The 529645-nt window shown below is 35.3% G+C and overlaps 1 protein-coding gene, 1 non-coding gene and 1 pseudogene across 8 annotated transcripts; all 3 read left to right on the top strand.

Moving 5' to 3' along the window:
* Positions 1-129870: 129870 nt before the first annotated feature.
* Positions 129871-517178, top strand: STXBP5L (syntaxin binding protein 5L). Of its 7 annotated transcripts, none has more exons than XM_058731249.1 (29): positions 129871-130038; positions 131214-131410; positions 184876-184973; positions 217646-217727; positions 221879-221979; positions 262909-263043; positions 269954-270017; positions 310178-310261; positions 315176-315299; positions 331354-331432; positions 338172-338326; positions 343750-343822; positions 361135-361282; positions 362162-362229; positions 391315-391355; positions 394721-394938; positions 396659-396828; positions 398726-398851; positions 416288-416439; positions 418409-418480; positions 441176-441241; positions 448510-448602; positions 490063-490233; positions 492330-492569; positions 500610-500970; positions 506391-506556; positions 509010-509121; positions 510787-511007; positions 511631-517178. In XM_058731249.1, exons 2-29 carry the CDS (start codon positions 131222-131224, stop codon positions 511670-511672), a joined length of 3651 nt encoding a protein of 1216 aa, XP_058587232.1. In that variant the 5' UTR covers positions 129871-130038; positions 131214-131221; the 3' UTR covers positions 511673-517178. The 7 variants fall into 7 exon arrangements, with proteins under 7 accessions (XP_058587232.1, XP_058587231.1, XP_058587233.1 ...); XM_058731248.1 differs by having other exon boundaries at positions 129871-130114; XM_058731250.1 differs by having other exon boundaries at positions 129871-130118.
* LOC131513246 (U6 spliceosomal RNA) lies at positions 217923-218032 on the top strand. Its single transcript, XR_009262478.1, has one exon. It is a non-coding gene; the product is annotated as a U6 spliceosomal RNA (small nuclear RNA).
* Positions 271447-271544, top strand: LOC131513288 (U6 spliceosomal RNA; annotated as a pseudogene).
* Positions 517179-529645: the final 12467 nt, after the last annotated feature.

The following is a 529645-nucleotide window of genomic DNA, read 5'->3' as shown; positions in this document are numbered from 1 at the left end:
TTGGACACTGAATGGAACAAGATTGGGAAGAGCAGTTCATTTTGTCTTGTACCAGTTGGTTCTATGGCTAGATTCCCAGCCAGGACAAGAGAAAGACTTAAATATGTACCTTTTTGTTCTCTTTATTCCTGAGCTTAAAATAAGTAATTAAGAAGTGGAAATCAAAAAACAAAATATGAAAATCTTTAGAATTTAGAAATTGGCCCTATTCCACCTTCTATTTATTTAGCATTTCGTTTCCACCAAAGCTATTTCACATGTGTTATCTCTAGTAGATCTCTAGCTGGGCTACTATCACTTTGTTTTTCTTTAAATACCTAAAAATTTCTTGGGGAAATGAAGATTTTTCAGAAAGGAATTGGTATTATGGTAAATTTACTGTCTATTCTGTTGGCTTTTAATATTATAAAAGCAGCAAACTGAACAAGATAAGTACAGGTACTCCTAAGCCATGTAAAACCAAATGGGTTGAGAAGAGTCGTGAAATTTTATTTCTTCCTTTGAAGAGCTAAAGGAATGAAGTAATTATGGTGTGCCCTGAAGGAAAGAAACGAGTCTCTTAACTTCTGTTAAGAAAGAGCTTCACATCCTTCTGAGTACTAGAGGATGCCTTTCTTCTTCCATTTGCAAAGCACATAGGCCTAGTACACGACCCAGTTTCAACAATCAACGCACATTTCCCACCACACAAAAGTACATTATCGCCCACCTAATGAAATAAGTCTGAGAAACTAGTCTGAAAAGAAGGCTGGTGCCAGGTCCTAAAGTGCCTTGAATCATGTTAAGGCACACAGGATGGTTGTATGGTTTTGTTGTTATATAAATATATTAATTATTTAAAAACTCATCCAATAATAAATATATAGTTTTTTAAAAAGAACCCCCCCAAGCCCATCCCCATCTCACTACCCTGAGATAACCATTATTGATAGTTTAATGTGTGTATCCCAGACCTTTTCTTTCTTTTTTTTTTTTTAATTTTTTTTTTTTTTTTAACGTTTATTTATTTTTGAGACAGGGAGAGACAGAGCATGAACAGGGGAGGGTCAGAGAGAGGGAGACACAGAATCTGAAACAGGCTCCAGGCTCTGAGCGGTCAGCACAGAGCCCGACGCGGGGCTTGAACTCACGGACTGCGAGATCATGACCTGAGCTGAAGCCAGACGCTTAACCGACTGAGCCACCCAGGTGCCCCTCCCAGACCTTTTCTAGGCCTTTAGAAACAACATGCACACGATACCCCCCGATTCACTGTAATGCTTTTTAAGTAAATGCAACCACATACATGTTGCCAGTTGCTTTTGAAGTATCTTGGATATCTTTTCATGTCAATATATTTAGATCTGCTTCATCTTTAAAAATAAGGACTAGATAGAATTTTATAATACAGTTGTATGATGGTTTATGTAACAGTTTCCTTACTGAATGGCGTTTAGGTAGTATCTAGTTTTTCACTATTAAAGTAACCTCATTCTTTTCATTTTTCAAGTGTTTCTGTAGGATGGAATCCTAAAGGAGAGCCAACCAAAGGGCATGTTCATTTTAAACTTTGATAGGTAATGCCAAATTACTCTTCAGAAAGATTGTGGGAGAATTGTAAGCAGGGGAACAATTTGTAGGTTTGACATTAGGTTGGAGTTTTAAAACTGGAGATTATTAAGGCAATTTTAATAGTTTTGGTGAGTGATTTGGTCTAGCAAACTGTCCAAGTCAGTGGGGATGGAAAGGAGGGGACAGATTTGGTGATTGGATAAGGCAGTAGAAACTTGGATGAAACTCAGGTTTCTGATTGGGTGGTGGTTCTGTTTACCAAGATTGGAAATCCAGGAGGGGCAGGCTTTGCTCCTGTTTCGGCTCCCCATCTCCATAACTGGCACTACCATTTCAACTGTATGCTTGACTATATCCTCTTTGTTAGCCATCCTTTCTTTTTTTCATCTCACATGTAACTCATCAGCACGTCCTGTAGATTCAAAATATAACCTAATTTATATAATCTAATTTTGAAGGTAGAGCTGACCGGAATTGGTGATAAATTGAAAGTGTCTTCTAAAGCTGACTTCTCACTACTTCTACCCCTACCAGCCTACTCCATGCCACGTCAACTCTTGCCTTGTCTGGGGCAGCAGCCTGCCAACTAGTCTCCCCACTTCCACTCTTAAACCACCCCCCAAAACATGCAGGGATTTGACCATTCCCCACACACAGACTTTTTAAAATGTAAGTCAGATGATCCTTCCCCCACCTTAGAATGCTTTATTGATTTTTTCCTAGAATAACATCCAAACTCCTTACCCTTTTCTTTAGGCCTTAAGTGGTCTGGCCCCTGGCTGTGTTTATGACCACATCTCCTACTCTCCTTGTTAACTATTCTCTAACCACATTGACATTCTGTCTGTTTTGCAAACATGCCAAACTTCTTTCTACCTTCTTTGCCCTGTTTTCTCTATATGAAACATTCTTCTCCACTCTTGTCCCCGTTACTTTACTTTCAGCTTCAATGCCACCTTCTCAGAGAAGCCTCCTCTGCCTTATTAGCTAAAGTAGTCCTCTCTTCCACTTAAGGTATTTTCCTGTTTTATTTTCTTCATAGCAAAACTGCTATTTTAAATGAACTTGTTTATTTTTTATTTAATTCTGCCTCTCAACTTCTCCCCTAAAAGACTATAAACTCCCTGAGGGCAGGATACTAGCATGTAGAATTCTGGCACATTGTAGGCCCAGTAAGTGTTGAATGGATGGATGGACAGATGACTTGGCACAAATCGAACATAGCATTTTCCCCACCAAGGCTGATCATTTTGTTCCTGCTTGCATTGCATTGTGTGTGTATATGTGTATGTATGTGTATATATATTCTCTTAATCAGTTAACTATGTTCACTTGTGGTTCATTGTACCTAGGTCTGTGTCTCCAGGACTAACAGTGAAGGGTGCTGGAATATAGCTTCTTGGTCACAGCCATTGAGACGTCTAGAAGCTTCAATTCTGGGGAACATTAGCTTTAATGTACATGGAAAAGGTAATTTAATGAGTATTTTTTCTACAGCTGCACTGTCTGAGAGACATGTGGCTAGCCACATGTGGCTACTGAGTACTTGAAATGTATGTAGTCCAAATTGAGATGTGCTATAAATATAAAATATATACAAATTTTGAAGACTCATTATGGAAATAAAGAATGTAAAATACCTTATTAATAATGTTTATATTGGTAATGTGTTGAAAAGATAATACTGTAGATATGTTGGGTTAGAGAAAATGTACTATTAAACTAATTGCACCTGTTTTACTTTTTATTTTTTTTTTTTTTTTTTTTTATTTTTTTTTTTTTTTAAATTTTTTTTTTCAACGTTTATTTTTTTATTTTTTGGGACAGAGAGAGACAGAGCATGAACGGGGGAGGGACAGAGAGAGAGGGAGACACAGAATCGGAAACAGGCTCCAGGCTCTGAGCCATCAGCCCAGAGCCTGACGCGGGGCTCGAACTCACAGACCGTGAGATCGTAACCTGGCTGAAGTCGGACGCTTAACCGACTGCGCCACCCAGGCGCCCCTGTTTTACTTTTTAAAAAATGTTTATTTATTTTTGAGAGAGAGAGATGGGCGGGGGGGGGGGGGGCGGGCGGGGAGAGGCAGAGAGAGAGGGAGACAGAATCTGAAGCAGACTCCAGGCTCTGAGCTGTCAGCACAGAGCCCAATGCAGGGCTTGAACTCACGAATTGCTAGATCATGCCTGAGTTGAAGTTGGATGCTTAAGTGACTGAGCCATCCAGTCGCCCCACACCTGTTCTACTTTTATGGGCTGTCAGAAGATTTAAAATGACAAAAAAGACTCACATTTGTAGCTTGCATTGTATTTCTATTGAACAGCACTGGTCAAGGGCATTTTCTCTGGGTGCTAGAGTTACATGTGTTGTCCTTAGTGATTATTTGCATTTTTCCTCAAATACAAATTTTTGACCTGAATACTGTGCTTATGCTGCTTTCTTCCCTGGCCCTCTACCAGAAAGGTAGGCTTTGTTTTGTTTGTAAGCTCTTTGTTCTTGGGAACAATAATGGATTTTGCTTCTAGTTTAATTTATCCCCTTTTAAGGGTAGGATTGGTTGGGGTGAGGTAGGGTTTTTTCAGTTTGATTTTCCCTGAAGTAGGAGGAAATGTGGGGATGTTAGCAGTGGTGGTGAGGAACTGAGACGTTTTTGACTACTGAGACCAAGGCTGGGTGTTGAACGTGCTGCTTACTCCTGGGAGATTGAATGGCCTGAGGACCCTGCAAAGCCGTGCCAGAGATGGAGGAGCTAAGAGCCAGTCCTAAACCAGGAGGGTTGGAAGCCCAATACGTTTCTCCCTATGCATTCTATTTTATATATATATATAGTGTATGCAAAATTGCTTATGTGTTGTCTGTATCTCCTTCTTGCCAGAATGTAAGCTCCATGAGGGCAGAGACTTTCTTGCTCACTGTAGTGTTCTGGTTCATATCTCTGACTCAGTGCCTGGCACATAGTAAGTAATCATCAATACGTATTGAATGACTACACAATTATGTTTATTCAGGCCAGGAGTAAACTATGGCCTTTATGTAAGAGACAGTTAACTTTCAGTTTCTGTTGTTACTTGTATACCTAATGTTTGTGATGCTATTTTGTATTATCTTCCCATTTGGAATGTTTACAGATGGTGAGTGCTGATCTGCATAGCAAAGGGCATTTTCCCAGCAACTGGTGAAACCATCTAACCAAGAGTACATGACCAGATAAATCTAACCTGAGGCTTACGTGTGGATTTGTTCACTTAGTCTGTGTTACAGTCATTTTTTTAAAGAAGAAATATGTAAGAACAAAGCTTGTGCTATTCCTTCAACTAGGGGTTTTATTTGTCTCATAATAAAATTGATGTTACCGTAGTTTCCTTCATGATATCAAAGACCCAGCTTTCTTTTATCTTTCTGCTTTGCCATTCTTGGCAAATGTTTGTTGCTTCATGGCTACATAATGGCTGATCCACCTACGCCTTCAGGAAGAATGAAGGAGAGAGTAAGGGGATGATGTATATGCCACCCGAGTCAGCATCCCCTCCTCCCTTTTTTATGGGATATCTTTATGGTGGTAAAATTCACATAACATAAAATTAGCCATTTAAAATGTACAGTTCATTGACATTTAGTACATTCACCATATTGTGCAACCACAATCTCTACCTAGCTCCAAAACATTTTCATCATACCAAAAGAAAACCCGGTACCTGTTAAGCAGTTGCGACCCATTCTCCCCCCTCCTCCCAGCCCTTGGCAACAACCAATCTCCTGTCTATGGATTTACTTACTGTGGATATTTTGTATAAATGGAATTGTATGTACAGTATGTGATCTTTTGTGTCTGGCTTATTTCACTTCTTTAGCATAACGTTTTCAAGGTTTATCCCTGCAGCATGTATCAGTACTTCATTCCTCTCTGTGGCTGAATGGTATTCCATTATGTGTATATACCACAATTTGTTTATCCTTTCAGCTGTTGATGGGCATTTAGATTGTTTCCATATTTTGGCTGTTGTGAATAATGCTGCCATCAATATTTGCATACAAGTATTTGAGTACCTATTTTCAATTTGGGGGGTATATACCTAGGGTGAAACTGCTGGGTCATATGATAATTCTATGTTTATATGCTATTTGTTTTTAAAATAATACATCTGCCAGAACTGTGTGCGATAATTACTGACACTCATTGGGGGAATAGAGAGGGGCTTACAACCCAGATGTCTGTTTTGGATGTGAGAGTCAGCAGAGAATACCAGAACTCTAATATCAGAATATCAGAAACCCTTTCCTGGCAACAGCTACAGAGGACAGAGTAATAGTTGGCCTGGCTATGAGGTAAGAATTCAAGAGTCCTGGATTTTCTTTCCTGGAGGAATTGCTTCTGAGTTCCTCTTTACATCCATCACTGGAATTCAGACTAAGTCAAAACACGGACTTATCCTGGCCCCCCAGAACCCTCACTTGGAACTGTGATCTCTATGCTCCTATTCTCTTTCACATAATCAAGCCTTTAAGTCCAAGGTCAGATGTGGACCAATGTCTTCATTCGGTTAAGCATGAGGTGAGGCCCTTCTGTTGAACATGCTTGGAAGTATGCCAGTCAGGGGTGGTGGTGAGGGCAATTGTTAAGATCCAGAGGATGGATCCAGAACTAAATTGCCTTTCACAAGTATTTGCTCAGTATGAAGTCAGCTTTAATCAGCCCCATTCCACCGGCTTTAAAAACGGGAGGCAGGCAGCTTTTCATTTCAGGGTAGTGACCTACCAGGGAGGTCTAAAGAATGATTCTGACAGTGTTCCAAGAGAATCCTTCCCTCCTGGTTTGTGCCTGTGTGCAGGTGTAATGTGTATGTAGGAGGGTGGAAAAAAGGCAAAACAGGGTGGGCCTTTATGTTTTGTGGGTGGGTGGAGAGGACCTACCATGCTGTGTATGTCAGTCACATTTCACATCTCTCTGACAGGCTGTAACTTCTAGTAAATTTAGTGATAATTTCTTTGCTGCTTTTCCTTCTGAGCAATACAATTATGGCAGTGTTATGGGTATCTATGTCCATGCCTTCTGCATTAGTCTACCTCCTTCAAGACGGACACGGTCTTTTCCCTCTCCTACCCCTAATGGGACAAAAACACCTACTAAGCAAAGAACAAACTGAGAATCTGTAACAGTGGCTACTTTTGCCTCCTAAACTACTTTTTCACAAAGAGTGCATTGGGCCACTGTGGGAATTCTTAAATACGTCCTTTTGACTGATGGTCTCTGTTTCAGCAACTCTCTCTATACCACCTCCCCATTTCCCGAGTGCACCTGGAGAGTCCCTTATTAAATTTGCCTTTCTCCAATAAGTGCTACTCTCCCTCTGCCTCAAATTCTCCTTTGATTTTCTTCCTTCCTCTGCCCTATGTCTCCACCATCATCACTTCTAGAACAAGCCTTTTAGCCTATTTCCTATGGTGGGTGTGGGTGGTTTTCATTTATTCTCCCATGTTCCATCCATGTGATTCAGCTGAGATTGATGCCAGTCATAGTGATTGATTCAGAGAAGAGCATATGATCGGGCCAGACAATGAGAGTTACCTCAGGATTTTTGTTAAGATGAGAAAAAGTCACTCTCCTTTTCTTCTAGAGTTACTTAACTGGTAGAGCATAACCAGTAGCTGCTGGGGACAATCTTTGTCACTAATTGAGGACATGTTGTCTGAAAATGAAGCCAGCATAGAGGAAAGCAGGCCATTGAAATGGAAAGAGACAGATTTGCAACCATAACACTTGAGCACGGAGTCCTGCCACACTGGAAGCTATTTTACCTTTGCAATCATTTCTAGTATGTGAGCTGAAACATCTTATTCTTAGGCCAGTTGGAGTTGGGTTTCTGTCCCTTGCAATTAAAAGTTTTAGCTTAGACAATGCTTATCAGCTCACTGTTATCTCCACTTCATCTTCACTCTGTACTTCCCTTTGGGCCCTATTCACTTGGAGATGGCATTTCACCTAAATCCTAAACCTCCTCAACTCTAAGCATAGTGATCCTTATCACTGTTACAGTCTCTTACATATATTTTTCCAGGGCTTTTTAGTCTGCTATAGCACTTTCCCATCTCATTTGATCTTCACATGCAGCTCTAAGGAAGGTGGAGAAGGGGTTATTAACTTTCTTTCCTCAGCTGAGGAAACAAGTAGAAAGAATTTATAATGATTTGCCAATGTTGTGTTTATAGTCATTGTTGGGCCTCAAACCCAAGTTTCCTGACTGCTGATCTAGAAGAGTTCTCTCTTTTATGTTGTATTGACACCCATGGGTAGAAACATGGCTCTAATATTAACTGAACACTCCTCTTCCATGGAGACTTTCTCTAATACCTGTAGGCCGAACAGGACAGGAGGTTTCATCTTTATTTCAGTATCTCTTTCAGATTGGCTGTCCTCCATTTTCCATCATTTGGATTCCATTTCATCTGTCTGTACCATCTGCCAAAAGTCTTTGTTACTGTTACAGGTTACTTCTCAAAGACTTAACCTAGTTTAAGAATGTGACTGGTTCTAGATTATATTATGACTTTAGTCCCACTGCCTATTTGAGATCCCCTTGACTTCTTCAACTCTCCAATTTCTTTAACAACTGAAGATCTCCCACAAAGTCCCTCAAACCGTCCATCATCCCTGCATATCTTCCTGATATGCTTTTGCTTTTATGCTTCTATACCCTGGCTGGGGAGTGCAGCAGCAAAGATACTAACTGGTGTGCTACTAGCTATGCTGTTTATTTTCATCTGGGCCCTTCCTGATGTGCAGATCTCTAGACGGCTACATTACTACAGTTGTTACTTCTCTCCTTGACCTTTGCCAAACCGTTCATGATCTTGCTTTCTCTATGCCTTTGAGGTCTGAGATTAGTTTACCTTCATATAACTTCTATAATAAACATTATTGGTTGAGTAACATCCATTGCTCCCTTCCTAGTAGCACCTGATTTTTGCTAAAGGATCCCCTTTCCAAAGAAGTACATGTGCTTCAGGAGAAGCTCACTCTCTAGTCATCCATACAGTTGGCTCTGATTGAACCAAGAGTAATTGTAGTAATAATCGGGGCTATTTATAAATATTCTAGTTCTCCTAGATACATGGTAGGATTGCATTTCCTAGCTTAAGTTAGTTGTGGCCATGTGACTTGCTTTGGCCAATAAAATGTGAATAAAAGTGATCTATATCATTTCCAAGCAGAAGACTTTAAGAGCCGATGTAGGATTCACCAGGTACCTTTCCCACTGCAGCAGTGATTGCTAAATCATTTGTCAAGATGAAGACTCCATCAGCCATGGTCCCAGAGTGACCATAATGGTAGAGCTCCCCCTGCCGACCTATACTGGCATGTAAAGAGCAAGAAATAAATGTTTGCCGCATTAAGACACTGAGATTTGGGAGTTGGCTATTACTGCAGTATAAGCAGGCCATCGTAGCTGACAGTAATATCATCCTCTTAACCAGTGTCTGTGCCAGGAACCTAGCCTAAGCCAAGCAGTCCATGGCATTCCTTGGTCAAGGAGTTGGTTAAGAAAAAGTCTTGCAACTCACTTGGTACAATGAGTTAAGAAGGGAGATTTGCTGGAATCTTGAGGAAAGAAGTTTCCTTACTTTTAAGAAAACCACCAAAAGAGATGAATTCTCCCTTCTTCTGGACGCTATGTATAAATGTGAAGCCTGGAGTTACTACAGTCATTGCAACCAGCCTGAGGACAAAGCCAACACATGAAGAAATAATACCAAGAAGAGTCATAAAGAGATGAAGCCAAAGCCCTGACTGAATCATAACCAATCATTATTATCCCTGTTGTCTTTTTCAGTTAGAAAAGCCAATAAATTCCCTTTACTGCTTAAACCATTTGATTTGGGTTTTCTGTTACACACCTCCAAACCTAACAGTGGTAGCTTCCTTTCTCAGTTCTTATCTGTACTTTCTACTCTTCCATCCAGTGTCAGCAAAATAATAACTAATAATGGTGTCCATTTTTAGAAGACTTGCTATGTATCTGACACAATGTTAAGTGCTTTCCAGGAGATTGTGATTCCATTTTGAGTGCCAAATATATATGAGTTTCTTTAGAGCAGAAATCTTTTATTTACATTTGTTTCTCCTACAATGGCAATTTGGTACAAAGTAGTTGCTCAACAAATACTATGATTAAACAAATATAAATTGAGGTTTACCCTCAAAGAGCTTACAATGTTGTTTATACAAGTCTCACAGCCTGAAAGATTAGAGACCAATATAAGACAGGATAAGCTGTTAGGTACTGAATTCAAAGCATGTTACTAATAATAAAGGCAATGAAGAAGAGATACCATTGTTGCCTAAAAGCTAGAGGAGTAAAAGTTTTTTGGAGAAGGTAAGATTTGATCTAAAAAAAAGGAGGAAGGAAAGAAAGAAAGAAAAAAAGAAAAAGAAAGAAAGAAAGAAGAAAGAAATCACATTTGGATAAGCATACCAGCGTGGGAGAATGGATATCACTTAAAGTTAGGGCAGTAAGGGGCGCCTGGCTGGCTGAGTTGGTGGGTGTACAACTCTTGGTCTCAGGGTTATGAGTTCAAGCCCCACATTGGGTGTAGAGATTACTTAAAAAATAAAATCTTTTAAAGGTAAGAAAATAAAAGGGCAGTAAAAGCAACAACATGGTCTCAAGAAGGAACATGATGCACTGAAGAACATTCAATACATTCAATTTAGGTGCTCGATAAATTTTTTTTTTTTCATTTTTCTCATCATGACACAAAAGAGAGCCATTTCCCCTTCAAATATTTGATACAGGCTTGATATTAAAGAGGTGTGGCCACTACTCCACTTAGCTGCTTACTTGCATAAATCTCATGTACATAGTAGGCAAATATCTAAAATTACAAAGACATCCATGCATCCGTTATTTCTTCCCAGAAAAAGAAGCTTCCCAGGGCCTGTCTGTCAAATATTCTACTTCTTTTCTGGCTCTATTAACTCAATGTTGGGCACACACTGGGACACAGTAGGCCCTTAGTTAAGTACTTGATTGAATTGATTTAAATTATCTGGTTTGAGAAGAAGTTATTTGCCCAGTGAGGCTGGTTTCTTAGCACATCAACACTTCATCAAACCTCTGTCAGATCAGATTCTCAATAGGGTATCTTAAATACGTGCTATTAAAATACCTAAATAGAAGTCCCATCTGTTTGAATAGACTGAGCCTGATGAATCAGCCAGAGAGGTGGGAGGCTGATCCAGCCAGACATGAACCGATCGGGTGGGGAACAGGCAGCTCTCTCTCCCTTTGCCACCCCAGAGTGCTCACACCAGAACATACAGATTTATAAAGAGAAAGCTGGATCAACCAGTTAGTAACCCATGAAGACTGAAGCAAGCCACAGGGCAGTGTTTCTGGGCTAATTAAAAGAGGTCTGGCTGCAGCCCCTTGTTCCCGCTGTGGATTATGCTGAAACACATGTCAGTGAAGGAGAAAGAAGAGCCCAGGGACTTGCCCCTTTCATAATTCCTGTGCCTCTGAATTCTAGATTTTGTTTTCATGCCATTATAAAAAGCATTTAGAAAAACAGGATTTATTTTGGGAACTGTCACTGGTGAAGTTACCAAGGACTTAAAGACCTAAGATAAAATGCAATGATGGAAAAGTGTTGAGGAAGCTGCATCTCCCCACCTCCCCCACCCTGCCAAGGATTTTGCACAAGCATCCATCCCCGATGAGATGTTATCAAGACTGTGTTTCCAAATGGTCTTGGCTGCCAGAGTCCTAATCACAGCCTGTCAACTACCACGATCTCCCCTTTCCCACCTCCTTTTAAACACTGTGGCTGTGGCTTGTATTCTTTGATGCTACCATAAAGAAGGAACAAGATTTGGGAGTCCTTCACTAAACCAAAATGCATGTTAAAAAATGTTCTTTCCTAACTTCTCCTGTTGGTAACACTTAGCACAAGAGGCCTTGCACACAATAGGGGTTCAATAAATAACGTGTTCAATTAAATTGAATGATGTCTCAGTTCTCTTAGCTAGAAAAAAATTTGATACACTTTCTTATCATCACTGACCTGATTTCTGCTCAACTTTCCCCAATATCTGTGTCCTTAACCCAGCCCCCATACATACAGGTAAACACAATCCTACTCTATCTAGGGACTAGATAGTATCTAGTATCTAGTACTAGTATCTAGTACTAGAAGCTAGTACCCCTTTAGGGTTCTGTTTATTCTCTTTATTAAATGAGAGGGGAAGTGAGAAAAATATGAGTCAAAGCATCCAGATTCTGGTCCTAGCGGTACCGTTTACTTTGGGTCTGAGATAAGTGACTGTGTTCAGATTCCTCACCTCTGAAATAAGAGTAATAATAATATATGCCTGACTTACTGCCTAGGCGAGTGTAAGTGTCAAATGAGCAATATACATGAAAGCCCTTTGACAACAGAAAAAGCATTCTAAATGACTTTTCTTGTTACAAGAACCTAACCCCTTCTTTCAAATTCATGTAACATAAAGCACATGCAGCATCAACAAAGTTTTCCATAGTGTGTTTCCCTGGGAAATGGGCACCTTTTCACCTCCTTTCGCCAGCAGAGGCTAACTGGCTGGCTTCCTGGGGCCTGAATAGGATACTTTTACTTTTATGAATTCCCTGGGGTCCCAGGTCAGGCCTGCTCAGCTTTGCAGCATCAGAAACTTGATCTTGGCAGAGCCTCTGAGTTGATCAGACTCAGGGACGCTGACTCATACTAACTCACAAGAGACTGATATATAACCAGAATGCCAGTTTATTAATTTACAGTTAGAAACATTTGACCTGAACGGCTCCTCTTCTCCCTATAGGCCAGTTGCAAGGGAAGAGAGATCATCAGAAGGTTGCTCAATGAGCAAGGAACTTTGACACAGGGAGTTAGATAATTCAAATAGTTTCAATAATGTCAGGCTCTGCTCATCAGGCTCTGTATCTCCTCAACAGGAATCCCCCCTCCAGGTGGTCTAGATGTTTTTGGCAGGGGACCCAATTCCCGAGGCTTGCTTGCCTTTGCCAGAGTATGCCAAGTGTGCCCTTTCCCCTCAGTTCCTTTGCTGAATAATCCTCTTCTTACCTATACATTGCTCTTTATATGTGTTAATCCTTTTTCAGACCTCTTGAAGTGGAACTATGGTTCCCCAAACCAGTCTACTGGCTAGGGTGGGGCTGCTGCCCCCAAAGCACCTGGAGGACTCATAAAGAAATAAAGACTGTTTTGGCTCTACTAGAAATTCTGATTTATTGGGTCTGTGGAAAGGTTTAGGGATCTGAATGCTTACAGGGATCCCAAGTGACTCTGATCATTAACCAGGTTGGGAAACAACAGATATAAAAGTTTTATTTGTCTAAGAATCTAGACTGTTGCTTTAAGATGACTTTGCATATTCTGATCTGATCCATTAGGGATTGATTGTATAGATTAACTCTCAGAACAAAACATGATTTCCTAGTTCTCAAGGGCCAGTCATCATTGCATCCTTGAAACAACCTTCCTTCCTTTCTTTCCTTCCTTCTTTCTTCCTTCCATAAATATTTATAAATATTTAAAAATATAAGGGGGTTTACCAAGAGAAGGTTTTGGCAATCAGCACTTCAAGTGCCAAAAGCAAAAGTCGCTTTTAGGTGATAGTAGACTTGAGGATTAGAATACATATAATCCTGGTTCATAGATGGCTCTAAGGCCAGCTGATAAAGACAAGGCCCAGCACTCAACAATCTAGAGACAATATCCCCATGGTAAGTACTTGTCATACTGCCTGAGTTGATGTCCTCTAGGAAACAACCTTACGCCCACAAGTGGACTTGAAGGGAAACTCCAAGTACCGTATCCCATTCCACTCATGGCAAAGAAAACAGATCACTGTCTTTCCTTTCAAACATGGTTCCCATCTCACAAGCTCCTGACAGTGTCTTGCTTCCAGTAGAGCACCAAAAGCAGGGAAATGAGAGAATCACCTAAGGAGAGGTGCCAATGTACGATGGGCATCTCAATATACCAGGCATTGTGCCCCCATACATGATATGCCATATGCATCACAAAAACCACTGATAGGGGTTAATATTCCCATTTTCCAGATGAAGAAATTAAAATTCAAAGGGATGAATAAATTGCTAAAGTTCATGCAAGCAGTAAGCAGTAGAATTGGGATTTGAATCTAAGCCTACTCAGTTCCAAGTTCTATGTTCTTTCCATGATTCCATACTGCTTAGTAAATAAGGGGTTTTGAAGTCAGAGTTTTGAGCATTAGATTCATTGGATGCATATGCTAAACTGTTATAGATAATACTTTAAATTTCTCTATACAGAATCATATATATATTATATATATCATATATACTAGTATCTAAATCTGCATTTAGTTATACAGCTAATTCTGATTCCTTTCTAGAACAAAAAAGGCTGTAACTGGGGACAGGATTGGGAGTCAGGGAGCCAGGATACCTGGTTTAGAGTCCTGGCTCTGCCATTCACTGACTGTGTGCCTTGGAAAACTCCTTTTTCCTACCTGGGCCTCAATTTCTTCATCTGCAAAAGGACGGGTCATACTAGATCTCAAATATGCTAGGATTCTAGGACTGGTGACAACCGTTACCATGTTTCTTAGTTGTTTTAGATCAAAGCATAGCAACTGCATACTAGAAAAAAGAAACGGAATATATATATGAAAACTATTTGAAAATAATTAATATTTACTAAACACTTCATAGATGCCAAGGACTGTACTGGTTTATAAACTTTTGAATAAGTCTTATCAACTCTATTTTTATTTATGCATCTCTGAGGAACAGAGAATAGGTAATATGCCCAGGATCCCATGGCTGGTCAATAGAAAAGCTGGTACTAAAATCCAGGCCTGATTCTGGGGCTAGCTCCCAAATATGGTCCTCTCCCCTGTACACCCTTGTTTTATGGCTCCCATCATGATGACTGTGTAGGACATTTGAGATGATCTGATTTTGGAATATGAGGAAAAAGGAGCCCATATCAGCTCAGGTAAGGAAGCTTTCTAGAGGTGATTGTTATGGTTATCTCTCTTTGGGAGGGGAGTAGAAGTCAGACTGAATATGTTCAGGTTCAGAGTATGTTTCCATTTCAACTGTATCAGAGGAAATATTATACTGGTCATCAGATCTTGGCCATAAAATGGCTTCTATTTGTTAGTTTTATTAGTACACTTTGTTTTCCTAACAGTAAGCTGATAAAAATTAGGCTCTGGTTCCTCTAAGTGTAATTAAGAGGAAATAAATCAACAAAGGAAAAATCTTTTTCTGTCTAGTACTGATCTTGTGGAGGTGAAGGGAAGAGGAAGGAAGTGATGATTGCTCTCCAGAAGATGAGAAGTATCAGAGGGCTGAATCTTGTACAGACTGGAGCTGCTGCATTTATATCCATACTGTTCAAATGATGTCTTGATGCCAATCTGCTGTTTCTGCTCTTCCTGTACAGGGAAATGGGGTAGCTAGGTTGAGCCCCGGTCTAGCAGGAGCTGTAAACACATCATTAGCCTCATATACCTAGATCAGACCATAAGAGTATCCAATCTTGAGACCAAAAGTAGAATAGTGAGGAAGGTAGAGGTAGTGTCACTACTTCTTTCTGTTTTCTTCCTTGCTCACTACCCACACTAAAGAGGCCTCTTTTTCATCTTTGTATGCCTTGTATTATATGTCATACAGGTGGGTTGGAGAGAATTGAAAAAGGCTGTCTATAAATTGCTCAAGCTAATTTAGAAGTCATTCTGCACCGTGTACCCAAGCCTACACTTTCAATAATGTCAGAAAAGTTTGCTTTACTTTTGCAATACATCAATAGGTTATGGTTGTGTTTTTTTTTTTTTTTTTTTTTTTTTTTTACTAAACCTACAAGTAACACAAAACTGTATAGTCACAGAAGTAAATCAGAATTCAAAATTGGCTAGATAGGAGTGTCTTGTCTATATCAATAAGACAAAGTGTACCAGAAATATTGCATAATTTTATATTTAGGGTAAAAAAAGAAAACCAGCTATTCGGGATGGAGATTACCTGGACAGTGTTCATATGAAAGAACTGGGAACTTTAACCACAAATTGAATATTTGCCAGCACTGTGATGTGTCTGCTGGAAAAAAAACCCAAAAACACAACAACAACAACAATCCAATCTTTGACTGCATGAAGGGAAGTGAAGTGGAGATAACAGGCACACTGGTCCTATTGCAGTGGGCTGTGGTCAGACCACACTGAAGTACTGGGTTCCGTGGTAGGTACCACAATTCTTGGGGGATATTGACCAATTGGAGCAAGGCAAATAGGATGATGAGAGTCAGGAAATCAGAGATAGTTGATAGAAATGGTCACTTTTAGCATGGAGAAAACAAAAAGTTAACTGAAAAAATACCACATCGTTGTCTGCAAATATATCAAGGGCTTTTCTGTGACAGGCAGAATAAATTTGTTCTTCTCTGTCAAGATGTACAGCTAGACCAAGGAGTAAAAGTTAAGAAGGCAGATATCAGTTTAGCATAAGAGCTGTTCAACAGTTGAGTCATTATCCCAAAGAGAGGGAGCTCCCAGATTCTAAAAAAATTTTTTTTAAGGTTTATTCATTTTTCAGAGACAGAGAGATACAGAGTGTGAGCAGGGGAGGGCAGAGAGAGAGGGAAACACAGAATCCAAAGCAGGCTCCAGGCTCCAAGCTGTTCGCACAGAGCCTGATGCAGGGCCCCAACTCACAGACTGTGAGATCATGAACCTGAGCCGAAGTCAGACATCCAACACACTGGGCCACCCAGGCGCCCCTCTCAGATTCTAGAAGTACTGTGGCTAAGGCTACAAGGGAGATGACTTTACTTACACTGGTTGGAGGTGAGGTGAGAGGTGAGGAAGCATTATTTGTTTAATTTATATTCCCTAGACCAAGGGAGCCACCATTTTTCTCTGTTTTTCCCCAGTTGGATTCATTTCTTTGATTTCACCTGATATTTCATATTTTTCTTAGGTTTCAATGTGGAAGCCACTAACATTAGCTGAGGATTCAAGGCTTGTGACTTTCTGGACAGGGACCTCTGCTGGGAAAGCATGAGTCCTTAGGCATTCTCCTCATAGTGAAACTCAAGCTCTTGTACCCATACATTTGCTTAAAGCAGAAAGACTCACTTTCCATTTTGAACATATATTAGGCAATTATTGTTTTTGCTGCAGAAATATTTTTATTATTCCATATATAGTGCTTTTAGTTCTTTGAGTTTAGTTTGATAATTCCTAGAAACTTTCTTCTCTGCTTTTAAAAATGATGAACATGGGTGCTGGGGTGGCTCAGCTGGTTAAGTGTCTGACTCTTGGTTTTAGCTCAGGTCATGATCTCACAATCATGAGATCAAGCCCCACCTTGGGCTCTGTGCTGAGTGTGGAGCCTGCTTAAGATCCTTTCTCACTCGTCCTTTGCACCTCCCCCGCATGTCTACATGCTCTCTCTCTCAAAAAAAAAAAAAAATGGTGAACAGACCTTTGATGACACGATACTTTTAATAATAATTACATTAAAAGATTAACATGAGGTATCTGATCTGAGGCTTGACTGTGCAGTTAAAATGATGCCAAGAGCCTTGCAAGATGCTTTCATTCAGCCCTCAAAAGAAATTGTTTACCACGCCCCCATCATTGTTTATTTTATAGTTATCCCACAAGGAAAGACAGGCAGTCTCATTCCTAAAAGCCTTGATCCAGGAGCTTAGGAGAATTATAGCCCAAATTTCTTTTTGGGAGACTACAAGCCTGGCTTGAAAATCTCTTGGAATAAAATACCAGTAATAACAACCAACAACAAGAATAACAACAGTAACAAATGCTTTCCATAGCACTTATTATGTGCCAGGCACTATGTAAGAATTTTACAAATAGAATTCATTTAAATTTCACAATAATTCTGTGGTAGGTGCTATTATTATCTTCATTCAGTAGATGGGGAAAATATGGCATGGATAAGTTCTGTAACTTGCTCAGGGTCATAGAACTAGCGAGATGGGAAGTTGGGAGTTCATGAGTTCTCACTCCAGAACCCACACTCTTAACCACCACACTATATATACTACAAAACCTTAATATAAATCCATGACTAAAGGTTCCAGTTTCAACATCTTATAATGTTTTTTTAAAAGGTGTGCTCTCTCCATTATTAAAGTAATAGTGCAGGAGCTAAGAGACCTGACTTCAACGTCAGATAAACCTAGATTCAGATGTAGTCTCCCCACTGATAAGGTACTTCATTTCTTTAGTTTCTTTACATGTAAACCCATAGATTTATAAAGAGGAGTAAATGAAATAAAATACATAATGTGCTTGGCAGAGGTCCTGGCCTGGAGTCAGTGCTCAGGAAATATTAGTGCTCATTAATACATATTATAATTAAAGAAAATATGGGAAAACTGGAAGTAGAAAGATGAAGGAAAAAAAAGAAGCCACCAATAATTACCACCTGAACTGATTTGGAAACTATTTTCATCTTGTCTTTTATCCATGTGTAAGAGAAAATAACGTTCTGCTGTTTATAATTGAGTGAGGGTCCTGGTAGTTGGAATGCTCTCTGCTTGCTGAGTCATGATTGGTGGTGAGGATAAAAGTTAGGAAGGGGTGTGTGTGTGTGTGTGTGTGTGTGTGTGTGTGCAGAATTGCTCTGCATGATAGAGGGAAGTAAATAACATTCCCTGGAGGAAAAATAATTAAATTTTGGATTAGATCTTCTGAGCAGTCCCTGTTAAAGACAGAGAAGGAGGGCCCTAAGTTTTAGAATTGCTCTTGTTGGAATGGACTACATTTGTGATGTCTTTTATTCCAGTTCTCAATTCATTGAGAGTAATGATAAGTCTCTAAGAGCCCAGCCTGGGACACTTGTGCTAAGAGCCACTTCTCTAGCCTTCCATCTCCTCCAAGTCAGTCTTCTCTGACCCAGTCTTCCAAGCAGCAGTCAACAAGGTCTCTTGCTTGTTTCCTTATCTCAAGTCGGGCTCTTAAAGAAGTGGGAGCACATATGAGCCAACTTAAATCACATTAGTTAATTGTCCTGCAGATGCTTTATTAGTAGGAACACCTGGACCAGAAAGATCATTTCCCTGAGGGCTTGAGGTATGGGTGACCACCAGAATCCAAGGAAACAATACTTGACCAGACTAATCTATAATCACAAGCTGATGTAGCTGAGTGATAGCCCAGGGAAGAATTTTACTTACCACTAAAATCCAGGTGCCTATATTACTGTTTACTTTTTGCTTTACATTGCTTATCTCTAGCCACAAGTTTTAAAGTTATCATTATCCATTAAGTAAACCTGGGCCCCAAGGACTGCAAGTCCTGTGGTATCAGAATCATAACTCAATGAAAAAAGATTAAGGGGTAAAATAGTAAAACGAAATAAGGGCCTCCCTATTTCTATGGCTAACCTTTGGGAACAAATTGCATAAAACCAGAAGCTTCTTCATTAACTCTGTATGGATAGATTTTCAGCTGGGTCTAATCAGCCATGATCGCCCCTTGCTTGAACTATTTGGGATCTAGTCAGTTTGATAGAGCCTGTTAGGAAGGGAAAAAATAAGTCTGGAAATTCTAGAAAAATTTAAGCAGACCTTAGAGGATGTTCTACAAAGAAAGACTATGGTGTAAATCTTCTGTTAAGCATTTAGTGGAAAGTTGGTCAGAATGACCTGTAGCAGGTGCACAAACTAAACTGAGACGAGGGTAGGAGTCGGGGGTGGGGAGGTGGGGAGTGGTTTAAAAGGAACAGCAGCTTCCCAGGTAAGGTCGGGCCTTTTCAGGGAATGCAACTTGAAACAGTGAAGGTAAGAGGAACGAGTTCAGCCATGTGAGTCCAGAGAGTCAGGTTCAAAGAGTCCAAGGTGTGAGGCTTTGGCCTTGCCAAGGCACCAGTGCAGGAGGTAGGGATGCAAAGAGAGGACTGGGAAATCCCAAGTAACCAAAAGATCCAGACTTAGAGGAATCGTTAGGGCATCCAAAAAAAGGCATTTAAGGGGAAGCTCTCTCTGAAAGCATTTCAGGGTTGTTTGGCCCCTGTACCAGTTAGTAATTTTTAGCCTTAGGTAAAAGAAAAAGAAAGAAATCTGCTGAAAGTGTGACTTAAACCAGATGGACATATACTTTCTCTCAACATGAAGTTGGGAAGTTGGTAGTTCAGAGCAGGTGTAGTAGCACCACAGTATCACTGAAGTCTCAGCCTTATTCTTTCAGATGCCAACATCCTTAGCCTTTAGTTTCCATCCTCAAGATTGCCTCATGGTCACAGACGATTTCTGCAGCTCCAGCCATCACATCTACAATGTAGGTAGGAGGAAGGGAGAGCGCGCATGCGCGCGCATGCACACACACACACACACACACACACACACACACACAGTGGTGAGTCAGCCAGTCCTCTTTAAAGAGTGTTCCCTATTCTACCCTGTGATTTCTGCTGACATCTTTTCACTAAATCTGTTTCATATGACCAATATGACTCAAAGAGTGTCTGCAGAAATAGAATTTTTAAGCTTGGCATTTTTTGCCTTAAATGAAATTGGTGTAAGGTAAAAGGGAATTACAGATATTAAGAAGTTGCTGTCTCTGTCACAATCCCCCCCCACCGTAAAATGACAGAAAAAATTATTTTCAACTCCTGATTATGTTTTGGGTGAGGTTCTAAATGTATTGGTGTTCTCTGGATATTCTTTCATTGATTCTGAGGAAGAGCAAGACAGTTTATAGACAGTTTATTCCAACACTTGAATGAGCTAAGTTGAAAGATTAGATAACAAGGGTATTAAAAAGGGATGCCTAGGAGAACAACCTGGAGGAAGTACATCATAATGATTCTTTACAGTGAAGGGTGAAGTAAGGGTTTCATGACTTTTCTAGTGTTGTGCATTTGTTTTATTTTAAATTTTCTTTTAAAAGATAGAGGATTTTCTATTGAGTTCCTTTTTCCTATTTTAAGACTCCTTGTAGAAGGAAAGCATTTGGGCCAGCCTACTTAAAGTGAGACATATGCCCAATGTGCAAAGTAGGCCAAAAGGCCACAAAATGTGTTTAGGAAACAAATCAGGGCATTTGAGATTGCCCTTGCAAACATATTGTGTGTGTGTGTGTGTGTGTGTGTGTGTGTGTGTGTGTGATAGTTCCATGTCATAGAGGAGACATAATGAGTTGGCAAAGGCCCCCAAGAGGGAAAATTAGAAGATGAGAGAGCTTCCCCAGGAAAGCTACTGAAGAGCAGGTAGCAGAGCAGGAGGCCTGTGGGATGGGGCCCTGGCTTCTAGGGCTTTCACCTCTCCTGCCTTTAACCAGCTGCACAATCCTGGGGAAATTAACCTGTTTTGTCCTGGTTTTCTTACCCATAAAATGAGAGACTAGGCCAAGATGACCATTACTATTCTTCACAATCCTAGTTTTATTTTCTCTGTTGAACAAAGAACTATGAAATATGTTTCAAGGTAAGGATAAAGGAGAATGAAAGAAGTTAAGTAGCCTAACATATGAAGAGGTTTAGTCATGAGTAAAAACACTTGGAAGAGGCATATGAAAGCAAGAAAACCCTTTGGGAGTTATTTGAGGTGCATGGTAGCTGTATGGAACCCTTTTGGATTAGGGGATTTACCATACCCTGTGGATAAATTGAACAAGCTGATTGCAATTCTAGTGCCAGGAGAGGATCCCCACTTGCATCTAATTGTGGCCACCCAATTAAAATTCCTAAAATAAGGAATTACTTTTATTATTACCTAGCCAATGAAATGGACTAATTCCTCTAGAAAGATTTTTAACAATTATTTTTAAATAGCATTAATTCCATAATTTTCTTAACCTTGCCATATAGCTTTCCCTAATGTCCTTTCCCCCAAACTCCCAGTCCTTTTCCCTTTAAACCCCCACAAGTCTTTCCCTATTTAAATTTAGGAGCATCCAGTAATCAGTGTGTCTTACTTTCTGAATGCTTTTTAATTGAAAAACTATGTACAGTGTGTACTTTTAATTGGAAAATTGAGAATGTGCGTGTGTGTGTGTGTGTGTGTGTGAGTGCACATGCACATGCAAGAGATTACTGTGGTTGCTTTGAAATATTTTCCTGGAAAATATCTTACAATCTAACATACTGCTGTAATGAATTTTTTTCAAATGCAAATAACACCCTGAATTCTGCAGAAGAAATGATTTCTCTCCCTGCACTATCACACGAATTATAATTATTTAGTTATAATAGCTCTTCTTGGAGCAAAGCTTTGCTCATTCTTCCTGCCACCAGCTACTTGAAGATAAAGAGGTAAAGTCTGTTTCCTGGGTTGGGAGGAAAGTCAATCAGCAGAATGTTAAAAAAAGAGGAAGCAGAACAGTGCAGATCTGGCCCCAATTCTGTGGAAATTTAGTCTTTTCACCTTCAGTGTGGCCTCAGTGCAGCTTCTATTCCTTGGTCTCCCTGACCCTTCAGAACTGCTTTGATAAACCTGGAGGTTCTAAGTCTTCTGCTCTAAGTCTCTTTCATTTTTAGCATATGGCACTGACATTATCCCATGAAACTGCTCTTTCAAAAATCTTCCTTCACTGTGACATAGAGAAAACCCTTTCCATCCTTGTTTCCTCATCTAATCCTACAGATACAGGGAAAGAGGTGCCTCTCCACCTAGTTATTTTCTGTATTTCACATCCCTCCACAGTTCTTAGAGAACTTACCTCCTGATAAATTTTGAAGGAACAGGCTCTCTAGCTCTCAACAATGCCAGGCTCAGCACATTAGTGGAGACTAAAGAAAACCTGAGGCAGAAAATTCTAAAGAGCAAGGTAGATCTTCCAAAGTTTCTTAAGGAGATGGAGAAGGGACAGGCAAAACTTCCTTAAAATATCTTGTAAACTGTTCTCCTTCCCAAATCCTACTTCCTTCCTATCTGCATTTCCTTCTTGTACTTCCCATTACCACATCATTCCCTCTGGGAGTCAACTTTAGTCTCCGAAACCATTTTGCTTCCATCAGCGTTTCCAATGACTCTCTCCCCTCCACACCACATGGCATAGCTAAGGCTCAATAACTATCAGCTGAAGAAAAATTTCTTTTCTTTAAAGTTCAGGGTACTGGGTGATCCTCATCATTTGACATTCTAAATAGGGACAAGAATTATACTTGTTGTGAGAATTAAATGAGATAATATATGTAAAGTTCTTAGAATAGTGACTGGTACAAGGCAGGCACTAAATACATTTTAGTTTCTATTAGCTATTTTTTCTGGCATGTCACATTTATTTTCCTTTTCTGGAAGTTTTTATTTCCCACTTGTTCCTATTCTCTATCACAATCTATACTGACGATTTGCAACTAGTCTTCCCTTAAAAATTAAATGATAAGCTTCTTGGAAAGATAAGATATTCTACATTTTCTTATTCTAGGTGCCTAAAATCTCCTAAAGTCTTTGGTTTCTAGGAGTTCAAAAGAAGTGAAAACAATATGAAAGGAACACATTGCAATACATACCATAGCTACCTAGAGAGTTCCATTAGTGGCAGAAGGAAAGAATATCAAGCTAGGCGGAACACATTGGGAATACTTCATCAGAGTTTGGGAAGAGAAGAAAATAATTTTTGGCAGAGAATGGGGAAGGGCATTCAGCTGGGCATGAACTGTGGCTTGGAGCAAAAATGTAAAAGTTGTGTTCAGAGAATAGTTGATTTATTATAATGAAGCAAAATGTCTAAAACAAAGCAGTAAAATGTGAGGTTATTGAACAGTATAATTTGGGATTAACAAAGACTAGGCTGAAGGTAATAGGCAGAGCACTTAAAGCAAATGCAAAAGTGTCTAGATTTAATTCAGGGAAGAGTAAGATGCCATTCAGGCTTATACTTATTAATGATGATCAGCCTTATGTTCTGAGGGCTTACTATGTATGTACAAGGTATTGTACAAGAACCTCCTAAATGGTCTCCCTGTATTTCTTCTTGTTCTTCTACGAATTCTTTCCTCAATATAGCAGCCACAGTAATTTTTCTAAATGCCAATCTGATCATGTTGACTCCTCCCTTACCCTTCTTAAAATCCTTCACCAGCTTTTCTTTGCTCTTATATTAGAGACCGGATTTGTTTTTAAATTTTTTTTAACACTTATTTATTTTTGAGACAGAGAGAGACAGAGCATGAACATGGGAGGGGCAGAGAGAGAGGGAGACACAGAATCTGAAACAGGCTCCAGGCTCTGAGAGGTCAGCACATAGCCCGACCCGGGGCTCGAACTCACGGACCATGAGATCATGACCTGAGCCGAAGTCGGCCGCTTAACCGACTGAGCCACCCAGGCACCCCGAGACCGGATTTTTAAAATGGCCGTTTAGTTCCTGCCACATCTGGCTCTAACCTCTTGAGTTTCAAGTCTTGTTCTCTTTTGGTCTCAATACTAACTAGCCCTGCCCTCTCGGGGCTTGAGTGGTTCACAGATGCTTTTGTTACCCTGGACAGCTCCTGCCTGCCCATCTTGGTCTGGCTAATACTGATAGTCCTAAACATCTCCTTGTGAATAACAGTGTCAAGGAAGCCTAGATTAGGTTCTGCATTAACCTCTCTTACAGCTTTCCTTCATAGCATGGACACCCATAGAGGTACACCAAGTGGATGTCCCTTCAAAAATTTGCTATTCAGCTGCAAAGAGTGCAGGTGACTGACCACCTTCTTTTAATGCCTTCAGGCCCTGCCTCAGCTTTCTAGCCAAGGCTACATTCTTCTGGAGCATCCGCAATCTAATGACTGGACATAGTTGGCGGTCCTAGTGCCTGGCCATTTCTATCCCATGTAGGATTCCTCTAAGGGGAAATCTGCATTCTTGAGTCTCTCTTGAACCTCCAAGCCTTTGACAGATCTGCATTGTAGTCTGAAGCTCTTCCTCTGCTCTTAATGATTCTCAGGCACTAACCCCAATAAATCTCTTATGCTTTTAATTCTATCTTAACTCCCTGGAGGACCCAATGATGCATAGCACTTATCACTATTTAAACATATATATTTATTTGTGTAGTATCCAATTAGTTTGCACCACACTGAAAAATTTATGAGGGGAGGGGCCACTTCTTCACTTGAAATTATATTCTTAGTTATCTTCCAAAGTACATAAAAGCTCTCAAAAATTATTTGTGGCAAGATAGTGAAGAACTTTTACATGCATTATCTCACTAATCCTTTAAGAGAGGTTTTATTATTGTCTTATTTTGAAGAATGAGGAAATTGACAGAAATTAATTTGCCCAATTTGAATCCAGGTGTGTCTGATGTCAAAGACCTTCTGTACCTCTAACTTAATTCTCTTCCTAAGCAGATGAAAAAGAAGATCAGAATGATTCTTCAACCAGGACTCTTGAGTTTTTACCTTGCTGGGTCCTTGCGTTTAGCGAATATCTTGAGCGTGATTTAAAAAACGATCTTACCTAATAAAATTTTACATTTCTAATGGTGCCTGGCACATAAAAATGCTCACTCCATGTGTAGTAAACTGGATGGGCAGTGGAGGGCAGGGATGATGCTTAAAAAGGAGGATTCTTGCTGCCTCTGTAGATGCCAGTAGAGGAGGGTGAGTCAATGCTACAGATTCGCAAGAGAAATTGATGTCCAGTGACTCCAGAGCATAACTTTCTTTAATCACAACTCTCTTCCCCCATATCTATGGCTACCTGGCAATGTCCTCTGTACAGCTTTCATTTGTATTTCAAAGAGAAATCAGTGCATCTGAGAGCCATTTTCCTCTTGCCTTCAGAGTTGTGATGCACTTGATGCAGCTAAGAATGAATTATTGCAGCAGAACCTAAGAGGAAACTTAGAGAAAGAATTAGCCTATTTGTTTTGTAAGAAGAAGAAATCGAGACCTAGGGAGGTAAAGCAACTTGCCCAAGTAGTTGAGGTAAAACTGGTGCCAGATCACATGTCTTTCTATTCTTGACTTCCAGCCTGCAGAGGAAACTGAGAATCTCCATTTTTTTCACTAGCAGTAAGGCTAAACTTTGTTTCAGAGAGAGTCACACTGCCACCTTTTGATGGGGTGTGGCCTGAGGGGGAGAGGAATGGGCTATGGGGATGCATAGAAGTTTCTAGAATAACAGTACTTTGCAAGAATCAGCATTTCCTAGATAAGCCTGACTTCTGAAAATATACTCACTGGAAAGAGAAGCATAATTGCTTGACTAAAAAGTTACCTAATCTAGTTTGGATCTTATTGTTGGAAAGTCTGACCAAATTTGAGTGCTCTTGCACTACTTTCTGAAATCTTTAATAGTTGTAGCTCAAAGCAATCACTGCTTTTTTTCCCCCAAGGAGCTCCTGCTACTGCTCTGACATTGATTGTCTCTGTGTGAATATTTGTGCTTTTCTGGTGTTATTTTCATCTTATACGTAAATGAAAAGAGGAGACAAAAATAGGTCCTGCCAAAGGTCACACCACCTTGATAGTAGGGCCAGTCTCTCTTTGTTTACAAGGGTCAAAGCGATTCTCGGACTAGGAGAGGTGGACCACATAGCCCTCGTTCTCTCCCAGCCACTGGTCCTCCCAGGTGCCTGCAGCCTGCCAAGAGCCAGTTCTGCAGCTCTCTTGGCGCATATTATTATCCTGGTCGGTGAGGAGGCCCTGCTGGGTTTGGAGAGGGTCAGGGAACAGGGCCAGCCAAGATGAGAGGCCACAAAGAAGGAGGGAAGAAAAAAATCCTGGGGAAATGCATCAAAACAGTGCTGAGAGCAAAACTCTGGCTATTTACTGAGGATTGGCAAGAAAGTGAAATATCCATGTTCAAGGTCAGAGCAGTGAGGACATTCTCAAGTTGGAAATTTAAATCAATTCTTCTTTCCTTTCAGCCTGGCAGCTGCATCTGGTGGGTGCCTAGCAAGATGGGACACTAAGAGACAGCCCAGGCAGCAGCACCAGTAAAAGGCAAAGGGCCCACAGACACTAGACTAAAGCCACAAATGAACCTATTCTTTTACCCTTGTCATGGGCATCTTTCTAATAAAGACAGAGTCACTCCATCATGGTCTATGGAGGGCATCATGGCAGTAGCTCTTCTTGTGGATTCCCATTTTCATCATGATTAGTTTTTCATAAATTTGTTTTTAAAGCATAGGGATTATATGTCCTTGTAGTAAAAGCCATGTTTTGATGAAGTGGGAGTAAAAAGAAATGCTTCCTCTATTATGAAGCTTAAAATTCAGGGCCAGGAAGCTGCTGCACTTCTTACCAGAGTCAGTTTTTGCCAAGAGAGGTCCAAATGTGTTGGATCAATAAAGCAAAGGGAAGGGAGGTGGGGAATATAGGAAAATAAAGCCCCCTCTCTCTCTTCTGTTTCACTGCTTGGTGAAAGGTAATAGGTAGAGTGCTTAAAGCTCTCTTCTGTTTCAGCATAAAGATGAATGTAATTTAGAGATGGAGAAAGGGGTGAGGCAAAATACTGTCCAGAGAAGAAAAGTATCACAGAGTGAGAATTTCTAGAGAGAAGAAAAGCCATATTTTGAAAATTTCAGTGTGAAAACCACATTTTCACAGATACATAGTTTATGTAGAATGATAAATGAGCCAATAAACTGAGAAGGGTAAAAGAGAGAATATAATGGCCCAAACAATGTGAACTGGGGGCAGATCTGACAGCCTTTACAATGGAGAAGAAAGAAAAGAGATGTAGTGGAGGCTAATGGCTTTTTTCACATTTCAACTCAACCAACATTTATTGAGGACCTGTTGGGTGTGAGGCATTGACCAGGCACCTGGGCATTCAAGCTAATGAGAAAGTTAAACCACTAAGGAGTTCACATCTAGAGGAGAAATAGATTTATTGACAGACAATCTCAAAACAAAGCATAATGTGACAGATTCAATAGAAGTACAGGCTACATGCCAGAGAAGACAGAGGAGTCTGAGATTAATTCCATCCAGCTGATCATGAAATCCTCATGGAGGAGGTGATATTTGTTCTGGAATTTGAAAGATGATTTTTGGGGTACCTGGATGGCTCAGTCAGTTGAGCATCTGACTGTTGATTTTGACTCAGATCATGAATTCCATTGTCATGGGATTGAGCCCCGCATCGGGCTCCATGCTAAGCATTGAGCCTGCTTGAGATTCTCTCTGGTGTGCTTTCTTTCTCTCTTCCCCTGCCCTTCTTCCCTGCTTGTACCCTCTCTCTCCAAAATTAAAAAAAAAAAAGAAAGATGATTTTCTTCAACTTTTCTCTGTGCATTGGTTTTTGCTTATTTGAATAGGTAAATGTATTATCTTAAGAAAATTAAATATCTCCATTTTTGTATTAAAACAACAGCAGCAACAATATATGTGATGACTCTTTGGGGATATTATCATTATAAGAGCTAAGGTCCACATTCAATTGCTCCAACAGCCATGCAAAACGTCTAAAGGAAACTATTGCCTCCTTGTGATCACAGCTTATTTATAACCCATTGCCATTTTTTAATGTGGAATTGCTTTAAAAACATAGCAAGTATAATGGGCCACCTAGGTGACTCCTGATCTCAGCTCAGGTCTTGATCTCAGGGTTGTAAGTTCAAGTTCAAGCCCTGTGTTGGGCTCCACCCTGGGTGTGGATCCTACTTCAAAAAACCAGAAAACAAAAGAAAACAAACAGACAAAATAACCTAGCAAGTATTAAAGTCAGAGATTAAGCTGCCTCTATGGATACCAATTTGACAATAAATTTCATAAAAAAAAAAAAAAAGCGATTAAGCTGCCTCACTCAGGTAGTTTAACCAGAGGTCAGCAAACTTCTGTAAGGGCCTAGACAGCAAATATTTTCATTTCAACTCTGCAGATGTCATGATCTCTGCTGCAACTACCTGATTCCCCCATTACAGCATAGGCAAATAACAACCAACATGACAGGATTACAAGCCAATATAACAGAATATTATGAAAAATTATATACCAACAAACTGAACAACCTAGAAATGGATAAATACCTAGAAACATATAATCTTTCAAAACTGAGGAAGAAAGAAAATTTGAAAAGCCTGATTACTTGCAATGAAATTCAATCAGTAAAAAAAAAAAAAAATTACACACACACACACACACACATACACACAACTCCCAACAAACAAAAGTTCAGGACCAGATGGCTTCACAGGTGAATTCTACCAAATATTTAAAAGGGCTAATATCTATTCTTCTCAAATTATTCCAAAAAATAGAAGAAAAGCTTCCAGATTCATTCTTTGATGCCAGCCTTACCCTGATACCAAGACCAAATAAAGACAATACCAAAAAACCCCAAAAAACAAAAAATTAGAGGCCAATATCTCTGATGAACACAGATGCAAAAATCCTTAACAAAACCAAATCCAACAATACACTAAAAAATTATTCACCACAATCAAGTAGGATTTATTCTAGGGAGAAAAGTGTGGTTCCATTTTTGCAAATCAATGTGATATATCACATTAACAAGAGAAAAGATAAAAACCATATGATCATCTTAATACACACAGAAAAAACATTTGACAAGGTACAACATCCATTCATGATAAAAAACTCTCAACAAAGTGCGCTTAGAGGAAACATACCTCAAGTATAATTATATAAATTACATATATAATTATATATAAAACTATAATAATAAAGGCCATATATGAAAAAACCACAGCCAACATCATACTAACTGGTGAAAAACAGAGTTTTCCCCCTAAGATCAGGAACAAGACAAGAATGTCCAGTCGCACCACTTTTATTCAACATGGTGCTAGAAGTCTAGCTGTAGGAATCAAGACAAGAGAAAAATAAAAAGCATCTAAATTGATAAGGAAAAAATAAAACTTTCCTATTTGCAGATGATATTATATAGAAAACCTCAAAGACTCTACTAAAAAACTACTAGAATTGATAAATGAATTCAGTAAAGTTGCAGGATACAAAGTTAATATACAGAAATCAGTTGCCTTTCTATGCACTAATAATGAAGTAGCAGAAAGAAATTAAGAAAACAATTCCATTTACAAATGTACTAAAAAGAATAAAATACCTAGGAATAAACTTAACCAAGAAGTGAAAGACTTGTACTCTGAAAACTATAAAACATTGAAGAAAGAAATTGAAGATGACACAAACCAGTGGAAGGATATTTCATGCTCATAGATTGCAAGAACTAATATTGATTATGTTTCTAGGTTGCAAGAGATCTACAGATTTAATGCAATCCCTATCAAAATACTAATAAAAAGACCATGACTAGCCAAAGCAACCTTAAGAAAGAGCAAAGCTAGAAGTATCACAATTCCAGATTTCAGGATATACTACAACGCTGTAGTAATCAAAAGAGTTTGGTACAGGCACAAAAATAGACACATTGATCAATGGAACAGAATCAAGAGCCCAGAAACAAACTCACACTTATATGGTCAATTAATCTATGACAAAGGAGGTAAGAATATACAATGGGGAAAAGATAGTCTCATCAACAAATGTTGCTGGGAAGACTGAACAACTTTCTTATACCATACACAGGTTGTTGGAGGGGTGTTGTGGGGGGGGATGGGCTAAATAAGTGATGGGCATTAAAGAGGGCACTTGTTGGGATGAGCACTGGGTGTTACATGTAAATGATGAATCACTAAATTTTGTTACTGAAATATATATATATATATATATATATATATATATATGGAAACTCAAAATGGTTTAAAGACTTCAAAGTAGACCTGAAGCCATAATAGTCCTAGAAGAAAACATAGGTGATAATTTCCTTGATACCAATCATAGAAACATTTTTCTAAATATATCTCCTCAGGAAGGGGAAAAAAATAAACTATTGGGACTACACCAAAATAAAAAGTTTTTTGCCCAGTCAACTAAACCATCAAAAAAAAGCAAAGCAAAAAAAAACCCCCAAAATGATAACCTACTGAGTGGGAGAAGATATTTGCAAATGATATATCTGCTAAGAGGTTAATATCCAAAAAATATAAAGAACTCCTATAACTCAAAAAACAAATAATCTAATTAAAAAATAGGCAGAGGTCCTGAATAGATATTTTTTCAAAAAAGACATAGAGATGCCCAATAGACACATGAAAAGATTCTCAGCATTACTCATCATCAGAGAAATGCAAGTCAAAACCACAGCGAGATAGGACCTTACACTTCTGAGAATGGCTAGAATGAAAAAGACAAGAAATAACATGTTAGCGGGGATGTGGAGAAAAAGGAACCCTCAAGCACCAATGGTAAGAATGTAAATTGGTACAGTCACTGTGGAAAACAGTATGAAAGTTACTCAGAAAATTAAAAATAGAATTACCATATTATCCAGTAATTTCTCTACTGGTTATTTATCCAAAGAAAATGAAAACATTAATTCAAAAAGATATATGCACCCCTATGCTTATTGAAGCATTATTTACAATAGCCAACATATAGAAGCAACCCAAGTGTCCATGCGTAGATGAATGGATAAAGAAGATGTAATATATATACAGTAAAACCTTGGAGTGAGAGTGACTTATTCTGTGAGTGTTCTGTGAGGTGAGCAAACATTTCTAATAAATTTTAACTTGATAAACAAGTGATGTCTTGCAATATGAGTAGTATGTGACACCAAATGTGACATAGTCACAACTGAGCCAATGGTTCTTCTTTCTCTCTCTCACCGCAGGATTGTGGGTGATCTTCATTGCAATGTCACATTTATGTGATATCCTTAAAAGGAAGCAAAAGCAAGTGTCATTGGATAGGTTCCTTGTTAAAATTGCATGAAGAGAAAAAGATTCCATTAGTGATAGTGAAAGTCATCCTACACAATAACCCTCCTCTCCCGTTTCCCTCACACCAGCCATAATGGTTTTCAAAAGTAAATGCAGGTTAATTTGTTTATTTTTCTTTATATTTTGTATTTTCTTTATAATTTTGTATTATATTACAGTATTGTAATCATTTTTATATTATTATTTGGGGGTTGTAGAACAAATCATCTGAGTTTCCATCATCTTTTATGGAAAAATTTGCTTTGATATACAAGTGCCTTGGATTATAAGCATGTTTCTGGAACAAATTATGCTCACAAACCAAGATTTTACTATACACACACACACACATAACATACATATATACACACACAGTGGAATATCATTCAGATGTAGAAAAGTAAAATCTTGCTATTTGCAACAACATGGATGAATCTGGAGGATATAATGCTAAGTGAAATAGGTCAGAAAAAGACAAATACCATATGATTTCATTCATGTGGAATTGAAGGAACAAAACAAATGAACAAAGAAAAAAAGAGACAAACAAAAAACCAGACTTTTAAACACAAGGAACAAACTGGTGGTTGCCAGAGGGGAGTTTGGTGGAGGGATGGGTAAAACAGGTAAAGAGGATTAGGATCACTTATTTAAGTGACATACTGAATAATGTTTAGAATTGTTAATGTGAGCTGTCAGCACAAAGCCTGATGTGGGGCTTGAACTCAGGAACTGAGATCATGACCTGGGCCGAAGTTGGACACTTAACCGACTAAGCCACAAGGGTGCCCTTGGAATTGTTGAATTATTATATTGTATACCTGAAACTACTATAACACTGCATGTTAATTATACTTCAATAAAGAAAGAAAAGAATAAAAAAAGAAAGGTAGCCATAGGCAATATGCAAATGATGAGTATGGCTATGTTTTGATAACTTTATTTACAAAAACAGTAAAGTGGATTTGGTCCCAGGGCCGTAGTTTGTCAAGCCCTGCTTTCAATCATCATCATTTTAACATAACTCTCCCTTGACCCTTTTACTCTCCCATTTCTGTAACATGAAGGCCAGTCAAAGCATTCATTAAGAGCATAGGCCTCCTCTCCAACCCCCATTTATATTTTTTTAATCAATAATTTCCTTTTTATATTTTAAACTCAAAACATTCTATCCGTGCTTTCTCAGGTAAATATTCGCCTCCATTTTTTTTTTTTTACCTCTATCCAGGCATATCTTAATAATTACATGGATTAATCTTCTCATCCTTAGCAACAACTATGGCTTAACCTGCTCTCGAAACAGAATTTCCAGAGCTCTATCCTGAAGTGTGGCCTAGATTGCTAATTGTTAACCTCAGTATTTATTCTTTTCTCTTTTTAATAATATAACTCCCAATATTTATCAAGATATATAGCCACTCAGAGTATTAGACATTTTCCAGTCTCCTTCTAGCTGGCATGACTAGGTGATTAGGTTTGAGCTAATGTGAAAAAATAGAAATATTGTGCAGCACCTTCCAGGAAACCATTTGAAAAGGCATCTGGTGAGTGTCTTCTCCCCTTCTTCATCCCTTTCTCCATCATGCAATCTGAAAAAATGATGTGATGACTGAACTCTAGCTATTCTCTTGGACTTTGAAGACTTTGTTATGAGGATGTCAAAACAATGAGCTAGAAGGAAAATTAATACCTGAGGATTGTGGATTCTCATAGTAGCCTGGGCCACTTTATTTTTTACCAGATAGAGAAATAAACTCCTACTTTGTTTAAGTCACTGTTACCATAACTAATCCTAATGAATACATTCAGACGTTCAAATTTTAAATATGAAAATAATTTTGAAACAAAGATGGAGATGAGCTTCATTGTTGTTTTTAAAATGACTATTTTTTTTAAAAACGATCATTTTAAGATTTAATTCATTGAATATTCATGATTGTTAAATGTGGCAGAAGAGAGCACAGGTGTCTATTTGAATTTATTGAAGTTTGTACTATACCTTGTAAATTTTCATTGCTTCTTATAAATTCAAATGACAAATAGAGGCAACTGGGAAACATTTACTAACACATTAAGTGATCCTGGCATCTGTAGCCTGCCTGGTTCTCTCAGCAACAATTATTAAAGCAACAGGGCAAAGGTTATGCTATTATAACCAGGTTAAATTGACACCATCTGGGTATGTGAACAAAGCAGTACCTCTAGGAAGAACTCTGCGGGTATACATATTCTACAGTTCACCCATTGCCCTACTTGAACTCCAGGCTTGCAATCTATAGCAATGCTTGTTCCCTCCTCACAAACTTGCATTCTAAGGCCAGATTTGTGTGGATTGTAGGATATACAATAAGGACCAGGGGATCCCCGTAGGTATTGGCTTACACTCTTGATTCTCTGGAGAGGAGGTTGGCCTTGGTCACCACACTGCCTGAATTCTCAGACTGTTGTAGGAGTTCCCTGTAAGGGAAGGCCCTGAAAGCCCTCCTGTTCTGCCTGATACTCCAATACTGAGCAGTATAATTTGTCTCTTCTTTGCATTTGGTATGGGTGACCCCTGCCATGTTGATTTGTAAGACATAGGACAGAGGCAAAAAGATTACACACTGCTCCTGTTTTTCTCTGTCGGCAGCTAACTGGACAACCTGGAAATAAGTTTGCTCCTTTCCTGTTGCACTCAAGAAAGTGAAAAGTAATAAACCACTATTCTTTATTTTAATTCCTCAGAAATGCTCTAAAGCAGTGACCAAAAATTTCCTGAAAATGTCTTTCAGGGGTCCAAGATATCCCAGCCTGTGGCTTATCTTTACAGCCTTAACTCCTCAAACTCCACTCGTATATCTTCTCATTCTAAGCTAAGGAGATGCTACTGTTCCTCACTCTGATAATAGGCCAGAGCCACACTTCCTTCATGTCTATTATTTGACACCCTAATCCTGGTAACAATTGCAGGTTAACTTCTTTCAATTGCAAGGAACAGAGAAAAATGAGGAGGAGGGGTGGCTATTCTAAGGATATACTTGGACTATAACTGAGCCTGGAAATCTGGTGGGAGCCAAAGCTGTCTTGGAGACTGGCTGCCTTCTCCAATTCTCTTAGAGACATATGGCTTCTCTAAATAATATTGTCTTTGCTACTTTCTTTTTGCTCTTCTGATTGACTTTTTCTTCCTTCATTTGCCAAATATTTGTTGACTACTTACTGTGTGCTTGTTACTGCTCTAAGCACCAAGAATGCAGCAATGAACAAAACAGATAAAGTCATGGAGTTTAAACTTGAATGGGAAGAAACAGAGAATAAACAAATGATAAATGTGTATTGTCAAGTAGCAATAAATTCTATGATGAAAAATAAACCAAGGTAAAAAGAGAGAGTAGAAGGGTCCTATTTTAGATAGAATGTTCAGAGAAAGCCTCTCTGAGGAGGTAGAATTTAAATGCAGACCTGAGTGAATTGAGAGAGAGATCCATGAGGGAACGCTGTTCCTGCAGAGGAAACAGCATGTGCAAAGACCTTAAGAATATGCTGTCACGTTAGAGGATCAACACAGAAGTCAACTGTGGCTGAAGTGCTGGAAGCAAGGGAAAAGTTCATAGATAACAGAAGTCAGAGAAGTATCCGGGGACCAGATTATGCAGGTAAGGCATGGTAAAAACAGCCATGATCTGATTTACAATTTAAAAGTGTGATTCTGGTTGTCGTGTGGAGCCTAGCATATACGGAAGCAGGAGTGGAAGCAAAGAATTCAGTCAGGAGGCTAGCACAGTAGTTCAGAGAAAGATGAGGACAGCTTGGGCTAGCATGCTACTCCTGCGGAGGTAGGAAGTGGATGAATTGGGATGATTTTTGAAGAATTTCCTTGTGCATTGAGTATTGAGTATGAGGGAGAATAAAAAGAAATCAAAGAGAACTTAAAATTCTTTTTGGCCTGAGAAACTGTACGGTGTCATTTTCTGAGAAGGAAAACATTTGAGGAGGAGTAGGTTTAAGTAGGGGATATTAAGATTTTGATTTTAGTATTTTTTTCTCATATTGATGAGTTTTTTTTAATCTCTGAAAGTATTTAATACTCAATAGCATTTCTTTAAAAAAATTGATTTAAATTAAGAAAAACAAAAACAAGTCACCCATTTCTCTTACCGCTAACTCCTGCATCTGGCAACCACCAATCTGTGCTCTGTGTCTATGAGCTTGGAGATACACGCCCACACACACACACCCCTACCTAAATTTAGATTCCACATATAAGAGAGATCATATGGTATTTCTCTTTCTCTGTCTGACCGATTCACTTAGCATAATGCCCTTGAGAACCTTCAATTTTGTCATAAATAACAAGATTTCATTCTTTTTGATGGCTTTTCAATGGACACTTAGGTTGTTTCCAAATTTTGGCTCTTGTAAATAATGCTGCAACAAACGTGGGAATACACGTATCTTTTTGAATTAGTGGTTTTGTTTTCTTGGAATAAGTACCCAGAAGTGGAATTGCTGGGATATATGATAGTTCTGTTTATTAACTTTTTGAGAGACTTCCATTCTATTTTCCATAATGTCTGTACCAATCTACATTCTTTTTTAAGTATCATTTAAAAAAAATATTTTTAATGTTTATTTATTTTTGAGAGAGAGAGAGAGAGCATAGGCAGGCCAGGGCAGAGAGACACAGAATCCGAAGCAGGCTCTAGGCTCTGAGCTGTCAGCACAGAGCCTGACATGGGGCTCAAACTCACGAACCATGAGATCATGACCTGAGCTGAAGTCAGACGCTTAACCAACTGAGCCACCCAGTCCCCCTCAATCTCCATTCTTACCAACAGTGCACAAGCTTTCCCTCTTCTCCACATCCTCACTAGTACTTATTATTTCTAGTCTTTTAAAAAAATTATTTTATTTTATTTGAGAAAGAGAGATGGAGAGAATCCCAAGCAGGCTCCACATTCAGCATGGAGCCCAACGTGGGGCTCAATTCCACCACCCTGGGATCATGACATAGTCAAAATCAACAGTCAAATGCTTAACCAACTAAGCCACTTCTAACATGTGTGAGATGATATCTCATTGTGGTTTTGGTTTATATTTCTCTGATTATTAAAAGATGTAGAGCATCTTTTTATATACCTCTTGGCCATCTGTATGTTTTCTTTGGAAAAACATCTATTCAGATATTCTTTCCATTTTTAATTGGATTTTGTTGTTTTTTTGCTCTTGAGTTATATGAGTTCTTTATATATTTTGGATATTAGCTTCTCATCAGGTATATGATTTGCAAATATATTTTCCCACTCAGCAGATTGCCTGTTGATGGTTTCCTTTGCTCTGCAGAAGCTTTTCAGTTTGAAGTAGTCCCACTTGTTTGTTTTTGCTGTTTTTGCTTTTGTTTTGGTATCAGATTAAAAAAATCATTGCTAAGACCCATGTCGAGGAGGTTACTGCCTATGTTTTCTTCTAGGTGTTTTATGGTTTCAGGTCTTATGTTCAAGTCTTAAATCCATTAAAAAATTTGTTTCAATGTTCATTTTTGAGAGTGAGAGAGACAGAGCACAAGAGGGGGAGGGGCAGAGAGAGAGACACCCACAGAATCCAAAGCAGGCTCGAGGCTCTGAGCTGTTAGCACAGAGCCTGACATGGGGCTCAAACTTACGAACTGCAAAATCATGACCTGAGCCGAAGTTGAACACTCAACAGACTGAGACACTCAGATGCTCTGAGTCTTTAATTCATCTTAAGCTAATTTTTGTATATGGTGTAAGATAGTTGTCCACCTTCATTCTTTTGCATGAAGCTATATAATTTTCTCAGCACCATTTAGTGAAGAGATTCCTTTCCCCATTGTATATTCTTGGCTTTTTTGTTAAAGATTAATTCGCTACGTAGGTATGGATTTATTTCTGTCCTCTCTATTCTGTTCCACTGATCTATGTGTCTGTTTTTATGACAATACCACACTGCTTAATTTCTGTAGCTTTGAAATATAGTCTCAAATCAGAGATCATGATGCCTCCAACTTTGTTCTTCTTTCTCAGGATTACTTAGGCTAATTGAGGTCTTGTGTAGTTCCATACAAATTATAGGACCATTTTTTCTACTTCTGTGGGAAATACCACTAGAATTTTGATGGGAATTGCACTGACTCTATATATTGATTTGGGTAGTATGGACATTTTGACAATATCAATTCTTCTAATCAATGAGCACAGAATATCTTTCCATTTACTTGTGTCTTCTTCAACTTCTTTCATTTATGTCTTGTAGTTTCCAATATACAGATCTTTCACCTCTTTGGCTAAATTTATTTCTAGACATTTTACCTTTTTGATGCAATTATAAATGAGATTATTTTCTTAATTTCTCTTTCTGATAGTTCATTATTAGTATATACAAACACAACAGATTTTTATGCATAGATTTTGTATCCTGCAAATTTACTCAATTCCTTTATTAGTTCTAACAGTTTTCTGATAGTCTTTATGGTTTCTATATATAATATCATGTTGTGTGCAAATAGTAATAGTTTTATTTCTCTGTTTCCAATTTGGATAGTCTTTCTTTCTTTCTTTCTTTCTTTCTTTCTTTCTTTCTTTCTTTCTTTCTATCCATCCTTATTTACTTATTTTTCCTGTCTAATTGCCCTGGCTAGGATTTCAAATATTATGTTGAATAAAAGTGGTAAATATGAATATCCTTGTCTTCTTCCTGATCTTGGAGTAAAAGCTTTAAGCTTTGCACCATTAAGTATGATGTTAGCTGTGGGTTTGTCACATAATGACCTTTATTGTGTTGAGGTACACTCCCTTTACACCCACTCTGTTAAGGGTTTTTTTTTAATCATAAATGGATGTTGAGTTTTGTTAAATGCTTTTCTACATCTATTAAGATGATTGTATGATTTCAATTCTTCATTTTGTTAATATGGTGTATCACATTGACTGATTTATGGATCTTGAAACATCCTTGCATCACTGGAATAAATCTCACTTTATCATGATGTATGACCTTTTTTTTTCCACTCTTTATTTTTGAGGGGGGGGGCAAGTGGGGAGGGGCAGAGAGAGGGAGACAGAGGACCCGAAACGGGCTCCACAGTGACAGCAGAGAGAGCCTGATGCTGGGCTTGAACTCATGAACCATGAGATAATGACCTGAGCTGAAGTAGGACACTTAACCAACTGAACCACCCAGGCACTCTGGTGCATGATCTTTTTAATATATTGTTGAATTTGGTTTGCTACTATTTTGTTGAGGATTTTGGATCGAGGTTCTTCAGGAATATTGGCCTGTATTTTTTTTGTTTTTGTTTTTGTTTTTAATCTTGTGAATTCCTGATTTGTTTTTGGTATCAGGGTAATGCTGGTGTTGTAAAATGAGTTTGGAAACTTTCCCTCCTCTTCTGTTTTTTGGAAGAGTTTGAGAAGGATTGGTATTAATTCTCCTTTGAATGTTTAGTATAATTCACCAGTGAAGTCATCTGGTCCTAGACTTGTTTGTTAGGAGGGGTTTTTTTTGGTTTATTTTTTGTTTTTTGTTTGTTTTTTAATTACTGATTCAATCTCCTTACTAGTAATTTGTCTGTTCATATTTTCTATTTAATCACAATTCAGTCTTGGTAGGCTATATGTTTCTAGGAATTTATCCACTTTTATGTTGTCAAAATTATTGGCATACAATTGTTCGTATAGTTTCTTATGATCCTTTGTTATCAGTTGCAACATTTCTTTCATTTCCGATTTTATTTATTTGAATTCTTTCTCCTCTCTCTCTCTCTGGTGAGTCTATCTAAAGGTTTGTCAATTTTGTTTAGTTTTTCAAGGAACCAGCTCTTCATTTCATTGAACTTTTCTTTGTCTTTTTAGTCTCTATTTTATTTGATTATGCTCTAATCTTTGTTACTTCCTTCCTTCTACTAGTATTGAGCTTTGTTTTTCTTTTTCTAGTTCCTTGAGAACTATTTCTATAGCATTTAAAGATAACAAATTGAGCATGTCAATTGAGATACTTGTGGCATAGCATCAAATACAATTTGGAGTTATATAAGTCAAAATTTTTATGATCCTTAGCAAGTATAGTAAAAAAATAATTTTTAAATAACCATATAATTATAACAAAAATATTTGACTAACACTCTGTATCAGACATTATGCTAAGTCCTTTACATTCTATTAACTTAATCCTCAAAATAATCAAGGAAAAAGACATGAAAAGATTTTTCATTTGCCTTGGGTCACCAGCTAGTGGTGGATCTAGTATAGAAACCTATGGAGTTGGTTCCAGGACTCATGCTGTTACCATTGTGCTCTACTACCTTATGTGGTCTTGTCCTTTAGTTTATTACTATGGTGTATCCATTTGGTTGATTTTCTTTTTTTAAAAAGTTTTTTAAGCTTTATTTATTTTTGAGAGAGAGAGAGAGAGAGAGAGAGAGAGAGAAACAGAGTGTGAGCAGGCGAGGAACAGAGAAAGAGGGAGACACAGAGTCCAAAGCAGGTTCCAGGCTCTTAGCTGCCAGCACAGAGCCCGACATGGGGCTCGAACTCATGAACTGCAAGATCATGACCTGAGCCGAAGTCAGATGCTCAACTGACTGAGCCACCCAGGTGCCCCCATTTGATTGATTTTCATATATTAAACTCCCCATGCATTCCTGGGATGAATACCAATTGGTTGGGATGTATAATTCTATTTTCTGGTGGTTTTTTTTTTTTTGAGGAGTTTTGTGTTTGTATTCACAAGGGGTATTAGTCTGTGGGTTTTGGGCGTGTGTGTGTGTGTGTGTGTGTGTGTGTGTGTGTGATTTATTTCTTTTCTTTTGGTATTAGGATACTATTGGCCTCATCGAATCAGTGAGGAAATGTTTCCTCCCTTCTCCTTTTTGGAAGAAATTGTGAGAAATTGACAAGTTAAGCTTTTGGGGGGTGGGGAAGTTTGTCCATCAATAATTCAACTCTTGTTATAGGTGCATTCTGATTTTGTATTTCTTCTTGAGTCATTTTTGATAGTTTGTGTCCTTCTGGGAATTTGCCCATTTCCATCTACATTGTATATTTTACTTGGCAAACAGTTGTTCATAGTATTGCTGTGTAACCCTTTATCTTTGTGTGAGGTCAGTAATAATGCCCCCTCTTTTTTTCTTGATTTTAGTAATATAGATATTCTCTCTTTTTCTTTTCTTGGCCAAACAAATTTATCAATTGATGAATTTTTCAAAGAATTTACTTTTGATTTTCTTGATTTTCTATATTGTTTTTCTATTTTGTTTCATTTATTTCTTCTATAATATTTATTATTTCCTTCCTTCTGTTTGCTTAAGTCAGAGTTTTTCTAGTTTCCTAAGGTAGAAGATTAGATTACTGATTTATGATTTTTTTTATCCTCCCCCCAGCTTTATTGATATATAGTTGGGAAATAGAATTGTATTATATTTAAAGTGAACAACATGATGATTTGATATATGTATACATTGTGAAAGAATTCCAACAATCGAGTTAATTAACACATCCATCACTTTGTTAATTTTCTGCAGAAGTTGTAATGGTCTTTTTTTTTGATTCAAGTATAATAAACATACAATGTTATATTAGTTTCATGTGTACAATATCATGATTTAACAATTGTATACATTGCTCAGTGCTCATCACAATAAGCACACTCATTTTTTAAACATTTATTTAAATTCAAGTTAACATACAGTGTAGTGTTGGTTTCAGGAGTAGAATCCAGTCACTTACATCACTTACATGTAACACCCAGTGCTCATTCCAACAAATGCCCTCCTTAATGCCCATCACCCATTTAGCACATTCTCCAACTACTTTCCCTCTAGTAACCCTCAGTTTGTTCTCTATACTTAAGAGTCTCTTATGGTTTGCCTCTCTCTCTGTTTTTATCTTATTTTTACTTCCCTTCCCCTGTGTTCATCTGTTTTATTTCTTAAATTCCACATGAGTGAAATCATATGATATTTGTCTTTCTCTGACTGATTTATTTCTCATAGCATAATACGCTCTAGTTCCATCCACATTGCTACAAATGGCCTGATTTCATTCTTTTTGATCACTTAGTAGTATTCCATTGTATATATATAGCACATCTTCATTATCCATTCATCAGTCGATGGGCATCTGGGCTCTTTCCATAATTTGGCTATTGTTGATAGCGCTGCTATAAACATTGGGGTGCATGTGCCCCTTCGAATCAGCATTTTTGTATCCTTTGGATAAATACTTAGTAGTGCAATTGCTGGCTCATAGAGTAATTCTACTTTTAATGTTTTGAGGAACCCTATACTCTTTTCTGAAGTGGTTGCATCTGTTTGCATTCCCACCAACAGTGCAAAAGGTTCCCAAAAGGTTGCTCTGCATCCTTGCCAACATCTGTTGTTTCCTGAGTTGTTAATTTTAGCCATTCTGACAGGTGTGAGGTGGTATCTCATTGTGGTTTTGATTTGTATTTCTCTGATGATAAGTGATGTTGAACATCTTTTCACGTATCTATTAGCCATCTGGATGTCTTCTTTGGAAAAGTATCTTTTCATATCTTCTGCCCCTTGCACAAGAAGTATACTCTTAATTCCCTTCACCTATTTCACTCTTCCCACCCTCCCAGCCCACCTTCTTTCCAGCAACCACCAGTTTGTTATCTGTATTTAAGAGCATGGTATTTTGTGTATCTCTTCTTTCTTAAATTCCACATATTAGTGAAATCATATGGTATTTTTCTTCCTATGACTGACTTATTTCACTTAGCATTATACCCTCTAGGTTGATCCATGTTATTACAAATGGCAAGATTTAAATTTTTAATGCTGTGTAATATAGTCCATTGTGTATATATGCCACATCTTCTTTATCTATTCATCTATTGATGTACATTTGATTTACTTCCATAACTTGGCTTTTATAAATAATGCTGAAGTAAACATAGGGGTACACATATCTTTTTGAATTAATGTTTCATTTTTTTTCTCTTTCTTTCTTTCTTTCTTTCTTTCTCTTTCTTTTTTAATTTTTTGAGAAACCTCCATACTGTTTTCTACAGTGGCTGCTTCAATTTGCATTCCCATCAATCCAGTGAACAAGGGTTCATTTTTCTTCACATCTTTGTCAACAGTTGTTTTTTGTGTTTCTGACTATAGCCATTCTGACAAATGAAAGGTGATATCTCATTGTGGTCTTGATTTGCATTTACCTGATAACTAGTGACGTTGAACATCTTTTCATATGTCTGTTGGCCATCTGTATGTCATTTTTGGAAAAATGTCATACAGGTCCTCTGCCCATTTTTAAAATTGGATTATTTGGGCATCTTCTTGGTGTTGAATTGTATGAGTTCTTTATATATCTGTGATATTAACCCTTTATGGGGTATATCATTTGCAATAGTCTTCTCCCATTCAGTACGTTGCCTTTTTTTTTTTTTTTTTTGATGGTTTTCTTCACTGTGCAAAAGCTTTTTATTTTGGGGTAGTCCCAATAGTTTAATTTGATTTTCCTTGCCAGATGAGACATATCTAGAAAATGTTTCTATGGCTGATGTCAAAGAAATTACCATATATGTTTTATTCCAGAGATTTTCTAGTTTCAGGTCTCACATTTAAGTCTTTAACCCAATTTGAGTTTATTTTTGTGTATGGTGTAAGAAAGTGGTTCAGTTTCATTCTTTTGCATGTAGCATTCCAGTTTCCCAGCACCATTTGTTGAAGAGATGAATATTTTTCCTATTGTGGATTCTTGCCTCCTTTGTCATAGATTAATTGACCATATAATCATGGGTTTATTTCTGGACTCTCTATACTGTGCCATTCAACAATGTGTCTATTTTTGTGCCAGTATTATATTGTTTTGATTACTACATCTTTGTAGTGTATCTTGAAATTATGTATTGTAATATCTCTAGCTTTGCTATTCTTTTTCAAGATGGCTTTAGCTACGTGGGGGTCTTTTGTGGTTCTGTACAAATTTTAGAATTATTTGTAGTAGTTCTGTGAAAAATGTCGTTGGTATTTTGATAAGGATTGTGTTGAATTGAGATCACTTTGTGTAGAATGGATATGACAGTATTTATTCTTCCAATTCCTGAACAGAGAATATCTTTCCATTTGTTTGTGTGATCTTCAGTTTTATCAGTGATTTATAGCTTTTGGAGTAGAGAGAGGCATTTCACTTCCTTTGTTAAGTTTATTCCTAAGCATTTTATTATTTTTTGTGCAATTATAAATGGGATTGTTTTTAATTTCTCTTTCTGCTACTTTATTATTAGTGTATAGAAACACAACTGATTTCTGTATATTAATTTTGTATTCTGCTACCTTACTGAGTACATTGATCAGTTCTAGTAGTTTTTTGGTAGAGTCTTTAGGATTTTCTCTACATAGTATTATGTCCTCTGGTATGCCTAAAATGCATATATTGGTCTTCCTGATGTCCCATAAATCCCTTAAGCTATCTTCGTTCTTTTTCATTCTTTTTTGTTATGGTCTTCTGATTGAATAATGTCCCCTGTCCTGTCTTTGAGTTCACTAATTCTTTCTTCCACTTGATCTGGTCTGTTGCTGAACCCCTCTATTGAATTTTTTTTTAGTTCAGTTAGTACATTCTTCAGTTCTATGATTTCTATTTGCTACTTTAAAATATTTTCTGTATATTGAAATTCTCATTTCATTAATGCATTCCTCTTTTGACCTCAGTAAACTTCTTCATCATCAATATTTTGAACACTTGATCATGTAAATCACTTACGTCCATTTCATTAAGGTTGTTTTTTGGAGATTTATCTTGTTCTTTTGTTTGGACATATTCCTCCATTTCCTCATTTTCCATGATACTCTGTTATTCTCTGCCTGTTAAATAAAACAGCCACTTCTCCCAGCCTTCACAGATTGCTCTTGTGTAAGAGATGAGCCTCATTAATCAGCCCAGCCCAAACTCCTGATTGCCTATCAAACCTTTGTTCACTGCCATTTGTTCTTTGGCTCCTAGTAGTTGAGGTTGCACCAAGACCTGTAAGTGTCCTTATGGCATGGGAAATGCCCATACTCATGCCTGTTCAGGCCACCAGAGGACTACTTATAGCTTACTCCCCCCCCCCCCACCCCCCACCATCTGCATGACGCAGGCTAATAGGAAGTCTGACCTTCAGGTAGTGGCTGGGAAAATCAGGACATTTGATATGTAATCTATCTCCTTTCAGGGAGAAACCAGGAGCAGGTTTTTTGTTTTGTTTTGTTTTTGTTTATTTGTTTGTTTTGTTTTGTTTGATACTTACTCTTATCCCTTCCAGGGATAAACTGTGAGATAGGCATTTTTGCCTCTTCCCTCTGTGCTGAGCCTGGGAGTGGGTGAGGGGATAGTGCCTGTATATTCATTTGAAAACTACTTTTTTTGGGTTCAATTTGGTCCTATGGGACTTGTGAATACCACACCCAATTGGCTATCAGAGAGAGCTAGGTGATTTCAAGGCCCATCTCTTGGGGGGTGAATGTAAAAGTTGGGATGCCAGGTATGTGGACAAGGTCCTTCTAGGGAGAAGCTGGAGACTTATTCCATTGTTGGAGTGAGCCAGAGGTACAATGTAGGGTAATCACCTACTAGCCCACCAGGTCTTTTCAAGCCATCACCTATGCAGGCTGATTGGAAGCCAGACCCCTGGCAGCAGCTGATAAAATATGCTATAAACTTTTTCTAAGGAGAAACAGAGATGGTGTTTTTGCCTACTTTCTGAACTGAGCCTGAGTATATAAGCCACAAAAAGAGCTCATATGTCTGTTTAAAAACTGCTTCTTTATTTGTTATTATCCATCTTGTGCGACTCTGAATGCAAACTCCATCAGTTATCAGAGCTATGTGATTTGAGGGCCTGTCCGTTAGTTGGCAGCCATAAAAGTTAGAGTGCTAGATGTGTGGACTGTCTCCTTCCCAGCTGATGCTGGTTTTCATTGTTGGAATGAACCAGAAACAGAAGGTGAGGGCAGTATCCACTGGCTCTTTCAGGTTCTGGGGAGGGTCACAGTCAGCATTTAGATATGGACTTATTAGAGGCTAGACTCTCAGGTAGCGGCTGGTAAATTATGTAGTCAAATCCCTTCCAAGGGAAAACTAGGAAATGGGCATTTTTTTCTTTTCCCTCTGTGCTGAGCCTGGGAGAATAGCTCATGCACCTGTTTAATAACTGCTTCTTTGCTGCTGTCCTGATGGACTTGTGAATGCGAACCCCATTTGCTCTCAGAGATAGGTGATTTGGGGCCCATCCCTTGGCTGGAAGACTTAAAAGTTAGGGCACAATATGTGTGGTCCAAACCCTTCACTCCTCAGGGAGACACTGGGAGTTGGAAGTTCTCTTATGATTATAAGGCACTGTGCCAATTTATGACAAGAATGTCACAGTATTTCCTACCCATTTTGATGTGTGTGTTTTCTCAGTCACCTAATGTGTAGGATCCATTTATTTAGTTTCTCAATTGTTCTTACAGGGAATCAATCCTTATGTAGCTGTCTATTTGGTGCATCCATAGCAGGAGGGAGATTCAAGAGCTTCCTATGTTGCCATCTGAGTGATGTCACTCATTTTTTTTAACACACACATTTACAGTTATAAATTTTGCTCTAATTACTACTATAGCTGCATCCTATAATCTTTGGTATATTTTGTTTTCATTTTCATTTATCTCAAAGTACTTCTAATATACTTTGTGATTTCTTCTTTGATTCACTGGTTATTTATGAATGTGTTATTTAATTTCTGCATATTTATGAATGTCTCAAATTTTCCTGTTATTGATTTCTAATTTCATTTCATTATAACTAGAGAGCATAGTTTATATGTTAATAATTTTTAAAAAATGTATTGAGGCTTTTCATGATATAACATATGGTCTATCTTAGAGAATTTTTTATGTGCACTTGCAATAAATGTGTATTCTGCTGTTGTTGGGTGGGGTATTATAGTAATGTCTGCTAGGTCTAGTTGGCTTGTAATGTTATTCAAGTCTTTATTTCCTACACTTGATCTTAGCCAAATGGCCGAGAAGCAATGTAGTCTTTATTTCCTTATTTAACTTTGGCCTAGGTGTTCTATGCAGTATTGAAAGTAGGATATTGGGGCGCCTGGGTGGCGCAGTTGGTTAAGCGTCCGACTTCAGCCAGGTCACGATCTTGCGGTCCGTGAGTTCGAGCCCCGGGTCAGGCTCTGGGCTGATGGCTCGGAGCCTGGAGCCTGCTTCCGGTTCTGTGTCTCCCTCTCTCTCTGCCCCTCCCCCGTTCATGCTCTGTCTCTCTCTGTCCCAAAAATAAATTAAAAAAACGTTGAAAAAAAAATTTTAAAAAGAAAGTAGGATATTGAAGTCTCCAACCATTATTGTTGAACTGTCTATTTTTCCTTTCAATTCTGTTTTGTTTCATGTATTTTGGGGCTCCGTTGTTAGGTGCATTTATTTTTATAATTACTATGTCTTCCCAATGGGTTAACATTTTATCATTATAAAATATTTTTCTTTGAAACAAAACAAATGAGGGGCATCTGGGTGACTCAGTCAGTTAAGTGTCCAACTCTTGGTTTTGGCTCAGGTCATGATCTCATGGTTCATGAGTTTAAGCCCTGTCTTGAGCTTTGTGCTGACAGTGTGGAGCCTGCTTGGGATTCTCTGTCTTTCTCTCATCCCCTGTGTTCACACACTCTCTCTTTTTCTCTCTCTCAAAATAAACAAACAAACATTAAAAAAAACAAATGAACAAAGGAAAAAAGAAGAGACAAACCATAAAACAGACTCTTAACTATAGAGAACAGATAGTTACCATAGGGAGGTGTGTGGAGGGGATGGGTGAAATAGGTGAAGGGGATTAAAACTACACTGATCTCCATGAGCATTAATATGCAGAACTGTTGAACTGCTACATTGTACACCTGAAACTAATATAACACTGTATGTTAACCACACTGGAATTAAAATAAAAAAATGAAAAAAATTTTTCTCTGGCTCTAGTACAAATTTTTGTCTTAAAGTCAAAATCATCTGATAAAGTTATAACCACTTCAGCTCTGTATTGTTTTACACTTCATATTTTAAATAAATTTTTGTTTTTGAATCTAAAGTGTGTCTTTTTCAGACAGCATATATTTGGACTGTATTTATTTTTAAGCCCATCTGCCAATCTCAGTCTTTTGATTGAAATGTATTACTGGTAATGTAGAATTTATGTCTGCCATTTTATTATTTGTTTTCTATGTCTTATGTATTTTTTATTCTATATTCCTCTGTTACTGCCTTTTCTGTATTAGATATTTTTGAGGTATATATATATATATAAATATAAATATATATATTTTATATATATATATATAAAATCCTTTTGTCATTTCTTTTACTGTATTTTTAATTTTTTTAATGGTTGCCCTAGACATTACTGTTAAAATCTTAATTTATAACAATCTAGCTCAGATTGATACTAATTTAATTTAAATAATATATAAAAATCTTGCTCCTATATAACTCTGTTGCTTTTTTTTCTATTATTGTCATACAACTTCTATCTTTATTCATTATAAGCTTATCAATGCAGTTTTATAATTATTGCCTTATGCAGTTTTTCAAGTCAGATAAGAGAAGAAAAGAGTTATAATTTAAAAATATATTTATGTTGTCTTTCATACTTACCTAAGTAATTAACTTTACTGGTTCTTTCTGTTTTTTCTTGTGAATTTGAATTATTGTCCAGTATTGTTTTATTTTAGCCCAAAGTTCTCTCCTTAGTATCTCTTATAAGGCAGATATGTTAGTGATACATTCTCTTGGGTTTTGTTTATCTGGGAATGCCCTAATTTGTGTTTTTAAAACAAAATTTTGCTGGATGTAGAATTCTCTTGACTGGTTTTCTTTTAGATGAATACATCATCTTACTGTTTCTGCCCTCCATGGTTTCTGATAAGAAATCAGCTGTTAATCTTATTGTGGCACTCATGTACATGATATGTTGCTTGTCTTACTGATTTCAAGATTCTTTGTCTTTGTCTTCCACCAGTTTGATTGTGATGTGTTTTAGTGTGGAACTCCTTGAGCTTCTCCTTCTTGGGTTTTTTTGAGTTTCTTGGATGTGTCGATCAATGTTTTTCATCAAATTTGGGAAGTTTTCAGCCATTATTTCTTCAAATATTCTTTCTAACCCTTTATCTTCCTCCTTGTGGGACTCCTATTATGCCTATGTTGATATGTTTGATGATGTCCCACAGTTAATTTATTTCATTCTATTTTTTTCCTATGCTATAAACTGGATGATATCAGTTGACCTATGGCTGTTGAGACATAGTAGTAAAATTTACATTTTAGTTATTGTACTTTTCAACTCTATAATCTATATTTGCTTTATTTTTTTTATTTTTTATTTTTTTTTCAACGTTTTTTATTTATTTTTGGGACAGAAAGAGACAAAGCATGAACGGGGGAGGGGCAGAGAGAGAGGGAGACACAGAATCCGAAACAGGCTCCAGGCTCCGAGCTGTCAGCACAGAGCCCGACGCGGGGCTCGAACTCACGGACCGCGAGATTGTGACCTGGCTGAAGTCGGCCGCTTAACCGACTGCGCCACCCAGGCGCCCCTATATTTGCTTTAAAAAACATAACTTATATCTCTTGATATTCTCTATTTGGTAAGATATTGTTCTCATATTTTTCTTTAGTTATTTAGACAGTTTCATTTAGATCTTTGAACATATTTATAATAGCTGATATAGAGTCTTTGTTTAGAAAGTCCAATGTCTAGGCTTTTTCAGGGACAGTTTCTACTGACTGTCTTTATTGTTTCTTTGCATGTATCTTACTTGTTTCTTGATAACTAGACATTTAAATAATCTAATGTGACAACTCTGGATATCAAATTGCCCCCCTTTCCTAGGGTTTGATGTTTTTGCCCTTATTGCCATTGCTGCTATTTTTTTTTGTTAGTAATTTTTCTGAACTAATTCTGTAAATTATGCATTCTTTGTCATGTTCCATCACTGAAGCCTCTGCTTGGGTATCTTGGAAGTCAGCTAATGATTGCACAGTGATTTTCTTAAATGCTTTAAAGCAATGTCTCCTCACTTTTGTTGACGGACTCTGTGCATATTTGGGCACACTTCAACTCTCTTGTAGTTTGCAGTTCTGCCTTATCCTTCATTTCCTGCTCATGTAGAGTCTCACTGTCAGCCAGAATCAAGAGATTAGGGCCTTCTCAAGTGTTTTCTGGGCATGCACACAGTGCACGTGTGTATAGCCATCTAGACTTCTAGCAATATGTTGGAGCTTTCTCACAGCCCCCATGGGTATTTCATTCTCTAGTGGTTTTTTTTTTTTTTTTTTTTTTTTATGGTCACATAAAGTATTTATTTGATAAAACAATTCAGTGAAGTAGATGATTTATTTGTGAAATACACCCACATTTAGACACAAATGTAAAAAATGGAGAAATTAAGGCTAAAAGAAGGCAAGCTAGTTGTTGATAATTATATGGTCAAAAAAGTGATTGCATCTCAATTTTGACCCATATTTCTAACTTGAATCTCTCAACTTGCTGTTGAGGCACAGGGGTGACTAGAGACTCTATATACAAACTTTTTGTAAAAGGTAGTAGATAATACAAATGACTATGGGACTCTGCTAAACTCACCAGTTCATTTCACTTTATTTTTTTTTATAGCATTTTGGTCAGCTTATTTTTGCCAACAGTTATCTCCTCTTAAGGCAGTTGTGACATTAAACAATTACCAATTGTTTTTGACAAATATTCCTGGGGAAAGGCTGTATACACTGAATGAACTTTGAGACAGATCAAATAAAAGCCTGTGATTTGAGGTTCCCAGGCAGCTGTCAAACAACTCAAATAATGATTATTTTGATATGGAGTTGCTTCATACCATTTTGTCTCCCTCCAGTGGCTATTAGGCTACTGATTTTAACAGCTAATGCATTTTCAAGGCTGTTAATTTTCAAGGCTACTGAGGAACTGGGAAGAGGGGGATAGGAATAAGGCAAGTTAAAACATCACAAAACCCACTGTTCTTCCCAAGATTTGACCATTTTTTTAAACTTAATTTCCAAAGTTCTGAAAAAGTTGATTTTGACTATTTTTTTTTTGCTAGTTTTCTCTCTTTGATTTTATGGAGAGATGGATTTTTGCTCCACCATTCCAGAAGTGCTTCTTTTGAATATGTTAAATTTGTTGTTTATTAGCATAAGGCAGAATTGCAAAATCAATACCATGTAATCTGAAACGAGATTCTCTTGTTTCTGCTAATTTCTAAGTCCTGAGAGAATTTTTGCCTCAGTTTCCTTTTCTATGAACTGAGTATATTAATAGTACCTATCTCATAGGGTTGTTGAGAGTATTATATGAGTTAATCATAAGTAAATCATGTAGAACAGTAGTTGGCAAACTATGGCTTGTAGGCCAATCTTACTTTTCTTTTTTAAATTACATAAGTAAAGAATTATTTTTGCATTGTTAAATTATTTTAAAATCAAAGAAATATTTCCTGACACATGAAAACCATAGGAAATTCAAATTTCAGTGTCCATAAATAAAGTTTTATTGATACACAGCCATGCTAATTCACTTACATATTTTCTATGGCTGTCTTTGCACTAAAACAGCAGAATTGAATAGTGTGATCAAAGCTGCATTGACTAGAAAGTTTCTAATACTTACTACCCAGCTATTTTTAGGAAGTTTGTTGATCTCTAATTTAATACATTGACATGCATGAAAGAACTTAATTATCATTAGCTATCATTTTTACTAGATAACTCATAGTTACTCTTCAGTCTTTGCCATTTTTTAAAAGTATATTTCACATGGTCTACACTGGTCTCAACTCTGTCTCATTAGGTGACACTGACTCACTATGGCCTCCCAGTTTCAGCATAGTCTGCCTCCTGTCTTTCTTCCTGAGATCATCTTTCCCTTTTGCTCACTCTTGTCTAGTTGCCTTGGCCGTCTGTCAGTTCTGGTAATGTGCTGAGCAATTTTCTTCCTCAGGGTCTTTGCATTTGCTTTTCTCTATGTTTGGAACACTCTTTCCCTGACTCTTCACAAATCTGGATCTATATCATTTTTCAGGTCTCAGTTTAGATATCACACCCAGCAAGCCCTTCTCAGACCATCTTATCTAGAATAGGTCCCTCCTCCTTGCTATTCCTTATTCAAATATCCTATTTACTTTGTTCACAACAATAATAATCTGTCATTATCTAATTTTTTAAAGTGCTTTTTGTCTGCTTCCCCCCTAGAATGTTAGCTCCTTCAGAACAAGGGCTTTATGTTTCTTATCCTTTATTAAAACAGAGCATTTAGTGCCCTCACTAAATATGTGTTGAATGAATGAATGATATTTTAATTTCAACTCCAATGATTAAGTATATTCATTCTCTTCTTTTTCTTGTGTTCTCATACAATGAAACTATTTGACTTATCTTTTTGCTCAAAGGAATGTCACAGGTCTCTGGCTGAGCTATTGTTTGAGTTTGATCAGATACACTTCCCTCATCTAATTAACCATGGCCAGGAATTGGGAATTAAATGGAGTCACAATGGGGCAAAACATGTCTCTCTAGGGCCTGTCCTTTCAGTAGGAGTGTGGGCATACAGAAAAAAGTAGGGTGAAATATGAAGACAACTTTGTACTTTTCCTTCACAGCCTGCACTCTGTTGGTTACATCTTCTTCTGTTCCCAAGTGGAATCTTGGGCAAACCTCGTAGTTTAGATGCTTACAATTAGATAATAAAATCTTGTTTCCTCTGGTCATTTGAATTCCTAAAACAGTCTTAGTTTAGTAATTAATATGTCTTGGCCAGTGTAATAGTAAAAATTCTGAACTTCATTCAGTTAAATCTTCTTTCCCCTAACTTGGATCTGCTTCAACTGGAAACTTGCTATGCAGGTGGGTGTGGATTGTTTCCTTTTCTTCTGCCCCACTCACTGGGCTTGTGCTTGTTCCTTTACTATTGAAGTGTGGGGAGGCAGGAGAGGTGTGGAACAGCAAAAATCTGACTAGTACCACTGTAGTGGTCTTAATTTCCTCTCATGGGGGCAGAGATGGAAGCACACTCTCTACTGGTGCTTTGTGGCTTCCTCAGAGATCCCTCTGGTGGATACTCAATTGTAGCCCTTTTCCCTACATGCTAACAATCCCTATCTGCATCCCCACAACTTTTATACCATTGATATTTCTGAGATTCCTTCGGCTGAAAGTTGTCTTGTCCCTCACAGAAAACTCTCCTGGGCACTACTCTAACCAGTTCCAGGTCAGCAGCCTCTCTCCTGTGTTGTCCACAACCAACTCATAGCAAACAAGCACCTTAGCTCTGTTGTCAGTGGGGATACAGTTACCTGTCAGCTATAGTGGTCTATTCTGCTGCCTCAGGTTACCTCAAACAATCTCAAATCCTTTAAATTTCTCACAGTTGATCTGGAGACACAAAATGATCTCTGATGTTCTCCTTGACATTCCCTTACTGGGCTTGAGGTGCAATATAGGGCTCCATGTTGATGCAAGATAGGCATGATGGGGAAAGAAAATACTACCACCCTTCTATACTCACTAGAAGAAATCCTTTCCTCAATCTCCCAAAAACTGTATAAGCATCTTCAAACTTATTTTTCTAGCTAGAAAATGGGTGATCAACCAATGGTTATAAGACAGCAAGTCCTGCTTAGGGAATCTAGCCCTTCACTTTGGAATGTAGAAATGGTTGGCATTTATTACCTGAGGGGCCAAAGTCAGACAGAGTCTGATTTAACATCACATTACACATGTCTGGTACCCTCTGAAACATTACATGTTTCATACAGGGAATACTCACTTAATTTGTGTGTGTGTGTGTGTGTGTGTGTGTGAGTGTGTGATGGTTTTTATTCTAAAGCTTGCATCATTCACTTTTCAATCTGTTCTGGAGAGTTGGCAAAGGCCCATGACCAAAAAGTTTCGGCCTCATTTACAAACTAAATTAGACTATTGGATATATATAAAAATATTATGAGAAAAAATTAAATATTTTTAGAATAGTTTCAGGTGTGCTAGGTGGGGTGGTGCAGTTCTATTGCATGGCAGATTCTACTTGTATCCCTTGAGGCATCATTTTTGTAACACAGCTTATAAAGGCAGCAGAAGGTAGTTCTGCGTTTATTACTTATGTGTTGGTGGAGTGAGAAAGAACAATTTCTAATTTCTGCCAGTAAAATTCTTTTCTGTTCCTGTCTGTTGAGCTTGTTCTGGCAGTAATCATATTCTCCCTCCCTTTATCTCCCCCCAGCCTTAAGAGATACATTTGTGCTCATGCTGGATTGATACAAGAAAAGTGGAAAAATTCTTCTTTTTTTAGAACCATTAATTTCTTCTTGAATTCAGAAATTAGGATTGAGTAGCCTACATATCTAATTGCCTTCTCTGCTATAAAGTGGAGAGAGTTTATGAAGACTGATGAAGAGTTAAATGCTTTGTGGCATTTTATTAACAGCGTGTATCTCTTTAGACCTCACTATTCATTTTGCCTCCACTCCCCTATCTGTTCATTGACTTACTCTTTTTTAGAACTTCCTTTTTTTGACTATGAGTGACATTGTGCATGGATCAGAGTTAACGAATAGATGGATGATTTTCAAAGAGTATATGCCATGGATACTCTGTTATTTAAGAGGCCTCAGGTTAGAGATGCTTAATGAGAGAGCAGTCCAGATGTATAGAGCTGAAGTCAAGTGGCCATGAAGTTCGAGGGATACAACAAAGTTGAAGTCCTGTTCCAGTTGATACTAACTGCCCATGAATGCAACCCAGGCAAGAATAGTTTGACCCACACTTAACTAAGAGAAGAATAATGGTAGACTCTTACAAACTCTTGCTTTAAAAAAAAAAGGATAGATCTGAGGGTCACATTTTATATCACTTCCAGCTAATGCCTGAATCATCAATTAATATACTTCTCAGGAATTCAACCCACTAACAAAATTGTTAATGTTAAATTATTTTTTATAGTTGGTAAGGAGTTTTGTGAAAGATGATCCTTGGGAGCCTTGAGGTACACTTGAACTGAGGTCTGAGTCCCTTACCATGAAGGCCACACTTTCAATCAGAGAGCCAGGTTACTTTAGTTTACCATGCATGCCTCTCTCCTTTGAAAGCTCTTTGTTTGCCTTGTCTTTTAAATCTGTGGGTTCTTAAGTATAGTAAAATCTGCCATCATTGATCTCTTACAATATGCTTTCTACTTTGCTGAGTACTTTACATATATTTTTGCATTTAATTCTCCAAGTTTCCAGCCTAAATCCTGAGTTGTGCTTTCTCTTTTCTCCATTCACTAGGGGAGCTCATCTGTTCCAATGGCTTCAACTATCACCATCATACTTAATCTGGATATGTCCACACCACCAGGTTCACACACCAAAAGCTCCATTAATATATCCCCATGGATGGCTTGCCATCACCAGTTTCTAATTTAACATCTTGGAAATTTTTTTCCTCTCTCATCTTCTTTCTCTGTGCATTACATCATTGTCTTTGCCACCACCCTGGTTTAAATCTTGCAGTCATCTTTGACTCATCCTTCTCTTCCTTTCATATATAAATATGAGGAAGACTCACCAAGTCCTACTGATTTTTTTCTATTCTCTCCACCACAGTGCTACTTCAGATCTCCTCACCTCACATATAAATTATTGCAACTCATTTCTGGGGAGGTTTCCTAATTCCAGGCATTTTGCTCTCTGATACATTCTGCCACCACCCTTAACCAATCTTTTGCACACCCTTTCTTCATGTTACTCTGACTGCTAATGGCCCATTGAATTAAGTCCACATCTTTATTCTGGCTCTACTTATCTAATTTTATCCATGTCACCTCTTTTTAAATATTTAATATGTAACCTCTGCCCTAGTCAAGCCCAGGATCTTCTGTCACCTTTACCTCCAGGGCTCTGTTCATAAGATTCTCTTCATCTAGAATTTTCTTCCTTCCTTTTTTTTTTGGATGAAAAATCCAAGGCTCAGAGAAGTTGAATGATTTTCTTGAGGTTATACTGCAAGTGATTGAGTGGATTTAAACCTATTCTTCTGATCCTCATGACCATTTTTTCTTTTCTTAACTCCAACTGCAGGTTTCAGAATCAGATTAATATAGGCTGGAATCCATAGATGGAAACTCAGAATGTATTTGTGATGCATCTGCCTGATAATAAAATACTACCAGTTCAGGAAACATTAGCCTCTGAAGACTGTCTCCCTTATATTGGACCCTAACTATGGCAAATTAAAACATTTTGACATGTCTAATCAAATTATTCTGAAAAGTTAATTTTGATAGCTTTTCATCTGTAGTCTCTCAAAGAAAACCTTAAAATTAAAAAAAAATGTGGGATGCTCACCATCTTTTTCAAAGTTACTGAAATTCTCCAAATTTCAATTCAATCATAGGGGCATTGCTCCCAGTTGTCCTAGGTTTGTACTTTAAGCTGCACCCAAAGTTCCAGCACTGTTTTTTTTTATGAATCTAAAAAAGGATCAGATAGCATATGTTCAAGCTGAGCAAGCTACTAGGATGCCAATAGTATGTTTCTGTAAACTTTTGATTGTAGATTTCCTATGCAAATAGGACTTCTCAGAGTTCTGGCTAGTGTTACTTTTAAATAAAGACATGACCTTTTAGTTCAAACAGATATGAAAGTTTCATAGACTCTTATCCAAAGTCTTTTTTAGGTGTCTTTAAAGTGCAGAAATCCTGATTTGTGATCTGGCTGCAAACTTGCTGAATAACCAACGGATGTCTTTCTCCATCTTCATTTCCTTTTCTAATGAAGGAAAGTGACACTTGTCTCTTTGCATTCTACCAGAGGTATCTAAAGATTAAGGATGTTGTGAACATTATTAAAAGAGGGTTATATTTTATTACATAAAAATATCATGAATATAATCACATTATGGCAGGAGCTGTGTTTTATTACAGGTGCATACAATGGGGAGCTTTTTTTTTTTAATGTTTATTTATTTCTGAGAAAGAGAAAGCACAAGTGGGGAAGGGGCAGAGAGAGAGGGAGACAGAGGATCTGAAGCAGGCTTGTGCTGGCAGCAGAGAGCCCAATGTGGTGCTCAAACTCATCAACTACGAGATCATGACCTGAGCCAAAGTTGGATGCTTAACTGACTGAACCACCCAGGTGCCCTCAATGGGCAGTTTTTGCTGCTCATTTGGTCAGCTGCATTTTGTCATCACCACATTGATGTTAGTATGAAAAGCGAGATTCTCAGAAATCTAAATGTCACAGTTAATTCAAGTTCTCAGACACCTAAATATCAAAGTTGATTTCAACTAGCAATACTTGTGTCCCTGACAGAACTTTGAGGAGAATTAGAAACTAGTTGTTAAAACCTGCCTCTGGAATATTCTTCTCCTTTCTTGGATTTTATTGTTTGAGTTCCAGAGGCTAGTTGCTAATAGTAGCAGAAGATGTTAACCTCATTCTCAACTCTTTAGGCCATGACAAAAAGCTAATAATCTTCTGTGGTGAACACAGTAACTTCTTTCCACTGTCTTCCCAGTAAAAGAAAATCACACATTATGTCACAAGCCAGATACCACTGACCATTCATTCTTTTATTAATTTAGCACCTACAGAATGTAAAATATTCTTTGCAAATATGGGGGTGGGAAGGAAGGTTCAAAACTGTATAAGACAGTCTCTGACCTCTGGGAACTCATAATCCAACAAAAATTTGTTGCACTATTGATACCATAATTTGTATTTCATATCTAATAACTGAATTATTTTTCTGCCTTTCTGTCTTTTTACACATGGAATAGTATAAAAAGCTTTAGATAAGTGGTTCAAAAACTTGGGTCTTAGGACTGGATCTGCCATTGACCAGCCTGTTGGATCTTGACAAGTCAGTTTACATCTCTAGGTTCCAATGTTCTCATTTGTAACATTGCAAGCTTTAGAGTTCTACCCATTTCTCCAATATTCATCAGCTATTCTTAAAGGACCTACTATATGAGGTACTTGTCCAGTTACTTAGATTACCTTAGTGACCTAAGCAGGCACATATTTCTGCTTTCCTCTTCTCTGACATTCTATATAGGAGAAAGACAATAAATAAAATAAATAAATAACATAGTATATTAGAAGGTTGTAATGCTATGGAATAAAGAGCACAGTGTAAGGGGGATCAGGAATGTAGGATGGGGAGAAATTGCAGTTTTATATAGAATGATCAGGTGGGACCGAGAAAAAGGCATTTAAGACAAAACTTGACAATGCCCTGTCCAATGTCCTCTCAAAGTATTTTCTCTTATATGGTAAGAAGGGAAAGAATTAGAGAAGTGCTAGCAAATACCACACAGATGTTTCAACCTTTCCTTGTTTGCTCCTTCCTTTCCTTGCAATCAAAGTTGGATATGTGATCTAGAACTTCTCTGTCCAATATATTGGAGTAGCCACTAGGTATATTTTGAGCTGTTGATATGTAGTTAGTCCAAACTGAAATATTTTATCAGCATTAGATACAAGCCGGATTTCAAAGAATGTAAAATATCTCATTAATGTTTTTGTATTGATTGCATGCTGAAATGATAATATTATGGGTATATTGGGTTCAATAAAATATATTTTTAAAATACATTTTGTTCATTTTTTTTTAGTGTAGCCATCAGCAGTTTTAAAACAATACATGTAGTCCACATGATATTTCTACTGGGCAGCTCATATTTAGAACTTGGGGTTTTGCTATTAGAGTTAATGTCAGTATTGCTTTGCTAGCTAAGTCATCTCTCATTTTTCTGAATGTCTTTCCTTTGGCATTCCTCAAAAGTTTTCCTCTTATGGCCTCTGGGTCAAGGAATGCAATCACAGGGTTCACATTTCTAGAATTCAGGATACTTTAGGGTGATAATTAAGATACAATGTGGTAGGAGCAGGAGAAGAAAAGGAATTTAGATTCTGGGATAGAACATAGGTTCACAAGGGCATGTTTCAGAAACTATAAGACAGGACATTTTGATTCGGTTGTTATGCTAATTAGAGTGAATTATTTCTATCTTTAATCTTCATTCTGAACTTAATGATAGAAAATGTTAGCTGTCATGAATAGTGAATGAGGGGGATGCTGGTATAAAATAGAAACCATTTCTCCAAATCACAGCTAGTCGTAGAGGTGAACAAACCTTTGAGTCAAACTTAAAATTAGGAGAAAGGTACAAGTACCTCTTATTTGGTTTTGTTTGTTTGCTTGCTTATTTATAAAGTCAGTGTATAGCCTGGAATCAATTCAATATACAGCTCTAATCATTTTCTAGAATGCTGAGTTTCCCTTAATCATGTTTTTGGAAGTATTCTAGATCAGGGAGAATGCTGAAAAATTGTTCAGCAGTCTTTCTTTAAGGAAGCAAAGAGCTCAATCCTCCAGCTCAGGAAATTTTATGTTTTCTTTATGATGATTTCCCAGGGTTAGCAAGAAATAGTAATTGAATGACTAGAGAGTCCGCAGTCTCTCTCAGGAGCCCATCTTAGTATTTAATCTCACTGATAGTAAAGAGCCTTGCTGGTATACAACCAAAAATAATATATATATTTTTAAATGTTTATTTATTTATTTTGAGAGAGAGAGAGAGAGAGAGTGCAAGTGGGGAAGGGGCAAGGAGAGAGGGAGAGAGAGAATCCCAAGCAGACTCTGCAGTGTCAGCGTGGAGCCCCACTGGGCTCCAACTCATGAACCAAGAGATCGTGACCTGAGCCAAAATCAAGAGTCAGATGGTTAACCAACTGAGCCACCTAGGTGCCCCCCAAAATAATATTCTTTAAGCTAAGGCATTTTTTCCCTTCCTTCCTTCCTTCCTTCCTCCCTCCCTCCCTCTCTCTCTGCCTACTTCTTTCTTTCTTTCTTTCTTTCTTTCTTTCTTTCTTTCTTTCTTTCTTTCTTTCTTCTTTCTTTCTTTCTTCTTTCTTTCTTTCTTTCTTTCTTTCTTTCTTTCTTTCTTTCTTTCTTTCTTCTTCCTTTCACCAGTGGAAAACAACTGGTGACCACTAGTCTTTTAAATTTTTTCAAGTATATAAAAGTTTGAATGCAATTAATTCCCCTCTTCTTCCCTTCAGAAATCATTGTATTAGCTGCAAACTCTATGCAGTTGCACAGTATTTGGTCCCTACCTTGCATTTGTATTTTTGTTCTTCTCCTTTACAAATCAACTTAAATTTTCTTTATTGAATTTCATCTTGTTGTTCTATTTTCTCATTTATCAAAGTCACTATGAATGTTTTTTCTTTACCTCATCTTACCAAATAGATGTGTATCTGAACCTGTGGTGTCAGAATGTCATAAACTGTGGCAATACTAAAATGTATGTTCCAGTAGGGAACCAAGAGAAACCAGATTCTGGTGAAGAACATAAATGAGAAGGAACAAAGATGATATTATGAGAAATTCAGTAATTGAAAACCATATAGGGGTCACTCACCATAGACCACCAGGGAAGACAAAAAGACAGAATTTACTGAATTACAAATAAAATAATCCCTAAGTATCTAGAGTTAAATTATATAGTCTTGCTTATCTCAATTACTAGGCTATTTAGAAGTCTCCTGCTCATCCAGTTTAAAATAATTCAGTTTAAGTGATTTTATTCAGAGTATTGTTCTTTGAGATCAATGGAGAAAAAAACTTAAAAATAAATCAGAATAAATCTCTTCTAGTCACTCTTTTTAGACCAATATCACCACTGGTGAGTTACTCATTCTAATTGCTGTTGTTTTGCTGGACACCAAATAAAACTGAGAGAAACATAACCTTTTTCCACTAATCTGAAGAATCATTGCCTCAGTAAAAATGCAAAATACTCATGAGTCAATTGCTTACTGATGGATCAATTATCTTGAGAAGTTAGAGTAGGTAATACTGTCTTCTTTGACTATGTGGGTGAGGAAGGGGAGAATTACTAAAAAAAAGTAGGTGACAATTCCAGGTGTCTGATATAATTGCAATTATCTATGTTTTGTTTTTGTTTTTGTTTTTGTTTTTGTTTTGTTTTGTCTGTCTTTATCACAGGTGTATAAACTCCTTGATGGTAGTGACTGTGTCTTATTCCTGGTCTCCTGGTCTCACTTCAGGGCTCAGAAAAAAAGGTATTCAATAAGTGATTGATGAGTGAATGAATGAATTCACAGTTAAATGAATCAAGTTATCCACAAAGAAAAATAAGTGGCAATATCAATATCTCAAAGCAAAATTATTCATTTATTTCTTCTAAAAATATGAATAACAATATAGTTTATGTATAATTTCAGTCTATACTGATGAAACATTAAAGTGGCAAAGTCCCTTAATTTTATATAAATTAGTTTGAAAAATAAAATAAATAATATTAACATATAAAAAGAATTACGTATAATCCAATGAATATACATTTATATATGGATGTGTGTATATGTGTATATATGATAGTACATGAAAATGAAAATCAAGGTTATCATTAGTGTGTCTTAGGCTTAACTGTAGCAAGTAAATCTTGAATCTGATTTTAATTGGATTATGGCCATGAATTGATGGGGAAATGTTGACAGCCACTCAGGCAAAGGAAAAAATCCTTAAAGGGTGAACAAAAATAAGAATTATCAAGAGTGGGAAGGAAAATGGTAAGGCTATCAATCTGACTTAGTATTCAAGCAGAGAATACTAAGAACTGAGGAAATATTAATACACACACTATCTACCTCTCCATCTGTATTTGAGTCAATAGGCAATTAGAAGAAATTGGTGGTTTTTAAGCAAGAGAATTACAAGATGAAAAGGTTTTGTTGTTGCCGTCGTCGTTGTTGTTGTTGTTGCTGCTGTTGTTGTTTTTTAATGCTGTGCCAGGAAGAATTGAAGGCCAAAGGAAAAAGTCCAGCCAGGAGGATATTGTGATGATATAAAGGTGAAGTGATTAGGGCCTGTACAAGGGTGACTATGGGCTCAGATAGGAAAAGAGAAATGAAAGACATTTAGTAAAACAAGCCATAGAACTTTGTACCAGGATGTGTATATGGAACAAAGAAAAGTAAAAAAGTAAATTTGAGATTATGAGTAAGGGGAGATTAAGGACACATATATAATTAGATAAAAGAGAATTTAGGAAGGTGTAATATTTTGAAGGGGACCTGTTAAGTTTTAGTGTCATTAAAATAGCTACTTCTCAAAATAGCTGGAAATTTCAGACTAACAGGGAAAAGTCAGGGCTGATTGCTGAATCTTCCTTCTTCTCAGCCTGATTGCTTCTCTACTCTAGGAATAATTTTCTGTTTATTTCTTTCTTTGTTTGTTTTACATTCTGGCTTTGGACCAAATTGGAGATTGACTCCTGCCTTTATAGGAATCCTGTATGAGCCTCTGAGCCAAGGCAATTCTTTCATTTATTCATGTATCCAAGTGATATGAAATGTATACCTTCTTTGTGTAGGAATAATGCTGAGTGCTGTAAACACAAAGATGAAAAGATGGCCTCTTAGTAATTATCCAAACAAATAATTATAAAAGATATAATTACTAGTGAAATCTGGTGAAACCTTACTTTTATCCTCAGGGTACAAAATTCATCTTGAAACGATGCCTCTAACTCTGTTCTTACGTGCTTAGCAGAAAATCCAGACTTTTACACAAAAATGCATGGGGCACTATCAACGTTTATAGCAGCACTATCAACAATAGCCAAATTATGGAAAGAGCTCAAATGTCCATCGGCTGATGAATGGATATTCACACAATGGAGTATTACTCAGGAATCAAAAAGAATGAAATCTTGCCGTTTGCAACAACATGGATGGAACTGGAATATATTATGCTAAGTGAGATAAGTCAGTCAGACAAAGATAAATATCAAATGATCTTACTCATATGTGAAATTTAAGAAATAAAACATGAAAATAGGGGAAAGGAATAAGATAAATAAGATAAGATAAAATCAGAGAGGGAGGCAAACCATAAGAGACTCTTAAATACCAAGAACAAATTGAGGGTTATAGGAAGGGTGTTGGGTGGGGGGATGGGCTAAATGGGTGATGGGCATTAAGGAGGGCACTTGTTGGGATGAGCGCTGGGTGTTATATGTAAATGATGAATCACTAAATTCTACTCCTGAAACCATTATTATACTAGATATTAACTAACTTGGTTTAAATAAATAAAAAGAAACTCTTGGAGGAACACATGGGAGTAAATCTTTGTGATTTTGGATTAGGCAATGATTTCTTAGAGATGACTCCAAAAGCATGTTCAATGACAATAAAAATAAGTAGGACTTCATTGAAATTAAAAACTTTTGTACTTCAAAGGACATCATCAAGAAAATGAATAGACAACTCAGAGGATGAGAGAAAATATTTGAAATCATATATCTATTAAAGGGATTGTATCCAGAATATGTAAAGAACTTGTACAATTCAATAGTAGGAAGATAAATAATCCAATTTAAAAATGGGTAAAGGATTTGAATAGACATTTCTCCAAAGAATACATACACAATAATGGCCAATAAGCACATTAAAAGATGCTTAACATCATCAATCATGTGGAAAATGCAAGTAACAACCAAAATGAGATACCACTTCATACTCAATAACATAGCTATCATAAAAAAGATAATGAAAATAATACGTATTGGCAAAAATGTGGAGAAATTGAAACTCTCATATGTTGTGGATGGGATTGTGAAACTGGTGCACTCATTTTGGAAAACAGTTTGGCAGTAAGTCAAAAGGTCAAACATAAAGTTCTCATATGACCCACGAATCCGACTCCAAACTATATACCCAGGAGAAATGAAAACATAGTATACATAAAAGCTTGTATACGAATGCTCAGAGCAGTATTATTCATAATAACTCAAATGAGGAAGCAATCCAAATATCCAATGGCTAATGAATGAATAAAGAATACATGGTGTATCCATGCAATGAAATATTATTTGGCCATAAAAGGAGTGAAGCACTGATTCATGCTACAACACAGATAAGTCTTGAAAACACTATATTAAATGAAAAAAGCAGACACAAAAGGCCATATGCAGCATGATTCCATTATATGAAATGTCCAAAAAAAGTCAGTCATAGAGACAGCAAATAGATTGGCGGTTTCTAAGCGCTTGGGTGAAAGGCAAGGACAATGACTGCTAATGGAGATGGGGTTTCTTTTTGGGCTGATGAAAATATTCTAAAATTAGATAGCAGTGACAGTGGCACTACTCTGTGAATGTACTAAAAACAAAAAATCCCAATGGATTGTATACCTTAAAAGGGTGAATTTTATGATGTGTGCATTGTATCTTAATAAAGCTGTTAGTATAAGTAAGTAAATAAAGAGGGGAAAAAAAATCCAGCCTTTTCAAAGCTTCCAGAATAATTTAAGATCCTTTAGAAGTGTAATATGTTTTCTTTCCACTACCACATAGCATCTCTTTTACATATTAGAGTGCATAGAAAATTCTGGATCTAAACCTACTTCAGTATTGCTAGGTTTGGAGTATGGAGTGAAAAAGTATAGAGTGAAGCCAAGTAGGATATAAAGCTGAAAAAGCAAGGAGAAGTCAAATATTCATAGTGGAACTTTCTGACCTCTGTAAGACTTCTTCATAATTTGTTTTTATGAAATGGGACCTAGTCTTCATAGGAATATTCCACAGAACCGCTGTTTGTTAAAAGGAACAAAGAAAAGCAAACAGATCTCTTTATTCTGCATAATTGGAGATCTTTTGGTATAAGTTGAGCTGGCTTCTTTTGATGAAATGCTACCATTTGCCATTTTTGGACTCTCCATATTTCTGTTTCTCATCTTTTTTTTGTCTGGTAACAGAGCCTGTCACCAATTTTTCTCTGGTTCTTCATAGCCAGGTAAACTTCTCTTAGTTCTCTATCTGTAGGCCCAAACACTGCCTTTGGGACTTTTCCTGACAGGGTCTTTAGAGCTGCCTGATTTTTTTTTTTTTAACTCTTGCCTGCTTTGCTGGCCAAGGAAAGGAATCTGTTCTCACTAAGAGGTGTCATCCTGCCCCCTGCAGTAGCGTTGGCTCTCTACTTTCAGGTTTTCCTGAGTCTAGCTAACATGGTTTCTTTATTTCTTTTTTTATCTTTAATTTTTATTAAAGCTTTTAAAAATGTTTATTTATTTTGAGAGAGAGAGAGAGCAAGAGAAAGTGTGAGTAGGGGAGGGGCAGAGAGAGAGAGAGAGAGAGAGAGAGAGAGAATCCCAAGCAGGCTCCATGCTGTCAGTGCAAAGCCAGACGCAGTGTTTGATCCCACAAACTGTGAGATCAGGACCTGAGCCAAAATCAAGAGTCAGACACTTAACCGACTGAGCCACTCAGGCACCTCTAGCTTTGTTTCAAACTTCAACTCCTTATCTGCCTCCAGTTCCTCATATTAGCCTCCTTCTCCTGTCTTCTTTTTATATAGTCTGTAATGCTCTTTTGGATTCTCCAGGGATGTCCTAGACCAGGGCTTTTCATACTTTAAATTATATAGGAATCACCTGGGGGTCATGTTAAAACATTATTTTAATTTAGTAGGTCTGGGGCCTGAGATTCTGAATTGCTAACAGTATCCTAGGGGAAGCCACTGCTGCTGATCCATGGATCACCCTCTTAGAAGCAAGGTTCTGAAGACTTTCTTCTTGGAGTTTCCCTAGCTCAGGTTTAAGTAAGCTACTTCATCTGAAGATGGGATGGTGGTTACCACAGCATCTACCTGGCCCAATTATGCTTCCTTTCACCTGCATTCCTGGATCCCCGAGCTTGCAACTATACCTCTTACGGGACTCAGCATGAGTCCAAGTGGAATCAACCTCATATCTAGTCACCAAATGTCAGGGAACCTCATATAGACCCTTCTGCCACTCAGCTGCAAGGTTTCCAAAGCTGCTCTCTGTGTTCTCCTGTTTTTCTTTCTGTAGCTATAGCCACTCTTAGATATCTGTTTCACTCCGAGCTTGGCTATAGAGTAGGGCACAGACTCCTTACCTCCTTAGTCTCACAGTCTTTTGATGTCTCCAGGCCCTATTAATTTTAAGGGTGGTCCTTCCAATTGTTTTGGAAAAATGGTCTTTTTTTTACTATGTTTATAGCAAAAATTATAAACATACAGAAGTTGCAGAGATTTAAGTTCTTAAAATCCTGGTCCCTGTTTTATAACTGCAGCTCTCTTCTGAAATGGTAAAATGAATGCCTAAAATCTCTCCCCTCTGTTACCCAAGTCCAACTTCCTTCTGGATGTTTCATATCAATTATCTTTGGTTTCTTCCTGTTGGTTTTGTGACCTCCCTCCTTGGGTGCTTTCCAATATCTGACCCACCTTCTCATGACATACTTCTGGTTCCTTACCTGTTCCAATCTAACACACCATTTTGCTTCCTCTAAGGAGACAAAGAAAGAGGAAAACTCTATTGGTTTGACAGCAATCTTTAAGATATTTTAGAATGCTGGCCTTGCCAGTATTACTTGACTTCTTCCCCCTTGACTGCAGCTCTGGTTCCTGACAAGTACTTTGGACTTCAGTTATGTTAGCACTATATCTTTGTCAACTGTCTAGGTGTGCCATTGAACTGATATTTTCTGCCACTTAATTTGGACTCTGTGTTTCTAGCCCCACTTTCCAGCTCTACTCCACAAATCTGCTGCCAAACAAGTATTTAGCATAGGGCAGTTAGGGCCATCTCTCAGATTTGTACGTGATTGACTATTAACTATTTTGCTACCTTTTAAAAATGTAGGAAAATCAAAATTTCATATTATAGATTCAAAATAAATTGAGAGGGAATATCATGTCTTTAAAAGTTGACCCACCAATTCTCAACTGCACTGGCCCCTTTGTGTATGCTGTTCCTTTTTAACACTTCCCCCCACTGCTCTTTACATGACTCATTCCTTCTTACCATTTATGTCTTAGCTTAAACATCAACTTTCAGAGACCCTGACATCCAGTCTAAGAAGTTTCCACCTTCTTGTTTCGTCATGCTTACTTTAATCTGTTTATCTCTTCATAGCTTAATCACAAGTTGTGCTTTTATATTTACTTTTATTATTTTTTAATCTATTCACTGGGCTATAAATTCTATAGGACACAGGAGCTGTGTCTGGTTAGCCAAATGTTAAATCACCAGCATGCTGATTAAAATAAATATATAAATCAGCATGTTATATTGTAGGTATTCAATAAACACTTGGTAAATAGATGCTTAAATTGGATCTAACCTTGGTAGAGGACACATCTATCTGAATTAACTCAACCAAAAGAGTGCTTTAAGAGCCTTTTAGTGATGATGGAGGTCCAAAACTTTCAGTCGAAATAGGCTGAATGAGAAGCATGTAGAGTCATGTGGAATTCTATAATTCCAGAAACGCTAGATAGATTTCAAGACTAAGCAATCAAACATAGCTGCTCTTGTCACCTAGTTTTTACTGAAATCCTTCCTGAGACCATCAAACATGATCAATTCTTGGATTAACAGACAAAGGATTAACGTTGCCTCCTGCTTCAAATGGCTTGAAAAGCTGATAGAAGTCATTAATATCCCTTGAAAGATTATTCTTTTTTTCTCTGCCCTTAAATTATTTGCTATAGCTCCTGTATATGATTTTAAAGGTTATCCCTTACTGATTTTTAATTTTTTTTTAAGAAACAGGTATGAAGGTTCTAGGTAAATCAACAAGTTAATGGAGAGAAGTACAACCTGGTATGATTAGGGAATGGAACTCTGCATGATTTTAGAAACATTAGGTATATTGTTTCAGCTTCCTGAAAACAGCACTGAAGAAAATTAAACTAATTTTCAGTCATGGTTGTGAGAAAGGAAAACAGGAACATAGTGAAGGTTTATAGGCAACATTTTTAGTCTCTGTTCTCAGAGACAGCTCCATTAGGCTTAGACTATTCAAATTTATTAAGCCCAAGAAAGGCAAATAAGCTCCATGTAAAAGAACAACACATATACAGGGTACCTGGGTGGCTCAGTTGGTTAAGTGTCTGACTTCAGCTCAGGTCATGATCTCACAGTCTGTGAGTTCGAGCCCCGTGTTGGGCTCTGTGCTGACAGCTCAGAGCCTGGAGCCTGCTTCAGATTCTGTGTCTCCCTCTCTCTCTGACCCTCCGCCATTCATGCTCTGTCTCTCTCTGTCCCAAAAATAAATAAACATTAAAAAAAAAAAAAGAACAACACATGTATGAATGTAGGTAAATGTGACTGTAAGAGAAGAGGAAGAGGAACATCATTTTTTGTGGGCACAGAAAAAAAATGTTCTTTTCCTGGAGTGTGAAACCATTACAACTCCAAAAGTGTTTGATAGAACTAAAGCCAAATATGTGCATAGCATATGACTCAGCAATTCTACTTCCAGGATATACCCAGTATCAAGGCATACATATATTCACCAAAAAGCATGTACTGGAATGTATATAGAAGCACTATTTATAGTAGCCTTAAACTGGAAACCTCCCAAATATCCAGCAAAAATAGAAAGGAAAAATAAACAAATACTATCCTGCCATGGATAATTAAGATCTAAAACTGTACACAACAATATAAGACTTCACAAATGTAATATTGAGCAAAAGAAAACAGACACCAAGAGTATATATGGTATGATTCAAATGATATAAAATATGAATACAGACAAATCTATGCTGTTAAAAATCAGGATAGCCGTCATGCTTGAAGAGAAAAGTAGGGAATAGAAAGGGCTTTGGGGCTTTGGGTTTCTAGAATGCTGCTAATATTCTGTTTCTTGATTTGGGTATTGGCTAAATGGCTCTATTCAATTTGTGAAAATTCCTCAAGCTATGTGCTCATGATATATGCACTTTTCTATGTATTATATATTAATTTTTTAAAAGATAGTTCTCTTTGGGAACAAAAGATTCTCTATTTTCCCAACTATCAAACAGTCACTCTCCTTTCTGCTTTCATCCTTTTTGGTTGTTATCTTGAAAATTTAAAAGAGGGACAAGAAACAATGATTTAAATGGCTAAATGCAAATGCAAACAGTGAGAACCAGACTTTTTTTTTTTTTTTTTTTTTTTGGAAAGGAAAGAAAGCAAGAAAGATAAAGAGAAGAGGAGAGAAGAAAAGAAAATAGAAATCCCATCACTTAGTGTCAGCTCTCATCACTCCCTTCTGGTGACTGAATACCAGACCTCAGTCAGACAGCTGCCTGTTCCCTGAGCCTGTCCACAGAGTATCACAGAGGAGCCTAATTCTACATAGTCTGGGTGCTTTGTCAGGAAGCCATGGCTGAATGGAGAAAGGAGACAGAGAAGAAGGGTAGGAAAGAATAAAAAGAAGGGGAACCACATCTTCAGTGAGACTCACTACCTGCACATTGCTTTGAAAATTTTACTTATTTTCTTGTCATTTAACTCTTCAATAGCCACTTTAGGGGAATACACTCAATAAAAATTATTATATTGTAGTTTTCAAATCAAACTCATGTAAACTAGATACAAGTTCTCCATTTATTCCTTAATATTAGCAGTAACACTAAACACTTGTTCCTTTAATACCACGACCAAATTTTATCTTTTCTCTCTTTCATACAGTATTTATGTAAGTGAATTGTTTTCATTCTCAAAAATTTCAATGGCTTACAGGAGATAAACCTAAAAATTGCTTTCTGATACACTCTTTTGAGTGGTTGAAAACTGACCTGGGTGGGGCTGTTGAGTTAAGCCACAGAGGTAAAAAACAAAAGAGTCAAACAGTTTAATCCCAAATATCACTGATGTATAGGAAGAGATGTATGGGATGATTTGTAATGGCTCTTATCTGTTCCTGGGGTATCTACATATAACTTCTAAAGGAAAACGCCCAACTGGCTCTTTTGTCTACGAATAGCAAACCACCAGAAGCATCTGGATGATCCATTTTTCATCCAGAAATGAAGCAGTAACATAAATGCTGTTGCTATTTTGTGAGCTGATCAAGTCCCAGAAGTTTGTTTGACTACTATGGCCTATAGTTCTAGGTAGAAGAAACTCCAACTATCACCAGGTGCCAATTCCCCATTTTTATAGATGAGGAAGCAGAGGTGAACTAGCTTATTCAAGGAAGGTGTATTCCTTCCTGTGTATTCCTTATACACAGGAAGTTAGTAACTGGAGCCCAGGTCAATCCAGCTGTGGCATCTGAGTGATATGTGATGCACATTATCATACAACATTTTCAAGAATCTGGTTTCAGCTCAGTTTCAGGGCACAGTAGAGGATTAACTATTTTCAATTTTTAAATTCTAGATATAATTATCATAGAACTATGAGTACAGATTGTAGAATAAATGGTCCCCAAACGGTGCTTCTTTAAAAAAAACATCTTTTCTTCCATAATCTTTCCTCTGCTGTTTCCTAATATCACTTAGTCCTTCGTTACCTATTTTTACTCATTAATTCTTTTCATTTCTGGGTTCAATTGACAGATGATCTAAAAATAATTATACCAGTGAAAATGTTTACCTATAGACCTTTCACTAGTTTAAAGAGAGTAGTTACAAGAATACTGAAGTAGGAATAAAATTCTATCTTGTATAAAATTTTACCCAAATTCTATTTCCTTTTGAAAAATATTCAAAGCATAATTCTAAATTGTTTAAAAAATAAATTATGTTATTCTTAATATTGAACAACTATGGAAATTTAAGGAATATTTGGTAGTAAATATTTTGTTATGTAAGTAAATTGTTTTACAAAGTTTTTAAAATAAAGCATCAATTTTTCTCCTTTGGAAAAAACAAGATTTAAAAGAGTTGTCTCAGATGCTAGGGTGTTATGACATGCAGTTTACACAGTATTTTAGCACAAATTAAACTTGCTTAATCCTCACGAAGTATGAGAAGTAAGCAGGAGAAACATTATTATTCCCATTTTACAGATGAGAAAATTGAGACTAAGAGAAGTGAAGAGATTTTTGCACAGTCACATAGCAATTTAGTGGCAAGAAATTACTTAAAACTAGATTTTTGGTCTCTAAGTTCTGTGTTTTTTTTTAAAATGCTATGTGATGGTTGCTACCCTCCTTCTCCCCTGCTGCCCCCCACAACATTCAGTGTGCTCCCCATTCCACATGGTTCTTATAAGGTGGACTCTTCAGAGAATACACTCAGGAAGACATATTGAATTAAAAATTCTGGCTGTACAAGCCTCTACCCTCCCACCCAAGTAAAAATCCTGGCAAGGCCATCTGTTTAGTCAAGCATGTGCCTGATGGCTGTGGGAGGATCGACAACTGTACCACCATGGAATCAGGCCCTAGAGAGTAAATATTGAAACATGTGTTTGTTTCTGTACATGTGCCTCAGGGCTCAGTGATGGGCACATTTTAAAGATCTAAATAATAATAGTGATGGTGTTGCTGCCAGCCCTATTCCTATTGCAGTACCTGAGTTCACTTGAAGGAGAGATATAGCCATTTTGCTGATTACACATTCTGTTTCCCTTTCATGCAGTATCTCTAACCAAACCCCAGCTGTCCCCTACCTGCCTTGGTTCTCTCCTTTCTACTTTCCCAGCCATGTTTTTTCTTTTTGAAGGGTGCACTGTATATTCCCATGGATTCTTGATAATTGATTTTTTGCAAGAAGTTGCCTAAATTCCTTTTTTCCCCCTCTATATGATGGGCTACCTCATTGCATGTATCAGTAAGAAGCAAATAAAACAGTCATCAAGAATTTCTGGAGAAAGATATGCAACAGGAGTCATGGCACTATATAAAACAAATAGAAAGCTGTACCTGCCCTAATGTACCATCACAATTGGCTTGGATAATAAGAGATGAGATCACCTAAGAAAAGTAATCTTTAAATAGGTGCCCAATGTTATATGTGATGGTACATATAGGATGATCAAAGACATTCTGAGTAAAGGAATCAGGTGGGGTTCCACAGAGGTACCTTTTAGAAAGAAGGGGAAACAATGTTAAGTGATGGTTGGCACAGGGGTAGCTTTTAGAAAGAAGAGAAAACAATGTCAAGTCATGATTAGGTGGATGTAGACCCAATTAACTCCATCAGCATTCACTTCCAAACACCCTAAATAAATATACCATCCAACTTTTTTTTTAAAAACGAGTTTTCCATCCAATCTCAGCTTAGGATAAGACCACTAGCCACTTCCCTCAGATCAGATTGCCACAGAACCCATGTTCCTTATATTTAGAAGTCCAGAAGATACACTGAGAAGAAGTGAGTTTCAAAGGAATGATGCATGTAGAGTTTTGGAAAGATTTGGACAAAACTTATCCAGTTGGAGATAGAAGTTTGCACAAAGTCAGTAACAAGTATGGGGAAAGGAGGTGTGGCTAAAGCAAAAGAAAAGCCATGTCAGGTTGTAGAGAGAGAAAATAAATGGAGATTGGAAAAGAAGGGTGAAATAATGGAAGTTCCTGAAGATCAGACTAACGATAACAATGGCTAACATTTATCAAGCCTCAATTATATACTGGGCTTGGGCTCTGTTGGGTACCATAGTCAGTATCTTATTTTAGTTTCCCAACAATCCTATGAGAAAGTTATGAATCCTGTTTCACATGATATAATGTAATAGCGAAAAATGTTGACCAAAGTCATATATAGCTATTAAGTCACATTAGTCATACCTCTGCTTGAATCTGCAGTTCATGCTTTTTCCCCCTTTTGTAATTTGAGTAACAAACAGTTTATGCTGGTTGGCAAGTTCTGGAGTTTCCCAGGTGTGATCCGAAGCTGGTCCCTGTACACTGAGAGCTGTGAGACTGAAGTAAGAGGCAGTCTGCTCCAGATTGGTAGGTGGCAGATTTAATAAGGAGAAGAACTTATGTATGAGGCTTGTCTTGGGCAGCCACAAGATGTAGATCTCTGCACCCACCTGCCAGAATCTTAGAAGTTTATAATAGAGGCCTGAACTAAGTTCAGTCATGCATACCATCCAGATGGTCTCAATACTATATCCCTGTCTTAAGGCTATGTCATTGGAGCAGCTTCTGGTTGCAGGAAAGGCAAGCAGAATGCACAGTCCAAGGACAGAGGGGGAGGTGAGGAGCCTCTGATTGCCTAGGTCCTTCTTACAGGTCAACTGGTGGTCATGTCCTCTCTATGACCTCCCCCAACAGTTTAGATCGACTGTGCAAGGAAGTTGGGAATCTTTATAGGTTTTGTTTTTCAATTTAACTTTATTTTTGTCAGGGTAATATAAACAAATGATTTAAAAAGCTAAGTATAAGACATAAAATTTAGCAGTTTCCTGTCTACTCTTCCCTCCTCATTGGTATTGCTCCTTAGAGGCGACCATGTCCATTTCTTTTAGCTTTTTCATTTTACTCCATTTTGTATATTTCACAGTTATATGTGTATACTGCAATTTATTATTTTATCATTTTTAAACATTATTGATATCTTGCTTTTGTAGATGAGGATTTATCTTTTATATACTTCTACTTTTTCTTCCCCTCTTCACTCCATCCTCTCAACTGTTATATAATTTTGGGAGGTAAATTAATATCTAATGTTTACATTATGATGATATAAATACTGTTTACTGCCTAATTAAGTAAAGTATTCTGATTATGTTTCATTCTTATATAACTTTTTTTCCTTTTTTGGAATAAAAAATTGCCTTGGTTGTTTAATGACTTTGTTTCCTATACACCTATTGCTAATTCTTTCTAAATACCCCATATATATTTAAAAAATTTTTCAAAGTTTATTTTGGGAGAGAGATGAACGAGCACGAGTGGGGGAGGGGTAGGGAGAGGGGGAGAGAATCCCAAGCAGGATCCACACAGCGTGGAGCCTGACACAGGGCTCAAACCCACGAATCATGAGATCATGACCTGAGCTGAAGTCAGACGCTTAACCAACTGAACCACCCAGGTGCCCCTACTCCATATATTTTCAAAAAGTATCTCACAGTACTCTTTCCATGTGGTAAAATGCATCGGATAACCTATCAGTTTGTTTGTTTGTTTGTTTGTTTGTTTGTTTATGTATGTATGTATGTATGTATGTATTTATTGTCTTTGAGAAACTTTCTCTGCCCTTGTCTCCTGCATTCATCTAGATTGGTTGTGCTACTGTCATCCTTCACTGCTTTCCTGGAGTTCATGTTTCCTGAATTCTGTATCTTCTTATTTCTAATTTACTCTATTGCTCTTAGTGGGGCATATTCCCTATAATCATCCTAAGAAAGGGTACTTGGAAGGTCCAGTTTTGAGTCTTTGAATGCCTAAAAATATCTTTAGTCTATGATTGATAATTTGACTTAGTATAGACTTTAATGCTAGAATTTCCCTTAGACTTTTGAAGGTAATTTTTTTTAGCTGAATCCAGTGTTTATATTAAAAAGTCTAATGATTTCTAATAATTTATGATTCATTTTTTTTCAGAAATTTTTTTTATCTTTTATGCTATTGTTTTCTTTTAAAAAATTTTTTTAAGTTTTATGTATTTATTTTTGAGAGAGAGACAGAGAGAGTGAGCAGGGGAGGGGCAAAGAGAGAGGGAGAAAGAGTGAATCCCAAGCAGGCTCTGTACTGTCAGCATGGAGCCCAATGCGGGGCTCAAACTCACACACTGTTAGATCATGACCTGAGCCAAAACTGAGAGTCGGACTCTTAACTGACTGAGCCATCCAAGCGCCCTGCTATGCTATTGTTATGCTTGGTGCCTGGGTCTTTTTCTTATCCTTTCCCTTCTATTATCCTTCTCCTCATTTATTCTATATTTTATAGTTTTCCACAATTTTGTCTTACAAGCCTTTACAGCATTTTAATTTATATCATGTTTTTATTTATAAAAGTTCTTAGTTTCTAGTTGTTCTTTCCTCCTCATTTTATACTCATAAATATGCAGCATCTTCTATTTTTTTCTCCACATATATTAAGTTATGAGTATTCTGCTTTCAGAAAAAAAAATTTTCTCCCTGCATTTTCAGTTTCTCTATGCTTTTTCTTTTGTTTGTTTTGGTCTGTTTTTCATTTTGAAAGTTTTCTTCAAATGTCTAGTAGTCCTTGCCTGACCATTCATATGTAAGAATGAAGAACTATAAAACTGGAAGCTCAGTGTGTGGGAGCAATGTGGGGATGTGGGGTGATAAAACAGCAAGATTGCTTTTTCTTTGAGAACCCCCAAATGCCAGTATTGGGTAGTTATGTTTTTTCTGGAGTCATTCAATTTCTACACAGAAAAAATTTCCAATCTATTGTTTGGAGCCAGTGCCCTGGCCTTTGTAAAGACTGCTGGGGCACCTATGTGGCTCAGTTGGTTGGGCCTCTGACTCTTGATTTTGGCTCAGGTCATAATCTCAGGATTCTTTGAGCCCTGCTTCGGGCTCTGTGCTGGCAGTGAGAAGCCTGCTTGGGATCCTCTCTCTGCCCTTCCCTTGCTTGTTTCTCTCTCCCTCTCTCTCTCAAAATAAATAAATAAACTTAAAAAAGAAAAAGACTGCTTAAAAGAGGAAGCAGATTGAAAGGGAGCAGTCTCCCTATTCAACGTACAGACTTTCATTAATTCCCCTTATTTTGAGCTTCAACCCTCATTCTACGTCTAGTAATCCTAACATCTCCAAATTGAGAGTCTCTCCCTGATCCATTTTCCAGCAAAGAAATCTCTAGTCTTATGCAATGATATAGGAGGAGAATTGGGGGCTGTAACCATTTCACATATTGATTTCAATCAATCCCTTTTTATCAGCTTTGTTCTTGCACTTGTCTCCAGGGACTCCCTTTCAGGTCCTGAGCCTTTAAGAGGTTCCAGGGAAGAGATCACCCACTTATTGATATCGTACTCTACAGGAATTTTTGTTATTTCCTCCTTTCTGTTAAGACAACTATTATTCCTTCATCCACCAAGTTTCTTTTCTTGCTCTCTTGGACCTAATGAGTTAAAAAAAACAAAAAACAAAATTACCTTACCTTCACTTTGATGGGGTTCCTGAGATATATAGATGCCTGGTTTACATGTTTAACATTGTCACAAGTTTTGTTCCCTGGAAGCAGTTGCTGAGATACGTTGGGGTTTAAGGTTAGACGTCAATACTTGTTAAATGTTTTTTTAATGTTTATTTATTTTTGAGAGAGAGAGAGAGAGAGAGAGAGAGAGAGTTGGGGAGGAGCAGAGAGAGAGGAAGACACAGAATCCGAAGCAGGCTCCAGGCTCTGAGCTATCAGCACAGAGCCCAACACGGGGCTCAAACCCACAAACTGTGAGATCATGACTTGAGCCAAAGTTGGACACTTAACCGACTGAGCCACCCAGGTGCCCCTAGAGATCAATACTTGTGAAAATAAAAGGGAGGAAGCAAGTTTGAACAGAAGGAAAAGCCAACCATGATGCAAGTCTGATAAAGCCTCTGCCAACCCAGCAAGGAGCTTGTAGGAGCAGTGCTAGTAAAAATTGTCCTTCATCCAGCAGAAATGGCTAAGCCTTTATACTCCTGTCTCACTGGGATATGGGCTGCCTTGGGAAGGGTGTAAACTCACCAAGGCAGCTCTCTGAAGCTGAGAAGGAGCTGACAGCTATAGAATATCAGCTGACTATGCTCTTCACAACTGGGTAGCAGGTCCTTCCATGAAGAGGGGGTCTGGGTAGTGTATCTCTATGTCTACCACAAACAGGGAGCCCTACATAGGTTATCTTTTAAAATATCTTTATTGGGAGATAATCTACATACCAAATAAATTCACCCATTAAAAGTGTACAATTCAATGAATTATAGTATATTCACAGAGTTGTATATCCACCATCATAATTTAAAAGATACTCTTCTCCCCTTATCCATCACCCCTCAATCCTCTTATCATCCCCATCCCTAGGCAACCACTGATCTACTTTCTATTTCTAGAGATCTCTCTATTCTGGACATTTTATATAAATGGAATCATACAATATGAGTCCTTTGTGACTGGCTTCTTTCATTTCATGTTTTCAAGGTTCATCAGTGTTGTAGCATATGTCAATTCTTCAGTTCCTTTTATTGCTGAAAACGATTCCACTGTATGGATATTACTTATTCTTTTATCAGTTGATGGACATTTGGACTATTTTCACTTTTTGGCTGTTATGAATAATGCTTCTATAAATATTCATGTACAAGTTTTTGTGTGAACACACGTTTTCATTTCTTTTAGATATATACCCAGGAGTGGAATTGCTGGGTCTCTCTATATTTAACTGTTTGAGGACCTGCCAAGTTTTTTTCCAAAGTGGCTGCAGCATTTTGTATTCCTACCAGCAGTTCATGAGGCTTCCAACTTCTCCATATCATCATCAATACTTGTTATTGTCTTTTCTTTTAAAACTATAATCATTCTGTTAGTGTGAAGTAGTAGCTCCTTGTAGTTTTCTTTGGCATTTCCTTGATAGCTAATAATGTTAAGTATCTTCAATATGCTTATTGGCCATTTGTATAACTCTAGAAAAATGTCTATTCAAATGTCTGTTAAAATTGGATCATTTGTCTTTTTATTATTTACTTTTTAACAGTTCTTTGTAGACTCTAGATATAAGTCTTTTATCAAATATGTGATTTGCAAATATTTTCTCTCATTCTGTAGGTTGTCTTTTTACTTCCTTGATGATATCCACTGAAGCACAAAGTTTTAAAATTTTGATGATGTCTAACCTATTTTTTCTTTTGCTGTTCATACTTTTGGTGTCATATCTAAGAAACCATTCTATAATCCAAAGTCATGAAGATTTTCACCTGCATTTTTTTCTAAGAGTTTTATACTTTTAGCTCTTACATGTAGATTTTGATTCATTTTGAGTTAATTTTTATGGTATGAGGTAGGGAAGCAAATGTGAATATCTAGTTGTCCCAACTACCATAGATGTTAAAGCTTGAGAATGGCACAATTAATTTAAAAAATAATTAAGAAAATAGCGATTAAACATCTATTCTGTATCTAGCATTTTGTTAGGCATTATGAGATATTGGGCTACCATCCCTTTTCTGGTTATTAGATTCTGATTCTTATGCACTATATTAATTGCCTTTAAAATTTATTAATTGCTACCATAGAGTATTAAACAGGATAATTGTTATGCACAGAGTATTTAAAATATGTCACTAAGAATTCTTTTTTGCTGGACCTGAGTACATTAAGCAGTTCATTTTGAGTAGATTTGTTTAAGTGCCTATGAATTTAGGAAAAATGGATTGGGTATTTGGTTTTTGTCAGGTATTGAATTAAGTACCAGAGATACAAAGAAATGTAAAAATACTCTTTTTTTTTTTTAAATTGGGCTCACAATGTAGTGGGAGAGAGTGACACATTCTAAAGAAATTTCAACCCACTATCTAAACAATCACCCTATCTCATACCAAATCATCTTGTCCATGACATTCTAAGAGACTTACTGATGTCATAATTTGTCTTTAGAGTTCCTTTTGTTTAGCAGAACTCTAACCTTAAAGAAAATAATTTACTTTTAAGATTTCATGCTGTTTCCTGATGGTGGTCTTTATCTATGTGTTTAAAATCATTTAAAAAAAATCTTGCAATTTTATATTCATTTGTCTACAATCTCTGTCATAAAGAGCTACTTTCTCTTTTACCATGTCACTTTTGTTCATTGGGTAAAAGTTATCCATTTCCAGTATTCAGTCTCCTTTACTATTTTCTATGGTTACTAAACATTAATGTGTAACAATTCTGTGAAATTTGACAAACTAACTTAGTTAATTTTCAACCTTACATATGACTCTTAACATAATAGTCTTTTCCATCTTAGTAAATGAAATCACTTAACAGTGGGCCAAGTAGGGCAGAGAGATCTAGTCCAAAATCAAGGGCTATAATAAACAAGTTACAGTATATAAAATAGGAAAAACAGTTTTTTAAAAAAGATAATGGATGAAGGTGACTCTCTATAATTTAATGGAGTGAGAAAACAGATAAGAGCAAGTATAAACACCTTTACAGTAATATAATTTTTTAAAGTACAGATTATATTTTTGGTCCTGAGAATTGTAGTAAAGATAGCAGAAACTCATCTGAGTCTCAAATCTCCTTATCCTAAAATAAATGCACTTTGGTCTGAAGGTATGGTACAAATTCATAAGTGTCTTTCCTACTTTCCTTCTCAAATTCCAGCCTTGTCTTAGCTATATGGACTCTAGGGGTCTGATTATATTCTGTTTCCTAGGAACAGTCTGACTGACCTTCCCATTCCCTCTCAGAGCAAGGTTCTTTTTTTCCAGCTTAAAACTCCAGAATTCTTTGAGTTTTTGCCTTGAATCTGAAAGCTGTGTATTATCCACAGGCATGACAAAAGTAATGACATGTGTTCCCATTTTGAGCTCAGGTTACTGATTCTCATAACTCTGGGTACTATGAAGACATGGGATTACCAGAGAATGTAATGTTTCTTCAAAGTTTGAGAATTTCATGGAATGCATGAATTTTTCTGACTGTCCATCACTTATTGTTACAGATGATATACACAGCAGAGGTTAATAAGATTGCACTGGTTCATTATCAACTTCAAGATATGCTTTAAAGTTGCTCTTTTATTTTATTTATTTTGTAAAAATTTTTTAACATTTATTTTTGAGAGATGGAGAGAGACAGAGTGCGAGCCAAGCAGGGGCAGAGAAAGAGAGGGAGACACAGAATCCAAAGCAGACTCCAGGCTCCAAGCTGCAGCCCAGAGCCTGACACAGGGCTCGAACCCATGAACCGTTAGATCATGACCTAAGCCGAAGTCTGACACTTAACCAACTGAGCCACCCAGACACCCCTAAAGTTGCTCTTTTAAAAATTTAAATCCGGGGGCGCCTGGGTGGCTCAGTCGGTTAAGCGGCCAACTTCGGCTCGGGTCATGATCTCGCGGTCCGTGAGTTCGAGCCCCGCGTCGGGCTCTGTGCTGACAGCTCAGAGCCTGGTGCCTGTTTCAGATTCTGTGTCTCCCTCTCTCTGACCCTCCCCTGTTCATGCTCTGTCTCTCCCTGTCTCAAAAATAAAAATAAAATGTTTAAAAAAAAATTTAAATCCGTAGTTTCTAATTTTTTTCCTTCTAAAAATAGAGCCATAGAAAACGTCCTCAAGTGAACCCAGCCTCAGTAGTTGGGTTCCTATTAACAGAGATTTTACTGTAAGAAAATTCATGAAGTAGAAAAAATTTTAAAAATAAACAAACAAACAAACAAACAAGTGATTGAATTACAAGCTCTATCAATGTTCCCATCTCATGATTAGAAGTGAAATATTTTAAGTCTTTCCCCCATTTTTCACATGCAGATAAAGAACTCTGTATGTGGTATTTCTGTTTACCTTTGTTATTGTGATTTCACTGTTTATGCTGTACCATGATGAGAGGAGATTATATGTGAAATCATTATGAATTATTGTTGGCAGAAAGGAGAACAGCCAGAATAAGTGATTAAAAAGAGAATGAGGCAAGGGTCTGGTGGGGGTAGGGGTGGTGCTGCAGCTGCTACCTCAGCATGAGAACAGAGACCTGTTATGCATGTGTGGGGAACACATGGTCTGCTTCCATCCTTACACAGCCTCTATTTCCGTTGAGTTCTCTGCTGACTCTAGTTCTCAGTCCAGAAGGAATTGGCACAATGTTTACTACCTGGAGGGATTAGAAATAAAGACCAACACCCCCATGGTGCCTTTGAACAAGTAAGCTTAGAAAGCCACAGAAGGGTGGACAGATTGCTAATACCAATGGGAGGTGGGTATGCCTTCTATAGTATGGTCCTAAGGGAATATTGTCTATGGGCAATCAGGAAGAAAAAGATCCAGATTGCTGCCAGAAAAGAATGTCATTGCCTGGGTAGGGACTGATCAGAGATGCTGGCTGTATGTGTACATGCTGTTTAGAGGACTGCTTAGGAAAAATGGGCACACACAAGCAGTCATACCCCTGTTGGAAATTGTCTCTTGACCATTTTCTCCCCTTAACATGGTGACCCCCTCATCTTTCATATAAAACAAACTGGCACCTGAATACAAATCTCCTTGGAAATTCTCCTGAGTGTACTTTCTGGGACATGCCAGGTTCATGGTAGTCACTTGGTATCATAGAATCTCAAGAATTAAAAAGCCAGAAAGGGCCTTAGAGGTCATCCAGTTAGCTGTGTAAGCCCAATAGATACTGAGTGAATCATGAATTTCCATCAAGCTTGGCATCTGCCTGTGAATTTATATGATGTCATTTCAATGCTGACAAATGAGCAGCCTGGATAGAGCCAACACTTGTGCGGGATGCTTCATCCACAGGCGTTAGCTGGTTAATTTGATGAGAAATCAGTTCTTTCTGACTCAGTGGACTGCAGCATCAGACTCTCGCCTGCTTTGGGCTTCATTTTTCTGTCACTGTCACTGTGATTGCCAGGGCTCTGATTTTCCCTTCCTCACTCTGCTGATGACTTTCTGGTGGGCTAGATACTTGGCTAACTCTTCTTTCCTCTCTCTAGCCCCATGTGTACTCTGCTTTCTCACAATCTCTCCTCTCAACTCAGGGGGTAAAGAGAGGCATAGATTAGGCCTCATGTTCTAACGATGAGGCTGATTGTTCATCTTCTCCAGAAAGACCTGAAGATCTTCCCTTCTCTTCTGGGGTCAGGATCTCTTCATTCCCTTCATCCCCTCCCCCATCAACACACTGGGAGGATGAGGCAAAGGAAAGCCTTGCAAAGGTCCAGATCTCAGCCTGAGACTGAGGCCCTGAAACTAGGCCAGACATGGAGAAATAACTTCAGAGATTCAGTTCCAAAGTGTACCCTTGAGTGAGGTAAAAATATAGGAGTTTGCATCCTTAAATTAAGGGGACCTTCTAGCTACATAAGAAATGAACCAGAGGTGGCATAGGCTACAGACATTTCTCTTAAACCTACCTGGCCAAAACCTGTCTTCTAACCTGATGGCATGAGCCTGAGAGAAATACACACATCAGAGAGGGGAACATTAAGAGAAACCAGAGAGACTATATAACTGAGATAAACCAAACAGGAGAAGACAAATTTTACTTTGGGAATGAATAAAAGCAATGTTTGTCCATTCTATCTCTGAACCAACAAGTAAAGTAATCCTAATCTTGTCAGAGAAGCTTAGGAGTTTTGATAAACATCTATATTAAGGAGGGAAATACCCATAAATTCTGAATCAGTGATATTCAACCTTGGCTTCACATTAGAATCCTCTTGGGAGCTTTAAAAACTACTGATACCTGGGTTCTCTCAGAAATTCTGATTTAACTGGTTTGGGGTGCCTGTTGGGCATTGGAATATTTAAAATCTGTCTAGGAAATCGAACAGTCAAGGGTGAGAACTAATGTTCTGAAAAGAAAGGATCATATGTAGCAAGTAAACGTTTCAGAGATTAAGCTTCTTTTTCTTTTCTCTGGAAAGAGGAGTACCATAAAGCACCTTATAATTACTTTAGGACTCTCTTTTTAGAAGGGAAATTGCCTTAGAATCTGAAGGTGATTTCTTTCAGACAGACAGGTATATAGGAGCCCCTAGAGTCTGAACTCAGCCGTCGCTGTCTAGAGAAGGGATGTGATCAGATGCTTTGGGTTTTGAAAGTTCAAAGAAAAGTCCAGTCAACCCTTAGTTGCAGATCTCACTAGAGAAAAGGGATAGTAGTTCAGGGTTAGGTGATGTCTTGGCAGGTTATCTGTATATGATTTGCTTTTGCTGTTCTGTGCCTGAAGTTTCATTCTCCCTCTTACCAAGTTCCCGGTTCAAATATCAACTCTCCTCCCTGCAGCTTTCCGTGACCACCTCACATAAGATTAATTCATTTTGCATTCCTACAATAGTCCATGCATATTTCTATTCCCTGGACTTGTCACATTGTATTACAGTTATTTGTTTACCTGCTTGTCTTCTTTCCTAGACTGTGAACTTACTAAAATCAGTGACTTCACTTTTCATCTTTATGTAATAAATGTTGAGAGTGCCTGACATATGGTAGGTGCTTCACAAATATTTATGGAACAATCGGAAACAATAGATTAGGTTCCTAGACTAGTTCAACTTACAATGTAAATGAAATAGGTATACAAGTAACGAATGGTAGAAAACAATAATGTGGAATAATCTTCATCTTTAATGTGCTATGAAATTTGTTTAAATACACAGAATAAATAAGAACCTAAAATACATAATGCAGATATTTCTCAACATGAGAGCATGCTACCAGTCTAGGCATCTGCAAGAGGTAGAAGGGTAGCTAGAGCTTATTGTAAGAAGCCGTTTATGCTGGGGTTGGGGGGGCCACATTTGAACTTTACACTAAGATGTTGTGGAACTAGAGGAGTCCTCCAAGCAGGAAATGACAAAAATGAGATTTTTTCATTTGGAAAAGGACCACTGGTTTAAAAAAGGATCAATCTGATGTCTTTTTGGCAGATTAATCATAGTGTGGCAAAGTAGGGACCAAGTAGAAGGCCACTAAACAGGTGAGAGATGGGAAATGTGTCTTCTATTCCTAGTTCCAAATAATACTTACCAATTGTTATCAACTGGATTGTGTCCCTCCTCCAATTAAATTCGTATGTTGAAGTCCTGACCCCTAGTACTTAAGAATGTGATTATGTTAAGAGATACCTTTTTAAAAAGATAATTAAAGTAAAATGAGGTTATTAGGGTAGACCCTAATCCAATATGACTGGTGTCCTTATAAGATGAGGACGTTAGGACACAGATAGATATACAGAGGGGGAGATTATGTAAAGATACAGGGAGAAAACATCCATTTGCAAGCCAAGGAGAAAGACCAGAAGAAACCAATTCTACTGACACCTTGATTTCAGACTTCTAGTCTCCAAAATTGTGAGAAAATAAATTAAGCCACCCAGTCTATGGTACTTTCCTATGGCAGCCCTAGTGAACTAATATACCAATAAACTCTTAGGACATAATCCACTGGTAAGTTGTATACTGCTATTATGTATTATTTTTCATGACCAAATTCCCTAGAGGCTGGCTCAGTTTTGGGGCCAGAGATCCTATATTTAACATACAGTGTTTGGCTAAAATTTAAAATAAGAACATCCTAAATGCCCCATAGAAACCCAGGATTTGAACAAACAATATGAAGTTTTCAAAAACCTTGAAAAAAGATAATTTTTTTATCCATTTTAGGTTTCCCTGAATGAATATGTTAGACATCGATATTTGTCCTTTGGCCCCCTTTTCCTATCCAGTCAACTTCAAACATACTTAAATATATACCTATTTAGAGAATCTGCAATATAGACCCGACCACTCCGTTGGTAGCAAATAGGAGCACGTAGGGGTAGTCATCTGACTCAAAGAGAACCAATGTATAGGCCAGGCTGACAAATCAGACTCTCTCTCTCTCCATCTCTCCCTCATTCTCATCTGAAGCAAGAAGCCTACAAGTTGAGAGTAGTGGCAGCTGAATAATATTAATGGTGGGATTCTTGATTGAAAACAGAGAATGGTTTCTAGATCTGGTTCTCTGAGACCTCTTGGCTTGTTGGAGATTTATGTCCTTATAATAAGTCCACATCCTCCTTTACTTGAGCTACTTTAAGTAGATTCTCTTCCCTGCAAACAGACTTGCCCTAATACAAAAGATAAGGTGAATTCTAGAGGTGAGATTAAGCTTTACAGACTAAAACCATACATAACCACTGATGTACCCCAGAATTATGTAATTCTGCATATCCCTTTATTTTTTAGAGCAGAGGACAAAGTTTGTACAATATAGAGGGGACAGAGTAGAAGAAGAAAAACAAAAGTAGTAAAGTAACTGCTTCCATGATTCATGTAAACATTCTTTTGAATCTTTTAAGAATAATATTTTCATTTATATATGAGTAAGTACACATGTATAAATATATGCATATGCAAAATATACCAGAATAATGGAGTGTTACTTAGAAAAAAAAAGAAGACAGAGGATATGGAATTGAGCATGAAGTTCCATGATAAACATAAAAAGCATTTTAAAACCTATTCCTATAATACTAAAATGTACACATGTCACACAAACATTGTATAATTTCTTTTCAAGAAACTTAAATGCCTAAAATTTTCATTGTCTTCAGCAATTTTAAGTGTTATGAATAACCAGTAGAAAGGCCTATCTAAACCTATTATTTTGTTATTTTAACCAAGAGAAATTTTAGTAGCTCTCTAAATTGGAATCAAATTTCTGTATAATTCTCTGAAAATAGTCAGTGATTTGATTTTGGGGTGTGATTCATTTGTCTCTTCTCATTGCCTCAGTTTTGCCACATAAGGTTGCTTTCTATAGGCATTGCCATACATTCAGGCTAATGGCCCAGCTTCCTCTTCCTTTTAACAGTGTTCTGCATTCAAGATTAGGATCTGAAAATGAGACTCTGGGTTTATGAAGTGTGGTCCTCTGAGGGAGAGGCCTGGGTGTTTCTCACCTCACTGACCTGGGACCAGTTGCCCCTCAGGGTGCCCCTCTAGATCTTTTTAGGAGGAGAGAGAAGCCAAGAGAGGTGGATCTGGTCTTCCCTTCTCAGGATCTGTTGACAGAAGAAATAATTAGAAATCAAAGATTAAGTGATGAGTCCAGGGTCAGAAACATGGAGGCCAGGCTAGCTCAGAGAACAGAAGAGGCAAAGCAATAACCACATAAGGACAAGATAGGATGGTCTATGGTTAAATGCACAAGTCCTGAAATCAAATTACTGGGACTCAAACTCTAGCTTGCCACTTATTTACTGAGTTTCTCCACCTCTCTAAATCCTCATTTCCCCATCTGAACAGACACATGGTTATAATAGTACCTACCTTATAATGTTGCTTTGAGGACTAAATGTGCTAATATATGTAAAATGATTTGATTTATCTCATGTGTGACAAATGTTATATATTAGTATTTTAAAGCTCTCCAACCTACAGGAGACATGCAGTGAGGGAATAAGGTGAGAGAGAGGCAGTAGAGTGGAGGGGATACAAGGTAGGTATAGACTGCATCTCATACCACCTTATTCTCTACCTGTGCTTGTCACAGCGGTAACCTGTGCTCTTCTGACTAGGCAGCTGCACCAGTACGTAATAAGAGATTTGGAGACTCCTCAGAAAGCAAAGAACAGCTGTGCCTTTCTCCTCTGCTCAGCTTATTTTTGTTCCCTGTGAAGGCCACTCTAGTTGCTAAGATTAAAAACACCCTCTTTCCCTCCCCTCCCCCCCCATCCTCTCTCCAGTGAACCAAGAGATTTAAGTGGCAGCACCAGTGACAGAATATCTGGCTGTCTGGCTCCTGTGTGTTGGCACCTCTCCACCCCCGCCCATCTCCATCCTAGTTTTGGCTTCCCTAGTCAGACTTCTCTGCATAGCAGCAGAGGGTGTGCTCAGCAGCTCTGCCCAATGACTGACGGACCTGCAGCAGCCCCCGCTGAGGAGTCCAGGCTGTGATTCAGACTTCAGAGCACATTTGGAGGGTATTGCTTTTGAGCTGCCAGTAACAGCATTAGATTTTGTATTTTGTTAGTGATGGGTACTCTGTGGTCACTCTTCTGATTAATCAGTTCTCTTGTCTACCTAACCCTCCTCCCAACCACCCTGTATCTTTGCTCCCTCTCTCCTCTCATCAATCTCTTTATTTGTCTTTGTAAATAACTACACATTTCAATGTATTTGGATATAAAGTCTTGTCTCTAATTTTATGGACCATGAAACTTAATTGTGAATCCCTTTGGAAGGGTTCTATTTCATAACAGATGAGGCTATTCAAAGGAAGCCTGTTAGTCTCCAAACCCAATGCTTGTCCAGGGTTTGTTAAGGGTTCTCAGCTGGCCTATAATTCCTATAGATATTTCCTTCAGCACTCAGGTTCCCAGATTCATGGGCCCCTCAGTATGATTATGTACATAATCATATTATTCTTTCCAGAGCCTGGGGCTCTGAACCTTCAGGGACATGTCTGGTGCTTCTTGTGTTATGGTTAAGTCCAGATTATCAACATGCATATTGTATTTTTTAAAAGCACACAGCCTTGTGGATTGTGGCTGAGATTGTTATAACATAAGGACTAGACCAGAGCACTAGGATTCGACAAAGGTGCTCCAGAGATTGTTGTGGTAACAGTGAGTGATTGTAGAGAGAGATAAACTGGCAGCCTCTGACCCCCCACCCCAATTCAACAAGAGAAACTATGCTTTAAGAGTTTTGCATTTTTGGTTTTGTGCTGGATATTCTCTGTTTGCCTGTTTAAATCCATTCTCTCCTCTTCTTCATCTTACTCTTTGCCCCCTGGTAGCTGAATTCTGTGAACTGCATCATTTGGGCTTCCTTGCTTCTAGTTTTCCATTGGGTTCAGCCAATGGGGGAAGCAGCAGGAGATTGGAGGGCAGAAAGAGAAAGAAGCATAGTTATGTATTCCCCTGACTCCTTCCCTTCTAGGCTGTGGTTTGGCAATGGCTATATTCCTCTACCAAAGTCCACTGCTCTTTTTTGGTGGCTCCTCCTACAGCTACAGTTCTTGCCAGGTTTTGGCAAGTATTCTGCCCACTCACTTGCCTGCCACCCACAGGCCTAGGGGTGGACATGCCATCCCACTGTGGCTAGCCCTGTGGAACTTACACCTTCTCTTGCCGGTTTTCCTTTACCTCAGCATTATTTTGTGAATAGACCTTTCATTAAACCCTCTTCACTTACCCTTTATGGTTTTCCATCTGTGTTTGAATTTTCTACACTAGTTCTGTGACTGATTCAGTCTTCTATTGCAAGATTTTGTTTAGTCAAGAATTCTGCTAAATGAAATTTGTAGAACCATAACACTGGATCAATCAGAAGCATTGTAAGAACAAATGTCACATTCTTTGTATGAATTATCCAAAAATTGCTGAAGCAATGTCTTCAAAAAACCATTGAATTAGATAAGGTTTATCATATATTTTAAAATTCCTATTGAGGAATACATTTAATCAGTACTAAATTTAGTTAGTAAATAGAGGCTAAAATGACTCTGGAATTAGACTTGAATCTGGATTCTGACACTTTCCATCTGTGTGATTTTAAGTTATTTAACCTCCTGAAGCTTGTTTTCCCATCTGTAAAATGAAAGTAATAACATCCCCCTACCTCATGGAATTTTGAGAATTAAATTAAATAATGTATACAGAGTGCCTAATAATGGGCTTGATACTTAGCTTGATAGCCAATAAACTTTAACTTTTGCTATTATTATTTATAACAATAAAATGCAAAAGAATATACCAAAGCAATAAAAATCAACAGTTTGAAGAAACAGTTGTTTGAAAATCTAAAGGTCTGCATGGGGAAGCAACAAGTGCTTCACTTAGATAAACACCAGACCTATTTCTTCCTGGAATTTGTGTTTAAATCAGCCTTCCTGTTAAAGATCCATTGCTAACCAGTATGCATTCTGTACCAGCAGAGATTCAATGGTGCTATCACTAAATTCAGCCAGATAAACATACAAACATGCATACTGACATATAAAAGGCAGTGAAGGTAGTAGTTACCTGAGGAAGTCACCAATGCTGGAGATCCTTCTTCAAATCTTGGCTCAAACATTGAACTCTCAATTAAATCTACTCCTGACCTATTTAAAACTGCAACTCAGTCCTGGTGCTCAGAGCTCCTCATCTCCTGCTCTATTTGTTTTCTTTACTCCATTGCCTTTACTCATCACCTTCTAACGTACCATACAATTTGCTTATTTATTACATTTCTTGCTTATTGTCTGTTTCCTCTAGTTAGAATATAAGCTCCATAAAGGCAATATATTTTTTTTTTGTCTTGTACACTGATGTTTGCCAGCTTGGTACTCAATAAATATTTGTTGAATGTTGTTGAGTCATCTCTGCATTACACTGTGTGTGAGATTTGGGTACCCAAGTATGCTAAATGATAACTTCTGGGTGATTATTTAATTGTATTCAATGGATGTTTACATCAGTTTAACAGGTCAGTTGTCATTTATGTCTGGTCTCCGCTTGAAATGTGTCTGCTTAGCAGTCTGGCACAAAGTGAGGACTCAGACAGTGTTAGTCCCCCTGTGTATTGAATATAGCTCTTTTTTGTTTTAGATCAGTTTTTATGTACATGTATCTGTGTAGGTAGGTATACCTCAAGGCGTTTTTGTGCTTGAGAGCGATGTTAAAAGCCCTGAGCTATCTATTTGCAGCTTATCAGCGAGAAGACATTAATTGCTTCTTTAGTATTCCTTTCTCACTTCAAGTGTTTCCCCTTATTTCCTTCCTCCCCACAAGAGTGACACATTTAGTTTTCTAAGTTTTAACTATTTAATTTTTTTTCCACATTGAACACTTGATAAGACCGAAGCAAGTGAAGTCTAGCAAAAATTTTTTTAGACAATATGGGTCCTGTTTGTATTGTTTTCCCCCCTACTATGAAAAAACCTTGTGATTCCTGTACAAATTATCTTTTAAGGTAATCAGGAGCCCCATTCACCTACTTTCTTCAGCTCAAAGGTGAGATTGGGAATCAGCTTGGTAGTTCAAAGTACTAAGTGGAAAGGCATAGTTCAAAAGGCTGGAACTAAGTCCAAGACAAAGAATTTGTGATGCAGAATACATGATACTGAGTGGACTCATATTGGAAGGGAAACTAGAAGTTTTCTCAATTAAAGGGAAGAGAACTTATAGGACACCTGTAATATAAACTGTTGAGGGTCCTCATCTGCTCTGGATGGCTATTAGCTGTTTTCTGAAAACTCATGGAGATCATGTGTTGTGACAAGGAACAGCAAATAGCTTCCATCTTATAAGCTTACTGTGTTCAGTCATGGTAGTAATTGACTGAAACTTTCTTGGAGTGTGGTCCCCCAAGTAGCAACATTACTATCACCCAACAACTTGTTAGATATGCAAATTCCTGATCCTTACCCCAGACCTACTGTACCAGAAACTCTGAGGCAATCTCTGTAAGTCCTCCAGATGATTCTGAAGCACAGTAACATTTGAGAACAACTTGTCTGGAGTACTGTGTTCAGAAGAATTCTAATCCAAGCTCAGTGGAGGGGGAAAAAATGCAGTAATCTACTAGTGATGTCACCTATGAACAAAGGGAGGTAGGAGCGGCAGTAAGTAGGCAATGTATTTGTGATGTCATTCCTAGACAGAGTTGATCAATATAATGCAAACAAGTGATCTAAACAAGCTACCCAACTTTAGCTACTCAAAAGTTTTGAAGAATTAAAAGAACAATTGGTCAAAGTAAATAACAAATGCAGATGGAATGGTGCCAATGGACTAACTGAGAGCCACATGACTCCTTTTCTAAAACAGTGCTCTGGAGAAGACTCTAGAAAATATGTTTTACTCTAAATTTGGCAAGATGTGATGGAAATAAACAATATTTATTGTGACAGGAAAAAATAACTTACAAATATCCAGAACTTTTTTTCTTTTGATCTATGAGTAGAATTATGTGTTCACTATCTGAGTTTATGTTTTTTGTTTTTTTGTTTTTTTTGTACAGAATCAGTGTGAGGGTGGAAGAAGATTAAAAGGGACCCACATAGCAGGGCTTGCTCTATAGGGGTAAGAGAAGGTTACTGGAAGAATAACATAACAGGCCCAAAAGGTGAAACAAATGTTGACTAAGAATGAAAAGGGGCTGGTTTGGAGAAGAGGTTTATTTTGAGTTTTGGAAGTGATTTGGAGATAGAATTTAGGGAGATGAAGGTATTCAGAAAGAGATGAAAAAAAATTTTGAGAACTTTTGCTATGCATTAGGAAAAAATTGATATTTTTGAGAGACTTCTGCAAAGATTTAAATTGCTTTTTAATTATTATTATCACTATCATTACTATTTTGGTTGTCGAACTGTTGTTGCTTTCAGAGTGATGTCATGCTAAAACATGGTTTTATTTGGATAGGCATTTATATATTTATTATTCACTTATCTTCTGTCTTCCTCTACAAACACTTTGTTTAATGTAGCTCACAGACAACAGTAATGCTAATAGCTGATGTTTGTTTAAAATTTTGTAATTATATGGGGCGCCTGGGTGGCTCAGTCAGTTAAATGTCCAACTTTGGGTCAGGTCATGATCTCATGGTCTGTGAGTTGGAGCCCCATGTTGGGCTCTGTGCTGACAGCTCAGAGCCTGGAACCTGCTTTGGATTCTGTGTCCCCCACTCTCTCTGCCCCTCCCCCACTCATGTTCTGTCTCTCTCTGTTTCTCAAAAATAAAAATAAACATTAAAAAAATGGAAATTTTATAATTATAAAACTGTTTTGATAGATCACATTTTCAGAACATTATGGTGAGGCAGGTGGGGGTGATATTATTATTTCCATGTTCCAGATTAGGACACTAAAGTTCATTTAAGTTAAATACTTTGCTCTGAATGAAACAGCTAGTATACAATGGATTTGGGATTCAAACTTGGCTCTCCTAACTAAATTTAGTATTCTGGGCACTTGATGGGATGAGCACTGGGTGTTATACATAAGTGATGAATCATTAATTCTACTCCTGAAACAATTATTATACTGTATGTTAACTAACTTGGATTTAAATAAAATTAAAAAGAATTACATACATGCATACATACATAAACTAACTTAAAAAACTTAAAAAAATTAGTATTCTGTTTATTACCTTCGATGATAACAAAGAGTAGTATAAAGGAACAAGTCTGTTGGGAAAAGTCATTTGTCTAAAACTTTAAATTTACATGATGTCTCACAAAATATGGTTATAGTTTTTTAGCCACACCTTAGTATGTGAGGATTTGAGGTCTCACCTAAAAAGTGAGATTATTGCAGGTTTTTGTGATTCGGAATGAGGAACGTTTTTCAGGTTGGAACTGTAACAATGACAGGTTGAAAGCAGAAGTCTCCCCAGTCTAGTTTAATCTAGTTACAGAGGATTAAAATGACCTTTTGTTGGGGGTTATTAAAAAAGGGCTTTGAGCCTCAGTATATGTCTTCAGAGAACGGGTACAGATGGAATGGGATAGAAAACAAGCTGGTTACAGAACTAGCAGAAACCTGTGCTTTGTAAATTGCATTGCTTTTATGCTTCTGTACTCTGCTTATTTCCTTTTTTTTTTCACCCTTGCTAGTTAACAGAGTTGCTTTGAAAGTTCTTTCCTGTCTAAGGGAACCAAGGATAGGAATTTGATCCTATTTGGGTTGGACATTACCTGTAGACCCCTGAGGACTCAAAATGGTGGAGTGTGTGGAAAGGTGAATCTCTAGGACACAAATTTGGGGTCATGTGGTCAACTGGCTTTTCCTATGTAGAGATTCTCCTTCCTTGGGTAAAATGTTGGAAGAATGCTGCAGTCTTTTTACTTTTGTTTGTTATTTCCCCCCTTAAGAATCTTCACATGATTTGAGTGTGAATTGAGGCAGGGTAAAACATGGTTGGGAGGAAAAAATAATAATTATCTTATAAACACATAGTTTAAAAAATATGTTGATACTAAAACTATTTAAATGGTAAATATAATGTTTAGATAAGGCTTTTCTCTGTTGGTGTCTGATCTTTGAACTTTCCAAATTCAAAAGGATTTTTTTTGTACTTTTAACTTTTTACTCTGCAGTGTCAGGTGACAAGCAGCACAGCATAGTTCTCAAATGCAAAAGTAAAATAAATTTCAGGATATCTTTCCATTTTTCCAAGCTGAAGAGAAGAAAGAATTAAAGGCTCTATTTTCCTGTAGACTTCTAATTTAAAAAATTGGGGAGTTTTCCTCTTCTATTGATTAGGCCTTGAAGCCTGGAGTTAAACAGTGGATGCAACAAACATCTACCCTCCTTAGAGACTGAATCCAGAAATATCTTGCCCTAATTTTCAAACACCATTGATAAAGAGAGAAAGAAAGAGGGAGGGAGGGAGGAGAATAAATAAATCTAAAGATATAGTAATTGGAATATCACTTTTTCTGATCCATGGAGTCGAAGGATCATCACCGATAAGAGTTCAAATGTACATGAATGAGAATACCAGACTATATTATAGTAACACTAGCATATTTTCCTTGCCTATATCAATTGTCATGAAAGTTGTGTTTACCTCGTGTTATTGTATGATCAACATGCTTGACCTTGGCAGTGAAGTGAAGCCTGTAGGACTAGAAATTAGTTTACACTGAACTTTATAAGGACCCATCCCTGTATTGGTACATGCTATAGGTTGGCACTCATATGCAAAGTAGTTAATTATTCATATTTTTCTTTGCTTCCCCTATAGCAGAATGGTGAAAGCAATTTCTTGCATTTATAATTCTAAGAAGGAACATAATTCTAATGGAAAAAATGAATAACAAATACTATCCAATAAAATGTACAATTCCAATGCTATCAGGACGACCAAGCAATTTTTATATGTAAGAAGTAAACTACAGGCACCTGAGTGGCTCAGTCGGTTGAGCATCTGACTTCAGCTCAGGTCATGATCTTGTGGTTCACGAGTTCTAGCCCTGCATTGGGCTCTACGTTGACAGCTCAGAACCTGGAGCCTGCTTCAGATTCTGTGTCTTCCTCTCTCTCTGCCCCTGCCCTGCTCACACTCTGTCTCTCTCTCTCAAAAATAAATAAACATTAAAAAAAAAGAAGAAAACAAATCCTTCATGGATATAAAAAAAGGAAGAACCATAAAGAAGAGAGAAAAGTTGCTTTTCCTACTATTCTATCACCACCTGTTCTGTTGCTACTTCTGCAAAGTGAACACAGAGAGGTACCCAGTTAACCTCCCTGAGTAACCAAATATTTAAAACAAGTGAATACACAAAAACCTTTCAGCAACCTTCATTTGTAGACAAGGTAACCACAGAGAATCAATAAATAAATTGACCAAGCACTTGTAAGAAGAATGTATTTGTCACAGGACTGTGTTGCTTAAGGACAGTATACCTGACCAGCTTCTTGTCCCTGGATTCACTTAATCCAGGTGACTGCTTCTTTCCAAATCCTCTCAGGTCTTGGAATAAGTCTTACTCAACACATTGATTTGAGATCAAGTCAGAGTTGTTGGTGGCCTCTCTCTAACCCTGGTGTTTGTCCCAAATGTTTCTGGTTGGGTTCACTTCCTATCTCCTAATTACATAACCTATTTTCTTGCCAATTTCTCTAAATCTCATGTTTCTCTGTTCTCTGACACTTACAATATTAGTTTGCTAGGGCTGCTGTAACAAGGTACCACAAACTAGATGGCTTAAAGAACAGAAATATATTGTCGCACAGTTCTGGAGACTAGAAGTTCAAGATCAAGGTATCAGCAGAATTGGTTTCTTCTGAAGGCTATGAGGCAAAATCTGTTCCATGCCTCTTTATCCTAGCATCTGGTGGGTTGTTGGCAATATTTGGTGTTCTTTGGCTTATAGAGACATTACCCTAATCTCTGCCTTCAGGTTCAACTGTCATTCTCTCTCTGTGTGTTTATCTTTTCACAATATGACACCAGTCATATTGGATCAGGGGCCCACCCTATTCACCTTAACTAATTATATCTGCAACAACCCTATTTCCAAATAAGGGCACATTCTGAAGTACTGAGGAGGCTAGGACTTCAACATATGAATTTGGGGAGGCACAATTTAACTCACAACAGCTTACTTTCGTCCTAATTTCTTAAAAAAATTTTTTTAAATGTTTGTTTATTTTTGAGGGAGAGAGAGAAACAGAGGGTGAGCAGGGGAGGGGCAGAGAGAGAGGGAGACAAAGAATCTGAAGCAGACTCCAGGTTGTGAGCTGTCAGCACAGAGCCTGATGTGGGGCTTGAGCTCATAAGCCATGAGATCATGCCTGAACTTAACTGACCTGAGTCAGATGCTTAACTGACAGAGACACCCAGGTGCCCCTGCCCTAATTTCTAAATGTCATCCAGTTTACTTTCTGCCAGTGGCATACATATGGCTCACCTTTGATTGCTTATTCTACCAATTCTTTGGTAGGCACCTCACATTTGATTTTATTTTCACCTAACTATACTCATGATCTTCCTCCTTTCTCCTTGGAACATTAATGTCCTGGGCTTACACCTACTATGGGAGTCATGTCTAATTATACTTGGCCCTGTGAAGCAGGCAAAATAATGCCCCTCGCCAAAGATATTCAAATCCTAATCCCTGAAACCTGTGGACCTGTTAAGTTCCATTTGCAGACTGATGGAGATTACAGGCGGAATTCAGGTTCTTAATCAGCTGGGAGTTTAAAATAGGGAGATTATTTTGGGTTATTCTGGTAGGCCCAAGGTAATAACACGGTCTTTAAAAATTGAAGAAGGGGGTCACAGAATACAGTCAGAGAAAGAGACTTGATTAGGGAAGTAGGGCCAAAGAGATGCTGTGTTGCTGCTTTGAAGATGGAAGGGGGCTATGAGCTAAGAATTGCATGTGGAAAAGGCAAGGAAATAGGTTCTCTCCTACAGCCTCCAAAAAGGAACACAGCTTTGCTGACATATCTTAATTTTGGCCTGGTAAAACCCAAGCCAGACTTCTAAACTATGGGACTATATGATAATAAAATAGAAAACTATTACATCCAAGAATCAGAAACTCCTGGACACACCCTTATGTTTAAGCACCAGTCTTTGAATGGTCCTGAAAGTTCTCCTGTTCCCCTACTTCTAGGTATACCCCAATTAATCCATTCTGCCACCACTTCAAATATTAGAATAACCATGCCATAGATGCAGCATGGTATAATTAATGCATTACAGTTTGCATAAACATTGGAGCCAGATTTGACTGCAAATTCTGGTTTTGCCACTCTCTAGCTGTATGACTTTAGATGAATTACTTAACCTTCCTGAGCTTTAATTACCTTTCCCTTATCTATAAAAGAGAGATAACAAAGCATACCTCTTATTATGAGGATTAGTAATAATATCTGTAAGTTCATCCAACACTGTGCATTGTGTATACTAGGTACTCAATAAGTGGTAGCTATTATTAATGCATTTTAAATTCTTAAGACCACTGTTTCATTTTTCTACCACATTTTATTTTAGTCAAGGCTCATTTTGGAGTCAGAAGAAAAACAGATAATGAGAACTTGAAAGGAAGATTCAGGGAGGCATTATATCTTAGAGTACTTATTGATGGATGGATGGATGGATTTTCAGGAATAAATCATAAAACTAAAAAAAAAGTGTCCACTGAGTTTTAGGGGGAGGGAGACACCCTTAAATACAAGAGAAAAGACTTGTACATTGTGAAGTATTATTTTTTAATTGCAAAATATGTGTTGTCCTTCATTAGACAGAGAACAAAAAGATATTTTCTCTGTTGAATAATAACGTAAGTAGCCTGAAAGCTCTTTGGGAGATCACGTGCTTATATTCTTTTTCCTTCAAGGGACTCTATATATCATGGCTTAAATCTGCCTCGTGTTATCACGTCATCATGAAGTTGAAAGCCACCAAAATATCCTTAGAAAGATGGAAGTTATAAAACATCTAAAACCTACTTATAACAAAAAATAGTTCATTAAGAAACTATTTCTTAAAATCTCTTCTGTTTAAAAAAAGGGGGAAATGCAAACAATGCTAAAATGATGCTAAAATCTTATAGTAACATTTGATAGGGTAAAGTGGTAATTTCCTCTGAGAGTTAAAAAAAACTCTAAGAAATAGCAATGGTTGTTGATCTTAATGTCCTCATCAAAGCAGGGGCAAACCACAAAGGCTGTACTACAGAGCTACAAACTCCAAAATGTCTTAAAACCATGATATTCAGCATTGTATCTGAATCAAATACTGCAGTTTATTAGATATTTGTCAATTAAATGATGGAGAAGATCAACTTAAAATATGTTTTGAGACTCAAAATGTATTTCTAATTTTAAGAACATAAGAAATAGACATTTATAAAGAATAGGAGGGGCTCCTGGGTGACTCAGTCGGGTAAGTGTCCGACTTCAGCTCAGGTCATGATCTCATGGTTCATGAGTTCAAGCCCCTCATGGCTCTGTGCTGACAGCTTGGAGCCTGGAGCCTGCTGTGTCTCCCTCTCTCTCTGCTCCTCCCCTGCTTGCACTCTGTGCCTGTCTCTCTGTCTCTCAAAAATAAATAAATAGACATTAAAAAATTAAAAAGAACAGGAGTAATCGTCATTAATTAATTCCTGCTGCTACAAATTTCTTAAATTCCAGATTCAAAAAAGAGAAATATGGGGCCAGTTCTATGATAATATTTTATAGCACTGGAAAGCAAGTAGTATACGTGGGATCTAAAGGATAATTCCAGTTGCAGAGACCAACCATAATAACTGGGGTGAGGCCAGGATAGTAGTTGTAAGGCAGAGGCTCTCCAGAGGGTAGGGGAAGCCTCAGGACGCAAGTGGGGTACCTCCTCCCTCCTGGGGAGGAGTCAGATGCCAAGTGTAGACAAGTTGAAGACTGGAATATGGCACAGAACGCAAGTAATGCACAGGGAAGTAAGTGGGATTTATAAGCAAGAAGTTGCTGGGTATGTCTAGGGGAGAGAGGAATGAAGAATAAGCCAGGAACACCATGACATCACTCAGGATCACTGGTCAGGAGCAGAATAGGGAACACACCATGGCACTGCGGAACATAGTAGGCAGTGACTTCTAAAGATGAGCTTGTGGGCATGACCCAATTTCCACAATGTCAGCCAGGACTTTCCGCCCACTATTCTCAGTTCTTAAGGTGGTCAGGCCTGGCTAGGTGAGCAGCAGCATGAATCTTGGCAAGCAGCATTTGTGACTTGATATTGCAAACACAGAATGTCTTCAGGTGGTAGGTCCCAGAATGCAGTCTGGGATTCTGTTAAACAAATATGTCCTGAAATATGCTGAAAAAGCCTTTGCACAGCAAGACTACTGGCACCTCTTCCTTTTTTGTCTGACTAAGATGTCCCCGACTTCTTCAGCCAGTGACAAAATTAAACCTTCACTCCAAGCCAAAATATAACCTGATTTGTGATGAAGCAGAAAATTTTTTTCAATTTAGGCAATCTTGTAATTTTTAGAAGTCTATGAAAGGAGGAAAATGAGATATCAGATGCCCAGAGTCAGTTAGGAACTTCCTAATTCACCTCAGTTATTGATTTATGTAATTATTTCAGGCAAGTGGCCTTGGAGGAATAGTAGTCCCCAACTACATTTATAACTCTAAATTAAATATATTGGTGTGCTATCTTGCTCTTTGACTTGGGAACACCCTAACCTCATTCCAAGTATTGATAAATGAGTTGTTATATGAACTCAGAGTGTTTATTCTAGCTTACTAAGATGAACAAGTAAGTATTCCTAGCTAAAATGCAGAAAAATATCTGAAACGTTGCAGGTTGATGCTCCATGCAACCCACATCTAATCAGAAACCATATTATTTCAATTTTGCTTCCTATCAGATATCTTCCAAAACAATCTATTTTTTCTTTTCCTACGGCTTTTAATGACATTATCCTAGTTTAGGGCCTACCACCTAAATTATAAACAGCTGCTTAGTTGGCCTTCAGTCTTACGCTCTCTCTCACTTCTTCCAATTTCTTTTCCATACCACAAGAATTATGGTTTTAAAAAATATCTAATCTGATCATCTCACTTCCCTGGTTAAAACATTTAATGGAGTCCTACTTTTCTTGGGGTAAAGACCATGTTCCTTAAAATGGTCCACAAAGATGTCCATGACCTGCCCATTATTCACTTCACCAATTTGAATTCCATTTTCCAGCCACACTGGACAACTTTCAGCTTCTACCTGCCATGTTTTCTTACCTCCAGGTCTTCTACTTTGTGCTTTCTCTGTCTGTAACATTCTTCATTACATCTCTCCATCTTTTCTCTTGCTTCAACTTTTATAGCTAATTGCTACTCACCCTTCAGGTTTGGGTAGGCACTAATTGTGTTCAGCAGTATCCAGCTTTCCCTCTTTATCATCAGCACATGGCTAGACTACATTTCCTAGCCTCCCTTGCAGTCATGTGTAACTGGTGTCACTAAGTAAAATGTGAGGGAAGTGATGCACCACTGTCAGTCCTGGTCCATAAAGCCCTGCTACAAACAAACCTTGCTCTATTTCTCCATCCACCACCTAACTGGAAATTCAGTTAGACTTTGACGAGAACAGAAGTCTAAGATGAAGGTGCCTGGGACTTTCATGTAACTGTAACGTGAATAAGAAGTAAATCATTTGTGTATTAAACTGCTGAGAAATTGGGGTTTGTTTGTTTCACCAGCTGGCATTACTTTCCTTAGGCAACACAAGGTCTTAGCTTAGTTTTGAATTTCCCTGGGAAACTTCCTTTGAATAACAAAATTTCTCTTCTTCACTCCACTGTAAGCTCAGCAAAAGCAGGGACTATTATCTTATTCACTGTTGTGCATTTGATTTTCTTTACAGTGTCTATACATAGTGCGTGAACAACCAAAAAGATCTGTTGAATGTTAAACAAATGGGTTTTATATTGAGGCTTAGAAAATTCAAATTTGAGTTTTCAGAGATTAAACATATAGGATTAAACTTGGAAAAGTACATTCAATTCCTTTATAGAACAAGAAACTATGAAAAACTAGAAAAGTCTTACATCCATGCAAGCAAACAATTTAAAAGACCAAATCAGCATGTTGAGGATAAAAACATTAATACAAAGTACCTCATTTTGGCACTCTAGCTGGTCTGCTTTTTGACTTTACTTAGAAGAGAAAACCATGATGAGGATATCTGTCCCCTGGAGTGTCAAGAAGCTTTTGAAAAACTAAAATAGGCTCTGATTTTTCTTATCAGTTTTTAGAGCCCCAGGCATTTTAAACCTGTTCAAAGTGGCAGTTGACATGTCTGATAATGGTTGGAGCACTTTGTTACAAGACCACAAGGCAATACTCATCTACATGAGAAAAATGCTGCCAAGAGAAAGAAACTTATCTTCTCTATAGCAATAATATCAAACAATTTGTACTTCTTGGATAAACTTGATCTCTATCTTTGGCCAATATTTTTTTTGTGTGTGTATTAAGTAATCATCATGCTCTCTCTTGATTAGAATGCACTAGGCCTAACAGTGTCCTATAGAAATGATTTTGGATATGGCAGTATGAATAAATTTTCAAAGTAGGCAAGAGATCACAAACTAGAATATTCTTTGTGTGAAATAGAAGGCCTAATGTTTTTGTATTTCGTGGATCTCCCTCAACTGATAAAAGTTATATAATTGATTTTCACCCAAATTAATTATGTCATGGATAAGACAGGGTAGGAATAATGTGGTATTCACAATTTACACTGTTTTATATATTTTTTACTCATAAGAAATTATTAGATCTCTACCTCACCAATTTGCTGAAGAAATGCAGAAAACACAATTTCAGATTGGATATTTAAGGCAAACACCATTAGTTTTCTGTTCTAAATCCATTCCTGTTTCTTCCTTGATGATAGAATCCTGACTTTGTTTATGCCTGGCCCCAGATGATGAAGCCAGTTATGACAACTTCCTAGTCTGTCTTGCAGTTCAGGGTGGCTATGTCATTCAGTTGTAGCCAATGAAACCAAAGATGAAATCTGCTGATAAGGTCTCTGTAGAAAAAAATTTTTTTTCCTGATTAAAAGGGACATACGCTGCTGGTACTGTTCTTCCCTAATCCCTGCCTACTTCCACCCCTATTTTTCCTACTTTGAATGCAGATGTGCAGTCTAGAGCTTTAAAAACCATTTTGCTACCATGAGGCAATCAGCATGAGGACACACTATTGGTGATAGAGAGGAAAAATAGAAAGAATCTGGATCCTTGGTATTGAACAGATAAACTAATACCATTATATATAAACACTTATTTCTAGGCTATTTATAATATGAGGAAAATGATCCCTATTTGTTTAAACCTTCATTAGTCAGATTTTCAGAGACATTAAAAAATGTGGCTAGTACATAGACAAGAGTAGAAAATATATTGAAACATATTTAAAATGCACACCAGAATCCAATGTGTACCTTTCTCTCACTGATGGGCTAAATTACACTCTGAGATACAAAACTTATATGCATTTGGGCATTCATTATAAGGGTAGAACTGTGAAGACAGGGAAAATGAGTCCAAATCATTTAGTTAAATGCTGTTGCCAGTTAAGAAAAAGCTTGTGTGCATTTTTAAAACATTTTATACTAAATCATGAATAAATAAAACATTTGAACCAACCAATAACAAGTAAGCAGATCGAAACAGTTATCCAACACCTCCCAGCAAAGAAAAGCCCAGAACCAGATGTTTTCACTGGTAAATTCTACCAAACACTTACAGAATTAACACCAATCTTTTTCAAACTCTTCCTAAAAACTGAAGAGGAAGGAATGTTTCCAAATACATGTTATGAGGCTAACATTAATTACGCTGATACCAAAGTCAGATAAAGACAGTACAAGGAGGAGTGCCTGGGTGGCTCAGTTGGTTGAGTGACCAACTCTTGATTTTGGCTCAGGTCATGATCTCATAGTCATGAGATCAGGCTCTACGCTGGGTGTGGACACTGCTTAAGATTCTCTCTCTCTCTCTCTCTCTCTCTCTCTCTCTCTCTCTCCATGCCCTTCCCCTGCTTGTTTCTCTCTCTCTTTCTCTCTTAATTAAAAAAAAAAAGAAAAGACACTACAAGGATACATGGAAAGAAAGCTATGGGCCAATATCCCTGATGAACATAGATGCAAAAATTCTAAAAAATAATACTAGAAGACAAGTCAAAAGCACATTAAAAGACTCACACATCATCAAGTGGGATTTATCTTTTGGATGCAAGGGTGGTCCAACATATACAAATTAATAAATAGGATATACACATTTATAGAATTAATGATTAATACTATATGATCATTTCAATAGATGCAGGAAAAGGATTTGACAAATTTAACATCCTTTCATAACAAAAACTCTCAAAAATAGAAGGAATGTATTTCAACATAATAAAGGCCATATACAACAAATCATATACAACAAATCAACTCAGTGGTAAAAGCTTGAAAGCTTTCCTGCTAAGATTAGGGATAATTAGGGATAATATAAGGGCCCATTCCCACCATTGCCATTTAAATAGTAAAATAGGACTGGGGAAGCTGTAGCCAGAGCAATGAAGTAAGAAAAAGAAATAAAAGACATCCAAATCAGAAAGGAGGGAGTAAGGGGCACCTGGGTGGCTCAGTCAGTTGAGCCTCAGACTCTTGATTTCAGCTCAGGTCATGATCCTAGAGTCCTGGGATCGAGCCCCACATTGGGCTCCAGGCTGATCGTGGAGCCTACTTAAGATCCTCTCTCTCTCTCTCTCTCTCTCTCTCTTTCTCTTTCTCTCTCTCCCTCTCTTTCTACCCCTCTTCCCTGCTCATGCTGTCTCTTAAAAAAGGAAGAAGTAAAATTTTCTCTGTAGATGATATGATCTTATGTATAGAAAATTTTAGGTTCACCTGGGTGGCTCAGTCAGTTAGCGTCGAACTTGTGATTTTAGCTCAGGTCATGATCTCACAGTTGTGAGTTCAAGCCCTGCATTGGGCTTTCTGCTGTCAGCACAGTGTGTGCTTCGAATCCTCTGTCCCTCCCTATCTTTGCCCTCCCGCCTTGAGCACGCTCTCTCTCTCTCACTCTCTCTCAAAAATAAATAAACCTTAAAAAAATAAACAAATTAAAATAAATTTAAAACATTTAAAAGAGTATGCCAAAGAAGTGTTAGAACTAATAAATTAAGTTAAAAGATACAAAATCAACATACAAAAGTCAGTTGCATGTCTATACACTAACTGTGAACCACCTGAGAAAGAAATTTAAAAAACCAATCTCATTTATAATAGCATGAAAAATAATAAAGTACTCAGGAATAAATTTAATCAATGAAATGAAAAAGCTGTACACTGAAAATTATAAGATTATTAAAGGAAACTGAAGAAGACACAAATAAATGAAAACATATCCTGTGTTCATGGATTTGAAAAATTAATATTGTTAAAATGTCTGTTCTACACAAAGTGACCTATAGATTTAATGCAATCCCCATTCAAATTCCAATGTCCTTTGCACACAAAAAAACAATCCTAAAATTTGTATGGAACCACAAAAGACCCCGAATAGCCAAAACAATCCTAAGAAAGAACAAACCTGGAGGCATCATATTCCTGATTTCAAACTGTATTACAAAGCTCTATTAATTAAAATAGTATGATATTGGCATAAAAACAGACACATAGACCAATGGGACAGAATTGGGAGCCCAGAAATAAACCCATTCATACATAGTCAATATTTGACAAAGGAGCCAGGAATACTTAACGAGGAAGGGAAAGGATAGTCTCTTCAATAAATAGTGTTGGATATTTTTTATATAGGGAAATGAATATTCACATGCAAAAGAATGAAGTTAGACTCCTATCTTGCACCATTTCCAAAAATTAACTCAAAATGGATTAAAGACTTAAGTGTAAGACCCAAAACTATAAAACTACTAGAAGAAAACATAGATAAAAATCTTGACATTGGTCTTGGCAACAATTTTTTGAATATGACAACAAAAACACAAGCAACAAGAGCAAAAATAAACAAGTGGGACCACCTCAAACTAAAAAGCTTCTTATAGCAATAGAAACAATCAGTAAAATGAAAAGGCAATCTACAGAGTGAGAAAGAGTACTTGCAAACCATCTATCTGACAAGGAATTAACATCCAAAATATATAAGGAACTCATACGACAATAGCAAGAAAACTGATTAAAAAAATGAGCAGGGGACTTGAATAGACATTTGTACAAAGAAGACATACAAATGACCAATAGGTCCATGAAAAGATGCTCAACATTACTGATCATCAAGAAAATGTGAAATCAAAGCCACAAATGAGATATCATTCCACACTTGTTAGAATGGCTATCATCAAAAAAGACAAGAAATAGAATTGTTGGCGAGGATGTGGAGCAAAGGGAATGCTTGTGCACTGTTGGTGGGGACGTAAATTAGCAAACAGTATGTAGGCTCCTCAAAAGATTAAAAAATAGAACTGCTGTATAATCCAGAAATCCCTTCTGGGTATATGTCTGAAGAAGCTGAAATCAGTGTCTTGAAGAGATATCGATACCTCCTTGTTCATTGCAGGATTATTCCCAAATAGCCAGGATATGGAAACAACCCAAGTGGGCGCTGATGGATCAATGGATAAAGAAGTTGTGATATATATATATATATATATATATATATATGAATAATACATATATTATATATATTCATATATAACATATATATGAATAATATATATGAATATTATTCAGCCACGACAAAGAAGGAAATCCTGCCATTTGTAACAACATGGATGAACCTTGAAGGCCTCATGCTAAGTGAAACAAGACAGAGAAAGACAAATACCGTACATTCCCATCTATATGTGGCATCTAAAAATCCCTAATTCATAAAAATAGAGAGTAGAATAGTGCTTGTCATGGGTTAGGGAATGGGGGGAATGGGGAGATTTTGGCCAAAGGGTATAAACTTCCAGGATAAGAGGAATAAGTTCTGGGTATCTAATGTACAGCATGATGACTGTAATTCACCATGCTGTATTATCTACTCGAAAGTTGTTAAAAGAGTAGTCTTAAGTGTTTTCATCACACACAAAAATGTTGTAATAATGTGAAAGCATAGAGGTGTTAATCAACCTTTGTGTGGTAATCATTTCACAATATATTTGTGTATCAAATCATCATATTGTTCATCTTAACCTTCATATGTTATATGTCAATATCTCAAAAAGTGGAAAACATATATACTTTCTCCCTAAGTGAGGAAGAATAGATATGTACCTCCTTAAGCTGCTGGGGTGGATGTCATTACATCAGCAACATCTTAATGAGGACTCACTGAGAAGCCCCTGCTGGTCAGGAACATGATAAAGTTGCCTGCTATCATCATTATTAGTTAGTATTTCCCTGGAGGCATTAGTCAATTCAATTATATGAGAGAAAAAGTTATAGGTATAAAAACTGAAAAGAACAAGGTAAAAATTATTTACAGATGGCTGGAAAACCCATGAGAATCAAATGACAAAAAGCACTACAAATAAGATAATTAACAATGTCACTGGGATATAAAACTGAAACATGGAAATAATTTGTTTAAGAAACATTTGATAGTTACAAGAACATAGGTACTATATTAGATGGGACTAGTAGAGAGATGATATTAGAATATGCTAAAATATTGTTACATGTAAGCTTTTAAAAATAACCCATGATTAAGAACAGGGTTGGTCATTAGGTCTGGGGCATGGACAAACCCCTGGTCCAAGCTGTTCGGTGGACTCAACCTATGGGATTGGGGAAGGTTAAGGCACTGGCAGATAATTGTCCAGAAAGATAAAGTCATAGCTATAGATTTCTGTCAATCCATTATGGAGATTAGAGATAATACTATTCTTCCCCTGTTCCTTCCAGGATTTTTGCTAGACCAAGATAAGATAATGTATATAAGACATTTTTGTATATTGTTAAATGCCATGTGAGTGGTAATTGTTATAATGATGGTGATGACAGCAATTCATATAAACAATATGGTGCCTGATTATTACTCAGGAATTACTAATTTTTTAATTACTTCCTTCTAGAAATTAAAGCAGACTCCAGAACACTCATTCTATAAACATCTCTGGCTGGGTTCGGAAAATAAACAGAAATCTGGGGTCCAATTGCTGGAGTCATGGCTGTGCTATCAGCTAGAACATTTCTGGCAACCCCTCAATGTTCCTGCCAACCTGAGGTGTGCTTTTCAGCTCACAGTCTCTTGTCATCTGTCAGAGGCTGAGAGATTTTTAGTGAGAAAAGAAAAGTCTAAGAGCCCTTTCCCTTCTTGCCCTTGAAAAGGAAATATAATGGTTTGGCAGAAAAAACATTCACAGGTCTGATGAAGGTTTAACATTTATTCTTCTAAATGTGCTTATTATGAAATAGTTAAGACATATAAAAATATATAACAATTTATAGTGAACATTCACATACCTGCAACTCATGTTAGGAAATAAAACACCAGCAATATAATTAAAACCCTTTGGTAACCCTCCCAGATTGCATCTCATGTAACCATTATCTTGAATTTTGTTGTTTATCATACAGGGGACTTCTCTGTATTTTTGCTAATAGCCAACATTAATTCTTTATAAGAACAAATCTTACCAGACTTATCTCAGTTCTATATCCCAATGTTCCTTCTCCATCTCCTGTTTTAAATGTTATAGCACTTTTAAAAATTGTCAGCTTCTCACTATAATACATATTTTTGACATCTCAAGGACTCAGTTTGGTGGAATATATATATAGATTTTTTTTGGTAAAAAATAAAGCATCAATACTCATTATCTTTATACACTGCAGAATGTCTCCCCCACTCCTCCCCTCTTCCTGAACCTCTTCTCCCTTCTTGATTTGCATTGGCATGTGGACTTCTTGTTCCCACCAAATGAGTCAGTTGAGATAGAACGGATGTCAATGTCTCCTGAAAAAAAGATGCCATACTGTCTGGTAAAGTCACAAAAAAGCATTAGCTTGAGCCAACACTGAAAAAAAAATGGGAGAGCTCACATTAAAGTCTGGATTTCTGGCTTCTTTTGAAAAATTGAAAAGACTGATAACACAGTGCCTATATTCCTAAATGGCAATAATCCACTGGAACCTAGTAACAGATGCTTCTTTTAGGTGGAGCACTCTCCATTTTACCATTTTTCTATCACTTCTTTTTTTCTCCCTGAGACTAAGACCAATTTCAGTTGCCACTTATTATTATAATTGGACCGCTGATGTTCCTCGTGGTAGAGAAAAAGTTTCATCTTTACCCATATCAGTACTATCAAAAGTGGTGAAAGAAAACAATCGATCAAAAGGGCTACATCCACTCTGAAGCTCCCTTCAAAGAAATGCAGAGGCCTCTAAAAAGCCAGGGTGCTCACTTCACAACTTAAAGAGAAGCCCTCTAGTCCTCTTATCAATCAGATTGCTGGCTCTGTGTCCCTCCTCTTGTCCCTTGTGAGGGTGTGTAACCCCCCAACCCCACCCTCACAACCACCAGCGTCTTCATTTGTCTAGATTCATATGTAGTTTCTTTTATATATATATGTATATATATATATATATATACACATATATATGTATATATATATATAATTTATTGTCAAATTGGTTTCCATACAACACCCAGTGCTTCATATGTAGTTTCAACATAGACTTGAAGCAATATATGTGGAAAATGAGACAAGAGAAATATAGGATGAGGATAAATGGCAAAACACTCCAAATGTAACCTACAACTTAAAATTTAGGAGTGAGGTACAGAAATCAACACATAGCAGATAGGATTATTTACAAAACAATTTCAGAAGAAGACCCACTTTAAATATGATTTATAAAATGTTAGTGGTGAGATTAAAGTGCTTGCTTTCCCAACATCTTATCAGGAAGTCTCCCATCCAAGTACTAACCAGGCCCGACCCTGCTTAGCTTCCGAGATCAGATGAGATCAGGCGCGTTCAGGGTGGTACCCCGTAGACCTTATCAGGAAGTCAATACAAATTGTGATGATGAAATTGATAAGCTCTAACCTTGGAAATTACATTGAGAGGTAAGGTTGTAATGACCAAAGCACTTTTTTTCCCCCAATATATGAAATTTATTGTCAAATTGGTTTCCATACAACACCCAGTGCTCATCCCAAAAGGTTCCTTCCTCAATACCCATCACCCACCCTCCCCTCCCTCCCACCCTCCATCAACCCTCAGTTTGTTTTCAGTTTTTTAAGTCTCTTATGACCAAAGCACTTTGTGGACTAATAGGGAATATTAAAAAGGAAGAGAAGGAAAGAAAAAAAAAATTGTGAGTCTTTAGCAGTATTCAGGGAAAAAAGGCACTGTGTGCCTGACAGATATACACATAAGAGTTCTAGCCACAAGCAAAGTGTTCTCTGGGCAGAACAGGTATAAGCGCTTTGGATTTTGCATAAATTATTTAAATACCTTCTCTCCGGTTTAGGTTTAAGAAAAATTTTCTAATTATTATTTTGGGAAGAATGTGTCTTAGCTAATAGACATCAGGACAAGCACTCTCTGTCATACGAACAGCTGATTTACAAACGACTGGTACCTTTGGCATATTTTCTCCATTTTAGTCATAACTGTTCTACACACCACTCCTCCCATATGTGATACCCCTGCTTTCTATTGTTTTTCTATTGCAGGTCACATGGGAAGTGAGGTATAGAGATGGTAGTGTACTGACAGCACGATACTCAAGCATGTTTTTGGGTGTATCAATCTTTTTGAATTAGCCTGAGACTCCAAGTATGATTGAAAAACATATTCCAGGGGCGCCTGGGTGGCTCAGTCGGTTGAGCGTCCGACTTCGGCTCAGGTCACGATCTCGCGGTCCGTGAGTTCGAGCCCCGCGTCGGGCTCTGGGCTGACTGCTCAGAGCCTGGAGCCTGCTTCCGATTCTGTGTCTCCCTCTCTCTCTGCCCCTCCCCCGTTCATGCTCTGTCTCTCTCTGTCCCAAAAATAAATAAACGTTAAAAAAAATTAAAAAAAAAAAGAAAAACATATTCCATACTTAAAAAAAATCTATGTACAAATGAGATTTTGGAAACAACCGTTTTCTGAATTTGGGGGACGTATTTGCTCTATCACTATTATAAATTATTGCTCATTATTAATTTATAATCACCCTGGCTTTGTTATCTTTCATTAAAAAAAAGATTGTAATAAGGAAACTTGACCTCCTCTGGGAATTAGAGAAGATTAAGGAGGGCTAATTTGGGTATTCTGTGTAGTGCATTTCTATATCATAACCAATAGTACTGTATTTAATGCATTTCTAAGTCCATGCTTGGAGTGCGCTCTTAAAACAGGATCATTGTGTCCCACAGGGCCTCCCAGAAAAATTGACTTTAACTTCTTGGCCTAAGGAATGAATATAGTGACTAATGTTTTCTTCATTTCATGTCAGTCTTTTAAAACCTAAATAATTTATCAATTTTCCTACTAGCCTCTAAGTTCCTTTCTAGAAGTTTGACAGGAGTACAGAATCTATGTCAACTCTTTTAGGCCACCAGGAATTCATTTAGGAAACTGAAGTGGCAATTTATTAGCAAACTGGCATGAAAGCCCATTTCCTTATCTCTGTATTTATTTCTGCATTTGGGCCATTCTGCAAAGTGGCAGTTACTTAAGGCCTAAAGGGGTAAATGCAGTGTCCAGGTTGCTTAATTTGTAACCAGTGAGAGATTCTACTGGGAGAATTTGGTTCGTTATAAAATAAAATGCTTTATATTATAGGTAAATCTAGAGGCTCTGTTTTTTTTTTAAAGAGAATCTTTTTTAAAAAATTAAATAAGTAAAGGTAACAACATAATTTAAACCTACTCCAGACTTGTGCTATTGTCTTTTTCTCACATGTGCAGAACTCTCTCTGATTATCCAGAGAGCTCAGCCTGCAGAAGCAATGTTTGTGGGGGTGGGGTGGACAGAATGAGATTTTGGCCCTCCATTGCAAAATGCTGCCTTTTCAAATGATGCACACATGCTTGGTCCATCTGTCTTCAAGGACTCAACAGAGTAGTCAGTAAAACTTTCTATTTGGTGTTTGAAGCTGCATTGCCAAATATTAATAACTCATTTTATTTATAACTGATTCTCCAAAGTAGGAAAAACAGGTGGTACTCATGAAGAACTCAGTAGTAGCCAAATTTCAAAGGTCAGATGGCTGCAAGTATGGAATGAGAGAAAGCATTTTGTGTTCATACTCTTACTGTAAAAATGTTTGCTATGGCTTTTTTTCCCAATCATAATACTAGTACCTGAGACTGCCCGGGACTTCTCTGTAGAGCTGACCCTCATCTTCCAAATCATTATTCTCCAGGAAGTTTTCCAGAATGCAGACTTTGAAAAATGTCATCATGGTCCTTCATTTCTTTCCCACATGGTCTTGCTCAGCTCACTTACGGCCATCTAATCTCACAAATTAATCCATGAATTGTTTTAGTATTGATTGTTTGGTATTAAGCCCCTCCTAGAGATGATAACTACACAAAACAATGTCCATATTGGTGAATGATTTCAGCCATGTGGCATGCCAGTAGGAAAGATAATTTTGGGCAGACAGGGTCTTTCTTTTTTAGTCTTTCATCCTATGGGTCATGAGAACAACAATAAACTTCTAAAAGATCAAGAATAGAAGAGGTGCCAGGAGACAGCTTAATGAAGTTAGAATTTTCAAAAGGGAAGAAAGTTTGCATTTTGGCTTTCAAGTGTCCCTCTTTCTTTTCACAACAACACTGGATTTTCTTTGGGGGAAATTACCTCTTTCATCACTGGAATGGGATATTACGGTGCTGATGTCCCCTTGCCATGAACTAGGCATGTAACTCAATATAACCAATCAATTTCCACCCTTTGCATGAGCATCAAAAACACTGCATTTGTGTGGATTTTATTCACCCCAGCAGGGAAACCTTGAAGAGGCCATTCATTTACTCTTTCTACTGAGACACCCAGAACTGCTCTGGTTTTCTTATCATTCTGATTATTTAATCTTCTCTTTTCAGTCCTTTAAATGAATTCCTTTTAACTGCTAGAGTCAATTTATGTTGTTTGCAAACATAGAACTCTAATTGACACAAATGTTAATTCTAAACTGGTAAATATAATATTCATCCTATAAGATTCTAGGGATACAGGCATTCATTAGTATTATCCACCCAATCTTTCCAATTCTCCACCATTTATGTGGTAGGAGTGTTATTCCTACTCCCATTTGAAGGTATGGCCATGTAAATTTTTTTGGCCAATGAATTGTGATTGGAAATTATATGTAGCATATCTAGGTGGAGATTTATAGAAGCCATTGTGCAATTTTCCACTGTTCTGGTGATCAGGAAACTCATGTCCAGATGAAGTCTATTAACATGGGTATCTGGGTGACTATGATGAGGAGAGCTTCTCTGCTGATCTGCCTGAGACTTATAGTAAGAGGTAGATATAAACTCTTATTTTAAGCTATTGAGAGATTGGAGGGGGTGATGTTACTGACTAATACAAGAGTGCCTTTAAATGATGTAGAAAAATGTATAATTTTCTGGTTGCCAGCATGGACTCATAAAGAAACAGGGCATGTTGTATATTTTACTCTCGCGTTTTAAAATCAGAGTCATTAGGGGTGCCTGGGTGGGCCAGTCAATTGGGCATCTGACTCTTGATTTCAACTCAGTTCATGATCCCAGGGTTGTGTGACTGAGCCCACTGTTGGGCTCCCCGCCGGGTGTGGAGCCTGCTTGGGATTCTCTCTCTCTCTCTCTCTCTCTCTCTCTCTGCCCTTCTCTCCTTTTCCCTGATCCCACATGTGTGCTCTCTCTCTTAAAAAAAAAAAAGTAAAATCAGAGTCATTAGACTAGAAATACAGGAAAAATGAAAAAGATGGATATTTTTCCAGCTTGAGAAATAATTAAAACCTATTAAGATGAAAGAAGATAGATTCTAAATTGTTTATATTTTAATTATAATGAAATATAAATAAAATTATATATTGAGATCATCCAATATGAATGCTAATAAAGCCACAAAACCAGTATTATTTAAACTCATCCCTAAAATTTCATGTGATAGTTGATATTATTTAGGTTAACTACATAGATTAAATCAATCTAAATAGATTTGAGATTTAAATCACTGTTTAGCAATATGAACATGGTACTGACTTCCATGGGTTTGATCTTTCAATTCTACCACATGCCATGTGATGATTCAGGTCACCCACGTCTTTTCTTTATTTGAAACACTGCAAAATCATCACTTATAGAGGACACAATGATGTCATTTGGCCTGCTTTCTGTGTGCATGCATCATTTAAGTATTAAGGCATTCTCTCTCTTTTTTTTTTTTTTCCAACGTTTTTTTTTTTTTAAATTTATTTTTGGGACAGAGAGAGACAGAGCATGAACGGGGGAGGGGCAGAGAGAGAGGGAGACACAGAATCGGAAACAGGCTCCAGGCTCCGAGCCATCAGCCCAGAGCCTGAGGCGGGGCTCGAACTCACGGACCGCGAGATCGTGACCTGGCTGAAGTCGGACGCTTAACCGACTGCGCCACCCAGGTGCCCCGGCATCCTCTCTTTTTTTAACTAACAATTAAAGTAGTACTTCTTGGTACCAGTATGAGGATAATTGCAGACCCAAGAACAGAAGTGTGGCAGTTCTCAACTATAAAGAGGCTATCCAAATTATATTGAATATGTCTGTATTGATTTTTAAAATATTTTTATTAAAGTTAAATAACAACATTAGAATAATTCTCACAGGAACTTGAGGACCTCTGAGGATATATCTGTGGACTAACTACTAGGGGCAGTGTATACCGGTCTGAAAAACATTGCACTTGATATATTAACATTTCAATAAGGCATTACATTTATCACAACACTTGACATTCTTATGGACAGACAAGATAATTAAATTATTAAACTACAGCATATTTGTTGGATGTTTATTAATAGGTCAGTATCAACCTGGGGGGAAGTTTCTACTGGCATGGTCTGGAGCTCTATCCTTAGACCTGTTTTGTTCTATCATTTCATCAAAATCACAAATAAAATATAGAATATATATTAAACAAGTATATCAGTGATAAGCTGAAGATGAAAACAAGTATGTTGTATAAAGAAATATTCAAAACAATCTCTAAACTGTCTCCCTCTCAAGATTTGATTCTTATGTCATCAGATGTTTATTCCACCCACTACCCCGCCCGTTTGCAGTCATGTACTGACCCTCAGAAGATCACTCCTCCTCATTTCTGTCATTCTTTCTACTAATACAGCTGTCTTCATTCTTTATGACTTCTTCATGCATGTAGATGATCCTTCTATTTGCCTCGTTTTTCAGTTTATTGACCTCCTTTCTTCCAATGACCTTGTCTTCTACCTCAGCCACTGTGCAAGTTATAGTTTAAATCTTGTGTTTGTCAATAACTGGAACTCCTGCATGATTTCAATTTCAAGCTCTCCACCCTGATTATCACCTCCTCTAAACTTTCCAGTTCATTCCTTCCTATATTTCAATTCCAATAATCCTTTGAACCCACCAAGCCAATAAAATATCTATCCTACTTGCTTTTCACTATTTCGTTGCTCATGTCTTCACTTCCTTGGTTATTTAGCTTGAATGATATAGTCAATCATCATACTAACTTCCTTATCTCTACTCTCAGCCTCTTTCTACTTTTTCACTGTATTGTTTTCACTTGTCTTCAATCCTGGTTAAAACCAATTTTATGCCAGGGTGCCTGGGTGGCTCAGTTGGTTGACCGTCCAACTTTGACTCGAGTCATGATCCCACAGCTCCTGGGTTGGAGCCCTGTGTTGGGCTCTGTGCTGACAGCTCAGAGCCCGGGGCCCGCTTTGGATTCTGTGTCTCTCTCTTTCTCTGCCCCTAACCCACTTACATTCTGTCTCTGTCTCTCTAAAAAATAAACATTAAAAAAACACAATTTTATGCCTCTTGCATGTCTGGGCTTGTTTAGTTGACATGACTAAAGAAAAACACACAACCATGTCAATTGGCGTCATTTTATATTTGTGATCATTAACCTTAAGTGGGCCCTTTGCGCTGCCTAGCAATTATACTCCCACTCTGCTAGACTTAGATAATTATTGTATTCCTTCTCCTTCTCCTTAAACCCTATACCCTCTCCCTCGTTCTCACTTTTAGCTTATGATCTTTCTTCCTCTTTTCCTGAGAAAATGGAAGCAATACTTAAAGAACTTCCAAAAGCAACACCACCTTTTATTTCCACCCAATACATCTGTGACCATCTACTCTGCTTTCTCCTCTGTTATTATGGATAAGCTGTATGTACTTTAGGTAAGGACAGGCCTTCAACTTATGTTCTAGATTTTTTCACTCTCTTTCACTCAAGGATATCCTTCAATTATTCTTCCCACTTTTTGTGCATCATTAATTTCCTCTTCTCTAATGGATTTTTCCTAATAGTAAACAAACATGCTTTTTAAAATTCTATCCCAAAGAAAAAATGTATTTGTACACTCAATACTCAATTCTTGTCTTCCCATTCTTTCTTGAATGTGATTTAAATAAGCTTTTGTTCTTTCCACAAAAGAATCACTCTTGTCAATATCACCCAGAACCTCAAGTCTTCATTTTATTAGACTTTCAACAGTATTTGACACAGTTGAGCACACCCTCCCTTCACCTAGCATGCAGAACGCACAGTATTGGTTTTTCAACTATCTTATTGACTGTTTCTTTTATTATTATTTTTTTTTTAATTTTTTTTTCAACGTTTTTTATTTATTTTTGGGACAGAGAGAGACAGAGCATGAACGGGGAAGGGGCAGAGAGAGAGGGAGACACACAGAATTGGAAACAGGCTCCAGGCTCCGAGCCATCAGCCCAGAGCCTGACGCGGGCCTCGAACTCACAGACCGCGAGATCATGACCTGGCTGAAGTCGGACGCTTAACCGACTGCGCCACCCAGGCGCCCCCTCTTTTATTATTTTTTAATTGAAGTATGACTAACACACAGTGTTACAGTAGTTTCAGGTGTACAAAATAATGATTCAACAATTCTATACATTACTCAGTGTTCACCATAAGTGTAGTCACCATCTGTCACCAAACAATGCAATTACAATCTTATTGACTATATTCCCTATGCTGTACTTTTCATTTCCATGACTAATTTATTTTATAATGAAAAATTTGTACTAAATCTTCTTTATCTATCTCACCTATCTTCCTTCTCCTCTGGAAACCACCAGTTTGTTCTTTGTATTTAAGAATCTAATTTTTTGTTTGTCTCCCCCTTTTTGCTTGTTGATTTGTTGTTTCTTAAATTCCACATGAGTGAAATCATATGGTATTTGTCTTTTTTTGTCTGACTTATTTCACTTAGTATCAATCCCTCTAGGTCCATCCATGTTGTTGCAAAGGGCAAGATCTCATTCTTTTTTAAGGTTAATATTCCACTGTGTGTGTATCTCACATCTTCTTTGTCCATTCATATATGGAGGGACACATATATTGCTTCCACATGCTGGCTCTTGTAAATAATGCTACAATAAACATAGGGGTACATATATCTTTTTGAATTAGTATTTACCCAAAGAAAAGAAAAAGATATATGCGCCCCTCAGTTTATTGACTGCTTTTGAATGCTCTAGGGCTCACACTTTGCACCTATTCTCTTTTCTATTTATACTCACTCTCTTGGTGGTCTTATCCAAAATCATCCCTTTAAGTACCATCTCAATGCTGATGACTCACAAATGTATATCTGTCTAGTATTTATAGCTCAGACCTTTCCCATGAATACCTGACTTAAATATCCAACTACCAATTAACAGGTACCAAAATATTAATAGGCTCAAAACTAAGTCCCTCCAAAACTTTCTCCTTCCTGAGTTCTCCCCTTACCAGTTGATGGCAACTCCATTCTTTTAATTGCTCAGACCTGAGACTATAAACTTCAGTAACAGTGTACCATCATGCACTAGTGGATCATCACTTATTTAATGGTTTCTTCATTATGGTAATTTTTTTCCCAAATATTGATCAACTACTTACCTCAATGTTTCAAGGAAGAGGACTTCTATTTTATCATATCTAGGACCAAGAAGGTAATCTTCATATTTCTGGGAACCATAATTAAGAGGACTACAATAGGAGCAATAGGAGGAAAGTGACCAAGATATTGAGAGAAAGTAAAGCCATGTTTTATGAGAAATAGTTGAAGAATTTGAGGGTATATTTAATCTACAGAAGAAAGAAATTGAAGAAGAAAAAGTGATATCTGTTATTAAATATTTCCATAGTCCTTCATGTGGTAGGGTGATTATCACACTTAGACTATCCATCTCGATTCAGTTAGATGGATGAACTGGATCATCAGATGGATGAACTTGATAATCAGCCTCTAGAACATGATGCTGATATATATATATATATATATATATATATATATACATATATATATATATAATTTTTTTGCATGATTGATACTTCGCAATATATCTACTAAAGTTTGGAGGAATCCCACCATTCAGTGTCCTAAAAGAAAATATTTACATATCTCACGTGAGAAAAAGATGAGCAGACATCTCATGGGTAAAGAAACAGTAACAGGATCACATCCATAGAGATAGATTCTACATGAAATGTTATCTGCCTGATATTTTTTTATAAGTTTATTTATTTATTTATTTATTTATTTATTTTGAGACACAGAGAGAGAGAAAGAGAGAGAGAGAGAGAGAGAGAGACTGAGTCGGGGAGGAGCAGCGAAAGAGGAAGACAGAGAATCCCAAGGAGGCTCCATGCCGTCAGCCCCGATGTGGGGCTCAATCTCACAAACTGTGAGATCATGACCTGAGCTGAAATCAAGAGTTGGACACTTAACTGACTGAGCCACGTAGGCACCTGTGTCTAATCTTCTTAAGACAGGGTATTCTGCTCAAATATGCAAAAGTTTAAGGAAAGGTATATTTCCTTCAAGGGTTAAAAAATAAATGACACTTATATGTGATGCCTGGCACTTATAGTTCTGAACCTTTTATTCATGCTTTATAAAAATAATCTATTATTTAATTTTTTATCTGCCAAGAAGAGAATTTTCCCCTGATTTTCAGCTGAGAATTCCCAAGAAAACTTCTTTTAGGACCAGTAGGTCCTTTATTATTTTCAGATGTGTTGCCTCTAGAGCAGTGATTCTCAATTGGATGCATTTGGAATCACTTGGGAAGTATTAAATTAAAAAAATGCCTCTTATTTCTGGGTCTTAACTCCAAAGATCCTGATTTACTTGATCTGGTCTGTAGACTCAGCTTGGAGATTTTTAAAAGTTCCCAAGTATGTTCTATTGTGTAGCCAAGGTTTAAAATTTCTCTGGAGATATTTTACTCCTTCTTGCAATTGCTAGGGATTTGTTAAAGGTAGGATGTGGGGTGGGGAAGAGAAAATGTTTCAGATACACGTTAGATGACCACTTGAAACAAATATTGTTGATAATTTAAGTATTAAACAGTTAATTGTAGTATATGGTCTTTTATATCTTTCTCACCCTTGAGATTTTATCATTTTATATTTACCCACCACAATGTGTATATATATGTGTATATATATATATATATATATAATCAAAGAAATATATACAAGGACACAAATTCCACTGGGCTATATAAATCAGGATGATTTCATGAGTATAGCTGTATTCCTAGTTGCTGCCTCTTTGGATGGGTGAACCATTTTATTCTGACTACTTTCTCGGTGCACATGACATAATTTTATTAGATTACATTATGCACAGCATCATTGAGTCAAAGTGATGTTATTAGCCTGCTAGAAGAAGCTTCTTACCCAGCTGTGAGGGCTCGTTAATATACATTATGATGTTAATAGTGCACAGAATATGTGAGTAGGTGGTAGGGGGCAGAAATTTACACCAAATTAAAAATGTGAGAGAAACTGCAGCACATGGGAAATAAATGCTCATTGCCACTAGTCTCAATTATTTTTCATTCTTTTCAAGGTCAAGCTGGCGATTTTTCACTCCTACCCACAAAATGCCCTTCCCGATTGATTGACTCTTACAGCTAGAAGCTCTCCTTACACCCAGGAGGCAAACCTGCTTTTTTATTGTATTAAAAAAAATCTAAATGCCAAAGTGAAAAGAATATTGAGCTTCTGTTTATTTTTATCTGAAAATCAAAACACCATGCAAACTGTAAAGCAGTTAATTTAGTATGAATCTGGGATTTTTAAAGAAGTTTAAATGCTTAAAAAATAATGTTCTGAAGAAATTGTTATTCTTACTGAACCTAAATAAAGCCTACCATAAACCTTTGAGGTAGGAATTTTGTAATTCCTCCTTCCTACTAGATAAAGCATGCTCTCTGGTGTGGCAAAAGAGTTTCCTTCACCATATAGTCACCATTCCTATTGTAGAATGAATAAATATCTTATGTTCACTTATAACTGGGTAGGAGTTTTTTCTTTTTCTCATGGATATTTTTGTCCCCCAAATCAACCATAGCTTGGAGGATCAGTGTAAATTATCATAATTTTGCATGTAGAGAAGGGGAAAGTTTCCCAGGGATTCTTAATTGTCATACTGATAAACAAAGAGAAAGACACAAGAAGTTTAATAGAAGTAGGAGAGTATGGTTAAATGGGAGAAAGTGGGAACAAGGTGGGAGGTAGGGGCTGTTAGTAGGAGAAATCTCTCTGATGTTGTTATTGTCTTAAAGATTTGACGGTAGGAGGACTAGAACATTTTTATTTAATGGCTTCCATTTTCTCTATTCAGAACAAAGTCTTCAGCTGGGGTTGCAGTGGCAGAGAAGTTGGAGGCTAGGAAAAGTAGGAAGGTTATGAAATAGTTGTTGCAGTCTATGACCTTGTTTTATTAGTTATCTTATTTTACTTTTGAATCTTTAATCATTTGTTCCCTGGTATTACCTCTCTATCCCCAAATATTATTCATTCCTGTCTCGACCAACCCCTCCTTTTTATGCTTTCATTTTTTCTGCTTTCCTCTTTTCCTTTACTACCAAACTTCCTGAAATAGTAATTTATGATAACTACCAATTCTTGCTCATATTCCACTTGCTCCTCACATCTTTAGGGGTTGAAAAAAGGACGATGATCCATTGAAGGAAGTAAGAGAGACCTCAAAGAAGTAATCAACATAGAGTTGTGTTGAGGAAGCTAGTACAGAAAAAGATTCAAGAAGACTTCAAACCAACTTTCTCAATCATACACCTCTTTATTGAGGAACCTGGAAGAAATAATTGGTTATTTTTTCAGTGCAACCACAGGGCTCTGCTTATACCACTCACATTACTCTCATAACAGTGTTTTATAATTTTTTGCATGTCTGTCACCTTATACTCAATTATTATCAGCTCTTTAAGGCTGTATTACTCTTTTTCTTTGTTTCTTTTTTTGTCCCCTATAACAGCTAGCATTTTACTTAGCACAAAATAGCACACAATACATATTTGTTGAATAAGAGAAGCATGTTTATCTAATTTATGGCTTAATTACATCTTCAAATTCAGGCTTGAAATTCTAGCATGAAGCATGAATATCATGTACTAATATTTTTATTCAGCAAATATTTATTGAAAAACCTACCATGTGCCAGATGCTATTATAAGTACCATGGATATAACCATGAAGAAAATAGATAAAAATTACTGTTTGTAAGCCATTTTACAGATTAGAAAGCTGACTCATATCCATTCTCAGTACTTTTCCTCTTTTTTCATCCTACACTATCAAAGGCTAAGGCCTTCATTCGCCTGGTATGCATAAGGGAAAATATGGTTCCTTCCACATCATCTCTTTGGCTTCTCAAATCTTTTGAAAGGATGCTTTCATGGCTACCACTTTTGATTCTTTCAGCCTTATTTTTTTTTTTTGACTGTGAAAATATCTCTTAAGAGTTAATAAATTATAAATATGATAGCCAAGTTAGAAAATTTACAAACCAAAGCACATATTCTTGTGAAAGGCTTATTTTTTCTTATTTGTAAACACTTTTTTTTTACTTGAGCAAGAATTGATAGTTATAATTAATTACTCTTTCAAATAAAATAATCAAGTCTTACAGTGGTGTAAAATTTAAATCATTTAATTATACATCATATAATGAATCACATCATTATAAAGTATACAATTACATGAAGAGAAATAAAAAGTTCAGCCAAGACACCATATATTAGTTAATATAATATTTGCATTGTCATTTTCATCATCTGCTGTTGAAATGATGGCACATTATTCTCCTGTACTTGTTTAAAAAACTGTTTGCTTAATAATTGTTTATTCTTTCCAGTTTTTTTCCAGCGTTTCTTGCCAAGTCTCTGAATACTTCATGTGGATTATCAGGTAAGATTTTACAATAATCAATGGATGGCAATGGTAATTCCAATCTCAAAAGTTGTTAATGAGAAAAAACACAAAAACAGAAGCCACAGAACAACAACAAAGAACAAGCAAGCAAACAATAACAGTAACAACTCTCTTCCATCCTGGAGTTTGGACAGAGAGAGACATTTTCTTTCTGTTGGGGAAACTAATGTTTCCATATTGAAAATCTTTAAACATATTTAACTGTTATTGACCTATAGATACATTCTCTTTTGTCCTATTTTGCTAGTAAGTTCTTGTTAGGATATGGCCTGAAGACATGGTATTTATTAAACAGACAATATGACTAAGATTTCGAAGATTTACCATTCAGGGCCTCCCCAGCTGAACTCAGCCAAGCTTAACAGTTTCTACAAAGATTTTCTTTCTAAAAGACAAGTTAATTATCAACCTGAAAATACACAGTTACTTACTATGCAAGGTCCAAACCACAACAAATAACATTGTAGCAATTTTCATGTTAAGGTCTTTTACTTTAGTGGTAAAATTAACTTTTTTTCTTATAATTCTTTTTTTAAAAAATTTTAATGTTTATTTATTTTTGAGAGAGAGAGAGAGAAAGAGAGAGAGGGAGCATGAGTGGCAGAGGGGCAGAGAGAGAAGGAGACACAGAATCCAAAGCAGGCTCCAGGCTCTGAGCTGTCAGCACAGAGCCTGATGTGGTGCTCAAACTCCCGAACCGTGAGATCATGACCTGAGCCAAAGTCGGATGCTTAACTGACTGAGCCACCCAGGCGCTCCTCTTTTATGATTATCAGTATTCATTTGAAACTTTGGGGCTGAAAATTGATAATAACTAACATATGTGGAGGATTTCCTAGGTGCCAGGCAGTGTGTTGAATACCAGCACAATTTTTCTAACCTAATTTTCACAACCATCCTATGAGGTTGGTAATTTTATCTTCATTTTATAGATAAGAAAATTGAAACACAGAAAAGTTAAATAACTTGTCCAAGGTCACACATCAAGTAGCAGACTCTGTTCTGTCTGAAATCAGAGTTCCTGTTCTTAAATATACACTATTGTGTATTTCCCTCCCCTACAGTTTTTGCCACTCAAGTTTAAAAAATAACATCAAGGAAGACAGTGGTATTTGTTGAGGGACTGTATGTGTTATGAGACGGTTTTGATGGTTTATGAGAACAATGGTACAGAATATTTTAAATAACAACTGTCCTTGAAAATTCAAGAAAGTTAGTTTCCATAATTAAAGCACATTAAACACAGACACACTTGGAAAACAATGTAAAATAATCTTTGCATTAAATAAAGAAGGATTATGGCGAAAAACAATAGAGTGGGAATAATGGCGAGGAAAGAATGAGGCAGACATAAAATTTGTTTTTCTAACTGAGGAGAGCTAGAAGAAGCCATAAATCACTCTGGCTGTTACTGAAAAAAATACTTGTCAAGTTCCTTAGCTTTGCAAAGGTTAAGAGAACAACAATGTTTTTTCAGCCAAGCTAGCCAAGGAGCTGATTGAAACAGAAAGCTTATCCTCCTTGGCCAGACAGGACCCACTTAAATGGTTTTCTCTTGTCTTAGAGCCTGTAATTGGACAGGCAAGAAGTCACTCATTCCTCTCCTACTCTCATGATTCCGTTTGGGAACTTCTGTTTATGCTAAAGCAAAGTAATGCTGGTATCATGGCTTATTTTCTAAAACTCTTGTGTGCCAATTTTAGCAGACCTAATAATTAATATTGACATTTACAAAATCTTAACATCTTAACCCTTTGTTAGCCATTATAAAAAATTAATTCAGTATCTTGTGATTGCCATCATGAAGGCAAATGCATATCCCTAAACTGGTGCAATCATCATAAGTCATTCCAAATCCAAGAAAGGCTGTCAATCTTTGTATTTTTATCATCTAGATGAGGGTCAGAGAATCTATAATATGTAGTTTGCATCTTGCTCTGAGTTTCAATTTATGTAACAAATTCCAAGGGTTCACATCCCTATTTTGCCTACAGTGGCAAAAACCCAACTTGGCTTTAAGATCCTTAAATATTCTTTTAAGATTTGGTTGTTTTCCTATGAAATTATTCTTCTGTAGGTCTATATTTCCTTGTCTACCCTTTAAGCTCTTTTTGTGCTTATTTTCTCAATATTTCCCTTCAAATAACAATATATTAAAATTATAATTTTAATTTGCTCATATAACTGAAGTTTGTTATTACTTTTAAAAAAATATTTATTTTTAAGAGAGAGAGAGAGAGAGAGACAGAGTGCAAGCAGGGGAGGGCCAGAGAGAGAGGGAGACACAGAATCTGAAGCAGGCTCCAGGCTCTGAGCTGTCAGCACAGAGACTGATGTGGGGCTCGAGCCCACAAGCCATGAGATCATGACCTGAACTGAAGTCAGACACTTAACCAACTGAGCCACCCAGGCGCCCCAGTTATTACTTTTTAAATTTAGAAATCAAACATGAATTACTAAATTTCTTTTTAATCTTAAAATTCTATGAAAACTCTTACATTTTCATCTTCCAGTCTGAAATTACAACCTTTTACTAAAATTATGTTTTGCTTATCATGTTTTCCTGCTCTGTCTAGTTGATTATACTTACCAATTCTTATAATTTAAAATTTTTCTGAACTTTTTTCAAACAAACAATACAAATATAAACAAAAAATGTCAATACAGGTAAGACGGGATATCACTTTACAAAAAGGTTCATTGTTGAGTTCTCCACAGGGACCTAAACTCTTAATGAAATTACGAATTGGTGTAACCTTTGAAAAATAAAATTTAGAACTAAGTATGAAGACATATTATTTTGACATAGTAATGCCCTCTAAAAGAAAGCTAATTGAGGAGTTTCTGTATAAGGAATTAATATTATGTAAACTTTTAATATTTAAGGAACAACTATTTAAAAAATCTGAAACTTTGCCAAAGATTCAGTATACAAATGTTCTCTCTATTATTATTTATAATAGTGCAAAACTAGAAATAAAATATCCAAGAATATGAAAATTATTAAGTGCAGTGTATAAATAATTGTATAACACTCAAAATGATTATTTCTGAAGAATATTTTATGAAGTGGGAAAAGTTTAAAACAAAATGCTTAGTTAAAAATGTTTAGTTCTGAAAATGACTAGAAATAAATGTTTAAGTTTTCTTAAGTTTTTATAATAAGCACACCTTATTTTTATAATCAGTGTATATATAATTAGTACTTTATTTTACATATGTGCAGTGTATATAAATAGAAATAGTAATAAAAAAGGTGATCTCCAGGAATCTCTAATTTGTAGACAGATACTTTTGAGGATTTCTGTATCTGCAGTAGGCTGCAGTTCATCTCTGTTGGTCACTACCCACATAAGTATTCTTTTAATTATTTTTTCAATCAGCTTTCGTAGTATTTAGGAAAAGATTGCAGTGAACCTTGACTAAATAAATCATACAGAGACAAAATTTTGGGTTTGAAAGATTCGTAAAGTTCATTTAGTCCAAACCCTCTTCCTCTCTTTCAATTTCAGCAACAATCAATCCACAGACACAAAGGACTTTTATATTAATAATAATGGGAAAATAAATTCAACTCAATTCCTATAAAGTTTCACTAAAGCAAAAGAATAATAACAATATATTTGTAGAGTGGTTTGCATTCCATAAATCACTTTTACAAACATAATCTCATTTTTCCTTAAAATAGTCTATATGTATATACAGGAAAAATTGACGCTTAGAGGCTGAAAGGGCATGTTAGTGCCCCACTTAGGAAAACCAGTTCTGTCTCAGCACTAAATCCCTTTCTATTACACATCCTAATGTGATAGATAGATATGTGAACATCTATTTTAAAAGAGGCACAAAGAGCTGATTTTAATTACATGTTTAATAGCAAATATTTGAGTTTTGCCCTAGAAGACATGAGTTCTGTTTGCAATTCTGTCATTGATTGTATGCTGAGCCATACTTTGTATGTTTTGGGTCTATCCTAATGACCTCTGCCTGTTTGTTATGAGAGCGATGACATTATTTAATTAACCCTGTGGTTTCTCCCTTTGTGCACTTGGAGTAGGCTGAATAAGAGATTATAATGCTGGTTGCTATTTCCTGCCATATGACAGAAAGCTGACAACTATCAACAAGTACCCTTCCTGAAGGATGTGTAATCACAGGGCCAGAAAAAGTCAGATGAAGATTGAGGAAGGAGAGATAATTCCTAATCCTCTTGAAAATTTTGTGAGAAAGGATATAGGTAGAACCTGTTTTTCAACTGTGTCCTCTCAATGAAATTCTGATTCCTAGACTAGCAAATAATAATGGATAGTGCTATAACTTGATTAAGGGGTTGGAAATGTATGATAAAAGATATTGCTCAGTTCAAGATCCAGCACCTCACAGCAAGCAGATTGGAAATGTTCACACTTGCTAATGTCAATAATTGCCAGTCTGGCCCTTTGGTAAATCTTGCGTCATTGCCCTCCCTCTACTCAAATTCTCCTCCTAGCTGTTCTGATATTCACTGAGACTACAGCCTCTCCAAGCAATTTACTACTGCCTTGCTATGTTTAATTAGTTATCGAATAACTGATTTTCTCCTATTTTAGTGGGACACTCCCTGGGACTCTTAATATATTTCAAATTATACTAAGATTTATTGTGAGCTAACAACTTCCTATTAGCATGCCATTCGCAAAGTTTGCTTCTAGTACCTACTCCCCCAACTCCAAAATGTCTTTTTACTTCTAGTATCCAAACTCCTTAGCAGGTAGTCTTCTTTTTTCTGTTCTCTTTTTTCCTAATATTTAGATCTTGTAATAATTTCCTTTATAATATCAATTATCTATATAATCAGATTTCTTAGGTTTCACACTAACAGCACAAGGAAAGAGATTTGGGATACAATTTATACAAGTTCAAATTCCTATTTCACAACCTACCTGATGTATGATATTGGATATATTATTTAATCTTCCTTTGCTTCCATTTTCTCACCTATGAACTGGAGTTATCGTTGTGAGAATTAAATGAAAAACTAAATATAAAATTGTTTACACAGTTCCTGCTCATAGTAGATGCTCATTTCAAAGAATATTGAACTTGATTGTCATATTGGTATGGACTGAATTGTCCTCAGAATATGACTTTGCTTGGAGATAGGGCCTTTAAGAGGTGATTAAGTTAAAATGAGGCCACTGGGGTTGGCCTTAATCCAATATGACTAATGTCTTTATAAGAAGAGGAAATTAGGGGGCCACCTAGGTGGCTCAGTCAGTTAAGCATCTGACTCTTGGTTTCAGCTCAGGTCATGATCTCACAGTTTGTGAGATGGAGCCCTGCATTGGGCTGCACTCTTGGACAGTACGGAGCCTGGTTGGGATTCTCTCTCTCCCTTTCTCTCTGCTCCTCCCCTGCTTGCATGCATGTTCTCTCTCTCTCTCTCTCTCTCTCTCTCTCTCTCTCAATAAATAAATAAATAAATAAATAAATAAATAAATAAATAAACTTTAAGAAAAAAAAGAAAAGGAAATTCTGGACACACAGAAACACCAGAAATGTGCACACACAGAGGAAGACCACATGAGAACACAGTAAGAAAGAAGTCATATGCAAGCCAAAGATAAGCCAAACCCGCTGACACTTTGCTCTTGGACTTCCAGCCTCCAGAACTGTGAAAAAAGTAGTTTCTGTTGTTTAAGCCACCTGGTCTGTAGTACTTTGTTATGGCAGTCCTGGCAAACTAATACACATATATCCACTATTTCAGAAGAATTAACCCTCACCATTTTCCTATTCCAATTCCTATTTAATTTTCTAATTAGTAATAGGGCAGTGATTAAAAGCATAATCTTAGATGTTAGATAGCCTTGAATTTGAAGACTGGGTTATCTACCTAAGTGACTATGAGTGACTTTCTCATATGTTTCAGAGTCTCAAATTTCCTTACCTGTAAAATGGAAACAACATCTGTCTCATAGAGTTATAATAAGAATCAAATTAAAAGAGATGTTTGTAAATTTCATAGTACAGTGTTTGGCATATGGGTGCTAAATAACTGGTAGGACTGATTATCTTTATGTATGACAGACCATTTATACGTGTTTTGTCAATTTGGCTTCGTTTTCTCCAAGCCTGATCAGTTTAGCAAATCTCTGTGTGAAGTGCCATATATGTACATACTTTCTATAATTAGTTAATTTTTTGAAGATGTGGAAAATCAGCTATTAGCTTCATTGTTGGCTTGAATCAAAGATCACAATCCCTTGTGATACATTTTTAACATATATTCTAAAAATCCTTTCAGTATATTAGATTTGTTTAAGTAATTTGATGATTTTGTTCCAAGGACCAAGCTTAGACAATCTTTCTTCCTTACAGAATTCATACTTGCCATTTTAGGAAGATAGTGTGGCTTATCAGAAACTCCTCTCAATGAAGTATTCTAATTTATAGTAGACTAAACAAAGCTCTCCTTTATTATTATCTGGACCAACTCTAAATATCGCTACATTATTTTTAAGGTATATTTTATGGTCTGGTATCAATCCCTTTACCAAATGATTTATAGAATAGCACCTTATTGCTATTTAAGTAAGTAAGGATGGAATTTTCTTCCATATATATGTCATTGTGCTTCTCTCATCCAGTAAGATTTTCAGGCTATAATTGTGCTATCTTCTCACATACACATTACATTATTACATATATAATGCACTGTCTTTTGCTCATTTCTATCCTTTGCTCACAGTTTGTGAGTTGGCATTACAATATCCTCTGTCCACAGTTTCCCACTCAATGAGATTGCAATTTTGTTAAAATTTTACTTGCTGTCATTTATTTAAATTAGTATTTACTGGGCACTTACTATGTACAAAACACTGTGCTACTACTGTGAAAGAACAAAGATATTTAAAATAATCCCAAAGATTCCAAAATCTCATTCTTCTAATTATATATTTTTAGGCTTCTAATATTTGTTAGAAACATTTATATATTCTGACTTGGCTTTTCTTCCACTTCCCATTCCAATTTGTTGTCCCATCTGAAGGAATATCTACGCTGTCACCTCTTTTTAACTCAAGTAGGCCAATGAATTCCCTGTAGGGTCTTAAAGCAGAGTCTTTGTCAATCTGTTTTGTGTCCTTTTTTGTTCTCAGTTCTCCCCCAGCTTCAGAATAAAACCACCACCTAGTCTGCTAAGATAGTACAGCGTTAGTGATGGGTGGTTTATGGGGTTTACTTGTAAACATTACATCTCCTTTTGCTGAATCACTCTCATCAAAAGACCAAACCATCATTTGTTATAGGCTTACTTTCATTTGTTTGAAAATTAAGGAATTGTCAATAGACTTTCTGATGAAGGGAAGGAGGGCATCTAAATCCATTATTTTAGACAATAATGTTACTTCTCAAAGAGTTAAAGTAATCCTCTCCATCCACCCCTCCCCCACTTTTTTTGAAGGAAAGACAAGCATAAAAAAGAGAAAAGCATACTTTTGTGGGTCCAATTCTGGAGTCTCTATTCTATTCCACTGGTCTATGTGTCTGTTTTTTGTGCCAATACCATGCTGTCTTTATGATTACAGCTTTATAGTAGAGGCTAAAGTCTGGGATTGTGATGCCTCCCACTTTGGTCTTCTTCTTCAATATTACTTTGGCTATTCCTGGTCTTTGTGGTTCCATACAAATTTTAGGATTGCTTGTTCTAGCTTCGAGAAGAATGCTGGTGCAATTTTGATTGGGATTGCATTGAATGTGTAGATTGCTTTGGGTAGTATTGACATTTTAACAATATTTATTCTTCCAATCCACAAGCATGGAAAGTTTTTCCATTTCTTTGTATCTTCTTCAATTTCCTTCATAAGCTTTCTATAGTTTTCAGCATACAGACCTTTTACATCTTTGGTTAGGTTTATTCCTAGGTAGTTTATGATTCTTGGTGCTGGGAGAACTGGATAGCAACATGCAGAAAAATGAAATTAGACCACTTTCTTACACCATTCACAAAAATAAACTCAAAATGGATGAAGGACCTGAATGTGAGACAGGAAACCATCAAAACCTTAGAGGAGAAAGCAGGAAAAAACCCCTCTGACCTCAGCCGCAGCAATTTCTTACTTGACACATCCCCAAAGGCAAGGGAATTAAAGGCAAAAATGAACTACGGGGACCTCATCAAGATAAAAAGCTTCTGCACTGCAAAGAAACAATCAACAAAACTAAAAGGCAACCAACGGAATGGGAAAAGATATTTGCAAATGACATATCAGACAAAGGGCTAGTATCCAAAATCTATAAAGAACTCACTAAACTCCACACCCGAAAAACAAATAATCCAGTGAAAAAACATGAATAGACACTTTTTTAAAGAAGACATTGAGATGGCCAACAGGCACATGAAAAGATGCTCAACATCACTCCTCATCAGGGAAATACAAATCAAAACCACACTGAGACATCACCTCACGCCAGTCAGAGTGGCTAAAATGAACAAATCAGGAGACTACAGATGCTGGAGAGTATGTGGAGAAACGGGAACCCTCTTGCACTGTTGGTGGGAATGCAAACTGGTGCAGTCGCTCTGGAAAACAGTGTGGAGGTTCCTCAAAAAATTAAAAATAGGTCTATCCTATGACACAGCAGTAGCACTGCTAGGAATTTACCCAAGGACTAACCCAGGAGTGCTGATGTGTAGGGGCACTTGCACCCCAATGTTTATAGCAGCACTTTCAACAATAGCCAAATTATGGAAAGAGCCTAAATGTCCATCAACTGATGAATGGATAAAGAAGATGTGGTTTATATATACAATGGAATACTACTTGGCAATGCGAAAGAATGAAATATGGCCTTTTGTAGCAACATGGATGGAACTGGAGAGTGTTATGCTAAGTGAAATAAGTCATACAGAGAAAGACAGATACCATATGTTTTTACTCTTATGTGGATCCTGAGAAACTTAACAGAAGACCACGAAGGAGGGGAAGGAAAAAAAAGAGAGAGAGAGGGAGCCAAACCATAAGAAACTCTTAAAAACTGAAAATAAACTGAGGGTTGATGGGGGTGGGGTGGGAGGGAGGGGAAAGTGGGTGATGGGTATTGAAGAGGGCATCTGTTGGGATGAGCACTGGGTATTGTATGGAAACCAATTTGACAATAAATTTCATATTAAAAAAAAAAGAGGAAAGCAAACTCTTTAGCCTTAATAGGCACCTGTTCTTGGAGGTGACATGGGGCCAGGAAGAAAGAAGAAAAAAAAATGGAAAAAGAGAGTAATGACAAAGGTACATATTGTTAGGAATACAATACAGAATTTGGAACCCTACCAAGATCTAGTTTTCACCAGACATGGCATTCGTTTCCACCCAAATTTTTACCCTTCCCAAATAGGATATAACTGGGTATCATCTCTTAAATCTTTTACTAACAACCATTAACAAACCAATTGTTCAAAACCCTTTAACTGCCTCTTATGTGTGAAACATTGTGCTAGGTGCTAGACAAGATAGAAATCTATAATTCCATGCCTGCCTTCAAAAGTGTTACTGTCTAGCTGTGGCAATTGGGGGTCTTTTAAAGGTTTCAAAAGGAGTAAAATACACATTAAGTACTGAAAAATTAAAAAGGAGAGGGTAAGCATTGAGCTGAGGATCTGAAAAACTAGGCTGTAACCTATCTCTGCTATTTCCTTGCTATGTGACCTTGGACAAATCATTTCTCTTTCAGGTCTTCCCTTTCACCCCATCCTCTTCCTCCACCAGAAAAAAAAATCATCCTAGGAGATCTCAAAAATGTAAGACTATATGAGATGCTTACTAATGAGCTCTGTTGCTTGCCCAAATTGAAGTCTGTAGCTAGGTCTGGCCCCCTGAGTTGCCCTTCATTTTCACAGACGAAGAAATTGAGGTCTAAATTTTCCCCAATCCAGTATCAAGTAAGGGCTCAGAACCAAATATTCCCATCCTGATGCTTTTATTATATTTTTTAATCCTGCACCAAATAGTGTATCTTTCAAAATGATTATTGTGACTCATAAAGCTTAAAATTTCCTGACACGGTTTACTCAGAGAAATGTTTTCTTTTTTAGTTTTTAAGTGTATATATGAAAATGGGGGGGAAGGGTAATTTACGTATTAGAGGGAACAAGGTAAGCAATTGATTCCTTAGGGTCTGGAAGGCTATATATTCCAAGTCTACGGAAATACAATTCTCTCTGGCAGAGGTGACTTGTTAAGCAATTAGGCCAAGTAGCAGGACAGTGAGGGAAGCCCAATAGATGCACCTGGAGAACGAGTAGAGGTGAAAACTGCAAAAACACTTGGCCAGTTCACAATATCTTCCAGGGTCAGACCTAGGAACACCCTTCCAGCAGCCTCGGACTCAAGGCGCCCAAGTTTGCACACTTCCACGCATTCTATTGATTCACACTTGCGTCCTTCAACAGGTAGCGCCAATTACAGCCCCCAAAACACGGCCCCCCAGCATACTGGCCAATCTCTCCGTCAATCAAACACTTCAACCACTTTTCTAAGTTCTCCCCTCCCCCTTTCATTGGCTTTTCCTTCGGCCTATCCCCCAGTTTCTTCCGCGCCTCGCGACCGCGGAGCTTGACTCTATGGAGCCTAGGATTGGAGCCGAGGCTATTTGCTCCCTTTGACGTACCGTAACTCTCCGCCCCTTTCTCCAGCGCCGCGCGGCCTGAAGTGGAGGGGGCGGGGCAAACGAGGGGGCGTTCTAGGGGGCGGGGCTTGCATCCCACGGCAGGAGGGCGGAGCCTTCGTTGGAGCCTGCCTGCTTGGTTAGGACCTCGGAGAGCGCCGGGCGCCGCGACCAGAGGAACCGGAGAAGCGGCCACAGTCGGGAGGGACTGACGCCTGCTAGCCCGCCTCCCTCCGCACCTTCAGCTTCTCGGGCTGGCTGGCACCTAGTGGCGGCCGAGGAAGGTGCCTAAGTCTGGAGTCCGATAGTCATCCCTCTGGGACGCCGACAACACCGTCCAGCCGCGGCTCCCTCACACCTGTGTGTGTGTTCATGAGCGTGAGCGCCCGCGCGCGAATTTCTGTGTGACGGTGTTTGAGTGTGCTCCGAATGGGCGCGCGAATGTCTGTGTGAGGGTGTTTGTGTGTGCTTGGTGCCTAGGCGCTCCGCCCGGGGAGGGACCGCGGGAACGGCGGCTCTGCGCGCCCAGCAGGCTAAGGCGGGACTCGGGCCGCAGCCTGTAGCCGCCACTGCCTCACGTCCCCCAGGAGCCGCCGCGGTGCTGCGGGGAGAGCGGACAGGAGGGCGAGCGCGGCGGCGGCTGCGGAGAGAGGGGGGCGGGGGGTGGATGGAGCTGGGAGAAGAGGGAGGAGGGCTGGAGACGCTGGTGGCGGGGGGGGGGGGGGGTTGGAAGGGGAGGGCGGAGGGAGAAGCGGAGGCAGCCGGCGCCGCCGCTCACCCCTCCCGTCTGCTGTTGCCGTGGGTCACCCGCAGATGTTTTGGGGTCCGACTGTTGGGGGTGAGAAATGGAAAAAGGCCTCCCCTTCATTACCTACTGAGAAGAAGGGAGTGTTGAAGATGGTGAGGAAGAGTCCAGAAGGTGGTAGCAGAGTAAATACTCGCTATCCCACCGCCCAACCCCAATATCGTTTTTCTGAAAATATTCTGAGCTGAATCTTAAAAAAAAAAAAAAGCCCGCCCTTAAGAGACACAGAGTCTTGGTCTGTTGGACTCCGGCTTGATTGTATAATAATAATGATGATATAATGCTAATGACGATGATGACACTGCCTTTTATTTTTACCCCAGTGCTGATAAAGCGTAGCTACAGCTGAGGATAAAGCACTTGAAAATTTGATGTATGAGGAGGGAATACTGTTGCCTTTAGAGTTGTATTTTATTATTTCTTTTTAAAGGATGTTCTTTTTAGAATTAAAATTTGACAAGATGAAGCCTGGCTTTCTCTCTCTCTCTCTCTCTCTCTCTCTCTCTCTCTCTCTCTCTCTCTTTTTATTCGTTTATAGCCAATGCTTGTAAAATGGGGACTGGCTACTGCCTTCACTAATATGAAAAGGTCAACACTTTTACCCAGGTATAAGTCCATGCGTTAAGTCACCCTTTCCTTTGAATTTCTCAACAGTTTTTAAAATGAAGAAGTTTAATTTCCGAAAAGTTTTGGATGGCTTAACTGCCTCCTCCCCTGGCAGTGGTAGCAGCAGTGGCAGTAACAGCGGTGGTGGGGCTGGAAGTGGTTCCGTGCATCCAGGAGGGACTGCAGGGGTTCTCAAAGAGGAGATTCAGGAAACCCTGACTTCAGAGTATTTCCAGATTTGCAAGGTAAGTTTTGAATTGGCTTACAGCCTATTATTTCTTTATTTCACTGTTGTGAGGAAAGAATAATTAAAAACAAACAAACCAAACCAAACCTAACAAAAACACTCACTAGGGATCAGAAATTGTTGAGATGCCAACACCAGGCAGTCCTGGGCAGACGACTCTATAGGTAGATGTTTGAATTAATAAAGATGTTCTAGGCATCGACTTCAGTATCAATTTAAAAAGCAATGGTAATTTAAAGTGGAAATAAGCAAACATAAAAAGTAGAATTTGCGATGTCAAGGCCCAAATTGTGGGCAAAATTTTTAATGTAATATTTATGTATAAGTAGTAAACTGAAGGAGAAAATAATCATTCTGGTTAATTCCATGTTGACATTCAGAGAAACTAATTGTTATTTTATTTCACTGTGCAGTATAAAATGATTAAAGCTATTAAAATGTTGCTAGAAGTAATAGCTAAGTGAATACATCCATTTAAAAAGATGTAACAGTATTGTTTTAAATTCATTGTTTAAAATTCTGTATGAAAACAACTCCAGATTCTTAAATTTTTAAACAAATCCATGGACTTAATACTTGTAAGAACTTAAAAATAGCCTGTGTTCTGGTTTAGTGAGGAAACATTTTGGGTAACTGTACTCTAATGTTCAAGTTCTAATGAATAAGCAAAATAGAGCTTCTGATGGGGAGCCATGAATTTTCAAAACAAACATTTTGTTAGTATATAGTATTTATATTTTCTGACATAAAGTAGTTTATAATTCTTACTGTTCTTTTTTCTTTTGGGAAGGTAGCTTAGGAATGTATTCTTGACCTCCATGTACAATTAAAAAAGCTACTAAGTCATTCATATAATACTGATGAATATAATTTTAAGATGTGTTTGAATACATTAAAACAAATCATAAATTTTTGAAATTACAGAAATTATTAAATGTTTTGGTACTTCAAAAGAATTTTTTGAAATTGTTAAAATTATTTTTGTAGTAAATAACATATATAATGGGGTAAGTTTAAATTATTGTCTTATTTGCTATTCCTGGTAGGATCATTATAAAAACATTAAACCTGTATTTATTAAAATATTATATATTAATTTACATAAAAGTGAATTTATTTAGAATTAGATTAAAAGATATAATTCTACCCGATAAAGTTTATATGCATACAATTTTGTATACAAAGTTGTATATAATTTCGTTCTCAATTTGAAATAACAGATAAAGAAGCCAGGGTGGCTCAGTCGGTTCAGCCTCCAAATTTGGCTCAGGTCGTGATCTCATGGTTGGTGGGTTCTGGCCTCGCTTCGGGCTTTGTGCTGATGGCTCAAAGCCTGCTTTGGATTCTTTGTCTCCCTCTCCCTCTGTCCCTCCCCTGCTCATGCTCTGTCTCTCTCTCAAATAAATATTAAAAAAAAAGAAATAGTAGATATTTTGTCAGATTAGGGGCTTAATATTGGTCATGAAAGAAATATGGAAAAGGGCCTTACAGGCTCAAATTTGAACTGCTAGTTAGGGGAATAATGCTATGATTATCTAATATTTGGTGTGTTACTGTTTCCATTCCAAGATTCTGAAAAAATTTCCAAAATCTCTTAGGATAGTTTTGGTAAAGATAAAATAGTTATAGAAAAGGTAGACCTCTGAAACAGATTGGCAGGACTATTGAGGTTTTAAATCTGGTAGAGAAGGTTTTAAATTAAAAATTTCAGGGGAAATGGGTGAATGCAAGAGAGGAAAATGGGAGATATGTAGTTGTCTTCCTATTTAGTCAGACAGGAAATAGTCATGAGAAGTAGCAGAAGTTAAATATGCATTACTTCAAAAACATATGGCATGGTAGGAAGAACACTGGCCTAGGAATCAGATTGTACTTTATTTAAAGCTCTGTCACTTGCCAGCCATGTAATCTTGGACAAGCCATTTATCTGCCTTGAGCCTTGATTTTCTCATCTGTGGTATGGTAATAAGTATTTCTACTCTTCTGAGTTAAGAGGGTTACTGGGAAGATCAAACAAGACAATTAGGTGAAGGTAATGTATAAATTTGGAAAAGGTGCTAAAATGTGTATTTTTGTATTCTTAAATTTTTGGAATCACCCTGTTCTTAGTGGAATGACTATAACCAGTAGGTTGTAATAATATAGGTACAAAATTATACTTTCAAAGAAATTAAGAGGAGACATAGCTGTATAAGTGGAACACTAATAGTATTAAAATGTTACTAAATGGGGAAAGTACTATGGCATCTTTGGATAGCAATATACTTAATTTTTAAAAGTGATTTTATGATTGTACTTTAGGTTACCTTGACTATAAGAAAATATATAAAAATGGATTAAGGAAACTCCAAAATTAGGACTGTTACTAAAGTGGGGACTTCATTTGGACTCACTGATGGAATGTGCAAAGAACATTCTATTCTGAGTACTAAGCAGTTGGCACCTTTTGGGTACTTGTAACTTTTCCACATGATCAAAACTAAAGTATAAATCTGTAATCTGCTCTTTTGAAAACCATCCTCATCTCTATTATCTGATCAGTCATCAAATCCTATCTATTCTATTTCCTCAGTATTTCTGAAATTTATTCCCTTTTCATCATCTTCAGTACCTGTTCATTCTATCATAGTTTCTTGGTTAGTCTCTTGAAATCACTCCCTACCTGATCTTCTTACCTCTAGTTTTACCCTGTTCCAATTGATTTTGTTATAATAATGGTTATTTCTGAACTGTAATGTTAATTATGTCATTTCCCTGCTAAAAAGTTTATGTTCGTTTCCCTAGAGCAATGATGCTCTACAAATAAAAGGCTAATGTCAGACCCAGTAAACAGCAGCTATTCAAACAAGTAAATATACCTTATTGGCATACATTTAAAAATAAATAATAATAATAAATTATACAGCTACTCAATAAAAATCGTGTATTTTATATTTGGTTTTTGTTGTATAATATTATCCCTGTCAGGTGTAGGACTTTTGCTGGCCTTATAAAAGTAAAAGTATAAAGTTACACCTTTTATAATCAGTGACAAATGTATAAGAAGTTCAAAAACATAGAAATGGTAGAAGAAACTTAGGTTCAAACTTATCAAAAAACAAGTTATACATTAGTTTAATGCAATCTAAGTTCAGTATGTATGCATTTGAATGCCTATGTTCAGATACATGAAGTGCCTTTTCTGAACTTGAATTCTGTGAAACACAATTTGAAACTACTGCTCTATACAGTAAACGTCAAGGTGCTTAACTTGATCTATATCAGGTTGAGGTTCTCATTTACATTTCCATCCTCATTTCCTTGATTTCCTACGCATACTGCATTCCCTGAAAGGACCATATTTTCTCATATTTCAATGCCTTTTCTCAATTTGTTGCTTCTGACTAGAATATCCTTTCCAGCTTTAATAAAATTGGAGAATTCCTAGTTACTTTTTATCTCATAGTTAAAATATCACCTCCATGAAACCTGCTCTGTCCACTACCTTCCTTTTTTACTGCCCAAGGCAGAATTAGTTTTTTTTTTCCCTTCTGTTTTTTTATAGCACCTGGAATATTCCTTTTGGTGTGAATTTAACACCTTACTATGATTAGAAAATTTATTTTTCTGTCACTATTGTTATATTGTCAACTCTATGAAAGGAAAATATATGTTTCCTTATCATTACTAGGCTGCTTACTACCTAGTAGGCCAGTGGTTCTTAACTCTGTGTAAAAGAAAGATTTCTAGCTCCACTCGTCTTAGAGAATCCATATCTAGGAATGGGGCCTAGACACTTGCATTTTTTGAAAAGGCCCCACAGGAAATTCTGATACACAGTCAGTATTGAGAATGATTACAGTAGGCACCTGATATACTTCATGAATGAAACAGTATATACATGGTTGGTTGATTAAAGCAGAAAGTCATTAATAACGATATATGTCTTAAACATTTTATTTTAACTGAAAATGTATATACACCATTTTACAGGTCACTTGATGAATGAACAAGATTTTTTGTTGTTGAGCATTGGTTCTGTAATTGGAGTTCTGTGTGGGCTTTTCTTCCATAAACCATCCCAAAGTCATTATGTATAATTTTCAGTTTTAACTTATTTAAAGTAGAATAAGAACTTTTGGGGGGCACCAAAGTCGGTTGAACATCCGACTTCGGCTCAGGTCATGATCTCATGGCTTGTGAGTTCGAGCCCTGCATTGGGCTCTGTGCTGACAGCTCAGAGCCTGGAGTCTGCTTTGGATTCTGTGTCTCTCTCCCAATCTGCTCCTCCCTTGCTCATGCTCTGTCTCAAGAATAAAGTGGGTGATGGGTCTTGAGGAGGGCACTTGGGATGAACACTGGGCGTTGTATGGAAACCAATTTGTCAATAAATTATATTTAAAAAAATAAATAAAAATTTAAAAAAGGACTTTTTTTGCTTTTGAAGCAAAGTGTCAGGTCCTTCTAGATGATATATACATATCATCTGACACTTAGTTTATACACATGATGAATATATGGTTGGCCCTTGAACAACATGGGGGTTAAGGGTGTGGGTCTCCCCATGATTGAATATCTGTATATATTCTACTCCCCCAAAACTTAACTCCCTGAAAACTTTACCTCCCCAAACTTAACTACAAATAGTCTGTTGACCGGAAGGCTTACTGATAACATAAACAGTTGATTAATATGTAGTTTGTATGTTATATGTATTATATAATGTATATTTACAATAAAGTAAGCAGAAAAAAGAAAATGTTATTAAGAAAATCATAAGGAAGAGAAAACACATGTATAGTACTATGTATTTATCTAAAAAAATTCCAAGCATCACTGGATCCATGCAGTTCATACCCATGTTCAAGCGTCAACTGTATGTACACATATATATAGAGTATAGGTGAGTGTATATGCACACAATATATATGTGTGTATGTGTGTGTATATATAAAATCTATCTACCTATCATCTATCTTAATTCTTATAGTTAATTGGCCCACACCTAATTAGGCTGGGAGTAGGAAAGTGTGAGAATTTAAGCTAGAGTTTCAAGTATTCAGTGAATCATTAATGTCAATCCATGTTTTACAAAGAGGATGGAAAGTTTTTGTTAATCTAGTGAGTTTGTTACATTAAACTTAGCTTTATTTGTAGGATCTCCCATTTGACCTTCATAACAGTCCTGTAAGGAAGGCAAGAAAAGTGTAAATATTTTTATTTTACTGATAAGACATCTGAAACCAGAGAATTTAAGTGGTATCCTTAGGTCTCCAAGTTGGTAGGAGGCATAGCTAAGTTTAATGCTCTATTCTTGCATTATTAAATCTAGTATTTTTTCTCTTTTATCTTTATAACTTATTAGAAAAGACAACATGATTAATTTCTTAGGAAACAGAGAGATTTTGAGAAAATAGACTATTCTATTGACTCCCTTTCAAAATACATCCTAAATCTGATTACGTGTCTTCACTTCTACCACATCTTTTGCCTGGACTACTACTCAATAGCTTTCTAGGTATTTTCTCTGTTCTCACTCAGGCTCCACTTTCATAATAAGCAGTAGAATCCTTTTAAAATTTAAATCATATTATGCCATTCCTGCTCAAAACTCTCCAATGGCTTTTTATTTCTCTTAAAAATAAAAACAAAAATCTCATTAATGTCTTATAGAGACCTAAATGATCTGGCACTGACAAGATATCATTTTCTTTTTTTTTTTAAATGTTTTATTTATTTTTGAGACAGAGCATAAGCAGGAGAGAGGCAGAGAGAGAGCGAGCGAAACACAGAATCTGAAGCAGGCTCCAGGCTCTGAGCTGTCAGCACAGAGCCTGATGCAGGGCTTGAACTCATAAGCCGCGAGATCATGACCTGAGCCCAAGTCGGATGCTTAACCAACTGAGCCACCCAGGTGCCCCCAAGATATCATTTTCAACTCTACTTCATGTTACTTACTCTGCATCAGCTACATTGGTTTTCCTATTCTTTCTCCGATACGATTCCTACCTCAAGGCTTTTTCATTTGCTTTTCTTTTCCATGGAACACTTTCCTCCCTAATAATTATACTACATATTCCCTTTATTTTATTTAGTTCTAAGTTAACTAATTGTTAACTTCTCAGAGAGATCTTCATTGACTGCTGCTCACTCCCTCCCTGACCTCATCCTGATTACTTTTTCTTGATAACACAATTACCTGTCATTAAATTATATATTATTTGCTTGTTGTTTGCTTCTCCTATCATAATTTAACTACATGGGGGCAGGGCTTTATTATGTTCACAACTATATTACCAATTCATAGAACTGTGCCTGCCATATACAAGGTAATTAAATATTTGTTGAATGAATAAATGAGAGCAGGAAAGGTAATAGAAAGGTGTATTAAGAGCAAACTAGGTATTATTTTGAACAGCTTCTTGGAAAAGGCTTTTATGGAAGACAAGGAAATTATTCAGTGAAAGAGTGACACCATTTTAGGAATATAGTATATAATTTTCAAAAAGACCTGGAAAAAGAAGATTGTAGAAATATTCAATTAAATTTCAGTTTTTATTGGAGTGCCCGGGTGGCTCAGTTGGTTAAGCGTCCAACTTTAGTTCAGGTCATTATTTCGTGGTTCATGAGTTCGAGTCCTGCATCGGGCTCTGTAGTGACAGATTTGGGTTCTGTGTCTCCCTCTCTCTCTGTCCTTCCTCCGCTCATGCTCTGTGTTTCTCTCTCTCTCAAAAATAAATAAACATTAAACAAAACTTTTAAAAAATTAAATAAATTTCAGTTTTTACTGAGAAAGATATAAGGGACATTTTATTCCTAAATCTTTTTAAGGGAACAATTCAGAAGTACTGGATTGACAGTGACAAACACATGGGATGATCTAGACCTAACAAAACAGACAAAAAGAAATATATCACTAGAACAAGATGGCATAATTCCTAAAGTTTTGAATAAACTCTTAAATTAGCCAACTCATAATTCATTAACATTTATAAGCTGTTTTTATAAATGGTCATAGTGTCAGAGCCAACATGTAGATAACTAGTGTAACTACTGCAAGGAAATGAGTTTGTAATCATGATCCTTATACCAGATATAACATAAGATGTTCCCAGATACATAGGTATAAAATCAGAAACGTGTGGACTGTGGAGAATTAGGCTTTCCAGGACCCAGGAAAGCTGAAGGAGGTCAAGTGCCTAGGTTTTCCTGATTATTATCTCTTCTTCAGGTTTCCCATTGTCTCCACATTATTCTAATTTCACATATCTTTACTTGGGAGGTTTTGTAACTGGGTTTGGTGCAAGTCCGTGATCACAGTTCTACATATTTGCAATTTTCATTTATTAAAATATTCCCTGAGATGTGCGGACCTGTCTCGTTCTGTGCTGTAACTAGTATTATAAAAGATAGTACAGTTGACATAGCAGGATAACTTATTATGGATAAAGCATCTGACAATGACTTCATGCTCCTGTCTCCAAAATGGACAGGTGAGGGTGGGCATCTTTAAGAATAGGAATGGAGGCAAACCAGAAGACTTAAGCTACCTTGTTAGGGTTGAGATGGTAACACATTTAAGAACCAAATGCATTAAAATTAATTTTTTTAAGAATCAGCAACAAGGGTACGTGGGTGGCTCAGTTTGTTGAACGTCAGGTGCTTGGTTTCGGCTCAGGTCATGATCTTGTGGTTTCACAGGTTCAAGCCCCATGTTGCACTCTGTGCTGGCAGCATGGAGCCTGCTTGGGATTTTCTCCCTCTCCCTCTCCCTCTTTCTCTGCCCCTCCCCTAGTTGTGCTGTCTCTGTCTCTTTCAAAAAATAAATAAACTTAAAAAAAAAGAATCATAAACAAAAGCCAGGTTATTCTGTTACTCTAGGCTCTCTACTTTGTTTATCCTAAGAGCATAAGGGTGCGGGTACAGGCTCATGTAAGGGATTATAGACTTGTAGGAAGTATGTTTATAAACTTTTAAAGTTACCATAGAGAGCAATCACATTTTCTTACAAAAAGTCTTTTGGTGCTAGTATATTGTCAGCAAATTGGATTTTTATCTCATTTAGTATGGCAGTTCTTATCTTAAAAACAAATAGTGGTCTTACTCAATAGTGAAAAACAACTTTTCCTCTAGCTACCACAGTCAGACAAGAAAAAGAAATGAAAAGCATCCAAATTGGTAAAGAAGAAGTAAAACTGTCACTATTGCAGATGACATTATACTATATATAGAAAACTTGAAAGACTCCACCACAAAAACTACTAGAACTGATAAGTGAATTCAGTAAAGTTGCAGTACACAAAATTAATATACAGAAATCTACTGTGTTCCTATACACTGATAATGAAGTAGCAGAAAGAGAAATTAACAATCCTATTTACAATTACATCAAGAGTAAAATACCTGGGAATAAACAACTAGGAATTGAAAGATCTATACTCCAAAAACTAGAAAACACTAATGAAAGAAATTGAGGATGACACAGACAAATGGAAAGATATTCCATGCTCATGGATTGGAAGAACCAATATTGTTAAAGTGCCCATAATACTCAAAGTAATCTATAGATCATTAGATTAGCAATCCCTATCAAAATATCAACAGCATTTTTCACAAAACTAGAACAAATAATAGTAAAGCTTATATGGAACCACAAAAGACCCTAAATAGCAAAACCTATCTTGAGACAGAAAAACAAAACTAGAGTTATTGCAATCCCAATTTCAAGATATATTACAAAACTCCATTAATCAAAACAGTATAACTGGCACAGAAATAGACACAGAGATGAGACAGAATAGAAAACCCAGAAATAAACCCACACATACATGGTCAATTAATCTGTGAGAGAGTAGGCAAGAACTTACAAAGACAGTCTCTTCAAGAAATGGTGCTGAGAAAACTGGGCATCTACATGCAAAAGAATGAAACTGGACTACTTTCTAATACCATACACAAAAGCAAGGGAAACAAAAGCAAAATTAGACTAGTGGGGCTATACCAAAATAAGCTTTTGCACAGTGAAGGAAACTATAAATAAAATGACAAGACAACCTACTGAATGGGACAAGATATTTGCAACTCATATATCTGATAAGGGTTAATTTCCAAAACATAAAAAGGACTTCTACAACTCAACACCAGAGAACCAAATAAACTGATTGAAAATGCGCAGAGGACCTGAATGACATTTTTCCAAAAAAGACATACAAATGACCAACAGACACATGAAAAGATGTTCAGCATCACTAATTATCAGGGAAATGCAAATCAGAACCACAATGTGATACCACTTTACACTTGTCAGAATGGCAAGAATCAAAAAGACAAGAAATAACAAGTGTTGGCGAAGATGTGGAGAACAAGGAACCCTTGTGTGCTGGGTTGATGGGAATGTAAATTGGTGAAGCTGCTGTGGAAAATAGTATGGAGGTTCCTCAAAAAATTAAAAATAGAAATACCGTATGATCTAGTGATTTAACCACTGGATATTTATGTAGAGAAAACAAAAAGACTATTTTGAAAAGATATATGCACTGCTATGTTTTTTGCATTATTTATACTAGCCAAATTATGGAAGGAACCTAGGTGTTCATCAGTAGATGAAGATGTGGCATACACACACACACACACACACACACACACACACATATATGTATATATACAAAATAAAATATTACTCAGCCATAAAAAAATGGGATCTTGCCATTTGCAACAACATGGATGGACCTAGAAGGTATAATGCTAAGTGAAGTAAACCAGGCAGAGAAAGGCAGATGCTATATGATTTTACTTATGTATGGAATTTAAGAAATAAACTAAGAAAAAGACAAAAGAAAAACAGACTTTAAAATACAGAGAACAAACTGGAAGTTGCCAGAAGGGAGGTTGGTAAGGGGATGGGTGAAATAGAGGGGATTAAGAATACATTTACTGTGAATGTATGAGAAAACTGGGCATCCACATGCAATGTGGAGCACTGAATAATGTATGGAATTGTTGAATCATATTGTACACCTGAAACGAACATAATACTGTGTTAATTATACTTCAGCTAAAAAAATATATATATTTAAAAAAAATAGTGCTGTCATACTTTGTGTATATTTCAATATCGAACTAATTTAAAAGCTTACATAATTTCCAAGTTTGTTTATCTGTGGGATTATCACCAATGATTAAATCAAATTCCTATTTCTTGAAGTTTAGCGCATTTCTGTAGACCCCCTTCTGCCTTCACCTGAAGATTGCCTACAAACAAATCATAGGATTAATTAAGTTCTATAGTTTACTTTCAATAATAGAATGATTGTATTGCTTTCCCATATTATAGTTCTATAAATAATTTACATATTAATTTGACGGCAATAACTTTGTATTCATTAGAAGTTTCTAATAGAAGCCCTGTTTTAAGTTTTAAATTGAGTTTTTGTTGTATTAGAGAAAACTGAATTTTTTGTTTCAACTTGTCAAAATAATGATCTTTATAAAAGAATTTGGTTATAGCTGCTGTGCTCTTTTAATTTAAAAAAAAGATAAATTTAAACATCTTTTTAATATTTAAAAGGCTAATCTCTTAATGTGTATAATACACTGGGAAATCATTCCTAACTTTCTAAGTAATGCTAAAATTTATTGATAAGGAGTGTTAGAAAATCAGTGATTAAATTTGATAAAGCTAAAAATAGAAAGCATATTTAAAGGATTTGGGGAAAGTAGTTGTAAAGAATAGACTGCAAGACCTCCAGAAAATACATAAAGGCCCACTGTGATATCTTTATAGAGGTTTGGTTAAATGGAATATTCATAGTTACTGAAGGAATATAAGAAGATATTTTAATAAGTTTATTGCTCAAATAATATTTATTGTACCATGTAAAATGATTAGTACATAAACCAGTCTCACCTAACTATAATAAGAGTGAAATGATATCTTTTGGTTGATTAATCAACAAAATCAGTTAATGATATTTTCTGGGCCTATGTAAGATATTAGAAAGAAGAGTATGATTTTAGTTCTAGGAGGCCTAAAATTACCAGTTGATAATATATAGAATTATTTTGAATATAGTTATATATAATCAATATAATGAATTTGAATACAAATATAATTAATGTTTTAATTCTAGGTATCTTATAATTGGATTACATGTATCCAGTAAGTATTTCTTGGGTTGAAAATAGCATAAAAAATCATCATATTAGAATATGTACATTTCATTATAAATAAAATTGACCATTATGTAATGGTGGTTTTAGATGTAGATTTGGTACCTGGATTCAAAAGGTAAGGATTTGTAGCTAGAGAACACCGTTACTTTTTAAAATTTTTTCTGTTTTGCCAGCCATTTGTACATTTCAGTAACATTAAAAACTGTACACAATAAATGTACACAATAAAAATGTGTTGTGTACATGTACACGATAAAATTAGACTGTCAAGAAATTAATTGGATTGCTTAATGTTTAGTCTAATTTATTTATTATAAATTGACTAAACACCTGTCTATAAATCTGCAAACCAAAAAAGTTTGAAAATCATTAGTAGTATAATCAATTGAGAAGTTAGATTGAATCTGAGGGAAATGCTTACAATTTGTAAACATCTGAGAAGATGAGAAATGTAACCCTAAAAAAGAAGACATAGGAGAAGTAAGCAGAATAAGAGGAAAGCTCAAGCGTAGAGGTAAATAATCTGATGCTTTCTTTACAAAGAATATTAAGAAAGAAATTCAAGAAAGTCTCAGCATTGCAAAGATGTCAAGGATGATGAAAACAAAGCAAAGAAATTAAAAACAAACCAGAACTGAGAGAGCCCATTTAGACCAGGAGGAACTTGATTAGGGTAAAATATTTTCGGTAAGATCATGGATAAAATTAAGGTCACAGTATAATAGGGAATAGAGTTGATAGAATCAGTACTATAAGAGTAGGTGTATAAGGAGAAAAGTGGTAGGAAAGTAGCAGTGATGGTAGATACTGATATCATTTTAGTATATTGTAGTGGAGATAATGAAGTTGAGCCATAGAAAAGAAGTTGAGGCTACCAGAAAGGGAAAGGTTGAATGGGGAATAGAGGAAAGATTTTCCCTTTAAAGTAGTAAGGGTCTCTGATCTGGAAATTTTTTCTTTAATTGAGGAGTAAATTTTTTCTTTACTTGATTCATATTTCATTTGAATTCTCAGCAAACTGCTTTAATCTCCTCTCAGGTAAATAAAAATATGAGATTCTACTAGAATATTGCATTAGTTTCCAATTTCTGATGCAACAAATTATCAAAGACTTAGCAGCTTAAAGCAACACAAATTTATTAGCTTATAGTTCTGGAGGTCAGAAGTCTGAAATGGCTGTCACTGAGCTAAAATCAAGGTGTTGGTAGCATTGCATCCCTTTCTGGAGGTTCTTGGAGAGTGTTTTTCTTCCTTTCTGGCTTTGATAGGCTGGTTGCAATTCCTTCTGTCTTCTTCCCAACATTGGCTAATTGAATCTTTCTCACATTGCGTCACTATGACACTAACTTTCCTGTTTCCCTCTTCCACATTTAAAGACCTTTATGATTACATTGGGCCCACTAGGATAATCCAGGTTTATTCCCCCTTTTCAAGCTCTACTGATTAGCAATGTTCATTGCATCTGCAACCTTGATTCCTCCTTGCTGTAAAATCTACATATTCACAGATCCTTTAGGGAGCCACTATTCTGCCTGCCATAAAGATGTTCATTACCTTCACTTATCTGTTTTATTTTTAGTTACTTTATGGAAAATAAAAAGAACAGAGAGAATAATATAATAAACTCCTACTTTCAATATTTATCAATTTTGCAAATCTTAATCTCTCATTTCATTGTTTTAACGCAAATCTCAGACATTATACCATTTCATCTGTAAAAACTTTTGAGATAAGTACTTTCCCCCTTCTCCTTTTCAAAAATATAAACTTTCCCCCTTCTCTTAAAATCTCTAGCACCATTATCACTTCTAAAAACATTAACAATTTCTTTATACACTCTAATATGCAGTTAATGTTTACATTTCTTCAATTGTTCCATAATTTATTTTTGTAATTGATTTGTTTGGATTGGGAACCAAACAAGGTTCACACTGCATTTTCATCTGGCTTTAAGTTATCTTTAATTCAAATTGTGTAAAGTCACAGAGTTTTGTTTTGTTTTGTTTTAAAGATCAGGTATCCTATGCTTTTGTGTATGTTGCTGAAAACAAAGCTTGTTTCCTTTCTGAACTGTTAGACTATATGTGAGGAAGTGTGTGGGTTGTTCAGAGTACCACAAGTTGAAAAATAGACTTTAGATTTTTAAAATTTGTTTTCTAGAGATGGGCATATCTTTTAAAGAATTGGAGAAAGAATATTTTTAAATTAGCCTAACTAAGCTACTCCTACTTCATGATGCCATTGTGGGGGTAGATTTTCCTTAGACTATCAGAAAATAGGAAAATATAAAAGACATAGGAGATGTGAAAATTAGGGGTGCCAGGGTGGCTCAGTCAGTTAAGTGTCCAATTCTTGGTTTCGGATCAGGTCATGATGTCACAGTTTTATGGGTTCAAGCCCCCCGTTGGGCTCTGTGTGGCAGCACAGAGCTTGCTTGGTATCTTCTCTCTCTCTCTCTCTTTCTCTCCCCCTCCCCCACTTGCACTGTCTGTCTCTCTTAAAATAAATAAATTTAAAAAAAGAAAATGTGAAAATTAGTAAGACTGGAGTTGATTATTTTGGTTGTACTGAATGGTATTAACTTTTATGTATTACATAAGTTATTGGAGGTATTAGGATGGGATCCAGTTTTCACATATCTGTTCTTTTAACTGAATATTTAAAGTAGATTAGTCAACTCTATTTTTTCTCTTACTTAGATTTCTTCTAGGTTATAGGATATCCAAGGCCTAGGTTAATAGGCTAAATATACCTGAAGAACTGGATTGGAGGGCAATAAGGAGAGGATCAGAATACTGATGAGGAACATACTTTGATTTATTGAGAGTTCCATTTATAAATAATCTGCACATTTTTATTGATTACTTATATAATTCAGAAGGTTCCTTACTCTGATTCTCTTCCATCCTTAGATAGTTTATTGGATCTTTCTTTGCTTTTTGTAGTTCTATCTTAACCAAAATTTCTTTGCTATTTGAGATAATATACAATACTTTTGTGTTTTGATAGTTATTCAGCATAGATATTAGGTGAATTAATTTACTTATGTATATTACTATGTACTTATTATTTTTTGAAGGCCTATTTTATATATAACTCTATACTAGGCACTTTGTAATTGGGCCATCAGTTTTTGAATTTACAATGCCAGCACACACTAAATGAACCATTTATATTTTTATGTGATTAATGATTTGCATAAAATGTATTTAATTCATTTTTTGTAACTTTTATGAAAGTTCTTTGCTCCTTTTCCCTTTCCTTCCTCTTTGCCTTGTGTTTCTATTTTTTAAAAATCATTTTGTAGTATATTTGCTGTCTTTGTCCTTTATCTTAATTTCTCTTTATATTCTCTTGGCTAAAAGCTCTTTTATTCTAAAATGAAAGAACCTGGAAGACATTTAAAACATATTTCTTTTTTTTTTTTTTTAATTTTTTTTCAATGTTTTTAATTTATTTTTGGGACAGAGAGAGACAGAGCATGAACGGGGGAGGGGCAGAGAGAGAGAGGGAGACACAGAATCGGAAACAGGCTCCAGGCTCCGAGCCATCAGCCCAGAGCCTGTCGCGGGGCTCGAACTCACGGACCGCGAGATCGTGACCTGGCTGAAGTCGGACGCTTAACCGACTGCGCCACCCAGGCGCCCCTAAAACATATTTCTTTTGCCACATTTTATTCTCCTAACAAGTCTAATACTCTTATTGGTACTATTAATATATCAAAATAGTTCTTTAAGTCACCATTTCTCTTTTCTTACCAACTTTTCTTTAAAAGGATTGAAAAGTGTTTAATCTTGATCTGTTTGGTATAATCTTCAATGAATTACCTTCAAATCATGCTTTCTTATTCTTTGATAACTAATTTAATTTCTGCCTTCAAACAAAGCAGGATTATACAGTTACCATAAAAAATTTATTTAGTTTTAACACTTTCATAATGCCCATATATTTTATTCTGAAGAGAGCTATAAGATTAACAACTTGGAGCAAAAGATAAATGTTGAGAGGATACAGTCTGAGTTGAACACTTGAGAGTTGATAGCTGAAAGCGAAGTGGGGAAGAACAAGGAAGGAAGAATTTGAGGTATAATTTATGCATAATAAAATTCACAGGTTTTAAATACTCAGTTTAATGAGTTTTGAAAGTTATGTATATCCATGTAGCCATCAAAATATGATATAGAATACCTTAAATTTTCTTAAAATTTCTTTCTGCTCCTTTCCAGTTAATTTCTTCCTTCTACCCCTTTCCTGAAGCAATGAATTCCTGGCTTTTATCATAAGTTAGTTTTGTCTGTTCTTGGACTTCATATAAATAGAATCTTACAGTATGTATTGTGTGTGTGTCTTCTTTTATGCAATATAATGTTTTTGAGATTTTTCTGTGTTGAATGTATCAGTAACTTTTCCCTTTATTACTGTATAGTAGTCCATCAAATATTTTTATTGAAAAATTACACTTCCATTAATAATATAGACATACTCATCACAGAAAATGCAATAGGGTAGAGAGAAAAACATTCTCAAATTATCCATACATCAAATACTCAGATACAAATGATAATTAGTGATTTTTTGGGTGCATTTATTTCAGTATTTTTTATGTTTAGTTTTTGTTATGTGCAAATAAATGACCACTCAAATAAGAACAGAGGCTATTTGTTTAGAGATTGCTATAGCGAGGGAATCAGCCAGCATTGCTTGCATTTGGCAGAGACTCAAAAGCAAGTAAGGGAGTGGGGAAAGCTTTATAGTGAAAAAAAAAAAGGGGAAGTTTCAGATATGCTTTGAAAGGAGGTTGTTGGTATGGGATGCTGAGGCAGGCTAACTATAAGTGGGGCATCCTATATGATGAGTGTGGAAGTCACATTTGGCTTTCTCTTATTCGACCTGAGTTTGAAGTGTTGTGGGGGTAGGAGTCTGCAAAAATTAGGGAACCTGGCAGTCATTGACCAAATCCTAAAGTTCTGGGCTGATTACTGTAGAGGTCGTGATTTGGCTTCCTGGAATGGTTGCTGCAGGGATTGTGGTTTTGTTTCCTGAGATGGTTGCTGCAGAGTTTCTTGGCCAGAATTCTGTTGTACCTGGTCTGGCCATTGTATATTGTATGTTTGGTATCCCAGTTATATAATGGATATTATGCTATATTATGTTATAGATCTTATATAGAATTTTGCATCCTAGTTTTTTTGGGTTAACATTAGAACATAAACATTTTTTATGTTATGAATTTTTTCTTTACGTTTAATGGCTTTATAACATTCATCCAGTGGATGCACTCTTTCTTTATTATTGGAAATTCAGGTTGTTTCAGTTTTATCCATTTTAAAACTAATGATGTAATGAACGTGTGAGCATTAAGCCTTTAGTATATATAGTACTGTTTCTCCAGACTAGATTTCTAAAGGTAAAATAGTTGGGTTATACACTTGCATATATCTTGCTGAATTACTTTCTGAAAGGATTCACTAATTTCAACTCACTTTTGTAATGTATAACTGTCAGTTTAATGATACTGTCACAAGCTTTAGGTGTTTAAAAACATTTTTCTTAATTCAGTAGGTAAAAAATAGAAATTATAGTTATTTTAATTTGTACTTTTTGGTTATTAGTGATCTTTATTATTTTCCTATACATTTATTAACCAGTTGAGTTTCTTCTTTTTTTTTTTTTTAATTTTTTTTTTTAACATTTATTTATTTTTGAGACAGAGAGAGACAGAGCATGAGCGGGGGAGGGTCAGAGAGAGAGGGAGACACAGAATCTGAAACAGGCTCCAGGCTCTGAGCGGTCAGCACAGAGCCCGACGCGGGGCTCGAACTCACGGACCGCGAGATCGTGACCTGAGCCGAAGTCGGACGCTTAACCGACTGAGCCACCCAGGCGCCCCCAGTTGAGTTTCTTCTTACATGAATTTTTTTTCATATCCTTTACTCTTGTCTCTTGGTTCTTAGTAATTTTCTATTAGTCTGTATAAAAGTTTTATATATTAAATATATCAACCTTTTATCTGTTACATTTTTGTAAAAAATCCCTAGCTCATTTTTTGCTTGTTTATTATATATATGAACACACACACATTACACACACACACATACACACACACACACACACACACACACACACACACACACACTTTTTGGTATAGTTTAATCTATTGCCCCTTCCTTTTTATCTCCTAAGCAAAGAAATGCCTCTAAAATTCAGAGTTTTGATTAAATAATCATTTCTATTTTTTTTATTTTTTAGTGTTTTGATCTTTTATATTTTAATTTTTTTATCCAGTTGGAACTTGTTTTGATGTATAGTATGACTCTAAAATGATTTTTTCCTTCAAATAACCAATCAGTTTTATCACAGTGTTTATGAACTGATTCTTCCATTTTCTACTAGTTATGATACTGCTTTGTTGTATATTAACTTTTGATGGGTACTAGGATTTGTGTCTGGGATAACAGTGTTCTTCCATTTTTGTGCCTGTTCTTATGCCAACACCATTCCAACTTAATTTTTAGGCTAAAGACTGGCCAAAATAATGTGTAGAATGGGTTTTGGAACATTTGAAAGGAAATGCAGTATTTGTGCCCACCAACCAGACTGCATTTCTGTAGTTAAACAAAGTTGGGTTTATTACAAAAGGGGAGATATTGTGTATGATAGGGCACCATGAAATACCTCAGTATGAGGGTGTTAGGAAGGGCTTGTTATAGAATTTGGTTGTGTGTTAGGTGCTTTTAGAAAAGTTCTAATAAGCATGAATTGAATGTTGTCAGAAGGTGGGGAATAGTTCTATTATTTGAATCCTAAGAATTTTTATGTAGGAGGCGAGGAATGACATGGGTGGGGCTAAAGCTCTAATTGATTAAAGAAATAGCAGTTGCTTATGTTGGCTGGATGTGGGGGACACTTAATCATTAGTATGGTTTGCATAGTGTTCTTACATTTATCAGTACCCAGATGTGATTCTGCAGTAGTTTTGTTTTTGTCTTGCTTCATCACAGTCATAAGGTGGCCTTGTTTGATGTTGGTTTTCTATGAATTTGTTCATGTTCAACAGGAGAACATCATGGCTTAGCTGTTAATGCCAGGCAAACTCCAGCTGACAGCTGTTAGAGGCTGCTTTTTTTTTCTCTCTTTTAGCAATTTCTTTTAAAGTAGGTTTTGTAGCTAAAATTGCTACAATATATTGCTAGATAGGCCTGGTTCAATACCTAGATAAGAGCATTTTTTAAATTGATTAACAGCCAACAATCTCGTATTGGTTGATTTGAAATTGGTACACAGTTGTTGAACAACAACTACTCTTCAGTATAATTATATACTTGAAATAGTGTACTTGAAAACAACTATCCTAAATAAATATAACAATTGCTTGTGCTCTTTTCATTTTTACTGTTTCTCCACTTATCTCATTTTCTTTTTGTCTCCATTTTGAGAAAATAATGCAAATTTCATTTCCTGCTTATAATATTCCCTAGTAGGCACCCATTTTTACCTCTAGCGGATAGATTTGAAGTAACTCTTGTTTTTCTGAAAGGTCAACCCAGAAAATCAATTTAGTATTTTTATTTCATTTTATTTTTTTTTAATTTAGTATTTTTATATGGCTAGGTGAATATACAAAATTCTATTTACTGTGGAAATAAAACTGATTTTCAAAAATCCTATTGTAAGCTCTGTTGTGTATGTATTAGCGTGAATGAGGTAAACTGCCTCTGTAATACTTTGATTTTTCACCTGCGCTTTGTGACATCAACTTAATCCAGTTTTTTTAACCAAGTTACAGAAGAGGAATTATTATCTAGCCTGCATCACTGCAAATATTTTACAACTCTGGAGTGGTCTCACTTCCATTTTTCTAACCCTTCCTTTTTTAGTGACTCCTATACTGGCATAAAAGAAAAATTTTATGATAAAAGAAAATTATGTGAGGTAAAATAACATCATTTGCTAATGTCTTTGGCAAATGTATATTTTGAGGAGAGCATTGTATTTGATAATAGGATGGCCAGGTTGTTGAATGAATCATAGAAAGTTAATTTACTGAGTCTGGTGGAGATTCAGGCAAAGAAGTACATAGGGCATAGTCACAAATGATAATTTGTCTAAAGATTGTATTTGTTTGATTTAGTGTGATCAAATATAGGCAGAGATTAAGATTCAAGATGAAAGTTACAGAATTTGGGAGAATAGAGGCAAGAGTGATACAGGAGGAACTGTGGTTCCGGACAAGAATCCAAATGCTCATGATGATCTTGAAGAACCAGGAATAAAGATCATTGGGAGAGCAGCTGCAATGCTAATTTAATACCAAGTCTATTGGCCAAGATTTTCTTAATCCCCTTAATCCAGTGAAAGGATTACTTTTAAAGGAATGGGTGGTAGTTTTCTGAAATCACCAAATGGCTTTCTTCTTGTAACTTCACACTACAGAAAAATTTTGACTTTTTTTTCTGTCCCTTTTATCCTCCCTGCCCAGTTAGTTCTTTTTTTTTTCAATATATGAAGTTTATTGTCATATTGGTTTCCATACAACACCCAGTGCTCATCCCAAAAGGTGCCCTCCTCAATATCCATCACCCACCCTCCCCTCCCTCCCACCCCCCATCAACCCTCAGTTTGTTCTCAGTTTTTAAGAGTCTCTTATGCTTTGGCTCTCTCCCACTCTAACCTCTTTTTTTTTTTTCCTTCCCCTCCCCCATGGGTTTCTGTTAAGTTTCTCAGGATCCACATAAGAGTGAAAATATATGGTATCTGTCTTTCTCTGTATTCTGCCCAGTTCTAATGCGCTGTTGTTCTTTTCTTCATGATTTTTTTTTAACCAGATTTTCATCTATCTTTGTTCAGTCTTTGTTTTTGTTATCCCAGTTATTTTTGCCAAATCATATTCTGCCTCTGTTCCCAAATGAAGGATAATTTTTGGTACCAAATTGTACTGAAGCATTTAAAAATTTTTTTCAATATCTTTTAAATGTCTCTTAAGATTTCTTCATTGACCCATGTACTATTTAGAAGAGTATTGTTTAATTTCCAAGTGTTTTGGAGTTTTTCAGCTTTCTCTTGATTTCTAGTTTAATTCCATTGTAGTTTTATGGCATACTTTGTATGATTCCAATCCTTTTAAATTTGTTAATAAGTGTCCAGAATGTGGTTTATCTTGGTGAATTTTCTGTATGAGCTTGAAGGAATATCTATTATGCTGTTGTTGGATGAAGTATTCTATAAATGTCAATTAGATCTAGTTGATTGATTGTATTGTTCATTTCAACTATGTCCTTACTGATTTTTGGCCTGCTAGATTACTAAGAGGGGGTGTAAAAGTTTCCAACTATAATAGTGTATTCTTATATTTCTTGTTGCGGTTCTATCAGTTTTTGCCTTATGTTTTGATGCTGTATTTAGTTACATGCATATACATTAAGGATTGTTTTGTCTTTTTTGAAGAATTAACCCCTTCACACTATGTAAATCCCCTTTTTATCTTTGATAATTTTCCTTGTTCTGAAGTCTGCTTTGCCTGAAATTAAAATACTCCTACTTTCTTTTGATTAGTGTTAGCTGGTATCTTTCTCCATCCCTTTACTTTTAATTAATCTATGTCTTTATAGTTAAAGTGGGTTTCTTGTGGAAAACATAAGGTTGAGGTCTTGTTTTTTAATCCACTTTCACAATCTCTAACTTTTAATTGGTGCATTTAGTCCTTTGATGTTTAATATATGGTTATTTATATGGTTGGATTAATATCTACCATATTTGTTACCATTTTCTTTTTTTTTTTTATTTTTATTTATTTATTTATTTATTTTTTTTAATTATTTTTTTTTTTCAATGTTTTTTATTTATTTTTGGGACAGAGAGAGACAGAGCATGAACGGGGGAGGGGCAGAGAGAGAGGGAGACACAGAATCGGAAACAGGCTCCAGGCTCTGGGCCATCAGCCCAGAGCCTGACGCGGGGCTCGAACTCACGGACCGCGAGATCGTGACCTGGCTGAAGTCGGACGCTTAACCGACTGCGCCACCCAGGCGCCCCTGTTACCATTTTCTACTTGTTGCACATATTCTTTGTTTCTTTTTTTTTAATTCTACCAAAGATTTATTTTTTTGTTGTGATTTTATTTATTTAAAATTTTATTTATATCCAAGTTAGTTAACATATAATGTAATAATGGTTTCAGGAGTAGAATATAGTGATTCATCACTTATATATAACTTAAACTAGTGCTCATCCCAACAAGTGCCCTTCTTAATGCCCATCACCCATTTAGCCCATCTCCCCACCCAACACCCCTCCCATAACCCTCAGTCTTTTCTCTGTATTTAAGAGTCTCTTATGGTTTGCCTGCCTTTGTTTTTGTCTTATTTTTTCCTCCCCTTCCCCTATGTTCATCTGTTGTGTTTCTTAAATTCCACATGTGAGTGAAATCATACATTTGTCTTTCTCTGACCGACTTATTTCACTTAGCAAAAATACACTTTAGTTCCATCCATGTTGTTGCAAATGGCAAAATTTCATTCTTTTTGATTGCTGAGTAATATTCCATTGTGTGTATATATTTATATAAATAAATATATATATTTATAGACACACACACACTACCTCTTCTTTATCCATTCATCAGTTTGATGGACATTTGGGCTCTTTGCATAGATTGGCTATTGTTGAACACGCTGCTATAAACGTTGGGGTACATGTGCCCCTTTGAATCAGCATTTTTGTATCCTTTGGATAAATACCTAGTAGTGCAATTGCTGGGTCATAGAGGAACTCTGTTTTTAATTTTGTGAGGAATCTCCATACTATTTATCAGAGTGGCTGCACCAGTTTGCATTCCCACTAACAGTGCAAAACTGTTCCCCTTCTCTGCATCCTCACCAACTTCTGTTGTTCCTGAGTTAATTTTAGCCATTCTGACAGGTGTGAGGTGGTATCTCGTGGTTTCGATTTGTATTTCCCTGATGATGAGTGATGTTGAGCATCTTTTCATGTGTCTGTTAGCCTTCTGGATGTCTTCTTTGGAAAAGCGTCTATTCATGTCCTCTGCCCATTTTTTAACTGTATTATTTGTTTTTTGGGTGTTGAGTTTGGTAAGTTCTTTATAGATTTTGCATACTAACCTTTTATCAGATATGTCATTTGCAAACATCTTCTCCCATTTTGAATGTTGATTGTTTTGTTTTGTTGATTGTTTCCTTTGCTGTGCAGAACCTTTTTATCTTCATGAGGTCCCAATAGTTCATTTTTACTTTTGTTTCCCTTGCCTCTGGAGACATGTCTAGTAAGAAGTTGCTGCAGCTGAGGTCAAAGAGGTTGCTGACTGTTTTCTTCTCTAGAATTTTGATAATTTCCTGTCTTACAGTTAGGTCTTTTATCTGTTTTCAGCTTGTTTTTGTGTGTGATGTAAGAAAGTAGTCCAGGTTCATTCTTCTGCATGTCACTGTCCAGTTTTCCCAGCACCTTTTGCTGAAGAGACTGTCTTTTTTCCATTGGATACTCTTTCCTGCTTTGTCAAAGATGAGTTGGCCATACATTTGTGGGTTCATTTCTAGGTTCTATATTCTGTTCCATTGACCCATGTGTCTGTGTTTGTGCCAGTACCATACTGTCTTGATGATTACAGCTTAGTAATATAGTTTGAAGTCTGGAATTGTGATGCCTCCAACTTTGGTTTCCTTTTTCAATGTTACTTTGGCTATTCAGGGTTTTTTTTCTGGTTCCATGCAAATTTTAGAATTGTTTGTTCTAGCTCTGTGAAGAATGCTTTGTTTCTTTCATTTTTCCATTCTCTCTCTCTCTCTTTTTTTTTTTTTTTTTTGTCTTTTCAGGTTTTACTGAACATTTTATATGATTGAATTTTCTCTCCCTTCTTATCTGGCAGTTATATTTCTTTTATACCTTATTGATCTTGTGCCCTTGGAATGTGACTTTCACAAGTACTTCTCAGTTTGTTTGTTTTTTCCCTTAAGTGAGACAGCAAGGCCAGAGCTGGTATTTCCCTTCCCCATCTTGAGAGTTGAGGGATTGGAGTTGAGTATTTCCCTTCTCCCAGTTGATTAGGCTCTGATAAAATTGTTTCTTTCAAAGGAAGAACTTGTTAAAAACAACAGAATGGTCTGGGCATATTTCAAAATAGTTACTCTTTCCTTCTTTCTGCCAGAAGCAGGAGGGGATTTTCTTGTCTTCACTGTGAGGACCTGGTAGAGCTTCTGAAGGTAAAACTCAAAAAGGTGTGAGGCCTACCTGGGTCCATTGACGTTTTTAACTCTCAAACTTGTCCATAGGAAGCCTCCAGCTTTGTCAACAACAGTTGAGATGTTCCTTCTCTGGTACTAGTCCATATATTCCTTCTCTGGTACTGGTCTATTAGCATAAGTTTTGCTATTGGGCTTCTGTTACAGTACATTGTGGTTCTCTGTATCTGCCTGTCTTTTCTCTCCAGTTTTGGGGGCAATGGTTTACCCTGTGCTCTCAGTTCTCTGCTATATCTAAGAAAAATTATTGATTTTTGTTTCTTCAGCTTTTTTCTTGTGTAGATGGGACTTACAAGTTCTAATTTCCTATATGCCAGGCTAGAAACTAGAACTTCAGTATCTTTTTTTTAAAAAACAAATAAACTTAAAATCTTGACATCTATAGTGAAATTAATTGAAATAATTAGAAAAAGGTTTTAGCATGATAATAGTACATGTTGTGGTACTTGGGTGGCTCACTTGGTCCAACTCTTGATTTTGGCTGAGGTCATAATCTCACAGCCCTGTGTGGAACATCACAATGGCAGTACAGAGCCTGCTTGGGATTCTTTCTCTCATTCTCTCTTTGCCCCTCCTCAGCTTGTGCACATGAGTGTGTGGGTGCACTATCTCTCTCTCAAAATAAATAAATAAATACATAAACTCAAAATAATAGTAAATAATTGTTAATTATCTACAACTTAATGGGTTATTTTCATATTTTAAATCTGATTTTGAAGTTCATTAGTTAAGGGTATAAATGTAATTTTTTCAATCACATTGAGGTTTACTGTGAGTTATTTTAAATTCAAGAAGTGTTTAGTGAGTATCTAAATGTACCTAGAATTCTTTTTCTTTTAAACTTCTATTTTGTTTTTTTAGGGGTGCCTGGGTGGCTCAGTTGGCTAAGTGTCTGACTCTTGATTTTGGCTCAAGTCATGATCTCATGGTCATGAGATCGAGCCCCATATTGGGCTCTGCACTGAGCATGGAGTCTACTTAAGATTCTCTCCCTCCTTCTCCCTTTGCCCCTCCTCCATTTGCATACATGCTTTTTCTCTCTCTCTCTCTTAAAAAATAAAAAAAATTAAAAATTAACAAAACACATAACTTCTATTTTATCGTTCTACTTTGCAAGTAATATGTATTCTTATGAAAAACTAGAAAATACAAATAAGCAAAAAAGAAAAACAAATTTTTACCCAGATATTACCACTATTAATGTTTTGGAGTATTTTTTTGGAGACATTTTTTTGTGTTTATGATTACATGCAAAGTTTTTATATCAAAATGAGATCTATACATTCTTTGAAACTTTTTCCTACTTAATGTGTTATGAACATTTTCCTTGTCTGGTTATTTAGTTTTTTTTCATATGGTTGAGTGGTTACCTAGAATTCTGTTGTATTTATGGATTCTAGCTTATTTAAATAAATCCCCAGTTATTTCTATTTTTTTACTTTAATGAAATACTTTAATAAATACCTTTGTTTATTTTTATATACTTACAATTTTTCCTAGGAGAACAAGTACATAGCTAACGGGTATGTACTAAAAAAATAGGTATTTTTTAAAGGTTTTTGATATGTATAATCAAATTGTCCCACTGAAAAGTTGTACACATTTGTATTTTTATTAGAATTTTATATTTATTTTGTCAAGTATACCTCAGTAAATATGGAGTAGGGGAGAAGAAGCTTACTTGTCTCCTAAGCCCTGGAAATTGCCATTGTTTAAAAAATTTGACTATATAATTGGCAAGTGATGGTAACTCAAGATTTTTTTGTTTCATTGTTTAGTGAAATTTGCATGTAACAAACTTACTGCTCATGTGTATTTCTTCTGTAGTGAATTAGATGTTGTCTTTTTAGTATTTCATTCTAGACTATTTGGCTTTTTCTTACTGTTTATAAAACATGTTATATAGTAAAGATATTAACACTTATCTACTGGGTTATGTATAAAAAGCTGCTGTAGCCCTTTATTGTGTCAAAAGGCTTTAACGCTCCCTCACTCCTATATGAATATGGGCCAAAAACAGTTTGAATATTTTATTAGTTTTGTTTTGATATGTTTTTTGTAGAAATGCATTTTAATCCATTTTGAATTTTATTGTCATATGGTGTGAGGTAGGGATCTAATTTTGTCAAATGATCCAGCCACATTTTTCAGTCCCAGTTATAGAATGACCCTTTTTTTCTCAGTGATTTGATTACTGCTTTTAATCATATATTCAATTATTTTATTTACTTGACCTATTTTTCAGCATTTTATTTCATTATATTAATCTGTGCCTTCCTATATGAATACTACATTTACAATTATGATCATTTTATATTTCAAAATTTTATAGTTCTCCCACTGTTTGTATATCCCTTTTTAAAAAATTCTTGGTTAGTTTTAAGTTTATATTTCCAAATGGACTTTAGTTTTCTTTTTCTGAAGTTTCATAAAAAATCCAGTTAGGATTCTGATTATTCTATGTTACATCCCTACTCAGCCTCCTGACCCCCCACCCCAGCTTTTTTTTTTTTTTCAAATTTTTATTTAAATTCCAGTTAGTTAACATACAGTGTAATATTACTTTCAGGTGTAGAATTTAGTGATTCATCACTTACAGGCAATACACAGTGCTCATTACAACAAATGCCCTCCTTAATACCCATCACCTATTTAATCCATCCCACCACCCTCCTCCTCTCCAGTAACCTTAGGTTTGTTTTCTATAGTTAAGAATCTGTTTCCTGGTTTGCTTCTCTTCCCTGCCTCCCACCCCCACATGTTCATCTGTTTTGTTTCTTAAATGCCACATATGAATGAAATCATAGGGTATTTGTCTTTCTCTGACTGACTTATTTCACTTAGTGTAATACTCTCTAGCTCCATCCACATCATTGCAAATGGCAAGATTTCATTCTTTTTGTTGGCTGAGTAATATTCAATCATATATATACCACTTCTTTATCCATTCATTAGTTGATGGACATCTGGGCTCTTCCATAATTTGACTATTGTTAATAATGCTGCTATAAACATCAGGGTGCAGGTATCCCTTCAAGTCAGTATTTTTGTATCCTTTATGTAAAAACCTAGCAGTGTGATTGCTGGATCATAGGGTATTCTATTTTTGACTTTTTGAGGAACCTCCATACTGTTTTCCAGAGTGGCTGTACCAGTTTGCCTTCCCACTACAGTGTTAAGAGGGTTCCCCTTTCTCCACATCCTCACCAACACTTGTTGTTACCTGTGTTGTTAATTTTAGCCATTCTGACTGGTGTGAGGTAATATCTCATTGTAATTTTGGTTTGTATTTCTCTGATGATGGGTGGTGTTGAACATCTTTTCATGTGTCTGTTGGCCATCTGATGTTTTCTTCTGAAAAATGTCTGTTCATGTCTTCACCCATTTTTTAACTGTATTATTTGCTTTTTTTGGGTATTGAGTTTGGTAAGTTCTTTATAGATTTTGGATATTAACCATTTATCGGATATGTCATTTGCAAATATCTTCTCCCATTTTGAAGGTTGTTGTTTTTGTTTTGTTGATTGTTTCCTTTGCTCTGCAGAAGCTTTTTATCTTAATGAAGTCCCAGTAGTTTATTTTTGCCTCAGGAGACATATCTAGTAAGAAGTTGCTACAACCAGTGTTAAAGAGATTACTGCCTGTGTTCTCTTCTAGGATTTTGATAGTTTCCTGTCTCACATTGAGGTCTTTCTCCATTTTGAATTTACTTTTGTGTATGGTGTGAGAAAGTGGTCCAGTTTCATTCCTTTGCATGTCGCTGTCCAGTTTTCCCCAACACCATTTGTTAAAGAGACTGTCTTGTTCCCACTGGATATTCTTCCCTGCTTTGTTGAAGATTAGTTGACCATATAGTTGTGGGTTCATTTCTGGGTTTTCTTTCTGTTTCATTGGTCTATGTGTTTGTTTTTTTTGCCAGTTCCATACTGTCTTATTCACTACAGCTTTGTAGTATAACTTGAGGTCTGAACTTGTGATATGTCCTGCTTTGCTTTTGTTTTTCAAGATTGCTTTGGCTGTTTGGGGTCTTTTATGGTTCCATACAAGTTTTAGGATTGTTTGTGAAAAATGCTGGCAGTTTTTTGAGATTTGGTAGAGATCTCTTTGATAGAGATTTCATTAAATGTGTAGATTGCTTTTGGGTAGTATAGACATTTTAACAGTATTTGTTCTTCCAATCCATAAGCATGGAATATTTTCCAATTTCTTTGTGTCATCTTCAGTTTCTTTCATCAGTGTTTTATAGTTTTCAGAGTATAGGTCTTTTACCTCTTTGGTTAGGTTTATTCCTAGGTATCTTATGGTTTTTGGTGCAATTGTAAATATAATTGATTCCTTGATTTTCTGTTGCTTCATTCCTGTACAGAAATGCAACAGATTTCTATATGTTGATTTTGTATCCTGTGACTTTACTAACTTTGTGTATTAGTTCTAGCAATTTTTTGGTGGAGTCTTTTGGGTTTTCTATATAGAGTATCATGTCATCTGCAAATAGTGAAAGTTTGACTTCTTCCTTGCTGATTTCCATGCCTTTTATTTCTTTTTGTTGTCTGATTGTTGAGGCTAGAACTTCCAGTACTATGTTAAATAACAGTGCTGAGAGTGGTCATCCCTGTCTTGTTCCTGACTGTAGAGGAAAATCTCTCAGGTTTTGACCATTGAAGATTATACTAACTATTGGTATTTTTTATATATGGCCAGCCTTGGAGCCCTACTGGTTACAAAAACTCATGAAAATCAGCTGTTCTCATTTTCCCAGCCAATGGTTTTGGCCAGTTTCATAGCCATTTACATACCCCTGTAAACTCTATTCTCTCTTGCTTTTTCTGTGACCAGGGCTCCTTCCCTTCCTCAGCACCTGTGATTCATTTCTCCCCCAAACCATATCTGCACTTTATGCCTTTCTCAGGCATCTTCTATGGCCTCTTCTCTCCCTCTAGTTTGCAGTTTGTTCTGTCAGTCCTCCAGTCAATTTCTTGGGTACTCAGAATAATTTGGTAGTTATATAGCTGTGTTCAAGGGCAGAAGCAAGCCTAGGGTCCTACTACTATGCTGCCATCTTAGCTCTTTTCCCCTCCCCTCTCCCCATACATGTAAAATTTAATTTGGGGAAAGCTTGACATGTTTTGAATATTGAAACTTCTGAATTTATGGTACACCTTTCTAGTTATTCATTATTTTATATTGATCAGTGTCTTGTATTTGGGTTGGTTGTTGCTAATTGACACATTTCTTGCTAGGTTTTATCCTAGAATTTTATTTGTTTTGTTTTTATTTGTTTTGCTATTTTGAATAGGACTCTTCTTACAGATTTTTTTATTTAATGCTAATCTAGAAGAAAGCTAATATTTTGGTATATTTATTTTGTAACTGTTTCAATAAACTTAACTAAATTCAGGTTAGGATAGAGAGATCCCTAGGTTTATTGGAGAGATATTTATTTATTTATTTATTTATTTATTTATTTATTTATTTATTTATTTATTTATTTATTTTTGAGACAGAGAGAGACAGAGCATGAACGGGGGAGGGGCAGAGAGAGAGGGAGACACAGAATCCGAAGCAGGCTCCAGGCTCTAGGCTCTGAGCCATCAGCCCAGAGCCCGATGCGGGGCTCGAACTCATGGACCGTGAGATCGTGACCTGAGCTGAAGTTGGACGCTTAACCGACTAGCCACCCAGGCACCCCAATTGGAGAGATATTTAAGAGATTGTACCAGTTTGTATTTCTTGAATAAACTCTACTTAATGATGTTATCTTTTTATTTTTTTTTATTTTTTATTTTTTTTTATTTTTCAATATATGAAATTTATTGTCAAATTGGTTTCCATACAACACCCAGTGCTCATCCCAAAAAGTGCCCTCCTCAATACCCATCACCCACCCTCCCCTCCCTCCCACCCCCCATCAACCCTCAGTTTGTTCTCAGTTTTTAAGAGTCTCTTATGCTTTGGCTCTCTCCCACTCTAACCTCTTTCTTTCTTTTTTCCTCCCCCTCCCCCATGGATTTCTGTTAAGTTTCTCAGGATCCACATAAGAGTGAAAACATATGGTATCTGTCTTTCTCTGTATGGCTTATTTCACTTAGCATCACACTCTCCAGTTCCTCGTTCTTTCTCATTGCCATGTAGTACTCCATTGTGTATATAAACCACAATTTCTTTTTAAAATACACAAGTAAAATTACTTTTCAAATATTATACTTGGGACTTATCCTTTATATTTCTAAAATTTTAATGTTTGTTTATTTTTGAGAGAGAGAAAGAGGCAGAGTGTGAGCAAGGGACGGGCAGAGAAAGGGAGACACAGAATCTGAAGCAGGCTCCAGGCTCTGAGCTTGTCAGCACAGAGCTCAACATAGGGCTCAAACCCATGAGCTGTGAGATCATGACCTGAGCCGAAGTCGGGTGCCTAACCAACTGAGTCACCTAGGCGCCCCTATATTTCTAAACAGAATTGATGAATTGATGTGTAATTTGTGTGTGTGTGTGTGTGTGTGTGTGTGTATTTGTGTATTCTATATTAGGTTTTTGAATCTGAGTTTAATCTACTTTTCTCTATCTGAAATAAAGTGCCTTGTTCCTGAAAGGTTTGAAAAATGTTTATTTGGCTGGGATCAATATTTTTGAGGGAGTGTTTTTTTGAAACAGAAATTTATGGTAATTGTTCAATTTGAATTATTGCTTTTCCTTTAATGAAATTTTTATAATTTATACTTTCAGAGTAAATCCCAAGTTTCATCCAATGTTTCACATTTATTAGTACAGTTATGTATGGTTTTTATAATAAAATCTCATTGGTAACAATGACTATATTTCTCAACTTAACATTATGTGTTTATATTTTCTCTTTTTCTTTTTGTTAAGTTTTCAAGAAATTTGTCTATTTTATTGGTCTTTTAAAAGAACAGGTTAATGGAACTGATACTTAACTGTTTAAATTTTTTAATTTTTTGCCTTTCACTAATGCATTCTCTATAACATCTAGTCTTTGGAATTTGAGCTTTTTCTTTTTGTAAGTCTGTATGCTATAAATCATTATAAATGTTTCAATAAGACTGGAAAGGAGCACTAGAAGGTATTTCCTATTCTGGGCAGGCAAATTTCATTTATATTTGTAAATCTTACTAATTACATATATAGTACCTCCATATCTTTGTTTTTGGCTTACCAGATTGGTTAATAATGGATAGGTATATTATTCCACACATCTGTTGTGTTTCCTCCATTTTTCTTCTTTTTATTACTTTATCTTTCATATTTTAATCTAGTGGTATTTGTTTCAAAGCATTACAGTAGATCTCCATTGTGATATTTAGTTATATAAAATATTAAATTGCTATCCCATTTGATGTATTTTGTTTTGAATTCTGATATTAATAGTGTAATCCCAATTTTCCTTTTGTTCCCATTGCTTTAAATTAATATTTGGTTAGTTTTTACTAGATTTCTGGAGTTTGTTCTAGATGCTCATCTTTGATAATATTATAGTTAGATTTGGTTTTTTAACACAAACTGAATATCTTTTGTTAATATATTCTTAAGTAAAATGTTTAACAATTCCTTTCCTTGGAATTGGAGTCAATCAATATCAGCAGTCTTTTAATATATCCTTTTTGAGATAGTTTTTGCATGTAATTATATTTTCATCCTATAACACAAATAATTACATATTATAATGGACTTTTGCACTGTACTTTTAAAACTTAAAAATATATCTTATCTCTCATTGCATGCTCTTCCCTACTCTTTCTATGAGTTGCATAGTATTCAATTGTATGGTTATGCCATAATTTATTTTATTGGTCTCCTATAGTTGGACATTTAAATTTTAAAAGGCCTTTATTATTACATGCTGTAATAAGCTTCCTGGAAATGGAATTGCTTAATCAAAGGAGATGAATATTTTAAATTAGTACCTTTGTATTGAAACATATCTATATTGTTTTAATTAATATATTCTTTTCTTTTTGAATTTTATGTTTTTAACAGCTTTATTGAGATATAATTCACAACCATACAGTTCACCTATTTGAAATGTCAATTCAAAGAGTTGTACCTCCATTGTCACAATCAATTGAAGAGCATTTCATCATGTTAAAAAGATAGCTGTCACTCTCTAATCTTCTCATCCCACTCTCCCAGTATAGGAAACCAGTAATCTATTTTCTGTCTCTATAGATTTGTCTATTCTGGACATTTAATAAAATAACATTATACAATATATGGACTTTTGTGACATATTCATTTTTAATGCTTTTTGTTTGTTTTCTTTTTCTTGATTTTTGTTATGTAGGTTGTATTTTCTTTCCCTTTCTCAGTGTTGAATGTGGTGTGTGTGTGTGTGTGTGTGTGTGTGTGTGTGTATGTATGTGTATATACATAGGTATACATATACATGCATAGAAACAATAAAGGAATTGCATGCGTGTGTGTGTGTGTGTATGTGAATATATGTGTGTATATATATATGTGTGTGTGTGTGTGTGTGTGTAATTTTGTGCCTAATATGTGGTCTGCTCTGGAGAATGTTCCATGTGCACTTGGAAAGAATGTGTATTCTGCTGTTTTAGGATGGAATGTTCTGAATATATCTGTTAAATACATCTAGTCCAATGTGTCATTCTAAGCCAATTTCCTTGTTGATCTTCTGTTTTGGTGATCTATCTATTGATATAAGTGGGGTGTTAAAGTCCCCGACTATTGTATTACAATCGATTAGTTCCTTTATGTTTTTTATTAACGGTTTTGTGTATTTGGGTGCTTTAATGTTGGGTGCATAAATATTTACAATTGTTACATCTTCTTTTTGTATTGTCCTCTTTATGATTATATATTGTCCTTTGTCTCTTGTTACAGTCTTTGTTTTAAAGTCAATTTGTCTGATATAAGTATTGCTACCCCTGCTTTCTTTTGACATCCATTTGCGTGATAGATGCTTCTCCATCCCCTCACTTTCAACCTGCATGTGTCTTTAGGTCTGAAATGAGTGCCTTGTAGGCAGCATAAGATGGGTCTTGTTTTTCTTATCCATTCTGTCACCCCATGATTTTTGATTGTAGTATTTAGCCCATTTACATTCAAAGTAAATCAATAGGTATGTATTTATTGTCATTTTGTTACTTGTTTTATCGTTGTTTTTGTGGATCTTCTCTATTCCTTTCTTCCCTTTCTTCTGTCACCATAAGTTTGCTTTTGTTAGTGATCTACTTGGATCCCTTTCTCTTTATTTTTTGTATATCTGTTACTATTTTTTTGCTTTCTAGTTACCACTAGGTGTGTATATATACATATAATGTATGTTATTTACATATAGCAGTCTGTAGTACATTGATAGTTTCTTACTCTTACTTATGGTCTTTCCTTTCCACCCACAGTCCCTTTTAACATTTCTTGTAGGGCTGATTTAGTGGTCATGAATTCTTTTAACTTTTTTTTTTGGCCTGGAAAACTCATTGTCTCTCTTTCTATTGCTAGATAGAGTATCTTGACTGCAGACTTTTCCCTTTTAGCACTTTGAGTATATCATGCCACTTTCATCTGGCTTGCAAAGTTTCTGGTGAAAAATATGCTGGTTGCTTTATGGGGTTTCCTTTGTATGTAACTGTCTTCTTTTAAAATTTTTGTTTTAAAATTTTTCTCATCACTACTTTTTGCCATTTTAATTACTATGTGTCTTGGTGTGGACTTCCTTGGGTTAATTTTGTTGCAAGTTATCTGTGCCTCCTGGATCTGGATTTCTGTTTCCTTCCTCAGATTAAAAGTTTCCTTCCTCAGATTAAAAAGTTTTCAGCTTTTATTTGTTCTAATAAATTTTCTGCCCCCTTTTCTATCTCTCCTTATAGGAACCCTATATTGTGAATGTTATTATGTTTGATGGTGTCACTGAGTTCCCTAAGTCTATTCTCATTTTGTATAATTTTTCTTCCTCTCACCTTCTCAGCTTGATTACTTTCCATTACTCTGTCCTCCAGGTCACTGATTCATTCTTCTCCTTCCTCCAGCCTGATATTTATTCTGTGTAGTGTATTTTTAAATTTCATTTACTGTGTTCTTCATCTCTGATTCTTCCCTATTCATCTTGTAAATGATATTATGTACAACACTTTCTAAGCTCTTTGTATCTAGGAATGTATTTCTGTAGTCCTAATACATAAATAAAAAATTAGATGGTTAAAAATTCCTCATTATAGTTTTCCCCTTAAAATCTGTGTTGTTCCATTTTCTTTTCAAATGTTTTGAGTAGCCAAACTTCAAGACCAACCTAAGGCTTCACATAAAATAAGGACTACTGTATCCTTTGAATTGCTTGATAATAAGATAAACCTATTGGTAACCAATCTTTCCCTCTTGGAGATGTAATAGTCTTTTTATATGATAAAATACATAAGAAGTCTTGTGGTATAGAAATACATTTACCTGAGCATTTTCAGAATTTATGTGACCAATGTCAAACTTTGCCACAAATTTTCAAACTTATGTGATTCATGTGGATGGTTATGTGACTTTTTTTTTTTAAAGATTTTATTTGTAAGTAATCTCTACACTAAATGTGGGCCTTGAACTCACAACCCCAAGATCCAAAGTCACATGCTCCACCTATACTGAACCATCTAGGCATCTTTCTGTGAACTTTTTGATGTAACACCACTTATCCATAGTCTTCTAGGGAGTATACTTTGAGAAATTTTATGATTTAGTGTATTTCCCCCATAATTAAGTAACCTCCTTATGTAGTACATTATTGAGTATGTGAATACATACATTGAATTCAAGATTATTCTACTTGACTAGGGCAACTGAGATGCAAATTGAAGACTTCCAAATCTTGGGAAATCATTGAATCTCTTGGAAATAATTTGAAATCATCACAAGATTTTAGACTTGGAAGAGAATTTAGAGATAAGTCAAATGGGTGTCTTTTGAAGGTGCAGAAGCCACACTACTGTGTGCTACTGTCACACTCAGAAAAATTAGTACTAATTCCTAAATATTATTTAATATCTAATCCTTGTTCAGTTTTCCCTGATTATCTCAATGATTGTCCCATTGCGTTTCTATAATAGGTTTGTTTGAATAATGATACAAGGCCATGCACTCTATTTCTTTGCACATGTTCCATAAGATTCTTTTAATTTATACTAGTTCCCCTTCCTTTTCCTTCCATGCTATTAATAGTTGAAGAAACTACATCATTTGTCTTATATAATTTTTCAATTGTGTGTTTGGCTACTTGCTCAACTGAGTGCTAATATCCTTACTCAAGCTTTTTAAAAATGGGGTGGGGGTGGCTTAAGAAGGAAATAATGGTATAAATTACCCATTTGCCTTGATCTATACTCTTGGTTCTAGGATATTTTATATTCATGATGGAGACATTCTTTGCAATTATAATGATGATGACTTTTAAGTCATGATTTGGCTTTGCTCTTCAGTGTCTGTCCAAAGCATCTCTTTCTAGAGTCAGGCAAAGGGATCAAGTCCAGTCTAAAAGTGTCCGTTGAATTAGCATGATGGTCACTGTAATAGCTTTAGTATATGATCAGTGTTTATCTAGTCTTATAATTCTATTCCATTCCATATAATATAAATGTTACCTGCTCTGTTCCTAGTCCTAAAGTTGTTACACAAAAAATGAAGGATTATTTTTCATTGGCTTATTCTACTCCTAAGAATAATTTATTTAGAAGCAGAAGCCTAATTATTATCAACTCATCTGCTTTATCTAACCTAGGGAAAGACAGTTGAATAAAGTAGAACATAAGCTATTCTTACCAGTAATGATCTGTTCAAGTAATGCCTTTCAGTCATTCCACAGAACTTAACTTGGCATTTCAATATTTTTTTTCCGTTTTTTCCATGTTTCATCACACACACAAACATAAACATACCTACAGGCCTCATTAACTAGACCAGATCATTAGACTATCAGGAAGAGAAGGTCTAAACATAGAGAAAAGTAGGTTTTAAGAACTAGATGAAAGCAAGGATAGTAAAAATGAATGCTATAATGTTTAAATATTATTTTCTAAGTATATATTTTAATGTTTATTTTTGAGAGAGAAAGTTTGTGAGGGAGGGGCAGAGAGTGAGGGAGACAGAGGATCTGAAGCAGACACTGTTCTAACAGCAGAGAGCCTGATGCAGGGCTCAAACCCACGAACTCTGAGATTATGATCTGAGCTGAAGTTGGACGCTTAACCAACTGAGCCACCCAGGCACCCTGGTATAATTTTTGATATCATATTTAAATAATAAAAGAAGAAAATTATAATAATAGTTAACATTTATTGAGCACTTAGTTTTGGTCAGGCAATGAGAAGAGCAATTTAGAATTATCTCTTTTGATTGTCATCATAACAATACTGTGAAGTAAAAACTATTCTTATTTTTGTAAATCAGATTTAAAAAATTGAGGTTTAGGAAGATTATATAATTTGCCTAAAGTCACATAACTAATAAGTGTAGAGTTGTGATTTAAAATCAGGTCTGTTTAATTTGAGAACTTAAGCTCTAAACCAGGTCAAATTTGCCAGTTTTTGTGATTTGTCTCACTACTGCGAAGTCATTTATTACTAGTAGTTCTGACTCTTAATTTCTGCTTCTTTATCTGAAAATAACCTCCAACCACTTAAATACTTGTTTCTTTTAGACTCTCTTGGGTCTTTTCAGACAGATTTGCCTAGTAGCAAAGGCAGACCTGTCTGTAAAATTAGGCAGTTCTATCTACAAAATCTTATTATTGCCAAAATTTTCTCCTTTCCTTTTCCTTTTCCTTTCCTTTCCTTTCCTTTCCTTTCCTTTCCTTTCCTTTCCTTTTTCCTTTCCTTTCCTTTCTTTTCCCTGTTTCTTGCTTCTTCCTCCCTCCCTCCCTTCCTTCCTTCTTTTTTTCCTTCCTCTTTTTTCCTTTCCTTTTTTTTTGATGCCACAAATAATCATTTATTCTGTTTATGATTCTGTGAGTTAGCTGGGCAAGTTTTCTGGTCTGGACCCACAAGCTGACCACAGACACAGACTTGGCTCTCTCCCATGTCTAGGATCAGCTGGTGGGTTGGCTGGCAGCTGTGATCATGTAGAATGATCTAGGATGGCCTCACTCATGTCTGGTGGTTTGTGCTGGCTGTTAGCTGTGATACCTTGGTTTTTCTTGCTGTGGCTGCTCCATCCTCCAGTAGGCCAGCTTAGGCTTGAATTACATGATGATCTTAAGATTCCAAGAACAGCAAAAGATCAATCGCCAGTGCATAAGCACTTTTCAAATTGTTGGAAAATGTGTGTTAATGTCCTATTGGTTAAAGAAAATCACACAGTTAAGATGGAGGTGGGTATATAGACTCTACCTGTTGGCTGGAGAGATAGAATTTCTGCCCATTTTGCCATCTATCACAGAACCCCAGGATGGGAAGGAAGCACACTGGGGCTTTTGAAACATTTTAGCCAGGACTTAGAACTCAATTAAACATCAAGACTTAGTATGATGTGACTGAAAATCTAAAATTATTTTTCTGAATAGTTATTTCATTTCCTCAATTCTAATTATTGAGTAATTAATTCCTTCCCTAATGGTTTTTGATTGTTTTAAATCAAATATTACATTCAATCAAAAAATCATATATTAAAATGACCCCAAACCTTATCTCCAGTTGGTTTTGGAGATGTCAATTCTATTTTGTTCATCTGTGTCTATTCTTACCCCAGTACCCCATGGTACCCCAGTACCATACTGATTTATTTATTTATAATATGTTATTATAGAACGTATTTATTAAGTGGTAGGCCTAGGTTTTCTTATTACACTTTTTAAAAGTGTATATATTTCTTTTTTAAAAAAAGTTTATTTATTTTTGAGAGAGAAAGAGTGCACGTGGGGGAGGGACAGAGAGAAAGGGAGAGAGAGAATCCCACGCAGTCTCCACGCTCAGCATGGAGCCTGGCATGGGATTGATCTCATGACCATTTGGGTTTTTTTTGTAGTTCCATATGAATTTTAGGGTTATTTTTCTATTTTTATGAAAAATGCCATTGGCATTTTGATGGGGAATTTCCTTGAATATGTTGATTATTTTTATGGAATGAACATCTAAACAGCATTATTTCTTCCAGTTCATGGACACAAGATATCTTAGCATTTGTTTGTGCCTTTGATTTCTTTCATCAATGTTTTAAGAAAACTATAAACCAGTATCCCTGGTGATGGACATAGAGTCAAAAGTCATTAACAAAATAATGGCAAGTTGAACTTAACAGTACATTAAAAGGATTATACACCATGAGCAAGTAAGATTTATCCCTGGGATGCAAGGATGGTCAACATACACAAAATTATAAATGAGATATAAACATTAACAAGATGAAAAATAAAAATTATATGATCATTTCAATAGATGCAAAAAGTATTAGAAAAAATTCAGTATCCTTTTGTGATAAAAACTCAAAAATTAGGTATGGAAGGAATGTACCTCAACATAATATAAACCATATGTAATAAGCCAAAGATAACGTTATACTCAGTGGTGAAAAGCTGAAGAAAGCACTCTAAGATTAAAAGAAGACAAGGGTGTCTACTCTTGCCACTTCTAGTCAACATAGTACTGGCAGTCATAGCCAAAGCATTTAGGCAAGAAAAAGAAATAAAAGGCATCCCAGTTGAAAGGGAGGAGCAAAATTAATTGTTTCTATTTGTAGATGATATGATCTTACACATAGAAAACCCTGAAGACTCTACTAAAAACTGTTAAATAAATTCAGTAAAGTTGCAGAATATAAAAATAAATATCTAAAAATCAGTTGCATTTCTTTACACTAACAAGAAGCTATCCAAAAAATATATTAAAAACACAATTCCAGTTAAAATAACAACAGAAATAATAAAATATTTAGGAATAAATTTAATCAAAGAAGTGAAAGGTCTGCACACTAAAGGGTTCTTGAGGTTTATTTTTCTATAGCTTTATGCTACTAATACCCAAAGAATGGGGGATAATAAGTATTTCAAGTATCTCTCTCTCTTTTTTTTAAGTTTAATTCAAATATCTTTAAATATCACCTTTGGGATTAGTGTTTTCCAACATGAAAAATACCTCCAGTAGATAAGGTTGGTCTTTAGCTTCTAGTCTTCTCTTTTTCAACTTTTCCTTCTATTATACTGACACCTTCTTCCCCTTTAGGAATAAAAGCACTGCTACTCATTACAATTGTCCCACTGTGAAAAGATATTTAAATCAATGTATTATTTTATAAAATACCTCTCCCAGCTATTGTCTTTCTCAAGTTTTTGTTTTCTGACTCTTTGTCACTGTTATAAAACTATTTGTTGTCCTTCTGAGAATTGAATTTGGGTCAACAGACTAAAATAATGGAAATTTGGTGAGTATATGGAGCCAAAAAACGTTTATATTTCTCCTGACTGTGGAAAGTAGAATTCTTAGAGACAGAATAAATAGCTCACATTTTGCTCCTTCAAGTGCCTTCCTGCTTCTCAGTTATTGCCTTATGGACTTTTGAGGCCTATTACCAACAACAACTTGACATGGAGGTGGCCCTAACAAAGCATAGGGCCATTAACCTGTCATTTTTTTCTTTTGTAATCTCTGCCAATCTTTTCTTTTCTCTCTGAGCATAGACCTTATCTCCCATTCTTTTTTTTTTTTTAATGTTTATTTATTTATTTTGACAGAGAGAGAGAGAGAGAGAGAGAGAGAGAGAGAGAGAATGCCTGTGCATGTGAGTTGGGGAGGGGTAGAGAGAGGGAAAGAGAGAATCCCAAGCAGGCTCTGCACTGTCAGCCCAGAGCCTGATGGGGAGCTCAGTCCCACAAACCATAAAATCATGACCTGAGCTAAAATAGGAGTTGGATGCTTAACCAACTGAGCCACCCAGGCACTCTTCCCATTCTTAATCATAAATTTCTGAGTTCTTGTGTCCATTTTTACTGTATCCTGAACAACTATACTTTTGCCATCATCCATGTCTTATTTTTTCTTGCCCTATATTTGCAAAATGAACTGTTTTTGCACATTCCAGGAAAGTTAATAAATGAATGCTTTTGATCTTTATAAGTACCTTGAATTATAAAGCCATAAGAACTGTAAAGCCTTGTGTTGATCAGTTTTTTCTTAGCCTAACTTTCTAGAATGGCCCTGGGGAGAAGGAGGTAAAAAAGTATTTTACTGGTCTGTAATGTCATTTTTTTTCCCATACTCTGTGACTCAGAGATGAGAGATAACTACTGCTTCTCCTTTTTTGATACAATCTTACTGTTTTCTAATTGAAGCATGAGGAGGCATAAGGATCACTTGATCTTACTCATACCACTTAGTAAAGTTAGGAGAAGCATTTGGTTACTGGTTATTGTCTTTGTGGCTGCTCTAACTCAGTGACTGATCTTGATTCTACCCTAATTTGAAGCTTTATTATTTCTTATAATCCTTTGAAAGCCACTTCTATCTGGCTCTGGTTTTAAATTCATATCATGCAGTAGAGGCTAAAGCCTGGGATTGTGATGCCTCCCACTTTGGTTTTCTTTTTCAACATTACTTTGGCTATTTGAAGCCTTTTGTGGTTCCATACAAATTTTAGGATTGTTTGTTCTAGCTTTGAGAAGAATGCCAGTATAATTTTGATTGGGATTGCACTGAATGTGTAGATTGCTTTGGATAGTATTGACATTTTAACAATATTTATTCATCCAATCCATGAGCATGGAATGTTTTTCCATTTCTTTGTGTCTTCTTCAATTTCCTTCATAAGCTTTCTATAGTTTTCAGCATACAGATCTTTTACATCTTTGGTTAGGTTTACTCCTAGAGCCTAAATGTCCATCAGCTGATGAATGGATAAAGAAGATGTGGTTTGCATAGACAATGGAATACCACTTGGCAATGAGAAAGAATTAAATCATGCTATTTGCAGTAACGTGGATGGAACTTGAGGGTATTATGCTAATACCCTCAGTCAGAGAGAGACATATCATATGTTTTCACTCATGTGGAACTTGAGAAACTCAACAGAAGACAATGGGGGAAAGGAAGGGGAAAAATAGTTACAATCAGAGATGGGAGGAGGCAAAAAATAAGAGACTCTTAAATACAGAGAACAAACTGAGGATTGATAGGGGGGTGGGGGAGAGGGGAAAATAGGGTGATGGGCATTGAGGAAGGCACTTGCTGGGATGAGCACTGGGTATTGTATGTAAGCAATGAATCTCAGGAATCTACCCCTAAAACCAAAAGCACACAGTATACACTGTATGTTAGCCAATTTGACGATAAATTATATTTTATAAATAAATTTTAAAAATTCATATCGTGAAAATCAGGAGGTTATATTCTTTCATCTTGAGAGAAGATTAGAATACTGAAAGGTTACATAGCTCTCACTTCCAAAGCTATCAAACTGTGTATTCACTAGTTTGGTGACCTTAGACAAGTTGATTAAATTTACTGAGGCTTAACTGCATCTGTAATGACTCCACCTATCTCATGGGGGTATAGAAATAAATGAATATTAAATGAAATAATCCACGTAAAGTGTTTTTCATTGTACCTTGTACATAGTGAAAAAATGGTGGTGACAGCAGCCTTGGGGACAATGATTATATGTCTATAGTCTTCATTTTTTGTTTCAATGTAGCAAGAGGAAAACTGTCATTTTCCAGTTCTTCACAACTGACAGTAAATAGACTGTGAAAGACATTGCAAAATGCTGTTTCTGCAAGTAGATTGTAAATTTAGATCTTATTTTATTTGTAATGGAGGTTCAAAATGTCCACCCTCCCTATTACTGGAGATTTAAGAAGTTGGCATCTGAAGAAGAGAGGTGGCCCTCAAATACTTAAGGGCTATTTATACTTATAGAAATAACAATAGTACCAGATATCTCAGTGGACTGTTTGACATGCAAGTATGTAGCTCACAAGGGAATCAAACTAAATAAACATTGAATCATCTTTAATAGTCTAACACCATAACTAGTTAGATAATTAGTCCTTTTGAATCAGGGAACGTAACGCTATTATTTATTTCTTTTAAGGAATATATTCTTAGTGAGAAATGCAGAACTACCTGTCATGTGTTTTTAGGTCTTCCATGGTTTCTAATGCAAGTATTTATATTAGGAGTATAATGGAATTGAAAAGGACCTTGACATAATTTAGTTCATTCTCTTTATTTTGTAGATGAAGAAATTGAGAGCTTAAGTAATATGTCCAGGTTAGATGGTGACAGAGCTGAGACCTGAACTAGCTCTCCTGATTCCTAGCACAATATTCATTATTCTGTGTCATGCTGCTATAACTTTGCTTCACAAGATTTTTCTTTTCGTTTAAAAGTGATTTTTATTTTGGAATGCCTGCTGGCTCAATCAGTGGTGCATGTGACCCTTGATCTCGGGGTTGTAAGTTTGAGCCCCATGTTGGGTGTAGAGAGATTAATTAAAATCTTAAAATGTGATTTTTGTTTTGCTCCATGGCCAAATTATTTTTCTGTGACTACTAATTTTAATACTTATTTTATATCAGTGAGAAAAGATCTTTATATTCACAGAAATTTGTTATATGTATAGACATATAAAATAGATACAATAAAGGATGTACATATTTCTTTCAAGCATGATACAGAATTAATGTGCAATGTATTGAGATGATAAATAAATTAGGAATAGAGGCTAGTGTAGCCAGAAAGAAAATAAATGTTTCTGATAGGTAGACAGGTTTAAGTAGAAGTACTGAGATAGTAAGAAAGATGGAATGGAAGTGATGACAAGGAAAGATACTTTGAGTGAACAAAGAAAATGGCAAATTGGAGTTCTGAAAGAGGTCTAGAAGTGTATGATGATGAGGCTGTGTTCATTTGAGGCTGATGATATTAATTGGTGGTGGTCAGATGAGTTGAAATTGAAGGAAGAATGATGTACTCAAGTTGTATGTTAGATTGAAGCAAGGATATTAAAGACATAAGGCTGTTAATAGGGTTCTGAGTAGAGAGAAAAATGTATTAGCCAGATGATAAAATCACCTAAGAAGATAAAATTGAGTCCTAGGGATGGAAAGAAAAAAAAAAAAAACAGTTGAAGAACTCTGAAGAGAACAATCTGGCCACATTAAAGACTGTTCTATCCTTTAGTTCTGTGTCCTTACTGAATAATAAAGATGATAGAATTGGATACCCTTTGGGGTATACCCATGTTTGGTGCATGTTATTAGTGTGCTAGTATTAATATTACTTTTGTCAGTACATATTTGTGTATATATCTCTATACTTTTCACTAGTGAGAATTGGAGCTGTTCATAGATTATGTGGTGTATTTTTTGAGGGTCTATTTTAACATAACTACATGACAGTATGAGAGAAGGTGATAGTATGAGGATAATGAGATAATATTAGAGAAAGTAAATGCATTTAATTTGAACTTGATTTCCTCATATTTTGAAAGGACACTTTTCTGTGAAATTTAAGAACCACAAACTTGTAAACTGTTTATAGTTAAGCTCAGTGTATAAAGCATATTTATATGCATTATCTCAACTATCAACATGCATTGGTAAGATTAACAATCAGACTATAGAATCGAAGTTACTATATGTATTAAACTGTTGCAATAAAAGTCAGTAGTTTTTTGAATGCCTATAAGTCTCTTAAGCTTGAAACAACAGAATCTCTGAATTCAAGTGGTTTGTTATATAATATGATAGGAAGAAACACAATTAGGTGGTAAAGAATAACATACTTTTACATTAGACTTAGTGATCCCCTAGTATCTATAACATATTAACTAAATAATTGTATGCATTAAAGATATTATCCAAATGTGGGTATTTGTTCTGTTCTAATGCCTTAGCATTATATAACTCGGTTGCATATAGTTACAATAATCACTAAGGTGCTCAGAGGGAAAAGGGTGAGAATGATAGCTTTTGAACTTAAAAATAAATTTCAAATGTGCTTTCATTACTATTAAAGTTGAGAGAGTTCATTATTCTAGATAAGCATTCTATTTCAATATTTACAAAATATTTGGTAATATTCATCTTTATTTAAACTATAAGACAATAGGGGCGCCTGGGTGGCTCAGTGGGTTAACTGGCCGACTTTGGCTCAGGTCATGATCTCACGGTCCGTGAGTTCGAGCCCCGTGTCGGGCTCTGTGCTGACAGCTCAGAGCCTGGAGCCTGTTTCAGATTCTGTGTCTCCCTCTCTCTGGCCCTCCCCCGTTCATGCTCTGTCTCTCTCTGTCTCAAAAATAAATAAACGTTAAAAAAATATATATATATAAGACAATAGGTTTTGAGGGGAATACTCCTTATATGCATAAATCATATTCATTAACTTAAAAATACCTAAATAATCATAGCACTTAACTAGCTAGGTGAAGGGGACAAATTAAAGGCAGGGTTCCTGCTCATGAAGGAGCTCAGTACTTACTTGGGGAAACCAAAGGGTAAAAATCTTTCTTCAGTAATTTTTAAGAAGTGTTAAACTGTGGTGTTGGCTTAGTATTTTAGAAAGCATTTCATGTAGGAGTAAGGCCTTGACCTGGGATTTGAGAGATAAGTAGATGAATATTTTATTTTTGAAAAATGATAATAATTAGGGCATTTGTTTATCACTTTGTATAGTTTTTCCACTATTAGGTTTTTGTAGATACTTTGAAAAGAGATGCTTTTAGTAGCTTGAATCATAGAACAATGTTGAAAAAGTTTTTGAGGTATATAAACAAATAATTAATTGCTTCTTGAATACTAAATTCTCATGGGATTTTGTTGTCAAAGCTACAACACAAACTAATTACATCAGCTCTGTATATCTAATAGAATTCTAACAGTTGTGCTCTAACTTCTGTGGTATTGAATAAACCTTGATATATATGAATATAATCCTGCTACTGATCAGATTAAATTCACTCTAGTGAAAAATATTTTGAATAACCATTTTATATATTAGGAAAGATATTAACCAATGCTGTTGAATAAAACATTTGTTTTTAGACTTTTAACATATTTGACAAACTTCAAATTAACAACTAAAGATATAAATGTTGATTTCCCCCTAATTTTACTGATAATTGGTCATTGCTAATAGAAGTTACTGATTATTGTTTATTTACCTTGTGTCTAGAAAACTTACCACATTTTATTTCTTACCATATTTTATTTCTAAAATATTTTAGTAACCCTTTTTTTCTTAAATTTCCTGTATTTATGTGCACCATTTCAGTTTCCTTTCTTACTGAATTAGCTTACGTCAATAAAACAAAGCTGAATAATAATGGACAAAATGGACATTTGTGTCTTCTCCCTGATTTTAATAGGAATGACTATAGCTTTTTGCTGTTTAGTATCGTGTTTGTTGTTATTTTCATTACTCTTAATATTTATCATCTTAAAGTAATTTTCTTCTAATCCTGTTTTACATAAGATGTTTACTTGGATTGACTTTTGAATTTTCTCAAATGCCTTCCCAGAATTTATTGATATAATCATGAGGTTTTATCTTTTAATTTGTTGAGTTAATGAATGTCAATACATATCATGATATTGAGCTGTTTTTTTGTGGATTTAAATGAGATTAAGCAGTCAAATTCTAAATCTAACAGAGACATACTTTAAAATTTTATTTTCTCTTCCATGCATATGAGAGAAAAGAAAACATACCAATGATCCTCTTCTGGCTTTGTAAAAAACACTCACATGTATTTATATTTTTCTGAAAATGCTATGCCAACTTAAATATCATATCAGGGCAACCCATTATTAAGTAAAACAACCAGTCAGAATTACATATACTCCTTAGAAACTCAAGACTATATTCACAAGAGATAGCAGCAATCTGTAGAGTACCGACTCCTTTTTAGAAATAACATTTGCAAAGACATTTATATGCTGAAGAATATTATTTGCTTTTCTATATCTGTATGTTGCCAAGTCTTATTTTGTGAGCAGTGAGAAGTGCCTGTAGTTTCAAGACTAAGCCCTGGAAAGTTGAAAATCTAAGTTAAGGAAAGGCAAAGGATGAAATTTATTAGTAACAAATGGAATATGAGGTATATATATTACATATAATATATATATATTCAGCACCTATACTTACATTTCTAGAATAAACTTTATTTAGTCATGGTTTTCATTGTCAGAATATTTTACTGGTTTTAATCTACTAGTATTTTATTTAGTATTTTGTACCTATATTCATAAGTATTTACTTTAAAATGTTTAAAACAATCTGCAATTATATATATTGTGCAATATGATGAGTTTCCTGTGAATCACTATCACAATAAAAATAGAGAACATTTTCATTACTTGTGGTTCTTCATAGCATCCTTTTTCCTCTTTCTGCCTCTGGATCCTGGCAACAGCTGATTTGATTTTTTTGTTACTTGGAATTTTCAAATTTTATATAAATAGTCCCTCCTTTTCTTTCTCTTTCCCTCTCTGTTACTCACCCTCCCTCCCTCTCCTTCCTCAGGTATATATACCTGATGTGTTTAGGTATATATACCTGATGTGTTCAACATATTGAAAGATGATTTGAGCAATTGGGGAAAGGGTTTGGGGATGAATTAGTGGCCAGAACGTAAAAACTAAATAAATGAAACTTAAAAAAGAAGGTAACCTTAGAGAACAAAAACATCTGTGAGGCAAAATAAGAGATTAATATCAATAAGGTGTTAACACTGATGGTTTTGATTTATTGGAAGTTTGGGTATATGGCAAGGATACTTGTATGTGTAATGAGGGGATGGGTGAAAAAGAGAAAATTGTTTTTCCTGAAAAGTCAGTAAGTAGCAATATAAAAATGTTCTTTTGAGACACATTAGGAAAAATACCAAAATAAATAGCAGAAATATTGACAAGTGGTTCCCTCTGGGAAGTAGGAAATAAGAGAGGTAAGGAGACAAATTATTTATAATTTTCAGAAATCCTTTAGATTTGTCTGATTTGTTAAACTGGGTGCATGATTGAGTGTTATAAAAATAAAACTAAAATAAGAAAAGAAAAAAGGATATAAAATTTCAGAATATTAATAAGTAAGCATTCCATTTCTATTATGTCAACTTCCAAATATCTTATAAAATGGAGGTGTATTAATGCCTTATTCTTCTTTAATTTTAATATTAAACTGCCTTTAGATCTTTGAACATTATAGTTTTCTCATTCTTTCAAGAAATTTAAAAGTCTTACTGAGAACTGGTACCAATACCTCAGTTGCCAATGGCATTCCCAGGAACAGGTACTTTACCATTTAGAGCAATTTTACCTTTTTATCACATTATAATGGGATTTCATAGGAACATGTTAAATTTGTTACCATTATGCTACTCGATGTTGTCATATGCCTATCATAGTCCTCTTACTTAGTCTTTTCCTTCATCCAAGTTGGCAGGAAATTATTAAGCAATACTTTCAGTGGTCCACGATGACATCAAATTTACTTGATAAAGTTTCAACCAAATATTGAAATTGAGGGAATTTTACCACTGGTGAGAGTTGCTCCACAGTTACAATAGTAGTTTGGCTTTTGCTTACCAAAATATATTGTGTCCATGTGAAAGTCCTTTTTTGTAGGAGAGTAACCAGATTTCTTATCTCAAATTATTTAAACTTACTGAACAAATTCTGAGACTGCAGTTAATTTCCAATTTCTGGATTCAAAATCAGGAATGATTTACCTTACTATACCTCTTCTCCAGAGTGTAACATTTATAGACCAAACCAGTCAAATGAACTTAATCAAAATAAACATGTATTATATAATCATAAATCTTTATAAGCAAATTTTTATCCAGAAGAATTTTTATATAACAAATTTGCACAATTGTAGTATTCTTTTGTAAGCTATGTTATTTTTTCTAGCAAGTTTCTTCTACTCTCTGAAAGTAGAGTGTTCCTATGAAATCTTCCATAAACCTAAATGACATAAAGCAAAGAAGCAACTACTATTAATTTATGTGGAAAAGTTTTTGAGCATTCCCAGACCCAAAATACAACCTCTCCTAGACTTTTCTAATACCTTAGGACACATCTTGGTAACAGATTCACAAAATAAATTGAGATAAAGCACATATGCTCACAGACACAGTTTAAAGCTATGGCAGCTTGATGCTGAGATTCTGAGTGTAGTTCCCAGAGAAGGTGCTTGGTGGTGCCACTCTTGATGCTTGAGGCATGTGCTGCCTCTGTAATGGCCAGCTACAAAACAGTCACTCAACTCTATTTTCACTTGTTGCCTTTTTTTGTAAAAGCAAAATCCTTTTTACATTTCTTTTGCTTGGTGAAAACAGGTACTAATGTAGGTCTTTTGTTATTTATTTATTTTTTAATTTTTTTTTTAACGTTTATTTATTTTTGAGACAGAGAGAGACAGAGCGTGAACAGGGGAGGGGCAGAGAGAGAGGGAGACACAGAATCTGAAACAGGCTCCAGGCTCCGAGCTGTCAGCACAGAGCCCGACACGGGGCTCGAACTCAGGGACCATGAGATCATGACCTGAGCCGAAGTCGGACGCTTAACCGACTGAGCCACCCAGGCGCCCCTAATGTAGGTCTTTTATAAAAGTAAAGTGGCACACATCAGCTTTCAAAAGTATGGGATACCTGTATCTGGGAATTTCTAACAGTCACATTTGTGTCATTAGATGAAATCTGGTACATGATTCTAGGAGTTCTGTGCTCAGATTATGGAAATGATAGCTTTGGCCTATCAGTAGTATATGGAAATGATACATATAGGGATGAATCACCAATATGGTAGTGAGCTGAAGTCCTTTTAGTACAGAATCAAAAGCCATTTAATTTCTTTCATTTTTCACACTAATGACCAATACTAGGCAACATTCCTCATAAATTAACTTGGTGGTCTAATAAATATTTACTCGTTTTTAGGAATGGTTGTGGTTTTTAGGATGCCAGTTAGGATGTAGGCCATAACAATTGTGGCTTACACGATACAAAATTTGTCTTTCATAAAATCTGTCCAAGTTTAAGCAACCCAGGACTGATTCAATGGCTTTATGTTATCTAGAGCCTAACAAGCCTCTTTGCTTTTATGAGAGACCTTTCTATCTTGTTACTCTGCTATCCTTAACCTATGGCTTCTACCTCATGTTCTAAGATGGCTGATCCAAAACCTGCCATTGAGTACATTTTCCAATCAGTAGGAAGGTGAGAAAAAAAAAGTAGTATTTGCCTTACTTTTAAGGCTTCATATCACTTCTGCTGTCATTCCTTTGTTCAGATTCTAATCTAGCCTGCTGTGGGGTCTCAGAATATAGTGTGAATTGGATTGCTATGTGCTGGGCTCAAAATTTTATTACTATAGAAAAAGGGGAAAAGAAGATATTAAGGAGCAACAGGCAGTCTCTGTCACAGGAGGTTTTAAGGCTGTTTTGAAATAGTATAATAGTATTAAGCTTAGTCCATCAGGCCAAATGTGAATTCTACTTTGTTTCATACTGCTCTCAGTTCCACAGTGGTCCTTCTGTGTTCTCATTTATATACTGAGGAAATTGAAATTCAAACTAAACTAAAGCTAAAGCTAAGATGTTATGCTTAGATTCTGCCAATGGGAGGCACTTAGACTGGATTAAAAGATACAAAGAAAGTAAAAGTCATTTGCTTCTGGTAATAACTCTTGCACTGTCAGCAGTGAATACAGGTTTCTTTCATCTCAAAGGTGGTAGCAGCTTTCTTAACTTAGGGTAATATGACCAATCTTTCCACGTATTCATAACCAGTTCTCTCTATTATATCTTTCTTTGCTTCAAGTATCTTTTGCTTCAAGAGCTATTGATACAGTTGGCTACCTCACCTCATCCCTTGTAGTAATTTCAAGGGAGAGTGCTATTAAATGAATTGTGTCCCCCTAAAATTCATATTTTGAAACTCTAGCCCCCAGTGTGATGGTATTTGGAGAGGGGACCTTTGGGAGTTAATTAGGGTTAGATGACACCATAAGGGTGAAGCCTTCATGATGGGATTAGTGGTTTTTTTTAAGAATAGAGACTCCCTCCCCGCATCATATGAAGATACAGTGAGAAGGTGGCCATCTGCAAGCTAGGAAGGAACTGAATACCTGGTAACTTGATCTTGACTTCCAGCCTCCAGAACCGTGAGAAATAAATATCTTGCTTAAGCCACCAGTGTATGTTATTTTGTTATAGCAGCCTGAACAGACTAATATAGAGAGTGAAACAAAAGAAAACAAACAAAATAACATTAAGAAAAATTCACTTGTTGTGATGAGCACTGGGTGTTATATGTAAGTGATGAATCACTAAATTCTACTTCTGAAATTGATACTACACTATATGTTAGCTAACTTGAATTTAAATAAAATCTTGCAAGAAAAAACAAGGAAAAATTATGTATTTAAAAACCTCATTTTCTTATTGATCAGCTTTACTGCCATCTTATTTCACCAACTGAGCATAAACTATAGTATTTCAACAATCCTACCTGGCACTAAAATTGAGAATTTTTTACCTTGACATGTTTCTTCTAGACTCTGTTCTACATTTTTCTCTTGCTTCATTTATTTTTACTGAATTTATGTCATTCTATTGATAGCCTTCATTCTTTTGAAATCAACCACATACTACACAGATTTTTCTATTCTGTACATTCCATTAAATGGAATCATATAATATATGACTGGCTTCTTTCATTTAGCATAACGTTTTCAAGGTACATCCTGTGTAGCATGTATGTGTACTTCATTCTTTTTTTATTAATGAGTAATAGTCCATTGTATGGATATACTGCATTTCATTTATCCATTCATCAGTTGATGGATATTTGAGTTGTTTGTACTTTTTGGCTATTCTGAATAATGCTGCTATGAACATTTGTATTGAAGTTTTGGGTGCATTTATTTTTCATTGCTGTTAGTTATATACCCAGGAGCAGAATCACTGGGTCATAGGTAACTCTATATTTCACACTTTGAGGACCTCCCAAGCTATTTTACAAAGATTTTATACATGATTTTATATTCCCACCAGCAAAGTATTAGACCTCCAATTTCTCCACATCTTTGTCAGCATGTGTTGGCATCTATCTTTTTTATTATAGTCATCCTAGTGGCTATACAATTGTATCCCGTTGTGGATGTGATTTACTAATGCTGTTGAGCATGTCATCATGTGCTTATTGCTCATTTGTATACTTTGGATAAGTGACTATTAAGATCCTTTGCCCATTTTTATTATTGAGTTGTGAGAGTCATTTATATACTCTGGATATAAATTCCTTATCAGATATATGACTTGTATGACTTGCAAATATTTTATCCCATTCTGTGGGTTGTCTTTTTACTTTCTTGATAGTATCCTTTACAGCATAACAGTTTTTAGTTCTCACAAAGTTCAGTTTATCTTTTTAATTTTGTTGCTTGTGCTTTTGATGTCAGATTTAATTGCCTAATCCCAGTTCACTAAGATTTAAGCATATGTTTTCTTCTAAGATCTTTATAGTTTTGGCTCTTGCATTTAGGTCTGTAATCTATTTTGAGTTAATATTGGAATAAAGTAAGTAAAGTGTTCAACCTAATTCTTTTACATGTGGTTATCAGTTGTTGCAGCACCATTTGTTGAAAGACTATTCTTTCATTCATTGTTGAATTGTCTTGGAACCCTGATTAAAAATAAATTGACTAAAAATGTGAGGAGTTGTTTATGGAATCTCAGTTCTGTTCCACTGATCTGTCTGTCCTTATGCTAGTATCTCATTGCTCAATTACTGTAGATTTGTGTAAGTTTTGAAAACAGAATCCTCCAACTTTCTTCTTCAAGATCTTTTTGGTATTCTGGATCATTGAATATCCATAGGAATCTTAGGATCAATTTGTTGAACTTTGCAAAAAATGTCAGATGGGATTTTGATAGGGATGGCATTGACTCTGGAGATGAATTTGGGGAGTATTGTCACTTTATCAATATTAAGTCTTTTAATCCATGATATGGGATGGCTTTCCTTTTATTTGTCTTTAATTTTTTTCAACAATGTTTTGTAGTTATAGCATGTAAGTTTTGCACTTCTCTTCATTTTATTCCTGAGTATTTTATTCATTTGGATGCTATTATAAATGAAATTGTTTTCTTAATTTCATTTTTGGATAGTACATTACTAGTATATAGAAATATTATATTTGTACAACTAATTTTGCAAACTTACTGAACTCCTTTATTCTAATAATTTTTCATGGGCAGCTTTAACAAAATTGGCTCTGAACCCAGGGCCAGGGCTAGCAGGGTTGGAGTGGGCAAATCCCCAGGAGAACTCATGGGCATGGCATACTGCTAACAGGTTAGTTAGCAAGGGTCTATGCAACCTTTCCTCTGGCAGATGACCCTGTGTTTATGCTGGGGTGGGGGCGGGGGATGCTGGGGGGAGGAAAATGATGCCTGCCAGCTCCCTCATTTTCAGAGAAGTAATCTAACACACTCTGAGATCAGCATGAACAGGTCTGTCTTCTGTTTGTCCCTTGTGTTGTGTTAATTGCCATTTTTATGTTGCTTCTTTGCCTCTTCTGTCTTTTTAAGGGCAGCAACCCAGCTATCACTTGCCCTCCTGGCTAGCTAGCCCAGTGCTGACTCAGCTGACTTTTAAAGCTCCAGGCTCCAGGGGAATTCATCCCCCGTGATTTTCAAAGCCAAACATTATGAGGATTAGTACCTGCCCCCTACTGTGGTGCTCCCTGGTGCTAGGGCCCATTTCTCTTCCCTGAGTGCACAGCTCCTGCCCTCCTGCAGGCAGCCTCCTTCTGCCTTTCTGTCCTTGCTAACCATTCAGAGATGCAGCTTCTTTTTTATTTTTAGTTGTAGAATTTGTTCTGACTTTATTCAGATCATAAGGGTTTATTTACTTGGATGTGGATGATATCTAGGTGTAAACATGAGATGGTGTGAGCTCAAGGTCTTCCTACTCTACTATCTTCCCAAGCTCCTTCTAGAATCCCCTTTCCCTGACCTATGTGGGTCCTCTATTTCTTTGAAAAGTTATATTTCATGTTGAAATTAATTCCTGTATATTATTGGATATCCTTATGTTAGTTTTATCATCTTTATGATATTATCAACTCTATATTTTTTCTTTTTTTCCATTGTGTGACTATGAAAGCTTTCAAACATACAGAGGAATTAAAAAAGTTACATTGTGAACATTCATGTATACACACACGTAACATACATTTTCACCACCTAGATTTGACAGTTACCATTTTGCTATATTTGCTTTATCATATATGTCTATCCATCTGTCTAACCATATTACTTCTTTGGATGCATTTTGAATTAAATTGCAGGTGTCAGTACACTTTACTTCTTAAAACCTCAGTGTGCATATCATTAACTAGAGTTAAATATTTGTTAATAATGCTTTTTTCTTTTTTTGACATTCAGTTTACATACAGAGAAATCATAAATTTTATTGTACAATTTGATGAGTTTTGACCAATGTATACACTTGTGTAATCCAAACTTCTATCAAAATATAGAATATTATCTTGACTCAATAAAATTCCCTCATACCCTCATCCAGTGAGTTCTCCTCAAGTCAATCACTGCTCTGATTTTTTTTAACCATAGATTAGTTTTGCTTGTTCAAATTTTAATATAAATATAATCATACTATATGCACTGTTTTGTGTATTGCTGCTTTTATTTAGCATAATGCTTTTGAGAATCATCCATGTTGTTGCATCTGTTACTAGTTTTTATCTTTTACTGTTGAGTAGTAGTTTATTGTAGGAGTATACCACATTTTTGTTTTTTGATTCTCTTGTTGGACACTAGCACTTTTTCCAGGTTGTTATGTATAAAGCTATTAGGGGCATACTTACACAAATTATGTGGCCATATGCTCTTATTTTCTTGGATACATAAATAGGAGTGAAATATAGGTCATAGGACAGATAGTGCTTGTGTCATTTTACACTCCTACCAACATATGGTGATTTTTTTTTTAATTAAAATACTTATTTTAGTCATTATGGTAGTTGGATAGTGGTATCTTGTGATTTTAATTTTTATTTTCCTGGTGATTATTTTTACTATCTGCTCTCTTTCAGACAGTTCGGCATGGTTTTCCTTATCAGCCCACAGCATTAGCCTTTGATCCAGTTCAGAAAATCTTGGCTATTGGGACAAGAACAGGTGCTATACGAATGTATCCTTAACTTTTGGTTCAGTGTTTGTTGTATTAATACCAATTACTTTTCCTTAAATATTCAGGTAAGTGAAATATGACCAAATAAAGTTGATTTATTTTGAAATGAATAATGATTGTGAAAACCCACAATGTCCAGTTTATTGGCATATTTTTAATGTCTGTGGGAGAACTATTAGTGTCCTATCTTGAATTCTTGATATTGGTAATATTTGTTCCCCCCCCCCTCTCTTTTTGATCAGTTGTATTGATTTTCACAGGAAACAAATTTTGGCTTCAGAGCTTTCTTACATTGTTTTCCTAACTTGAGTTTTATTGATTCCTGCTTAGATCTTTTTATTTTTTTCTTCTGCTTAACTTTGAGTTAATTTGATCTTTTTTTTCTATTTTTTAAGGTGGAAACTGAAGTTATTGATTTGAGAACTTCTTTTCTAATACATGTCTGTAGTGCTATAAATTTCCTCTCAAATTATGCTTTAGTGTCATTCCATTTTAATTGAATTTTTTATTTTGATTCTTAGGTTGTTGCTTCCATGAGATACAGATTTAATTGTAGTTGCAGGAAATGATACAGAAAAACCCCATGCACTCTTCATTCAATTTCCCCCAAAAGTAATGTCCTACAAAATTATGGTGTAATATCACAACCAAGATACTGACATTGATATTCTCAAAGTACAGAGTGTTTCAGTTACCACCAAGATTCCTCACATTCCCCCCTTATAACCACATCCTCTCCTTCCAATTCTCCCACCCCATCCCTGATTTCTATCACTAATTTGTTTTTCACTTTAGTAATTTGGCCATGTTAGGAATGTTATATAAATGAAATCATACAGTATGTAAACTTTTGGGATTTGCTTTTTTCTTCTCTGAAGATTCATCCAAGTTGTTGTAAGTATCAGTATTTTTTTTTTAATTGTTGGGCAATATTCCATGGTATGGAAGTACCACAGTGTGTTTAGCCATTCATTTATTGAAGGACATCTGGGTTTCCAGTTGGTGGCTATTATGATTAAAGCAGTTATAAACATTTATGTACATGTTTTTCTGTGAACATGTTTTCATTTCTCTGCCCAGAAGTGCCGTTAGAGGGACTCTATGGTAGTTCAAAATTTAGTTTTATAAGAATATCCCAAACTGTTTCCCCGAGGGATTGTAACATTTTACATTTTGTATCTTCACATCATTATTAGTGCATCTTGTTTTTTTTTTAAGCCATTCTGATAATTTTGTAGTGATATCTCATTGTGGTATTCTGATAATTTTGTAGTGATATCTCATTGTGGTATTCTTATGTATTCTAGATACTACTCTTTTGTCAAATAAATTATTTCTTCTAGTCTATAGCTTGACATTTGACCCTCTTTACAGGATTTTTCAGAGTCCAGTTTATCATTTTTTCTTTATTGATTGTGCTTTTGGTATCACTCCTTAGAACTCTTTGCCTAACCCTGGATCTTAATTTTTAAATTTTTTTTTTCTAAAAATTATATAGTTATACATTTTGTATTTAAGTACAGTTCTATTTTGAGTTAAATTTTTATTTGTATTGTCTTTGGTTCTGATATTGGGGTATTATTAGCTTCATAAAATGAACTGAGAAGTGTTTCTTCTTCTGTTTTCTGGGAGAGATTGAGTAAAATTGGGGTTAATTCTTTAAATGTTTGGTATTATTCTCTAGTGAAAATACCTAGGCTTGGAGATTATTTTGAGAGATTTTGTATTACAAATTCAATGTATTTAGTAGTTATAGGACTCTTTTGGTTTTCTATTTTATCTTAGTTGAATGTTGGTTGTGTGTAGTCAGTCTTACTAGTAGTTTTTAAATTGTATTGATTTCTTTTTTGAGGAACTAGCTGTTTGATTTCCTCCATTTTCTTTGTTTTCAATTTTTTCTGGCTTATTATTTTTATTATTTAATAAATCATCATTATTATTTCTTCACTTTTCTTTGAGCTTACTTTGCTCCTTTTTTCTAGTTTCTTGAAGTCAGAACTTAGATTATTGATTTGATATTCTTCCTCTTTTCTAAGGTATGCATTTAGTGTAATTCTCAGCACTGCTTTAACTGAATCCTGCAAATTTTGATATGTGTGTTTTCATTTTAATTGAATTATATATAGTTTTAAAAATTGTCTCTGAGGGGTGCCTGGGTGGCTCAGTCGGTTAAAGTGTCCAACTTTTGATTTCAGCTCAGGTCATGATCTCATTGTTTTGTGGATTTGAGCCCTGCTTTGGGCTCTGTGCACTGACCATGTGGAGCCTCCTTGGGATTCTACCTCTCTCTCCAACCTTCCCTAGCTTGTGCTTTCTTTGTCTCTCTTAAAATAAATAAACTTAAAAAAAATTGCCTTTGACATATCTTGAGACCATGAATTACTTAGAAGTGTTTTAATTAATTGGGAAGTGTTTGGAAATTTTGTCTTTCTGTTATTGATTTGATTCCACTGTGGTACACACACACACACACACACACACACACACACACACACACACATATAGTATAATTTCAGTTCTTTTAAGTTTGCTAAGGTTTGTTTTATGGTCTTGGATATGGTCTTTCTTGGGGCATGCTCTATGGACTCTGGAAAAACATGTGCATTCTTGTTGAGTGGAATGTTCTATATTTGTCAACTAGATATTGTTGGTTGAAAAAAAAAGATATTGTTGGTTGATTGTGTTGTTGAGTTCTATATCCTTGCTTATTTTCTGTTTGATGATTCTATCAAATCCCAAGAGAAGAGTGTATTAAGATCTCCAACTATAATTTTGGATAAATTTATCTCCTTTTCCAGTTCTATTAGGTTTTGCTTTCTGTATTTTTGAGGCTCTTTGGTTTGGTATGCATACATTTAGAATTCTTGTCTTCTTCCTGGATTGATTCTTTTATCATTATGTAATGTCTTTATTGGTCTCCAATAATTTTCTTTGCTCTGAAATTTACTTTGTCTCATATTAATATGGTCACTCCTGCTTTTAAAAAAAATCTAATATTTGCATATTCTATTTCCATCCTTTTGTTTTGAACTTAAATATGTCATTGCACTTGAAGTAGTTTATTTGTAGATAGCATATTGTTAGGTCATTTTCTTTTTTCCTTTAATTGAGCTGTAATTGACATTAGTTTTAGGTGTGCAAAATATTGATTCAATATTTATATATCTTGTCAAATGATCTCTACAATAAGTCTAGTTGATATGAATCACCACACACAGTTGCAAAAATGTTTTTCTTGTGATAACTTTAAAAATTTCTCTTAGTAACTTTCAAATACACAATTTATTAACTATAGTCACAGTGATGTACACTATATTCCCTAGGTCTTACTTATTTTATAAGTAGAAATTTGACCTTTGACAACCTTCACTGATTCCACTCAACTCCTACAACCCAACCCCTACCTCCAACAACTGCCAGTCTTTTCTCCGTATCTGTGAGTTTGGTGTTTTTTGTTTTTTGTTGTTTTCTTTTGTTTTGTTTGTATTTAAGGGATATCATACAGTACTTGTCTGAAATATTACTCAGTGTACTGCCTTTCATGTCAATTCATGTTATTGCAAATGGCAAGATTTCTTTCTTTTTTATGGCTGAATGATATTCCAGAGTGTGTATGTTTGTGTGTGTATGTATTTTCTTTTAATCTATTCATCCATAGCAGACACTTAGGTTGTTTCCACATCTTCTTTATTATAAATATTCCTGCAATGAACGTGGAGTGCATACATCTTTCAAGTTAGTGTTTTGTTTCCTTTGGATAAATACCCAGAAGTGGAATTTCTGGACCATATGGAAATTCTATTTTTAATCCTTGGAAGAACTCCATACTGTTTTCCATAGTGGCTGTGCTAATATACAGGCCCACCAACAGTGTACAAGGGCCCCCTTTTCTCCACATCCTCACTAACACTTGTTATTTCTTGTCTTTTTGGTAATAGCCATTCTGATAGGTGTAAGGTGATATCTCATTGTGGTTCTGATTTGCATTTATTTGATAATTAGTGATGTACCAGTTAGCCATCTGTATATCTTCTTTTGAAAATATCTATTCAGATCCTCTGATTCCATTTTTTAATCTGATGTGTTTTTGTTTGTTTATTTTACTATTGAGTTGTATGAGTTCTTTATATATTTTGGATATTGATATGTGATTTGTAGATATTTACTCCCATTTGGTAGATAGCCTTTTTATTTTGTTGATGGTTTCCTTTGTTGAACAGAAGCTTTTTAGTTTGATGTAGTCCTACTTGTTTAGTTTTGCTTTGGCATCATATCCAAAAAAATCATTGCTAAGAATGATGTCCAGGAGCTTACTGCCTTTGATTTCTTCTAGGACTTTTATAGTTTCAGGTCTTATATTCAACTCTAACCATTTTGAGTTAATTTTTGTGTATACTCTAAGATAGTGGTCCAGTTTTATTCTTTTGCCTATGGCTATCCAGTTTTCCCAGCACCATTTATTGAAGAGACTGTATTTTCCCCCATTGAGTAGTCTTGGTTCTCTTATCAAATATTAGTTGACCATGTATGCATGGGTTTATTTATGCTCTTCTGGTTCTGTTTCACTGGTCTGTATGTCTGTTTTTATGCTAATACCATAATGTTTTGATTATTGTAGCTTCATAATAAGTTTGAAATCAGGAAGTGAGATGCCTCTAGCTTTTTTTTTTTTTTAACCAAGATTACTTTGGCTATTTGACATATTTCGTGGTTTCATACAAATTTTAGGATTGTTTGTTCTATTTTTGTGAAAGATGCCATTGGAATTTTTATAGAGATTACATTGAATCTGTATATTGCTTTGGGTAGTATGGATATTTTTTTTTAAAAATGTTAATTCTTCTAATCCATGAGCATGGAATATCTTTACATTAATTTGTGCCTTCTTCAGTTTCTTTATCAATATCTTACGGTTTTCAGTGTCCAGGTCTTTCACATCCTTGGTTAAATTTATTCCTAGGTATTTTATTCTTTTTGATGGAATTGTAAATGGATTGTTTTCTTAATTTCTCTTTCTGATAATTCATTATTTGTATATAGAAATGCAACTGATTTTCATATATTGATTTTGTAGGATCATTTTATTTTCAATCTACCATGTCAGTCTGCTTCACTTAATTAATATTTTAAGGTAATTTACTATCAGGTAATTATATGTTGGGGCTTAATTCTGCCAATTTATTTACTTGTTTTCTGCTTGTTTCCTCTCTTTTTTGTTCCTTTTTGTCTTATTTTCCTGGGAGTTATTTTGAACTTTTAAAATAACTCAATCTTGAATTATTTATATTGTTTTGAGTATATTGCTTTGTAGAGTTTTCTTAGTAGTTGCTCTTGGTATTACAACAAACATACATAAATTATCACGGTCTACTGGTATCAACATTTTTTCACTTCAAGGGAAACTGCAGCCTTACTTTCATTTAGGTCCCTATGCCCTCTCTGCTTTTATAGTATAGTTATTTTATATATTTTCTGTAAATGTCTTGAGCAGAATCATATCAGATGGTGCTATAATTTTTGCTTCAACCATCAAATGTGACTTAAGAAACTCATAAGAAGTAGGGGCGCCTGGGTGGCTCAGTCAGTTAAGTGTCCAACTTTAGCACAGGTCATGATCTCATGAGTTCAGGCCCTGCGTCAGGCTCTGTGCTGACAGCTCAGCCTGCTTTGGATTCTGTGTCATCTTCTCTCTCTCTGCCCCTCCCCTGCTCATGCTCTGTCTCCATCTGTCTCAAAAATAAATAAACATTAAAAATTAAAAAAGAAACTCATAAGAAGTCAAATAATATACTGTATTTACCCAAAATTTTACCCATTCTTATGTCCTTTCTGAAGTTCCAAGACTTCTTTTACTAGGGTTTTTAAGGTGAAAATAGGGGATTTTGATTTGAGAACTTTCATTTCCTTCTGGTTAGAGAACTTTCTTTAGACTTTTTTAAAGGGTAGATTTGGAAACAAATTGTCTTAGTTTTTCTTCATCTGAGAATATATTTATTATTCATTCCTCAAGGATATTTTTGCTGTATATACACAGTTGATAGTTATTTTATTACTTGAAAAATGTTGTACCACTTTCTTCTGGCCTCTGTAGTTTCAGATGAGAAATCTACTGTCATTCAAATTCATGTTCATTCATAATGCTTTGTGTCTGGCTGCTTTCCAGAGCTTTTCCCCTTAGTTTTCAGAAGTTTAATTATGATGTTTCTTGACATGGATATTTCTGGGCTTATCTTATTTGGTGTTTGCTCCACTTTCCAAATATGTAGGTTTAAGTATTTCACTAAATTTGGGAAGTTTCCAGCCATTATTTCTTATGAAAGTTTTTCAATCCCACTGTCTTTCTTCTCTCTTTCTGGGACTCCAGTTATATGAATGGTAGATCTTTGTTCTTGTCCCCTAAGACTGTTTATTGTGCTTCCCTAGTCTAGTCTCTTCCTTCTTTTGTTCAGATTGGGTAAATTTTATTGATCTCTCCCCAAGTACACTGATTTTTATACTCTGTCATCTCCACTCTACTATTGAACCTATCCAATTTTATCTTGGTTATTATATTCTTCAGTTCTATGATTTTATTTCCTTTTAGGAATTTCTAACTGCTGATCTTTATTTTCATTTGTTTCAAGAAGATTCATAATTCTTTATTGAAGGATTTCTGTGATGGCTGTTGAAAATCATTTTCAGATAATTATGACATCTGATTCATTTTGATTTTGGCATGTATTGATTATTGTTTCTCGTTCAAATGTCATTATTTTGGTTCTTAGTATGATGAGTGATTTTCAATTGTTTCCTGAATATTTTGGGTATTATATTAGGAAATTTGGATGCTACTAATAATTTTTTTTAAACCACTAAGTCCTCCCATTGAAGTGTAGCTTGAGGGCCAGGTGGGTGTGTATATTCAAATTTTGTGACGAGCCATGTCAACACCTCCTCCCCGCCAGCAAAAGTGGATACTGACTCATACCACCTCATTTTCTGATGTGTGGGGATGGAAGTTCATCTTCCTGTGGGGGCCCAGTGACATCAGGAGAGATAGGAAGCATGGTATCAATCACTCCTTGAACTGCCTTGTTCTAACTCACTAACGTGAGTAGAGGTTCAGCTCCTAGTAGGATCCTTTGACACAGTATGTGTGCTGACTAGACCTGATTTGCCCACCTTGTTCAGTGTTATGGCCTATTGCTTATTGTCAGGTGGATGTGGATACTCAACTTCCTAATGATTTCCCTGCTGACTTGGAAAACTAGTAGTGTATGTGTGAAGCCTTACGTGTGTGTGAAGTTCCACCTCATACCATCTCATTCAATCTTGTTGTCTCTGGACTTCACTGATGCTACCTTGGTAATAGAATTAGAACGCCTCTTTTATGCTAGGAAGGGGATGTAGGACCAAGTGCTCATTCAAACTCACTAATACCATCCCATCAGGTTGGAGTGTTCCCACCTGCCTCCATTAGTCTGGAGATGGCAGGTCAGCATCCTGCTTAATGCACTAATACCACCTGACAGTGAAACAGAGTGCTACCTGCTTCTGCCAGGCAGGGGATAGATGATTAACTCCCTGCTTGTGTCCCTAACCACTCTCTGCTGAACAAATTGGAGTGTGCTCTCTGAAGGGTGGGGTTAGGATAAGTGGAAGATCAGTTCCCTAGTCAACCCTTTTGAACTATGTGGAGTCCAGGAGAGGAGAGTTTTTCCTTGTAGTTTGCTACTATAAGGTGGGTGATGCCAAAATTTGTTTTTAGGATATCCTGTCTTCTCAGTCCTTTGGCTGGGAAAATTGCCTTTTCATGGAGTTTTTGGTTTTGTTTCTGTTTTCCTTTTTCTATCAGTTGATGGTTCTGGGTTGGAGACTTCTGTGGTGCATTGTCTAGGATATATGAGACACAATAAGGAAACCCAAGGAAATCACTGCTGTGTCACCCTCCTGAGTTGCTTTGCCATTCCTCCTCCTTTCTATCTTTTAGAATTTTCCTCTGCTTGTTTGGAATCTTATATTCAGGGGTTTTTTTGCTTGTTTTTTTAGGTTGTAAGAGGCAGAAACTGGGAGGAATGGAGCTACTTCATATTGGCAGATTTGGAGTTCTTCACTCTGAAATTTTAATATGTTGTGTTTTCATTTCATTCTGTTTCTTTATTTTTAAAACAATTCTACTAAACTTTTATTTTTATTTATTTTTTATGAAAGTAATTTTATTTAAGTTTTAGTTCACATACAGTGAAATATTGGTTTCAGGAGTAGAATTCAGTGATTCATCACTTACATACAACACCCAGTGCTCATCATAAAAAGTGCATTTTTAATACCCATTACCCATCTAGCTCCTTCAACCCCCAGTTTGTTCTCTATCATTAAGAGTCTCTTGTGGTTTGTTTCCCTCCCTCCTCTTTTATTTTCCCTCTTCACATATGTTTATTTTGTTTCTTAAATTCCACACATGAGTGAAATCGTATGGTATTTGTCTTTCTCTGATTGACTTATTTCATTTAGCATAATACAGTCTAGCACCATCCATGTGGTTGCAAATGGCAAGGTTTCATTCTTGTGATGGCTGAGTAATATTCCATTGTACATTTATAGTACATCTTTTTTAAAAAATACTTTGTTTCTTTTAATACTTTGTTTAGAGAACAAGAAGGGGAAAAGTGGAGAGAGAAAGAGGGGAACAGAGGGTCTGAAGTGAGCTCTGTGCTGATAGCAGAGAACCTGGTGTGGGGCTTGAACTCATGAAGTGTGAGATCATGACCTGAGCCAAGTCAGATACTTAACTGACTGAGCTACGCAGGTGCCTCTTTACCATATTTTTTTTAGCCATTCATCAGTCGATGGGCATTTGGGCTCTCTTCGTAGTTTGACTATTGTTGATAAGGCTGCTATAAACATCGGGGTGCATGTACCCCTTTGAATCAGTATTTTTGTATCCTTTGGGTGAATACCTAGTATTGCAGTTGCTGGATTAGAGGGTAGTTCTATTTTGTTTTTTGTTTTTTTGAGGGAACTCCATATGCTCTCCAGAGTGGCTGCTTCAGTTTATATTCCCACCAACAGTGCAAGAGGGTTACTTTTTCTCCACATCCTCACCAATACCTGCTGTTTCTTATGTTGTTCATTATAGCCATTCTGATAGGTGTGAGGTGGTATCTCACTGTGGTTTTGATTTGTGTATCCCTGATGATGAGTGATGTTGAACATCTTTTCATGTGTCTGTTAGCCATCTGGATGTTTTCTTTGAAAAAGTGTCTATTCATGTCTTCTGCCCATTTCTTAACTGGATTATTTGTTTTTTGGGTGTTGAGTTTGCTAAGTTCTTTATAGATTTTGGATATTAATGCTTTATCACATATGTCATTTGCAAATACCTTTCCCCATTCTGTAGGCTGCCTTTTGGTTTTATTGATTGTTTTCCTTTGCTGTGCAGAAGCTTTTTATCTTGATGAAGTCCCTTTGTCAAAGATTAGTTGACCATATTGTTGTCAGTCCATTTCTGGGTTTTCCATTCTGCTCCATTGATCTATGTGTCTGTTTTTGTGCCAGTACCATACTGTCTTGAGGTTGACAGATTTATAACTTGAAATCCAGAATCATGATTCCTCCAGTTTTATTTTTATTTTTCAGGATTGCTTTGGCTGTTAGGATCTTTTTGTGGTTCCATTCACATTTTAGGATTGTTTATTCTAGCTCTGTGAAAACAAAAGAAGAAGGACCTCAATAAATAAAATCATGAATGAAAGAGGACATATCACAACCAACACCACAGATATACAAATGATGTTGCAAAACATAGGGGTGCACATATCCTTTCAAATTAATGTTTTCCAGTTCTTTGGGTAAATAACCAGTGGTGTGAAAACTGGTTCATAGGGTAATTCTGTTTTTAATTTTTTGAGGAATTCCATACTGTCTTCCACAGTGGCCGCACCAGTTTGCATTCCCACCAAAAGTAAAAAAGAGTTCCTTTTTCTCCACATACTCACCAACACTTGTTTCTTGAGTTTTTGATTTTAGCCATTCTGACAGGTATGAGATGATATCTCATTGTAGTTTTGATTTGCATTTCCCTGATGGTGAATGATACTGAGCATTTTTTCATTTGCCTGTTGGTCATCTGTATGTTTTCTTTTTTTTTAACTTTCAATGTTCATTCCAATATAGTTAACATATGGTGTTATATTAGTTTCACGTGTACATTATAGTGATTCAACAGTTCTCAGGGCTCATCATAAGGGTACTCTTTATCACCTATTTCAGCCATCCCTCTACTCACTTCCCCTCTGGTAACTATCAGTTTATCAGTTTGTTGTCTATAGTTAAGAGTCTGTTTATTGGCTTTTCTCTTTTTCTTTGTTTTTTTATTGTTTCTTAAATTCCACATCTGAGTGAAATCATGATATTTGTCTTTCCTCTGACTTATTTCACTTGACATTATGCTATTTACCTCCATCCATGTTGTTGCAGATGGTGAGATTTCATTGCTTTTTATGGCTGAATAACATTCCATTGCATATATATACCACATCTTCTTATCCCTTCATCCATTGATGCATACTTTGGCTGCTTTCATAATTTGGCTATTGTAAATAATGCTGTTATAAACATAGGGGTGCATGTATCACTGAATTAGTGTTTTAGTATTTTTTGGGGAGGGATAAATATCCACTATTGGGGGGGGGATAAATATCCACACTATTACTGGATCTTAGTGTAGTATTTTTTTTTTAACTTTTTTAAATCATTCTTTAAAAAAAAACTTTATTTAAATTCAAGTTAGTTAAGGTACAGTTTAGGACTGGTTTCAGGAGTAGAGCCCAGTGATTCATTGTTTACATATAACACCCAGTGCTCATCCCAACAAGTGCCCTCCTTAATGCCCATCACCCACTTAGTCCATCCCCCTGCCCACCTCCCTCCAGCAACCCTCAGTTTGTTTTCTATATTTAAGTCTCTTATGGCTTGCCTTCCCCTCTGTTTTTATCTTATTTTTCCTTCGCTTCCCTGTGTTCATCTTTTGTGTTTCTTAAATTCCACATATGAGTGTAGTCATATATTTGTCTTTCTCTGACTTATTTTGCTTAGCATAATATACTCTAGTTCCATCCACGTTGTTGCAAGTGGCAAGATTTCATTCATTTTGATTGCCAAGTAGTATTCTATTGTGTGTGTGTGTGTGTGTGTGTGTGTATATATATATATATATATATATATATATATATATATATATGTATATATATATATATATACCACATCTTCTTTATGCATTCATCAGTTGATGGACTTTTGGGCTTGTTCCATAATCCATAATTTGGCTAGTGTCAGTAGTGCTGCTATAAACATTGGGATGCGTGTGCCCCTTTGAATTAGCATTTTTGTATCTATTGGATAAAAACCTAGTAGTGCAATTGCTGGGTCATAAGCTAATTCATTTTAAATTTTTTCAGGAACTTTCGTACTGTTTGCCAGAATGGCTGTATCTGTTTATATTCCCAGCAACAATGCAAAAGTGTTCACCTTTCTCCTCATCCTTGCCAACATCTGTTGTTTCTTGAGTTGTTAATTTTAGCCATTCTGACAGGTGTGAGATGGTATCTCATTATGGTTTTGATTTGTATTTCTCTGATTATGAGTGATATTGAACATCTTTTCATGTGTCTTTCAATGTGTCTATTCATATCTTCTGCCCATTTCTTCAATGGATTATTTGTGTTCTGAGTACTGAGTTTGATAAGGTCTTTAAAGATTTTGGATACTAACCCTTTATCTGATATGTCATTTGCAAATATCTTCTCCTATTCTGTAGGCTGGCTTTTAGTTTTATTAATTGTTTCCTTTGCTGTGCAGATGTTTTTAAATTTTTTTTTAATGTTTATTTTTTGAGAGAGACAGAGTGTGAGCAGGGGAGGGGCAGAGAGAGAGAGGGAGACACAGAATCTGAAGCAGACTCCAGGCTCCGAGCTGTCAGCACAGAGCCTGCTGTGGGGCTCGAACTCACAAGCTGTGAGATCATGACCTGAGCCGAAGTCAGATGCTTAACTGACTGTGCCACCTAGGCGCTCCTGCTGTGCAGATTTTTATCTTGATGAAGTCCCAAGAGTTCATTTTTGCTTTTGTTTCCCTTGCCTCTGGCAATGTGTCTAAGTAAGAAAAGGTCAAAGAAGTTGCTGCTTGTGTTTTCCTCTAGGATTTTGATGGTTTCCTGTCTCACATTTAGGTGTTTCATCCATTTGGAATTTATTTTTATGTATGGTGTAAGAAAGTGGTCCAGTTTCATTCTTTTGCATGTTGCTGTCCAGTTTTCCCAGCACCATTTGATGAAGAGGCTGTCTTTTTTTCATTGGATACTCTTTCCTGTTTTGTTGAAGATTAACTGGTCATACATTTGTGGGTCTATCTCTGGGTACTAGATTCTTTTCCCTTGATCTATGTATCTGTTTCTGTGCCAGTACTACACAGTCTTGATAGTTATAGCTTTGTAATACAACTTGAAGTCTGGAATTATGATATGTCCAACTTTGCTTTTCTTCTTCAGACATTACTTTGAGGGGCACCTGGGTGGTTTAGTTGGTTAAGCATCTGACTTCAGCTCAGGTCATGATCTCACAGTTTGTGAGTTTGAGCCCCACATTGGGCTTTCTGCTGTCAGAGAGCCTGCATCAGATCCTCTGTCTCCTTCTCTCTCTTCCCCTCCATCACCCTCTCTCTCAAAAATAAATAAACATAAAAAAATTATTTTAAAAACCCCATTACTTTGACTATTCAGGGTCTTTTCTGGTTCCATACAAATTTTAGGATCATTTGTTCTAGTTGTGTGAAGAATGCTGGTGTCATTTTGATAGGGATTGCATTGAATGTGTAGATTGTTTTTGGTAGTTTCAACATTTTACCAGTATTCTTCTAATCTATGAACATGGAGTGTTTTTCCATTTCTTTGTGTCTTCTTCAGTTTCTTTCATAAGCTTTCTACAGTTTTCAGCATACAGATATTTAACCTCTTTGGTTAGGTTTATTCCTAGGTATCTTATGGTTTTTGATGCAATTGTACATGGGATCAATTCCTTGGTTTCTCTTTCTGTTGCTTCATTATTGGTGTATAGAAATGCAACTGGTATCTGTACACTGATTTTATATCCTGCAACTTTGCTGAATTCATGTATCAATTCTAGCAGTCTTTTGGTGGAGTCTTTTGAGTTTTCCATGTAGAGTATTGAGAAGAGTGAAATTTTGAATTCTTTGCCAATTTGTATGCCTTTTATTTCTATTTGTTGTCTGATTGCTGAAGCTAGGACTTCCAGTACACAGTTGAACAACAGTGGTGAGTGTGGAGATCCTGTCATATTCCTGACCATAGGAGGAAAGCACTGTCACTTTTCCCCATTGAGGATATTAGCTGTAGGCCTTTCATATATGTCCTTTATGATGTTGAGGTATGTTTCCTCTATCCTGACTTTCTTGAGGGTTTTTATCAAGAAAGAATGCTGTATTTTGTCACATGCTTTTTCTGCATCTATTGACAGGATCATATGGTTCTTCTCCTTTCTTTTATTAATGTGGTATATTAAATTTGCAAACTGTTTGATTTGCAATAGTGAACCAGCCCTGCAGCTCAGGAATAAATCCTACTTGATTATGGTGAATAATTCTTTTAATATACTGCTGAATTTGATTTGCTAGTATCTTGTTGAGAATTTTTGCATCCACGTTCATCAGGGATATTGGCCTGTAATTCCCCTTTTGAGTGGGGTCTTTGTCTAGTTTTGGAATCAAGGTAATGCTGACTTCATAGAATGAATTTGGAAGCTTTCCTACCATTTTTATTTTTTGGAACAGTTTGAGAAGAATAGGTATTATCTCTTCTTTGAATGTCTGATAAGAATTCCTGTGAGAAGGCATCTGGCCTAGGACTCTTGTTTTTTGGGAGATTGGTGATAACTGATTCAATTTCTTTGTTGGTTATGGGCCTGTTCAAATTTTCCATTTCTTCCTGTTTTCAGTTTTAGTTTTAGTAGTTTAGCATTTGTCCATTTCTTCCAGATTGTCCAGTTTGTTGGCATATAATTTTTCATAGTATTCTCTTAGAGTGTTTGTATTTATTGTACAAACAATTTATAATATATAGTTGTATTGGTGTTGGTTGTGATCTGCCCTCTTTCATTTGTGATTTTATCTATTTGGGTCCTTTCTCTTTTATTTTTGACAAGTCTGGCTATGGGTTTAGCAATTTATTTATTCTTTCAGTGAACCAGCTTTTAGTTTTATTGATCTGTTCTGTGTTTGTTGTTGTTGTTGTTGTTGTTGTTTCTATATTGTGTATTTCTGCTCTAGTCTTTATCATTTCCCTTCTGCTAGCTTCAGGCTTTATTTGCTTCTCCACCTTTAGGTATCAAGTTAGGTTGTGTAGTTGGGACCTTTCTTGTTTCTTGAGATAGGCCTGAATTGCAATGTACTTCCCTCTTAGGACTGCATCTGTTGGATCCCAAAGGGTTTGGACTGTTGTGTTTTCATTTTCATTTGCTTCCATGTATTTTTCAATTTCTTCTTTAATTTCCAGGTTAACACACCCATTATTTCTTTTTAAGTTTATTTATTTTGAGAGAGAGAGAGAGAGAGAGAGAGAGAGCGAGAGAAAGCATGAGCAGGGTGGGGCAGAGAGAGAAGGAGAGAGAGAGAGAGAATCCCAAGGAAGTTCTGTACTGTTAAGGTGGAGCCCAATTTGGAGCTCAAACTCACGAACCATGAGATCATGACCGGAGCCGAAACTAAGAATTGGACCGAGCCACCCGAATGCCCTAACACATTCAATTCATTATTTAGTAAGATGTTCTTTTTTTTTTTATTTTTTTTTTAAGCTAAAGGAAAGCCTCTACTGCAAACAAAGGCAGAGACAGTGTAGCTAAAAGTAAGTCATGGAAAATGAATATTTCAAAATTCCTTTGGAATTACAAAGCACAACCCCCGACCAATGGCACAGAAATGATGGCCCATCATTGCAATTTTTGCCCCAGTAAATATACACTATTTGCATTACATTCAGAATAAAGTGGCAATGAGGAAGACCATTTTGACACAGCCTGGCACTTATAATGTCACTCTCTGCCTTCCTGTGAATATTCCATTTTTGTACAATGCTAAAGAAATCACATTTTTTGAGAGGTGGGAAGATGGCGGCATAGGAGGACACTGGGCTCACCGTGTCCTGCTGATCACTTCGATTCCACCTACACCTGCCTAAATAACCCAGAAAACTGCCAGAAGACTAGCAGAACGGATTCTCTGGAGCCAAGGGTAGACAAGAGGCCCACGGAAGAGGGTAGGAAGGGTGGAGAGGTGGTGCCTGCTACACGGACTGGTGGGAGGGAGCTGGGGCGGGGGTGGGGGGCAGCCCCGCTGGCCAAGCAGAGGCCCCAAGTCTGGCTTGCAAAAGCGGAGGGGCCGGATGGAGTGTGTTCTGACAGCAAGCGGGGCTTAACATCTGGAAGGTTATAAGTTAACAGCTCTGCTTGGAGAGCGGGAAGGCTGGAGGACAATGGGAGGGAGAGTTGCTGAGCCCCTGACGACAGAGCTCAGCCTGGCGGGGAACAAAGGCACTCACCAGCGCCATCTCCCTCGCCCATCCCCCAGCCAAAATCCCAAAGGGAACCAGTTCCTGTCAGGGAACTTGCTTGCACCATGCAAACACCCAACGCTGTGCCTCTGCGGATCCATACCTCCAGCGTTGGGTCTGACCCCCTCCTGGTGCCACAGGGCCCCTCCCAAAGTAGATCACCGAAGGATAAGCAAGCTGAGCCTGCCCCTCCTGCCCCCATGCACCTTGCTGATCCACCACAGCTAATATGCCAGATCCCCAACACCACAAGCCTGGCAGTGTGCAAGTAGCCCAGATGGGCCACGCCACACAACAGCGAGAGGGGACGAGAAGGTACACACCAGTCTGACTGTGGCCCCAGCGGTGGGCTGGGGGCAGACATCAGGTCTGACTGCGGCCCTGCCCACCAACGCAAGTTATTCAAGACAGCACAGGGGAAATGCCCTGCAGTTCTGCACCACTCCGGGGACTATCCAAAATGATGAAACGGAAGAATTCCCCTCAAAAGAATCTCCAGGAAATAACGACAGCTAATGAACTGATCAAAAAGGATTTAAACAATATAACAGAAAGTGAATTTAGAATAATAGTCATAAAATTAATCGCTGGGCTTGAAAACAGTATAGAGGACAGCAGAGAATCTATTGCTACAGAGATCAAGGGACTAGGGAATAGCCAGGAGGAGCTAAAAAATGCTATAAATGAACTGCAAAATAAAATGGAGACAACCACAGCTCGGATTGAGGAGGCAGAGGAGAGAATAGGTGAACTAGAAGATAAAATTATGGAAAAAGAGGAAGCTGAGAAAAAGATAAAAAAAAAATCCAGGAGTATGAGGGGAAAATTAGAGAACTAAGTGATGCACTAAAGAGAAATAATCTACTCATAATTGGTATTCCAGAAGAGGAAGAGAGAGGGAAAGGTGCTGAAGGTGTACTTGAAGAAACAATAGCTGAGAACTTCCCTGATCTGGGGAAGGAAAAAGGCATTGAAATCCAAGAGGCACAGAGAACTCCCTTCAGATGTAACTTGAATCGATCTTCTGCATGACATATCATAGTGAAACTGGCAAAATACAAGGATAAAGAGAAAATTCTGAAAGCAGCTAGGGATAAACACGCTCTAACATATAAAGGGAGACCAATAAGACTCGTGACGGATCTCTCTACTGAAACTTGGCAGGCGAGAAAGGAATGGCACAAAATCTTCAATGTGATGAACAGAAAAAATATGCAGCCGAGAATCCTTTATCCAACAAGTCTGTCATTTAGAATAGAAGGAGAGATAAAGGTCTTCCCAAACAAACAAAAACTGAAGGAATTCGTCACCACTAAACCAACTCTACAAGAGATCCTAAGGGGGATCCTGTGAGACAAAGTACCAGAGACATCACTACAAGCATGAAACCTACAGACATCACAATGACTCTAAACCCATATCTTTCCATAATAAAACTGAATGTAAATGGACTAAACGCGCCAACCAAAAGACATAGGGTATCAGAATGGATAAAAAAACAAGACCCATCTATTTGCTGTCTACAAGAGACTCATTTTAGACCTGAGGACACCTTCGGATTGAAAGTGAGGGGATGGAGAACTATTTATCATGCTACTGGAAGTCAAAAGAAAGCTGGAGTAGCCATACTTATATCAGACAAACTAGACTTTAAATTAAAGGCTGTAACAAGAGATGAAGAAGAGCATTATATAATAATTACAGGGTCTATCCATCAGGAAGAGCTAACAATTATAAATGTCTATGCGCCGAATACGGGAGCCCCCAAATGTATAAAACAGTTAGTCACAAACATAAGCAACCTTATTGACAAGAATGTGGTCATTGCAGGGGACTTTAACACTCCACTTACAGAAATGGATAGATCATCTAGACACATGGTCAATAAAGAAACAAGGGCCCTGAATGATACATTGGATCAGATGGACTTGACAGATATATTTAGAACTCTGCATCCCAAAGCAACAGAATATACTTTCTTCTCGAGTGCACATGGAACATTCTCCAAGATAGATCACATACTGGGTCACAACACAGCCCTTCATAAGTATACAAGAATTGAGATCATACCATGCATACTTTCAGACCACAATGCTATGAAGCTTGAAATCAACCACAGGAAAAAGTCTGGAAAACCTCCACAAGCATGGAGGTTAAAGAACACCCTACTAAAGAATGAGTGGGTCAACCAGGCAATTAGAGAAGAAATTAAAAAATATATGGAAACAAACAAAAATGAAAATACAACAATCCAAATGCTTTGGGATGCAGTGAAGGCAGTCCTGAGAGGAAAATACATTGCAGTCCAGGCCTATCTCAAGAAACAAGAAATATTCCAAATACAAAATCTAACAGCACACCTAAAGGAACTAGAAACAGAACAGCAAAGACAGCCTAAACCCAGCAGAAGAAGAGAAATAATAAAGATCAGAGCAGAAATAAATAATATAGAATCTAAAAAAACTGTAGAGCAGATGAATGAAACCCAGAGTTGGTTTTTTGAAAAAATCAACAAATTGACAAACATCTAGCCAGGCTTCTCAAAAAGAAAAGGGAGATGACCCAAATAGATAAAATCATGAATGAAAATGGAATTATTACAACCAATCCCTCAGAAATACAAGCAATTATCAGGGAATACTATAAAAAAATTATATGCCAACAAACTGGACAACCTGGAAGAAATGGAAAAATTCCTAAACACCCACACACTTCCAAAACTCAATCAGGAGGAAATAGAAAGCTTGAACAGACCCATAACCAGCCAGGAAATTGAATCAGTTATCAAAAATCTCCCAACAAATAAGAGTCCAGGACCAGATGACCTCCCAGAGGAGTTCTACCAGATGTTTAAAGCAGAGATAATACCTATCCTTCTCAAGCTATTCCAAAAAATAGAAAGGGAAGGAAAACTTCCAGACTCATTCTATGAAGCCAGTATTACTTTGATTCCTAAACCAGACAGAGACCCAGTAAAAAAGGAGAACTACAGGCCAATATCCCTGATGAATATGGATGCAAAAATTCTCAATAAGATACTAGCAAATCGAATTCAATAGCATATAAAAATAATTATTCACCATGATCAAGTGGGATTCATTCCTGGGCTGCAGGGCTGGTTCAACATTCACAAATCAATCAATGTGATACATCACATTAATGAAAGAAAAGAGAAGAACCATAGGATCCTGTCAATCGATGCAGAAAAAGCATTTGACAAAATTCAGCATCGTTTCTTAATAAAAACCCTCAAGAAAGTGGGCATAGAAGGAACATACTTAAACATCATAAAAGCCACTTATGAAAAGCCCACAGCTAATATCATCTTCAATGGGGAAAAACTGAGAGCCTTCTCCCTGAAATCAGGAACATGACAGGGATGTCCACCCTCACTACTGTTGTTTAACATAGTGTTGGAAGTGCTAGCATCAGCAATTAGACAACAAAAGGAAATCAAAGTCATCAAAATTGGCAATAATGAAGTCAAAAAACTGTAAGGATGGGGCACCTGGGTGGCTCAGTCGGTTAGGCATCCAACTTTGGCTCAAGTCATGATCTCACAGTTTGTGAGTTCAAGCCCTGCATCAGGCTCTGTGCTGACAGCTCAGAGCCTGCTTCAGATTCTGTGTCTCCCTCTCTCTCTGCCCCTCCCCTGATCGTGCTCTGTCCCTCTCTCTGTCTCAAAAATAAATAAACATTAAAAAAAACTATAAGGTTGATTACAAAGAAAAAGAAAGGGAAAAAAAAGAATGAAAGAAAAAGAAGTAAAAAGAATAAAAAAGCCTTGGCAAAAAAAAAAGGAGAAAAGGAAATGAAAAATACAAACAAGAAACTTTGACTATGATTCCAAAAGAAAAAACTGAAGAAGAAAGAAACAAAGAAAAAAGAAGATAGGTGTTGTTTTGCAGCCCTGGATCTCAGCATTTGGTATATGGGGGGTGTTGGCTATGCTGGTCTTCCAGAGAAGAGGTCAGCTGCTTTGGCATAGAGTCCCAGTAAATAAGCATTTGCCAGGCACAGGAGGTTGGGGTTTGGTGTTAGTGGGTCCCACCTCCACTGGGGGCAGCTGTATTGCTCTCTGAAGTGCCACTGTGGTGTTGTTGGGGGGAAAATGGTGCCACTCTAATATCTTGTCTTGAACCAGGGATCTCACACCCCCCTGCTGTTCAGGCAGCCCTCACAGAATAGCAAAGGCAGTAAGCTCACCCTGTGCCACAACTCCCCTGCATTTTCCCAGCAAGCAGCTGGGATTCAAAAGCCAAAGTCTGAAAGGATCCAGCACAGATGTGCTCCTCTCCTTTGGAGTAGAGCTCCATGCTGTGTGAATTCCTCTGTCCCTGAGAAACAGTCCCACTCCTGCACAGTGTGTGGAATCTATGTTGTTACTACTAAAGGCAGCAAAGGTAATATTCCCTTTGGGCGCACCTCTGTCTCCTGATGTTGAAAAGCCTTTGGCTGGCACCTGCAGGGTCTTTTATCCTTGGGAGGCAATAAACGCTCTTCCAAAAGTACTCCAAATGGGGAATGTTCTCTTTCAGTGGCTGTGCATTTTTCATATAAGGCCTTTATTTTGTTGAGGTATGTTCCCTCTAGACCTACTTTGTTGAGGATTTTTATCATGAATGAATGTTATAGTTTGTCAAATGCTTTTTATCCATCTAGTGAAATGATCATGTGGTTTTTATCCTTTTTCTTATTTATGCAGTGTGATTTGTGCAGATTGATTTGTGATTGAACCAATTATGCAGATTGATTTGTGATTGAACCACGCTTCAACTCAGGAATAAATCCCATTTGGTTGTGGGGAATGATTCTTTTAATGTATGGTTGGATTGGATTTGCTAGTATTTTATTGAGAATTTTTACATCCATGTTCATCAGAGTTACTGGCCTGTAGTTCTCTCTCTCTCTCTCTCTCTCTCTCTCTCTCTCTTTTATGGTATCTTTATCTGGCTTTGGTATCAGGGTAATTTTAGCCTCAATTGGGAAGTTTTTCTGTTTTTATTTTTTTGGAATAGTTTGAGAAAAATAGGTATGAACTCTTAAAAATTTTTTAATGTTCATTTATTTTTGAGAGACAGAGAGAGAGCAGAGAGAGGGAGACACAAAATCCGAAGCAGGCTCCAGGCTCTGAGCTGTCAGCACAGAGCTTGATGCAGGCCTCAAACTTAGAAACTGTGAGATCATGACCTGAGCCAAAGTCAGATGCTTAACTGACTGAGCCAGTTATTAACTCTTCTTTAAATATTTGATAGAAATGGCCTGTGAAGCCATCTGGTCCTTGACTTTTGTTGGGAGTTTTTGATTACTGATTTCCATCTCCTTGCTGATAATTGGTCTGTTCAAATTTTCTATTTCTTCCAGCTTCATCTTTGGGAGGTTATATGTTTCTAGGAATTTATACATTTCTTCTAGGTTGTTGAATTTGTTAACGTATAATTTTTTGTAATAGTCTCTTACAATAGTTTGTATTTCTGTGGTGTTGGTTCTTATTACTCCTCTTTCTGATTTCATTTAAGTCCTCTCTCTCTCTCTCTTTTGTGAGTCTGCCTACAGGTTTATATTGTGTATCTTTTCAAAGAACTAGCTTTTGGTTTCATTGATCTGTTCTATTGTTTCTTTTGTTTGCATATCATTTATTTCTGCTCTAATTTTTCATTAAATCTTTCCTTCTGCTGGTTTTGGGTATTGGTTTTTCTTCTTTTTCTAGCTCCTTTGGGTGTGTAAGTTTAGATTGTTTATTTAACATTTTTCTTGTCTTGGGGTAGCCTGTATTGCTATGAATTTGCATCTTAGAACCACTTTTTCTGCCTCCCAAAGGTTTTGGGTTGTTGTAATTTCATTTTCATTTGTTTTCATGTATTCTTTTATTTCTTCATGTATTTCCTGGTTGCCCCATTCATTGTTTAGTAGCATGTTATTTAACCTCTATGTATTTTTTGTTTTTCTAGTTTTTTTCTTGTGGTTGACTTCTAGTTTTATAGTGTTGGTAGAAAAGATGCATGGTATGACTTTGATCTTCTTGAATTTGTTGAGGCTTGTTGTGTGGGCTAATCTGTGGTCTCTTCTGGAGACTGTTCCATGTGCACTTGAAAAGAATGTGTTTTTTTTCTGCTGTTTTATAATGGAATGTTCTCAATAGATATGTTAAATCTATCTGGTCTAATGTGTCACTCAAAGCCACTGTTTCTTCATTGATTTTCTATTTGGATGGTCTATCCATTGATGTAGGTGGGATGTTAAAGTCCTCTACTATTATTGTATTACTATTGATTAGTTCCTTTATTTTTCTTCTCAACTCTTTTGTGTATTTGGGTGCTTCTATGTTGAGTGCACAATATTTACAATTGTTATACCTTTTGGTGGATTGTCCCCTTTATGATTATATGTGTTCTTTTTCTCTTGTTAGAGTCTTTTTTTTTTTCAATTTTGTCTGAGATAAGTATTGCTACCCCTGCTTTCTTTTGGCATCCAATTTGCATGATAAATTGTTTTCCATCCCCTCAATTTCAATCTGCAGGTGTCTTTAGGTCTGAAAAGAGTCTCTTGTGGGCAGTGTATGGGTTCGGTCTTGTTTTTTTATCCACTCCATCACTCTTTGTGTTCTGATTGGAGTGTTTAGTCCATTTACATTCAAAATAATTGTTGGTAGGTATGTTTTCATTGCCATTTTATTACTTGTTTTATGGTTGTTTTTGTAGTTCTTCTATGTTCCTTTTTTCTCCTTGCTGTCTTGTTTCATGGTTTGCTGGCTTTCTTTCATGATATACTTGAATTCCTATGTCTTTACTTTTTGCATATCTATTAGTGGTTTTGATTTGTGGTTACCATTAGATTTTCATATATCATCTTCTGCATGTACTAGTTTATATTAAGTTGATGGTTGCTTGAGTTTGAACCCATTCTTTACTCCCCTCCTCCACGTTTTACATATGATGTCATAACTTACATCCTTTTATTTTGTGAGTTCTTTGACTGATTTTTGCTGATACACTCTTTTTTGTACTGCATTGTGCTTCCTACTTTTCTTACTCTTAGTTATGGTCTTTCCTTTCCACTCATAGAGTTCCCCTTAACATTCCTTGCAGGTCTGCTTTAATGGTCATGAACTCCTTTAGCTTTTGTCTTAGAAACTCATTATCTCTCCTTGTATCCCAAATAATAGCCTTTCTGGATAGAGTGTTCTTGGTTGTAGATTTTTTCTTTCAACACTTTGAACATATCATACCATTCCCTTCTGGCCTGCAGAATTTCTGCTGAAAAACTTCTGTGGTAGCCTTATGAGATTTCCATTTTATGTAATGATCTTCTTGATGCTTTAAAATTTTTTCTTTATCACTACTTTTTGCCATTTTAATTGCTTTGTGTCTTGGTGTGGACCTCCTTGGTTTGATTTTGTTGAGGGATTTCTGTGCCTCTGGGATCTGGATTTCTGTTTTCTTCCCCAGATTAGGGAAGTTTTCAGCTATTATTTCTTCCAATAATTTTCTGCTCCCTTTGCCCTCTGTCCTTCTTCTGGGATACCTATAATGTAAATATTATTATGCTTGATGGAGTCGCTGAGTTCCCTAAGTCTATTCTCATTTGACATAATTCTTTTGTGTCTCCCTTGCTCAGCTCTATTACTTTCCATCACAATGTTTTCCAGGTCATTAGTTCATTCCTCTGCTTCCTCTACCTGCTATTTATTCCATCAAAATGAAAATTTTTATTTCATTTATTGTATTCTTCATTTCTGATTGGTTCATTTTTTTATCTCTTTGTTAACTGTCTCACTGATATCCCTTCTTTCCTCAAGTTCAGTGAATATCTTTGTGATCATAACTTTAAATTCTCTATCCAGCATATTACTTATATCAATTTTGCTTAAGTCTTTTGCTGTGATTTTGCTCTGTGCTTTCATTTGCATATTCCTCTGTCTTTTCTTTCTGTCTAACTTATTTAGTCAGGCTTTCTATGCTAGGAAAGTCAGATATGTCCCCTCTCTTTAAATTAATGGCCCAAAGAAGAAAAGGTCCTGTAGTGCCCTGCACTGCAGTATCCCCTGTTCACCAGAACCTAGTGCTTCAGGTTTGTTTGCTCTGCATATTGCTTGTGCCCTGATGTTGTTTCTTGGCTGCTTTTCCCTCCATTCCAGTCATCTTCAATGGCTCTTTTTGCCTGTTTTGGTCAGTGTTAGGTCCCTGTAGTGTTAGGGGCCATTCTCTGGGGCTGCCTTGGGTTTGACTTTAGTAAGACTATTTGTTTGCCAGAGATGCAGTAGCAGCAAACTGTAGGGCACTTTCCCTCTGTTATCCCTTGAGAAGCTTTCATTGGTAGGTGGGGCCTGCAATCAGACCAACTGTCTGCCCCCAGCCCACTGCTATGGCCACCATCTGACTGGTCTGTGATTATCTTCCCTTCACCCCGTGGCAGAAGTCACTCTAGAGTGGTGCCAGCTGTGTTGGGGTTGCTTGCATACTGCCAGGCTCATAGCCCATTTTGAATTGACTCTAGCCAAGAGTATATTGGAGGGTTTAGGTACAGTGTCTGCCATTTTGCACCCTGGTGAGAGGGGACATGCTGTATCTGGGACAGCTAGGGTGGGGCATGCTGTTTTAACAAGGTGTGAGCCAGTCTGTTTGTAAAAAGACCTATTACAGTTGCTAGAACCCGGGAAGGCTGATGCAAAGCTGCAGAGCGCATGAGTGGGGCCTGCAATTTTAACATGGTGCATAGAGATCTTCTGCAGGAGAGACCCCACTGTTGCCCCTGGGACCAAGGCCCATAAAGCATGCAGCTCAGGAAACAAGGTGTTGGCAACGTTTGTGCTGATCTTCTCTGGGAGGGGAGCCATAATGCTGTGATTGAGGAAAGTGTGACTGGAAAGGGTGGATCCACTGAAGTCTGGGGGTCTAGGGTTGGCATACACAAGTTAGATAGTGAGTGTTGGGCCTGTGTTGGTTCCCATTGATGGCTATGTGATCATGCTGGTGGGGGAAGAAAATGGCACCTGCCAGCTCCTTTGTTCCTGGAGAAGTCCCTCAGTGAACCCTGCCCTCCAGACATGCTCTGAGATTAGTAAATAACTCTTCCTCCAGTCTGCCTGAGATGTTTATTAAATTGCTGCTTCTGTGCTATATCTCTGTGGGCTTTTTGTAGTGCTGTCTCTTTAAAAGCAGAGACAGCTTCTGATTGCCTCTGGGCTCTCCCAGAACTGAGAAGCTTATTTTTTAAATTCCAGGTTTTAAGTCATGCTGGTTGTCAGCACTCACAAAATTTGGCCACTCACTCTAGTTTTCAAAGCCAAATGTCATGGGGATTCGTCTTTCTCATGTGGGCTTCCCAGTGTGATAGTCTGTTTCTCTCCCTTCTCTGTGCCTGATGCTGTCTCCCCCCTTGGACAGCCTATGGTCTGTTTAGCTCCCTACCACATCGCTGCTCTTCCTACCTCTTTGATGTGGCCTCCTTTCTATTACAGTTAGTTTTGGAGTTTGTTCTGCCCATATTGTTTTCTGGGTTATTATCTCGTTATATGGAGTTATCTCTGGAGTGTTATATATTCATGGGACAAAAGGGTGAACTTAGGGTTCTCCTACTTTGCCATCTTTCCAGCCTCTCTTACCTCTTTTTAATGACAGCCATTCTGACAGGTATGAGGTAATAGCTCTTACATTTCCCTGGTGATTATTGAGGTTGGGAATTTTCTTTTTACCTATTGACCATTTGTATGTCTTTGTGAAAATGTCTGTTCAGGTCTTCTGTCCAATTTTTTAAAAATTTTGCTTTTGATTTTTAAGCATTCCTTATACATTTTGGATATTAACCTCTTATCTGATATATGGTTTGCAAATATTTTCTTCCATTATACATATTGCTTCTTCATTCTGTTGTTTGTTTTGCTATATAGTAGCTTTTTGGTTTGATGTAGTCCCATTCGTTTATATTTATTTTTGTTACTTGTGCTTTTGGTGTCATAAGCAAAATTGTCAATATCAATGTAAAGGAGATTTTTGCCTCTGTTTTCTTGCAGTATTTTTTTGGGGGGGTGTTTAGGTTTTATATTTAAGCCTTTAATACATTTCATGTTAATATTTCTGAATGATGTGAGATAGGGGTTCAGTTTCATTTTTTTTTCACATGTGAATATCCATTTCTGTACAGAGAAAACACCCAATACCATTTATTGAACAACCTGTCTTTTCCCTATTGTGTGTTCTAGGCTCCTTTGTCAAATATCAGTTGACTGTATATGTGTGGACTTATTTCTGGGCTCTTGATTCTGTTTCACTGGTATGTGTCTGTTTTTATGCTAGAATCATACTGTTTTGGTTATTATAGCTTTCTAATATAGTTTGAAATCAGGAAGTGTGATACCTCCAGCTTTAGGTTTGTTTCTTAGGAGTACTTTGGTTCCTTGGTTCTTTTGTGGTTCCATAAAAATTTTAGGATTTTTTTTTCTATTTCTGCGAAAACTGGAATTTTGATAGGAATTACAACAAATCTGTGGATAGCTTTGGGTAGTATGGACATTTTAACAGTATTAATTCTTCCAGTTCACGAACACAGGATATCTTTCTATTTGTGTCTTCTTCAATTTACTTCATCAGTATCTTAAATTTTTTATTTTACAAATCTTTCACCTCCTTGTTTAAATGTATTCCTAAGTATTTTATTGTTGTTGTTGTGCATGTGTGTTTTTCTATTACTGTAAGAAGGTTTTGTTTTCTTTATTACTCTTTCTGATCTTTTGTTGTTAATGTATAGAAATGAAACTGATTTTTGTATGCTGATTTTATATCCTGCAACTTTACTAAATTCATTTATTCTAATATTTTTTGGTATTATCTTTAGGTTTTTCTACATATAATTTTATGTCATCCACAGAGATAATTTTACTTCTTCCTTTATGATTTAGATGTCTTTTATTTCTTTTTCTTATTTTATTGCTTTTCCTAGGACTTCTAGTACTATGTTGAATGGGTGTCATGAGAGTGGGCACTGTTGTTCTCTTGATTTTATTTATTTTTATTTTTTAAAGTTTATTTATTTATTTTGAGAGAGGGGGAGAAAGAGAATGAGAGAATGCATCGGAAAGGCAGAGAGCAAGGGAGAGAGAGAGAATCCCAGGAAGGCTCCACACGGTCAGTGCAGAGCCAGATGTGGGGGTCGAACTCACAAACCATGCCATAATGATTTGAGCCAAAATCAAGAGTTGGTCACTTAACTGACTAAGCCACCCAAGGTGCCCCCTCTTGATTTTAGAGGAAAAGCTTCCAACTTCTTTCACCAAGTATGATGTTAGCTGTGGGCTTGTGGTATATGGCCTTTATTATATTAAGGTATCTTCTTTCTATACCCAATTTATTGGGAGTTTTTTTTTTTCATGAAAGCATGTTGAATTTTGTCAAATGGTTTTTTCTTCATCTTCTAGAGAATTATATGATTTTTATCTTTCATTTGTTAATGTGGTGTATTATTTTGTTTACTTATGTATGTTGGACCATCCTTTCATCTCAGTGATTAATCCTACTTAGTCTTGGTGTCTGATTCATTTTGTATGCTGTGGAATTGGTTTGCTAATATTTTGGAGAGAATTTTTGCATCTATATTCATCAGGGATATTGGCCTATAATTTTCATTTCCTGTACTGTCCTTTTCTGGATTTGGTATCAGAGTAAGGTTGACCTTGTAAACTAAGTTTGAGGGTGTTGTCTCCTCTTAATTTTTTTAGAAGACTTTGAAAAAGATTGGCATTAATTCTTTAAATGTTCTGTGGAACCATCTGGTCCTGGGCTTTCTTTTGTTGGGAGGTTTTGATTATTGCTTCAATCTCTGTAGCCATTGTTACTCTGTTTAGATTTTCTGTTTCTTCATTACTTATTCTTGGTAGGTTTCATGTTTCTAGGAATTTATCCATTGCTTTTGGGTTATCCAATTTGTTGATGTATAGTTGTTCATAGTAGTTTCTTATGATTCTTTGTATTTCTGTGGGGTCACGTTTAATGTCTTCTCTTTCATTTGTAAGTTTATTTTCCTCTTTTTTTCTTGATTGATCTAGCTAAAGGCTTATTTTGTTTATCCCTCCAAAAATAAACATGGCTCTTAGTTTTATTGATTTTTTTCAATAAAAAAATAAAAAATCTCTAATCTTTATTTCAGTTATTTCCTCCCTGAGTTTTATAATTTCCTTTTTTTCCCTGTTAATTCGGGCTTAGTTTGTTCTTTTTCTAATTCCTTTTGGTGTAAAATGGTTGTTTATTTGAGATCTTTCTTTTTTCTTAATTTAGGCATTTGTGGCTATAAACTTTCCTTGTAAAACTGCTTTTCCTACCTCCCATAAGTTTTGGTGTGTCTTATTTTCTTTTTTTCAACGTTTTTTTTAAATTTATTTTTGGGACAGAGAGAGACAGAGCATGAACGGGGGAGGGGCAGAGAGAGAGGGAGACACAGAATCGGAAACAGGCTCCAGGCTCCGAGCCATCAGCCCAGAGCCTGACGCGGGGCTCGAACTCACGGACCGCGAGATCGTGACCTGGCTGAAGTCGGACGCTTAACCGACTGCGCCACCCAGGCGCCCCGGTGTGTCTTATTTTCATTTACATTTGTCTCAAGATACTTTATGATTTTCCTTTTGGTTTCTCCTCTTATCCATTGGTTGTTCAGGATTGTTTGTGTGTTTTTCTTTCTTTTTAAAATTTTCAAGTTTATTTATTTATTTTGAGGCAGAGAGCAGGGAAGGGGTAGAGAGGGAGAGAGAGAAAATTCTAGGTGGTACAGAGCCCAATGTGGGGCTCAAACCCACAAACCATGAGATCATGACTTGAGCTGAAATCAAGAATCAGATGCTTACTGACAGCCACCCAGGCACCCTACAATTTTGCATTGTTTAAATTCTATTTTAGTGAATTTTTCAGCTTTCCTTCTGTTACTGATTTTTAGTATAATACCACTGTGGTCAGAAAAGATACTATAAATTGTTTCAATATTCTTGCTTTGTGTGCCAACATATGATATATCCTGGAGAATGTTTTGTATGCCCTTGAAAAAAAATGTGTATTCCGGTCTCTTGAATGTAATGTTCTTTATATGTCTGTCAGGTCCATTTGGGCTGTAGTGTTATTTAGGTCCACTATTTCCTTCTTAATTCTGTGTGGATGATTTCTCTAATGTTGAAAGTGGGGTGTTTAAGTACCTTACTATTATTGTGTTCCCTTCTATTTTACCCTCCAGTTGTGATAATATTTGCTTTAAATATTTAGGTGCTTCAGTGATGGTACATACATATTTATAACTGTTATATCCTCTTGATGAATTGACCCCTTTATTACTATATTGTGACTTTTTCCTTTTGCCACTGATTTTGACTAAAAGTCTGTTTTATCTGACATCAGTATATTTTGGGTTACCATTTGCATGGAATGTCCTTTATCATCCCTTCAATTTCAGCCTATGTATATCTGTAAAGCTAAAGAGAGTCTTTTGCAGACCACATATCATTGGATCTCGTTTCTTATCCATTTAGGCATTTTGTGTCTTTTGATTGGAGAATTCGTTTATTTACATTTAAATAATAGATAGGTAAGTACTTGCTATTGCCATTTTAAAAATTATTTTCTGAATTTTTAATTTCTTTGTCCTTTGTTCTTTTTTTTCTCTTTTAATTTGTGTTATATATATATATATATATATATTTATGTACTTTATATATAAATATATATATATATATATTTATGTACTTTAATTCCTTTCATTTTATCTTTTATGTAACAACTATAGATTTTTTTTTCTTTTTGGTTACTATAAGGCTTATATAAAACATCTTAGAAATATAATAGTCTAAGCTGATAACAGCTCACTTTCAATCATGTACAAAAACTCTACACTTTTATTTCACCTCCCCCAACAATTTATGGAATTGTCACATTTTACATCTTTATATATTGTGCATCCATTAACAAATTATTGTAGCTACAGTTCTTTAAATATTATCCTTAGTTTTTATAATAGAGATAAAAGTGATTTATATACCACCATTAAAATACTAGGGTATTCTGAATTTATGTATTTATTTACTCTTTATAGTGAGTTTTATACTTTTATGTTTTTATGTTGTTACATAATGTCCTTTCATTTCAGCTTGAATCCCCTTTCATGTTTTATTAACAGCAAGTTTAGTGGTAATGAACTCCCTTAGCCATTGTTTGTCTGGGAATGTCTTTATTGTTCCTTCATTTCTGAAGGACTGTTTGGCTGGGTGTAGTGTTCTTGGTTGGCAGATTTTTTCTTTCACTACTTTGAATATAATATCCCACTACCTCCTGGCCTGCAAGATTTCTGCAGAGAAATCTACTGATAGACTTATGTGAGTTCCTTTGTATATGACAAGTTGCTTTTCTCTTGTTGCTTTCAAAATTATCTCCTTGTCTTTGACTTTAAACGTTTGATTATAATTTTTCTGAGTAATTTCTGGGTTGATCTTGCTTGGGTTCCTTTAAAAAATTTTTTAAAAAAATATTTGTTTATTTTTGAGAGACAGAATGCGAGCAGAGGAGGGCAGAGAGAGTGGGAGACACAGAATTTTAAGCAGGCTCCAGGCTCTGAGGTGTCAGCATGGTGCCTGACATGCAACTTGAACTCACAAACTGTGAGATCATGACCTGAACTGAAGTCAGATGCTTAACCGACTGAGCCACCCAAGTGCCCCATGAGTTCCTTTGAACTTCCTGTACCTGGATATCTACGTCTTTTCCACAGTTTGAGAAGTTTTCAACTATTTTTCTTAAATAATCTCTCTGCTTCTTTCTCTTCCTTCTCTGGGACTCTTATGATGCAAATACCAACTTGCTTGATGGTATCCCATAATTTACTTAGACTTTCTTCACTCTTTTTTTGTTCTTCTGTTTAATTTCAGATGATTTATCTTTGAGTTTGCTAATCCTTTTGTGTGATCAGTCCTGTTATTGAAGCTATGTTCTAAATTTTTCATTTCTGGCATTGTATTCTTGAGCTCTAGGATTTCTGTTTGGTTCTTTTTTTATAGTTTCTGTTTATTAAATGTATTTTGTTCATGAATTGTTTTTCTGATTTTGTTTAGTTTTGTTCCTTTTGCATTTTCATTCACTTTTTAAAAAGATGATTATTTTGAATTCTTTTCTGGGTAAATCATAGATTTCCATTTTTGGGGGGTCTGTTACTGGAGTGCTATCAGTGCTCTTTGGTAGTGTCATATATATTTAATTCTTCATGATCTATGTTGCCTTGCATTGGTGTCTGTGCATTTGCAGGAGCAAATGCCTCTTTCAGTTTTTATAGAATGGAAGGTAAAGGCCTTCTCTTGTCTGTTCCTTGGACTGATAGTATTACTTCTAGAATCACAGTTGTGCTGGGTTGGAGCTGGTTACAAGGCTGTCACTGGATCTGCGGTAGAGTCTGTGGTTGGGCTTGTTACCAGGGCTTAGGCCAGTGTGGATCACTTCTGGTCCCTGGGTGCATACTACTGTAGTGCCTGTAGTACTTTGTTAGTAGGGTGGTACTGGACAAGGCTTTACATGTGGCTCCTGTTATCAGGTAAGTAGACAGTGGGTTTATTATCAGGTAGATGGTGGGTGTGGCTCCCATCAGATCCCTGGGAGAACTGCTGCCTCCTTACTTGATGGCTCCCTAGGTAGGCAGGATTGACCCTAGACTGTACCTAAGAGGTGCTGGAACTGAGCCTCAGGGCTGTTTTACAATCCACAAGAAAGATTAGGATTCTCAGACTGGCTCTGTGGACAGAGATGGGCATGTCTCCCTCCAGGTCACTGAATAGGCTGAATTGGTCCCTGATCATGGCTTAAGGGGCTCAAGTTGAGTATAGGGACCTTTTAGGATCTTTTGGAGTACAGTTGTAGCTCTTACCAAGCCCCTGTGCCTGTAAAACAGCTCATGGATTGAGGCTGGAGGTGTCTCCTGTCAGGTCCCTGTGGCAGCAGGACTATTCACAGGCTGCAGTTGGAGGGGTTGGAACTGAATATAGGGCCCTTTCAGAGTTATCAGGATTGCAGGTAAGAATGTTCCCCACTGGGATCCTGGACCCTCAGGATTGCTGGCTGGCTGTGACCGTGAGGAGGCTGGGATCATGTATAGGCCCTTTTAGGATCATTGGGAGGACAGATGGGAGTGACTACAGCCTGGACCTCTTGCCAGCAGGCCTACTTGTGGACTGTGGCTGGAAGGGGCCCAGAGTAGAATATGGGGCTCTTTCCAGATCTTCAGATGCATAGATGGTAGTATCCTCCACTGGGACTCTGGACCCTCAGGACTGCTGGCCGACTGTTAGACTGTTGCTGTGAGGAAGATAGATCCCTTTCAGGATCTCTAGGGGCACAGGCAAGAGTGTCTCCAACAGGGTCACTGTGCCAGCAAGATTGTTCCTAGACTGTGGCTGAGAAAGTCTAGAGCCTAGTTACAAGGTTGTTTAAGAATCTATGGTCTGCTTGAATTTGGTGGGCTTACTTCCAGTGGCTCCTGCACTGTACCCAAGAGGAGCTAGAGCTGGTTCAAAGACCACTTCCAGTCCACAACTGATGTAAGGTCTGTATGACTACCACCTGATTTGGGTAGGAGTGATTCTTCCAGGTCTCTTGGCATATAGCAAATTCTGGTGACCCCAAGTTGAATGGGGGCTGTAGCTGAGTTCTGAGGGGGGGGTGCAGAGCTATTTCTATTTCTGTAGTTGAGACTACAGTCAGTAAATCAGTTGCCTGGAGTAAGCCTGCCTTCTTAAAACAACTCTTTTCATTCTTGGACTGCACTGGGGTTTTGCAGCCTCCTATATGGATCTGGAAGCTCCCAGGAAGGCACTTTTGTCTGTGCATGGATGCCAAGTTGTTGTCAAGAAGGGCATTTGTGCAAGAGATGTCCTATTTGGCCATTTTGTTGTCCTGTGTTACATAATGTTATTTGCATCAACTAAGATATTTTGACTCTTTATTTACAAAAATCAGGATAACTTAAAAGCAAAACATTAGATGCTAAGTAAGTTAGTTTTTTCTTTACTAATTAATACTAGTACTAAGTAAAATCTTAGAATCCTTGACATTTATTATATTAGACTCGGGAGACCTGGAGTTGATTGTTATTGCCAACATGAAAGTGGTGCAGCAGTCCTGCAGCTCCAGTTCTTGATCAATGAGGTAAGGATTTTCTTGACTATCACAGAGGCATACACATATGCACTGCATTAGTTGATGTGATCTTTTTAATATTATGATATATAAAAATATATTATTTTTATTTAAATATGTTATATTTTGTATATTCTAAATGCTTAAAGATATGTATGTGTGAAATATTATTCATGGTCACATTTCTTAAAAAAGAATATTTCAGTGCTCACTTTGGCAGCACACATACTAAAACTGGAATGATACAGAGAAAGATTAGCATGGCCCCTGTGCAAGGATGACATGCAAATTTGTAAAAGACTATTTTAGTATTTGTCAATTCATTAGATTGTAAAGGAAAAAGGTCGTACCAGAAGAATGTTATTGTTATTCAGCATAATTTACAGATTATTTAATTTTTTTAAACTTACTAAAACCCATTGCTTCCTTGATCACTAAATTTTTTTCTGCATGCCAACTTAAATTTTATAATCCAGCACTAACTTCATGTTTTGCCTTTATCTTTCATGAAATAATCTTTTCAGTTATTTACCTATGGGTTCTGCTATCTATATATTTATACATATTTGTTGGTATATGTATGCATTTTTATTTATTTGTATATCCATAGGTATTATGACAATTGACTCCCTACTCCATCCCTGTTTTTATAGACCTATGGTGATAAAGAGCCTCCTAAAGACAAAGTATGTAATTAATTATAAAGCTCAGAAAGGTTGCAGATCTTTCATTAGTTGAAGACTTCTTAAAGCCTTCTGGACTCATATTTTTATTCATATTTTAAGTGGGTCATTGAGTTTTCTAGAGCTGTGTTCAATTAAGTGAGCCAGTCAATGCAAAAATGCTTTAAGGATTTGTGCCATACTGGGGTGCCTGGGTGGCTCAGTTAAGCGTCCAACTCTTTTTTTTTTTAATTAATTTTTTTTAACGTTTATTCATTATTGAGAGACATAGACAGAGCATGAGCATGGGAGGGGCAGAGAGAGGAGACACAGAACCTGAAGCAGGCTCCAGGCTCCAAGCCACCAGCACAGAGCCCCTTGTAGGTTTGAACTCACAAACCGTGAGATCATGACCTGAGCCAAAGTCAGACACCCAACTGGCTGAGCCACCCAGGTGCCCCTAAGTGTCCAACTCTTGATATCTTCTCAGGTTCTGATCTGGTGGTTGTGAGATTGAACCCTGCATCCGGCTCCATGCTGAGCATGGAGCCTGCTTGGGATTTTCTCTCTCCTTCTCTCTCTGCCCCTCCCCCACTCATGCATATGTGCTCTTTCTCTCTCTCAAAATAATAATAATAATAATAATAATAATAAGAAGAAGAAGAAGAAGAAGCATTTGTGCTGTACTGAATTTAGGCACATAGCAGACTCAACTCAGTGCCTTGAGAAAAAGAAAATGAATTATTGCTGATTGTTTCCTTATGACATGAATGATGATTTTATTCACTATCTCCATATATTTACCTATATTTTTTCTAAAAATTTTATAATCATAAACATGGGTAAAATGGTTCATAGAGCTTTGTATCAGAGATAGTTAGGGCATGAAAAATTTGTGATGTTGGCAAATGTCCACCCTTTACTTCTTTTGGCTGAAAATCTTTCTCAGAAGATTGACAAACCTAAAATCTTTCTCAGAAGATTGACAAACCTAGCATATTTTACCTTATAGTCATATTTACTATGGGATACCACAATGAGAGAGGGAGATAAAGAAGAAAAGGGAAAATTTTAAAAAACATTTTATTATAATACTTGTCATTAGTATTTAGAATGCCAACCTTTTTGAAGTCTCTGTAACTCTTAGTAGAGTGATCTCAGCCTTTTGCCTTCTGCATGGCTGTTCACTAGCAGGTATAACTTGTTTCTAGGTGATTTTCTCTCATTTTGATCCTCTGAGAATCATCTTGAAATCCTTAGGTTTACTTCTGTGCTGTATAACTAAGTAAAAAGAAAGCCTTTAACATCCTTCAGTTTCCATCATCTAACCAGAACTAGTTACCCTGATCCATCTTACACTCAGCTCTTTTACTTTTTTCCAAACTTTCTAGTCTGACCTCATGGCTGGTGTTTTTATTTGTTTTTAATCTTTTCACAAATTTTTATTACTTGTGCTTTTTACAGATTCACTTTGCTTTTATAAATAAGTCCTAGACACCTGCTGATGTGCTTACTTTTTTATGTGTCTTATAATCTTTATTGGTGGTGTTACGCTCAGTGGTACTGTTCATGTCCCTCCAAAATGATAAATTGTTTCCTATTTTTGTCATAGAATTAGTAATTCTATGACTTCCTTCTTAGATTTATTTGGCTAGTAAACTGATGTTGAACATATGTTGCTTTATTTTAATTCCATTGCCTTTGGCATATTGTATCTTTTGTATAGTACATAACTATTTATAGAATTTTTATTAATTTCATGTATCATGTTCTATCCCCACCCTAGTCTAAGTGAATTTCCATTGTCCTTAGAAAGGAGATCAACATCCTATATCTAAAAAAATTAGCCTATCAAGCACTGGCAAGCAATCCTAGTAACATTCCAGTTTGTTTATAAGAAACATTTGGGGACAGTTTATACATAAAACAAGCAAACACACATAAAAATCCTCAAGGCCTGTATACAGTACATTTTATTGCATGGAATGTAATTATGGGTTCATGTTAAAAAATATATATGAGTGTATACTTTTAATCATGTGTATTTATATACTAATATATAAATGTGCAAATTATATACATTTTAAACATATTTTAATGGATATACTCTTGGATTATGATTGATGTTTTAAAAGCTATTCTTTGAGCCTGAAATCACAGGTATACAATATGAGCAGAAGCATGATAGGATACATGAGCATTTTTGTCTTAGGAATCTAAATGTTCTTCTATAACAATTTCTATCTTCTCTTTTTTAATCCCTAATGAAGAAATAAATTCTGGGAATTTCATTATAGTTAATCTGATCATCTAAATGGGATAATCATATTGATATCTCCAGTTGATATTATAAACTATGAAAGGTTACTTGTAACAGAGTACTTTGGAAAATATGAAAAGAATTTTAGATATCTCAGGGTATGATGATTCTGCAAGATCTGGCATTTTCAGCTGGGAAACCTATAATGGTAAAACTTCTGACATAGTTTAAGATGTTCCTAGCTCACGTAAATAGTTTAAGCATACATATCTATGAAATCATACATGGCAGCTAGTTATCTGCCCTTATGGTATCTGCCATATTAAAAGGTAGAAAACATACTAGTGTATTTGAAATATAATTTATTTGTTATTTGGACATAATGTAAAAAAAAATCTTTGTATTATTTTTGTAGTTATACTGAATTCTAATTGGAGAAATGTTTTCTTTTATTAAAGGTGTTTTCTTTTACCACAGATGAAGCTTCTTGAAACCAGTTAATTCTTGAAAATAAATTATACCACATGTACTTTTTAGAAAATATATATAATTTACAACTGTATGGAGAATCTTTACAAATGGTGAATAAAATATAAATATAAAATATAAAATATGACCAGATTGCAATTTTAAAACTTGGTTGGATATTTTCTTTTCTGGAAAGCTACATAGTATGAGAAGTGAGAAAATTAAACTTAGTTTTTCCCAAGGAAAATATAAAAAATTTTTTTCTAAGGTTTTTTTAGTGTTTATTTATGTACTTTGAGAGAGAGAGAGCATGAGCAGGAGAGGAGCAGAAAGAGAAGGAGAGAGAGAATCCCAGGTAGGCTCTGCACTGTCAGCACAGAGCCTGATGTGGGGCTCAATCCCATGACTGCAAGATCATGACCGGAGCCAAAATCAGGAGTTGGACACTTACCTGAATGAGCCACCCAGGTGCCCCTACAAAAAATTTTTAATATCCATAACGATGCTACAATAATTATTTCTCTCCAGTGGCAAATGCATATTCCTTGAGCTAGTCATCCTGACTAGCAGTAGTTCACTTGCTTCTTCTATTCAGCATTCTTAGGCCTCCTGATTGAAGTATGTACAATAGTTTTCTTTACATTTCTAGGTTATATAGATACAAGTAACTCTTAAAGTAGTGTAAAAAAGAGCAAATCAGCTTGTTGGTTTTGCCTAACAAAAAACTCTTAAGGAAGTCACTCACTTACTTTGTCTTCTTTTTGTTTCAGGGTGCCTTGGTTAGTGCGAGTTCAGATGATACACTTCATTTGTGGAACCTTAGACAAAAAAGGCCAGCTATTCTTCATTCTCTTAAATTTAATCGAGAACGGTAAGAATGTCTGAGTTAAACAATTTCTTAATGTATGAAAAAAGTATTTCCTGAGAAGGAAGGTTAGGTTTCAAGGTTAACCTTGAAAGACTATTTTTTTCATTATCTTAATATCTAGAAATAACTTAATGTTAGCCTTGTTTTTATAGTTTATTTCATAGAAAATTCATAACTGATATAGATTTAATCATCTACTAATGGGGAACTCCTAACATTTTTATTCTCACTATAAACTGGCACTACAACAATGATGTGTTCTTTCCCCTAGGCCAGGGTGCTGAAAATGCCCTAAAATTTGAAAGTCAAGTAAATACTAAATGTATTTTTATACCTTTTGATCATGGCAATTGTGTCTTACATTTTCAGTCTTTTGCTTAAATATTTTTACATGAAAAAAATAGCAGGAGAAAGTTTTAGATTCCAAAAATATTTGTTGAGCAGTACTACACATTCAAGCTAAATGTTTTCAAAAATGACAATTTGATCAGAATTTAGATTCCCTCATTTTAGAATGAAATATTAATAATGAGAAAGAGAAAATTGAATGGAAATAGGAAAAATTAATAGGTTTTATTTCTAACTACCAAATTTTAATGTGTCTAGTGTTGTATTCAATTAGTCCTAGAACATAATTCACATCTACTCAATTGATAATCCACCTGGAGATAAAGTAAAATTTGTATTTCTTTATCTGTCTCTGTAATTTAACTATAAAATAACCTGATATTTGTTTATTATTTGGAAAACAATCTAACTCTTTGCAGTGAATGAGAAGGGCCATCACAGGAAAATTTGATGTTAATGAAAGGAAAAGAAACCCCTGAGAAGTAAATTTACACAGATTAGCAAGTACTATTCAAATTGAGGTAGGTGAATAATGGAGGCAGGCAGTCATTGCTGAGAACTCAAGATAGTACTTACATTGTTGAATAGTAATACTTTAATATGTAATCATCACTATATGGGCAGAGTTTAATGAAGTGAATCTCTTTATAGCTATGTGAGAAAATAGGATGGCAGTTATGCAGACATTCTTTTTTTTTTTTTTTTTTTTAACCTGAAGCTTTTTCTTTTTCTGTTTGGGTGCATACTATACTATTTAAATAATTAATCCTCAATATTCTGAGTAATATTCATGAGTATTATTTCTACAGTATTTTAGGATCTGGCATCAATGGAAATTTTTATTATACCTAGTATATTTTGAGAGGAGAGAATATATATTTTAGATGTTTGCTAAAACTAGATAGAGTTTATTTAGATCTAATTTTGGTTATATTATCTTAAATTTTAAAGTAATACAACAGAAGTTTCAGGATATTGAAAAATTTAAAGATCAGTCAAGAGTTGTTATACTATTCCTGTTTTTTACCACTAAAAATATCATGTACTCAGATATTGACATACTGATTTTTTCTCTTTCACTGTTTGTAAGATTTTGTTTGTTTCTTTGAATGGACTGAGTAGATCTGGCCCTACACTTCTGTGTAGATGGACAGAATAGGCTTTCCCCCCTTACAGTTGGAATATTGAAGGAAATTTTCTGGCTCCTTTCATGGTCCTTTGTGGAGTGGGGGAAAGAAATGATGGTGATGATTTCCAATTATACTTTTATTATCTCAACTGAAGTACATTTAACTGTTAGCAACATAAAAGAGCAAGCCGGCAGATTTTGGATAAGTTTAAATCATAGGAATTGTATAGGCACTGCTTATTTTAATGCTGACAAAAATGTGATATCTATGTGGTTGACAAAGATAAATTCATCATCTTGAATTTGAAAATAAATTATCTTGACTTGAAATAATCATTAACTGTCACATTCTCTTGTATAGGGGGGAAATATTTTTAAACTTATGATAAATAGAAGCCTTAAGTCTGTAAAGGAGAATTCAATCAAGCACTTTTTGGAACTCTACACCTTCTTAAATTAGTCATTTCACTATGTAAATTTCTATATATTCTTATGCTTATGCCAAATATATATTTAATTTATATATTTTATGCTATAAATTTTAGATTATTTTTTTATTAGGGCACCTTCAACCTTTGGTCTTAAAATCTTTGAGGCAGTAACAGTTGAGAAATAGGTTTAGATATTTCAGCTGCTTCTGGGGAATTATCCTTGGATTCCCTTAAAATCTGATTTTAAAGCTAAATATGGAAGAGCAACTGTTTTGATCTCTGTGATGCATGATCTGAAAATGAATAAAATAAGTCATTTATATTTTAGTCCTTGCTATCACTGATCATAAATTGTACAAAGTTGGGGAAAGCATAGAATTGTTTTATATGGTTCTCAAGTAAAATTCAATAGGTAGACTATGACATAAAGATGTTAAATTATTTATACTTATATCAGAGTTTATTTTTTCTATCTGTGGTGTTCTGATAATTAATATCATCAGAGTACTTCTAAGGAATATTAGCTAAGTTGCAGGGAAGTAATATTTTAAGAACCCTATAATTTATGAAATATCTAGCAAACTTGATCCATCAGAGTTGGCTTTTGAGGAAGTTTGTACCCCCAATTTGAAAGGTAGTATTGCATTATAAAGGTAACTTGAATTCTGTTTATTTAAGAATTTTCTTGAATAATTCATATTTAGCTGGTTTAACATTCAAAAGATGTAAGTTGTATATACAATGAAGGATCTTTCTTCCACTCTTCTTCCTTGGACATTTAGTTCCCCTCAGTTGAGGCAAGCAATGTTACTTATTAATTTATTATATCTTTCCAGAGCTTCATTATGTACATATATAGGCAAATACATGTAACATAATTTTCTTCCTTATGTATATATAAGCAAATATGAAAATACATATTTTTGTTACACAAATTATAGCATGTTTTACACTTTTGTCCTTTTTTCACTCTCTTTATAATTTATTCTAAAGATTATTCCTTATTAGTACATAAAAAGCTTCCTTATTCTATTTTATTTTACTTACTCTTTTGGTATGTGTGTAAATGTTACCAAATCAAGGAACTGTGTAGGGGTGCCTGGCTGGCTCAGTTGGTGAAGCATGTGACTCTTGATCTCAGTGTTGTGGGTTCGAGCCCCCTGTTGGGTGTAGAGATTATTTAAAAATAAAATCTTTAAACAAACACACATATTGGGGCGCCTGCATGGCTCAGTGGGTTAAGCATCCCACTCTTGATTTTGACTCAGGTCATGATCTCATGGTTGGTGGGATTGAGCCCCATGTTGGGCTCTGCATTGACAGCATGGAGCCTGCTTGGGATTCTCTCTCTCTCTCTCTCTCTCTCTCTCTCTCTCTCTTTCTCTTTCTGCCTCTCCCCCACTTGTGTGTGAGCATGTGCTCTCTCTCTCAAAATAAATAAATGAACATTTTAAAAAGCTACATTAAAAGAAATAAACTATGTAAATATTAAGTGTACACATGAAATAATTTTATACCCATGTAACAAACACAAAAATCAAGAAACATAAAATTACTAGAACTATGGAAACTACCCCCCCACTCCGTTTTATCTTTCAATCACTAACCCCAGGTATAATACTATCCTGATTTCAAGCACTACAGATTAGTTTGCCTGTTCTTTGGGCAGTTATAAAAGTGATACCATACATATACAGTTGTTTATGTATAGCTTCTTTTGCTCAATGTTATATTTGTAATTTCAGCCAGGTTGCATGTAGCTATAGTTTATTACTTTCACTGTTATGTAGTATTCAACTTAGTGAATATTCTTCGATTTGATTAACTATTCTACTTCAATTCACTTGCTTAAATTTAACTTTTTTATTTCCACTTACATTTTAGAAATAGCTTGTCAAATTCTACAGATAGATTTCCTGATATTTTGATTTGACGTACTGATCTGAAAAGATATATGGATCCTTATATTCACTGTAACATTTATAATAGCCGAGTTATGAAACACACACACACACACACACACACACACACACAATAGAATATTGCTCAGCCATGAAAAGAAAGAACTCTTAACATTTGTGATAGCATGGATGGACCTAGAGGGTGTTATGCTAAATAAAAATAAGTCAGACAAATACAATATGATATCACTTACATATGAAGTCTAAAAGAGAAAACAAAACAGAAATAGACTCATAAATACAAAGAACAAACTAGTGGTTGCCAGGGAAGGGCGGGATGGGCCAAATAAGTAAATGAGATTAAGAGGTTCAAACCTCCAGTTACACAATAAATAAGAAAAAAAAAAAAAGAATTATTTTGAATTTGTAGATTAGTTTGGGGAGAACTAACATATTCCACGAAGATGGGGGATGACAATATTGGTTCATTGTCATGGACAATGACAACATTGATTCATTCAGTTGATGAACAATGGCATATATTAATATTATATCCCTCCATTTCCTTAGGTCTTCTTTGATTTCTCTAAATAACATTTATAAATTCTCTGAGGAGGTCTTCCACATTTTTGTTAGGTTTAGTCATAAACATTTTTTTAAAATTCCAGGATAGTTAGCATATAGTGTAATATTAGTTTTAGGTGTACAATATAGTGATTCAACAATTGCATACATTACCAAGTGTTCATCACAACAAGTGCACTCCTTAATACCCATCTTCTATTTCAACCATCCCCCTTCCTACCTCCCTTCTGGTAATCATCAGTTATCTATGGTTAAGAATCTATTTCTTAGTTTGTCTTTCTCTTTTTTTTCCTTTGGTGCATTTCTTTTGTTTCTTTTTTAAAAAATGTTTACTTATTTATTATGAGACAGAGAGTGAGAGCATGAGTAAGGTAAGGGCAGAGAGAGAGAGAGGGAGGGCAAGAGAGAATCCCCCAAGCAGGCTCCATGTTTTCAGCACAGAGCACAATGCAGGGCCCAATTCCATGAACCGTGAGATCATGACCTGAGCCAAAATCAAGAATTGGATGCTCAACTGACTGCACCACCCAGGTGCCCTTTATTTGTTTCTTAAATTTCACATTTGAGTGAAATCACATGGTATTTGTCTTCCTCTGACTTATTTCACTTAGAATAATATTCTCTAACTCCATCCATGTCATTGCAAATGGCATGATTTCATTCTTTTTTTATGGCTGAGAAATATTCAATTGTATGTATATATATTACCACATCCATTCATTGGTCAGTGGACACTTGGGCTGTTTCCATAATTAGGCTGTTGTGGATAATGCTGGAAAAAACCTGAGGGTGCATGTATCCTTTATGAATTAGTAGTTTTGTGTCCTTTGGGTAAAAACCTAGTAATGTAATTGCTGAATCTCTGGATAGTTCTATTTTTAACTTTTTGAGGAATCTTCATACTATTTTTCACAAAGGCTGTATCAGTTTGCATTTCCACTAACAGAGAAAAAGTGTTCCCCTTTCTCTACATCCTCGCCAACACCTTTTGTTTTTTGTGTTGTTCGTTTTAGCCATTCTGACAGGTGTGAGGTGATATCTCATTGCAGTTTTGATTTGTAATTCCCTGTTGATGAGTGATGTTGAGCATCTTTTCATGTGTCTGTTGGCCCTCTGTATGTCTTCTTAGAGAAACATCTATTCATAAATTGTGCCCATTTTTAAACTGGATTATTTGTTTTTGGATGTCGAGTTATATGAAGTTTTTATATGTTTTAAATACCTTTTATTGGATATGTCATTTGCAAATATCTTCTCCCATTACATAGGTTGTTGTTTTAGTTTTTTAGTTGTGTTGATTGTTTCCTTCATTCTGCAGAAGCATTTTATTTTGACGAAGTTCCAGTAGTTTATTTTTGCTTTTATTACCCTTGCCTCAGGAGAATATCTAGAAAAATGTTGCTAAGGCCATTGTCAAAGAAATTACTGCCTGTTTTCTCTTCTGGGATTTTTATGATTTCCTGTCTCAAGTTTAGATCTTTAATTCATTTGAATTTATTTTGTGCATGGTGTAAGAAAGTGACCCAGATTTATTTTTTTGTATGTAGCTGTCCAGTTTTCCCAGTACCACTTGTTGAAGAGACTTTTTCCCCATTGTATATACTTTGCTGCTTTTTTGAAGATTATTTGACCAAATAATCGTGGGTTTATTTCTGTGCTTTCTATTCTGTTCCATTGATCTGTGTGTCTGTTTTTGTGCCAGTACCACACTGTTTTGATTACTACAGCTTTGTTATATAAGTTGAAGTCTGTAATTGTGATACATCCAGTTTTGGTTTTCTTTCAAGATTTCTTTGTCCTTTTCAGTTCTTTTGTGGTTCTGTACAAATTTTACTATTATTTGTTCTAGCTCTGTGAAAGATACTGTTGGTATTTTGATATAGATTACATTAAATGTATAGATTGCTTTGGATAGTATAGTCATTTTATCAATATTCTTCTAATTCATAAGCATGAGTATCTTTCTATTTGTGTCATCTTCGATTTCTTTCATTAGTGTTTTATAGTTTTCAGAGTACAGGTCTTTCATTTTGGTTAAGTTTATTCCTGATACTTTATTTATTTATTTATTTATTTATTTATTTATTTATTTATTTATTTTTGGTGCAGTTGTAATTGAGATTTTTTCTTAATTTCTCTTTCTGCTGCTTCATTATTAGTGTATAGAAATGCAACAGATTTCTGTACATTGATTTTATATCCTACAACTTTACTGAATTCATTTATCAGTTCTAGTTGTCTTTTGCTGTTTCTATTAGTGTCTAGTAAGATACTAGTGTCTAGGTTTTTCTATTATATAGTATCATGTCCTCTGAAATACTTCCTTACCAATTTGGATGTGAGTGGACATCCTTGTCTTGTTCCTGATCTTAGGGGAAAAGCTCTCAGTTTTTCCCTATTGAGTATGTTGTTGGATAATGATGTTGGCCTTTCATATAAGGCCTTTATTTTGTTGAGGTATGTTCCCTCTAGATCTGCTTTGTTGAGGATTTTTATCATGAGTGAATGTTGTACTTTGTCAAATGCTTTCTTCATATATTGAAATGATCATATAGTTTTTATCCTTTCTCTTATTGATTGATTTGTGATTATTGAACCACCCTTTAACTCGGGAATAAATCCCACTTGATTGTGTTGAATGATTCTTTTAATGTACTGTTGGATTGGATTTGCTAGTATTTTATTGAGATTTTTTGCATCCGTGTTCATCAGAGTTATTGGCCGGTAGTTTTCTTTTTTTATTATATCTTTATCTGGCTTTGATATCAGAGTAATGTTAGCCTCAATTTGGAAGTTTTTCCTTTTTTATTTTTTGGAATAGTTTGAGAAGAATAGGTATTAACTCGTCTTTAAATGTTTGATACAAATGGCCTGTGAAGCCATCTGATCCTTTTGTTTGTTTGGAGTTTTTGGGTTACTGGTTCCATCTCTTTGCTTCTAATCAGTTTGTTCAAATTTTCTGTTTCTTCTAGCTTTACCTTTGGGAGGTTATATGTTTCTAGTACTTTAACCATTTCTTCTAGGTTGTCCAATTTGTTGATGTATATTTTTTTCATAGTATTCTCTTAACAATAGTTTGTATTTCTGTAGTGTTCATTCTTATTACTCCTCTTCCATTTCTGATTTTATCTATTTCAGTCCTTTATTTTTTTTTGAGTATGGCTAGAGGTTTATGAATTTTGTTTATCTTTTCAAAGGGTCAGCTCTTGGTTTCATTAATCTGTCCTATTGATTTTCTGAAGTTTCTATATCATTTATTTCTGCTCTAATTTTTTATTATATCCTTCTTTCTGCAGGTTTTGGGTTTTGTTGGTTGTTCTTTTTCTAGCTCCTTTAGGTGTAAGTTTAGGTTTTTTTTTTCTTTTAGATTTTTCTTGCTTCTGTATTGCTGTATTGCTATTAATTTTCCTCTTAGAATTATTTTTGCTGCATTAGGTTTTGGATTATAGTGCTTTCATTTTCATTTGTTTCCATGTACTGTTTTATTTGTTCTTTTATTTCCTGGTTGACCCATTTATTGTTTAGTACCATGTTATTTAACCTCTATGTATTTTTGTTATTTTCAATTTTTTCTTGTGGTTGACTTCTAGTTTCATAGCATTGTGGTCAGAAAAGATGCAGGTTATGACTTCAATTTTCTTGAATTGGTTGAGGCTTGTTTTGTGGGCTAATATGTGATTCTTCTAGAGAATACTCCATGTGCACCTGAAAAGAATGTGTTTTCTGCTGTTTTAGGATGGAATGTTCTGAATATATCTGTTAAATACGTTTGGTCAAATGTGTCATTCAAGCACTGTTTCCTTACTGATTTTTGGTTTGGATGATATATCCATTAATGTAAGTGGGATGTTAATGTTCCCTACTATTGTATTAATATTGATTAGTTCCTTTATTTTGTTATTAACTGTTTTATGTATTTGAATACTGTCTTGTTGGACCCATAAATACTTACCAATGTATATCTTCTTGTTGCATTGTCCCCTGTATATTGTACCATGTCCTCTTGTCTCTTGTTACAGTCTTTGTTTTAAAATTTTTTTTTCAACGTTTTTTATTTATTTTTGGGACAGAGAGAGACAGAGCATGAACGGGGGAGGGGCAGAGAGAGAGGGAGACACAGAATCGGAAACAGGCTCCAGGCTCCGAGCCATCAGCCCAGAGCCTGACGCGGGGCTCGAACTCACGGACCGTGAGATCGTGACCTGGCTGAAGTCGGACGCTTAACCCACTGCGCCACCCAGGCGCCCCAGTCTTTGTTTTAAAGTCAATTTTGTCTGATATAAGTATTGCTACTCTAGCTTACTTTTGACATCCATTTGTATGATAGATATTTCTCCATCCCTTCACTTTCAATCTGCAGGTATCTTTAGGTCTGAAATGAATCTCTTATAGGCAGCAAATAGATGGGTCTTGTTTTTTTTATATACTCTGTCCCCCTGTCTTTTTTTTTTTTTTTTTTATATACTCTGTCTTTTGATTGAAGCATTTGGTCCATTTTCATTCAAAGTAATTACTGATAGATATGTATTTATTGTCATTTTGTTACCGGTTTTGTCATTGTTTTTGTAGTTTTCCTCTGATCCTTTCTTCTCTTGATCTCTTTCATGGATTGTTGGCTTGCTTTACTGACATACTTGTATTCCTTTCTCTTTATTCTTTGATTTGTGGTTACTATTAGGTTTGTATATAACATTTTCTTGATATAGCAGCCTATGTTAAGTTGATGGTCACTTAACTTTGAATCCATTCTTTACTCCTCTCCTACCCATGTACTTAGGCATATGGTGTCATATTTTATACCCTTTCATTTCTTGAATTCCTTGACTGATTTTTACAGATATACTTACTATTTTTTTTTTTTACCAATTCTGTGCTTCCACCTTTTTATACTCTCACTGATGTTGTTTCCTTTCTATTCAAAGGGTTCCCTTTAATATTTTTGTAGGACTGGTTTAGTAGTTATGAATTCCTTTAGTTTTTGTTTGTTTGAGAAACACTTTATCTCTCCTTTTATTTTGAATGATAGCCTTTCTGGATAGAGGATTCTTGGCTGCAGATTTTTTCCTTTTAGCACTTTGAATATATCATGCCATTCTCATCTGGCCTGCAGAGTTTCTGCTGAAAAATCTGCTGGTAGCCTTTTAAGTATGTAACTCTCCTTTTCTCTTGCTACTTTCTTTAGTTTAAAAAACTGTTTCCTTGGATTAATTTTATTGGGGGAATCTCTGTGCCTCTTGGATCTGGATTTCTGTTTCCTTCCCCAGATTAGGGAAGTTTTTAGCTATTATTTCTTCCAATAAATATTTCTTTTTCACTCTGTTCTTCTGAGATCCCTATAATGCGAATGTTACCATGCTTGTTAGAGTTGTTGAGCTTCCTAAGTCTGTTCTTATTTTACATAATTCTTTTTTGTCTCCCTTGTTCAGCTTTATTACTTTCCATTACTCTGTCTTCCAGGTCATTAATTCATTCCTTTGCTTCCTCTAGCCTGCTATTTATTCCATCAAGTATATTTTTAATTTCATTTATTGTGTTCTTTTATCTCTGATTGGTTCTTTTTTATCTCTTTGTTAAGGGTCTAACTGATGTCCACCACTCTTTTCTCAAGTCCAGTGAGTACCTTTATGATCATTACTTTAAATTCTCTCTCTGGCATAGTACCTGCATCCATATTGTTTAGGTCTCTTTCTGTTGTTTTGTTCTGTTCTTTCATTTGTTTTGTTCTTCTTCTATCTCCTCATTTTGTCTAACTCTCTGTGTCTGTTCCTGTGTATTAGAAAAGTCAGCTATATCTCCTGTTCTTGAAAGTATTGGCTTTATGAAGAAGAAGTCTTATAGTGCCCTGTAGTGTGGGCTCCCATGTTGCCTAAGACCTGTCACTTCAGGGGTATCTCTTACGTGCACTGTGTGTGCCTTGCTGTTGAGTCCTGGCTTTTATCCTTCATACCAGTCATCTATAGAGGTTCTCTTTGCCTGTTGTGGGCAGTGGGGTACATTTTAAAAAAGTGTGCACAGGTCTTGTGAAATGAGGCCTGCTGCTGCCACTAGAACTGAGGTTCCACAAAATGTGCAGGTCAGGAGATGGGGACTTGGTGGGGTTTTTGCAGGACTTCTAGGGTAGGAGTCTTGCAGCACTGGAACTAAGGAAAGTGGGAAAGACAGATCAGCTGAAGTGCAGGTAGATGGGGCTTGGTGTAAGCAGGTTAGATAGCTAGTGTAGGCACCATGCTGGTTCCTGCAAGTGGCCATGTGTTTTTGCGGGGGTGGGAGGGTGTTAGAGCTGGGGAAGGAAGTGTTGCCTGCCAGCTCCTTTGTTACTGGAGGTATCTTCCATGATCCCTGCCTCTCCAAGCCACTTTCTGAGATGAGTAAATAACTCTCCTTCCTGTCTGCCCCTGGCATTTTTCAAACTGCTGCATCCACACTGTATTTCCACTAGATGTTTCTTGGGCTGTCTCTTTAAGGGCAGTGACTTCATTTCCTGATGCCTCTGGGCCTCACAGAGTGGAGACTACTGACTAAAAAATTTCTAAGCTTTAAGTCTCACTGGTTGTAAGAATTCACGAGATTTGTTCTGTCTCACTTTCAAAGCCAAATATTATAGGCATTCCTCTTCCCTGTGTGGACTCCCCAGTGTGACAGTCTATTTTTCACTCTTCTTTATGCCACTGGATTGTTCTCTACCATGAGAGGTGATGGTCCATTTCACTCCAAATCTGTGACTTCACCCTTCCTACCCTCTTCAGTGTGGCCTCTTTTCTACCTTTAGTTGTGGAGTTTGTTCTGCCAGTCTTCAGCTCATTTTCTGGGTTGTTTATGCTGATGTGAGTGTTATCTACTTGTATCTGTGGGACAAGATGAGCTTAGGATCCTACTTTGCCATCTTTCCAGCTTCCAACTATGTGCTATTCATTAGGGTTTTTAGTTGTAAGGCAGAGGACTTGGGAGAAAAGAGGATATTTTACCTTGATCAGAATTAGACATTCTAATTTAGTTATTTTTATTAAAATTTTGCAGAATCCAGCCCTATCTGGGCTGCCCCTTGCTAGGCCAAGGGGCATAAAAAAATGGATAACTATGGATTCATGTGCAGTTATAATGTATCATACAGAGGGATCCCACATATTCCCTACCCAGTTTCACCCAATGGTAGTAACATCTTTCAAAACTATAATACAAATTCAGAAACAAGATATTGACATTGATTCGGACAAAGTGTATAATGACATATATCCATAATTATCATACAGAGTAGTCACTGCCCTAAAAATCCACTATACTCTGCCTCTTCATCTCTGCCTCTATTTCACCCTACTAACTACTGTCTTATTACTGTTTTCATAGTTTTTTTCCAGAATGTCAGATAGTTAGAATCACACAGTATGTAGCCTTTGCAGATTGGCTTCTTTCACTTAGTAATATGTATTTAAGGTTATTCCATTTCATTTCACTGTTTCATTTCAACATTTCATATTATCTGTTCACTTACAGACTGACATCTTGGTTGCTTCTAAGTTTTCGCAATTATGAATAAAACTTCTCTAAATATAAACATCCACATGTAGGTGTGGACATATGTTTTCAACTCTTTTGGTTAAATACCAAGGTTACTGGATCCTATGATAAGAATATTTTTAGTTTTTTGAGAAACTCCCAAATTGCCCTATCTTCCAAAGTGGCTGTACCATTTTACATTCCCACTAGCAGTGAGAGTTCCTATTGATCCACACATTTGGTGTTTTTTGTGTTCCAGATTTGGCCTTACTAATAAGTGTATAGTCGTATGTCTTTATTGTTTTAGTTTGTGTTTCCCTGATTACATATGATGTGGAACATCTTTTTATACGCTTATTTGCCCTCTGTGTATCTTCTTTGGTGAGACGTCCATTAAGCTCTCTGCCCCCCCCCCTTTTTTTTACTGGATTGTTTGTTTTTTTATTGTTCTTATTGAGTTTGAAGAGTTCTTTTTGATTTTAGAGGTGCCTGGGTGGCTCAGGTGGTTAAGCGTCCAACTTCGGCTCAGTCATGTTCTCATGGTTTGTGAGTTTGAGCCCTGTGTTGGGCTCTGTGTGGATAGCTCAGAGCCTGGAGCCTTCTTTGGATTCTGTGTCTCCCTCTCTCTCTGCCTTCCCCCACTCATACTCTGTCTCTCTCTTGCTCTCTCTCAAAAATGAATACAAATAAAAAAAAGAATTCTTTTTGATTTTGGATAACCATCCTTTATCAAATGTTTCTTGAGCAAATGTTTTCTCCCAGTCTGTGGCTCATCTTTTAATTCTCTTGATATTGTCTTTCACAAAGCAGAAATTTTTTATTTTAATTAAGTCCGGATTATCAGTTATTTCTTTGATAGATTATGCCTTTGGTGTTGCATTTAAAAAGGTGTCACCATATCCAAGGTTCACCTAGATTTGTCCTATGTTATCTTCTAGAAGTTTTGTTGTTTTATGTTTTGTGTATAGGTCTATGATCCATGTTGAGTTAGTTTTTGTGAAAGGCATAAGGTCTTTGTCTAGATTGAATTTTTTTCATGTGGATGTCCAGTTCTAATACAATTTGTTAAAGACAGTCTTTACTCCATTGTATTTCCATTGATCTTTGTTAAATATTAATTGACTTTATCTATGGGAGTCTAAATCAGGGTTCACTATTCTTTTCCTGTCATTGTGGTTTTAATTTACAATTCCCTCCTGTCTCATCTTGTTGGACATCTTTTCATGTGTTTAATAGCCATCTGTATATAAACTGTTCATTGAAATGTCTATTTGTGTATTTTACCATTCTTTATTTGGGTTATTTATTTAATAGACTAATTTTTAAGAACAGTTTTCAATTTACAGAATAAATGAAAGATAGTACAGACTTTATTGTTAAAGTCCATAATTTATTTGGATTTCCTTAGTTTTTACTTTTCTTTTTCTGTTCCAGGTCCAATCCAGGATACCATGTTACATTTAATTGTCATATCTTCCTAGGCACTTGGCTTTGACATTTTCTTAGATTTGTTGTTTTTAATAGCTTTCACAATTTGGAGGGCTCCCTGGTCAAACATTTTGTAGGATGTTCTTCTATTGGAACTTGATGTTTTTCTCATGATTGGACTGTGGGTATGAGTTTTGTGGAAGATGATAATAGAGGTAAAGTGCTCTTCCATCATTTCAAGGGTACATTGCTATCAGTATGATTTAACGCTGTTGATACTGACTCTGGGCACTTGGCTGAGGTAGTGTTTGTCAGGTTATTCCACTATAAAGTTACTCTTTCTTCTATTTTTCCATACTGTTCTCTTTGGAGGGAGTCATTATGCACAGCCTACATGTAAAGAGTGGAAGTTTATGCTCTACCTCCTTAAAGGCAGAGTATCTTTAGAAATTATTTGGAATTTATTTGCAAAGGAGATTTATCTCTTCCCCATTTATTTATTTATGTATTTATTCATTGACTCATTCAATCAATAATTTATTTGTAATAATATGGACTCATAAAATCTTATTTCACACCTTGGATTATAATCTAATTCTAGTTTATTATTTTGTTGCTCTTTTTGTTCTAACTTTGGTTGTCATGAACTATTTCACTGGCTTCTGTATCCCTTTAGCATACCCCAACATTATAGACTTTAAGGAATTTTAAACACTTCTTAATACTTGTTACTCCAGACTCATATACTTTATGCCCCAGTTCTAGAATCAGCCATTTTTCCATTTTCATTTTATTATATTAGGAACCAAAATATGAATACTAGGTGTGCTCATTGCTATTGGACTGTGGTTGCTTCTAGGCTTGCTCAGCTAACATAGCAAGGAAATATATGTTTATATACTAACCCACATCTATAAAAATATCTACAAATATTTATAAATATTTACCTATTTGTATCTATATTAAGATAAATATGAATTCATCTTGATGTCTCCAACTGTAATTCGTCACCGTATGGGTCATTCCTCCTGTTGTTTATTTATGAATTTCTAACCAACACTGAGAAACTTGGCTCCTACTCTCCCTTTACTTATTTGTTCAATTCTGGCATCCATGTATATTAGTATCAGAATTACTAATCCATATCCCTGAGGGAAGCAACTTTATCAACTAGAATATAGTGTTTATGTGTAATTCTTTTTGTCTTTAGTCTTGTACTCATGTACTCTTGTACTCATATGGAAATGTACTCATTTCCATAATTATTTAGGTAACCCTTTTGTCCCTCAACTGTCTTCATTCAAGTTGTTTCACTGAAGTTGTTTCATACATTTATAATAGAATTAGATGATTTCATTATAGTCTTCATTCCCTCTTGGGATCCTCTGAACTCTAAAAAAGTGATTTTAAAAACTTGCATACACTAAGGTTAATTCTTTGTGCTGTAAATTTGTGTTGTTTTTGACAAATGCATAATATCATGTATTCCACCACTACAGTTTGATAAAGAATAGTTTCACCATCATAAGAATCCTGTGCTTCATATATTCAACCTTCTCCCGTTTTCCCTGAGCATCTTGCAACCACTGATGTTATTACCACCTCTATAGTTTGCCTTTTCTAGAATGTCATATAATTATACTTTTATACACACACACACACACACACACACACACACATAGTCCTTTCAGGCAGTCTTCATTTACTAAGCTATATGTACTTAAGTGTCCTCCATGTCTTTTAGCCACTTAATAGCTCATTTTTTAAAAATTGCTGAATAATATTACATTGCATGTTTGTACTGATTTGTTTATCCATTCACCTATTAAAGGACATCATGGTCACTTTCAGTTTTTATGATTATGAAGAAAGCTGATATAAAAATTTGCATACAGATTTCCTTGGTTTCAATACAGGTGAGAAAATACTTAAGAGAACAATTGCTGGATCAAGTGGGACTATTTTTAGCTTTGTAAGAATCTGCCAAATTGTCTTCCAAAATGGCTGTACGATCTTCCATTTCCACCAGGAATAAATGAGAATTCTTGTTGCTCCATATCCTTGCTAGCATGTGGTATTGTGTTTTGGATTTTTAGCCATTCTAATAAGTGTATAGAGTCATCTTGTTGTAGTATTTGTAATTCTCTAATGACAGATGATGTTGAGCATCTTTTCATCTGCTTATTCCACATGTTTATCTTTTTTGGTGAGGCATCCATTCAGATATTTTGCCCATTTTAAACTTTATTTGGTTGTGTTCTTATTGTTGAGTTTTAAGTGGTCTTTATATACCTTGGATATAAGTCCCTAATCGAATATGTATTCTGCATATATTTCGCTAAATCTGTGACATGTCTTTTAATTCTCCTAACAGTCCCTTTTGCAGAGCAGGAGTTTATAATTTTTTTTACATTTATTCATTTTTGAGAGACAGAGAGCGCAAGCTGGGGAGGATCAGAGAGAGAAGGAGACATAGAATCCTAAGCAGGCTCCAGTCTCTGAGCAACCTGTCAGCACAGAGCCCGATGCAGAACCCGAATTTATGAACTGGGAGAACTGAGCCAAAGTCGGATGCTCAACCGACTGAGCCACCCAGGCACCCTGAAGTTTATAATTTTACTGAAGTCCAATTTAACACTTTTTATTTCATGGATTGTGCTTTGGTGTTATATATTAAAATTCATGGCTAAATTCATGTCATGTAGATTTTTTCCTGTGTTTGCTTCTAGAAATTTTGCGGTTTTGTATTTTACATTAAAGTTTATGATCAATTTTGATCTTTGTGAAAGATGTAAAGTCTATGTCTAGATTCATTTTATGAACATATGGATGTACATATTGTTTAAGTACCATTTGTTGAAAAGACTATAATTTCTTCAATGAGTTGCTTTTGGTTTTTGTCAAAACTCAGTTGACTTCATTTGTATGTGTCTAGTTTTGGACTAAATAGTTTATTCCACTGATCTGTGTTTCTATTCTTTTGTCGGTATGGTGCTATCATTAGATTTTAATCACTTTGAAATAAGTCTTGGAATTAGTAGCATGAATCCTCCAACTGTATTATTGTCATTGTTTTTCTTCCCATTCCTTCTCCACTTCTTTCCCTCTCCCCATTGCCTTGCCTCTTCTTTCTCCCCTTCTCTCACCTCCTTCCTCTTCTGTATTGTGTTGGCTAGTCTGGGTCTTTTCTCTTTCCATATAAACTTTAGAATTATTTTGTCAGTATTTACAGAAAACTTTTGGGTGTTTTGATTAACCTTGGATCAATCTACGGATCTAGTTGAGAATAATGGACATAGTAACAAAATCAAGTTTTCAAATCTGTCAACATAGAATATCCTTCATTTGATTTTTGTTAGATTTTTTGAAGTTTCTGCTTATACATTGTGTATATATGTTGTTAGAACCACATCTATGTAACTCATTGTTTTTAGTGCTATTATAGATGGTATTATATGTTTTAAATTTCAAATTCTGTTTACTTGTGGTATATAGAAAAGCAACTGATAGCAATTGTCCTGTATTCTGAATGCTTATTATAATTGCTTTTCAGTTTTAGGAGGTTGTTTTTGTCAATTTTTCAGAATTTTCTACATAAGACTATGATGGTCTTCTGTGAATATAGATAGTTTTATGTCTTTATTCTCAATATGAGTAAATATTACTTCTTTTTAACTGTCATATTGCATTAACTAGGTCTTCCAATACAATGTTGCATAGGAGTGGTAAGAGGGGACATCCTTCCCTTGTTCCTGATCTGAGGGGAAAAGCATCTAGTTTCTCTTTATTAAGTATGATGTTGCTATTTATCAAGTTGAAGAAGCTCCTCTCTATTGCTAGTTTACTGAGAGTTTCTCAGGAATGAATGTTGGATTTTTTCAAATGATTTTCCTGAATCTATTGATATGACCTTTTTTCTTTAGACTGGTGATATGATTGATTATATTAATTAATTTTCAAATATTGAACTAGCTTTGCATACCTAGAATAAATTAGATAGTTTTTGGTATTAAATTCTTTTTATACATTTTTTAATTTGATTGATTAATATTCTGTTGAGAATGTTTTCATTAAGTTTTTGAGAGTTACTGGTTTCTAGTTTTCTATTATTGTTATGTCTTTGGTTTTGGTATTACACTATGCTAGCCTCATAGAATGGGTTAGGAAGTTTTGCCTTTGCTTCTGTTTTCTGGAAGATCTTGTAGACAATTGATATAATTTGTTTCCTTAAATGTTGAGTAAAATGAACCTGTTTCAGCCTGGTGCTTTTTTTAGAAATTTATTAATTATTGATTCAATTTCCTTAATAGATTTAGGCCTATTAAGATTATTGATTTCTTTTGTGTGAGTTTTAGTAGAAATTTAGTAGGAATTAGTCTATTTTATCTAGATTTTCAAACTTGTAGACATAGAATTTTTCATCATTTTCTTTAATGATCCCTTTAATGTACATGCGATTAGTACAGTCATCTTCCTTTGTTTCCAATATTGGCAATTTTTCTTTCTTTTTCTCTTGATTAGTCTGGTTAGAGGTTTATCAGTTTTTTTAATCATTTGAAAGAACCAGCATTGGGTTTGGTTAATTTTCTCAATTGTTTTTCTGTTTGTTTTATTTCTCTAATTTTTGCTATTTCTTTGTTCTCCTTGATTTAAGTTTTAATTGCTCTTCTTTCTCCAGTTTCCTGAGGTGTGATATTAGATTAATGATTTATATCTCGTTTTCCAAAACATTCATTTAGTGCTATAACATTTTCTGTAAGCACTTCTCTTGCTGCATCTCATAAGATTTGATTAGTTGTGCTTTCATTCATATACTATATTTAAAAATTTAATTTGTAATTTCTTCTTTGAACTGTGCTCTATTTAGATTTTATCTCTAAATGTGTGGGAATTTTCTACCTATTTTTCTACATTTGATTTCTAGCTTAATACCATCATTTTTGAGAATGTAATTTGCATACTTTCTATTTTAAAAATTGGTAAGGTGTGTTTTATGATCTAGAATGTGTTTGTCTTAGTGAATATTTTATGTGAACCTGACAAATATTTTTTACTTTTGTTAGTTGGGATAATCTATAAATGTCAATTAGTTCAAGTGGATTGATGGTGTTGTTTTTGGTCACCTATATTCTAACTTATTTTCTGCCTGCTTGATCCATCAGTTACTGAAAGATGGGTGTTGAAGTTTCCAACTCTATTAGTGAATTTTTCTTTTCTTGCATTTCTGTTAATTTTTGCTTATGTACTTTGATATCTGTTAGGTACACACATTAAAAACTGTTATGTCTTCTTGGAGAATTCTTTTATCATTATTTAACGCCCTTCTTTATCCTTAACAATATTCCTTGTTTTGAAGTCCATTTTGTCTAAAATTAATATAACTACTTCAGCTTTCTTTTGATTAGTGTTAGATGGTATGTCTTTCTACTCCCCCTTTACATTGAACCCCACTGTGTCAGTATTTTTGGGTATTTGTTTATATAGCATATACTTGATTGTTTTTAAATTTACTTTGAAAATCTCTCTTTTAATTTGCTTGCAAAGATAATTTTTATTTAAATTATTGGTATAATTGAATTAATATCTACCATGTTTGTAATTGTTTTCTGTATTTGTACTTAATTTCTTTTTTGCTCCTTCCCCCTTTTCTACTTCTCTGGTTTTATATTTTTTGATTTTTAAAAAAAAATTTTTTTTAATGTTTATTTTTATTTTTGAGACAGAGAGAGACAGAGCATGAACGGGGGAGGGGCAGAGAGAGAGGGATACACAGAATCGCAAGCAGGCTCCAGGCTCCGAGCCATCAGCCCAGAGCCTGACGTGGGGCTCGAACTCACAGACCGTGAGATCGTGACCTGAGCTGAAGTCGGACGCTTAACCGACTGCGCCACCCAGGCGCCCCTATATTTTTTGATTTTTAAAAAATGTTTGCTTATTTTTGAGAGAGAGAGCATGAGTGGGGAAGTGGCAGAGAGAGAGAGGGAGAGAGAGAATCCCAGCCAGGCACCAAGCTGTCAATGAAGAGCCCCATGTGGAGCTCAATCTCAAGAACTGTGAGATTATGACCTGAGCAGAAATCAAGAGTTGGATGCTTAACCGAGTACAGATCTTTTACTTCTTTGGTTAGGTTATTCCTAGGTGTCTTATGGTTTTTAGTGCATTTGTAAATGGAATTGATTCCTTGATTTTCTGCTGCTTAATTATTGGTGTATAGAAATGTAACAGATTTCTGTATATTGATTGATCTTACATCCTGCTACTTTGGTGCATCCATGTATCAGTTCTAGCAATTTTTTTGTTGTAATCTTTCAGGTTTTCCACATAGAGTATCATGTTGTCTGTGAAGAATGAAAGTTTGACTTCTTCCTTGCCAATTTAGATGCATTTATTTCTTTCTGTTGTTGGATTGCTGAGGGTAGGACTTTCAGTACACTATTGAACAACAGTGGTAAGAGTGGACATCCTTGTTGTGTTCCTAACCTCAGAGGAAAAGCTCCCAGTTTTGCTCCATTGAGGATGATATTAACTGTGAACCTTTTATATGTGGCTTTTATGATGTTAAGGCATGTTCCTTCTATCCCAACTTTCTTTAGGGTTTTATTCAGAAACGATGCTGTATTTTGTCAAATGCTTTTTCTGTGTCTGTTGACAGGATCTTTTCTTTTCTTTTATTAATGTGGTATATCACATATATCACATAAGATAATGTTCTTATCTTTTCTTTTATTAATGTGGTGTATCACATGATTGATTTGCAAATATTGAACCACGTTGGCAGCCCAAGAGTAAATCCCACTTGACTGTGGTGAATAATTCTTTTAATGTATCATTGAATTCAACTTGCTAGTATATTTTTGAGAATTTTTTGCATCCAGGTTCATCAAGGATACTGATCTTTTTAGTGGAGTCTTTGTCTGATTTTGGAATTAAAGGAATGCTGGTCTCATAGAATGAGTTTGGAAATTTCCTTCTGTTTCTATTTTTTGGAAGAGTTTCAGAAGAGTAGGTATTAATTCTTCTCTAAATGTATGGTACAATTCTCCTGGGAAGCCATCTGGCCCTGGACTCTCTTGTTTCTTTGGAAATTTTTGATTACTGATTGAATTTCTCTGCTGGTTATGGGTCTGTTGAAATTTTCTCTCTTCCTTTTTCAGTTTTGGTAGTTTATATGTTTCTAAAAATTTAATCACTTCTTCTGGATTGCCCAATTTGCTGGCATATAATTACTCATAATATTCTCTTATAATTCTTTGTTTTTCTGTGGTGTTGGTTGTGATTGCTCCTCTTTTATTCATTATTTTGTTTGGGGCCTTTCTCTTTCCTTTTTTATAAGTCTGGCTAGGGGTTTATCAATTTTTTAAATTCTTTGAAAGACTAGCTCTTAGTTTTGTTGATCTGTTCTACTGGCTTTTTGATTTCAGTATCATTTATTTCTGCTGTGATCTTTATTTCTCTTTTGTTGGTTTTGGGCTTTATTTGCTGTTATTTTCCTAGCTCCTTTAGGTGTAAGATTAGGTTGTGTATTTGAAAATTTTCTTGTTTCTTGATGTAGGCCTGTATTGCAGTATACTTTTCTTTTATGATTGCCTTTGCTGCATCCTAAACTTTTGTACTGTCATGTTTTCATTTTTATTTGCTTCCATGTATTTTTAAAATTTCTTCTTTAATTTCCTGGTTAACCCATTCATTCTTTAGTAGGATGTTCTTTAACCTCCTAACCTGTATTCGTGGTCTTCCCAAAGTTTTTCTTGTGGTTGACTTCAAATTTCGTAGCATTGTAGTCTGAAAATATGCATGGTGTGATCTCAATCTTTAAGTACATGTTGAAGCATGATTTGTGACCCAGTATGTGTTCCCTTCTGGAGAATGTTCCATGTGCACTCTATTAAATCTATCTGGTCCAGTGTGTCGGTTAAAGCCATTGTTTCCTTGTTTATCTCTGCTTAGATGATCTGTCCATTGCTATAAGTGAGCTGTTAAAGCCCCTAGTATTATTGTATTATTATTAGTGAGTTTCTTTAAGTTTGTTATTAATTGATTTATATATTTGACTTCCTCCAAGTTGGGGGCATAGATATTTACAGTTGTTAGATCTTGTTGAATAGACCTCTTTATTATGATATAATGCCCTTTTCATCTCTTATTACAGTCTTTGGTTTAAAATTTAGTCTGTCTGATAGAAATATGGCTACTCTGGCTTTTTTTGATGTCCATTAGCAAGATAAATGGTTCTCCACCCCCTCACTTTCAATCTGGAAGTGTCTCTGGGTCTCATATAGGTCTCTTGTAAGCAGCATATTGATGGGTTTTGTTTTGTTTTTTATCCGTTCTGATATCCTATATCTTTTGAATGGAGCATTTAGTCCATTTACATTCAGAGTAATTTTGGTAGATATGAATTTAGTGCCATTGTATTCTCTTTAATATTGCTATTCCTGTAGATTATCTCTCTTCCTTTCTTGTCTTTGTTGCTTTTGATCTCTATTTCCTGCTCAAAGAGTCGCCTTTAATACTTTGTGTAGAACTGGTTTATTGTTTATAAACTCCTTTTGTTTTTGCTTGTCTTGGAAACTATCTCTCCTTCTATTCTGGATGAAAGCCTTGCTACATAAGATATTCTTTGGTGCATATTTTTCCCATTAGTATTTTAAATATATCATGCCATTCCCACTGGCCTGCCTAGTTTCTGTGGACAGGTCTGCTGCTGCTAATCTTATGTGTCTACCTTTGTAGGTTGAGGACATTTTGTCCATAGCTGCTGTCAGAATTCTCTATTTTTATATTTTGCAAGCTTCACTATGCATGAAAGTTCACTTTCATGATATATCATGGTGTTGACCTGTGTTTGTTGATTTTGAGGGGAGTTTTCTATGCCTCTTGGACTTGAATGTCTGTTTCCTTCCCAGATTAGGAAAGTTCTCAGCTTAATTTGTTCACATAAATCTTCTGCCACTTTTTCTCTTCTCTTCTTCTTCTGAGACTCCTATGCTATGTATATTAGTGTGCTTTTTTGAATTGCTGAATTCCCTAAGTCTATATTCATGACCTAATAGTTTTCTTTCCCTCTTCTTTTCAGCTTCATGATTTTCTATAATTTTATCTTCTATATCACCTATTTGTTCCTCTGCTACTTCCATCCTTATTGTGATTACATCCATTCAGTTTTGCATCTCAGTTACAGCATGTTTTATTTTGACCTTACTAGTTTTTAGATCTTTTATCTCCACAACAAACGTTTTTCTGATGTCTTCTATGCTTCTTTCTTTCTTTTTTTTAATATTTAAAAATTTTTTAACGTTTATTTATGAGAGATGAGAGAGACAGAACATGAGCAGGGGAGGGGCAGAGAGAGGGAGACACAGAATCTGAAGCAGGCTCCAGACTCTGAGCTGTCAGCACAGAGCCCAATGTGGGGCACAAACTCACGAACCGTGAGATTATTACCTGAACTGAAGTCAGACACTTAACTGATTGAGCCACCCAGGCACCCCTTCCATGCTTTTTTCAAGCCCAGCTAGTATTTTTATGACTGTTCTAAATTATTGTTTACATATATTGCTTCTATCTGCTTTCAGCAAATCCCTGGCTGTGGTTTCTTTTTGATCTTCCTTTTGGGGAGAATTCCTCTGTCTCGTCATTTTGCCTAGGTTTCTGTCTTTTTCATGTTGTGAAAGCTTGTTATGTTTCCTGCTACTGAGAGTAATGCTTTATTAATAAGGGATCATACACTGTCCAGGATCTGGTGCTTCAGGAAGTGTTTTTGCTTTATGCTGTGTACATTCTGCTGTTGATTTGGCTACACTTTCTCTCATGTCAGTCCTCTGCAGAGTTACTCCTTGCTTGGAGTGGACAGTATTTGGACCTTTAGCTAGGTATGCTTTGATATTTTTGTTAAAATAAGCTTGATTTAAAAAAACAAAAATGCTTGATCCAAAAAAAAAGAGAGAGAGATAAGGAAAGAGAATTAAACAGCAAACAAAAAACTATAAGACTGTTTCCAAAGAAAAAGAAAGCAAGAAAAAAAAAAGCTTGAACCAAAAAATGAGAAAAGAAATGAAAAAACAAATACATGAACCAAAACTATTCTACCCCCTCACTACCCACCACCCCTCTCGCTCCCCTCCCCCCCCCCCCCCCCCCGCCAAAAAAAGAAAGCCTGGTCCTATTTCCACCAGAACTGAAGCTGATGCTTTGGAACACTCTATGATCAGTAAACTTGTTGCATACAGGGTACCTGTGTTGGTTCTCTAGGGAGAGGCTCACTGTGCTGCCTCACAGACCTGCCCTAGTAAAGATGCTTTTGCCAGGCACAGGAGGTGGGGGGTGGGGTGGGGATTTGAGGTTTGGTGTAAGGGGCTCCAGACTTCACTGGTGGTGCTGCATTGACTGTGCTGGTGGGTGGGGGGTGGGAGCTGGGGAGGGGTTAGGAAGATGCATCACCCTGCTCTCTTGTCCCTGGAGAGGGTAGCTTGCACCAGCTGCTGCTCAGGGAGTGCTCACAAAATAGCAAATAATTTTCCCTCTTGTGTCCCAGGCTTCTGTCAGATCTCTTCCTTCAACCCTTCTATGCCAGGGCCATCGGCACGCCTGGCACCACAGCTTTCCTGTCTTTTACCTGTGGCACTGCACCTGGGATTCAAAACTCCAAATCTTAAAGGAGCCGGCAAGGCACAGACCTGCTCCCCTCCTCCCATGATTAGCCTTGCAGTGTTGCCCTTGGTGCTGTGCTTTCCCAGAGGAACAGTCACACAGCCATGTGGGTGCCTGGAGCTTATGGTGAAGCACAGGGGAAAGCTATTTCCAGGTTACCTGCTCTCTGCACATGCTTCTGTCCCCTGCTGTTGAACTGCCCTCAAAGGTGCCAGCTGGGTCTTTTGTCCTTGCAGAGGCAATATACCCTATTCCAAATGCATACCAGGAAGCAGAGAGTTCTCTCCCACTGCAAACCAGGGGATCTCTACACCAGGCTCTCTGCTGTCTGCTTCTGGGCCTCTGCCCTACTTCTCTCCAGGAGCACAGCTGCCCACCGGTTTGACTCTGGCAAATGACGTGGACTTTAAAAACCTCCAAATTTGGGCTCTGCTGTTTGCAATAACTAGCAATAGTCAGTGCCTCCTAATTCCCCAGTCAATGGTTTTGGGGGATTGCTTTTCTTGTGCAAACCCTATGTGCTACTCTCTCTGCTCCTCTCCTTTTCTACTCTGCAAAAAGGACTCCCTTCCTTCTGCAGCAATATGGCTTTTTCTCTCCCCCAATTCATATCTCTGCACTGGTACTTGCCATGTTTTCTGACTCAAGATATGTAGATTGTTCTCTTAATCCTCTGATCAGTTCCTAGGTGTTCAAAGTTATTTGATGTTGATCTAGCTGTGTTTGAGGGATCAGGCAAGCCTAGGGTCCTCCTACTACTCTGCCATCCTAATTCCTCCCCTTTATGATTTTCTTAATAACATGTTCTTTTAAAAATTTTTTTGTTTGTTTATTTTTGAGAGAGGGAGAGAGAGAGAGAGAAAGAGGGGGGAAGGGGCAGAGAGAGAGGGAAACAGAATATGAAGCAGGCTCCAGGCTCTGAGCTGTTAGCTCAGAGACAGTGAGATCATGACCTGAGCTGAAGTCAGAGGCTTAAGACACTGAGCCACCCAGGTACCCCTCTTAATAACATTTTTTCTCTGGTTTACTTCATCGTAAGAGTAGAGTGTATAATACATAAACATACAAAATATGTGTTAAATGACTATCTTATTGGTAAGGCTTCTAGTCAACAATAGGTTATTAGTTGTTAAGTTTTGGGGAAGCCAATAGTTATACATGGTTTTTTAACTGCATGGGGGGCGGCGGTCAGCATCCCTATCTCCTTCATTGTTTAAGGGTCAATTGTATACCAATTTTACCTCAAGAAAAGTTAATATGAATAAATGGAACTATATTAAACTAAAGGGTTCTCCACAGCAAAAAATGCAGTCAATAAATTGAAAAGGCAACCTAGAAAATGGGAGAAAATATTCACAAACCATGTATCTGAAAAGGGACTAATATCCAAAATATATGCAATATGCATACAACTCAATTGCAGAAAAGCCAAAAATCCAGTTAACAAGGGGGAAAGGACTTGGTAGACATGTTTCCAAAAAACACATACAAATGGCCAACAGATAATATGAAAAGATGCTCAATATTGCTAATCATCAGGAAATGCAGGTCAAAACCATAACATCACCTCACATTTGTAGGGATGGCTTTTATCAAAAGGATGAGAGATAACAAATGTTCTAGAGGGTGTGGAGAAAAGGGAACCCTTGTACACCATTGGTGGGAAAGTAAATTGGTACAGACATTATTGAAAACATGGAGATTCCTAAAAAACTTAAAAATTGAACTGCAAATTTGATCCAGCAATCCCACTCCTGGATATACGTCTGAAGTGAAATCACTACCTTGGGGAGACATCTACACACCCATGTTTATTGTGACATTATTCACACTAGCCAAGATTCAGAAATAACCTAGGTTTTTTTAATGGATAAAAGGATAAAGAAGATGTGTATATATGTGTATATATAGGAATTCAGGGGATATTGTTTAGATTTTAACAATTCTTGACACAATAAAGAAATAATTATGTGGCATGATAAAGGTGTTAGCTGACACTATTGTAGTACTCATATTGCAATATTAAAAAAATGTGTCAAACCAACACCTTGTATACCTCAACCTTACACAATGTTATATGGCAATTATATCTCAATAGAAATTTCAAATAATACATATTGCTTTATAGGTAGTGACTGTAGCTTATAAGAGATTATTCTCAAATCATCCCTCCAGTCCATTATGACATTGTTGCCATTTAATCCATCTATTTACAATAAGTACACAGTACATTGTTGCTATTATTAATTTAAGCAAATATTTATCCTTTAGCTCAATTAAGAAAAAGAAAATTTGTTATTTTACCTTTACTTATTCTTTCTCTCAAGCTCTTCTTTTTAATGTAGATTCTATCTCCCTGAAAAATGTTTAACACTTTTGCCAGGCAGCTCTACTGGCAAAGAATTCCCCATTTTATTATTGTTGTTACTTTTCTGAGAATATTTTTATTTCTTCACATTCGGAGAATTATTTTTCTGGATATAGAAATCTAGGTTGGTGAGGTTTTTTTTTGAACCCCCAAAACCAATTCTTTCACTCCCCTCTGTTCTTTCTTGCTTTGTTTCTGATGAGAAATCCACTGTAATTCTTTTTTTTTTCTCTCTCTATAGGTTATGTAGGTAGGTGGGCTTCCCCCCTGACACTGGCTTTATTCTTACAGTTTGAATATGATATGCCTAGGTGTAGATTTTATATATCTATTCTCTTTGGTCTTCTTTGAGCTTTTTGGATCTGTGGTTTGGTGTCTGTCACTAATTTTGGAAGATTCTTAGTCATTATTTCTTCACATATATCTTCTCATTTTCTCTTCTCTTGGTATTCCAATTATATGTATATCTTTTGAAACTGTCACATAGTTCTTAGATATTCTGTTCTTTTCTTTTTTCTTAGTATTTAAGCTTGGCAAGTTTCTAGTAACTTGGTTCAAGTTTACTGATTGTTTTTTTTGGCCATGTCCACTGTATTTTTGAGCTCATTAAATGCATTCTTCATTTTGTTTACAGTTATTTTAACATCTAACATTTCTATTTGAATGCTTGTTAGAGTTTACATCTCTGCTTACATTATCCATCTTGCATGTTGTTTCCTATTTCCATTAGAGCACTTAAAATATTAGTCATAGTTATTTAAAATCACTTGTTTAATTATTCTGTTTGGTTTTTTGTGGGTTTTTTTTTTTTTTTTTTTTTTGTCACATCTGAATCTGGTTCTGGTGTTGTTTTGTCTCTTCAGAATTTTTCCTTGCCTTTTATCATGTCATGTATTTTCTTTTGCTGAAAATTGGACATGTTTATTGGATAATAGGTATCAAGGTGGATAGAACTTAAGTATGAGGTTTTACATTGATGTTGTAAGGAGCAAGGCTGTAATGATGCTTGCTGTACCTCTAAGTGTTAGAGGCTTCACATATCTTTAGTGTCCTTGATATTTTGTCTCTCTTGTTTTTTGGTTTCCCTAAAAACTCCTTCTTATATAAAGATTTTTGGGTTGTAGTTTGTCCTGAGACTTTGATTCTTCCCGAAGTCCAATAGAAGTCACTGATTTTCAGTTTGTTAGGCTTTTGCTTATTTTTTTTTAATCATTTGGTTTTGAGAATTTATAAATTTATTCTAGATACTAATTCTTTGTAAGATATGTGATTTGTAAATATTTTCTCCAAGTTTATAGTTTGTATTTTCATTCTCTTAACATAATTCTTCATAGAGAAAATGTTTTAAATTTTGATGAAGCCTAATTTATTAATTCTTTAATTATGGATTATACTTTTTCATCAAATATAAGAACTCATTGCTTTGTCCCAGATCCCAAAGATTTTCTCCTATTTTATTTTGGTAAATTTTTATATTTTATATGTAAATGTGTGATTTGTATTAATTTTTGTATAATTTAAAGTTCCGGTAGAGATTTATTTTTGTCTTAATAGATACCCAATTTTATACTATCTTTTGTTGACCTCATTGAATTGCCTTGTATATTTGTCAAAAGTCAGTTGGACATATTAAGTGGGTTTACTTTTCTGTGTTCTCTCTTCTGTTCCATTGATCTGTATGTCTGTCTTTCTGCCAATGTCACACAGTCTTGATTACTGTAGCTATGTATTATGTTTTGTAATGGGGTGGACTTATTCCTCCTATTTACTATTTTTCACAATTGCTTTAGCTATTCTAGTGCCTTTGTCTTTCCATATAAATTTTAGAATAAGCATGTCCATAAAACCACAAAAATATCTTGCCTGAGTTTTATAAAAATGTGAATCAACATCTTTACTATGTTGATTATTAAAATGTGTGAACACTGTATGTTTGTTTGCTTAGATCTTTCATCTGGTTTGTGTAGTTTTTAGCATAAAAGTTGTATGATTTTTTAATATTTACACCTCAGTATAGCATATCTTGAATGCCTTTAAATGATACTGCATTTAAAATTTTACCTTTCACATGTTCATTGCTATTATATAGAAACACAATTGAGTTATGTATGCTGCAATGTTGGTGAACTCACTTTTTAGTTCTAAGAGTTTCTTGGGATTCCTTGGGATTTTCTGTGTTGACCATCATATTACCTTCAAATAGAAACATTTTATTTCTTCCTTTCTGATCTATATGCTATTATTTGCATTTCTTGCTTTTTTACACTGGATAGAATTTCCAATACTATGTTGAAGAAGAGTGATGACAACAGGCATCCTTGTCTTGTTCTTGATTTTTAGGGGGAAAACAGTCTTTTACCATTAAGTGTAAAGTTAATTATAGGGTTTTGGTAGCTGCTGTTTATCAAATTGATAAAATACACTCTAATGCCATTTTTGATAGTTTTTATCACTAATGAGTGTAGGATTTTGTCAAATGCTATTTCTACGTCAATTCATATGATGATGTTACTTTTCTGTTTTAGCTTGTTAATATGGTGAATTACATTGGTGTACTGGTGTTGAGCTAACCTTGCATTCCTGGAATAAGCCCCTCTTGGCCTTTTTATATACTGTTCAATTCTATGTTAATATTTTGTTAAGAACTTTTATGTCCTTATGAGGAGTACTGATGTGTAGCATATTCCCCCTGCCCCCACAAGCTTTATTGTGTTCTAATTGGCAAATTAAAATTTTATATATTTAAAGTATACAATTAGCTATTCTTTTTTCTAAGTTTTTATTTAAATTCCAGTGAGTTAACATATACTGTTTCATTAGTTTCAGGTCTACAATACAGTGATTCAACTCTTACATACAACACCTATGCTCATCACAACACGTATACTCCTTAGTACCTATCACCTATTTAACCCATCCTACTACCCATATCCCTGCTGGTAACCATTAGTTTGTTCTCTATAGTTAAGAGTCTGTTTCTTGGTTTGCCTCTCTCTCTTTCTTTTTTTCCCATTGCTCATTTGTTTTCTTAAATTCTACATATGAGTGAAATCAAGTGTATTTTTCCTTTTCTGACTGACTTGTTTCACTTGGCATAATACTCTCTAGCTCTATTCATGTTGTTGCAATGCAGCATTTCATCCTTTTTTTTATGAATTTCTGAACATTGATTTTGTATCCTGTGACTTTACTGAATTCATATATCATAAGTTATAGCAGGTTTTTTGGTGGAGTCTTTTGGGTTTTCTACATAGAGTATCATGTCATCTGCAAATGGTGAAAGTTTGACTTGCCAATTTGGATGCCTTTTATTTCTTTTGCTGTCTGATTGCTGCGGCTAGGACTTTGAGTACTATGTTAAATAACAGTGGTGAGAAGGGACATCTCTTTCTCTTTCCTGACTGTAGAGGAATATCTGTCAGTTTTTTCTCCATTTAGGGTGATATTAGCTGTGGGTTTTTCATAGGTAACCTTTATTGTGTTGAAGTATGTTCCCTCTAAACCCACTTTGTTGAGGGTTTTTATCATGAATGGATGTTGTACATTGTCAAATGCTTTTTCTTCATCTATTGAAATGATTATGTGGTTCTTATCCTTTCTTTTATTAATGTGGTGTATCATGTTGATTGATTTGCACGTATTGAACCACTCTGGCAACCCAGGAATAAATCCCACTTGCTTGTGGTAAATGATCCTTTTAATATACTGTTGCATTCAGTTTGCTAGTATTTTATTGTGAATTTTTGCCTCCATGCTCATCAGGGATATTGGTCTGTAGTTCTTTTGTTTTTTTTTTAAGTTTTTAAATGTTTATTTATTTTTGAGAGATACAGCATGAGTGGGGGAGGAGCAAAGACCTGAAGCAGGCTCCAGGCTCCAAGCTGTTAGCACGGATCCCGACGCGGGGCTCAAACTCACAAACCATGAGATCGTGACCTGAGCTGAAGTTGGATGCTTAACTTACTGAGCCAGTCAGGCACCCCTGTAGTTCTTTTTTTTTTTTTTTTTTTTTTTTTTTTTTGTAATGGAGTCTGGTCTTGGTATCAGGGTAGTGCTAGTCTCATAGAATGAATTTGGAAGTTTCCCTCTTGTATTTCCTGGAAGAGATTTTTAGTTCTTCTTTAAATGTTTGATAGAATTCACTAGTGAATCTATCTGAGACTGAAGTTTCCTTTTCTGGAAATTAAAAAAACAATTAATTTTCTTAATAGTTATAGGACTATTTAATTTATTTCAGATATGGGGAATTGTGCTTATTTGTGCTTCTTGATGAATTTGTCCATTCTACCTACACTGTTGCAATGTAGGATATATTTGTATAGAGCTGTTATTTATCTGTATTGATATTCCTTGTTTCATTCCTAATTTGGTAAATTGTCTTTTATGTCTTTTTTTCCTTGTCAATCTTGCTGGAGATTTTTCAAGTTTCTTGAAATTTTCAAGGAAATTGCTTTTTGTTTCACTGATTATCTCCTTTGCTTCTCTGTTTTCAGTTTCATTGATTTCTGCTCTTTATTGTTTTATTTTGCCTACTTGGTTTAGGTTTATCTTACTCTTATTTTTCTAGGTTCTTGGAAAAATATTTTTCTAGGTGCGTGGAAGCTTAGTTATTGACCTGAAACTTTTTCTCTTTTCTAATGTAAGTATTTAGTACTATATATTTCCTCTAGGAATTGATTTAGCTGTTTCACCAGTTTTGATTTCACGTATTTACAGCATCATTCAGTTCAATATATTTTTTTCCAAGAGCTTAACATACATGTCTTTTGTTGAAGTATTATTAATATACAGTGTTATATTAGTTTCAGGTGTACAATATAACGATTCAATAATTCTATACATTTTTTCTTTGTCCATTTTTTTTGTTTCTTAAAGTATACATATGAATGATATCATATGGTATTTGTCTTTCTTTGACTTATTTTACTTAGAATTATATCCTCTAGGTCTATCCATGTTGTTGCAAATGGCAAGATCTCATTCTTTTTATGGCTGTGTAATATTCCAGTGCATGCATGTGCATGCGCACACACACACACACACACACACACACACACACTGTATCTTTATCCCTTCACCTATGAATGGACACTTGGGTTGCTTCCATATGTTGGCTATTGTAAATAATGCTGCAGTAAACATGGGGGTGCATATATGGTTTTGAATTAATATTTTTGTTTTCTTGTGTAAATACCTACTAGTGGAATTACTGGATCATATGATAATTATATTTTTAATTTTGGGGGGAATATCCACACTTGTCCCCACAGTGGCTGTACCAGTTTGCATTCCCATCAATAGTGCATGAGGGTTCCTTTTTCTCCACATCTGTGTCAACACTTATTATTTCTTGTGTTTTTTTAATTCCCTTGTGATGACTTCTTGGACCCATAGAACAGAAGTGTGTTGCTTAGTTACAAGTGTTTGGAGATTTTTTCTCTTATATTTTTGATTTCAAATGTGATTCCTTTGTATTTAGAGAACACATTCTATATGACTTGATTATTTTAAATTTGTTGAAGATTATTTTTTAGCCCAAAATGTGGTGTCTTAGTATATGTTTTGTGGTGACAAGATATTTTGCTGTTGTTTGGCAGATTATTCTATAAATGTTGATTAGGTCCTGTTGACTGATGGTTGTGTTGAGTTCTATACCCTTGCTCATTTGCTGGGGACAGGTGTTGAAATGCACTAGCGTCATGGATTCTCTTTTTCTCTTCTCGGTTTTTGCTTCACATAATTTGCAACTTGTTGTTTGGAAATGCACATTTAGGATTGCCATGTCTTCTTGGTGAATTATCTTTTTATCTTTACATAATGTCTCTCTCTGTCTCTGGTCACTTTCTATTCTCCAAAGTTGTTACATTTTTATCTGGTATTAGTACACCCATTCCTGCTTTCTTTGGAGTAATGTTTATATGATGTATCTTTGTCCTTCCTGTTACTTTCAGTCCACCCATGTCAGTGTATTCAAGTGAGTTTCTTGTGCACAGCATATAGTTGAGCAGTTTTTAAGTTCACTCTGCCAATTGTAATTGGTATTTACATTTTATGTAATTGTGGTATGTTAGTGCTTAAGTTGCCTATTTTTTGTCTGCTTATTTTATTTTTCATTCGTATGTTTTTTACTTGCCTTCCTGTGTGTTAATAGAACATTATTTTAGAATTCCATTTTGATTTATTTATAATTTTTAGTGTATCTCTTTGTATCATTTCACTTTTTAATGGTTTCTGTAGACATTTCATTATGTATAAACAACTTATCAAAATCTGCTATTGCATTTTCTCAGTTTGAATGAAGTATAGACATTTCCTTTCTTTATTTTCCTTTACTTTCCTCATTTTAAATAAGCTCTCCTCTCTCTGTATTTAAAACCACATCAGACTGTTTATAATTTTTTCTTCGGCTATGATAATTTAGGATACTCAAGGGAAGGTGGTAAATATATTGTATTTAACTGTATTTTTACTCTCCCTGTAGTTTTTTTATTCACACTTGATATTCAAAAATGTCTTTGATCTTTTTTCTGTTTAGTGAACTCCTTTTAACCATTCTTTTAGAGTTTGTCTTTTAGTGACAAACTCTTAGTCTTCCTTCATCTAATAATATACTGGTTTCTCCCTTATTATTAGGGGTTATTTTGGGAGAATATAGAATTCTGTGTTGATAGTTCTTTCCCTAAGCATTTGAACAGTATTCTACTTCCTTTTGGCCCCTGGTTTTCTGGTGAGGAATTTGCCATCATTGGAATATTTTCTCCGATAGTTACGGTTTTATTTCCATTATGCTGCCTTTAAGATATTATCTTTTTCCTCTTTTAGATAATTGGCTATGATCTGTCTTAATTTTATTTATTTGGGTTTATCCTATTTAGTTTTTCTCAGCCTCTTGAGTTTTTTGGAGGATTTTTTGCCAAATTTAGAAGTTTTAGACATGATTTCTTTACTTTTTTCAGTCCCATTTTCTGTTCCTTTTCTTCTGGGGCCCTGATAACATGATTGTTAGATCTTTTATTTTTATCTCACAAGTTTCTGAGTCTTGAAATTTTTTTAAAAACATCTATTTCTGTTTGTTGTTCAGATGGGATAATTTTTATTCTTTTATCTCTGAGTTCACTGAGTCTTTTTTCTGTGCCCTCCATTCTGCTCTTGAGCTTATCCATAGTTTTAAATTTTTCTTGGTTGTATTTTTCAGTAGTAAAATTTGCATTTGGTTTTTATCTCCTGTTTCTTTGCTGACACTTTCCATTTTTTTCATTTCATTTCATTTCATTCATAATTTTTGTTGCATTTTTATGTTAGCTTCTTTTAAATATTTATCAGTGATTTCTTTTTTTTTTTTTTTTTTTTTTTTTTTTAATTTATTTTTGGGACAGAGAGAGACAGAGCATGAACGGGGGAGGGGCAGAGAGAGAGGGAGACACAGAATCGGAAACAGGCTCCAGGCTCCGAGCCATCAGCCCAGAGCCTGACGCGGGGCTCGAACTCACGGACCGCAAGATCGTGACCTGGCTGAAGTCGGACGCTTAACCGACTGCGCCACCCAGGCGCCCCTATCAGTGATTTCTAACACCTGTATCATCTTGGTATTGGTATCTTGGTCTTTTTTCATTCAAATTGAGATTTCCTATTTCTTGGTATGATGAAGGATGTTTTATTAAAACTGGTTATTTTGGATATTATGTTATGAAATGGTAGATCTTATTTGAACCTTTTTGGGGTAGGTTTTTTTAACTCTGGCAGTGAAGGACAGATGTCATCTTGTTACTAACAGATAGGAATAGAAATTCAGATTTCCCTGTTGGCCTTTACTATCTTCAGAGATAGAAACACTTTGTAATTGCTGGGTAGGGTATAATTATCACTCCTTATTTTACTTCTACTTTTATCATCCTGATCACAATAGAAGGACCTCATACCTGCTCCCCACGTGGCCTCCACTAACTCAGTTCTTTCATTTAGAAGTTGAAATGTTCTATGAATTTATTTATTTTTTAAAGCTTATTCATTTCTTTTGCGAGAAAGAGCACACATACGCATGAGCAGGGGAGGGGAAGAGAGAACCCAATGAAGCCTCTGCACTGTCAGTGCAGAGGGCGATGCAGGGCTTGAACCCACGAACCATGAGATCATGACCTTAGCCGAAATCAAGAGTTGGATGCTTAACCGACTGAATCACCCAGGTACCCCAAAATATGCTGTGACTTTAAATGGAGGTAGAAAATGTTATTTCTTTTGCTGTAGCAGAATGAGAATAAGCTTCTCAGACTTGGATTTGCCAGAAATCATGATGTTCTTCCTTATGGAACTATAAAGATTTGGCTTATTTTAAAAATTTGACTTATTTTTGATAGTTTTCCAAATAATTACAATAAATAATTAAAGCAACAAAATTGAGTTTTTTACTATCTGGTTAGTTAATTAAGACTGTGTATGAAATTCAACTAAATTTTCAGTTTTCTGTTTAATTTTGTCTTTTGTGTTAGAATTTGAGCTGGCTACAGGTTATCCAATGTTATCAGATTCTATTTCTTAGAGAATTTTTAACTCTTTATTTTTTCTTTTATATGATTTTAGTTTTTCCACTAAAATTCCTCTAAGTATCAGTCTTTGAATCAATATGCTGAGGGAGTCTTAGGGTAGCTGTCTGTTTCTTTCCCTGGGCTGTTGTTGTGGTTCTTTTTATCACCACTATTTAGCTATTTGAGGAGAACTATGCAGCTATATGGCACTATCCATTACTAACTTAGTAATTTAGGTTCTTATCCTAAAACTTTAAGTGTAAAATAATGGCATTCATTCAATCACAGAACAGTATTTCATAAATACTGGTCATAGGTTATCTATATTAGAATCACCTAGAACAGTAGTAACTAAACTTTAAGTGTATGTGACTAATCTGGGTATTCCTCATAAAATGTAGTTTCTGATTCTGGGGTAGGGCCTGAGATTTGAATTTCTACTAAGTTTCCAGATGATGTTCATGCTGGTCTATGGACTTCATTTTGAATATCAAGTACTGAGGTTACTTGTTAAAGTATCAGTACATGTTCTATCCCTTGAATGTGAAAATATGCATTTTAATGAGATTTATTTATAATAAAGATTAAAAATTATTGCTATAATTTAGTAGTTCTTAACTATGGTTGTGCATCAAAACCACCCAGAAAGAGTTTTAAAACAATATTGCTAGATTTACTTCAGAACTGTTGAACTTTCCTCTCTGTGGCATTTGTATTTTTAATATGTAGAATACACCTGATTCTGAGTATCACCAGGTTGTAAAGCATAATTATAAATATTATAGAAGGGACTGGAGCCAGAGTCATCATGCCTGATAGTAGAGGTTTTACCTAGTATCTGGATACAAAATAAGACTAAAATTGAACTGTTAGAACTTAGGGGAAAAAAGTTTCAAACTTGAAATCTCCCACTTAATTTCATACAGCAAAGTCTCTATAATTTTAAACCACTTAACTTTCTTAAAATATAGTTTTGGCTTGTGTTGACAGTGTTTCTCAAATTAGGATCTATAGGCATAGACTTGGAGTTATGAATTTTCCACAATAGTTTCTGATTGTAATATTTTTATTTTTATAATCACATTAATGGAAAGATTCTGAGTGACTTGAACAAACAATTTTATACAAAAATACTGTCGCACAGTTCCCATATATGAAATTAAATTTGCATTTGTGGTTGTGTTGGCACCAAATGGTGTTATTTTAATTGTTATCGATTAATAAAATAGTAGAAATAGACTATGCACATGTATTATGTATTCATGCAAAATGATTATAAAAGTATGTAATGATGTACTATGGAATAGAGTTCAAAACTGTTCAAGTATAGACAAGTGGTAGAAGAAAAACATGGAATAAATATATCCCAAATCAAAAGAACTTGTGTAGTCACAAACATATCCATATTGTGAGGTTAATTATTTCTTTTTAAAAAAATCCATCTGTCACATAAACTAATGTCATTAATTTGAATTCTAGATGTAGTTTTATTTGTATTTTGTATTTTTCTATGTATATATAAAAGCCATAAGGATCAGGAATTTATATCTTACTTTATACATAAGTTAAAGAATTTATAAAAGTAAGTGAAAAGTGAAGATAAGCAAAAAACTTTAAAAGTCTGTACATTCTTCAAGCTTTGAAAACATTGATTTTATTTACTTATTATGATTATGTAACACATATATCAAACTATAGAGTTACTTGATTTTTAATATAGTGGCCCTATTTATTTATTGGTTTTTTTAGTTTTTCAAATTTTGGCATCATCTTTATTTTTTAATTTTTAAAACGTTTTAATGTAATTTATTGTCAAGTTGGCTAACATATAGTGTATACAGTATGCTCTTGGTTTTGGGGGTAGATTCCCATGATTCATCGCTTACATACAACACCCAGTGCTCATCCCAACAAGTGCCCTCCTCAATGCCCATCACCCATTTTCCCCTCTCCCTGCTTCCCCCATCAACCTTCAGTTTGTTCTCTGTATTTAACAGTCTCTTATGGTTTGCCTCCCTCTATGTTTGAAACTTTTTTTTCCCCTTTCCTTCTCCCATGGCCTTCTGTTAAGTTTCTCAAGTTCCAAATATGAGTGAAAACTTATGATATCTTTCTCTGACTGACTTATTTCACTTGACATAATGCCTTCCAATTCCATCCATGTTGCGGCAAATGGCAGGATTTCATTTTTTTCTCATTGCCAAGTAGTATTCCATTGTATATATAAACCACATCTTCTTTATTCATTCCTCAGTTGATGGATATTTAGGCTCTTTCCATAATTTGGTTATTGTTGAAAGTGCTGCTATAAACATTGGGGTATATGTGCCCCTATGAATCAGCACTCATGTATCCCTTGGATAAATTCCTAGTAGTACTATTGCTGGGTTGTAGGGTAGTTCTAATTTTGATATTCTGAGAGTGGCTGCACCACTTTGCATTCCCCCAACAATGCAAGAGGGTTCCCATTTCACCACATCCTTGCCAGCATCTGTTGTTTCCTGAGTTGTTAATTTTAGCCACTCTGACTGGTGTGAGATGGTATCTCAATGTGGATTTGATTTGTATTTCCCTGATGATGAGTGATGTTGAGCATCTTTCCATGTGTTTGTTGGCCATTTGGATGTCTTCTTTGGAAAAGTGTCTATTCATGTCTTCTGCCCATTTCTTCATTGGATTATTTGTTTTTCAGGTGTTGAGTTTGGTAAGTTCTTTATAGATTTTGGATACTAACCCTTTATCCGATATGTCACTTGCGAATATCTTCTCCCATTTCGTCGGTTGCCTTTTAGTTTTGTTGATGGTTTCCTTTCCAGTGCAGAAGCTTTTTATCTTGATGAGGCCCCAATAGTTCATTTTTGCTTTTATTTTTATAATGGCCCAATTTAAATACAGTTTTCTACCTTAGCATTCCTTAATTGCCCTTACTAGAATTAATTCCTCCCTTCTTTGAATCCTTTATAGCAATAGACACACTTTACTTTTATTTTTGTTTACTCGTCTACTTGTCTTATCTCTCCAATTAAATGGCATGTTGTTTTGAGGGGAAAAAGAGTAGATGTGTTGTAATCAAGTACAGTGCTTTTATTTTTTAAGATAATTTATTGTCAAATTGACTAACATACAGTGTGTAAAGTGTGCTCTTGGTTTTTGGGGTAGATTCCCGTGGTTCATCACTTACATACAACACCCGGTGCTCATCCCAACAAGTGCCCTCCTCAATGCCCATCACCCACTTTCCTCTTTCCCCCACCCCCTATCAACCCTAAGTTTGTTCTTTGTATTTAAGAGTCTCTTATGGTTTGCCTCCCTCCCTCTCTGTTTGTAACTATTTTTTTCCCCTTCTCTTAAGTTTCTCAAGACCCACATATGAGTGAAAACATATGATATGTGACTTTCTCTGACTGACTTATTTCACTTAGAATAATACCCTCCAGTTATATCTACGTTCCTGCAAATGGCAGGATTTCATTCTTTCTCATTGCCAAGTAGTATTCCATTGTATATGTAAACCACATCTTCTTTATCCATTCATCAGCTGATGGACATTTAGGCTCTTTGCATAATTTGGTTATTGTTGAAAGCACTGCTATAAACATTGGGGTATAAGTGCCCCTATGATCAGCACTCCTGTATCCTTTGGATAAATTCCTAGTAATGCTATTGCTGGGTCATAGGGTAGTTCTATTTTTAATTTTTTGAGGAACCTCCACACTGTTTTCCAGAGCAGCTGCACCAATTTATATTCCCACCAACAGTGCACGAGGGTTCCCATTTCTCCACATCCTCTTCAGCATCTATAGTCTCCTGATTTTTTCATTTTAGCCACTCTGACTGGTGTGAGGTGGTATCTCAGTGTGGTTTTGATTTGTATTTTTCTGATGAGGGGTGACGTTGAACATCTTTTCATGTGTCTGTTGGCCATCTGGATGTCTTCTTTGGAAAAGTGTCTATTCATGTCTTCTGCCAGTGCTTTTTATAAAGATTTATTTAGTGAAATTTGAATTAATGGGTAAATGGATGGAAGGCTAACAATGTCTTAGATGATATACTAGAGAGAATGATAGTGAATATGGATATAGGAATAAGATTATTTTTCCAGGGTTCCTACATAACAGAAAATCTTTCATGTTTCGGGTTATGGTGGTGGAAATACATTACAAGTGAAAGTGTAACTATTAAATATAATAAATTCAATAAGGTATTGATTAGTCACTTATTAGGGTTATCAAATATACAGCATAAGTGTAATCATGCCCTCTCCCTCACCCATGTCAAGCATCTTACATAAATCACATTAGTCTTTTTTGTTGGGTTCAAATAAAGTCTGGGAATCCTGTGAAAAAAATCAATTGTTTAACCACCACCCATCAGTTGGACATGGGACATAAGATGAAGCCCTTCTGTCATCAAAGGTCTGGATTCTTGTCAATTAGAATTAGGGGAAAAGTAATACTGGTTCAAAGAATAGTTCTAATCCTGTTTGGGTCTTTTTCATGTATTCCATCATTCTTGTAAAGTTTCTCTATACTGGAATTCTGCCTCTTGCTTCAGCCTTCATTACTGAATCGTGGCGCTTTTTAGATTTTTCTTGTTAACCTTGGAAATGACTAGGTCATATTGAAGTTTGCTCTTTATCTACTAGAACTACTAAATTTTTGTTTACTTTTATTAAATTAGTGTTTTTTTCAACTCTGTGATTCAGAAAGGGTAATCTAAATCCTCTTTAAAATGAGTTTCCTTTTTCCACTTACATTGAATTTGAAATAGATCCTTCATTGCCTAGAAACATGACCATCATATTATTTCCTGTGGGACATTATTAAATATCCCTTGGCAATAGCACTTCTAGACTTTAGGTTTTAATCAGACTTGTCCAGTATCATATAGGTTACACTTCAATTAGATTGCCAATTAACTGTAAGTACATATATGATAGCAGGATTTCTAGATTTTTGGATGTAATGTGCAAGGTGCTTTTAGCAGAATACTTTTTAATACATTTTGATTTAGAGAGGTAGGCTGTTGAATACTTCAATGAACCAGACTGAGAATATAAATTCAACAGACTGGATGTTTAGTCTTATATAAAAAAGAGGTATGAGATAGAATTTTGGGGGGAATTTACCATTCACATTCCTTTTTTCCCCTCCGTATTGGTCTGCCTGCCTGGCATTAGAATTCTGTCCTGTTCTTCTAACAATTTACCAGCTCTCTTTCTGAGTGAATTCTAGGAAATATGATGATTCAATAATAAGTTCTGACAATGGATAACTATGAACTTACCTCCCTTGTCATTTTAAGAGTGATTAAGGAGCCTGAATAGGCAAAACTAGAGAGTGATACACTGTCAATAGAAGGCTCTGGTAAATTCCCATATTTTATTTATAGGTGTCATGGTTGTGTTGGCTATAGAACAGGTTCCCAGAATTGGTCAGAAAACCTACTGTGAAGATAAAGGCAGAATAAAAAAGCCCAAAGGAATAGTATGGTAGATCTCTGACCTTATAAGTTTTCTTTATACTAATTAGATTCCAAGCATCTGAATAAATAGTAAATAATTTATGATCTTATATAGACAAAGCTACAAATTCTCTAACTGAAATTTGTTTCCTATGTACTTAATTTCTATTTGAAGTGAATATTACTGAAGAAAAATGACTAGTGTATAAATATGCTAATTTTGCAATCAGATAGGAGTATATTTGAATCCCAGTTTTGCCACTTACTAGGTGTCAGTCCTCTGCAAGTAAAAATAAAAATTCCTGGCCTCAGTTTCCTCTGTGTAAAATAGAAATATTTATCTGTCTTGGAGTGCTCTTTTCAGAATTAGAAACAATATATGTTAATGTCCATGGTAGATACTTATTAAATAGTGATTATTATTATCATAATTATTTTTAATGATGTACTCTTGTTATATATCCTATATCCTCTGCTAGTAAAAAAATGCTACTTGAGTGTATAGTAAATTTTATTGTTTATATAGCTATCGCTACCTAATAAGTATAAGGAAAATATAATGCTGACCAAATATAAAATTTAGATATTTTAATTGTAATTTTCTTTCTTTCAGAATTACTTACTGTCATCTACCTTTCCAGAGTAAATGGCTCTATGTTGGAACAGAAAGAGGAAATACACATATTGTAAATATTGAATCTTTCATTCTTTCTGGATATGTTATCATGTGGAACAAGGCAATTGAGCTGTAAGTTTGAATTTGAATATCACTTTATTTGGCTTAAATATTTCACATGGTTATGTAAAATATATGTCAAATTACAGAGTTATTTGAAACATTTATAGCTAATTTATGATTAATTTGTGTGAAAAGTTTAGCTAAAATAATTTGAAACTGTACAGACTTAAAATTATTGTAGTATTAACATATTCTTATTTTACCCTTTCTGAATACTTAAGAGTTTCTGAATAACTAAGGGTTATGTATGTAAAATTTGATGATAATAAGCTAAGACTCATTCTAAAAGTTATACAGGAAATCATCTCATTTCTATATTGTCATTCTTAGTATAGCCGCTTCCAATGGGAATGGCAAGTGGATTGTGACCACATTTCATTTTATGTAAAAATAATCATAATCAGTTCACATATTTTTTATTGGTGGTAGCTTATTCTTCATTTGCCTAACATATTGTTCAGAGTTCTAAGGAGAATCAATTTATCAATATTTTTCATGTTTTGACATATGCATCCATTTGGATATGTGGTTAGTGGTAATTACCACTTTGACTTTGGCATTGATATTTAAGTTTATGCACATGTAAAAATGTGAAATTCCCCAAATGTGAAGCTTTGTGGAATTCCAAGTTATCTTTTTGTAATACATACATGGACAATTTTCCTGGTCACTGCCTCCTGGTCACTTAATCAGGAAAAAAATTTTCTTTAATAAATGTTTATGTTCTGTGCATATTAGGTCCTTAATAAGATATATTTAACTTGAGGCTGGCTCGTTCTCTCTCTTGTATAGATATATTCTAAGTTACATAATTAATTCTCCAAAGCTCTGATTAAAACAGCCTATTTTTATGAAGCTTGAGTCTGGTCTTTATGATAAATCTACCATTCCCAATTTTTAATGTTTCAATGTGCCTGTATATTACTTGATAGGAAAGGTTATTACTAATTATGATCTTCTTATAATATTCCTTTTGTATTATGTCCTAATGGGTCTTTTATCAATGGTAATTCTTCATCCCTGATTAGATTAAGAGCTGCTCCAGGGCAGAATCTTTGTTCACTGTTCCTTTCTTTTTCTTCATACTTCGCTTATTTTGGTGCTTTCCAAAGAGTGGTTACTAAGTGATTGATGACACTACTGAAGAGTTACTTTGATAGTTACACTCTACTATTGACTTACAGCTTTCATTCATAATTGGCATGAGCTATTTTACTCATATATATTTTGATGTTCTATATGTGTATTTTAAAAAAAAAGTTTATCCTATAGTCAACTATGTCTTCCAAAAATTATTTACTTTTTTAGCTACTTGGGAAAGATTTTCCCACTATAATCTCAGTTCTATAGAAGTGGTAAATAGGGATGAACTTAATGTTTGCTTTCATAATATTGTTTTAGGATATTGATAAAAACATAAATAAACTTGAGAGATTGAATTATAAACTTTTATACAAATTTAACATTAGTACAAATAGTAATAGATGTATCATTTGTGTTTAGTTGAATGATGCTAATTAAGAAGTTTATTATCCAAATATATCAAATATTTCATCACTTTTGCTGTTTTGTTTCCATATTCACATACTTACCAAATACTTTTCATAGTTCATTAGTGATTTCTACTTTACCTGTATGTATTTATATAGTCTAACTTTTACGATTTCAGGACTAATGATGAATTTAAAAACTGTAAAGGGGGGTAAAATTAGAAGGAACTAAAAATAAGACACTTTTATTTTTCATAGTATGATCTTAGACATGTGATACAGCATCATAATAGAATCTACCATTTATAGAAATATCAAATTTTATAGAGTTGTACATGCCTCTGAAAAATGTCCTGAAATATCCTCAAGAAATTATTAGTAGGCAACATTACCTCTTGAATGTTTCTTGGTTTACATAGACCAAATTTCCAAAAGTGTGTTCCATGCAATTATAGATCCATTGTGATACATATAATTTTAAATGGCAACTGCCAGTCTCCTAGAACGGTCTTTTAACTGCTCTCTACCTCTTCAGATACATTAGAAAATACATGTCACTTCCTGTTAATATGTGTCAAGTGTATGGGACAATAATACAAATATATTTAAAAGATCATTTCAGTAATAGAATTTTAGACACAAGTTTTAACAATACATTTTCTAAGTATAGCAAATGCAGAATTGTCTTTAAGAGATGTGAAATTATTACTAGGTAAGTTCTTACTTGAAATACTTTCCATTCAATGTTATTTTGTAATTTGTTTCTTTTTTTAGTGAAGTCTTTTAATTGTAATTATAGTCAATTCCCATAATTATAAATATTTTGTGCTCCCAAAATGTATGTATTAATTATTTGGAAACTGGAACACATTTTCCATAGAAACAGTGATGTTTATAGACCCATAAAATAGTAGCATAGAACTAAACTGACATAAAAAAATTTCTATGGGAAAATGTATTCCAGGTTTGAGCACAAAAATAAATATTTCTGTGGAACAGCCCTGGCTTTTAAAAATATATAACCGGGGCGCCTGGGTGGCTCAGTCGGTTAAGCATCCGACGTCGTCTCAGGTCACTATCTAACAGTTCGTGAGTTCGAGCCCCGCGTCGGGCTCTGTGCTGACAGCTCAGAGCCTGGAGCCTGTTTCAGATTCTGTGTCTCCCTCTCTCTGGACCTCGCCCATTCATGCTCTGTCTCTCTCTGTCTCAAAAATAAATAAATGTTAAAAATATATCGGGGCGCCTGGGTGGCGCAGTCGGTTAAGCGTCCGACTTCAGCCAGGTCACGATCTCGCGGTCCGTGAGTTCGAGCCCCGCGTCGGGCTCTGGGCTGATGGCTCGGAGCCTGGAGCCTATTTCCGATTCTGTGTCTCCCTCTCTCTCTGCCCCTCCCCCGTTCATGCTCTGTCTCTCTCTGTCCAAAAATAAATAAAAAACGTTGAAAAAAAAAAATTTAAAAAAATAAAAAAAAAAAATATATATAACCTATTTTTTTCTACATATGGTTAAAATTTGAGCATGAAATTCAGAATTAAATAATAAATGTAAGACTTGTGTTTAACAATCACTCAAACATGTTTATTGTACACTACGATATGCTCTGTACTGGAAACAACTATGAACTGGGAAGACATAGTTACTGTCCTCTTGGGGCTTTTAGTCTAATAAAGGTGAGATTAATTAAAAAGGCAATTCCAATATATTGGAAATAAAATGTGGCAATTCCATAAGAAGGACACCTAACATGGGGTCTCAGAGAAGTGTCTGTGAAGGAAGTTACATCTATGTTGCTATATGACAGGATGAGAATTTCAGTTGAGTGAAGAATTGGGAGACAGGGGTAGAAGTACTCTAGGAGGAGGGGATAGAAAGTTTAAAGGGTGGAATTTGAGAGAGTTTTTGTTCCATGCACAGGAATTTTAAGTAGTTTAGTTGGTTGTAATACCTGGGAGAGAGGATGACAAAGGAGAAGTAATCAGGGGATATAATATGAAAGGCTTTTTAAGGCAGTTTGAGAAGTTTGGACTTCTAAGGCCAAGGGCTAGATTTTGAAGGGCTTTATGCAGAGAGTTGACTTGATTAAATATGCATTTAGGAAGACTACTCCGAAGGCAGATATGAAGAAATGATTAAAGAGAGAAAGACTGTATTCTAGGTAAACATTATGATTGATTTAGGAGTGGAGATAAGCTGTCATAATTAAATAAATAGAAGATAGAAGAGGCCAGACTTGGGTATTATGGAAGGATCTAAGAACAACGAGAAGAATTAAGAGATGTTAGGCTTGAGCCACTGTGTAGGTAAGGGTGCCATTTAGTGAAATAAAGTAGGAGATTGAGTAAGTTGGGAGTAAAATAATTTTAGGTTCAATTAGGTTCAATTTTAGGTTCAATTTTAGGTAGGTTGAGTTGTATGTGTTTGTAAGACATTCAAAATGATATGAAGTGGGATATATGGATCTGAAGGTAATGAGATCTGAATTTATGGTCATTGAAACCATGAAAAAAGATGAGATTGTGTATGAAGAGTATATAGAAAACAGGTAGCAAACTAGCAGACACTCAACCAATTCTGACTCACAGATATGTTTTGTTTGGCTACCAGAGTTTTAAGTATGTTCTGAGTTATTTGTAATATTTGAAAATTGGTAGAGTAGAAATAAAAAGTTGTACTTCCAGATTTTCATGAAAATTCATGATGAGACAATTCTAGTTCAGTATTGTTGTCATGGCAGTCAATAATCAATCCACCTTTTGTAGGTGGATAATGTGCTATCCAGTTGGCACAGTTCTCATTCAGCCTATTTAATTCATTTGCAAATCTTGCCTGGCTCCTGTGCATTCTTGAATTCATGACCATATATAACATGGGAATAGATGATAGACAAGGGCAGAATGAAAAGGAATATCAATATTTAAGATATAGAAAGAGAAAGAAAGTCCACAAAGGAAACTATTAAGAAGCTATCATGGTGAATGGGAGGAAGATAAATAAATAGGGATACCTAGAAATATTATTGGGCATTATTTAGATAGATATTACATGACTTTAAGGTCATTGATAATTCTATCTAAAGTAATTTTTGTAGGATTTACAGAATCTAGAGTACACCAATGCTTTATGGCTATAAGTTTTTCAAGGAATGCTTGATGGTTTTTGGAGGTACAATGCCAGGGGAAAAGTCAGAAAAAACATATCAAAATGTTAGTAGTCATTATATATAGGCAGTGAAATAATATGAGAATTTTTTTTCTTTTGACTATTAGTGTCTTCTAAGTTTGGCTTTCTTTCTTTCTTTCTTTCTTTCTTTCTTTCTTTCTTTCTTTCTTTCTTTCTTTCTTTCTTTCAACCAATAATATATCTTCTATAGTCTGAAAAAGTAAATACAAACAACTGAAGTTTAATGCTAGATTATTTTCTGAACTTGAGTGTTTAACAGAGTTTGAGAGTCTAAATGGTAAAGTCTTGCATGTGGCCTTAGTAGTGTTTCTTAAAGTATATTTCAGTGATTGCCTTAATATGGTCAATGAGGAAGGATCCTATGAACCAACACTTTTGGAAAATATCAAAGATTTGTAATATTCACTTGCAAATTATGGCTTTAAGAAGTTTTATAGAAGAAAAAAATATGTAACTATGTTTAATTCAGGGTTTCCCAAACTTTTTAAATATGGAACACTCTTTAAGTGAAATAACTTATATATTTACTAGTTAATCATAGAGTACACTTTGTTATTTGCTGTTCCAATCAAACCCAAGAGACAGGGGTATGTAGTTTGTTGGATATTATTAATTTCCAAAGGATAATTGAAGGACATTGTCCTTATCAGAGGCACTTATACTCTAATAAAACACTACATTTAGAATGCAAATAGTAACTCTGGTTCCCAATTATTCCATTGATTTACAGCAGTCATAATGCATACTGTTCATTGAGTGCTTAACATGTTTTGCCAGTATATTAGGTGATATATTCTAATTTTCCATTTTTAGATTTTCCATTTTTAGAAAAACTATTTCCATTTTTAGATAATGAGATTTAGGATAAAACCAGTAACAAAATATCTAATAAATCTGTATTTATTCCTCTGAGTCACTGTGGGGAGTCGGTATCTAGGGAACCTAGAGTTACTTAATTTGTCACTTTTCTCTGATTCCAACAAGTTTTTAAAATTTAATCTTCTTTACTATTTTGTGAAGAATCTTTGATGGTTTTAATGTGTGCATAAGAAATAAATTAGAATTATGTCAATATAATCATAATAGAATTAGTCTGGCACAAATAGGCTGTTGAAGAAAGGATGTGGAAAAATGAGCAGTAACAAATCTATGGTCCTATCAGGTCATATTATATTTAACCATGACATAATCATATTTAACAATATGTTAAAATAAGGAACACAAAAGAAACATGCTAGATATCAGAGTAGAATAAATTTAAAGTCAGATTTACAGAGCATAGGTCCTTTTAACAATATGCACTTAGACACATAGTTACCTGTTATTGCTTACCCTAGATAACAAATAAGTAAGACATAACCAGTGAACTATGTTTCCTCAGTTTGTCAGTTTTCTGTAATCTGGCTATCACTAGAGAGAGTTTCTTTGTAAATCAAAGGAGATACTAAAATTTTCTTAGGAGCAAAATTAGAGATTTTATGTCAAAAGAAATTGTAAATCAGTTATATACTTTGCAATTTGGTTGCAAGGATTTACAGCATTAGCCTTATGGCTGTGTAAGTTTTCTTTCTTGTGTAACTAAAAGTTCAATTTTAAATTTTCGGAGGTCCAGATAAGGCAACAAACATAAAAATTCCCAGTCCATAAATCCATATTTTTATGAAAAGGCATCATCTTGATTATTCATAATTTTCCTTTGATAATGAGGAAATAAAGTTGATAACATGAAAATATCTAAAGCATCGCTTTCATTATTAATATTGTCCCTTCGAGTATTTAATTTTTGTGCTATAGAAATAAAGAATCCTAGGGTACCTGGGTGGCTCAGTCGGTTAAGCATCTGACTTCAGCTCAGGTCATGATCTCATGGTTTGTGAGTTTGAGATCCACATTGGGTCTGTCTGCAGCACAAAGCCTGCTTTGGATCCTCTGTCCCCTTCTCTCTCTGCCCCTCCCCTGGTTGTGCTTGCTCTCTCAAAAATAAATAAACATTTAAAACAAAAAAGAAATGAAGAACCCTATTGTTATATGGATCTATGTTCTTAAACCTGATTTTAAAAAAATTACACCTATTTTAACAGAGTTACTAGGAGAAAGAAAGATAGTCTTCAAGAAAAACAACCAAATTTCAAATGAATAACTCTCAGATTATTAAGAGTGTATTCTAGTATAATTTCTTTGTTCCAGTCTCTAATGGTAAGGTGTTTTAATTTTTATTTTTTAATTACTATTTTGAATTAATTTAACAGATCCACAAAGACTCATCCAGGTCCAGTTGTACATTTAAGTGATAGCCCAAGAGATGAAGGGAAAGTGAGTATTACAATACCATTATTCTTGCATTTATTTTCCTCATTCTTGAATGAAGGTGTTTCTTGTTCTTATTTTGTACCTAACTTGTAGCACAGTTCATAGCAGTCAGTGTTTTCTAAAATTAAAATATGTTGAATGAATGAATGAGCAAATAAATGAATGAATGAATGAATTGTTCACAATAATGGTCCCAAATTAAGTCTCTTTTTTCACCTAGAGTTAAAGTTGATATTTAATTCTAGAATTTTGAGGAAGGTATGGGACATGTGGAACAACTTCCATTTTCAAATATTCTGTGCTGGAACTTAGCAATTTGATTATCAATATCATTAATCATAGGCCTCTGCTATTCAGTTTTGGTAATGATACATGACCAATATTAAATAATCATAAATTAGCCAATCTTGATTTTATAAATAGGTAATTATATAGAAAATTTTCTCAGGTTATAGAAATAATCCTTATTCACTTTGATCATTCATAATTTTCATTTTGAGGAAACAAAGGTGATAACATGAAAAGATCTAAAGCATCACTTTCATCATAAATATTCCTTCTTCAATAATATATTTTTTTGCTAAATACCATAGAAAACACCTGTATAAATTAGTTAGTATAGGTTTTCTTCTTTGTTTATTTTTAAATGATAGAAAGTGAATTTGTCTAATAAATATTGAGCCTGCAAGTCAAGTTTGCCTGATGGTAATAGAAAGAACATTGGATTTCTTCAAATTGATCCATTAATACACTGTAATTCCAATCAGGTGTCATCAGAATTTACTTATTTTTAAGGAAATTATTCTAAAATTCATAAGAAAGTATTTTTCTCCAGATCCTCACCAACACTTGTTATTTCTTCTGTTTTTTATTTCAGCCACTCTAACAAGTGTAAGGTGACAATCTCATTGTGGTTTTTATTTGGATTTTCTTGATGATGAGTGATGTTGTGCATCTTTTCATGTGTCTGTTGGTCATCTGTATGTCTTATTTGGAAAAATGTCTATTCAGGGCCTCTGCCCATTTTTTAATTGGATTATTTGGGGTTTTTTTTGGTGTTGTATAAGTTCTTAATATATTTTGGATATTAACCCCTTATTGCATATATCATTTGCAAATATCTTTTCCCATTCAGTAGGTTGTCTTTTTGTTTTATTAATGGTTTCCTTCGCTGTGCAAAACCTTTTATTTTGGTGTAGTCCCACTAGCTTAATTTTGCTTTTGTTTTCCTTGCATGAAGAGACATATCTGGGAAAATATTTCTACAGCTGATGTCTAAGAAGTTACCACCCATTTTTTCTTCTAGGAGTTTTATGGTTTCAGGTCTCATATTTAGGTCTTTAATCCATTTTTGAGTTTATTTTTGTGTATAGTATAAGAAAGCAGTACATTTTCATTCTTTTGCATGTAGCTGTCTAGTTTTCTAAGCACTGTGCTCCTTTGGCAGCACATATATTAAAATCACAGAGAAGATTGGAATGGCCCCTGGGCAAGGATGACATGCAACTTAGTTTTCCCAGCATCATATGTTGAAGACACTGTCTTTTCTCCATTATATATTCTTGCCTCCTTTATTATAGATTAATTGACCATATAAGCATGGGTTTATTTCTGGGCTCTCTAATCTGTTCCATTGATCTATGTGTCTGTTCTTATACCAGTACCATGCTGTTTTGATTACTACAGTTTTATAGTGTATCTTGAATTCTGGAATTGTGATACCTCTAGCTTTGTACACAGTTTCTGGGAATGCAAATTGGTGCAGCCACTGTGGAAAACAGTATAGAAGTTCCTCAAAAAATTAAAAATAGAAATACCATATGATCTAATAATTACAGTACTGGATATTTTCCAAAGAAAACAACAACAACAACAACAACACCCCCATTCATTTGAAAAGATATATGCACCCCTGTGTTTAATGCAGCATTGTTTTTTTTTTAATTTTTTTTTAACGTTTATTTATTTTTGAGACAGAGAGAGACAGAGCATGAACGGGGGAGGGGCAGAGAGAGAGGGAGACACAGAACCAGAAGCAGGCTCCAGGCTCTGAGCCATCAGCCCAGAGCCCAACGCGAGGCTCGAACTCACAGACCGCAAGATCATGACCTGAGCTGAAGTCGGATGCTTAACCGACTGAGCCACCCAGGCGCCCCAATGCAGCATTGTTAAACAATGGCAAACATATGGTAGCAACCCATGTGTTCATCCATAGATGGATGAGTAAAGAAGATGTGCTATATATACACAATAAAATATTACTCAGCCATAAAAAAGAATGAGATCTTGCCATTTGCAACAATATGGATGGACCTGGAGGGTATGATGCTTAGTGAAATAAGAGAAAGACAAATACCATATGATTTCACTCATATGTGGAATTTAAGAAACAAAACAAATGAACAATGAGAAAAAAAGACAAGCAAAAAAACCCAGACTCTTACATATAGAGACAAACCCATGGTTGCCAGAGGGGAGGTGGTTGGGGAGAAGGATAAAATAGATAAATGGAAGAACAAAATTGTTGAATCATTATATTGTACACCTGAAACTAATATAACACTATATATTATACTTCAGTTAAGAAGAAAATAAAATTAGTAACTATAAATTTTAAAAAAGGAAAATATTTAAAATATTTTTTAAATTTTTACTTCAAGTTTTTATTTAAATTCTGGTTAGTTAACAAACATTTTAATATTAGTTTCACATACTGAGATACCACTGGTCAGATACCACACTGGTCAGAGTGGCTAAAAAGAACAAATCAGGAGACTATAGATGTTGGAGAGGATGTGGAGAAACGGGAACCCTCTTGCACTGTTGGTGGGAATGCAAACTGGCGCAGCCACTCTGGAAAACAGTGTGGAGGTTCCTCAAAAAATTAAAAATAGATCTGCCCTATGACCCAGTAATAGCACTGCTAGGAATTTACCCAATGGATACAGGAGTGCTGATGCATAGGGGCACTTGTACCCCAATGTTTATAGCAGCACTTTCAACAATAGTCAAATTGTGGAAAAAGCCTAAATGTCCATCAGCTGATGAATGGATAAAGAAGATGTGGTTTATATACACAATGGAATACTACTTGGCAATGAGAAAGAATGAAATCTGGCCATTTGTAGCAATATGGATGGAACTGGAGAGTGTTATGCTAAGTGAAATAAGTCAGGCAGAGAAAGACAGATACCATATGTTTTCACTCATATGTGGATGCTGAGAAACTTAACAGAAGACCAGGGGGAAGGGAAAGGGGGGGGAAAAGTTACAGGGAGGGAGGGAGGGAAACCATAAGAGACTCTTAAATACTGAGAACAAACTGAGGGTTGATGGGGAGTGGGGGAGAGGAGAAAGTGGTTGATCGGCACTGAGGAGGGCACCTGTTGGGATGAGCACTGGGTGTTGTATGGAAACCAGTTTGACAATAAATTACATATAAAAAATAATGAAAATAAATAAACTTAATAAAATGAAAAAAAAATAAAGTTTAATGGACTAGAAAAAATATTAGTTTCAGGTATAGAATTTAGTGATTCATCACTTACATACAACTCCCAGTGCTCATCACAGCAAGTGCCCTCCTTAACGCCCATCATCCATTTAACTCATCCCCCACTGCCACCTCCCCTTCCAGTAACCTTCAGTTTGTTCCCTATAGTTAAATCTGTTTTCTGGTTTGCCTCTCTTTTTTTTAATCCCCCTATGTTCATCTGTTTTGTTTCTTAAATTCCACATATGACTGAAATCATATGGTATTTGTCTTTCTTTGACTTATATTGCTTAGCATATTACTTTCTAGCTCCAACCTGTGTTATTACAAATGGCAAGATTTCATTCTTCTTTATGGCTGAGGAATATCCCACTTGGCATCATAGGGTGTTGCCTCTTACCTCTAAAGAACAGCACTTGGCTGCTGTGAGAAGGAAATATCCTCACTTAAGTACTAGGGAAATGGAATATCCCATTTTTTCCACATCAGACTGGCAAAATATTAAAAATTAAAAATAATATCAGGTAATGGAAAACATCTTCCCACACACACACACACATACATACCACATCTTCTTTAGCCATTCATCAGTCGATGGACATTTGGGTTCTTTCCATAATTTGGCTATTGTTAAAAAGTAATACAATACATTGTGATATTGGTACAGGGGGATACAAAAAGACCAATAGATGTAAATGGATATTCCAGAAATGGTTCAGACTTTTGGGGTAATTTTTGGATATTTTAGAGAAGATGTTTTAGGACATAAAAAACTATTGAATAAATGGTGATGGACAATTGGATATCCATTTTGAAAAAAAAAAGTAACGTCTCTCTACCTTACTCCATTCACAGAAGTAAATTCCAGATGGAGAAAATACATAAACATTAAAATCACAACTCAGAAAGTTTTAGAAGAAACTATAGGAAATGAGTTGTTACTGTAAAGTAGAGACATCCTTAGGAAAGACATAAAACCTAAAAGCTTTAAGGAATGTACCATAACAAGACAATCATGATAAGAGATAGGCAATAAAGAGGGAGATATTTGCTACGTATAGTAGGCAAATAATGAACATGCAAAATATATAAAAAACTTGTACCATATCCTCATCTTTCATAATAGGAAATCAATATGTGTAATTAATATATCAAGAAATTGAAATATAAATATATTTAGAAATATGAGAGTAAGTTTACTAGAAAAGGCAGTTATAAGAGTTGAAAATGTGTTGCCTCTTACCTCTAAAGAACAGAGTTTGGCTGCTGTGAGAAGGAAATATCCTCACTTATAAGTACTAGGGAAATGCAATATCCCATTTTTTCTACATCAGACTGGCAAAATATTAAAAATTAAAAATAATATCAGGTAATGGAAAATATTAATAATGAATAATGGACACCTAAATACAGCACTAGTAGGTATATATACCAATATGGGCAATCTGGCATTATCACCATTTAAAACATGTATTCATTATGACTTAGAAAATTCATTTCAGAGGTCTATCCTATTTATATTACCAAGGGCCAAAATATTGAAAACAGAATAAAGTTCAATTAATAGAAAATGGAATAAATGTATGCCAATATATCCATATTATAGAATGCTGTACTGATATGGAAAGTTCTTTAAGCCATGTTTTAAAAATAAAAGTTGAAGAACAATAAGTGCAGTATAAGGCCACTTGAATAATGCATTTGTGTTTTTATTATATATTCAAATACTCAAGAAAAAAGGCCTGAAAGTATATGTACAAATCTGGGGAGGATACTGGAGATTGGAACTGGGGAAAGTGATCAAAGGTATTGATAGTCCCCTTTGTTCATATTTTTATGAATATAATGTGTGTTAAGTAATTAAAAATTAAAAGGGATGAGAAATAAATTAGTATTAATGTCAGAAAACTACATGTTTGAAATCTTGAATAAATCATTTGACTTTTTTTAAAAGCTTGTTTATTTTGAGAGAAAGAGCACTAATGACTGCATGTGCAAGCAGGGGAGGGGCAGAGAGAGAGAGCGAGAGAGAGAATCTCTCCATTTGTCAGTGCAGAACCTGCCACAGGACTCAATCCTGCAAACTGCGATTTCATGACCAGAGCTGAAATCAAGAGTGAGATGCTTAACCAACTGAGCCACCCAGGTGCCCCCAAATTGTTTGACTTCTTGTACATTAGTTCTTCTATCAACAGCCTTTTGACACATAGAGGTTTTTTCTTATTTTAATGTATTGAATTTTATCAGTCTTTTCATTTGTTTCTTGCATTTTGTATCTTACTTAGTAAATCATTTCTTCCTGTGGGAAAATATCATCCTTGTTTTAAAATAGAAGGTCAGTTTTAAGGCTTTCCATTTCACGATTAGATTTTAACTTAAATATAATTTATTTTATATTGGTTTGAAATAAGGGATATGTCTGTTTTTACAGATAAATAATTCATTTATTGAATAGTTAATTTAGTTACTGATTTATAAGGACATATCACTCACATATGAAATTCCCATGCTTGAATGGATCTTTTTTCTGGACTTTTCCTCTGTTGTATTGATATATTTATTTATTAGTGTACTATTACTACATTTTATTAGTAATAATACCTTTACAAAACATCTTGTTATCTGGTAGGTCCTCCACCTCTTCCTTCTCTATCTTGGCTTTTTCTGAACATTTATTGTACTATATACACTGCAGAATCAGTTTCTAAAACTCTATGTAAATGTCTCCTGGGATTTTGTTTGTAATTTGAACATACCGATTAGAAAAAATTTACTTGAGATATGAATGTTCCAACTATAAACATAGTGTTTCCTTTACCCTTCTTTTTTTCTATATAGCTTTATAACTTTTTCCACAAAATTCATATGTATATCTTTTGTTAGATTAATTCTAAGTACTTTATAGATTTTATTGCTTCTGTGAATTAATTTTCTTAAAAATTAATTTTAAGTCATTTTAGTGCATAAAATATTGATTTTGTTATTTTGTGTTCATTGTGTCACCTAATGTTTTGTTTTTAATGGCTGTCCTTAGATTACCTGAAATATGCTATGTATAAAAGCATAGCAAACATAGACAAATTTTGTTTCTTCCTTTCTAATATTTATATATTTTTATATACATATTTGTTTTGTTCGATAGGAACCCAGTGGAGGTGAATATAAATGGCTTTAATGGGAACTTTCTTTTGTTTCCAACTGCAAAAGAAATATCTTCCAAGATTTCAAAATCAAGATGTTTGCTACAGGTTTTTGGTTGATTACTTTTATGAAGTTCACCTATTTCCAATATTCAAAGAGTTTTAAATTATAAACAGTGTTGAATTTTTTGGATGCGTTTCTACATGCATTGAGATATGTTTTGTGCTAATCTCAGTCTATTGATAAGGATGCTATATAGGATCTAGAAATACCTGGGGACACTAGCTGGACCTGAACCAGCTCTCATCAACATTTCCTTTTTCAGAGCCAGTGTTGTGGCCAGACCAGCCCTTATGGTTTTTTTTAATGGTCAAGATACCCCTCAGCAACAATCATCAGGGAACTTTGAAAAGCAAGATTATTGTTCATGAGTCCTAGAGGGTACACAACATGGTTGGGGCCATTCAGTGAAGTCATAGGTAGAGAAAGAGAGAGTGCATGTACCTGGGGTTCTGATTTTATTGAGGATGGAATGCCTAGGGTTTCACATGTTCACTTTATTTGTGAAATAAAACAGAAGAGTGGGAATTTAAGTGTGGGAAAGGAAAAGTAAGCTGTCAATAAAATTGTCAGTTTATCTGTGTCAACCAGAGCTTTCTAAAAAAGGGGAACTTCATGGGTGGGGTATCCTGGCTCTTTATTTAGTCATGTAGCTTGCAATGTGTTTCTTCAAGATGGATGTCTGAAGTGAATGCCCCAGCAATCAAAAGTTTAATGTCAGACACTTATATTACAAAAAAAAAGAAAGCTATCATGTACTTATACTACAAGATGAGTATTCCTTAAATTGTTAATTTGTTGAAATATTAATAGATTTTCTAATTAAAAACATTTACATTTCTGGGATAAATTCAACCTGGAAGGGACAATTTTCCACAGAGGCTTTGTGATGAGGTGAAAGAAGGAACACATTACTGATGTTAAGTGTTATACTGAAACAGCATAGTATTGTGGAATCAGAAAACAGACCATCCTCTCTCTGAGATATTATTTACTAAAGAAACTGTGCATTAGTGTATCAAATCGAAAAGGGTGCCCTTGAGCTGAGAGATGCTTATATTGGGCATAATACTGTATACATTTCCTTGAATTCTCTCAGGCCTGTCTGTATTCCCAAATCATGACTGTTTGCTCCATCTCTGTTTTGGCAAAATTAATCAGTTTTATACAGTACTGTTTCCTTAAGTAGACTGGCTATGCCAAGTCTTAGCTTCTCCCTTTAATTCTGGATTCAGATAATATACCATACTGTAAGATATGATATCTGGCTTTCCTACCAGCTACCAAAGGAGTCAAATGACAAGACTCTGAAATGAGGGGGTATTAACTTCCCATGGAGAAAACCTTGACCAATATTAGACAAGACACAGAAATAAATTCTCCTTTCCTTCCTCTCTGTGGTTGGGCTATTCTGAATTATGGTTTTTCCACATAGACTGTTAGAGACATCTAGCAAGGCCAAACATATATACATGCTGAGTGATTGGCTGTGTCTCTTTGTCTTCTCCCATAAAGTAGTGATTAGTGTGATAATGTATCATCTTACTTTTACGTCTTTGCTTTACTTCACTTTTCCTTTATTATTACAGCCCTGAGATTGCAATTCTCTATGAAACATTAGCACTTAAGCCTAGCCTCAGGCTGTTTTCCACAGAACCCTGGTTAAGACAATAATTATCAGAATTGTTCTAGATCAGGGATTGGAAGCTAGAGCCAATGGGACAAATCTCGCTTGAAGCCTTGTTTTTATAAAATGTTTTTTTGGGACACAGCCATGCTAACCATTAACATATTGTCTGTGGTTGCTTTCTTACCACAAGAGTACAGCCAAGGAGTTGTGACAGAGCTGTAAGGCCTGTGAAGCCTAAACTATTTACTGTCTATCCCTTCACATAAAAAGTTTGCTGCCTCCTGTTCTAGATTGTAGACCCTCAGGATAGGAGTTTGGGTTTGAACTGTCTCCAATTTAAAATCAAAGAACCCACTGAAGGTGCCAAATGAAGTGGTATTAAACTTTATTATGCAGTGACATCATAATTACTTAAACATCCTCATATGAATAATTGGTAAAGGGGCTGATGGAAAGGTAAGACAGTAGGATTTAAAGTACTTGTGGTGTTTAACTGATAAAGAACAAGGATGACTATAATGATGATGGAAAAACAACAGCTTCCTTTGATGCCCCTTGTATTATTTTCTATTTTGATGTAAATTATCACAAATTTAGTAGTTTGAAACAACACAAATGTATTATCTTATAGTTCTGTAGGCCAGAAGTCCAATACAGGTCTCACTGAGCTAAAATCAAGATATTAGCAGGGTTGCATTCCTTTTTGCTAGCTCTAGAGGAGAATCTATTTTCTTGCCTTTTTAACCTTTTATAAACTGTACACATTTCTAGGCTTAAATCTCCCTTCCTCCATATTCAAAGATAACATAGCATCTCTTTTTAACCATAGCTGGGAGAGGTTCTCAACTCTTAAGGACTCATGTGATTAGATTGGGCCTACCCAGATAATCCAGGATACTCTCTTCATCTCAACAAATCTTAATTACAACTGACAGGTGTTTTTGTGTTTTTTTTTTGGTTTGTTTTTTTGTCATTTAAGGTAATATATTAATAGGTTCTGAGGATTAGGGCATAGTCATCTTTGGTGGGCATCATTTTATCTACCAAAACACTGGAAATAAGATGATTTAACTTGGAACACTTGATTACTGAGTTAAGAGACCCTTTAAAGGCAGCTCTAGGGCAGAGTGTGCTAAAAATAGGCCTGTTTATAAGGGGATAAATGCGTAGTTTGATAGGTCTTGTTTGTTAAAGTCAAAGCCCTGATAAGTAAAGAGTGTGACCCTGATTCCTGATATATTCACTTCCTAGGGCTGCCATAACAAAATTCTGTACACTGGGTGACTTCAAACAACAGAAATTTATTATTTCATTTTGGAGCAGAACTCCAAAATCAAGATATTTGTCAGGCCATGCTCCTTCTCAAGGCTCTAGGAGAGAACCCTTTCTTGCTTCTTCCAGCTTCTTGTGGCTCCTAGTGTCCCTTGATTTCTGGCAGCATGATTCCAGTCTCTTTCTCTGTCTTCACATGACCTTCTTCTCTATGCCTCTGTGTCCTCTCCTCTTTTACAAGGACACCAGTCATTGGCTTTAGGGCCTACCCTTTAGTGAAGGATGATTTCATCTCAAAAAAATTGTCTCCACCTAACATGGGGCTCAGACTTATAACCCTGAGATCAAGGGTCTCATGCTCTTTGGACTGAGCCATCCAGATGCCCCGCATGTCAAAATTCTTAAAAAATTACATATGTAAAGACCTAATTTTCAAATAAGGACACATTCTGAGGGTCTGGGGCGACATTATTCAACCACTACACTTGGAATAGGGAAATTTGTGAGTATAAGCCTGAGAATTTCACCCTCTCCAATTTCCTTGATCCCTCCTGGCCAACAGAAGTACCTATTTACTATTTCCAGAGAATGGTTCTCCTTTTCTAGAGGACTGTAAATGACTGATGAAATTAGGTAGTTTTCTTGCCTGATGATTTTACCCTCACAAGATCAACCTTCAATTTCATTACCTTCAGCCCAATAATTAGAATCAGATCTCAGAGTTCAGTACAGCCTAATATATAAGCATAAGTTTTCCTCCTGAAAGAAATAGGCACTACATATGAATCCCTCCCCACCAAAGGAATTTAGGAATTGGATAGTCACCAAGTGTATAGGGATGTTTTTTAAGGGGTTGAGTATAGGGGCTACATAGAGGAGAGTTCATTTACATGGGGGCACTCAACCATAATTTGGATTTAATGCTTTGAGAAGGACACCTGGATCTGTTCTGAATCATTTGTTGGGATGGTTCTTTGAAGGCTGGACTCAACAAAAGTATATGGTAAATAAAGTAGAGAGGTATAGTATTAAAGAAGGGGTCAGAAGACAGGGAGAGGAGAATTTTAAATGGATATTTTATATTTGTTCTGGCAACTCACTTCCTGACCATATTCCCTAGGAGGCTCTTTTTTTTTTTTTTTTTTTTAAATTTATTTTATTTATTTATTTATTTATTTATTTATTTATTTATTTATTTTTTAATATATGAAATTTACTGTCAAATTGGTTTCCATACAACACCCAGTGCTCATCCCAAAAGGTGCCCTCCTCAATACCCATCACCCACCCTGCCCTCCCTCCCACCCCCCATCAACCCTCAGTTTGTTCTCAGTTTTTAACAGTCTCTTATGCTTTGGCTCTCTCCCACTCTAACCTCTTTTTTTTTTTTTTCCCTTCCCCTCCCCCATGGGTTTCTGTTACGTTTCTCAGGATCCACATAAGAGTGAAACCATATGGTATCTGTCTTTCTCTGTATGGCTTATTTCACTTAGCATCACACTCTCCAGTTCCATCCACGTTGCTACAAAAGGCCATATTTCATTCTTTCTCATTGCCACGTAGTATTCCATTGTGTATATAAACCACACTTTCTTTATCCATTCATCAGTTGATGGACATTTAGGCTCTTTCCATAATTTGGCTATTGTTGAGAGTGCTGCTATAAACATTGGGGTACAAGTGCCCCTATGCATCAGTACTCCTGTATCCCTTGGATAAATTCCTAGCAGTGCTATTGCTGGGTCATAGGGTAGGTCTATTTTTAATTTTTTGAGGAACCTCCACACTGCTTTCCAGAGCGGCTGCACCAATTTGCATTCCCACCAACACTGCAAGAGGGTTCCCGTCTCTCCACATCCTCTCAAGCATCTATAGTCTCCTGATTTCTTCATTTTGGCCACTCTGACTGGCGTGAGGTGGTATCTGAGTGTGGTTTTGATTTGTATTTCCCTGATGAGGAGCGACGTTGAACATCTTTTCATGTGCCTGTTGGCCATCCGGATGTCTTCTTTAGAGAAGTGTCTATTCGTGTTTTCTGCCCATTTCTTCACTGGGTTATTTGTTTTTCGGGTGTGGAGTTTGATGAGCTCTTTATAGATTTTGGATACTAGCCCTTTGTCCGATGTGTCATTTGCAAATATCTTTTCCCATTCCGTTGGTTGCCTTTTAGTTTTGTTGGTTGTTTCCTTTGCTGTGCAGAAACTTTTTTTAACTTTTTTTTTTTTTTTATTTTTTTATTTTTTTTATTTTTGGGACAGAGAGAGACAGAGCATGAACGGGGGAGGGGCAGAGAGAGAGGGAGACACAGAATCGGAAACAGGCTCCAGGCTCCGAGCCATCAGCCCAGAGCCTGACGCGGGGCTCAAACTCACGGACCGCGAGATCGTGACCTGGCTGAAGTCGGACGCTTAACCGACTGCGCCACCCAGGCGCCCCTGTGCAGAAACTTTTTATCTTCATAAGGTCCCAGTAATTCACTTTTGCTTTTAATTCCCTTGCCTTTGAGGATGTGCCGAGTAAGAGATTGCTACGGCTGAGGTCAGAGAGGTCTTTTCCTGCTTTCTCCTCTAAGGTTTTGATGGTTTCCTGTCTCACATTCAGGTCCTTTATCCATTTTGAGTTTATTTTTGTGAATGGTGTGAGAAAGTGGTCTAGTTTCAACCTTCTGCATGTTGCTGTCCAGTTCTCCCAGCACCATTTGTTAAAGAGACTGTCTTTTTTCCATTGGATGTTCTTTCCTGCTTTGTCAAAAATGAGTTGGCCATACGTTTGTGGGTCTAGTTCTGGGGTTTCTATTCGATTCCATTGGTCTATGTGTCTGTTTTTATGCCAATACCATGCTGTCTTGATGATGACAGCTTTGTAGTAGAGGCTAAAGTCTGGGATTGTGATGCCTCCTGCTTTGGTCTTCTTCTTCAAAATTACTTTGGCTATTCGGGGCCTTTTGTGGTTCCATATGAATTTTAGGATTGCTTGTTCTAGTTTCGAGAAGAATGCTGGTGCAATTTTGATTGGGATTGCATTGAATGTGTAGATAGCTTTGGGTAGTATTGACATTTTGACAATATTTATTCTTCCAATCCATGAGCAGGGAATGTCTTTCCATTTCTTTATATCTTCTTCAGTTACCTGCATAAGCTTTCTATAGTTTTCAGCATACAGATCTTTTACATCTTTGGTTAGATTTATTCCTAGGTATTTTATGCTTCTTGGTGCAATTGTGAATGGGATCAGTTTCTTTATTTGTCTTTCTGTTGCTTCATTGTTAGTGTATAAGAATGCAACTGATTTCTGTACATTGATTTTGTATCCTGCAACTTTGCTGAATTCATGTATCAGTTCTAGCAGACTTTTGGTGGAGTCTATCGGATTTTCCATGTATAATATCATGTCATCTGCAAAAAGCGAAAGCTTGACTTCATCTTTGCCAATTTTGATGCCTTTGATTTCCTTTTGTTGTCTGATTGCTGATGCTAGAACTTCCAGCACTATATTAAACAACAGCGGTGAGAGTGGGCATCCCTGTCGTGTTCCTGATCTCAGGGAAAAAGCTCTCAGTTTTTCCCCATTGAGGATGATGTTAGCTGTGGGCTTTTCATAAATGGCTTTTATGATCTTTAAGTATGTTCCTTCTATCCCGACTTTCTCAAGGGTTTTTATTAAGAAAGGGTGCTGGATTTTGTCAAAGGCCTTTTCTGCATCGATTGACAGGATCATATGGTTCTTCTCTTTTTTTTTGTTAATGTGATGTATCACATTGATCGATTTGCGAATGTTGAACCAGCCCTGCATCCCAGGAATGAATCCCACTTGATCATGGTGAATAATTCTTTTTCTATGCTGTTGAATTCGATTTGCTAGTATCTTATTGAGAATTTTTGCATCCATATTCATCAGGGATATTGGCCTGTAGTTCTCTTTTTTTACTGGGTCTCTGTCTGGTTTAGGAATCAAAGTAATACTGGCTTCATAGAATGAGTCTGGAAGTTTTCCTTCCCTTTCTATTTCTTGGAATAGCTTGAGAAGGATAGGTATTATCTCTGCTTTAAACGTCTGGTAGAACTCCCCTGGGAAGCCATCTGGTCCTGGACTCTTATTTGTTGGGAGATTTTTGATAACCGATTCAATTTCTTCGCTGGTTATGGGTCTCTTCAAGCTTTCTATTTCCTCCTGATTGAGTTTTGGAAGAGTGTGGGTGTTTAGGAATTTGTCCATTTCTTCCAGGTTGTCCAATTTGTTGGCATATAATTTTTCATAGTATTCCCTGATAATTGTTTGTATCTCTGAGGGATTGGTTGTAATAATTCCATTTTCATTCATGATTTTATCTATTTGGGTCATCTCCCTTTTCTTTTTGAGAAGCCTGGCTAGAGGTTTGTCAATTTTGTTTATTTTTTCAAAAAACCAACTCTTGGTTTCGTTGATCTGCTCTACAGTTTTTTTAGATTCTATATTGTTTATTTCTGCTCTGATCTTTATGATTTCTCTTCTTCTGCTGGGTTTAGGCTGCCTTTGCTGTTCTGCTTCTATTTCCTTTAGGTGTGCTGTTAGAGTTTGTATTTGGGATTTTTCTTGTTTCTTGAGATAGGCCTGGACTGCAATGTATTTTCCTCTCAGGACTGCCTTCGCTGCGTCCCAAAGCGTTTGGATTGTTGTATTTTCATTTTCGTTTGTTTCCATATATTTTTTAATTTCTTCTCTAATTGCCTGGTTGACCCACTCATTCGTTAGTAGGGTGTTCTTTAACCTCCATGCTTTTGGAGGTTTTCCAGACTTTTTCCTGTGGTTGATTTCAAGCTTCATAGCATTGTGGTCTGAAAGTATGCATGGTATAATTTCAATTCTTGTAAACTTATGAAGGGCTGTTTTGTGACCCAGTATATGATCTATCTTGGAGAATGTTCCATGTGCACTCGAGAAGAAAGTATATTCTGTTGCTTTGGGATGCAGAGTTCTAAATATATCTGTCAAGTCCATCTGATCCAATGTATCATTCAGGGCCCTTGTTTCTTTATTGACTGTGTGTCTAGATGATCTATCCATTTCTGTAAGTGGTGTGTTAAAGTCCCCTGCAATGACCACATTCTTATCAATAAGGTTGCTTATGTTTATGAGTAACTGTTTTATATATCTGGGGGCTCCGGTATTTGGCGCATAGACATTTATAATTGTTAGCTCTTCCTGATGGATAGACCCTGTAATTATTATATAATGTCCTTCTTCATCTCTTGTTACAGCCTTTAATTTAAAGTCTAGTTTGTCTGATATAAGTATGGCTACTCCAGCTTTCTTTTGGCTTCCAGTAGCATGATAAATAGTTCTCCATCCCCTCACTCTCAATCTAAAGGTGTCCTCAGATCTAAAATGAGTCTCTTGTAGACAGCAAATAGATGGGTCTTGTTTTTTTATCCATTCTGATACCCTATGTCTTTTGGTTGGCGCATTTAATCCATTTACATTCAGTGTTATTATAGAAAGATACGGGTTTAGAGTCATCGTGATGTCTGTATGTTTTATGCTTGTAGTGATGTCTCTGGTACTTTGTCTCGCAGGATCCCCCTTAGGATCTCTTGTAGGGCTGGTTTCGTGGTGACAAATTCCTTCAGTTTTTGTTTGTTTGGGAAGACCTTTATCTCTCCTTCTATTCTAAATGACAGACTTGCTGGATAAAGGATTCTCGGCTGCATATTTTTTCTGTTTAGCACACTGAAGATATCATGCCAAGCCTTTCTGGCCTGCCAAGTTTCAAAGGAGAGATCAGTCACGAGTCTTATAGGTCTCCCTTTATATGTGAGGGCACGTTTATCCCTTGCTGCTTTCAGAATTTTCTCTTTATCCTTGTATTTTGCCAGTTTCACTATGATATGTCGTGCAGAAGATCGATTCAAGTTACGTCTGAAGGGAGTTCTCTGTGCCTCTTGGATTTCAATGCCTTTTTCCTTCCCCAGTTCAGGGAAGTTCTCAGCTATAATTTCTTCAAGTACCCCTTCAGCACCTTTCCCTCTCTCTTCCTCCTCTGGGATACCAATTATGCGTATATTATTTCTTTTTAGTGTATCACTTAGTTCTCTAATTTTCCCCTCATACTCCTGGATTTTTTTATCTCTCTTTCTTTCAGCTTCCTCTTTCTCCATAACTTTATCTTCTAGTTCACCTATTCTCTCCTCTGCCTCTTCAATCCGAGCCGTCGTGGTTTCCATTTTGTTTTGCATTTCGTTTAAAGCGTTTTTCAGCTCCTCGTGACTGTTCCTTAGTCCCTTGATCTCTGTAGCAAGAGATTCTCTGCTGTCCTGTATACTGTTTTCAAGCCCAGCGATTAATTTTATGACTATTATTCTAAATTCACTTTCTGTTATATTATTTAAATCCTTTTTGATCAGTTCATTAGCTGTTGTTATTTCCTGGAGATTCTTCTGAGGGGAATTCTTCCGTTTGGTCATTTTGGATAGTCCCTGGAGTGGTGAGGACCCGCAGGGCACTTCCCCCGTGCTGTGGTGTATAACTGGAGTTGGTGGGTGGGGCCGCAGTCTGACCTGATGTCTGCCCCCAGCCCCCCGCTGGGGCCACAGTCAGACTGGTGTGTGCCTTCTCTTCCCCTCTCCTAGGGGCGGGATTCACTGTGGGGTGGTGTGGCCGCCTGGTCTACTTGCACACTGCCAGGCTTGTGGTGCTGGGGAGCTGGCGTATTAGCTGGGGTGGGTAGGCAAGGTGCACGGGGGCGGGAGGGGCAGGCTTAGCTCGCTTCTCCTTAGGTGATCCACTTCAGGAGGGGCCCTGTGGCAGCGGGAGGGAGTCAGATCCACTGCCGGAGGTTTGGCTCCGCAGAAGCACAGAGTTGGGTGTTTGCGCGGAGCGAGCAAGTTCCCTGGCAGGAACTGGTTCTCTTTGGGATTTTGGCTGGGGGATGGGCGGGGGAGATGGCGCTGGCGAGCGCCTTTGTTCCCCGCCAAGCTGAGCTCTGCCGTCCGGGGGCTCAGCAGCTCTCCCTCCCTTTGTCCTCCAGCCTTCCCGCTTTCTGAGCAGAGCTGTTAACTTCTGACCTCCCAGACGCTAAGTCGCGCTTGCTGTCGGAACACAGTCCGTCCGGCCCCTCCGCTTTTGCCAGCCCGACTCGGGGGCTCTGCTTGGCCGGCGAGCCGCCCCTCCGCCCCGGCTCCCTCCCGCCAGTCCGTGGAGCGCGCACCGCCTCGCCGCCCTTCCTACCCTCTTCCGTGGGCCTCTCGTCTGCGCTTGGCTCCGGAGACTCCGTTCTGCTAATCCTCTGGCGGTTTTCTGGGTTCTTTAGGCAGGTGTAGGTGGAATCTAAGTGATCAGCAGGACGCGCGGTGAGCCCAGCGTCCTCCTACGCCGCCATCCGAGGCTCTTTTTTTTAATATTAAATATGATTTATTGTCAAACTGGTTTCCATACAACACTCAGTGCTCATCCCAACAGGTGCTCTCCTCAGTGCCCATCAACCACTTTCCCCTCTCCCCCACTCCCCATCAGCCCTCAGTTCTCAGTATTTAAGAGTCTCCTATGGTTTGCCTTCCTCCCTCTCTGTAACTTGTTTCCTCCTCTTTCCCTTCCCCCTGGTCTTCTGTTAAGTTTCTCAGGATCCACATATGAGTGAAAACATATGGTATCTGTTTTTCTCTGTCTGACTTATTTCACGTAGCATAACACTCTGCAGTTCCATCCATATTGCTACAAATGGCCAGATTTCATTCTTTCTCATTGCCACATAGTATTCTATTGTATATATAAACCACATCGTCTTCATCCATTCATCAGCTGATGGACATTTAGACTCTTTCCACAATTTGGCTATTGTTGAAAGTGCTGCTATAAACATTGGGGTACAAGTGCCCCTATGTATCCTGTATCCGTTGGGTAAATTCCTAGCAGTGTTATTGCTGGATCATAGGGGAGATCTATTTTTAATTTTTTGAGGAACCTCCACACTGTTTTCCAGAGTGGCTGCACCAGTTTGCATTCACCAACAGTGCAAGAGGGTTCCCGTTTCTCCACATCCTCTCCAACATTTATAGTCTCCTGATTTGTTCATTTTAGTCACTCTGACTGGCGTGAGGTGGTATCTCAGTGTGGTTTTGATTTGTATTTTCCTGATGAGGAGTGATGTTGAGCATCTTTTCATGTGTCTGTTGGCCATCTCGATGTCTTCTTTAGAGAAGTGTCTGTTCATGTCTTCTGTCCATTTCTTCACTGGATTGTTTTTTGGGTGTGGAGTTGGGTGAGTTCTTTATAAATTTTGTATACTAGCCCTTTATCCGACATGTCATTTGCAAATATCTTTTCCCATTTTGTTGGTTGCCTTTTAGTTTTGTTGATTGTTTCCTTTGCAGTGCAGAAGCTTTTTAACTTGAGGTCCCAGTAGTTCATTTTTGCTTTTAATTCCCTTGACTTTGAAGATGTGTCGAGTAAGAAATTGCTGTGGCTGAGATCCAAGAGGTTTTTTCCTGCTTTCTCCTCTAGGGTTTTGATGGTTACCTGTCTCACATTCAGGTCCTTCATCCATTTTGAGTTTATTTTTCTGAATGGTGTAAGAAAGTGGTCTAGTTTCATTCTTCTGCATGTTGCTGTCCAGTTCTCCCAGCACCATTTTTTTTTAACGTTTATTTATTTTTTTGAGACAGAGAGAGACAGAGCATGAACGGGGGAGGGGCAGAGAGAGAGGGAGACACAGAATTGGAAGCAGGCTCTAGGCTCTGAGCCATCAGCCCAGAGCCCGACACGGGGCTCGAACTCATGGACCGTGAGATCGTGACCTGAGCTGAAGTCGGAGGCTTAACCGACTGAGCCACCCAGGCGCCCCTAGCACCATTTGTTAAAGAGACTCTTTTTTCCATTGGATACTCTTTCCTGCTTTGTCAAAGATTAGTTGGCCATACATTTGTGGGTCCAATTTTGCGGTCTGTATTCTATTCCGCTGGTCTATGTGTCTGTTTTTGTGCCAATACCATACTCTATTGATGATTACAGCTTTGTAGTAGAGGCTAAAGTCTGGGATTTTGATGCCTCCCGCTTTGGTTTTCTTCTTCCATATTACTTTGGCTATTTGGAGTGTTTTGTAGTTCCATACAAATCTAGGATTGCTTGTTCTAGCATTGAGAGGAATGCTGGTGCAATTTGATTGGGATTACATTTTTTTTTAAATATGAAATTTATTGTAGAATTGGTTTCCATACAACACCCAGTGCTCATCCCAACAGGTGCCCTCCTCAATACCCATCAACCACCCTCCCCTCCCTCCCACCACCCCATCAACCCTCAGTTTGTTCTCAGTTTTTAAGAGTCTCTTATGTTTTGGCTCCCTCCATCTCTAACCTGTTTTTTTTTTCCTTCCCCTCCCCCATGGTCTTCTGTTAAGTTTCTCAGGATCCACATATGAGTGAAAACATATGGTATCTGTCTTTCTCTGTATGACTTATTTCACTTAGCATAACAGTCTCCATTTCCATCCACATTGCTACAAAAGGCCATATTTCATTCTTTCTCATTGCCATGTAGTATTCCATTGTGTATATAAACCACAATTTCTTTATCCATTCATCAGTTGATGGACATTTAGGCTCTTTCCATAATTTGGCTATTGTTGAAAGTGCTGCTATAAACATTGGGGTACAAATGCCCCTATGCATCAGCACTCCTGTATCCCTTTGGTAAATTCCTAGCAGTGCTATTGGTGGGTCATAGGGGAGATCTATTTTTAATTTTTTGAGGAACCTCCACACTGTTTTTCAGAGTGGCTGCGTGATTGGGATTGCATTGAATGTGTAGATAGCTTTGGTTAGTATTGACATTTTAACAATATTTATTCTTCCAATCCATGAGCATGGAATGTTTTTCCATTTCTTTGATTCTTCTTCAGTTTCCTTCTTAAGCTTTTTATAGTTTTCAGCATACAGATCTTTTATGTCTTTGGTTATGTTTATTCCTAGGTATGTTATGATTCTTGGTGCAATTGTGAATGGGATCAGATTCTTTATTTCTCTTTCTGTTGCTTCATTATTTGTGTATAAAAATGCAACTGATTTCTGTACATTGATTTTGTACCCTACAACTTTGCTGAATTCATGTATCAGTTCTAGCAGACTTTTGGTGGAGTCTGTCAGGTTTTCCATGTAGAGTATCTGTTGTCTGCGAAATGTGAAAGTTTGACTTCATCTTTGCCAATTTTGATGCCTTTGATTTCCTTTTGTTGTCTGATTGCTGAAGCTAGGACTTCCAACACTACGGTAAACAACAGTGGTGAGAGTGGACATCCCTGTCATGTTCCTGATCTCAGGGAGAAAGCTCTCAGTTTTTCCCCATTGAGGATAATATTAGCTGTGGGCTTTTCATAAATGGCTTTATGATGTTTAAGTATGTTCCCTCTACCTCGACTTTCTCGAGGGTTTTTATTAAGAAAGGATGCTTAATTTTGTGAAATGCTTTTTCTGCTTCTATTGACAGGATCATATGGTTCTTTTCTTTTATTAATGTGATGTATCACATTGATTGGCTTGAAAATATTGAACCAGCCCTGCAGCCCAGGAATGAATCCCACTTGATCATGGTGAATAATTCTTTTTATAAGCTGTTGGATTCGATTTGCTAGTATCTTGTTGAGAATTTTTGCATCCATAATTCATCAGGGATATTGACCTGTAGTTCTCTTTTTTTTCTGGGTCTCTGTCTGGTTTGGGAATCGAAGTATTGTTGGCTTTATAGAATGAGTCTGGAAGTTTTCCTTCCCTTTCTATTTTTTGGAACAACTTGGGAAGGATAGGTATTACCTCTGCTCTAAATGTCTGGTAGAATTCCCCAATCCTGGTCCAGGACTCTTATTTGTTGGGAGATTTTTGATAACTGATTCAACTTCTTCACTGGTTATGGGTCTGTTCAATTTTTCTATTTCTTCCCATTTGAGTTTTGGAAGTGTGTGGGAGTTTAGGATTTTGTCCATTTCTTCCACGTTTTCCATTTTGTTTGCGTATAATTTTTCATAGTATTCTCTGATAATTGCTTGTATTTCTGAGGGATTGGTTGTAATAATTCCATTTTCATTCATGATTTTATCTATTTGGATCATCTCCCTTTTCTTTTTGAGAAGCCTGTCTAGAGGTTTATCAATTTTGTTTATTTTTTCAAAAAAACAACTCTTGGTTTCATTGATCTGCTCTACTGTTTTTTTGGATTCTATATTGTTTATTTCTGCTCTGATCTTTATTATTTCTCTTCTGGTGGGTTTGGGGTGTCTTTGCTGTTCTGTTTCTAGTTCCTTTAGGTGTGCTGTTAGATTTTGTATTTTGGGATTTTTCTTGTTTCTTGAGATAGCCCTGGACTGCAATGTATTTTCCTCTCAGGACTGTCTTTGCTGCATCCCAAAGCATTTGGATTGTTGTATTTTCATTTTAATTTGTATTAAACAAATGTATCCAATGTTTAATGATCCAGTTATTAAACATTGGATCCAATGATCCAATGTAACCAATGTATCATTCAGGGCCCTTGTTTATTTATTGATCCTGTGTCTAGATGATGTATCCATTGTTGTAAGTGAACTATTAAAGTCTCCTGCAATTACCACATTCTTATCAATAAGGTTGCTTATGTTTGTGATTAATTATTTTATATATATGGGGGCTCCCGTATTCAGTGCATAGACATTTATAATTGTTAGCTCTTCCTGATGGATAGTACCTGTAATGATTATATAATGCCCTTCTTCATCTCTTGTTACAGCCTTTAATTTAAAGTGTAGTTTGTCTGATATAAGTATGGCTACTCCAGTTTTCTTTTGACTTCCGGTAGCATGGTAGAGAGTTCTCCATCCCCTCACTTTCAATCTGAAGGTGTCCTCAGATCTAAAATGAATCTTTTGTAGACAGCAAATAGATGGGTCTTGTTTTTTTTTATCCATTCTGATACCCTATGTCTTTTGATTGGAGCATTTAGTCCATTTACATTCAGTGTTATTACTGAAAGATATGGGTTTAGAGTCATTGTGATGTCTGTAGGTTTCATGCTTGTAGTGATGTCTCTGGTACTTTGTGGTCCTTGCAACATTTCACTCACAGAATCCCCCTTAGGATCTCTTTGTAGGGCCGATTTAGTGGTGATGAATTCCTTCAGTTTTTGTTTGTTTGGGAAGAACTTTATCTCTCCTTCTATTCTGAATAACAGACTTGCTGGGTAAAGGATTCTTGGCTGCATATTTTTCCTGTTCATCACATTGAAGATTTCCTGCCATTCCTTTCTGGCCTGCCAAGTTTTAGGAGATAGGTCTGCTACTACCTTATGTGTCTACCTTTGTATGTTAAGGGCTGTTTATCCCTAGCTGCTTTCAGATTTTTCTCTTTGTCCTTATATTTTGCCAGTTTCACTATGATATGTTGTGCATAAGATCGATTCAAGTTATGTCTGAAGGGAGTTCTCTGTGCCTCTTGGATTTCAATGCCTTTTTCCTTCCCCAGATCAGGGAAGTTCTCAGCTATGATTTGTTCAAGTACACCTTCAGCCCGTTTCTCTCTCTCTTCCTCATCTGGAATTCCTATGATATGGATATTGTTCCATTTGATTGCATCACTTAGTTCTCTAATTCTCCCCTCATACTCCTGGATTTTTTTTTTTATCTCTCTTTTTCTCAGCTTCCTCTGTTTCCATAATTTTATCTTCTAATTCACCTCTTCTTCCCTCTGCCTCTTCAATCCACACTGTGGCCTCTTCCATTTTATTTTGTACCTCATTTATAGCATTTTTAATTCATCATGACTATTTTTTAGTCCCTTGATCTGTAGCAATAGATTCTCTGCTGTCCTCTATGCTTTTTTCAAGCCCAGCAATTAATTTTTAAGTATTATTCTAAATTCTTGTTCAGTTATATTGCTTAAGTCAGTTTTGATCAATTTGTTAACTGTCACTACTTCCTGCAATTTCTTTTGAGGAGAATTCTTCCATTTAATCATTTTGGCTAGTTTTCTGCCCCTTATGCATTTTAAAAGCTTGTTGTATGCTCTGCACCTGTGAGTACTGCTATATTAAAGGAGGGTCATACAGTGTCCAAGGCCTGTCCAGGTGGTGTTTTTTGGAGATTGTTACTTGCTCTCTGTTGGTATGACTTTGGTTATTTTATTACCCTACTTTGTATTACCCTACTTTGGACCCTCCCCCAGGTGTGCTTTGATTTGTTCCTTGGAGTAGCCCTGTAAAGGAAAACAAAAAACAGGAGACAAAAACACACAAACATGCAAATAACACAAACAAACAAAAACTAAGAACACAAAACCCCAAAAACACTGACTACAAGAACAGGGTGGAGGTGGTGCTGTTGGAAGAGCACATACAAAGAGAGAAATGACGGGAGTGGGGACAAAATAAATAAATAAATAAACATTGACTAGGCAGAGAGACTAAAAGGCTTAATCCAGAGAGAGAGAAAGGAAGATAAAGAAGGAGGTAGGGAAAAAGAAGTGAAGATAAAGTTACCCAGACAGAGAAACTATATGGCTTGATTATTCCAGAGAGAGAGAAAGGAATGTAAAGAAAGAGGTGTAGAACATGCATCAAGAGAATGGATTAAATATGTCTGTTTACACAAACCACTAACCAGAGTAACCAGCCTAGAGGAGGGAAGAGATGAGGAAGAGAAATGGGGGGAAGAATATATCTATATATCCAGAACTGACCTAGAGTTAATCCAGGCAGTGCTGCATCATTGGTCTGGAGGATCTGTCCACAGGGTCTGTCCAGCTCCGGTATATATGCAGTTACCCGGTAGGAAGGGGCTGGTTTGGTATAGTCTGGACCCACCTCCACTGTAGGCCCCGGGACTAATCCCTGAGGGCCCGCCTTGCTGGTAGTGGTGGTGGAGGGGTGGAAATGGCGATCCCTCAGTCTCTTCTCCATGGATCCGGGCCCTGTGGACTCCGTTTGAGTCATCCTCACTGTGCTGCAGGCACAGACTGGGCTGTCCTTCTCACTCCTCCAACTCCCCTGACCCTGTGCTTGGCTAGGATTCCAAGTCCCGCTGCATGTGCTTTGGCACTGGGGAAGTGCCTCTTAGTGCCACCCGGTATGTGGTCCCAGCTGGCATTGTCTGTGCCACCACACTTCAGGGAGGGCTGCTTTCTCCTACCTCGGATTGTGCCCCGGACCTCTGCGCTGAGCCCTGGGGGTGGCTGACTGCAGGCAGATGTGGGCAAGCTTTGTCGTTTTCCACACCACTCCAGGGATGGGGCCACTTTCTCCTACTGGGGTCTGCCCCTTCGGCCCAGCCACTGAGCCTGGAGATGGCCAGCACAGGCAGGCTTTGTACTATAGCAACCCTCCAGGGAGGGGACCGCTTTCTCCAACTGTGGACTGTGCCCCTGACCTAGCACTAAGCCTGGCTCCCCTCCTCCTCAAGTGCACCAACAGGGAGCCAGACCCAGTCCAAAGAAGGCCCCACAGTTAGTGATAGTTCCTTCTCAGTCTCAGTCCGAGGTCTTTCTCCTATCCAGATACGGTCCTACACTTCCCTAGCCACTTTCTCTTCCCTTTGTCTCTCTGGAGAAGGGGGTTCCTCCCCTCCGTGCCCACGTGGCCTTTTTTTTTTATCTCCCCCAGTTCGCAATCACCCACCTATCTTTTCTCCAGTTGACCTATTTTCTTCCTGGTAGATTCTGTCTCTTTTCTCCCCAGGCTCTTAGATTCAAAGTCCTTTGGCTTTAGCACTTCTTTGTTTGAGAGATGAGAGAGGTATGGATCCCCCTACTTCTCTGCCATGTTGGCCCCTCCCTCTCCTTTAAAATAATTCCCTAGGAGGCTCTTAAGGACACTGTCTTCACTTAACCTAATAAGGAGTGCTTTGGAAAGATGAGTACAAGAATTTTTTGAGAAGTTTCATAGGGGTTGTCCTTTTTTGGCTTTTGTTGACAGGAGGAGATGATGGCAGAGATCCAGACTCCATAGTATCTATGGGGATTAAATATCACGGATTGGTAGGGGCCAGATGGTAATATTTGACCATCTGGCAATACAAACATAATTACCATAACAAGCAGTTAAGCCTGGATGGCAGTACAGAAATCTATGGTAATAGCTAAATTACCATGTCGTTTCTAGGAGCAAAATTAGGTGAGCAGCTGACTGAGATATCGTTTGATTTGCATAAGCAGAAAAAAATCAGCTCTTGACATTGACCACTGAAGTGGAAACTCACAGCACTTCACAGGCTTCTAGATATAAGTCAGCTCTAAGATCTAGAGCCCACTGACAGAAAGGGAGAGCCCAGTTGCCCCCGATGAAGGACCCTGAAGTGCTTCCATAAGTACATATAGTAGTTATAGAAGCCATCTGTGGTCATTTGCAGAAGTAACTTTACTTTTTCAGTACTGTTAGCTATAGGGTTGGGACAGACATTAATATCAAAAGATCCAGAAAGTGTTGTCATCCAGTTAGAGTCATGGCATATAGAACTAGGCCACTAGGTGATAAATGATGTTTTGACCCAAGTGTATCTCATAGTAGGTCTAATGGGTATGCAGACTTACCCAGTTATTTTACACCTCAATTGCATAATCTGTATAGATATGTGTAGAAGCTGGCATTATTCTCTTAGTGGTTTTCTGACATTGGAATTAGAGCCATTGCAATTGGAAAGGACAAATGGAAACTCCTAAAACTTGTCTCTCCCTGCCATTCTTATAAATAAAAGCTAGGATATATTCCTGGAGAAGTTGCAGAAATTATCACAGTTAGACTTGAAGGATGTAGTAGTAGTGGTCACTTGTTGGATTCCATTGTCTGGGTCCTGCAAAAAACAAGATGGATTGAGCTTGGTATTAGTAGACCACTGTAAGTTAACCAGGTGATTACCCAAATCACAGCTGCCTTGCTGTTGATACTTCTACATGTGCAGATCAGTAACAGCCTATATCTCATGATGAATAATTACTGACTTAGTGAACTCTTTTTTCTCAATATATCAGCAGAGAAGACCAAAGCAGCTTGCTTTCATAGAAAGGGAAAATAGTATAACTTCATAATTTTTTCCTAGGACTGTGTTATTTTTCATACTCTGTCATAACATAGTTCTAAGGAAACTTGATTGTCTTAGCATTCTTTAGAAAGGATACTAGTTCATTTTCTTTATTATGTGTAGCTCACAAGATCATGTCAGAGGGTGGGAAGAAAATCCCATAAATATCTGGGACCTTGTGTTATATGTGATGATTTTGAGGGTCTAATGGTCTGGGGCATGTAGGGGTATCTCCTCTAAGATAAAGCATAAGCTTTTGTGGAAAGTGTCATTTCACTTGACAGGCCTTTTTGGATTTAGATAATAGTATATAATGTCTTAAAAATTATGGTTTTATATCGTTTTTAAAGATTATCCAAAAAGCCTGCTGGTTTTAAGTGGGACCTAAGGAAGAAAGGGCTCCCAAGCTTCTTTGCAGTCCCCTTACCACTATGATCCAGTAGATCTAAAGGAGCTTAATGTATCTGGTAGATAAGAATGGTCTGTTGGAAAGCCCAATAAGAGGGTCACAACAGCTATTTTCCATTTTCATGGCAATTCCTGGCATGTTAATGAGCTCTTGTAGAGACTGAACACCCAACCATGGGACACCAAATGACTATGTAAACTGAGTTGTCCAACATGACTTGTATATTATCATACTCATTGAGTCATAGGAATGGGTGAGGGAACTGACAAAAACCATTTTACAACAGAAGTGGTATATTCAGGAAATCAGCCTTCAGTTGTCTAAAAGGCATAATTAGATAAATGGGGGTCTAAGAATTACATCTGTTGCAACAATATGTTTGTCTCAACCCACATATATGGTCTCATGGGGTGGGGGATACCTAAAATCAACTGATGGAAGAGGACAGAATTCAGGCCTGCCTCATAGGTCAGATGATTGGTTGCTATTATCTAGATATTGACTGCTGCTCAATTACATCTCCACTTAGGGGTGATCTTGAGTAATCCGATGAGGAAAAATCTTTGATTCCCAAGTACTATAACTGATTACACATTTCATATAGAGAGTGAAACAATGATAAAAAATCCAGAAGCAAAAATTCCTTTCCATTTGGAAAATTTAAAACTCTTATTATATAACTATTATGTCAAATAGAAAATAAAAAACAAAATTGAAGAATATATAAAAATTAACAATACTGTAATACTACACATTAAATATGGAATAAAATTTCTATGAAATATAATGAAAACAATTATAATTCATAGCTTATAGTAGCCTTTAATACTTGTATGAATAAAACTTAGAAATTTTAATAAATTCAATATGCAACCAAAAAACTAGAAAAAGAATAAGAAAATAAAGCAAAAGGAAGCAGAAGAGAAATATAAAGACAAATGCAGAACTTATAGACTTAGTTCTCCTGTTTTTAAGCTGTTTTATAAATTAATATGCTGGTTCTTTGCATAGAACATAAATAAAATATACAAACTACTATCTAACCTGATGAAGAAAAAGAGGGGAAAAACAAAGTTACACAAATGATACACAAAACAAGAAGAAATACACTAAAAGTAAGGAAATTTTTAAATATCCAAATTAATGTCATGAAATTATTTTACACAACTCTAGCAGATATATTTAAAAACATAGGTGAAATTGGTAATTTCCCAGGAAAATAAATTTACCAATATTGATGCCAATAGAGACAGGAAGTTTGAGAAAATGAGAAAGTTATTCAATTACTATGTATAAATAAAAGTACCAGACCCAGATGATTTTACAGGGAAATGTTACTAAATTTTTAAGTACTATATAATACAATACTACATAAACTATTCTAAAGCAGGAGTTGCCTCTGTGGACAGTGGGACAAATTTGGCCTGCTTTCTTTTATTGTAAATAAGGTGTGTGTGTGTGTGTGTGTGTGTGTGTGTGTGTGTGTGTGTGTGTGTGTGTGAGAGAGAGAGAGAGAGAGAGAGAGAGAGAGAGAGAGAGAGAGAGAGAGAGATATTATGTAGTCTGGAAAGCATAACAGATTTACTATCTGTCCCTTTAGGGAAAAAAGTTTAACAACCCTTGTTCTGACTATAATTTAAAAAAAGAAAATATTGGGACTCCTGTGTGACTCAGTTGGTTGTCTGATTCTTGATTTCAGCTCAGGTCATGATACCAGGATCATGGAATGGAGCCCTGCAGGGGGTTCTGCACTGAGCTGGAGCCTACTTAAGATTCTAGATCTCTCTCCCTTTATCCTTCTCCCCTGCTTTCATGCACTCTCTCTTTAAAATAAAAAAAATAAATAACATTTAAAAATTTTAAAAAGGGAAAATATTGTGGGTTTTTTTTTTTTAAATGTTTGTTTGGAACACCTGGGTGGCTCAGTTGGTTAACTGTCGGACTTTGGCTCAGGTCATGATCTCACAGTTAGTGGGTTCAAGCCCCGCATCAGGGTCTGTGCTGACAGCTCAGAGCCTGGAACCTGCCTCAGATTCTGTGTCTCCCTCTCTCTGTCCCTCCCCACTTGTGCTCTGTCTCTCTTTCTTTCAAAAATAAATAACCATTAAAAACAATAAACATTTATTTTTAAGATAGCACAGAATGGAAGGGGCAGAGAGAGATGGAGACAGAGGATCTGAAGTGGGCTCTGTGCTGAAGGTGGAAAGCCTGATTTGGGGCTTGAACTCACCAACTGTGAGACTGTGACCTGAATCGAAGTCACTTAACCAACTGAGCCACCCAGGTGTCTCTAAAATTGTTTTTACTTTACGTGTGACAACTAAGCCTGATAAAGTTTGCACAAGAAGAAAACATGGATTTATTGAATTTATTAATATCAATGGAATAGTCTTAAATAAAATATCCTATAGGACACAGTCTCCAACAGAATGTTCAAAAACAAAACACTGACAAATGGTGTTTTATTCAAAGTATGCAAAGATGTATATAATGAGAAAATCCATTAATATAGTTTGTTATTAACAGATCTTGAGAAAAATATCATTTTCATAGATGCTGAAAATGTCTTTTGAATGAAATTTAATATCCATTGTATTTCCACTTTTGATAATGAAAGACTATCCTATTTCAGATCAGTCCTCCCACTGGGAACTATAAAATCTAGACAAAATATTTTTGAAAATCTGTTTGAGGACACCAGAGAGTGACCAAGGCAGCAAAGATTTGCAAGTTCTTGATTCCAGAGAAAGAAGCCCAGAAATACTCTTATAGGGATTTTCTCATTTGAAAAGAATGGCTAAGATATTTAGTAACCAAAATGAAATTTATTGGCTGAGAGGCTAAGCAGAGTTTTCTGCAGCTGTATGGGTCATGAGTAGTGTGGATAAAAAAAGTTTAGGGCAAGCCAAAAATAAGTCTCTGATAATCACTCTAAAGGGTGGCTCCAAAGGAATATGCCCTACAAGTAAGGTTGAACTGGAAATATACCAGTTCTCTAATGTCTGAAATTTTTCTTAACATTATCTGAATCTTTTTTGGGATTAAGTTGATCAGCATTAGTCTAACTGACTGAAAAAATAAAAAAAATCAATCATTTATGGAAGAAGAAAACATCACTCAGAGCCTTTATTTATCACTACATTTCTCCCATAGTTTGCCTCTATACTTAAAGTAAAAATAACATGGTGTGTAAAAGAATCAGAAAGGTCAAAATTTACCAGAAGTCAAGTGAACAGACAATAAGTAGAGACAGACCACCAGGAGATTCAAATAGCAGTTATCAAACATAAAACTTTAAATCAAACTTTAAAATGAGTGTGATTGAAACTAAAAATGATGGAGGTTTCAGCAGAGAAATGAAAAATACAACAGAGAGCAGAATAAACAGATGAAGAAAGAATTAGTGACCTGGGAGATAGGTGAGAAGAAAATATCCATTTGAGAGCATGGTAAGCCAAATGGATGAAGAGCATTTGGGACATAATGAAAAGGTGGAATATATGTGTAATTGGAGTCCTGGAGGAAGAAGAAAAGAATGAGACAGCAGTAATATTTGAAAAATGAATGGATGTTAATTTTTCAAAGTTATGACAGATATCAAAAATCTAAGATGCATTATGGACTCAAAGCAAACTTAACAAAAGGTAAACTTCACCAAGATATATCAAAGACAAAGAGAATAATCTTAAAAGCAGAGGATAGAAAAAAAATAAGACTAATAGACATTTTAACAGAAAAATAGAAAATGAAGACAATTGAGTGATTATGTGAAGGTACTAACAAAGAAAAGCACCTATAGAAAAAAAGCCTACACAGAATTCTATGCTCTACAAAAACACCCTTAAAAACATTGTCATGAAATTATAACAATTTAACATAATTTGCAGTAATTAGCAAATCTACTCTAATGAAAAAAATGAAGTGTTGCAAATTTTGAGTCTAGAGTTCTCTCTTGTCCAGCAAGAGAGCAGGTGCAGAATTGAATACAAGAGAGGCTAATGTCCAAGAGCGCTGAAGAAGCGTCCTTGCTCCATATTTATTAGGATCAGAAGTCTTAAAAACGTGATCGATGTGTAGAAAGAGACAATGAAACAGTGATCATTAACTCAACTGTTGAGAGAAAGGGGGCTTCGAAGATATGCAGTGTTAGGGGTTTGTGTCAATACAAAACAAAATCCTTGGCACCGAGCAGATGGCAGGCACCAGGCCCCGTGTCTGTTTATCTTAACTCGCCTGGGGGATAAGACAGAACATGCTACCTCAAGGTCAAGAAGGTACTTTTCTTTTGCTAATTAGCTCCAAGCAATTTCACCCTGCTGCAGTGGTCTGTTGCCCTGTGTGCCTTTTCTCAGACCCTTTCATCCTGTGGAAGCAGCATTCTGCTTTTGTTCTATGCTGGGGGTGCTTTTGCCTTATTTACCCATTCTCGGATGCTTTTGTCCTAAGCCTTGTTAACCCATTGGTGCAAGCTCAGAGAATTCCTAAACTTATTCCCCACACTAAAGGAATTCTCTAAGGGAATGAAATTGATTATTAAAAAAAGGGATGTAGGAGGAATAAAGAACAAATATGGATAAATCTAGGGAATACTTTATTAAAATAATAATGACTTCTGGGAGTGTAATAAATTGAAAAATAATACACATATAAGTTAAAAATACGTAAAAGTTGGGATGAAGTCTCTGAATTAAAGTTCTAAGGTCCTTCTAGCTCCTAGGAAGTAACACAAGTACTAATTTACATTATAGTTTGATAAGTCATGGAAACATTTTATATTCATGTGGGTAACACTAAAAGAATAAATATATGTATAATGGATAAGTTAATAGAGAACTGAGATAACAAAATTATTAACTCAAAGCAAAAAATGAGGGGCACCTGAGTGACTCAGCTGGTTGAGTGTCCGACTTCGGCTCAAGTCATGATCTTGTGGTTTGTGGGTTCAAGCCCCATGTCAGGCTCTGTGCTGACAGATCGGAGCCCAGAGCCTGCTTCAGGTTCTGTGTCTCCCTGTCTCTCTGCCCTCCCCTGCTCTCTGTTTCTGTCTCTCTCTCAAATAAACATTAAAAAACATATTTTTAAAAAACAAAAAAGGAAAAGGTAATATTAAACAGATGGGGCAAATATAAAACAAGTAGATTAATTCTAAAGTATGACAGCAATTATATTAAATGTAAACAGACTAAAGGAAAGAAATTTTTAAACTGTGTTAAAACAATGATATATTGTTACAAGACACATTTTATTTTTTAATTTTTTTTAATGTTTATTTTTGAGAGAGAGCGAGTGAGCATGAGCAGGGGAGGGGGAGAGAGAGAGGGAGACACAGAATCTGAAGCATGCTCCAGGTTCTGAGCTGTCAGCACAGAGCTCGATGTAGGGCTCAAAACTTACGGACTGCAAGATCATGAGCTGAGCCAAAGTCGGACACTTAACCCACTGAGCCACCCAGGTGCCCTTACAAGGACACATTTTAAACTTAAGGTTATAGAAAAGTTGAACATAAAAAGAGAGGGCAGAAAAATTAAAAAAAAAAAAAAAAAAAATGGGGCGCCTGGGTGGCGCAGTCGGTTAAGCGTCCGACTTCAACCAGGTCATGATCTCGCGGTCCGTGAGTTCGAGCCCCGCGTCAGGCTCTGGGTTGATGGCTCGGAGCCTGGAGCCTGTTTCGGATTCTGTGTCTCCCTCTCTCTCTGCCCCTTCCCCGTTCATGCTCTGTCTCTCTCTGTCCCAAAAATAAATAAAAAACGTTGAAAAAAAAAATTTAAAAAAAAAAAAAAAAGAGAGGGCAGATATAGCATGTAAACCCTAAGCAAAAACAAACAAAACTGATATAGCTATGCTAATATCACACAAATTAGATGTCTTAGTTCAGCTGCTATAGCAAAAATACTATAGTCTGGACAGCTTAAACAAGTTTTATTTTTCATATTTCTGAGGCTGGAAAGTGCAAGATTAAGGCACCAGCAGATTTGGTGTCTAGTGAAGGACCATTTTCAAGATGGCCATCTTCTCACTGTGTCCTCATATAGTAAAAAGGGAAAGAAAGATTTGTAGAGTCTCTTTCACAAGGACACTACTCCTTTTCTTTAGGATTTCACTCCCCACTGTTTTTAGAGAGCATGAGTTGGGGAGGGGCAGAGAGAGAAGAGAGAGAGAATCTTAAGTATGTTCCATGCCTGGTGTGGAACCCAGCACAGGGCTTGATCTCACTTCCCTGGGATTGTGACTTCAGCTGAAATCAACAGTCAGATGTTTATCAGACTGAGCCACCCATACACCCCTAAGGTTCCACTTGTAAGACCTAATTACTTCCCAAAGCCTCTCCTTTCTAATACCATCACAAACATAAGAAGCAAAAGTAAGCAGGGGCACCTAGGTTGCTCAGTTAAGTGGTTAAGTGTCTGACTTTGGCTCAGGTCATGATCTCACAGCTCATGGGTTTGAGCCTCATGTTGGGCTCTGTGCTGACTGCTTAGAGCCTGGAGCCTGCTTAAGATTTTGTGTCTCCTTCTCTCTCTGCCCCTTTCCTGCTTGCAGTTTGTCTCTCTCTCTCTCAAAAATAAATAACATTAAAAAAATTTTTTAAAAGAAGTGAAAGTAAGCAAATAAAGAAGTAATTAGTAAAAAAAAAAAAAGAAGTAATTAGTGAGGATAAGAAAATCTGAACGAGGGGTGCCTGGGTGGCTCAGTCGGTTGAGCAACCGACTTTGGCTCAGGTCATGATCTCGTAGTCCGTGAGTTCGAGCCCCGCGTCAGGCTCTGTGCTGACAGCTCAGAGACTGGAGCCTGTTTCAGATTCTGTGTCTCCCTCTCTCTGACCCTCCCCCGTTCATGCTCTGTCTCTTTCTGTCTCAAAAATAAATAAACATTAAAAAAAAATTAAAAATAAATAAAAATAAATAAAAAAAATCTGAACGCGATTAACTTAATTGACATATATAGTACATTACACCCAACACCTGCATACCATACATTATTTTCAAGTATACATGAAGTATTCACCAAAATTGTACATTTGCTGACCATAAATCATGTTTCAATAAATTTCTGGGGATTATAATAATACTCAATATATTCTCTCACCCTGGAGAACTTAGGAAGATTGTCAATAAAACATAAATAGGAAATCTCCTAAATACGTACTTAGTAAATAAACACCACACTTCTGAATAACATATTAAAGGAGAATCACTATTGAAGTTAGAATATATTTTAAGTTAAATTACAACTATGATATATCAAAACTTATGGAATGAAGCTAAAGCTGTGTTTTAGAGGGATATGTATAGCTTTTGTTGCATTTATTAAAAAGTGAAGAAAAGCTGTAAATCAATGATCTTAGAATAAAAATTGAAAAATAGTGAATTAAACTCAGAGAAAGTAGAAGATAATAAAGATGTGAAGGTTAATTTTATGTGTTAACATGAGCTGAACTGTGGGATGCCCAGATATTTGGTCAAATATTATTCTGGTGTTTCTGTGAAGGTACTCTGGATGAGAGTAATGTTCAAATAAGTAGACTGAGTAGAGTAGATTGCTCTCCCTAGTGTGAGCAGGCCTCATCGAATGAGTTGCCTGAATAGAACAAAAAGGCTGACTTTCCTCCAAGATAGGCTGACTACTTTCAAACTGGGACATCAACTTTTTCCTGCCTCTGGACTTGAACTGAAACATCAGCTCTTCCTGGATCTGGGGCCTGATGGCCTTCAGATTGGGATTACACCATTGATTCTTCTAGTTCTCATGCCATTAGACTCAGACTAGAACTACGTTATTGGCTCTCTGGGTTTCTAGTTTGCCAATTAACCTTACCAGTTAACCCTTCTAGACCTGTCAGCCTTCATAATCACATTAGCCAATTCCTTATAATAAATCTTTCTTTATAGATACATCCTACTTGTTCTATTTTTCTAGAGAATTCTAATATAAAATATGAGAGAAAAATTAAAATAAACATAAAAAGAGAATGTAGTACATTAGCAAAAATGAAAGTTAATTCTGTGAAAATACTAATAAAACTGATGCATTTCGGGCAAGTCTGATCAAGAATCAAAGAGAACGTACAAAGGAACCCAACCTATTTGCATTCATCCCAGGAATACAAGATTGTTTTAACTTTTCAAAATAAATGGAATTTTCATATTAACAGGAATATGGAGAAAAAAACATATGACAATAAAAAGGTAAGTATTTGATAAAATGCACCTTCCCTTTGTGGTAAATAAAAATCTCTTGTTACATTAGAAGAAAGGAACTCTATTAATTCTGAACTTTATTTACCCAAAAATATGAAAATATCCTCCTTAATGGTGAATTAATGTTTTTCTTCTGCATTCAGAAATAAGACAAAGATCCTATCATACAACCTCTTCCATTTTTTTTTTTTTTTTTTTTTTTTAAATTTTTTTTTTTCAACGTTTTTTAATTTATTTTTGGGACAGAGAGAGACAAAGCATGAACGGGGCAGGGGCAGAGAGAGAGGGAGACACAGAATCGGAAACAGGCTCCAGGCTCCGAGCCATCAGCCCAGAGCCTGACGCGGGGCTCGAACTCACGGACCGCGAGATCGTGACCTGGCTGAAGTCGGACGCTTAACCGACTGCGCCACCCAGGCGCCCCACCTCTTCCATTTAATATTGTGCAGCTATTGATAATATTAGTTGTTAAAAAAAGATGAGAAAGAATTGGAGGTCTCATATGTAGCTTGTAGAAAAAAAATTGGTACAACCACTTTGGAAAACTACTTGGCATTATCTATTAAAGTTAAACATATTCTTACCCCATGAATCAGTATATACCTGACAGAAATGCATATGCATATTCACTAAAAGACATATACAAGCTTATTTATAGCAACATTACTATATTACCTGTCAGATGAATAAACTGTGGTATTGTCATACCCAAACAATGGAATACTATTACATTAATAAAAGTTAGTGAATTACTGCTATAAATATCATGTTCAAAAGTAGGAGCAAGACAGAAAAGGATATTTAATATATAATTCCACTCATATAAAATTCAAAAACAGATACTGATAACCTACAGTGTTAGAAGTCGGTAGTTACTTTTAATTTTTTTAAAAAGTGTATTCATTTTATTTTGAAAGAGAGCATGAGCAGGGGAGGGACAAAGGGAGAGGGAGAGTGAGAATCCCAAGCAGGCTCTGCACTGTCAGTGCAGAGTTCTGTGCAGAGCTCAAACTCATGAACCCTGAGATCATGACCTGAGCTGAAATCAAGAGCCTTAACCCTTAACCGACTGAGCCACCCAGGTGCCCCAGAAGTCAGTAGTTACTTTGGGAGGATAAAGAGGAAACGGGAATGTTGACTCATTGAGGGTATGAAATAGGCTTCTGAGTGTCTTGTATTGTTTTTATTCTATTTCTTGTTTTTCAATTATATTTTTTGACCCAGGTAGTAGTTTCATAGGTATATTCACTTCATAGTCATTTAAAGACACATCCATAATTTGTGTGCTTTTCTCTGTCCCTCAATAAAAATATTTATTAAACACGTATTCCTGATAACAGAAATTTATTTAAGAAATGAATCAATTCATACTCTGTTAGCTATATATATTAAATATATAGAGAATCCAGGATCTAAGTAGGGAAATATTAGGGACATTGCCACTAAAGGCAAGAAGAAAACAAGGATGCTCACCTTCTCCACTGTTTTTAATACTATAGGATGTTTTAGTAATGCAGTTAAGAGAAGTGAAAATAATTAGAGTCATAAAATTGGAAAGAAAGAAGTGCAAGTCTCTGTTTTTGATTATGTGATAGTATATCCAAAATGCTTAATAAAATGAACACTAAAATGAGTATAAATAATAAAAAAATTTATAAGGTGGTATACTAAAACCTAACCATAGAAACAATGCACTTTCAAAAAAAGATAATGAAGAGAAGATCCAACTTAAAATAGCAACCAAAAACTTCAAAGTGATTAGCTATAAAATTAATAATAAAATTTATATATGGAAAATATCAAACTTCCTGACAGGTATAAAAGTATATTTGAATAAGTGAAAGATATCCTTTACTCTTGGATAAGGTGACTTACTATTTTTTCCCATTTCTTGAAGTTTACTCTTTTTATTTTTGACTTTATAAAGTGAAATGCTTATATCAGTAAAAAATTCAAAAATTTTCCTCTTTTAATATGTATTTCTAAAACAAAATTTTTGTTCTTGATGAGGCTAAATCTGTATCTCACAAGTTTTAATATAAGGCATTTTTGTTCAGTTCTGTGTCATACTTTTCACTATAATTTCTTCTTTGACCATAATTATTTAGAAGTGTATTTTTTAGTTTCCAAAATAGTTTTGTTAATAACTTCTAATTTTATTTCATAGTTGTTAGGAAACATAGTATCTGTGATTTTGATTTTGTGGTATTTAATAAGTTAATAGATACTTATCAGATACCTATTTTCTTCAGATACTGTTCCAAGTCTTGATGATATAGTCAGAAAGTCACCTCCTTTGCCTTTACAGTACTTAAATTCGATTTTGAAGGATAATTTAATATTATATTATATAGTAATATAATATATAATTAGCTAAAATGTATATATAATATATTTTTGTGACTTGGGTGATATTCATGTTTTGCTGTGGTCAGACATATTACGGATTGATCTTGTCTTGATTCATCATGGTCACAGAGTGTCCTTGTCAGATGTCTCTGGGTATCAGGAGCTTTTCTCTTTCTCAATTCTCTAAGTGATTCTAATATTTTTTTATACTTATTATATCATAATGTATAGTTATGTCAATAAAATATGACATTTTGAGGCTAGGTAGTTTATATCTTGTGATTTAATGAGGCTATTGCTGGTAATGTTTTATAAACAAAAAACTATCTTTCAGATGTTTCTATGAAAAAATATAGCATTTTAGATTATTATTTTTATTTATTTATTATTTTTATATTATTATTATTATATTTATTTATTTATTATGTATATATAATATTTATTATATATTATATTTATATATTTATTATATATAAGTATATATAAATATATATTTATTATATTATATTTATCATATTTATATATATAATATTTATTATATAGTATTATTATATTTATTAAATATAATTTATTATTATATTAATATTATTTTATTTATTTATTATTTTATTTATTATTATTATTATTACATCTTAGGGTTCCAATTTTGAATGGTTATATTATTCATTCTCTTGCTAAGTGAGATTTTCTGAACTTTTTAGAGTTACAAACCTCCTTTCCATAGATTCCATAGGAATTGCTTTAATGATACATCATTTTCTACAGTATGCAAAAAGAGCTGATTTGAAGTTAAAAGGCATCTTAGTATAGTATTTATGATGTTTTATAAATTTTAACAAATATTTTTAAAGTTTACACTTACTTTTGACTTTTTTAATTTAGCAAGTCATTATGTCATTTACTTTATTTCAATTTAGTATGTAAAGCTCAAATTTTTGCAAATCAATTTTAAAATTTACTGTGTAATTTAATGTTGAAACCTTTTTTATTTTAGTCATTCTGACAGGTGTAAGGTGGTATCTCATTGTGGTTTTGATTTGTGTTTCCCTAATGATTAGTGTTGTTGAGTACCTTATCATGTCTCTGTTGGCCATCTGTATGTCTTTTCTGAAAAAATGTGTAGTTAGGTCCCCTGCCCACTTTTAGTCAGATTCTTTTTTGGTGTTGAGTTATATAAGTTCTTTATACATTTTGTATATTAACCCCTTATTGAGATATCACGTACAAGTAACTTCACCAATTCAGTAGGTTGCCTTTGAAAATTAAAAATACAAATGGAGTGCCTGGGTGACTCAATCAGTTGAGTTCAACTCTTGATTTTGGCTCAGGTAATGATCCCAGTATTGTTGGATTGAGCCCCATGACAGGCTCTGCGTGTGGAGCATGCTTAAGATTCTCTCCCTCTCCCTTTGCCCCTCTCCCTAGCTCATCCTCTCTCTCTCTCTCTCTCTCTCTCTCTCTCTCCCAAAAAAAAAAAAACCAAAAAAAACCATATGATCCAATAATTCCACCACTGGGTATTTACTCAAATAAACCAATTATACTAACTCAGAAAGATATGTGCACCCGTGTTTATTGCATTATTGACAATAGCCAAGATATGGAAGCAACCTAAGTATTCATCAATAGACAAATGAACAAGAAAGTTGTGGTATATATACACAATGGAATATTTGTAATCATAAAAAAGATGTGATTGTTACGTTTGTGATAACATGGATAGACCTAGAAAGTATTATGCTAAGTGAAAGAAGTCAGATTGAGAAAGACAAATACCATATGATTTTACTCATATGTGGAATCTAACAAAACAAATGAATAAACAAACAAAAAACAGAATCGGACCTATAAGAACAAATTGATGATTGCCAGAGAGGAGAGGGGTGGGGGATGGGCCAAATGGGTGAAGGGGAGTGGGAGATACAGGCTTCCAGTTATGGAATGAATATGTCACAGAAATAAAAGGCACAGCATAGGGAATATAGTCAATGATACTGTAATAGAGTTGTATGGTGACAGATGGTGGTTACACTTGTGATGAGCATAGTATAACATATAAAGAAGTTGAATTATTATGTTGTACACCTGAAATTAATGTAACATTCTGGATCAACTGTACTCAAATATTTTTAATTAAAAAAGAAAGTTAAAAATAAAACCTTTAAACATGTTATAGCTTCAAATATACATTTATTTCATAATACGATATTTGAAAAATTTACATTTCCAGTTAAAACTAGCTCATTTATTTTTGTCATTTTTTGTGTGTCCTATTATAAAATGTTGAGGTAATTGATTAGGTCTCAGGATGATATATAGGAGTAGCTTATAACCACCACTCTATTTTCTGTTTTTACCTCTGATGTTTTAGAATTATTGAAACATTTTTATGTATTGTGTAAGAATGTTTATCAGGGAAATACTACTGTGTTTTAGTAAAATCATCTTAAGGCAGATTTGTGGAAAATATTATCATTATTTGAGCACTGGCCCATTTTTATCCTTCCTGTTTTTTTAAACTAATGACAGAGTAAATATAACAATATAACTACAAATAATAACTCAGAATTATATGATAAAAATCAGCATGGCTAGCAGTAATTAGCCAAATGAGTTGAATATGATCATCTATTAATCATTATCTGTTCTCAAATACTTCTGTTTTAAACTGAAAACATATATTTTGTTGTCTTCTTTATTGATTTATAAATATCAACCATTTTTAATGATGTGAACCTCTAGAATACGTTTGTGAACTTTTTAGGGTTCATAAATCACCAGTTTAAAATACATAACTCACCCACTCTCTGTATGGCTTATTTCACTTAGCATAACACCCTCCAGTTCCATCCACGTTGCTACAAAAGGCCATATTTCATTCCTTCTCATTGCCACGTAGTACTCCATTGTGTATATAAACCACAATTTCTTTATCCATTCATCAGTTGATGGACATTTAGGCTCTTTCCATAATGAGAGCCAAAGCATAAGAGACTCTTAAAAACTAAGAACAAACTGAGGGTTGATGGGGGTGGGAGGGAGCGGAGGGTGGGTGATGGGTATTGAGGAGGGCACCTTTTGGGATGAGCACTGGGTGTTGTATGGAAACCAATTTGACAATAAATTTCATATATTGAAAAAATAAAATAAAATAAAATAAAATACATAACTCTGAGAGAAAATTGGATTTGATATAAAGAAATTAGAAACCAATTTGTGGCCATATTTTTGCAGTACATAGAACTGAATGGCATGTACATTAGTCATTAAACTTATCCCATTTCACCCTTTATTTCATCTTCATTTTCTATTCCATTTTTCTTTGTTCCAATTTTGTCATTTATTTTTCTGTTCTTATATATTTATGTTTCCTCAATTTCTCTTTGGAACGAGGCAGATTTCATTGGTAAATATTTTATATTGAACTAGAGTTTATTTGCCATTTTTTTAAATAGGAAATATATATTCAGGCTCTAGAAAAATTGATATTCTAAATAAAGTTGTGTTTTGTGTTATGATTTTGCTTTATTGTATTAACATTAAGCTTTATTTGGATCAAGTAAAATTAATGTTGGAATTACAAAAATTATTGTTCTAATGTTTTCCAGTTGCTGATAGGTTATGAAAACGGTACTGTAGTATTCTGGGACTTGAAATCTAAAAGAGCAGAACTGAGAGTTTATTATGATGAGGTAAGTGATTTCTACTGAAATATTTGAAAAGGATATTATAACTTTGTGCCTGTTTTCTACTCTAAGCTTTGTACATTACCAATTTTTATCATTGGGAAACTGCCTGGTTTGACCCAGTGCCTCATATTGACCGTTGGCATTTGCACAAGTTTTAACTCTGGATTGTTCTCCTGAATGAGAATTCTCCATTGACTGTCTTTGGGTCCCTTTTGGCATCTTATATACATTGATGCCTAATATCTATCCTTTTCCTTCTTTAGGTTTTCCATGGTTATGTCTTGCCTCACTCAGTACCCTTACGATCTTTAAAGACACTATTCACAACTTCCTTAGAAAATTCTTTTTCTGTGGCAGAGAATTTAAGAGGTCAGTTTGAAAGGCCTTATCATACAATACTTGCCTTCTCAGAATAAAGATTGATTTTGTAAATAGTAATACTTAAGAGTCAGTACGATCTTGAAGGAAGTTTTATTGTACATAGTTGAGACCATTAGGTTTTCGTTTAGAGAAAGCAATGAACTGCTGTTTATCAGAGAATAGACTCTGCATTAATACTCTAGTTGTTTAAAGATTGATTCTATACCATTAATGATTTCCCCTTTCAGAAGAACCTAATATGAAGATAGGTTGGGGCAAAAAGTGAAAAAGGGTAATTACCTCTTATAGTTGTGGATATAAATGTAAGCTCTCAATTCAATTTTAAAAATAGTAAAGTAGGGAGAGTTAGGAAAATACAGGTCAAATAATCATTATCTGGTATCACCCGCACTTATATGGGAAGAATGCAGAAGAATTTAAGGCAACACTGAGATAAATAGAAAAATTTTAAAAAACCACATTTCTTCATGTTCTACCTCCCATCCTTTCATAACAGTTGAATTTTTAAATTCGATGCTTAAAGATAGAAGCTTTTGGCTATTTCATAACCACACACACACACAATTTGTTTCTTAGTGGTTCTTGCAAACTAAGATTTTATGGTATATACAAGATAATTCTCATAGTGACAGAGTTCAGAAGTACTCAGTTGGGTAATTTGGTCATGATTGGTGGAAGATACCCTGCAGGTGATGTCATACATTTATGGTCTGTGTGATTGCATCTTGAATCATAAGGAGAGAAGTCCCTAGGGAGCTAAGCTAGATTTTTCTTTTGTTAAATACACAAAATATAAAGATGACTAGTAGCTAGATAAAAGTACAAATATGATCTGAGTATTTAGCCAATTGGAAATAGAGTAGGCCATTGAAAAAGGAAATCCAGAGCAAAATGCTGACTCAGCTGTTTTTTTAATGCCCTAAAACAGTGTAGAAGGAAGAGTTCTAACCTTAAAAAGTGAGCAAAAACAACTTTTAGTGAAATTTTCAAATAAACTAACAATGTTTAAGTCAGTAGAGTATTACACTACACCTACTTTATACCTAAAAATCATTTTAAATATTGACTTATGTATATATGTATGTATATACATATAATCTATTTACTGTGATGCATAATTATATATCCTATCATTTTAATGGAGATAGTTATATATGTCATTTTACTGCCAAACTTTTAAGACTTTCCTCAGCACTTTACCTCTTGTATTTAGAATTTACTTGTAATACTATTATGAAATGGTTTCTAATAAGTCACCAATGACCTCTTCATTATTTAAATAGTGACCCCTTCATAGTCTTTTAAGTTTCTTATTAAACCTGTGGCTTTACATCAGCCCCTCCTTCTTAAAATTGTGTCTTCCCTTGTCTGTGTCTTTCTACCTCATTTTTTGCCCCTCCTTTCTCCATCACTTCTTTCCTTAGTTTTCCTTTAAATTATAGACACTCTTCAGGATTCTATATCTTTACCCTCTTGATTTCTCCTCCAGTTTACATTTGTATTCATGTCTTTTTCCCATCATTTCAAATATTAATTTTATGTTAATAAATTTAAAATCAATGTATCTCTAACCCTTACCTTTCTCCTGAGCTCTTGATCCATGTATCTAACAATCTATCACATAAATCCAGATAAATATCTCATTGACACTGAATTTACATTTAAAGACCTAAACCTTGTTCTGTGTTCTCTTTTTCAGTTTTAAAATTTTGATTATTTATTCCAGTTTGTAACCCTTAGAGTCATATTTGATCTTTCTTTTTTACATATCCTATGCTATCAGTTTTGTAGTCTCTTGATTCTGTTATATTGCCTATCATTCATTCATTTCCTCTCTTTTTTTCATTGCCACATTCAATGTTCTAATCTAGGTTGTTATCTCTTGCCTGGAAGACTATGATAGCCTTTTAACTAATTGCATTTCCTCTGATATCTTACCTTTGCAGTATCTTTCACTAACAAGATTATCATTTTAAGACACAAATCATGTAATTCTCTACCTCAGAAACTTTGAATGGCTCCCAATTATCAACAATACAAAATCTTTATTCCTTGACAGGAGATTTAAGATCCCAATGTTATCTTTTCTCTTTAGTTTAATGCCATGAATCTTTATAAGCACTCCTCACACTTCAGGCATATTACTATCTGCTAAACATACCATTTATTTTCCACCTCCAAGCCTTTGCTCCAGCTAATTCCTTGTCATGAACTCCCTTCTTTCCTCTTTTGCATATCAAAATCCTATTAACTTTTTAGCCACTGTAAAGCTATTTGGACTACCTAACTAGCCCCTTGATGAATAGCCATTGAAGAATTGAAAGGTTTGTTTTATAAATCCAACATAGTTTTCAGAAATAACTATATGAATTTACTCCCACATTAGCTGTGACATTTTTGTTTCATTACGTCAATATTTCTAAATAATCTCTTACAGTGAAAACCCTCAGAGTTTGACATGACGATAACCTTTTAATTCCTTGAGTAGCCACTGATTTTCCTTTTTCATATTGATATCTGCTTTTTGGGTTTCCTTTTTCTTTTTTGTTGTAGAGAGAAACTCAATCACAGCCATCGAGTTGACCAAACTAGCTAGTGTTTTATCTTCCGTATTTTATTTTCTATCTTTTTAAAAATTCTTCTTGTATTAGTTATATTATATTTGTGTGTATTTTTGTTTTTTGCTTTGTTTCATTTTTGGTTTTTCTTCAGAACCTTAAGGTCCTTTTTTAAGAAAGGAGTAGGGTATAATCAAATTAATAGAAATTGGGTACTTACCCATTAAATGTATTCAAATGCCAGTTCTTCAGTGATGCACTATTTGACCTTCTCTAATAACAAACTGGTTTTAGATTCCTATTCTTACCTATAAGTGTACAATTAGTATATATCTTTCATGGCACTTAGACTTATTTTGCTTTTATGTTGTAGCTATTATTTTTGTACTTGTCTTCCCCAGTAGGTAGGAAGAAATTCAGTAAGATAGGAAGAAGGGTTAGGGCTGGAGATGATCTCTCTGCCTCCATCATTCATAGCAAAGCAGTCTGAGAGAACTTTACATTGAGTTCATCAAGTTAACACGTAAAAGTTAAAACATTTCCCTTGATCTACCCAAAATAGTGAGAATGAGCAAAGGAAAAGATGAAGAGTATTTTCCTCTAACTGCCTCTACTGAACCCTGGCAAAAAAAAAAAAAAAAAGAAAAAAAAAAGTCTTTAGTAATGAAGACCAGAATGAGAGAGAAAATAAGTCCAGGGTTCCATGTTGTCTTTTCATTTAATTAAATCTTACTTATCTTGAGGTACAGCTCATATCCTATGTCCTTTTATGATGTATTTAGTGATTACTCTAGCCATCAGTTATCTCTAACTCTAATAATACTTACTGTTTGGAAAACAAACAATAAATTAGTTTTAAATACACATATCTTAGTATATGGTGTGTGTTTGTGTGTTAGTATTTGTGTGTGTGTGTGTATCTTAGTTTTATATGCAAATATATATGCATATTTATGTTAAAAGTTCCAAACACTAACTATTATTAATATTCACTTATTTCAGTCTTCCCTATTTTGCAGTTTTGAAAGTTCCTTCAAGGAAAGGGTAATGTTGTACATATCTGTTCAGCTTTTATGCATTATCCAAAGTCCATATAAACTTTATGATTTAGAAAGAATACCAAGCTGTGGAAATATATGATAACATTATTATTCATACAACAGATATTGAGTATCTATTTTATGCAAGGCACTGTGCTACCACTGGGAATAAAACAATATGTGAAACTGGAATAATTACTTGTTAATTTTATGTATTTCACATCTTCAGAGTGAAATTAGAAGTATAAAAAAAGATTTAAATCCTTCTTCCTTAAACCCTAAATTGCCAAGTCAATGAAATAATTCATGTTAGAAGCAATATGGTAAAATGATTGAGAATGTGGGTTTTGTGGTTGGATAGACCTTGGCTTTGAATTGTGTGTCCTGAACAAGTATATCAATCTCTGTAGGCCTATTTCACCATGTGCAAATTGGAAAAAATAATACCTTTTTAATAAAATTAATAGAGTTAATATAAATAAAGTGTTTTCCAAGGGGTCTAGCACATAGTAAGCCCTCAGATGGTAGCTCTTATGTAAATTATTTTTTAAATTGGCTACTTTAGGTGAAAGTAGGCCTCTACCTTTCCAGAAATCATATTCAGATAACCTTGCTTTTATTTCTATGTAAATAATTTTTCAAATAATCATATAGGATACAGGGAGGACATAGAATTTATAACAAAAAGTTCTAGGCTATAATGATATTATGAAATGTACCTAACTTTTATCTCAGGAGATTATTTTTTGTAGTTTTCTATAAGCTTATAGAGGACTAGAGCTAAAGGTAGTATGATCTGGGTCAGAAAAATTATGTATGTTTATTAAGTATTGTTGGTATAATAATTTTATCTCAGAATATATTTCCTTTGGAATATAGAATGCTATAACATATCAACTTTCCCCCTCCCCACTTGTTTTTAATTGCTGTTTCATTAGGCTATTCATTCAATTGATTGGCATCATGAGGGCAAACAATTCATGTGCAGCCATTCAGATGGTAGCTTGACTTTATGGAACCTGAAAAGCCCAAGTCGTCCTTTCCAGACTACAATTCCACATGGTAAGGTGTATGCTTTCCAAAGAAATAAACTCTGGAGATATAGTGCCTAGACTTGAAGTGGAACAGGTGGGATCAGTGTGTTTGAAAGAAAGTAATAGGATGTAACTTCTGATTTTAAATACCTCTTTATACCTTCTTCAGATCCCCACATTATACTCCAAACTTTCTGTACTTCCCCTCCCCTGTGTCTATCCACTTTCCTACTTTGTGATACTTATATAGAGACCTTTCCAACCAAAACTGAATGATGGATGATTGATGTATCTGAAGCACAGGAGATAATGTAGAAAATCTGTCCAGTTTTAAGGGTTACAGAGATAGTGAGAATGACACCATATGGATCTGGCTTTCAGACCTAATTCCTAAACTGGTTTATAGTTTGTCATTTTCTAGATTCTCTCACTTATTTCCATTTCTACCATTTGATTCCATTAAATTATAAGAATTATGGTTTTCATTGTAGATTATATTTCTTATTATCTTCCTTATCAAAAGGATGTATTTAAGGTTTATATTGTACCTGTCTCACTGGGCAGAATAAAAAGTTCAAATGTATGAGTATCTTTTATTCAGATGACCATTTTATTTCTGAGAATATTGGTAGTGATCTGAGTTCCATGTTTACCTTATATCATTGGTTGTAAGAATAGAGAGGTCAAAACCTAGCAGTTAATCAAACACAGTCTATTTTATATTTTCTGAGCATTTATTATAGTGTCAGATTTAGAAAATTTAGTATTATTTCTTTATAATGAATGACCCATAAACCACAAGATCCACTTATTCCATCTTGTGTTGGTCTGTCCTTTTTTGTATCACATTTGCATGTTCCATTTACAAATTATTAAATTATTACAACATTTAACCTAGCAGCTTTACTTAGAGATTACTTTGCATTTACTCACTTACTTTCAGATGCTTCATTTACAGATTGCCAGTATAGAAACCTTGGATAGTTATTTGCTATACCTCCCACTCAGATTTAAATATTTATTTCTATGATGAGTTTACTTTTTCTCCTCCCCCTAAAATCCTTATGCCTTTTTTTTGTGTGTGTGTAATATGATTTATTTGTAAATTTTCTGTTTACTTCTATTCTTCTTGACTGTCAACTTCTATACGAGTTCTTTTTGGCTGGATTAGATATTTAATACTTTCGTATGTTTCACCATATCCATATTTATAAGTTAGGGTTGTTTTCTGTACAGTTGACCCTAGAACAGTATGGGAGATGAGGCACGGATCCTCATGCAGTTGAAAATCTACGTATATATAACTTTTGATTCCTCCAAAACTTGTCTAATAACAGCATACTGTTGACTAGAAGCCTTACTGATAAACACAGTCAATTAATACATATTTTGTATATGTATCATATACTGTATTCTTACAATAAGGTAAGCTGGAGAAAAGGAAATGTTATTAAAATCATAGAAAGAAAAGATATATTTACAGTACTATATTTATTTTTAAAAATCTATTCCTTTGAATCACTAGGTTTTTTTTTAAAGCTTATATATTTATTTATTTTGAGAAAGAGAGGGTGGGGGAGGGAGGGGCAGAGAAAGAAAGGAGAAAGAGAATCCTAAGCAAACTCTGTGCTGTCAGCACATAGCCTGACTCGGGTCTCAATCCCACGAATCATGAGATCATGACCTTACCTGAGATCAAGAGTTGGATGCTTAATGGACTGAGCCACCTAGGCAGCCCTGAATTAGTTTTATGTTTTTTGGGCAAATACCTAATAGTGCAATTGCTGGATTGAAGTGTAGTTCTATTTTTAACTTTTTGAGGAAACTTCATATTGTTTTCCGGAGTGGCTTGTACACCTGAAACTAATATTATACTGTATATTAACTAACTGGAATTTGAATAAAAACTTTTAAAAAATCTTTACATGAGTAGACCCACACAGTTCAAACCCATGCTGTTCAAGAGTCAACTATAATTCTGTTTTCCTGTTGAAAGGGCTAAAATTCTGTTCACAGGTTGTTGAAAACAGCAGCACCTGTCTCATAACATATAGATTAAGTTAAATACCATTGCCTCACCATAGTTAAGCAGACATCAGTGATTTTTACAATAAAGGCATTCATTGTCATATTTATCTATATTCTTCAGGTTCATTTTGTTACATTTCACCTATTTTTATTTTAGAAAATAAAAATTTTTCTAAGTAGTACTTTAGCTGTATTCTATAAGTTTTGATATTAATTTTATTAAAAAATTTTAATTTTCGTTAATATTCAGTTTGAGGTATTTTCTAATTTATAATTTCTTTGATGTCTGAGTTAGACATTTGTTTTATAATTTCTAAAAATGTGTTTTGTTATAGATTTGGAAACTAACTGTAGTCTGAGAATGAGGCGTGATACTAGTTCTACAAAATTTACTGTGATTTGCTTTATAATTAGACATAAACAAATAATTACTACAAAGTTCCAAGTACGCTTGAAAAGAATACATTTCCAATACAAAGGTCAAACTTGAAATTGTGTTTTCTTTGTATTTTAAATCTTTGCTAAGTTTTTATTGTTTGATTTTCCAATTTTGAGAGAGGTAAGTTAAAATTCTATTATTATAAATTTTTCCCTATAATTCTGTTCATTTCTGCTTTATATACTTTAAAAATCAAGTAGGTCGAGGTGATTGATAATATTAATCAGATCCTCTGATTTTAGTGATACTTGACTAGTGTTATCAATTTCTGAGAGAATGGTATTAAAATTTCCTACAGAAAATGGAATGACCATTTTTTACTTTAGTTCTGTCGTTTTTTGTTTCATGTATTTTTGAGGCTTAATTGTTAGGCATCCATTATGTCTCCTATAGAGGGCATATAGTTGGGTCTTTTTTATTTTTAATGTTTATTTATTTTTGAGAGAGAGAACATGAGCAGGGGAGGGGCAGAGAGACCAGTTGGCAGAGGATCTGAAGCAGGCTCTGTGCTGACAGCAGTCACAAACCATGAGATCATGACCTGATCCAAAGTTGGACGCTCAACCAGTTGAGCCACCGAGGTGCCCCAGTTGGGTCTTTTTTATTTCGTCTCTATCATTTAGTCGAAGTATTTTGTCCATTAATATTAAATGTAATTGGGGCGCCTGGGTGGCTCAGTCGGTTGAGCGTCCGACTTCGGCTCAGGTCATGATCTCACAGCTCGTGAGTTCAAGCCCCTTGTCAGGTTCTGTACTGACAGCTCAGAGCCTGGAGCCTGCTTCTGCTTCTGTGTCTCCCTCTCTCTCTGCCCCTAACCCACTCGCATTCTGTCTCTGTCTCTGTCTCTGTCAAAAATAAATAAACATTAAAAAAAAAAAAATATATATATATATATAAAATGTAATTACTGATGGAATTGGATTTGGGCACACCAAGTTATTTGTTTGTCCGATCTTTTTTTTTGTTCCTTTCATCGTTCTTTTTTTTTTTTTTTTTTTTTTTTGTCTTCTGGATTATGTGAAAGTTTTTATTAGAATTTCCTTCTAATTTACATGTAGGCATTTTATCTTAAGACATTTTTTTGATCAGTTACTCTAGGGATTACAGTATACTTCTTTAACTTTTCACAGTCAATTAGAGTTAACATTGTAGCACTGTATGAAAAAATGTAGAAGCTTCATAATCATATATATTTATTTACATTTATACTATTATAATAGTTATATATGTTCTAAATACACTGTTGTAATTTTTGCTCTAAGTAGTCTTAAGTATTTTTTTAATTAGAAGGAAAATATTCTGTATTTTATTTATAATTTTCTTAATATAATTTTGTATTTATGAAGTTTTGTAATTTCATTTGTTCTTGAAGATACAGCAACATCATTTGGCATTTCACTTACCTTCCTTTATCTAAAAACTCTTCTCTTTTTTTCTTTTATTCTTGAAGCACATTTATGATGCATGTAAATTTCTGGGTTGACAGTTTGTATATGTGTGTGTGTTGTTTTTAAGGTGCTGAATGAACGCTTTAAAAATGTTCCATTATTTTCTGGTTTACAGTGTTTCTGAATGAGAAATGTGTGGTGTTTTTGACATTTGGTTCCCGTGTATATAATTTGTTGTTTTCCCCTGGCTAATTTCAAAATTTTTATAACTTTTATTTACAATAATTTGACTATGATATGCCTAGAGTTTTCTTCTTCAAATTCATTCTGTTTAAGAGTTACAGAGCTTCTTACATTTAGAAATTTATATCTCTCACAAAATTGGGGAAATTTTCAGCCTTTTATTTTTTCAAATGTGTTTTTCTGCTCCAACCTCTCTCTATGTCTCTTTCTGGAACACTAGTTATTTGTCTGGTAGAATTTTTGGTATTGTCCCACATGTTTCTGAGCCTCCATTTTTTTGTTAATCATTTTTTCTCTGAATTTCAAATTGGATAATTCCCATTGGTCTTTTTCCTCTGTAATCTTCATTCAGCTATTAAGTCCCTTAAGTTATTTTTATTTTAGATATTTTTCCACTTGCTACCTTTTTATATTTTGTATTTTTCTGCTGAGATTTCCTCTGTTTAGTCATTATGAGCATTTCCCTTCCCTTCCTTTCCCTTCCCTTTCCTTTAAACATTGAGTCTAGTTATAATTGTTGTTTTAAATCTTTGTCTGATGAAACCAAAATATGCTTCCCCTTGAAGATGGCCTCTGTTCATAAGAATGACTCAAATTTTTCTGCTTCTTCATATATCTAATAATTTGGACTGTATAATGCATATTATGGATATTATGTTGAATATAGTATAGAATATAATTTTGTTACCCCCCTTTTCTTTAGCCATTGTGTTTCCTAAACTGGGAAACCATATATAGATTTATTATTTTTCTACAAATCAATATTTTCTATACTACAAAAGTAGGCTTTGTCTGAAACTCATATTGGACAGTAGTAGGAAAAGAGGGAAGGTGGCCACAGCCAACAAGCTTAATTTAGTACCTATTTTACTTGAGGTTAGCACTGTGGTGACATTGTCCTTGTTGTAGCTGGTTTTCACTAGTACTACAGATATTATTTTTCTTTCACAGTAAATTTTAATGATTTCACATATGTATTCTTCAATCACAATGCCCTCAGCTAAACATACACACACACACACACGTACACAATCTACATATATGATCGTAAATCCCATCTAATGCTTAATAGTGACATTGTTGCTCAGAAACAGGATAGAGATGTCAACAATTATCACCATTATTTAACATTTTCCTGAAAACAATATTTAATGTAATTAGACTTGAAAAAGAATTATGATATTTAAGAGGTTAGAGGTTTTGGGGCACCTGGGCAGCTCAGTCGATTAAACGTCCCACTTCAGCTCAGGTCATGATCGCATAGTTTGAGTTTGAGCCCCGCTTTGGGCTCTGTGCTGACACCTCAGAGCCTGGAGCCTGCTTCAGAGTCTGTGTTTCCCTCTTTTTTTCTGCTGTTCTGCTTTTGCTCTCAGTCTCTCTCTCAAAAATAAATAAATATTTTTTAAAAGTTTTGAGGGTTCAAAATTACAATTACTTTTCAATAATGTAATTGCACAGCTAAAAATAAAAACTAATTAGGAATACTATTAAGTATAACATGAGAATTCTGTATACAAAACAAAATAAAGTGGATGATTACAACCATGAAAAAAATAGCATCCATAAGAATCCCTGAAGTAAATGTAAAGTAAGTGAGATATTATTTCTACTAAAGGACATAAGGAGGACTTTAATAAATGAAAAACATACCCTATGTATGCATGGGTAGAGTTAATATTATAAAGATGTTAGCTCCCCACATATTAATTCAAAATTCAATTTGTTCCCAAGAAAAATAACAGTTTTTAAAAATCAGATGTACATATGTATAGCAAAAATAAACATGAAAATAGGAAAATTATTTGAACAAAGAGAAATGGTCTATTATAGATGGCTTGGAAGATTAGATGCCCTGAACAATTCTTGCTGAAATAAATAAATTCTTACTGAAATGAAAGAAATTTATTTAAGTGTGTGTGTATATGCATGTGTGAGTGTGTGTGTACTGTTTTAAATGTCATTGAGCTAGCAACCATAAAAACAAGGTAAATTTAAAGATCCCCAAAACTTTGTTAAACTAGAAATCCTGAGATATAAGTGATGAAAATAGTTTGTTCTGAAGTTTAATGCTGTACTTCAAAGAACTTAAACTTCTATTTTTTAAAAAATACAAATTTGTTGAGATGTAATTCACAATTCACTAAAGTGTACAATTCAGTGGTTTTTCATTTATTCAGAGTTGTGCAACCATCAACACAATCTAATTTTAGAACATTTTTGTCATCCCCAAAAGAAATCCCATACTCATTAACAGTCATCTTATCACTAGTCCTCCATCATTAGGCAACTGCTGGTGTTCCTCTGTCTCTGTAGACTTGACTACATTTCATTTCATGCAAATGAACTCCTATTAAATGTAGTCTTTCATGACTGGTTTCTTTCACTTAGCATAATTTTTTCAAGGTTCATCCATGTCATAGCAAATTTAAGTATTTTATTTCTGTTCATTGGTGAATAATATTCCGTTGTATGGATATACCACTTTTTTTTTTATCTATTCATCACATGATGGACATTTGGGTTGTTTTCATATTTTGACTATCTGAATAATTCTGTGAATGTTTACGTACAACTTTTATATGGACACATATTTTCATTTCTCTTTGGAATGTACCTAAGAATCGAATTACTGGATCAAATGACAACTCCTATTTAACATTTTAAGGAACCGCCAAATTGTATTCCAGAGTCCTCAGACTTTTACATACTTACCAGCAATGTATTAGGTTTCCAACTTTTCCACATCTTTATCAGCATTTGTTAATATCTATCTTTATTATAGCCATCTTGGTAGGTATGCAATAATATCTCATTGTGGTTTTAAATGATATTTCCCTAATGAATAAAGATATTGAATATCTGTTCATGTGCTTATTGTCATTTTTAATATTTCTTGGTGACACACTGATTCAGTTCCTTTGCCCATTTACAAATTGGGTGTCTTTTTTCATTATTATTATGGAGGTGTAATAGTTCGTTATATAGTAGACCATATATACATACACCAAATCTTCTTTATCCATTCATCTATGGATAGACACTTCCATTTTTTGCTACTGTAAATACTGCAATAAACATAGAGGTGCATATATCTTTTCAAATTAGTGTTTTGTTTTGTTGGGCTAAAAACCCAGTAGTGGAAGTACTGGATCATATGGTATTTCTATTTTTAATTTTTTGAGAAATCTCCATGCTGTTTTCCATGGTGACAGCACCAATTTGCATTCCCACCAACAGTGCAGTAGGGTCTGTTTTCCTCCACATCCTTGCCAACACTTGTTATTTCTAGTCTTTTTGATTCTAGCTGTTCTCACAGGTGTAAGGTGACCTCTCATTGTGGTTTTGATTTGCATTTTCCTGATGATTAGTGATGTTGAGCATCTTTTCATATGTCTGTTGGCCATCTGTATGTCATCTCTGGAAAAAGGTCTGTTCAAGTCCTCTGCGTATTTTTTAATCAGATTGGTTTTATTTTATTTATTTATTTTTTTTGGTGTTGAGTTGTATAATTTCTTCATATATTTTGGACAGTAACCTTTATCAGATACATCATTTTAAAATATTTTTCTCCCATTAAGTAAGTTGCCTTTTCATTTTGTTAATGACTTCCTTCACTGTGCAAAAGCTTTTTATTTTGGTGTGGTCCCAATAATTTATTTTTGCTTTTGTTTCTCTTACCTGAGGAGACGTACCTAGAAGAATATTGGTAAGGCCAATGTCAAAGAGATTACTGCCTATCTTTTCTTGTGGGAGTTTTATGGTTTTAGGTCTTTCATTTAGGACTTTAATCCATCTGCAGTTTATTTTTGTATATGGTATAAGAAAGTAGCACAGTTTTATTCTTTTGCATGTAGCTGTTCAGTTTTCCTAACACCATTTTTTGAAGAGAATTGTCATTTTCCCATTGGATATTTTTGCCTCCTTTGTCATAGATTGACCATATAAACATGATTTGTTTCTGGGCATTCTATTCTGTTCCTTGGACTATGTGTGTTGTTTTATTTTTTTGTTGTTGGGTTTTTTGGTGTGTGTTTTTCTGTGTGTGTGTGTTTTGTTTTGTGAGTACCGTACTGTTTTGATTATTACAGCTTTGTAGTAAATCTTGAAATCTGGAATTGTGATACCTCTAGCTTTGTTCTTCTTTCTCAAGATTGCTTTGGCTATTTGGGGTCTTCTGTGATTCCATACAAATTTTAGGATTATTTGTTCTAGTTTTGTGAAAAATGCTATTGGCATTTTGATAGGGATTGCATTGAATTTGTTGATTGCTTTGGGTAGTATGGATATTTTAATGATATTCTTTCAATACATGAGCATGGGCTATTTTTCCATTTGTGTCATCTTTCATTTCTTTTATCACTGTTTTATAGTTTTCACAGTATAAGTCTTTCACCTCCTTGGTTATGTTTATCCCTAGATATTTCATACTTTCCAGTCCAATTGTAAGTGGGATTTTTTTTTTAATTTTTCTGTTACTTCATTATTAGTATATACAAATGCAACAGATATTTGTATATTAATTTTGTATCCCACAACATTGCTGAATTAATTTATGCTAACAATTTTCTTCTTCTTGTTTGACTGCTGAAGCTAAGACTCCCAGTACTATGTTAAAAAGTGGCGAGATTGGACATCCTTGTCCTGATCTGAGAGGAAAAGCTCTGTTTTTCACCATTGAGCATGATGTTACCTGTGGGTTTTGTTATATATCACTTTTATAATGTTGAGGTATGTTCCCGCTAAACTCATTTTGTTAAGAGTTTTCATCATGAATGGATGTTGAATTTTATCAAATACTTTTTGTACATATATTGATATGATCTTATCACTTTTATCCTTCATTTTGTTAATGTGATGTATCACATTGAATGTTTTGCATATATTAAGCCATCCTTGCATTCTTCTTGGAATAAATTTTACTTGATGATGGTGAATGATCCTTTTAATGTGTTGCTAATGCAGTTTGTTAATATTTTGTTAAGAAGTTTTGTATCTTGGGGCACGTGGGTGGCTCAATCACTTGAGCGTCTGACTTTGGTTCAGGTCACCATCTCACAGTTCGTGAGTTTGAGCCCTGCATTGGGCTCTGTGCTGACAGCTCAGAGCCTGGAGCCTGCTTTGGATTCTGTGTCTCCCTCTCTCTCTGCCCCTCCCCTGTTCATGCTCTGTCTCTCTCTCTCTCTCTCTCTCTCTCTCTCTCTCTCTCTCTCTCAAAACTAAATAAACATTAAAAAATTAAAAAAAAGAAGTTTTGTATTTGTGTTCATCAAGGTTCTTGCCCTATAGTTTTCTTTTTCATAGTGTCTTTGGTTTTGTTTTCAGGATATTGCTGACCTCATAGAGTGTATTTAGAAGCTTTCCCTTTTCTTCTATCTTTTGGAATAGTTTGAGAAGAATAGATACTAACTCTTCTTCAAATGTTTAGTAGAATTCACCTGTGAATCAATCTGGATGTGGACTTTTGTTTGTTGGAAGTTTTTTGATTATCTGTTGAATTTCATTACTACTAATTGGTCTGTTTAGATTTTTTAGATTTTATATTTCTTCCTGATTCATTTCTATAAGTTTCTATGTTTCTAGGAAGTTATTCATTTCTTCCAGGTTGTCCACTTTGTTGACATATAATTTGTGTAGTAGTTTCTTATAATCCTTTGTATTTTTCTTCAATGTCAGCTGTTACTTCTCCTCCTTCATTTCTGATTTTGTTTATTTGGGCCCACTCTCTTTTTTGTTTGTTTTTGATGAGTCTGGCTAAAGTTTATCAATTTTGTTTACCTTTTTAAATAAACAACTCTTGGTTTCATTGATTTTTCTATTGATTTTTTAGTCTTTATTTAATTTATTTCTGATGTTATCTTTCCTTCTACTCACTTTGGGCTTTGTTTTTATTTTCTAGTTCTTTTAGGTGTATGGTTAGATTATTTATTTGAGATTTTTCTTGTTGCTTGAGGTAGGCCTACAGTGCTCTAAATTTTCCACTTAGAGCTGCTTTTACTCCATCAAAGATGTGGACCACTATGTTTTTATTTTTATTCCTCTCCATGTATTTTTAAAATTCCTATTTGATGTCTTCATTGACCCACTGGATCTTAGTAGCATGTTGGTTAGCCTCCATCTGTTTGTGTTTTTTCCACATTTTTTCTTGTGCTAATTTTGTAGTTTCATCCTGTTGTGGTCAGAAAAGATGTTGGATATGATTTTAAATTTATTGAGACTTGTCTTATGGCCTAACATGTGATCTGTCCTGGAGATGTTTCTTGTACACTTGAACAGAATGTATATTCTTAGATGGGATGTTCTATATATTTCTGTTAAGTTATTCAAAGACTCCATTTCCTTATTGATTTTCTGCCTGATCTATCCATTGATGTAAGTCATGTGTTATAGACCTTTACTATTATTGTATTACTGCCAATTTCTCCCTTTATGTCTGTTAATATTTGCCTTATTTATTTGAGTGCTCCAGTGTCGGCTACATAGATATTTATAATTGCTATATCCTCTTGTTGGATTAACCCCTTTATCATTGTGTCTTCTTGTCTCTTATTACAATTTTTGCTTTAAAGTCTATTTTGTTTGATATAAATATTGTGCCCCATTTTTTTTTGCTTTTATTTGCATGGAATATCTTTTTCCATCCTTTCACTTTCAGTCTGTATGTGTCTTTAGGTCTGAAGTGAGTCTTTCATAGGCAGCATTTAGATGGGTTGATTTTGTATTTTTATTTATTCCACCACCCTATGTCTTTTGATGGGGGCATTAGAGCATTTATATTTAAAGTAATTGCTAATAGGTATGTACTCTTACCATTTTGTTCATTGTTTTCTGGCTGTTTTTGTAGTTCTCTGTTCCTTTTTGCTTCTCTTGCTCTCTTTCTTTGTGATTGACATCTTTCTTTAGTGTAATTACTGGTTTTCTTTCTCTTTATTTTTTGTGTATGTACTATAGGTGTTTGGTTTGTTGTTACCATGAGTTTCATATATAATATTCTAAGTATATAGCAGTCTATATTAATTTGATAGTCACTTAAGTGTGAATACATTCTAAAAGAATTTTATTTTATCTTTTGCTGCTTTTAAAATTCCCTTCATTTTTAATCTTTGACATTTTAATTTTTATGTGTCATGATGTGGGCCTCTTAGATTAATCTTGTTGGAACTCTGCTTTCTGAACTTGGATGTCTTTTTCCTTCCCCAGGTTATTAAAATTTTCAGCTATCATTTTTTTTCAAGTAAGTTTTGTGCCCCTTTCTCTCTTCTCCTTCTGGGATGCCTATAATGAGAATGTTTGTTTGATGTTGTCCCAGGTATCCTTTAACCTATCCTCATTTTTTACAATTCTTTTTTTCTTTTTGCTGTTCAGGTTGGGTGCTTTCCATTGCCCTTTCTTTCAGATTGCTTCTGCACCTTCTAATCTACTGTTACTTCCCTCTAGTGGATTTTTTCATTTCAGTTATGGTATTCTTCAACTCTGATGATGCTTTTTTTGTATATTTAAACTTGTGTTAACATTCTCACTGAGTTCATCTACTCTTCTCTCCTATTCACTGAGCATCTTTATGACCATTACTTTAAACTCTTTGTTAGGTAGGTTGTTTATCTTTGTTTCATTTAGTTCTTTTTCTGAGTTTTGTTTTCCTCTTTTGTTTGAAACATATTCTTTTGTCTCCTCATTTTGCTTAATTTTGTATCTGTGAGTTAGGTGAAACAGCTACTTCTTCTAAACTTGAAGGAATGATCTTGTGTATTACCATCCCCTGTGTAGACTAAGTGCCTGGTGACTTTGGTTAGCTGGCTGGAGCTATGGCTATTGTGTACCCTGGGTCCTGGGGCACTCTGTGCTGGGATCTCTCTGGTGGATAGCTGAAGCTGAAATGGGTGGGGGCCAGGGTGATCCTAGGGCTCTCCACATAGAGTGCTGTGTCAGAACAGCTGAAGCTAAAGTGGGTATAAGTTGTGTTGGGGGAGGGGGTATCCTGGGATCCTACACATTATGCACTCTGGCAGGAAGACTGAAGCTGAAGTGGGTACAAGCTGGGATGTCCTGGGGCTCTCCACACAGAGAGAATCCAGGCAGGATAGTTAAAATTGAAGTGGGTGCAAGATGGAGGGGAGGGGGCTCCTGGGGCATTCTGTGCTGAGGGCGCCCTGGCAGGATGGCTAAAGCTGAAGTTGGTGCAAGTTGGGGTATCCCAGAATGATCCATGCAGGGGGAGTCCTGGCGGAGAGGCTGGAACTGAGGAAGAGTGTGAGCTACGCAGAGGGAGGGATGGTGGTCCTAGGGTGCTCCATGCAGGAGGTGCCTGGTGAATTGTCTGGAGTCAACATTGCCTGGCTCTGGAGTGTTCTCGAGTGCTTTGCCCATGTATCACTCTGGCAAAAGGGCTGTAACTGTAGTGAACACTGATAAGGAGTATTCCAGTGTGCACCACAGTGGTGCTGTCTTGGTGGAACAGCTAGAGCTAGTGTGGGCTAGGGGCCCAGAGTCATTGAGGTAGTAGGCTAGCTAGGGTGCCTGGATTCTGCTCTTGTGCAAGCTTTCAAGATGGAGAGGGGAATGTAAACCATGGTGCTTGTCTGCCTGGAGAGTTTCAATAGCTTCCATGACATTTGGTGGAGTCTTTTATATGCTAGTTGCTTTTTAAAAAAAAAAAATTTAATGTTTATTTTTGAGAGAGAGAGAGGGCGAGGGAGAGGGAGAGAGAGAGAGAGAGAGAGAATGGGGGAAGGGCAGAGAGAGAGGAAGACACAGAATCTGAAGCAAGCTCCAGGCTCCAAGCTGTCAGCACAGAGCCCGATGCAGGGCTCGAACCCATGAATCATGAGATCATGACCTGAGCTGGAGTCAGACGCTTAACCAACTGAGCCACCCAGGTACCCTATATGCTAGTTGCTTTTTTAAATTGTGGCTTTTATCTTTGTCCCAGGTCATCAAGGGCTGGCATGTGCTAGGGGCCCAGGTTTTGCTGAGGCGGCAGACCAGCTATGGCACCTGGACCCTGCCCCCATCTTTACTATCAAGGTGGAGGGCTATCATAGACAGTGGAGCTTGCCAGTCCCTCTAGCCCTAAGAGAGTTTCAGTCCCCCTCCCATTTGGCAGTGCTCTAGGGCTGGTTCCATTATATTCTAGTTGCCCTTTTATTTTTTTTTTTATTTTTTTTTTTTTAAAATATAGTTCTTGCCTTTTTCTTTTTTTTTCAACATTTTTTATTTATTTTTGGGACAGAGAGAGACAGAGCATGAACAGGGGAGGGGCAGAGAGAGAGGGAGACACAGAATCGGAAACAGGCTCCAGGCTCCGAGCCATCAGCCCAGAGCCTGACGCGGGGCTCGAACTCACGGACCGCGAGATCGTGACCTGGCTGAAGTCGGACGCCCAACCGACTGCGCCACCCAGGCGCCCCAACTAGTTGCCCTTTTAAACCATAACTTTTTTTCTATGCCCCAGGACAGATGAGTCTGCTTCCTGTCCCTTAGTCCTACCCCTCCCCACTGTAGTTCACAGCTTTGGGGGTGAAGGTTCCCTTTGTTTGTGTTTCCCTCTCTTGTGCTGTTCTCTTTGTGGTCTATTTTTTGTTGTACATAAGCTGTTCAATCGGCCCTCAGTTCTTCAGGAAGAATTGCTTTATAAGTAGGTGTAGATTTGGTATGTCTGTGGAGGGTTATGTTCAGGGTCTTCCTATGTCACCATCTTGGACTGGGACTCCCAAGTTCTATTTATAATGCTTAATCTAGCTTCTAGAAAGTCATCTGGAAATTCTCTGTCATAAAATGAAGCCATAATATTCTTAACTACTGCTTCATGTACTCCTACTATTCTCAACACTTCATGTCTATTACTCATTTATTTATGGTACCTCATATTGTCAGTTTTATATTTGTTTTGCTTAAGCTAGTAAATTTTAAGCATCTTGATGGTTATTCCTTTTTATCCTGCCATTTAGTATAGTACTTTGAACATAAAGAGTAGCAATAAATGTAATTTTTATGACAATTTTTTACATGACATATAAGCATATTTCAATTACTGACAGGCAATGAATATAATCAAAGTTGAAAACCTTCAGCCAAAAATTAATTATTGGAGTTGGAAATTGAAGTAAATAATTAATTAAGATACTGTTCTTTTTTACTGAAATCTGTGCATGATACTGATGTATATTGATTGAAAAACAGTAATTGTTTCCATTATGTATATGTGTGTGTGTATGTATACATACACACACACATATACACACACATACCTATATACATGTATATATAAACAACTGCAAATATACGGTTTTGATTTAATTAATGGATTGGCAATTATTAGACAAACAATGGAGGAAAAAGATATCAACTGAGGAGAATGGGTCTCTTTCCTTATAGTGTTATTTCTTTCAGTTTTCTCTATTACCACGTTACCCAAACCAGTAATCACCAACCAGCTGTTCCTCCCCGCTAAGACTACTGTTCAGAGTGAGTCCCTGAGCCAAAGTTCTCTCTTTTTAAGGCATCATGACCTACATATCATGTCAGCAATTCTTTTTTATATATAATACAGATACTTTAAAATCTTTTTTTTTTTTTAACGTTTATTTATTTTGAGACAGAGAGAGACAGAGCATGAACGGGGGAGGGGCAGAGAGAGAGGGAGACACAGAATCGGAAACAGGCTCCAGGCTCTGAGCCATCAGCCCAGAGCCTGACGCGGGGCTCGAACTCACGGACCGCGAGATCTTGACCTGAGCCGAAGTCGCACGCTTCACCGATCTTTTTTTTATAATGTGAATGATTATGACCAATATTAAAAAAAAATTAATGTTTATTTATTTTGGGGGAGAGAGAGAGAGAGACAGAGCACAACAGGGGAGGGGCAGAGAGAGAGGGAGATGCAGAATTTGAAGCAGGTCCAGGCTCTGAACCATCAGCACAGAGCCTGACGTGGGGCTCAAACTCGTGAGCTGTGAGATCATGACCTGAGCTGAAGTTGATGCTTAACCAACTGAGTCACCCAAATGCCCCATGACCAATATTTTATTATTGGTTGCTTCTTTAGTTGACATAGGGTAAAAGAAAGAGAAGGCAAATTTAGAAAGCATGCCATGGAGCAGATAAGGTATGTTTTATGCTGATACCCTGCCCTTTAAACAAATTAAATAAAACTATGTTGACATCCTATTTAGATTATGACTGTGTCATTCTGAAGCTGTCCTGAAAATTTAAACTTAAATGCACATAAACATCTCTCTACATAATAGGTATCTGTGTCTATAAACAGTTGTAGCAATACAAGAATAAATAAGAGTATTTATTAAAATAAAAAAGAAACATACTTCAAAATCATCAATTTTATCAAAATGAGACATAGAATTATAAGCAAAAGCATAACTAGAAAGATGCTATATGTAGAAGTAGCTTTACGTCCATTTCCTACTCTTTTTGATCATTTTGAAAAATCCATGGAGTCTAAACAACATAAACCTTTCCCTACAAGACACTATTTTTATGCAAATATGGTATATCATTGAAATGTGCCATCTGTGTTCTTTGTGTATTGGACTTTCCCTTACATGAATTTTGACAAAAATACAATTATTTTGATAGTCTATCATAAGTTTTAAATGGCAAATCTTTCTGCATGTGAAAGTATGGATTTTCATAATAATACATTTCATTATGCAGAAGAGTATGTATGTGTATATGTCTTCAATTTTAAAGTTGTTTATTTTAAAAGTTAATTAAAATAACTATACGAGACTAGATTTATACATGGAGACTACAAAACAATACAGAGACAAATTTACAAATAACTTTATTAGGATTCAACAAATTGTATACAAATTCAACACATATGTTTGGATGCATAGAACTGTGTTTATCCTACTATGCAAAACACAAAATTATCCCTTTTCTTTATATTCTTTTAGTCAAACTTTTGAAATTATCATGGATGAGTTGAATTTAAATATGATTTAACAAAATCCTTTTTCTTTCTTTAGGAAAAAGTCAAAGAGAAGGAAGAAAATCTGAGTCTTGTAAGCCAATTCTTAAAGTAGAATACAAGACCTGTAGAAACAGGTATGCATTTTTTACTTTGGGGAATATAGGAGATTATATAAAAACAGAGACAGGAAAGGCAAATAACATTTAATGTTTATGTATTATTTAAAGTTTTACATAATTATGTAAGTATATTAATGGGCTATATCCTCTTCATTGATGATAATGATTCTTATTGTTTAATAGGAATATCTATGATGTTATGAATATTACAAATAGCAACTGCCAATTATTTTAACTTTCGATGAATATTCAGATGAATATTATGCAAATTAATTTTAACAAAGTAGGACCTTTGGGCCATACACATTACAAGTAGCAACCATTCAATTTTATTCAGCAGAAACGAAACATACCTATTAGCATTTTACATGATAGAATTAAATACATAACCAAGTCTCTGTACTTTAGGATTTTACATGCTGAAATTAGAAAGATTATAGTTAGATGGAAAGACAATCACTGATGTATATTAGATATTAACATATTAAAATAGTACTAAATTTTAAGACAAAAAATTGAATAATAGTATATAATAAAGTTTTATCATGTGTACATAGCAGTCTTATCCTATAAATCAACAGTGTTCTTTTTACTTCCAGTAATTATTAGTGGTAATATTCTCATTCAGAATTATTATAATTACAACTCTTGCCTAAACCTTAATTTTATTTTAACTCTGAGTTGGACAATACTACTTTATATTACTTATATGCTCACACTGGAATGTATTCTCAGTATTATAGATACATTTATTTTTTTATTTTTATTATTTATTTTTTAATGTTTATTTTTATTTATTTTTAAATAAAAAAGTTTTTTTAATGTTTTTATTTATTTTTGAGACAGAGAGAGAGCATTAGCAGGGGAGGGGCAGAAAGACAGGGAGACACAGAATCCGAAGCAGGCTCCACACTCTGAACTGTCAGCACAGAGCCCAACGCGGAGCTCGAACTCACTGACCGGGAGATCATGACCTGAGCTGAATTCAGTCAGACAACCAACCGACTGAGCCATCCAGGCACCTCTTAAAATTTTTTTAAATGTTTATTTATTTTTGAGAGACAGAGAGAGACAGAGTGTAAGCGGGGCAGGGGGAGAGAGAGAGAGAGAGAGAGAGAGAGAGAGAGAGAGAGAAAGAGAAAGAGAGAGAAAGACAGAAAGACACAGAATCTGAAGAGGCTCCAGGCTCTGAGTTCTCAGCACAGAGCTGGACGCAGGGCTCGAACTCACAAGCCATGAGATCATGACCTGAGCCAAAGTCGGATGCTTAACGGATTGAGCCACCCAGGCGCCCCTTCTTTTCTTTTCTTTTTTTTTTTTAATATGAAATTTATTGTCAAATTGGTTTCCATACAACACCCAGTGCTCATCCCAACAGGTGCCCTCCTCAATTTCATCACATTTAATGTTTGCTTATACCTGCTCTTTGAAAGAATTAATAGTATAAAATTATGGCTATTTTTAATTAGTGAGTTTATATATATAAACATATATGGCATATATGTTTATATAGATAGATATGTTTTTAATGAGTATATTTTTATGACAGTTTATGTACCTCCCCACACATAAGATAGATTAATACTTCTTTAGTCCAGCCAAATGTTACTATGCTTAAGTAGTAAAAATGACCACAGTTTTGTACTCTTATAATTAAAGTCTTAAAACATTTTAAATTTAATTATTAGGGATGGAAACATTTTACATAGGTATTATGTGTATGGAAACATGTGTACATGTTATATATGGAAACATGTATACACTATATATTGATATATATTGATATATGTGCATATATTATTATTAAATATATATTAGTTATTAGTTATTACTACATACTACACACTGTGTAACTTGTTTAGTGTACTAAAATGAAAGAGAATACTGCCTGCTTTTGAATCTATTATGGTCTAGTAGAGGAAGTAAGGCCATAAACTAGTGGTTTACATGTAACATGCGAGGTACATTTATGACAGCACAACAAAAGGACATCTAACCCAGCCTAGAGAGGGGAAGAGCACAGTGAAGAGACATCAGTAAAATTCTTCTTGGGAAAAGAAATACCTGAGATGGGGCTTAAGTGATGATAGGATGGTGGCACACAAAGAGAGGAAAGGGTGAACATGAAGAGAAGATACTTTAGGAATGAGGATTTCAAGACAAATGTAAGATACTTATTAAGATCCTTGCCATATACTCTCTCTCTCTCTCTCTCTCTCAAAAAAAGAAAGAAAGAAAGAAAGAAAAGAAAACCTAAAAACAAAAAAAGGGGGGGGGGCACCTGGGTGGCTTAGTCGGTTAAGCATCTGACTCTTGATCTCATGGTTTGTGAGTTTGAGCCCTGCATCGAGCTCTGTGCTGACAGCACAAAGCCTGCTTGGGATTCTGTTTCTCCCTCTCTTTTCCTCTTCTCCACTTGCACTCTGTCTCTCAAAAAAGAAAAAAAAAAAAAACCCAAAAAGCAAAAAAGAAGTAAAAACAAAAAAAGATCCTTGCCAAATGGAGTAAGACAGCTATGTGGTCTTGAAATTTAACTCTTTTAAACTTTAATTGCCTCATCAATTATACCTATCTCATTGTGATGTTTGTGAGGAATAAATGAAATTATGCATAAAGTTTGTACTGTCATAAGTTTGATGACTGGTACATAATGGATTTCCTGATAGAAAGAAGTTATCATGATTCTCATCATCAAAGCCATGATATTTCACATTGTTAAAATTATTCCACTGATCCTAATGATACATTCTAGTAATTGGTAATCCAACTTTGTGTAGAAATAATTCAGATTCTAATGTGAAATAATTCTATATTGTAGATAATAATTACTGCCATCCCACTTACTGTGTACTTTACTTAGTACATTGTGTGTTTGTTGTGATTATTACAATATTAAAAAAAGTCACCTCTAAAATCAGTGGTTCCACTGTTCAGAACACAAGAAGACTAAAAAGCAGAGGAGCCCTTAAGTTAAGAATGCTTAAAGGTATTATGGCAAAATGGGCCACAGTCTGGAAATGAAAATACATAGCTGTATTTCTGCTCCACCCAGTATGCAGTAAAAACTTTGTGAAGTCAAAAATTGGGATGGCTGTGGCAGGAGCAGGAACGTTAAGAAGACTCTATCAAATATGTTGCAGCAATAGGGCCTCTTAAAGGATTGCATAGGTAGCAGATGCAAGGGGTTTGTTTTCTGCTTAATTTATCTTAGATCAGCCATTCACATACTGGCTTTATTTACATTTCTAGGATGAACAACCATTATGCTTAGGAATCACTGGTCCCAGTCAATAATCAGAAGTCCACCTACTGATGGACTTCATGTGTAAAGTTCTCTAAGCCTCAGTATATCCATCTGTTAAATGAGAATAATAGTTTTTTCATTGGGGTATCATAAAGATTTAATACAATACAACAAGTAAAGTTCTTCATACAACACCTGGAACATTATACATATTCAACAAATGTTATTTTAATATGTGTGATGTTGCACAAGTTATTGTTTATCTTCATTGAGACAAAATTTTAATGCTTTTTTATATTATATTTATTTTACAAATTGTGTAGTAAAATAGACTTTTTTCTTTTGGAATCAGTACTATGGATTTTAACACATGTATAGATGCCTGAAAATCACCATCATGATAAGAATACAGAACATTTCCATACCCCTAAAATTCTCTCATGCTATTCCTAATAGCCACATTTTTCTTTCCTCCTAACCATAACAACCAGTAATCTGTTCTCCATGACTATAGTTTTGTCTTTTTGAGATGTCATATAAATGTATTTATGTATTACATAACCTTTTAATCCTAGTTTCTTTCACTCAACATAATGCCTTTGGAATTTATCCAAGTTGTCAAAAATTTTAATTTGTATTAATGTTGTCTTTATGTATAAAGACACTGTTAATTATATAGCTGTTTATTTTGTAATAATCCATCTGGTCAGTATACCAAGAAACACTTGTATTAAGTAATAAAGGAGGAAGTTTACTGTGATATAGCATTTACCAAATTGTGTCCCTTTGATCACTAACTATATTCATGAAAAAATAGGAATCTGTAATCAAATTCATTTGAGAGATCTGAGAAATGCTGCATTATATAGAAGTAAATTGAATTCTTTACTACACAGTTTCTTAGAATCTTTACTATATGGCCTGAATTATAAAATTTCAAAAGGGAGATGTGGTTTGCAAGTGTTTGTGAAATTATTAAATTAAAAACTTTTTCCAGAACATTTATGAAGTTATGTCCACAGTTTTAGAAACATTAGAAGTGAAAAACATGGACTTTGGAGTCTGAATTTAAATCCTTATCCTGCCTCTTCATAGCTGCTTGACTCTGAACAAGTTCACCTGCATTAATCCCAGACTCCTTATCAGCTATAGACAGTATAGATCATTGTTTAGGAGAATAGGTTTTGAAATCTTACAGATCTCCATTTTCTTTTGGGTTTTTTCTTGCTTAGTTGCTTAGTATTAACCTCATTAATGAAATGAGGATTATACTTATGAGAATTTAATGTGATAATAAAGTATCTAGTGCAATTATTTATGAGTGGTTTCCTGAGCATTGTCCTGAGGAAATAACTTTTTATAGAGAAGTGCATGTATATCAGCAATTAACTTTAGACCCAATGTTTTCTTTTTTTTTTTTTTTAAATTTTTTTTTTTAACGTGTTATTTATTTTTGAGACAGAGAGAGACAGAGCATGAACAGGGGAGGGGCAGAGAGAGAGGGAGACACAGAATCTGAAACAGGCTCCAGGCTCCGAGCTGTCAGCACAGAGCCCGATGCGGGGCTCGAACTCACAGACCGCGAGATCGTGACGTGAGCCGAAGTCGGCCACTTAACAGACTGAGCCACCCAGGTGCCCCTAGACCCAATGTTTTCTGATGCAGAGTCATAATAAGAGCAGAAAAGGTTTTGCTTTCTTCCAATATTAGAAAGGACATATTTTCCAATGTGCTTACCAAAAAAGGGAGAGTAAATTGCTTCTTAACCTTTATTTGGATTAGTACTAGGAGATGAGAGTTTATACTTTTATATGGAAAAAATCAATGTTTATGGCGTTATTAATATTTGGAGCAGTTAAGCTCGATACATATGAAAAGATAATATGTTCTCCAAGTCATGATATTTGTTATACAACAAAGCAACACAAAAAGGTGCAAAAACACATACTCATTTCATTAGAAGTGATTTTTTAAATCTGGAGAGAAATCTTAATAATTAAGCATTTATTTTATAGGAAAAAACTTGCTGCTTAATACTGCCATTGCTAGGTTGGTAATTTAATATGCCAGATTACTGAGGTAAGACTAACTCACATCAACTGATATAAGACTCAAGAAGAATAAATTAGAGGGGTGCCTGGATGGCTCAGTCATTTAAGTGTCCGACTATGGCTCAGGTCATGATCTCGCTGTTCCGGAGTTCAAGTCCCGCATAGGGCTCTGTGCTAACAGCTTGGAGCCGGGAGCATGTTTCAGATTCTGTGTTTTCCTTTCTCTCTCTGTCCCTCCTTCACTCGTATTCTGTTTCTCTCTCTCAAAAATAAGTAAACATTGAAAAAAATTAAATAAAAAATAAGTTAGAGCACTGTTTCTTGTTTAGCTTACAACTTAAATATTTATGTTAAAACATCAAGACAGAATTATAAATAAAAATTAGTATAAACATTTTATATGTAAGTATTAATGGAAACCTTTTTAAAAGCTCTTTTTGTTGTTGTTATAGAGCCAGCATAAGATTAGCAAATGTTCCATTGGTAATGTTTGATACTATGTATACAGTACAAAATGAAAGAGAAAGGGAAATTTATGGAGTGATTTCTAGAAACTAGTTGATACTTTGGTGAATAAATGGAAGTGAATTATTTAGAGAAGCATATGTTCTCAAAGAATTTGGTAAAATTTGTGTCTAGTTCTTTTTAAAAATTGTTTTGGAGAAGAATATTTTCTATTAGTATTTACTTATTGAAAATACTTCATTAACATATTTTATTTTTATATATAAACTAGAAATATAGATATTACTTTGAGAAAAGTGAAAAATTATGACACTATTTCATAACTTTCTGAAACCTGTAATATTTTATAGTCATCTCAGCCATGCCCTAAAATTTTGATGTTAGTTTCACTAGCTAAATAGAACTGGCTGACCCAAGGTAAAATTGAGAAGAACACATTTTTTTGTTTTGTTTTTTCCATCTTTTTATCATAACTCTTTTCCCACAGAGAATCCATTACATAGAATTTTTGTACCTTCTACCACTGTGGGATTGCTACTTTTGCATTTCATTTTATATTGAAATTTGCCTCTCTTGTCCCTGAGGAATTTTGGACCCCACATGCCAACTGTTTAATATGATAAACTAACATACATTAATATTCTAATGGTAGTGATACAGAATTTTGGGAATCAACTAATACATGTGAAGATGTCCTTTTCAGTCAATGAGCACTTCTACCTCCCTTCAACCATCCTGTCTTTTCCCCAGCCCACCTCACCACCTTTAGACTGATTCATTAGTAATTTTAATGGTAAGAATTCACCTCCAGAAAAAGGGATATGGCAAAATAGTAAGTCATTTAGTTGAGGTATTTTGGGCCAGGAAATGTGTTTTCTCCCTGTCAAATTACATCATGTATAATCCCCACCAAACTTGTTCATTAGCTCAGCCTGTGATAATCGTATCATTTTAAAGGACTTCTCAATCTCATTAACTTTTTTTTTCTATGTAGTGAACCATTCATAATATTTTCTGGTGGATTGTCCTATGACAAAGCTTGCAGAAGACCAAGTTTAACCATCATGCATGGAAAAGCAATTACAGTGCTTGAAATGGATCATCCTATTGTTGAATTCCTTACTTTATGTGAAACGCCCTATCCAAATGGTAAGTAACAAAAATGAAACTATTAATGTTGAAAATCATTTTTGAAATAAGGTCCTAATAAAATTAAGCTTAAATATTTTTAGTTTCGGCAGCTGACATCTACTGTGGTACAACACTGAGCTACAGGTGCTGGAGCAGGTTCTGCAACTGTACCTACTTGACAAACTGGAAGTAAGACAGATGTAGTACAGCAGTGCTGGAGTTTCAGGTTCTTATATCAGGTAAGTGCTTTACACTTTGATAAGGATGGTGGAAGCTGAGCTGGGAGGGTCCGATAGGGGTCCAGGGTGAAATCACTTGGGGAAACTGAGGTCTCCTAATAGCCTCTCCTAGACCAGCTCCACCCATCCATTCCAGTGCTAATCAAAGTTAAAGCACTTACCTGATATCAGTGATCTGTAACTCTGGTGGTACTGCATCTGTTTCACATCTGGCTTTGCTTCAGATGCAACTGCAGCACCTCTGATTACTCTAGGATTGCTGATGTGTGGTTAGTGATTTATTTCAATTTTGAGAATAATTAGAAGGGCCTTTGAGAGAAGAGATGCATCCTGAATATAAAGACTTTTTTTAGACATAAAAACAACTTATGTGCGAACTGTATAATTAAATCTAATAATGAAATATTTTAATAATAAAATCTAAAAATTGAGGATGAAACATAAAAAGTAAAATATGAATTTATGATTAAAACAACACAGTACATATGCATATGCATATATATAACTACAATTTTTTAAGAGGGAACATACAAAAGAAGGAACTCTAGACTTGGAGACACAGTATTTGGCTTTATGATTTAGCCCTGTCAGTCACTAGCTAGGTGAACCTGGGTAAGTCATTTTAATTTTATGAGTTAGGCTTATCATTTTTAGAAAGAGAATAATAATATTGACTCCACATGATTATTGGAAGGCCAAAATGAGCATACTTTGTAACTATGAATATCTATAAATTGTTTTATTATAACTGTTAATTTGCTTAAAATTTTTAGTTTCATATTTAAAGATGGGATAGATTGATATGAGATATCAGTGTGGCATTTTATTTCCAGGGTTTCTGGGAAGTAACAAACAAGTTACTTGTGTTAATTAATCAACAAATATTTATTGGATGCTTCTGTGGCCTCAGTACTGTCAGGACTTATTGAGAATATAGATGAAGTATGAAACTGATCTCTGATGTCAAATCACATAAAATCTGGTTGGATGAGGGAGATAATTGTGACTTAAGTAAAAATGTAACACTTAAGTGCTAAATTATATGGGTTTTAGTAATGTACTAATTTATAGGCTAGTCAGAATCGATGACAAATTTTCATGCAAAGCTGCATGGAAAAAGGATTTAGATAGGCTTTGAAGAAGGACCTGGCACTTGAAGAGGATATTGAGTAAAGGTTTTAGAACTTGTAAGGTTTGCGAGGGTGACATCAATTTAAGAGAAAAAATTGAAAGCCTTTTAGAGGTATTTGGAGATAGCAACAGAGGGATTTTGAGAAAATATTAACATGAAAGAAAGCAATGTTTTTAGTAAAATTTGCCAGAAAAGAGTGTGTGGGTCTGAAGGAAAAACTGAAATCTTAAATTCCAGATTACAGCTGGGTGGCATTTGTCCAAATGTTCATTAAAATGATCAAGATCTAATACACTGCTACCTATAAGAATGGAAACAGGAAACTCACTGAATTTGGGCACCAATTAGTTAGAGAATGACATGATAGAGGAGTCAAAGATAACATATTTTAAGAATAATGGTTTCATATGCAATAACTGTTTTTGGAAAGAGAAATTGCTTAGAGAGCAGAAAAAGAGAGGCAAAAGGTCTTTAATATTTATTTATGAATTATCAGAATATAGATGTTCTTTGGAGTTCTGAGAATGAAAGATAAAGGAACAAAGGAACAAAGGAACAAAGGGAGAAAGAACAAATAGAAGACCAAAAGCTGAATTTAGGAAAATGCGTCCTGTTAAAGAGCTTAGAGAAAAATGTATGCCAGTAATAGAGACTGATAGTGTTTGATCTATGCAAACCACACATTTTACGTGTGTGTTTGTACAAATTTATGCACATTAGTAGAGATGTTAGGATAATCTATAATGATGTTAAGTAAGTTATATATTGTAACTATGTATTATCACTTCCAAGCCACATATATGTGTTCGTTTTTCAGAGTAGTGATAATGAGGATGGAATTTTTGTCAGGGGCTAAGAGAATAACTATTTCTGGTTAAAACAATAGTACATAAGGGGCGCCTGGGTGGCGCAGTCGGTTAAGCGTCCGACTTCAGCCAGGTCACGATCTCGCGGTCCGTGAGTTCGAGCCCCGCCTCAGGCTCTGGGCTGATGGCTCGGAGCCTGGAGCCTGTTTCCGATTCTGTGTCTCCCTCTCTCTCTGCCCCTCCCCCGTTCATGCTCTGTCTCTCTCTGTCCCAAAAATAAAAAAAAAATAAAAAAAAAAAAGTTGGAAAAAAAAAAAAACAAACAATAGTACATGAAAATGACAGAAAAGACCCTACAGTACACATTAGTATATAATAAAAATTTTACTCATTGCCCTTCAAGAGGCGACTATTTCCACGTTTCTTATGTATTCTCCCAAAAAGTTTATGCATATGCGTATGTATACTTATCTATGTCTACATTATCTCTTTTTTGTACAAATGACAACATACTTTATGTACTATTCTGTATCATACTTTTTTTTCACTTAACAGTGTATTTTGATTATAACTCCATATGAGCAAATATGGAACTTCAATCTTCTTTACAGCCATAATGATAAATCTTATGCATTTGTTAAAATAAATTTATTAACAGTTTTTAATGTTGATAAATCATTTTGACATTTGTCAATTCAACTTATTTTTCAAAGAACACAAATGCCTCTTATCTCAGGGGGTATTGCCCAGAGTAACTAACCAACTACACTTGGAATTCGTCAGTTTCACATTTACATTTAACTGTATCTGGTCCTCTATAAGTGTCATAAATAATGCATTTCTCTTCGGAGAAGTAGTAATTATGATAGAGCCTTTCACCTTGTTGGGGACTAGGGTTAAAAGACTGCTCAAAAATAAACCAATCTAATGGAGAAAATGATATGATCAGCATCTATTGAGCACATACTATGTGCCAGGCTTTGCATCTTCATATACACCTAATCTCCGTAGCAGTCTAAGGAAGTTATTATTATTTTGCCATATCAATGGGTAAAGAAATTGAATTAATTTAATTGAGCTAATAAGTTAATGAATTTTCCTAAGATCAAACTGTTGAAAAATAATAGACACATAATTGAACCTAAACTGATTCCTAAGGAAATCTTTTTATTCAGCGGTTACCACAGTTCACCAAGTACTTCTACAAAGGTGAAACTTTTGCTACCAGTTTTTATTATTTTAAAAGAAACAATAATAATCTGAAACATACCTATCTCAAATGATAAAGCAGATGTAACCACTGAAAAAAATTTATGAATTTTGCTCATTCATGCGTGTCTCAGCTATTTTATTTTTGTAGCAATTGCTTCCCAACCAATGGTTGTCCTAAAGAGAAGACAAAGAAGAAAGTAGTAGTATAGAACTCCAGTGTTCCTTCAACTGAAAAACAAAAACAAACAAAAAACCATAAAAACCTTAGGTTCAGAAGAATTAAAATAATGTTGAAAATTTAAAACAGCTCTAAGAGATAAGGGAGAAGCAGAGGAAGCCTCAATTTGAGAACAGTTTGAATAGCAAACAGTATGAAGACTGCATCCACCCAAACTCCTCGGTTTTGGGGGTTTTGTTTCTAGTTTTTCTCTCATAGCGTGTGACTTATAAATAGGTTCTATAGCTTCTCAAGACTTGAAGGCCATCTTTTCTGGTTTTCCAACTAAGACTTGAATTCTCTGAATAAAATTCTTGCCAAGTGATTGTTGAGTTTAGGATTAAATACCTGTTAAAGTAGCTAGTAGAAACTGCTGGTATAACGGAAACTTAGAATCAGAATTTAGAATTAGAATTTAGAATCAGAAGACCTGGGTTAAAGTTTCAGCTTTTTCAATTAACTAGCTTTGTAAATTTGCGCCAATATCATAACCTCTTTAGACTTTAATTTTGTTGATGAAATGAAAAATAGTAATATAACACCTGTTCTAGCTACTGAGAATCAAATATGTATGGAAGATGTTTTTGTAAATTTTTACTTCTTAAATTGAGAACACTTTAATTGTACCTTTCCTTTATTAGTCCGTATTATAAATGGAAAACAATGCCTTTCCTTACCACAGTAACTAAATTAGTGCTCTCCCACCAACCATAAATCATTTCTTTTTTTGTCTTTTTCAAATTTTTACTTAAATTCCTGTTAGTCAACATACAGTGTAATATTGGTTTCAGGTGTAGAATTTAGTGATTCATCACTTATATATAATACTCAGGGCTCATCATAACAAGTGCCCTTCTTAATACCCATCACTCAGTTAGCCCATCCCCCACTCACCTTCCTCAATCAACCCTCAGTTTGTTCTCTGTCATAATGAGTCTCTTATGGTTTGTTTCTTTCTCTCCCTCATTTTGTTTTTTTTCCCCCTTCCCATATGTTCATCTGTTTTTTTTCTTAATTCCACATATAAGTGAAATCATATGGTATTTGTGTTTCTCTGCCTGACCTAAAAGTCATTTCTTATGCCATAAGCCTTGATTTTTTTTAATGGCTCACATTACTTTCTGAATCTATTCATTTACTTCTTCATTGTTTGTATACATCCCTAGAATGTAAACTCCATGAGAATAAGGACCTTGTCAATTTTATTCTCCATATATCCTTTGTTCTGAGAATAGTTGCTGGAACCTATTGAAAGGAGGGAGGGGTTAAAGTTTAGGAACTTAAAATCACAGATTATCCTCAGACTCTCTGCCTTTTTGAGGTATATACTCTTAGGCACATAGTAGGCAATCTTTAAGTGCCTGTTAAAGCATATTGAATAGAAATTAAATTTTTTAGTATAAGGAATGTTGCTTTCACAGGGAGGTGAAATATGTCATAGCCCAGGAGGGCAGAACTATTTTCTTACAACATCTCCTTGTATGCATGAAATCAGATCTAAGATGGAAAGATATGGAAGAATAAGATAAATGTTTGTGAGACAGAGATGACAGACTCTTTTCCAATAATCTATCACCACCTCATGATTATTGAGAAATATTTAACTCTATGCAACTTCTCACTTTCACATTTCCTGTAATGATCTTAAACATGAAGTCTGAGAAAAACAACAATATTTTTTAATTAAAAGTGTTTTGTTACTTTTTACTGTGGCTCATATTTTGGTCTTCTGAAATCATTTAAATAACATTTGTAAGGAGACAAAGGAAATGAAAGTTTGATGATTTTATAATATATGAAACATGAAAGCTTCCACTTTTTATTTTTACTTGTAGAATTTCAAGAACCTTATGCTGTTGTAGTACTTCTGGAGAAAGATCTCATTGTAGTTGATCTGACACAAAGCAAGTAAGTTATTCATTTACAGATTAACACTATTTTTATACTCTATTCATTACAATGAAAATACAGAAAGTTATAGATAATTGACATTAGTGTATGTTAGATGGTAAATATTCTTTATGTGGAATATTGTTATGCTAGAATTATAGAAATGTAATTAGTTCAATAATGAAAATGAAACCAGGAGACTTTAGGAGACGTAGAAAATTGTAACACATTTTTAAGGCAACACCTGATGTTTGGAAAGATGCATTTGGAGACTCAGGACACATAAAATGGATCACATTTTTTCTGTTAACCTAAGCAAAAACAATTGTTATGAAAATTTGTACAATGTACCATATGGCCATCTGCTAGCTATGGACTAATGGAAAATGGCACATGATTAAAGTGTTATTGGACTACTGCAACAACAATACAGGAGAGCAGGATCTCAAAAGCAAAGGAAATGGAGGCCTTCTTTTACTTTCTTTTCTTTCTCATGTTGTAGACAATGGAAACAAATATGAAATATTGCTCTTGGAGTTGCTTTCAACTCCTTTACATAGTAAAAGTAGATGCAATTGATGAATACTGTCTTCTTGTTACACATTTTCATTCTAAATGATGATAGACATGAAACTGATTTTCCCTATCTTTGTTCTTTTTTAATTGAATTATATTTAACAGACAATGTTATATTAGTTTTAGGGGTATGAGATACTGATTCAACAATTCTATACGTTATTCAGTGCTCACAACAAATGTAATCACCATCTGTTGCATTACAACATTATTACAGTATTACTATGTTCCCTATATTGTACTTTTAATCTTGTGACTTATTTATTTTATAACTGGAAATTTATAGTTTTTAATCCCCTTTATTCCACCCCCCAGACACTGTTGCCCCTCTGGCAACCACCAGATTGTTCTCTGTATTTATGAATCTAGAATTTTTTCTTTCTTTGTTCACTTATTTTGTTTGTTAGATCCCACATATAAGTGAAATCATATGGTATTTGTCTGTCTGAATTATTTCACTCAGCATCATACCCTCCAGTCCCATCTACGTTGCCACAAGTGGCAATATCTCATTAGTTTTTATGGCTAAGTAATATTTCAGCGTGTGTGTGTGTGTGTGTGTGTGTGTGTGTGGCACGTCTTCTTTATCCATCTATCAATGGTCATTTAAGTTATTTCTGTATCTTGGTTATTGTAAATAATGCTGTTATAGGGGGTGCATATGTCTTTTAAAATTAGTGTTTTTGTTTTCTTTGGGTAAAAACCCAGTAGTGGGACTACTAGATCACATGGTATTTCTATTTTTAATTTTTTGAGAAGCCTCCACACTGTTTTCATGGTGGCTGCACCAATTTATATTCTTACCAACAGTGCACTGGGGTCTCTTTTCCACCACATCCTTGCCAATACTTGTATTTCTTGTCTTTTTTGATTCTAGCCATTCTGACAGGTGTAAGGTGACCTCTCATTGTGGTTTTGATTTGCATTTCCCTGATGATTTGTGATGTTGGGCATCTTATTCTGTGTCTATTGGCCATCTGTATGTCTTCTTTGGAAAAAGGTCTGTTGAAGTCCTCTGTCCATTTTTTAATCAGATTATTTGGTTTTATGGGGTTAACTTGTGTAAGTTATTTAAATATTTTGCATATTAACCTTTTATCAGATATATCATTTGCAAATATCTTCTCCCATTAAGTTGCCTTTTTCACTTTGTTGATGATTTACATTACCATGCAAAAGCTTTTCATTTGGGTATACTCCCAATGGTTGATTTTTGTTTTTATTTCCCTTGCTAGAGGAGATACATATAGAAAAATGTTTCTATAGCAGATGTCTATCTATCCTTGATGTCTATCTTTTCTTCTAGGAGTTTTAAGATTCCAGCTTTCACATTTGGGTTTTTAACCTGAGTTTATTTCTGTGTATGGTGTAAGAAAGTGGTCCAATTTTACTCTTTTACATGTAGCTGTCCCATTTTCATAACACCACTTTTGAAAAGACTGTCTTTTCCCCATTGTATATTTTTGCCTCCTTTGTTGTAGGCTAATTGACCATATAAGGATGGGTTTATTTCTGGGCATTCTATTCTGTTCCACTGGACTATGTGTCTGTTGTTGTTTTGCTTGTTTGTTTTTGCCGGTACCATACTACTTTGATTATTACAGCTTTGTCATATATCTTGTAATCTGGAATTGAGATAATTCCAGATTTGTTCTTTCTCAAGATTGCTTTGGTTATTTGGGGTCTTTTGTGGTTCCATACAGCTTTTAGGATTGTTCTACTTTTGTGAAAAATGCTGTTAGTACGTTGATAGTGATTGCATTAAATATGTAGGTTGCTTTGGGTTGTATGGACATTTTAATGATATTCTTTCAATCCATGAGCATGGACTATCTTTTCATAGTTTGTGTTATCTTTAATTTCCTTCATCACATTTTATAGTTTTCAGAGTACAAGTCTTTCATCACCTTGGTTCAGGTTATTGCAAGGTATTTTATTCTTTTTGGTGTAATTGTAAGATTGTCTTAAAATTTTTCTTTCTGCTACTTCATTATTATAGAAATGCAACAGATTTTTGTATATTAGTTTTGTATCCTTCAACTTTATTGAATTGATTTATCCATTCTGGTAGGTTTTTGGTGGAGTCTTTAGGGTTTTCTGTATATAGTCTCAAGGCATCTGCAAATAGTGACAGCTTTACTTCTCCCTTACCAATTTGGATGCCTTTTATTTCTTTTTGTTGTCTGAATGCTGGAGCTAGGATTTCTAGTACTATGTTGAATAAAAGTGGCAAGAGTGGACATCCTTGTCTTGTTCCTGATCTTTGAGGAAAAGCTCTCAGATTTTCACCACTGAGTATGATGTTATCTGTGGGTTTTTAATATACAAACTTTATTATATTGAGGTATGTTTCCTCTAAATTCACTTTATTGAGAGTTTTTATCAGGAACAGATGTTATATTTTGTCAAATTCATGTATTAAGATGATATATGGTTTTTATCCTTTTTCTTGTTAATGTGATGTATCTCATTGATGTATTTGCGAATATTGATCTATCCTTGCCGCCCGAGAATAAATTTGGGGTGGTGGATGATCATGGTGAATGATCCTTTAGTGTGTTGCTTAATGCAGTTTGTTAATATTTTGTTGAGGATTTTTGCATCTGTGTTGTTCATCAAAGATATTTGCCCATACATTTTTTTTTTTTGTAATGTCTTTGCCTACTTTTGGTATCAGAGTAATGCTTGCCTTGTAGAATGAATTTGGAATTTTCATTCCTCTTCTGTTTTTTAGAATCATTTTAAAAAAGGTTTAACTCTTCTTCAAATGTTTGGTAGAATTTGCTTGTGAAGCCATTTGGTCTTGGACTTTTGTGTGTTGGAAGTTTTTGCTTACTACTTCAATTCTTTTACTAATAACAATTCTGTTCAAATTTTCTATCTTCCTAAATCAACTTTGGTGGAATATGTTTCTAGGAATTTAGCCATTTTTTTCTAGGTTGTCCAATTTGTTGGCATATTTTTCATAATCTCTTATAGTTCTTGTATTTCTGTGGTGTTGGTTGTTATTTTTCCTTCATCTCTGCTTTTGTTTGAGTCTTCCTTCTTTATTCCTTGATGCATCTGGCTAAAGGTTTATCAGTTTTGTTTATCCTTTTATTTTTTAATGTGTATTTTTGAGAGAGAGAGACAAACAGACAGACAATGCGAGTGGGGGAGGGGCAGAGAGAGGTATACACAGAATCTGTAGCAGACTCCAGGCTCTGAGTTGTCAGCACAAAGCCTGATGCAGGGCTCTAACTCACAAACAGTGAGATCATGATCTGAGCCAAAGTCAGATGCTTAATTGACTGAGCCACCCAGGTGCCCCAGTTTTGTTTATCCTTTTAAAGAAAGGATAAACCAGCTCTTGGTTTCAATCTTTCTATTGTGTGTGGATTTTTTTATCTCTGTGTTGCTCTAATTTTTATCATTTCCTAGGTTGTTTGAGGTTTCTCTTATTTCTTGAGGCTTATATTGAGGCATGTATTGCTACACACTTCTCTCTTAGAACTGTTAGAACTGTTTTTGCTGTGTCTCAAAGATTTTGGACTATTGTGTTTATGTGTGTGTGTGTTTTTCATTTGTCTCCATATATTTTTTTATTTCCTCTTTGATTTCTTGGTTGACTCATTGGTTGGTTAGTAGCGTGTTGTTTAGACTTAATGTATTTGTGTTCTTTCCAGATTTTCTTGTAATTGATTTTAATTTTCATAATACTGTGGTCAGAAAAAATGGTTGATATGATTTTAATCTTTTTAAATTTATTGAAATTTGTTTTGTGGCCTAACATGTGATCTATCTTGGAGAATATTCCATGTACAGTTAAAAAGAATATGTATTCTGCTGTTTGGGATGGAATAATATATATATATCTGTTAGGTCCATCCAATCTATTGTGTCATTCAAAGTCATTATTTCCTTTAGATTTCCTTTCTGTGATACAATTGATATAAATGGGATGTTCAAGTCCTCTACTATTATTTGATTATCAATTTTTCCCTTTATGTTTGTTAATATGTGCTTTATGTATTTGGGTCCTCCAATTTGGGTACATAGATATTTAAAATTGTTAAATCATCTTCTTGGATGTTCCCTTTATCATTATGTAGTGCCTTTCTTTGCCTCTCATTGCAGTCTTTGTTTTAAATTAAAGTCTTTTTATCTAAATATTGCTGCCTCCATTTTTTGTTGTTGTTGTTGGTTTTGGAGTGGTTTTTTGCTTCCATTTGCATGGTATATGTTTTTCCAATCCTTCACTCTCAGTCTGTATGTGTCTTTAGCTCGGAAGTGAGTTTCTTATAAGCAGCTTATAGAAGGACCTTGTTTTTTTTTTTTTAATTTTTTTTAATGTTTTTTATTTATTTTTGGGACGGAGAGAGACAGAGCATGAACGGGGGAGGGGCAGAGAGAGAGGGAGACACAGAATCGGAAACAGGCTCCAGGCTCCGAGCCATCAGCCCAGAGCCTGACGCGGGGCTCGAACTCACGGACCGCGAGATCGTGACCTGGCTGAAGTCGGACGCTTAACCGACTGCGCCACCCAGGCGCCCCAGGACCTTGTTTTTTTAATCCATATAGTCATCCTGTGTCTTTTTATTGGAGCATTTAGACCATTTAAAGTAATTATTGGCAGGGTGACTGGGTGGCTCAGTTGCTTAAATGTCTGACTTGATTTCGGCTCAGGTCATGATCTCACAGTTCATGGGATAGAGGCCTGCATTGGGCTCTGTGCTGACAGTGTGGAGCCTGCTTGGGGTCCTCTCTCTCCCTCTCTTTCAGTCCTTTCCACTCTCTCTTTCTCTCAAAATAAGTAAATAAACATTAAAATAAATAATTATTGGTAGGTGTGTACTATTACCATTCCATTAATTGTTTTCTAGTTGTTTTTGTAGTTCTTCTCTGTCCCTTTCTTCTCTTGCTGTCTTGTTTGATGGCTTTTTTTTTACTGTTATGCTTGGTTTACTTTCTATTTATTTTTTTGCATATCTAATATAGGTTTTTGATTTGTGGTTACCATGAGGTTCATATGTAACATTTTATGGGTATAGCAGTCTATATTAACTTGATAGTCACTTAAGTTCAAACACATTCTAAAAGCATTACATTTTTACTATCTCCATGTCTTATGTATATGATGTCCTATTTTACATATTTCATATATATATTGAATGGTTTTGTAGATATAATTTTCTGTTTTTATGTTTTAAAGCTCCATACTGGCTTTATAAGTGATTAATCCACCACCTTCATTATGTGTTTCTTTTACCTGTGAACTTTTTTTCTTTCATAATTTTCTTCTAGTTATGGCCTTTTCTTTCCACTCAAAGAATTCCCTTTAACATTTCTTGTAAGGCTGGTTTAGAGGTGATGACCTCCTTTAACTTTTGTTTGGGAAAATTTTTATCTCTCCTTCTATTCTGAATGGTAATCTATTCTATTCTTTGCTGGATAGAGTATTCTTGGTTGTAGGTTTTTTCCTTTCAGCACTTTGAATATACATGCCACCCCCCTCCTGGCCTACAATGTTTCTGCTGAAAAATCAGCTGATAGCCTTGTGGGATTTCTCTTTATGTAACTTTCTCTTGCTGCTTTTAAAATTCTATCATTGCTTTTTGCCGTTTTAATTATTGTATGCCTTGGTATGGACCTCCTTGGGTTAATCTCGTTAGGGGCTCTCTAAGATTCCTATATCTGTATGTCTGTTTCCTTCCCTAGATTAGTGAAGTTTTCAGCTATTATTTCTTCAGATAAGTTTTTTCTTTAATATGAAATTTATTGTCAAATTGGTTTCCATACAACACCCAGTGCTCATCCCAATAGGTGCCCTCCTCAATACCCATCACCCACCCTTCCTGCCCTCCCACCTCCATCAACCCTCAGATTGTTGTCAGTTTTTAAGAGTCTCTTATGCTTTGGCTCCCTCCCTCTCTAACTTTTTTTTCCCTTCCTCTCCCCCATGGTCTTCTGTTAAATTTCTTAGGATCCACATATGAGTGAAAACATATGGTATCTGTCTTTCTCTGTATGACTTATTTCACTTAGCATAACACTCTCCAGTTCCATCTACTTTGCTACAAAAGACCATATTTCATTCTTTCTCATTGCCACGTAGTACTCCATTGTGTATATAAACCACAATTTCTTTATCCATTCATCAGTTGATGGACATTTAGGCTCTTTCCATAATTTGGCTGTTGTTGAGAGTGCTGCTATGAACATTGGGGTACAAGTGCCTTTATGCATCAGCACTCCTGTATCCCTTGGGTAAATTCCTAGCAGTCCTAATCCTACGTCATAGTGGAGATCTATTTTTAATTTTTTGAGGAACCTCCACACTGTTTTACAGAGCGGCTGCACCAGTTTGCATTCCCACCAACAGTACAAGAGGGTTCCCGTTTCTCCACATCCTCTCCAGCATTTATAGTCTCCTGATTTGTACATTTTAGCCACTCTGACTGGCATGAGGTGGTATCTGAGTGTGGTTTTGATTTGTGTTTCCCTGATGAGCAATGTTGAACATCTTTTCATGTGCCTGTTGGCCATCTGGATGTCTTCTTTAGAGAAGTGTCTCTTCATGTTTTCTGCCCATTTCTTCACCAGATTATTTGTTTTTCGGGTGTGGAGTTTGGTGAGCTCTTTATAGATTTTGGATACTAGCCCTTTGTCTGATATGTCATTTTCAAATATCTTTTCCCATTCCGTTGGTTGACTTTTAGTTTTGCTGATTGTTTCCTTTGCAGTGCAGAAGCTTTTTATCTTCACGAGGTCCCAATATTTCATTTTTGCTTTTAATTACCTTGCCTTTGGGGATGTATCAAGTAAGAAATTGCTGCGGCCGAGGAAAGAGAGGTTTTTTCCTGCTTTCTCCTCTACGGTTTTGATGGTTTCCTGTCTCACATTCAGGTCCTTTATCCATTTTGAGTTTGTTTTTGTGAATGGTATAAGAAAGTGGTCTAGTTTCATTCTTCTGCATGTTGCTGTCCAGTTCTCTCAGCACCATTTGTTAAAGAGACCGTCTTTTTTCCATTGGATATTCTTTCCTGCTTTGTCAAAGATTAGTTGGCCATACTTTTGTAGGTCCAATTCTGGAGTCTCTATTCTATTTCATTGGTCTATGTGTCTGTTTTTGTGCCAATACCATGCTGTCTTGATGATGACAGCTTTGTAGTAGAGGCTAAAGTCTGGGATTGTGATGCCTCCCCCTTTGGTCTTCTTCTTCCATATTACTTCCGCTATTCGGAGTCTTTTGTGGTTCCATACAAATCTTAGGATTGCTTGTTCTAGCATTGAGAAGAATGCTGGTGCAATTTTTATAGGGATTGCATTGAATGTGTAGATAGCTTTGGTTAGTATTGACATTTTAGCAATATTTATTCTTCCAATCCATGAGCATGGAATGTTTTCCATTTCTTTATATCTTCAATTTCCTTCATAAGGTTTCTATAGTTTTCAGCATACAGATCTTTTACATCTTTGGTTAGGTTTATTCCTAGGTATTTTATGCTTCTTGGTGCAATTGTGAATAGGATCAGTTTCTTTATTTGTCTTTCTGTTGTGTCATTGTTAGTGTATAAGGATGCAACTGATTTCTGTACGTTGCTTTTGTATCCTGCAACTTTGCTGAATTCATGTATCAGTTCTAGTAGACTTTTGGTGGAGTCTATCGGGTTTTCCATGTATAGTATCATGTCATCTGCAAAAAGTGAAAGCTTGACTTCATCTTTGCCAAATTTTGATGCCTTTGATTTCCTTTTGTTGTCTGATTGCTGATACTAGAACTTCCAACACTATGTTAAACAACAGCGGTGAGATTGGACACCCATTTCGTGTTCCTGATCTCAGGGGGAAAGCTTTCAGTTTTTCCCCATTAAGGATGATATTAGCTGTGGGCTTTTCATAAATGGCTTTTATGATGTTTAAGTATGTTCCTTCTATCCCGACTTACTTGAGGGTGTCTATTAAGAAACGATGCTGAATTTTGTGAAATGTTTTTTCTGCATCTATTGACAGGATCATATGGTTCTTATCTTTTCTTTTATTAATGTGATGTATCTCATTGATTGATTTGCAAATGTTGAACCAGCCCTGCAGCCTAGGAATGAATCCCACTTGATCATGGTGAATAATTCTTTTATAGGCTATTGAATTCGATTTGCTAGTATCTTATTGAAAATATTTGCATCCATATTCATCAGGGATATTGGCCTGTAGTTCTCTTTTTTTACTGGGTCTCTGTCTGGTTTGGGAATCAAAGTAATACTGGCTTCATAGAATGAGTCTGGAAGTTGTCCTTCCCTTTTGGAACAGCTTGAGAAGGATAGGTATTATCTCTGCTTTAAATGTCTGGTAGAATTCCCCTGGGAAGCCATCTGGTCCTGGACTCTTATTTGTTGGGAGATTTTTGATAACTGATTCAATTTCTTTGCTGGTTATGGGTCAGTTCAATTTTTCTATTTCTCCCTGTTTGAGTTTGGAAGTGTGTGGGTGCTTAGGAATTTGTCCATTTCTTCCAGGTTGTCCAGTTTGTTGGCATATAATTTTTCATAGTATTCCCTGATAATTGCTTGTATTTCTGAGGGATTGGTTGTAATAATTCCATTTTCATTCATGATTTTATTTCGGTCATCTCCATTTTCTTTTTGAGAAGCCTGTCTAGAGGTTTATCAATTTTGTTTATTTTTTCAAAAAACCAACTCTTGGTTTCATTGATCTGCTCTACAGTTTTTTTTTAGATTCTATATTATTTATTTCTGCTCTGATCTTTATTATTTCTCTTCTTTTGCTGGGTTTGGGGTGTCTTTGCTGTTCTGCTTCTATTTCCTTTAGTTGTGCTGTTAGATTTTGTTTTTGAGATTTTTCTTGTTTCTTGAGATAGGCCTGGATTGCAATGTATTTTCCTCTCAGGACTGCCTTTGCTGCATCCCAAAACATTTGGATTGTTGTATTTTCATTTTAATTTGTTTCCATATATTTTTAAATTTCTTCTCTAATTGCCTGGTTGACCCATTCATTCTTTAGTAGGATGTTCTTTAACCTCCATTTTTTGGAGGTTTTCCAGACTTTTTCCTGTGGTTGACTTCAAGTTTCACAGCATTGTGGTCTGAAAGTGTGCATGGTATGATCTCAATTCTTTTACATTTATTAAGGGCTGTTTTGTGATCCAGTATGTGATCTATCTTGGAGAATGTTCCATGTGCACTCGAGAAGAAAGTATATTCTGTTGCTTTGGGATGCAGAGCTCTCAATATATCTGTCAAGTCCATCTGATCCAATGTATCATTCAGGGCCCTTGTTTCTTTATTGATCCCGTGTCTAGATGATCTATCCATTGTTGTAAGTGGAGTATTAAAGTCTCCTGCAATTACCACATTCTTATCAATAAGGTTGCTTATGTTTGTGATTATTTTATATATTTGGGGGCTCCCGTATTCGGCACATAGACATTTATAATTGTTAGCTCTTCCTGATGGATAGTACCTGTAATGATTATATAATGCCCTTCTTCATCTCTTGTTACAGCCTTTAATTTAAACTGTAGTTTGTCTGATATAAGTATGGCTACTCCAGCTTTCTTTTGACTTCCGGTAGCATGATAGAGAGTTCTCCATCCCCTCACTTTCAATCTGAAGGTGTCCTCTGGTCTAAAATGAGTCTCTTGTAGACAGCAAGTAGATGGGTCTTGTTTTTTTATCCATTCTGATACCCTATGTCTTTTGATTGGAGCATTTAGTCCATTTACATTCAGTGTTATTACTGAAAGATATGGGTTTAGAGTCATTGTGATGTCTGTAGGTTTCATGCTTGTAGTGATGTCTCTGGTACTTTGTGGTCCTTGCAACATTTCACTCACAGGAACCCCCTTAGGATCTCTTGCAGGGCTCGTTTAGTGGTGATGAATTCCTTCAGTTTTTGTTTGTTTGGGAAGACCTTTATCTCTCCTTCTGTTCTGAATGACAGACTTGCTGGATAAAGGATTCTCAGCTACATATTTTTCCTGTTCATCACATTGAAGATTTCCTGCCATTCCTTTCTGGCCTGCCAAGTTTCAGTAAATAGGTCTGCCACTAGTCTTATGGGTCTCCCTTTGTAAGTTAGAACCTGCTTATCCCTAGCTGCTTTCAGAATTTTCTCTTTATCTTTGTATTTTGCCAGTTTCACTATGATATGTCATGCAGAAGATTGATTCAAGTTACATCTGAAGGGAGTTCTCTGTGCCTCTTGGATTTCAACGCCTTTTTTCTTCCCCAGATCAGGGAAGTTCTCAGCTATGATTTGTTCAAGTACAACTTCAGCCCCTTTCTTTTTCTCTTCCTCTTCTGGAATTCCTATGATACAGATATTGTTCCGTTTGATTGCATCACTTAGTTCTCTAATTCTCCCCTGTAACTCCTGGATTTTTTTTAATCTCTCCTTTTTCAGCTTCCTTTTTCCCATAATTTTATCTTCTAATTCACCTATCCTCTCCTCTGCCTCTTCAATCTGTGCTATGGCTGCCTCCATTTTATTTTGCACCTCATTTATAGCATTTTTTGGCTCTTCATGACTATTTCTTAGTCCCTTAATCTCTGTAGCAATAGATTCTCTGCTGTACTCTATGCTTTTTCCAAGCCCAGTAATTTTATGACTATTATTCTAAATTCTTGTTCCATTATATTGCTTAAATCATTTTTGATCAATTCGTTAGCTGTCACTACTTCCTGGAGTTTCTTTTGAGGAGAATTCTTCCATTTCGTCATTTTGGGTAGTCCCTGTGGTGGCTCCTAACTGCAGGGCACTTCCCCTGTACTGCAGTGGGGCCGCAGTCAGACCTGATGTCTGCCCCCAGCCCACTGTTTGGGCCAGAGTCAGACTGGTGTGTACCTTATCTTCCCCTCTCCCAGGGGCAGGACTCACTGCGGAGTGGCGTGGCCCCTGTCTGGGCTACTTGCACACTGCCAGGCTTGTGGTGCTGCTTCTATGGGATCTGGTGTATTAGCTGGGGTGGATCCACAAGGTGCACAGGGTTGGGAGGGACAGGATTAGCTCGCTTTGCCATGGATGGTCCCCTGTGGGAGGGGCCCTGCAGCACAGGGAGGGAGGCAGACCCATTGGAGGGATGGATCCACAGAAGGACAGCGTTGGGCGTTTGCGTGGTGCAAGGAAGTTTGGTGACGGGAACTGGTTACCTTTGGAATTTCAGCAAGGAGATGGGAGAGGAAAATGGCGCTTGCCAGCACCTTTGTTCCCCGCTGAGCTGAGCTCTGTCTTCCGGGGCTCAGCAACTCTCCCTCCCGGTGTCCTCTCGCCCTCCCTGTTCTCGGAGAGCAGAGCTGTTGACTTTTAACATTCCAGATGTTAAGTCCCACTGGCTGTCAGATCTCACGCAGTCTGGCCCCTCCACTTTTGCAAGGCAGACTCAGGGGCTCTGCCTTGCCTGGTGGGCTGCCCCTCCACCACCCTGGCTCCCTCCCACCAGTCTGTGTAGCATGCCCTGACTATCTGCCCTTCCTACCCTCTTCCATGGGTTTCTTGTCTACGCTTGGCTCCGGAGAGTCCATTCTGCTAGTCTTCTGGTGGTTTTCTGGGTTATTTAGGCAAATGTGGGTGGAATCTAAGTGATCAGCAGGACGCAGTGAGCCCAGCGTCCTCCTACACCGCCATCTTCTTCCTCAGTCTGTCTTCAGATAAGTTTTATCCCTCCTTCTCTCTGTTCTCCTTTTGGGATCCCTATAATGTGAATGTTAATCCTCTTGATGATGTCACAAAGTTCTCTTAACCTGTTGTCATTTATTCTGCTCAGTTGCTTCATTTTCAGTGCCCTGTCTTCCTGATCACTGAGCCATTCTATTTCCTAATCTACTGTTTATTCCCTCTAGTATGTTTATTTCAATTATTGAATTTTTCGTGTGTGCCTGGTTCTGTTTTATAATTTCTCTTTGTTGAAATTCTCACTGAGTTCATACACTCTCTACTGAAGTTCACTGAGTATCTTTATAATCATCACTTTGCATATTTATCAGGCATACAGCTTATCTCAGCTTTGCTTACATCTTTAACTGTGATTTTGTTATGTTCTTTCATGTTGGGACATATCCCTCTGTCTTACTCTGTGATTGTTTTTTAAACAAACTGTGCCATTTATTGTTGTTTTTTAAATAAACACAGAGGTCAGCTATATCTCATAGTCTTGAGAGTAGTGGCTTTGTATAGAAGAGGTCCTGTGGTGCCCTGTAGCAATATTCCCCTTGGTCACCAGACCTGAGTGCTCCTGGGATATCTTCTTTGGGAACTGTGTGCACCCTGGTCTATAGCTGAGTAGCATCTGCATTTAGCCCAGTCAGCTGCAGTAATCAACTTTGCCTGCTCTGGGTACACTAGACAGGGTTTGGTCCCTGTGCTATTGAGGGGTCTGAAGTCTCTGTGGGCTTTTAGGTGGGTGGGGTCAGCAGTCAGGCTCATGATTAGTCTTCACAGGCACAGTGAAATGGCAGGGCTTTCTCCATGTTTGCCCACAGAGGCTTTTGTTGGTGGGTGAGGCCAGCAGCCAGACTAGGTATTTGCAGTCAGCCTCTCTACCATAACTGTGGGCACACTGAAGAGCAGGGCTTTGTCTCTGCATAGCCAGCTAAAAGGCTCAGTTTTTGAAATTGTAGGTATGCTGCTGTGTGGGGTTATCTCCCCATTTCCTCAGGACACTTTGGATTGGCACTGGTCTGTACCAAGGATGCTTGCAGGATGTAGAGGGGCAGGAGCTTCTTTGCAGGGATGCCTGTGAAGGCAGGTGGGTTGGATGGGATAAGAAACTCAGTGCTACCAAGATAGGTGGAGAGTGTTTGGGCTGGTTGCCAACTGTGCAGCTATCTAGGCGAAGGGTGGGAAGAAAAATGCACCCACCAACATTTGTTTTTGGAGAAGTCTTATTAAGATCTCTGCCCCTTCAGTGCACATTCTGAGATTAGTAAATAAATATTCACATTTACTCCAGGGATTTTTCAAACTGCACCTTCTGTGCTATGTCTCAGTTGGGGTTATTTATTATGCTGACTCTTTAATGGCAGGGACTGTTTCCTATCTCCCTATGGCTTTCCTAGAGTTGAGCCCCATGTTTTTGAAGCCCCATGTTAATGGAGACTTGATTTCCTACTGCATATCCCCAGTGCCTAGGGTGGGGTCTAATCATCTTACTTCTCTGTGCTTGTGGTATCCCTCTCATGTGTGATTAGTCTTACCAGTGGTTTGGTTCCCAACAACATCTCTGCCCCTCAGTGTGACCTCTTCTCTACAATTAACTGCAGAAGGTCTGTTCTGCCAGTCTTTAGATCATTTTCAGAGTTAGTTGTATAGATATAGTTGTTATCTTGGTGTGTCCAAGGGACAAAATAAGCTCAGGATCCTCCTGTCTCTGATTTTCCCTCATTCTATGCTCTAGGCCCACTGATCTCTTAGCCCCTTTATATTTAGAATTTTTGTGCATTCTCTCTCCTCTATATTAATCTTCCCTTCCTTTTTCTCCTCATTAACATCTCATCTGTAAGAAGCTCAACTCAGGTATCATTTCCTCATTTAAAAAAAATTCTTTCATTACCTATATAATTTGGTCAAATATCCTATTACAGACTCTCACAGCTCCCTTGCTCCTCTCCTTCATAGCTTTGACACATATAAAATTTTCCATCTGTTATTGTTTCAAATATGGTTTCTCTACTAGACTGTAGTGATCATGGAGAGGCTTTGTCTGCACATGGAGTAGGTTCTCAGTAAATTTTTGTTGAATGACTTATAGCCTGAGTTCTACTTTCCATGCCATTTAAAAATGTCAGAGCCAAAGTTCTTCTTTATATTTATTTGTAGCATATATTTCAGTAGTTTGAAAGATATATAGGATTGGGCCTTAAGATCATCATCACTGATTCTGCCTGGCTACTCTATTTATCAAGATTAAAACTGAGTAAATTTTGTGTACGTGTATAGATTTGTTATGTCTCTTCCTCTAAGTTCTAATATTAGTTTTATTAAAATGTACTCTTCTGTTCTCAACAGTACTCATCTTCTTTCTGTGCCCTATTTGTTGGTTACTTACACTTTATCTAGTTGGCTATCTTTCAAGGCCCTTTATACCAATAATAACTGTTTTCAGTATATACATTTATTCTTACAGTTTTCATTAGCTTATATGCGTATGTGAATTGACATTTTGTTTGCTAGTTTTTATTTAACATTTCACCTTCGGCAGCATCATATTTTAAACTATGTGACATTCCCATTGAGTGTCTAAGAAATTTAACATATTCTCTTTCCTTTCAAATAGTTAACTTTTAACCATGTTTAAATAAATGTTCAAATTAATTTATCCCTTCTTCCCTTACCTCCTTTTTTCCCCACTTAATTGTTTATATGAAAACAAGCATCAGGGCTTACAAATTTTTCCTCTTCTTGATTTCTTGGATTTCTATCTTTGCTTACATCTCCACATCTAAATTCCTATAATACATTTTTAGTTATTCTTTTCTTAACTATATTTCTCTTTACTCTTTGCCAATATACTAATTTTCCCCAAACATTTTCATGATGTTTTCACTTTGTCAGTCTATCATTATAACCTCTTGTTATTATCAATTCTGAAGTTGTAGATGTGGTCTTTAAGGTGATCCATTTATTTTACTTCTAATTCATCAATCTCAGATGTGTTTAATTTCTACTCTGAAACTGAGAAACTTTCATCCATCTATTTTAATCTGCTTGCTGTTTCTTTCATTTATTTCTGGGTCCAGGTAGTACTTTATACTTTTTAAAAAATGGTTCTAATTTAAATTCCAGTTAACATAGTTTAATAGTTTCAGGTGTATAATATAGTGATTCGACACTTTCATAAAACACCCAGTGCTCATCATAAGTGCACTCCTTAATCTCCATCATCTATTCAATCCATTCCCCCACCCACCTCCTCTCTGATAACCATCAGTTTGTTCTCTATAGTTAACAGTCTGTTTCTTAGCTTGCCTCTCTTCTTTTTTACTTGTTTTGTTTCTTCCACATGAGTGAAATCATATGGTATTTGTCTTTCTCTGACTTATTTCTTTTAGCATTATACTCAATAGCTCTCCATCCATGTAATTGCAAATGGCAAGATGTCATTCTTCTCATGGCTGAGTAATGTTCCATTGTATATAACATATAATGTTTATATGTTATATTATATGTTATGTTATATAATTGTATATAACATATATAATATATATATGTTATACACACACACACACACACACACACACATATATATATATATATACACACACACACACTACATCCTTTTCTATTCATCAGTCAATGGACAGTTGGGCTGCTTCCCTAGTTTGGCTATAGGAGATAATGCTGCAATAAATATTGGCATGCATTTATCCCTCTGAATTAGTATTTTTGTATTCTTTAAATAAATACCTAGCAGTGCAATTGCTGGATCATAGGGTAGTTCTGTTTTTAACTTATGAGGAATCTCCATACCGTGAAGTGGCTGCACCAGTTTGTTCACATCCATTCCAACACCTATTGTTTCTTCTGTTGTTGATTTTAGCCATTCTGACAGGTGTGGAGTGACACATCATTACAGTTTTAATCAGTGTTTCCCTGATGATGAGTAACATTGAGCATCTTTTCACATGTCTGTTGGCTATCTGGATGTCTTCAGCCCATTTTTTAATTGGATTGTTTTTAGGGTGTTGAGTTATATAATTTCTTTATATATTTTGGATATTAACCCTTTATCAGATATATCATTTATTAAACACAACTTGCTCCTTTTCACCTGATTTTGCATATACTACTATTCTTATCTGGGATAGAATCTGCAGCATTTCAGATCAGAGGAAGAAAACCCTTGCCAATACACATACATGTTATACTCTTAGATTGGACTACGTTTTTAACTAAGTTCCTAATAATATGGTGGAAAATTATTGTTACTAGCCCCTAGACCCTCAGTAAAACAAAACAAAACAAACAAACAAAAACCTTATATAAGAAATAACATGAATACCCAGACCTAGAACATATGCAGCATAGAATAATAACTCCCTCTACTACAGTGCCTAGTAGCTCTGGTACATGAGAAGTGCACATATTATGGCTCTAAGAATTCTTTATGTGGTTCTATACTGATACCCATTTTTAAAATTATAGTGGGCTTAAAGATAGGAAATTTACTGCATCCATAAGTCTGTATTCCCCTTATGTTCTCTAGTTTAGTTTACATTGGAAATGATCTTAAACATATGTAATCATTCACACACCTACACAGCAAACATGTCTTTCAATAATTCTGTAAAAAAACAAAACATTGCCTATGTACTACTTCAATAGGAAATGCATGTCATATTTACTAAGATATTTTAACATTTACAAGTATATTATATAAATATTTGTCAATGTATTAAAACACATAAGATAGGTGTTTTCTCTATGTACAACTTTATGTAAATAAGTCAACTTGAATACATTTTCAGTTTAACATAATTCATTCTATATGTATTAACAAAGTGATATCATTGTGGAATTTTGGAATTACAGAAAAGACAATGAGTTTATTCAAGAAAAATTCTACCACTATTCATATTACATTTTATAGATAAATATTCTTAAAAGAGCATTCTTGTTCATGTGATCCTTGTTTTAGGATACCTAAGCTATTAAGTGAAATGTATAATTAATATTTAGAAGCTTTTAGGGTTTGTTTTATAAAAGTTACTTCATTTTTTATCTTTGGGAAGTGACACTAATATATTGTCTTCATCTATTAGTTTTCCAATCTTTGAAAATCCGTATCCCATGGACATTCATGAATCACCAGTTACATGCACAGCATACTTTGCTGATTGCCCACCAGATCTGATTCTAGTACTCTACTCTATAGGAGCCAAGCATAAAAAACAAGGATACAGTAATAAGGTAAAAGTAACCATTAAAAATGTTTTCTTATATTCATAATATATGATCATACTTTTTCCTGTTATTTTCTGACCTTCCATATAAGAATACTTGAACTAAATTCTTCTGAGGTCATAAGCTGGTGTCTATAAGACATAACTTGTGAAATTTAAATTTTCCTAAATGCCACATAGCTTTAAGCCTACACAAATATAAATTTCTTATATACTTATTTTATAAATACATATGATAGTATAGACTTACATACTGAGGTACATTTACCTAAGTATATATTTAAACTAGCATATATTTGAATCATAAGATGTAATTTTTAATTATTTCAGATGAAGGATTATGTTTTACAAAATTCAAGAGTCAACTTCAGTTAACTATTTCTTATTCAGTGGTTATAAGGCATAACTAACAAAAGTCATTTGTTAAATAACTTTCTCAATTCAATTTTGTTGTATTTAACTATAGGATTAAAATACTGGCAATAGTAATTTATGATTTCTATTTACACAGGGCTGTTGGAATTGACAACTCCAGGGGGCACAATTTACATAGTACTCTGTGTTAAATGGAACTACAATAGTTTGGTACAGAGACCATGTGGCAAACGTAGCAACACTGTATTTGTATGATTAAAATACTTCTTTAGTACTTTTTATGTATATGGTAATTTTTGTTAAAATTTGTATTTTTAAAGAAGATGGAATTGTGCACTTGGAATTGTTCAATGAAATAAGTAAAAGCTGCACACTTCATCATTTACTTTACGGCCGTTTATTTTTAAATGAATCTTTTGCCATTATTTTAAAGTGTTTTCCTTTAAAAATTTTAAGTAATTTAAATTAAAAAAAATAAAACTCATAAATTCTTCCTAAATAATTTATTTAGGAGTGGCCAATCAGTGGAGGAGCCTGGAACCTTGGAACACAAACATATCCAGAAATTATTATTACTGGGTAAGTGGGATGTGATTTGTGACTTTATCAATTCATAAACAAAAAGATATTATTGAATTTTTATACTTTCCTGTAATTGTGCTCTGGCAGTACCAGAAATGTCACTACATCCCATAGGAACTGACTTCATGCTCTAATATTAGGAATGAAAATAGAAATATAACAATAGATAAAGATGAGACTTAAAATTATAAGGTATTCTGCTTATGAGATATGGAATATATTTTTTCCTGTGTGTATATATATATAATTATGTATAAATAAATAAATATATAATATATAAAAATATATATTTATTTATTTTTATTGTTTTTTTGGGGTGGGGGGAGAGAGAAGGGGAGGGGCAGAGAGAGAAAATCCCAAGCACGCCCCATGAGGTCAATGCAGAGCACATTGTGGGGCTTGAACCCACAAACTGAGATCATGAACTGAGCCAAAACCAAGAGTTGGACATGAGCCACCCAGGCACCCCAATATTTTAAACAAACATAAGATGATTGGAAAAGATGGAGAGAAGCGAGGCTGGTTAGGGCCCCCCCAACACCCAAGAAATGACATGGTGGTGAGTTTCCTAGGTTTCCTTTTTGCTTTGTTATCTCAGAATTGGAGTTGAAGAAGCTGGCAACTTGGAACTGCCAGTGGGCACAGACTAAACAAAAAGTCCAATAAAAGCACTGTCTACTCAAAGGATGATGTAAGGGGAAACCTATCAAGACAGAAAACTGTTAAAAAATAATCTCTTTACTCTAGCTAACCACAACAGAAAAAAACTATGCAGAGGCCGAGTGGGGAGCATCAGTTTCTGACATTGAGCTGAGTAGGGGGCTAGAACTTTTAACCCTTCTGGGTGGTAATGAAACCCATCACGTGTGGTGTTAGAGATCATGTGGGGAACCATAATTTCAACCACTGCCCAACAGTAATGAGCCACACACTTTCCTCCTCTTGTGTCAAGACAAGTCCAGTGAGGAAGGAAAGAAGAAAACAGGACCGAAAAATTACATAAGGAACAATAGCTGAAAACTTCCTAATTTTGACAACATACTTGAGCCTCTAGATTCCAGAAGCTGAAAGAACACATCATAGTCAAACTTCTGAACACTAAACACCAAGTAAAAATCATGAAAATAAGAGAAATGACACCTTTCTGATAGTGCAAAACCAAATGCATGACAGTGGATTTTTCATCAGAAACTATGAAGGCCAGAAGAAAATCTGATCTCTTTTAAGTGCTGAAATAAAACAACTGGCAATCCAGAATCCTATACCTAATAAATATATCCTAGAGGAAATATTGAAGACAATTACAAATGCAAGAGGATAAAGGGAAGTAAAAAGATCAGGTTTTTATACTTACCTCAAAATGGTAGTATGATGACACCAGAAAACTGTGACAAGTTATAAATATATAATGTAATACCTAAAACAACCATTAAAAATATGTGCAAAGATACATTCAAAAACATTATTCATACATCAAATGGATGTATTAAATAACTGAAGTAATCCATAGAAAGGTAGGGGGAAACAAACAGTGAAAAAAAAGACTGAAGCCCTAACGTATCAATGATATTAAATATAAATGATCTGAGTACACCAATTCAAATGCACAAATTGGCAGAGTGGATTAAAAACATGACCCAACTATATGCTGTTTACAATACACTTACTTCAAATACAATAGTATAGTCAGATTGGGAGAAAAGTGATGGGAAAATACTCCATAAAGTAATCAGTGGAGAGTGACATCAGAAAGATGTCAGAATAGGGAGCCCAGAAACATTGATGTAACAGCAATATATGTTTCAAAAAGCCTTCACGAAAACCCAGAGATTAGTTAGGAAATAATAGTACTCCAGGCAAGTTCAAAGCCTAAAATAGCCACAGCCATTTCATTTCATTTCAACTGTGTGAGCTCCTCCTCCAAATTGTCACAGCTTGTGTTCAAGAGGAAGGTCCAACCTGCATCTTCTTTCATGAGAGGGAAATAGAAGAACAGACTGTACATTCAATGTTCCTGCTTTTCAGGGGGATCCCTTGGAGATTGACAGGTGAGACAAACTATGGTACTGATGAAAGATGGATCCCTGGGGGCAGCAGAGAACAACAACAACAAAAAAAACGCTCAGTGTTTGTTGAAGCACCAAAAACTTGCAATGCTGCCAACAGACTGTAGAGGGAGCAAGAGACTACAAGCCACTTGTAAAGAAACCAGAAACTTCTATAATTGGGAAATTATTACTCACAGCCCAAAAAAGACACATCCTCATTAAAGGTTCGAGAAGCCCCTAGGATCTCTACATGGGCCGATGGGTGAAAATCCTCCCCTGTGCAAAGCCAGCCCATAAGAGGTGGCTACATTTTCAAATGCTAAATTCACAACAAGAAATAATAAACACAAAGAAATAGTGAAATATAGCCCAAAGGAACAAAAACACTCTCCAAAAAAAAACCTGATCCTAAGGAAATGGATATCTGTGAATTAACTGACAGTTCAGAATAATTTTCTTAAACTCAATGCACTGTAAGAGTACATGTTTAGGCTAAACAAAATTAGGAAAATGATGAATGAATGAAATGGGAATATCAGTAAAGACACAGAAACAACCAAAAAGGAGTTTGGGAAAAAAATACTGAATTGAAATTTTTATTAAAGGGAGGGATCAATAGAAGACTTAATATGTAGAAAGAATCATCAAACTTGAAGATAGGTAATATGAAATTATCAAATGAGAGAAACAAAACAAATGCCTAAAGGACTTAGAGAATACCATGAAGCAGATCAATATAAGCATTATGGTGGTCCCAAAAGGAGGAGAGAGAGAGAAGGGGACAGAGAACTTATATGACAAAATAATGGTAAAAAAATTCCAAAATCTAAGTAAATGAACATTTGCATTCAAATATTCCAATGAAGTTGAACACAAAGAGGCCCACAATGATATACATCATAGTCAAATGAACCAAACACAAACAAATAATCTTGAAAGCAGCAACAGAAAAGCTACTCATTATGCATATGGAAACTCCATAAGATAATCTGGATTTCTCCACAGAAACATTTTAGGCTAGAAGGAAGTGGGTTGATACATTCAAAGTGCGAGAAGTAAAAAAACAAACAAATAAACAAAAAAACCCACCCAACCCTGAATACTGTATCTGGAAAACTACTTCAAAAATGGAGAAATAAAGACCTTCTAACATAAACAAAAGCTGAGAATGTTTATCACCAATATACCTGCCTTACTAAAACTGCTAAAGAGAGTTCTTCAAGTTAAAATGAACACTAGAGAACAAAATGAAAGCATAAGAAAATATATAGACAGAAACAGACTCCTGTAATGTTGTAGTGGTGATATATAAATAAGTTTAAATTCAAGTTTAGAATTTAGGAGATAAAAGCATTTAAAAAAAACTATATAAAACTAAATGAGTAAAAGAAGGGAATAAAACCATCATTTCAATAGATGCAGAAAAAGCATTTGATGAAGTACAACATCCATTCATGATAAAAATCCTCTGATAAGTAGGTCCAGAGGGAATATACCTCAACATAATAAAGGCATTATATGAAAAACCCACAACCAACATCATACTCATGGAGAAAAATTGGGAGCTTTTCCTTTAAGATCAGGAACAAGACAAGAATGTCTACTCTCACCACTTTTATTCAATAAAGTACTGGAAGTCCTAGCCACAGCAATCAGACAAAAAAAAAGAAAAAAAATAATCCAAAATGGTAAGAAGTAAAACTCACTATTTGCAGATGCCATGATACTGTACATAGAAAACCTGAAAGACTCCAGCAATAAATTACTACAACTGATAAATGAATTCAGTAAAGTCACAGGAAACAATATCTGTACAGAAACCTATTCCAGTCCTATATGCTAATAATGAAGCAGTGGAAAGGGAAATGAAGAAAATAATCCCATTTATAATTACATCAAAAACAATAAAATATCTAGGAATAAACTTAGCCACAGTGGTAAAAGCCCTGTACTCTGAAAACTATGAAACACTGATGAAGGAAATTCAAGATGACACAAAGAAATGGAAAGATATTCCATGCTCATGGATTGGAAGAGCTGGAAGAGCAAACATTGTTAAAACATGTATACTACCCAAAGTAATCTACACATTTAATGAAATCCCTACCAAAATATCAATAGCATTTTTCAGAGCTAGAAGAAACAATCCGATAATTTGTATGGAAACACAAAAGACCTTGAATACCCAAAGCAATCTTGAAAAAGAAAATTTAAAAAAAGAAAGAAAAAGAAATAAACCCACAATTATATGGTCACTTAATCTTCAACAAAGAAAGAATGAATGAATACACAATGAGAAAATGACAGCCTTCAAAAATGGTATTGGGGAAACTGGACAACCATGTGCAAAAGAATGAAATTGGACCACTTTTTTTTCACCATACACAAAAATAAACTAAGAATAAAGACCTAAATGTGAGACCTGAAACCATAACAATCTTTGAAGAGAGCACAGGCAGTAATCTCTCTGACCTCAGCCATAGCAGATTTTCAGATTTTTCTAGATATGCCTCCTGAGATGAGGGAAACAAAATCAAAACTATTGGGATTATATAAAAATAAAAAGTTTCTGCATAGTAAAGGAAACAATAAAACTAAAAGACAACCTACAGAATAGGAGAACATATTTGCAAATGACCTATTCAATAAAAGGATTAGTATCCAAAGTATACAAAGAACAGATATAACTCAATACTGCCAAAATAAATAACCCAATTAAAAATGTGCTGAAGATATGAATAGACATTTCTTGAAAGAAAACATACAGATGACCAGCACACACACATGAAAAGATGCTCGAAATTACTCATCATCAGGGAAATACAAATCAGAACTACAGTGAGCTATCACCTCACAACTGTCAGAATGACCAAAATGAAAAACACAAACAAAATATGTTGGCAAGGATGTGGAGAAAAAGGAACCCTCAGGCACTATTGGAGAGAATGCAAATTGATGCAGCCACTGTGGAAAATAGTTTGGAGTTACGTCAAAAAATTAGAAATAGAACTACCCTATGATCCAGTAGTCACACTACTGGATATTTCTCCAAAATGCAAAAACATTAATACAAGGGATACATGTACCCCTGTTTTTACAGCATTATTTACAATAGCCAAAATGTGGAAGCAGCTTAAGTGTCTATTGATAGATGAATGGATAAAGAAGTTGTTGAGATATACATATATATACATATCTCAACAACTTCTTTATCCATTTGTCTATCAATAGACACACATATATATACATACACACACACACAATGGAATATCATTCAGTCATAAGAAATAATGAAATCATGCCATTAGCAACAACATGGATAGAGTTAGGATAATGCTAAGTGAAATAAGTCAGAGAAAGACAAATACCACATGAGTTCACTCATATGTGGAATTTAAAGGAAAAAACTAGCAAAGGAGAAAAAAGGAGAGAGAAACAAACCATGAAACAGACTTTTAACTCTAGAGAAAACACTGATAGTTACCAGAGGGGAGGAGGGAAGGGGGATGGGTAAAATAGGTGATGGGGATTAAAGATTAAATTTACCATGGTGAAAAAAAAATTAAAAAGTATATAAAACTATATTAATAGTTACAAAATATAAACAGATGTAATTTGTGACATTAATAACAAAGTGAAGGGGGAGTTGTAAAGGGGTAGAATTTTTTAATGCAAATGAAGTTGGTATCACTTTTTTTTTTTTGATAGCGCAAGCAGGGGAGAGGGGCAGAGGGAGAGAGAGGGAGAATCTTAAGCAGGCTCCACACTCAGCACATGGCCTGACATGGAGCTCCATCTCACAACTGTGAGATCACGACCTGAGCTGAAATCAAGAGCTGGATGCTTAACTGACTGAGCCACCTAGACACCACTAACTTGTTATCATTTTTTAATAGATTGGCATAACCATAAAATATTTTATGTGATGTACATGGTAATCACAAAGAAAATACCTATAGAATATGCACAAAAGAAAATAGGAATGGAATTAAAGCATGTCACTACAAAAGTCAATGAAATGCAAAGGAAGGCAAGAAGAGAAAATGTAGGACAAAATAAATACAAGATACACAGAAAACAATTTTAAAATGGCAATAGTAAATCCTTTCTCATCAGTAATTTCTTTAAATGTAAATCAATTAAATTCCCAAATCAAGTGGTTGCATGGATTAGAAAACAAAAAAGATCCAAGTATGTGCTGTCTACATGAAATTCACTTTAGGTATAAGGATACATATAGGCTGAAAGTGAAAGGATAGATAAATATATCCATACAATGTCTATCCAAAAGCAAGCAAGAATGACCATACTTTAATAAAAAATTGTCATAGGAGGCAAGTACATCGGAAAGAAATAAATGTTGTAAAATATATATGTACCTAGTACCAGAGCACCCAAATATATAAAGCAAACATTGAAAGAATTAAAGGGAGGAAGAGGCAATAACAAAAATAGGAGATTCCAACACCCCCCTTTTACTAATTAATAGATCTGCTAGTGGAACTAGCAGACATGTACAAAACACTTCATTCAACAACAGTAGGATACATATTATTCTCAATTACACATGAAACATTCTCCAATATAGATCACATGTTAGGTCACAAAATAAGTCTTAACAAATTAAAGATTGAAATTATAACACTATCTTTTACAACCATAATGAAATGAAACTAGAAATCAACAGTGAAAGGAAAACTGGAAAATCCACAAATATGTGGAAAGTAAGCAATACTCTCTTGAACAACCAATAAGTCAAGAAATAAATCACAAGGAGATTGAAAAATATCTTGAGACAATGAAAATAAAAATACAATATACCAAAACATGGGATTCAGCAAAAGCACTGCTAAGAGATTTATAAGTAAACCTGTATGAACTTTATACTAGAAAATGCTGATGTTAAGATCTCAAATCAACAATCTAACTGTACACCTCAAGAGATAAGAAAAAGAAGAAAAAACTAAACTTGAAGTTAACAGAAGGAAGAAAATATTATAGCAGAAATAAAAATGATATCACAAATTGAAAAACAGTAAAGATATTGAAAAATTATTTCTTAAAAGATCAACAAAATTGACAAAGCTGTAGATAGACTAAGAAAAAAGAAGACTCAACGAGTACCAGAAATGAAAGAGGAGACATTGCAATTGAAGCTGCAGAAATTAAAACGTTCATGAGAGACTACTCTGAACAACTGTATGCTAACAAACTGGGTAATCTAGAAGAAATGTATGTTTCCAGAAATTTATCCAAATTATGAAGACTGAATCATGAAGACATAAAAAGATCTGAACATGCCTATAAACCAGCAAGAAGACTGAGTAAGTAGTAATAATAAAAAAATAAATGAAATCAACAAAGAAAAGTTAGGACTAGATGCTTTCTCTAGACAACTCTACCTAACATTTAAAGAAGAATTAACACCAGTCCTTCTCAAACTCTTTGGAAAAAATGAAAGGAGGGAACACTTTCAAACCCATTTATGAGGTCAGCATTACCTTGATACAAAAATCAAACAAAGACACTACCAGGAAAAGAAACTACAGACCAATATCCCCAAGGAATATCAATGCAGAAATCCTCAACAAAATACTAGCAAACTGAATTCAGCTACACGTTTAAGGATAATACATCATGACGAAGTAGGACTTATCCTTGGGATGCAAGGATAGTTCAACATATGAAAATCAATCACTGTGATAAACCACATTAATAGAATAAAGGACAAAAAGCACACAACCATCTCAGGTGATACAGAAAATTGCATTTGACAAAATTCAACATCCTTTTAGGATAAAAAAAAAATCAACAAACTAGTAATAAAAGGAAATTGTCCCACCATAATAAAGGTCATATATGAAAAGCACACAGCTAACATCATACTCAATGATGGAAAAGCTGGAAGTTGTCCCTCTAAGATCAGGACCAAGGGAAGGATGCCCACTTACAACTTCTATTTGACAGAATACTGGAAAATCTATCCATAACAGTAAGACAAGAAAAATAAAGAGCACCCAAGTCAGAAAAGAAGAATTAGAATGACATCTATTTGTAGAATACATGATCTTGTATGCAGAAAAGTTGAAAGTTTACACACACACACACACACACACACACACACACACAAAACAACTGTTAAATAAAATCCAGCAAATTTGTGGGATACAAAATCAATACAAAAAGCCAGTTACATTTCTGTACCCTAATAATGAACAGTTTGACAGGAAATTAAGAAAACAATCTCATTTATAATAGCATGAAAAAGAATTTAAAATATAGGAATAAACTTAACCAAGTAGGCAAAATTCTTGTATAATGAAAGCTACCAAACATTGAAGAAAGAAATTAAAGAAGACATGAATTAAAGATACCACATGTTCATGAATCAGAAATGTTAAAATGTTAAAATGTTCACACTACCCACACTGATCTAGATTCAGAGTAAATCACTATCAAAATCCCCATGGTGTATTCTGCAAAACTAGAAACAAAATCCTAAAATTAATGTGGAATCTCAGAGGACCACAAATATCCACAATAATCCTGATGAAGACAAACAAAGCTAGAGTCTTCACACTTTCTGGTTTCAAGACATGATAATTAAAACATAATACAAAGTGGGGCGCCTGGGTGGAGCAGTCGGTTAAACGTCCGACTTTGGCCAGGTCACGATCTCGCGGTCCGTGGGTTCGAGCCCCGCGTCGGGCTGTGGGCTGATGGCTCGGAGCCTGGAGCCTGTTTCCGATTCTGTGTCTCCCTCTCTCTCTGCCCCTCCCCCGTTCATGCCTCTCTCTGTCCCAAAAATAAAAAAAAAAAAAAAAAAAAGTTGAAAAACATAATACAAAGTAATCAAAGCAGACTTATACAGACCATTGGAACAGAATAGAGAACTCATAAATAAACTGTCTTCTATATGGTTAAATCTTTGATAAAGGTACCAGAGCTATCCAGTGGGGAAAGGATAGTGTCTCCAACAAATGATGTGGGGAAAACAGCCTTTGCACATGCAAAAGAATGAAGTTGGATCCTTACCTTACACCATATACAAAATCAACTGAAAATTGAAAAACTTAAATATAAGACCTGAAACTTCAAAGCTCCCAAAAGAAAACATAGGGGAAATCTTCATGGCATTGAATTGGGCAATTATTTCTTGGATGTGACACCAAAAACACAGGTAACAAAAGCAAAAATAGACAAATGGGACTACATCAATCTTAAAACCCTCTTTGAAGCAAAGGAAACAATCAACAGAGGAGAAAGGCAACCTATAGAATGGGAAAAGGTTTTTGCAAACCATGTATCTGATAAAGGGTTAATGTTCAAAATATATAAAGAACTCCTACAAATCAACAGAAAAAATCCAATTAAAAATGGGCAAAGGACTTAAATAGCTGTATCTCCAAAGAAGATATACAAATGGCTAACAAGCATACAAAAGATGTTCAACATCACTCCTCATCAGAGAAATGCAAATGAAAATCACAGTATCACTTTACACTTGTTTTAGATGGCACTCTAAAACAAAACAAAAACAGAAAATAACACGTGTTAACAAACACGTGGAGAAATTGGAAACTCTGTGCACTGTTGGTTGGAATGTACAATAGCACAGATGTTATTGCAAACAGTTTACAGCATCCTCAAATATTAAAAGTATAATTACCTTATAGCCCAGCCATCTCACTTCTAGATATTCAAAAGAATTGAAAACAGAATATCAAAGAGATATGTTCATTGCAGCATTATTCACAATAGCATAGAGGTGGAGGCAACCTAAATATCTATCAAAAGATGAATAGATTTTTTTTAATGTGCTACACACGATAGATTATTCAATTCAGCCTTAAAAAAAGAGAAGGAAATCTTGTCATATGTTACAATGTGGATGAAACTTAAGGAAATTATGCTCAGTGAAACAAGCCAATCTCAAGAAGACAAATACTGCATGATTCCAATTATATGAGGTACCTAGAATAGGCAAATTCATAAAGACAGAAATAAGGGTGGTGGTTGCTAGGGGCTAGGGAGAGAGGGGGAAAGGGAACTGTTGTTCAGTGGATGTGGGGTTCAATTTTGCTAGATGAAAAAGTTCTAGAGATCTGCCGCACAACACTGTATACATAGTTAACACTGCTGCATTATACACTTAGTGTTTAAGATGGTAAATTTTACGTTATGGTTTTGACCACAATAAGAGTAAATGTAAATTGTAGAATTTAAAGTTATTATAACTGGAAATAACAACTACATCTATTAATTTAATAGCATTTAGTCACAGCTGAAAGACGATTAGTAAACTGGAAGCTCATCAATAGAAAATATCTAGATGCAAGCACAATGGGAAAAGAAACTGAAAGCATGAGATATGATACATGGTAAAGAATTGAACATATACATAATTAGAGACACAAACAGAAAAGAGAAAGAGAATAAAGAAGAATAAATTGTTGAGTGATAATGGGTAAGAATTTTCCTGTTGAGATATGAAAAATGCTAAAATCCAAAAGCAGAGTGAATATAAAGAAAACCATCTACACAGACTGTAGTAAAACTGATGAAAACAAAGGACAAAGAAAAAATTCTTTGATGCAGACACTTTACCTTAAAAGGAGCAACAATAAGATTAATAGTTGATATTTTAATAGAAATGGTGAAAACAGAAGATATTGTAATGATCTATAGTGCTATAAAAAACTACCAGGACAGAATTTGATATTTAGCAAAAATATCCTTCAATTATGAAAGTGAAACTTTTTTCAAACGTTGAGAAAGTGTTGCCAGCAGAACTGCACTAATTAAAGCAAACAAAAAAGGGAATGTTTTAGATAGAAGGAAGATAGTCCCAGACAATTAAAATGCAGAAATTAAATAAGAAAAATGGAAAAAAATAATTGAAGGAATTAATATAAATAAATATTGACTTTTTATACTATATACTATATTATATGTTGGTATAAATATTAAAACGTTTAATTTTTTTAATATCATGATGTAAAATAAAAATATAATATTGTAAAAGGTGGGAGAGGAAAATGAGCTAAAACATTTAACATTTCTTGTTTTGTCTGGGAAGATGTAAATTTACCAGTTTAATTTGGACTCAACAATTTAAGGATCAATTTTGTAATATTTGTGGTAACCACCAAAATAGTAAGTACAATAATATAATACTCAAAGACCAATAAAATAGAATGTTTTTAAATGTGATTAATCCCTAAAAGGACAGAAAAGAAAGAGAAAGAAGACACAGTAGGTTAGGCAAATAGAAGAATTGTGAGGTTGGTAGGTTTAATTCAGATATATCGGTATTTATGCTGATAATATGCAGTGTTTATGTAATTGGACTGAATTCTCCAATTTTAAGACAAAAACTGCCAGTATGAATAAAAATCAAAACCAAATTCTAAGCTGCATACAAGAGACACATTAAATATATGTCTAGCAAAATTGTGAAAGTAAATGCATGAAAAATTATACGATGTAAATAATTTTAAATGCTGGTATAAATCACTTGTATCAGTAGTTTTCCATTGCTGCATAACCAATCACCACAAACTTAGCAACTTGAAACAACATCCTTTTATTAAGTCATAGTTCTATAGGTCAGGCATCTGGCACTGCATAGTTGGGATTTCTGTTTAAAGTATCATGAGACTGAAATCAAGAGGTCAGCCAGGCTGAGTTTTCATTGGAGGCTCTGAGGGAAGACGAATTTGCTTCCAAACACATTCTTTTTGTCAAAAGAAATTAGTTCCTTGTCATTGTAGGACTAACATCCCCATTTACTTGCTGGCCATCAGTGGGGCCATCTTAACTCCCAGAAATTATATGCATTCTTTGCCATGTGGCTCCCTCTACTTTCAAGCCAGTTACAATGCATCTAGTACTTCTCATGTTCAAATCTCAGAATACTCTTACCTTTGACCTCTAGACCTATTATAGGTATCATGTGATCAGGTTAGGTCCATTCAGATAGTCTCCCTTCTTAAAGTCTATCATAGGAGCAATATATTCTCTATTAAATTCACAGGCCCAGGAATTATATAGGATTATCCTGGGAGGCAGGAATCCTGGAGAACATTTTAGAATTCTGCCTACCACATTAATCTTTAAAGCAAGAAGAATTACCAAAGGTGAAATGTACTATTTCAAAATAAAAGGTTGAATCCATAAGGATTTTGGATTCAAGGAAATATTGATAGAAAGGTAGACAATTCTGCAATAAATGAAATTATTACAGAGCTCCCTCTGCAACTGATTTAAAAATCATTAAAGAATGCATAATAATTACGTTTTGAACAGCATGATTAATAAATCTAACTTAACATATTTAGAACATTATACTCTATAGCTCAAGAATGTACATTGTTTTTTTCAAATGCACATGAAACACCAACACTGATCATATACAGGGCCATAATATAAATGTAAATAAATGTCAAAAAATTGTAATTATTATATAGGATGTCCTCTGACCACAGGAGAATTAAACTACAAGTCAATGACAAAAATATATAAAGAAAATAATTTTTCAAAATCACATAATTACAACTAACTGCTGTTAATGAAGAAATCACAATAGAAATTTTTTAAATACCTCAAATAGTAAAAATACAATATATCATTACATGTGGATACATCTAAGTTTATGTTTAGAGGTAAATTTATACCCATAACTGTATGTTAATAAAAAGAAACTAAAATTCAATGATCTAATTATTTTAAGCTTAAAAAAGTCAGTTATCTTAATATTAAGAAAAAAATTAATGAAATAGAAAACAATGTATAATAGCAAAGATCAAAAAAACTTGTTTGTTTATAGAAATAAGTTGGTAAAGTTTTGTAAGATTGTCAAAAAATTGAATGAAAAAGAGGATTCACTACAATTTACTATCAATTAAAACATAATAGGGTGTTTATAATAGTAAAATTTATGAGATAAAACTTCTATAAAAATACAACTTACCATACTTGGCACTAGAAGAAACAGAAAATATGATTAGTCATATATCTATTAAAAGAATTTAAATAAAATTAGAAAACTTTCACACAGACAACCCTGGGCCCAGATGTCTTCATGGGGAATCTGTCTAAACATTTAAAAAAGAGTATTACCAGGGTACCTGGCTGTCTCAGTCAGTGGAGCATGTGACCTTTGATCTCAGGGTCATGAGTTCAAGGCCCACACTGGGCATAGAGCTTACTTAATGATTAAAACAAACAAGTAAATAAAAAGAATATTACCAATCTTTCAGAAAATCAGAGACAGAAAGAATTTTTTTTTGAAGAAGAGAATATGTTATTATTTTATGAGGCCAGTATATTTTTTGTACCAAAACACAACAGGTACATCACAAGAAAGGAAATTTATAGGCCAGTCTCTTTTATGCATATAGATGCAAAACTCCTAGGTAAAATGTTAGCCAATAAAACTTAGTGCTATAGGAAATGGATGATATCTCAGAACTAAGTCAACTTTATGTCAGGAATGCAATGCTGGTTTAACCTTCAAAAACACATCTATCAAGGGGCACTTGGATGGCTCAGTCAGTTAAGTGGCTGACTTCATCTCAGGTCATAATCTCATGGTTTGTGGGTTTGAGCCCCATGTCAGGCTCTGTGCTGACAGCTCAGAGCCTGGAGCCTGCTTTGGATTCTGTGTTTCTCTCTCTGCACCTCCCTCACTCATGCTCTGTCCCTCTGTCTTTCAAAAATAAATAAATGTTAAAAAATTAAGGAAAAAAAACCAAACACAGCTATCAATATAAATAAATTTTAAAATCTCCATCATATAATTAAATGAAAATATGATTAAATTCATCCTCTATTCATTATAAAATCTCCTAGCAAGTTAGGAATATAGGGGAAATTCTATAGTCTGAAAAGTGATTTCTATTAAAAAATTAAAAAAAACTGAAGCAAATGTACTGATTGGTGAAAAGTTTAAAGTTTTGCCTCCCATGTTGAGAATAAGACAAGAATGCCTACCATCACCCCTAGTATTAAACATTAAACTGTAGACCTAAACAGTTCCATAGAGAAAAATGGAAATGAAAATATAAAGATTGAAAAGGAAGATATTAACCATTATTACTCAGAGACAGCATGATTATATAAGTAAAAAATAATGTACAAATAAACTGTTTTAATTAATTTGAATATGTAGCAATTCACTGGAAACATCAGTATGCAAAATTCAACCGTATTTTATAACTAGCAACAGGTATAAAATAAAAAATACAAAATTATACAGTTTAAAATAGGATACAAAAAAATCACATAATCTAGAAATAAACCTAACAAAACATATAAAGACATCTACAATTAAAATTGTGAAACAATTTGAGAAGTTAAGAAAGACTTAAGTATATGGAGAGACATACCATAATCATTAGTTACACTCAATATTATAAGGATATCATTTTTTCCCCAATTTGATCTAAAGATTTAATGTAATCCTGATAAAAGAACATCAGTACCAATTCCTTAGTGGAAATTAATGTACTGATTATAATATTTATATAGAAATATAAAGAACAATACCCAAACCAATATGGAAAAAAGAACAAAGTGAGAAATTAAATTAGTAGAGAGATTGAAAAAGATGGTTAGAGAGTGGGAGGACCCTAGGGTACACCTTGTACCACAAATACAACTAGATAACTATCAAATCATCCTAAATACCCCAGAAATTGACCTGAAGACTGACAGAACAAACCACAAGTAAAGGAAGAGAAGAGGCCACATTGAAGAATGTTGGAAGTACAAAGACATGGTTTAGGGGAGAAACAGTCCTGACTGCTGCAGAGGCAAGGGAGCCATGATCACAGAAAAGGGCAGAGAGAGAGGAGTACACAGGAGAATGCACAAGAATGTTTCCCCATAGCCATTGGCTTGGAAAATGAAGGGGCTGAATTTCAGGAGTTCTTGCAACTAGTGGGGATTAAAGCCTGGAGTTTTAGAAGTCAGTAGCCTTGGCTGGGATAGAGTCCAGAGAGCACTGCACTGCTCTTGGAGAGAAAGTAGAAAAACAACCCTTGGGGCATATGGCATTTTAACAGCAATCTGAAGGGCACCTGGAGCACACAGTGGGGAGATTATTTGCTATTCTCATAGCATGTACCAGAAAGGCAGCATTCAGAGACACTTCTCTGGGAACAAAGGAGCTAGATGGGGACCATTTCCCTCCCCCACCCCTCAGCACAAACACAGAGCCACCTGCAGGAAGCAGCACAACAAAGAAACTGGCTGCCTAACTTGCTTTTACTAAGCCCCATGCCCTGTACTCTAGTTGAACTGCGCTTCTCAGTCATACTTAATTCAGCTCCAGTATGGAAGGCCCCTCTGCCAGAAGACCAGCACAAATCCCTGCCCACACTGTCTCCCAACAAGAGAAGTGTGCAGGTCCTCAGTTCCAAAACAGGTGGTGACAGATCTCATTTCACAAGCAGACAAAACCAAACCTAGTTAAAATTTGCCACAGACGAGGGACCAAACACAACTCACAGCAGATAAGGAGAGCCTTTGCAGACAACTGGCCTGCACGATAAAGCAGCCAGAATACAACAGTAGAGTGCCCGCAACACACGCTGGAGGCACTCTCTGAAGCACCAGGCCCTGGTCACTACACTATCTCTTCTTCATAAAGCCGTTACTGTCAGGAGCAAGAGATATAACTGGATTTTCTAACACACAGAGGAAAGCAGAGACTTAGACAAAATGAGAAGACAGAGGAACTTATTCCAAAAGAAAGAACAAGATAAGGTCATATCCAGAGACCTAAATGAAACAGATATGAGTAACATGTCTGATGGAGAATTTAAAACACTGGTTATAAGGATACTCACTGGGCTTGAGAAAAGAATGGAAGACATCAGTGAGATCCTTACCACAGAGATAAAAAAGTTTAAAAAGAATCAGAAATGAAGAGTGCAATAAATGAGATTAGAAACTTGCTTTATGCAATGAACAGCAGACTGGAAGATGCAGAACAAATTAATGACCTAGAAGACAAATTCATGGAAAGAAATGAAGCTGAACAAAAGAGAGAAAGAAGAATTATGCAAAAAGAGAATAGATGAGGGAACTCAGTGACTCCATCAAATGTAAGAACATTCATATATAGACATCCCAGAAGAAGAGAAAGGAGGCAGAAATTTTGCTTGAAGAAGTAATAGCTTAAAACTTCTCTAATATGGGGAAAGAACAGACATTCAGATCCAGGAGATACAGAGAATTTCCATCAAAATTAACAAAAGCAGGCTTACACCAAGACATATTGTAATTAAAGTTGCAAAATGTAGTGATAAAGAAAAAAATCTTAAAAGCAGCAAGACAAAAGACATCATTAACTTACAGGGGAAAACCCAGAAGACTAGCAGAAGATTTCTCAACAGAAACTTGGCAGGCCAGAAGAAAGTGGCATGATACAGTGCAAGTGCTGAATGGGAAAAATACACAACCAGAAATACTATATCTAGCAAGGCTATCATTCAAAAGAGGAGAGATAAAAAGTTTCCCAGACAAACAAAAACCAAGGGAGTTCATGACCCCTAAACCAACCCTGCAAGAAATATTAAAGGAGATTCTGAATGGAGAGGAGGCACCAAAAGTGACAGTATAAATGCAGGAAACACAAAAGCAGTGAAAATGAATATTTCTGTAAAAAATTGGTCAAGCAACTCACAAAAAATGGATATAATATAATAACACACACTTAAAAACATCAGGGGGAGAGAGGAGAAAAGAATGGTTTCAAAATTAAAAGACCATCAATTTAATGTAGATTGCTATATACAGAAGAGGTTATTAACAAGCCTAATCTAACCATATATCAAAAATCACCAATAAACATGTAAAGAATAAAGAGAAATCCAAATCTATCACTAAAGAAAAATCAGCAAAATATGAGAGAAAGACAAGGATCAGAGAAAATCAAAACAACCACAAAACAAGTAATACAATGGCAATAAATATGTATCTATTAATATTTACTTTGAATATACATGTACTAAACATTCCAAGTAAAAGACATAGGGTGTCAGAATGGATAAAACAAACACCAAGACCCATCTATATGCTACCCACAAGAGACTCATTTTAGACCTACAGGCACCTGCAAATTGAAGATGTGAGGATGGAGAAACATTTATTATGCAAATGGATGTCAAAAGAAAGCCAGAGTAACAATACTTATATTGGACAAATTACACTTTAAAACAAAGACTGTAACAAGGGACAAAAAAAGGGGGGGGGCACTATATAATAATAAAGGGGACAATCCAGCAAAAAGATACAACAGTTGTAAATATTTATGCAACCAACATGGGAGTGCCTAAATACAATAACAAACATAAAGAAACTAATCAATAATAATACAATAATAGGGGATTTTCACATCCCACTTACACTAATGGACAAATTTTCTAAACAGGAAATCATCAAAGAAACAATGGCTTTGAATGACATATTGGACCAGATAGACTTAACAGGTATATTCAGAAAATTACTTCCTAATGCAGCAGAATATACATTCTTTTCAAGTGCACATAGAAGATTCTCCCAAATAAATCACAAATTAGCCCCAAAACAGGCCTCAACAAACAAAAGAAGACTGAAGTCATACCATGCACCTTTTCTGTCCACAACTCTATGAAACTAGAAGTTAACCACAGAAAAAAACATCTGGAATGATCACAAATACGTGGAAGTTAAGTGACATGATACTAAACTATGAATGACTTAACCTGGAAAATAAAGAAGAAATAAAAACTACATGGAAACAAATGAAAATGAAAACACAATGGTCCAAAACCTTTAGGGTGTATCAAAGGCAATCCTAAGAGGGAAGTATATTGCAATACAAGCCTACCCAAGAAGCAAGAAAAGTCTCTATTTGACAACCTAACCTTACACCTAAACAAGCTAGAAAAAGAACAAACAAAGCCTAAAGCCAGCAGAAAGAAAAAATAAAGAGTAAAGCAGAAATAAATGATATAGAAACTAAAAAACAACAGAACAGATCAATGAAACCTGAAGTTGTTTCTTTGATAAAATAAAATCAATAACCTCTAACCAGACTCATTAAAAACAAAAGAGAAAATACCCAAATGAATAAAATCATAAGTGAAAGAGGAGAAATAACAATCAACACCACAAAAATACAAGCTATTGTAAGAGAATATTTTGAAAAATTATATGTAAACAACCTGGGAAATCTGGAAGAAATGGATAAACTCCTTGAAACATATAAACTACCAAAGCTGAAATAGGAAGAAATAGGAGACTTGAACAGACTGATAGCCAGCAAAGAAACTCAATGAATAATAATAAAAAACAAAGTCCAAGACCAGGTGGATTCACAGGGGAAATCTACCAGACATTTAAAGAAGAGTTAAATACCTATTCTTCTTAAACTATTCCAAAAAGTAGAAATGGAAGGAAAACTTTCAAATTCATTCTCTAAAGCCAACTTTACCCTCATTCCAAAACCAGATAAAGACACCACAAAAAAAGAGAAGTACAGGCCACTATCTCTGATACACAAAGAGGCAAAGATCCTCAAGAAAATACTAGCAAACTGAATCCAACAACACGTTAAAAAAATCACTCACCACAATCAAGTGGGATTTATTCATGAGTTGCAAGGGTGGTTCAGAATTCACAAATCAATCAACATGGTACATAACAATAAAAGAAAGGATAAGAACCATATGATAATTTCAATAATGCAGAAACAGCATTTAACCACAACATTTATTCATTATTAAAAATCCTCAACAAAGTAGGTTTAGAGGGAACTTCCTCAACATAACAAAGGCCATATATGAAAGATCCACAGCTAATATCATCCTCAATGGGAAAAAACAGAGCTTTTCCTCTAAGATCAGGGACAAAATGAGGATGTCCACTCTGGCCACTTTTATTCAACATAGTATTGGAAGTCCTAACCACAGCAGTCAGCCAACAAGAAGAAATAAAAAGCATCCAGATTGGCAAGGAAGAAGTAAAACTTGCCCTATTTGAAGATGACATTATACTATATAGAAAACCCAAAGGACTCCACCAAAAACTCCTAGAATTGATAAACAAATTTACTAAGGCCACAGGATAAAAAAAATCAATGTACAGAAGTCTGTTGCATTTCTATAAACCCATAATGAAGCAGAAGAGAAATTAAGGAATCCATCACATATAAAATTGCACCAAAAATAATAAAATACCTAGGAGTAAACCTAACCAAAGTAGTGAAAGACCTGTACTCTGAAAACTATCAAACATTGATAAAAGAAATTGAAGATGACACAAGCAAATGGAAACACATTCCATTTTCATGGTTTGGATGAACAAATATTGTTAAAATGTCTATTCTATCCAAAGCAATCTACACATTTAATGCAATCCCTATAAAAACACCACCAGCATTTTTCACAGAGCTAAAACAATCCTAAAATTTGTATGGAACCACAAAAGACTCCAAATATCAAATGTAACCCTGAGAAAGAAAAACACAGCTGTGAAGGCATCACAAATCCAGACTTCAAGTTATTTTACAAACCTCCAGTAATCAAAACTGTACAGTAGTGGCACAAAAATAGATATCGATCAATGGAACAGAATAGAAATCCCAGAAATAAATCCACAATTATATGGTCAATTAATTTTTGACAAAGCAAGAAAGAATATACAACGGGAAAAAGAGTCTCTTCAAAAAATGGCAGTGGGAAAACTGAACCACTTTCTTATATCATTCACAAAAATAAATTGAAAATGGATTAAAAACCTAAATGCGAGACCTAAAACTGTAAAAATCCTAGAAGAGAACACAGGGAATAACTTCTTTGATGTTGACCATAGCAACTTCTTTCTAGATATGTCTACTGAGGCAAGGCCAACAAAATCAAAAATAAACTACTGGAACTACATCAAAATAAAAACTTCTGCACAGGAAAGGAAACAATCAACAAAACTAACAGAAATTTTGCAGAATATGAGAAGATATTTGCAAATGACATATCTGATAAAGGGTTAGTAACCAAAATATATAAGCATCTTATAAAACTCAACACCAAAAACACAAATAATCCAATATAAAAATGGACAAAAGAGATGAATAGACATTTTTCCAAACAAGACATACAGACGGCCAACAGACACATGAAAAGATGCTCAGTGTCACTAATCATCAGGGAAATGCACATGAAAAGTACAATGAGCTATTACCTCAGACCTGTCAGAATGGCTAAAATCAACAACAAAAAACAACAGGTATTGATGAGGATGTGGAGAAAGGGAACTCTCTTGCACTGGTGTTGAGAAAACAAACTGGTACAGACTCAAAAAGTTAAAAATGGAATTACTGACAATCCAGCAATCACAGAACTGGGTATTTATCTAAAGAAAAGAAAAATACTAATTCAAAGTAAATTAATTGATGTTTATAGCAGCATTATCTACAATAGCCAAATGATGGAAACAGCCCAAGTGTCCATCAACTGATGAATGGATAAAGAAGATGTGATACACACACACACACACACACACACGTACATACATACACACACAATGGAAAATTACTCAGCCATCAAAAAAGAATGAAATCTTAACCATTTGCAATGACACATGGAGCTATAGAGTATTATGCTAAGTGGAATAAATTAGAGAAAGACAAATACCATATTATTTCACTTATATGTGCAATTTAAGAAACAAAACAAATAAGCAAAGGGAAAAGAGAAAGTGAGAGAGGCAAATCAAGAAACAGACCCAACTATAGAGAACAAATTGATGGCTACCAGAAGGAAGCTGGCTGGGGGGAGGGAGGGGGGGGAGGTATGGGTTAAACAGGTGATGGGAGATTAAAGAGTGCACTTATGATGAGCGCCTGGTGATGTATGAAGTGTCGAATCACTATATAGTACACCTGAAACTAATCATACACTGTATGTTAACTGGAATTTAAATAAAAACTTGAAAAAAGAAAAGAAATTACATGACATTCAGAGTTATTATAAAACTATAGTGACTAAGATTGTGTGTTGATGGCAGAAATATAGACCCTGCCAGACAAAGCTGAACAGACTAGAGAGTCCAAAAACATATGTCATGTATAAGATAACTGATTTTTTATGAACATGACACTCCAAAGTAGTGAGGAATGGATCTTTTAAAAAAAAATTATACTGCTTAATTGGATATTCATATGGAATCTGTCTTTACCACACATCATAATAAAAATGTGTTCAGGTAAATGATAGATTTAAATGCTATAGGAAAACAATACAGCTTCAGGAGGATAATAGAGGAGAATATCTTTTTGATGTTTTGGAAGATTTTGTAAAGAAAATACAAAATAGCACTAACCAGAAAGGGAAAATTTTATAAATTAGATTACATTAAAATTAAGAACTTTTCCTCAAAAGACACCATTAAGACACTGAAAATACCAGTTACAGGGAAGACTCTTACATTTTGTGTAAATAGTGAAGGGCTTATATCAGATATATAAATAATTATGATAAATATATGAAAAAGACACAGTAAACTCAATAGAAAAAATTGGCCAAGAGACCTAACAAAGTAACCAAATGGTCATAAGCATATGAAAAGGTGTTCATCACTTTTCAGAGTAATGTCAATTGAAATCACAATAAGATAACATTGCATATACGCATCAGAATGGATAAAATTTTAAAGAGACTATCAGCACCTTTTCCTCATGATGTGGAACAACTAGAAGTCTTTTATTAGTTTATTTAGTTTTGGGGGTGAGGGGCAGAGAGAGAGGGAGAGAGAATCCCAAGCAGGCTCCATGTTGTCAGCGCTGAGCCCAACACAGGGCTGGATCCCATGAACCATGAGATCATGACATGAGCCAAAACCAAGAGTTGGACACAACCAACTGAGCCACCATGTACCCCTAGAACTCTTTTAAAAAGTGTTAGTGGGAGTACGAATTGGTTATAGCTTCTTTGGAAAATTCTTTGGCAGCACCTAAGAATTCAGGTGAGTCCACTGATTCCACTCCTAGATATATCTAATAAAAATCTGTATTAAGTACTCCAAAATAGAGTTTTCAAGAATTTTCAGAGCCACACAATTTGTAATAGTGCCAAAATAGAAACAACATAAATATTTAACAATACTAGAGTATATAAATATGCTGTGGTGTATTCATACAGTGGAATTCTAAACAGCAATTTTTAATATGAAATTTATTGTCAAATTGGTTTCCATACAACGCCCAGTGTTCATCATTTTTTAATCTGTTGTTTCACACTGTAACACAAATCAAGTTGACGTTCTGACATGTATTACAGTAATACATATTATTGACTGAAATCAACTAGACTCAACATAATTATTTCCATTTATAGACGCTTCAAAAACTGGTAAAACTGATACAGGGTGTTAAAAGCCAAGACAGCGGCAACCATTGGGAAAGATGTAGAAATAGTGATTGGAAAAGAGAATTTAAGGGGTTTTAGATGATGTTCTGTTTTTCAATCTGAGTGACTAAACAGTTGTATTCATTTTGTGATGCTTCATTGTGGTGTGATTTTATGATTTGTACTGTATGAGAGTTTTAACTAAGTAAAAAAATTTTTTTCAAAATATCAGGAAGTTATATTACTGAAAATGACAGAGGACTGGTTTCTCCACTAAAAAATGCTTACGTTGGCAAAATCAATTTTTTCAGAATTCTAGAATCTAATAGAAAATTTATAACAATCAGGGGAATGCTTAATGAAGACAGAAGTTGCTATAAAATAAGTCATGGAAATGTAATGTATACCATGGTGGGTATAGTTTATAATACTGTATTGTATACTTGAAAGTTGCTAAGAGAGTAAATCTTCAAAATCCTCACACAAGAAAACAAAATATTTTTAACCACCTATGGTGATGGATATTAACTAAACTTATGGTAATTATTTTACAAAATGTACAAATGTCTAATTATGTTGTACACCTGAAACTAATATAATGTTAAATGTCAACTCTATCTCATTTCTTTAAAAAGCTGCTGAATTTTGTTAAGAGACCGCATGGTATTTTTATCTTACTCATTTACAGTTAACTACTGGTGGCCATGAAGATAGCACCCTGCATTCTTCTTACATAGCTTTCTGGTGCCAGAGGGAGTAATAAATACAGACCTTCTTTTCATAGAATGGTAGTTGTACCTGACCTGTGTTTTTACCAGTTTGGTGACTCCCTGAAGCATTAGCTCAAGGGCTTACCTTTGTTTTCCTTGCCTCAGAGCTTTCCTGGGGTTGAAGTGGCTTCCTGGAAGGCATTTATCTGAGTAATTAAAGGCAGATGTACCAGCTGCCACTTACCTGGGGATAGGGATAACAAGCAGGGGCGAACAATAGATAGTTTATACTCTTGGAAAGAATAGGCTGTATAAGAAGATAGATGGGGGGAACAAAGGCTTTGTAAAGCTCCCACAGACACTGCAGAATCTAGATGTCTATATTCTGCCTACAGTTGGATACATGCTAAGAAAATACCTGAGAAGATTCTAAGTTTTCCCCTTTGGATTAACTTTAGGCACCATGCAGACAGTAAGTAAAGGCTAATGCAGAGTTGGAAATAACCTGGCTATTATTGCAGCAGTTTCCTAACACAGAATCAACCTGTGCAGACATGGAAAGGATTTATTATTGTTGCTGCTGTTGTTTGGCTATAGTCATTTAATGAAATTGCTGTGAAATCACTAGGTCACCAGTAAGCTAACGGAGCAGAGTTTTCAGAGGCCAAACACAGTGAAGGATACAATCTTTTGAAAAACTGTTTATGTTATGACTTTTCTAAACTAACAGCAAAAACTTACAACAAGCATCAACAGAAAAAATTCGGAAGGGAGAAAATCTAATTTTCACAGCTTCCTCATTAATGCTCAAAAGTTCAGCTTTCAACAACAAAAGACACAGCATACAAAGAAACAAGAAATCATGGCCCATTCACAGGGGAAAGAAAATAATTTAACTGAAACTGTCCCTGTGAAAGCTGACATTTTATGTACTATACAAAGATTTTAAGTCAGCAGTCTTAAATATGCTTAAAGAACTAAAAGAAAACAAGGACAAAGAATTGAAGGTAATCAATTAAAGAATTAAGTCTCACTAAATAGAGAGTATTAATAAAGAAAATTTATTTTAAAAAGAAACTAAATAGAAATTCTGGTCCTGGGGGTGCCTGAGTGGCTCAGTCAGTTGAGCTCCCATTCTTCATTTTATCTCAGGTCATGATCCAGGGTCATGGGATTGAGCCCCTGTTGGGCTCCATGCTGAGCATAGAGCCTGCTTAAGATTCATTCTCTCTCTCTCTCTCTCTCTCTCTCTCTCTCGCGCGCGCGCTCGCTCACTCTCCCTCTCTTGCTCTCTCTTGCTCTCCTACCCTCTCCCTGAGGCTTCCCTCCCCTCCCCACATGCTTTCTCTTTCTCTAAAATAAATAAATAAATAGGTAGGTAGGTAGGTAGGTAGAGAGAGAGAGAGAGAGAGAGAGAGAGAGAGAGAGAGAGAGATATTCTGGCGCTGGAAAGTACAATAACAGAAATGAAAAACTTACGCGAGGGATTCAGCCTCAGATTTGAACAGGCAGATAAAAGAATACATGGATTTGACCTTACATAGTAAAAAGGGTTATAAAAGAATATTATGAACAATTGCATGCTGACAAAGTAAATAACCTGGATGAAATGGATAAATTCTGAGAAACTACCAAAACTGACTCCAGAACAAATAATCTGAACAAATTTGTAACAAGAGATTGAATTAGTAGTCAAAGCCTTCCTTCAAAGAAAAGGCCAGGATCAGATGACTTCATGGTGAACTCTACCAATTGTTGAAGGAGGTAACACCAAATGCTTCTCACACATTTTCCAAAAACTAGAAGGGAACACATTTTAACTTGTTCTTTGGGGCCAGCTTTACCCTAATACCAAAGCCAGACAAAGACATCACAGGAAAAGAAAACTATGCAACAATATTACTTATGAATATAGATGTAAGCATCCTCAATAAAATACTAGCAAACACAATCCAGTAGAATATTAAGAGATTTATAAAATATGATCAAGTGGAGTTTGTCCTAGGAACACAAGAGTGTTTCAATATACACAAATCAATGTAATACCCACATCAGTAAAATGGAGGGAAGAAAAATAAGGTTATCTCATGCAGAAAAAGCATTTTACAGATGTCCCTTTCATGATTTAAAACCACAACAGCAACATTCAGATAACTCAGTGACTTCCTTATTGGAATGGAACTTCCTTAACCTGGTAAAGGGCATTTTTACAAAACCCACAGATAACATCATATTCGATAGTGAAAGACTGAAACCTTTCCCTCTGAGATCATGAACAAGACAAGGATCCCTGCTTTTGATACTTCTATTTCATATTGTATTGGAAATTCTATCCAGAAGAGTGAGGCAAGAAAAATAAAAAGCACCTACAGTGGAAAGAAAGAACATTAGCTCTATTTGCAGATATCATAATCTTATATATGTATTAGTGTGTTTTTGTATACTAACAATGAACAATCCACAAAGAAAATTAAGAAAGCAATTCTATTTATAATAGCATCAAAAAGTAAAATAAAATACTTTTTGAAACAAATTTAGAAACAAATTTAACCAAGTAGATGAAAGGTTTATACATTAGAAGCTATAAAACATTGCCAAAAAATATTTTAAAAACACAAAAATAAATAGAATGACATCCCATGTTTATGAATGTAAGATTTAATATTCTTAAGATAATAATATACCAAAAGTGATGTACATATTCACTACAATCCCTATCAAAACCCAATGGCTTTTTTGCAGAAATGAAAATGGTTATCCTAAAATTCATATGAAATTGCAAGTGACTCCAAATAGACAAAATGATCTTGAAAAAGAACAAAGTTGAAGGACTTACACTTCTTAATTGTAAAGTTTCCTCCACAGCTACACTGATCAAAACAGTTTGGTAATGTCATAAGATTAGAGATATAATTTAATGAAATGTAATTGGGATTCCAGAAATAAAATCATACATCTATGATTGTTTTTTTAAACAAGAGTGCCAAGACAGGAGAAAGAATAATCTCATCAGCAAATGTTGCTAGGAGAACTGGATACCCACATACAAAAGAATAAAGTTAGACATCCACCCCCCCCCCACCAAATCTATAAAAAACTTCACAAACTCAACACAAACAACCAAGTTAAGAAATGGGCAGAAGACATGAACAGACATTTTCTCCAAAAAAGATGTACAGACACAGGAAAATACGCTCAACCTTGCTTATCATCAGGGAAAAACAAATAAAACGTACAATGAGATATGACCTCACACCTATCAGAATGGCTAGAATCAGCAACACAGGAAACAACAGATGTTGGCCAGGATGCAGAGAAAGAGGAACCCTCTTACACTGTTGGTGAGAATGCAAACTGGTGTAGCCACTCTGGAAAATAGTATGGAGGTTCCTCGAACAGTTAAAAATAGAACTACTCTACAACCCAGCAATTGCACTACTAGGTATTTACCCAAAGGATAAAATATACTCATTTGAAGGGACACATGCACCCTGACATTCATAGTAGCATTATCAACAATAGCCAAATTATGGAAAAAGCCTAAATGTCCATCGACTGATGAATGGATAGAGAAGATGTGGGGTGTGTGTGTAATGGAATATTATTCAGCCATAAAAAAGAATGAAATTGTGCCATTTGCAGTTACACGGATGGAGCCAGAGTGGATTAGGCTAAGCGAAATAAGTCAGTCAAATAAAGACAAATACCATCTGATTTCACTCATATATGAAATTTAAGAAACAAAACAGATGAACATAGTGGGGAAAAAAGAGAGAAAAACCGGAAAACAGACTCTTAACTATAGAGAACAAACTGAGGGCTGCTGGAGGGGAGGTAGGCAGGGGCATGGGCTAAATGGGTGATGGGTATTGAGGGCACTTGCGATGAGCATTGGGTGTTATATGTAAGTGAAGATTCACTAAATTCTACTCCTGAAACTAATATTGCACTATATGTTAACTAACTAGAATTTAAATAAAAACTTGAAAGAAAAATTTGGACCCCTACTTCATACCATATGCAAAAATTAACTCAAATATAAGGAAAGGCTTGAATTTATAGCTAAAGCTATAAAATTCAAAAAGGAAGACCATGGGGGAGAGGAAGGGGGAAAAAAAGTTACAGAGAGGGAGGGAGGCAAACCATAAGAGACTCTTAAATACTGAGAACAAACTGAAGGTTGATGGGAGGTAGGGGGAAGAGGGGAAAGAGGGTGATGGACATTGAGGAGAGCACCTGTTGGGATGAGCACTGGGTGTTGTATGGAAACCAATTTCACAATAAATTATATTTAATGAATAAATAAAAATTCAAAAAAGAAAACAAGGTAATCTTTCATGACTTTGATTATGGCAGAGATTTTGTAGATATTACACCAAAAGCATAAAAATAAAAGAAAAATATAGGTAAAATGGCCTTCATCATTAGGTGAAAAGACAACAATGAGTTGGAAAAAATTTTCAAACCATATATCTAATAGAGTTTAGTTTTCATAATATATAAATAACTCTTAGAGCTCAACAACAAAAAGATATTTTTTAAATGAGCAAAGGATTTGTGTAGACTTTTTCAAAAAAAGATATACAAATGGCCAACAAGCACATGAAAATATGCTTAACATCATTAGTCATTGGGGAAATGAAAACAAAGCCACAATTAATTGTGTATACCACTTCACACCCACTACAATGGCTAAAAAATTTTTTAAGAGGAAGAAAAGCAAGTGTTGACAGGGATACAGATTAATTAGAACCACATAGTTTGCTAGTGGGAATGTAAAATGGTACAATTGATATAGAATATGGTTTGGCAATTTCTCAAAAAGATAACTAATTATCATATAACTGAGCACTCCCACTTTTAGGTATATACAAAAACTTTTACATGAACGTTCATAGAAGCATTATTCACAATAGCCAAAAGCTGGAGACAAATACTTTTCCTGTATTTATTGAGATGACCATATGGTTTTTCTTCTTTAATCTGTCAATATGATGAATAACAATATGGTGTTTGATTTTTTTTAATGTTTAACAAGTCTTACATTCCTAAGATAAACTGCACTTAGTCATGATGTCTGATCCTTTCTATATGTTTTTTGATTTGCTAATATTTTGTTGACAATTTTTTCACCTATGCTTGAGGAATATGGTTTTATAATTTTATTTTTTGGTTTTGGTAGTCAGGATAAGGCTGACCTCATAAAATGTGTTGGGGTTATTCTATCGTCTTCATTTCTAGAGGAGTTCTTATAGAATTGCCATTATATTACCAAATAATGATACCATTCTAGATAGGTTTAAGGATTTGCTTTTTATATTTTGAAACTTAAATTTCACTATGACATTCACTTCAAAATTATTTTAATGTAATCAGAATTAACTCAGGTATTTTTTTATAGAGTGTGAACAATTTTTTTTAACTTTTTTAATGTTTATTTATTTTTGAGAGACAGAGAGAGAGTGTGAATGGGGGAGGGGCAGCGAGAGAGAGAAAGACACAGAATCTGAAGAGGCTCCAGGCTCTGAGCTGTCAGCACAGAGCCCAACGCAGGGCTCGAACTCACAAGCTGTGAGATCATGACCAGAGCTGAAGTTGGACGCTTAACCGATTGAGCCACCCAGCCACCCCAAGTGTAAACAGTTTTATATAAAATATATTGTTTATTCAGGCCAGTTTTCGTTGTTCTCTATTACACATAAAAATATTCCTACAGTCAAATCTTAGTAATTGTTCTTTTTTAAATTTAGATTTTAGTGCATTGTTTAAAAAGTAAACCATTTTTATGAGCTTAGAAATGCTTTAGCATATATTCATTCTCATTGGAATGGGATTTTTAAATCAAATTTTGGCAATACCTCTTATATACAGTTAGAATGCCTATAATTTTTGAAATTTACTATAATTAATGCTAATGTATTTCTCATCTAGTCATGCAGATGGATCAATAAAATTTTGGGATGCTTCGGCAAGTAAGTTTTAAGTCTCTTGTTCTATAACAGAAAACCCTCAGTTAATATTTACACAGAGCCATTTGCCACTTTTTACTTTGGATGATTAATATTTCAGATACAGTTTTAGCATATGTATATATAGCTGTGTTATAAAAATCCATTTCCTATGTTGGGTCATTTTAAAGTACTATCTCTACTATACTTTTCCTTTATAATATTAACAGATAGGACTGAAGTCTCCATCAGCAACCTGTTGTATTTACAAAAGGTAAGGTACATTGAAAAAACTACCATACTTTGTCAGATTAACTCTATTGAAGGAATTTCCTTCACCTCCAGCTCTGGTCCTAGAAAAGTTCTTTTATCTCACTAGTCTTCACTTTTCTTTTCCATTTGTCTATGAAGCCCTATGTGAATAAAAAGAAGTGATTAGATAAATGTAAAATTTCTTTTAAAATTTTTGAGAATTATGTAATTTAAGGAATAAGGTAGGCTGCCTCAGTGTTGAAGGGCACGCAAAGATATTTCAGAATTGATTGTATCTGTATATATCCTTCATAGTACTTTTATTTACTAAATCAGATAAATGAATGCACATATTTGACTATTAGGCAAACAGTATGATAAGAACTGTAAATGTAATACAACTCGAGTTCTGTTTGTTATCAGAAATTTGTGATTTGTTTGAACCAGGTAGATCCAGAAAGGGTAATTTGATGGGGTAATACTTAATGTGAGTTTGGGAAGATATTTAAGATTTTAGTAGGAATAGGAGGAATAGAGTAAGTGAGCGAGGACTCAGTTTCTGAGGATGAACAACTAGCAAGATGAGGACTATAAGAGAGTGCTGGAGGTTTGAATCTTGTAATTACACCAGGAAATCCAGGTAAAAATGTCTAGCAGGTAGGAAGAACAGTCAAGAATGGAAACTAATGAAGAGGCAGTGTAAAAGTGGTATTTGAAGCTATAGAAGTAAACAGCTTCTGAGGAAGATTATGATAAACACAAAAGCAGAGGGAAGAAGGTTGATTATTGGTTATACTCTTAGCCTGCAAGCTAGAGTCTTTCAGCAATGGAGCAAATCATCAGCAAGAAAAAATGATTAAAATATTTAAAACCACGAATTTTGAGGCCCCTTTCTGAACTCACACAATAGAAATCAATGGCTCAGGGAGAAATTCCACAGGACAAAAGATTTTCTTTGGATGGACTTTTCTTGTAAATCTGACCTTGTTCCAAGAACACAATTTTATAGTAACATCCCACCACCTCAAATTCACTCCTTGGCATCTAAAATGTGAGAAGACACTTCAACATCCTAGTGATTAGAGTATATGCCACTCTTAAGCATGCATAATATTTTAAGAGGTTAATTTTTAAATATTTTATCCCATTCAAAACATATTATAAAGGCTTGCAGCATGTTTAATATTTTTACTGTAATTATAGGAAACATATTTCCAGTTTAATGGCTATCATTGAAGAAATTTCACTTAGTTTGTCAATTTTGTGGAATACTGTCCAGTACAGGAAGTGAGGTTATACTGAATTTGAATAATTGAGTTTATGTTTTATGTGTATTAGTTTTCAATTTGCTGACTAATAAATTACCACAACTGAGCAGTACTTACATATTATCTCACATTTTCTTTGTGTCAGGAATCTGGGTACAGTTTAGCTGGGTTCTTTGCTCAGGGTTTCCTGAGACTGCAGTCAAGGTGTTCGCTAGGGCTGCAGTTTCATCTGAGATTTAGAATCCTCATTCAGTCTCATGTAGTTGTTGGCAGAATTCATTTTCTTGTAGTTTTAGAACTCATGGCAACTTGTTTTATTAAGGCTGGTGAGGGAGTGTCTCTCTAACCTCAGAGAGGGCACCAGTTATGTCAGCCCCATTAAGGATAATCTCTGTTAATTAACTCAAAGTCAACTAATTAGGGGCCTTAATTATGTCTGTAGTATCCTTTTAGCATTGCTATGTCATATAAAATAATCATGGGAGTGACACCCCATCTGACATAGAAGCCAGGCTATAGCATCTGGTATAAAGCCTTACCCATTTTAAAAATGTTTTGATTTGACGTAATTTTAGACTTACAGAATAATCGAAAAAAAAATACCATGAAGTGTTATATAGCTTTTAGCCAGATTTTCCAAATGTCAATGTATACTACATTTGTTTTTCCACCCTCCTCCCTCTCCTTCTTCTCCATATATTTATATATACTTACAGCATTTTGTAACCATTTCTGAGTTGCAGATATGATGCTCCTTTTACATTACATGCCTCTAAAATACTTCACTGTATCTTTCCTACAAATAAGACATTCTTTTACATAGCCAAATTACAGTTATAAAAATCAGAAGATTAATACTGATGGCAATACAGCAATACCTGCTAACCTCCAGGTCTTACTCGGTTTTCACCAATTGTCCCAATAATATCTTTTATAATAAAAGAAAATTGAGAATTATTTATTGCATTTATCATCTTTTGGGTTTTCCTCAATTTGGAATTGTTTCTTAGTCTTTATTTCATTTAATTGATATTTTTGAAAACTCAGGCCAGTTATTTTGTATAATCTTCAGTTTGGGTTTGACTGAAGTTTCTCATGATTAGTTTCAAATTATGCACTTTTGACAGAAACTCCCAGATTTTTAGAAATTTTCTTAAGGATCTTTTATAGAATCAGAGCTTTTTATAGGAGAGTTCTTATCAGGGTCTAAAATGGAAAAAATATTCCCCCAAACAAAAATTCCTGAAAACAATTCACAAACCCAGAGTTTTTAAAAATTATAACTGATCCTTTTCTAATACAGGGCCACTCAGAAAAGATTCTTTCTAAAATAATTGCAGATTATTGGGCTTTCAATACTACTAGGTAGTAAATTACAAATGTTTCTCATCTTAAGGATTGTCTAAGAAATTTGTTGGGAGAAGAAAACCCTCTATGAATAACATCAACCTCTCATGTAGCAATCAAAGGGGGGAAATTGTGAAAAAGGATTAAGGGGTCTCCTTTAGGAGAGAATTAGGTTTAGTATTTCCATTGTAACCTTTTTGAGCCCCAATATTTTTATCAATAAATAAGGATAAAAATACTTCATTGGACTTTTCTGAGGATCACATGAGACAATGCATACAAAGGACCTACACATTCATTGGTATATAGTATATGTTCAATAAATGTTTATTTTTCTCTGGAGTCTCCCTTCAGCTAAACTATGATAAGAATTCATGACATTGAATGCTTACTAGTTAAAATATAATTTATTTTGTCTGCTTGGATTCTATTTTAGTAGTTTAACACATACACTGAAAGAGTTTAACAACATCTAAGAATTAAGTTCAAATTAGAAGATAACTATGCTTCAATATCTTGTAGTAACTCTGCAGATGCTGTATAAGCTAAAAACTTCAAAAGTGTTTGAAAAACAGAAGGTAGGAGAAGGAAAACCAACATGTGAAATTGTAGAGGAAGATCCATATGCCATTCAGATGATTTACTGGTGTCCAGAGAGCAGAATATTCTGTGTATCAGGAGTCTCTGCATATGTCATAATTTATAAATTCAGCAGACATGAAATTACAACAGAAATAGTGGTAAGTTATTTAAAATTTAATGTTCATAGCTAGAGTTATTAAAGCAATTATCATATATTTTGGCTAGTGCTTGATATGGTTTTAAGCCATCAAGACTGATCTATTTAGTCAGTAATCCAATTCATAGGATTTTAAATTATTCTTGTTACTTATATAACTTATTAAAAAATAGTTTGGCTTAAAATGATGAAAACAGTTCTGTACCAAAACCTTGTATTTTTAGATAGGATGTATTCTGTCTGTATAGAATTTATACAGACATTTGTAGCTTTATGCATAAATGTCAAATTAATGTGGGCTTTGTTGTATATCTTTATTAAAATTTTTTAGTTTGCCTTTTCTTGTCAATTTTTAATTTCTGTACAGCGACATTTTTATAGGATGGAAATAATTATGAGCTATCTTACCTAATCTTAATTTTAAACTAATCAAGTAATTTAATTGTTCTGATACTCTCATGGGATAAATTAAATCTAAATTAAGGCATCTATAGATAACTGGCCATCCCTACTGAGTCCATTTTACCATTTTATCAGAAAATAAAGATTATCTACTAAACACCTGTATATAACTTTTTACCTCAACAGCTAAAATTAAGTACTGCCCTGTTAAAGTATATTAGTTAAAATCCCAGCCTTTGGAGTCAGATAAGTCTATGTTTTAATTCTAGCTGTACCAGCGAATAGCTATACGATGCTGAGCAAGTCACAAATATCCAGTAGTCAGTAGTAGAGTCTGAGTAAGACCCAGTTTCATCACTCATGTAATTTTCTGTGCAAATAAAATAGAAAAATGGAAAGTAGTAATAAACTACAAATGATAATGAAATTTCATAAGGTTCTTAGAAGGATTATATAAAATCATTAGTATAGTGTCTAGGTATAGTTGACAATAATTGGTAATGGTTACTGTCACTAGAGGGTTTTTTAATTTTAAGATAATTATAACAGTCATTTTGATAATATTGCTATATTCACACCCCATAATGACATTTTATTAAGCAACTGTTTTCAGCCTCAAAGATCCTGATTTTTACATTGTAAAGCAAATGTTTGTTATAAAATCGATTTTAATTAAAGCATAGAATGTAATCATAAAGTACTTAATTTTTAAACATTTTTAGATTTAAAAAAAAGGTTTTGGATCATCTTTTATTCCAATACAGTTTATCAAATGTTTTTTAATTAAGCAAGCTAATGAAATTAAGAGCTGAGCTAATGAAACAAAAATTAGAATTTATTTTGGGAATGTTTTACTGAATTTGAAGGCAAAATTGAATGGTTTTTTTAAAACTAAAATCCTTGTACAAATAATTTGTGTGTTATGTATGTGTGTGTAAACACATCCAGTTTATTTTATTTACTGGAATAACTGACCAATTTCTCCTTTTACTATATATGGAGTTGTAATTTATACCTTTATCTTAGGAGTATTTTTTATGTAAAAACTGTATCTTCACTAGTAGGTATTTTTCTTATAATTCTGAAGAATTAAGAAATATTTTACATTTTTTGTGAGTGCCAGTGACTGTTCCACGTATTTAAATACAAATACTGAAATACCAGTATTTAAATCAATTTGGGATATCTCAACTTTACTATAAATTGAAATTGAATTTATTAATCTGAATAAAACAATAATTACAAAAAAGTTGTCAGGTAATTTAATGTGGTTACTTATTGTTATGACTTAGGTTAAATTAAAACTTGATTTTTTTAAGTCATTAGAGGTACGACTTCAGTATGATATTGAAGATATTACAACCCCAGAACCAGAAACAAGTCCTCCGTTTCCAGATCTCTCATCTCAGCTTCCTTCAAGGAGTCTTTCTGGAAGTACTAACACTGTGGCTAGTGAAGGAGGAACAAAGGACAGTATCCCATGCCTCAAGTAAGAGTTGCTACCAAATTTTAAAACAATTTTACATATTAATCATATACTACTTTGAAACTGTACAAAATAAAATTATTCTTCTCTTTTATTAAGTTGTTGTCATTGATCTACACTCAACCAAGGAGTGCTGTGGTCTTTTCTTTGAATATCTATGAAGAGGGCACAATATTTTTATCCTTTATTATGAAGGCATTTATGTTCTTCCCAGAAAGATCATAAAGAAAATATGGCTTTAATAGAATGGGAACACATATGGCAGGGAAGAAACTTGGCCAGTTGCTTGGTATCTCCCAATTCAAAAAGTCCTTTAGGGAATTTCTTCAGTTTTCTTGGAATAAAAAAAAAAAACCCAATCAACCAGACAAAAAACACTACAAGAATACTACTACAAGAACACTACTACAAGAATACTATGTTAGAAAAAAGGATTCCTCTCATGATTGCTATGATTTTGCTAAAATAATACTTCTTTTTTTTACTTTTTAACTGATAAGAAGGTGAGATTTAAACAAAAAGTAGATGAGGGATTTACCTGAAATGTATCTCGTAGAAGAGTATTCCAGGCAGAAGGAATAGATAGAACAAAGGCTTAAAGTGCCTTGCATATGAAAAGGTCAGTGTAGCTAGGACAAGGAGAGCAAGCGGGGGTGGGGGGGGGGGAATAGCAAGAGATGAAGTCAGATAAGTAATAGAGAGCCAATTATAGGCCACTGTAAGGCCATGGCTTTTATTCCTAATTAAACGGGGACTCATTACAGGGTTTTGAATAGAAAAGAGACATATCAGTTTTAAATTTTATTTTTCAAATTATTTTTTTACATACCATTTTACTTTTAATTTAAATTTTAGTTACTTAGCATACAGTGCAATATTGGTTTCAGAAGAATTCAGTGATTCATCACTTACATTCAACATCCAGTGATTAAATTTTAAATTGATCACTTTGGTGGCTTTGTCAAAAATGGATCTTGGGATGGAAGGGAAAGGTAGAAACTGGGAGACCAGTAAAGAGGCTATTAAATCTAAGCAGAGATGATGTTATGGGCTGACAGATTCAGCAAATAAAAATACAGGATACCCACTTAAATTTCAATTTCAAATAAACAATAAACATTTTTTAGTATCAGTATATTCCAGACACTGCATGGGACATACGTACAGTAAACAAAATAAACAAAACAAAACATAAAACCTATTTATTGTTTATTTGAAATTCAGATTTAAATGGGTGTCTTGTATTTTTATTTGTCAACTGTAACTAGGATGGTCACAATAGAGAATTAAAAAATGGTCAGATTCTGGGTATATTTTGAAGGTAACATCAACAGAATTTGATGATTGATTGATGTGAGGTACAAGAGAAGGATATTAGCATGATTTTTTTTTTTAACTGAATAACTGGAAAGATACAAGTTGCTATAAACTAGAATAGATAAGGCTGCAGGTCAAGCAAATTTAGAAGGAATGAGCAGGAATTTGGGTTTTGGATATGTTCAACTCTTAATTTGGGTGGTAGATGAAGTCATTCATATTGTTATGCATTTATAACTTAATATATGTAACAAATATTTCATAAATATTTAAAAACTTTTGTTAAAAAAAAGTAAATAATAAAAATAATTTAAAATACCATCCTCAAAAATTAAGAAAAGGAAGGGATAATGGCCATTTGAAGTTGTGGACTTGACTGGTTAAAAAGCTATTTAAAAAACTAAGCAATTTTAAGTAATTTGGTATATTCTGAGAAAGCTAGAAGACACTGTCCACGTGTGTACTTCCCTCAATGTGTGGTATTGTATATTTCTGTAGAAAGATGCTATGTAAATTCTGAAGAGAAGCATGGGCATACTTATTTAAACTGTATGTGATAGAACTACTTTTTTCTCTTTTTTAGTGTTAAGACACGACCAGTGAGGATGCCTCCAGGGTACCAAGCAGAACTTGTTATTCAGTTGGTGTGGGTGGATGGTGAGCCTCCCCAACAGATTACAAGTCTTGCTGTAAGCTCAGCATATGGAATGTAAGTAGCTAAACATTCTAATTTGTATTATTTAATATGTTTGATATAGTGAGATGTTTCTTTTAAAATACTTAAGTCCTAAAAATGGAAAGAAGGCTTTACCTAGATTTTTACTTGATTGAAAATGGTATATGAAAAATAATAACTTATATAAAAACTATGATTATTTGTTCTTGCTTGAAGTCAGACTTGTGCTAGCATTTCCACTTTTAATGTTTGGAGGTTGTTAGGATGTTATTACACATTCTTTTTTGTTTTTCTATTTTCTATCCTTTTTCTCCTTGTGTTTCAGTTTGGATGCTTTCTTCTGACTTGTCTTTTTGAATTCACTAATTCTCTCTTCAGTTGTTTATAATCTTATGGTAGATAAGTTATTTACTCTCTAGAAGAGTTCAATTTTAGTCATTTTGTTTTTCAGTTCTATACCTTTCATTTGATTCTTTTTAAAGCTTCTTGTTATCTTCCTAAATTATCACTCTTGTCCTTCATTTCCTTGAACATGTTGAATACTACAGTTCCCTCAATATGTGTTTGATAACTCCCTATCTCTATCTAGTTGATTTGTCTTGGATTTCGGTCATACTGTCCTCATGTAATCTAGATTTGCTTTTTGGTGTTCTTTCTGTTTTTATGGAACATATAAATTTATATACCATCATATATATCCTTATATATTTATAAATAAACATTATAGAGATAATTTCAGGTTCTAAATGATGTTATCATCCTCCAAAAAGTATTCACATTTCCCCTAATAGGCTAAACTAAGAGACAATAGAAGGCTTAGAACAACATAATCCAGTCATGCATTCTTTGAAAGTTGGAGTATATTATACCCTTTAAAAGCTAATATAATTTTAATTATTCTTTATTTCTAGATTGTAGCCCTCCATAGAAGTTGTGCCAAATTATACCCCCTCAAAAATGTTTAAGAATACGTGATCTTGCACTACCTTTCTAACAATAGTGTAAACTTTTTATTCCCTGTCATTCTGTTGATAGGAAGTATGTAATTGTGTTAGTAGACTTTTCTCATATCTTAAGTGAAATGGAACATGTTTTCCTGTACTATGACATTTCTGTTTATATTCTGTCCATTTTTCTACAAAGTTGTTAGTATTTCTCTTATAGATTTGTGAAAACTATTTACATAGTAGGGAAGTTAGCTTTCTATCTGATGTAATTTGCTAGCATTTTCCCTGTTTTTGTTTACTTTATGAAATTGTTTACGATGGTTTTTTCCATGAATAAATTTTTAAAAATTGTTAAAGTAATTCTATTTTTTCTTTTATGTCTCTGGATTTTGTGTCATACTTAGAAAAGCTTCCCTCACTTCAAGATTAAAAATTATTACATTCTATTTTAATATATTTCTTAAATATATCTAAGTATTTAATCTATCTAGCATTAATTTAGATATAAAGTATGAAATGGGGATTAAACTCTAGTTCTTTCCTGATGACTAAGAGTTGTACCAATACCACTTCCTGAATACTATATCTTTCCCTCCAAATTTGGAATCAATCATCATTTATCAAATAATACATGAAAAATATATATTTGGTTCTACTTCCATTCTTCCCAGTCTGCCCCTAAGCTAAGTTTGATGAGCTCAAAGAAAACTTTTTGAAGGCATCTGAAAGGAAGACTGCCTAAAAGAAAAAGAAAAATTTTATCTTGTGTTCCTGGAATTTTTGCAGTGTGGAGGTTCTATGTGAACATACATAAGGGGAACCTTTTCTTGACTGAAAAATTGTTTGGTAGATAAACTGGCAGGAACTCCCTTGAATGAAGGAAAGAGAGGAAGGAAGTGTGGGACAGTCAATAATCCCATTATCTGATATGACAAGAATATATGTTTGTCTTCTAACCCAAGTAGTTATGGCAGATGACTGAGCTCAAGCCATTTTCAGGGTTCTGTACTCAAGAGATTGACCTATAAAGGCAAGGAATACCAAAATTAAGAGGGTATGAAGGTATATCACCAAGTTCAGGAGCTGAAGATTGTTAGAATAAGTCAGAGAGCATATTTTCCATGTAAAGTAACTGTGGGGGTAACAGTCACTATAGAGCCTCTGAAGAACTGACACTTGTAAGAGAAAGACAGCTTGGACACCTTGCTCATAGACAGTTTCAACTGCCAAAAATTTCGAGCTCAAGTGGCTACTTCTGTAAATCCCAGCAAAATTTTAGGAAATAAGTAATACCGGTACTATATAAAAACTTTCTGAGAAAGCTGAGAAAGAAAAAGTCATATTCATCTCTTTATGGGACAATATAACTTGATGCCAAAACTTGAAAAGACCATTACAAAAAGCAGAACATGAGCATAGGTGCAAAAATCCCAGCCAAAATATAAATAAATCTGTCAATAAAATAATCACATATTAGAAACAAGTTTAGTTTATACCAAGAATGCAAGGCTTGTTTAACATTTGAAATGAACTCATGTAATTCATCACATTAACAGGATAAAATAGAAAACTATAAAAGTAAGCCATGGGATGCAAAAAGCAAAAACATTTAGTAAAATGTATCTTCTATTCATGAGTTAAAAAGAAACCATTAACTAAACTAAGAAGGAGATTTCCTTAATCTGATACATGGCAGCAAATATCATTCATACTTTACAGTAAAATGTTGAAAGCTTTACATCTGATATGAAAACAAGACAAGGATGACTGCTATCACTACCTCTATTCCCATTGTACTGAAGGACCTAGCCAGAGCAATACATAAAGGAAAATAAATCAAAGTTACATAGATTACAAAAGAAGGAAATGGAAAGAAATGATTATGTATGTACAACATTTAAATACTTTGCAGATAAATTATTAGATTGCAAGATTAGTAGATACAAAGTCGATGTAAAAATAAATGACATTTCCAGGGGTACCTGGGTGGCTTACTTTGTTAAGCCTCTGACTCTTGATTTTTGGCTCAGGGCATGATCTCACAGTCGTGAGATCAAGATCCACCCCACATAGGGCTCCACGCTGGGCATGACAGCCTGTTTAATACTCTCTCCCTCTCTCTCTCTCTCTCTGCTCCTCTCCCACTCACACATGCGAGTGTGCTCTCTCTCAAAATAAATAAATAAACAAACAAGCATTTCCATATACTGAAAAAATAGAAACTAAAGTTGTATAAAGATTCCACTTACAATAAAATAAAGTATCTAGGAAAACACTTAATAAAAGATTATCAAGACCTCTACCAACACGCATGCGCGCGCACAAACACACACACACACACACACACACACACACACACACACACACACAAAGACCTCTACACAGAAAACTATAAAAAGAGAAATTAACAAACCAAAATCATGGAGTGGAAAATTCACTAATAGTGTAAAGATGTCAGGTTTCCACAAAATGATCTATTGATTTACCATAATACCAATATAAATTTTAGCATATTTTTTCCCTTGAAGTTTAAAGCTGGTTCTAAAATGTATAGAGAAATGCAAAGGACCACAATTAACTAAGACAATACTAAAGAGAAATAGATTTAGAAGACTTGTTCTATGGGAAAGCAAGAGTTATTAAAGTTATGTTAGTCATGACAGTGTTCTATTGGCACAGGAGAAATAGACAAATAGACCAACTCGCAGAAGAGTGAAGAAAGAGATCCAAGCATATATAACCAAATTGGTTCTGCAGAGCAATAGAGGAAATGACAGGTTTTCCCCCAATAAATACTACAAAGCCAATTAAAAAATATAGACAGAAAAAATCTGACTGTTCTTTCCCACTATATACGAAGATTCTAGAAGGTATTATAGGAGAATATCCTCATTACACTTGTGTTAAGAAAATATTTCTTCAATGGGGCACCTGGGTGACTTAATTAAGCGCCAACTTAGGCTCAGGTCATGATCTCATAGTTCATGAGTTGGAGCCCTGCATCAGGCTGTGTGCTGACAGCTCAGAGCCTGGAGTCTGCTTTGGATCCTGTGTCTTCCTCTCTCTCTGCCCTTCCCCTGCTGGCGCTCTGCCTCTCTCTCTCAAAAATAAACATTAAAAATTTCTTTAAAAATATTTCTTCAACATGCTAAAAAATTATTAATCATAAAGAAAAACATTAAGAACTTCTTGGAAAAAAAGGCACCATTAGAGTAAAATGGTAGGGCAAGGAAGAGATATTTAGATTGTGTCTGACACTGGACTCATTCATATGCAGAGTGTAAAAAGAGTCTCATGAGTCATCAATAATAAAAAGACAAATAATAGAAAAAAATGTGCAGGAAATTTGATCAAATATGTCACAAAGGAAGATATGTAAATGACAAATATATTTTCATATACATATGAGAAAGTACACAACCCCATTAGTAATGTTGGTAATATTTGCAAAGATATTGGGTATAGGAACTCTCATACATTGCTGCAAAGAGGGTAAACTGTTGAATCTACTTTATAAAATGTTAGCATTATGTACTCCATTTTAGCATACTTATGTTAGCCCACCCTATAATCCAAAAGTTTCATTTCTAGGTATATAACCTAATGAAAAGCAAACACATATCAATCTTTTGATAAACATCTATCAAAAACAAGCAAAACTGCTTTTTTGGTATAGGAAGTCCAATTTTGGAAGAGGAAAGAGTAGCAATAATTGTCAGGAACATGAATCAGCTGCTGGTAACATACTATTTCTTGACATAGTGGTGGTTATGTGGGATTGTTCACTTTTTGATAATCCATTGAAGTGTACAATTATGTACACTTTTATTTATAAATGTTACATATGAATAAAAGTAAAATATAGAGTTTTGAAAATACTTGAGTAATTTAATTTCTAGAAATTTATCCCACAAATATACTCCACGTTTTAGTGCAAAGTAACTTATGAAGGATAGTCATTGTTGTATTGTTAATAGCAAAAGACTGGAAGCAATCTAATTGTCCATTAACAAAATTATAGGGGAATAAATTAGATTACATACAAATATTGGGAGTCATTTAAAAATTTTACATCCTATGAATTTACATAGAATTAGCAAAATATCTAATAAAGTTATAAAAATCAAGGTACAGCATATTACTTATATACTATGCAACATTGTCTTTCTATAATATGCTATAAACATCCACAATACAGTTTTTAAATTCCTACAAATTGATAAGAAAAAATAACCCAGTTAAAAATAAACTATATGAACAGGCAATTCACAGAAGAAATACAAATGGCAATAAACATGAAAGGATTTATAACTTCACTAGTAACAAGTAAAAAAATTGAAACAAGAGCAATTTTTATCCATTATATGAGAAAATTTTTAAAGATTGCTAACATCTTCATTAAGAATATGAAGAAATGGATTCTTTTTATATACCTTATTTTTTTTTTAAATAAAACTAAGGGGTACCTGGGTGGTTCAGTGGGTTAAACATCAGACTCTTGGTTTCTGCTCAGGTCATGATCTCACGGTTCTTGGGTTTGAGCCCTGCATCGGGCTCCACACTGACATTACACAGCCCTCTTGGGATTCTCTCTCTCCCTCTTGCTCTCTGCCCTTCTGATACTCATGCTCTCTCTCTGAAATAAATGAATAAACTTTAAAAATAAATAAAATAAAACTAAGCGTATCTTTTGACTCAAATTCTAGGCTTAGTGAAATATTTACAATTTCTGAAGGCTTTCACTTATGCACCGTTAGTAGAAGCATGTTCCTTGCATCATTCCAAATAATAGCAAAATATCTGGACCTATATAAATCTACATAAATAGGAAGATGCTCTCTTAAAAAACATGTTACTTTTGTACCTAAGAATACAATGCAACAGTTAAAGAACACAGACAATGAAATATATCTTAGACATGTTTTAGTGAAAATAATAAAGTTATAGAACAAGTATAAGCTTGTTAAAACATAGAAAAAGGGCAAGAAGAATATAAAAACTGTCAATGGCAGTCATTTTTGAAAAGGAGATTGGCAAACAGTAGACCAAGTAAGGGGGCTTTCATCTTACTGTTTGAATTTTTTCTTAAATATTTATTCATTTTTGACAGTGTGAGCCAGGGAAGGGCACAGAGAGAGGGGGACAGAGGATCCAAAGTGGGCCCAATGTGGGGCTTGAACTCATGAACCGTGAGATTGTGACCTGAACTGAAATCAGACACTCAACTGACTGAGCCACCCTGGTGCCCCTTGTTTGAATTTTTTAAAGTAAAAATAATTTTTAAGACTGAAAAAAAAAACTTTAAAGAAAACTATACTTTGTGCCTCTGAAATGCTCTTTCCTTAGGGACTTGGGGATGTGAGTTGTTGAGAATCATCAGACACCAGAAATGGTTAGAAAATCTAGGACCTATGGTATGTGACCAATGACTTAAAAGTCATTTGAAAGCATAAATATAGAAACTGATAGAGTGCAGCAAAGTAACTGAGAAGAAAATGTTGGAGAAAAAAGAAGGTGAGAAATCAGTCATTGACAAAATCTAGTAAGAAGATTAAATGTGAATATTTTACTTTTATTCCAAAGACGTAAAGAATTATGTTGAGTCAGCTCTTCTATTATTATCAGCTTTTCTTCCTCCCATTATTTCCAGAGGATAGAGAACCATACAATTTTGATGGCTTAGTGGAAGCTCTGTTTTTTAGTTACTGAGATAATCTAGTGCAGGGTTAAAGAGCATGAATGCTAGAGTCAGATTCTTTGGGATTCAAATCTTAATTCTGCTTTCTAGCTGTTGAATCTTAGAAAAGTTACTTAAAGTTTCTGTGCTCAATTTCCATATCTGTAACACAAGGATAAAATGTTGAAAGGATTAAATGTATGAACACATGTAAAATGTAACTTTTAAGGGCACCTGTTTGGCTCAGTTGGTAGAGTATGCAACTTCTGATCTCAAAACTGTGAGTTCAAGTTCCACTTTTGGTGTAAAGCTTACTTAAAAAATAAAAACAAAAATAAAATAAAATTTAACTTTTAGGTTCAGGGCAGAATACACATGACATATTCAAAAAGAACAATTGTGGAGCTTTTAATTAATGAATTACTTATGTAGGGTGTAGACAAACGTGAAATAGTGTACTATCCCAGGGATAGGAAGGGTAGTGATTTACTACCACCCATAAAATAATAACTTGAAGATATATTTACTTGAATAAACAAAGTAAACCAATAATAGAGTGATTTTATCTTACAAATACAAAAAGAATTTATAAATGAGGAGAGAATCAAGATGGCAGAATAGGAAGATTCTGAGTTTAAGTTCTCCATGGACACACCAAAATTACAACTACATATAGGACAACTCTCAGAATGACCCAAAGACTAGAAGAAGAGCTCTTACACAACTAAGGATAAGCCACATTGAGACACGTAGGAGTGGAAGAGATGCAAGCTAGTCAGGATCTATATCCCCAGCATGGCAACCCACAAGCAGGAAGGATATCACATAAGTAGAGTACTCCCTAAGGAGGTAAGGGTTTAGGTACCACATCAAGCACCAATGCCCTAAGGACCTTCACTTGTAAAATGTGCCCCCATAACAACTGGATTTGCAAATCATTAGAGTTTAACTCTGGGAGAGCCACAGGGCTATAGGAAAATAAGACTCCACTCATAAAGAGCCTGGTTCACAAACACAAACTCATCTGCACCAAGACCCTACAGAGAGGCAGCAATTTAAAAGGAACCTGGGCCATACTTGAAGCAGACTTATTGACTAATTTTAGGCATGTTCTGGAGGGACAGGATCTGTAGCAACTTTATTCAGGAATATGTGCATATGTGGGTGCCAGTTTTCATGTTCCTCTATCAAGCTAGCCTGGTACTGGAAGGCACCGTTTCTAATACCCTCCATCTACCTGGTTAGCATTACTCATTCCACCCTGGTATTCCCCTATGGGTCCATTCTACCCAATTCATCTGCCCCAACAGCTCAAAGTGCCTCCTGCCCTAGGAGTCGCCAGGGTGTGTGTGTGGGGGGGTGGGGGGGGGCGTGGAATCCACCAATGTAGCTGCTATGGTCATGGCCAGACCTTGCAGCTAACCACAAGGGGGGCTAGCATAGCCCCCCCCCACACAAGAACACACTGACAGAAGCTGTAGCCAGGCCTGTTAGCCAGCTGTGCCAAGGGCCACCCAACCTACCAATATACCTATAGCAGTTGCAGCCCAGCCACAATAAAAGGGAATACAGAACCCATATAGGGGACAGCCTGGAGCACCTGGTTCTGGTGAACAGTGGGGATTGCACTTCTGGGCCACACAGGAAATCTTCTACCTAAGGCCATTGCTTCACAACTGGGAGATATAGCTGATCTATGTAATATGTAGAAACACACAAAGTGAAGCAAAATGAGGAGATTGAGGAATATATTCCAAATGAAAAAACTGATAAACCTCAGAGAAAGAACTAAATGAAACTGAGATAAGGAATCTACCTGATAAAGAGTTCAAAATTACAGTCATAAAGTGTTCACCAAACTTGGGAGAAGAATGGATGAACACAGTGAAAACTGCAACAGAAAGATAAATATTAAAAAGAACCATTCAGAGCTGAAGAATACAATAACTGAAATGAAAAATACTTGAGGGAATCAACAGCAGATAAGATGATGCAAAAGTACAAATTAGTGATATAGAAGACAGGATACTGGAAATCACCCAGCTGAACATCAAAAAGAAATAATAAAGATCATAGCAGAAATAAATGAGGGAGGGAGGGAGAGAAGGAGGAAGGAAGGAAGGAAGGAACCAGGATCTGATTCCTTGAAAAGAGAGACAAAATTAATAAACCCTTAGGAAAACTCCACAATAAAAAAAGAGAGAGGACTCAAATAAAGTCAGAAATGAAAGAGAAATAATAATTCACACTACAGAAGTACAAGGATTTTAAGACAGTACTGCAAAAAAAAAGTATGCCAGTAAATGAACAACACAGAAGAAATGGATAAATTCCTAGAAATATATAATTCCATAAGTAAATCTGAAAAAAATAGAAAATACAAATGGTCCAGATACTAGTATGCAATTAAATCAGTAGCCAACATAAGTCTAGACCAGATGGTTTCACAGGTGAATTCTACCAAACATTTAAAGAAGAGTTGATATCTATTTTTCTCAAACTATTACAAAAAAATAGAAGAGGAAGGAAAATTTCCAAATTCATTCTATGAGGGTAACATTATCCTGATTCCAAAACGAGAAAAACACTACCCAAAAAGAAATCTGCAAGCCAATATCTCTGCTAAACATAGATGCAAAACTCCTCAACAAAATAATAGCAAACAAAATTCAACAATACATTAAAAGGATCATTCACCACAATCAAGTGAGATTTATTCCTGTGGTGCAAGGATGGTTCAGGATTTGCAAATCAATCAACTTGATATACCACATTAACAAAATGAATAAAAACCATATGACTATCTCAATAGATGCAGAAAAAACAGTTGACAAAATGACATCCATTTATGATAAAAACTCTCAACAAAGTAAGTTTAGAGAGAGTATACCTCAACATAATAAAAGCTATATATGAAAACCCACAGCCAACATCATGTTAACAGTCAAACACTGAGAACTTTTCCTCTAAGATATGGAACAGGACAAGGATGTCCACTCTCACTACTTTTATTCAACATAGTACTGGAAGTCCTAGCTGCAGCAATCAGACAAGAAAAAGAAATAAAATACATCCAAATAGGGAAGGAAGAAGTAAAACTTTCACTATTTCCAGATGACATGCTACTGTATATAGAATATCCAAGGGTGCCTGTGTGACTCAGTTAAACATCTAACTCTCGATTTTGGCTCAGGTCATGATATGGTCATGAGATCAAGCCTCACTTGGGGCTCTGTGCTGGGCATGGATTCTGCTTAACAGTCTCACTTTCCCTCTTCTTCTGCCCCTCCCCCACTCATGCTGTCTCATTCTTAGAAAACAAAAACCCTAAAAACTCCATTAAAAACCACTAGAGTAGATAAATGAATTAAGTATTAAGTTGTAGGAAATTAATATACAGAAATCAGTTGCATTTCTGTATACTAGTAACAAAATAGCAGAAAGAGAAATTAAGAAAATAATCCCATTTGCAATCACATCAAAAAGAATAAAATACCAGAGAATACAAAGAATAATTTAACCAAGGAGGTAAAACATTTGTACTTTGAGAATAATAAAACACTGATAAAAGAAATTGAAGACATCAAAGCAAATGCAAAGGCGTACCACACTCATGGATTGGAAGAGTTAACATCATTAAAATGTCCATACTGCCCAAAGTAATCTACATATTCAATGTAATTCCTATCAAAATACCAGTATTATTTTTCACAGAACTAGAACATGTACTCGTAAAACTTGTATGTAAGCACAAAAGACCCCCAATAGCCAAAGAAGTCTGAAGAAGGAAGAACAAAACTTAAAAATATCACAGTTCTAGGTTTCAAGGTATACTATGAAAGCTATAATAGTCAAAACAATATGGTACTGGCATAAAAATAGACACATTCACCAACAGGATAGAGAGCCCAGAAATAAACCCATGCTTATAATGGTCAACTAATCTATAATAAAGGAGGCAAGAATACACAATGAGGAAAAGACAATCTCTTCAAAAAATGATATTAGGAGGGGCGCCTGGGTGGCGCAGTCGGTTAAGCGTCCGACTTCAGCCAGGTCACGATCTCGCGGTCCGTGAGTTCGAGCCCCGCGTCAGGCTCTGGGCTGATGGCTCGGAGCCTGGAGCCTGTTTCCGATTCTGTGTCTCCCTCTCTCTCTGCCCCTCCCCCGTTCATGCTCTGTCTCTCTCTGTCCCAAAAATAAAAAAAAATAAAAAAAAATAAAAAAAAAACGTTGAAAAAAAAAATGATATTAGGAAAACTGGATGGTTAAATTGAAAATAATAAAACTGGACCACTTTCTTATACCATACACAAGAATAAACTTACATGGATTAAAGACCTCAATGTGAGACCTGAAACTATAAAATTCCTAGATGAAAACAAAGGCAGTAATTTCTTTGATATCAACCTTAGCAACATTTTTCTGGATAAGTCTTCTCATGAAAGGGAAGCAAAAGGAAAAATAAACTATTGGGACTACAACAAAGTAAAAAGCTTTTGCAAGTCAAAGGAAACCACCAACAAAACTGAAAGGCAACTTACTGAATGGGAGAAGATATTTGCAAATGACATATCTGATAAGGGATTAATTTCCAAAATACATAAAGAACTTACATAACTCAATAGGAACGAGTCTAATTTAAAATGAGGCGAGGACCTGAAATGACATTTTTTCCAAAGACATACAGCTGGCCAACAAACACATAATTAGATGCTCAACAGCACTAATCATCAGTGAAATGCAAATCAAAACCACAATGAGATACCACTTCATTCCTGTCAGAATGCCTGGTACCAAAAAGACAAGAAATAACAAGTGTTGGCAAGAATATGCAGAAAAGTGAGCCCTTGTGCACTGTTGATGTTAATGTAATTTGGTGTAGCCACTATGGGAAACAGGATGTAGGTTCCTCAAATAATTAAAAACATAAACATCATATGACCCACTAATTCTGCTGGATATTTATCTAAAGGTAATGAGAATAAAAACACTAATTCAAAAAGATATATGCATCCTTAAGATTATTGCAGCATTATTTAAAATAGCCAAGATAGGGAAGCACTCTTAAGTATCTATCAATAGATGAATGCATAAAGAAGATGTGACACATATCATACATACACACATAATGGAATGTTACTTGGTCATGAAAAAGAATGAGATCTTGCTATTTGGGACAACATGGATGGAACTAGAGGTTGAAATAAGTTTGAGAAAGACAAATACCATATGGTTCACTTATATGTAGAATCTACAAAACAAATCGAATGAACAAACAAACAAAAAAACAGAAACACAATTGTAAATACAAAGAAAACTAGTAGTTGCCAGAGGGGAGGGTGTTGGCAGGTGGAGCAAAATAGGTGAATGGGATTATTGGGCACAAACTTCCAGTTATAAAATAAATAAATCACAGGGAGGTAAAATAAATAAATCACATTTAAGATATGCATACCCTACAAAAGAACTGTGCAATAGGTCTTTCTGCAGTGATGGAAATGTATTATAATCTGAGCAGTCGAATATATTACTGCTAATCACAATGAGCACCTAAAATGAAGCTAGCACAACTAGGAACTGAATTTTTAACTCTAGGTATAATTAAATTTTCTTTTAAAATTTAAAAAAATTAAATTTAAACACAGTTTTATGATTATTTTTACATGGTGGTATATCAAGGGGAAAAAACCAAAGCTATTTTTAAGACAGAATTATTAAATCAGTAATTTTCCAAAATGTATTTGTATTTGATTACAAATGTTATATGAGCTTTTTTCCCTAAGTTCATACCAGTAACAAAACTTTTAAGGTATTTAAAAGCAAAATTTTGCTTTTTTTCCAACCCATTGAACAAACATATTTAAACCTATTTTTCTGAGTTGCTTTTAGAAAGAAGAGCAATTTCTTAAAGCATCACCATATTCAAAGATATGAAATAGAAATGTGTTTTTAAAATATTTGACTTTTACTTTTTTTTATATTTATATGTGTCCATACATTAACATTGTTTATAAATGCCAAATAGAACAGGATGCCTGTAGGATATTTAGGGACTTTTTAATGTGGACTTTTAATTTCTATATATAAATATATTTTGTACTTATAAAACAGAAAAGTTAATTAACTCTTAGACAATTGAGAATAGCTAATTTTTATATAAAGCAGTTTAAGATAGATGTTGAGTATTTAAAGAAACAAAGATGAAATTAATAAAAATTATTTTTATTATAAATTCTAAATCTTGAAAATATGTTCTTGTTGATTGATATTTTCTTTTGAATTTCCTTACCAACAAGATATTGGAAGAAAAAAAAAATCTCACCTTTTCTTCCCACCATGAAATCATTTTATCTTTCAGGTAGGTTAACTAAAATATAAAATTTTTTTTTTAAATCTTTGCCGTATCATTCTCTTACTCTCCAGAACATTCTTAGGGACCAGAGTCCATAACTCTGTGTAATTCTCTTTTTTGTAGCAATTTAATTAACTAAATATTTATTAGTATTACAAATACTTTATTGAGGTATGTATATAAAATAAAAATCACCCATTTTAAGCATGAAATATTAATTTTGACAAACATGCAAGACAAATATAAGTCATGTAACCACCAACAAACTAATGATATAAAAAGTATCGATCACCTCAAAAGGGTCCTTCATGCTCCCTTGCATTCATTTTTTACCTCTTCCTCTAGCCCCTCAATTTGACTGCATTTACTATAATTTTATATAGTCATAAATCATAAATAATTTTGTGTTTGTTTTCATTCACTTAGCATAATGCTTTTGTGTTTCATCCATATTGTATATGTATCTGTGGCTTGTTCCTTTTCATTGCTGCATTATCCATTATGTGGATATACAAAAAATGTGTTTATACGATGGAAACTTCAGTTGTTTCCGGTTTGAGGCTTTTATGAATAAATTTGCTATTAATGTTCAAGTACAAGTCTTTGTGTAGTATTTGTTTACATTTTCTTGGGTAAGAAAGAATAGAATTACTGGGTCATATGGTGAAGTTAGTTGACCCTTGAACAATACAAGTTTGAATTGCATGGGTCCACTCATACATGAATTTTTTTCAATACAATAATGTAAATATATTTCCCTTTCTTATGATTTTCTTAGTAACATTTTTTCTTTAGCTTATTTTATTGTAAAAATCTAATATATAATACATAGACAATATATGTGTTCATTGACTGTTTATGTTACCAGTAAGGCTTCCAGTCAACTGTAGGTTATTAATAGTTAAGTTTGGGGGGTATGAAGGAGTTAAAACTTATACATGGATTTTGATTGTGTGGGGGGTAGGCACCTTTAACCCCTGTGTTGGTGAAGAGTTAACTATATATATTTATAAGGCAAACTATTTTTTAAAGAAGTTGTATTATTTATATTTCCAACAACAATGTATTTGAATTTCAGTTTTTCCACATAATTGTCAACACTTGATGTTACCAATCTTTTAATTCTATCTACTCTGATGGGATCAGTGGTTTTAATTTACATATTCCTGGTGACTAATGATGCTCAGCATCTTTTAAGTGCCTATTTCACATTTGTACATTTTGTTTGGTGAAATATCTGTTCAAATCTTTTGCCTATTTTTTGAAATCAAGTGTCTTATTAATTTTTCTGTACTATGGAAGGTAAAAATTTAAGGCTCAATTTTTTACTTACAGATATCTAATTGTTTCACATCATTTATTGAAGAATATCTTTCCTCTGAATTCCTATAATGCTTTTGTCAAATATCAGTTGACCATTTATGTTTGTTTTTGGCCACTCGTTTCATTAAAATTTATTTTTATCTTTACTTCAATACCAGCCTGTCTTGATTCCTGTAACTTTAGAGTATGTTTGTCTCCACCTTCTTAAATATCTGGAATATATATTTTTAAGCATTTTTAATATCCTTGTTTGCTACTTTTATCATTTGTTTCATTTCTAGGTATGTTTCTTTTGATTTATTTTTTCCTTTGCTTATCAGTCATGTTTTCTGAATTCCTTATATGCCTGCTACTTTTTATATAGTGGACATTGTGAATTTTACATTATGGTGGTATTTTGTTTGATTCTTTTTAATAGTGTTGGTTATTTTTCTGGAAGGCAGTTATGTTACTTAGAATAATGTCTCTAAGCTTTTTTTAAGGTGGAGTTCAGAAGAACTTTTAGTTTATGGCTAAATGTGTTCCCCACTCCTAAAGTGATACTACTATATCTGCTTCTTTTTGTCTATTAGGAGATCTCAGCAGTTTGGTAGTAACATGAAATATTCTCAGCCTTTTGATAACTTTGTGAATTGTTCAGCTTTATCTCTTTGGTGGTTCTTTCCCAAGCCTGGGGGAGTTTTTTCACATGGATGCTCCAGAGAACCATTCTATGAGTCTGATATATTCTCCTTGTGTAGCTCTTTTCTCTCTAGTATTTTACCTCATAAATTCTGGCTGTTTTTGTAGCATCAGAGTCTGATCTATTTCTCCTCAATTCAGTGCGACCACTGATCTCTCTGTGTTAGTTTCCGGTGCTAGTCTAGTCTGGAAAGTCTCTCCTCCATTCACTAAATTAGAACATTAGTTTAAATTAGAATACCCAGATTCCGGTACTGAAATGTTCTAAAATGTGGTGATGATTACACAATTCTAAATACATTTTACTAGTAAGAACAAATATATTTAAAACCACAGAACTGTACACTATATTTAAATCAGTGAATTTTATAATATGTGAAATATATCTCAATAAAACTGTAAATAAAAAACACAAGAAGAATACCTAGGTAAAGTTTATTTTGATTGTTATCCTTCTCTTATCCTATGTTGCCTGGTTGGTCAATCTGTGCAAACTGTGTCTTAATATATTTTGTACAGTTTTTTATTTAAGTTAGGAAATTAAACCCAGTATTCTAACTGACTTTTCAACAACCATTGCCTGACCTCCCCAACACTAAGGTATAACTTTCTAGTATTCTTATTTTTAATTCAAAGAGAAAAATAATCATTCTGGTTGATGTAATACATTCTACTTTCCTATTTTTTTTCTTGTCAGTATTGAATTTGGGAACTCTATCATACCTGTATAAGTTTCGAGATATGAACTTGCTATATAGTATGTAATATGTATAATATTGCATTTACTTATTATAATATTAGAATCAGTTCTACTTATGTATGGAAATTTTTCAAAGTATTTTAATAACAATTTTCTGATTTTGATGCTCATTAAAGCCCTGAAAAATAGATAAATCTAGTATTATAATTCTCATTATAAAGTAAAGAAACTAAGGCCTGACAAAGTTCATTAATTGTTTTCAAGGTCACATAACCTGTAAATGATAGAGATAGAATCTGCTGACTTTTAAAAAAAATTTTTTTTATGTTTATTTTTGAGAGACAGACAGAGATGAGTGGGAGGGAGGCAGAGAGAGAGGGAGACACAGAATCTGAAGCAGGTTTCAGGCTCTGAGCTATCAGCACAGAACCTGACACGGGGCTCAAACTCACAAACTGTGAGATCATGACCTGCGCCAAAGTCGGTGCTTAACTGACTGAGCCACCCAGGCGCCCCTCTGCTGACTTTTATAACAATAGTTTTTGTTTTTGTTTTTGTTTTAGTTTCCAAAGTCTGTCTTGTTGGAAGGTGTAGAACTCTATGTGAAATAGCAAAACATCTCATATGGTAGAACTTTTCATTTGTTGTAAGGAAGGAAGGCTATGTGGTGGAGTGGAAAGAATCAAACTGAGAGTAAACCAATGGTTTGTCAACCAGATTCAATCTAAGTAAGAAAACAACACAGAACTTACATGAAATGAGCAAAACAACAGTCATGTAACTAGTGTTTGTTTAGTTTAGAGAGCAAACAGCACAAATTTACAATTGTTTAGCTAGAAGGCATGTTGTAAATTCAGAAAAAGAGAATTTGTGTAAGCCTAATAAATATTAAGACTGACCAAAATGCCTGCTTAGTGCTAAGAGCTGTTTTAATTTCTCAGGAGAAATAAAAAAAATTAATCGAATGATGTTTGTCTTTTAATAGGACAAAAGTTAATAAGTAGGACAAAATAAAAAACAAGGGAGAAATTTTTAATTTTTTGTGAATGAAAATTGTATCTGTTTATATCTACTATGGTGTCGAAACCTTAGATATAGAAAGTTATTTTTTATGTAAATTTTGTGTTAAATATATACTGTTTAAGAAGAGAAATAATTTAGGGGTGCCTGGATGGCTCAGTCTGCCAAGTATCCAACTTCGACCTCAGTCATGATCTCGCAGTTTGTTAGTTTGAGCCCAACATCAGGCTCTGGCTGACAGCTCAGAGCCTGGAGCCTGCTTCAGAATCTGTTCTCCCCCTCTTGCTCTGCCCCTCACCTGCTCATGCTCTATCTCTCTCTCAAAAATAAATAAATATTTTTACAATTTTTTAAGAAAGAAGAGAAATAATTTGGAGGTTAATAATTATAATTGTATTTTTAAAAGGCATCTAATTATATACCTAAGCATCTATAGCTATTACAGTATGCCATTTCTTGATCTATTTCCCCACTGCTAGCAAAAAGATTTTATATGATTCTATAAAAAGATAAGACCAAGTTAAAGAGCAGATTGGGTAATCACTACTTAAATAATAAAATTGATGATAAAATATGACTGTATAATATGGCTATTATACAAGGTCACTCCATCCTGTGTAAAGGCATGGTATCCTTCCTGATGTTACACAAATCGCGACCTTACCTCTCCAACCCTAAGGCATTACTTTCCAATTATGTTTAATTCAGAGATTACAATAATAATGATTACTGTGATACATTCTAGCTGCATTTTTTTTTCTCTCAGAGTTGCATTTGGGAACTGCAATGGGTTGGCTGTGGTGGATTTTATACAGAAGACAGTACTGTTAAGCATGGGGACCATTGACCTATATAGATCAAGTGACCTATACCAACGTCAACCACGGTCTCCTCGAAAAAACAAGCAGTTCATTGCAGGTAGGAGATAAAACAAAATGTTATGAACTTGATTAGTTCATCTGTTTTCTTACCTTTAGATTTCTTATCTTTCTTCTGTAATGCTATTCAAATGCATGGCAATATGAAGTCAATATAACTTATAATACTATGTAAATAAAATTGGGCGGAAATATAGTGAGAATCTTTGAAAGGATAAAGGAAGTGTTTAAACTTCAATTTGCTGCCAAAGTTAGGGAACACCTCAAGTTTCATAGGTTGAATTCCTAAGAAATAAGAGAAAATAAGAATTTATTAAATACAAAACTGCTGTGAAAATCAGGCTCTGTAGTTGAAAAAATTATTTGCAATAGTTGTATTTTAACAGGATAGTTTTCTTCTAATATCTCTTCTAATATTCAAAAATATAATTTTAAATATTCACTACTTTTAATTGTTTAAACTCCATATTCTAGCTGTCACCTTTCTTTATTGGAGGGTGATTTTCTTGGAGGTATTTTCACAAATGCAATAAACATTATTAACATTTTAAAATGCTATGAAAGATAACATTTTGCTTGACAGGACCAATAAATGTGTATAACTATAAAGGAAAAATATATAAGGTTAATTAATATATAAGCAGAAATACTTTCTATATAATGCCAAATTATCCAGAGTTTACTGAAATTTCAGTATTTATCCAAATAGTTGGCTTTGTAAACACTGACAAAATTTTGCATATTTTCTGTCCACTGATACAGTTTAGTTGATAAAAAAAATCAGTTGAGCTCAAAGATTTGCAGATGGAAATACATCTGTAGTATTATGTGTTTAGTTTATTAAATATACTCCTGTAAAGAATATTTTAAAATAAAAAGAGAACATTATGATAGGTGTTATTTACTAAATAGCAAATGTGCCAAATTTAACATCCAAATGTTATAATAAAAGAAGTTTCCCTTTGGACTAATGAAAAATTAACTTGATATACTGAAATTCTTCCCTTTGTTAATCTTTTTTTTTTTTTTTTTTTTTTTAAATGAACCTTAACCCTTTCCACATTGCTAATTTAGACCCTTTTCAGGAGCACAAAAGTTCTCCTTCATAATATAGAAGTCTCTTTGTTTCCTGCTAGTGATCTCAGCTTTTGGCATAATTTTAGGAATGCTGGAAATTTCAAATTGTATAGGTTCTGCCTCTACCTTTTCTGGCTTTTGAAAGGAAGGCAGAATAAGAGATTGTGCATGCATGTTCCATAAGATTACCTCATGATTGGGAAAGAGAAGATTGATTTTTTTAAAGTTTATGGACTCTAGGGTAGGAAAATATTAGGGTATAAGAGGCAATACTTGCATACTGAAAGCACAAATTGAATTTGAAAAACTGGATCCTATGCCAGTATCTAAGTTAGTTACTCAGTTTATACAATGGTATGACAAGGTGTATATTGTGACAAACAGTATAACTGTTACTTAATTTAAATTTATTGAGACTCAATTATGATTAGAGCTTAGAATTTTGATGACTTTAAAATCTGGAAAAACTGTGATGAAGTCATAAACTTTGTTCATATTTAGTGTATAAAATGACTACAATGAATACTCATTTTATATTATAAAAATAAAATACCAAAGACTAAAATCCCTAAGCTGTCTTTTTAATACTGAGGATTGAAGACAACCATTTTGATTTTTATGAGGTAACATAAGTATTATTTACATGTGAAATAAGTTTACTACATAAAAATCATATGACAAATATGACATCTACTCTTATATTTGATTAAATAAAATTACTATAGCACTGTCATCATTCATCTATCACCTCTTACTTTCTAATTGATTTATTTTTTTAATATCTCCTTTCTAATTTGGTTACCTAAACTTGCTGCAATTTCCTCATCTTGGCTGTTCTAGATTCTGGTATGAATCACTTCCTTTCACTTTAGACTATTTTTCTCTCTTTCCCCTGCCTGCTGCTGATGCTGATGTTCTGGCATGTTCCAAAGACAACTTTTGCATGCGTGGCCTGTCTAACTTTTATCCTGATTTAACGAAACGGATCCGTACTTCCTATCAGAGTAAGTTCTATAAAGGTTAGGCAAATAGCTTTTCTAAGTTTTAATGCCTGATTTAAACCCATACATCTGTGCTTAGTAATGTGTTTTTTAAAACACATTCAGCATGCATGCAAATTTTTGTTTTGTTATGGAAGTGCAACCTGATAATTTTAATAATTATATAAATACTTCAAATAGCTAATATCATTTATCCATTTATTCACACCCATTATTTCAGTGTTTATTACAAACCATGCAGACCATATTCTGTTAGTTCCAGAGTCACTGTCTTTTGTTTTGAGGAGGAAGAGCCGTGGTGCCCTTATAAATAGTAAACCAGTATCAATAATAGTAATGCCAGTATCAATAATAATTGAATACTTTCTTGTTTGGAAAACCTTATGCCATTGCTCATTTTTAAAAAGTATTATAACAAGGACTACAGTATTTTCCTAAGTAATTGGATTTCTTAGACTTAGCTAACTTTCCTAGTTTCTGTTGCTTTTTTTTTAAATAGAAAACACAAACACACTGTGAAGTTGGGAAATTAAGGTCACAAACTAAAAATCCAATAATATTAACATTTACCATGGTAGAAAATGCAAATTTGAAGATGATGGAGTAAGCAATTCTAAAAACTAGTTCAGAAAGAATGGAGAATGAAGGTATGATTGGAGGTGCAGATATTATTAGTGATATTATGGGCTAACATTCATTGACAAGAAGAGGTTTACAACATATTGATTAGTGTTATGTTAAAAAAGAAGGAATTGGAGAGTGTTATGCTACGTGAAATAAGTCATACAGAGAAACACAGATACAATATGTTTTCACTCTTATGTGGATCCTGAGAAACTTAACAGAAGACCATGGGGGAGGGGAAGGGAAAAAAAAAAGTTAGTGAGGGAGGGAGCTAAACCATAAGAGTCTCTTAAAAGCTGAGAACAAACTGAGGGTTGATGGGTGGGGGGGTGATGGGTATTGAGGAGGGCACCTGTTGGGATGAGCACTGGGTGTTGTATGGAAACCAATTTGACAATAAATTTCATATTAAAAAAAAAAGAAGGTTGCTTAACAATATATATGATGGCTTCATGTTTGTATAAAATAGGCATATACATGTATACACACACATATTGTTTGTATTTTGAATTTCTTCAGACCTCGCCTCACCAGTTTGTAGATGATTAATCGGATCACATCATTAATAATAACCTAAAACATTGTCTTCCTCTAGCTAAAGGATGCCAATTCCTATGAAATCCTTAAAATTTTTCTGGGAATGCCCATAGGGTGACTTATTTTTCATCATAGGTATTCTCTAGCTTCCTATTCTAGTAGAACACCCCCTTTTTCGTTGCTTTTCACTGTCTTTTCTCCTGGTGACTTATGATAGAACACTGATATCTATGTTGGCTTCTGCTAATCCTAAAACAGAAACCAATTAGGTATTGTAATATTTCTTGACACCTGAAAACTATGTAAAATTTCATTTCCCCAAAATAAAGCTTTATTGGAATGCAGTCAAACTCATAATTTACATATTATCTATGGCTGCATCCATACTACAATGGCAGAGTTGAGCAGTTGCAGCAGAAAACATATGGCCCATGATACTCAAAATATCTACTATCTTGCTGTTTATATAAAAAATTAGCTGACTCCTACCCTAATACTATTCTTTCACACCCACTCGCTTCCACATAAAATGTTTCAGCCAAAACTTTTCCTGTAAATAGTCTCCACGCGGTTTAACACACATACTGGAGCTTCTGAATCCCAGTTTAGCCTTCTCAGGGTTGGATTCCCCCAAGACTGTGTGTGTGTGTGTGTGTGTGTGTGTGTGTGTGTGTGTGTGTGAGAGAGAGAGAGAGAGACAGAGACAGAGACAGAGACAGAGAGACAGAGAATGTATCCATCTATATGGATCAAAAAAGTTTCTAAACATGAGACTGTGGCTTTTACACATCTCTTCTTTTAGTTTTAATGTATTTTCTGACATTTCTATAATAAAAATGCAATGCATTTATAGTAAAAAGAGAAATCTTATGCTGAGGATAAGAAGCAGGAGCAGGCTCTTAATCATGATTCTACAGTATCAACCACAGTATAACAGTTAATGAAGTTCAGAGACATGCTCACTTATTCTGACCCTTCAATACTCTTATACAGCCTTCAGATTTAAAAAGCAAAGATTTTAAATCTTCATTCAGGGTACTCTAAAATATAATTCCTATCTATATTTTCAAATGAAATTTCTACTACTCTTCTATAAAAACACTCCCCTTAAGCCAAGGATATTTATCTTGCTATCCTTATAATTTATGCATATTATCCCCCCTCTGAAAACACCCTGCTCAAATTTTACTTCCTATTGTAAACTTTTCCTCCTGCCATCAGAGCCGTTATGCCAATTCATTTAAATGCCTACAGTGCCTATAGTAGACATGGTAGAACGTGAACCAGTTGGTAGTTGGTGTAGATTCATTTGTATTTTATTGATTTTTATGCATGTGCTCTACCTTTCCAAATGCATGGGAAGAATATGAAGAGTATATCTAAAATTCTTTATACCCTCTATACCTAGCACAAATATGTGCTCAGTAGTTAAATACTCAGTAGTGCTCAGTAGTTATGATGGTAGTAAGATAGAGCATGACAGCAGGCTCTTTCTGCTCATATGAACAGCCAAGGGATTTTTCAGATTTGACAAGGGAGAACAGAAATAGCTTCTGCAGTTATTGGGTTCACTGGAATTTTGCAAAACAAATGGTTTTTTCTAAACAAAGATCTGAAGTGTCAAGACAGAAGTAAAACCAAGTCCTTAGGAGGCCATTAAGAGATCCTCCATGTCTCCACCAGTGAGCTCCCTAGAAATTCAGACAAGCCATGGAATTTGAAATCAAATTTCTTTAAAGTCTTCTCTTGATAATCAGCATCATACGGGACTGATTAATGACTTGAAGGTATATCCTGGAATATGCTTTTAAAAATAAATTTTATGAAAACCTGCTTTTAATTTATTGGATCATAAAACCTGGTTATGTTTCTGTAGTTCCATTTTATTACAATAGAGACTATTTGGCCTTTCATGAATTATTTCCTAGCTTTCAGGAAAGCATATCTGCATTGTTCCTACTTGGGGAAACAATCCACTTCCACTGAGTGTCTATTCTATTCTGGGATTGTGCTCGGCAGTTTGACTCAGTGTTATATTATTTAATGGTCATTGTAACCCTTTATGGCAGATAGATATTTATCTGTAGATTCCTCTATAGATGAAAAAAAAAATGAAGGCAAAGGATATTAAATTAGTTTCTCAAAGTTACAATGAGTGGGAATTAGGCCTATCTGATGCAAAACAGACTTCATATGCTTTCCATTGTATTATTCAGTGTCTCTAAGTGTCTCAAAGTTTCAGGGTCATTGGAAATCAATCCCATTATACTATAATCAGAAACCACTTTTTTACCCAGTTTTTACCCACAATCAATGAAATAATATATTCAAAAACAAAACAATTTAAAATTATTTTTCACAATTGAGGAGATTAGACATGGTGCTCTCTGAAATCCAGTTTTTATCTTTTATGTTTTATTATATCATGATTATATATTATATTTTATTACATCTCAAAGTGACACACATTCTATTTTGAACTTTATACTTTCATTTCTGGAGAAACACTTCAATACCAATCTTTTCCTGGGCTCTTTCACTGATCATTTTGTAAGATAGTTTAGGTTCCAAGGAACTGCCTACCCTAAATCTTTATTCCATCTGCAAATCTTTCACATCATAGAATAACAAAACTCTATGGCTCAAAGGAAATCTTTGTATTTGACAGATTTGTGGAACCAATAAATCCACAATATTGTGGAACCAATAAAATGATTTGCAAAGAGCAGCAGGCATAGCAGTCAGAGGTTTATATCAAGTTCTACTTTTTCTACTTAAGAAGTACTCATTATATTGGTAATCTGTGGCTAGTCATTTAACTTCTCTGAGTTTCTTTTTCTCTAATATCAAGTAAAAATTATAATCCCTTAACTCCCTTAAAGACTTATGGAACTTTTCTTGGTTAATGTTTGTAAAAGTACTCTATAAATAGTAGACATTATTATTTTAATAAAAGATGAAACCAAGCCTCAGAGAGGTTAAATATCTTTTCCAGTATAACAACTGGTCTATGGAATGACTAACATCTAGTCAGCTGCTTCGTCAACTAGTGCTCCTTCTACTTGTGAAAATGACAGAAATTTTGCTAGTTAGAAAATAATAGTATGCTGTTTAAACCAAAGGAGTTGAGGAATAGGCTTAAGGTAGAACACTGTCAGACAAACTTGCTTGTGCATCAACTTCTTGTTATGCAATGGAAGATCCTTCAAAAAGTCTCAAGTCTATCTATAGATATTTTCCCACTCTCACTGCATGGCTTTTTCAGATTGTGGGGAATGGTAACAGATCCTGGAAACACAAAAAGAAGCATAAAGAAAAATTGAAAGAAGAATAAAAGAGAACTAGCAAAGAGAGGCACATGAATGTAAAATAAAAATGAACTTGAGAATATAAAAAATGGAAAAGTAAAACAAAGAATAAGAAAGGAAAGAATGCCTCAATGAACAAAAATGAGCAAAAATCATGGTAAATAATAAATGGGAAGAGTTCATTTATTCAAAAAAATATTAAGCATCTTTTGTGTCAAACATTTTTCTAAGCACAAGATATACAGTGATGAATGAAATAATTATGGACTCTTTCCTCAGTTTAGAATAGAAAACATGTAAGGAATGCATATATGTAAAACATGTAAAGAATCCATAGATGTACTATTATAATTGAAAAAGCAAAGCCATCAAGGAGAAAAGTGAGATAAGGGGGAAAAGGTGGACCTATTTTTGAGAGTGTTATGAGAGAAGGGCCTATCTGAGGAGGAAATATTTAAGTGAAATTGTGTCAGATAAGAATGAAGCAGACAATGCCTTGGACTTACACTTCAGACCAAGATACAGACCAGATTAATGTCTTGCCTAAAATAAACAAACAAACAAAACAGATATAATAAATGAAACTATGGCTTTTTTTAAGATGCAGGACATCAGGCAATGAAATACAGTAATCTCTGAAAATGGGAAACAAAAGAAGTGAACCCTATAACCACACACGTTCCTGCCCTGAGAGTTTGCAGACTGCAGCAAAAGAGGAGGGGAAACCCTAGAGAAACCCAGTTGACTCCCTAAGTTAATGAGATGGAGATGAGAAACCAGGAAAACCAGAGCAACTGCAGTTCACAAAGAAGATCCCAGAGATCTATAGTTTCCTCCTCACCAAAGTACTGATCAACACATACTATGATGAAACTAACTAGGAATACATAAAGACCATCTGAAGGGATTAAAGGAAACAGTGCCTATTCCCAGCAGCCAGACTAGAAAAAACTTCGAATTCACATCCACTTCTAGTTAACATTGTACTAGAGATTCTAGTGAGTGTAGTCAGGCAAGAAAAAAAGTTATCTAAATTGGAAAAGAAGTTAAATCATCTTTTTTCATAGATGACATCATCATCCATAAAGAAAAAAATCTAAAGAATTCTACAGAGAGCTACTAGAACTAACAAGTGAGTTTAACAAAGTACAGGCCACAAAGTCAATGTATGAAATCAATTTTATTTCTATCTACCCAAAACAAACAACCTGAAATTAAAATTTGAAAATACCATTCGTAATAGCATCAAAAATATGAAACAGCCATAAATAAGACAACAGATGTGAAAGACCCAGATTGAAAACCTGAAAACATTGCTAAGAGAAGTTAAAAAATACCCTTCAAAAATGAAGAATTACACCATGTTCATGTTTCACAAGACTCAGTGTTAAGATCTCATTTCTCCCCAAATTGATTTGTAATTCAATACAATTCCAATAAAACTCTAGCAGACTTTTTTTTTCAACGTTTTTTTTTGTTTTTTTTTTTTTTTTTTTTTTTTTTTTATTTATTTTTGGGACAGAGAGAGACATAGCATGAACGGGGGAGGGGCAGAGAGAGAGGGAGACACAGAATCGGAAACAGGCTCCAGGCTCTGAGCCATCAGCCCAGAGCCTGACGCGGGGCTCGAACTCACTGACCGCGAGATCGTGACCTGGCTGAAGTCGGACGCTTAACCGACTGCGCCACCCAGGCGCCCCTAGCAGACTTTTAATAGAAACTGACAAACTGATTCTAGAGTCCACACAGAAATGCAAAAGATTTAGAGCCAAAAGAGCTTTTTTTTAAAAAAAGAGAAATGTTGGAAGACCAACACTACCTGATTTAAAGACTTTTTAAAAAATTAGTGTTATTGAACAGTTTAATGTCAGTCCAAACACAAATAGATCAACGGACCTTAATAGAGACTTCAGAAATATACCCACAAATATATTTGGACAACTAATTTTTGACAGAGGTGCAAAGGCAAATTAAGTAGAGAAAGGATTGTTTTTCCTACAAATGATACTTAAACAATTGAAAAAAGTTAACTTTGATCCATACATTGTGACAAATGTTTTCAAAAAATTAACTTATAAATAGATCATTAGCCTTAATATAAAACCTAAAATTTTTATAAATCTAGGAAAAGAGATTTTTATGATACTGGGTTAGGCAAAAGTTTTTTAAATAACATGCTTCATATTAGAATATATGACTACACTGGACTTCTTCAAAAATAAAAATTTCTGCTCTTCAAAAGATAATGTTATGAGAATGAAAAGTTGAGCCACACACTAGGAGAAAATATTTACAAAGCGTATATCTTATAAGGGATTTGTATGTAGAATAGATTGTTAAAATTCTAAAAACTATAATAAAGCATAGAACCCAATAAAAATATGGGCAAGAAATTTGAATAAGTAGTTCACAAAGGAAGATATACTGATAACGTATAAACATATGAACAGGGAAGGAAACAATCAACAGAACTGAATGGCAACCTTCGGAATGGGAGAACATATTTGCAAATGACATGTCTGATAAAGGGTTGGTATCCAAAATCTATAAAGAACTTATCAAACTCAGCACCCAAAAATAATCCATTTAAAAAATGGTCAGAAGACATGAATAGATATTTTTCCTAAAAAGACATACAGATGGCTAACAGACAGATGAAAAACACTCAACAACACTCATCATCAGGTAAATACAAATCAAAACTGTAATGATTACGACAATGGCCAAATGATGGAAACAGCCCAAATGTTGGTCAACTAATTAATGGATAAGGAAGATGTGGTATATATATCTATATATATATATATATAGAGAGAGAGAGATATATAGATATATAGATATAGATATATATACACACACACAATGGAATATTACTCAGCCATTGAAAAGAATGAAATCTTGTCATTTGCAAAAATGTGGATGGAGCTAGAGAGTATTACGCCAAGCAAAGTAAGACAGTCAGAGAAAGAAAAATACCATATGATTTCATTCACATGGAATTTAAGAAAACAAACAGATGAACGTAGAGGGAAAAAGAAAAAAGAGGGCAAAGCAGAAAACAGACTGTTAGCTATAGAGAACAAACTGAGAACTACAGCAGGGGAGGTAGGCAGGGGAATGGGTTAAATGGGTGATGAGTATTAAGGAGGGCTCTTGTGATGAGCACTGGGTGTTATATGTAAGTGATGAATCACTAAATTTTACTCCTGAAACTAATACACAAAAAAAAGAAAAGTTTTAGGAAATCAAATCCAGCTGAATATCAAAAATAATTAAATAGAGAATATTCCAGAAATATAATGATAGTCCTTTATTATAATTCAATCAGTCAATAAATTAAAGAATTAAACAATAAAGAAAAGCATATGAAAAGATTCTCAACATTCATCATTAGGAAAATCAAATTAAAACTATAATGAGAGAGGTGCCTTGGTGGCTCAGTTGGTTATGTGTCCAACTCTTAGTTTGCCTCAGGTCATGATCTTATGGTTTGTGAGTTTTAGCTCCACATGGGGCTCTGCGCTGGCAGCGCAGATTTTCTCTCTCCCTTTCTCTTTACTGGTCCCCAGCCTGCAATATCTCTGTCTCTCTCAAAATAAATTAATTAAAAAAAACTACAATGACATATCATTGTACATCGGTTAGAGTGACTAAAATCAAAAATGTTGATCACACCAAGTATTGGCAAGAATGTGGAAGAAACAGAACTCTCCCACCCTACTGGTAGGAATGTACAATGCTATGATCAGTTGGCAGGTTATTAAAGATTTAAATATACATTTATAACATGATCTAGTCATTTTATATTGTTATTTAAACTAGACAAATGAAAGCAGAAAGCCTATATCAATACAAACACATGCATAGCAATCAAACACTGAAACATTTGTAGTAGTCAAAACCTGAAACAACTAAATTCTCCAATAAACAAATTCTGTTATATCTGTTCAGTGGTTTACTAAGCAATAAAAAGGTAAGCACTTTTTTTTCCTTTTTTTAATGTTTCAAGTTTTTATTTAAATTTTAGTTAACATATAGTATAGTATTAGTTTCAGGAGTAGAATTTAGTGATTCATCATTTACATACAACACTCAGTGCTCATCACAAGTGCCCTCCTTAATAGCCATCCCCCACTTAACCCATTCCCCCACCCATCTCCCCTCCAGCAACTCTCAGTTTGTTCTTTATAGATAAGAGTCTATTATGGTATGCCTCTCTTTTTTCCCCCCTAGGTATGCACTATTGATAAATGTTGCAACCTCAATGAATCTCTAAATAATTACACTGAATAAAAGAATCCAGGCAAAAAAAGGTGTATATTCATATACAATTCTAGGAAATGAAAACTAATGCATAGTGACAGAAAGCAGATTAGTGGCTCCCTGGGGGTAAGAAGGGGCACTTATGGGAAGGGCTGGAAGGAGGGTTACAAAAAGACACAAAGAAACTCTTGGGCATGAGGGATATGTTTATTATCTTGATCATGGAGATGGTTTCACTTGTGTATACATATGTCAAAATTTATCAAATCATATACTTTATAAATATGTAAATTAAACCTTCATAAAGCTTTTTTTCAAGAAAAAACTAGCCACATGAGGCAGGAAATGGTGTATTCCAGGCAGAGTGAATAGCCTTATAAGAAGGTTCTAAAGGTAAAGGACTTAACTATCTTCTAGAAATAAAAAGAAGGCCAAGGAGGCTGGGAGTGCAATAGAAAAGGACTGAGAGGGAAAATGAGTTAAGATTTTGATGTCTAGATGAGCAGGAATAAGATTATACATGTCCTGAGGCAATTATAAGAAATCCCATTTTATTTCAAGGAGGAGAATGATATGCTTTTATGTCTTAAAAATATCATCCACACTGCTGCATGAAGAAAATATCATGGGGCGGGGGGGGAAGAGCAAAGAAAAGAAAAGAAGAAGAAAAAGAAAAGATGGCCATTATACCAGTTAGGAGGCCAGTGTGTACTCTACACAAGAATTGAAGGTGGCTTTGACTAGGGTTTTAACAATGTTATTGTAGAAGAAAGGATAGGTCCAAATATCATTAGTACATTAGAGCTACTAATTATATTCAATGTGGATGATCAGAGAGTGGAATCAAAAATTCTTCCCAGATTTAGGCTTGAGTCACTGATTGTGGTAGGGTTGGAGTAGGACATGGTAATAAGGAAAATAAACTTCAGTTTTAGACATGTTAGAATTTGGTATGTCTGTCATTTATCCAAGTGAAGATGTCACGTGGACAGCAAAACAAATCTGAATATCAATGCTGTTAGTTGAGTCTTTAGCATATAGATAATATGTAATGACATGGGAATAAATGAAATTACCTAGACAGGGGAGAAAGGGGAAACAGAGGCAGGGAAGAGGAGGATTATGGATAGAGACATTAGGAATTTCAACATTTACGTTTCAAAGAAGAGGAGCAGCTGGCCCAGAGGACTTGCCAGAGAAAAGAGAAAAAATGAGGAGACTGTTGCAGAAGCCAAAATAAAGGGGAATGTTTCAAGAAGCGATCAGCCATGTCAAATGCTAAAGATAGGATTAAGTAAAATAAGCTCAGAGAAGTGACTAGTGTGTCTTGCTCTGTGAAGGTTATTAGTGATTCTTTAAAAAGTAGTTTGTGAAAAGTATTGGGAGAGAAACCAAAATTATATTAGAGAGAAGAGTGGCAAATGAGGAAACAGAACAAGTAGATAACTCTTTCAAGATGTTTGGTTATGAAGGAGTGTAGAAAAAAGAAGTCAGTAACTTGACTGGAATAAAGTGTCAAGAGGAGGAAATTTTTGTCTTTCCATTTTAGATAAAGAACATATTTTAAAGTTAATACAAATAGAGAGTGATCCATAGAGAAAGAGAGACTGGTGATAAGGGACAGAGAGGGTAACTAAAGGAGCAAAATCCTTAAGAAGGGGAGAAGGGATGGGAATCAGAACAGATGTAAAAGATTAGTTAATAGGAGGTTTTCTCTACTGTAATAGGTACATAAAAGAAAAGGAGAGAGCTACATAATAAGAGGAATAAATTGAAAAATAGTATGATTTGGTTAAACAAATGGTTTTTTTTATATATCTGACTTTCAGGTCTATATTTTACTTATTTTTTTTTGAAATTAGTCTTAGAGTGTAAATTTTTTTACCTCAAAACTTTGTGCTAGAAAACAACTACATTGAACTGTAATTAGTGGGTAAAATATAAAGTTTCATCTTTGAATTTAAACAAAATGCACAAGGAAATAAAAAGTAGGAGAGCTATTACTTAGTAATATGTGTGGGTTTTCTAGAGTTTAGTGAGTAATCTCAGTGTGAGTCAAACAAATAAAACAAGCTAATATAACTTATGGCAGTGGTCTCAACCAAGAATGATTTTGTTCCCGATGGGACGTTTAGCAAAGTCTGAAGACATTTTTGGCCCTCACAAGTAGAAGAAGGGTGCTCTACTGGCATCTAGTAAATAGAATGTAGGTAAATATCCTATAATATGCTATCCCACAGAAAAAAATTATCTCACCAAAATGTCAATCAAATTGGAAAAAATTCAGACCAGAGCATTTTATATGATAAGTGATAATTTGGTAAGAAAATCCCCCAAAGTATAGACTATTTATATGTATGGAGACACTTGTGTCTTAGTCTCTAAAGAATACTGATATTTTATTTAACATTCACAAGTTGCTATTTCAAATGCTATCTTAATTATATTATACACTAAGATACATTATAGGTATATACTTGACCCTTAAACACTGTGGGATTAGAGGCACCAACCCTCTTCTGCAGTCAAAAATCTATGTTTAAATTCCTCCAGAATTTAACTACCAAGAGCCAACTACTGACCAAAGGCCTTATGGATAACAGTCAGTTAACACATATTTTGTATGTTACTTGTATCATATACTGTATTCTTACAATAAAGTATGCTAAAGAAAATGTTATTAAGAAAATAAGGAAAAGAAAATACATTATACTACACTATATTGCACTATACTTATTTATTAAAAAAAAATTGTGTGTTAGTGGATTCATGCAGTTCATACTCTTATTGTGTGCAAGGGTCAACTGTACATGCTTAAGATTTTTAAATAAAAGTTGATATAATTCACTGTACCCCAAAGGGGATTTGTCTTCTGATATTCAGTTGTTTATTTACCATAAAATTTCTGTATCTGTTCTCAACCAGGATTTATTATATGTTTTCTTTTATATTATTATTATGCATTTTCTAATGAATCACTGTACAAATCTTCCAAATTTAGTCAATTTGCTTTACTCTATTTATATGTCAGACATAATTTTCTCCACCTAATCTCTGGGAGATCTCTTTGGGAAATCTCCGTATAATCTTTGGGAAAAGCACAATTATCTGGAATGTACTCTGAGTACTTCATTGGATACTTACTAGTATCAGGAATAGATTAATCAATTTGACTAGTTGCCATTCTCTTGGTCTTCCAGGTCTTCAGTCCAGCTTTCACAGTATTTCCAAGATATAAAATAAAACCAAGAGAGGAGCTTTCCATTTCTAGACAGGATGTTGAGATATGAAAGTTCATTCCTGTAGTAACAACAATGATCGCAACAGTAATAAAACCCTGTGATAAATACAATGATAAAGTTAAAATCATACTTTTCTGTGGAGATATTAAAAAGTGGTAGATTCAAAGAAGGCTTGATTAAATGAATTCCAGAGTGAAAGAGACATTCATAGATGAGCAGAAAGCTGCAGCTGCTCCCATACTTGGTGCAAGTGACTGATCTGGGCACAGGTGCAGAAAGGAGTGGGCCTTCTATAGATGGATGGACTGAAAAGAGTAGGAAAAACTAGAATTGTACATCTAGCAAAAGTCTTATTTATTTATTTGTTTATTTAGAGTGCACATGTGCAAACATGAGCAGAGAGAGGGAGACAGAGAATCCCAAGAATCTCATGACCTGTGAGATCATTACCTGAGCCAAAATCAAGAGTCAGATGCTTATGGGGTGCCCAGGTGGCTCAGTCGGTTAAGCTTCCAACTTCTGCTCATGATCTCATGGTTCATGAGTTCGAGCCCAGTATTGGGCTCTGTGCTGACAGCTCAGACCCCAGAGCCTATTTGAATTCTGTGTCTTCCTCTTTCTCTGCCACCCCTCCCCCACTCATGCTTTCTCTCTCTCTCTCTCTCAAAAATAAATAAACATTAAAAAAAAGAGAGATGCTTAGCCAACTGAGCCACCCAGGTACCCCTCTAGCAAAAATATTTTAAAATAAAGGTAAATAAATTTGTCATGGGCAGACTTGCACTACAAGATATGGTAAAGGTTGTTTTTGGTTTTGTTTTTAATTTTTATTTGAGAGAGAGAAAGAGCAAGGGGGGGTTGGAGAGGGGCAGAGGGAGGGGAGAGAGAGAGAGAGAGAGAGAAGGAGAGAGAATCTTAAGCAGGTTTCATGTTTAGTGTGCAGTCCACTGTGGTATTTGATCCCATGACCCTGCTGGGGTCATGACCTGAACAGAAACCAAAGAGTTGGGTGCTCAACTGACTGGGCCACACATGTGCCCCAGTATAGGAGGTTTTTAAGCTGAGGGAAATAATACCAGATGGAGATTTAGATATACAGTAAGAATGAAAAGCATTAGAAGAATAAATATGTGGGTAAATATAAAAGATTATTTTGTCATTTCTTAAAATCCCTAGGAGTTTATCTAATTTTTAAATTAAAAACTAACTGTATTATGGGGTTTATAAAATGTAGAAGAAAAATAAATGACAATAGTAACAAAGGATGGGAGGGACATAAGCAGAATCATGTTATAAGTTTCTTTCATCATAAGAGAAATTATGCAATAATAATTAAAAGTAGATTGTGATGAATTATAGATGCATATTATAATCCCTAGAACCACCACTAAAAAATAAATAAATAAATAAAACAGAAGTGTAGCTAAGTAGCCAAAGAGAAGATAAAATAGAATACTAAAAAATATTTGATATTTTTCAAAGGACGGAAAAGTGAAATAGTGGAAAAAAGCACAGAAGGACATGCTGAAAAAAAAATGATAGACGTAAACTTAACTCTAACAACGATTATGTTATAGTAAGTGTAAATGGAGCAAATATCACACACACACACATACACACACCCCCAAGAAAAGGGCAGAAATTGTCAAACGAGATGGAAAAAAAAAAACCAACTATATGCTGTTTATAAGAGATGCACTTTAATTACAAAAACATACAAATGATTAAAAATAAAAGAAGTGAAAAATAATTTTATCAAATTATTTATCAGTATTAACCTCAAGAGAGCTGATGGGGCTACATTATGAGATAAAGTAGACATTAAGAGAAGAAGAGAGAGAGGCAGTTCCAAATTATAAAAGAATCACTTTATCAGAAAGATATTAATAATCCTATACAAGTACAGACCTAATAAGAGGTATTTAAAGTATAGAAAGTAAACAAAAGAAAGAAAGAAAGAGACAAATATACAATCATAGCTGGGGATTCATTATTTCTCCTCAGTAATTGATAGAACAAATAAAGAAAAATTGGTAAGTATATTAAGAAAAAAATTAAGCAATCCTCTTAACCAAATTGGCCTGACCAAAATAGCCACCTACCACATACAAAGGGAAATATGCATTTTTTTCAAGTAGAAATGGAACATTCACAAATGTAGACTGAGTCAGAAAACAGGTTACAATGGATTATAGGGGACTGAAATCAAGCAGAGTATGTTCTCTGATCATAAGAGAAATTAAATTAGAAATCAATAACAGAAATATATCTTAAAATCCCCAAACATTTGGAAATTAAGACTGTGTCATGGTTTAAAAAACAAATCACAGGAAATTTTTTAAATATTTTTGAACTGAGTGAAAGTATAAACACAAAATATCAAAATTTGTAAGCTGTTACTTAAGTAGTACTTAAAGGAAAAATTTAGAACATTATTGCTTATATTGGAAAAGAAAATATCAAATTAATAATCTAAACTTTGTTAAGACACCAAAAAAAAAAAAAAGTACAGTGTAACACAAAGGAAACAGAGGAAGGAAATAAAGACAGAAATCAATGAAATACAGGGCAAACAATAGAGTAGATCAATAAAACCACAAGGTGTGTCCTCAAAAAATTTACTAAATCTGTAAAACCCTAGTTAGGTGGATCAAGAAGAAAAAAAATAACCAATATGATAAATTAAAAAGGGAACATCACTATGGATTCTACAGAAATTAAAAATAATAAAAGTAAAACTATGAACAATGTTATGCCTATAAATTGTATAGATGAAAGCAAGAGATGTCTTGAAAGAAAAAAATTATAAAAACTGACACCAAACACATTGGAAAATATAAATAGCCTCCTATCTTTAAAAAATTTTTGAATTCAAAATTAAATAACCACAACAAAGAAAACAACAGGCTTTGAATAATTTCACTGATTAATTCTATCAAACATAAATAACACTAATCTTATGCAAATGATTTCGGGGAATAGAGAAAAGAGTGAAATCTTCCCAACTGCTTATCTGAGGACAGCACAATGCTGAAACCAAAAACTTGACAAACTTAAAGGAAAGTTCAGGCCAGTCTCACTTACGAACATAGATTCAGAAATATTAGTAAATGGAAGACAGACATATGTAAGAAAGATAAAATATAACCATGGTGGTTTTATCCCAAGAATAAGAGTTTAATATTTGAAAACCAATCAATGCAAAACAACTGATTAACATAATAAAGGAGAAAATTATATGATCATCTCAACACATGCAAAAAAAAAATCATAAACTAACACTTCTTTAGAATAATCACCAGAAAACTAGGAATAGAATATTTCCTCAAATGAATAAAGCCAATCTATAAAAACCTACAAATAACATCACACTTAATTGTGGAATATTGGATGTTTTTCCACTAAAATTGGTAACAAGCCAATGATATACACTCTCATCACCTTTGTTCAACATTGTACTCGAAGACTTAGTAAGGGCAAAAGCAATATAAAAGTAATATGCCTAGGGTTTAGCAAGAAAATATTAAAACTCACTTTATTATTTTTTTTTTTTTTAATTTATTTTTGGGACAGAGAGAGACAGAGCATGAACGGGGGAGGGGCAGAGAGAGAGGGAGACACAGAATCGGAAGCAGGCTCCAGGCTCCGAGCCATCAGCCCAGAGCCTGACGCGGGGCTCGAACTCACGGACCGCGAGATCGTGACCTGGCTGAAGTCGGACGCTTAACCGACTGCGCCACCCACGCCCCTAAAACTCACTTTATTTGCCAGTGATATTGTGGTGTATTAGGACACCCAAAGGAATCTACAAAAAAAAAAAGTACAAAACAATATGTGAACTTAGCAACATCGAAGAGTACACAGTATACAAAATCAATCATCTTTCTATATAATAAAAGGAAACAATTGAGAAATTTATTTATTTTTGAAATACCAGGTACTGGATAGGGGCGTCTGAGTGGCTCAGTCAGTTAAACATCCGACTCTTGATTTTGATTCAGGTCATGATCTCATGGTTCATGAGATGGAGCCCTGTGTTGGGCTCTGCGCTGACAGCTCAGAGCCTGCTTGGGATTTTCTCTCTCCTTCTCCCTCTGCCCCTCCTTCACTCTCTCAAACAACAAAACAAAACAAAAATCAGGTACAGGATAGACTTCCAAATGGCATCTTGAGAAGCACCATGGACACATTCTCCAGAAAAAAAGTAAAACTGGTAAAAAGTATTTTTTTAAAAACAGCAATCATTTAGGGGCGTCTGGGTGGCGCAGTCGGTTAAGCGTCCGACTTCAGCCAGGTCACGATCTCGCGGTCTGTGAGTTCGAGCCCCGCGTCAGGCTCTGGGCTGATGGCTCGGAGCCTGGAGCCTGTTTCCAATTCTGTGTGTCTCCCTCTCTCTCTGCCCCTTCCCCGTTCATGCTCTGTCTCTCTCTGTCCCAAAAATAAATTAAAAAAAAAAAAAAAAAAAACGTTGAAAAAAAAAAACAGCAATCATTTAAAGCCTCTGGAAATTGTCCTAAAAGGATACAGAAAATAAACATTTATTCAAGAAAATCTACTGACACTTGGTAAAAAGTGTGTGTTTGATATTGAGCCACAACTTGCTGTATACCTCTCCTGCCTTCAGGTTGCCAGCATTTCTCATCCGTTCCAACTCCCAAGTTGCAAAGGACAAATTCCTGGTGAGTGTAGCCAAGAGGTCAAAGTCTTCTCTCCCCTGTCAGTCCCCCACTCATAGGACAAAATGTCTACCCCAGGCATAGCAAGCTAAAATGCTGAGGCCTTGACTGCTCTCACCCAGCTTGGTCATAGGGCAGAGGTTTCGTGCCAGAAAAGTAGAGCTGAGAAGGCCAGAGGTTACCGTCCCTGCCCCAGGTCCAGACTAGTGGCTCAGAAATTTTGCCCAGAGAAAGAGGCAATGAACTTTGAAGCTCTCCCCAAAGAAACTAGCTTATTTGAAACACAATTTGAGGAAGTTCAAGCCTAAGGATGCCCTCAAAACCAATGAAGTATTTGTTGAAAATCAAATAAGAGGCTGGCAGCTCCTCTTATTTAAGAGCAACCAGCTAGGCCAAAGGTGAGTTGGGATTTGAACAAACCTCAAATACTGGCTTCAAATATGACTTCTGTCTGAATTGGATTAGAATATTGAGTAATATATATCCTGGAGCATTGTCAAAAACAATAAAGCATTCACCTGGTTGTGACTGTGATAGCTAATAGCTGGATTTGATATCAATGAAGTGGTCAGGGAAAGAGACAAAGAGACCCCTGCTAAAACTACTGTCATCCCAGGGTGACAGTATACACACAGAAGGCTATACCCTCTGATAAGCAACATCAGAGTCTTCACAATGTAAGGGAAATAAACTTCACTAAAATAGTCTAGCCAAGTCACTAAACAAGCAAGTAACAACAAAAAAACCAGAGAGAGGGAGGGAATTGCTATACAGTATTACCTAATATGTCTAGTTATCAACAAAATATTATAAGACCTACAATAAAACAGGAAAGTGTGACTTATTCACAGAAAAAACAAGGCAATACAAATGGTCTCTGAGAGGGCTCAAATGTTGGATTTAACAAAGACCTCATAACAGCCATGAAAAATCTTTAAAGAGCCAAAAGACACCATGTTTAAAGAAGGTAAACTATAATGATAATGTCTCATCAAATAAAGAATATTAACAAAGAGATTGAAGTTATAAAAAGCAAACAGAACTATCTGATAGCATACACAAGAATTAACTCAAAATAGATTAAAGACTGGACTATAAGATACAAAACCATAAAATCCTACAAGAAAATATAGGCAGTAAGCTCCTTCCTTGATCTGGGTCTTGGCAATAATTTTTTGGATTTGACACCAAAGCAAAGGCAGCAAAAACAAAAATATACAAGTAGGACTACATCAAACTAAAAAACTTCTGCAGAGCAAAGGAAACCATCAACAAAATGAAAAGACAATATGTGAAATGAGAGAAAATATTTGAAAATCATATATCTGATAACAGGTTAATATCCAAAATATGTAAAGAACTTATATAACCATAGCAAAAAATTTTTTCAATTAAAAAATTAGCAGAGCATCTGAATAGATATTTTTCAAAAAAAAAAAAGACATGCAGATAACCTGCAGGTACATGAAATTTGCCCAGCATCACTAATCATCAGAGAAATGCAAATCAAAACCACAATGAGATATCACCTCCTATTTGTTAGAATGGTTATTACCAAAAGAACAAGAAATAACAAGTGTTGGCAAGTATGTAGAGAAAAGGGAATCCTGTGTGCACTGATGGTAGGAATGTAAATTGGTGCAGATGCTTTGAAAAACAGTGTGAAAGTTCCTCACAAACTAAAAATAGAACTACCATAAAATCCAGCAATTCTACTTCTGGGTATCTATACAGAAAAATAAAAAACTAACTCAAAAAGATATATGCCACTCCCATGTTCATTGCAGCATTATTTACATATTTTCCAAGATATAGAAACAACCTAAGTGTTATCAATGGATGGATGAATAAAGAAAATACGATTGAGTTACACACACACACACACACACACACACACACACACAGACACAAACTGGATTATTATTCAGCCATAAAAAAGAAGGAAATCTTGCCATTTGCAAGAACATGGATGGACCTTGAGAGCATTACAGTGCCCAGTGAAATAAGACCCATGACATCACTTATATGTGGAATCTAAAAATGAACAAAGAGCAACAAAAATGAGCACATAGATCTGGGGAAGAGATTGGTGGTTTTCAGAGGCAGAGGGTGAAGCGTCGATGAAATGGGTGAATGAGGTCAAGGGAAAATAAGACCCAAATGGAAATTCTTATACAAAAGTACAGTACAAAAAGTACAGTAAATGAAAAGAAAAATTTGCTAGAGGGAGTCAACAGTAGATCTGAACTGGCAGAAATCAGAATCAGCAAACTTGAAGGAAACTTATAGAGACTGTGTATTCTGAGGGGAAAAAAATTAAGAAAAATTAACAAATCCTCAAAGAAGCTTAGGATACTGTAAATGTAGCAAACATGTCCATAATAAGAGTAGAAAAGAGAGAAGCAGGAAAATATTCAAAAAGATAATGGCTGAAAACTTCCAAAATTTGATGAAAACCATTAATGCATATGTCTAAAATGTCAGTGAACTCCAAACAGGATAAATGCAAACATACCCACACCCAGAAACATCATAGTAAAAATGCTGAAAGGCAAAAAAATCTTGAAAACAGTAAGAGAAAAATGACTTGTCCCATACAACAGAACTGAAGTAGGATTAACAGTTCATTAGAAACAATGGAGGCCAGAAGCAGTAGGACAACATATTCAGAGTGCTCAAAGGAAAAACCTAAACCCAAAAATCTTATATCCAGCAAAACAATCTTTCAAAAATGTAGCTGAAATAAAGTCATTCCCCGATAAACAAAAAATGAGAGAATTTGTTGCTAGCATAGGCCACTTTATAAGAAATACTAAAGGAAGTTTTTCTCAGGCTGAAAAAAATTAATGCCAGATGATAATTTGAATTCACACAAGGGAAAAAAGAACACTACTAAGGTAACTATGTAATTATAAAATAATAATATAAATGTACATGACTTCTCTTAACTGATTTAAAAAGCCATTTATGAAACAATATTATAAAATTGTCTTGATGGGCCTACAGTATGTAGAAATGTAATATATTTTCCAATAACAGCACAAAGGAAGTAGGTGCGAGCAAAGTTGTATTTGAGTAAGCAAACAAAACCAGGTGGATTGACTGGAACAAATGAAGAGAACTAGAAATGATAAATTGCAAAGTTAATATACAAACTATAAATATATTTTCTGCTTTCTTCTCTCAGGTTTTATAAAAACCCAGTTATATAAAGTAATCATAATAATATGTTGCTGGATTTGTAACACATATGGATATATTATGTATGCCAGTAATAGCACATAAAGGGGAAAGAGGAAATAGAAGTATGAAAGAATAACATTTCTACATCTCCCTGGAATTAAGTTAATATACATCTGAAGTAGATACTGAGAAGTTAAGATGTATATGTTATCTTAGAGCAAGGCCAAAAATATGATGACAAAATCATTAAAGAAATGAATGAGTTACACTAGAAAATATTTAATGCCAAACAAAGCAGTAAGGAAGATTAGAAGGACAAAAAGACATGAGACATACAGAAAAATAAAGTAGAATGACAGGTGTAACCTAACTGTATCAGTTATAACATTAAATGTGGATAGATTTAACAATTCAATCAGAAGACAAAGACTGTTGAGCCAGATTTTTTAAAAAACCAAGATTTAACTCCATGCTGTCAGAGGCCACACATAAAGATGTAAATCCGTTGAAAGTTAAAAGAGAAAAAAACCATGCAAACAGCAAGTACAGCTGTAGTTAATACCAGACAAAATAGATTTTAAAGCAAAAAAAAGTTACTATAAATAGGGACATCTAAAATGAAAAAATGGTTAACCCATCTAGAAGATATAACATCTGTGCATCTGACGACCGATCTACAAAGTACATGAAGCAATACTTGACAGAATCAAAGGGAGAGAGAGAGAGACAATCCAACAATAATTACTGGGAATTTCAGTACTTCACTTCGAATAATGATACAAGAAGTAGACAGAAAACCAAAAAGGAAATAAAGACTTGAAAAATGCCACATACAAAACCTCTATACTGAAATCTACAAACTCATGCAGAAAGAAAAAAAAATTTAAAAACATCATTTAAATAGAGGAGAATACCATGTTTATAGGTTGGGAGACTGAATATTTTTAAAATGTTTATTCTATCAAAATTACTATGGATTTATTACAGTCCAGTAAAAATTTGGCATATCCTTTTGTAGCAATTGACAAATTGATTCTAAAACTTATTTAGAAATGCAAAAAATCTAAACTAATTAAAACACTCTTGGAAAAGAACAAAGTTGGAGTATTTTACTACCTGACTTTAAGATGTACTATAGACCTGCATTAATGTGGTAGTCAAAAAAAGATAGACAAATAGACCAATGACTACAAAATACAAAGTCTAGAAGTAAACTTACACATATGTATCCAATTTATTTTTTACTAAGGCACTAATAAAAATCAATGAAAAAAGGAAAATCTTTTTAACAAATAATGATGGAAAAACTAGACAAACAACATATAGGGAAAAATGAACCTTAATCTCTACCTCACACCACAATCAAAATTTATTTGAGATGAATTATAGTCCTAAAACTGAAAGCTGAAAATTAAAAAAGCTTCTTGGAGAATACAATAATATCTTCATGAGCATTGAGTAGGCAAAGATTACTTACACAGGAATTATAAAAAAATTCACAATTAAAAAATTTCATAAAGGGTCCTTCAAGTAAACTAATCTCCTGAACATCAAGATTTCATTTTCATTAAGAAAATGACAAAAAAAAAATGACAAGATAAGTCACATACTGGAAGAAAATATTCACAGTACCTACTTCTAACAAAAGACTCTTAAGTATATAAATAATTCTATTCAAGATTTGGCACATACTTGGTTCTGTAACCTTAAATTGTTTAAACTCTTCAAACTCATAGTTTCTTATCTGTAAAACATAAGAGGTGGGCTAGAGTACCACAGCAGCCTTTTCCCAAATTCTATAATTTTTTGAACCATAGTAAGTTTATTGGTACAAATTATATCAAGAAAGGGGTAGTAGCAAGGAATATGGACAAAGATAGTTCTGGTAATTGACAATAGTTTTTAATAAGTACTTCTGGATATAAAGATTTACATTAAAGTAGGAACTCTGAATATTTTTTATAAGGAAAAAGTATATAAGAATCTCTAACAAGTATAGGAAAACCATAATTAAGGATATTTTATGAATGCCACAGGAATGCAGGCTGGCAGATAGCAAGAATTATAAAATATTTATTTATTGTGCCTATCCTTGTGTTTGTCAGTAGAGTTACATAACAGAGTATTAAAAATAAGAGAGGGGTGACTGAGTGGCTCAGTTGGTTGAACCTCTGACTCTTGGTTTCAGCTCAGATTGTGGTGTTGAAGTTCCTGAGATCAAGCTCTGTCAGCACAGAGCCTGCCTGGGATTCTCTCTCTCTGCCCCTCCCCCACTCACATGTGCTCTCTCTCTCTCTCTCTCTCTCTTAAAATACATAAAATTAAAAAAATTTTTTAAAAAGTAAGAGAAAAATGTAATGCTTATTATAAGAAGGAATTTGATATCATCAAATAAGTCACTTAATATGTATTATACAACACTGCATTTTTATAACTAAGTATAATATTTAGAATCTGTAGCATCTCTTAAAGTTCTTTTTAAAAGCCAATAAGCATTTATCTTGAAAGAAGATTTGATTAGGTCTTTTTAAAAACTCCTTATAAATTGTATTATTTTTGGTCTATTTTTAGATAAAACTAGGTCATTTATTAAAGTAGCTATTTCATGTTAAAAAGTAAGAAAGAAGATTTTATATTTTACTACCATTATGTTAATTACTCCTTGTATATATCTATTAGTTATTGCTCCTTATTGTTTCTGGTATCACTTACTGAAACAAATTTTCAGAATCATTGTCATAACACGAGAATAGAAAAGTTTCACAGGGAGAAGAAAAACCTTTTGAAAATTTTAGGAATGAATATATAAGAATTATCTACAATTGTTAGCAAAATTTATCTAATTTCTTGTCATTTCATTTTCAGGTTTAACTGAGCTAAATGATAGTCCCGTTCCCCTGGAACTTGAGCGCTGCAAGTCTCCCACTTCAGGTAAACATGAATGTTAACTTTCAGCCTTCTTGTAATTCACTGCAGTAATCTACTGCTTTATTTTCTTAATTCTTACAATGTGAAATTCATAATTTTAGTAATTGTTTCTAATTTAGGTTTTGAAATTTTACCATAAGCAAATATATAAAAAATTCTTGGCCTCCCAAAAAATTAAGATCAGAGATATGAGTGTAGTACATTTAAAGACATTTTAAACAAAGGTTTTTCAAAAAAAGAAAAAATGATAATATGCTGGAAGTAAAGCATCAAGAAAGCATGAGCCTACCACAGTATATTAAAAATGTGAGTATAAAGATTCCTAGGAATAGGTCTTTTAAGGTGTACAAGAAATGTTAGTAGAAATTATTGGGTGGTGGGATTAGAAATGGTTAGCTTATATTTTTTCATTTATTTACCTGATTTTTCTCCAGTACATATACAGTATATGTAAATTTTTGAACACCAAAAAATATTATGTATTTCTTTGACATTGAACTATATGTTTTCAGAGTATCAAAAAATTATAATTCCTTATAATTAATTTTTATTTTAACTTCATATAAATTTATAAACATTTAATGCCTTAAAAAGCAATTAATTTTGACTTTTGGAAATTCTTTTCTAACTGTGATATTTCTTTAATTTACTCTATCTCTTTTTTTTATGTTTATTTTTGAGAGAGAGAGAGAGAGAAAGAGAGAGAGAGACCATGAACGAGGGAGGGGCAGAGAGGGGGAGACACAGAATCTGAAGCAGGCTCCAGGCTCTGAGCTGTCAGCACAGAGCCTGATGTGGGGCTCGAACTCATGCACTATGAAATCATGACCTGAGCTGAATGAAGTTGGATGTTTAACCTACTGAGCCACTCAGGCACCCCCAATTTATTCTATCTCTTAAGAGTTGCTAATTGTTTATCCTTATTCTTCAGGAATGTGAGGCAAAGTAGAATCTAGTGTCCTGTATAAAGTTTTCTTTTAACCCTATCTATTTAACCTTTATTTCATTGCTTTTATTTTAAATATGATCTCATACTTTTACCCTTTCTTTTGTATTTCTATCCTGTAGGCACCATCCTAATTTAGGCATTTAGTATCCTACATTTAGAGTATCACAAAAATGTTCTTAACAGGTGTCTCTGTGATCTCTCATCCTTACAATTCATTTTGCATATCATGTTGGAAAACTAATCTCCTTAAAATATTACTTTGATATTTTCTCATGTCATAAATCTTCAATATAAAATTCAATATCCTATATCAATTTAAATAACTTCACTTTAAATTCTCATCCATAAGCTAAATTTAAATTTTTAAATATTTTTTTTTGAGAGAGAGAGAGAGAGAGAGAGAGAGAGAGAGAGAGAGAGAGAGAATGAATATGCATGCAAGCAGGGGAGGGCAGAGGGAGAGAATCCCAAGCAGGCTCCACACTCAGTGCAGAGCCCAGCACAGGGCTGGATCTCACAACCGCAAGATCATGACCTGAGCCAAAATCAAGATCAGGTGCTTAACCAACTGAACCACGCAGGCACCCCTGTAATCTGAATTTTAATAGTAATATAGGGTTCAAAAGTCAAAGAGAAGTGATATTTAAAAATCTCCCTCCCACCCTTCCCCATACTTTGTTTCCATCCTTTTGAAAAATAAACATTGTTACTTTCTTATTTATCCTTTCAATTTGTATTTGTAAACAAGCCAAAAAGACATAGTATATTCATTTTTGCTTCCTGTTCTATACATTAGTATAGTATATACATTTCAATATACTTTGCTTGATTCACTGTACTGTGTATCTTGTCTTTCCATTTCATTACATAATCATTACAGTTGTATGTTATTGAAATGCATGCAGTTACTATAATTTATTTAGTATTTCACCAATTAAGGGACCCTTAGTTTGCTACCAGTGTTCTGCCATGTCAAACAATGCTGCAGTGACTAACCTTCATACCTTCCTCATTATAAACGTGTACAGGTAGGGCGCCTGGGTGGCTTAGTCAATTAAACATCAGACTTTGGCTCAGGTCATGATCTCCTGGTTTGTGAGTTGGAGCCTGCATCAGGCTCTGTGTTGACAGCTCAGAGCTCAGAGCCTGAAGCCTGCTTTGGATTCTGTGTCCCCCCTCTCTCTCTGCCCCCTACCCTGCTTGTGTTCTGTCTGTCTCTCTCTCTCTCAAAAATAAACATTAAATAAATAAACAAACAAACAAATGTGTACCAGTAGATCTGTAAATTCCTAAAATTGGAGCTTCTGAGTCAAAGAGTATATGCCTATCTAATTTTTATAAATTTTCCCAAATTGCTCTCCTTAGAGTTTGCAGCAATTTTCTCTCTTGCCATCAGTAACATACAAACAATGGTTATCTTTTTTTTTTAATTTTTGTAACGCTGGTAAGAAAAGGTCAATGTAGTTTCAATTTATCTTTCACATACGTGATATTGAATATCTTTTCAATTGTTTAAGACCTATTTATTTTTTTCTATAAATCATCTATTCATACAATTTGCCCATTTTCTATAGAGCTGTCATTTTCATATCAATTTTTATTGCCTCTTTATAAATTAAGATTACCCTTTTTTGACCTGAGATCCACATATTTTTCTCATTTTAACTTTGCTTGTGGTATCTCTTGCCTTACAGCAGTTTTTTGCATTCAGACATTTCCTTTGTGGACTTTTTTCTTTATGCTCATTAATTTAAATACAATTGTAATTATCTGCTTTTTAAAGTTTTGGTAGAATTCTCCCATCAAGTCACTTACCCTTTATAATTACTGATTTTGTATTTCATATTGTCTGTAAAGAAAACTATTTTCATCCTAGAAATTTTCTAACAATATTCAATGTAACATACACAAAGGTTGTGGCTCTTTAATTAGGCTAGTTAATAGTCAATCTATTTTTCTGTTGTTGTTTTAATTTAGAGAAAGAATGTGTGTGTGTGTGTGTGTGTGTGTGTGTGTACACACGTGCAAGCTGGAGAGGGACAGAGAGAGAGGGAGAGAGAATCCCTCAGCAGTGCAGAGCCCAAGGTGGGGCTGGATCCCACAAACCATAAGATCATGACCTGAGTGGAAATCAAGAGTGGGACACTTTACCAACTGAGCTGCCCAGGTGCCCCTTTCTGTTTTGTTTTTTTAAACTTGAACAGAAGTTTTACTGGATTTTAGGGGTTTTAACTTAATTTCTGCTTTTAACTTTATTAGTTCCCTCCTCTGCTTTTCTAATTTTTCACTTTTCAATTTTTTTGTGGTAGGTGCTTAATTCATTTATTTCTTACATGTTGCTATACTAAGGTTAAATTTCCCATTGAACTCTGCATTGTATGTATCAGAGCTTTTGATAAATTGTGATTGCATTAATAGTAATTTCCATATGGTAGAGTTTTTTTTTCTTTTACCAGAGTTATTAATGTTAACTTGTAGCAGAATTAAGTAGCTATAAGTGCTGCTTCATTGTTAAGTCTTTCATGTCTTTATATTTTAATTACTTGACTTGCCAAGGATGGAGAAAAGGAGAATTAAAATACTGTACTAATAATATGTTTCTATTTTTCCTTATATCTGCTGTGTTAAAAATATTCATGTGTAGATATTTTAAACTATATTGACAAAAAGTGCATCTTATACCATAAACCACCATTGTTCATGTCTTTTTACCTGAATTCCACTTTGTTTACTATTAATACTACAACTTTTCCTTTTTTGTTTGTTTCTTTGGAATTTTTCTTTTGTATACCTTGGTCTTACCTCTTTAGGAGTAAACTTTTTTAACTGAGGTATAATACAGAATGTCTGTAGAACACCAGAAACCTCCCTCCTGCCTCTCAGCCACTTACTCTCACAAAGGTACCCACTGTTCTGACTTTTAACCATAAATTAGTTTTGTGAGTTTTGGACTCTCATATGAATGGAAACATGCAGTATTTACTTCTTTCTAATTTTGCTCAACATTACGTATATGATATTCAGTCACATTGAATGATTTTTAGTTCTGTGTGATACTCCATTAAATGAATATATCTATGCATTTTATTGTTGCTGCACATTTAGGTGGCTTTCAATTTGGGGTTATGTTATGACCAATCTTGTAAAATATTTATTGCAAATATAAACTCATTTTTGTTGTACATGTTTCTGGGAGTGAAGCCTGGGGGTCATAGGGTATGTTTATGTTCAGCTTCAGTAAATACTACTGAGTTTTCTAAAATGATTGCACCAATTTTACTTCCATTAACAGTATAAAAGTTTTATTTGTTCCACATACATCTTTCTCTCAGTAACATATTTAGTTTTCTTTTTAGAGGTCTTGCATACCTTTCATTAGATTTATTCCTTGGTATTTGGTGTTTTTTATATGTCATAATTTTTTTATTTTTTTCTTATTGTTTGTGACTAGGTTATAAAAATACAATTAATTTGTGTATATTGATGTCATCCAGAAAACTTGATAAATTCCAATAATTTATCAATTCTTTTGGATTGTCTATCCAATTATGCCTACTGTTAAAAGAGCAGTTCTATTCTTATTTCTAAAGGAAGAAATTAACTTGGACCTCCAATATAATGTTGAATATATGTGGTATTAGCAAACATCTCTTATTTCCAGTCTCAGGCATGTCTTTCAATATCATAATTAATTATGGTAATTATTGTAGGCTTTTAGTAGACATCTTGCTTTTAGACTTTTGCCTCTGATGTTTTTTTATTATGTTAGGGTAGATCTGGAAACACCACCAAGACACTTTTTCTTTTTGTTTTGTTTTGTTTGTTTGTTTTGCAAGGCAGAGTCAGGACTTTGCATGTCATAAGGTAGATTACTTCAAAGCAGCAAGGCTTTGACTACTTTTGTATTAGGATACTTGGGACAGAAATGATTGGCTGTGATAAGATTCACTTATCACTTCAGTGCCTTATTTGAGACTGGTTTGCTGGGCAGGGCCCACTCTTCTTTAGTAGCAGCCTTAAATCATATTCACAGTTGAGGAATGATTTTTTTTTTCCTTATAACAACTTTTTAGTCATTTTATGTTTGTTAAAATACATGAAATCTATCCTTCTGGGAACAGTGCCAACAAAGTTTATTTTATCTTAAGAAAATTAGAAATAATATTTGATTATTCCATTCATTTCCCATGAAAAAATAAAAATAATGGTGTTGCATTAAAGGGTCTTTCTAAGCCCACAAAGGAGAATGTACCCCATGCCATTCCTAGAATACCACAGCAACACATATACATAAAACTACATTCTGAAATCTCTTCCTATTGTAGGAATTGCTTTATTTAATCTAGATTATCAGGAGAGGTATTGTTAGGGTAAATGCAGACTTTTTAGTCCAATCTCATAAAACTAAAACGTAACCCAAAAAAGCACATTTAAGACTTTAATGGTAGTTTAAATCTCATGAAGCCTATTATCTCTAAAGGCAGAAAAGAATGAAAATATAAACAGTGAAAATGTTTAGATAACTTATAAAGGGCAGAATCAATATGTGTAATAAAGGGAAACCAGAAAATAATAATACATCTGACTTCTGAAAAATTAAGAAAAGCAGCCATGCCTTCTAATGTCTCCTTGATTCACATACTAAAAAAACTAGATCTGATTAATAATGTCAATTATTATGTTTATATCTGGGTATATCTCCCCTTTTACATATATATGTAGCATTTAAGAGCCAATACTATTCTTGTCTTTTTTTTTTCCTTAATGCAATCGTTCTCAAACATAAGCCTATATGAGAATGATGTGAACATTTTGTTAAAACACAGATTGCTGAGTGCCAAAGATTCTAATTGGGCACTGAGTGTCTAGAGTGGGGCCTGAAATTTTGCAAAGCAAGGTCCCAGGTGATGCCAATGCTTCTGGTCTCTGGACCACTTGAGAACTATGGCTCTGTGAAAAATTTTTAAATATTTTTTCAATAGTTACACTTACCCTCTCAGTATCTATTTTGTGATCTCAAACCTTAACCCCTTCAAAGTCTGATAAAAGTAGATTAGAACATTGATGCAAAGAGCTGAGTAATGATGGCTGGTAATTAGGCAAGCCAGAGACCAGTAATAATTTTATAATTCTGATTTTCTACATGGATCTCAAACTCCCTTTTAGCTCAATAAACTGCAAGTAAAATAGTGCAAAGTTTAAGTCTATTAAATATTTATTTGAGGACAATGAGAACAGAATAGGAATTCAGAGCTGAAAGAATCTCAGTGAGCCAACCAGAATGCTGATGTTCTTAACTTCCAGGATACTATAGCCATTTCATATTATTTATTCATTCACCCAACTATTTAACAGGTAATTTTCAGTATGTGTAGTTATGTAGATATTATGCTATCTATCCCTGGAGAATAAACTAATGAACAAAATAACATACTCCATGCCAAATAGACCTGACAGTGTATCTGCAGAAACCAACATTAAACTAATAATTTTACCAATAGTTAGCTGTTTTTCCTTAAAGCTGTGTAACCATTTTTCACTCACCAGGTAAGGCTGTGCAGTTTGTGTACTGCATAAACATACCTTCCAAGGGGATGAGCAGGAACATTCAGCCCTAGCTCCACTTACCTGGAACAGAACTGCAATCCCTCAAGGAAATAGACGCCTTTTCTTTGGACAAAGAGTTGAAAACTACCCAAGCCTTCAACTGTAGGGTTATATCTGCCCACAAGATGTGCATTTGTCTAATTTTTATTCCTTAAAGGTGTGTCTTTAAAAATTACTTGCTCAGATGAACATCTTTTTCTAGGCTAGCATCGGGTTCTAATATTCCTGCTACCTCTACAGCCATCAATCCTCATAATTCTCACTGTCCACAGTACACAATAGACTTACTATGCTATCAAGTTCAAGTTAAGGCTAGGGTGATAGAATTATTTATCGTTATTAAAATATTTTACTTTAGGTTTCTTTAGTAAAGATATCTTTATCAAAATTTCATAGAGGCTAACATCACAAAAACTAACAAAGAAGCAACCAGCTCTGTTGTTCTCAAACCAGAGTTAGAACTAGGTCTTATAGCCTACATTGAATGCTTGTTCTGCACGGTTCTACATTTCTAGAAACCCAGTACATCCTCCAAAGAAGAAAGCTTCTTCCATTCAAATAGTCCTCTGTTAGGGCAGTGCCAAAACACCCAGATAAATGCACAAAATAGAGACCCTTCCAGATAGTTATCATGCAATTCACCCCTTAGATAAAACTTCTGGGTTCACCTGGGCTAAGAAATTATATGCCAATAGTTTTTATTCCCTTCCTTTAGGACTTGCTACCAGAACTCCTGAGGCAGCACCAGGCTTTTATAGGAATGAAATACCAGCTGTGAGACAGAGGAATCAAGTACATCACTTGCCAGGTGAAAGTGAAAATCTCTTTTGTGAACAAACAAGTTTTTCATATCTCTACAATTTTCTGGACTTCACAATTTGTCTCAAAAGCTTTATTCCTATCTGTGCTGAAAATACAGGTCCCTCGTGGTGAATGAAGACAAATTTCCCTGAAGTAATAAAACCATGGACACTGACTTCATTCAATACAAAACAGAAATTGTTAGGGCTTTTGTGAAAGACTTTGAAATGTTCTATAGAATTTTGATAATGTTGTTTTTCTGCTTTAAACCTGAATACTTTTATCATACCTATAAGAAAATATGAGGGGAGCAACAGAGAATTCAGGGAAACTTAAGAGCCAAAAAGTAGAGTGGTTTTGTAAAAATTCTCCTAATTCTTCATAATACAATTAAGTATTTTCTATGATCAGAAACTACTGTGATGAACCCTGAAACTCCACCAAAGAATTGCCTCAAAGGGGCAATGTTCTCTCAGAAATAGCAGAAAGGAAGGTCTTATAATCTGTTTTAAGCAGAGCCATTGAATATTTGATACTGCTCAGAGAGACCAAATCAAAATCAAACACAGGTTGTACAGCTTCCTTAAATTAGGCATTCATTACAAAATGGTTGTGACCAGATTTGCAATTTAAGAAGCATAAATTACTAATATTCTAGAATCCAAATAAGTCAGTAACCAAGGATCCTAAAAATAGTTGTAACCCATAATTTTCCAAACAGTAACTTACTTTTTTCTTACGTAATACAACACCCCTGTGATAGGCCTTTTTCTGAGGAGAAAACTGATGGTCAGAGTATTTAAGTAAGTAGATCTGGAATTCTAATTTGGTTACATTTGGTTGTAAAGCCTATGCGTTTTCCTGGTTTCATTAATAAAATGAAAAAAAAATATGAAAATTGCAAGAAACTAATCACAACTGAAATTAAAATATAGGCAAGCAGTGACAAAATTGCTATGAAGAGAATGTTTTAACAAAGAAATTCAAAAGAACTTAAGAAATATACGTTGCATGAAACATTAGAAATATAGTTTACCATTTAAGTTCCAGGAAAAACTAGATACAAAAATGGTTTTTAGTTTTATAGTGCATAAAATCAACAAATTATCACATTTGAATTTATCAAGCCTTGTTTGCTAAAAATTGTAATCAATGTTGGTATAGTACTTTAAAGCAAACAAAGTATTTTTCATATGTATTATCTTATTCAATCCTACAGCAACTCTGAAGAAATTATGACTAAGGAAAAATTTCATAACTTGCTCAAGATAACCCTGCTAATAATAAATGACTTAGTCTAAACCAACTCATATCTTCAGACTTCAAGTTCCTCTGATCCCAAATTATTTGTCCTCCTACTGTGTGCTTTTTAAAAAAGTATGTTGAAGAAACTAGTTCTCTCTGGGATTTATAATTCAAGGTAGATAAGAACAGAAGTAAAGTTTCCCAATCTTTTAACTCTCATTCATACAACACTAATAACAAGTTACTGATTCATTAACACTGTCCAGATAGAAATAGGATATATATATTGATATTGTAAGAAAAGTGAAGTCATGACATTAAACATTTTTTTATGCTGAGGAAAATTCTAATAAAGATACTTCTTTGCCTGGATATGCCTTAGCAACTTCCTAAAAAGGTGAGGGCAGGGGGAGTAACATAGAGGCATGTAGGCCTTTCAGTGCTCTACCATGGATGGTGACTCCAAAATTGTGCATATGTGTTCGAACTGTACCTATATACATAGCAGGTATTTTTGTTTTATCTGTTTCTGGCTTAGGGAAGATACAGACAAATGAAATTTGTTACTTTGTTCCAACTAGTCAGTGAATGAATCAATACACAGATAAATTTTATAAACATTTCAATCTAAACAACTTTTAATTTATTATTAGATTTATTTATTTTGCAGAAGGCATCTAGGCCACACAAGTGGTATCTTCTGTATCATACATATATCATACATATTATGTTGCTTACTGGAAAGGGCATAGCTTTGGAGTCAGAGAAATTTGAACTTACCTGTCATTTCCTACCATGATATCTTTAGCCAACTTATCAAATAGAAATCTTTCATTGGAAATCAAAAAAGTCAATCCAGTTGTTTCTAACCAGGAAACAACTAATCAAAATCTTTCAATTAGAAATTTCTAGCCTCTCTCTGTATTTTATTTCCCATTAAAGTAGTAAGCCACATTCAGACTGACTCAGGGTTTGTTTTGTTCCAAAAATTTTGATTCAGCTGTGGAATTCAGGACCTGAGAGGTTCTTTTTTTTTTTTTTTTTTTAATTTTTTTTAATGCTTATTTTTGAGAGAGAGAGAGACAGAGTGTAAACGGGCAAGGGGTGTAGAGAGAGGGAGACACAGATTCTGAAGCAGGCTTCAGGCTCCAAGCTGTCAACACAGAGCCTGACATGGACCGTGAGATCATGACCTGAGCTAAGTTGGATGCTTAACAAACTGAGCCACTCAGGCACCCCAAGAGGTTCTTTTTTTTTATGTGTTATTTTTTCAAGTGTTTACTTAAATTCCATTTAGTTAATATATAGTATAATATTAGTTTCAGGTGTACAATATAGTGATTCAGCACTCCCATGCCACACTCATGCTCATCACAAGTGTATTTCTTAATCCCCATCACCTATTTTACCCATCCCCCTGCCCACCTTTCCTCTGGTAACCATCAGTTTGCTCTCTATAGTTAAGAGTTTGTTCTGAGAGTTGAGGCCAATACAACATATCTCTGATGAGCCAGGCTGCTCTTTCCATTGACTTTGATTTGAATTAGGAGTTAGGAAAAAAGCATGTGAATATAACAAGTGATTGAAGGATTTGATACATTAATGATGCATGAAGCCCCCTAGTTAAAATAGTATTGTAGTGCCTGAAGTTCTGTTCTTATTTAGGCCTGAACATACTACCTCATTCTGGCATAAGCTATGGTAAGCTATCAGACTACTCCACCTATTATTGTAACTGAGCCTGGAGGCAGAAATTCTAGAATAGAGATAAATAGTCTTGCAAAAGTTTATAATCTGGTGCTGTTCTAGGCCATCACCTGAACTTTAGGGCTGAATTTATATATATTACTATGTATTTTGCCATCAGTCAATTATTTCATTCATTTGCATCATCTTTGGTCTCTTATGCCATCCTACCTGATATTTTCTAGGTAAGTCAGAGGTGATAGATGTGATTAGGTGAGTGAATAACCCTTTCTGTGGGGATAATTTTCTATGAATTTTTTAAATTTAGTTTTATTGAGATATAATTTATATAGGACAAAATTCACTTTTTTAGTGTACATTCATGAATTTTCTGGGTTTTTTTTTCAAAAGTGTATGCCATAACATGTTAAAGGGACAAGAATTTCCTGGCAATTTGCCCAGAACCTAACAGAATTAAGATAATAAGAAATCAAACTGTTCTAAGTCTAACACTTGGTGCAGCAATAGTCCCTGCCCTGCAGGTGGATTACCTATGTCACTATTTGCTGTGTTAGTGTCAGTGAGCCAAGATAAGCAGTTTTTCAAAGTGTGAAGGATTAAAAATAGTACTCTAGAAGAGAATGCACAACAGGATTTAAAGAGATTTTCATGGAAAATAAGCCCATTATGAATTAAGTGTATGGCATTATTATTGAAAAGAGCAGTGGAGTCTTAGGAAGTACTACTGTGCAGAGCAAACAAATAATAGTGCTATATACAATTGGAGACTATCCCAATGTGCAATGTTTCCTCCTAGGTACCAGATTTTAAATATGACACATTGCCCAGACAAGTCATTTCTGATATAGAATACCACAGAGAAACAATATTTTCTTGTCAACTAATAATGAAATTAATAGCTAACACTGAATTCTTATTAGATACCACACCATGCTAAATGCATTACACATATTCACTTAATTAATGCTGATAGAGATCCCTATGAAGTAGGGACTATTATTATTTCCATTTTACAGAGAAAGTGAAACATACTCTTCCTGAGATTAAGTAACTACTACCCCAGCTTCACTCACTCACCTGGCAAATGGTTGAGTCATGATATGAATCCAGGTCACTTGTGTTCTGGATCACTGGACTTTGCTTCATCTAAAAAACAGGAAACCTGCATAGGAGAAAAGCAAAAAGTCTTTATGGAGCTTTACAGAGGGGAAAAAAGACCAATTAAAATTTAGAAAATGTAAGATTGAAAATAGAGATGACAAAATTTGTTGTTGTTTTTTTTTTACTTAACTCAGAGGAACCAAAAGCACCGGTTAACTTGAAAATGAATATAATAATCAATTTTTAAAGATCATGAAAGTGTTATGAATATCTATGTATCTATCTGTAACTGTATATACATCTAATTTAACAACTAGGACAAATGGTGTCTCATATGAAAAATCTAGGGTGCATCTCAGGAAATACTTCTTGTGGAAGGTTCCTGAATAGGTTAATGTTCATAAAACCATAAAATGTTATTTCTCAAAATGTGATCTACCAACCTCTTTGCATCAGTATCACCATCTTAAAATAAAAATTCCTGCCTATCTGTTCGGAGTGCCTGGAGATGGCCCCTAAGTCTTTGCAGAGGCTTTAAGATCTGACATATGAGAGCAAGAATCATTTATTCTTTATTGCTCTAGAGACCGGAACTGGGACAATTATAAATGGTAAAGGAAAATAGTTTGAGCTCACATAGAAGGAAATTTTGTAGCAATATAGCAACCCCAAATTGGATTTTTTTTTCTACCTTTAAAGGTTTCAATCAGAACTATTCAAACAGATAGGATATCAAGAATGTTGTAGGAGAAATACTTTCATTGAATAGGATATTTGACTAGATGACCTCTAAGATTCCTGGGAGCCAAGATTCTCTTTCTCTCTTTTTTGTGTAATGTGCTAAGCCAGTGAGTCGTGAGAAGTTTCTATTTACCATTTTCTCTGCAGTGCATATGCTTTAGCTTAGAGAACAGTAAAAATGTACCAATTCAGAGAGGCACATTCCCAGGGGAACATTGCAAAGGTTTTTATCCTGTACATTTGCAAGACTAAAGGCCTGTTACTACCTCTTGCCTTATTCATCTTCCAACCCAAATTCCTCAAATGTTCATGTGTAATATATTTCTCTAACACTTGAACATACTTTCTCTGCTTAGCCTTCTTCAGCGTAATTCTTCACCGCCTACCTTCTGACTTTATTGGCTTTTTTTCAACATTCATTCAGCAAACACTTATTGTACACCTACTCTATGTCAATAATTTATTAGGTATTGGGAATACAACCTCCACCTTTGGAGAACTCAGTTTCAGGAAGTTAATGGATAGTAGCATTAAAAAAAATCAAGTGTAATAAAATGTGTTAAGGGTTATAAAGGAAATGTGCACAAGATGCTATGAAAGTAAAGATAATGGCACCAGATGAAACCTTAAATTTGAGGCTGCATTCAAAAAGGAGGTGATTTCTGAGCTGTCTTGGAGGACAAGTAAGAATTTACTAGTTGTCTGGACACTAAGAGCCTGGACACTAAAGAGCCCCTCCCCCCACAAAAAAAGTTTATTTGGGCAAGTGAAGAGAATCATTCTGTGCATGAATAATTATTAACAATGTTATTAAACTTCCATAATTAATCCCACCAAATCATTCCCTTTCACTCCTTCAGTTATACTATTGAAATTGGGGTTTGTGAACTCCAGTTTTCAGGCTTTCTACAGGAAACCAAAAAGACAGGTAATAAAATGGAGGGGGGAATCTAAAAACATGGAGGAGATTTGGAAGACAGACTAAGTTAGATACTAGAATATACAATTCACAATTTACAAGTGAATTTTCCATCAAAAAGAAGAGTGGAAAGTGGGAAGGCATGTGACATTGTGGTCATTGTCCTCCTGTATGCATCTGGGCTTATGACCAATAAGCAGGGACTGTTCGACTTTTTGAAAACATCATTGTAATTTATTTAAAGTAATTAATACTATATAGATATGTTGAAATACCCTATTTAAAAATAAAATAGAAACAATTGACATAAATTATGAAACCAATCCTTACATTAGTTATTAAAAAATTAAATGAAAGAGTTGTGAACACACCCCACTCCTTCACTTCATCTGAATTAGGAATTTACAAAATATATTTGCAATCTCTTCTGAAGCATATTACATATATTTAGTTTGCCATATTTTGATATAAATAAATTTTTGCTTGTGCTAATTCTAAACCCAAATTACTAAAATTTGATTTACTGATTGCCCCTTAATCTCTTTATTTTTTATTTTTTTGGAAAGAGAGTGAGAGAACACACGCATGCAAGTGGGGGGGAAGGGCAGAGGAAAAGAGAACCCCAAGCAGGCTCCTTGCTCACCCCAGAGCTGGGCTGGATTCCATGACCCTGAAATCATCACCTGAGCAGAAATCAAGAGTGGGTTCCTAATGGGCTGAGGCCTCCAGGAGTCCCTGCCCCTTAATCTTAATAGAATTATTTTTAATGTTTTATCATAGCAACAATTGCCAGCTGCTATTATTTTTATTAAAATGATAATACTTAGATTTCCTTTTACAAGTAGTTCAACATGGCATCTAATAATAAGCAAACCACAGCCCAAGGGCCAATTCCAGCTTGCCACCTATTTTGTTGTGAAATAAGAATTCACAAGTCACCTGTTTTGACTTGTGAAATAAGAATGGGGTTTTAATTTTTGTTAAATTTTTTTTTAATATTTATTTATTTTTGACAGAGAGACAGCATGAGGGGGGAGGGGCAGAGAGAGAGGGAGACATAAAATCCGAAGCAGGCTCCAGGCTCTGAGCTGTCAGCACAGAGCCTGACATGGGGCTCAAACCCACAGACCAGGAGATCATGACCTGAGTTGAAGTCAGACACTCAACCGACTGAGCCACCCAGGCGCCCAAGAATGGGGTTTTAGTTTTTAAATGATTGGTTGAAAAAAAAAATCAAGAGATAAATAATATTTCAGGACACATAAAAATATATTTAAGTTTGTATTACATTTAGATTTTCTAAAACCTATTATAAAAAGTATTGCAATCATATTCCATCAGAAACATCATTAAAGATTGTATTCAGAATGTTATTTATTTGACGGATAAGATTAAGCTACAAATTGAATAAGGGATTTTTTTTTTTTCAAACTTATAGGTGGCAAAATTCAGAAATTTGTGAGCCAGGTTTTCTGATTTTAAGTGGAGTATTCTTTCTACTTCATCATCCTGCATCTTTATTGTAAAATAACTTTCTGGAGCACCTGGGTGGCTCAGTCCATTGAGCATCAGACTGTGGGTTTTGTCTCAGGTCGTGATCTCACCATTTGTGGGTTAGAGCCCCATGTCAAACTCTACATTGGCAGTGTAGAGCCTGCTTGGGATTCTCTCTCATTCCCTCTCTCTCTCTGCCCTCCCCGTTTGTGCATGCTCTCTCTCTCAAAATGAATAAACTTTAAAAATAAATTAAAAAATAAATAAAATAGCTTTCCTATTTGTAAAGAAAAATCACTTAGAGGGTATAATTGATGACATCAACTAGACTCTTAAAGTCTTAAGTGACAGAAAAGATGTATAACATGATTTCTTTTATGCATTCTTTTTGTAATAACATGCATTCTAGTTAAATATTTTGAGATACCCAATGTAAAATTTTTGTTAACAAATAATGAGGAAATTTTTAAAATAAATTACAGGTGTTTTCTTGGTTTATTCAAACATTTTCTGATAGCTTGTTTATAATATAATTCATTTTCAAATATTTTTTTATTTTCAAAATTTTCTTATCTATTGAATTTAACATTGTACTAGTCAATATTGAAGTCATTTCATCTGCCACTTCCATGGCAAAATTTCCTTGACCATATCATATATACATCTATAAAATAGAATTTTCTATTTCAAAAAAATATTGACAGGTTTTACCATCTGTTTTTACTCTTATCAGTTATTTATGATAGGAGCTCATACATTTGTTGCCATATTTCTTTACCTATTAGATTTATCCACCATGGATTTTTGGTCCTTCCCAAATTAAACAAAAAATCACTTCTAATGCCACATATGAAAAAAAACTATGCAAAGATATACTGAATTACCTACTATAAGAACAATTGCTTTTGTCATGTTTCTGTTTGCATATTAAACAATTACTACTGAATGACAACAAACTAACATCAAACAATATTTCTGCTTCTATACATGCTCACTAAATATAATGCTCATTAGGATTTAATAATTATATATAAGACATACTGTTCCCCCACACTCCTCTTTAATTTTATATAATTAACAACTGCCTTTTTCCTTTTTCTGTTGTTTCAGTTAAAGGATCAAGAAAGTTAAGTCTGCCAACAGATCTTAAGGCTAATCTTGGTATGGTATGCCAACAATTTTAAGTTTTCTTATATTCATTTGGCTGAACATTTTTACCAACCAGTCCATGAATAACAAGTTTCCTAGATGGCAGTGTTTGATGAATTTCCAAAAAGGCTTTCTTAAAAATCACCAAACAGTTCTGTTGGCAGCATTCAACATTCTGTTTGTTAACAATCATTTTACAAAATTGTGTTTTATAAATCATCACACACCTAGATATATAATGTTTCATTTATTTTTAGCATGAAAATGTTTTTGAACAACGAATAATCATGCATATGATCCCTACCCTTTGTGAAAGTAATCATGTAAATGAATATCATTCTTTCCTGGAATTATTTTCCCTATTCTGTATATTAATATTATTTAGAATTAATGCTATTTAATAACAAAAAAAATGTATGGCACATTATAAAAGTGGAGCCCTGGCTTTTTTTTATTATTATTATTATTTTAGAAAAGTTACAGAAAATTTGATTCACTTTTAGTTTATTTTTTTTGTGGTGGTCACAGCCTTTTTCATGATTCAAACTGAAATAAATAAGGCTTTTATTAAATAGGCCTTCAGAACTTTTATCTACTTGTTCTGGCATAGGTTTTTTTTTTTTTATTTAATTACCTTTATTTTTATCTCCTTTATTCTAACTTAAAGCCATACCATTAAGTCCTACTAATGTCATGGGTAAAATAACAAAATATAATAATTAGTCTCTGCATTATTTTTTATAGTTTACAAAACTGCTTCACATGCATTATTTTACTTGATTCTCTAGAGCATATTCACATAGCTCACCTCATTGTATCTAAATTAAATAACTGTTAGACAACAAATAGCTTATTACATTTAAAATCTAGTTACATATAATCTTGTATGAATTCAATTAACTCATGTTTTTTAAATGCAAGGCACTAACATATTAGGTATTACTAATAGTTCAATATTAACGAAATTGTTGTGAATTGGTATTATACCATTGTAATTGACATCAGAAGAAGAATTAACATTATAGTTCCATTTATTGACTTCCTACAGTGTCAGATACTATAGGATTTGGACATATTACCCAAGATAGTGTAGTTGATATTGTTCCCACTTTACAAATGGAGTAAGGTGATTCCCGGCCCACTTCTATATTTATTGGTAAAAGCAAAGAAAGCTCTTGGTTATAATTCTAGTCTGGAGATCATTTAGCATAGTTGCTATTAATATAATAAACAATTTCTACAAATGTTAGTCTCTCAAAATCTCCAGTTATCTCCCTCCCAATAGCTTCATTCTCACTATTCTCTCACATACTTTAAGCAAAGGTGAATTATGGAAACTCATAAAATTGTCAAGTGCTTGTCAGTTTACTAAAAGATTTTTTGCATTTAAAAGGATTCATAATAAAACTTCATTAAATTTCTACTTCTAAGTATACTGTCAATGTAATTTCACTTAAAAAATGAAATTTCCAGGAAAAAAATCATAAGGCTTCTGAACAAGGAAAAATGTAAATTCTTCCACATAAAACCTTGGCTTTAAAATATACCTGGGTTGCTTGTAACATACTTTAGGAAGAGTATTTTCCAGTAATATATAATCCATTAGTGAAGGAGGAACATGTTTAAGAAGCTATTGTAGTAGGCCAAATGAAGGCCTAAAGTAGAATAACAACAACAACAACAACAACAACAACAAAAATGGAGAAGCAGTCACCATGGGAAACTTTACAACTGATGAGATTATAAACAGTGGGTAGAACAAGGTTGGTAATGCATAGGACATAGAAGTAATCAAGAATGACTACAAAATGTTGAGAATAGCTTTCATGGAGAATGCCTGGTTTGAGAGGAAAGGAGAATGAGTTAGAGTGCTACAGGGACATCCATTTTAACCATTCAGTGAGCAGTTAGAAACTAATAACATTTATCTATATCAAGGTATTAGTGATGGTGTGTATGAGCTATTTAGTGAAGACAAAGGGAAAAACAATGCATTGGAGAGCTGTAGATACTAGTGTAACTTCTTTGTTATAATAATCCTTAACTAAAGAACAGTATAACAGTAACAGTAAAATAATAATAAGAGCAGTAAAAACCTCATACATTGTATATTAATGCAGTTAGAATCATTAAGTAGTTAGCATTTTATGACATATCTGCCAGATTTCATGGCCAATTGCTTTATACCTAACATTTTTACATTTAATGAAAAGCTATCTTGTTTCTCATTTTTAATCAAAAATAGATCTTTCTCTTTCCTGACAATATTTTGAATTAAAAACTTAAAAATGGTGTGCCTGGGTGGCTCAGTCAGTTAAGCATCAGACTCTTGATAATGGCTCAGGTCGTGATCTCAGGGTTTGTGAGATGGAGCCCTGTGTTAACTTCTGCATTCACAACGCGGAGCCTGCTTGGGATTCTCTCTCCCTCTATCTCTACCCCTCTCCCACTCTCGCTCTCCCTGTCTCTCTCAAAATAAATAAATAAACATTTTTTTTAAACCTAAAAATGGGAGCACCTGGGTAGCTCACTTGATTGAGCATCCAACTTCCGCTCAGGTCATGATCTTGTGGTCCATAGGCTCAAGCTGGAGTCGGACTCTGTGCTGACAACCTAGAGCCTAGAGCCTGCTTTGGATTCTGTGTCTCCCTCTCTCTCTGCACCTCCCCTGCTTGCACTCTGTCCCTCTCTCTCAAAAATAAAATACACATTTAAAAAAAAATTTTAATTAAAACTAAAATTAAGAAAACCAAAAAATGAATTTTATAGAATTCAAGCCTTGAATGTACATAATTCAGGGACTGGCTGATAATATTATGAATATATTGTTGTATATGCACCATAGGATATTATAAATGAAACACAGGCCCCCATAAGCCCTTAAAAAATATCTACTACAAGATGATCTCCAGCCAATGAAAAGATGCACAGAGAGGCCATGCTCAAAGAAATATAGTGATTAGAGGGGTGCCTGGGTGGCGCAGTCGGTTAAGGGTCCGACTTCAGCCAGGTCACGATCTCGCGGTCCGTGAGTTCGAGCCCCGCGTCAGGCTCTGGGCTGATGGCTCGGAGCCTGGAGCCTGTTTCCGATTCTGTGTCTCCCTCTCTCTCTGCTCCTCCCCCGTTCATGCTCTGTCTCTCTCTGTCCCAAAAATAAATAAAAAACGTTGAAAAAAAAATTAAAAAAAAAAAAGAAATATAGTGATTATTTAGTTTATTTAAGTGTAAAGCTACAAACAACAGTGGCAAATTGGTGGTAATAGGAGAACAAAGACAAGTAGAGGAAGAAGCATTACACTAATTTCACTTTTCATAAGGGGAAATAAATTGTTATTATGCATAGATAACAACTTAAGAAGAAGAATAAATCCTCAAGATAACCACTAGAAAAAAGGTAAAATACCCTAAAATGTCAAAAATTAAAAGGATAAAACATATAAAACTAAACAAGAAAACACAGACAATATAGTAAAAGTGTCTACAAAAAGCAGCAGCAGAAGATACAACCCACTATAAAAGTGACAGAGTAGAACAGAGTCTGTTCTAATTCTCCATTTTGAGACCAGTGTCTTTTAATTCTCCATTTTGAGACTCAGGACTGCCCTGACCCTAGCTTTCTACCTTTTGAAACCATCAAGAATATTGTCTTTGCAACAACTTTTTACTAGAGCCAGTCATTTGTCATGCATGGAATAGGGGTCATACTCAGATTGTTCTTAACCAAAATAACCACAAAGTTTATATCTATAGGAAGAATGGGAGCCAGTGGGTAAACTGGCTCATGAACTCCAGGCACACAATAAACACATCGCAGATGCTTATTTGTCTTTCAAGAGTGACTACCTTGGTATTTTCAGGAGCGAGAAAGATGGTGTCTGGAAGCTAACCCTGGTGAATTAATTATGCTGCCATTTTTGTGACGTGGTCCCCTCTAGAGAACAAATATGCTGTGGATAGTGAAGCACAGTTCATTTCTATTACTTGAGTATGAAAATGGCAAGTGAGTAAGCAAACATATTAGAAGCTAATTCATTCAATGGTCCTCAGTTTGGACTGGCATATCAACAATATTTTGCTGGCATCAGGATTATGTGACTTCAAATGCAGAGTGCTTCTGCATACATTGGAGATGTGAATGAAAACCAACAAGTAGCTAGAACAAACTCCTAAAATTTGTATGGAACCAGAAAAGACCCCAAATAGCCAAAGCAATCTTGAAAAAGAAAACCAAAGCAGGAGGCATCACAATACCAAACTTCAAGCTATACTACAAAGCTGTAATCATCAAGACAGTATGGTACTGGCACAAAAACAGACACTCAGATCAATGGAACAGAATAGAGAACCCAGAAATGGATCCACAAACATATGGCCAACTAATCTTTTTTTTTTTTTTTTTTTTTTTTTTTTTTTTTTTTTTTGGCCAACTAATCTTTGACAAAGCAGGAAAGAATATCCAATGGAATAAAGACAGTCTCTTCAAGTGGTGCTGGGAAAACTGGACAGCAACATGCAGAAAAATGAACCTGGATCACTTTCTTACACCATACACAAAAACTCAAAATGGATGAAATATCTGAATTTAAGACAGGAAGCCATCAAAATCCTCGAGGAGAAAGCAGGCAAAAACCTCTTCAAACTTGGCCACAGCAGCTTCTTACTCAACACATCTCTGGAGGCAAGGGAAACAAAAAAATGAACTATTGGGACCCCATCAAAATAAAAGCTTCTGCACAGGGAAGGAAACAATCAGCAAAACTAAAAGGCAACCGACAGAATGGGAGAAGATATTTGCAAATGACATATCAGATAAAGGGTTAGTATCCAAAATCTATAAAGAACTTACAGAACTCAACACCCAAAAAACAAATAATCCAGTGAAGACATGGACAAAAGACATGACTTTTCCAAAGAAGACATCCAGGTGGCCAACTGACACATGAAAAAATGCTCAACATCATTCGTCATCAGGAAAATACAAATCAAAACCACAATGAGATACCACCTGACACCTGTCAGAATGGCTAACATTAACAACTCAGGCAACAACAGGTGTTGGCGAGGATGCAGAGAAAGAGGATCTCTTTTGCATTGCTGGCAGGAATGCAAGCTGGTGCAGCCACTCTGGAAAACAGTATGGAGGTTTCCTCAAAAAATTAAAAATAGAACTACCCTACAACCCAGCAATTGCACTACTAGGTATTTACTCAAAGTATACAAAAATACTGATATGAAGGGACACATGCACCCTGATGTTTAAAGCAGCATTATCAACAATAGCCACATTATGGAAACAGCCCAGATGTTCATCAACTGATGAATGCGTGAAGAAGATGTGGTATATATGTGCAATGGAATGTTACTTGGAGATCAAAATGAATGAAATCTTGCCATTTACAACAAAGTGGGTAGAGCTAGAGTGTATTATGTAAGTGAAAATAAGTCAGTCAGAGAAAGACAGATATCATATGATTTCACTTATATGTGGAATTTAAGAAACAAAACAGATGAACATATGGGAGAGGGGAAAAGAGAGAGGGGACCAACCATGAGAGACTCTTAAAGGTAGAGAACAAACAGGGTTGATACAGAGAGGTAGGTGGAAGGGTGGGCTAGATGGGTGATGGATATTAAGGAGGACTACTTGTTATGATGAGCACTGGGTACTGTACGTAAGTGATGGATCACTGAATTCTACTCCTGAAACTAATATTGCAGTGTATGTAACTAACTGGATTTAAAAATTTGAAATAAAGAGAATCTTGGATAATAATGAACAGAGACCATCAATAAACAGAAATTATAAAAAGGAACCAAGTAGAAATTCTAGAGCTAAAATTACAATAGCTAAAATGAAAAACTCACCAGAAAGGTTCAACAGCAGATTTGAGTAGGCAGAGGAAACTGGCCAACTTGAATATAGCACAACTGAAATTATCAATTTGGAGAAGCAAAAAGAAGACAATGGAAAATGAACAGAGACTAAGGGACTTGTGAGACATCATTCAGCATGCCAACATATTATGGGAATACCAGAAGAAGAGAAGATAAAAGGGATAAAAAAGAATATTTGAAGAAATAATAGCTGAAAACTTCTCAAACTTGAAGAAAGATATAAGCTACACATGCAAGAAATCCTTTAAATCCCAAATATAATAAACTCAAACAGATTCACACAGGGGTGCATAATAATCACTTTACAAAGAGATTCAGATTCTGTGTCTCCGTCTCTCTCTGCCTCTCCCCACTCACACTCTGTCTCTCTCAAAAGTAAATAAAACATTTAAAAATTTAAAAAAAAGAAATTCTCAATAAGTTTAAAAGTCAAATCCACATTAGAAACCAAAGAGGCCAGAAGCAATGGGATGACATATTTAAAATTCTGGGAGGAAAAAAAACTGTCAAAAAAAGAATTTCAGATATATGGCAAAACTTTCCTTCAAAAATTAAACAGAAATTAAGACATTGCCAGACACGAAAGCAAAGAAAGTTCATCACTAGTAGACCCACCCTATAAGAAATACCAAAGGGAGTCCTATAGGCTGAAATGAAAGGACATTTGACAGTAGCTTGAAGACATATAAAGAAATAAAGAACAATGGTAAAGGTAACTACATAGGTAGATATAAAACCAATATTATTATATTTTTGGTTTTTAACTCCTTTTTATTTCTCACATGATTTAAGAGTCAAGCATATAAAACTAATTATAAATCTTTAATGTGCATGTAATGAATAAAGGTATGGAGACAACAATATAAGGGCAGGTGATGGACATTTATAGAAACAGAGTTTTGTATGCTATTGAAACTAAGTTGGAATTAATTCAAGAGACATTGGTATAAATTTGTAATCACTAGTATAACCATTAATAACTAAAAAAATATATAGAAAAGGAAATATGGAAGGAGATATACTGGGAAGAAATTAATGAAACATAATAGAAGGCAGTATGGGAGCAATTCATGAACAAAAGATATTCTGAAAAACAAATATAGAAAATTAGCAGAAGTGCTTCCTTATCAGTAATCAATTTAAATGTAAATGGATTAAACTTACCAATTAAAAGAGATTTGCAGAATACATTAAAAATATATAATCTAACTCTATATTATCTACAAGAGAGTCATTTTACATCCAGAAACACATATAGGTTGAAATTAAAAGGATGGAAAAAGACTCCATGCATAACCAAAAGAGAACTTGTATGGCAATGTTAATATTAGACAAAGTAGACCTTAAGTGAAAAAACTGTTACAAGAAACAAAGAAGAATAAAAGAATCATTTTGGTGAGAAGATATAACAATTGCAAACAAATGTGCACCAAACAGCAGAGTCCAAAATATATGAAGCAAACATTGACAGAATTGAAGGAGAAAATTAGATAGTTTTATAATAATAGTTGAAGAATTCAATAGTCTGCTTTCAATAGTGGATAGAAAATCTAGACAGGAGATCAGGAAATAGAGGACTCAAATAACACTATAAATCAACTAGCATTAACAGACACAGTAATCCACAAAGCAATAGAATACATACTCAAGTGCACATGGAACATTCTCAAGGATAGAATACATTTCAGGCCACAAAACAAGTCTCAATAAATTTACAAAGAATACAATTATACAAATTTTTTTTTCTCTAACCACAACGGGATGAAACTAGAAATCAGTAAAATTGGGAAATTCATTAAATTTGGAAATTAAACTGCAACTTTGTAAACAACCAATGGGTCACAAAGAGGAAATCACAAGTGAAATGTGAAATACTTCGAGACATATTAAAGTTAAAAGCAAAATTTGTAGTTTACACCAAAGACATAGATCAGAGGGAAATTAGTAGCTGTAATGCCTATGTTAAAAAAAGTAAGATCTCAAATCAATAACCCGTCTATATACTTCAACAAACTGGAAAAAAAGACCAAATTAAGCCCAAAGCTAGCAGAAGTAAGGAAATAATAAAGATTAAAGAGAAGACAAACTAAACAGAGAATAGAAAAACAATAATCAACAACACCAGAAACTGGTTCTTTGAAAACATCAACAAATTAACAAATCTTTACCTAGAAAAAAGAAGAGAAAATGCAAGTAATTAAAATCAAAATGAGAGTGGGTCCATTACTATCAACCTTACAGAAATGAGGGTAAGAGAATACTTTGAACAACTGTAAACCAACATTAACCTAGATGAAATTGGCAAATTCCTAGAAACACATGAATTATCAAAACTGACTCAAGAAGAAAATTTCAACATAGCTATAATAGATAAAGACATTGAATCTGTACTCAAAAACTTGCTGACAAAGGAAAGTACAGCATGAGATGTCTTCACTGGTGAATTCTACCGAATATTTAGAGAATTGACACCAATCTTTCTCAAACTCTTCCAAAAAAAATACAAGAGAGGGGAACATTTCCTAATTCATTCTATGACACCAACATCACCCTAATTTCAAAGCTAGACAACACCACAATGAAATTAGAAACCAACTTCCCTTATGAATGTGCATACAAAAAATTTAACACCATGTTAGCAAACAGAATTCAATAGCATGTTAAAAGGATTATGTACCATGACCAAGTGGGATTTATCCCAGAAATGCAAGGATGTTTCAACAGAAGAAAATAAAAGATGTAAAAACAGCATTAATAGAATAAAAGAAAAAAAATTACAGAGATACATCTCAATTGATACTGAAAAACCATTTCATAAAATTGAATATCCCCTCATGGTAAAAACATTCAGAAAACTAGAATTGGAAGGGAACTTCCTTAAAACATCACAGGGACTTCCTGAAAAACTCAGACAAGATTCTACTCAATGATGAAAGATAAAAATTTTCCTCCTTAAGATCCGGAACAAGACAAGGATGCCTGTTTTTACCACCTGTATTCTATATTGCACTGGAAGTTCTAGCCAGAGAAATCAGGCAAGAAATAAGAGGCATTAAAAATGGAAAAGAAGTAAAACTATCCCTGTTGACAAATGGCATGATCCTGTATAGAAAATCCCAAAGAATCCACAAAAGAACAACTAGAATAAGTGAATTCAACAAAGTTGCAGGGTATAATATAAACTGCAAAATCAGTTGTGTTTCTATACACCAGCAATGAAATTTTTAAAAAAGAATTTAGTAAATTCTTACAAGTCTCTAAAAGAATAAAACGCTTTTAAATAAATTTAACCAAAGAGATATAAGACTTGTACACTGAAAACTACAAAACATTGCTAAAAAAAATTAAATAAGATCTAAAAAAGTGAAAAGACATCACTTGTTCATGGATTGAAAGCCTTAATATTATTTAAATATCAATACCACCCAAAGCAATCTAACAGATTAAATGCAGACCCTACCAAAATACTAGTAGCCTTTTGTACAAGATGGAAAAGCTTATCCTGAAATTCATGTGGAAAATGCTGAAGTAAGAATAGCCAAACCAATATTGAAAAAGAAGAGGGCTGGAAGATTCACACTTCCCCAATATCAAAACTTACAGCATAGCTATAGTAATCAAAACAGTCTGTACTGGCATAAAGATGGACATATAGACCAATGTAATAAAATTGAGAGTCTAGAAATAAAAACCATACATCTATGACCAACTGAGTTCCAATAAGTTTCCAGGATAATTCTGTGGGATAAAAAATAGTCTCTTCAACAAATGGTACTGAGACAACTAGAAATTGACATGTGAAAGAATGGAGGTGGCCTGTTACCTCACATCATATACAAAAAATAGATCAGTGACTTTAAGAGCTAAACTATAAAACTTTTAGAAGAAAGTATAGAGAAAAATCTTCATGACCTTGGATTTGGCAATAGTTTCTTAGGACACCAAAATTTAAGGAAAAAGAGAAAAATATTGGTAAATTGGCCTTTGTCAAAATTTACAACTTTTGCGCATCAAAGGATTTTATTAAGAAAATGAAAAGACATACTATACAGAAAGTATTTGAAAATCATCTAAGGGTTACTATCCAGAATATACAGAGAACTACTACAGTTCCACGACAAACAATTCAATTCAAAAACAGGCGAAAGATTTAGACGTTTCTCCAAAGAACATATAAAGATGGACAATAAGCACATGGAAAGATGTTCAACATCCCTAATCATTAGGGAAATGCAAATGAAAACTACAATGGGATGCCACCTCACACTTAATAGGTGATGCTTACCATCAATAACAACAACAACAGAAAATTACAAGGGTTAACAAGGATGTGGAGAAATTGGAACCCTTGTTCATTACTGTTGGTAATGTGTTATGGTACAACTGCTATGGAAAACACTATGGTGGTTCCTCAAAAAATTAAAATTATTACAATTATTGTATTATCTAGCAAATCTATTTCTGGGTATATACCCAAAAGAATTGAAAGCAGAGTCTCAAAGAGATATTTGTACATACATGTTCATAACAGCATTATTGACAATAGCTAAAATGTGGAAGCAACCCAAGTGTCCATCAATGAGTGAATGGGTAAGCAAAACATGGTATATACATACAGAAATATATTCAGATTTTAAAAGGAAGGAAATTCTGACATATACCATAACATGCATGAACCTTGAGGACATTGGTAAAATAAACTAGTAACAAAAAGGCACAAAAAACTGTATGATTGTAATTATACTAGGTACCCAGAGTAGTCAAATAAATAGATAAAGAGAGAGTAAAATGGTGGTTGCCAGGGACTGGGAGAGGAGGAAATGAGGAATTACTGTTTAATAAATAATGAGTTTCATTTTTGCAAGATGAAAAGAATTCTGAAGATGGCTGGTGGTAACAATATGAATGTACCTAGTACCACTAAACTATACACTTAAAAATGGGTAATATGGTAAATTTTATGTTATATACATTTTACCACAATTTAAAAATACTTTACTGAAGAAGTACTGATGCATGCCACAATGTGGATGAACCTCAGAAACATTGTATTAACTGAAAGAAGCCAGGTGTAAAGGGCCACAAATTATATGATTCTATTTATAAGAAATATCCACAATGGTTAAGTCCCTAGAAACAGAAAGTAGGCTGATGGTCACCAGTGGCTGAGGAAGAGTAGAATGGGCAGTAAATTCTTAATGAATCAGTGCTAGTCTTTGTGGTGATAAAAATGTTTGTGAACTATATAGTGGTGGTGGTTGCACAAATTGTGAATGCACTAAATGTCACATTCTTAAATGGTTACTTCTATATTATGTGAGTTTCACTTCAACAATGAGGTAAAAATAAACATTGCAAAGAACTGGTAAAATACAAATATAAAGTCTAGAATTTAGTGAATAGTAATGTACCAAGGTGAAAAAAATATGAGAAATTTATGTATTATATTTGCAACTTTCCTCTAAATCTAAAATTATTCTAAAAGACATTTATTTTTTAAAATGGGCAAAATACTTGAATAGACTCTTTACCAAAGAGGATATATAGATGGCAAGTAAGCACATGAAAAGATAACACTAGTTTCTGTATGCTGCTTGCCCACACACTCACAGCCTCCTCCATTATTAACAACCCCCCACACCAGAGTGGTGAATTTGTTATCAGTGACAAACCTATGTTAATACATAATTATCACCCAGAATTCATAGTTTACATTAGGGCTCATGTGACATTATATATAAGTCAAAACACTAAGCATATTCATCATTAAAATATAATACATAATATAAAAAGTCTATTCTAGGGGCACCTGGTGGCTCATTTGGTTAAGCATCTGACTCTTGATTTTGGCTCAGGGCATGATTTCATGGTGGTGAGATTGAGCCCCACTTTGGGGTCTGTGTTGGACATGGAGCCTGCTTTAAGATTCTCTCTCTCCCTCTTCCTCTGTCCCTTGTGCTCGCTTGCTTGTGCTTGCTCGTGTTCTCTATTAAAGAAAAATGCTCTAAAATTCTTCTGTGTCAACCTATCCATCACTCCCTCCCCTAAATCCCTGGCAATGACTGATATTTTTGCTGTCTTCATAGTTTTTTTCCAGATTGTCATACAGTTGAAATCATATAGTATGCAGCCTTTTCAGATTGACTTCATTTACTAATATGCATTTAAGGTTTCTCTGTATGTTTTTTATGGATTCATTGCTCATTTCTTTTTAGAATTTTTCATTATCTAGATATACCACAGGTTATCCATTCATCTAGTGAAGGACATCTTGGTTGCTTCCAGGTTTTGACAATTAATGAATAAAGCTGCCAAATATTCTTGTGCTGGTTTTTATATAGATTTAAGTTTTCCATTTTGGAAGGTAAATACCAAGGAGCATGATTGCTGAATCATATGATAGGAGTATGTTTAGTTTTTTAGGAAACTAACAAACTGTCTTCCAATGTGACTGTAGAATTTTTGTATTGCATAACAATGAATCAGAGTTCCTGTTGTTCCATATCCATTCTAGCATTTGGCCTTGACAATATTTGAGATTTTTACTATTCTACAAGGTATATAGTGGTTTCTCGTGGTTGTTTTAATTTGCATATGCTTATTTGCCATCTGTCCACCTTCTTTGGTGTAGTATATGTTCAGATCCTTTCCCCATTTTTTAGTTGGGTTGTTTATTTTCTTATTGTTGAGTTTTAAGTGTTGTGTGTGTGTGTGTGTGTATTTTGGATAACAGTCCTTAACCAGATATAACTTTTGCAATTGCTTTCTCCCAGTCTGGGTCTTGTCTTCTGATTCTCTTGACAGTGCCGTTCACAAGGCAGAAGTTTCTAATTTTAATGAAGTCCAACTTACCAATTTTTTCTTTCATGGATCATTCCTATGATGTTGTATCTAAAAAGTCATCACCAAACCCAAGGCCATCTAAATTTTCTATGTTTTCTTCTAGTCATTTTCTAGTTTTGAGTTTTATATTTAGGTCTATGATCCATTTTGAGTTAATTTTTTTGAAGATTGTAATGTCTGTGTCTAGATTTTTTTTTAAATGCGAGTGTCCAGCTGTTCTAGCACCATTTGTTGAGAAGACTGTCTTTGCTCCATTGTATTGCCTTTGCTCCTTTGTCAAAGATCAGTTGACTACACATTTGTGTGGATATATTTTAGGGCTTTCCATTCTGTTCCCCATTGATCTATTTGTTTATTTTGTTGCCAATACCACACTGTCTTCATCACTTTAGCTTTATAGTAAGTCTTGAAGTTGAGTAGCACCAGTCCTTTGACATTGTTCTCCTCTTTAAATATTCTGTTATTATGAGTCTTTTGCTTCTCTATATAACTTTATAATAAATTTGTCAATATCTACAAAATAACCTGCTGGGATTTTGAGACTATTGAATCTATAGATCAAGTTGGGAAGAACTGACATCTTCACAATATTGAGTCCTCCTATCCATGAACATGGAATATCTTTTTATTTGTTCTTCAGTTTCTTTTATCAGTAAAGAATTTTTTTATTGTTTTGTAGTTTCCTCATAGAGATCTCAAAAATGCTTTATTAGATTTATATCTAAGTACTTTATTTTTGAAGGTACTACTGTAAATGTTACTGTTTTTAATTTCAAATTCCATTGCTAGTATACGGGAAACTTTTTGTCCCATATGAATACTCACCAAAGAGTAATCTGAGCAGAGGCAACCGTTAACAATCAAGTGGGTAGAGTGACCCATTCTGTGGATACCAGTTGGTGTCTTTCCCAGTTGACCCTGTCAGCACCTAATGGGCTCATGAACAGAGTAACCATGGTGGTAGGGATAGAGGTTATGCATGGGGTCAGCAACATGGACTTTAACCAAAGCTGACCTGGCTACAACCACTGCTGAGTGCCCAATATAACAGCAGCAAAAACCAACACTTTCTCCAACTTGGCACCATTTCCGGGTGGTCAGCTGGTTATCTGGTGGTAGATTGGTTACATTAGACCATTTTCATCATGGAAGGGACAGGATATTGTTCTTACTTGAATAACCATTATTCTGGATATGGATCTGTCTTCCTTGCATACAATGCTTCTGCCAAAACTACCATCTATGGACTTACAGAATACCTTATCCACCATAATGGTAATCCTCACAGTATCAAGGAATTCATGTCATAGCAAATGAAGTGTGGCAGTGAGCCAATGCTTATGGAGTTCACTGGTCTTACCATGTTTTCCACCATCCTGAAGCAAGTGACTACATACACATATTTTATTATTAATCTTTTGATTAATGTTAGCATAATGTATCTTTCTCCATCCCTTTACTTTTAATCTATATATGCATTTATACTTAAATTGGGTTTCTTGTAGACAATATATAGCTGGGTCTTGTTTTTTGAACTACTCTGATAATCTCTTTTAGTTTAGATGATTCACGTTTAAAGTGATTATACAGTTGGATTAGTGTCTACCATAGTCATTAATGTTTTCTATTCATTACCCTTGTTCTTTGCTCCTATTTTCTTTTTGCATTTTTTCTTTTCTAGTTTAAACTGAGCATTTTATATGATTCATTTTCCTCTCTTCTTAGCATATCAATTATGCTTCTCTTTTTAATTTTTTTTTTAGTGGCTGCTCTTAGAGTTTGCAGTATACATTTATAACTGATCCAAGTCCAGCTTTAAATAGCATACTGATTCATGGGTAGTGCAAGTATCTTATAATAACAAAGCATTCCTAATTTCACCTTTTTATTCCTTCAATCGTTACTGTCATTTTACTTATCCATAAGTAAATACAGTATATCCATATATTATCTTATATACTTATCACCAACTTAGTGTGATTATATTATTATTTCCAAAATAAGAAGCAAAAAACTATACTGTTTCTAAAAAAACATTATTGTGCCCTGGAACAAAGCTCAAGAATACCTAAAGAATAGAAAACAAATAACACCTAATAACATTAAGATTCACAACGTCTGGCTTCCAGGCAATAATACCATATCAACGGGAAAATACAACCCATGATGAAGAGAAAATATCAATCAATGGAAACTGACCCAGAAGTTACAGGATTAAACCAACTATTATAAATATACTTCATATATTCAGAGAGATTGAAGAAAGCACAAGCATGTTAAGAAGAAAACAAAAAGACTCAAATTGAACTTTTAGAAATGAAAAATATAATGTATGAGATTACATAAATATACACTAGATGGGATTAACAGCAGAACTGACACTGAAAAAGAAAAATTACTAAACTCAAATTTTTACTCTCCAAAATGAAAAAAAGGAATAAACCAAAATAAGTGACCTAGTGTTTAACTCCAACTTACATAAGAAGAGGAAAGAAAGGATGGGACAAGAAAAATATTTGAATAAGTCATGCCAAAAGTCTTCCTAATTTGATGAACACTGTAAATCCATAGATCCAAGGAGCTTAATGAACTTCAAGCAACTTCAAGCAAGAAACATGAAGAAAATTACGCCAAAGTACATCGCAATTGAAATTCTTAAAAACAGCCAGAGAGGAGGGAAAAGATATATTAACATAGAGAAGAACAAATATAAGAATAACAGCAGACTTATAAGCTAGAAGACAGTGGAAGAACATTTTTAAAGTGCTGAAAAAAATCAATCTAGAATTCTCTACTCAGCAAAGTATCATTGAAACATGAGTGAAATAAATACTTTTACAGACATACAAAAGCTGAAAAGATCCAGCACTAAAATATCAGGTCTACAAGAAACACCACAAGAAGTCTTTCTGGAAGAAATTCTAGATATACACAAGAATGAAGAGCCCTGGAAATGGTAAATATGTGGGTAAGTAAAACTAATTAGTTTTTAAGTTTCTTTAAAAAATAATTGATGACTGGAAACATCCTAAATAGGCATTAATGAGTGAATGTTAAACAAATTGTGCCATACCTATACAGTGGAATACTCCTCAGCAATAAAAAGAAATGAGCTCTTCATACATAACACAACATGGCAGAATCTCAGACCAATCATGGTGAGTGAAAGAAGCAAGACAAAAACAAATATAAGCTGTGTGATTATTTTATATAAAAGTCCATGGAATGCAAACTAATATACAGTAACAAAGTACATCAGTGGTTTTTGAGGCTATAGGGCCAACAGGGAGAGGCAGGATGGAGGGGTTACAAATAAGAATGAGGCAACTGAGAGACGTGATGGATATATTCATTATTTTGCTATGATACTGAAACAGAATAGTGTTATTCAATTTTAAACATGTGCAACTTATTGTATGTCAGTTATGTCTCAACCTATGCTGAGGAATGTAGTTGTCAAATAGGGATCTATCATCTAAGAATGAAGGAGAGCAATGGCTTTTTCAGACATCCAGAAACTAAGATTTACCATTTGTAGATATTTAGTTTGCTTTTAAAGTACTATCAAATGCAATTAAATAAATAAAATAAATATTATGTATATATATTCAAAAAATGTGATTAAATTATCATACTTACAGGGGATAAATTTTATACCTGAAATCTCAAGGGAATCAACTGAAAAACTAATAAACACATCATTAGAATTCAGTGGCATGGCTGGGTACAAAATTCATACATATAATACATACATGTATAATAAATATACAAGTTTTGGTACGTATGTATGAAAAGTTCAGTCAGTAGAACAATATAGAAAATTCAGAAAGAGACCAAATGTGTATATAAATTTTATAGTTGTAAATAAGTAACATTTAAAATCAGTGAGATAAAGTAGGTCATTCAATAAATGTTATAGGGACAACTCACTAAGCATCTGAAAAAATAATTTCTTTATGCCAAAATAAGTTCTAGATAATAAAAATATAAATGTATAGAGAGAAACTATAAAAATGCTAGAATAAAGCATGGGAAAAGATATTTTTTTAAATGTTCTTAGGGTTAAGATATATTTGTGAAAGATGGCACAAAATTCAGTACCCATATAAAAACAAAACAAACAAAAACTGATGGTTGATAAATTTGATTATGTATGAATAATCAATATAGAAAAATGACATTCTGCAATAAATTTGCCAGATAAGACCAATTTCTACAATGTCCAAAGTACTCAGATATAAAAATAAGTTAAAGAACACACTAACAAAAATTTACGAAGTATTGGTAGTTCCCAAATAAAGAAATATAAGTGTCTTTAAAATTAATAAAAAGATATCCAACAATAATTATTAAAGAAATATTAAAACACTATTTTTTCCAATTAGATCAACAAATATCAAAGAATTGTATAACGTAAAATATTGGTGAAGATGTGGGAAGACTAAAGTTCTTATACACTGTTGGAGGGAATGTAATTGGTTAAACCTTTTTGAAACTCATTTTGCAATCAAAATCTAAATTGCATATTCTTGTGCCAAGCAATTTCAATTCTGAGAATTTATCCTACAGATATAATCACGTATGTGTGTAAAGAAGTATTACTATTCTCATTAAAGTTTGTTTTCAAATAGTAAAAGATTGAAAGCCTAATAAGAAAATCGTTAAATCAATTATTATATAGCCCTAAAATGGAAAATTTGTCCCTATATAAACCATTATTCTATATTTACAAACAATTACATAGATCTATATAGAATGGTCGCCAGGACACTGTGAAATTTAAAAACAAAAAAAAAAGGTACAAAATATTGTTAATGTGCTTCCACTTCCAAAAAAATGTTTAGACTAATTGTGGAAGAATACTCAAAGAAAATGTTAACATTCTTTGTCTAAATGAAGGTGGAACTCTGAGGGAATTTTGAGCTTACATTTTAAAATTAAAAGTTATTTTAGAAGAAAAAATAAATTGAAGGTATAAGCTATAATACCCAGGGAACCCTGTTAGAACATTGCATAATATATAAAGTAGTAAAAGTCTTAATTTTCTTAACCAAATAATTTTAACTCAATATATTGAGATTTACCCCTCAAAAGCAGTTTCAACTTATTATAGGTTTTTATGTATGATTTAGAAAACACATACTGTATGTACAGCTCATTGTGAAAGATTCAGACACAAAAGCATTAAGAAAAAGTGATTATTGATTTGCAAGCCCATTAAATGAAGTTTAGATTTTGAAGAACTGGCTCACTGAATATAAAACACAAACAGGTATGTCAAACGAAAAGTCCACAAGCTTTTCAAGGTTAAGGTAAATTTGTTCATATAGTGGGAGTGGGAGGCATTTTGCCCATATTATTATTATAGTCGTTAACATCAGTATTGCAAAAATCAGGGGTTAAAATTTTTTGTTAAGAAACATTAGAAAAAAGTAACCTAGCAACTCAAGATTTCATCTTTTTGGAGATGCCAGCTAGATTAACTTTTTTCTTTTTAATTTATCTCAGAATACACTGTGTTTTTTTTTTCTCTTCCCACTCTTATGTGGGACTTGATATGGCTCAGGGCAAGGTATCAGTTTGCTTCTTCAGCATCAATCAGGATATAAGGGCATTTTAATGTTAAAATCTATTGTTATTTTGAGTTCTGGTCCAAGATGGCAATATAGGAGGCTGATGAATTCTTCTCCTTCCATGGACTCCACAGATCTACAACTACACATGCAGCAATTCCCTCTGAAGGAAATCCAGACTACCTGAGTGACTCCTACACATTGGATGAATGAGAAAATACCCATGTAGAAATGCAACTTTGCACACTCTCAATGAATGAGAGCCACTAAGAAAAACAAAAAACAAAAAAAACCAAAAAACAAAACGTCTTGGACAACCACAAAGGATTCAGAAATCACCAAGAGCTTGGGCCAGGGTGAATCATAAGATTCATATGCTATATAAGACCAGTCCTTCAAATCCGGGAGAGGTGGCTATTTTATCTATAGTGTAGAAACCAACATAGAGTCAAGGAAAATAAAGAAACAGAGGAATATATTCCAAACAAATAAAGATAAAACTCCAGAGACAGATCTAATGAAATGAAGGTAAGTGACTTACCTGATAGAGTTCAAAATAATGGTAATAAAGATGCTCACCAAGGTCAGGAAAGAAATGCATGAACAAAATGAGAATTTAAACAAAGAGGCAAAATACATAAAAAGGTAGCAAACTTTCAGAAATCACAGACCTGAAGAATACAATAACTGCACGGGAAAAATTAATAGAGAGGTTCAACAACAGACTGAACTGGAAGGAAGGATCAGTGGATTTGAAGGCAAAGCAGATTCCATCCAATCAGGGAAGAAAAGGAAAAAAGAATGAACAAGAGTCAAGATAACTTAAGGTACAAATGGGACAACATCAAGTGGAACAATATTCACATTATAAGGACCTGAGAAGAAGAAGCGTGAAAGGAAAAAAAAATTTTGAAGAAATAAGGTCTGAGAAATTCTCTAATCTGGGAAATGATAAAGACATCCAGATCCAGGAAAACTAGAAACTATGAAATAAGATAAATCTAAAGAGACCAATACCAAGACACGTAATTGTCAAAGGCAAGGAAGAATTTTAAAAACAAGAGAAAAATAATTTGTTACATACCAGGAATTCCCCATAAGACAACTGGCAGAGTTTCAACAGAAAATCTGCAGACCAGAATGGAGTGAAATGCTATATTCAAAGTGCTGAAAGAAAAAACCCTGCCAACTAAGAATATTCTACACAGGAAAATTGTCCTTCAGAATTGAAGTAGAAATAAAGAGTTTTCTAGACAATCAAAAGCTGAAGGGGTTTATCACCACTATATTGACCTTTCCAAAATTGTTAAAGGGACTTGAAACAAAACAGTGCTAATTAGTAACAGGAAAACATATAAAAGTATAAATCTCACTGGTAAAGATAAATATATAGTAAAATTCAGAATAATAAAATGTAATGGGGGTGAATAAATCACTTATAAATCTAGTATGAAAGCTAAAACACAAAAGTTGTAAAAACTATAACAACAATAATTTGCTAATAGATATGAAATAAGAATAAACTATGACATCAAATACAAAATGTGGGAAGGAGAATAAAAATATAGAGCTTTAGAATACATTTGAACTAGTTATTATCAACTTAAAATAGACCATTATAAATCTGTTTGTACACCTAAAACTAATACAATATTTTATGTTCAAAAAGAATACAAGTTTTAAGCAACTTAAATAAATAACATTTTATAGATTCATTGTAACCACAAAGCAAAAACCTATAGTGAATACATGTAAGAGAAAGAATCTAAGTATACCACAAGAAAAGCAACAAATAACAAAAAAAAAAAGAGAGAAGGAACAAAGCAATTATAAAACCACCAAAAGCAATCAACAAAAAGGCAATGAATCCATACCTATCAATAGTTACCTTAAATGTAAGTAGACTAAATTCTCCAATAAAAATCCAGAGTGGCTGAATGGATTTAACAAAAAACAACAAGGTGTAATTATATACTGTCTACAAGAGATTCACTTTAATTTTAAGAACACGTCAGACTGAAAGTGAAGAGATGGAAAAAGATATTCCATGCAAATGGTAAACAAAAGAGAGCCAAGGTAGCCATACTTATAACAGGTAAAATATCAAAAAAGAAAATTAAAAATATCTTGAGACAAATGAAAATCAAAATACAACATACCAAAACCTATGGGATACAGCCAAAGCAATAGTAAAAAGGGAAGCTTATAGTGATAAACACACATAAAGAAAAAAGAAGGATTTTTAAAATTTTTATTTATTTAAATTCAAGTTAGTTTGTATACAGTGTAGTATTGGTTTCAGGGATAGAAGCCAGTGATTCATCACTTAAATATAACACCCAGTGCTCATCCCAACAAGTGTGTTCCTTAAACCTCATCACCCGTTTAGCCCATCCCCCTCACCTCCCCTCCAGCAACCCTCAGTTTGTTCTCTGTATTAAAGTCTCCTATGGTTTGATACCCTCTCTATTTTTATCTTATTTTTCCTTCCCTTTCCTTACGTTTATCTGTTCTATTTCTTAAAGTTCCACATATAAGTGAAATCATATGGTATTTGTCTTTCTCTGACTTATTTCACTTAGCATAATATACTCTAGTTCCATCCACATTGTTGCAAATGGCAAGATTTCATTCTTTTTGATCGCTGAATAATATTCCAGTGTGTGTGTGTGTGTGTGTGTGTGTGTGTGTGTGTGTGTGTATCCGTATCCTTTCTTTCCAATCATCAGTTGATGGACATTTGGGCTCTTTCCAATAATTTGGCTATTGTTGATAGTGCTGCTGTAAACATTGGGGTGCATGTACACGTTCAAATCAGCATTTTTGTATCCTTTGGAAAAATACCTAGTAATGCAATTATTGGATCATAGCATAGTTCTATTTTTAGTATTTTGAGGAACCTCCATACTATTTTTTTTCCAGAGTGATAACACCTGTTTGCATTCCCACCAATAGTGCAAAAGTGTTCCTCTTTCTATGCATCCTCACCAACATGTATTGTGTCCTGAGTTGTTAAGTTTAGCCATTCTGACAGGTGTGAGGTGGTCTCTCATTGTGGTTTTGTTTTGTATTTTCCTGATGATAAGTGATATTGAGCATCTTTTCATGAGTCTGTTAGCCATCTATAGGTATTCTTTGGAAAAGTGTCTATTCATGTCTTCTGCCCATTTCTTCTCTGAATTGTTTTTTGGGTGTCGAGTTTGATAAGTTCTTTATAGATTTTGGGTACTAACACTTTATCTGATATGTCATTTGCAAATATCTTCTCCCATTCTATCCATTGCCTTTTAGTTTTGTTGATTGTTTATTTCACTGTGCAGAAGTTTATATCTTGATGAGGTTCAATAGTTCATGTTTGCTTTCATTTCCCTAGACTCCAGAGACAGGTCTAGTAAGAAGTTGCTGCAGCCGAAGTCAAAGAGGTTACTGTTTTCTCCTCTAGGATTTTGATGGTTTCCTGTCTTACATTTAGGTCTTTCATCCATTTTGAATTTATTTTTGTGTATGGTATAGAGGGTGGTCCACTTTCATTCTTCTGCATGTCTCTGTCCAGTTTTCCCAGCACCATTTGCTCAAGAGACTATCTTCCACTGGATACTCTTTCCTGCTTTGTTGAAGATTAATTGGCCATCGATTTGTGGGTCCATCTCTGTGTACTCTATTCTGTTCCATTGACCTATGTGTCTGTTTCTGTGCCAGTACCATACAGTCTTGATGATTATAGCTTTGTAATACAGCTTGAAGTCTGGAATTGTGATGCTTCCAGCTTTGGTTTTCTTTTCAAACATTATTTTGGCTATCTGGGATCTTTTCTGGTTCCATACAAATTTCAAGATTGTTTGTTCTAGCTCTGTGAAGAATGCTGGTGTTATTTTGATAGGGATTGCACTGAATGTGTAGATTGCTTTGAGTAGTATTGGCATTTTAACAATATTTGTTCTTCTAATCCACAAAAGTAGAATGTTTTTCCATTTCTTCGGCTCTTCTTCAATTTCTTTCATAAGCTTTCTATAGTTTTCAGCATACAGATCTTTTACCTCTTTGGTGAGGTTTATTCCTAGGTATCTTACGGTTTTTGGTGTGATTGTAAATGGTATAAATTCCTTGATTTCTCTTTATGCTGCTTTATTATTTGTATATACAAATACAACTGATTTATGTACATTGATTTTATATCCTGCAACTTTCCTAAATTCATGTATCAGTTCTAGCACTTTTGGTGGACTCTTTTGGGTTTTCCACATAGAATATCATGTCAGCTGCAAAGAGTGAAAGGTCGACTACTTTGCCAATTTTTATGCCTTTTATTTCTTTTTGTTGTCTGATTGCTGAGGCTAGGACTTCCAGTACTATGTTGAACAACAATGGTGAGAGTAGACATCCCTGTTGTGACCCTAACCTTAGGGGGAAAGCTCTTAGTTTTTCCCCACTGAGGATGATATTAGCTGCAGGCCTTTCATATATGGCTTTTATGATGTTGAGGTATGTTCCTTCTATCCTGACTTTCTTGAGGGTTTTTATCAAAAAAGGATGCTTTATTTTGTCGAATGCTTTTTCTACATCTATTCAAAGGATTATATGGTTCTTATCCTTTCTTTTATTAATGTGGTGTATCATGTTGATTGATTTGCAAATATTGAACCACACCTGCAGCCCAGGAATAAATCCCACTTGATCGTGGTGAATAATTCTTTTAGTGTACTATTGAATTCAATTTGCTAGTAACTTGTTGAGAATTTTTACATCCAGTTTCATCAGGGATACTGGTCTGTAATTCTTTTTAGAGGGGTCTTTGTCTGGTTTTGGAAACAAGGTAATACTAGCTTCATAGGATGAGTTTGGATGTTTTCCTACCATTTTATTTTTTGGAACAGTTTGAGAAGCAGAGGTATTAACTCTTTAAATGTCTGGTAGAATTCCTTTGGGAAGTTATCTGGCCCAGGACTCAGAGTCAGTCTTGCCCCAATTAATAAACAGTTGCCAGGCAAGGAAGGACAGGGTTTGGTGTAAGCAGCTCCCCCCTCTACTAGGGGCTGCTGTGTTGCTCTCTGAAGTCCCACTATGTTGGTGTTGGGTGGGAAAATGGTGCCATCCCAATATCTCACCCCTGGACCAACCTCCACTATTCAAGCATCCCTTACAGAATAGCAAGGGCAGTCAGCTTGCTCTGCACCACAACCTTCTATGCCTTCTCCTTGGCACATGGCTGGGATTCAAACCCAACATCTTAAAGGACCCAGCATGGCATGGATCCACTCCCCTCCTCCAGAGTAGAGTCTCTCCACCCTGCTGATGGAAGGCCTTTGGCTGGCACCTGAGGGTCTTTTTTTCTTGGGGAGGCAATAAACCCTCTTCCAAAAGTACTCCAGAAAGAGGACTGTTCTCTTCCAGTGCACCCGGAGATGTCTACACTATGCTATGTATGTGATGGCCAGCTCCCTCCTCCCTAGGAACATGTATCCCACCACTCTGGAGAAAGTCACACACTTGCAAGACCTCAGAATTTGAGCTCCAAAAGCTGTTTGCAAAGGAGAACTGGGATACTCCGTACTTCTTGTTCCCCAGTCTATGGTCCAGAGAGGTTTTCCTCTTGTGCTAACTTGATGCCACACTTTTTCAACCCCTCTCATTTTCTTTCCCTTTTGTCTCTCCACAGAAATAGTTCCCTCCCCTCTGTAGCTCTGCTGTTTTTCTCTCCCCCAATTCATATCCATGCACCTCCAGCCTGCCAAGCTTCTCCCCCCAACTGTGGAAATCCTTCTGACACTCCACAGATCTATTTCCTGAGTGTTCCAAGTAATCTGACCTCAATACAGCTGTGTTTGAGGGGCAAAGAAAGCCCAGGGCCCCCCTACTTCTCTGCTATTGTAACTCCTCCTAAGAATTTTTTTTAGATTTTTTTCTTTAAGTTTTTATTTGAATTCCAGTTAACTTACAGTGTAACATTAGTTTCAGATGTAGAATCTAGTGATTCATAACTTACAGACAACACCCAGTACTCACTCATCACATGTGCCCTCCTTAATACCCATCACCCTTTTAACCCAACCCCTGCCCACCTCTCCTCCTGTAATCCTCAGTTTGTTCTCTATAGTTAAGAGTTTGTTTTCTGGTTTGTCTCTCTCCCCCCTCACCCAAGTTCATCTGTTTTGTTTCTTAAATTTCACATACGAATGAAATCATATGGTATTTTCTTTCTCTGACTTATTTCACTTAACATAATACATTCTAGCTCCGTCCATGTCATTGCAAATGGCAAGATTTCATTCCTTTAATGGCTGAGTGATACTCTATTATATATATGTACATACCACCTCTTCTTTTTTCTTAATTTTTTAAATGTATGTTTATTTTTGAGACAGACAGAACATGATCAGGGGAGGGGCAGAGAGAGAGGGAGACACAAACTGAAGCAGACTCTGGACTCTGAGTTGTCAGCACAGAGCCCAACATGGGGCTCAAACTCAGGAACTACAAGATCATGACCTGAGCTGAAGTTGGATGCTTAACCAACTGAGCCACTCAGGCGCCCTAACCATACCACCTCCTCTTTTCCATTCATCACTCAGAGGACTGGACATTTGGACTCTTTCCATAATTTGGCTATTGTCAACAATGCTGCTTTAAACATTGGTATACAAGGGGTACCTGGGTGGCTCAGCTGGTTAAGCGTCCAACTTCAGCTCAGGTCGTGATCTCACAGTTCATGGGTTCGAGCCACGCATCAGGCTCTGTGCTGACAGCTCAGAGCCTGGAGCCTGCTTTGGATTCTGTGTCTCCCATTCTCTCTGCCCCTCCCCTGCTCTCTCTCTCTCTCTTAAAAATAAACATTAAACAAAATTAAACATTAAAAAAAAATTAAACATTGATGCACATGTATCCATTCCAATTAGTATTTTCATATCCTTTGAGTAAATACCTAATAGTGCAATTGGTGAATACTAGAGTAGTTCTATTCTTAATTTTGGGGAAGCCTCCATACCACTTTCCAAAGTGGCTGCACCAGTTTGTATTCTCACCAACAGTGGAAGAGGGTTTCCATTTCTTCACATCCTTTCTAACATCTTTTGTTTCCTGTGCTATTAATTTTAGCCATTCTGACAGGTGCAAGAGGATATCTCATTGCAGTTTTGATTTGTATTTCCCTCATAATGAGTGACGTTGAGCATCTTTTCAGGTGTCTGTTAGCTAGCTCGAGGTCTTCTTTGGAAAAATATCTATTCTTGTCTCCTGCCCATTTTTTAACTGGATTATTTATTTTTTGAATGTTGAGTTTGATAAGTTCTTTATAGATTTTGGATATTAACCCTTTATCAGATATATCATTTGCTCTCCCATTCCAATATATTCTCCCGTTCCAAAGGTTGCCTCCCAGTTTAGTTGAATGTTTCCTTCACTAAACAGAAGGTTTTTATCTTGATGAAGTCCCAATAATTTATTTTTGCTTTTGTTTCCCTTGCCTCAGGGGACATATCTAGTAAGATGTTGCTGTGGCTGATATCAAAGGAGTTACTATCTGTGTTCTCTAGGATTTTGATGGTTTTGTGTCTCACAGGCTAAACAGCCAGTGTCCTGGTTAGTGGCCTTTAGCAGGTATCTCTACACCTATGCTGAGAGGTGGGAGGAGGAGATGGGGCTGGCTGGTTATTTTACCCCCAGAGAGGCAATGCCTCCTTTCACAGATGTGCTCCACAGGGAAGGAACAGGCTCTCCCTGTGCCCCTTAGGTGATCCTCACATCATGCAATCTGCCCTGGAGTTGTTTTCCTGCCTTTGCTCCAGGAATAGGGCAGCATCCTCAGGTCTCTATCCCAGAGAAGCCCACAGACCTCTAAAACTCCAGTCTTTCAGCTCCCTGGTTGCAAAATTTCACAAAATTCAGACCCATTCATTTTCACAGCCAATGGCTTTGGGAAATTGTTCTCCTCATACTTATCCCTGTGCACTCTACTCTCTCGGCTTTCTCTGCAACCAGGACTCCTTCCTGTCCACAGCACCCATGTTCCATTTCTCCCCCAAACCTGGTCTCTGCACTTCCTACCTTCCTCAATAGTGGCCTCTTCTCTCCCTCTAGTTGTGCAGTTTATTCTGTCAGTTCTCAGACCAATTTGAGTATTCAGAATGATTTGACAGTTATCCAGCTCTGTTCAAGTGATGAGACAAGCCTGGGATCCTCCTTCTACACTGCCAACTTAGCTCCTTCACAAGAAAACAAAAAAGATCTCAAACAAAACAACCTACCTTTCTACCTCAAGGAACTAGAAAAAGGACAAATGAAACCCAAAATTAGTGGAAGAAAGTAAACAAAGATCAGAGCAGAAATAAATGAAATAGAGACTAACAACACAAATCAAAAAGATCAAGGAAACTAAGAGCTGATTTTTTAAAAAGGAGAAACAAAACAGACAAACCTTTAGCCAGATTCACCAAGACTGAAAATCACAAGTGAAAGAGACATTATAACTGATGCCACAGAAACACAAAGGATCATGACCACTATTAACAATTGAATGCCAAAAGATTGGAGATTCTAGAAGCAGATAAATTTCTAGAAAAATACAACCTACCAAGACAATCATGAAGAACTAGAAAATCAAACAGACCAATTGCTAGCAAGGAGATTGAGTCACTAATTTAAAACCTCCCAACAAATAAAAGTGTAGGACCAGATGGCTCCACTGCTAAGTTCTACTAAACATTTAAAGAATTAATACAATCCTTCTCAAATTCTTCCAAAAAATCAGAGTAGGGAAAATTTCCTAACTCATTTTTTCAAGGACACTACAAGAAAAGAAAGTTATAGGCCAATATTTCTGCTAAACATAAATGTAAAACTCCTCAACAAAATATTAGCAAGCCAAATTCAATAGTACATTGAAAGGATCTTATGATCAAGGGTAATATTCAAGTCAATGTGATTCGTCATAATAGCCAAATGAAAAATAAAAATCCATCATCTCAATAGATGAAGAAAAAGCATTTGACAAAACTCACTATCTGTTCATAACAAAAACTACAACCAAGTGGGAATAGAGGGAATGTGCCTCACATAATAAAGATCATATGTGACAAGGCACAGCTAACATCATATTCAATGGTGGAAAAGTGAAAGCTTTTACTCCAAGATCAGAAACAAGACAAGAAAGACCACTGTCACCACTTTTATTCAACATAGTACTGAAATACTCTCCAGGGCATGAAAAATAAATAAAAGGCATCCAGATAAGAACACAATAAGTAAAATTGTCTATCTGCAGAATATATATATATATATATATATATATATATATATATATCCATAAGGTCTCCACCAAAAAAATACTAAAACTAATAAATTCAGCAAAGTTACAGAATAGAAAATCAATATATAAAGCTCAGTTGCATTTCTATACACTAACAACAAACTATTAGAGAAATTTTAAAAATCCTATTTAGTTGTATCAAAAAGAATAAAATACTTAGGAATAAATTTAACCAAGGAGGTAAAAGATCTGTGCACTGAAAACTATAAGATATTAAGAATTAAAGACACAAATAAATGTAAAGATATTTCATACTCATGGGTTGCAAGAATTAATATTGTTAAAATGTCCATACTGCCCAAAGCAATTTATAGATTCAGTGAAATCCCCCTTAAAATTCCAATTACATTCTTCACCAAAATAGAATAATCCTAAAAATTTGCATAGAACCACTAACAACTCTAAATAGCCAAAGCAATCTTGAGAAGGAAGAGCAAAGAGACATCACACTTTCTGATTTCAAACTATATTGCAAAGCTATAGCAATCACAACAGTTTGGTATCAACACAAAAATAGACACAAATCAATGAAACAGAATAGAAAGCCCAGAAATACACACACACACACACACACACACACACACACACACACACAGACTCAATTAATTTACAACGAAGGAGCCAAGAATATAAATAGGGAAAGGATCATCTCTTCAATAAATGGTGCTAGAAAAACTGTACATCCACATGCAAAAGAATGAAACCAAACCACTATCTTACACCATGCACAAAAATCAACTCAAAATGGATTAAAGACTTGAACACAGATCTTTAACAATACAACTCCAAGAAGAAAACAGAGATGGTAAGCTCCTTGACATTGATTTTGGCATTTTTTAAATTTGAAACCAAAAACAAAGAAAATATATGCAAAATTAAGCAGAACTATGATGTAGTGAGACTACATAAAAATAAAAAGCTTCTGTATAGTAAAGGAAACCACCAACAAAATGAAAAGGCAATCTACTGAATGGGAGAAAGTGTTTGTAAAGTATATATCTGATAAAAGGTTAATATCCAAAATATATAAAGGATTCATATAACTTAATAGCAAAAAAACTCAGATTAAAAAAATGGGCAGAGGTGGGTGCCTGCCTGGCTCAGTCAATAGTGCATGCAACTCTTGATCTAGGGGTTGTGAGTCCAAGCCCCATGGTGGATGTAGAGCCTACTTTAAAAAAAAAAAAAAAACATGGGCAGAGGAACTGAATAGACACTTTTCCAAAGACACCATATAAATGGCCAATAGGTACATGAAAAGGTGCTTAACATCACTAATCATAAGAGAAATGCAAATCAAAACCACAACGAGGTATCACCTCATACCTGCTATGGTATGTATCATCAAAAAAGAATTAACAAGTGTGTTAAGAGTGTGGAGAAAAGGGAGCCCTGTGTAGTGTTGGTAGGAATGTAAATTGGTGCAGCCACTATGGAAAACAGTATGGAGGTGTGTAATCACATTCCTGAAGACTCTAAGCCAAAGGTGGGTGACAACCCAGCAAGACCAAAGGAATGACCCAGAAACAGTGATTGAGATCTGGGTTTATTGGGGGCACTTACATACAGGGAGCCCAGGAGTGGCCAACTGAACAAAGCATCTGCTGCTGGAAACTAAACACAGCAAACTTTTATAGTGTAGCATTATCCTAGGAATTCTCTGTAGCTTTGCCTTTCCTTGCACAGCAAATGTTCTAATGATATCAGAACCCACCACCTGGACATTTGCATTATCAAGGTGGTACTCCAAGTTGGCCAGCCCTAGAGCCCCTGACCTGGAATGCTGAACAACATGTTTTCTACATATCTTGCTTATGGGAAATAACAGAGAGAAGGCGGGATCTATACATTCTCAAGGTAAAGATTAACAGCAGCATTAGGGTGTGCTTGTGCAAACCAGCCCTGGCCCTTAACACACAGGAGGTTCCTCAAAAATTAAAAATAGAACCACCATATAATCCAACAATCTCACTTCTGGGTATACATCCAAAGGAAATGAAAACAGGGTATTGAAGGGCTGTCTGCAGTCCTATGTTCATTTCAGCATTATTCACAATAGCTAAGATAGGGAAACAACCTAAGGGCCTATAAATGCATGGATGGATAAAGAAGACATGGTATATATACACAATGGAATATTATTGAGCCATGAAAAAGATGGAAATCCTGCCATTTGCAAAAACATGGATGGACCTTGAGGGCATTACATGAAGTGAAATAAGCCAGGCAAAGACAAATACTGCATGGTATATCACTTATATGATGAATATTTTTTTAAAAAGTTATAGAAACAGTAGAAAAGTGGTAACCAGTAGCTGAGGGTAGGGAAAATAGGGAAGGGTTTGTAAAAGGGTATAAACTTTCAGCTATAAGATGAGTAAGTTCTGAGAATCTAATGTAAAACATGATGACTATCATTGACAACCCAGTAATGTATAATTGAAATTTGCTAAGGGAGAACTTAATGTTCTCACAAAAAATAAATAAAGTGATGGGTATGTTAATTAGATAGTGGGAATACATTCCCAGTTTGTATATATATCAGATAATGATGTACAATTTATTATTTTTTTAATGTCTACTTTTGAGAGAGAAAGAAAGACAGAGTGTGAGTGGGGGAAGGGCAGAGAGAAGAGGAGACACAGAATCCAAAGCAGGCTCCAGTCTCTGAGCTGTCAGCACAGAGCCTGACACGAGGCTCGAACTCATGAACTGTGAGATCATGACCTGAGCCAAAGTCAGACGCTTAACCAAAAGAGCCACCCAGGCACCCCTTGATGTATACTTTAACTGTTACAATTTTATATGTCAGTTTTACCTCAATGAAGCTGAAATTTTAATAATAGTTATTTCAAGTTAAAGCATTCTATTCATCACCGACAAAGCCTAAGGCAATGGTTTCAGTAAGAAATTATTTTCCCTAAAACTGTAAAGTTAGTTTTAAACATCCACTTAAATGAACAAATTATGTTAAACTTTAAAAAACAAATGGTTAATTATTGAGAAATAAAGAGGAAGAAGCTCTTTGAAACTTTGCATTTCAGAGACTAACCATTAAACTCAAGGCATATAAACCTTTGCTCATTCAAAGCATTTTTAACTTTGACAACAAAAATATAGTCATGAAAATTTTGCTATAGAAGAATCAAATTAAAACTGGAGATAAAAATTAAGCTCATCAAGGGGAAGACTAAGATTCTGTCCATCCAGGTTTTCAGCTTAAAATTCTTCAGAAAAAATATTCTAAAAATAAGAGCTTAAAAACCTCAAAAAAAAAGTCAGCAAAAAAGTAGAGAATGTTGACAGTCAAAAAACACTAAAATAAAGACAAATTAAAAATTACATAAAGCTTAGTTTTGGGATTATGATGGCAGAGATGTCCTGCTGAACCAGGCCAGCAATAGCACAGCTCCTAGCATGTAGCTCCAGAATCGTCAATGCTGAGTCACTGACTTTTTTTTTTTTTTTTTTTTTAAGTAAAACATTAACTCCTGTGTGGTTGGACATTGTTTGGGGCTGCAAGCTTCTGAGTACACCTCATAGTTTCTCTCTGAGCTTCCGAACTTCCTAATATCCTTTAATAAATTCCTTTCCTGCTAAAACAAATTAATCAAGCGAACCAACATTAAGTCAATTAACAAAGCAACTTTTCCTCCAACCAACACATCGTGTCTGAGGAAGGGGCAACTCTTTCCAACAGATGTATGGCTTATTTTTGCAATTTATACCCCCAAAGTTGTCCTTTTTAATTCATTCTAGTTAGTGCCAGTGTTGTGTCAGATGTTGTTAGTGCCAGAAGTTGCTCTCAGTATTTTTGCTGTTTATAAGACTACATTTGATAGTGCAGGAGGGGTAGAGCTCTTGACTTCAGCTTCCCTATGGCTAACTCATCAAGGGGTATTTCTGTCTTTCCATCTGGGAGATCTGGGATTTCTGAAATCTGTGTTAATACGGAAGATGACTGGCCCCAAAAGACTTGGATCTCAATACACATTACACAGGCTGCTCCTAAACCCTACTATATGTGTCTTCAAAACTATCCCTTACCAAAATATTTTAAAGTGGCCCTGTGGCCCAGTTTTTAAGTATATACACAGTAAGTGAGAAAATCTGGATCCAAATTCTGCCCCCATGAATACTATTTATATATTATTAGATACTTCTCCAAAGTATCCAAACCCTTTTTTCTGAGCTTCAGTTTCCTCAGCTGCAAAATCAGGATAATAAAGGATCTACCCTGTAGGGCTGTTATTAACCTTAAATGGGTAGCGTTAGGGCACCTGGGTGGCTCAGTCAGTTAAGCAGCCAACTCTTGATTTCTGCTCAGGTCATTGTGTCACAATCACTGGGCATGGAGCCTGCTTAAGATTCTCTCTCCGCCTCTCCCATTTTTCATGCCCCCCCCTCAAAAAAATTAAATGGGTAATGTTTATATAGTGTCTGGCATTTAAATATTTGATCAATGTTAACTCTCCTTTTTGAAAATAGTAAAAGAAACACTAATGTATATAAATGGTAAGACCTAATTGTCATGCTTGCACTAGCTCAAGGATATCCAGAAAATGGACACTTTTCAAATTCTACAATACAGAAAAGCTATAATGGAGTGGACACTTACTACCACATGGACATTAAACATGATTCTTCTCCATTTAACTCTATTATCCTTTGAATGTCCAAAGCACATTTTAAAATGTATTCTGAATATTGCAGAACTATGAGATGATGTTTCAAATATTATATATCAGGATTGAAAAAATAAGACCTATTTTTAGTGCTATTATTTACAGGTTTTTAAGTTCTATCACAACAGAGCTAAACTCATGAGCTCTAAGTAAATAGTACTATTTGTCTGGAATGAGAATGACAATAATAATTTTTGTTCAGAATTTACCATATACTAAGAAGTGTTCTGGCATGTGACATGAATTATCGCAAAATATCCGTGAAGTAGATAATATTCCCAACTTACAGAAAAGGAGATTAAAGTATGGAGGACTACAATAATTTGTATATTTTGTAAATGGTAGAATTAGGATTTGAGCCCAGGCAGTCTGGCTTAAGAGTCATTATTCTTAAGTACCATTTTCAACTGCACAGTAAGATACTTCCATTCTATATTTTAAACTCCAAGCACTTGAGTTGCTTCCAAAACTTATATAAATAGGTGCATATTTAAATTATGCAAAAGAAAGTTGAATACTATAACCTATTTTGTACTGCCATTAAATGATAAAATACTTAATGGAGACAATAAATTTTAAACTATGTTAACAGTCAAATATTAAAAATGAACTTATGTTTAATAAAAATCGTATGAAGTTTTTGGCTAACTGCTGAAAATGTGACTAACTCTTAAAATAGTTAGGACTTAGCCATCTTTGTATGTTTTGAAAAAAATGAATTATCACTCTTCATTTACTAATCTACACATTCAGATTCCTTTATATATGAAGATTTAATTATGGTATTTATGCTGCCTTCTTCCTCCTGGTACAGATCATGTAAACGGACACTGCACAAGTCCAACCTCTCAGAGTTGCAGTTCTGGAAAACGTCTGTCTAGTGCTGATGTTTCAAAAGTAAATCGCTGGGGTCCTGGAAGACCACCATTTCGGAAAGCACAATCAGCTGCTTGCATGGAAATTTCTTTACCAGTCACAGCAGAAGGTGAGTTAAACATACAAATTTTTGTGGATGCAATTAAAATTTGATATACCATAATAATGGGAGCTAGAGGACAAGGGATGTAAATTACATATAAAAGATATTTAAAACTATAGTCAGCTCTCAGCAATGAGTAACTGAGAGATTGGTCAAACTGTGGCCATGATTCCAAATCCATTCCTCGTTACACCTCCTTCTTCATCTCTAAAACCAGGATGGCTCTGCTTATTGGTAGACACCTTCTCTTGTACAAAGGGAGACCTATGCTTTAATTTGTTCTCAAGACCCCCAGCAACAGAGTTTCCTTCCATCTCAATGGTGAGCTTTTAGTGTCCCTATCTGTAGTTATTTAATGTCTTGCAACCCTAATTTCCTCAACTGTCAAGTGAATGTGACCAAGAAAAAGGCAAGATCTTAAGTTCTTAAGTTTGCAATCTTCATCTTCATATGTTTTTTAAACGATTAAGTGCTTATTAGTGGAATGAGTATTGAAGCAGGGATTAAAGTATAAGAGCTAGAAGGCTGGAAAGTTTTAGACAGGGAGGAAACAAGGAATCTTCTAACTTAGTGGCTACTGTCTTGCTGACAACTTTAGGGAAAGATATGGAAAAAATAATCTTAGGAAGATTTTCTATGGTAATTCTAGTCTATAAAGTAATTCCCCATTTACCACCCCTCAATAAATTTGATAGTAATGACCTATATTATTATTCAAAAATTTTAATTTAAAAACTATTTTAATTATACCATACTAAATCTGGTTCATTGACATGCAAATAATGAATTTATCTCTCTCATAGGTGTCTGTGAGTAACAACCTTGAATGTTGATGCACTATGAATGAAAAAACTTTGAAAGCATTTTAGCTAGGATTTGTATAATAAAAGCAAAATGTAAAGGTTATAGAAATAGCACTCTTAATCACTGGCTTGAGAGTTGAGAATTTTGACTTTCAGACATTTCTGCCTCTAATTTGTACTGGATTCTGGGGAAATTGCTTAACTCTATATCTCGGTCTCTAAATCTATAAAGTTATATAGATTATATCCAAGCTCCCTCTCATCTCTAAATTCTATTACGAATAATTATTTTTACAAACTTGCTGAGGGATATAAGGGGGAAATTGGGAATACTATATTTGTCTTTCTAGAAAAAGGATAATCTAAGGAACTTATATTTAACTCTTTTTATAAAAATGAGTCACACTTGTACCTATAAAGGAAGGAGTGAATATGTAGAAAAAAAGGATTATGAGGAACTTGTATTCCAGAGCAATTATAAGAACAAAACCTGCCTCGAATTCCTTTAACTGAGGATGAGTTTATGCTTGTTGGAGTGTGCACATGTATGAGTGTTGATGAGCAGGAAAACTTGCAACTATCCTGCTTCCTGTAGGTGGGCTGAAGCCCCCTCAGAAAGATTACCATTAACAATGAGATGGCACGGTCTATAGCTTCTGATCTGGTCCTAGGAAAAGTTACAACTGGATTTGGATTCAAGGTAGGTAACCTGAAAGTAGTTCAGGGATACGACATTTGTTCTTTGGCCTTGGTAAATACTCCAATTTTTACAACTATAGTTACTCCAAATATAGCAAAACCAAAAATTGTGTTAGTTAGGGACATGTATTCACCACAGAACATTTGTGACCTTTCAGGTAAGTAGTCATAATTTTGTCCGTAAGAGGGAATTGCCAAGAAATCATTAGGAATATTTTCAATAATTGAGATACAGAAGCATAATTAAAATGGTACCAGAAATTCTTGTAACCTTTACTACTTAGACTAAATATTTTTTCCCCAGATTAGAAAATTTCAACTAATAGAGGAGGTAATGTAGGGGAAAAAACATGGTGACCTGGAACTCTGGAGTCCCAAGTTCTGGTCCCAGCTCTGCCTAAGTTTATGATTTATACTTCTGGACTTCAGTCTCTTCATTATCAAAATAAGCTGGTGAATTGGACAAGCTGTCTTCCAAATCAGTTAACAAGGAACCAAATTCTACTTCCCTCTCATAATTTTGTTTTTCATGTATGAAGTCTGACTTTACTTCTTATAGAAATACACTAACTTAATTTTTGTTCTTCTAAACATCCATAGAAAGCCGAGAGAATTCCTATAATCGTTCTAGAAGTTCGAGCATCTCCAGTATTGACAAAGATTCTAAAGAAGCAATTACAGCACTATACTTCATGGAGTCTTTTGCTCGGAAAAATGACTCTACAGTCTCCCCTTGTTTGTTTGTTGGAACTAGTCTGGGAATGGTGTTAATCATCTCCCTGAACCTACCTTCAGCAGATGAGCAAAGATTTACAGAACCAGTCATGGTATTTCCAAGTGGTAAGAGTTCTTGTTTTATTCCTTAATTGCTATTTTTCACATTTTGACATAAGATAATGTATAACATTAATTTGTATTGATCTGGAAGACTATAAGTATTCTGTATGTTGGAAACTATTGAGAATTTCATAAATCATATACTATCCCAACATTTGTCATATAGCAACTTACCATTCATTAGGATAAAATAGTATAATCATTTCTATGGTAGTAAACTGTATAACTGTCCACCTAAACAATGCCTTGGGGAAAAAGTTTCTGAAAAGCACTAAGGAAAACCTTAATGCAAAAGTTAAAGTATTTAATGAAGTATTTCTCCAAAGTTCTAGGCCAGAGCAGAGCCTATATCATCCCTGACAAATTCAGAACAATTAAGCTAGAAGCACTACATAGCTTTCGAAAATCTTCAGTAAACTTTCCATCTTGTTTCAAAAGCATACCACACAATTTCTTTCCTTTTTATCCTAGTGCCTGAAAAATTTGACCTAAGTTATGAGTACTGTTGCTAAAGCATATGTTCTTCTTAAAGCAAAGTATCTTCTTCCTACTTGAATTATCTTTTTTTCTTTTCAAAGACATGAATGTGATTCCTCACGCAATTCCTTTGAACATTTAAAATTTTGTTCTCAATAACTTTTGCTTTGTATTTCCTATGTATGATAAGAAATGTTTTTCAGACAGTTTTTAGGTAAAAAAAATAAAAAAGGAATTTTATTAATATATAGGATAAGGAATTTTATTTTAAAAGAATAAATATATGTGGTATGCCATGTTAGAGAGAGTTTTGTTTTCTTTGTTAACTGGTGTACTAAATTCTTATAGATATTTACTTAATGTAGGTGGAATAGTCAGCTCTCTACTAGTGTGGCAAATTTAGATAAACGTATTTATGTGTATGTGTATGTGTTAAATAACAGAAGTTGATCTTCTCACACTTCTGGGGACTAGAGGGCCAAGATTAAGGAGTCAACAAACAGATTTGGTTTCTTCTGAGGCCTCTCTCATTGGCTTGCAGATCACCAAAGGTGCCATGTGTTCACATGGCTGTCCTTCAGTGTGCATGTACCCCTAGTGTCTCCCTGTGTATGCTAACTTTTTCTTAGACAGACACCAGTTTGGATTAGGGGCCACCCTAACAACTTCTTCTTAATCGCTTCTTTAAAGGTTGTACCTTCTGAGGTACTGGGTTCTAGGCCTTCAACACATGAATTTGGTGGAGACACAATTCAGCCCATAAAATGCATTGTATTTTAAAAGTTAATCTGCTAGGATCACTGTATTTTAATTGTAAACATATTTCACGATGAGAAAACATCTTTTACTACATTCCTTATTTTAAGGAAATATGCACAATTCTCTTATATTGGTTGAGTTAAAGCCAGATTAGTGAGGTCACAATGAATTATTAAACATTAATTCAATCCACTATTTAACTCAATAAATCGTTATACATATTGGACACCTAATATGTGCCAGGCATTCCTCACAAGTTTAAAGGTGAAAATTTATCTCTTGTGTACAAAAGTTTACAACCATAAGTGAAAGACAGTTTTTTAAGAGATATTCTAAAAAATGTGGTTTTCTATTTCACAAGCTTAGAAATAAACATTCTCTGGAACTGACTTAACAGATCTCTCAATATTGTAGGGAAGTCCTTTAGCATTCTTAGCAAACAGACATAGACTAAAAATGATGGCAAATTACAAAATAAGTATAGATTTAACTTAATAATGTGGTATCTAGTTAGTAAGTAGTTGCAAAGCTTTTCCTCATTTAAAGATATATAATGGGAACCTGTCTTCTCCAATTTTCTATGTCATTATTCTTCTGTTCCTTCCAGACTTTAGTTAATATCAATACCAGCTCACCAATTGTAACAAATGTACCACATTAATACAAGATGTTAATAAAGGACAAAGGGGTCATATGGGAGCTCTCTGTACTACTTGCTCAATTTTCTGTAAACCTACAAGTGCTCTAAAAAAAAGTATTTTTTTTAAAAAGAGGTATACAATAGAGAAAACTATGAAGCTGGTTTCCAATGTGTTTTACAAATAACCATGGAAAAGAGAGAAAGCCTAATTAGAAGATCATAAGAGACTACTATGAACAATTATATGCAAATAAGCCAACCTAAAAGAAATGAATAAATTCCTGGAAACATATAACATACCAAGACTGAATCATAAAGAAATAAAAAGTCTGAACAGATCTATAACTACTAAGGAGATTGAATCAGTAATCAAAAACCTCTCAATAAAGAAAAGCCAACTCTTTTTTTAAGGAATCTTTTCACTTTAATTTACTGTGGTTGTCTTGACAGCAAATTCTATTCAATGATATGGAAATTTGAACTGTACTCAATCATTGAATTTTAGAGTGGAAAAGCACCTTAAGGTTATCCATTCCCTGTAGTTATGCCTTAGTCTGTATCAGAATCACTTGGAAGGTTACAACACAGATTATTGGTCCCCACCCTCAGAGTTTCTAATTAAACAGGTCCGGGGTGGGGTCTGAGGATTTGCATTTTTAACAAGCTTCCAGGTGATGCTGATTCTACAAATGCCACTTTACATAGGCTAGGATGGAAAAATCTACAATTCTTTACTCCTGTGCAGGGAAAAACACAGTGCTTCCTCCTTCTGTGTGTTTCTTCTGTGTGCCTCTTTCAAACTGCTTCCACACTCACAACACTTCTGACACCACATGTGGAGAGGTTTTTCCCCATAAGAAGCAGATCTTTGCAACACCAGCTGAGTGTCCCACAGTTTAACTCAATCCTGACACTATCTGGAGATAATTGTCAGATTCCACAGGTTAAGAACTCATTCCCACAAAACTGCTCCCTCTCCTTCCTTTAGATGTCAATCACCAGTCTAGTTTGTCACCTGTGCTTCTGACACATTGGCTATAAATCTGAGGTTCCCACAACCCCCTCTTTGGGTTCATTCAATTAATTTGTTAGAGTGGCTTACAGAACTCAGGAAAACTGTTTACTTACCATTTACCAGTTTATTATGAAAGGATACAGATGAACATCCACGTGGAAGAGATGCGTGGGTAAGGTATGTGGAAAAGAACACAGAGTTTCCATACCCTCTCCAGGAGCGTCAGTCTCCCTGCACTAACACCTGTTCACAAACCCGGAAGCTCTTCAAAGCCCTTCCTTTTGGGTTTTTATGGAGGCTTCATTACTTAGGCATGATTGACTAAATCATTGATCATTGGTTGAATTCAATCTCCAGGCCCCTCCTCTCCGGAGATTGGGAAGGGATGGGACTAAAGGTACCAACCCTCTAAACACAGCTGGTTCCTCTGGCAACCAGCCCCTATCCTTGGGTAAGATCCAAAAGTCACCTCATTAACATAATAAAAGACACCTGTGTTTTTCTCCTCCTTGAGGAAATTCCAAAGGTTTTAGCAGCTCAGTGCCAGATACAGAATAAAGACCAAAATAAATGTTTATTATAAATCACAATATCACACATGCAAATTCAGCTAATTACAATCCTGGTTAAATTTATTTCTCCCTGCTTATTTATATGCCTGTGCAGCTGACCATGGCTGGAGAAAAACATAACCACAGTAAATAGTCTCATTTTGAAATAAATCACCAATAACTTCAAGTAGGTTCCTATGCTGCTGTGTAATATCCTCTCTTCCACACTCTCAAACAATCATATATTCTCTCCACTCTCCTCAAACCTCAAATACCTCCTGCACTATTTTCAATGTCAGCTAATGACCATGTGTCCTCCTGTACTGAGAAAATTGAAACAAGCAGATAACTTCAAACACCACATCTACCAACCTGTCTGCTTATATCTCCGTGGTCTCTGTATTCTCTCCTGTTATTATGACTAAACTGTGTAAGCTCCCAACTTGGCCATCTTCTCTACTTGTATACTCAAAGTCAATCCAGCAACTTTTCCTGTTTCCTTTATATAATTATATTTGCATTTATACCTAATTGAGTAATTATAGTGATAATAAATACTTATCTTTCTGCTAGATCAGCAAATAAACATGCTGTTCTTTCTCCCATTAAAGGAGAAAAACTTGGGGTGCTTGGCTGGCTCAGTCGGTACAGCATGCAACTCTTGATCTTGGGGTTGTGAGTTTGAGCCCCACAGTGGGTGTAGAGATTACTTAAAATCTAAAAGTAAGTGAGTAAATGAGTAAATAAAAGAGAGACACTCTGTCTTGAATCTGTCCCTCTATAATGCTCCATTTCATTTCTTTTTCTTTAATGCAAAATCTTTGAAATGTTTTTGTTATATTCACGATTTCCAATTTTATTATTTCATTCTCTCTAGGCTCCATTCTAAACAAGCTTTCTCCCATACCAATCAATAAAAACCTTTGGTCACCACTGACCTCATGGCTCAATCCAATGGTCAGTTGTCAGGCCATGTATTACTTGACATATCAGCAACATATTACCAAGTTTACCGTTGTCCCTACCTTAAAAACACTTCACTTGGATTCCAGAACAGTATATTTGCCTACTTTTCCTCCTACCTTTGTAGCCATTCCTTCTCAGTCCACTTTACTGGTTCCTCCTCATTTCACTAGACTTAAAACATAAGAATGCCCAAAGACGGACTCAAACCTTTTCTGTTTTCTATTTACATTCGAAGACAAAATGACTTTAAACCTGCCTCATGACTTTAAATGCCATTGAAAATTTAATGGGTTATATATTTTTTATTTATGGTCTGGAATTGTCTCCAAATTTCTGACATAGATATCCAGTTACTTGACATCCACTTGGATTAATCGTCTCAAACTTACCATGTCCAAAATCGAGTTCCTGGTTTCCTTTCCTTTCTCCCATATTCATTACCACATCTGTTCATGACCATTCCATCCTTCCAATTTCTCTCGTCAGTAACATTAGAATCATCCTGGACCACTGTTTCTTTCACACTCTGAATCTAATTTATTAGCAAATTCAGTTGGCTTGACTTTTATAGTATCCTCAGATTCTGACCATTGCTTACCACTTCTATTGTTACCACCTGATTGGAAGAAACTTTTATCCTTTCCTTGCCTTGATTTATTGTAGTAACCTCTTAACTGTTCTCCCTTTGGAATATGGCCAGCAGAAAGAGTGATCATGTTAAATGAAAATTAGATTACATCACTCTATTCTCAGAATCTTCCTTATACCAAGTAAAAGTCTGAGTCTTTACTGTGTTCTACAAGACGCTTCATAACCTAGATCCATCTCTGATCTCTCTGATCTCATCATCTCTAAGTCTGCCCTTTGCTGCTCTAGAAAGTCAAGATCTGAAAAGAGTTTGAGATTCTACTTTATTTGCAAGCTGATAAAGTTAGGTTTCCAGTTTTATGAATGTTGATAGAAGATAAAAGACTCCTGGTTCAGAGATGAAAGATAATCAGATATCTGACCAGTAGTCAGTATATCAGCATTTTGTGCTGGTTTCCTGAGTCCTGATTCTCACAGTATGAAGCAAAGAAGCCTTCTCTTCTATATTAGTCTGCTCAAGACACCATAACAAAATACCACAGAGAGGGTGGCTTAAATAACAGAAATTTATTTTCTCACACTTCTGCAATCCCAAACCAGTGTCCCAGCAGTGTTGGTATCTGGTGAGAGCTCTCTCTTTGAGTTGTAGAGAGCTGCCTGTACACTGTGTTCTCATAATGTTTCTTCTGTGTCCAGAAAGAGTGAACAAACTCTGGTGTCTCTTGTTTTAAGGACACTAATTCTATCAGATCATGGCCCTACCCTATGGCCTCATTTAACCTTAGAGGCCCCATCTCCAAGTACATCCACACTGGAGGTTAAGTCTTCAACCTAAGAATTTGAGAGAGGGGAGAGGTAGAAACATTTAGTCCGTAACACCTTCTACTCTATTAAAATTTAATCATACCTTTTCCCTAGAGTTCTTATCTCCTTTCCTGCTTTATTTTTTTCCTTAGTATTTATCAGTGTCTAATATCTCATATATATACTTAGTTATCATATATGGTCTATCTCTATCACCTAAAATAAACTCTAGGAAAGTAGAGATTTATCTCTGTTTTATTCACTATTATATTCCCTAAAACAGAACCTAGAACACATAGTAAGTCCTCAATAAATATAAGTGAAGGTTGTAGTAGGGTAGGCTGCCATTGTGGAAAGCTGGAGTAAGGTATACTTCCAGCCAGTGAGACCTCCTTCAAGAGGAAAGTCCTAATTACTTGTGTGGTGAATTATTTACCATAGACTGAACTGTGAAGATCTTATTATACAGGACCTTAAATTTAAGCTTACTTTGCAATGAAGTGTATTTCTGAAATAGTAGTGGCTTACAATTTGGACTTAAGTTTTTTTTTTTTTAAGTTAGGAAAGATTAATGGCAAGTCATAAAGATTAATAATACATATTTGAAAAAACTTAAACCCTGTATAAACCTAATGGACAGAATATAATCAAAGCATCTTTTTTTATCACAAATTAGGAGACAAAGCAGCTGTTTGGGCAAGGGCAGATTATTGAGAAATTGTCATTTTGATGCTGACAGTTTGTAAGCATCAGGTATAAGTAAAATGGCTTCCAAAATGTAGATTTCTTATCTTTTTAACCTACCTTAGGGTATCTCTAAACTGAGGGTGCTAAGATATTTATAATTAGAAGAGTTATCCCATGACAGGTAATTAAGGAAATGTGGCTTTATAGAAGAATGAATCCTAGATGAATTCTAATTAAATCACTTGTCATAGCTTTGGAAATCCCCCCCGCACCCCCCCACCCCGCTTCCGGAACACTGGGAGAGCTGTTCTTATATTCCTTGATGAAGTGCCCAAACCCTGCTCTCCTAATTTCTTCAGTTCCCTTGTAGGACATTTGCAAGATTCTTCTTTTTAAAGTGGATTTTAAAACACAACTGGGATGTTAAATCATCTAAACACGTTATTTTAAATTTGATTAAGCACTTTAAGTTATAAAGTACTTTAAATGGAATGTATTTTTATTTATTATCCTTCCTTTTACAATTGTCTGTCATATGTACACTTTTGAGGCAATATTAGCCTAGGTTAATCCCCTTACTCTCTCTACATGATGTCAGAGGACAAAAGAAAAAAAAAGGCTCTTGGGCATTGCTTACAGGAGTCTGGTAATGTCCCAAAGTCAATCTGTCACAAGTTGCCTCCCAAGTTTTATAATATCCTGTTTATAATATCCTGGACTGGTTAAAAATAGCCCATAGGTAATAATTTGGCATGGATATTCAAACTTGGAGAATCCAGGTGAGTAAACTTCTTTTCTATATAAACATGCATAAGCCTGCGTAAGAGCCAAAGGAAGTTTTTTTTTTTCTAATACAATCAAAATTGCTAGCATGAACTCTATATGTCAAAATTTCATGAAATTTATTCCAGGTGTTCAATTTCAGAAGGAGAAACCGTTTTCTAGTAAATGAGCCTAAGAAATAAGGAAATAGAATCAGATGGCATGAGTTTTTTCAGTTGGAGTTATTTCAATAAATGAAAATTATAAATGTTCTAAAATTTGCTTTTAAAAAAAGGATTTTAAGGGAGACTATATAGTATAGCAAAAGAATACTGGATTAGAAATTAGGAAATGTGAATTCTAGTCCAGGCTCAACAACCAACCTGCCATCTGACATGGCCCAAATCTGGGCCTCCATCTTCTCATTAATAAAATGAAAGGATTTGGGTGCTTGGCTGGCTCAGTTGGTAGGGTGTATGTGACTCTTGATCTTGGTAAGTTTGAGCCTTACATTGGGTGTAGAGATTACTTAAAAATAAAATCTTAAAAGTAAATAAATAATAAAATGCAAGGATTTGACAAGTTGATGTCTTAGGCCCCTTTTAGATCTAACATTCTATGATTCCAAGTTATTGCAACTGATGAACTCGCAAATCTACTGATTTATGTATATTACTGCAATATTGTGGCACTATAAATTATAAATAATTATAATATAAAGCATTTATTGCCCACGAATAACAGCTGTTTTAGAAAGAATTTCACATGCCAGTGATATGAAATTGTTTTTATAGGCACATTCCTCTCACTGAAAGGAGCTGTGCTAACATTCTCCTGTATGGACCGAACTGGTGGATTAATGCAACCGCCATATGAAGTTTGGAGGGATCCAAACAACATAGATGAAAATGAAAAATCTTGGAGAAGGAAACTGATCATGAACTACCCCTCTCCATCCCAAGAAACAGGAGATCATCAGTATACAGTAATCTGCTCAGAAAAACAAGCCAAAGTCTTCTCACTGCCTTCTCAGACTTGTCTTTATGTTCATAACATCACGGAGACATCTTTTATACTGCAAGCAGACGTGGTGGTCATGTGTAACAGTGCCTGCTTGGCATGCTTTTGTGCCAATGGGCATATCATGATAATGAGGTACTTGCCTTCTTTATAAATTGTCTGGTAATCACAACAGTGTGAATAAGGTACAATTTTGAAAAGTATATGTGTAATGTGCAATCAAGAAGCAAACTGAGATCATTCTTTCATTATGTTTGTGAATGTTTTATTGTTTGACAATTTGAAGAAACTCTTTTTTTTAAATTTTTTTTTGTTAAAAATGCTTTGCATTCTGAATGAAATACATATATTTTAATTGATTTCAAGGAATCTAAGGAAAGACTGATTTTTCTGGTCATTCACACAATTCAAGCATTTATTGAACATATGTATCTCCCATATACTATGCTAGTCATGAAATATAAAAATGAATAAGCTATAAGGAAAAGAAATTAACTTATTTTTTTTTTTTAAATTTTTTTTTTCAACGTTTTTTATTTATTTTTTTTGGGACAGAGAGAGACAGAGCATGAACGGGGGAGGGGCAGAGAAAGGGAGACACAGAATCGGAAACAGGCTTCAGGCTCCGAGCCATCAGCCCAGAGCCTGACGCGGGGCTCGAACTCACGGACCGCGAGATCGTGACCTGGCTGAAGTCGGACGCTTAACCGACTGCGCCACCCAGGCGCCCCAGAAATTAACTTACTTTTACTATGTTTTATAGTCCACATAAGTATTTTACATACAGAATTTAATTTGATCCTTATGGTTTCTGTAGGACATAGGAAAACAAAGTATTATTTGCATCCTCCATTTTACATATGTTAATAAATTAAAGTTTAAATCACCTCAGGTTACAAGTCTAGGAAAAAGTGAGACCAGCACTGAACAGTATACTAAAAGTCATCACTACAACTGAAATATAACACTGTGTAAGTTTAAGGTATACAGCACAATGATTATACACACACACACACAATATATATATAATAGTAATTTCACTCTGTGTGTATGTGTGTGTATATATATATATATATATATATATATATATACATATATATGACTACCACAATAACATTAGTTGACACATCCATCACTTCACATAGTTACACTTGTGTGTGTGTGGTGAGAAGTTTAAGATCTAATCTTCTAGCAATCAAGTATACAATACAGTATTGTTAACTATGAGTCAACATGCTGTACATTAAACCCCCAGAAGGTATTAATCTTGTAACTATAAGTTTATGCCCTTTGACAACCTTAGTGTGCTATCAGCTGAGAGATTTCATTATACTGTTAGTAAACTAGAATAAAATTCATGAGACACAAAATTAATTACCTAGTTATTTTATGAATTCAACAAATATTTAATAAATATAACCTATGTAGAAGTCACTGTCATTCATTTTAATACATCACCTGGTTCTAAAAATCATTGAGACAGTTAAGCATTATACTAGGCCTATGAAAGATATAAAAATTAGTAAAAACATAGTCCTAATCCTTAAAAAGCTTACTATCAAATTGGGGAGATAAGACAGATACACAAATAATGATAACACAATGAACATGTATATTCCAACAGAGGAAATATAGGATTGAATCTTCTAGTCACAAACTAAATTCTCAGAATCAAAGTCATGAGATAGTTGGTATATGTTATTAAATACAAGATGTTGGGAGGAAAGTAAACTGGAGAGAAAGATTGGGGTAAATTATTGAGGACCTGTAATGGCAGGCTAATGAGTTTGATATTAATCAGTTAATAGGAAATACTGTTTTTAAAGCTGAATTTAACTTGCTCTAGCTATACATTGGGAAATACATATAAAGGAAGAGCTTGAAATGGTCTTCTGAACTAAAGTTTTAGCTATCTCGAAAGCAAGGTGGAAACAGATGTGAGGGATAATTGAGGAAAACTTGCTAAATATAAAACTGATTGTGAAAGGTAATGGAGGCCATTAAATCACAGGATTAGAAGAGAATTTAACTGAAAATATTTAATGAACCTGGGTAGCAGTGATGTCATTAAAACAGGAAATAAGAGAATTTGGAAAAGCTGAAAATGAGAAATTTGAGAATGAATTCTTGGAATGTGAGGTGTTTTTAAGTGATCCCACAGAAGTTTGGCAAGCAATTTTAGGTTTGGACTGTTAGAAAAATATGGAAGATCCAGCTCTGTTAGTCATCTATATAAATGCATTAGTGAAAGTTACAGCAGTGAATGAGATCATCAAAGAAGATAGTATAAAAAGAACGGAGAAATAGACTGATCTGGGTACAAAAACTTGGGGATATCTCTATATTTATGTAGTAGAATAAAAGCAAAATCCAGCAGAGGATATTGAGAAGAAGTCATCAGAGATATAGGAAAAGGAGAAGAATAACTTCATGAAATAAAAAGGATAGAAGAGTATCCAAACAAAAATAGAAGACCACCAAGAAAACGTCAAGAGGTAGTCAGATATAGCAGAGAGGCCAAAGAATTTGAGTAGAAGAAAAAACACTAGGCCTGGCCTGGCAACTAGTAGGGTATTAGTGATCCTTGCAAAACAAATCTTAGAAGCATAGTGGAGGCAAAAACAAAATTTTCAATGGAGAAAGAGACAGTGGTATAGATCAAAAGTTGACAAACTACAGGCAACAGGCCGTATCTATCCTGCCCTTCCTGTAATCTGATATTGTACAGCTGGCAAGCTAAGAATGGATTTTACATTTTAAAATGTTGAAAAAAATCAAAGAGAATATTTCATAATATGTGAAAAGTACATGAAATTAAAATTTCAATGTTCATAAATAGTTTTTGGAACACAGCCACACCCATTTGTTTACATATAGTCTAGCTGCTTTTGCATGACAAGGCAGAGTTGAGTAGTTATAACAGACTATATGGCCTACAAAGCCTACAATATTTACTATCTGGCTCTTTAATAAATGTTTGCCAACCCCTGGTATAGATTATTTTTTCAGGAAACTGTGGTAAAAAGATAGATGAGGGACAGGAAAGTAGTTCAGAGCAAAACTTGGCTTTCGAGAGTGTTTTCATTGTTAGATTTTCTTTAATAGAGGAGACATGTAAGCCAAGGAAAAGGAGCTACATAAAGTTTAAAAAAATTTAAAAAAATCATTTACTGTCTACTCATTCTCTTAGATATTTCTGGTTCTGTCTGTTTCTCTGTTTCTGTTTCTCTTTCTCAAACTATTTTTCAGTATTTGTCATGAAAATCATTCCAGTCTTGTTTGAAAATGAGGACTTAACTCCTAGACATGCCTTAGTTTTGAGGGAAAAAAAAATGTGTATCGCACATACCCTCTCCTCCCCAAGCTCACATTTAGTCACTCAAAATTTTTCTTTTAAGTTAAAAGACGTTAAACTGTTGTCACAATTGAAACTTTTAGTTTGATAGTGATTATTTACCTTGTTTTTGCAAAATTTTAGTGAGTCTCATTTTCTCAAATGATACTGAGTATATCTGAAAATTAATTTCCATTTAAATAAATATGCACTGCCATCTACATTTATGAGGAGGGAAATTGCTTGAAAAATGAAAAATAGAGAGTTTAAAAAACAGCAGGAATCATAGCAACAGGAGAATTAAGATGCTATCTCTGTCTTCCTCTGCTCTATGTAAAAACTGCTTTACATGGTAATGGCTACTTTAATATTATGTCCTAGTGGAAAATCTTCATGTGTTCTTGAGGATCTCAAAAATATTTGGAAGGAAATTACCTTGGGATGATTTTAGTAATATATATAATATGTAGCTTGAAGAACTGAATCCTTCAAATTGGCATGCTCCTGACTTTGATCATCTTCCCATGCTAAGTATTTTCCTAGATATTTCCAGATCCTATCAGAAATTAACTCTACTGAGTCCATTCTTCTCAAGACCTAGTTTTCTGATAGTTGGCAGGTAGCTGATTGCTTACATGCTAATGTACCCAAACCTAGAAAGTAGTAGAAAGGGATACAAGAGTCTTATCTATAAATGTGTTCTCAAACTGGGCTTTTAGTGAAAACCATTGTTAGTTACGTGATACTATTTCCTTATAAAGTGTCCCTGCACAGAAAAAAATCTATTTTTTCAGCTTTAAAAGCACTTGGTTCCTGGTTCTTAGCAAGTAAATTACTTTTTGCCATTTCCAACCTGAAGTAATTAAACCATTTTTGTTTTCTTCGCTTACTTTTATTATGCTACGTAAACAATGTAGCTTATCAGAAAAGTCCATTGGAATCCCTTCCCCACCGCCACCCATTAATTTGACAGACTCTAGCATGGAAGTCTGTTTAACCGGGTTTGTTTTGGCTCACAGCCTAAAGACCTCAATTACTTGAAATGTCATAACATACTAAGTCTTTGAAATCCAGCACATATTTTACACTTACAGAATACCTCAGTTCATGCAAAGCACATATCAACTGCTCAATAACCATATGTAGCTAGTGGCTACCATATCGGACAACATAGTGCTAGATCCTCATGGAAAGCTTTTTCCAACTGTGCACATTTCAGATCCCATTCTATATTGTAAAGTTCTAGGGCTTAACTTGTAATAACAAACTACTTTCATAAGAGAAATAAGTACGTTTTTTTCAAGGTACTGGTTTTATCATCTGGGATAATTTAAAATCATCATGCACACCAGAATCAGTTGAACAATTTGAAAGCTGGAGATTTAATGACAAGTCTCTTTTTATCCTTTTGGTATTAGAGGTGTGATTTAAAAGCAATGAGACCAGTTTTTTCAGTAGTTTGCAAAACTGGCTCTTGTGGCCATATCCAAAGGGACATTCTGATGAATATTTAAGCAAAATTTTGGGCTACCACATAAGGATAAGATTATAGCTATTTGGTAAGACACTGGAGATGAGTGGTATTCATTTAGCTATGCCTAATTCTGATCTATTATTTATAACTTATTCTCATTCCCGTACAGCCCTAACCATGTTTATTTACTAAGCATGCCTTCAGTGCAGATGTCCTAAGTCATAGGTAATTTTTATTTCCTGTGTGTAGAGGGAGTAGAGGAATGGGGAGCAAAGCCACTCCATGGCCAGGCACAGTGAACTGGATCCATTCCATGTCTTCATCAGTGCATAACCTCCTCAGACTCGGGAGTTTTGCCTTAAAAGGAGACAGTAGACCAAGTACTTTCTAGTGGTGATGTTTCTCCCATAACCAAAGACTGCAACCTTTGGTTGCAGGAACCTGTGAAATGCTGCAGAGTGTATTCTGAAATTGCTGGCCACTACATTTAATCCACCCTTCAAACATATTTGTTAAGTATCTGTGTGGATTAAGAGAAAGAACCAGGCCCATAATTTTTTGTGTGTATATAATTTTATGTGAAAGTCTAGTTTTTTACCAGAGATTTCAAGAGAATAAAAAGAAACAAACATTAAATAATGGTATAAAAATAAATGTTTTTATGTAAGGAACTGTACATTCTACACAGAGAAATGAAAGCTTCTAACAACGTGAATATGAAATGTGGATTTGCTTTTTTCCATTCAGCCTACCTAGTCTTCGCCCAATGTTGGATGTTAATTATTTGCCACTGACAGACATGAGGATAGCACGGACATTTTGTTTTACCAATGAAGGCCAAGCATTATACCTCGTCTCTCCTACTGAAATTCAGCGGTTAACATACAGCCAAGAGATGTGTGATAATCTACAGGTAGGTCAGGCACATTTATGAATACACATTGGATATGGTTGTAAAAAGAGAATGAGAGAGATATCTAATAGCTAAATATTATTGGGCCAGGCAATAAATATGCCTTCCCTAGATGTTTTGAATATATGTTCATCATTGTGACCCTGTCAAGTTTAGTGTGGGTGTAGTTATACACAGAAAAAAAAAAAAAGAAAGAAAGAGGGGGACTGATGGGGAATATGCAAAGATCATACATATTAATGGTTGAGTTTTTGTTTGGTCATTTTATTGTTTTATTTTTGGTTTTTTTGTTGTTGTTGTTGTTGTTGTTTTTTTACTATGGAGAATCCCCTGTAAGATTATAAACTCTCCCTCCAAGGTGGGGATTATGCACGTGCACACAAAAATCTTGCATACAATTCAGGGAGTTCATGGACTTTTTAAAAAAAGAAGTCTAAATTTTAAGAGCCATACAAAATAAATACATATCCTGTGGGTTAGTATTGGGCATTTGTGTTTTATCATAGCAGTGAGCAGAGCTTTGAAACAAAATAAATATAAAAGCTTATCAAAACCTTAGATAACTTAAAAGCGGTTACAAAAGAGCATCTTAGAGATTTAATTGGTTCAATCCCTTTATTTTACAAAACAGAAAACTAAAACCCATCCATTTTAATAGAGAGGTTGAAAATATAAGCTCTGAACTATTTAAGTTGTATTTTGCCCACTTGTATAACTTTGGGAATTTTGCTTAACCGACCTGTATGCTCTGCCTTGGAGCACTGTCATGAGAATTAAGTTAAGAACTGAGCCCAGTGCCTGGAATATAGTATGTTTTAAAAATAAATAATAATGTTCCTATTATTGTTATTCAGCAAATGCTTGTTGAGTGGTTACCATATGCCTGGTACTTGGCTAGGTTCTAGTTAAGATACAAGTCTCTACCTGCTAGTGTGGAGGAAGATAAGTCAACAGACAAGCACCGCACTCTGTCTGACAGAAAAAGACTGTCTATATGTGGCTGTGCCAGCGCTGAGGAGACATGGAACAGGGGCCCCTGGGTTATGGGATAGCAGGGAGGGCTAGTTAGAACAAGGTTGTAAAGGATGAATAAGAGTCATCTATAGGGATGGGTGGCTGAGAATGGAAAAGGATATGATATTCTCGGCAGAGTAGTGTCATGCAAAAATTCCAGAGGTTCAGGAAACTGCCAATAAACTGCAGAGTTAGACAGTGAAAAGGGTGGAGGGATAGTACTGGGGAATTATTCAAAAGTAGATCTTGGAGCACCCTGTAAGCTCCTTAAGGAATCTGGCATTTATCCCAAGGGGAACAGGAAGTCATGGAAAAGGTTTAGCAAATTTGTTTATTAAAACTAATATTCTGGTCACATATAGTTTTGAAGAATTTGAGAGAACAATTAGGAGGTGTTTTTTTTTAATAATTAAGGCCAAAAATAACAGTGGCTTAAAATAAGGGAGCTAGCAGTGAGAATGGAGAGAAGTTAGCAGATTTAATAGTAAGAGTGTAATCAGTTGGATTGGAAGGTTATTAGATATAGCAGTGAGGGAAAGGAAGGGATTAATAATTATCCCTGGGTTTCTGGCTAAGTAAATGGTGCTGCCACTTCCAAAGAGAAGGGATCCAGGAGGAAGAGTGCAGGTCTGGTGAGAAGAGGTGAGAGAGAGTCATGCTGCAGTTCATGGACAAACTGATATTAGGTCACACATCTATTGACTTTTGGTTGAAGTTCCTTCCTCCATACCAATGATTCTCAAATTTTGGTCTGCTTCAGAAAGACCTGAAGAGCACACTAAAAATATAGATAACCAAAGAACATTTATGTAGGTTCTGATTTAGTATGTATGAAATGAAGCTCAAGCACCTGTATTTCTAACAAGGTATTTCTCCAGTCATTCTAAAGCACATCAGATATTGAAAACAATTGTGTCTCACTATGCTGCCTATTTTGACTCATTTATCTTGAATCATTTCCTAATTTTGTACTTCATATAAAAATAAATCCAAACTTCCTCCACATACTCCCAAAGGCTTCCTACTTCATAGGTTAGTCCATGCTTAGTTCAGGAAGGGGGTTCAGACAGGAAAGAGGCTATAGTAATTGAAAAAGGAAAAGCAGTCCAGATTGTGAGTCACTGATCAGGTGGAGATTAATCCTAGGGTAAATATATTGCTTCTCATGCTTTCTAACTGTAAAGAGGAGAAGAGAAGAGGACATAAAAATGAAAATTTAAAGATGTCAATTACAGGAGAAAAGAAGGAAAAGGAGGTGGAGAAAGAAATGCCAGAGAGAAAACTGGGAGGAAAGCAAAAATCACCAGGAAAATATATGGAAAGCAGATTGTCTTTTCATTATGTGCTTTAACATTCCACAATGTTTTATTATTATTATTATTATTATTATTAATTTATTTTTAGTTACTCTAATGCTTTTTTGTTTGAATTTGATACAGGACATGCTAGGAGATTTGTTTATTCCCATAGAGACACCAGAAGCTCAAAATAGAGGCTTTCTCAAGGGACTCTTTGGCGGAAGTGGACAGACATTTGACAGAGAAGAGCTCTGTGAGTAAACTCCTGATTATGAAGCTGTATCACAAAATAGAAGACCTGTTTCTGTGTGTGTGTGTGTGTGTGTGTGTGTGTAACTTAATATAATATGTGATCTCAAATTCTAGACTAGGGTTTTTTGCTTCTGTATCTTGAAAATTATTTTTTACCAAATATGAATAAAATCAGTTACTAAATATTAGGAAATAGTTTAATAAAATACTGCATGCAATTCATACAAATAATTAGTAAGCTAATAAATATGTCATTTGCAAATAGATCATACCCACAAGGCAGGTGAAGATATTCAGTTACTGAATTCTGGAAAAAATGTTTATGGATCTGCTACCTTGAAACCACTGCTGGGAAACAGATTCTTTATCCAGAACACAAGGCTTATCAATGCTACAGAATAAATTACTTTAAAATTCTTCCAGTGAAACTCTGACAAACAATAATTGAAAAGGAGTAGAAAGATACTAGGGAACATTTTCGGAAAGAAAAATGTGTTTTCCAGAATATCTCACCACTATTTAGTCTTGCAGATCAAAACTCCTTTTCTCTTGAACTTTTAACCAAGCAGAAGATCTAGATGCCTCCTTATGATGGAATATTTTTCAGCCATAAAAACAAATGAAGTTTGATACATGCTACAACATGAATGATACTTGAAAACACCATGTTAAGTTAAAGAAGGAAGACAAAAAAAAGACCACATATTATATGATTCCACTTACATGAAATGTCCAGAATAGGCAAACCCATACAGACAGAAAGCATATAGTGGTTGCCAGGCACTGGGACAAGGACGGATCAGGGAGTGACTGCTAATGGGCACAGAGTTGAAACTTTTTGGAGTAATGAAAATGTACTAAAATTAGATAGTAGTGGTAGCTGCATGACTCTGTCAGTACACTGAAAACCACTGAACTGTGGTATATAACGTATGTGAATTGTGTCTCAGTAAGTCTCTTATTTAAAAAACAATAGATCTTAATTCCATGCCTAATGTTACATCCTTGAGAATGTTCACCAAATTTCTACCAAGATAGCTGTCTTTCAATAAAAAACTTCCTTAAAATTCATTCAAATTAAACTGAACTTTGTAAATGGTAGAGAAACTATTATCCTTTTATAAAGGAACAGAATTTCAACATATGTATGCTCGTGTCCATCAGGCATAGACCCTGTTCTCTAGCATTTTACTTCCCCCCAACACACAATTTAAAACAGTAACAACTGAGGCCTACAGAGGATGACAGCAAGATGAGCGGAGATGGTAGGAATGAAGACTTGGGCAGAAGTTGAAACAAATGAACTGGCCTAAGATTGAAACTATCCTAATATGGGTTAAATATGAAATCACCTATATTGTGAGCAACTGATTCAGCAATGTCAAGAAAGGCAGTGGTGCCCTATTGCATGGAACCCGCATACACACATACACATACACACGAAGACAGGCAGTAACAACACAGTTACCTCGCAGTCTCAATCTCTTTCATAGGTGGGTAAATGCTAACATCTCCAAATACACGTCTGTGATAGAACCAAGTATACCTCTCTCTATATGAGAATTATGATGATAGAATTTAATGTAAGTACTTTGGTGATAAGCTTGATTATAATTATCTGAATTACTGACAATGTGTTTTTAATTGCTATGGCTTGAATTCCCAGTTGGGGAAGCTTCAGCAGGAAAAGCATCGCGCAGCCTTGCACAACACATTCCTGGCCCAGGTGGTATAGAAGGGATGAAGGGTGCGGCCGGAGGGGTGATGGGAGAGCTGACTCGAGCCCGGATCGCACTTGATGAGAGAGGACAGAGGCTAGGAGAGCTGGAGGAGAAAACTGCAGGCATGATGACCAGTGCAGAAGCATTTTCCAAACATGCACATGAGGTAAACTGCTTAATATAGGCATCTTTACACAGCAATAGCTTTAAACATTCAGGTCCCCCGCAAGAAAACCCAGAGATGCCACTGTAAGTAATCCTGTGTGAGAGCCAAGGTAGCTTGAATCTCATTATAAGTATTGTAATTCCCCCAATATTTGGAAGAAATATGTTTTTAAATACTATAGTAATACTGCTTTGCCTTAGGAAATAATTTAAAAGAAAATTATTCATTGGCTCTGATACATCGTATCTGTATTGTGCACCTGCTACTAGAAAGGTGCTTAGGTACATTACATGATTCCCTCTCAAGCAAAAAAAGGTGAGGGGCACAAGAAGCAGGAATCCACACACTACTTTTTGCTTCAATCATTAAAAATCAGCTGAGTCTTTACAGCTTGATTATTTTTAAAAAAATCTTTCTCATATGCACCTTATTTCAGAAAATGAAGTTATATAAATATATATATATATATTAAATATATATATATATAATGAAGTATATATAAATTTATATACTAAATTTTGCAATTTAGTTAGATATGCATGATTAGCTCAGTATGAACTTGCTTTGATTAGTACTTTTAAAGACTTCTAAAAGCATTTTATTGTGACTATTTTTCTTTGCAGTTAATGCTGAAATATAAGGATAAGAAATGGTACCAATTCTAAACTTCTAAAGAAGCTGTTGACTGCTTTGAGAAACCATTATTCAGGGAAACCAAATTTATTCCCAGCATCACTATTCAACTTGCTAGAAGCCAGTTTCTTCTACAAAATGTTCCATTACAGTCCATCTGAAGTTATCATAAGGGAAATTTATTAGAGACACCGTATAACCCAAAGGCTGGAAACCTGGTTAAAATCCCAAGACATGGCTGAATTTGCCTTTTCCCAGCGTGGAATGGAGCTATCATCTTGGCATGTCATTTGCTAAGGATTTACATTTAGGTACTACGGGGAGTCCTGCTGATTTGAAAAAATCCTGTACAAACAAAAGCATTAATGCACTTAATGAAAAAAATCTTTGCATGATAAATTAACATCTTAAGAGGAAAAGAAAAAAAAAACAAGCATGTTGTGACAGAAGAAAAAAAGATTTATGGTAAACTATTTTTATAAATTGGGCCACACCTGACAATTTAAAAAACCTGCATTAGAAGATATCAGTGTATTTCAAGTACATTTGCCATACCCAACTGAAAAAGAAAAGAAAACCAGAATTTTCTTCTCATCTATAATTTTCATTATACTATGACATTATTGAATTCTTATGGCAAGAGTCTGATTAATGTTTCTCTATCCATAATATTTTACATCATCATGGTTATCAGTCATCATTATTGCCAGTATATTAAATTATTCCTAACACAATTATTTCCATTTCTATCATCTCCAGAACAAGTTGCTATTTTCAGTCATAAACCAGGTAGGGCTCAGTCACCTCAAAGCATTTTTTCAGTCTGGCTTGTGCTCTGTAGGGGAGTTGATGATAAGTTTGGGGAAACTAGATTATAGGAACAATGCAGTTAGCTTTGAGAACTGATTTCACACACTCTGGTTTCAGTTTCTAAAGTGATATATTTTTAAGGCTCCATTTGTATCTTTGTCTGCCAATTACACAGTATATTACTGTTCAAGCCCAGTGGGGTCTTCAATCCAAAGGTGCTCTTGCAGCCTGACACTCACAGACCAAACTGGTCATTTTCTTCAGTATGATTCAGTAAAACCTCAGTTAATGTTTTGGGAAAGGGATTCTGATTTATTTCATTTCTGACTAACAAGGGCTTTCATTAGTAAATACTTTTTGGTTCAATACTTACTATTGAAAATCTTTATAAAATTTTTGCTATCTTGGCCTTAGTCACCATCATGGACAACAGAAATACAGAGAGAGTTTAATTATACAAAAATCAATAATTTTGTCACTCACTAGGCTATAAGCCACAAACTGTCAGTAGACACCAAACACCTATTCCTTATTTAAAACTCTTTTAAAGGTGGAATAAAGAATGTCCTTAATATGATAAATGTTCTCTGTCATAACTCTAACAGTGAACTACTAGAGGCTAAATGAATACATTTGCCATCATTATTTAACATGATTCTGGAAGTTAAAAGTCATAGAAAATGAATGTATGCAGATTCCAGTACCCATCCTGTAATATGTTGTTCCTTTGAAAAGAATATTTTTAAAAAATTAATGGGTCTGTCTTACTGAATTTTGATTATTCCAGGTATTACTGGATTTGCATTTGTGTTTAAGAATTCACATTTTCCTGAAGTCCAAGTTATTTTAGTAGCCCAAAATAGTATTTATTTGTGGGGTTTTTTTTAGATTTTTTTTATTAGTGGGTTTTTTTTGAAGTGGTACTTTCTTTAAATGCTCTCAGTAATTTTGAGAAGAGCAAAGATGATAGAGTCAGAAAATGTATGCCAAGAAACCATTTCTCAGAGTCCTTGAATTCTCCTAATTTCTCAAAAAAGCTTCTCCATGAATCTCACCATTCCTGAGAACAGCCTTAGAGTAACAGAACTTGACTTGGAAATACAAACATGATACATAAGATTATACAGTAAAAATATTAAACCCGAGATCAGAGTTTAGAAAACATTGGCAGCCATATTGCAGTACACTATTTGTACCATCAGTTTTAAGAACTCACTTTTCTGATTTTCTGAACAGATACTTTATCATTTCTGTCACTTAAAAAAAAACTAAAAGAGCAAAATATTATTTTAGGAACAATGAAATTCAGTCCAAAGTGGCTTCAGATTCAATGACTGTCTCTGAAGGCCTCAGTAAGTTTGTATTTAACTTGTTCTACATCTGGGTTTCTCAACAATGTCACTATTAATGGAAAATTCTTTGTTGTGGGACTGCCCTTTACATTGTAGGATGGTTAGCAACAACCCTGGCCTCTATCCACTAGATGCCAGTAGCAACCCCAGAATAAAATGTCTCCAGCCATTGCCAAAATTGCTCCCAGTTGAGAGCCACTGTTCTACATTATTTAAAGACAGATTAAATTTGACTATGTAATGTATGTCTTGTATAAAATTAAATATCATAACTTAAGAAGATAAATTATTACACCCCAAATTACATGTGTGGTTCATATGCAATAAAATACTATTTTGAGAAAGCTTATATGAATCAGTGAAAAATAACAATTACAGAATATTTTAAGCATACAGAGAAAACACGAAAAAGAACAATATAGCATTTTACAGAAGTGCTTAAAACTCTGGCTCTAATGAATAAAGCGTTTATAATTAGCACATCAATTGGAAGTAAACAGGTGCTTCTAAATGCTTGAAATGAATAAATTCTTTTAAGTCGTTTAAATATGTCTTTCAATATAATTTTTATAAACCCTTTCTTAATGTAAGGGTAACTTCATCTCCCAAACTCCTGATTAGTGGAATACAAATCAATGAGGTTTTACTGCATCAGAATTATTTTTATAATTCAAAGAGACAGCAATAACAAGAATCTAATGTGGATGTGATTTTTCTCTTTGAATATTTCCGTTCTGTTACACTGACGTGTGTGCGTGTGCGCGCACGTATACACACACACACACACACACACACACACACCATCACAACCACCACCACAACCTTATCATCATCATCTTTGGAAAATGAGTACTGTTGATCCATGTAATTCTTTACACCTCTATTCTCTACTATTTAAATGTCTTGCCTCTATCTTGGAACACAAAAAAATACTAGTAACTTGGACAATGATAGAAAAAATGACTGAGCCTTAGTAGTCATCAAAATTACATTATATCTGCTATGGGGGCATCAGAAGATAAAGTTTGAAAACCACAGCCTCTTAAGTTGACCTCATCTCCTTATGAATCCTTCAGGAGATAAGCCCTTCTTACTGTCCCACAAGAAAATGGGTCTTTGTGTTCTATTCACCAATAAGAAGCTATAAGTATTTGTTTTCCTGGTTTTAATAATGTGAGCAATAACCCCTACCATGAAATCATCCATTAACCTTGTATGGAGGGGAGGATGATTGATTTGTCATTTAATCCCCTACAAAAGCAGGACTACTGACTTTCCTTCTTATACTTGAGACTCAGACTCAGTGCCCCAATCACCATTGGGGTCATTATCTAACTTTGGAAGAATAGTGACAGAACTGAGGGAGATGTTTTCTTATACTTTAGTCACAAAGACAATTTGTCAAACCTTTTATATAGCCTTGGAGTGATTCTCAAGTTAATAAATCAGAATCCAGTTTTCTATTCCTCAAAGATCTTAAAGGATTATAAGAGGAAAAGGTTTACTGCTGGAGTCCCTTTTTATGTGACCCATGTGTCAAATATTAAATGTACCATCTATCTGTTATTTGTGTTAAGGGATTACCAGGACTTTGAGAAAGAAAAAATAGATTATGCCCAAGGCTGGTTGAAGAAGATGAAGATGAGCTCTTTGAAATAGTTATAAAACGTTTGGCAGAAGGGAAAAATGAAGCAGGTCTAGAAAAGTAAGCTAAAAATACTCTCCTTGGTTTAGGATCATTGGGACAACCCACCAATATATCTGTGTGATTAAGTCTGGCCCAATGGAAAGACATTAGAACTTGACCACTTTCAGAGACGGCAATGCCGAAAGGAGTCAGACACTTCTATCAGGACTTGCTGTGATTCAGGAGAAAAGTGGTAGCCTTCACAGCTTCCTCACCTATGTCCTCTATTACACCAACCCCATTACTGACTACATACTACTTCACATACACACTGATCCAGGTGCCAGAAACACTCTGGTAAGTCATGTATTCTGGATGGCTCATTCCAGGGAGTATAGTGGTTGTGTAGCAAGTTTAGTGTACATATTTGCATACAAAATAGCCCTAAAAGGACAAAATACAGAATACTTGGGAAAGTGAGAGGAAGTGCCAGTTTGGTACAAGAGGGTTGGGGAGGGACATGGGAGCCAGAGTTAAGTGGAAGAAATTTTGATGAGAAACCAGAGGCACAGATAGCTGCTTTTATTTATGTATTTACCTAGGGAACTGAGTCTCAACCTTGGCTGTACAACAGAATCACCTAAGGAGCTTTTAAAATTCCCAGTTATATCAAAATCTCTCAGAGTGGGAACCAAACATGTGTAATTTTGAAAGCCCTCAACATGGTTCCAATGTTAGCCAACGTTGACAAACACAGCTTTATGGCCGATTAAGGAAGAAACATTTGTCTACCTTGGCTGGTATCCAAGCCCCACTTCTGATGGGTCAGGGAAGACAACATGTAAGAGATATAGTGTTGTCTGGATTGATTATTGTGTTGAAACCCAAAACAAATGTTCTGTGCAAATTTCTGACCAGGGAAGGCCCCATTAATTTTAAATAAGTCTGTCTTTGTGATTTTCTCCCATGTGACTTGGCCATTATTCCAATTCAAACATCTAGGTTTTGATTGTCTTATACATGTGACATCACAAGACACCAGAAGAAAAATAAGAAATTCAACAGTATGTAAAGCTAAGTGGAAACTAATTCTTAGTAATAGGATAGTGGAAATTAAAACAATCATTTACTAAATCAGGTCCAAATTTATTATTCATTCTTCATTTGGAGGAGACATAGGTACTAGGTACCTTTTCTGCATAGTTGGACAAGATCTTAGCAAGAAGGAAGAGCAGTTCCTTTTTGATTGCTGGCTTAGCTCCCAGGGCCACTTGGATTTATTTTCTTGGTTATTGGATTCATGTTTAAAGGGAGAAGAGTGTCTGTAACTCACTATCTGTGCCCTGAAAGACTACTTTCACCTTTAAAAAGGGAGAGTCTGCCTATCCAAGGCAATAATACCTAATGAGAAAACTTGAGAGTTCTCTCCTCTCATACTGCTCCCTCTGGTATTGGCCTATGCTTCTTAACTGCAAAGCCAGAAAATAAACTAGGTGGTGGTTATGGACAAGTGTACACAGAATCAAAATCTCTAATAACCTATAATTTTTAGTACTTAATTATGTGATGTTTTATTCTAGGAAATAAGAAACAGATGACATCATTGATGTATCTTTCTTTCATCTTCAGAACTTTTGCATCTTTTCAGAAAATGACAAATTACTATTTTTCTGTTGCACTCAGCAATTGTGACTATACTTAAAATTCTTGTAGTCTGTAGAAATATCAATAAAATTGTATATGTTTGTACATAGATGCTCTTATGTTATGATGTCATGCACTACTAAACATTTTTGCCAAGATTAAATATGGACAGAGGTAAGACCTTCATTTGCAACACTTTGAGCCATGGTTTTGCAAAGTATAATTGTTTTAAAAAGGCAGAGAGGAGGAGCATGTACAACACATTTGTTTGAAGTAAAAAAACAAAAAGAAAAAAGACTAAACATAAGTTCTCCAAACTCATAGATTTTGCTAGAGTCTATAAATCCCAAAGGGTAGAATAGCCACCCCAAATTTCCCCAAATTTCAAACTGGGGAGTTGTGTAACTTTTTTATGGAAGACTCTACAGTCAATTTTTGAGGATGTTGATTAGACCTTTGGTGAATTACAAGTTAAACTAAGTTTGGTGAGGATGCAGAATAAAAAACCGAGGCTGAATAAGATGTATTTACAAACTGAACATTCATACCCTACTTCTTGACTTCATTAAAGCTCAGGCTTTAATCCCATTCAGGCAAAACCCATAAACCATTATGGGTTTATATCACTACATTCATTAACTTCACAACCTCCAAAAGTCCCCTAGAAAGACAGTGCTCTCTTCCCCTTCTGGCTTTCATCTGCACAATTAATTCCTCTTCAGGCACTTTTTTATATTTATCTATACTGTGGCCTTAGCTGACTAATCTTATTCTTCCAAATACTGTCTAATTATCTCAAGAAAATTTTCCTATTACCACAACTTCCCTCCTAGTTTTGGCTCCATATAAAGATGGAAAAAAAAAGTCAACCAACCAACCATAGGCTAAGAAGTGTTTTTCAGTAAATAGTGAAAATGTAAAAACAGACCCTTTAACATCCAAATGTTGTCTTTCCTTCAGAATTTTTTTAAATGTTTATTTATTTTGAGAGAGAGAGAGCATCCACAAGTGGGTGAGGGGCAGAGAGGGAGAGAGAGAGAATCCCAAACAGGCTCTGCACCATCAGCACAGAGCCCGACACTGGGCTTGATTTTAAGAATCGTGAGATAATGACTTGAACCGAAATCAAGAGTTGGTCATTCAGTCAAATGAGCCACCCAGGCACTCCACCACCTTCAGAATTTTCTCAAAAGTATCCTTATCTTCTTTGAAATACAATCAGTCAAGGTTCACATATATGCATTCAATATTTAAAATACTGATTTGACTTCCTTCCTCCTTTCCTTTTTTTCCATTCATTGAGTCCAAAAGTCAACCAACCTAAGTTGTTGATGACAGCCCCATGCAAGGAGTGCACAGTAGCAGGTGAGTGTGACAATCCAGAGGAAGACAGAATCAGAGTGAGGTGGCTGACCTGACAGTAATGATGGCCTGTGAGAGGTAGGCACAGGACAGAAGGCAGTCCAGCAGGTGGAGATAAAGGAGGGAGCAATTAAACAAATATATTGAGGCTTCAAGAGTCAGGTTTCTCAATGATGGAGAAGTACAAATAAAAGGGAATATGAGGGGTGCTTGGGTGGCTCAGTTGGTCAAGCACCCGACTTCAGCTCACGTCATGATCTCATGGTTTGTGAATTCTAACCCTGTGTTGGCCTCTGTGCTAACAGCTCAGAGCCTGAAGCCTACTTCAGATTCTGTGTCTCCTTCTCTCTCTGCCCCTTCCCGCCTTGCATTTTGTCTCTTTCAAAAATAAATAAATATTAAAAAGGGGGGGGATGTGAAAATAAATCATGTAATATTGGATTAGAATTGGAACTATCAGTGAGAATTTTATGTACAAACATACATACATACCTGTGATGTAAAGGTGTGTGTTGTGTGTGTGTGTGTGTGTGTGTGTGTGTGTGTGTGTATCCTAATTCTGAACACTGAGAGAACTAGGAACATCACCCCAGGAACATTGAACACATGTAGTACTTGGAATTTGATTTCTAAACACTATTCTCTGCTAAAAGGAACTGGGGCTTTGTCAAGAAATAGCTGATTTCAAGGCTGAAACATCTTTTTATTCCAGAAAATCAAGTATTCAAAGAATGATGGGTATGTGTCAAAAGGACACAGAAGCCAGCTTCAAAGGGGCCACACAGGTCAAACCTGGGATGATTTGAGTATCAAAACTAATAATACTATTTGAATAAAATAGCTACCCATGTGTCCACACTGATCTTAATTAATTAGAAGGGAAACCTCTTCCTTACAATATAACGTCGACCAATAAATGTGATAGAATTTTAAAATCACTGTCAATCACTTTAAATTAGGGGCAACAAACCAGTGGATGCTATAACTAGTGGGTTAAAATGTAATGAAGGAACAAGATATTTACATAGTCTCAAAAGCATTTTCACAAAAACTACTTATTAATCATAAAGAAAAAATTAAATTTTAAACTATAGAAACCTGGATGGATATTCTAGATTCAAGGAGACTAGAGAGTCATGGTAACTGGGTATAACACGTAATCTTGGATTGGACCCTTTTGCTATGAAAAACATAATTGCAGCAATTCACAAAACTCACTTGAGTGGGATTCTTGGTACTATTCTTGAAACTTTTATTTAGGTTTGAAATTACTTCAAAATAAAACTATAAAAATAAAACTATTTCAATTATGTCAAATTATTTGTGTTTCAATGACATTGTCTTCTACCTTTCATAGCAAATGGGTAGCTGCTTTATGGGTTAGAATAGTTTTCTGAACTGGTTTGGGGAGCCAACCACTATTTAAAAAGAAATTTTTAATGTGTTTTGGGGAGCCTGGGTGGCTCAGTTGGTTGAGTGCCTGACTTCAGCTCAAGTCATGATCTCACGGTTTGTGAGTTTGAGTCCTGTATCTGGCTCACTGCTGTCAGCACAGAGCCCACTTTGGATCCTTTCTCCCTCTCTCTTTGCCCCTCCCCACTCGTGCTCTCTCTTTCAAAATAAACATTAAAAAAATAAAAATGTGTTTTAGTTACACAAATGATACATGAATGTATATTTATAATCACACCAAATAATAAATAGACAAAAGAAAGTGAAAGTTTCCCTTGGTTACCGCCTACCTTTTTCTATAACAGTTATTAGTTTGTTGTTTCCTTCCAAATGTTTTTCTATGCTGCAACTTGCTTGCTCATGTACCTATGTCTTAGATACCTTTCCATGTCAGTATTTATAGATATCACTCATTCTTTTTAACTTATATTATTCCATTGTGTCAATAAAGCATAATTTGTTACCATTCCTCTAATAGTAAACATTTAGATATTTTCCAATCCCTTGACACCATAAACAAGACCACAACAAACATTGTTGCACTTGCATTTTGCTATCTGCAAGCAGTTCTCTAGGGAAGATACTGTGGAATTACCTCAAAGGGCATGCTTATTCAAACCTCTTAAATAAATGTTTCCAATTAAACTATTCTTACCAGTATGTAAGAATTACTGCTTGCCTACGTTTTCATCTATTCTCAATATTAATCTTATTTTTTCACAATCTAGAAGGTGAAATGGTATCTTACTCTTTTTATTAGAATTTCTCCGATTAGTGAAATTAAATATTTTTTATGTGTTTAATTAGACACACTTATTCTGTCTTCTGTGACTCGTTTGTAATTTTGACTATAGTCTCTGAATAGTTCTGTTGTGGCCACCCTACAGAAGACTGAAGCCCTCCCCAGCATTTGGTTTGGATGTTGAAACTGATGCCACCACACACACCCTAAGAGTGTATGAAAACGTTTATCACTCACATAAAGACTTCTGGGGAGATCAGTAGCTCCCAAACTGGTCCCAAAAATAGCTTCGGAGAATGAGAAAAAAAGATGGCTTGTGGTTTTTATGTGGTTAGAAGGTGGGGCCAGGGTTTGCAGAAAGGAGTTTGCACAGTAAAGAAGAGAGCACCCAGGCTTTCTGCTCAGCTTTACCCAGGTGTGGGGCAGAAGGGCAAGAGAGACTTAAAACTTGTCAGCAAATGGCAAAAGATGGAGTCAGACTCTTTATTATAGACCACTTTTCTATTATTTGTTTTTATTACAACCCTGGAAATTAATTTATCCTGTTTATTTTATATAGCTGATTTTTCCTTGAGTCTTTCCAAAGGCCATTCAGACAATCTCTTCCTCTTCCTTTTTTCAAGACTGCCTTCTGGGTTTAAAGGAAGTCTTATGTGACCTCATGGCAAGGGCAGAAGGGTGATGGTTCTTGTATTTCCTTGTGAGTCCTCTATCATTCATTCTAGAATAGTGGCTGGTCTGCTCCAGACACTTAAGCGCCTTTCACTGATTTGTGCTGAAGTACAATAGTGAATGTGTGGCTTCCTCTCCTGTTTGGAGAAGGGCTCTGTGGTCCTCACTTGCTAACTCAGCCTCATCTAGGCTCTGGATGCCTTTTGGGTTCTCTATCATGTCCTGGCCCTGGATTATACTGTTCTGGGTCTTGGATGTCTGTCATCCCTTTTTCATATTGAGGATTTTCTCTTAATGTAATAAAATTTTATAATTTCTTAGCTTTATGACTTTTGTACTTTGTTTTATAGGCCTTTATGTTTGTAAAATAATTCATAACTTCTTTAATTTCATAGTTTAGTTTTTACATTTAGGTTTTTAATATATCTGGAGTTTTGAGATAAGAGATATTTTAACAAATGGATATCACTATACCCCTTCTTTTGAATGACATCCTTTACCACTAATTTGAAATGATATCTTAATAATTTCCCATCTACATTAAAGTCCGTTTTCTAAATTCTTTTTTTAATGTTTGTTTTTGAGAGGGAGGGAGGGAGGGAGGGAGGGAGGGAAGGAGAGAGAGAGAGAGAGAGAGAGAGAGAGAGAGAGAGAGAGAGAAGGGGGAAAAGACAGAGAGAGAGGAAGAGAGAAAATTCCAACCAGGCTCAGCACTGTCAGCACAGAGCCTGATGTGAGGCTTAACCTCATGAACTGAGATCATGACCTGAGCTGAAATCAAGAGCTGGATACTTAACCGACTGAGCCACCAAGGTGCCTCATGTTTTCTAAATTCATTAGTCTGCCCTAGTAATTTATGTCTATTTCTGCATCCCTAATAAGCTGTTAAATTATTTTATCCTTATAATCTGTCCTAATATCTGATAGATATCTTTGATATTTTTCAAGTTTGTAAGTATTGATTTTTTTTATTCTAGTTAAGCTTTAGGATAGCACCTATCTAAAATAGAAATCCTCTCGAGATTTTCAATGGAATTACAGTAAATTTATACAAGTAATGATGTTTTCTGCTGTCATCACTTCTTCTAGAACATCTGTATCCTTTTTGTCACAACGATTTTCTTCGTTTATACTGATAATTTTGCCTTCACTAAATTTTTCAAGTTGCACATCTAGAGCATCTTGGATAGCATGAATATCGATATTTCCAGTCAGCTATTCTATAACTCTGTGTTTAATTTGCACTTCACTTCAAGTGTTGTCATTTTTCATTTCTCTGGTGTACTTGCATCTTCATTAGCCAATTTCCTCTTTTGATTACCCTTTTTTGTAAAATGTCACACTAATTCACACTGGGAGACAAGGAGTGAACATTGCTACATACTTTACTGTCTGTACCTAAAATCAGTGACAGACGTGCAGTGGCCAACCACGGACAGACTTTGAAAGAAGTGATGTAACTGGTAACTCATCATGATCATGTATTAATGTCCTATCAGTGCTATGACAAATCACCACAAACTTACTGGCTTAAAACAACACAAACTGAAGAATGGCATCAATAAGTCGGTGACATAGATCATTCCCAATTGTACTCCCCCTCACAAGAACAACTAACAAGTATCCACGGACAAGACACCAATGAGAAAATTCTCGAACACAGGGCTGAGACTGAAGCACCCCCTGCACCAGAGACTGAGGCAGACCACATTACAAAGGTAAAAGGAGTGGCTACATGGACCACACTACCTCTCCTCCAGATCAGCACAGCATGACACCAAGAAGTCTCCCCTAAGCCTATGGTTTCTCCAATGGGAAAAGAGCCCATGGTGGACATCCAGCTCCCCTGGCAGCATGAGTTGCTTCTTGGCTCACTCCAGTCTTGTCTCAAGGGGATCTCAGGGGAATCTGCGGGGCTTGATCACTGGAAATCAATTTGTGACAGAGAGGGAGGGAGGGACTTATAACAACCAGCACTCAGATCTTGGCAGACCAAGGTCCTACTTATAGCACTCAAGCAGAAGTCACAAATAGCATCTATGCTCATCTGCAGAGCCAGGACAGTGGTACAGCCTGACCAGGGAACTCAGAAGGATGCAGGCTTGCCTGATTTAGGACCTTAATCAAAGAGCCTTTCCAGCCCTGAAGCCTGGTCTACCCCCATCCCCCACCACTGTACCACTGTCCCCCACCACTACCAGGACAAGGATGCTGTGTCATAGTCCTACCCACTGTTCAATGTAGCTCCCAGCCCTGCCCAATGAGAAAGCCTGACCAGAAGAGTTAAAAGATGCATAGCCCAGCATGTTCAAGTGCAGAGTCCAGCAGGCATATCTGATCATCCATAGAGCAAAGCCAGTGGCAACATTCTGCCAGAAAACTTGGCACAGATCACCAAGGAGCCTTGCCAGCCTTGGAGCCAATTACCCCTCTCTGCCCAATGAGGGGAGATGATTCATAACCCCACTCATGATGAGTGTGGTTCCCAGCCTCGTGCTACCAGAAAACCTGACCTCAACTCCTGGGAGGCTACTTGGATGCAGTTCCGCTGCTCTATTCAAGTAGAGGAGCTAATTCATAGCTTCATTCACTGCTGAGTATAGCTCGTGGACTTGCCTAACGAGATAGCTGGAATAGATCATCTGGGACACTGTTTGGAGCTGGCTCTCCAGCCCTGCCTGGGCATGGGAGCTAATTCATAACCTTGCCCACTGCTGAGCATAGCTCCCAGCCCTGCCTGACCAGGAAGCCTGGCCTTAGCACTCGGGACACTCCATAGCCCAACCCACAGTCCTGATTACAACAGCACTTGAGTAAAGAACCTACCAGGAGCTCAGTAAAGAACCTGACCAGGAACTCCAGGTTCTTGAGTAAAGAACCAAGAGCAGGAGACCTGACCTTGGTCTCTTCAGAACCAAGACTATGTCCCCACTTGTCCAGGGAGCTTAGCATGCAGGTCTGTCTGATTTGATTCCTAAACAAGAACATTACCAGCCTTGGGGCACATATGAGGTCCTGTCTAGACAGGGAAACCACTTCCTGCCCCAGCTGCTGCTGTTCCAGCTTTCACCACCACCCCACCATCTCTGACCAGAGGACCTAACAGAGTACATACAAAGCTGTAGAGCCCATACTACACCCATACTTAAAGTGGTACTTGAAAAGAAAGCACAGATTTTGGCTTTCTCCAGGTGCATAGCAAAACCAATAGCCCTGTCTGGCCAGAAATTCAGTGTACAGTCTAGCCTGATCTGGATCCCCAAACAATGAGCAGTGCAGGCCTTGGGGTACATTTTATTCACCTGCCAGGATGGTGAAGCTAATTCATGACCACACCTACTGCTGAGTAGAGTACCTAGACCCAATCATGTAGAAAACCTGAGTAGAGAACCCAGACAACTACCAAATCCAACCTACAGCCTCTTTAGAGCAGGGAACTAAACCAGTAGTCCTATCAACTGTTCTCAGCCAGCAGCATCCCCCTGCCCTTCAACCTCAAATCATAGGCAATGGCCTTCCCAAAGATAGACCCTGATAACAAGTCCTATTGGCCCAAGGACATTACCAGCGGACACGTCCAGAATACCAAACCATGTGGACTGGGGAAGAACTATCACTCCCAAAGGGAACCTCTAAAGTGTAGAAAATAAAACAGCTTCCTAAATGCACAGAGACCAATGAACAGAATCAAGGATCACAAAAAATCAGGTAAATATGACATCACTAAAGGAAACTAATGAAGCTCTAATAACTAACCATAAATAAATGGAAATCAAAGAGTTCAGAATAATCCTCTTAAAAAAGTTTAATGAGCTACAAGAACACACAGATGACTGAACAAAACTAGAAAAACAATGCATGAACAAAGCATGAAGTTCAACAAAGAAATATAAACTTTGAAAAAAAGATCCAGAAATCCAAGAGCTGAAAAATACAATGATTGGAGTGAGTAGTTCAACAGAGAGCTTCAACAACATGTATTTGACAATGCAAAAGAAAGAATCAGTGACCTGGAAGATAAGATACTTAAAGTTGTCCACTCAGAGGAACAAGAAGAAAAAAGAGTGGAAAAGAGTGAAGAAAGCCTATGAGAATGATGGGACACAACCCATATGTCCACATTATAAGAAAACCAGAAGAAAGGAAAGGAATAGAAAATATATTTAAAGAAATAATGGCTGAAAACTTCCCAAACTTGGGAAGAGAAATGGATATTCAGATCCATGGGATCCAATGAATCCCAAATAGGTTGAGTCTCAGTAGGGCTACAGTGAGACAATTATTAGTCAAAAATCAAAGGCAAAAATTTTGAAAGCAGAAAGAGAAGAGACAAGTTATATACAAGGGAACACTTTTCTCAACATAAACTTTCCAGGATGGAAGACAATGGGATGATATATTCAAAGTATTGAAAGAAAAACCTGTCAAACAGCATTCTATGCCCAGCAAAGCTGTCCTTTATAAAATTAAGAAGAGATAAAGATTTTCCTGAACAAACAAAAGCTGAGGGAATTCATCACCCCCAGACCTGCCTTACAAGAAATCCTAGAGGGAGTTCTTTGAGTGGAAGTAAAAGGAAATTAATTTAACATTATAAAAACAAAAGAAGGTGGTGAAAAGATCACTGGTAATGGTAAATGCATAGTCAAAGTTAGGTTCCATAATATGGTAATAGAAGTACATAATTAACTTACAACTCTAGTTTAAAAGTTAAAAAAAAATTAAACATACTAAAAATAACCCAAAGTACAATAATCTGTTATTGGATACAGAGTATAAAAATACATAAAGTATAAAATTAATAACCTTAAATGGGAGGGGAAGGAGAAGTAAAAGTATAAAGTTTAGGAATGCTATAGCAGCTAAGTTGTTATCACTTTAAAATAGAATGTTATAGTTTTGAGATATTTTATGTAAGCCTCATGGTAACCACAAGGGGACCTGTAGTAATTATACAAAAGAACATGATAAAGAAATCGAAGCATAGTGATACCAGAAGATAACAAAATAAAAATATAGCAAGATAAGAAGCAAGGAACAATAGATCTATAAAACAGAAAGCAATTACCAAAATGGCAATAGTTAGTCCTTACCTATTAATAGTTACATTAATGTAAATCAATTACATTTTCAGAAAAAGTTACAGAATGGCTGAATGGATAAAAAACAAGATCCAATGATATGCTGCTTCCAAGACACTCTTTAACCTTAAAGACACATACAGACTGAGAATAAAGGGATGAAAAAGGACATTTCAAGCAAATTATAAAAAAAAAAAAAAGTAGAGGTAGCTATACTTATCTCTTACTTACCCCAAATAGGCTTTAACGTAAAACTGAAAGAAGAGATGAAGGTCATTTTACAACAATAAAGGGGTCAATCCATTGAGGATATAATCATTGTAAATAAGCACCCAACAATGGAACACCTATATAGATATAATGCAAAAACTAACAGAACTGAAAGAAAAAATAAACAGCAATACAATAATAGTTGGGGGTTTTAGTACTCTGCTCTTAACAATGGATAGATAATCTGGATAGAAAATCAATCTGAAACAGTGGATTTGAGCAACACTATAAACTAAGCTAACTAAACCTAACAGACATATACAGAATATTCTATCCAACAACAGCAGAATATGCATTCTTCACAAACACAAATGGAACACTTTCTAGGATAGACCATAGGTTAGGCCACAAAACAAGTGTTAGCAAATTCAAGAAGACTGAAATCATACCACATATCTTCTATGACCAAAATGATATGAAACTAGAAATCAATAACAGGAGAAAACTTGGAAAAATCACAAATACATGGAAATCAAAAACACTCTTATGAACAACAAATGGATCACAGAAGAAATTACAGGGGGAAATAAAAGAGTTATTTGAGACAAAAAATAGAAGCTAAAACTTATGGGATTCAGTGAAAGTAGTTCTAAGAGGGAAGTTCATAACAATAAATATCTATATTAAAAAACAAGAAAGATTTTAAATAGTCACCCTAACTCTATGGCTCAAGAAACTAGAAAAAGAAGAAAAAACTAAGTTCAAAGTTAGCAAAAGGAAGAAAATAATAAAGATTAGAGCAGAAATAAATGAAATAGAGAACCAAAAAAGATTAAAAAAAATTTTGACAAATCTTTACCTAGGAAAAGAGAGAACCCACATCAACAAAATTACAAATGAAAGAGGAGACATTATAATGGATACCAAAGAAATACAAAGAATTATAAGAGGGCTACTATGAACAACTATATTCCAACAGACTGGACAACCTAGAAGAAATGGAAACATTATTAGAAACATACACCCTACCAACAGTGAATGAGAAAGAAGCTGAATATTTGAACAGAGCAATTACTATTAAGGAGATTGAATTACTAATCAAAAACTTCCCAACAAACAAAAAGCCCAGGACCAGATGGCTTTACTGGTAAATTTTACCAAACATTTAAAGAATGCCAATCCTCAAACTCTTCCAAAAAATCAAAGGGGAGGTAACACTCCCATACTTATTTTACGAGACCAACATAATCCTGATACTAAGGCCAGAAAAGGACGCTGTAAGAAAAGAAAACTACATGTCAATATGCCTGATGAATATTGACACAAAATTCTCCATAAAATACTAGCCAAATTAATTCAACAGCACATTAAAAGGATCATTCACCATGATCAAGAGGGATTTATCCCTGGGATGTAAGGATGGTTCAATATACACAAATAAATACTGTGATACACCCCATTAACAGAATGAAAGAAAAAAAATCATATAGTTATCTCAGTGAGGCAGAGAAAGCATTTGACAAAATTCAACATATGTTCACAAATTAGGTATGGAAAGAAGGTACCTCAACATAACAAAGGTCATACATGACAAGCCCACAGCTAACATCATAGTCAATGGTGACAAGTTGAAAGCCTTTCTTCTGAGATTAGGAACAAGACAAAGATGCCCACTCTCACCATGGCCATTCAACAAAACACTGCAAGTCTTAGTGGGAGCAATCAAGCAAGAAAAAAAACAACAACAAAAAGTATCTAAACTGGAAAGGAAGAAGTAATATTGTCTCTATTTGTAGATGCCATGATTTTATATATAGAAAATCCTAAAGACCACCAAAAAAAACCCCTTTAAACTACTCAATGAATAAAGTTGTAGCATACAAAACTAACATACATAAGTCAGTAGTGTTTCTATACACTAAAAATGAATTATCCGAAAAAAAAAAAAAACAATCCCATTTATAATAGCATCAAAACAACAAAATACTTGAGGATAAGCCTAATCAAGGAGGGAAAATATCTCTACACTGAAAACTACAATTGAGTAAAGAAATCAAAGATGACATAAATAAATAGAAAGGCATCACATGTTCATGGACTGGAAGACTTAGTAATGTTGAAATGTTTATGCAACCCCAAACTGTCAAGTTTCCAATGGCATTGTTTATAGAAGTAGACAAAATAATCCTAAAATTTGAAACCATAAAAGACCCCAAATAGCTAACACAATCCTGAGAAAGAAGAATAAAGCTGGAGGCATCATACTTCCTGATTATAAGCTATATCAAAAAGCTAAAGTAATCAAAACATCATGTTATTGGCAAAAAACCAAACACACAGACCAATGGAACAGAATAAAGAACACAGGAATAAACCCACACAAATACAGTCAACTAATATTTGACAAGGGAGCCAAAAATACTCAATGAAGATAATCTCTTCAATAAATGGTGCTAGGAAAATTGGACACTACCTGTAAAAGAATGAAACTAAACCTCTATCTTACACCACTCACAAAAATTAATTTGAAATTGAAAGACTTAAATTTAAGGCCTGAAACCATAAAACTCCTTGAAGAAAACATAGGGAAAAAGCTCCTGACATTGGTCTTGGAAAAAATTTTTAATATGACACCTAAAACAACAAATCAAACCACATCAAACTAAAAACCTTCTGCACAGCAAAAGAAACAATCAACAAAATGAAAATATAACCTGTGAAATGAGAAAAAATACTTGTAAATCATACATCTGCTAAGGTGTTAATATCTAAAGCCTATTAAAGCTTCTATAACTCAATAGCAAAAAGAAAAAAACAAACCCAAAACCAAAAAACCAATCAAATTTAAAAAATGAGCAGAAGAACTGAATGGATATTTTTCCCAAGAAGATACACAAATGGCCAACAGGTATATGAAAAGGTGCATAAGATTAATCATCAGGGAAATACAAATCTAAACCACAGTGAGATAGTACCTCATACCCATTAGAATGGCTATCATGAAAAAGACAAGAACAAGTGTTGGCTAGGGTGTGGAGAAAAGGGAGCCCTTG

Source organism: Neofelis nebulosa, chromosome 5, assembly GCF_028018385.1.
Source record: "Neofelis nebulosa isolate mNeoNeb1 chromosome 5, mNeoNeb1.pri, whole genome shotgun sequence".
NCBI classification, from domain to species: domain Eukaryota; kingdom Metazoa; phylum Chordata; class Mammalia; order Carnivora; family Felidae; genus Neofelis; species Neofelis nebulosa.
Note: the sequence above shows the minus strand (reverse complement) of the source record. Positions and strands in the feature narration are given on the sequence as shown.

Excerpts from the sequence above, each read along its gene's own strand:
- STXBP5L (XM_058731249.1), top strand. The coding sequence starts at position 131,222 with ATGAAGAAGTTTAATTTCCGAAAAGTTTTGGATGGCTTAACTGCCTCC. Across the intron at positions 221,980-262,908 it reads CTTAAATTTAATCGAGAACG|AATTACTTACTGTCATCTAC; the intron begins GTAAGAATGTCT and ends TCTTTCTTTCAG. Across the intron at positions 361,283-362,161 it reads AACAAGGATACAGTAATAAG|GAGTGGCCAATCAGTGGAGG; the intron begins GTAAAAGTAACC and ends TAATTTATTTAG.